Source organism: Lynx canadensis, chromosome A2 (assembly GCF_007474595.2).
Source record: "Lynx canadensis isolate LIC74 chromosome A2, mLynCan4.pri.v2, whole genome shotgun sequence".
Classification (NCBI taxonomy): Eukaryota; Metazoa; Chordata; class Mammalia; order Carnivora; family Felidae; genus Lynx; species Lynx canadensis.
This window is the reverse complement of record NC_044304.2, coordinates 70,033,819-70,610,534: the sequence shown is the minus strand read 5'-3', so window position 1 is coordinate 70,610,534 and position 576,716 is coordinate 70,033,819. Positions and strand designations below refer to the sequence as shown.

At 40.6% G+C, this 576,716-nt stretch overlaps 2 protein-coding genes across 3 annotated transcripts; both read left to right on the top strand.

Annotated features, from left to right (window-relative positions):
• Window positions 1–212,733: 212,733 nt before the first annotated feature.
• HECW1 (HECT, C2 and WW domain containing E3 ubiquitin protein ligase 1) lies at window positions 212,734–514,582 on the top strand. The gene is made up of 28 exons (XM_030307704.1): window positions 212,734–212,771; window positions 271,233–271,557; window positions 279,540–279,647; window positions 314,340–314,434; window positions 358,803–358,878; window positions 364,542–364,711; window positions 399,482–399,624; window positions 401,606–401,706; window positions 403,246–404,583; window positions 409,647–409,748; window positions 414,513–414,663; window positions 422,514–422,653; window positions 424,411–424,532; window positions 427,298–427,483; window positions 438,226–438,360; window positions 446,970–447,075; window positions 447,995–448,091; window positions 453,255–453,338; window positions 454,197–454,306; window positions 459,821–459,941; window positions 460,668–460,781; window positions 461,603–461,755; window positions 491,918–492,016; window positions 492,566–492,695; window positions 497,663–497,809; window positions 499,182–499,296; window positions 501,225–501,423; window positions 510,682–514,582. The coding sequence occupies exons 1-28, from the start codon at window positions 212,745–212,747 to the stop codon at window positions 510,791–510,793; spliced, it is 4,806 nt and encodes a 1,601-aa protein (XP_030163564.1). The 5' UTR covers window positions 212,734–212,744; the 3' UTR covers window positions 510,794–514,582.
• A 15,350-nt stretch (window positions 514,583–529,932) lies between these two features.
• On the top strand, window positions 529,933–569,419 carry STK17A (serine/threonine kinase 17a). Of its 2 annotated transcripts, XM_030307702.1 has the most exons (8): window positions 529,933–530,270; window positions 540,960–541,172; window positions 552,160–552,304; window positions 563,395–563,521; window positions 567,171–567,219; window positions 567,308–567,487; window positions 568,324–568,439; window positions 568,539–569,419. In XM_030307702.1, the coding sequence occupies exons 1-8, from the start codon at window positions 530,074–530,076 to the stop codon at window positions 568,646–568,648; spliced, it is 1,137 nt and encodes a 378-aa protein (XP_030163562.1). In that variant the 5' UTR covers window positions 529,933–530,073; the 3' UTR covers window positions 568,649–569,419. The 2 variants fall into 2 exon arrangements, with proteins under 2 accessions (XP_030163562.1, XP_030163560.1); XM_030307700.1 differs by having other exon boundaries at window positions 529,934–530,270; window positions 568,324–569,419.
• Window positions 569,420–576,716: the final 7,297 nt, after the last annotated feature.

The window sequence follows — 576,716 nt, the reverse complement described above, 5'->3', positions numbered from 1 at the left end:
CACATGCAGCATGGAGCCTGATGAAGGGCTCGATCTCATGACCATTGAGATCATGACCTGATCCAAAATTGAATCAGACATTTAACCAACTGAGCTACCCAGGCACCCCAATATGCATCCAATTTTCAAAGAGTGTATATCTGGTATAATTGCAATCTTTCTCCCTCTCTGATGTATATTTCTTCTAGTCAATGTGATTCCAGGAGGCCAAAAAGCAACAATTAACCCTGTACTCTGCCAGTGACAGCAGCCCTGGAAATATTACCTAAAAGTCAAGAACCAGAAGATTATGTCAATATCTGTTATCCATGAATACCCATTGTCTAAACTCTACCTTCCTGGGGTTTTTTAAGGTTTATTTTGAGAGAGAGAGAGACAGTGAAAAGGGGAGAGAGAGGGGGAGAGAATCACAAGCAGGCTCTGTGCTGTCAGTATAGAGCCTGACATGGGGCTCAATCTCACAAACCATGAGATCATGACCTGAGCCAAAACTGAGTCAGACACTTAACTGACTGAGCCACCCAGGTGCCCCTCTTGTTGTTTTTTTTAATGTTTATTTATTTTTCAGAATGAGAGAGAGAGAGAAAGAGAGAGAGAGAGAGAGAATGTGAGCAGGGATGGGCAGAGAGTAAGGGGGACAGAGGATCTGTGCTGTCTGTCAGCAGAGAGCCCAATGTGGGGCTCAAATTCAAGAACCATGAAATCATGACCTAAGCCCAAGTCAGATGCTTAACCAACAGGGCCACCAAGGTGCCCCTCTACTTTCTTGGTTTTAGGTTATAAAACCAAAGTTGGCAATTCAGTTGATTGAATATTAATTTGATTTTTTTTTACACTAGGAAAAGTATTGATGGCCTCTTACTCTATGCTTCTCATAATAGGAAAGAATAAATTACAGAGTGGTGGCTTATTGCATGGATTTTAATACTTAACTTAGCTTTGTTCAAATCCTAGAGCCCACTAGTTATGTGATCTTAGAGAATTATACATATCTAAACATAGAGGCTCCTTATTTAGAAAATGTGGGCCATAAGAATAGTGTCTATCTAACGGAGTTTTGTAAATATTAAGTACGGGAATGCCGGTAAAGAGTTAGCATAGTGTCAGGCACATAATGAAAATATAATTATGGGCAAGGGTTATTACAACAGAACTGTGGTTCAAAGGCCTTATTGAATAGACCCCTAGAAAGACTAATGAAATGGAGATAAAAGGAAAGAATAGACGATGGTTATGAGAGAAACAAAGAGTTATTGAGGACTACAATACACCAAACATCACACTAGTCACACAGTGTGACTAATCATTTCAGTCTTGCAACCACTCTGAGCTGTGCAGGGTGTTCTCCTTCCTCCACAAGGAGGAAAGTAAGTTGGGGTCATGTGGAGATGGAACTAGGATTCAGATTCTTGTTTTCCTGACTCCAAAGTCTATTCTCCCTCTCTATAGCACGCACTCTACTAAAGCTGGATGCTAAACTGACTTGAAGTCAAGTCATCTGTGGATTTGTATTCTATTTCTGGTTATTTGATTAATGTTATGTTATTGTGTGTAAAGTACAAAATTAATTCCTCCTTCTTTTTTTAATCATCCTAAAGGAGGGTTAACAATAATTGTCTTTCATTTCTCATGGGGTGTTAAAAAATAATAATCCCATGAGCTATTTGAGAGGGCAAGTCTAGATAAAAAGAATAATCAAATTTTAGAACTAGAAGGGGCTTTAGAGATCAACTGGGAGAATTTTCTCATTCGACAGAGGAGGAAACCCAGGCTCACAGAAAAAAATCTCTTGCCCACGTTCTGACAATGTCATTCGGGTGGTGGTTGGCTTCTCTGCTATTGAGGCTTAGGTTAAGGCAAGGAATGTTTGTCTGATAGCAATGGGTCATGCTTTCTTGTGACTCTTACACAATCACTTACTTTCAGGTATTCTTCCTTCTCTATCTAAAAGGGGAAGAGAGAAGCAGCATGGCTCCCTGTGGGGTCACAGACATTTGATCAGCTTCAACATTTTATAATCCATTCTTGAAAACCTTCCTTAATACTACCCATAGCTAATCAAAGTAGTTTCTGACATTTACAGTGAACTTATTATGAAGTACTAATAGTATATAAAATATATCTAGTACATGGTAAGTCTAGTATTTTCATTGATTTTCTCTTATCCTTTCATATTTACCTTGGCTAGCAGAGGCTAGGCAATGGGAGTTCTAATGTGTCCTCAAAATGACAGAAAAGACATGTGCACAATTAAAAGATTGGTTGTACAATAGGTATCTGTTGAAAGGGCACAAGACAAAAGGCCCATCCTAATGATATTCCAAACCAAATATGTGTGTTGCTTTTCAACATCTACATTTCTATTTTTTTTCTGAAAATTAACATATTGTTAATTCTTTCAATAGATGCCTATTCACTTTTTATCTTTCAAGAAGAGCGAGTATTATTGATGACCACAGTGGATGCGGGTATGATTTCTTTGGTCAGTTGTGCATGGGGAAAGAAACAGCGGCCCCTCTCTGTCTCTCCATGCAGGATATGCTGTGCACAGTGCATGGGGGAGGAATTAAAGTTCTCATTATTAGAAAGTGAACCGATTCCAAGCTATGTGCACATTAGAAGAATACAATAAACACAGGTTGTTGGCTGAATCTATTGTCCTGAGCTCAGCAAAGTAAGGACAAGACCATTACAATGGGTCCTATATTCAAAGGTGAGAACTGTAAAGCAATACACACACACACACACACACACAGTATAAAGGAATATAGTATACATAGTAATATACATATATATGAGTTTTACAATTTGAACCTAATTTACTCATATATATATATAACACTATCATTAAACACCAGGAAAACACCTTTTAAAACTTCACCTTTCTTTAGAAGAATGCTTTTAATTCTGGATTGGCCTTTCTGGCATAACTCACCAATTGATTACTGTCAGAAATCGAGGCATGTTGATTGCCCTACATGAGGGCCCTTTCTCGGAGAGACATTGGAAAAATGGAGAAAAGAGTCTCTAGTTCTGCCATTAACCCCTTAAATTGATTGTGTTCATTGTTTTTGAAAAGCATGGGGAGGAAAGGAACAATTTAGGAAGCAAAGGGATTTGGAACCAAGGCCCCAAACCCTGCACAAGCAGAGAAGGGTACCTTTGAGAGACTGTTCACACAACATGGTGACTGTCAAAGTCCTTTCTACCTCACAGGGGTGGCCTGAGTCCTATTTCTTTAGCACCCTTTGTCAAGATTCTCTGGCAGTCAGAGAAGAAAGAAAAATGATTTTTTTTATTAGACAAAAATTATTAGGGGATAAAACACTGAACATTGAAATTGGGAATTTTGCTGAACTCATAGGAATTAATGAGCACTTTTCAAGTTCTTTAAAACCCATTTCTGGGTCTCCTTAGGGAAAAAGAGTCTTTCGTGTGAGTGAGAGAGGAAGAAATTATTTGGTGCTTTTTGGTGGAAAGGGGGATGTGGTATTTCATTTAAATGGGTTGACTCTTCATATAGTGACCCCCAGTCATTTTAAAAAGAAAACTTTGACTTTCTCCTTGACAACACATCCTTTTTCCTTTCCTGTCCACCACTGTCCACTCTCTGTCTTGTTTTCCAATATCCTAAACCTTCTTCCTGGTCCCCCTGAAATGCAATGCTGCCTACAGCTTTTAGGAATGAAAAGAGAAGTTAAAAGTGAGGATATTCTAGTGACCAATGAGGCAAGCCTAAGAAATGTCACTCGTGCTCCATTACTGCCTGTCAACCAATATTGGAAGGCCAATAACCACAGCTCGAGATTCTTGATGGTCACCTAACCCTTGATCTAACCCTGCACTCAAGCAAGAGGGATATATGAGGCCTTGGATTAGTCATTCAAGTGACTCCACATCAAGTCAGCCCAATGGCTGTCCTCAGGCTCGCACTATGACCCATCTTGTGGACATCTGCTCTTTTTACCAGCCAGGCATCTATCCCCTCACTATGAAATGGATATTTACCAAGAATGCAGCCTGCAGTCAGTCAAGAGCCAAGCTAGTGCTTATAACTGTGCTGGAAAAACCAGTCTCAGAGGAGGACTGAAATATTACATTAAACAATTTACTGGAAAATCCTCACTTAATGGCTTCCAACCTATTGATAGTGTTGTCCACCTGCCCTACTCATTCCTCATTTCCAAAATCCTGCCCAACGTCACCAGAGTTTCACTTGACCTTTTTAGCCTACTCCTATAAAAATGCTGCCATAACTTTCCCTGTTGGTGAGACTTTGTTTTCCCTTGCCTAGCAAGAATACATTTAACTTAACCAACAATTCTCCCTAGTTTCTTTGTGGGACCCTCAGCATTCCCATTTGGCGAGAGCACCTCAAATTTCCTTGGAGAACTCCTCCCCAATCTTCACTCAAGTATTTCAAGTGTGGCTGACTTCACTTCCATTTCTATGTGTGAGCATGTGACCCAGGTCTAGGTAACTATCACATTCCTCTTAACATATGAACTAGTTTTAGGAGTATGAACTAATGAGTGTCAACCTCAAGACTATTCTAGAGCTATTGGTAAATATGTATTTTTCTTTCCATGGGGGGTTGTTAAGTTGATAAACTGTAAGCCTGGGGCTTCTAGGGGCCATTTTGAAACTGTATAAAAGAGGCTAAAACAGAGAAAAAGTTATTCCTGGGGACATTATCTGTGAGCATAGAGCTGGCATCCCTTAACTCCATCCAGAGTTGTAAACCCATTAGGTCTCCTTTTCAATTAAGCTAATTTGAATTAGGTGTCTATTGCTTGTAATAAAATACACACACACTCACACAATAGAAATTAGTAATTGAGTTATTGCCTATCTCTTGAGGACAAAACTGCTTTGTACCCCATTCTGGTAACTGGGACCCTTACTTCTTCTCCCCTCCCTTTAGCTATATTCCCTATGATATTGTTTCCAAATATTTGCTTTTATTTCAAAATACAACTATGCATCCTTACCCTGTGTTAAGTGATCTGCCCCACATACCAGGGAAAGAAGATACGTGATCAGGACTTGGCTCACCGTCCTTTAGCAGATGGGTTGCAAATCTCCATGACATTAGCTTTATTTGACTGAAAGCTTTATATTACGTGGATTGCCCAGGCTCTATTGTATTCATATCCTCTGCTGTGAGAATAACAGGTGTCATATAGAAATTTCTCCATCTCTGGGTGTCAGAACTAAGCAGGTCTCAGAAGAGCTTACCTATGTCAGCAGAACTGAAACAGATCTACAGCCCTCCTTTTGTAACTTAAGTGAGAAATGCTTTTGGGGTTTTTCGTAAGCCACCAGATTTCTTGAGGTTGTTTGTCATGGTTTGCAAAAGCTAACACAACTTGGTTCATCTTCTCCAGCACTGCCTTGACTCAACAATTCTGTTCTAAAACTTTCAGTTAGCAAGCTCCTCATTCCTGGTTTTTGTCTGAATATCATAACCCTAAAGAGAAAAGGGCAAGAGCCTTTGGGAAAGCCGGAACCAGGTCTGGGAATCTTCCTTTGAGACAGCATGAGTTCAAAGACGCTAGTGCTGGAGGAGATACAGAAAGAGCAATTAAACTGTAAGCACCCAGGTCTTATGTGGAGCGAGGAACCAAGAGTTTAGAATCAAGTTGTTGATGCTACTAAGAGCAGGAGAATCAAAGCTGGCAGATGTGGGAAAGGTGTAGTGTGGGGAAAGTAAGAAGTGAACAATTTGTTAAGTCCTCAAGAAAGGTCCTCGGTAGAGCAGATACAACCACCACCCCATCCCCTCAAAAATTTCAGTGCTGGGGATTATCCACTGGACTGCTTTGGTGCCTCTCAGGTTATTTTTGAGATGGTGGGAAGATTCAGTAACAGTTTTTGCAGCCCACATCTTTTCTATCACCACTGGCAGTAGAACTGAGTATGATGCTGGCCAGAGTCTCATCTTCCTCCCCCATGTGCCCAATTCTTTCTCCTCTTTGTGGATGGGTTCTAGAGGAAGCTGTGGGAACAGTTGAATGCTGTGATGCTGATAGGTAGCCAAATTTTCTCCCCTGAATCCTTTGCCTGTTTGCGTTTGTTTTGTGCTAGCCTGTCAGAGGGTGTCATGGTGGTGATCCAGAATGCCACAAGAAGCAGGGCGGGGTGTGGTTGCTGTGGAATGGCACACTCTGGGTAGAAAGTGCAATGAATTACCACCTCAGTGCTGAAATGGAGAAGAAAGTCATCCACTTATACAACCTGTTGGACAGTCAGCAATAGAGGCACTTCTTTAGAAATGACCCACCTCTATGATACACGCGTGGGCGAAGGGGATAAAACAGCAAAATGAGAACATACTTGGAGACAAAGACCCTGAGCACCCACTCTTCTGGACAGGAAATGAGATCTAGATTCAGGTACCTGGTGGGGAGGGAAACTTCTCTTGTGTGCAAAGTGGTGGTGGCTAAAGGGATGGAGTCAAATGCTGGGAATAAAGTATGGAAGCCCAGCAATGTAAAGTGAGTGGTCAAGTGGGTGACATTTCTAATTCTCTGCTTTGATTGTGACTATTGAGGCTACAAGTTCTACCCTGTTGTTAGACTCAAAACTCTTGTATACTTTCTTATTTATCTTTCATCCCACTTTACACAAGCATTGCTTCTTGCACTACGAGTGCTCAATAATAATTTAATAATAATCATAATAATGGTGGCAGCAAATGGTTAATTAAATGAATGAATGGCCTAGATCTACACAGAACTGTCAGGGAAAAAAATAGCCTTAATATGCTGTATTCTCAAAGTACACTTATTCACGGAGTTTTCATTATTGTCAGAGATGGAACATGTTTTAGTGGGGAAAAAAACGTTAGGTGATAGCTGACAAAACACACTTAATTGTTAATTCCAGGGTAAGAAGAAGAAAACACAATGAACAGGAAGACACTAAATAAAGAGTACTGTAAATAGGTTCACAGCCATCATTTGAAAAGGGAGTCATCTTCCAAAGCAGTTCACATTTTATCACTTCCATTAAAGATATCACACCAGGGAACTGTGGTGTCTTTCTCACAAAGTCATCCTGAGTATTCAAGCCATTGTCCCATAGCAAAGCCCTTAATCCTGCAGCCTATCTTCCAATCCTGTGTGACAATATAGTTAGTTCAGAAAGCTGAAAAACAACCTTATGTAGTTGATTAATTGTCTAGGACCTGAGGGTGATTCTTAAAGGGGGAAGGTGTTAATCTCATGAACCTCATGGTAAGCTTCTGCTGATGTTTTTCTTGCATCAAGGTAAAGAGTTCATGCATCACTATGGGGTAGAGTCTCTGAAGACCTAGTCATTCTTAGAATAAAATGCCTTTGAAGGATTTAGGCTATACCCAGTCATAGTAATGGTGTATTGCACAAAGTAATCATGCACATAGAATCGTTACATTTAGAAGAAAAGTTTGAATATTTTTAGAATGAGGGTTGTTGGGTTTTATTTTGTTTTTGTTTTCTTTTGTTGCTTCAGGTACTATAATAATTATGCCATGATTGAAGAGAGTTTTAGGATTTTACCTTTGGGGTTAATTTATTAATTTTTGTATGTAAAGGGCCAGTTCGAATGAGATTAGTAAAGTATAATTCACTTTCATCTCTTTCCACACCACTAGTTTGGTTAAATAAGACTGAAATTCATGGAGGCCAGAACCCACTCGCCATTCATAAGCCAATTGTTTTGATAGCAGAAATGGATAGGCTCTGATATATTTACATTTTCTTACCATGTTTTAGCTAATCGTTATTACATTTGGGAAGTATAATATTTTGTCCCTTTTAACACAGTATTGTAATCAACCTGTCAATAATTGATAGATATTCATTGAGATGCTTCACCAGGCACTACAGTAAATAAAAATCATAAAGAATAACTCTTGTGGGGGCTTGGGTAGCACAGTCAGTTAAGCGACCGACTTCGGCTCAGGTCACGATCTTGTGGTTCGTGGGTTTGAGCCCTACATTGGGCTCTATGCTGACAGCTCAGAGCCTAGAGCCCGATTCAGATTTGGTGTCTCCCTCTCTCTTTGCTCCTTTCCCACTCACCCTCTGTTTCTCTTACTCTCTCAAAAATAGATATTTAAACATTTTTATAAAAATAAAATAAAAAGGAACTCTTGCCCTCAAGAAACTCATAATCTCATCTTCTAACCAAAGAAAATACTTAGTCCCCTTTTGTTTCCAGATAAGGTCACCAGCCTTTGGAAAATTTAACCAGAACAATCTTAGAAATGGGAAAGAGAAGTTGATTCTAGGAGGCAGGAAGAGATAAGCAGTTTAGCTCTGGATGCATTGGGATCAAGTGAGTGGCAACATCCTAGAAGCAGCTAAAAACAGAAGACTGGAGATCACGAGGGTATTTGTACTATGTGCATACTAATCAGGATAAAAGGATCACAGTACAGAGGAAGAAAGACTCTCTTTCTCTACTTTTCTTGGCTCTATCACTGACCCTATGAAATAAACTGACAATGGGCAGATTACCAGGAGAAAAACTATACAAGTTTATTAATTTTTAACATTACATGCTTAGGGCACTGCAAGGAAAAAGTGAATACCCCCCAAAAGCAGTGAGATTTGAGAGTTTATATACCCATATTAATAGGAGAAGGGGAGAGGGTATGTAGACCATTTGGACAGTAAGTGATTTTTAGGAGAGATGAATGGGCCCTTAAAAGAAGAGGTGGGAGATGTGATAGTGTGTGACTGAGTGTGTCTGGGTAGGGTGTCGACTTCGAGTCTCCTCTCCTGTGATGAGTCTATCTTCCTTGGTTGATGAAACTTCCCGGAAGGGGATTTATGACAATTGAGTTCCTTTTGGAGGACCAGTCTTCAGGCAGATAAGGGGAGCTCAAAGAGAGAAAGCGTCTCTCTGCATTTGTTCTTTTTCACGTGTCTTCAGTTCAAAGTAACCAAAATACCAAAGTGGCAAATTTTGGGGTGGCATGTCCTGAAAGTCTTCCAAAGAAAACAAGAAAGTGAACAAGGTCCTTGTAGAGCCAAGTACAGTGAGAAACAAGCAGATGGCCTCGCATAGAGCTGCAGGGCATGGCTGTAGTTGGGGGACAAGAAAGAGAAGTTAGAAAAAGAATAGTTGTTTCCAAGTTGAGCTCCCCATTTCCCTCAAGTTCCAATTAGTCATAGAACTCCTGCTCCTGTCTCCATAGTTATACAGTGTTTGAGAGGTTCAGAAGATCAAGGGCCAAAAGGTTATTCAATTAACATTCATGATGATGGGGAAACTCAAAGACTAGGGGTTTGTCAGTTACTAAATGTATCAAAAACAGCTTTGCATCTTTCCAAGATGGTGGGCGTCTCCAAGGGAAGGAGTACTAATGAGACCACAACTAAAGATGCAGTCTCTGAAAGGGCTGTTTATTTGCAGAATATTCTCTGTGTTTTTGGTAATAAATAAATAAACAAGTTAAATAAATCAAAAGCTCTGGGCCACTGGTCATGTGGGAGCAAGAAGCAGATGAAGGAGTTTAGTGCAATTCTATTTCAATCAGGGAATAAAAAATGCCTCATGTACATATCCCTGCATGAATGTTTAGACTGTTCATTGACACTGTAGAAAGAAAAGAGCCTTCTCTGAATACAGGATAGCATTTTAGCATCTATAAGGTACCAATATTGATTTCATGGAATTTACAACTATTTCTTTAAATCTTGCAGCAGCTAAGTTTTGAAGGGATGTGTCAATTTCTCAATCTTCTTGCCTACTTCTCTAGCCCCAAGAAAATTAGGCCGCTATCAGAATAAATATTTTCTGGGGTGTTGTGGTGTAATTTGGGGTAAGCCAGACAAATGAAGCCACAACAAGCTACAGGAAGCCATATCACAGGAATACAGATATGGGGAGAATTTGGCTAAACACCACCACACTGAAATACCTGATAGAGCCCAGCAGGTCCTGCACTGGAAGTGGTTCTGACATCTACTCTGGAGAGTTGTTCCCCTGCCTTTGTAGGGGACACACACCGTGTGCCATGTCTACTGGCTTCAGGTTGCTTGCTCTCTGTCCCTGTCACTTTGCTTACCTGAGAATGAAACACCGTAAGAATTTTACTGATTAGAAACAGCTTAATAAAATTAATCTGTAGGAAACTGCAACTTCACAGATTGTATTTATCACTGTCAAAAGAATAAGCACAAATATTATTTAAAAACTTTGGCTCACCAAAGGACATTTCTCTGAAAGAGAAAAGGATTCTTTATGCTCTGTGCAAGTGCCCCAGTGTGGCTTTTCATGATGTTCAGAGTTGTTTTGAGGGCAAGTGAGGCTTTTTAAACAAAAGGGAAAAGGAAGGAAACATTTTGGACCACACTCTGCACTAGATTCTATGGAAGATGCTTCATAGATAGCATTTCCATTTTATCTCATTGGTGGAGTGCTTTAAGTACACTTGCAATTGGAAGAAATTTCAGTTTTCATCAGGGAAATGATAAATGGAATTGGGGATGACCGGAAGGACAAGGCAACATTGGGAAAGATATTTTGAGGCAGGTACATTTGGCAGGCAGCTCAGAATTGATGAACATGAGAGGCACCGTAGGTCAACATTAACAATCGTTTCTAAGAGCAAGCTTGTTCTAGCAGGAAGTACAATAGCAATTGTTGGTTGGATGAATCATAATTAGGTAAGAGGAAACACAAATGAACCTGTATTAAAAAGGACAAGGAGAGTCAGAAATGAATGATGGAAAAGGGAGGCTGAGAAATTAAGAACATGAGTGTTATCTAACTGCTCCAGAAATTCCTCCCAGTACTGAAGGAGAGGACTTCCTTTCCAATTTTGCAATTGCTTGATATCACAAAACTATATTGTTTGCAAACTCAGAATTCATCTAGGCTGTTAGAAGTCAGTTGTTTTGTGGAGGGGAGTAGGGTGGATGGGGCTCAAGGGGGGATTCCAGGGAGCTGGCAAGGCCCTGCTCTTTATCTGGCTGCTGGTTATGCTCAGTGTCTCAGTTTGTGGTAATTTATCAGGCTGCACAATTAAGATATATAAATATATCATACTTCAATCAGAAAGTTTAAAAAATGCTGGCAATCTAAAGTGTCTTGTTATACTTTTAACTTGGTTTCCCCCAAATACCCCAAGACTGAGCACCTTTAAAGTTTTATTGGTCATCTGTATGTCCATTCCATGCATTGATTAAGAGAGATGTCAACAAATTGCAGTGAAATCTTGATTTTCAAAGTTTTAACAAGAAAGAATTTAACAAGTCATTCAGATACTCACATATGCACATACAAAAACAACCCCACATATAAATTAAAAATCCCACTTCAGCACAGGAAAACATTTCCACCTAACTCATTCATAGAAGAAAATCAAGCTTGCTTCAGACTTTCCCTTCACAGAAGAGGAACCAAGAGATAGCAACAGAAAAATGGTCACATATGACACAGTTCTGAAATAAACCTCATATGTAACCTTGCTATAAATATTTATCAAAAGTATTCCAGTTAATTGAGAAACCAACAAAAAGAATAGGAAATTTGTGGCATAAATAAATGGCAAGTTTATAGAACTCTTGCATGTGGAGCATGGACAACTAAATATAGAATTTAAAATGAATGCATACATCAAAATCATTCTTATAAGTAAAATATAAAGAAAGAAAAAATAGAGAATATATAACAACATGGAGAACAAAATACTACGGACAAGGAAAATATAAAAGAAAAGCAAAACCATGGAAACAACATGAAGTTATATATACAATTATGACCAAGAAGTATAAATGTATTGGATGCTCTTATTAAAAGGCAAGATGAAGCTTAAAATTAAACAAAATAGACACCTTCAAAGATGGTCATAAGGGCATTCATTTTATTTATCTATTTATCTATTTACTTATGTATTTATTTACTTTAAATTCACGTCCATTAACATACAGTGTAATCTTGGCTTCTGGAGTAGAACCCAGTGATTTATCTTTTACATATGACACTCAGTGCTCATCCCAAAATGTGTAGGGCGTTCATTTTAATAGCCAGAAGCATACACTTCTATCTCTTCCCTTTATCTTTTTGACATCATTTTGGCAAATATTTGGCCTTAAGTATTTTTGACATTATTTGGCAGGTTCCGCATGAATTTCTAGTATAAAACAAACACAAATGCCTCCCACATAATAATGAACAAACAGGAAATATAAGGACCTGAAAAAGTGCGATAGTTCAAAAGGAGAAAGGTTTTTAGTTAAATAATGGATTAAATATATTCTCTTAATTGTATTCCTTCCCCAAGCCCTGCTAAAATCACATTAACAAGGACATTTACCAAGAACACATACATCCATAGGAACAAGGAGAAGACAACAGCAACATATTTCTGGAAAATGGATGCAGGGAAACCAACTGGGTGGGCACAAAAGAGTCACAGAGGAAGCTGAGAACCAGGGTAACCATGTGTGGCTTGTTCACTGTGTAAATGTACCGAGCTGTGTAAATGAAATCCTGGCCACATCCCTCAGCCAAGCAATGGACCCTGGCATGCGGCTATGGGTGCCCAGATATATGTAACTGCCTTTGCCTAGAAAGGCACTCTTCTACATACACATATATTTTGTCGGGGGTCCTGCTGACAGCCCGCCCTGACTTATAGTGCAGAGTCCTCATAAGGCTTGAGAACTACCAGCACTAAATCTCTGGCTCACAGGACAGAGGGGACTGCTAAAATGAGGAGGGTCGCATAGGTTACTTGGGAAATTCATCTGTAGCTCCCCACCCCATTCACTAGGCAGCTGCCCCTCCTGTTCACCTCACCCCAACCAACAGACATCTGGGAGTGAAAACCCTAGCAACTGTAAAAGGCACTCTGTACTGGGAATACTGGGGAGAGCCTTTGGACCTTAACCCAAACCAGGGTGGTGAAATGATTGGGTGTCTGCAGAGGGCTGACTCCTGAGCCACGTTCTCCTCCCAGCCTCCAGAGAGCTGACAGCTAAACCTTTACTTTTCAGGGGAGAAGCCATTCTGTACTCAGAACAGACCTGAAAATATTGACATCAGGGTTGTCCAGGCAATAAGCACCCAAATACCGTAAAGCGAAGCCCAAAGTTGACAGACCACCATGTCAGCACAGGTTTAGAGCTTCCATTTGAAGCTTTTTTCCCCCTCCCTTATTTTTGAGCATACCTCCAAGAACTGCCATTTGTACAAGGGAAGGACCATGTAAATGAAAGAAGATAGAGAAACAGAAACTACCCAAGGAAAAAGAACCGTAAAAAGAAGTTATTATTCTCAGTGGCATAACAGACAAAGTCAATGAAGAGAGAATGAAATGCTATTTAAAAAATAGGAAATTGAGGGGGCACCTGGGGTGGCTCAGTCTATTAAGCGTCTGACTTTGGCTCAGGTCATGATATCTTGGTTCGTGGGTTGAGACCCATGTCAGGCTCTGTGCTGACAGCTCAGAGCCTGGAGCCTCCTTCAGATTCCGTCTCCCTCTCTCTCTGCCCCTCCCACGCTTGCTCTCTGTCTCTCTCAAAAATAAATAAATCTTAAAAAAAATAGGAAATTGAAGAAATTAAATTATGCTGGTAGAAATGAAAAACACAAAAGAAGTGTTAGAAAATAATGTTGAGAGATTATCTAGAAAATATAGGGAAAAGACTCAAAAATGGAAAGAAATGATGAGAAAATAGGCAGTGTATAGTGTCCAATATCTAAATAACTGGAATTGCAGAAAGGGAGAGGGACAAAATGGAAAAGGAGAAGAAATTGTCGATGAAATAACTCACAATTTCTCCAGGACAGAGGATGAGAGATGAAGTCAAATAGATGAAATTAGACCCAAACAGTGCATCACTGTGAAGTTTCTGAGTCCTGTGGACAATGAGAACATCCTTCAGACAGAAACAGAGATAGATGCACAGAGTGATAGAAGGACATTCTATACAGAGAAACAGAGAGAGACAGAGAGAGAGACAGCAATGGGGAAAGAGAGAGAGAGAGAGAACACAAGTCATAAATTCATAAATAAAGGAATAAAAATCAGAATGACTGTGGTTGTTCCGACAGCGACACTACAAGTTAGAAGACAAAAGAAGGGTCCTACAGGATTTCTCCAGGAACATTTATGCCCAACTTGGAGCTCTACAGTTTGTTAAGCCAACATCCATGGAACAGATAGAATAAAGAACAAAGATGCTTTCAGACAAGCCCGATTCTCAAAAAAATTTACCTCCTGCCCACCCTTTCTCAGGAGGCTACTAGAGGATGTGCTCCACCAAAATAAGGAAGTAACTAAGAAAGAGGACTTCATTAAAGACAAGAAACACAAGATTCAATAGCAGAGAAGTAAAGAGAATCCCCAGGATGGTGATAATCATAATTGTGTGATTCACGATTATGATGGCTTAACTGAAATCCAGTGCTGAGACAATAATAACATTTTAACCTGAACTGTTACAATGAAGCACTGCCTCTCTCTCTTTTTTTTATTTTTAAGTTTTGTTTAAATTCAAGATAGTTAACATATAGTGTAACAATGATTTCAGGAGTAGAATTTAGTGATTCATCACTTACATTTAACACCCAGTGCTCATCCCAGCAAGTGCCCCCCTTCATGCCCATCAGCCATTTAGCCCATCCCCCACCCACCTCCCCTCCAGCAGCCCTGTTTGTTCTCTGTATTTATTGTCTCTCTCTCTTTATCTTATTCTTCCTACCTTCCCTTATGTTCATCTGTTTTGTTTCTTAAATTCCACATCAGTGAAATCATATGATATTTATCTTTCTCTGACTGACTTATTTCACTTAGCATAATACCCTCTAGTTCCATCCATGTTGTTGCAAATGACAAAATTTCATTCTTTTTGGTTGCTGAGTAATATTCCATTGTATATATAACAAAAATACAATTTTTAAACTTAAAAATTTACTACATAAAAATAAAAGATGAAAATTTAAAAAATCAAAGCAAAAGGCTCACTTCAAAAAGAGAAATTATTAAAAATCTGTCATTTTTATTCCTAAGGAGAATCGAGAAGGCATTAATTCAAATAAAACATTTTGTTATCAAGGAGTTCTAACTAGTTCATTCAACATGCTGTTCTAGTGATAAGGATTCGACTGAACTCTGCAGAAAATTCCTCCCCTCATGTGTAACCCATCATCAGCAACAATAAGTGCCATGAAGAAAAATAAATAGACTTGAGAGGGATGAGAGATTATTTCTTAGTTAGGGTAATGTGAAAAGGCATCTCTGAGGAGGTGAGTTTAGAGCAAACTTTTGAATGAAGGAAGAAAAGAATGCCTACACATGAGGGAAGAGCTGCAGGTGCAGACTAGAGCAGAGGTTGTAACACAGGCCCCTCTGTACACAAAGAACAGCTAGTTTGCCAACATAGTGGAATCGCAAGGGATAACGAAAGGGGAGAGTGGTGGGAGAAGAGGCTGAAAGGGGGTGTTAGGGGTGACTTCTTGTAAGATGCCATCAACCTTGATAAGCGATTTGAAGGCTTTTGAGGAGGAGAATGATTTCATTTGGATTTTAGAAGGATCCCTTGACAGCTGGGTGGAGGATGGACCGCAGGTGGGGCAGAACTGGAGGTAGGAAGACCCGTTTTGTGAGGCTATTGTGATAGTCCAGGTGAGAAATAATGTGGTTTGGGCTGGAGTCAAAGTCCTGGAAACTGTATTTGGGTTTGTTCTGAAGGTCAACTGAATTGTCTGACGGGTTGAAGTCAAGGTTTGAAAGAAAAAGAGGTCAAGAGTGGCCCTAAGGTTTTGACCTGAGCAAATTGATGAATAGAGGTGCCATTTCTTGAAATGGGGATGTCAGTGGGAAGAGAAGGTTGAAGAGAAAAAGTTAAATAAATAGCTTTGTTTTTGAAGATACAGATACTTTCAGATATTCAATACTGAGTACACAACTGTTTGTAAGACTCAACAATTCAGGGCCAAGTTGGAGGTTGGAGCTAAAGGTAAGACTTGTCAACAAAGCCATGGAATTGATTGTAAATATGTAGGAAATAATAGTTGGCTAAGAAAGAACAGATTGCATATGTGAGCACTGGGACACTCCAACATTGAGAGGTCAGGAAGAGAGGAGGACCCATACACAATATCCACATAAAAACCATGATTGCCAATTTTTAAGTCCTTGTTGAATGTTTGCACAAGAAATACATCAACATTTTCTCATGTAACATGTAAAAAAACATAGAGCACAAAGTAAAACTTCTGGTCATGTCCCAGTCTTATCCTCTAACAAAGAAGAAACCTGTTAACTAATTTGTGGTATTTCTCAGTCAATTTCCTCAATATACATGTTTGTATACATTTATGTGTGTTTGTGTATATAAGTGTATGTACATAATTTTTATTCCTTACATACATGGGATTATTTGTTTATATTGCTATGAAATTTACTTCTATACTTAATGAATCATGGAGGGGTTTTTTTCATATCATTATAAATTTACATCATTTTTCTTTAACTTGTACAGATTATTCTACAGTATGGAGGTACAATAATCCATTCAAGCACATTCCTGTAGATAAACATATATAATGTTTCCAGGTTTTCATGGTTAGAAACAATGCTGCAATGAAAATCTTTACCCTGCTTTCTGTACACTTATTCTCACAGATGGAGATCTATTAAGTAGAATTGCCGGACTCACGATACACAATTAAAAAAAACCCTAATGTTTATTTATTTTTGAGAAAGAAGAAGAGAGACAGAGAATGAGCGGGGCATGGGCAGAGAGAGAGGGAGACACAGAATCCGAAGCAGGCTCCAGGCTCTGAGCTGTCAGCACAGAGACCGACGCGGGGCTCAAACTCACGAACTGCGAGATCATGACCTGAGCCGCAGTCGGATGCTTAACCAACTGAGCCACCCAGCTACCCCAATGACACAGTTTTTAAATGTTGATAGATACTATCTTATTCCTTGACAACATTGAATATTATCGATTTTGCACTGGTGACGTATACTGGGCATTATTTGCATTTCTCTGATTACTGGCTAAGTTGAACATCTTATCATAATTTGAGACTATATTTCTTTGTTAATCCTTTTTCAACTTTAATAGACACTGACAAACTTCAGCCCCCAATTTTTCTACTGATGTATTTTCTCAACAGCACTGCATGAAAGGTTCTGACTCTCCCCGCATCACAAATACCTGGTCTATTCAGACGCTTCAAATATTGCCAATCTTAAAAGTGTACAAAGATACCGCCTTATGATTTTAATTGCTTTTCCCTGATTACTAACATGGTTGAAAATTTTTTAGATGTGTGTGAGTCATCTGGACACTTTTGCAAACTGTCAGATCATTTCTTTTACCCATTTGTTGTCAATGTTGTTAGAAGTTGAGTATCTTTTTGATTATTAATTTGTATAAGATGACTTTATACATCCTGTAAACTAACACTGCCTCAATTACGCATGTTGCAAACATATTGCCCAACTTGTCGCTTGTCTTTTTCATAGTTCTTTGTAAAGTGATGGTTTTGAGGAAAACAATTTTTAAAAACATAATCATATTTGGGGTGCCTGGGTGGCTCAGTCGGTTAAGCCTCTGACTCTGGGTTTTAGCTCAGGTCATGATCTTGCAGTTCATGAGATTGAACCCCATGTGTGGCTCTGCACTGGCAGTGAGGGGCCTGCGTGGGATTCTGTCTTTCCTCTCTCTCTGCCCCTCCCCTGCTCTCTCTCTCTTTCTCAAAAATAAACATTTAAAAAGCATATAATCACATTTGTAAAATTTTGGCTTTGTATCAAGTAGTTTTTGTGTTTTAAGGAAATCCCCTTCTGCCCCAAGGTTATTAAAACATAAGTGTTAAATCGTATTTTCTTCTAAGTACTTTAACATTTTCTTTTCTTCATATAAGGAGTTATTCACTTGGAAATTAGTTTTTCTTATAATACGTGTTAGCCATCGAATTTCCTTTTTTCCGTGTGTATAACTAATTGACGTAACAGCACTAACTAAAGAGACCTTTTCTTCTCCATTAGTTTCTAGTGCTACCTCTGTCAAATTTTGTGTCTGTATTTCTCCTTTGGAGAATTGCCTATTCACTTTTCTTAGATTTTTCTAAGGAATTGCTTTCTGTTTCTTATCCTTGCTGTTCAGAAACCATCATTATATTTTCAGGATATTTTTTTTTAATATTAAATATAATTTATTGTCAGAATGGTTTCCATACAACACCCAGTGCTCATCCCAACAGGTGCCCTTCTCCATGCCCATCACCCACTTTCCCCCAGGATATTTGTATTTGTAATATATTTTGCAATTAGTTTCTACAACTCTGTCATTTGTCTCTGGTTTGGGTATCTCACAACACAGAGGGATTTTAAAGCTTCATGTGGTCAACTCTGTACATTTTTGTGACATCTCGATTTTGAAGACTTTCTCTAACTCATGATTCTAAAAGTATTTAACAATATTTTCGACTAGTTCTTTTACAGTTTTACTTTTCGTTTTTAGATGTTTTTTATCCTCTTGGAATTAATATTATATGTGGTATTAAGCGGTCTAACTCTTCCCAAGGGGATAATGAATTTTTCTGACACTTCAGCTTTTCTGCATTCCTCCCCCTACTCACTAGGCTTTTCCAGAGTTGAAGCAGGACTGAGGAGGAGAGGGCAAGGGCAGAAGAGCTCTGACCTGGCTGGTGGTGCCAATGTAACCAATATAATCTGTAGTTAGTTTCCTCTGAACAGGGCTGCAGTTTCAAACTCACTCTTTCTCTAGGGCACCCCTGTGCCTCTCAGAGGCTCCCCTGGTTGTGCCACAGTCTTCACAGCCGCTCACTTTCACAGCCACTCACCTCGGCCCCCAAAGAGGCATGTCTAGGTCCCCCAGACACACAGAGAGGTGTTCTCTCTGAGAAGTAACAGTCCCACCTGCAGCGTGACTTTTGAATGTCTCACCAAACATTCCTATAGTTGAAAACACTGTATATAAGTATTTGGACTTGGGACCAATTACAATTTACAAAGACACACAAAATATTCTTGCATGGATTTCATGTATTCTGGTAGCCGGAACTGAAAATCCTAAGGAAATCAAGAGACTATTGGACTTTGTGTTCAGCACTCCTCCACGGGTTGTTTGACATTTCAGAAGATCCAGCACTGATGACAGTGAAGTCCTTGAGTCACTAGAACCCGCCCCTGTATCATGTATATTTGTAGCCGCCATGTCCTTGGTGATTCCACGTATAGGTACAAACCTCCAGCCACTGCATTATGTCTACTATTTTAGTGAGGTTCAGGCATTTACATATTGAAAATGCATTTTCCTTTTACGGTCTCCTTCGTGTCATAGCTAGCGCATTACAGTGATTTTCCCTTTTTATGTAATCTTTCATTATGCTTTTCGGTAAGTTATTGTAATACAAATTTCATTTCGGAATACACTAGATAGGAGGCATTACACAGTATTTATTATAAAAAGGGTCACTGGATTTGACATGGCTGAGAATCACTGCTGTCTAGGAATGAATTCCGGACTTCTTAGCTCATCATCCAAAGCCTTTTATTTCCAGAGTTCTGCCTGTCTTCTCAGGTTTATCTCTCTGGTCCCTTCCCACAAGTGCCTTACAACCAGGCACACACAGCAGCCTGCCTTCCCGGCACGTGCTGTGTTTCCATGCCTTCCTACTCACCTCGGTCCAGTAAGCCTGGCAGAGCCCCACTGGCCTTCATTCCTCAGCTCCCAGGCTGTCTGCTGAGCTTCCCCATCTTGACCTTGGCACCATCAATACTGCGTTCAGGTTGGTCAGGTGTGTTCCTCTTTCTGCCCCTGATTAAGACCTCGAGGACAAAGTCTAAGGATTCATCCTTGTAGCCTCAGATTTTTACCCGGTATCCATCTGGCCAACTGTAGGACGGTAGACAGTATTTATGACATGTATTTGATTCTCACAAGGCAAAATCAGGAAACAACCAAGTTCTGCAGTGATATCAGCTCCCTGGAGAGTATACTGGTCACCATGTGGTGTTGCAGGGGTGCTGGAAAAGGGGTGAAGAGGAAGACAAATCTTCCATCTCAGCTTTGTGTCCCCTTTCAGAACCCCTTTCCCCCATTCCTCTGTTCCTCTCTTATACCCCTTACCAGTTAAAGTCATGTCAGAGCGTTTTAGCTACCCAGTGAGTGTGATCACTTCGCAGGGGATGCCGAAGACAATGTGCGTGTGTGTGTGTGTGTGCGTGTGTGTGTGTCTGCGTGTGAGAAGGGGCCCAGCCAAGGTCTGAGAACTCTGGAGGACCCTGGCCTTGAAAAATAGGCTTTGGATCTTTGTGGCACACTGGCCACTTAGAAGTATCCCCAAGGACCACAGAATAGAATCACACTTAAAGACAGAAGAGCCTAATTCATGTATCCCTGCTCCTCATTCTACTGAAGGAACAACTGAACCCTGAGAGGTGAGAGCGTTTCCCGGGATCTCCACCCAGAGATGGCTAGTGATGAGAGAGGTCTGTGCAGGCTGCCTGGACTTGGCCTGCACTCACAACGTGCCAATTGTGGCCCCGGCATGTGATGTCCTCCCATTCTGTCATCCTTACTGGTGTCTCCTCCCTTGTGTCCCAACTGAGGGGTGCTCAGAATCATAGTGCCTGCTGGAAGTCCCAGAATGGTACCTGTAACAAGTCAAATAACTCTTTTAATGATATAGATATGCAGCTACTTTTTGCAGTGCTTTTAGAGTAAAAAGTAAGTCGGGTTTTTTTAAACCCAGCTATCTCGTTGAAAATGAATTTGATGAAAAAAGCTTATCTAAAAGCATGTCTTGCATTAATAATTGGGTTACATAATCAGAATCTTTTTCCAAGACTTACATTCTTCCCCACTGTAGTATGTACCTCAGAATTCAGATCCCTTTCCTTAGCACTCCAGGTTGTCTCCATGTTTCAAGGTTCAAAACTATAAGGCACTGTTTCTCTCACTGAAACAGTTCTAATCTTTTCTATCAATAACTAAAGAGCTATAGTGCTAATTTCATTCAGCAGACTTGTGGCTTAAAGACGGCTACAAAGATTTTTAGGCCAATTTATTTTTGTATCTCTTATCTCTTAACAGAAATAGTATATGCTGATTGTAGAAAATTAAGAAAAATGAGATGAACAAAAATGGTGTACGTTATTAGAGATTTCTTTCCAATTTATGTAAAATGTTTGTCTTCCAAATCATGCTATGGCTCACTAAATGTTTGCTCTTTCTTTGAAGAGGAAAAGAAATAAATGTCTACAAGTGTCTCAATATAATTGAGCAGTATTTATGTACAATTGCAAGGCTGTGTACAAAAACCCATTTTGAAATGGCTGCACCCTGTTCTCTATAGGCTTTCTGAAGAGCAGTGTGAATGATCCATTGCTTTAATTAGAAACCTTAGGCTATGGAGAATGGTAAGAGGAAAAAGTACTCTGCCTGATGCTGGGAAATCCTGATGAAAATAAGACAAAGGCAGCTAAATGAAATCTCCTGCGAAGAGAAATTTTCACTATCATTTTCCCGAGAGGATTCAGCTTCTGGAGTTAAAGAACTAGGCTTACTCCATGGCAGTTGGTCATCACATTGGATTCATTTAGCTGCATTTGTTGATACCTGGATTTTTCTAGAAACACTTCTAAAGAACTGTAAATCCACAATTCAGCACATGGACCATCAGCACAAGAGTGGGAGTCCCTGAAGACTACAGAAGGTTGGTAAAAATCCATTCCATTATTACAAATCTTTAATTATCTGACCTCAGGTTTCTATTCTAAACTGGGTTCCTGGTAATAAGAGGAAGACAGAAGGGCATTTTCAGGACTAGGAAAAGCAGAGTCACCATCCTCTTAAATAAATGGAGGTCAGTGGAAAAAACATATATGTTCGGGGTGGTTGTCCAGCCAGGCCTTGCATGCTAACATGTGCTGTTTTGGCAAGTAATTAGTTAATGAAAACCAGACATCAGTTTTGCATGTCTAAGAGATAGGACACAGCTGCACACTGTAATACCATTGAAAGGACAAGAGCTATGAGAAGATTTCTAGATTCTGTTGTAGAAGTTGGCCATCCCATGTGAGTTCTTCTCTCATGGTGGAGCCATTGGAGATCCATGGACAAAATGCAGGTAGCAAAAGGAATGGGCTCAATTAAGATGTCTCAGAGAAATAATCTGTAAACGGTAGAAGGATCCTTAGCCCTATTAGTTGATGGGAAGAAAAAAGGCACTCCTCAAAGTAAATTTGGGATCTCGTGTGTCAAATCCTTCCTCAAAGAGGACGACTGAGGTATAGAGAGTAGTGAGGAAGAAGAATAAAAAACAGGATAGGAGAGATGGAAAGATGGGGCTTGGACACCAACCCTTTCACTTCCATAGGAATTAATAAATATGTGACTGTCTTTTGACATTTTGCTTCTCACAATGCTACCCCAGAGGTGTCAGAAAGAACAGAGCCACAGGACTAAAGCACTCCTGAATCTGGGAAAAGCAGGGTCTGAGTCCCAGTGAAAATAAGTGGAAACCCATTCTGCAACTTATTTTCTTTGCTTTAGATTATCTCTGAACACGGGCCATGAATAGCGGTATCATTCATGTTTCTTTAAGCTATTTCGAGCATTTTGGAGGCCATATGCAAAGACCATTTATGGACTTCCTGGATAAAAGGTAAAATAAAAACACAAAAAACAAAAAAAAAAACAAAAAAACCTAAGATCACTAACACGATCTCTGCCATTTTTCATATCACCTGAAGTAGGAATCCTTGGTCAAAAAGCTGCAAATATTTCACTGGGATATGTGGTGGCAAGAGGGAAGGAAACAACTATAACCAAAGCTTCAAAGTGTAAAAGTTATGGCCAGAGACTTCCAGAAGAAAAGGGAGTGGTGGTGTGTCCCGAAGACATTTCCAGAGAAGGGGCGCAAAGGCAGGAGATGCTCTGAAAGCCCCATTGCAGGTCAGAACTCTGCAAAGGCATCCAGAACATACTTCTTCATGGAATGCATATCTGGGGAAGAAAGAAAGGAAAAGAAATCACCCAAGATGGTGACTGAGAGTTCTGTGTACAGCAGGCCAAGGCCAGCAGCTTGATCTCAGTTACCAAGAGAAGATTCATGACACAGAGGTTCAGGGGCCACAGAAAGATGGATCTGGGAGTCCGCAAACAACCCAAGAGTGCCAGGGGTGAAGGTGCTGGGAATCCAGACTCTTTGGGAGCCTTTTGAGCACCACCAGCAGCAGCCCTGGGCTACAAGGCCACCCCTGCCCTCAGAGTGATGCTAATTTGCAAAACAGCTAAAGCCACATGCATTTCTCCCTGCCTGCTTTCCAACCTTGCAACCTTCCAGATGTGCCGGAAGAAGAGATTTAGATGGAAACTGAAATACCAGTGAAGAAAATATTGGAGTTGAAATAAGAAATAAGAAAATTCACAGTGAAGAAATAGACCAAGTGGAGAAAAAACTTCAGACAACTAAAAAATAATAGAAGTTGGGGTGCCTGGGTGGCTCTCTCAGTTAACATCTGACTCTTGGTTTTGGCTCAGGTCATGATCTCACCATTTCATGGGTTTGAGCCCCGCATTGGGCTCTGTGCTGGCAGCGCGGAGCCTGCTTGGGATTCTCTCTCCCCCCCCTCTCTTTCTGCCCCTCCCCCACTCATGCTGTCTCTGTCTCTCTCAAAATAAATAAACTTAAAAATTTTTGAAGAAATCCTAAAAGAAATCCTTGAGACTTCAGATTGAAGAAACTTTTGGGATATCAGGGTTTATTTTGGTTTTTACCTTGAGAACAAAAAGACTCACACCTAAATTTATCCTTGTAAAACTTCAGATGTTCAAAGATAAAGGACAAAAGCAGTAACTCCTAGTTGGTTGCCGGCTGTGGCTCATCTCCTCTGCAATGGAATTGTGCTAAGACAGCGAAACAAGATCTATAGAGTTTTTAGGGAAAAGAGTGTGGCCCAGGAATTCCACACTGTGACAATTTATCATGGCAACACTAGGAGATAACCATATTCTGAGATGTGTGAGTATTCAGGGGAGCAAACCACCCATGTCACATGAAAAATACTCAAGAAGGTAAATGCGGTGGATAATAGTGATAATAATGAAACAAAGTAAGGTCCTCAGTGAATAATTACTGTTTAGATGGTTATGTGTAATTAAATGTCAAAATGGTTTAAGAGAAGTTCCAGACTGATAAACCTAATTGTAACACCCTGGTTTTAAAATCTGAGATAATTCTAACACAATCTGAGAGGCAGAGAAAAAAGAAAAAAAATGAAAGCAAGCTCAATTAATTCTTCTCCTTATATGAGGCATTGAGGATTTATTGATAGTATGGACAGGGCAAGAAATGGCTCCCTATTTTTAAGGAAAGATGCTCTCAAATAGACTATGAGTAGAAAGTGTTATTTTCCAAGTCAGTGGAAAGATAAATACAACACATCCAAAAATAAAATAAATAAAACCCAAAAAAGCAATACAACAGTCAAGCATGAAATGCAATTGCATTAAGTAAGATAAGTGCCAAAGGGTCGAATTCCATCTTCAGAAGAGAATGGGTTTTCGCATTGGGTTTGGAAAACAAAATCTAGCTAAATGCTGTTTTCAAAAAACATGTAAAACAAATTGGAGAGAAACATATTTTTCACAGAGATGGACAAAGACACACCCGAGGAACACAAATGGAAAGCAGAAGTGACAATTTTAATACTGGACCAACTAGCGTGAAGGGAAAGGAATCACTTGAACAATGACAGCCATTTCACAGATCAAAGGCAGAATCTCAAGTAAAGGTGCAATTGTCAGGAATAATGAAGGGACCAGTGAAAACAGCACTAAAAAACATGAAGCCAGTTCTCTTAGAAATATGAGTGAGCAAAACACTGGTATTAGCTGCTTTTAAATGAAACAATTCCATTATTTAAAGCAAGTTATTGATGTTTAACACTATTTTTTCTTTATCTTTTAAAAAAATGTTTATTTATTTTGAGAGAGAAAGAGAGAGGGTGCGAGGAGGGGAGGGGTGGAGAGAGAGGGAGACAGAGAATCCCAAGCAGTCTGTGTGCTGTCAGTGCAGAGCCTGGCACAGGTTTCGATCCCATGAAACGTGAGATCGCAACCTGAGTGGAAATCCAGAGTTGGACGCTTAACTGACTGAGCCACCCGGGCGCCCCAACACTGTTTTTCCTTTACAGTGTCTTTTATTTATTTGTGTCTTCTAGGCTATTTTATTGAATCCTTAAACAAATATTGTTTCTTATTTAATAATCATATTTAAAGCCAAGAATTTTTGTGCTCCATAGGGTCTGCCTCCTCCTTCTGCTGCTCCTGGGGCTGCTTGTCACCTGCTCAGCGGGGAGCTGGTACCTCTTTGTGAAGCCACAGTGGAGGAGACTGAGGTCTGGCAAATAGCCCAAAGGAGGGGTCAAGACTGACAAGAGCGATCATTTTAACATGAAGGTGGTGGGGTAGGATGGTTCTATGGTACAACGGAAGATTAAGAGGCATACACCATTTAGGGGGACCTGGGTGGCTCAGTTGGTTAAGCATCCCACTCTTAATTTCAGCTCAGGTCACCGTCTCACAGTTGGTGAGTTTGACCTCTGCGTCCAGCTCCTCCCTGGCAGCCCAGAGCCTGCTTGGGATTCTGTCTTTCCCTCTCTCTGCCCCTTTCCTGATCTCTCTTGCTCGCTCTCTCTCAAAATGATAAACTTAAAAAAAAAAAAAAAAGGAGGCATACATCACTTAGTAAAGCTCTGAAAGCCTGTTGCGAAGCAAAGGATTTGTCAGTGAGGCAGATTCTGATTTGATGGGCAGCCCATGAATAAAACAGACACATCTGCACAGCTGGAAATGGAAGATGAAGCACAGTTGGTGTGTTCCAGCAGAAAAAGGTGTCTACTGAAAAGGGAATCTGCTACTTTCCTCCAGAAACTCTGCTCCTCCGGACCAGGAAGACATTCTCAACCAGAAAACCGCAATTTGGTTTCACTGCATTCTGACTACTACTACAGTATAGTTGTGTCTCTTCTCTCATTGTCCCCTTCCCCCCCCCTCCTTTATTGTACGTAAAGTAACTGTGTGTGCACAAAAAATAAAGCCAAGGATTTTCTTTTAAGAAGAACCTTAACCCTATCTCATTATTCTGTCTAATGTAATGTCTTATCTAATAGTCTGCAGTTTGATTTTAACTTTCTTTTTCCCTCAGGATTTATTTATGAATATCTACTTTTAATTCCCAACTCATTTTATTTTTAAAGTGAATTTGAGTTCTATCTATTGCGCTCAAAGATTGTGACCTGAGTGATTTATATAAATAGTTCGTGTTAGTCGAAAAAAATGCATTTTTTCTTTGTAACATGTAGAATTATTATCTGAATTTTCTTAATTTTCTACATTGAGCAGTACTATTTTTATTAGGAGAAAAAATATATAAATTAATTGATGTAAACATCCTTTCGGCCATATTTAAATCATGAGCCTGTCTGTTGAAAACATCGTTATGGTTCCTTACTTGATGTAAAAGTTTAGAAATAATTTAAAGAAAGACATGGTGCATTTATAGTTTTACTTGCAGGAATTAAATCCCAGATATCAAATTACTCTCTTGAAATATAAGATAGGAAAGTTCTCCTCCATGTAATCACAGAGAAACTATTTTGGTTATTTATAATGTCCAAACTATGTTATTTTGTATAATATAGCTAGGAATTGGCATTTTTAGTGCTGTAATTGGTCTCTTTTAGAAAGCAAAGCTGAAATCAATGTCATCTTCTGCTTCTCTATTCTTTTTCCATGAAACGCACCTTGAATTGCTGGGCCTAGTACAACACCTTTAGAAAAACATTTAGTGTGACAAGACTGTAATTTTCCAAATAAAGCAACCGATAAATTGGAAAAGTACATGTGCAAAGAATATCAATCATCATATGCAATATAATTACACACGCAATAAATACTACTTAAAGTATTTTAGGTACAGACTTCTGACATGTAAAAATAATACAGGAAAAACATTGATAAATAATTCCACCGATTGTAAATTATAACAAATTAGAAGAAATAATAAGTCTTTTGTTACAATGGGTTGTATTCTAAGTTGGTTGTAAAACCAAATGAACTTTCTCATTTAAGAAAAAAAGACATGCAGGTGGGTTCTAGAAGCTCATTTGACCCATAGTTCACCGAACCTTGTCAGGGCATGAATGTGAAATTGGAAGAAGGATGTTTCTTCAGAAGAATGTGCTGGGAGCTCTACTCAGGAAGACTGGCCCACATGTGTCCCACCTATGCCAGCTGAGGGAAAGGACATTCTGACTGCACCTCTCATGGGTGCCAGTGGGCAAGACCTGGGAAGGTGTGAGTGGTTTCTCAGGTGAGGCTGATTCTCTGACACATTCTTTATTCACCCAAAGTATTGGCTCTCTCTGATCGGCTTCTCCTTTGATCTTTATATTTTTATTTTTAAAAAAAAAATTTTTTTCAACGTTTTTATTTATTTTTGGGACAGAGAGAGAGACAGAGCATGAACGGGCGAGGGGCAGAGAGAGAGGGAGACACAGAATTGGAAACAGGCTCCAGGCTCCGAGCCATCAGCCCAGAGCCCGACGCGGGGCTCAAACTCACAGACCGCGAGATCGTGACCTGGCTGAAGTCGGACGCTTAACCGACTGCGCCACCCAGGCGCCCCGTGATCTTTATATTTTTAAAAGAAGCAGAGAAAGATTATTTTCTAAATACCTCTATGCATATAGTCACACCTGTATAATTCAGAAGAGAAATATGCCAAATGGTGACATACCTTCAGATATATGAGGAACCCTTTTTCTTTTTAAGTTTATTTACTTTGAGAGAGAGAGAGAGAGAGAGAGAGAGAGGGAGGGAGGAGAGGCAGAGTGCGATCAGGGGAGGGGCAGAGAGAGGGAGAGAGAGAGAATCCCAAGCAGGCTCCATGCTGTCAGTGCAGAGCCCAATATGGGGCCTGAACTCATGAACCATGAGATCATGACCTGAGCCGAAAATCAAGAGTTGGACGCTTAACCGACTGAGCCACCCAGGTGCCCCTATGAGGAACATTTTTGAGAGTTCTTTCCACCCAGGTGCCCCTATGAGGAACATTTTTGAGAGTGCCCTTATGAGGAACATTTTTGAGGCATGTGGAAAAGAGCCAAGATACCCGCTTATTTTCAGGAAGGTCCCAAGGAGCCCTGCATCATGAATTTGCCTGAATAAACACGTCCTCCCTTACTTAAAATGAAGCTTGAAATGAGACAAAGGGCTCAGTAACACACCTTCATGGAAACCTCGCCCCTCTCACAGGATGGAGCCATCCCCAACTGCTCTGTGCACCTGCTACAGCCCTTCACGTGGCAGGGCAAGGCCCCTTCCCGGGGTCGCAATGTCAGCCCAGGCCTGCTTCCCAAAGCTCTTAGGAGAGAACTTCCCATTCCACGCACACTGGTGCTCTAGAATGTTGGCCCTCTTCCCAACATTCAACCTACCGCGTCTGCCCCCTGAGGTGCCCTCCTTTTGTCATGGAACTTTGCCATTTCTGAAGAACCCCCATCGCATGCCCAGTCACCCTCTGTCTCTTCAAGGGACCATGTCAACAAATAGTTTGTGTGAAGTCTTCTAGAGCCTTCTTCCCCACTGCATCCTCTCTTTCTGTGCTTTCAATTTTTAACTAGGCCACCCACCTCCCTCTTTCTCTTTCATCCCATCTGATGGAGTTAAATGCCTAAGGCCACAGTCTGCAGAGAGAGAAGAGGAGATGGAGGCAAAGGTCACGTACCCTGTACCTGGGGTCGGTTCAGGGTCCTGGCCCAGAGGCAGGAGCTCACTGTTTGCCGGTTACGTACACCTCAGCGCCTCTTCTCCCATCCTCTGCCCACAGCTGCTCGGCAAGAGATATTGGTGATGGCAAAAGTCCGGGTCCGGCTGGAAGAGAGGAAGGGGGTCAGGAAGGGGACTGGGAATGAGGAGAACGTGGATAAGTGATAGAAGAGAGGGGAGGAGTTAGTGACAGTGGGAAAAAGAAACCAATGCCCTTTCCTCCTTGCAAACTGGAGAGTCAAGAAGAGCAGACAAGAGAGCTGGTTGCCGGGGCAGCCACATGTAGCAAAGCTTGGCAACTTGTGGTGGGAGGGGTAAAAATTGAGACGGAGGGCGACTGCCAAGGCAAGATGTCAAGATGGAAGGACCTTCATGTTCAGCTGCTCTTCACGAGGACAGCTGCCACACTGGGTAGGGGCGATGCAAAGCCACTGAGCTAAGGGGACCTTTAACCGCTCCTTGACATTATACTTGCATAGCTCTCTGCTCTCAGTGAGACATGTGTGGGACAGATCATCCGGAGGGGGATTAATGCTTAAGTGTGGTCGATACTCCCTGGTGTGACCCACAGGCAAGGACTAAGGTTTGTTATCAGTTCTTACCAAGGTTTTCAGGTCAGCAACAGTAGGAATGGATGTTACAAAAGAAAGAAAGAACCGACTCAAGATCGCTTGTTCTGCTTCTGAGGACGAAGTTTTCCATCGCTGATGCGATCTCTTGATGCAGGTCTCGCTGACGTTGTTTAAATCACTGTGACATTTGAAACTTATGTTGATCCCTGAATGGAGTCTGACAACTGATGTATTTCCTTTTATATTTTTTAAATAGTTTCTAAAACTTTTCCGACTTAGTTTCAAAGGATGTGATTTTGATATATTTGTATATTAACATTTTAAAATAAAATGGTTACATTGCTTTGATAAATATGAAATGCATTCTGAAAATTGGAACATAAACACTGTCGCCATTTGATACCCAACATCATCCATTTTTAAAACACGTGAACATTTCTTCCTTCACAGTCAGAAAGTTTACATCAATCATTTTCCTCTTACCACCGTATTTCTATCACAATGCCCCCGTAGACTTATATCCAAATACGATTTTTATGTATAAAGTATTTAATTTTTTAACACTATCAAATTTCTTTTAAGCAGAACTATGTCCATAAATTAAAATTATTTTTAATTTCCCCTGGTTAAAAACCTCTAAATGTAAGGGTGCCTGGGTGGCTCAGTGGGGTTGGGTATCCAACTTCGGCTCAGGTCATGATCTCGTGGTTCATGAGTTCGAGGTCCATGTCTGGTTCTATGCTGACAGCTCAGAACCTGGAGCCTGCTTCAGATTCTGTCTTCCTCTCTCTCTGCCCCTCCCCTGCTCTCGCTCTGTCTCTCTCTGTCTCTCTCTCTCTCAAAAACAAATAAACATTAAAAAAAAATCTCTAGAGTTAAAACTTCTATTTTAAGTAGAGTAATTATTATAAATCAAAATACCTTAAAGATATAATGAATTATGATAAATAATTTTTAAGTGTTTATTTTTGAGAGTGAGAGAGATAGAATGTGAACGGGGGAGGGGCGCAGAGCAAGGAAGACACAGAATCCAAAGCAGGCTCCAGCTCTGAGCTGTCAGCACACAGACCAACACGGGGCTTGAACTCACGAACCACAAGATCATTACCTCAGCCAGAGTCAGGCCCTTAACCGATTGACCCATCCAGACTCCCCACTTCTCTTTATTTTTTAAACTCCCATTTCTAGGTTTTCTACATTTTCTATGGCATAGAACATTTTCAGTATAATTTTTGATATGTTGATAAAGTAGAACAAGGGCATAAATGTGAATTCACTTGTCTGGAGCAGGTCAGCCACGAGCATGATTGTAGAATCACATTATTCCATCCGTTTGAAGAAATACCTTGCTTATGATTGAGTTCTGAGGGGCAGGATTCCTCAAATGAGGACCACAGATGATGCGTCATAGGACTGTGAGTTCTCTGGCATAACATGTAAGTAATGAATGGTAACTTGTAACTATAGTGTAGTGTGGACCATCTGAATGACTCTATCCTGAGGCCTCCTGTAGGATTTCAGGAAACATGTCTTCCATGACATGAAGGCCCCCAGTTGCGATCTTTGGTCCCCCATTTTTCTCTAGGTTCATCCACTGTCTGTCTTAGCTTCATCCACTCTCTGTCTTATTCATTCAGTCCCTTGGCTTTAATGCCATCTCTGTATTCACTGGCTCCTAAATTTTTATCTCCAGTGCAGACTTCTCCCCCAAACTCCAGACTCTTGTAACCAGCTTCTCCTCCACTTGGATGCCTGCCAGATGTCCCCAAATTAATCAGGTCAGGATTGAATTCCTATCTCTCCTCAACCCCACACCTCCTCTTCCGGCAGCTTCCCCAGCTTGGTTGGAAGCACCTCCATCCTTCCGGGGTGACCCTTCTAAACTGTAAGACAGATCATGTGATGCCCCGGCTCAACAAGCTGCAGTGGCTCCCCTTTCCATGCAGAATAAAAACCAAAGCAGCTGCCGTGGTTTCTTGGAGTTTACACAGCCTTGCCCTCACAAATCCGCCCTTCTCTCCTACCCTAACTCACCATGTGCAGCCACAGTGACTTCCCGCTGTTTCTTAAACACACCAGGCCATTCCCACCTGGAGGATTTTCTCCCCCTGATACCTGCTCTGGCTGCTCCCTCACATCCCACAAATGCTCTCTCCATTCTCACCTTTTCAGTGAAGCCCCACCTGACCCCCTGCCACCTGCCCCATCCTAGCCCAGGCACTCCCTAAGCCCTGTTCTACTCTCCTTTTTAAAGTGCATTTATCATTTTCCAACACACTATAAAGCTCACTCAGTAATACATCTCTTGTTTTCTGTCTACCCCTGCTAGAGGATGAGCTCCACACAGATCAGGATCTCGTCTATTTTGTTCACTGATGTGCAAATTGCCTAGAACAGTGCCTGGCACATGATATGTGCTTAGTGTTTTTGATGGATGAATGAATGAGTGAATGAATGAATAAATGAGTAGAAAGTAGGCCAAATCACACATACGTTTTATGTTTTGTCATGCTTTAGAGAACAGTGATGGAAAATGTGAGTTCTCACACAGCACACGGTACAGCAATCATAAAATTCAGAGAGCCCACACCAACTGGGCAATTGGCCTTGGGTTCTCATTCCAGGCAGGTACATGGCATACAGTCTAGCCCATCTTGCTCTGTGCTAATGAACAATTCATTAGCAGCAACTACTAGAATTACAATGAAGATTTTTTTCCTTTTGCAATGCCAGAAATAAATGGATTAAGCACCCGTTTATTATAGATTCAATACCATCACAATGCTGACTTTATTTTAAGGTGAACTAGTCAGCTTTACGAATTACCATGTGACATTTCTTCACTCAACAATTGCTTGCTGGCAGAATTTTGGCTAAATTGGAGACCTATTTACTGAAAAAGCCTTGAAGTTATGAAATCACTTTAGCCATTGAACTTATCCAGACAGGCCTTCTCTAAAATTAGTATCTTTCAAGTTAAAATACAGAAATAGAACATCCAACTGAAACTAAGGCTACTCTTTTATTAAACTCAATTTGGATGATTTCATTTCACCCAAACAACAATTCATTAGTATGTTACATTAATGTTGTTAGTATGATTTTTTATACTTGTACTTAAGTTTTAAATTTTAGTTTCCTGGTTGTAGAAACTCATAAGGCATTTTCACCTAGTTTCACGTTTGTCATAAGAACTAGGTCCCAACAGTTTCCATCTGTCATCCATTAGAATTTAGGACAAATTCCATAAGGAAAGAGATAAGGGATAGGGTTTATTGAGGAAAGAAAAAACTGACGAGGCCAGATTAATATAAGAGAAGGCACAGGGTTGCCCTTTTCCCATCACCCCAGGGAGAGGAAAGCCAAAGCCAGTGTACTTTGATGGACACACGGTGGAGCTTGTGTCCCAATGGAGGGACCCTTCCCCATGTGGGTGTTACTCTTTACAAGGCAGGTATACGAATCATCATCAATGGGGTATTCAGAGCACCAGCTGGGAAGTGGGTACCAGCTGTCTCCAGAATAGTCTGCAACGGGGAATCCAGGCCCTGCTCCCAGAGGAAGACAGCTGCTGACAGAGGGGGAGGAGATGAATCCCCTGGTCCCTTCTTGTTCATTGCCCAGGCAACCCAGTGTGAGCACACGATGATTCTGCTCAGTGTGTCACAATGTTTGCTGTATTTTAAGTAACAGTATAATAAAAATAATTTAAATCAATAGCTGGTGTCTGTTACTTTCCCATAATGGGTTCTACATAATACTCGGGTTTCTAAAATGCTGCCTGATAAGCACTGACATTTAAAAATAGGCTCACTCACTAAGATATTTTAGTTTACAATTGGCAAACAGTTTGGGAGACACCACTATGCAAGACCAAATAAACCCTTCACTTCAGGAATTACGTTCTTGGGATCTGGGATGAGTACATAGTAGAAGTAAGCACCTGTCTGCTTTTCTGCTTTTTCCTTCACAGCAGTGATATTTTCCTTGGAGGGTTCTTCTGGAGCGTTATGGTTTTCCAGAGATGAACCTAATGCCAGTCAAGAACCTTGTCAGATAGGAGCTGATCCATCTCTAACTTCATGTTCAAACATGGCACATCCTATGATGCAGTCAGTAAACAATAAATATTTTTCTTTTGACACAAGCGATTGTCATCAGTTTAACTAAAAACAAGACTTTTGTCATCACCTGGTCGCTGACCACACGAGGACAGAGAAATCAACAAAACTGGCATTCTTTCAATTGAGGGCTTTTTAATTAATTACTCTTCAAAAATGGCATCTGTTTATCTGACAGATGAAAACCCTACAAGATACTTTTATCTCTTTGGTTTTCCAGTTAGATCTATTAAGGGACTATTCTGGCTTCCAATAGCTAGGACACTTTTAAAGCAGAGATGACCAATTTCTAGTCCAATTAGTTAAGATACATTGGCCCTTTGGTTCTAGGAATTTGTGCAACTATTTCATCCCTTAAAGAAACAATTACCTTCTCTATGGAGCATTTGCCATTTCTTCTTCATTATTTCCACACAGCTACGTCAATGAAAATATTGTGCAATTAGCTAGGTGCGTTTGAGGTCCACCTATCTTTCCCAGGAAGCCTTGCTATGAGTCTTTATGATTACTTTGCATTTTATAAGCAAGAACTTTTCAGTGAAGACCTCTAAGGATTTCCTTTCACCACCTCTTTATATAGTTAGTGTATTTTAGAATAACATACTACCACTAAAAATGCAACCTAGATATTCTCTGGGCTTCTAACGGAGAAGTCAGCCTCAGCTCCCTGCAGGGCCTCATCAGCCCCACAGTTGCACACACACAGGATCAAGGAAAGAACTTGTTAAGTAGAAGACCAGGGGGGAGGGGGAGGGGGGGAAGTTACAGAGAGGGAAGGAGACAAACCATAAGAGACTCTTAAATACTGAGAACAAACTGAGGGTTGATGGGGGGCTGGGGGAGAGGGGAAAGTGGGTGATGGGCACTGAGGAGGGCACCTGTTGGGATGAGCACTGGGTGTTGAATGGAAACCAATTTGACAATAAATTATATAAATACATACATACATACATAGGGAAAGAACTTGTTTTATTTGTAGAGCCCTTTGGCAGTTTTCAGAGCATTTCCCCCTGTGATTCAATTTGTTCTTTCCAACAACCCTGGGAAGAATCTGTTGTGATTTCTATTGAAAGAATGTAATTAATTAAGACTTAGGGAGGTTGAAGTGTACCTGGTAATAAGCGACAAATGAGGAATCAATGTCTTTTGATCCTGAAGCCTGGGCACTTCCCTGCATCTCACACTACCTTTGATAGGAGCGTCAGGCCCAGTGTTAGGCACAAGCACCCTCCCAGCAGCTTTACACACGCAGACTGCCTACTGATCATGACTCCCAATTGGTGAAAGGTTGAAATATGCCTCAGCCACACCACCATGCGATCATCTCGTACACAAGAGGAGTGTGACTCCACTTCGAAGACGTGTTGGAGTGAGAAATGAAGCCGTTATTTCAAAACACCCTGAAGGTTTCTAGTGTTTGGAAATCTATTTTTAAAAATCATGTATTTTTTTCATTACTAATTAACTCTAGTACTGTTCGATTTTCCCCTGAGGGATTTCTGGTAGAGAAGATTGAGTTGCAAAGCCAAAAATAAATCACATGCAGATTAATATTAAATACTATCAATACAGCTTCTGATATATGGTAGTTTTGTGGCCCTTGGGCTATAACGACCTTCTGCGAGTGGGCAGAAGATGAAAGGAAGCAAAACGGAAGGTGTCATTAGATTAAGATTAGCCAAAGGAATGCTCTTCGAATCCAGTGGCTGTTGGCAAGGTTGGAACAAGGGTGCGGTGGCTGAGGACTCGCCGTGGGCTCACAATTTAAGGGTGCTAAAAGACTCAATAGTTGAAGAAAAGTAATATTTTAATACAGCCTTCTGAAACATCAAAGGAATGCCAAAATAAAATCCATGATGAATGAAATATTAAAAATTTTAATAAAGACAGAATTGGCATTATTGGCTTTTTCTTTTGTTGCCAGCCCCAGTTTGGCTGGGCACAACACTGCCCCTGACACTGCATGGTTACTTCATTTAACATTTTGACATCTCGTTCATGGTGGATTTTTCTCCATACATTGTGAGTTTTCAGAAATAGTGCATTAGAATATAATTTACAAATTTCACACCCAAGATGAACGCCTACCTATCTCACCCTAGTCCTGGCTTCCAACATCCAACAGTGTCTATCCCTGGATCCCTACTTCAGTGATAACCCTTGGGCTGCTAGGTTCATCCCGAGCATGGAGATTTTCCACATCCCCCAGCCCTTTCAGAGTCTCTCAACTCCCCAGACTCCTCATTGCAACAGAGACTACGTTGTGTTAGATACAAGAAACTGAGGGGACCAAATGACCAGCGTTGTAACAAATGCCCTACCCTACAGGCTCCCTTCCCCCACAGATCAAGAAATCTGCATAATGGGAGGCATCTCCTTGTTCAATATGTATTTCCTTCTATGACTTCATGAACAAAAATGCAAACATACTCTGCCCCTCTGCATGTGCCACAAAAAAGCCTTTTAAAAAACTTCGGCAGAAGCTCTGTCTGTGTCTGTCAGGAGTGTTCAACATAACCATCTCTCAGAAACTCAACAGCTCGTTAGAAGATCTCCCAGGATGTGCGATGAGCAGAGGCTCCAAGCTTAGGCCACCTAGATTGTATGGCTGCTTCTAAGAGGCAGGAAACTATATACTCTGGTTTCTCTTCAGATCGAATAAATTTTTCACCTTTTACTAAGAGGCAGGAAACTAGGTGAAGGACATTCAGGAGGCCCACCATGCACGTACCTAGGATTGTTAGGACCCTCTGCCTGGGAGGGTATGTGGCAAAGCAGGAGATTAGCAAATGCAGCAGAGAGAATGAGGTGAACGGGATTTGAAGAGCAGGAGATATATTCAGACATAAAAAGGAATGAAACCTTGTCATTTGCAACGACATGGATGGAACTAGTGAGTATTAGGCCTCGTGAAATCAGTCTGGGAAAGACAAACACCATACAATCTCACTCATATGTGGAACTTAAGAAACAAAACAAAAGAGGAAAGGGGAAAAAGAGAAGAAGAGAGACAATGAAGAAATGGACTCTTAACTACGGAGAACAAAGTGATGGTTACCAGAGGGGAAAGGGTGGGGGTGGGAGAAACAGGGGACAGGGATACACAGTGGACTTATCGTGATGAGCGCTGAGTAATGTATAGAATTGTTGAATCACTACATTGTGTACCTAAACTAATATAACACTGTATGTTAACTACATTGGAATTATAATGAAAAAATTAATAAAGAAAAAGAGCCAGAGAAGATGGAAATGAGAGCCGTGGCAGAGGAAGCACTTAGAGGAGATGAGTGAGAAACCAGGCAAGAATTGGTGCCACCATATGCACACACCTGATTGCTAGCTTCCACCACTGCAGACCACTGACTGGTTCAGATCCAGGTGAATCAGACCTAGAGGGCGTTGCTTCCTGCACTCCTGAACCTTTTCAGAAAACACTCCCTCACTGTTACAATCATGGGACAGTCTTGGGCATGAGGGGACAGAATAGCATTCGAACACGTGAGCTGAAGGAGGGATTGCGGGAGCATAGACCGTGGGAGGCCACAGGTTGTCAGGGCGGACATTGTGCAACCAGCTGCTGCGGGTCTGTACTTGGCACCTGGGCCATTGGGCTGGCCAAACACGGGACCTGTGCATCTCCAGTGACCCTAAGTGAGGAGGCAAAATGCCAGGTAGCACAAGAGTGCAGGTGGAGATCCTCAGCGTCAGCTGGTGTTGTTGCCTCAGTTCCTTTCCACAGCAACCTACAAGGTGGGAGCTGTGATCCCTAAGTGACAGAGAAGGAGGCCAGTTCAGAAAGGTTCATCAGCTTGTCTAAAGTTGTGCAATGAAGGAGTGGCAGAGGTGAGACCCAAATACAGTCTATTTTACCTCAAAGACCATGGTCCTTCCATCCTATGACACAACCTTTAAAACTTCTTTTGCAAAAGTGCTAAAAATATAAACAAATACTTAACCCAGTAAGGTCATTTGAAAATAGAGAACTATTGCAAAGAACAACAACAAAAAATCAAGTTCCAAATTTGCTAAAGGTCATTAAGACTCAATGGCCTCAAATTAAACGGATATATCCTAAAGTAAAAGATATCAATGAACCTTGACAATGCTTTGAATTCACAATGACCTTGATTTCAACAATAGAATGACACCAACTCTGATATCAATTCAAAGATACCATTTCAAGAAGCTCAGAAGAAATAAAAGTCACATTAGGATATCACTGAAGCTATCCTCTAGAGTCCATATTTTGCATGCTCTTTTGTTATGAAAGATTTTAAAGCTTTGCTTTTTTTTTTTTTTTTTTTTTTTTTTTTTTGCAAATGCATTTCATTGCCTTCAGGTTGGAATCAAGTGCTGAATACATAAACCACAAATATGTTTAGATTTGGGACTAAAGAATTAGATATTTTAGGGATGTCACAGTAAAGTTTCCAAAATCTAATTCTACAAAAAAAAAAAATCAAAATTTTGTGATTTGGGCATAAATAAGATTCCAATGTTTACTCTTGGTAAAAAATGTCAGGAAAATGAATTAAAATAGGTGAGATTTCAATAAAGATGTGAAGAGAGGCTGGTTCGGCCATGAGATTACACCTCACAGCCTTTAAGTACAAGAAGCATAATTGACCAAGAGCTCAGATACTTGTTCTGAAATTCATTACCATAACTGAGCCAAAGTGATGCTTCCTATGGACTGTTCCCAGCCAGCAACTGAGCACAGCAGGGATACTAAACCAGGCCTGTTTAGGGAGACTTGGGTCTCCTCTGACAGGGAACTGTTTTTCATGAACCCACCCCCTGACAGTCGCTGCCTCTTCCTTATGGGCTGCCTGGGGATGTGCAATGTTTCCCACCCAGCCTTCCATTCCCTCTCCCCTTCATTCAGGGGAAGGCTCGGAGTCCAGTCTGATAGCTTCCTGGGCTCTTCCCAGCTCCATCTTCTATTTTATTACCCAGTAATGTCCTCACATTGAGTCTTGTCTCTGTGTCCACTTCTCAAAGGCCTCGGACAAAGTATAAACACGAGGAAAAACTAGGATAGCTAATTTTTTAAGATTTTGTCTTTATTTCTAAAGTTTTAGAGCTCAACATAGTTTCTTCAATCAAATTTGCCAAAAGAACAAAGTAATCAATGAATATTATAGTAAAAATGTGTGGAATGCATAACTTCTAATGCTACTAACCTTACATATTTCTTTCAGTGTTTTATTCATAGAGGATAGGAAATATGTCCACTGAAATCTTTGGTTTAAAAAATGTTCCTAATCCTGGGGCACCTGGGTGGCTCAGTCGGTTAAGCAGCTCAGGTCATGATCTCACAGTTCATGAGTTCAAGCCCCTCGTTGGGCTCTGTGCTCACGGCACAGAGCCTGGAGCCTGCTTCAGATTTGTGTCTCCCGTTCTCTCTGCCCCTCCCCCACCTGTACTATGTCTCTCTGTCTGTCTCTCTTAAAAATAAATAAAACATTAAATTTTGTGTGTGTGTGTGATGCTCCTAATCCTAACTAGAAACCAAATACGTTTTAGGCATTAGATTAAAAAGGACCTTCAACTCATTGTGTCAGTATAGATTAGATAATATATAAATCTATAATACTGAAAAAGAAGTAACAAGTATTTCTGTTACCTTACTTTTCCTTGTCATTTTAATGTTATCATGTCCTAAATATGAGGCTTGGAAACCACCCTTCATTTTCCAAAATAGCATGAAAACCGTCAAATGTACGTTACCACCAGCTGAGTGGGTGCCTTGGAAACCATGCTGGAGCCTTTACTTTCCAGTAACAATCCTTTTATTCTTGCTGGCAATTCTAGGATGCTCACGAAGAGCCAAATGTTATCACAGTTTAGCCTAAGCAGAAAATAAAAGTCCCTTGTGTGCTTATCTGATCGTTTTTTAATAAAGTACTTTCTCTCTTTCATACAAGCTAGACAAAGTTAATTAGCTTGGATATGAGAAGCTGTTCCTTGTCCTCTTTCCCCTCCAAGCACTAATTAATATTAATGAGTAAAAGGATAAAAATTACTAAGTACTCCTATAATTGTACTCGTGGATCATTTCCGTAGGATGATCCCGAAATCCAGATAAATAGGACTAAATGTGGACTGTCAACCATGAGAGAGTTGACAGACCTTGGTATAAATTTCACCAAAGACCCTGATAAGAGGGCTCTCCCCACCTTGAGGGAGGATTTAAGAGGATTATTGTACAGAAACTGATTAATTTACTAACACCAATGTTCCCCTTTTCTCTTCCTTCTTATTGCTTTGGTTTCTTTTGTTTTTGTTTTTTTTTTTTGTTTTTTTTTTTTCCTGTTTGGCAGGGAGAAGCGGTGGGATTTGATATTCTGCCATGCAGCCTGCTTTAACTCTTTCAGATGCAGAGCCTTGAGGTTTTTATCCCAACACTTCATGAGGCTAAGAAGACAAAAAACCAAAAAACCAAAACCAAAAACACCACATTTTTTTCCACCTCTTCAAAGGAGGGTGTCAAAGAACGTAATAAAACAGAAAGCTTTTTTGGAAACTTAGCAATCATGTCAAGAATTTTTAAAAACAAGGCCTAAGATCCTTTGGCTTTCTTGTGGGCAGCTGAAAGTCATCTTCTGCAAATGTCTCAAGTGCAATTTGAGTCGAGAAGGTATTTTCAGCATGTTAATTAGGCTGCCGTGCCTTGCGACAGAGGAAACCCACGGTCTCTAGGGAATGACACCAAGCAATGCCTAATCAACTTGGCTCGCTACTTCCAGAACTGCAGGTACTGAAATCTGACACAGAGATGTTTCATAAGGGTTAAACATTGCTACTTTCCCACTGAATATATAAACCAGGCATTTTGTGGAAGTTCTAGGTCTGAAAAAACGAGAAAAGTTTATAAGAAAACAAAGAGGCATCTTCTAAAAGGAAAGCTGTTGTGTTCGAATAAACAGACTAGTAATTTATAGTGAAGTGTATAAGTACTCATAAAAGCTACAATTGTATTTAGTAAGAAGCTTTATGAGGGAGAGAAGGTCCTCTGTAGATATACCTACTTGGAGTATATTAAGTATCTTTCTTGGTCTGCATGATAAATAGAAAGACTATGGTTGACAGAAAGAAAAAAAACACTCAATTATACTTATAACCAATTAAATATGTGGCCAGGATTCATACAAATGGTGGAAAGTTCTTTGCAAATATTTAAGCTCCAGGGGCACCTGGGTGGCTCAGTCGGTTGAGCATCTGACTTCGGCTCAGGTCATGATCTCACAGTTCATGGGTTTGATCCCTGTGTTGGGCTCTGTGCTGACAGCTCAGAGCCTGGAGCCTGCTTCAGATTCTGTGTCTTCCTCTCTCTGCCCCTCGCCTGCTCACACTCTGTCTGTCTCTCAAAAATAAATGTCAAAAAAAAAAAAAAAAAACCCAAATAGTTAGGCTCCACAAGTCTCCCTGGCTATTGTCTGTGTTACTGATTCTGGCCTCGTCAGGGAAGCCATTCATCAACAAAGATCTTGAATTGGGTGGAAACCAAACTTGGAAAGAGTTTGAGCGATAATGTCAGGGTTATAATTAAAAACAATGGAGTGAGGCTTGAGTATGCAGGTCTGCTGTGTATCCCGCTGACCTAGACAATCAGGGCAAACAACCACATCATGTTTCTTCTGGTGGCTGTGGCTGCAGAGGAGGAGACCCACAGGAAGACCATGGCACTCTTCTGGTGAGCTGACACTTGTCAACTGTCATTGCTAGCAATTTACGAAGACTGCTACTTTGACAGTTCTTTCTGTCCTTCCTCTTTCCAAAAAGAGTTTAAAATTAGAACAGGTGGCCAAGGGAGTTAGCAATTCATCCCATTTTTCTTTTCTACCCTCTGAATTGCTATTTGGACAAAGCTGGACTATAGATCGTAAGTGAAGTCTAACTCCAAATACTCCAGAAAGAAAAAGAGAACAAAATAAACATTTCCTTACCTTAAATGCTAATGATATAAGCATTCCTTTACTGAGGAATATTTTTTTCTATATGCCATGCTATAATAGTTCATAATCCAGGCATACCTCATTTTATCACACTTTGCTTTATTGGGCTTTGCGGACACTACATTTTTTTTTTTTTTTTTTTTTTTTACAGATTGAAGGTTTGCAGCCACCCTGCACTGAGCAAGGCTTATTCGTGCCATTGTTTACAATGACATTTGTTCACTTCTTGTCTCTGGGTCACATTTTGGCAATTCTCACAATATTCAAACTTTTTCATTATTATGTATGTATTACAGTGATTCATAAGCAGCAATATTTGATCTGTTGTAATTGCCAGGAAACACACCCATATAAGATAGCAAAATTCATTGATAGATGTGTGTGTGCTGACTGTTGCACCAACTGGCCGTTCCCCCAGCTCTCTCTCTGTCCTCAGGCCTTCCTGTTTGCAGACACACAACAATACTCAATTAGGCCAATTGATAACCCTACAATGGTCTCTACATGTTCAAAAGAAGGGAAGAATTGCACATCTCTTACTTTAAATCAAAAGTTAGAAATGATTAAGCCTAGTGAGGAAGGCATGTCGAAAGCTGAGACAGGCCAAAAGCTAGGCCTCTTAAGTTGTGTGCATAGAGGAAAAGTTCTGGAAGGAAATTAAAAGTGCTACTCCTGTGAACACATGAATGACAAGAAAGCAAAACAGCCTTATTGCTCATATGGAGAAAGTTTAGGAGTCTGGAGAGATGATCAAACCAGACTCAACATCTCTTAAATCAAGGCCTAATCCATGGCAAGGCCCTGACTCTTTTCAATTCTATGAGGGCTGAGAGAATTGAGGAGGCTGCAGAAGAAAACTTTGAAGCCAGCAGAGTTCATTTGGTTTAAGGAAAGAAGCCATCTCTATCACGTAAGAGTACAAGGTGAAGCAGAAGGTGAAACCTATACTCAGTACACCCATTGGTTTCTCTCTCCAATCCAAGGCCATCCGGCTTTGCCTGTGGTACTCCACTCAAGTGCCTCTGTGAGAAGTCACCATGTTCTCACTGCCAAATCCAGTACCCTGTAATCATGACACATTAGGCAGAAATTTGGCTACCTTGGACTTTTGGACCCTCTTATAAATTACAAAATTCTGTCTTTTCGTGGCTTCTGCAACCCCACCTGCTCCTGTTTTCCATCTTCCCTTTGTGACAATATTTTTATATAAGAATCCCAACTCCAAGACAGTTTTGTTTAAATTTTTAAAAAATTTTTATGAGTATAATTTATTGTCAAATTGGCTTCCATAGAACACCCAGTGCTCATCCCAACAAGGGCTCTCTTCAATGCCCATCACCCATTTTCCCTCTCCCTCACCACCCATCCACCCTTAGTTTGTTCTCTGTATTTAAGAGTCTCTTAGGTTCACCTCCCCTCCTGCTCGAAACTATTTTTTCCCATTCCCTTCCCCCATGGTCATCTGTTAAATTTCTCAAATTCCACATATGAGTGAAAACATATGAAATCTGTCCTTCTCTGACTGACTGACTTCACTTCGCATAATACCCTCCAGTTCCATCCATGTTGCTACAAACAGCATGATTTCATTCTTTCTCATTGCCAAGTAGTATTCCATTATATATATAAACCACGTCTTCTTTATCCATTCATCAGTTATTGGACATTTAGGTTCTTTCCATAATTTGGCTATAGTTGAAAGTGTTCTTATAAACATTGGTTTTATTTTCTTTTTTTTTTTTCCAACATTTATTTATTTTTGGGACAGAGAGAGACAGAGCATGAATGGGGGAGGAGCAGAGAGAGAGGGAGACACAGAATCGGAAACAGGCTCCAGGCTCTGAGCCACCAGCCCAGAGCCTGACGCGGGGCTCGAACTCACGGACCGCGAGATCGTGACCTGGCTGAAGTTGGACGCTTAACCGACTGCGCCACCCAGGCGCCCCATAAACATTGGTTTTAATAGAAGGGAGGAAATCCATGGCTGATAGTAAGGAAAGCAGATGTGTGTGTGTGTGTGTGTGTGTGAGAGAGAGAGAGAGAGAGAGAGAGAGAGCATGTGCATGCATCTACATGTATGTACATGTACATAGGCATCTGTAAAGAACAAATTTCCTATTCCAGCTATTTCTTCCCATTTCCAAAGTGATTGGACCTGTGAGACTGGAAAAGAGCTCTTTTTTTTCAAGAAGGTCTGTAAACTGATGGATCCATAATTCCTAAATGACTAGAACTTTAAGGGCTGGGTGTTATAGTTCTACTTTCCCAACAGTCTTCATCTTCTCCACACTCTGCCCCTCCCAAAATATTTTCCATAAGAATTCCAAAACATCCAGTCCCACCAGAACAGTGGATTTCTAGCACCTCATTGAGTCATTGACTTTGTCTCCTACTTAATCTGCTCATCTTATAAATTGTGGTGAGAAAGAAAGGGACTGCATACACATGTTAGGCTCCCCTGCAAACAGAAGCCTGGAAGATTATTATTGACTCCTTTGGAGTACTCAGCATTTCAGCAACACATGAGTTCCTCTTGGGACTCAGCGTGTAGCATTTCTTACCACTACTCAGTCTATTTATTCTACAGGGAGATTTTGTAAAACTGTCAGCCCTAAGTAGAGTTTCATTTCTGTCCTACATTCTTTGATGGAATTAGTCATCTGAAACCCCCATTCACCTTGAGGTCATCTGCAGACAGGCATTTATAGACATGTTAAACATGCATCAGGGTACTCTCAACCACTTTCCCTTTTTCCAAGACAGCCTCTTGGAAAGAAGAGTTTTTGACATTTCTGACTGCAAGTACGTAGTTTATGAACATATAATCACTGTAGGAAATTCCTGGCCCTTCTTAGACATATGGGCACCAAGTACCAGAGGTACCTGGTACCAGATGGCGATCAATCCAGCACACCTTCAACAGCAAGAACTCCAGATGAAGACTGTCTGGGTTCAAGTCCTGGATCCATTACTTATTCACTAGGTGACCCTTAGGTAGCTTATTTTACCTTTCTATGCCTCCATTTATTCATCTGGAAATCGGGAATAATAATAATAATAACAATAATAATATCTACCTTATAGGTTTCTTGTAAGAATTAAATGATTTAATGAATTCAAAGTGCTTATAACATAGAAAGTGCCATATGAGAGTTAACCATTTATTATTACCATTGCTATTATCATTATAATGATATAAAGACTTCTGAAAATAAACATCAGTATGGTGGTTAGGGCAAGGAGAAAATCTGCCTGATATGTCTGAAATAATACTACCTATGAGAGAAGTAGAAGTAAAGAGTTTTAGAAACTCAAATTTGCTAAACAATCTGAGATCTGGGGAGTTCTCTAAAATTTCTATCCTTTGTAAACCCCCAAGTTTCAATAGATAGATAGATACATAGATAGATAGATACATAGATAGATAGATAGATAGATAGATAGATAAATTCGGGACATTTGAGGCTTCTACTCATCCAAGATGACCTAGGCTCATTACATCCATCTTTTAAAAAGTGAAAAAATAATGATTTAATATATTTTTGTTATATTATTATTACCATTACTCTTATTGTAATTAACCCAGCGAATTAAATAATCACTGATCATGTACAAATTCAGGGATTTGCAAATGATAATGATTTGCTATTTAGGTTTCTAGAGACCTAATAACCCTACTACTATGATCGCTTTTATCCCGCATTATACTGCAGACCTTATCAAGCAAAGCGAGGATGGGGGGAAGAGAAAGCTCATAAAAACTAGAAAAGAAGAACACTGTCATTATTTATATATGATATGGCTGCTACACAGAAAATTCTAAAGAATATACATACAAATTATAAGAAATAAGAAAGTATAGCAAGATTTCTGCATATAAGATCAATAGACCTAAGTCGATTAATTTCTGTACAGCAATTAAGGGGAGCTGCTTGGCTGGTGTTAGTCCCTCAAAATCTTTGAATAAAGGACCCACAGAATAGGGCTCAAGCCTCTAAGAAGGGCCTTTACCCAGGTGGTAATTATACCTCTAAGGGGAGACATTTAAGTAGGGTGTGAGAGAATAGACAAAAGCTGGAAACAGAACCTACCTGCCATGATAAAGAACCATTGCTAGAGTGATTTTGGCAAGGACAGCAGAGCAGAGATGAAGATTCTTCTTCCCTTCTTATCTTCCGCCTTTCCTCCAATATCCCTTATTGCAGAATTTTTTTTTTTTTTTAATTTTTTTTTCCAACGTTTATTTATTTTTCGGACAGAGAGAGACAGAACATGAACGGGGGAGGGGCAGAGAGAGAGGGAGACACAGAATCGGAAACAGGCTCCAGGCTCTGAGCCGTCAGCCCAGAGCCTGACGCAGGGCTCGAACTCCCGGACCGCGAGATCGTGACCTGGCTGAAGTCGGACGCTTAACCGACTGCGCCACCCAGGCGCCCCCCCCCTTATTGCAGAATTTAAAAAGAAGTCATTTGGCAAAGGAGACCTACAGTTTGCAGAGACCTAGCCCAGCATCATATGGCAGAGTATGGAAGGTTTGGCTTGGAATAAGAGTGGCTTAATAATCTAGCCCACTCTTGTATAGATATCTCAATATTTTATATTTAGGTATTCAGAATATTAGAATATTTAGAATATTTAAATATGAAATGGCATTAAAGTAGGCTTAACTAAATGGAGAAAAATATTGTTTTCATGGGTAATATATCATATCCCAAAATTTATCTATAGACTCAATTTAATTCCAATGAAAATTCCAACAGGTTTGTTTCTGGTGAAACTTTTCAAAGTAGGATTCTAAAATTTATCATAAAAGCAAAAGCCTAAGGAATGGGAAAACCATTCTTTTTTTTAATTTTATTTTTTATTTTTTTAAATTTACATCCAAATTAGTTAGCATATAGTGCAACAATGATTTCAGGAGTAGATTCCTTAGTGCCCCTTACCCATTTAGCCCATCCCCCCTCCCACAACCCCTCCTGTAACCTTCAGTTTGTTCTCCATATTTATGAGTCTCTTCTCTTTTGTCCTCCTCCCTGTTTTTATATTTTTTGCTTCCCTTCCCTTATGTTCATCTGTTTTGTCTCCTAAAGTCCTCATATGAGTGAAGTCATATGATTTTTGTCTTTCTCTAATTTCACTTAGCATTAATACCCTCCAGTTCCATCCACGTAAGTTGTAAATGGCAAGATTTCATTCTTTTTGATTGCCAAGTAATACTCCATTGTATATATATACCACATCTTCTTTATCCATTCATCCATTGATGGACATTTGGGCTCTTTCTATACTTTGGCTATTGTTGATAGTGCTGCTATAAACATACGGGTGCATGTGTCCCTTCAAAACAGCACACCTTTATTCTTTGGATTAATACCTAGTAGGGCAATTGCTGGGTTGTAGGGTAGTTCTATTTTTAGTTTTTTGAGGAAACTCCATACTGTTTTCCAGAGAGGCTGCACCAGTTTGAATTCCCACCCGAAGCGCAAAAGAGATCCTCTTTCTCCACATCCTCGCCAACATCTGTTGTTGCCTGAGTTGTTAATGTTAGCCATTCTGACAGGGGTAAGGTGGTATCTCATTGTGGTTTTGATTTGTATTTCCCTGATGATGAGTAATGTTGAGCATTTTTTCATGTGTCGGTTGGCCATCTGGATGTCTTCTTTGGAGAAGTGTCTATTCGTGTCTTTTGCCTATGTCTTCACTGGATTCTTTGTTTTTCTGGGTGTTGAGTTTGATGTCCTTTATAGATTTTGGATACTAACCCTTTATCTGATATGTCATTTGCAAATATCTTCTCCCATTCTGTCAGTTGCCTTTTAGTTTTGCTGATTGTTTCCTTTGCTATGCAGAAGTTTTTATTTTGATGAGGCCCCAGTAGTTCATTTTTGCTTTGGTTTCCCTTGCCTCTAGAGATGTGTTAAGAAGTTGTTGCGGCCAAGATCAAAGAGGTTTTTGCCTGCTTTCTCCTCGAGGATTTTGATGGCTTCCTGTCTCACATTTAGGTCTTTCATCCATTTTGAGTTTATTTTTGTATATGGTGTAAGAAAGTGGTCCATGTTCATTTTTCTGCATGTCGCTGTCCAGTTTTCCCAGCACCACTTGCTGAAGAGACTGTCTTTATTCCATTGGATATTCTTTCCTGCTTTGTCAGAGATTAGTTGGCCATATGTTTGTGGGTCCACTTCTGGGTTCTCTACTCTGTTCCATTGATCTGAGTGTCTGTTCTTGTGCCAGTACCATATTGTCTTGATGATTACAGCTTTGTAGTATAGCTTGAAGTCTGGGATTGTGATGCCTCCTGCTTTAGTTTTCTTTTTCAAGATTTCTTTGGCTATTTGGAGTCTTTTCTGGTTCCATACAAATTTTAGGATTATTTGTTCTAGCTCTGTGAAGAATGCTGGTGTGCAAAAGCTATTCTTGAAGAAAACTAACAACATATAAAAATATTATTTTGGATATTTTGAAACTTTTCTGAGTTAGCTACTGAAGTAATATTCATGTCCAGTAAAATTTAGCCTTTTTAGTTGTTCAGTTTTGAGTTTTGACAAATATATATTGTCTATAATCACGACAATCAAAATACAGAAAATCACCATGACCTCCTCCCCCAAGTTCCCTGTTCCCTTCTCATCAATCCTTTCCCCAGTTCCCAGCCCTGGTAACCTCTGACCTGACTATGTCTCCATAGTTTTAACATTTCCAGAATGGTGATTTGTTTTTGTTTTTGTTTTTTAAGACAGAGATAGAGAGAGAGAGAGAAAGCGTGCACAAGTGGGGGAAGGGCAGAGAGAGAGAGAGAGAGAGAGAGAGAGAATCCCAAGCAGCCCTGATATGGAGCTTGATCCCACGACTCTGGGATCACGACCTGAGCCAAGATCAAGAGTTGGATTGAGTCACCCAGATGCCCCAGTACTGTGATTTTTAAAATAACTGTGTTGATGCACAGTTAAACATGTTGACCAAGGCAACAAAGTTAAAAGCCTAGAATTAGACCAGTGCATATAAGAAAATGATGTATGACAGAGATGGAATTGCCCGTCCATGAGAGAAGGTATGATTTTTCAGTAAATGATGCAGAAATAATTGACTTATCCACATGGAAAAAGTGAAACTGAATTTCTCTCTCATGCCACACACAAAATTTAATGGATTAATGACAAATACAGAAGATATATATATAAAACCTTTTTAAAAAAGTCAGAAGAAATGTTAGACACTACCTTTCTTACTTTAAGATAGAACAGTATTACTGAAACCTGACCCAAAAACCATGAACATAAAAAACGGATAATCTTAAATTAAAATTAAGACTTACTGTTTTTCAAAAGACATTATAATAAAAAATTTAAAATAAGCCACAATCTGAGAGAAGCTATTTACAACACATATTACTAATGAAAAATTAATATCTATGAATCTAAAGAATTCTTATGAACTAATAACAAAGAGATCAGAAATTCAATGGGAATTGGGCAAAGCACCAACTAGGCATTTCATAGAAAAAAAATGGCTGATATACATAGATAGATAGATAGATAGATAGATGAGAGAGAGCGAGAGAGAGAGATAAAAAAGATGCTTAGTCAGGGAAGTACCAAAAACAAAAACACATTGTGTAAAGGAATAAATACTCAAGACTTCTAACAACACCAACCATTAGAAAAGATACAGAAGAAAGAAGACAGCAAAGGATGCTGTTGATGAGAGTGTGGATTTGGCATCACTTTAAAAAGTTGAGCACTTGAGTTTCCTGCAATCCAAAAATTCCATTCCCAGGTACATACTTGTAAATATGTGTTCTAGAAGTCATTCGTAGAACTGTTCATAGCAGCATTATTTATTTTAAAACATTCAAAATGCCCAGGTATGCACTGACAAGAGGATGAATAAATTTATTGTGGAATAGTCACATGAAATATACAGTAGTGAACATAAATATTTTGCAGTTTACTAAAACAAAATGGATGGAACTTAGCAATAATTACTCACTTTTTTTTTAATTTTTTTTAAACGTTTATTTATTTTTGAGACAGAGAGAGACAGAGCATGAACGGGGGAGGGGCAGAGACAGAGGGAGACACAGAATCCGAAGCAGGCTCCAGGCTCTGAGCCATCAGCCCAGAGCCCGATGCGGGGCTGGAACCCACGGACCGCGAGATCGTGACCTGAGCTGAAGTCGGACGCTTAACCGACTGAGCCACCTAGGCGCCCCAATAATTACTGACTTTAAAGTGATGAGTAAAAACACATCCAATTAGACTGCATTACAGATTATAAATGTATTAATTCCACTTATAATAATATAAATTACACTTGTAATAATACAAATAATACAAATTACACATTAAATGTGATAATTATGTATTATTAAATCCAATTCATATATTTTAAAAGTAATAATTACAATGTATTAATGTATAGTATATCAAGTATTATAACATTTTTTAAGGCTCAAACCCAGGTAAAGGTGAGTGGTATCATGTTTAAAAATTCATGAGTATGTGGCAAACTACAAGATTTCACGGTAGGAGCGACACTGGGGAGGGAGGGAAGAGGTGGGAGCATGGAAACACACAGGTAACTTCAGTGATATTGGCAGGGTCTTTGTTCATAATTTGAGCAGAAGGCTCACAGGTGTTCATTATTATGTTTATAGCTTAAGTAAATGTTACATAAATTCAACTATTGATAACAGCAAGTCCGCAAGTGAGAACCTTTTTTTAAGGTGCCTGACTTTAAAAATAATTTACTAATTTTTGGTTCTAAAATATCTTGCTTTTCAAGATATTTGTTTAAACACTTGAAAATGAATTTAAATTTGCATTGCATAAAGACTAATTTCTTGTTTCAATCAGTCAATAAGTTTACCTCTGAAGCTATCAACGCACATCAGAGTGAGTAAGAATCTGTAGAAGTGGTTTCCTTTTGAAATTGCATTACAGTGTGCCCTCAGCACTTTCAGAGTTATAGGGAGAAGTCGTCTTCTTTTTAGAGAGAAGTAAATGTGCTTTGTTAAAATCATGGAAAATAATCTTCTACATTCTCTTTTTGTAAATATTGATGCTTTAAGGAAATAATTACTATTTCCCTTGAGCTTCCCATTTCTTAAAGTAGGCTTTTTTTTTTCAATAAAGATTTACTTGTTGGCCCAGATCTGTCAAAACCTGGTTTAATATTCTTTTTAAATTCCTGTGATAAATACAAGCATAAAGATTCATTTCAGTGTCATGATTACTCTATGGATCAATGAATATAACAGATTAAGTGTGAAGTTAGTATAAACTGCATTGTCTTTGAGGATTTTTAAAAATCTTTTGAGCAGCAGAGGAAAAAAAACAGCTCCATGATCAGATACGAAACATAACAATATAATTAAAATTATTATTAATGTACTTTTTATGTTTAACACATTTTTCCAAGCATGTTCAATATTATTATTAAAACCATCTGGCATCCCAATTTTCTTTTTCTTTTCCTTTTGCCCAGAGTTTTTAACCTGCTTATTTTTAATGTAATTTTTTCTTATTTATTTATATTTCTGAGGATCTTTAAGCCCTTTTAAGAAGATTTCAGATGTAAATGAATAAAATAACTGATAAAATACACTATACACCTAGACCTATATACTATTTATTTTTTTGAATTTTTAAAATTTTTATTAACTTTTGAGAGATAGAAAGAGACAGAGCACGAGTGGGGGAGGGGCAGAGAGAGAGGGAGATACAGAATCCAAAGCAGGCTCCAGGCTCTAAATTGTCAACACAGAGCCTGATGTGGGGCTCTAACCCATGAACCATGAGATCATGACCTGAGCTGAAGTCAGATGCTTAGCTGACTGAGCCACCCAGTTGCCCCTATATACTATTTAAATAAGAAATTAGACATGATTAAAGTTGACAGAGTCATTTTACCTAAGGAAAGGGGGGTTCCTGCTCAGGCAGATCTGGAGTGAATTCTGGGGTATGCTTGAGAAGAGCAGAATAGCAGGGCAGCCAACCCACGCAGACCCAAGACTAACCAGTGAATGAAATGATGATATGACCCCATCAAAATATTGATGTATCTGTATAAATGCATGGTTGCAAAGTTCTATAAAAATGAACAAGGGAGAATATAAATGCTTGGCAGCGAGGATGACCTTAAAACAACAGAGAACTCAGAGGGAGGCTGCAAGGAGAGAACCCTGTACAATATTGATTGAGTGTCATGTTCTGAGACCTATTAGCTAACCTACACACAAAAATAACCAATCTCCAAAACAACCCTACAAGATAAGCATTACAGTCCCTGTTTTACAAATAAAGAAACTAAAAATTAAAAAGGCAAAGTAATCTAGCAAGTTTGGTCTTATGAATTTTATACAACCATAAAGGATGTAAGAAATAAATTTTTTTCTTATTTTCGAAATCAAATCTAACTATGGTGCTGGATCCCTGGCTGTCGAGGCTTATACAAAAGTTCCAAAGGAATTACGCTGACTAAAATAATTCCTGTGGCCTTTGATTCACACTAGTAACTGGAGGTGAGTTACTATTCAAAGCCTCATGATGACTTGAAAGTAGTGAGGTACTAAAAAATTTTTCTGAAATCTGGGCACCCCGGTGTCTAATGACTAGTCTTTCCAAGGTCGTACATGCCATTGCCTTCTGAAATCTGAGCACCTCTCTCCTCTCCAGCTCCCAGGTATTACCAGAAAGGGAGCTGGCTTCCATTCCCCTCTCTCTCAGAGATGCTCTTCTAATGTTAGCCCTTTCAACCTGAGTACTGCTTCCCAAACTCTACATGCATTCAGAAAATACAACCATCACAAAACCAGAATGCAGATAACAGAAGTTTCATAGCTGCAGGTTGCACTCAAGTGGGTATAGTTACCATAAATGAAAAATGCACCTTGGGGGGCGCCTGGGTGGCTCAGTTGGTTAAGCAGCCGACTTCGGCTCAGGTCATGATCTCGCGGTCCATGAGTTCGAGCCCCGTGTCGGGCTCTGTGCTGACCGCTCAGAGCCTGGAGCCTGTTTCGGATTCTGTGTCTCCCTCTCTCTGACCCTCCGCTGTTCATGCTCTGTCTCTCTCTGTATCAAAAATAAATAAACAGTAAAAAAAAAAAAATGCACCTTGGTAAATATTGCTAGACATTTTAGTGTTATACAAAAAAAAATTTTATTAGACCCTGTTCATAGTTATAAAGCTTAAGAGCAAGAGAGATTGGGGAAATTTATACCTTAATCCAATCTCAGGAAAATTATACCTTAATCCAATCTCAGGAGAATGTCAGTTGGCCTCATAGATGGTGCCTGTGATCCGGCCTCTGGTTGCACATCAGTAGGGTGAGGTTCCATCAACGTACATCAATATAACCCAAGGGTGCTTTCAGGTATCTGGTCCTATCCCACTGTGTCACATCCTGCTTGGCAGCACTGAATACATATTTGCTGTGTACATTCTGTAAGAAATAGAGATTAGCAGATGGTAAAAATGTAGGGGAAATTATGTGATTATATCTATGCTTCATTAAGATAGTTCATTGGCTTGGATAGTTTTGACATAGTAGATAATGAAAAAAGAAAGACCAAAATATCTTTTAACATTTACAGTTGTTCTTTATTATTCGCTGATTCCAATGTTAGGATTCACCAACTTGCTGTAATTTGTCTGTAACCCCCAAATCAACACCGAAAGCACTTCCACAGTCATTCCTGGACATGTGCAGAGCAATGAAAATTTGGGGCTGTCCAACACACGTTTCTAGCTAAGGTTGAATTAAGGTGACACTCTACCTTCTGTATGTCTTAGTAGATTTAGTGCCACATTTTTCATGTGTTTGTGCTCTTTGGTGATTTCTCTGCTTAAAATGGCCCCCAAGAGTAGTGCCCAAGTACTGTCTAGTTCCAAACACGAGAAGTCTGTGATATGCCAGATGGAGAAAACATGTGTATGGTTAAGTTTCATTTAGGCATGACTTATGGTGCATTTAGCCATAAGTTCAGTGTTAATGAATCAACAGTGTATGTAAAATAAGTTGTCTTTAAACAGAAACACATAAAACAAGGCAATGTTTTAATCAATTAACAAAAATGTTATAACTAGAGGTTTGAGGGACTTAACCTCAAATTTCCCCTAGGAACAATGGTTCTATATTCACTAATTCAGACGTCCAGGGCAACTTTATACAACATAACTATCATAAATAACAAGAATAGACTGTATGACCATATAAATATTTCATGTGTTACTTTTATTTGAAAATCTAGCAACAACAGTTATGGGCAGTGAAAAGGGTCATACAAGAAAATTAACAAATATCAGGTCTGCAAATAGCCCGTTACACCAGAATGAGTTCAAATTGTCATGGGGGTGGGTGAGTGTGCTAAGAAAAAAGTATGCAGAATCAGGCATAGTGGGATAAGTATCAAAAGAAGGACATATAATTGAAGTTCTTTTACTCATATATCTTTTAGATTGGTTGGACTTTTTTCTGTATCCTCAAATCAAATTGAAAACATGATTTCTGAAATAAATCCATAAGGAGAGAAGAAGCTGAGAAAATTTTAAAGATGGAGAATGAAATTGTCAAAGTAGGAAAATCATGCAAGGAAACTCAAAATACAACAGAAGAAGTAAAGCACACATGATGGCAGGGAATGAAGAATAAAATTTGTCACCACAGAGTAAATGATATGAGGAACAAATCTGGTTAGGTGTCCTAGAGAGCAAGACAAAAGGGCAAAAACGTAAGTTACAAGGAAGTGTGGAGTCTGTATATGAGATGCAGAGAACAGAGGTGCAGCCAAGGAATTAGATTCCCTTAAGGAAGACACAAAGACAAATAAAACCAGGAAAAATTAAAGATATCATTTAAAAATTTTTCTTAGCTGATAAACCATCAAGGTACAAATTGAAAAGCTTCACAGTGTTCTAAGCAAAAAATCACCAAAAAGAGAATTGTATCTAGACCCTTCCTAACAAAAAAATGTGAATCAAACACACACGAAAAATCTTATAGGCAAAAGAAGAAAAAAAAATGTTCACAGATTCTGAAAAATTTATGTTCAGATGTACTGTAGCCAAATGGAAAAAGGAAATAGAATTAAGAACCCAGGAAGAGAAAACCATGCTCCAAAAGACTGGTGGGAACAGCACTGAAACAAGTGAAATGGCAACACAACCCTCCATAACAGTGGCCATTCTGAACATAAAACTGAATGCTGAGATGAGGAGTCATTCTTAAAAAAGAATACATATGGTATAAAAATATTGTATTACAACAATTAGAAATGGCACATGCACCCCAACATTTACAGCGGCACTTTCAACAACAGCCAAAGTATGGAAAGAGCCCAAATGTCCATCGACTGATGAATGGATAAAGAAGATGTGGTTTATATCTACAATGGAATATTACTGGGTGATCCAAAAGAACGAAATCTTGCCAGTTGCAACAAGGTAGATGGAACCAGAGTGTAGTATGCTAAGGTAAATAAATCAGTCAGAGAAAGACAACTATCATATGATTTCAGTCATAACTTGAATTGAAGAAACAAAACAGACGCAAATAGGGGAAGGGAAGGAAAAATAAAGATAAAAACAGAGACGGAGGCAAACCATACGAGACTCTTAAATATGGAGAACAAACTGAGGGTTGCTGGGGGGGGGTAGGTGAGTGGGGTGATGTGCTAAATGGGTGATGGGCATTAAAGAGGGCACTTGTTGGGATGAGTACTGGGTTTTGTATGTGATGAATCTCTCAATTCTACTCCTGAAATCAATACTACACTATATGTTAAGTAACTTGAATTTAAATTAAAAAAAAAATGTTGATGTATTAGCAATAATCTAGGCCTAGATCTTACCTTATCTTATCTACATTATATATCATGAATAAATTAAATCATATAATAATATTATACCACAAATAATGCTAACAAATTAATAAACAGAATTGCATGGAAAGGGAAGGAAGAAAACTTGAAAGCTATGGTGTCCTCATCTTAAGTGGAATGGATAAAACTATACCATTTTGCTCTTCACTGACATTGCAGAAACTTAAAGAACAGTTTTGAAACTTGCTGGTAACTGTATTAATTTGAGTATACAACTAGTTGCAGTAGCAAAATTACAGTAGCTTAGCACAGCACAAGTTTATTTCTCATTCATCCAAAGTCCAGTGCAGATTTTCTGTTTGAATGTCTCTTATAAAGAATTTGGGGGGCGCCTGGGTGGCGCAGTCGGTTAAGCGTCCGACTTCAGCCAGGTCACGATCTCGCGGTCCGTGAGTTCGAGCCCCGCGTCGGGCTCTGGGCTGATGGCTCGGAGCCTGGAGCCTGTTTCCAATTCTGTGTCTCCCTCTCTCTCTGCCCCTCCCCCGTTCATGCTCTGTCTCTCTCTGTCCCAAAAATAAATAAAATAAAAACGTTGAAAAAAAAAATTAAAAAAAAAAAAAAAAAAAAGAATTTGGGCTTCTTCTAATGTATTGGTTTCACCATCTTGGAGAGCTTTACTCCAGCCATAGAGAGGAAAGGAGATAGTATATATAAGGAAGATACTGCTGGACTTTTCATGGCCAGTTGGGGCTAACATTCCACTGGGCAATCACAAGGTCACAACCAAATGTGGGGTGGTGAAGGGATTGTTGCTGGGAAATAGTTAGCTTTGAGCCCAAGAAGGAGAGTAAAACTGGATATTGGTAAATACTGACCATTTTTATCACAATAATCAATGCATATACATTTACCTTCAAAATGCTAGGGAAGACAAAGGTGAAGAAAGTATGGTCCATACAGCCACAGATAGAAAATAAAGAGAATAGAGTTTACACCAACAGCCAGACATTTGAGTGACGTCTCCCTAAACCAGCCAGCAGCCAAATTGCCAATTAACTTCAAATGCATGAGTTAGCACAGCTAATACCATAAGGAGCTGCATTTTCCAGTTGAGCCCAATGTTCAACCATTCTGAAAAATTTGGGCTTGAAGGCATCTTGAGTCACCAACACAGAACTGTGAAGAAATAAATGGTTATCATATTAAACGACAAGTTTTTGAGAGGTTTACTGTGAAAAAATGGGTAACTGATACAATGCAGAATGCTGATTTGAAAGCCAGTTTCTGGAGAGTCTTCTGTTGTCAAACACAATAGAATAATGGAGATTAGTTATACTCCCCTTCCTTAAGTAAGTAGAAGCTCAGACAAAACAAAAAATGAACAAAAACCACCACCACCACACACACACACACACACACACACACACACACACACAGGTTTCCAAACATTAGATACTGGTCGCATATTACCTGGGAGAAGAGAAATAAATGAGATAAGCCCAAAGATTTTCTCAGCTTATTGCCTAGAGAGTTTCTAGACTATAATGCAGGGAGAGGAAACACAAATAGAGCCCAGAAGTCTAACTAAGTTAAGGAGATAGACTCGAGAATTCCATAGGCCATGGAGGCTAGACTTCACAGAGCAAAGTACAAGAGAGTAGAGAACTTCTCAGACAGGAGAGAGGTGCACAAAGAGCTTTGGGGTTCTCCAGAGGGATCCTCTCATATCTTCTGCTAAGTACTAATCTGCACAAGAGTGTGAGGAAACACCAGAGGCCGATGAAAAACTTCCCAAGAGGACTAGAAGGAACAATTCTAGGAACTCACACAGGTCCAATAATGGTTAGTATTTTTACCAATCAAGTGGAACAACCACATTCGTATGTTAAAGTAGGTAGATAAGAGAACCAGCATTTAAGGAGAAACACTGAGATCATAAAAAAGACCCAAATTAAGCTTCCAGAGGTGAAAAAAAAAAACAGTATCTGAGTTGAAAAATATATATGGTGGGATTAACAGTAAATTGGACATTACAGAAGATTTAGAAAAATAAATGAGAAAAAAAAAAAAAAGAAAAAGGAATGAGGTATCAGTAACCTGTGTGAGAACTTCAAGCTGTCTAACATATATGTACCTGAAGTCCACATTGGAGTTGGGACTTATGGTTGAAGAAAGAATAGCTGAATTTTTTCAAAATCTCATGAAACTATAAACGTACATATCCAAAAAGCTCAATGACTCAAACAAAAGAAACATGAGGAAAGCATCACCAAGGAACATCATATAATCAAATGGCTCAAAACCAGTGATGGAGAGAAAATTTTGAAAGCAGCCAGAGGAAAAAAGATACACTATGTACAGAGGAAAAAATTTATGCATGACAGTAAACTTTTTGTTGGAAGCAATAAAAAACATCACAAACCATAAGGTGGCAGAACAATATTCTTAAAATACTGACAGAAAAAAAACAACCAAAAACAAAACCCCGATTAACCTAGAATTCTATACCTAGAAAAATATCTTTCAAAAACAAAGTGAAATAAAGAGCTTTATCAACATAAGAAATCTGAATTGACTCACTAGGAGACCTATACTACAAGAAAATGAGCAAATCAGCTAGAATGCATAAAAGCAGAAGGAATTGAATAAGAAGAGGTAGAAGAACTAAGAGATCAATGATTTATATAAATAAACTCTGCAGTTGGATGGTAAAGAGTTTTGGGTTGTGTCCTCAAAGTCTAAGTATTGTTGTTTATGAGAGTGTGTCATGGCTTAATGAAAGGTCCACAAATTATTCAATATTCCTCCCCAAAGGTGAACCGAATTCCTCTCCCCTTAGTCGAGAACTTAGTTACTTACTTCTAATGAATAGAATGGGACAGGAACGATGATATGTAATTTCTGAAACAAGGTCTCAAAAGGTGTTGGGCCTTCCTTGTTGCTCTCTCTTTTGTATCAGTCACCGTGGTAAAAGAAGCAAGCTGCCATGTCATGAGGATACACTGAAACGTCACTATTGAGTGGTCCATGTGGCAAAGAACTGAGGCTTCCTGTCAGCAGCCGGCAGGCATTGGGAGAACCATCTTGAAAGCAGGTCTTTCAGCCCCCATCTGTACTTCAGGTTGATTGTCTCCTCGGGTGACATAACTGTAACCTCAGGCAAGAGCCAGAGCCACTCAACAAGCCTCTCCTAGATTCCCAACACACTGAAACTGTGAAATAATAAACAGTTATTGCTTAAGCCACTACATTTTGGACAATTTGTGATGCAATAATAGCTAACAAATACAAAGTTAAAGCAAACGAATCTCAAACAAACTGATACGTTAAACCTATTACAGTGGCTACAGCATATCAGGGAAATGCAAACAAAAATTTGTTGGGATCATGATGTTAACATTAGTTGATGTAGACCAAGTCTTGAGTTATGAATACTAAAATCCCTTTCATATATAAACCTGGAAAAGAGATCTAATCACCACCTAAGTGGTGTTAAGTTCATGGTATAATTCATCATTGTTCAAAATGGGAAAATATATATGGAGAGAAAAGGCTGGTATCCAGATTTTCTCAGTCTTACAAGACTTGTTTCCTGCTGCTACAAGGTGAGAGGAGAGATATGTGCACAGAAGGCTAGGCAAACATATATCATTTGTTACTACCAAATTGGATCATTTTTCTTCTATAAAAACTGAAATTCAAAATGCAGTGATAATTTTCATGAACTTTGATATACCTAATAATACTTTGAAAAGGTATATAAAGTGCAAACTATTAGAAATACAAGAATTGACAAAAATACAATACTAGTGGTAAACTTTGCCCAATTCAAAAAGCAATTTGAGTGATCTAAAAGCAGTTGGACTTGGAATTACTTACTGTTCCAACGGTTTATTTAAAAAGACTTTGGCTAGCAGTCTGGTCATTGAAGAGGTCTGCTGAGCCCAAGGCCAGGACTCAGGGCTCCTACCTGCCCTGTTTTCCCTGAGGAGTGGGGCCATTTCATATAGATGGCTGCCTGGGCCTCAAGTTAAGTGTCTGCGAGCACTTTGGCAGAAGAAATTTTTGAAGTTCCCCTGCTAAGCATGAAAAATTGCCTGCCTACACTGTTGTTGCATAGAGCTTCCTTTTTTTTTTTTTTTTTTTTTTTTTTTTTTTTATTTGGCAACCGTTTTGGTTAAATCCTTCTGTTTGGGTGAACTTGGCCATCTTGTTTGAAGCATTTCAGCCAACTTTTGCTTCTGCACATCAACAGTGTTCTAGAAAAATGAGTAATTATATAGAGTAATATATATGTGTGTTTTTGTATCAAAGAATTAGGGGGGGAAGATAAAGTTATATCTAAATATAAAGATGTTCATAAAATGTTCTCAATGATGAAAAACAAGTAGTAAATCCAGGTGATGGGTATATGATTGTTCATTGTACTAGCCTTCCAACAATTTTTATAGGTGTCAGGATTTAAAAGTTAAATGTTGGGGAAGAATACTATATATGAAAAATAACAATAATCTCAGATATGGGGGGTATATGGACAGGTGAGTGTAGAATTTGAAACAAGATTAACCTTGAGTTGATAAGAGTTGAAGCTCTATGGTGGGTACATAAGAATTCATCATACTACTTGTATGGGTTTGAGATTTTCCAAAATTAAGCCTTCAAGGAAAAACAATTTGTATACTGGGCAAAGTATGATTCCATTTTAGTACAAGCAAACAAAGACACAAAGAAACCATATACATTTAAAGGTACCTGTATGAATAAGGGAATAGAGGGCTGACATATGGCATGCTGTTTATCCTGGTTATCTCACAGGGATGGGTGAGATGGCAGGGAGAGGGTTAGCTTTGTCATTATATATATTTATAATGTACTGGTTATCTTATTGTATAGCATGCATATAATTTTGTTATGATTTTCAAAGCATAAAATAATTTAAAAATGGTGCCTTAAAAAGAAACAGACTTGAATGCTTTCAGGGATTCTCAAGATGATGTGACTGTGTGACAAGGCCTGGAATTTTGGGAAACTGTAGCAAACAGGAGTGAACCAACTCAATGAAGAAGAAATCCACTAAACTTCTCAAACTAAATACCTCCAGTATTCAATCTCTGGACAGACACACTCTCAATATAAACAACGTCAGTAACTTAACAGTGTGACAACCTTACCTTACTGAACTGGAAGGGTTTCTCTTACACGCTTTCTAAAAATAATCCATTTGCAATCTCTATCACTCATGTTCATGGACTACAAACCAGTTCTTGCCAGCATCTCTCAGCTTTTAACATACTAACTTCACTCCTCGACATTTTCTAAGACATTGACTGCAGAAGAGACATAAACCTGAATAGATCAATAATCATGAAAAATTTGGGAATATTGTCAAAAAACTGTCCCAAAATGTAATAGAGTAGGAAGTTCTATTGATCATTTAGACCAATCCCTTCAAGAACAGATCATGCCTCTCTTAGATGAATTTCTCAAGGGCCTAGATAGGATAGGAAATCTTTCCAACACAATTTATATAGCTCTGAAAACCCTGACAGAGTTAGCACAAAAAGGAAAATTCTTGACCATTCCCAATGATAAATATAGGTAAGTATGAATAAGTTGAAATCAGGATTATATTTAAAGAATAATGTAGCCAAGTAGAATTTGTGTTCCATATGTGCAACATAAGGGACTCTAATATATTTTTTCACATTAGTAGGTTAAAGGAGACATTCATTAACATTAATTAAAGTGTAAAAGCCATCTTTTGACCATGTTTGGCCGCTGTCTGGCATCTTTACATGTTTAGAGAATCCTGAACCTTGTGAGTGTTGGTGTGATATAGAAGATGAAATTCGTTTTTCCAGCTTATCCTGCATCCAGGGCTTGAGTACAAGTCCTAGATTGGTCAACTGCACTGACTCTGAGTTCAAATGGCTATTAAACAAAAAGTGGGGGAATGGCAGCAGTCATGCCCAGCCTCTGGGGCAGCAGGGCAATTGCACCAGGATGAATACGGTAGCCACAGCTGAGACTGGAACTACCCCACCCTGTAGTGGCTACCAGCTGGACCTCCCAATCAGTCAGGCCAGAGACAAACCCTGCCCACCAGTGCACCCACGGTAGCTGCAGCCAGTCACTGCTGACAGCTAGGTGAGGGGTGACCCCACACACCAGTACACTCACGGCAGTCATGGCCAACCACAACAGGGCTGTATGCAGCCCACAAAAGGGACACTTCTAAAATGCATGACTCTGGTGACCACAGTGATTTCATTACTGGGTGCCACAGGACACCTTCTATGTAAGGCCATTACTTTCAAGACTGGGAGACATTGCTGATCTACCTAATGCATAGTAACAAACACAGAGAGTTAGACAAAATGAGAACAAAGAAAAATATGATCCAAGCAAAAGAACAAGACAAAACCTCAGAAAAGGAGCTAAATGAAACACAGATAGGCAATCTACCTAATAAAGAGTTCAAGGTAGTTGTCACAAAGATATTCACCAGTTTTGAAAGAAGAGTGGATGAACTCAGGGAGAACTTCAAGAGTTAGAACATATAAAAAAGAACCAATCAGTGCTGAAGAATACAATAACTGAAATGAAAAATAGACTAGAGTGAACCAATAGTAGATTAGAGGATGCAGAAAAATGGAACAGTAATTTGGAAGATAGGGTAGTGGAAAGCAACCATACTGAACAGCAAAAAGAAAAAAAAATAGAACAAACAAAAATAGGTTAACGTATCTCTATAAGAATATAAAGCATAATAACATTCTCATTATATGTGTCCCAGAGGGAAAAGGGAGGGAGAAAGGAATAGAAAACATATATGAAGAAATAATAGCTGAAAATCCTCCTAACACAGGGAAGGAAGAAGACACCCAGATCTAGGAAGTACATAGAGCCCCAAATAAGATGAACTCAAAAAGGTCCACACCAAGACCCATAATAGTTAAGATGGCAAAAACTAAATATAAAGACAGAATATTAAAAGCAGCAAAAGAAAAGCAAGCAGTTACATACAAGGGAAACCCCATAAGACTATTAGCTGATTTTTAGCAGAAACTTTGCAGCAGAAGAGAGAGGCATGATTTATTCCAAGTGCTGAAAGAAAAAAACCTACAATCAAAAATACTTTACCTGGCAAGATAACTGGTCAGAATTGAACAAGAGATAAAGAGTTTCCCAGACAAACAAAAGTTAAAAGAGTTCATTACCACTAAAATGGCCTTACAAGAAATATTAAAAAGATTTCTTGGGGCGCCTGGGTGGCGCAGTCGGTTAAGCGTCCGACTTCAGCCAGGTCACGATCTCGCGGTCCGTGAGTTCGAGCCCCGCGTCGGGCTCTGGGCTGATGGCTCAGAGCCTGGAGCCTGTTTCTGATTCTGTGTCTCCCTCTCTCTCTGCCCCTCCCCCGTTCATGCTCTGTCTCTCTCTGTCCCAAAAATAAATAATAAACGTTGAAAAAAAAAATTTAAAAAAAAAAGATTTCTTTAAATGGAAAAGAAAAGGCTGTAACTAGAAGTAAGAAAATTATGAAAGGAATAAAATTCACTGGTAAAAGCAAATATACAGTAAAGGCAGTAGATCAATAACTTATAAAACTAGAATGAAGTCTAAAAAGATGAAAATGGTAAAATCAATTATATCTACAAAAATTAATCAAAGAAATCACAAAATAAAAATATGTAAAATATGACACCATATACTTAAAACATGGAGAGAGTAAAAACGTAGTGCTTTTAGAATGTGTTCAGTTAAGCAACCATCAACTTAATATAGACTGTTATATACATAGGATATTATATATGAACCTCATGGTAACCACAAATGAAAAACCTATCATAGATACACAAAAGATAAATTCAAGCGTAACACTATAGAGTCATCAAATAACAATGGAAAAGAGTAGGAGAATAAGAAAGGCTCAGCAAAAAACTACAAAAACAGCCAGAAAACAATGAACAAAATGGCAATAACCACATGACTATCAATAGTTACTTTGAATTTAAATGGACTAAATGCGGGGCGCCTGGGTGGCGCAGTCGGTTAAGCGTCCGACTTCAGCCAGGTCACGATCTCGCGGTCCGTGAGTTCGAGCCCCGCGTCGGGCTCTGGGCTGATGGCTCGGAGCCTGGAGCCTGTTTCCAATTCTGTGTCTCCCTCTCTCTCTGCCCCTCCCCCGTTCATGCTCTGTCTCTCTCTGTCCCAAAAATAAATAAACGTTGAAAAAAAAAATTAAAAAAATAAAAAAATAAAAAAAAATAAATAAATAAATGGACTAAATGCTTCAATTAAAAGACATCGGATTACTGAATGGATAAAAAAAAAAAGACCCATCTATATGCTGCTTATAAGAGACTCACTTCAAACCTAAAGACATAGACTGAAAGTGAACAGATGGAAAAAGATATTCCATGGAAATAGAACTGAAAAAAAAAAAAAAAACAACTAGGGTAACAATACTTAGACAAAACAGACTTTAAAACAAAGACTGTAGCAAAAGACAAAGGACACTACATAATGATAAAGAGATTAATCCAACAAGAGATTAATCTGTAAATAACTATGCAGACAAAATAGGAACATTTGCATAAAGCAAATATTACCAGACATAAAGGGAGAAACTGATAGTAATACAATAATAGTAAAGGACTTTAACACCCTGCTTACGTTGATAGATCATTCTGACAATCAACAAGGAAACAGTGGCTTTGAATGACACATTAGACCAGATGAACTCAATAGATATACATACAGACTATTCCATCCAAAAACATCAGAACACACATTCTTTTCAAGTGCACAAGGAATATTTTCCAAGATAGATCACATTAAGTTACAAAACGAGTCTCAGTAAATTCAAGAAGATTGAAATCATATCATGCATCTTTTTCCAACCATAGTAGTATGAAACTAGAAATCAATCACAAGAAAAAATGGAAAAAAAGCGTAAAGATATGGAAGCTAAACAGCATACTACTATACAACCAATGAGTCAATAAAAATCAAATACATGGAGACAAATGTAATGATAAAAATAAACTCAACATGGATTAAAGACCTAAATGTGAAATATTAAACCATAAAACACCTAGAAAAAAACATAGGCGGTAAACTCTTAGACATCAGCCTTAGCAATATTTTTTCTGGATGAGTCTCCTGAGGCACAGGAAACAAAAGCAAAAGTGAACAATTGGGACTATATCAAACTAAAAACTTTGGACAGCAAAGGAAACCATCAACCAAACAAAAAGGCAACCCACAGAAATGAGACAAGATATTTGCAATTTATATATCTGTTAAGGGGCTAAAATTCAAAACATATAAAGAACTCATACAACTCCACACACAAAAAATTCAAAACAATTCAATGAAAAAATGGGCAGAGAACATGAATAGAAACTTTTCCAATGAAGACATACACATAGTACACATAGCCAACAGATCCATGAAAAAGTGTTTAACATCACTAATCATCCCAGAAATGCAAATAAAACCACAACAAGACTTTACCTCACTCCAGTCAGAATGGTTAGTATGAAAAAGACAAGAAATAGCAAGTGTTGACAAGGATGTAGAGAAAATGGAATGCTTGTACACTGTTGGTCAGGTTGTAAATTGGTGCAGCCACTGTGGAAAACAATATGGAGGTTCTTCAAAAAATGAAAAATAGAAATACCATCCAACTCAGTAATTACACTTATGAATATTTATGCAAAGAACCAAAACACTAATTTGAAAAGATATACACACCCCTATGTTTATTGCAAATATAATATAGCTGCAATATTATATGTATTATATAAAATAATAATATATATAATATATATAATATAAAATATATAATATATATCATATATATTATTATATTATATATATAATATAATAATATCTATAATAGCCAAGATAGAAGCAACCCAAATATCAATCAACAGATGAATGGATAAAGAAGATGTAGTATATATACACAATGGAATATTACTCAGCCATAAAAATAATGAAATTATGTCATTTGTGATAACATGGAAAGACCTAGAGAGTATTGTGCCAAGTGAAACAAGTCAGACAGAGAAAGACAAATATTATATGATTTCACTTGTATGTGGAATCTAAAAAACAAAGCAAATTAGAAAACAAACAAAAACAGAAACAGACTCATACAGACAGAAAACTGGTGGTTTCCAGAGGGGAATGGGCTTGGGTGGGAAAGGAAAAGAAGATTAGAAGGTACAAATCTCCAGTTTTAAAATAGTCACATGGATGAAAAATATAACATAAGGAATATAGTCAATAATATTGCAATAAATTTGTATGGTGACAGAAAGTAACTACACTTACTGTGGTGTATTTTGTAATGTAGATAATTGTCAAATCACTATGGTGTATACATGAAACTAGTATAATATTATATGTCAATTATACTTTAAAGACAAATAAATAAAAGAAATTCATTGAATAAATGTACAGATATATCCTGTTCCTGGATGTAAAAAGTTAATATTATATACATGTCACTTCTTCCTAAATTAATGTATATTTTCAATTCTCCTCAGAACATAAGTCTAATGATATTTTTTAGAGAGTCTGACAAAATTATTTTAAAGTTTATACCTGTGAATGAATTTATAAGAAGAGACAAGAGAATTGTCCATAATCACTACATTGAAAAGGGCCTCACTCTGTGAGCTATCAAATCATCTTATAAAATGAGGAAAAGTAAAGCAAAGTGGGATTGTTGGAGGAATAAACAGACAAATAGTAGAATAGAAAAAGAAGTCTAGAAACAGAGTCAAGTGTGTATAAGAATGTAGCCATTGGGATAGTTGGAAGATGGCGGCGTAGGAGGATGCTGGACTCACCACGGCCTGCTGATCACTCAGATTCCACCTACACCTGCCTAAATAACCCAGAAAACCGCCAGAAGACTAGCAGAATGGAGTCTCCGGAGCCAAGCGCAGACGAGAGGCCCACGGAAGAGGGTAGGAAGGGCGGCGAGGCGGTGCGCGCTACACGGACTGGCGGGAGGGAGTCGGGGCGGAGCCACCGAGTCTGGCTTGCGAGAGCAGACAGGCCGGAGGGAGTGTGTTCCGACAGCAAGCGGGACTTGACATCTGGAAGGTTATAAGCTAACAGCTCTGCTCGGAGAACGGGAGGGCTGGAGGACAATGGGAGGGAGAGTTGTTGAGCCCTGGACGACAGAGCTCAGCTTGGCGGGGAACAAAGGCGCTCGCCAGCGCCATCTCCCTCGCCCATCCCACAGCCGAAATCCCAAAGGGAACTGGTTCCTGCCAGGGAACTTGCTTGCACCGCACAAACACCCAACGCTGTGCTTCTGCGGATCCATCCCTCCAGCGGGTCTGACTCCCTCCCGGTGCCCCAGGGCCCCTCCTGAAGCGGATCTCTGAAGAAAAAGAGAGCTGAGCCTGCCCCTCCTGCCCCTGTGCACCTTGCCGATCCACCCCAGCTAATACACCAGATCCCCAGCACCACAAGCCTGGCAGTGTGCAAGTAGCCCAGAAGGGCCACACCACCCCACAGTGAATCCTGCCCCTAGGAGAGGGGAAGAGAAGGCACACACCAGTCTGACTGTGGCCCCAGCGGTGGGCTGGGGGCAGACATCAGGTCTGACTGCGGCCCCGCCCACCAATGCAAGTTATTCAAGACAGCACAGGGGAAGTGCCCCGAAGTCCTGCACCACTCCAGGGACTATCCAAAATGACGAAACGAGGGGCGCCTGGGTGGCTCAGTCGGTTAAGTGTCCGACTTCGGCTCAGGTCATGATCTCACAGTCTGTGGGTTCGAGCCCCACATTGGGCTCTGTGCTGACAGCTCAGAGCCTGGAGCCTGCTTCCGATTCTGTGTCTCCCTCTCTCTCTGCCCCTCCCCTGCTCATGCTCCGTCTCTCTCTGTCGCAAAAATAAATAAAAACATTAAAAAAAATAAAAAAAATTCAAAATGACAAAACGGAAGAATTCCCCTCAAAAGAATCTCCAGGAAATAACAGCTAACGAACTGATCAAAAAGGATTTAAACAATATAACAGAAAGTGAATTTAGAATAATAGTCATAAAATTAATCGCTGGGCTTGAAAACAGTATAAAGAACAGCAGAGAATCTCTTGCTACAGAGATCAAGGGACTAAGGAACAGTCAGGAGGAGCTAAAAGGTGCTATAAATAAACTGCAGAATAAAATGGAGATGACCACAGCTGGGTTTGAAGAGGCAGAGGAGAGAATAGGTGAACTAGAAGATAAAATTATGGAAAAAGAGGAAGCTGAGAAAAAGAGAGATAAAAAAATCCAGGAGTATGAGGGGAAAATTAGAGAACTAAGTAATGCACTAAAGAGAAATAATCTACGCATAATTGGTATCCCAGAGGAGGAAGAGAGAGGGAAAGGTGCTGAAGGTGTACTTGAAGAAATAATAGCTGAGAACTTCCGGGATCTGGGGAAGGAAAAAGCCATTGAAATCCAAGAGGCACAGAGAACTCCCTTCAGACGTAACTTGAATCAATCTTCTCCACGACATATCATAGTGAAACTGGCAAAATACAAGGATAAAGAGAAAATTGTGAAAGCAGCTAGAGATAAACATGCTCTAACATATAAAGGGAGACCTATAAGATTCGTGACTGATCTCTCTACTGAAACTTGGCAGGCCAGAAAGGAATGGCAGGCGATCTTCAATGTGATGAACAGGAAAAATATGCAGCCAAGAATCCTTTATCCAGCAAGTCTGTCATTTAGAATAGAAGGAGAGATAAAGGTCTTCCCAAACAAACAAAAACTGAAGGAATTCATCACCACTAAACTAGCCCTACAAGAGATCTTAAGGGGGATCCTGTGAGACAAAGTACCAGAGACTTTGCTACAAGCATGAAACCTAAGGACATCACAATGACTCTAAACCCATATCTTTCTATAATAACACTGAACGTAAATGGACTAAATGTGCCAACCAAAAGACATAGAGTATCAGAATGGATAAAAAAACAAGACCCATCATTTGCTGTCTACAAGAGACTCATTTTAGACCTGAGGACACCTTCAGATTGAACGTGAGGGGATGGAGAACTATCTATCATGCTACTGGAAGTCAAAAGAAAGCTGGAGTAGTCATACTTATATCAGACAAACTAGACTTTAAATTAAAGGCTGTAACAAGAGATGAAGAAGGGCATTATATAATAATTACAGGGAATACCCATCAGGAAGTGCTAACAATTATAAATGTCTATGCACCGAATATGGAAGTCCCCAAATATATAAAACAATCACAAACATAAGCAACCTCATTGATAAGAATGTGGTCATTGCAGGGGCTTTAATACTCCACTGACAAAAATAGATAGATCATCTAGACACAGGATCATTAAAGAAACAAGGGCCCTGAATGATACACTGGATCAGATGGACTTGACAGATATATTTGGAACTCTGCATCCCAAAGCAACAGAATATACTTTCTTCTTGAGTGCACATGGAGCATTCTCCAAGATAGATCACATACTGGGTCACAAAACAGCCCTTCATAAGTATAAAAGAACTGAGATCATACCATGCACACTTTCAGACGACAATGCTATGAACCTTGAAATCAACCACAGGAAAAAGTCTGGAAAACCTTCAAAAGCATGGAGGTTAAAGAACACCCTACTAAAGAATGAATGGGTCACACAGGCAATTAGAGAAGAAATTAAGAAATATATGGAAACAAATGAAAATGAAAATACAACAATCCAAACGCTTTGGGATGCAGCGAAGGCAGTCCTGAGAGGAAAATACATTGCAATCCAGGCCTATCTCCAGAAACAAGAAAAATCCCAAATACAAAATCTAACAGCACACCTAAAGGACATAGAAGCAGAACAGCAAAGACACCTGAAACCCAGCAGAAGAGGAGAAATAATAAAGATCAGAGCAGAAGTAAACAATATAGAATCTAAAAAAACTGTAGAGCAGATCAATGAAACCAAGAGTTGGTTTTTGGAAAAAATAAACAAAATTGATAAACCTCTAGCCAGGCTTCTCAAAAAGAAAAGGGAGATGACCCAAATAGATAAAATCATGAATGAAAATGGAATTATTACAACCAATCCCTCAGAGATACAAGCAATTATCAGGGAATACTATGAAAAATTATATGCCAACAAACTGGACAACCTGGAAGAAATGGACAAATTCCTAAACACCCACACGCTTCCAAAACTCAATCAGGAGGAAATAGAAAGCTTGAACAGACCCATAACCAGCGAAGAAATTTAATCAGTTATCAAAAATCTCCCAACAAATAAGAGTCCAGGACCAGATGGCTTCCCAGGGGAGTTCTACCAGACATTTAAAGCAGAGATAATACCTATCCTTCTCAAGCTATTCCAAAAATAGGAAGGGAAGGAAAACTTCCAGACTCATTCTATGAAGCCAGTATTACTTTGATTCCTAAACCAGACAGAGACCCAGTAAAAAAAGAGAACTACAGGCCAATATCCCTGATGAATATGGATGCAAAAATTCTCAATAAGATACTAGTAAATCGAATTCAACAGCATATAAAAAGAATTATTCACCATGATCAAGTGGGATTCATTCCTGGGATGCAGGGTTGGTTCAACATTCGCAAATCAATCAACGTGATATATCACATTAGTAAAAGAAAAGATAAGAACCATATGATCCTGTCAATCGATGCAGAAAAGGCATTTGACAAAATTCAGCAAACTTTCTTAATAAAAACCCTTGAGAAAGTTGGGATAGAAGGAACATACTCAAACATCAAAAAAAAAAACCATTTATGAAAAGCCCACAGCTAACATCATCCTCAATGGGGAAAAACTGAGAGTTTTTTCCCTGAGATCAGGAACACGACAGGGATGTCCACTCTCACCACTGCTGCTTAACATAGTGTTGGAAGTCCTAGCATCAGCAATCAGACAACAAAAGCAAATCAAAGTCATCAAAATTGACAAAGATGAAGTTAAGCTTTCACTTTTTGCAGATGACATATTATACATGGAAAATCCGATAGACTCCACCAAAAGTCTGCTAGAACTGATACATGAATTCAGCAAAGTTGCAGGATACAAAAATCAATGTACAGAAACCAATTGCAGTCTTATACACTAATAATGAAGGAACAGAAAGACAAATAAAGAAACTGATCCCATTCACAATTGCACCAAGAAGCATAAAATACCTAGGGATAAATCTAACCAAAGATGTAAAAGATCTGTATGCTGAAAACTATAGAAAGCTTATGAAGGAAATTGAAGAAGATATAAAGAAATGGAAAAACATTCCGTGCTCATGGATTGGAAGAATAAATATTGTCAAAATGTCAATACTACCCAAAGCTATCTACACATTCAATGCAATCCCAATCAAAATTGCACCAGCATTCTTCTTGAAGCTAGAACAAGCGATCCTAAAATTCGTATGGAACCACAAAAGGCCCCAAATAGCCAAAGTAATTTTGAAGAAGAAGACCAAAGCAGGAGGCATCACAATCCCAGACTTTAGCCTCTACTACAAAGCTGTCATCATCAAGACAGCATGGTATTGACACAAAAACAGACACATAGACCAATGGAATAGAATAGAAACCCCAGAACTAGACCCACAAACGTATGGCCAACTCATCTTTGACAAAGCAGGAAAGAACATCCAATGGAAAAAAGACAGTCTCTTTAACAAATGGTGCTGGGAGAACTGGACAGCAACATGCAGAAGGTTGAAACTAGACCACTTTCTCACACCATTCACAAAAATAAACTCAAAATGGATAAAGGACCTGAATGTGAGACAGGAAACCATCAAAACCCTAGAGGAGAAAGCAGGAAAAGACCTCTCTGACCTCAGTCGTAGCAATCTCTTACTCGACACATCCCCAAAGGCAAGGGAATTAAAAGCAAAAATGAACTACTGGGACCTCATGAAGATAAAATCTTCTGCACAGCAAAGGAAACAACCAACAAAACTAAAAGGCAACCAACGGAATGGGAAAAGATATTTGCAAGTGACATATCGGACAAAGGGCTAGTATCCAAAATCTATAAAGAGCTCACCAAACTCCACACCAGAAAAACAAATAATCCATTGAAGAAATGGGCAGAAAACATGAATAGACACTTCTCTAAAGAAGACATCCGGATGGCCAACAGGCACATGAAAAGATACTCAACATCGCTCCTCATCAGGGAAATACAAATCAAAACCACACTCAGATATCACCTCATGCCAGTCAGAGTGGCCAAAATGAACAAATCAGGAGACTATAGATGCTGGAGAGGATGTGGAGAAACGGGAACCCTCTTGCACTGTTGGTGGGAATGCAAATTGGTGCAGCCACTCTGGAAAACAGTGTGGAGGTTCCTCAAAAAATTAAAAATAGACCTACCCTATGACCCAGCAGTAGCGCTGCTGGGAATTTACCCAAGGGATACAGGAGTGCTGATGCATAGGGGCACTTGTACCCCAATGTTTATAGCAGCACTCTCAACAATAGCCAAATTATGGAAAGAGCCTGAATGTCCATCAACTGATGAATGGATAAAGAAATTGTGGTTTATATACACAATGGAGTACTACGTGGCAGTGAGAAAGAATGAAATATGGCCCTTTGTAGCAACGTGGATGGAACTGGAGAGTGTGATGCTAAGTGAAATAAGCCATACAGAGAAAGACAGATACCATATGTTTTCACTCTTATGTGGATCCTGAGAAACTTAACAGAAACCCATGGGGGAGGGGAAGGAAAAAAAAAAAAAGAGTTTAGAGTGGGAGAGAGCCAAAGCATAAGGGACTCTTAAAAACTGAGAACAAACTGAGGGTTGATGCGGGGTGGGAGGGTGGAGAGGGTGGGTCATGGGTATTGAGGAGGGCACCTTTTGGGATGAGCACTGAGTGTTGTATGGAAACCAATTTGACAATAAATTTTATATATTGAAAAAAAAGAATGTAGCAATTAAAAAGTACAAAAATGGTTTCTACTTCTAGACGAATATATCAAATTTTAATGTTTGTTAAATGCTGCTAAAGCTATACTTATACAAAATTTATAGCCTTAAATGCACATATTAGAAAAAAGACTGAAAAACAATGATCTAAGTATTCATCTAAATAAATTAGTAAAAGAGCATCCAATGAAACCAAAAGGCAGAAAAAAATGATCTAATATAGCTAATGAAAATATAGCTAAATGTAAAAACTGAGGACATAATAACATTAACAGTAATAATAAAATGGGGAGGTCAGTAATTCCAACAGTTGAGTCTTGGTAAATACTACTAAAATTAAACTCCTGGGAAGCTGATCAAGAACTAAGGAACCAATGTTATTCATTCATATCAGGAATGAAAAAAGGGACATCATTATGGGTCTTGCAAACATTAAAATTATAAAAAGGGACTAGTATAAAGAGATCACTGGATAGTTTATATTATAAAGCCAGAGAAACTTTGTCACTGTAACCTGATTAAAAAAAATCTTAGTATATAGGGAAAAGAAAATACCTCACTAACATGTGGGATTCTCGGAAAGTAAAGTTGATATAAGATTAAAACCATCAAAACCATTATAGTGATTTACAATATAAATGACCAAATTAACAAGAAAGAAAATTTTATGTAATAATCTCGGTGAAAGTGAAGAAATTATTTGGTAAATTTGGATTCCAGCCTGGTTTCCAGGTCATTAGGAGGCATATTTGTTCATTAGGATGATGAAACATATTTGATGTAAGAACTGGTTTGATTTATAACTTTAAAATGTTTAGACCCAGGTATGCAGGCCAGCATTTAAAGTTTGCCCTGCCCCTCATATATTAGAGAGGGGCAGATAGCTCCCCAAAGCCCAGGTGGCAGAATGAGCTGAAGGCTAGAAAAGGGAATGCCTCTGTCATCGTCACAAGAGAGAATGAAGTGGCCCTGGGTAAGTCAGGAAACTTGTAGGTGTCATGACAGAAGTTTAGAGAGGTTGAATCTGGCAGATTTTTTTTTTCCTTCAAAGTAAGAGTTGAGAACTCAATGTGTTAGATAAAGAACTTGAGGAGTGATGAAGGTTTGAATCTGTTAAGAAGAAAGCATAACTAAGGAGGTAGTTTTCTCACTCTCATCTTCCCCTAAAATGCCATAAATATTTTTCCATATCATACCTAGTCTTCCTACATTAGCATTTTCAACTTCCTCATAGTAATCCATTCTAAGAATACATCATACTACAACAAATACACTATATTGGATTTTTAAGTTGTTTATAATTTTTTTTAATTACAAAAAATACTCCATTAAGCATCTCCAGAGATAAGTATTTAAATATATCATAGATACATTTCTAGGATAAATTTCTGTAATGGCAATTTGGGGGTCAAAGAACAAGGTGTTAAAAGTATTGCCAATTACCTTCAAACTATAATCTTTGAACCAACTCATCCTCCTATCCTATTCAACAAAAGAATGACAGTTTATCATCGTCACCATCACCCAAATCAGGTATTTTTCTTTTTATTTTAGTATTAGTATTGGCGCATATCTGTTTTTTTAATGTTTTTTTATTTAGAGAGAGTGTGTGCCATGCAACCGAGTGGGTGAGGGAAGCAGAGAGGGAGAGAGAGAGAGAGACAGAGAGACAGAGAGACAGAGAACCCCAAGCAGGCTCTGTGCTGTCAGCACATAGCCAGATGTGGAGTTTGATCTCAAGAAACCTGAGATTATGACCTGAGCCAACACCAAGAGTTGGAAGCTGAACCGACTGAGCCATCCAGCCACCCCAGTATTGGCACATTTCTTAGGCAAAAATGACCCATAATTACTGTTCGTAAATATGTTCACCTTAGATTGCTAGTAAGGTGACACATTATTTTGTGTTTTGTGGTGACTTGCTTTTCTTAACTAGATCCTTCTTTTTTTCTTAACAGATTGTTCCTTTTTCTCATTAACTTGTAATTGTTCTTTAAATACTATGGATTTCTGGGGCGCCTGGGTGGCTCAGTCGGTTGAGCGTCTGGCTTCGGCTCAGGTCATGATCTCGCGGTCTGTGGGTTCAAGCCCCGCGTCGGGCTCTGTGCTGACAGCTCAGAGCCTGAAGCCTGCTTCGGATTCTGTGTCCCCCTCTCTCTCTGCCCCTCCCCCACTCATGCTCTGTCTCTCTCTGTCTCAGAAATAAATAAACATTAAAAAAATTTAAATATTATGGATTTCTTCATCATATAGGTGACAAAAAATTTGCCTCGTTTTTCTTACCACTTATATTTTAAATTTATTCTCAACTTTAAACTTCAGATTGCAGGATGATATTGGAGGGAATAAGAAGGCTTTTTGAGATTTTTTTTCAAGAGATGTTAAGAACATAATCTGTTTTTTCGCCAGATTTTAGAAAATCATACTTTTGGGGGGAAAAAAGGCATAAATTCCAAAATTGCATTCATATTTCTTTTTTTTATTATTTATTTATTTTTTACATTTATCTATTTTTGATAGAGAAAAAGAGACAGAGCACAAGCAGGGAAGGGGCAGAGAGAGAAGGAGACACAGAATCCAAAGCAGGCTCCAGGCTCTGAGCTGTCAGCACAGAGCCCGCCATGGGGCCTGAACCCACAGACCGCAAGATCATGACTTGAGCCGAAGTCGGACGCCTAACCGACTGAGCCACCCAGGTGCCCCTCATATTTCTAATTATAAGAGTGCTATTTAAGATACATTGCTTATCTTATCCATTTGATTAAGCCAAATGTTGAATGGAAGTCATTTCCAGGGGCCAAAGAAAAAAAAAGGAGCACGGTGCCCAATAAGGCTCTGCCAGGACTTTGACAGTATTCTCCCAACATTCCCTAAGAGAGAAAATGTTCTTCAGCATGCATAGAAACAAGATTGTCTCTGATGGGCTCTATCCAAGAGGAAGCCCTGAAATCTGGCTGGTGTTGAGGCATGGCCAGAAAGGATGTCACATGCATCTTCTCCCCAAATCTCCTTGACCCTGTATAGCCCTCTCTTTTCCTACATCATGTATGTATATGTGTGTGTGTGTGTGTGTGTGTGTGTGTGTGTGTGTGTAAAACATGGCATTCAGTCTATTTTTTACTCTCTAGTTGGAGAGGTATTAAATTAAGTATGGGATAGAGTCTGATATTAGAAAAAAAAAAGGGACTGAGAGAGGGTACTTTGTAGAAAGTGCTATTTTAATTCTGTGTTGCCATTTTCAAAATAAGCCCTATCTTACACCTAGTTGACATTCAGAAACATTAGGCCACTTTACTTTCTACAGGCAATGAAAAGACTCTTGGGTCCAGATATGATAATCATAATTAAAATAAAAGTGAATAATGTACATCGAACCCTTTTTGTGCTAGGTAGACACCATTCTACGTATATCTTGTAATAAACTTATAAAGAAGACATTATTATTATTTCCACTTTTAAATGAGAGAAATTGAGACAAAGAGGCTGAAAAACATAGCTAAATAAATACACATGAGCCCCTCTTGCTGGAAATGATTAGGAAAAGAAGGAATTGGACTTCAGAGCTCCATGAGGTAATGAGGCAGAACAGGAATAGAAGTCTTTCCCTTGCAATAAGGAAACCTTGACTTCAGAAGGATAGTCTTGCTTTTTTTGTGTAAGGGTTTCCTTGAGAAAGAAATGTGTTTAGGGGCTACATGTTTTGAGACTTCTTGGGGATAATAATGAGTCACAGGATCAGAAAAGTGTGAGAGAAAAGCAAACGTTACTATTTATAATCTGTACAGCTGATAAAACAAAGATGACTTCCGCGGAACAGCAGCCCTTTCCTGCTGGACTGAGGGTTTATGTGGGAAAGTTTGGGAGTAAGAATTAAGGGACAGCTGAACTTCAGCTCTTCATAACAGTGAGGACAACGTGCCTTTTAGTTTCCAAGGCAATCTGAGTGGGGGGAAGTGAGCAATGGAGGAAAGAGGAGAGTCGATGAGATGGGGTGGCAGGGTGACAAAAAAAATTTGAGCAACATTGTTAAATGCAGAGTCAGGAAATGTTTGCAATGCCACCTCCCTTCCCCACAACCTACCTCCAAACATCCAGAAATATTTTTGTGAGTAGTTTTTTTTTTTCCTTTTCTCTCCCCCCACCTTTCTGAGGGGGGTATCTGAAGAAAAGCATCACATCTATGTCAACACAGCACATGGCAAACAAACACTGAAGACGTTGTCCATGGGCAGAGGTGGCTGTGAGATGATGAGCAGACCGGGAATTTGAAGATCTTAGTAGGCTTTGAGCTTTCTCAGGGTGTGGGATTCGAGTCTGAGCTAATTATGAAAGGTATTAAGAACTCCAAGGTAGGGAGGTCCCAGCTGATATCTGGGTTACAAAAGCACTGGACGTTTGGTTGGGGCGCCTGGGTGGCTCAGTCGGTTAAGCATCCAACTTCCGCTCAGGTCATGATCTCGCAGTTTGTGAGCTCAAGCCCTGCGTCAGGCTCTGTGCAGACTGCTCAGAGCCTGGAGCCTGCTTCGGATTCTGTGTCTCGCTCTCTCTCTGCCCCTCCCCTGCTCATGCTCTGTCTCTCTCTGTCTCAAAATTAAATAAAACATTAAAAAAATTAAAAAAAAAAAGAATCTACAAACAAAAGCACTGGACGTTTGGGTGAAAATCTGGTCAGTGAAAAAGGATGCCTTTTTAGATGCATGGTATTTGAAACAAAGCAAAACAAATTTTAACTATTTTTCTAGATGCATAGGGATAACATCCAGGCTGGGTTGCCTTGATTGCGTTAGAATCCTTTAACAAACTATCCACCAGACAGTCAGAGGTCTCCGTGACAGGGTTTGGGGAAACCCTTAGGTCTTTCAGCTATAGGGAAGACACTGCTGAAAATCAGGCCACGGATCCTATTATAAGAGATTGCTGCAAGGGAGACTGAAGGCACATCCTTGATGGGTCACCTTTGTCAAAGTGAAGTCTCTGATAATGAGACCCTGAGCCCTGGGGCTGGGACATTTGGTTGACTTCCTGGAATATCTCAGGCCTGCAGCTCTCTCTCTCTCTCTCTCTCTCTCTCTCTCTCTCTCTGGATAGAGGAGAGAAAGCTTCCTTTGTTCTAGTCCTTGCTGAGGTTCACCTGAGGCAGAAACCTTACATGATGATGCTTTTCCTTCATCTCCTGTCATTATTTCCATCCTGATAAACTAGAGTCCGGTCCTAGTGATTACTGTCTGTCTTCCAGGAGGAGGAAATAGGTTTTACAGTGAAAGAATTATAAGACCTGACTAATGTATACCAGCAAAATCTGAGATTTTGCAGTTAAGATCTAGGAAGAAAAAAAAAAACAGGGAATATTTATCCTAAGAGGAAAATGTGAGGGAATGCAATGATGTTTTAAAATACTAATCTATCATAATACATTGGGTATAAAAGGTTTCACTTTAGACGTTCTGGAGGTTTACTTTGTAGCCTTGTATATAATCCGTTTTCATAAAGTTTCATGGCTGATTAAATAAAACACATCTATTTGATTTTTAAAACTTAAAAAAAAATTTTTATTTATTTATTTTGAGAGAGAGAGTGCAAGCAGGGGAGGGGCAGAGAGAGAGAGGGAGAGAGAATCCCAAGCACAGGGCTCCATGAGGGGCTCAAACTCACAGGCCGTGAAATCATGACCTGAGCTGAAATCAAGAGTCAGATGCTTAACCAACTGAGCCACACAGGCACCCCTGATTTTCAAAACTTTTGATAATATGCCAGTTAATTGAACTTTTACATCATATTATTCTAATCATATGTACTTCAAATTTCTCTGCATTGTAACCCACCTTGTCTGGTGTCATTGGGTGTCAATGATCTGGATCCCACAGAATAAAGCACGTGATACATAGTCTAGGAATGTACTTCTCAGGCCTTCATATCAAGGATGCAATTGTTAGATTCCTGCTCAGGTTCTGGCCAATATGATATTGTCTCTTTTGTTTCTCATACTACTGCCACTTTTGGGCCCCAATTCTCTATTCTGTATTCATGACCTTTACATTGTGAACTCACAGTTCCTCCCATCCAGAGCTGGAGTATACTTCCCCATCTCTTGAATCTAGGCTGGCCTCACTACAGGCTATGGCCAATGGAATTTGGTGGAAATGACAGTGCATCAATTCTGAGCCTAGACCTTGGAGGCCTTGTATGCTTCTGCTCTCTCTCTCTCTCTCTCTCTCTCTCTCTCTGTCTCTCTCTCACCCAAGCTGCTGCCATGAGAACAAAGCTTGGACTGTTTGCTGAAGGATGAGTGATCACATGGAAGAGAGCCAAGCTGTCCTGGATGAGGTTGTCCTAGATCAGCCAGCTCCCAGGAAACCTGCCAACTGTCCACATGGATGAGCCCAGCTGAGATCAGCTTAGTTGGACACAGATCAGCAATTTATAGCCAATCTACAGACTCATGAGAAATAATACATGGTTGTTGTTTTAACAAACTAAGTTTTGGGATGGTTTGTTATGCAGCATAAACTAACTGATGCAGCTACATTTAAGCACATCAGCTATTTAAAGATTCATAAACAAGTGATGGATTGCACTTTAGAAGTATTAGAATAATTTGCTTTCTCACTAGCAGAAGCTCACTGCACCCTGACAAGTAACTTTTTAAATGTGTATTTTTGGGGGGGCAACTTAATGAGTGCAAATGGTTTCTCAATTTAATTTGCACTTATTTGATTCACAGGGCTATTTAAAAGTTTTTAATGCTTTCATTATTAATTTTAAATCATCAATTAACATTTTTGAGTGTACTTTGTCCCACTTTCTTTTGTATAAGTTGGTTTTTAAAAATCTTTATGAAAAACCTTTTTACATATTTTAAATGTCTAATTTTTGTCCAGATGCTTTATTTTCTTTTAGTTTATGTATTTATTTTGAGAGAGACAGAGACAGCATGAGTGGGGAGGGGCAGAGAGAGGGGAGAGAGAGGATCCCAAGCAGGCTCCTCATTGACAGCATGGAGCCTGATGCAGGGCTTGATCACAAACCATGAGATCATAACCTGAACCAAAACCAAGAGTCAGAGGCTTAACCAATTGAGCCACCCAGATGCCCCTGTCCAGACACTTTAAAACTCGGTCATATGCATTGCAGCATGTTGGAATCCCCAAATGGATTTATGTAAAAAACATTACTGATGGAACAAGCTAAGGAATATTGAATGCCACCATGCTCAATGCTATGAACTTCACATTTGTTATCCCACTTCAACTTCAACAATTTTAAGGTAAGTAATATTAAGTCAATTTCATATATAAGAAAACTGAATTTAAGTAAAATTTTTAACAACATGAAGCAAGTAAATGGTAGAACCATGTTTTCAAATCCAGTCATTGATTTGAGTCTATATTCATCACCACTACTCTCTACTTCTCTCATTAGATGAAGGCTTTGTGTTTCCAAGAAAGGGGAATACAGCAATATTTCTTTCTATATTTTTGTTTTTTCTGTCTGGCTGTGTTTCTTTTTTTTTTTTTAATTTTTTAAATTTTTTTAATGTTTATTTATTTTTGAGAGAGACAGAGACAGAATGCGAGTGGGTTAGGGGCAGAGAGAGAGGGAGACACAGAATCGGAAGCAGGCTCCAGGCTCTGAGCTGACAGCACAGAGCCCGACACGGAGCTCCAACTCATACGCTGTGACATCATGACCTGAGCCAAAGTTGGACGCTCAACTGACTGAGCCACCCAGGTGCCCCAGTCTGGCTGTGTTTCAATGCCTAAGCCATAGTTTGATTAGTGAAAAATCCTTCTGGAGTATGATAAATTGATAAACATTCATAGTTCATAATGGTCTGCCACTTTTCTTTAATATGTATTTTGACGGAAAGCTGGGTGTAAGCAGATTAGCCCGCTGCCATCCTGTCCTGATAATTCTGTTATCAACACATCTTAATAATCTAAAATTATTACAAACTTAAAAGTGCACTGTAAATTTTACTTTACTATACATTTAAATGACAAATCTTGTTTTACTTCCTGGCTTTAAAAAGCATTATCGTTCTCCATTACTTACAGAATTAAGTTTAAAATCTAGAGCTGGGCATATTCAGTTTCATTACAGTCTATCTCAAACCTTTCTATCCTGTTATCCTTGATCAGCTCTCTTTTTGCTCCACTTAAATTGAACTCTTCACCATTTCCAAATACATTCTATCCCCTCGGCCTTTCTGCACCTCCATGTGCACTCTTCTTTCTTCTTAGTATGTATCTCCCCTTTTGGCCATTCAGCAAACTCCTATTCTTCCTTTAAAGCCCTGTTCGTGAAGGCTTTCCCTAGCTTCCCAGCCGTAATTAGCACGCTCAGTCCCATCACACTGATAGCACATCTCTGTCCTAGCACTTACATCATATTGTATTTATATATTTTACTTGACCACAAGTTTATATGCTCTCCAAGTATTATTCATCTTTACACTGAAGCTCAACAAATTATAAATTATTGCTTTAATAATATTAAAATATATGCAAGAATTAGAAAAGATAGCCAAAAAAGATAATACCAAAAGATAGAAAAGATAATACCAAAAAAGCACACAGACAGAAAAAGAAGAAATAAAATTCTCTCTATTCACAGAAACCTAATTGTCTACATTGAAAATTCCAAGTGATTTACATAAAAGCTCCTAGAATTAATAAGTGAGTTTAGCAAGATCATAGGATAAAAGATAAATGTACAAAAATAATCCTTCATTTTTTTTCTATATTCTAGTGATGACCCACTATCCATTAATCATGTTTTGAAATTTTCTGTATTTTACAATGTTTTGACATTACAGGGGCCGTGCTACCTGGGGAGTGAACAACTTTCCTGTGAATACACCTTTCACATACAAACCAACTAATTCTGAGTCCATACTCCCAACCATCTCCTTTATCTAACTCTCACACACCAAAACAATATTTCCCCTGCCCTGCGTCACCCCCAGGCCAAGTAGAGAACAACTTGAGACCACTTGTCTAGCCCAGAGCCTACTAAAATTATTCAAACTCTTCAATCCTAAATTTGTTCGAACTTGCCTAACCTGCTCCCCTGATTCCTTCCTACAGAGAACAAAATAAAGGCTCTGGGCCATGGTCTCCCCTTGCTCTTTCTGCCTCCTGACAGACCAGGTACTTCCCCAGGTGGCCCTGCATGGCATGTCCTGCTTCCTGTTTCTAGAAATCTGTAAACTTCCTGCTTCTTGACAATAATTTCTGTGCCTGCAAGTCTATAACTGATTAAAACTAAATCCCAGGTACATTTTAATACAAAGTGAAATTCAAAATTAAAATTAATACCTTTTACAGTAGGACTAAAAAATATAATTCTTAGGTATGTATCTAACAAAACATGTGTATGGTCTGTATGCTAAAATCGCCAAATACTGATGACATAAAGAAAACCTAAATAAATACAAAGATACACTAAATGTATAGATTGGAACACTGAAAGAAATTAGAAGATTGTTAAAATGTCAGTTTTTCTGTTTAGCCTATCCCTCCACCCTCCCCCCTCCAGCAACCCTCAGTTTGTTCTGTATATTTAGGAGTCTCTTCTGGTTTGCCTCCCTCTCTGTTTTTACCTTGTTTTTCCTTCCCTTCCCCTATGTTCATCTGTTGAGTTTCTCAGTTTCCACATATGAGTGAAATCATATGATAAGTCTTTCACTGACTGACTTGTTTTGCTTAGTGTAATATGCTCTAGGTCCATCCACGTTGTTGCAAATGGCAAGATTTCATTATTTTTCATCACTGAGTGGTATTCCATTGTATATATAAACCACATCTTCTTTATCCATTCATCGCTCGATGGACATTTAGGCTTTTTCCATAATTTGACAATTGTTGATAGCGCTGCTATGAACATTGGGGTGCGTGTGCCCCTTCAAATCAGCATTTTTATATCCTTTGGATAAATGGGTGATGGTCATTGAGCAGGGCACTTTTTGGGATGAGCCCTGGGTGTCATATGTAAGTGATGAATCACTGGGTTCTGTGAAGCTAAGACTACACGGTATGTTAACTAACTTGAATATAAATAAAAAGGGAAAAATATCTTTAAATTACAAAAAAAAGAAACAAAATGTCAGTTCTTCTGATGTTGATATATAAATTTAACATAATTGAAATCAAAATGCTAGCAGGAATTTCTTGTAGGTATTGATAAACTGATTCTAAAATTTATATGTAAAAGCAAATAAGTGAGAATAGTCAAAACAATTTTGGAAAAGAAGAACAAATTTGGAGGACTCTACCTGATTTCAGGACTTAGGATGATCCTATGTAATTAAGATAGTGTAACATTGGCAAATTGACAAACAGATCAGTAGTACAGAACAGATAATCCAGAAAGAGACCCAGGCAAACATTTATTTCTGAAAAGCTGCAAAGGTATTCAATCAAGAAAAGATAGTCTTCTCAACATATAGTGCTGGAATAATTTGACATCCATTCGCAAAAACAGACAAATAAACCCCACAACTTATACCTCACATCTAAAAAAATAATCATTCCAAGTAGCCCAAAGGCCTAAGTGTAAGATGTAAAAGTGTAAAAGTTGTTAAAAAAAAAATCAGCCAACCTCTTTGTAACCTTAGGTTAGTCAAAAAGTTCTTTCTTAGATATGGTACTAAATACAAGATTTATAGAAGAAAGCTGGTAAGTTGAACTCCATCAATCTTAGAAACTGTGCTCTGTGAAAGACGCTACTAAGACATTGCAAAGATAAGCCACAGACTTGGAGGAAATATTTGGAAATCACGTTTCTTTTTTTAAAATTTTTTTAACATTTATTTATTTTTGAGAGACAGAGGGAGACAGTGTGAGCAGGGTAGGGACAAAGAGAGAGGGAGTTACAGAATCCAAAGCAGACTCCAGGCTCTGAGCCATCAGCACAGAGCCCTAGGTAGGGCTCAAACCCACAAATCGAGAAATCATGAACTGAGCTGAAGTCGGACGCTTAACCAACCGAGCCACCCAGGCATCCCTTAAGTTTGTGTTTTTATTTTTATTTTTTATTTTAGAGAGAGAGAGAGAAGGAGAGAGTGGGGGAGGGACAGAGGGAGGGACAAGGATGCTAAGTAGGCTGCATGCTCAGCATGTAGCCAGACTTGGGGCTCAATCCCACAATCCTGGAATCACGACCCTGGGATCACGATCTGAGTCAAAATCAAGAGTCAGATGCTTAACCGGCTGAGCCACCCAGGTGCCCCACAAATCGCATTTCTAACACAGAACTTGTATCCAGAATACAGAAAGAACTCTGAAACTCGACAGGAGAGGAAGCAACCCATTTAAAAATGGGTAAAAGTTTTGAACAGATTCTTCACTAAAAATGGAAAATAAGCACATGAGAAGAGGCTCACCCTCACTCACCAATAGGAAAATGAAAACTAAAACCACAATAAGACACTGCTACATACCTATGCATTTGTCTGCATTTCAATCAGACTGAAGTTTTCTTGAACATACTATACACCTCTCTGCCTGTCTTCTGATCTTGCCACATATTCTAGCATCCTCTTTCTTCACTCCCTTCACCTGCCAAATCCTACTGATCCTTTAGGACTCAGATACTGTTAATTTCAAGAAGTCTGTCCTCTGACCCCATCCTCACTCCTCACACCTGGGTGTGAATCAGTGACCCTTGTAATATGTAATGATGGGCCTTCCATTTTACCCATCACTCCATCTATCAAATATAGAGTGCTAATTTGTTTAATCAGAGGTTTTAGAATTCTTAACTCTGATGTCCGTGAAGACAGACTCTGTCTTCTTCAAGGTTATAGCTACAGAAATTAGCACATTAAAAAACATTGTTGAATGAGTAGATAAATTCATATAACTCCGAGGTATGAACCTCGGTCTCTGTTTGAACCACCCTTGATCCCCCCCCCCCCCCCCCCCCGCCTTGGGTTTTCTTAGCTACCAAGACAGTCACAGCCATTCTCTAGTCATTTGCAAGCTAAAATCCTATTTCCTTCATCAGCGGAAGGCCTGGTTTTCTAGGTAACTTGTTCAGCTGACCAAAGTTGGACACCCTGGCCTCTGAATTACTATCCTTAGCCTCAGGTATTCTCAAATGATAATTCTGTATCACTGGCTACGATTGGTCCTATGGAGACAGACTATGTCAGACAAGACACCATAAACGTGGGTCCAGCTGCTTGATACTTCTCTATAAGACATTCACTTTGGACATTACGATGAAGTGTGCTCCCAAAGGTGATTGCTTCTTTGGTTCAAGTCACTAGCTTTCTCAGTATTTTAGGAGCCACTTACAAAGGATGCCATTTGCTCATCTTTGTCTGCATATGGCCTGGATGAGCATGCATGCTGGTCCCTCCCTGAGTTATAAAAGGTGGAAACACTAGGTAACATGACTAACATGATAACACCCAGTGTTTGAATGGGCTTCTCAAAATGCCTTCATCATCTTACGCCGTTATGTAAGATTAGTATCGTCAGGGGCATTTGGGACTGTGACTTGATTTTATGGTACTTATAACACTGTTTGGAGTATATTACAAGCTTTGTAAATATGATTCACAAGCGGGTGGCTTTAAAATTTGTGACGTCTTTTTATTTCTCTACCAAATATGCCTCGCTTTAAGGTTTGGTTCCACCAAATATGCCAAAGTCAGTTAATTCTAGACTTGAAGTCTTCTACTGGCCATGAGTGGGACCTTAAGGCAATTGTACAACCCAGGGAGCCTTGGTTTTCTCCTCTGTAAAAGAGGATGATGCTATCCAGGCTGCAGTGGGGACTGTGAGGAATAAACAAGACAATGTGATTGTGGGGAATACAGAGGACAATAAGTGTGGGTTACTATGTATGTTGCCATTGCCCCCAGCACAGAGAAGCAGCTTTATAAAGAGTTTCTTTATCTACTCAACATATTAAAATGTGAAAGGTTGTATATTTCTGCTTTCTTATCTTCTGCCTTCCGTATAAAAAAGGAAACTCTGCAGAGGAAAATAAAGCACACGTCAGGATTGTTGCTTCAATGGCCTTTATGAAAGGTGTTGACTCGTCAAGTTATCTCCATGACAGAAAGAACACAGAGAAGTATCTCTGAGCCAGGTTGATGCTGTATCCCTGAAAACAAGGAGGTGTATATGTTGGCAGTTAACTGAGGTAAAGAATTTTCTTTCTTGTGGTTTGGGGATACTGTGCTAATTTAGAAACTGTGGATGCCGGGTTTTGGCAGAGTTTTTGTTTTCGTTCAAGTCTTTGGTCGGAAACTTCACACAATTGGTTGATGTTTTGCTGTTTACTGCTGCAACCTGCTCTAGTCTATTCTTGGGGGGCCTTCTTCACATACAAGGTGATAATGACCAGCGTACAGTCTGGAAAAATGTGTGGCCAGCTTCCTGCTTGGACCCTCAGCTGAGATTTGAAAAGTGATAGATTTGAGCTCATCTGACTGGGGCATCTGACAGTGTCAAGCAATGGGAAGGTGTCTGTCAGGAAAAGAGGAGTCCTGGGCACCTCACCCCCAGTGGGATGCTAGGGAAGGCCTGATGATGGGTGCCTCCTTGGGGAAAAGAGTACAGCCGGTGAAACCGCCTTCACATCTCCCAAGTTCTGGTTGTGAGAGAGAATCAAGAGGTGGGTCAGTGAAAGGAGAGCCATGGAGAAGCACCCCACCGCAGAGTGTTTGGGGAAGGAGAAGATTTGGTTTAGAGAGGGGGGACACTGGCTTCAATGAAGAGTTCTGGAGTCAGAGGCAGCCCTTTGTTTATTCTAGAGGAGGACTGGGTTTGTGGTATGGGAAAGAAGATTTCTTCGAGTGTGTGAAATGTCTCATGGAGGGGATGCTGGGCTGGAAAATGGGGATAGATAAATAAGCATTGTGAAGAATACCATTAGTTCATGGAATCCCAGACTATGGAGATGATGTGCTCAAAACCACTGCATCTTCTATGAATACATTAGGCCAAATATCAACCAACGCACATAGATATACATACACGGAGTAGCCAGCAGCCAACAGTAACCAACATTTCAGTTCTCTGTGCCTCTCCGTTGGCTGTTACGAGGAGGGGTTTATTCTTCGCTTCCTTCCAGTTCTAGCATCCTGACACTGCGTGCAGTTTAATATAAAAACCCGGTTTGAAAGCTAGTCTTGCCCAACAATAGATTTTCCGGGGTGGGTGGGGGGGAGTATTTTCACCCTCTGCGTTTGTAATTACAATGTTTGTTTTGTTTGTTTGCGGTGCAGACACAGGACGGTGCCCAGACATGTGTGAGCGTTTGTATCTGTGTATAGGGCAGGTGGGGAAAGTGTGTAAGGTGGAGGCCAAGAACACCTGTCATAGGGTACCTGCTGGGGTACCAGATCCTCCCTGAACACACTGTTTGCACAGACACAAAAGGGCCAATGGGCCGGGGCTGGTGCTGGATCTGCCCAGTACCCGTGCTGGGTGTGGGAAGGACGGGGCCGGCGGTAACAAGAATCAATATATATTTACGGCGGGGGCGGGGGCGGGGGGTGCGCGGAGGCTGCAGGGCGGGGCAGCGCTAATGAGAGCAAGCCCGGCCTGTGGTTGGTTCGGGAAGTCTGGTACCCACAGAGGAGCAGGCAGGGAGGGAGGGGATGCGGGCGGGAGGATAAAGCGATGAAGTGTGCTGCGTTACCGCGCATCAGGCGCCGTTGTTGGAGCCGGAATACCGTGCGTCTCTGACCGAGCCGGCCCAATCGTCGCGCACACACTCACCGAGCCGCGCGCGCCCCTCGCCGTGGCCCTGGCGGTGGCCGCCGCTCGCCCGGAGCCCCCGGAGCGCGGCGAGAACGGGTGGGCACCCAGGTCCCCCGGCAGGTCCCCGGCGCGCCATGCAGGGCACGTGCGCCCCCCGGCTCTAACCTGCGCGCTGACGGGAGCCCGATCTGTGCCCAGGCCGGGGCTGCCAAGGTAAGCGAGCGCCGTGCGGGGACTCTGCCTGCCGCCCCTACCCCCGCCCTTCTCTGGGCGGCTTCCCCGCCGCTCCCGAGGCCCCGGCAGCGCCCTCCCTCCCTAGGGCCCGGGATCCACCCTCCTCCCCACCCTCTCGCTTCTCCCGCGAGGTTCAATTGTCAGCCTGGGGCGCGCCGCCGCCCGGGCGGGGCAGGCATCCCGGGTGGCGACCCCGACTCGGGTACCGCCGGCACACCGGCCCGTTCTGCGGGGCACGGAGAGAAACAAAGAAGCCCCCAGGCGGGTTCGTGGCGCCTCCCCCGCCCCCCGGCGCCCTCCCAGTGGCGAGGAGGTGTCAGGGGAGGGGGCGGAGAGACCTACGTAATCCCCCTTCCCAGCCCACACCCACCCCTTGTGAACCACAGCTCTGATCTGGGGCTTTGCCCTGGACTCCCTTGTAGACAATTGTGTCCCATGCAATTCCGTGGTTAGCCGAGCGAGCCCCCAGCCCCGCATGACCTCGCCAGTGGTCGCTAAGGGGGCGCGTGGCAGGTCGGGGCCGTGCTCCCCTGGGTGGTGGCAGGCTGGGAGGATGCGCGCTGTGGGTGCTCCTCCAATGCCTCCCGGTCCCCGACCGGCTGCACCGCTCAGTTTTAGCGGGAGCAGCCCGTCTCGTCGCCTACCGTATTGCGACCTGCACACAGGCAGGGAGGAAGCCGCTGGGAAAAACGCGTCCGGTCCATTTTTGGCTGGAGGTGCGCTTCCTTCTACCCCTACATTCCCGGACCATGACAATGCAGCAAAATCCGGGGGCGCAAACAATGTGGCCCCTCCAGCCCCCGCTCCTCCAGTGCCTTGTGATTGCTCTGCCGTTTTGACGTCCCGGCCACTTGGCGGATTTGCGGAGTGTGGGTGCGTGGTCTGTCTCTCTGTCTTGCACACAGAGACCATAACTTCCCTGCCCAATTTGAGCGCGTGGGGGGAGCTGGCAGGGACACAGGCTGCAGAGATGCCCGGCTTCCTGTGGTTCCGGGCACAGCGCGCCCCAGTCTGCATTGAGCTGACACCAGATAGCATGTGGGGATTTTCCTAGTTGCCGAAGATATTACTTGACGTTGCGATAGTTTTGTGCTTGCTTCTCTTGGGATCTGCAGTGGTGCAATTCTCCCCTTGTTTTTATTTTTTTCTCTTTGCAAAGCTAACAAGGCTGTGTTCAGCAGAAATGGATACAGGAGGAGCAGCGTAGTTCAAAGACTAAGGGAGGCATCGTCTCTCTTTTCCTGGGATTTAAACGCGATTTAGGAGGGCAGATGCCCTACCTGAAAAGGCCAGACTTTAAAGACCCAGGCAGTGTCGTGGTCCAAGGCGTCTCAAAGCAGGTGGCCAGATCTGCGTTTCTCATCAGCGGACTCGCTCCGGCTGTGGCTATTACGGTAATTCGTTCTAGATCGGGGATTCATTTTGAAAATGTGTGTTTTCCACTAAGAAGGGATTAGAGTCCACATGGTTATCCTGGTATGAATGCGTGTGCCTGCTTGGGAGAGCGAGAGAGTGTGGCAGAATTCCCTGTTGACCCTTCCCTCTGTTTGCTGCCTCCTCTGGAATGTGGCATCGGAAAAACGTCGCACTGTTTTAGTTCCTAGACCTACAGGCAGACTGGACTCGAGAGTGTTTCATTTAATAAACCAGAGTGTGACTAATTCTGGAATCCCAGTCCAGTGCATTTTAGCAGCTTTGTGGAATGACAGTTCTCTTTTTGTCTCGGGTAGTTATTTCACGAAGGCAATTTGCCTAAGTTTGTTTGGATTGTGACATTATTGACTTGGTAGGGAGACCACAGTCTGAGCGGGAACAGCCTATCAGTGCATCAGGACAGACTGCAGCTGCTGTGGTCTGTGGACGTAGCATCATTTGATTCCGATTACACTTCTGGCTTTTAAAGACGGATGTTTTAAAAGATCGCCTGAAGCTTTACTTTTCGTGATGCTTGCATCAGATATGGTTATCAGTACAGGAAATACTAGAAGGCCAGAGGTGATCATGGGAGGCAAGCCTCTGCCATCTCCCCTCCTTATGGGTAAAGTGAGGAAGTTGAACTGGCTGATTTCTGTGGTTCCTTCCCTCCAGCCCCAGCCTTGTGTGATAATGGTAAAGGAATAAGAAAAGTTACCCAGTTTCTTAAGGCCAATAATTATAGCCCAAATTTTGCAAACAGACCAGGGACAGGTTATAGAATTTATGGTTTATTTTTACATATCACAATTTGTTTTAGCCCCAGTATCTGCATTTTCTTCTTAAATGAAATTAGTCAACGACTCAAACAGGTCATTTATTTTTTTATTTTTATTTTTTGCCACTAGAGCAAAAGATTAGGTAGGCTGGGGTACTGAGAAGAATATTGGATAGTGGATTTTCTCCTTATTTGTGGATTATTTATTGCAGCTCCACCTTTGGTCGGTAATGGACAATGTAGCTTATTAACAATGTTGCTTTCGTTGTTGTTTTTAACGGAAGACTCCCAGTAGCTGTTTCATCCTACACGGCAATTGGCAACAACATCAGACTTACTTTCCCTGATGGGATTTGATAAAACTTGCTAGCATGGATGCTTGTTATAAAAATGAGTGAGGCGACAATTACTCTAAACAGGCAACCAAAGCATTTTTATGTCTTGTGGTAATTTTTACAGTTTGGGGATGGTTGAGGTATTTGGTCATTGATTTATGCTTATCTACTCAATTTTCCACAGTAGTATGCCGATTTGTTTTAAAGTTACAATTAAAATAACATCCAGAAATAAGGCTATGTGGCAGGCACAATGAATCACCACCCCCTCTCTTGTTTCCATAGCCTTCTTGTTCATACTGCTAAGACAGCACTTACCATATTGCTGTTACATGAGGTGTGAAAGGGCCATAGCCCCCTTGTCTTAAACATGCTTACGAGCATCTTGAGGTCAAGGACATTGTTAAATTCATCTCTCTCTGGCACATCGCACTTTGCCCGGGACAGGAGTCATATTCTCAGGAATGTTGATTAAGTGCATTTTAGGTTAAAAAAAAAAAAAATGCCCTCTACTCGTTTAGGCAGGAGGTAGGTGGGAATTCTTCCCTTTGTGAGTCAGATGGGCAGATCAGAGGGGTTATGTAAGCATCTGAGGGAACAGGTGAGCCAGGACTCAAATCCAGGCCTTCCCCCATGCTGCCCCAGGGAGGGGTTCGCCCCACTCTCAGTGAGAAACCAGGTAGACTGCAGATTGGCATGCTGCATGCTTGGCTTCTTTCTTACTTGAAAGACCGGGGTTGTCCTTTGACAAAATCGATCTGAGAGCTTCTTGGTTCTGTCTTGCTGTGGCCCTAGAAGGGAACTTATTCAGCCCCAGCACTCTGGCCTCCAACCTGCAATTAGTGAGGGTGAGCCCCTCTTTGCCACCTCCTCTCCAGGGCTGGTTCCACTACCCACAGCTTGCTCGGATGATGGACTTTTCTAGGCAATGCCCCGGACTGCCCATTGTTTGTCCAAATCACATTTAACCACTGTGAGCTGTGCCTCTGAGATGACCCAGTAGTTAGACCAGACACAACCATCATTGCTGGGTCAGCCCACCCTGACGGAGTCTCCTAATAGTCAGATTTCTGTGCTAACAGGTGTAACTCACAGACAGACCCTTGCTTCCATCCCATCACGTCCTGAAAAACAGGACAGGTTACCATTAGGAAACCAGAAAGTTCAAACCCATGTGTCCTACTGTAATGCAGCCCGGGGCATGTTTGACATGCATGGACTTCTAGAGACAACTGTGTGAAATGTTCCACATGGCTTTTTTTTCCAAGTCACTTTTCCTCTCTGAGGTTTAGTTTTCTTTTCTTTAAAAGTAGGGAGTTGAGGGATGCCTGGTTGTTTCAGTTGGTTAAGCATCAGACTCTTGGTTTGGGCTCAGGTTATGATCATGGTTCATGAGTTCAAGCCCTGCATCAGGCTCCACACCATCAATGCAGAGCCTGCTTGGGATTCTTTCTCCCTCTCTCTCTCTGCCCCTCCCTCACACGTGTGTGTGTGTGTGTGTGTGTGTGTGTGTGTGCACGCGCGCTCTCTCTCAAAATAAATAAACTTTAAAAAATAAATAAAAGTAGGAAGTTGAATCAGGTAATCCCAAAGGTCATGTCTAATGCCATGATTCTAGGGTTGTTTTTGTGGGTTTATTCAACTGAGTGAATTAGAGGGAGAAAAAGTTTAGTATTAATTATTACAATTACATTAATATTGACATTTATTTATAAATTTAACTTTGTGATATGTATACACTAGAAATACTTAAGGCGATGTGTGTTAGTCTCTGGGTTACCTAAGAATCATTTTGGACCCTCTGTTAACAATATTGTCTGTAAATATCTATAGTAAATCTTTCTTAATTGCTAAATCAGATTTACTCTATTAAAGGAAAAGATTTGTAGTATTTCTGTTCCCAGTGAGGAGGGCAGTGGTGAAAAAGCAAACAATCCCCAACTCCTATATAAAAGATTCTTAAGTTTAGGGTTTGATAGTCAAGGTTCCGGGACCTACAGTAAAATATTTCTGTTCTCACCACTGAGTGTGTTTCACAGCTGAGTAGCTCTTGAGGTCAAAAGTGTTCCCTGGGATTCACTTAACAATGTTCCTTTCCATTTCCTTCTGGTCCCTCATTTTGCTCTTATGTATTTATTTACTTACTGTTTCTTGTTTTTGCCCCTTCTTGAAGCTCGGCTGGCCCTTGGTTGCCTCCATGAAACATACAGTGCTGGTAACACTGCCCGCCCACCCCCTACCTGCCCCGCTAGATGCAGGAGTCAGAGCTTCATAACCTTCTGCTTATCTGAACATTTTCTACTTTCTTCATAAACGTTGCTTCTTCAGATACAATGAGGTTTTGTCTGATGATTTTGATCGTAGTAGATGTGAACATGGACTTTCTGACCACTGGGCATTTGTCTTCAAGCCTCCTTAAACACTTTAGGCAGCAAAGCAGTATATAGGCAATTTATATATCCCATGCCATAATGTTTGGATGTGTGAGTATCTTTTGGGAAGTGGTTGTCATGTTCCGTGACATGGGCATGGTACGGAAAATGAGAAGTAGTCAGTGCAGGATGTCAATAATGTCACTGCTGTTGGCAAGATACCACAAAGACCACTGAGCTCCCAGGTCACTAGAGGAAAACCTCTGGATTCCCGTAGCCATAAGTGATGTGCACATTATTTGTTGAGAACCCACGCTTTTCCTGATTTATTGGCCCAAAGCGTGAGGTACACAGAAGACTGAAAATAAGGATATAGGGTATAGACAGGCTCTTCTGGTGTTATCCAGCATCTATTGCATTGAAGTATTTTTGGGAGCATTCAATGGATGGGACTTAAGCTGGTATTGGGATGGGGGGGAGGAGAGAGCGCTGGAAAAGGATGCCATCTGTGCCCATAATGACGAATGCCATCATGGAGACTTCACTCGGGGTCCCTTATATATATTTAGTGGAGCAGATTTTCCCTTTCACACTTTCTAGATCTATTTGCATTGCACAGATGTCAGGGAAATATCATGTGTGTGGAAGGGAAAAAAAGAAGACCGAAATTCACATCCATGGCCGGGGATTGTAATTCAATCCCTTTGTCCTTAAATTGACACCCATTTAACTTGCACACCTGTTCCCTGCGTTTGCTTTCGGGGTTTAGCAGAAATCTCAGTCTTGCACTTGAGAGGTTTTGGCGAAGGGGAGACAAGGGTCGAGCGCAGGAGACCTTGCTTGCTCGCTGTTGGTGCAGGAACTGACGGACCACGGCGGCCATCCACCACCCTCCTTCCTGGAGCACACTGACCAGCTGGAAAACCACAGGACATGATCCATAGATTTTTACCCTTAAAAAGGCTTCTCTTTTTTTTATTGTTATTCTTAATTCCTTCTACCATCAAAACTTAGGACAGCTAAATAAAAAAAAAAAATTTCTCCTCTATTTTGAGCACAAGCTATTTTTGTGGAAATGAGCTTTTTGAAGTTGAGAAAAAAAGTAGTTTTGAGTGTCACCTCTGTCCCTGGTGAGGCATTAGACCTGCGGGTAAAGGGGCTGAGGAGAAGGAGACAGCACACAAATGTGCTGTGATATGTGACATTTACAGACCCCTCCCTGGAATCCACACGCCCTCACAGTTGAATCAGTGTTCTGGTCCCTCTGTCAGAACACGCCTGGAAAAAGTTGTCTATGCTGCCTTTCTCTGCTCTCCCCGTCTAAGCCCGTAGAAACATATTTTATCGTGTAATGTTTGATTGAGACTAACAAGATGTTTAACATATCTGTAAATTGTGAAGAAAATAAAACAAGTGCTGGCCGGCGGTGCAGCCGGAGACCAGAACGCTGTCCGTTCATTTGAAGGGAGTGCCCTGTGTGCTCCTGCCTCATTTCTTCTTCTGCCTTTCAGAGGCCCCTGCCAAGCTCCAGTCCCCATCCCGCCCTTCCTCTGTCCCCCTGATGGTCACCGATGGTCTCTGCTCATCCAGTACAAGGTCAGCTCTCCATCTGGGTGCTGCTGATCGCACACTTGGGTCCACTCCCTCTGTCTTCCAGGACACCAGGTCCTCCCAGTTTCTTACTGTGTCCCTGTGTTAGGCTTTCTTGGTGGCCCCTGACATTTTATCACTACTGACCTCCACATGATGGAATCCACCAGGGTATGGCTCTGACATCTCTTCTTACCCGTATGATGAGCCCAAGTTTATCTCAGCTGTCTTGCCTGACTCATTCCTAGAATGCCATCACCAACATCTCCCTGAATGCCACACAGTCTGAAATTTGTGCAATTCACAACCCCCAACTTTCACTGCTCAGAGCTGCTTCACCTTTGGAGTTTTCCACCTGTGTAAGGGACACCTCTGTTCTTCCTGTTGCTCAGGCTGAATGCCTTCGATCCCCTGGCTTTCCTCCCTCACCTCGTCTAGCTTTTAGCAAACGGCTCTCCCTTCTTCTCGGCCCCTCTGGCCACCAGGACCAGCCTTATTTCAGCCACCATGATGTCTCAACTTCAACACTGACACCCAACCAGTCTTCTGTGTTCCTTGCCCATCTGCAATCTGTTCTTTGTACGGCAGCCCAAATGATCATTCATTCGTTCACCAAATATTGACTAAATGTCTGCTATGTGCCAGGCCTTATTTTTGGTGTTGGCATGCAGCATGAACACAACGCAGAACAGTCACAAATCTCTGTTATTTCTTTGCCCACCATTTTCCGATGGTTCCATCCCTCTCAGAGCGAAATCCAAACTTCTTATTTGGCCTACAAGATTCTGCATAGCTGGGCCTCCTGCTCCTGCCTTTCCAGGTCAATGCCCCCAAATTTCCTGTTCTTTCTTGACCATGCCAGGCACGCTCTCATCCCACACGCTGCTCCCTTCACCTGGAAGGGGGCAGTGTGTGGGGTGAGGGGGGCTTGTCTCCCAGGTACCTGCAAGCGTGCCCCTTAACAAGGTTAATGACCTTCTTCAGAAAGTCTTGCCTTGACCACCCATTTATACTGCCTTCTCTTCCAGCTATCTGCTTTCTTTTTCTTCACATCACTTAGCCCCACATGATTTGTGATGTATTTTCTTGCTCATGTGTCTATTGTGTGTCTCCCATTCTAACTTCTAAACTCACCAGAGCAGGGGCCTGTTTATTTGCCTGGTTCCTGGAACATAGTAGCCACACTCTTTACGGGATACAAATTTTTCCGAATCTGATGGTTTAGAGTTTGGATGGTATTTTCCAGTCTCTGGATCCTCCAAGAATACTCTTTTTCCTTGCCATAAATGATTCCCCCCACACCACAAGGTGGGGGTCAGGGGTCTTCATTACTGTCTGGGCATTTTGTTGGTAGTGAATCTCTGTGTTATTTATCCTGGCTGGATTCCTCTGATAGTTAAAGCTTGAGCTTGTCTTTGCTTCCTCCTCAACGCCCAGCATGTAGCAGTTGGTCACTCAATTATTGTTGAATTGAATCATTTCTTTGTTGTTGCCAGGACTTGAGAAAACTCTCTGCCCTCTGGTCTCTGCCTCCTCTGGGCCACACTGGTTTTGTCATCTTGATTGTGAGCACGTCATTCCTATGTTCAAACCTGTCGGGAGCCACAAAAATGTACACAATAAAGAGCCTACTCCCCAGACTGGCCTTGTGGGTCTGTGGGCTGTGACCAGTCATGTCCCAGTATGCCCCATGGATCTCTGCTGATGCCAGACAGACCTTCTTTCCATGTCTCCAAGCATGCTCTGTGTTTTCCTATAATTATGTACATTCTTCTGTATGCCGTTTTCTACCCTTAGATTCCCTACCCCTCTATAAATTTACCCGTTTTTAACATCTAGCTTAACTCTCACATCCTAGCCAAAGCTGCCACTGAGTTTCTCCATTGATAGGATTTTCCCTGCACCGAGTTCCCCTGTGATAGGTATCCCTGAATTCCCGCTATTAGCTCTCCTGCCTTTCAGCCTCCCTACTAAATGATGAGCTCCCCAAGGTTAAGGACTGTGTCACATTTATCTTCGTATCCTGAATACACTTGTCCTGGTATCTGCCACTGCAGGTACGTCTCTGAATGTTAAATGAGTGAGTGCCCCAAGGAACAATCTGAGTTGAGAAGGTCTGTATTTTATTGCTTCTAAAATGACGTTATGCACAATGTATGCATCCACAAAATGCGTATCATAACAGTAAGTAGGAAGTTGGAAGAGGTGAACTCCACAAAGACAGGAATTTCTATCCTGCTTTGTTTGTTGATTCTCCTAAGTGCTTAGAGTAGTGCTCAGGAACAGAACTCACTATTTAAAGATTGAATGCGGCTCATAGCTGGACCATATCTTAAATTTTTAATATCACTGTATATAAATGAGCAAGCCCGAGGACTGGAGAAGCTTTCCCAAGATTACGCAGTAAAACACGGAACCTGTCTTCTCCCTGCTGTCCAGCCAGGTCTTGAACAGAAGAATGCCCGATAACTTTCCAGAGGGATGGTCACAGTGTTACTTTCTTACCAATATCTGGGCAACTTCTTTCTTCAGAAGAAGCCTGACTTCTTAGATCTTCTGAAAGAAGCAACAGAGAAAAAAATTGCAGCATTTCAAAGGACTCAGAGACTAGTCAATAGGAAACAACATTTATATGTTCCCTTGCTCTTTGCCTGGTCCATTCATTTTTGGAAATGCCGAGAAGATCTAGCCCCTTGGCTCCGGTGGGCCACCCTCAGGAATTTTGCTTAAACCTGGTGTCTGCTTGAAACGATGAGGTGGTCGGTGTTTCTTAGAATCTCTCTGATGGCATAAACAATTCAAAATGAAGTCATCTAGTTTAATTTCACCAGGGAATTTTATTGGCAATGCTGCTCTCTATCTTCATGACAAATTTGAATAGCAAGCTAGCACAATTTTTGATGAAAATATCTCCCAGAAGAACTTTGTGAGCGTTCTCCATCATTTCGTTGCAAGCAAGTAAAACGTATCTGTCTTGGAAACTTACATTCAGATCCTGGTGTGACATCCTTGGGAAAATAGTTGAAAGTCACTAATTGTTATTTTCATCTTTTTCCTAGGAGAGAGGAAAAGTATCACTATATGTATAATGAAGAGGCATCTTGCTTCTCATAAGAAATTTGACCAAGGGACTACTGGATCACAAACCAAAATAGAAATGCATTGTGTATATGTATACACACATATCTGTGTACTGATAATATAGAAATACATATAAAATATATAAGTACATGATATAATTTTTTTAAAACTCTTACTATTTTCAAAGTAATTTTCAATTGTTTCATTCACCTAGAAGAAATTTCTTGAACTTCTGTTATATGACAAGTACTTATGTTTGTGCGTGGGATTTTAACATCTAGTTAAAATCTACTTGAAGGTGAAAATGTACAAAAGATACAGCAGAATAAAATCCCTGCAGTGGAGAAACATTTAGTTTGAGAAAGCAAATTGAAAAAGTTGTGTCCTTTATGATATTTTTTAAAATGACTTTTTGTTTTTAAGTAATCTCTACACCCAACGTGGGGCTCGAACTCACAACCTTGAGATCAGGAGTTGCAGGTTCCACTTACCAAGCGAGCCAGGTGCCCCAAGAGTGATTGTTTTGTTTTCACACTATTAATGGAGCATCTGTCATGTACCAGACACTGAGCTGGGGGCTAGGTTACCCTGGTGAATGGACACGCAGCCCCAGTCCTTGTCTTCACAGAGCTTAGAGTTGAGGTCCTCAAATTTGTGACCTTGCTTCTGAGAATTTACACAGTTTTGTCATTAAACAGAACATCGCCCTTGTCAGGGATTTAGAAATCATTGCGCTACTCTTTTTTTTTTCTTTTCTTTTAATGTTTATTTATTTTTTGGAGAGAGAGAGAGAAAACACAAGCAGGGGAGGGGCAGAGAGAGAGACAAAGAATCAGAAGTAGGCTCCAGGCTCCAAGTTGTCAGCACAGAGCCCCACACGGGGCTCGAACCCACGAACTGTGAGATCACAACCTGAGCTGAAGTTGGACACTTAACCGACTGAGCCACCTGGGTGACCCTCATTGTGCTATTCTTTAGCTAAACTTAATTTTACCAAATTGAATGCTCCTGTCATTGATCTTAGGCACCTTAGGGCCAAGGCCCTGGGTCTGTTACTTGAGAGCCCACAGTGCTGTAGGATCATGTGTCCTCATGACTTGAAACTTGGCCACAAATGTTGTTTTCCCCAGTGATCCAGAGAATCTTCTGGAGGAGGAAGCACTTTTTTATCTAAGTGTTTTAGATAGACTTCAGTGAACAGCAGTGTGAAGGGACATTCTGGCTACCTGCTCAGGACCCATAGGCTCCCAGGACCAGGTGAAGTGAATGGTCTGGTTTGATGCACATTGTTAGCAAGGGGACAAGTCCTCAGATGGAGACTGCACTGGTCGCTCCCCCTCAGGGGCTGCTTGCTTGCTTTATGCTGTGGAATAATGATGCCATAGCCCTGACGATGGGGTGAGTCATGGGTGGCGAAGGGAGGCAAGAGGACAGAAAGCCAGATTCTCCTCTTCAGAGGCCTGCGTCCTGCTCTGGCTTAAATGGCGTTTATCATGAAAACCTAGGATTTTTTTAGTTTCTTGAAGAAAGTATTGAACAAACCATTTCAGCTATGTAGAGAAAGTTGAGGGATTATTGCAAGAGAAAGAAAACCAGTCTAAACCCAAGCTGTGTCTGTAGACATGTGGGAGTAAAGGGGTGGGGTAGGAATTAGGTGTCAGAAGTGTCACACTTTAAGAGAAGAAAAGGTCATGCTGGGGTCCTGACCCCACCCTTTCTCAAGTATTCATTTGTCTCGGTTGAAAAATGTAATTGATTCAGTGTTTTTATAAAAACATTAAACTTTGTGGTAGGAATTTTGTCTTAATTGTAAGAGCTCTTGCCTTTGAAATTTCATTTTAGAGGCAACATAGAGTGAATGGCTTTGTTTTTACATTTAGCACATCTTGGTATGAATTTGCAAATGGCTTTTGAGGGATCCAGATATTTTATTTTTCAAATCTATTTTTTCCGAAGTGCCATTAGCAGGTGGAACTCATGACTTCCGGTATTTTTCAGGCAATGAGCTCAGTGAGATTTGGAAATTAGCTAAGCCATTTATAGATTCATAGAATGCTGGCTGGGGAAGGCACCTAAGCCGTGTCCCACTTAACCCTCTCGTGTTCTGCACAAGGAAACAGCCATCTCCCAGGGTCATGGACCCCGCATTTGTGGAACCTAGAATGGGAGGCTGTCTCTGGGCTCCTGGCTTGATGCTCTGTGGCACCACTTGCTAGCTCATTTTGGGGCTGGGCTGGAAACTTGGATATCCTTGGGGTCTAGGCACATATGGATTTGGGGGTGGGAGGGGTGGTGGGCAGTTGCAGGCAGGGGACTGTGAACCACGGGCTCCTGCTGGTGGCTACTTAGTTTCAAGCCAATTGCTGACATGTGGGAATGAGTTGCTAGTTCTGATTTCTCCCAGAAAACCTAAAGGCTGGGTATTGAAGAGAATTATACTTTTTTAAGATTTTTTTTTGTTTTTTACTTATTTTATTTAATGATATGGCAACACTTAGTGGGCCAGACCAGCCATAACTATAAGCCTCCAAGTTGCAACTTGTGCTCTAGAAAAACTGTCCTTTGAGGATTTCTAGGATGGAAACAAAGGACCATGAACACTGCTTCAAATTACTAAAATCTGAAATGTGGCAGAGGGACTTGCTCTGAGTCCAGAATGAAAACCAGTGGGCAGAGGATTTGGATTCAATGATAATAAGCATTTTCTGCTACTCGGAATTACTTGGGAGCAGCGAGGCATTAGTGTGCCAGGGTCCCACTGAGCAGGGTTCACTGGGCCCTTTGTTGGGATGCTGGCTAGAGGCCTGGGGTCCTGGCACCTCCGTGATAAGCTCTAAGGCTGCCGTGTAATCTGGCTTTGCAGTAATCCTGCGCGCCTCCTCCTGCTTCGGTGTGCCATGGGAGGATGGCCCAAAGCCTTCAGGGGGAATCCATCTACGGTTGACCCTTGAGCCACATGGGCGTGGGGGGCCCTCCATGTAGTTGAAAATCTAAGTGTAACTTTAGAGTCCTCAGAAACTTAACTACTCCTTACCCATAATGATAACATAAACAGTCAATTAACACATATTTTGTAAGTTACATGTATTATATACTGCATTCTTACAATAAAGTAAGCTGGAGAAAAAATGTTATTAAGCAAATCATAAGAGAAAATACATTTACGGTACCGTTCTATATTTATTGAGAAAAATTGGCTTACAAGTGGACCCACACACTTCCAAGCCGTGTCAGGGGTCAGTGGTATAGTTTGCTCTCACTGTTTCTTTCTTTTTTTTTTTTTTTTTAATTTCTTTTTTATTTTTATTTTTGGGACAGAGAGAGACAGAGCATGAACGGGCGAGGGGCAGAGAGAGAGGGAGACACAGAATCGGAAACAGGCTCCAGGCTCTGAGCCATCAGCCCAGAGCCCGACGCGGGGCTCGAACTCACGGACCGCGAGATTGTGACCTGGCTGAAGTCGGACGCTTAACCGACTGTGCCACCCAGGCGCCCCTCACTGTTTCTTTTTTAATACGACATGTATGTATCACTATACAATGGTCTGCAAACTAGGGCTGGCTTGCCTCCTGTTTTTGCAGTTTTACTGGAACATGGTCACACCCATAATTTGCATTTTGATCTGTGGTTCTTTAAGCTGTAATGGCAGAGCAGAGTAGTTAAGGCAGAGAGGCAAACCTAAAATATTTACTAACTGGCCCTTTAAGAAAAAGTTTACTGACTCTTGAAAAGGAAAACATGTATAAAGTAACAACCACCTGTGATTCAATGATTAGGTGGAAGAACATTGGCACCTTTTTAAATGTTTATTTATTTATTTTTGAGAGAGAAAGAGAGAAAGCAGGGGAGGGACAGCGAGAGAGGGAGACAGAGAATCCCAAGCAGGCTCCAGGCTCTGAAGTGTTGGCACAGAGCCTGACACGGGGCTTGAACTCACAAACTGTGAGATTATGACCTGAGCCAAAGTCAAGAGTCAGGCACTTAACTGACTGAGCCATCCAGCACCCAGAACATTGGCATCTTAATGCATTTCCTCTAGGCATATGCATGATACTGAAATCACACCATAAATACATTTAACAATGTATCAGATATTCTCTTGTCATATAATTTTTGATATTTGCATGTGTTATTTTAATTGGCTATATAATAGTCTATACAACTTTCCATGCATATGTATTAGGCATGTATCTATTATGTATTGATTTTATTGTGACACTTAGCTGTATGTTTTACATATAAAATTTTATTAATCCTTCTAAGCTTACGTAGGAAATATTACTAACTCCATTTTACAGATGGGAACACTGAGATGTAAAGTGTTTCTGTGACTTGATCAACTCACACAGTTAGCCTATCTGACAGCCCATCCTGCATTTTCAGCCATTCACCTATTACTGGGCACTGAAGTTAAACTGACCTTTTTTGTTTGTTTTGTGAGGGACACTGTGTCTTAGAAACACTACTTTGATGAATATTAAGTATACAAATCATTGACTGTGTTTCTTATTATTTCCTTAGAAATGATTCCCCAAAGCAGAAGAGATAAATCCTAGAGGCACATTGCGGCTTCCTCAAATGGGTCAGAGTTGCTTTGGGCAAAGTTGTAACAACATATACCATCCACAAACACTCTGTGAGGGTGCCCAGTACCGACTGCTATGATTTAGCCATTCTGGTTTTTTTTTTTTTTTTTTTAAGTTTATTTATTTTGAGAGAAAGAGAGTGAGCATGGGAGGGGCAGAGAGAGGGAGAGAGAGAATCCCAAGCAGGCTCTGCATCATCAGCACAGAGCCAGATGTGGGCTTGAACTCACAAACTGGGAGATCATGACCTGAGCTGAAACCAAGAGTCAGATGCTCAACTACTGAGCCACCTGGATGCCCATGATTTAGCCATTCTGTTTTTACTCTTTAATCAAGGGAGGAGGGATACTGGAGGCTGATTCTTTGCAGGTAGCTATGGCTGATGACCCCCGGGAGAGCAACTTCTGGGAAAGATGTTTTCTGGATTAAAATAGGACAGGGTCAGCTCTCATCACAAATCTTTGCCCCTGTGCCTTTCCACTTCTTCCAGCTGTCTTGTGACCAGGGATGGGAAGTTGCAGGCTAAGAATGGCAGGCAAATGGAAAGGTGATCTGGGGGCCTCGGTCCCTGGGGGCACCGGGTGGGAAAAATACTCCTCTATAGTGAAGCATCTGTTGCTAGGGTTCTGATATGATTTATCTAGAGGCAGTCCCATCCAGTGTTGTTTCTCCCACTTGCCCTTGAAGTGACAGAGAGACAGTGAAGCTCTGTTTCTGCAAATTCTTCGTACCTGTGTTTTGCCAACACCCTCTTCCTAGGAAAGGTCCTGGTATTTCTGTTTCCAATTTGTATGAAGTCATTACATATTATAGATATCAACTCCATCATATTTGATGTGGTTATAATGTGACTTTTAATTTTATTTATGATGATCTATTGGTTAAGGTGGTGATCTTTAGGTGTCTCCATCAAAACGTACAATTTGTCTTCACAATTAGTAATAGAGACAGATTCCTATCCCCCCAATAACCTTGCACTTAATTGTTTTATCATCCAGTGGATCTTTCCCTGGATCCATCCAAATTAGTGACGTTTCCATGGTATAATTCTTTCCACATTTATTAGTTGTCATTCTTCTGTGAAAAAGAGCTTTCCCTTTTTTCTGTTCTCTTCTTCTTTTGGGAAGAAAGGAATCACTATGTTCTCATAAATTTTTATTTACTCAGTGTGATACAGTCAATTACAGTCATTATTATTATTATTTTTTGATGCTCAAATTAACCCAGTTTTGGCCAGTGGGAGCCTTTTATGCTATTTCTAACACCAGAAATTGAAGGCTTATATTTCTTTTTAATTTTCTATGCTTCTTTCCTCTCTTCTCCCTCCTCCTTCTCCCTCCTTTCATCTCTTCCTCCCTCCTTCCTTCGGTTTTTTCTCTTTCATTGGAGTGGGAGGTGTTTATAACATTGGCTGAAACCAGAGCTGTATTAAGTAAAAGTGGTAACAAGAGGTCTTCTTATCTTCTTCTTGCCCTTAATTAAAATGGATTTAATTTTTTGCTATTAAATGGTATAGGCTGTTTATTTCAGTTAAAAAAAAGTTAGAGTTACTCTATTCCTAGGTTATCAAGTGTTTTAGTCATGTTGTAAACATAGAATTTGGGGGGAATTTATAGTGCATTTTCTCCTTTGACCTAATGAAATGATCAATCCCATTACTATATTTCCTAATATTGAACTATTTGTATTGTCTTCAAATTCACCCAACCTGGACATTGCTTATTATTTTTTTAATTCTGTGTTGATTCAATATGCTTATATATATATGTATACATATATATGAATTATGTATACATATATATTGCTTAGTTATATATATGTATAATATCTTCAAAGTTAATTATAAACTACATATAAATGTACTTATATCTCTATGTATAAATGAAGAAATTAAATTAGTCTACATTTTTATTTTGCTATATATTTAAAATTTGTAAAAAATAAATTGGGAAACTGTTGTTTTAGTCCTCCCAAAATGAATATGCTGTTAGGATTATTATTCCCTGGAATTCAGACAGGTTTACTTGTAAAATCTCCTTGGGCTTTATGCCTTTCTCAGGCAATATGATGAATTAACTCATTAATCTCATGGTTATTGGTCTATATAGAATTGCTATTTCCATTTGAGACAAATAAATTATTTTCCTAGAAAGTTATCTATTTGCCTAAATTCAAATTGCTGACTATATTTTTTTTGTAAATTTTAAATTGCCTCCTACTATGTGGTCTTACCTTTTTTTTTTTTTAATTTTATATTGTCCCTCCCTCAATTCCCTCTTTTCCTGTCTCCTCCTTCTTCCCTTTCTTTTAAAAGTAAAATTGGTTAGAAATTTGTTTATTTTATTTTACTTCTTGAACCCAAGAACTAGTGCTGGTATTTATTTATTTTATTTATTACTTTCTTCTATCTAATGCTGTTACCTATGTGTCTGTTTTTAATTTTTTTTTTTTTCTTTTCCAACGTTTTATTTATTCTTGGGACAGAGAGAGACAGAGCATGAACGGGCGAGGGGCAGAGAAAGAGGGAGACACAGAATCGGAAACAGGCTCCAGGCTCTGAGCCATCAGCCCAGAGCCTGACGCGGGGCTCGAACTCCCGGACCGCGAGATCGTGACCTGGCTGAAGTCGGACGCTTAACCGACTGCGCCACCCAGGTGCCCCTATGTGTCTGTTTTTAATAATGCCTTCTTCTGTGAGTCTCTTCTTTTTTTCTCTTTATGCTGTCTTGGATAAAAAATGAATCTATTTATTTCCATCTTGTCATGCTAGTAATTCTACGCAGTTCATCGTTTTCCTGCTGAGCCCAGATTTGGCCTAAGGGTTTTCTCAACACCGAGCCATACTTTGTCACATGTAGGGTAGAAGGTGCTGCTGTGTCCATCTTTGGAAAATGCAGTTGGCTCCTAGACTTCTCTAATAGGTTTAAATTTACCCAAATCAGGTATAGCACAGGTTTCCCATTCTTTTTTTTTTTTTTTTTTTTTTTTTTAATTTTTTTTTTTCAACGTTTATTTATTTTTGAGACAGAGAGAGACAGAGCATGAACGGGGGGAGGGGCAGAGAGAGAGGGAGACACAGAATCAGAAACAGGCTCCAGGCTCTGAGCCATCAGCCCAGAGCCTGACGCGGGGCTCGAACTCACGGACCGCGAGATTGTGACCTGGCTGAAGTCGGACGCTTAACCAACTGCGCCACCCAGGCGCCCCAGGTTTCCCATTCTTAAATTATAAGACTAATTTTATTATTAAACATGAATGTAATGAGTTTCTCATTCATAGATTTGGGTGAAAAATCTATGTTGCATTACGTTTTTATGGAGTATTTTTTGATTCTTTCACCATATGGGGGATTTTTTTCCTCTTACTTTTATAAATAAACAGTGTTTTGACTGTGATTATCACCTTTGTGAAGTATCTTTTTCCCCAAGACTCTTGACATACTATTTTATGATCCCCTGTCTTTGGGAATCATGGAGAAGTCTGAGGAGAGCCTAAATTTAAATTCTTTGTAGATAATTTGTGGGGTTTTTTTCCCTCTCTTGGATACTTTCAGGATTTAAAATAATTGAATTAGAACATCTTATCAAGATATCTAGGTATATAGGGTTTTGTTGCTGTGGTTGTTTTTATTGGACTTTACTAGAAACATAACAAACTTTTCATTTGCAGGAAAATCATGACCTGTTAGATTTGTGTATATTGGTTCTTTCCTTTGTTGTTCTATTTATCTCAGGAATTTTTTATAGTCTATTTATCTACCAGTATCTCCTCTTTCCTTTTTACTTACTCATAAACTCTGACTTAATTTTAGGATGATCCCAGTTTAAAAGCTTTATTTCCCAGTCTTCCTTGCAGATAGAGGTAGTCATATGACTGAAAGAGCAGACCTACGCCCGCCGACTCCATCTTGTTCTGTGTCCTCCACCTTGAGTGACTATGTCCCCGACATGCCCCCTTTCTGGGAAAATCGCAGACCCACGCCTCCTCCCCTTGAGTAACCTCTCGCTCACCCTTTCAGACTTCCCGATCAAAACACACCTGGTGACCTGCGTAACAGGACTCCGACCCTTCCCCGGCCAGTCGGCAGAGGCCACGACCCTTCCCCAGCCAATCAGCTGAGGTCACAGCCATTACCTCACCAACTGCCCCTAGACCCCTATAAAACCTTTGTGCTTTTGAAACTTGCTCTCTCTCCCCGGCATCTCACCGCTGCGTCAGTGCAGGTAGGGGATTGAGCTCCAGCTAGCTCGAATAAAGGCTCTTTGCTTTTGCATGGGACTCGGCTCCCTGGTGGTCTTTGGGGATCACGAATTCTGGACATAACAATGACATACTTGAGTCCAGTGAGATGTACATGTAAGTCACTGGGTGGGACTTCTGTGGAAGCTCTTTAAGGAGGGGGGCTCACCCATCTGGCATGCTGCATTTGCCCTCACTCTTCCGTGTTAATCTGGAATGTGCTCCTGGTGGCTGGAGTGCCAGCAGCCATCCTGTGAGCTGGGGAAGAAAGCCACACACTAAAGCTGGTGGAAGAAGGCCTAAAATAAAGTCCGGGACCCTGGCAGTGTAGCTGCCAGAAATGTCATCTTTGGACTTCTTCTCACAGGAGAAAAAGCAAACTTGTCTCTTGGCTAAGCCACCATGAATGACTTGTTTTGTTTTGATCGGTATCTTTGAACAAAATCCCTCTCTGATAAACAAATACCTCTTTCCTAAAGGTAAACTGTCTACAACTATCATCTTCTCACACACTCCTTTGCCCCCCCCCTTATTTTTGTATTCTTAAAGAACTTTTTATTTCTTTTCTACATCTCTAATTTGAATTTCCACTCCAAAGCAGACTTTATTTCTCTTACCGCTTTTTAATTTTTCTTGATTTAATCCCCAATTTGAGCTATATCTTTTTTTTTTAATTTTAATTTACATTTTATCGTTTCTCTTTTTATCTCTGAATATAAGTTTCTCTTGAAATTTTTTCTTAAGTTCTCTTTCACCTCACCTCCCATGTGCATCCACAAGGCCTTTTGCACACTTGCTACATGTATTCAGAATGCAAAATAGATTCAGTGTAGGCTTTTCTCCTATTTGCTGTACCTCCTCTCAAAGTATACTTTTCTCTGAATTCCCTGTTGTCTGCCTGTTATCAGTTATCTTTTCGGTTTATTCACCTTTGGACAGTAAAACCATCTGGGCTGATGTTTTCCAGGGGCACATGGTCCTGTCTGTTCTCCTGGGTTCTGTGTGTGTCCTGCCCGAATCAGAGGAGTGCCAATATTACCCAGAGGCAAGGTAAAGTACCTACCTGGCTCCAGCCAGGTTTTAGTGCCTCCTTGGCATTTATCTACTGGGGTTTATCTAGCTTCCAAGGTTAGTGTGTGTGGCTGTGTGATCACTGAATGGAAATTGGTTCCTAGATCACAATAAAAAGGGCGAACTTGTAGGACTCTTCCTCTCCATTCCCAAGGGAGGCTGATTCCAATCCTAGGGCAGATGACACCCCTGCGTGGTGCCCCTTCCTCAGCAGGGCTGAAATAGAGGGAGGTGCTCCCATCTCCGTGCAGACAGATCACCTGAGGAAGCAGGTTCTCCACAGTGCTGGAGGAGCCAGACACGTTTTCTGGGGGCGTGTGGCTCCTGCTTCACTTCTGAAATAGGATGCTTTGCCATGCCTCCTGTTTTCTTCAGAGTCACCCTCTGAACAGACCACAGTTTTGCAATCCAGCCCATCCACATTGCAGCTGAGAGGGATTTCTTCCAGAGAGCTGGAAATACTGATCGGCCACATGATCAATTTCCAGCACCGTGCTTTCGGGAGCATTACCGTGGAAGCCCACTCACACTTGTTTTAGTGGTGGCCAAATCAAGCCCAGATTTTCCAGACCTGAGTCTGACCCTGCTGAGATTTAAAGGCATTTCATCTGAGGCATCCTTTTATTACTTCAAGTTTGATATGTATAAGGCCAAATTTATAACTTCTCCTGGCAATGACATTGTAATTCTCCTGGCCCTTAAAACTTGTAGTTACGTAGTTAGACCCATGTCCAAGTTAACATATAGGAGGTAAGCAGCCAGACACAAGAAGCATTGCCTTCTAGATACCTTTGAGGTTGTTCAGAATTCCACCTGCATCTGGTCCATTCTCATTGTTGCCACTCTTGTGCAGGATTTCATCACTTCATATCTGAATCAGCAAAGGAGCATTCCCGCTCACCTCCTTTATCCTGTCTCTTCTCCCCGTGCTCGCCCCAAGCACATCAATTCCGGGTTCATCTTCTTTAGACAACCTCAGTCATGCTCTACTACTTTGCCTGGGAACTGCTGTGTCCTTCCTTTGATCTGTGGTATCAGGTTCAGAGCCCCCCCCCCCCCCATAGCTGGATTCCACGTTCATCTGCCTGTAGTGATTCCCACTGCTGTCGAGGACGGATACTCATTAGCAGATCTCACACACCCGTTCAGTGCTCATCCTCAGCTCTTAAATCTTATTTATGATGTTTGGTTCCCCCCTGCCCCCCTCCTGGAATATTTTCTCCATTCTTTATCACCAGATTGGATTCTACCCCTTCCCAAAGACCAGCTCAAATCCAGTGATCAGATTGTTCTGTAACCAATGCGTTTTAAAAAATGATTGTGACCATTATAAATTAAGTAGGGTTTATGTACATTTGGAAATAATTTCACCAGATTTGTGTGTTGCTCCTTTTACATCACTCTCATCTAAGTGTCTCATTGCACAAATGAATGAGCAAAAAGAATGGGCAATAAATAGACAGTCTTTTTTCCTGCCTCTAAAAGTCAGGATAAAAACCACCCGACTTTGAGAGGTAATGCAAGAACATGCCGTCCTTCTCTGTAGGTTGATATTGTGCTGCTCAGGTGGGCATGACCCATTGTATGGGCACTATTGGAATGCTTGGTGAAATTCTCATTTTGTGCTGTATACTGTCTTGGCACAGGTAGTCAGTGGCTTAATCTCTGCTGAGGGTTGAATGTCTCTTTATCGAAAACATGAGTTTTTGTTTTTTCTTTTTGGTTCCTGAAGCACAGATTGCTCTAGCACTGCCAGTAAATTAATCATGAAGCACCGGGTGGTTTTTCTTCCGGGAGGCAGGAGTTTAGGGTCTTTTTGGTGATGTTCATTTATCATGTCCTATTGCCCACATTTCTGGTTCCTGAATTGCTGTTACAAAAGGCCTGACTTTTCTGTCTGCATATGTACTTGTCTGCGTGATCTATTTATCACCCCCATGGAAGCTTCATTTTCCTAATCTATGTCTATGGCATCTGTTTTTAAATTGGTATGGTCTATACATTAGTAAAGACTGCCCTCCCTTTTAGACCAAGTGACCCTTTGTTAGGACCACATATTCTGGAGTGCTTTCCATAAAACTGCTTCTAGCATGAAAATAGAACTGATCCATGGAAAAAAGTTTGGGATTTTCAAGGTCAGATGAGGTGGCTTCAACAAAGAGAAACAGGTTTCTTTGTTGCAGGACTTCTCAGGGTTTTTGGTACACTGGTGTGCAGCACAAAGCTGTAGCAGGACAGGTTGTTGGACTCGGCACCGAGCAGCTCTGATGTGAACTGTGCCTCTGGAAGGGGTCCGGTGACACCACCCCAGAGGGCACTCCAGCGGCATTCCAGAAGTATCTGCCATGAGGCTTTTTTTTTTTTTTTTAAGAACATATTTTAGAAATCGTCTTTTATGGGACACACCATGTCAAACAGCCTCGGCTGTCGTAAACCCTGTAATCGAGGTAAAATTGGAGCTTTGCTAGAGTTTTGCCACCAGTTTGGCTTAAAAGTGCTCAGAAGGCCCCTTCTATAGCGTGATGTGTGACCAAGATGCCAGAGCTGGTCTTGGTGCCGTGGGGAGACCATGCTGTGGGAGTCTGTTTCCTACAGACTCCTGTTTTCCTATTTTATTACTGTCACATTTTCTCTTTTGTAACACTTGGCATTTCAGCTTTGCTTTAACATGGTATTTTTCACCTCACTTATGCCATTTTAATTTGTTCTCTTTTTGCTTCCTTGTCTATCTTATTGAAATAACTTCCTTTTTTTGTAATTTTCCTGCTTTTGATTTTTTTAAATTTTCCTTGATTTAGAAGTTTAACATTTTATTTATTTATTTATTTATTTATTTATTTATTTATTTAATTTTTGAGACAGAGAGAGACAAAGCATGAACGGGGGAGGGTCAGAGAGAGGAAGACACAGAATCTGAAACAGGCTCCAGGCTCTGAGCTGTCAGCACAGAGCCCGACGCGGGGCTCGAACTCACAGACCGCAAGATCATGACCTGAGCCGAAGTTGGCCGCTTAACCAACTGAGCCACCCAGGCGCCCCTTGATTTAGAAGTTTAACACCCTTTCTCTTATTCTTCTCAGCTTTTTAGTCTTTTCTTTTTTATTATTATTTTTTTTAATGTTTATTTATATTTGACAGAGAGAGAGAGAGAGAGAGACAGAGCATGAGTGGGGGAGGGGCAGAGAGAGAGGGAGACACAGAATTGGAAGCAGGCTCCAGGCCCTGAGCTGTCAGCGCAGAGTTTGACACGGCGCTCGAACCCACAGACCTCAAGATCATGACCTGGGCTGAAGTCGGACGCTCAGCTGACTGAGCCACCCAGGCGCCTCTAGTCTTTTATTTTCTTAATTCAACTTCAGTTGAATTTTATCTTAATTGCTTTATCTCATTATTGATTTTGAGGATTTTGTTGGTGAGGGGAAAATTTTCTCCTACCCCTTGTGGTTCTCTTAACTAATCTAATAATTAAATTAACCAAGGACAGATTAACAGGAGAAAAACAAATTTAATTATGTACGTATGAGGGCCCCAGAAGAATATGAGACCCCAAGAAGTGAACCAAGCAGGCAGCTTTTATACCTATAAACATAAAAACAATACATTTCTGAAGAACTGTCCAGACAAAGAAACTTAGGCTCCGGTACTAATTAGTGAACAAAGTAAGCCAAGTTTGTTTACACAACCATCTTGTCCCTGAATTCCCTATCTCTGGCGTCTCTCCACCTCCTGGTACAGGGAAGCTACCCTTCCCATGAGAAAGTGTATTTTCTGCTTTTAGGGGGACAGAAGGGTCAGCATCCTTCTCATATCAGCTCTTTCTCAAGTAATGTTAATTCAGAATAATCAATCAATTAATCAAAAGTGGCATATTCTGGGATGGCCTGCCCTGGATGCTATCAGTTTCATCTTTGGAAAGAGAAGTACAGTGCCCTGCTGCAGGGGGCAACCTTGGGGTCAGAGCATGGGATTTTGCCTGCTCTTTCCACCAGCTCCTCTCTTGAGTATCTTTAGGCAAGCTGTTTGACTCCTGGATATGCCTCAGTTTTCTGATCTATAAAATGGAGTTAGTGATGAGTTCCTCTTAATGCTGAATGACAGGGGCGCCTGGGTGGCTCAGTCAGTTAAGCATTCGACTTCAGCTCAGGTCATGACCTCATGGTCCTTGAGTTCGAGCCCCGCATCGGGCTCTGGGCTGACCGCTCAGAGCCTGGAGCCTGTTTCGGATTCTGTGTCTCCCTCTTTCTCTGACCCTCCCCCGTTCATGCTCTGTCTCTCTCTGTCTCAAAAATAAATAAACGTTAAAAAAAATTTAATAAATGCTGAATGACAAAATGCGCCTAAAGTCCTTAGCCCAGTGCCTAGATGACAAGTGTCGAATGAAAGTTCCTCACAGCTATGTTGATATTAGTGCATTTTAAGCGGTTTTATCTCTCTTTGTTGTTAAATTTATACTTACTTGATATCTTCGATGATTTTCTTTATTTTTTTTCTTTCTATTCGTCTCTAATCTTTGACATTTAGGATTTTGAAATTCATTTTTTAATTTTATTTAATCTATATTTCTCTTCATTAGTTTCTTTCAATGTCTCTCAAATGTTGTCATTTTTATTATGGCGTCTCTTTATCTAGCTACATGGAGAAGGATGAGGCAGAGCTGAAATTAAAAGGGACATAGGACCAATGAGGAGTGCACAGGTTACAAGGGCTTTTTCTTTCACATCAAGCGACTGCTGCCCCTCTGAAAGCTCCTGTGTGTTTTCACGTCAGTTCTCCAGAAAAATCCTACTGTGCTCTACTCATGAATTCCTCCTGAGCAGAGGTCAGTCTTCCGTTCACTGTGAGCAGGTCTAAGTGCTGGGGTAATGCTGCTGTTCCCTTGCAGCCCTCATCCACGCCAAGAACTCTCCAGTCTGTCACTTCCGGCTTTCATCACCCTTAGCTTATCTTTTTTTGTTATTTTTTGGGAAGGTCGTTTCCAAAGGATGTCATGATCAGTCTAGTCTTAGACGATTATAATGGCGATTCAATATATGTTGTTCGGTTTTCTCCCACAGATCAGGAGAGCACGACGTAGAGCAGTCTGTCTTGCCCTTGTTTTCTTAGGTAAGGAAAAAGCTGGCTGGTGACATGGCTGTCTGCCAGCACTGGATGGTGACATTTTCCACCTCCATTCCTTGCACCCCCAGGCTGAGCTGCTCTTTGCCTGAATCCACTGAGTGGAGTCCTGAGGAAACTCTCGATTCCACTCACTAGGGAGCCCCGCCCACCTGGTTCTGGAATCCATCAGAAGTTGCCTGTCCAGGAATTGTCCAAAGGCAAGGAACTTTGGCCCCCTGATCCATCAAACTGAGCGACATGAGGCAATCCACTGTGCCTTTGGGGCCAGTGACTTCCTTGGAGTGTGCCTTTCTTGGAATGTAGCCGAGAACGTAGACATTTCTCTTGGGTTTTAATATCACACGTATGTGAGAAATTTAGATTTTAGAAAACTGATTTCCACAGTTTGTAAGGAACTGAGGAAATAAAAATCTTCTGTAACGGTAGGGAGAACTCACCACCTGAATTATGTCAGCCCCAGAGGGGCCATTGCCAGACTCTAAATGATACCACAGGATTTTTGCCTCTGGTCCTAATTTAGCCTCTGGCCTTTTGGATGCAATTGACTGCAGTGTTTTATTCCTCCTGAGAAAATGCTCACAATATGTGTGGACTGGGGTCTATCGGTCTGTCTGTATTTACCTGTCACCCTGTGTTGCACATATTCTATGATGGAGAAAATTCTCTGAGAATCTGAACACTACGATTGACTAGTATTGGGGTCTGTCTGATTGAGGAGTGGGATGCCTGCTTTTGTTCCTTACCATGTGGCCTGGATTTCCCATATCAGAAATACTTAAGGGACACTAATTTAAAAAGGCAGATTCCGAGCTCCTGGGAGGAGCCCTGGAATCTGTCCCCTGCTGAGGATGTTGCCTAAAATCAGCATTTTAAAACAAGTTCCTGGGTGATTCTTATACACACTACAGAGTTCCTCCGGGAGTGCAGTTTTCTCTCCCAAATAGAAACTTCTTAGAAACGGATTCACGCGCAGAATCTACTACAGGGAAAGGCGGCACCAGAGAGGAGCCTGGAGGGAGTTAGCTCCTCCTTGTGCCAGGATGATTTGCTGTTATTTTGAGGAGACCAACCTGCTTTGCTCCTGTTCACAAACAGAGCCAGTGTGCCCTCGTATTCTCAGCTCGGGAGTGACACCAACCACGCTAGCTCCGCACCTCCTACATCCCCCCGCCAACCCCCGGCCTGGCTTCTCTGCCCACCAGCTATGTCTTCTACTGTTTTGTTTTATACATGGAATTTGACAGCACAGTTTTTGGATGATCTGCCATGCTCAAATATTGGTTCTTTTAGGACCAAATTTCAGCATCCACTTAGCTTCATGTTCCTCATGCTCAGAAATGAGGGGTCCTGACTTGTCTGGGCCCCAGCCCTGTCTGTCATGGAGGATCCTGGCTGTGGGGCTGTTTTCCCTCCCACTGTGGGGGGTCCCCTAGCATGATGGTGCTCCTGGCCAGGAGGACTTGTAGGTGGATCAGGGGACCCATCATAAGAGGGCACTGGCCTGAAGTACCCCACCGAACATGGCACTGTCATCAGCTGGGATGACGAACCTCTGGTGCCACATTCTATAGAAAGCTGCATGAGAAGCCCCTGAAACCCTAAGGTCAGGAGAAGATGACCCAGATCATATTCAAGACATCTAGCACCCTAGCCAGCCATGCTGCCCTTCACACTTCTGGCCATACCACAGCTGTGCGAGGGACTCAAGCAACGAGCTCACTCACGCTGCGCCCATCTACCCGTGCGTGTCATCGTGTGTCTGGGCCTGGCTGGCTGGGACTTGACAGATTGCCTTAGGAGATCCTCACGGAGCTTCACCACCAGGCCAGGCAGGAAATTGTGCGAGGCCTCAAGGAAAAGCCCTGCAGTTTTGCCCCAGACTTTGGAGCAGGAGATGGCCAGCAGCCTCCAGCTCCTCCCTGGAGAAGAGCTGTGAGCCTCGGAAGGTTAAGTCCTTAGCACTGGCAGCAAGTGGTTCCACCGCCCTGGGTTCTTCCTGGGCATGGGATCCTAAAGCATTCATGAAACTACCTGCAGTTCCACTGTGGGTATGACATTGACCGTCCACAACACGTGACATGTATACCAATGCAGTCTGTCTGGTGCGACCACCCGTACCCAGACTTTGCCAATAGGATGGAAAGGGATCTCCCCACTGACCCCCAGCGTGAAAGGCCAGATCATCGTGCTTCTGAGTGCAGACATCTGCGTAGATCGGTGGTTCCTTCCTGGCCTCACTGCCCACCTTCCAGCAGATGTGGTCAGTGAGCGGGAGAACCACGAGTCCAGCCTGTCCATCGTCCCCCTCAAATGCTTCCAGGCAGATGGCGCATTACCTCCTTTCTTGACGAGACGACACTTGCACAGAAGATGAGATGATGTTGGCATGGATGCATTTATTCATTTTTTGTACCTTGACCCAGGATTTAAAAACTGGAATGCGGAAGGTGGTAGGGGTCAGTTGGAATTTCTGTTCCCCAAAGTTGTGCAATGTGACCGAGTGTTTTGATTGTATGCTTTTTTTCTCAAGTCATTCCAAATATGAGATGCATTGTTCCAGGAAACTCCTTGCCTTCCAAACACCTCCCCACATCTCCCTAAGGAGAATGGCCCAGACCTTGCCCAGTCTGCTCATTAAAGCATTGCTTTTATGTAATTTATGTAGTCCATTTTTTTCACCTTCTGCCTGAATACTTGTTAGTTTCTTTCTTTTCTCAACTGAATATCTAATTATTAAAAAAAAATTTTTGTTATGTGTTCTTCAGCTAATATCTTTTTTTTTTAAAGGTTTTTATTTAGGAACACCTGGGTAGCTCAGTCAGTTGAGCATCCAACTTCAACTCAGGTCCTGATCTCGAGGTTCGTGAACTTGAGCTCCACATCGGGGTTTCTGCTGTCAGTGCAGAGCCTGCTTCATATCCCTTGTTCCACTCTCTCTGCATCTGCCCCGCTCATGCTGTCTCTCTCAAAAATATATAAGCATTTAAAAAAATAAATAGTTTTTATTTAAATTCCAGTTCATTAATATACAGTGTTACATTAGTGTCAGGTGTATAATACAGTGATTCAACATTTCCATACATTACCCGGTGCTCATCACAAGTGCACTCCTTAATCTTCATCCCCTATTTAACCCATCCCCCCACCACCTCCCTCTGGTCACCATCAGTTTGTTCTCTATAGTTAAGAATCTGTTTCTTGGTTTGCTCCTCTCTTTTTTCCCCCATGGTCATTTGTTTCTTAAATTCCACCTAAGGGTGCAATCGCATGGTATTTGTCTTTCTCTAACTGACTTGCATTATATTCACTCTCTAGCTCCATCCATGTCATTGCAAATGGCAAGATTTAATTCTTTTTTTACAATTGAGTAATGTTCCATTGTATATATACCACATCTGCTTTTTTTTAATTTTTTTTCAACGTTTTTTATTTATTTTTGGGACAGAGAGAGACAGAGCATGAACGGGGGAGGGGCAGAGAGAGAGGGAGACACAGAATCGGAAACAGGTTCCAGGCTCCGAGCCATCAGCCCAGAGCCTGACGCGGGGCTCGAACTCACGGACCGCAAGATCGTGACCTGACTGAAGTCGGACGCTTAACGGACTGCGCCACCCAGGCGCCCCTATACCACATCTTCTTTATCCATTCATTAGTTGATGGACATTTGGCTGTTTCTGTAATTTGGCTATTGTTGGTAGTGCTGCTGTAAACATTAGGGTTCGTGTATCTCTTCGAGTCAGTATTTTTGTATTTTTGGGGCAAATATCTAGTAGTCCAATTGCTGGATTATAGGGTAGTTCTAGTTTTAACTTTTTAAGGAATCTCCATACTGTTATCCAGAGCGGCTGCACCAGTTTCCATGCCCACCAACAGCGCAAGAGGGTTTCCCTTTCTCCACATTCTTGCCAATACCTGTTGTTTCTTGCGTTGTTGATTTGAGCCATTCTGACAGGTATGAGGTGATATCTCATAACAGTTTTGACTTGTATTTCCTTGACGAGCAGTGACGTTGAGCATATTTTCATGTGTCTGTTGGCCATCTGTATGTCTTCTTGGGAAAAATGTCTGTTCACGTCCTCTGCCCATTTTTTAATTGGATTGTTATTTTTTGGGGGGTGTTGAGTTTTATAAGTTTTTTATATATTTTGGAAAATAATCCTTTATCAGATATGTCATTTGCAAATACCTTCACCCATTCCATAGGCTGCCTTTTGGTTTTGTTGATTGTTTCTTTTGCTCTGCAGAAGCTTTTTATTTTGCTGAAGTCCCAATAGTTTATTCCTGCTTTTGTTTCCCCTTGCCTCAGGAGACATATCTAGAAAGAAGTTGGTATGCCAGTGTTAAAGAGGTTACTGTCTGTGTTCTCCTCTAGGATTTTAATGGTTTCTTGTCTCACATTTAGGTCTTTGATCCATTTTGAACTTATTTTTGCGTATGGTGGGAGAAAGTGATCCAGTTTTATTCTTTTGCATGTTGCTGTCTGGTTTTCCCAACACTGTTTGTTGAAGAGACTGTCTCTTTTCCAAAATGGACTATTTTGTTCAATTTTGAATAGTCAGTCATCATGACCCCCTTTTTTGCCACCAAAATTCCAATGTATGAAGACTTTCGGTCTCCCTGGGCGTTGGCTGAGATGCTGCGACTGTTCAATAAACGTACATACTTTAAGAGAGAGAGAAAGAAAAGACTTGACCAGAGTCCTGTGGTTGACTGCAGTGTGGGGCAGGCTGCTCCAGGATCTACCTCATAGTCACATCTGGAACAGAATGAGTTGCCTCTGTTATCACCTCCAATTTAAAAAAGGATTGGAGGAGTCTTATGAAATTAATGGCTCCTATTTTACCTAGCTCGCCACCATTTATTCTATCCATCCACTTAAATGTGTACTTTCTCCCTGATGATTCCTCAGCCTGGGCACACTCCTGGCAAGATGGCCATGCGTGCCCTGGGTAAGGGAGAGATTTGGCTTCTGTGCATGAAGGACTGGCACTTGGAGTGCCCCTTCCCTCCCCTCCCAGGACTATAGAAGACTTGCTCAAAACCCTTACTCGTCATTCCCAAAAGGACCCCATCCCTCATGCTTAGATCAATGGGCACAAATCTCCAGGTTGAGCCTGGATTTCACGTTGTGATGTAGTGCTTAGCCAAGCTCTGGTCTGCCCTGCGCCACTGCCTGCCTGGACCCAATCTGCCTTCTTGGGTATGGAGGCAACTGAATGGTCTGTGGGACGATGCCTCCACAGTGTGCATCCAGAGGTGGGGCTATAATTCATTTTTGTTGCTTCCCTGGGCCTTGGTCTTTCCTTCTTGTAAACCATCAACCCCACCCTGATGTGGACCCAAACCCTCTGCCCTATCCCAGTGTTGTCTCCAACATTGACTTTGGTACTCCTAGAAAGCTCTCTGGTACATTGGCCTGGTCTGCTACCCTGAGGAGGGGCCTTCTGATGGGATGGAGATGAGAGGCACTGTATCGGGAGGGAGGCTCTGAGACAGACAGACTGTCTGCAAACACCGAGATACCACCTCGTGTGGATTCTCCAAGCCCTCCACCTGTTCCCAACGCTGATTATAGGGAGGAAAAGTGAGAAAACTTTGCTAGGATCGGCTGCCATTTCTGCTGACCCAGGGTTCTGGCCGTCATGGAGCTGGCAGCCTGGCACACCTCTCTGTCCACAGCCACCCTGCCCTCAGCAGCTCCATTGCCTGCAGCACTGGGACATTAAGCAGCAGCGGGAGTGCACAGGGTGTCTTTTGTACTCACTGGGGACCCTCTCCTTACTGCTGGCAATGGCCTTGTGAGGAGTGGGCTGGCTGCTCCCCTTGAACGGCCCCCCGGCTGCTGCAGCTGCCTTTCCCTCATGTGGGCGAGGATGCTGCGTTAGCGCCGGAGACATCACTACCCCTTTTATCTGTCCCCTCTTTGGTGATTTTGGGCCTTCCAGCCCTCAGCAGCTGCCTCGCCCTGCCCTGGTTTCCACAGACTTGGCTCAGGGTGTTCAGGGGTGACCTCGTGACAGGGGAATGGAGCATCTAGTGGGGTGGACTGATGTGGAGGTCAAGAGCAGGGGCTCTGCACACATTTTTAGCTGTGGGTCTTGGGCAAGTTTAAAAGTTTGGTTTCTTCATCCGTGAAATTGGAATGACTGTGTACTCATTTTCTAGGGGTGTTCCTGGTGTAAATGAGGACATACATGTAATATGACTAACATTGTGACTGGCCCATAGTGCCCTTAATAAGTGTTAGTAATCTTCCACTGTTACTAACAAGTGGTCATCCTGTCCTCCTCTTAACCTATACATGGGTGTCCCAAAGCTGCTCGTAACATGGGGTAGGAGAGAAAGCAGGTGATTCAGAGACCTGCTGCTCTCTGAGGAGCTCTGAAGCTTAGTCGGGGATTTCACCTAATAAGAGATAAATCTTAATAAATTAAGATGTATCCGCTCCACCTGGAGGTTTGTCTTCTGGTTCCCAGTTTGAAAATAACTATTAATGAGCTTACCACACACATATCCTCACTTCCCAACCCACATACCCCAAAACATTGACCAGGTTGGTGACAGGGCATGTGAGTCAGAATTTGAAAAGGGGACCACTGTTTTGTAGCAAATTTAAGTCTTTCTAAAAACACCCTATCCCTAGGGCGCCTGGGTGGCCCAGTCAGTTAAGTGTCTGACTCTTGATATTGGCTCAGGTCATGATCTCACAGTTCATGAGATCAAGCCCCACGTCAGGCTGTGTACTGACAGCATGGAACCTGTTGAGATTCTCTCTCTCTCCCTCTTTCTCTGTACCTCCCCCACTCATGTGCTCTTTCTCTCTCTCAAAATAAATAAAAATTTAAAAAAAAAAGCAAGAAAAAAAAATAAGAACACCCTATCACTCACAAAAATAAAACACAAAGCATACACAAGTTTGGGAGATGTGGTGTTTGCCTAATAGCAGTGGCTCTCCTGGGTCCAGCCCAGACTCGTTGACAATTTAACTTTTTATCTCTTGTCCCTTTATGACTTGAGGAAGATGCTTTTGAATTTAAGAAGTTTTATCAGCTTTCTATTTGAAAGACAAGTCGTTTATTTAAATATTGTAGGCCTCACACTTCTTTCTGATTGGGCATTAGTAACTTTGCTTTACTTCGCTAGATTAATCTAGAAAGTAGATAGGGACATGTGAGGACCTTCTACCCATAGAAGTGGGACTCTGAGGGTTGGTTCATTTCTCCTCATCAACTCAGCAGGCACGGCCACATACCCACAGTGAGGTCTATCCTATTTTTTAAAAAATTGTTTTTAAGTTTATTTATTTATTTTGAGAGACAGAGAGAGTGAGCAGAGGAGGGACAGAGAGAGAGAGAGGTAGAGAGAGAATCCCAACCAGGCTCCTCACTGTCATCACAGAGTCTGAAGGGGGGTTTGAACTCATGAACCATGAGATCATGGCCTGAGCCAAAACCAAGAGTCAGACTCTTAACCGACTAAGCCACACAAGTGCCCCATCCTAATATTTAAGATGAAGTCCCCTACTCTTTCATTCATCAACCCCTTGGTTTGCTAACTGTGATCCCCAAATGGTTCTCCCTTTAGCTCTTATTTTCAAGCCAGCTCCCTGACCAGAGCTCAGTTGTAGAAGCAGGAAGACCTTAGGTACATTTTTCATCACTAAGTGAAAAAATCTATCAGGATAATATAATAATGTTTAAACCTTTTGCTATTTTTAAATAATATTTCTCTCTGTATATGGAGATCCATAATCATTATAGAAAATCTAAGTGTTTCTTCTATCACCATATGAATGTACATGCATAACACATACACATTTTAACCTTTTGCAAGTCATTTTTCCCCATTATTTATTGTGATAATATCTTCAAATAATGAAAGATTATTCTGACACTGTTTTTTTTGGTCCTTAGATATAGATATAATCCAGTTTCACTCAGGTCCTGTTGCTGGGCATTTAGGTTCTTGCCAATTTTCACTGGTTTATTCAAAAGATAACCTTCCTTTTAAATAAATCTGTACACATCTGTTTAACATTTTTTTAATGTTTTATTTTATTTTTGAGACAGAGGCAGAGTATGAATGGGGGAGGGGCAGAGAGAGAGGGAGACACAGAATCCGAAGCAGGTTCCAGGCTCTGAGCCATCAGCACAGAGCCCGATGCGGGGCTCGAACTCATGGACTGTGAGATCATGACCTGAGCTGAAGTCAGATGCTCAACCAACTGAGCCACCCAGGCGCCCCTGTGCACATCTTTTTGAAAAATGTGACCTTTTGAGTCTGGCTTCTTTCACTTAGCATAATGTTTTTGAGGTGCATCCACGTTGTGGCACATGTCAGTACTTCATTTCTCTTTATGGCTGAATAATGCTCCACTGTATGTATATGTTCAAATTTGCTCAGCCATTCATCAGCTGGTGGACATTTGTGCTGTTTCTACCACCTTTTGGCGGTTGTGAATAATACTGCTATGCACACATATTTGTTTTCTTCTCACTTCTTTTGGGTATAAATCTGGGAGTGGAATTGCTGGGTTCTTTGGTAATTCTGTGTTTAACTTTTTGAAGGACCGTGGTATTTTAAAGATAGACTTAATTTTACAGCAGTTTCAGGTTAACAGAAAAATTGCAAAGGTATTTATTACAGAGAATTTCGGTATACCTCACACCCAGTTTTCCCTACTATTAATATCTAATATTAATATGGTACGTTTGTTACAATTAATAAGCCAGTATTTGTATATTATTAACTTGAAAGCCAGACTTTCGGATATCCTTAATTTTTACCTAACATCTCTCTTCTGTTCCAGGATTCCATCCAGAATAGCAAATTACATTTAGTCATCATGGCTCCTCCTGGCTGTGACAATTTCTCAGACTTTCCTTGTTGTTGATGACATTGACAGTTTTGAGGAGTGCTGGTCAGGTATTTGTGGCATGTCCCTCTACTGGGATTTCTTCTCACAGTTGGTGTGAGGTTGTATATTTTGAGGAGGAAGACCACAGAGGCAGAGTGCCATTTTCACATAGTATCAAGGGCACATGTCAGTGTGACTTGTCACTGTTGATGCTGACCTTGATCACCTGGATGAGGTGTGTGTCAGGTTTCTCCACTGTGAACTCCTCTTCCTTTCTCCTTTCCACACAGGAATTCACAATGTGCTGCTCATACTCTGGGAGTGAGAGCTGTGCCCCACCTCCTTGAGGGCAGAGTACCTACAGAAATTATTTGGAATTATTCTCCACGGGAGATTTGTCTCTTCTCCTCCACTTATTTGTTCATTCAATCATTTATTTATGTCGGTACAGACTCATGAGTATTTATTTTATGCTTCAAGCTATAATCTGATGATACATTATTTATTTTGTTGCTCAAATTGTTCCTGCTTTGGGCATTGGGAGCTTTTTCAGTTGACTTCTGTGTTCTTTTTACATACCCCATCATCATGTGGGTTTTTTGGGTTTGGTTTCGCTTGAGCACTTCCTTAGTTCCTGGTACCACCAAAGACACGCAGGCCCATCTTATATATTTCCTGTTTCAGTGCTAGCATCAGCCATTTCTCCAAGTAGCTCTGGTTTCTTTATGGGAGAGTGGAATTAGACACTGAAATCTGGGTCCAAGGTTTTATGGCATTTCTGATGTGCAAAAACCCATGACATTAAATTTGGTTTAATAAAATTATCAATATTTTATTCACTATTTTCTTGCTTTGCAAGAAGGGTAGCCTTAAAATGCCTTCTCCTTTCTAAGAATAGATGAATGGATGATATAAATTCAGGCCAAATAACATATGTCTTTCTAATTGTTTCTTGGCTATATTTTTAACATTTGAATCTTTGAGTAGATAAGCTATACATTTGTTACATGGTATCAAGTCGATATTTTACGTTTTTTCAAATACATTGCTAGTTCTCTCAATAGGATTTATTTTACACTTTTTAAGTAATTTTTCCTTGGCCTTTGAATCTTGACTGGATTATGGATTAAGCTGTGCAAACTCAGTCTAGTGTCTGTTGCCCCCTTAATACAGTTGAGCGATATGTCACTGGTAAAATCAGAGTTGTTTTGCCCTCCTTTTTTCTTATATCTGAATGAACAGTTCCTACTTGCAATGGATACATGTCTTGTTGCTTGGGAAGTCTAGCTTCTGGCTGTGGCCACGGAGCACTCTTTCAGTGTACCTCGGCGGACTCCCCTTGTTGAAAATCCATCTGTTCTAACTCAGTGCCGCAGGAGATATCTTCAAACCCCCTGTTGCCCAAGTGTCACTGGGGTGTGGTTGTGAGAAACAGAGTACATGATATATTTTCTGAAAGATCTATGGTCTGCCCAATACTCTGTTTTCTACATGGTACCACCAGGGCAAAACAGAGCAGAAGTGGACTGGCTCTACCAGTTTTGGTCCTTTGTAGATTTGTTCTTCTGTTGGTTTCTGTCACATCCTTGCACTGTGGGCTGCTATGAGAGCTAGTTTCCCTGAAACCACGCTTGGATATAGCATTTGGGGCCTTTATGATGGAAGATGTGGTCCTCTCCATCACCCTGTGTCTCCTTCGTGCTAGCCTTAGGAAGAATTCTTATCAGATTTTTGGCCAGAAGAAACTTCCCCAGGGTGGTTGTGGTTAGTTTTTATCTCTTGGGCACTGTTTCCTCTACCATATGGTATTTTTCCCTCTTTGGTTTGGGTGATAGGGAGCTCAGAGCAGATTATCTGTGGTTCGTTTATAACAAAATATTTGCCTTTGACTGAATCCTACCTTCCTGCTTCCAATTTTTGCTTTGTCCTTACTTCCTTTTCCATTCAGTTTTCTACGGTATTGAATTTAGGGTTTCTCTACCTCTACACTATTGACATTCTGGGCCACAAAATCCTTCCTTGTGGGGATCTGCACTATGCTTTGTAGGATGCTTACCAGCATCCCTGGCCTCTGCCACTGGGAGCAGCCTCAACTACCCCCAGTTGTAACAAACAAAAATCTGTCCAGACATTTCCATATGTCCCCTGGAAAGCAAAATCGCTCCTTGGTTCAGAATCACTGGACTATGTGTACTCATGTCATGAAAATATTTTTGTCTATACGACAGTGTATAAAATTTTAAATTAATAATAAATACTGAATAAGCCTTAATGGGTGAAAACAATGAGGTGTGGAGCATTTATATAAGGATCCAATAGAGAGAGTCTAGAGCCTTTATAAGTTGCCCAAGCATCACTGCAATTGCGCTGGCAACTGTGAGGGTATTCACCTGAGGGCGCTAGAGCAAGATTTAGTCCATGGGGTTGTCATGTTTTTAAAGAGAGGAGCTTCTGAAGCAGAGACATGGAGGACGTGTAATGGACCAGACTTCTTTGGATACTCCCACTCTGCTATAGACAAGCAAGACAAACGGGGTGTATCAGCAGCCATCATTCACAGGGGTTGGTCAAGCCCCGTGTCCACACACAGGCAGAGCTTCCCACCGCTTCCACTGCCCAGTATAATATAGTACATACCTCAGAAAATGTAGACATGGGAAACGAATACAAAGAACATGAGGAGAGCATAGAGATCATAAATGGGAACATAAAAATTGGGTTATTTGGCACCTCGGGGGGCCCTATTGCTTCTAAAGACTATTTTAAGGCTGCTTTATGTGCTAGTACAATTGCGTATCCCTTGAGGAACTTGCCTCTGGCCAGCAGTGGGTAATGGACATTTTGTACTTTTAAAATTTTCTGTGAAAGACCATTAAAGTTGTCTATCTTCCAAGGAAATCTTTACCAACCTTTCAAAGCCAGATCTAAAGAATAATAGGTAGTGCCCAGGCAAGCATTTTCATGTGCCTATTCTGGTTTTTCTAATGGCAATAGGGACTTAATCGTGCAAGAATGTGGTGTGTGTGTGTGTGTGTGTGTGTGTGTGTGTGAATAACACTTCAGGCTAAGAGATCTTTCATCAGAGTAAATAGTTGAGTTTTACACTGTTTCTGCCTGTAGAGATAGCGATATAGATTGCATTTTGCCCTTTGCTTGAAGAAACATGATTTCATTTCACTTTCAGGGTACATTCCTTTACAATAGAAGCCCAATGTAGTTTTTCCTTTGTTATTGCAGAACAGCTGAAATAGAGGTGCAGAGAAACTTTATAGAAGCATTTTTAAAAAGCAGAACTACAAAACTCAGGTCCACATTCTTCACAACTTGGGTGTCCTAAACTTGCTGACATCTGTCTGTGGACTTTTTTGACAAGGGTAAGCAAAGAGTTGTTCAGGAAACAATAAGTTTTTTTAGTGTAAAATTAGGTTGTTTTGTTCTGTTCTGTTTTGTTAGAAAACCAGTTGTGACCCTCCCTCTGTTGGCCCAGGGTTCCCCAGTGTTGGCCCTTGATGGAGCTCTATCAGGAGGTGAATATGAGGAGAATTTGGGCTGGGAAGGCACTGCCCACTGGCCACAGTACTCTTGACAAAACCGTATTTTGGTTAATTGCACAATCTCATTTAGTTTTCAGTCTTGACAGAAAACATTGTTTTGCTGGAGTCTCTGTCTTTGTAACTAACACTGTGTGGGGTGCAACATGGGTTCTTCATGCAAGCAGGATCAAGTCGTGTTGAGTGATATGGACAATATGCAAAGGTGTTTCCCCACAAGCTTAGCAATCATATTATCATACTCATAACACCTGTTCCCAATTCTTCAGACCGTCTTTTTATCATGTGGCAGTTTCTGGTTCTCCTGAAAATGGACTGTGATATGGAGTTGGGTGTTTGGGATGTTTAATAGGGAGTGCCTCTGGCACTGAAAATGATCACATTTCAATGGTCACAGGGTTGTCTTCTGTGGGGCCAAAATGTCTGGGCCTCTGTATCCTTGTCTTTAGATATGAGTCACCTTCTGAAGGGCATGACCTTGGGTGAGGCAGCTGTCTACTACTGAGGCTGACCCTGAAGGTGTAGCTGGAGGTGTGCGCACTCCCCACAGCTGGGCACGCATGCACCTGCACATCTCTGTGTCCATCACTCCACCAGTGGCTTTTCACATGCTATCTCTTGTCTTCACTGTTATCCTTAAAGTTTGTTAATATTTCCTTCATTTGCATGTAGAAACTAAAGCTCAGAGAGGTTAACAAGTAAATAATATAAACAAATAATCCAAGTACAAATGGGCAAAGGATCTGAATAGACATTTTTCCAAAGCAGATGTATAAATGGCCAACACACATAAAAGGATGCTTGATCTCACTCATCATCAGAGAAAGTCAAATTAAAACTACAATGAGATATTATTTGATAACACCTGTCAAAATGGCAAAAATAAAAAACACAAGAAATAACAAGTGTTGGTGAAGATGTGGAGAAAAAGGAATAATTGCACATTGTTGGTGGAAATACAAATAGTGCAACCACTGTGGAAAACAGTATACATATTATATATATATAAATATTTACATATATAAAAAAATGTTTATATATATTTATATATGTAAATGTTTATGTAATGTAAATAATATATATGTATATATAATATATACATAATTATAGATATTATAGATATTATATATGATATATAAATAATTATATATAGTATGTATATTATCTCATATATATATATATATATATATATATATAATGAAGGATTGCCCAATCATAAAAAAGAATGAAATCTTGCCATTCAGGACAACACGGATGGACCTAGAGAGTATAAGGCTAAGTGAAATAAGTCAGTCAGAGAAAGACAAATCCATGTGATTTCACTGATATGTGGAATTTAAGAAACAAAACAAATGAACAAAGAAAAAAAGAGACAGAAAACAGACTCTTAACTACAGAGAGCAAACCGGTGGTTGCCAGAGGGGAGGTGGGTGGGGGGCCTGGGTGAAACAGGTGAAGGGGACTAAGAGTAAACTTACTGTGATGAGCACTGAGTAATGTATAGAAGCATTTGATCACTGTATTGTACACTTGAAGCTAATATAACACTGTATGTTAATTATACTTGAATTAAAAAAAAAGAATGAATTTATATATATTTTATATAAATAGTGATAAATATTTAAATTAAATTCAGCTCTGACTTGCAGCCTGTGTGCCTTGGGTTTCTTTTGGGAATGGATTAACCAAGTAAGAAGAGGAGCATGAATTGGGAGTCAGGAGACAGATTGTTGACTGGCTCTGCTGCTCACTCCAAGTGTGGCTTCAGTTGTTAAACTCGTTAATAAACATGGAGCTAAAATGAGCTTTGAAGCACACGAATCACTCCAGAATCTTGTTAGAATACAGATTTGATCCAACAGGTCCTGGGTGGGGCCTCAGGTTCTGCATTTCTAACAAGCTCTCAGGTGATGCCAGTGCTGCTGGCGTATGAGGCCTTGGAAGAGCCTGAAGTCTCCAGCTCTGAGATTCAATGGGTATTAAACATGTAGGGACAGCTCTTCCTTAGACAAGAATTCCAGTTGGTAAATATAGAAAAAAATTAAGGAAATGGAAAATCACCAATAGAACACCGCCCCCCCCCCATGGTAATTGTTTCAGTAAGATCTGGATGGATGCTAAATTTAGAATGTAAAAGTTTGAGAACAAACATGATATTTGCATAATATCAAGTATTTATTGATTACAGAAGGAAAATAATACGTTTACAGCAGACCCCACCTTCACCAAGGGATCACAATTGGTATCACCAATAATGACGTATATTGATATGCACTTCCATATAGGATGCACTAAGAGGGACACATCACTTCCGGTACACTTATGTAAAACACGGAACTTCAATCTAATGAGAAAATATTAGATGATCCCACACTGAGGGATAGTCTACAAGATAGCAGACCAGAACTCTTTTAAAAGTGTCATGATCATGAAAGACTAAGAAAGACTGAGGAATTGTCACAAATGGAGGACACCAAAGGAGACACGACTGGGGGATCTGAGACTGGATCTTGGAACAGAAAAAGGACAGTAAAATGTGTAAATGGAATCTCTAGTTTATTGCATTACCCAAATACTTAGTTTTGACAAATGCATCATGGTGATGTAAGGTGTTAACATTAGGGGATGCTTGGTGGAAGGTAAACTGGAAGTCGTTTATTTTTGCAACTTTTTGGTAAGTCTACACTATTTAAAAATGAATACATTTAAAAAGTAGACACATCTCTAGGTATATTCTTCATATTTTTAAGCCATTTTTACCTGCAAAAGCACTTACATAATAGCGTTATTTAGACTTTATATGTCATATCACTTGTCAATAATGATGGTTTTTCACTTAATTTTATATTATTTGTACCTCTTTTTCTTCCCCCAAAGCTAGAACTCAAACAATTCTAAATTACTATGGTGGTCTTAGATATCCTAGCAGCATTGCTGACTATAGAGGTTTTAGAATAAAAAATAATGATAATATTTAGTGTGTTTACTGCAAACTAAGACTGTGCTAAATGCTTTATTCTGTCCAATAGCCTGTTATTACTGCTAATTTACAGAAAAGCAAATATTTAGAGAAGTAAAATAGCTTGCTCAAGTTCACAGTAATTTATAAAGCAAGGATTTGAACCAAGATTATGTGACTCTGGCACCTAAGCTTTTAGTTAACACTCTCCATAACACTGCTTAATAATATTAGCAATTGATTTCAGATTTTTTAACATGGAAGGGTACCATCACTTAAGCAACATTTTAAAGAGATCAGAATGACCAAGAAATCAACCAGTGATTTGTGATCCTCAACCCAGTATAGGCAAAGCAGGGTGTCCAGAGAAAAGGGTGTCCTCGCAGACCCCTCAAAATCCCGGCCCTGAGTCACTGAGGTTGGGAGGGGTGGGGTAGGTGATGAAGGACTTAGACGTCTGACCCTGCATACCCACCAAGGGCAGCTGCAGCCTTGCCCCCAGGCTCCACATGGTGGCCTGCTCACTAGGTGCAGTGGGCCTGGGCCACAGCTGGCTTCCACCTGGCCAGAAGGAAGGAGGTCCCCTCTGACTGTGCTCACACAACAAATACAGAAAAGAGAAAGGAAAATCACTTCAGGTGCTCGTCCCGGACTTCCTCCAGGCACCCACAGCTCTGACTGCACAAATGTCTCCATGGTCCCAAGCAGAGGCTGGAGGACCAAGCAGAGTTGAGAGGCCAAAAGACTTCAGTAATTTGGACAGAACAGAACTTATAACTCAGCAAGTCTACCTGTGTCCTTTCACCTCCAAGCAACACGCAGGGTAATAACATTTATCTCATAGAATTATTTCGGAGTTTGCATGACATAACATTTATATTATTTAGCACTCTGCCTAGCACACAGAAAGTGCTTAGTAAAACCTGTTCTTGTAAAAGCAATTGATTTATACTTTCATTTGGTAAATATGGGCAAAAAATGAAGAATCTTGGCTGAAGATACTTGAAAGAGAAGCAGCAGGTCAAATTGAGTGGGGGGAAGATGTGGCATGTTCAAGGAAAACACATAAAATAGAATGAATTTTTACAGAATAGAAGAGGCATTTAAATACACTCCAATTAGCTATCTGAAGTACAGTTAAGTAGGATATTGTGCCAAAAAAGTAGGCTGCTTTGAAAAAGGAAATTGAAAATTTGCTTGCTGACAGAGTCCCACCAATACTGGCAACAAATCCCAATTAAACACTGCTAGGAATTGAGTTGCGGATTTAGAATCTAATTTGAGGAATTTTCACAGAACAGAGTGAAGATGTAAATAAATAGGCATTACAAAAAATAAGTGACTAAGGATAGGTTTACAGTATCTAACATACATGTATTCCCCTCACACACTCTAACTTGGAGCAGGTGGAGAAGTAACAACATTTGAAGATATATAGAAGAGAAGAAATGTTTTTAATGTGAAATTTATTGTCCACCTGGTTTCCATACAACACCCAGTGCTCATTCCAACAGGCGCCCTGCTCAATGCCCATCAACCACCCTCCCACCCCCCATCAACCCTCAGTTTATTCTCAGTTTTTAAGAGTCTCTTATGGTTTGGCTCCCTCCCTCTCTAACCTCTTCTTTTTTTTTCTTCCCCTCCCCCATGGTCTTCTGTTAAGTTTCTCAGGATCCACATAAGAGTGAAAACATATGGTATCTGTCTTTCTCTGTATGACTTATTTCATTAGCATAGCACTCTCCAGTTCCATCCACGTTGCTACAAAAGGCCAGATTTCATTCTTTGTCATTGCCAAGTAGTATTCCATTGTGTATATAAACCACAATTGCTAAAAGAAATTTTTTTTTAATTTTTTTTAACGTTTATTTATTTTTGAGACAGAGAGAGACAGAGCATGAATGGGGGAGGGCCAGAGAGAGGGAGACACAGAATCTGAAACAGGCTCCAGGCTCTGAGCTGTCAGCACAGAGCCCGACGCGGGGCTCGAACTCACGGACCGTGAGATCATGACCTGAGCTGAAGTCGGACGCTCAACTGACTGAGCCACCCAGGTGCCCCTAAAAGAAATTTTTAAAAGTTAAGACATATAGAAGAAAATTTACCTGCGCTAAAGAAAGAGTTGTGGTTTCCAGTGTAAAAGTGCCCCCCGAGCCTATATAGGATATTGAAAAAGACACACACATATACATATCCTAACAATATGTTTTAATTTCATGGATAAAGAGAAAAATCCATAAACATTTAAATTAAAAAAAAAGAAAAAAGATGGAAGAGACCAATAGTGTTACCAAGTAGCTCATTTGCTTCACTAATGGGTTGACAAAGGAACAAGATTCACCAGAATTGTGAGGCTAGAGTATTTTATGTAAACAAATTTGTATTCGTAGAGCCACACAACAAAATATACTTTGTGACCTGGCAGTACTGTGTAAATAGTCTACCAATGCATTATTTCTGGAAAAATGTTCCAGAAATATTCATTAAAATCCATCAAAATGCAGAACCAACAAAAGGGAAGTCAGTGCAGATAGGAAACAGTATGAAGCACTGAAACTGCTAATCTCATAGATAAACCAGAGTATGTTTTAAAACATGTATTTGGAAGAATTTTAATGTAACTCTGATAAAAAAAATCCTAAGAGACATAAATGAACAGTATTGTAATAATATGGAAGTAAAGTTCCAACTGGTTTCAAAAAATTATATTTTACTTTTAATTTTGAGAGCTTTATACTACTCTTTATTGATCTTTTTTTATAGACTCCTGTTCTTGTTTTGTGGATGAACTCTCTCATATAACATTCCTTTTTTCCCCTTACTGTTGTTTTTTTTTCCTGCTCCTTGATGTCTTTTTCTTCCAAATCCTTTTAATGTGTCTGTTGGTTTTAATCTCTATATTTCCTACTAGAAGCTTTTCTTCAAAATATGGTCATCCTTGGCTGTCTGGTCATATTTAAGAATGAGATTTAGTCTATCAGTTGCTGTACCTTACTTCATCGGAAGAGCCCTCCAGTCCTCATTATCTAGCAGTGTTTTCCCTTGAGCTGGTCATTTTCTCCCAGAAAAGAAGACTAGACTCCTGCCTCTGGGTTTGAGCTTGACTGCCAGAGGGCTGGGAGCTGGATCAGGTGGGGGTCAACATGGCGCAGTTCAGTGATGCTCCTCTCCCCTCTTCTGTGCTTGGTGCCTTGTAATCTGGAGCTTCTTTTAAAAAATTCCCTCTGGGGATAAACTTTTTATGTATTGCTGTGGGATGGGGGAAGAAGATGTACAAGCCAACTTTCCCTATTTTCTCCTATTTCTACCTCCCAACCCCTCCCCCCGCCCTCCCCCCCCCCCAGTTCTGGAACTTTCTGGGATTCTGCAGTATGAATTGGCTTGTTTCTGCTGATTGCTTTTTCTTTGGGCTAGTTCTTTGGTATCTGCTTTTTTGCTAATCACATTTCCCTTTTCCACCTATGGTTCAAAAACAGGTGGGTGGGTTATCTCTCATTCATTGTCATTATCTCCTGTATTTTTTGGTTCTTGTAACTTTATTGCTTCTCAAGTTTTTTGCTATCTCATTAGCTTGAAAGAAGGGAGCAGAGGTAAGCACATGCATTCGTTCCCTGTCTGTGCCTACACAGGAACTTTGGGGTAGCATCGCCACAAAAAGGCTCTTCTGTCAAAAAGAAAATCCCATTTGGATTTTGGCTGAAGTTGCATTAAATCTGTGCATTACTTTTAGACAAAAAAAAGTTCTTTTTAATATTGAGTTTTCCCATCTGGGAACATAGATGACTCGGCATTCAGTTCAAATGTCTTCTACAACATCTCAGTTTTTTTTCTGCCTGGATCGAGGAGCTGACCCAAGGACTGTGGGGAGTGGAAAGACTTTGAAGAAAAACAAAGGTTTCTGACCTGGCTCTCCTAAGAGCTGAGTGGCATCTGATGGCTTAGTCCATTGTCCTGACCTCCTTTTCCTCAGGCCCAGATGGGACGTTAACGACCACCCGGTGGAGCTGCAGTGGAAGTAGAAAGAGTCTGTGTAAAGCACACAGAACTGAGATAAAAGATGATGGTCCTCATTTACCATTTCACGAATATAGGATACTTCCGGGTGCATGCCTGTGTATTTTTTTTCTTGCTGTTAAGATAAAAGAGCTGTTTACTTTCAATATTTCAGTTGTCTTTTGATAGTTGTTAGAAACGCAATTTCTCTCTGGAGAAATAGCCTTTAATCCTGATATGTTCCTTAATTCCATCTCAATTCTAATAGTACTTTTTAAATCAATTCTTGGGTTTGCCACCAATGAGGAAATTTTAAGAACTCTGTGTGTTTGAATGCAGGAAGCAGGAGTGTCTAAGCCATGCTCTGGTGTTTCTTTTTTTTTTTTTTTTAATTTTTTTTTTTCAACGTTTATTTATTTTTGGGACAGAGAGAGACAGAGCATGAACGGGCGAGGGGCAGAGAGAGAGGGAGACACAGAATCGGAAACAGGCTCCAGGCTCTGAGCCATCAGCCCAGAGTCTGACGCGGGGCTCGAACTCCCGGACCGCGAGATCGTGACCTGGCTGAAGTCGGACGCTTAACTGACTGCGCCACCCAGGCGCCCCTTGCTCTGGTGTTTCTTACTTGGGGCTCAATCAAAGGCCAGACCAGAGTCCTGTGGGGGGGTCTCAGCCATTATAGCTCTGTTTTCGGTAGGTTCTAGATGCACTTGTGCAGAGTAATGTTTCTGACGTAGTGAAACAAGAGTAATTCTCTTTGTAAATGTTCCGGGCGTTCTCTTTTTGTTTTCTTTTAAAAATTATATAACATGTGATACATAAAAAGAAGATATGTAACCTCAGGACTAGGACATTGTTAACAGTGTTGAATCCACCTGGATATTCCTCAGCCTCTAGCTTGTATTTTGCATGACCTGCAAAGGGTACGGACTGCACCCTCAGGCTGTGCCTTGCAGTATTTGGTGAGTCTGCAGTTGGCTTTCAAACCATGCAGTAAATCCGTGCACCTCTGAAGAGCAGCCTGTGGGAGACTGGTTAACTTGTAGCATAACCTTCAAAATCACAAGCCCGTGCTTTGTTCTAGTAAATGAGATCATATATAGGAAAGTCCCTAGAAATTATGAAACTGCCTATGAGTGTAAATGTCTCTATGGAGACGCTATATACTGCTATCAAATTTAACAACTCTTTCAGATGCCCTCAAGAGGTAAAATTGTTTTAAATGAACAATAAACAGAGACCACACCAAGAGGGTTAGGATCCATGGCAACTGGAAACGGGAAGAAAAAAGGAGGCCTTGGAGACAAAAATGGTTTAGAGCGTGTCAAAGAAATTTTCAAGAAGGGCATACATAGAGGAGTGTTGAGTGAAATTAGTGAACAGAGCAAAGGAAATCTGTATGATAATAAATTTGAACTTCTTAAAAATTTCTATGCAGGGAGCACCTGGGTGGCTCAACGGGTAAAGCGCGCCCAACTCTTGGTTTCAGCTCAGGTCATGATCTCACAGTTTGTGAGTTCAAGCCCTGTGTTGGGCTCTGTGCTGACAACACGGAGCTTGCTTGGGATTCTCTCTCTCCCTCTCTCTGTCTTCCTCCCCTCTCTCTCTCTCTCTCTCTCTAAATAAATAAATAAATAAATAAACATTTAAAAATATTACTATGCAGTGTTCATGGAAATTGTATTTTTTGGCAAAAGACTTATAAGTATATGTTTTTAAATACTTTGTATAGTAAACATGTGAAGATCAATTTAAACATGCTATTTGATAGACTTAACTGCATATGTATTCCTATATTTATCAAGTACTAAATTATTGTTATGGTCTTTCTCTACTATAATTATAATATCTGCAAGATAATAAAGCTGGCAGCATTTATCATGGGATACAAAGACACCTATTTTATGGAATGGATTTGGTGGGAACCCTTGCTGTCACTGGCCTGCTGTGCTCACATGGGCCCTGCCCATCTCATGTGCCCAGCACAATCTCACAGGTGTAATGGTTAGTGAATTTATGAATGAACAGGAAAGACATAGGCCTGGTGTCTTTGATTCATGGATGAAGCCACTTGAACTGGCAAGGAACTACATTTCACTTGTCCCTTTCTTGTTTAAGTGTTTTAAACAGTAAATCGAGAATGAATCCTATGACAGCTAGACAGGAAGAAAATTAGCAGCTGCAGTTAAGTATCTAAGAACATGCAATTAGAGAATGTAAATTACACCAATTCTGAACTCTGATGAAAAGGATAGCTAATTTTTTAAAATTATCTTTTAACAAAATTATAAAAGAAACACATGATAACAAAAGTGTAATACATGAAAAACTACCATCGAAAGAATAAATTATTCATTGTAGCACTCTAGCATGCTGGTGTGCTTGTGTTTGGGCTGAGGCCAGAATCTAGGTCTTAGCCATCCTCATGCTCCCAGAGCAGCCCTCAATAGATGTTCACTGAATTAAGTGAATTATTTATGGGGTATCTTCAAACCATTCTGTCTTCTCTCACCTTGCTTATTGGCCATTGTTAATCAATGGTTATTTCTTTTATCTTTGTAGCTATGAAAAACCGATGAATAAAATGTATAATAAATATGAATTTATTCATATTCAAATTGCCACACATAATGGATAAAAGTAATAGATATTTCAGCAGTAACACACCTGTAATGTCAAGGAGATATATAAAGCCACCTGCTTCTGTGTGTCTTTTGATTATTATCGAAAGAGAGAAACGGACATAGGAAACCATCACTAGCGAGTAAATATATTAATGAGTACTAATAACTTTGTGTTTCTTTCTTTAAACCTTTGATAGCAGCCCCTAAGACTGTCATCCAGTATTTTTGGCTTCCTCATCTTCATGTGTGGTAGGATTGCACTTTGAAGTGCACGTTGAAGTTAGGCATGGTCATGTGCCTTAGAGTGGCCAGTGGAATATGAATGGAAGTGATACATGTTACCTCTAGGTTGAGATTTATGAGGCTATTTAGCACACTGTCTTTCCAGACAGAGGTGATCTGGGCAGCATGTGTTAAGCTGAAGCTGCCATCAGTGTCTGTTCCTGATAAACAGACCTCTCTCCCTGACCAAGATTTGGCACATGGTGTGACTCAGAAAAGGAACTTTTGTTGGATTGAGCCAATGAGATAAAGGTGGTTATTTGCTACCACAGTGTAATTTAGCCTGTCCTGATGGATACATACCCATTCGCAAAGCTGGGCATTTTTCTAGGCATTGTGGAAACTACTACTGATAAAATATGTATCTTTACTTCGGAGAAGTTTCCATTCAAATGAGAGTCAGGTGCACAAAAAGTACCATTCAGTCTATAAGTACAATAAATCAAACATTCATAGGATGCATTAAAAGTGCATTAAATAGTGACTCAGTAGGTCTGGGAAAGGCGAGAGGGTCTGAATTCTTTTTTTTGTGTGTGTGTGTGTTTTATTTTTTTTTATTTTTTTTTATTTTTTTTTATTTTTTTATATATATGAAATTTATTGACAAATTGGTTTCCATACAACACCCAGTGCTCATCCCAAAAGGTGCCCTCCTCAATACCCATCACCCACCCTCCCCTCCCTCCCACCCCCCAGAGAGGGTCTGAATTCTTAACAAGTTCCCAGACAATATTAGAGCTGCTGGTCTAGGGACCACACTTTGAGAATCATTGTATTAAACTTTCACTCTGTTGTGTGAGTCTGACCATTTATTTAGTCAACCATCTCTCCTTTGTACAAGTAACTCTGACCTTTATATCCTTATAGCTAAATCTTTACACACGGATTTGTTAGTTTCATTCAAAAAATTTCCTACAAGTAGAACTTGGGTACATGTATATGCAAATTTTTAAGGTTTTTGATCTGTATTGCCAGATGGCCCACTAGAAAGTCTTTATAAATTTGTAAATTCCAACGTATATGAAAACCAGCATTTCTGTGCTATCTTTGCAAATATAGTGCAGCAGTTATCATTTATTAAAATCTTTGCCAATTGACAAATGAGAAAATGGAACTCTTGTTTTTCTTCAAGTTATTTTGATAACTACTGAAATGAAGCAGCTTTTCATATGCTTTTGTGGGTCTGCACTTTCTGAGTTTTGGGGTAGTGTCTTCGTGATCTTTGCCCATGGCCTATGCCTATATTTGTTGTTTGTTTTATAATTTGAAATACTTTTTATTTGTAAATAATACCAACCTTTGCCTTTTGCACGTTTTCAATATTTCCCCCAGTTTGTTGTCTTTGGATTTTATGATTATTTTTTAGACAAAAAATATTTTGTTCTGTCTGTAGTTAGAATTCTCAGCCCCTCACTTTCTAGTGTCAGGCTTTAGCCCTTATGGCTAGAAAAACAAAAGCCACCTTTACCCCCAACAGGAGGAAACTCTCTACCAGTGTTTTCTACTAATACTTTAATGGATTTCCTTTCGTGTTTCAGTGTTTAGACTTTGTTTTGATAAGACAGAGGTATAGTTTTCCTCCATAATCTCCTAGAACCACTCTTGAGTGATTCGTCCATTCCCTGTTATTCTGAAACAGCATTTCCATCAATTGCAAAGTTTTAAGTGTATTGGGGTTTGTTTTTAGAACTTCTTTTTGTTCCACTGGTCTGTCAACACCTGTCCAAGGACAACACTGTTAATTACTGAACATTTGAAATGCTTTTAATGCATCTCCTTGACTTTCTTTTATTCCCCCCAAATTTCTTTAGCAATTATAATGGCTTACTACTCTCAAATAAAATGATATTTTGTCTGGTTCTCTCAGAAAGGCCAATAAAAATGTGTCAAAATTTACCCCAGGGACCTTTAAAAATATTTTTTAACCTTTTTTTTCATGAATTTCAGGGCTTCAACTGTTCTGGGCCCCCATTCTTTCACTTTCTGTGTTGATTTCATTTGTTTTGTTTACCTTATTCAATTTATTTACCTTATTTAATTTTTTATAGCTTATCTCTCCTTCATGTCATGGCTTATTTCTCCTTCTAAATCGCCAGGTTTCTTGAGGATGTGGGCTCTGTGTGTGTGTTTCCCCGGGGCTGGTAAGGGGGCAGGGCTGAAGGGTCGCAGGACCTTGACAGCTCATGGCCTCCCACAGGGGTCTCTCTTGCCTGGTCCAGGGCAGCTGTGGGTCCTGATTGGGAATGATGAGTGAGAGAATAATTTGATTTAGTGTCACTTTTCTGAAAGAGCTCCCTTTTGCATGTTTTTATGGTACTATATTTTGAGATTACTTTTTATTCAATGCTATTGATATAATTATTTTCTCTTTATTCTGTTTAATGGGATCCATATCCCTAAGGTTTTGGACTTGACCTGAGAATGAGGAGCTGGTGGAGAGAAGGTGGGCCAGGCACCGTCAGATGTGTTGAGGGTCAAGATGGGGGCATGGAGAAGACAGCAGGTAGCACTTGCCTTTCCTTGGGCTTCTTCCTGGTTCACTGTGCTCAGCTGGGCATGCCCTGTTTAAAACCAGCCCATCTGCCCCAGACACTCCCTGTCCCCCTTTCCTGCTTTACAACGTTTTATTCCATTGCACTTGTCGTCACGTGACATACCACATATTTTCTTCTTTATTTTGTTTATTGGCCATGTCAACGATTTAATTTATTGTTTGTGTCCTGCACCAGAATGCAAGGCTTGGGTATTTTCTTTCTTTCCTTCTCTGTGCATCCTCAGCATCTAAAACAGTCCCTGGCACCTATTAAATGGGCTCAAAATTATTTGTCTAAGTGAATGAAAGTCTGGATTCCTTTTGCCATGGAGTTGCCCTGCATCCTCTACAAACACACACACACACACACACACTCTCTCTCTCTCTCTCTCTCTCTCTCTCTCTCTTCATCAGGCTGAAACTTAATCAGCTTTCAGAACTCAACTAATGGGTCATCTCTTCTAGGAAGCTCTCCATATAACCCCCTCCTCAGATATCCCATAGTAACCGTGTGAGCAACACTGCAGCGAACCTGCCTGCTCACTGTCCTCCTCCCCCTGTGTGATGGTGTGACTGGCCTGGTCCTGAGCTCAGACCAGCTCCTGAGTTTCTAGGTCCTTGTCTATTACTGGGCTTGACTCATAGCACAGACCTGGTGACTCTCTGTCAAATGAATGAATGCAAGAATTGGGTCAAGTTTTTTAATAAGAGCTGACACAAGCAGACACATGACACAGACACATTTTATCTTGCTCTGGCTAAGAATGATATTTCAAAAAAACCTTTTAAGTCACACAGGCTCATGAGGTAGTGAACTGCCCGTTCCTGGAAGTATTCAAGCAGAGTCTGACTGACAACTGTCAGTGGGTATTGTGGAGGTGATTACTGATTTCATTATCTTGAAGGGTGAACTAGATGACCCTGTGTCACTAAGATTGAGTGATTCTATCATTCTTGGCTAATTAAGCTTATGTTTTAAGTTTTCTCTTTCACTTTTTCCTCGCCCTAATTCCCTTTATTCATTTCTCTGCGAGGTTTATTTGTCACATTACTTGTGTGCATTTGCGTCCTCTAAATGATGACTGCAGCTCCGATCATCTCCCGTTAATTCCTTGGGAAATTCTGGTGCTTTTCATCCTCCTGCTCCTTTGGCAGCCCATTTGTCTTTATTGAATATGCAAATGTGATGGAAACATCTGTCACTTGCTCTGTGATATCTCTTTTTTCATAAATGATGGAGAGAGAAAAAATGATTTCGTGTTGTTAACACCATAAACAATTGGATACCCATTTCAGCAAACATCAAGATTTATAGACTAGTACGTTGACCTATCGAGTCGCTCTTTGCTACTCTTTGTTTCATTTTGCTTTACAAAACAAATTAAAATTCAAAAAGGAGCTAAAAATTAAAAGCAAGATAATTTTCAAAACGTATTTATCAGTGTATTCGTTTCTCAGGGCTGCTGTAGCAAATGAACACGAACTTGGTGGCTTCAAATGACAGAAAGTTATTCTGGAGACCAGAAGTCTGAAATCAAGATGTGGCAGGGCTGTGCTCCTGCCAGGGGCTCTGGGAGAATGGGTTCTTTGCCTCTTGTTACTTCTGGTGGCTCCAGGCATTTGTTGGCTGATGGCTGCATGGATCCGATCTGTGTCTCTGTGGTCCCATGCCCCCTCCTCTTGTCTCTGTGTCTTTCCTCTGTGTGTCTCTTATAAGGACATTTCTCACTGGATTTAGGGCCTGCCTGGGTAGTTCAGGATGATCCCCTCATCTCAAGATCTTTGGCTTAATTACATGTTCACCCCTTTTCCAAATAAAGTCACATTTACAGTGCCAGTGGATTAGGATGTGGACATCTCTTTGGTTGGGGGCAGGGGGCACCATTCATGCCACTACAGGCAGTAAACCAGGAGATCTCATAAAGAGAAAAGGCAACTGAGTAAGATCTCATGTGGAGATCCCAGGTCCACCACCATAGACCATGTTAGTGGCCTCTTTACACAAAGATCCCCTCTCACTAGGATAATAATATAACCGTAATGGCAGCTACAATTTAGGGAGCACTTGTTATACGCCAGGCACCGTTCTAACTAAGCATCAGCTTGGCCAATTTTCTCGACAAGTCTGTGAGGAGGCAACTGTTGTTTTATAGATGAAGCAAAGGAGTGTTAGAGAAGTCAGAGAACTTTCCCAAGGTCACATGAGCAGCAAACGGAAGAGTCACTTACCTGTGTGAGTTAGACACCAAGACCTGTGTTGGTAACCATGGCTGTTAAGTTCGTGAACAGAAGCAACCCAGTGTTGTCCCCTGTGACCTGTCCAGCAAGGGCAGGGGAGGTGACAAGGAGCACAGTGGCACACACCACGTGAGTTAGAGAAAGACTCAAAGGTCTTGAGTGCCCTGTGCCAAGGGCTGCCAGTAAAAATAACCAGTCCAGTTCCCAGAACAGTTTCTCTCCACTGCCAAGCTACTAGAGAAAAGAGTGCAAACTCCATCCCATTTGATTTGGGGGAGGATCATAAATCATATATGGAAAGGAGAACATGGTTATGGTTGACCAGTTTGCTCACGGGTGTGCCTGCACACCACACACACAGGCGCATGCACACACACACACACACACACACACACACCCATCCTTGGGCCCACTGAAGGAGTGCTGTCTGTATGCCAGCCACCCCCCCTTGTTCTGTCTGGAGGAAGTGCTGGGAAGAGTGGGGATGGACACAGGCTCTGATTCTGTCCGTATTCCTAACCCACCATGACCGAGCTCCAGACCTTCCATTTAAGGCCCAGGCCACAGGCCAGTCATTCAGGAACGTTCGTGGGTCCCCCACGACTCCTGGACTCCCACCTGCTCCTGGTTTTCTTTCCCTTCCTGAAAGAAAGGCTGCAGATCAGGCTGGGGAATGAGGATCAGTCCGAGGGAGCTGGCATCTTGTTCTGTGTGGGTAGGAGACACAGAAGCAGCGGGAAAGCACGGGGAGAAAGGCTGCTCCATTGCCATTCATTATTTATTAGTTATTTTTTGTTTATTTATGCCTCAACTACTTAAGGAAAAGAATTAAGCCAGCTAAGAAAAGGTGCATAAATAACAAAACAAAGATGTGTATTTCTGAGCTGGAGGTGCAATTCTGTGTGTAGGAATTGGGCGGAGGGGGTTGTGGACCTCCTGGTCTCCCCCACTCCCCTAGGCACCATGGTCACAACCTTGGTCTAGCTCAGGTCTCCAGGACTGACCAAGTGCAGTGCGAAGGGGAGGTAGGCACAGACTTTTCTTTACAGAATTGAAGAGATGCCCAGTGTGGAGCAGCACTTACCCAGTGCTTATTTAGAATACTGTCGTGCCGAGCGCAGGTCATTACGAGAGCTCTTTTATCAGGGTGTGCCTTAGGAGTGAGGAGTCCTGGGTGAGGGCAGAAGGAAGAATAGGTCTGTTCCCCTCTGAGTCTGGGAATATATCTGCTTTTATTTTAAACTGCCCCCCGCTTCAGTACCTTTCTACTTTTTGAGAAATGCCTTAACTTCGTCTACCTGTAAGTTTTGTTTTAATGTCAGGGGCTTCTCAGTCCGTCAATAATAAATAATGAAAACGAAAGATTTTAATGTTTTACTGGCATGTATTTCAAGTGTGACTATAGTGCATTGCGAAACTGTTTGTGTTTATTGTGTATATGTGTGTGTGTGTGTTCTTTTCTTTCCTATGTTTTTGAAGACTAGTGTGTCCATAGCTGGAGATTTCTAAAGTACACTGGTAACCACTTACATGAAATTTCTAATTTTAGTGTATTGTGTGTGAATTATGTCCGAGTACATATATCATAACGTTAGGAAATTAGAAAATAATGTCAAGGAAACTGGGGTTTTGCAGACGTGTGTGTGTGTGTGTATGTGTGTGTGAATGAATACAGTATCTTCTGACATCCAGCCTTTTTCCAGTCATCACAAATTATTAATAACAACGCAGTAGATTATTCATAAAGGTGTAAGGTGTTTATTCTGTGAAATTTAGATTACTTTGAGCACATTAGGGTGTTTTTGTTTTGGCTCTTTGTGCATTTGAAAAGGCCATGGCTATCCAAGAGCTTTTTACATTTCTTTGGGGCTCTTTTATACATAGACAGGCATTGTGGACTCTGTGTAATCATTTAACTTCTTTGGCAGTGGTTTTCCTTTCAATCAATCATGCCAGCAGTTATGAAAACATGCCATGAGCTTTATAGTCAGACAAATAAAGTTAGAGGCTATGCCCGTCAATCATTCATGCCAGAGGTAAGAAACCATGCTATAAGCCATTGGTGTGTGTTGAGATTCGGGGTCCCAAAAGGAGACCTTCTTCCAACTTCTTGTTCATCCATCCATCCATTCATTCATTCATTTATCCATGCAGTTATTCAACCAGTGTTTATGAGCACCCATATGGTTCAAGCACAGTTACAGTCACTGGGTCATAAAGATGAACAGGACATGGTCAAAACCCTTACAGTCTGGTGAAGGAGACTGATAAGGAGTCAGAAGTCTTTAATATGGTGAATGTTAGGTCAGAAGCTGCCAGGATATAATGGTATGTGTTTCTAGATGAAACATCCAATCAAACTACGAGGCAGAGATGGGTGAAGGAAGGCTCCCTGGAAAAGTTGACCCCTGAGCCAAATCTTTAACCATTGCTGATACTTTTAGAAAGGATAGTGGTTAGTCACATTTAAAAGCCTCCCGGCCACTGGGTGGCTCAGTCGGTTAAGCATCCGACTTCGGCTCAGGTCTTGGTCTCGCAGTCCGTGAGTTCGAGCCTCGCGTCAGGCTCTGTGATGACAGCTCCGAGCCTGGAACCTGTTTCAGATTCTGTGTCTCCCTCTCTCTGACCCTCCCCCATTCATGCTCTGTCTCTCCTTGTCTCAAAAATAAATAAACGTTAAAAAAAATAATAAATAAAGACCTCCTTATGCACAAAGATACTAATAATTGTTTAATTCATACTGTACTGTATGATCATATATTGCATTTCATATCACTCTTTGTAGATTATTATAGAAGATTAGTTACTCGATGGGGTGGCTGGGTGGCTCAGTAGGATGAATGTCCAACTCTTGGTTTTAGCTTAGGTCACGACCTTATGGTTCGTGGTCTTGCGGTGAGAATGAGCCCCACGTTGGGCTCCACTGTGTCAGTGCGGTGCCTTCTTGGGGTTTCTCTCTCACTTTCTTCTCTCTCTGCCACTCCCCTGCTCTCTCTGTCTTTCTCTCTCTCAAAATAAGTAAATAAACTTAAAAAAATAGATTAGTTACTTGAAAGTATGGTAGGAATCTTTTTCATTCAAGAGTAATGAGGAATTAAGGTGAATGCCAACCATTCTGCAAGCATTCTGGTCACTGAGCAGAGAGGTCAATTTGAATTCTTAATCCTAGAGAAAAGTAGGAGGTACCAGATGCCAGGCTGGGCAGTGGTGTCAGGAATGGTGGCACAGGCACACTCTATGTGGCCTGCATGTGTCTGGCCACGTGAGATGACAGAAGGCAGCTGCAGAGCTCAGAGATGGCCCAATAGGAAGGAGCCTGTGTGCCATGCCTGCGTGGTTGCACTTCCTCCCAGGGGTTATGCCAGCCACTGAAGAATGCTAGACGGGTAAGAGGCATGGTCAGAGTGGGAAGTTTCGGAAAGATCCTGCGTGATTGCACTTTGATGGGATGGTGGATTAGTTTCCTAGAGCTGCTGTATCAAATTACCACAAATTTGGTGGCTTAAAACAACAGGCACTGATTATCTCCTAGTTCTGAGGATGGAAATCTCATGTCGATGTGAAGGTAGGGACATGCTACCCCAAAGGCCCTGGAGACAATCTGTCCTTGTCTTCCAGTTCCTGGTGGTTCTGGGCTTTCCTTGGTTTGTGGTAGCATCTCTCCAATCCCTGCCTCTCTCTTCACATGGCCCTCTTCCTGTGTCTGTGGCTTCTCCTCTTTTTATAAGGACACTAGTCATTGGATTTAGAACCCACCCTAAATCCAGGTTGATTGCATCTTGAGATCCTTAGTTATATCATCTACAAAGACCCTACTTCCAAATAATCTCACATTCTGAGGTTCCAGGTGGAATGAATTTTGGGGGCATGTTATCAACCAACTACAGGTGGGGAGAAGTTGGGAGAGGTCCAGATAATCAGATTCTGGAAGGACCTGGGAAGGTGTTATAATGAGACACCTACGAGGAGACAGAATGAGTACATGGGTAGGATGGGGTGGGAGACAGTTTCTAGGAAATGTGTGTTTAGGGAAAATGAGGGAGGAAATGGTAAAAAGAAGTTTGAGGGGTTATGGAATGAAAAAAAATGAATCTTCACAAAATTTGCATGCTGTCCATCTAGGTGTTTTCTATCATTTATGTCCTAGCTCGTATGCCACTCTTCCTCCTGTAACAATGGCTGATCACATTTTTTTTCCGCCTTACTTTACGTCTAGCACTGTGCTAAGAGTGTTACCAGTATTATCTCATTTAATTCTTAGTCTTCAGAAACAGGTACTATCCTGATCACCCCTCACCCCACCGTAGAGACGAAACAATGGAGTCTTGGAGAGGCCAAGTGATATGCTAGTAGAGAAATGGAGGAGCTAGGACTTGAACCACACAAGCACACTCCAAAGCCAGCACTCCTGAACACTCAGACATCACATGCCCCCACTGCATCCCCATCAGTAGTTAGTTATTTCTCCTTCTTTGAACTCCCATACCACGTGAGATCTATTTCTCTTTTGGGCTTTGTCAATTTATAACTAGTTTATTTTCTTTTTAAAGTTTATTTATTTACTTTCAGAGAGAGAGAGAGAGAGAGAGAGAGAGAGTGATGAAGGAGGGACAGAGAGAGAGAGAGAATCCCAAGCAGCCTCTGCACTGCCAGCGCAGAGCCTGACACAGGGCTCGAACTCATGAACTGTGAGATAATGACCTGAGCCAAAATCAAGAGTCAAATGGTGAACTGACTGAGCCACCCAGGCACCCCTAACTAGTTTCTTTTTGTATAGATTTGTGTGCAAGTCTTGAGGGCAGGATCTGGACCTGTTTCAACTTTTGTGTGGTGCCCCCAGTGTCTTGTACCTTGCATTGCACAAAGATCATATTCCTGTGTGTTCATTGAACAAAGGGATATTATTAATTCAAGCCACAATTATATGTCCATCCTGGATGAGATACAAAGAAACATACAATTATGGAACAGTTTGTTGTGTGCCAAGATCAAGTTGAGCATGAGGACCTTGGGATGAGTCTAAGAGGAGCACTTAGCTCAGATTGGGAGGGGAGTGGAGGGTAGGTTCCGACCAGGGTAGCTTTCTGGGACTGAGGCCTGAGCCACACCTGAGGGGATGGGTAGGGGTAGCCAGGGGAAGGTTCCAGGCAGAGACAAGAGCTCCACATGTAGCTCAGAATGGCTGGAGATGGGGAAAGAAATAAACTTGGGTGGGTAGGCATTGGCAAAGCCATCAGAACCTTTTCTGTTGTGCTGTGGAGTTTGACCTTTTTTCAGAGGAAACATCTGAAAGATTTTAGAGAGTTGAAGAATTGAAGAACCAAACCCAAGTTTTGGGGACAGCTGTCTGGCAGCATGGTGGGGGATGGGTTAGGGGGGATTAGCCTGGAGGCAGGAGGCTATTTGAGAGCAGCTGTGAATCTGTGAGGAGAGTGTGGGCCGTGGGAAGTGGGGTGACAGCCCTGGGGTAGAGGGGCGAGAAGTGGAGATCACTAGAAGCTAGGATCAAAAGAACCTGGTTGCAGATGGAGGAGTCGGGGAAGGAGGGAGGCAGGAATGACTCCTGCAGTGGTCACAGGGGAGCAGCTTGTGGCGGGAGGGACGTTAATGATTTGATTTGGGACTTGATAAGTTCAGGACTCCGGGTGCAGATGTCTGAAGGGTGGCTGGGTTTTTAGGTCCTGCATCCTGGGCGTCCTGCCTTGCAGGAGCTATTTGAATGGCAGGCAGCCTCTGTTCAGAAAGAATGAATTGGAATTCGGAGTTTGGAAATCACTGAGCTGGGAAGACTTTAAACAAAACAATGAAAGCAATACCTGTAAGGGAAACACTTGACAAATTTGACGCATCAATATATGGAAAGCTTCTGTCGCAAAGAAGGTTAACAAAAGTAAATACAAGTGAAGACGTGGGACTGGGAGAATCCACTTGTAACACAAGCATATACTTGTCAAAGCATTTAGGGTACTAATCAATGGGGATAAGGGACACATTCCTACACTGACACAAACGAAGAAGGAAATGAACTGGCAGTTCTCAGGGGAACTAGAAATTGTCAATGAACGTATGAAAAGATGCTCAGTTTCACCTATAATTAGCAATGTGCAAGTTAAGCAACAATGGATGTTATTTTACTCCGGAAGGATTGGTGAAATAAACAGTTTAAGGGGAACAGGAAAGGGGTCTTTGTTCATCGAAAGGTACAAACCACACTGAGAATAAACGGCAGTGTCAACTTCTGAGGGCAAAGGGGGAAGTAGTTGCTAGGGAAACCTGACTTTTATCTGTGATGTTTATATTGTTTAGCAGGAGAATGTGTTCATGCATTGCTTGCATATTTAAAATTAATAAAGAAAGAAATCATTGCCTCCCCCTCATCTTACATTATTGGGTAATTACAAGGAGTCATGACGTGTGTTACTCATTGTTGCTTTCACAGCAGCGAGAAAGACTCACGATGTGCATTACTAATTCGGCTATCTTTCCACCATATTTTAATGATTAGTGATACAGAATCTGGAAGTAAAGGAAATACCAGTTAAGAGGGAAAATAGAGTCTAGAGTCTAGAGCTTTTCAAGAAAAGCACCATTATTTGCTGGCTGGGTTGACAACATTCCTGTGTTGTTAGAGGCCATCCTATGCCATGGGGGATATTCAGCAGCACTGCTGTCCTCTGCCCACCTTCTGAGTTGGGACGAACCACTGGTCTAGGCAAAGCCCAGAAAAAGAACTTAGGCTTCCCAACTCAGCCCAATTCCACTTATAGAAGAAAAAAAAATAGGGACTTAATTATTGCATGGTAGTACTTTGCTATCCCCTACACCACTGTTGCATATTCCTTGACAACATTGTATTTTATTGCTTTTTCTTATCTTTGTATCTTAAATATATTTCCCATGCCCAGGTAGGGGCAACTCTTTGCCTGGCACGGCTCAGTGGATTTTGAGCCTGCAGGGTAGCTCAGAGCCATGAGATGATGGAAAGAAAGTGGTTATTTTGTCCATTGAACATTATCAAGAGTTTTTGGACAGAAGATGATTCCAGTGGATGCACTTGGTTTCCAGTCATAGATGCACTACAGCTCTTGGCTCTTGGGTGTAACAGAAACCCACACAAACTAGCCTAAACCAAAAGCAGGAATCGGTCACCAGGAGATGACAAAAGGCCCCGCATGGGGAGTACATGCATGCAGAGATCAGAGCGCTGGAAACCAAGTCTGAGTGAGAGCAGAGTCTGTATTTTAAGGGCCCTGTCAGCTGTGTTAGGGAGTGAGCACTGTTTGTCCAGAGAAGAAGAGCTCTTAGGTCACAGATCACCCGGGCCTGGAGGCTATTTTGGGGAGCAAGAGCAGGGTGAGGAGGAATCTGTTAAGTAGGTGCCAGCAGCCCTGAGCAAGAAAGTGGCCCAGCTGACTGGTGACAGTGTGGATAGAGCAAGTAGCTGGATCCCAAGGAAACCAGACAGTGGGTTCAGCTGGAAGTGGGGCCTGGGTGACACGTATGCAGTGCAATTGTCCTTTTGCACACAGTGAAGAGGAATATGCCCTTGAAAGTTTAGGCATCTAGGGGACATTAACGGAACCAGTGTCCTCTAACTCAGAGAAAGTGACACCAGCATGGCACGGTGTGCACTCTCACCTACTTACAAAAGGTTGCTGGGAACACACTGGCGGGCAAGGTGGGGAAGTGCTAGCATGGAGAGCCCTTGTGTTTTCTATTGCATTCTTCTGTTCCTCAATTTTTTTTAAAGCTTATTTATTTTGAGAGACAGAGACAGCGCAAGTGGGGGAGGGGCAGAGAGAGGGGGAGAATCCCAAGCAGGTTCTCCACTGTCATCATGGAGCCCAATGTGGAGCTCGATCTCACAAAACCGTGAGATCGTGACCTGAGCCAATACCTAGAGTCAGATGCTGCACCACTGACTGAGCCACGCAGGTGCCCCCTCAAATTTTAAGTCTAAAATAAAAACAAGATAAGTGCGTAAATTTACAAAATAAGAGAGTATCTGACTTCCTTATATGGAACAATGATTACAACTTTATAGTCAAGGAGTTCCAAAACCATTCTGAGGGATGGGAAATGTAACTCCCTGAGGTGTTGAGCTATTCAGAGTCACCAGTTAAACACATACACGTGTTTACATTCTGGTGTGTTGTTTTACAAAATCTCATTTTCAAGTTGCATCTCCCAGTGTCTACGTCTGGTATTTCCTTAGGTCTTGGTCAAAATTTGAGTGAGTATTTGCTTTGTAGGCATCATGGTTTCAGCAAACCCACTGTGTGCCGTCCAGTCCCCACGGACAGGAGCTCCGTGTGGACAATCTAGTGGGAAAAGACAGTACCGTAAAATACCATTCAATGATGTGAGAAGATGTATGAGAAGCAATGGAAGGAAAATCCTTTTTCCCCTCCTGGGAGTTCTAGCTCGTACCTAGAAAAATCTACAATCCTGAAATTTGAGGAATTGCCTGTGAATGATAAACTGTCAGACTGGCAAGTGTTTCATGTAGACTCTCCCTCAAAGTGTTGGGCATTCTTATCCCTTTTCCCTTTGTCAGCTGCATTGCAGGAAATCTTTTTGGTAAGATGGCACTTGGAAATAACAAAAGCAAAATGCTTTTTTGGTATTTTATCGGACAGCTTTTAAGATTAGTTTAATGTTACTTGTGTGCTGTGAGTTTTAAGTTCCGATGAGCTGAATATTTAAGCAGATACAAGACTTTCACAGTCACTGAGAGTTACTTTTATTTATTATTAAGTAAAAAACAAAAAAATGTACAACTCAGTATTTTCACCATTGGGCTTTAGAGACTGCTAGGTTGTTTTTTTCATAATAATTCTTTCATATATGCCTGTTTGACATCAAACACATATATGCACACTTATAGACAGGGTCAAATTTTACTTGTGTATTAATTAAAACAGGATTGTATGCACTCAAACGGACAGGTCAAACTATACTTATGCACTAATTAAACTATTATTCTACGCACTTGAATGTAATGTGTTACTTAATGTTCAAAATCACCTTTATAGCATGCTTTAGGTTGGAGGAAAATAAGCAATCAAAAGAGGCATGAGTCTCTCCCCAACCCCCATTCCTTCCCCCAGAACTCAGAATCCTCTTAATTGGCACAGATCCCTACAGGGAACCAATGTGACAATTAGAAGTCTGCCCTCATTATCAGAGGCTCAAAGGAATACAAGGTGTTGGGAAATACTCTTATTTTCTCAGTCCCATTGTAAGCAATCCTTGGACACAGCATGCAGAGGCTCTCTAGAAAGGCATGTGCGCAGTGAAAGGGATGCTTCTTATCCCAGGGAGGAATGGATGAGCAGCCGGAAGGATGCAAACTGCTAGACCCCCTCCCCCTCCCCCTGGTTGTTTCATTTGCCCTTGTCCATCCCTCACTGTGCCTTTAAGTGCCCACTGCTTATGGTTCCTAACCCTCATTCCCTGCGAGGCAGTGGTTTTTATTCACACTGTGTGCACAAAAGTCTCAGGTTCCAGGGAGAGCTCAGACCTCCCATCCCTTACACCCAGAGCTGCTCTGATTCTCTGTACATTTTGATTTTGTGTAAAATGTAATCTGAAACTAGGGTTGCCTTGGGGGGGGGGGATGAACAAAGACAGCAAACCTCAGCTTTCAGATGTAAATGACCACCATGAGAATGTTCCAGTCATACCTGGGCCACTTGGGAACAGTTCTCAGGTCTGTGGCAAGTGAGGCGAGGAGTGGAGGCACCCCTGGAAGAAAGCAGTAAATCTGGGGACTCAAGAAGACAACAGTCTTCTCATTACCAGAGGGTGGTTAGGTTCTGGCATTACATAAACCCACTCTCCTCCTACCCTGCATGAAGGAAAGATGAAAGAGCCAGAGGAAAATTAAAGGGCCACTTAGCACGTTGAGCAGGGCCGAAAGATTTTGCTGTCTGGTTTCTGGAAAGGAAGGATTGGTCTACTTGGGGATGATCAAATGCACAGTGTCCAAATGGGTTGTTTCTCCCTTGGCACCCAGTGACCGTATGCTGTCCTCCAGGGGATGTCCACTCCTAACTATGTGTTGGGAAAAACTATCTGATTAAATAGTCACCCAGGGTATGGATGTCTCCCAGTGTACCCACAACTACCTGGGTGCCTGTTATCTTCAGTGAATCTTGATAAGTGGAATCTCAGGCAAAGCTGGAAGATGGCATGAATATCCTACTGCATAGGGAAGGGGTTTGTACCACAGTGCCTGGCAAAGCCCCAGGGTCTGAGCCATCATTCTTGCCACTGGAGGATCCGTGGAAATCCCTTACGAGGAAGCTGGCACCTTACCAATCTGGGTTTCCTGGGACATGGGTAGGTGGCCTCTGAGTAGTGCCCTCCCCCAGCCAACCCCCAAGTGTCCTTTCTTCCTTAGCTTTAGTATCTGCCCTAGTCCTTGCTCCAAATCGCGATTCAGAGATGACCCCGGTTTCTTCTCTGCTTCTTGGGTCTTCTCCCAGTGTTAGCCTGGACCAGGAAGCTACTCTCCATCCCAGCCTAGGACCTTGTGCTCAGGCGCTGGCATGAGCTCAGAGGAACCCCCCACTCACTACTTCACACCCCCCAAGTCACCGTCTCTTTTGTCAGCTTCTAGGAACAGAAACACTTCCAGAAGATTTTGTTTCTTTACTGCAGGATGCCCAAAGTTTTTATTTCAACCAACTCACTGATGTGAGGATCACTATCAAAATGTCTCTTCTGTGCTGTCTGTGGATAGGAAGCAAACGACGGAAAAATAGTTGACATTTGCTCTTACCCCAAAGCAACTCAAATGGAATACACTTAATTTCATGTCTCATTTTGATTTAATTAAAATTTAATATTTGATAAAAAGAAATAAGTGTTCTATGCATATGTAAGTGATGGGGCATATTAATGAAGCCTTTTCACAACTTAAGAATTAGAACACCTGGGCGTGCCTGGGTGGCTCAGCCAGTTAAGTGTCCAGCTTTGGCTCAGGTCATGATCTCACAGTTCATGAGTTCAAGCCCCACATCTGCTCTGTTTCCCTCTCCCTCTCTTCCCCTCCCCTGCTCATTCTCTCTCTTTCTCTCTCTCTGTGAAAAATAAATAAATAAACTTTAAAAAGAAGAATTAGAATAGCTGAAGGTGCAGGTGCCTATGTCCCCACCCCCCGGCTCGTCTTCCTGATTTCTTGCTATTATTTTCCCCAGCATTTGTTACGAATGTTGTCAAACATACAGGAAGGTTGAAAGAATTTCATTGTGAACATTAACATTATTTTCAAAGTAAAAATGTCTTCCAATGTTGAAGACGGAGTTTCAGCAACGTAGGACTCTGTCAATGCTGGTTGTTTCTTATTCAAGTGGGTAGTTAGGAGTTCACTTCACCTTGTAGGCTGTGAATCCTCAGATGAAAGGCTCTTTACAAGCACGAGTCACTGCCAAAATGCAGCTGATTTGAAGGTAGGCAGAGTAAATCCACTAATATTTGCTAGATCTGCTCTGTGCATGTAAGAGGAAGTATTTTTGGAAGAGTACGCAGCTTTTTATGTAACAAAGAAGTCATCAGGGCGCTGGGCTGGCATTTTACTCACTTCCTTTCAGTAGACTGCTCACTTTGATAAATGCAGACCTTTCATGGGTGAATGTTTTTAATATTTTAGTCACTTTTTCCTTCTCACAGGCATACTTTATTTCAGCAGTCTCTTGGTTTTGCTACCTTTTCAATAGATAATTATGTCTCAAGTTTTTTTTTTTTTTCCTTGCCCACTAAACCACATTTCTTCTTAATGTTCATAGTGGCTAATGGCCTGCTCACATTTGAGTAACCTTTTAGATAATTCTTCTCAGGGAGCCACATGGCATTTTCTTAGCATAATGTTTACCTATTTTGCAAGCACTCCTTGTGGAGGAAAATGGATTACCTGATGGAGTTGGTATTTGCAGGTAAAGAGCGGCAAATGTGGGCAATTATTGACAAATGATAGTGGGCCTTCTGTGCCCCTGGTTCAATTCCAGAGTCCATTACTGCGTGCAGAGTGCTTTGTGGGGGGACTGGAAAAGAGGCCCCCAATGTCTCCTTTCCTATGCCTTTTTTTTTTCCAAAAAGAAGAGACAGAGAGAGAGAGAGAGGCCACAACCAAACCTGTACAATGGAACTGTAGTGAGGGGCTAGGAAGCGGTCCTAATTTTGTATTTGGGGTCCGTTTTTCAGTGTGTATCTGTGATGCTCTAGAATAGGGGTTCTGCCCCTGAGGCCTGGGGACCCCTAGGTCAGAGTTTCTGGAATTCATCAAAGGCCAACTGTATTAGGATCCCCTGACAATGTCTGTTAACAGGCAGGCTCCTGGGCCTCATCTGTAGATCTCTTAGATTACTCTCGTAGGAACTAGGGTTTGGGAATCTGCATCATCGTCGAGCTCTCTGGCTGCGCTTTGTACTAAAGTTTGGGAACCACTTCTCTATAGCTTCAGGGTTTGAAATTTCCTGAAATTGTATCCAAATATTTTTGTGGTTCGCATATGAACATTTTCCCCTGACAGTCAAAATATTTGGAACTACTACTCTAGAAAATAGAATCCGTGGGCCCTCAAGGAATTAATCCTGCTGTCTTACAGTTTGGGATTGAGTGGCTCAGCTTCTGCGGGAAATGGCACCGAGAGATGCTTGATGGCCAGGAGAACTTGCCAGAACCCAGCCCTGGCGCTCCCCTCGCTAGACCATCAGTGACGAGGACCTCAACAATTATTCTTCCAATACTCAGTTCTGATCATATTACCTCTCAGTCCAAAATGTCACCTGCCCCCCACTGCTTAATGGCTTTGTAGCATTCTGGGCCAGGTCGGTCCCTACCCCGGTTTTCATTATGTTCCTTCCCGTCGTCCTCACCCCAGCCAAGCTGAGCCACTCACCTTCCCATCCTTCGTGTCGTGTGGTTTGAAAAGGCTGCAGGGTAAGACACACCTGCACTCCCGCCCTGGCACTGCCACTTGTCAGCTGTGTGACTCTAGACAATTGGCTTAATCACCTTGAGTCTCAATTTCATCCATAATCACATAAGAATAATTGTACCTCCCTCAGCAAAAGTTGGGGAGCTCAGCCGTGTGTCTGGCACACAAGAAGAGCTTGAATACTGGCCCTGTCCCTTCTGTCCCTCTGCCTTCCCCCGTTCCCTCCGAGTCCCAAACCTATCATCTCCCAGAAGTTTCCTTGGGTCTCCCAACACTTCCCCTGCAAGAGGCCCTCTGTGTCTCCTCTGAGTACAGGTAACATTTTATTTTTATCTTTCTCAGCCATTTACCCCTCCCTGCTTTGTGTGACTTTTAGGTACACAAAAAGTCTTACCTGCCCTGCTCCCTGTGGGCAGGATTCCTGTCTCATTATCCCCATGGACCCAGACAAAAAGGTGCTTTTTGCACTTAAAAGGTGCTCAACTGCAAGTTTATTTTAGAGAGAGAGAGCAAGAGCAAGGGAGGGGCAGAGAGAGAGGGTGATGGAGAGAATCCCAAGCAGGCTCTGCACTGCCAGCACAGAGCCCAACACGAGGCTCAAGCTCACGAATCAGGAGAGATCACGACCTGAGCTGAAATCAAGAGACAGACGCCTAACCGACTGAACCACCCAGGCATCCCTATTTGATGTTTATTATGCACTAGTCACTGTGTGAAGCTCTGTCCCTGATCAAACCTTCGCAATGGCTTTGACTTGGTTCTCCAACACCCCCAATCTAAAGGTGAGAACTAGAGGCTTAACAAGGTGAAGAAAATATGCTCAAAGTCCCACAGTTAGAGGATGTAAAACCAGATGGAGCTCATGCCTTGAAAGGCTATGCTGTGCTGATTGTCCCTGCCCTACCCTGGCCCACTCTTTTAAGTCTTACAAAGGTCCTTTCATTGTCCATTCTTTAAATTAGGGAGGGCTTGGCGACATGGCAGCCTCAATTAAAAAATAGTATTTTCAGAACTCTTCCTGAAAATGTTTTCCTAATGGAGAATAATACTTCCATGAGATTATAACATTTAAAGAATATTTAATTTGAATTAATAAAACCCTGAGCATAATGCTGTCTAGACGACAAAGCCTTGGAGAATATCAGCCACTCTCTTGGAAGTGCCAGGCCCTTCACGAATACCAGCAAGAAAAAAGAAAGCATTTTCTCCAGAATAATTCATCCCTGTTCCTTCTGCAGTGAGAAATCATCAAAGTTGTTGACACTCCAAAGAGAATCTCGCTTTCCACAGGAAATAATAAGTGGAAAACAGCCATCCTAGGCTGCTGGAGAGAGCAGCTGACGGCTCTACCCAAGGGCTCCAGTTTGAATCAAGCTGTGTTATTTGTGCAACATCAAAAGGGGAAGCTGAAATCTACTGCACTGAGACCAAAGGTGATTGTAACATATGGTCTTACTACCGAGTCTGAGAATCCTGGGTGCGATATTAATGCCAACCTTGGCCTGATATGTACTGCACTTCAGTAGAAGTTCCTTGTATTCAAGAGCCTCAGCATGGTATTAAGACTGAACAGTCTTTATATTTTATTGACACCTGGACCCCTTAACGTAATTATGGTCACCCATTAAAATGACGTCCAGCAGGGGGAAGTTTTATGTATGCCATTTTTTTTTTTTAAGCCAGAGATCAAATGTATCCAAATGCAAAGATTACACTTGCAGTTTTAAGGACAAATGACTACAAAGAAATGTGTTTTTAATCTATTTAGTATTGTGTATTGTCCGTATGAGATAATAGAGTGCAGACTATGCCTTATGCCCAGGGAAAGTTAGATAACCAAATGTTCTTTCTCAGGAGCCCATACATCAGGGGCTGTGTCACTAGAACATAACCAAGAGATTGCTGTCCCCCCACAACAGAGCAAGGTTGAGCTTTATTTGTCAACATTCAAATTAGTCCTAAAAGTTTCACTAGTTAGCTCAAGGGATTTTAGAAGTAATTTTTCATTGGTGAAATGAGTTAGGGTACAGTTTGTCCAGGAAGGCTATGTAGGCACCTTTGCCTTTGTCTGCAGAAGGTAAAATAATCAGAAAAATGTTGAGGACTTTTAGCACAGGGTGCGTGTGTGTGTTTGAGGCTGCTGATAATGAGTGTTTGCTCAGGGAAGAGACGGGGCTTTACTGTCACTGCACCGTGGCTCCAGGGACAATGTCCTCTAGTCCTCACGCTGTCCCATGGTTAGAGGCTCCAAAGAACCCAACAACTTTGAGTACCTAAATCGAGGCTTGTATGCGTGGAGTGTATTTTCAGTGATTTAAATGCAACGTTGGCTGTAACTTCCCAGGGAACCTCCCCAGGCATCCCCGCAGAGCACCATGAACCCTTTGCCAATTGCGACATCTGGGCGGCTCAGTTAAACATCCGCCTCTTGATTTCGACTCAGGTCAGGATCTCACAGGTGGTGAAATCGAGCCCCGTGTTGGGCTCTACACTGAGGGCAGAGAGCCTGCTTGGGATTCTCTCTTTTCCTCTCTCTCTGCCCCTCCCCAACTCGCATGTGCGCTCTCTCTCTCTCTCTCTCTCTCAAATAAGCTTTGAAAGAAACCCTTGCCAATTGTATACAAGTATAAAGTGAGAGCAGCTCTCGCTTCCTCTCTATTTTCATGCAGGCATCTACCAAATATTTATCAACTATCTACTAGGCTCAGTGCCCTGAAAGGGTAGGTGCTGGATTGTGGGAGCAAAAAGTGTAAGATAAGGTCTTTGTGTGCAGGTGCTCATGTGTCATTTGGATTTGCCCTCATGGCTTCTATTACAAATGAGGGCACAGTAACATGAACCAAAACCTTTCCACTGTGAAAACTCTTGCAGCTCCTGCCACCTGCCCCTCCATCCTATAGATCTGGTAGGTGCCATCAGGCTGGGAAATAGTTACCTGATTCTCCTTCCTTGTTCTGACTGCCCCTGCTTTTGCCCTCAAGAAAGGTATCTTGAGCATCCCTGCCCCTCAGCACAGTCCCTGCCATACACAATGGTGTTCATCTGTCATAATCAGAATGAGTTAGTGGCGATGTTTAAAAACTGGCTCTTTTAAGAAAATGAAGTATATATACACACTTACATGTTTATTAAAAATTTTGCTGATATAGAGGATAGGTAGCGCACAGTTTACAAATCACATATACATCTTTTTTGTTATAAATTCCATAAAGTTGATAGATTTTTTTCATAGAATGTCGATGTTAATTTCTGCCAAATTTTTGTGTTTTGCAACCTGTGGTTGCAGTGGACAGAGTGCAATTCAAATTGCATATTGTTTGGTATTTTCATTTACCTTAACTGGTAAGATAAAAGTGAACCCATGAAGGCATGTGTTAGAACTCCACTCATTCTTCCATGTTGAATTGGGCGAAGTGTTCTGAACCCTGGAAGAATGTTTCCTCAAAGCTTTGTGCTTGTTCCAAATGTAACAGGTACAGAAATGACAGCCTATTGCAGAATAACTGCATTATTAACATTTTCCCTATCACTTCCTAAAGAACAGACAATTAAAAAAAAATAGTAAATCCAGGCCAGATTTCTATTAATTCCCAGGGTATAATTACTCCCACCACAGCTGGTCTCCAGCTACCAGTGTGATTTCCCACTGAACGAGCAGTTGGGAAGAGATGTTCAGTGCAGTATTTCCATCATATAGATTCAGTACACATCAGTTACCTCAAAAGCACAGAGAAGAGTATAATGTAGTAAAATAATTAGGATGTGATGAGCTATCAGTGTTTATTGCCTTTTTCTTTAATGTAACTGATTTAATCAATCACTGAAAGTATAGCAGTGTTCTCTCACAAGCCAGTACGAGCTGGCCCCAGCATGCCAGAATGGATGTGAGTTAGGTGGTGGATTTAAGATTCTCTTTGCAAGAGAGGATGGGCCTACTCCATTTGGTAGGTCCTAGATAAGGGATCCTTGCTGGGGTTTACCTGTTCAAAGATCAAGAGTGACGTGGTCCTGAGAGAGTTTCTCTGGGACTTTTATGCTTTGAGATCCCCTCTATCTGCAAAGAGAGGGTTCCATTAGAACATACCTTACTTGACTCCTTTCTAATACATTTGCTTATTTTAAAAATAGTTCTAGCAATTTGTGTTCATGATCTATTTCTGCTTTACAAATGATCTAAAACTTAGTAGCTTAAAAGAACACATACTCATTTTTTCACACAGTTTCTGAGAGTCCAGTGTCTGGGGGTGGCTTCGATGGGAGGTTCTGGTTCAGTCTCTCACCAGGCTGCAGTTGGCATGTCAGCCAAGTTTAGAGTAACCGAAGGCCTGACTGGTACTGGACGACCTGCCTCTAAGATGACTCAGCACATGGCTATTCCCCTTGCTATGCGGACCTCTCCATGGGGCCACTGGAATGTCCTCACAACGTCTCTGCCAGAGCCAGAGATCCAAGATGGAGCACGCAGGAGACCACGGAGGCTTTTCTGATCTCATCTCAGAAACTACATGCCATCACTTCAGCTTTAGTCTGTGCATCAGAAGTGAGTCTCTATGTTCAGCTCACTCAAGGAGAGGGAAATTAGGCTCCACCTTTTGAAGGTGGTGTCAAAGAATTTGTGGGCATATTTTGAACCACTACATACCATAGTTTTATATAACTTTAGTTCATTCTAATTTATGTTTTCAAATTTTAGGATTTTTATTTTACTTTTTAATATTTCCTTACATTATCTATGTTTTGTTTTCATAGATACCATTACCTTTTATTCATTCTAAAATCTTGTTAAGTAACTTAATTTTTTTTTTTATTTTAGAAAGAGAGAGTGCAAATGAGGGAGGGGGGTAGAAGGAGGGAGAAGAGAATCCCAAGCAGGTTCCACACTCAGCATGAAGTCCTACTTGGGGTTCAATCCCAGGACCCTGGGATCATGAACGAGCCAAAATCAAGAGTCAGATGCTCAACCCACTGAACCACGCAGGTGCCCCTTGCTTTGTGACTTTTATCATTAATATTCTTAATTTATATTGTTTGAAACTTTCGATTTTATGTGATTGAGCTTTGGGTTTTCATTTGTATTATCACGTGATTTTTTATTTCAACTATAATGATCTTTCAATAATTGGATTTATTCCTAGCTCGTTGTACTCTCCTTGCTTATCTCTCCTCGTCTATCTTCTTGACTTGGAACTTTCTACATTTTACATTTTAGTTGTTGCAGACTGACCCAATTTGATTACACAGATTTTTTTGATAACTGTGAGGCCTTTCAATAATTATTGGCAACCTCTGACATTTAAAGGTAAATGGGAGCTACATATCTCCACAGCCACACTCTCCAGTGGTATGTTACTGCAGAAACAAGTCTCAAACTGTTTGGCCACGTGTGCAATCATATTAGCAAGCAGGCATAGGCACGAAAGAGCTGTGTGTCCCATCTGTAAACCCAGGGAAGCCTCTACCTGCAACCTTTCCAGCGTTCTGCCCCACATCTTGCCAGGAAGACCAATTCTGGTGCCAACACAACAAACATTCTGATGCCGCTAAACCTGTAGTGGGTTCAGGTGAGAGAATGTCCTGTGGGAACAAGACTGAGAGGAGTTCTGTGCAAAGAGGTTTGTTTCCCTGGCTCCTTGGATTCTCCAACCCTGTTCATACCAGGTTTGAGTTACCTGAATAATATTTCTGGTCAATGAAAAGTTAATCTCCAAATCCCATAGACCAATTAGTGATCTCTCAGAGGCAGATTTAGATTGGGATTTTTGAAGGACAGTCACGCTCTGGGCTAAGGATGCTTCATTACAGCTCATCCAATGTTAGGGAGGGAGCGGGACTTTGGGTCAGGGAGCGTCGGGTATTAATCAACTACCCTTGGGTTACAGATTAACTCAAGCACTCTGCCTGTGTATTGACGTGTGTTATGTTTAATTCCCAAAACGTAACATTTAATTTCTTAAATTTTATTTTACATTATATATTGATCATTCCTTTTATTCTTTTTATTGAGTTCTTCCTACATTTAACTTCTTAGTCTCTTTTGTTTTGTGCACTTTTTAAATTTTCACATTTGTTTAACATAGATTTATTATCTGCATTCTATTTTGTTTTACTTTAACGCTGTTTTCGTAATCACCAGCAGTAAGCGTGGAGAGCATAGTCCACCACAATAAACAGTAGAAATGGAAAGATATTTTTCCCCACAGCTGCATCTCCTTAATAAACTTAGTATTTCCTTAAACAGAGGTTCTCCCAGCCCACCCAAAATTTCCTCTTATTTAATTGTGGAAACCTACAGATTAAAAAGTTTGTAGGCCAAAGAGAGTCTCCTTTTGGAGAACCTCATTGGAATCATTGAAGTGGTATTATTCATCTTCCTGTTTCAGTCACACCTTTTGTAATCTAAATTCTGTAATGTAGCTGTGTCAGTCAGGGTTCTCCAGAGGAATGGAACCAATTGGATACATATAGATATACAAGAGGAGATTTATTGTAGGAATTGGTCCACACAGTTACGGAGGCTGAGAAGTTCCACATCTACCATCAGCAAGCTGGAGACCTAGGAAGGCCAGTGGTATCATCTACTTTGAGGGTCTGAGAACCAGGAGCTCTGATGTCTGAGGGCAGGAGAAGATGGAAGTCCCAGCTCACAAGAGAGGGCAAGAATTCACCCTTCCCCCGTTTTTTTGTTCTATTCAGGTGCCCAACGGATGGGCTAATGGCCTCCCACACTGGTGAGGACAGATGTCTTTACTCAGTCCACAGATTCAGAAATGTCTTCACAGACACACCCCAAAATAGTGCTTTCCCAGTGACCCCTTAGCCCAGCTAAGTTGACGCATGCCATTAACCATCAGAGTAGCCAAGCCAACAATTAACGACGACACACTCAGTTTAAGAGTACTGTCTCAGTCAGGAGGGACCATGTTCTGCTGTAGTAAACCTCAGAATCTCAGGGGCTTTAAATGTCAGCACTGCTTCCTCTCTGGCTGAGTCTTTTTGATGTTTCTGCTCTTTGGGCCAAAGGAAAAGAGTGGGCTCTGGAGGGCCTCCCACTAAAAATGAGATGCCCTGGCTGGAATGATGTGTTGCTCTGGCTCACAACTCACTAACTGGATGGGCCTCCTGCCTCCAGGCCACAGTGCTCCAGAAAGGGCAATCTTGCAGGAAACGGGAGAACTGGAGACATTTGGCAAGTACACGCACTTACCTCAAATGCCTTCCCATGGTGTTGTCATTACGGTTAAAAACCATTCACCAAAATCCATCAGTGAATATTAATTATTGTGGCCGTCCTGGTGCCTTCAAACAGCTACACATAAACTACTCACTGGGTTAATAGACGCTGTCTTTCCTCTTTTGCACATCCCGAATGATGCCAATGATGTGGCGAGCATGTCACTAATCACACTCGCTCTCTTCCATTCTCACTGTGGCGTTGAATGCTTCGAGAGTCAGGTGTGCTTCTCCCATACTTGTTTATACTAGCTATGCTTACCTTCTTAGTTGCATAACTCAGTTAAATCGGATATAATATTATAAAATACGAGGACAGAAAGAAAGAGAAGATCTTCTTTGCTACTGAAAGGGCACCTGGGTGGCTCTGTCAGTTAAGCGTCTGACTCAGGTCATGATTTCATGAGTTCAAGCCTTGCATTGGGCTCTGTGCTGATGGTTCAGAGCCTGCTTGGGATTTTCTCTCTCTCTCTCTGCCCCTCCCCCACCTCAAAATGAATAAATAAACGAACAGATAAATAAATAGTTGCTGCTGAAATAAGTGTAGGCTAGATCAGTGCCACTCAAATTTTAATGTGCATAAGAACCACTCAGAGATGGCTTGAGGCAGATTCTGATTCTGATTATACTAGCTCCCAGGTGAAGGTGATACTGCCCGTCGACAGATCACACTGGTAATAGCAAAATATGAGATAGTTACAGACGCTTTCTGGGACATCAGTAATGTCCAGAAGGACGTCCCCTTTAGGTTGTTTTGACCATATCTGGTCCTCTGAAGTCTCCACTTTGCAGACACTTTTCCCGGAGTGCACGGTGGTTGCATTAGAGAGCTGGCTGTGTGGTTGAGGGCATGTGATTTCCACTTTAAGAGAAACATACTCAAAGGAAAGACCTTGACCCTATTGTGAAACGTAGATGTTTGGGGCTAGAAGTCAAATTGTCAGGTGCTCATTTATTGTTTTTAAGTAATTGTCTACTCAAAACCCTATTCACATTGGCAGTCCAGTCATACTAGAGAAGAGCTTCTAGAGCTTCTACTGAGTTACATGGGATGTGTGATTGCCAGTGGAAGTTACCAAGACTCTTTCAGCAATTAAGCAGGCTTTAGGCAGATTCATCTCACAAGTTCTCAGTCAGGGCTACCTCGCCGCTCAACTCTAGGGGTGCCTTTTACACAGAATAGGAAAGCAGACCTGCAAAATCTCTTGAACCTTGGAGCTTTTTGTGTGTTTTGTTTTCTAATACGGGGAAGATTATTAGCTGCGGTAGATATTCGACACTTTAGAGTTAATCTGGGCAGAGAGGAAGATGTGCTGAGTGGATTCAAAGCAACATAAATGCTCTTTGCTCTGACATCGCCTTCACACACCTGTGGTCATGGCTGAGGAAATGTATTTTATAGTCCCAGTAGGCAAGGGGAGGGAGAATGAATTTTTTCATTGTACTGCTAAATCCTGATAAGCTTGAGGGATTTTCAAAGAATAGTGACAGTGGAATACTTTGGTATGGGGAAACTTGGACCAAGAATGATTTTCATAACGTATTCAGTTGATTAGTGATGTATTTGCAACAAAGAATAATTCCAGTCCTCATCTTCTAGACTCTGCCCAAGGACCACAGAGCTTGCTGCCGTTGGGTAAATCGAGAGATGGCCCCTCTGCCAGCCACCCCAAGTGGGGCAGTCTTGTGGTTTACAAATAAACCCACCTGGAGGCACATCCTCCTCCCACCATGCTCTACCCTCCATATTCCAAACTCCTACCTTGTTCAATTCCACTGCGTTTGTAAAGGATCATTACTGACCTAGGTCTAATCTTGGTTTCTGGCTGCTAATAGGTTCATTGTATGAGTTCCTATTAAATCCCAAACCGGAGTCTGTCTGAAGCATTATTCTTGAGACTGGAGTAAAGGAAACCACGTCCCTTACACTATTGTGTAGGGAAGGACTTCAGTCAAGAACATACCAAGCAAGGTATTCCAGAAATCCCAAAATAGGAAGGCTCTGGACCAAATTAAGATGCTTGAATCCCACAGTTTGTTAAATCAATTTAAAATACAAATAAGGAAAAACCAGTGGGGTAGATTAATATAAATCAGGCTAAGATATCAGCAGGTAGGGCTAGTCTGAATTTGGGCTAGTAAAGTTGATGCGTCCTACCCATTGCAGCAGCCTCCCCCAGTGACATCCAGAGCTGCATTTGAGCAAGGGGACCCACAGGCTGTAGGTGCCTGGGGCCATTGACACACTCTCACTCTCCCTGAGAAACATGCTTAACCAGTAGCTGTAGCTTGCCAGTTAGCTGCTAAACAGCTCTGGTTTCTAATTGCACTTTTTGGGCAAAGCACCAATGGAGTCAGAATGGGGACGCAAGATGTGTCACTAATGGGTGGTTGATGTGAGGGGTCACCCAGCTGTCAGTTCATGTCTTGGTCTGTCCATCCTTTCCTAGTTTTAAGTAACATTTACATTTCTGCCATTATATATTCTGCTTTTTATCTTTTGTAGCATCATAGGTTTTTAACTTCCTGTCGGCATTTAGCACACACTATAATTCTGCCCATGCCTCCCAAGCCATTTGTTGAATCATTATTTGTACTTAACACATACTGAGTTCCTCCTGCGGCTCACAAGCTGCTTGCTAACGCACTGTCTATGCTTTACATTGCTTATGAATTTATTCCATTTTATTTGTTTTTCTTGTCTTCTTGAGCAAACCTGAGTAATGTCAAATGATACAGCAAATTCACGTCATGCAACAGAATAGGGGGACTGAGAGAAAAACACTGTGAGAAGACATTTTTTGATACTTAGCCAGTAATTGCTATGGCTTCAGCAAATGGTACATCCCTGATGATTCTTTTTAAGGAAATTCTTTAATTATTGTAATTGTTAGTTGTACATGCTCATTTTAGGAAGTCGGAAAACACAGAAAAGTATAAAGAAGAAAAAAGCATCTTTGATGCCAACAACTTGTGACAATATCAACATTTTGGTGTACTTTATTTTTATAATCTTATTTTAGTAGACATCTTTCCTCACCTGTTAAGATTGTACATGCATTTCTATATCTTGATCTTTTCCCTAGATTTTATAACATATGCCACTTCCTAGCTTACTATCAGTTCTTGTAGCCATTTAGTGGTGCAAATATATCTTTTTTAGAGTTTGCAATTTAACAAACCATGTCCTTTTTGGACATATTGGCTGATTCAGATTGTCCACAATGTACATAACACTGCATGAATGGATTTGTGCATAAGGTGTTCTCTCTCTTTCATAATATTATTATATTTTGTATGAGAAATATAATATTTACATATTATATATTATTTTTCTCTCTTTCATATTATTGTTTGTAAAGATGATTTGGGGATAACTGGTTGAAAAGACCTAAATGTTTTTCTCTTGAGATAGATGTTGAAAAATTATATTCCAGTAGGGTTGTTGAAGTTTACAGACCCAAGTAATTGCCTCCTGGTGACACACACAGGTGACTCTTGTTCCTCCCCAGTACTAGTAGTAGGAGATCTTCCTTTTTGCTTGTTTCTTAATTTTGACATTCTATGGGACTTCAGTTTTTTGGCATTTAAAACGGTCTGGTATTTTATCGGCATCTTAATTCAAAAGGTAGACAGGGCCTCTCTTCACTTGATTTTTATCTTAACCCAAATGTGTCTTACTGTTTCAGAGGCAATTGTTTTATTAAATATATAGGGCTGGGAGAGGATTTTTCACATTCAGTTTTTTCACTTTGCATGGAGTAAACCATACTTTGATGACAATCGTCAGTGACGACCTAATTCAGCATTTATGCCGTCCAGGGTAGAGGCTTGCCATGCGTCCTGGCTATTTAGCTTTGGCCCTCAGAGGATAACTGATGTTCATGAAATCTCCTTTCCCAGTGATTTAAAACCCTCAGCGACATGGCTGCATGCTCACAGGTCAGAACCACGCTGAGCCAGAGATGGGCTGGACGACATTTAAAAGAATTCTACTTTTTCCCCTCCACTTAAGCAGGCTTCCCCCCCAAAAAAGTATATACAGTTGACCCTTGAACAACTTATAGGTTAGGGGCACCGGCCCCCTACACAAGTTGAAAATCCACTTATAACTTTTGACTCCCCCAAAACTACTAAGAGCCTGCTGTTCACTACCAAGCCTTCCCCATGACATACCAGCCAATTAACACATATTTTGTATGTTATATGTACTATATATGTATTCCTAAATAAAGTAAGCTACAGAGAAGAAAATGTTATTAAGAAAATCACAAGGAAGAGAAAATACATCAGCTGTACTGCACTGTATTTATTGAAAAAAAAATCTGCGTGTAAATGGACCCATGGAGTTCAAACTTGTGTTGTTCATTGGTCCCCGGTACATGTGAGTGCATGTGCATGTTCATGTATGTGTGCATTTCTGTGTCTGTGTGCATTTCTGTGTCTGATGCTTTCACGTTCGTTTCATAAAAGCACCTGCTCCTTGTAGGATACCAGTGAGCTAGTTAGAGGACAGGTTCATAGATCTTGAACCCATTCATATCATCCAATAAACCCTTAAAGAAAAAAATGTGTATCATTTGGAACACAAAAAGCACCTAACCCTGGTCCCAGTGTACCTTTCTATACAGTGATATAATCAGAAGTATAGTTCTTAGAAAAATATTTACTGTTCTGTGTACATCCAAGCAAATTTAAGGAAAAAAGAAAAGAGAATTCTTTCTTTTTTTTCTTTTTTAATTTTATTTTTTTAATTTGCATCCAAATTAGTTATCATATAGTGCAACAATGATTTCAGGAGTAGATTCCCCTAATGCCCCCTACCCATTTAGCCCATCCCCCCTCCCACAACCCCTCCCATAACCCTCTGTTTGTTCTCCATATTTAAGAGTCTCTTATTTCTATTTGGAGTATCCGTGAGGGCACTCGCTAAGTGAGAGAGGGAGCAAAGCTTTTCTATACAATGACTTCAGGCAAATTAGAGAAAGGCACTGTTTGCTCGGAGCTCTTTCCTGCCATCTGTGGGGAGTAGTAATACCCTCCAAAGCCACAGTGTCTACTGGGTGATTGGCTCCCTGCAGGTGTGCCTGTGTCTTCTCTACAGTTTTTTCCAGGTCCCCCAGCCCTGAGCATTTTCTCCCTTTCTCTGAGCTCCTAAGCCTATATAAGGCGCTTCCGAGTGAAGGAAACCAGGTGTGACACATGATCGAAGATAAGCAGCAGGACTTGGTGACCACAGGAGGTGGTGGGTCAGGATGGGTGAGGCAGGCAGGGAGAAGGTGAGGACCATTCACCCAGGGCAGCCCCTAACAGGACTGGCTACATAATTTGTGGGACCCCGTGAAACATGCAAATTTGGGGCACCTTATGGAAAAAACTATTTAGAATTTTAAGATGGTGACAGCAGGGCAATTAAAATAAATGTGGGGATCTTGTAAGAGCAGGCAGTGGAGACCGCCCTGACTCCTTTCACTCCCATTTCCTTGTCACTGCCTCGAGAAACCCCATATGTCTCATGGTTCTGCCCCTGAGCAGTCCTGACCCTCAACACACACACACACACACACACACACACACACTCCTGCCAGGATGGCTTTGGGCCTTTCATTTTATTCTCCCTGAGAGAATTGCTACAATGGGAACTACACCTTTCCAGCATTCTTGTTGTGAGGATCAAACTGGATATTATCTCTCTAAAGACAACCTGCCCGCTTCACTCCTTGTGCCTGTCGAGTGATGTAAACGATTTTCCTTCGCGCGTCCAAAGTCTAGAATGGCTTCATAATGTCTACGTAGCAGAGTCGAAACATTCTGCGTCAACACGCAGAATTCTCTAGAACCTCATTTCATACTCCCTGTCTCTACTCTCCTCCCCAGAGAAGCTAAACTATCTTTCACTCAGCCAGCCCTTCTAACACTAAGAATGTTCTGTTGTGATTGAAGTTCGCCTACCTGTCTTCACCTCTCTCTTCAGTTCACGAGTTTCTTCAGGCCACATCATGTAGCTCTTTCTCTAGATCTTTTCTACCATAGTGGTCTTCATGCTCCTTTATAGGAGGCTTCGCAGAGAGAATTTTTTGATTGATCGATTAATATTTCCTTTTTTATTTTTTTTTATTTTTAAGTAATCTCTACACCTGATGTGAGGCTCAAACTCACAATCCCAAGATCAAGAGTTGCACACTCTACCGACTGAGGCAGCCAGGAGCCCCTGTTTTACATGCATGTGCGTGTCTGTGGTGCCAAAAACCCGGGATCGAACCAGAGAGAATTTTTAAAACTGTGTACTCTTTTGCACTTTTCAAGTTAACATTCAAAAAAGTTTCTCAATAAGTCTAAACAGTGGGGAAATATGTAACTTATTTATTTAAATAGTGACATTTTACAATAATATTTTTTTTTACTTTATTTTTTAATTATTTTTTTAAATTTATTTTTGAGAGAGAGACAGAGACAGAGACTGAGCAGGAGACAGGCAGAGAGAGAGGGAGACACAGAATCCGAAGCAGGCTCCAGGCTCTGAACCGTCAGCACAGAGCATGACGTGGGGCCTGAACCCACGAACCGTGAGATAATGACCTGAGCCGAAGTCGGATGCTCAACCGACTGAGCCACCCAGGCACCCCAATAATATTTTGCTTTAAAATACATATACTCAGGGTGCCTGGGTGGCTCAGTCAGTTAAGTGTCTGACTTCGGCTCAGGTCATGATCTCACCTTCCGTGGGTTCAGGCCCCGCGTCAGGCTCTGTGCTGACAGCCCAGAGCCTGGAGCCTACTTCGGATTCTGTGTGTCTCTCTCTCCCTCAGCCCTGCTCCCACCTGAGCTCTGTCTCTCTGTCTCTGTCTCAAAAAAATGAATAAATATTAAAAAAAAAGGAAATACATATACTCAATGGAATCTAAATACTATAGTATTTTGAAAACATCATCAATTTACAAAGTCCAGGTAAAGCTTTCCTTTAACCTAAATGGAATATTAGCATTTCTCATTTTCCTCTGGAATTCCTCTGTTTCACTGACCCCATTGAATTTCATCCTAATACAAATATATTTTTATGCAGAGCAGTATTATTGATCGCTGTGTTATATTTTGCTGCAGCAAAATACGCATGACAGTAGGAATTACATTTTTTAAATTTCTTGCGAACATGAAGTTTTTCTGTATGTGAAAAATATCTGAATTGGTGTATTGTTATATTTATGGTTAGTGCACAATAGTTCACAACCTAAATATGCTATAAATCTTTATCAGGAAAAATATACAATTTTATTAGAAATCTGTCTTTTCCTGAGTAGAAAGGGGCATTTACTTTTCACATGTTCATGTACCCATAGATGAATGTTATTTGCTGCCAGAATAAGACAGTTGTCAGCATCAATTCTGTGCATTGAAATAAGAAATTTCACAGTTGAAAGTGGTGAGGACAATTGTTAGCTTTAATTCTGTTCGGTTTTGGTAACAGTAATAATCTGTGAATGACACTGAGAAGGAGTCACTCAATTTTTTATACTCTTTCTAGGGCCTGTGCCCCAAATCACAATTATTTTTAAGTTTATGTCCCCTGACAATTTGATTAGATTCTCTTTCGGTGTATTTCTGGGAGTATTGAAAACCGGGAAGGCTCTCCTAAATGACTGTTAATTATACCTGTTACTCTTAAACTTAGAAGCATCTTCTGAAAGTTGGTCCATGTGGTTAGCAAAGGTGAGATTGAAGTATTGTTAACTTAGTCCACTTTAGCCAACGAGATGCAATCTTTTTACATTTTATATATTTTTAAGTGTTTTTGGCAAACACTTGAGTTTTTTATCTCATGTATGTCATTTAATTGGTAAAATGATCACTTCTAACCAAATTTGCAAAGCCGGCTCTCTTTGGCAAATCAATTAGCCAAATCAGATTTGCTTTTTGCAAGAAAAATCTTACCTTCCTGTTTTTTAGATTCCAACAGTGTGTGTTAATACATGTTTCTGAGACAGCCAGCTCACTTCTGAATTCTCCTTCGGAGATAATTACATAGAGAAGCCAGGGAGCTCTCCCACACATGTCTTGGCTGATAAATTAGGGCTCTTTTGCCACCAATATTTTGTACCAGACCCTTTGCTTTGCTTTTGTGGGAGGCTCCGTCAGGAGCCATCCATTGTTTGATATGAGCTGGGAAATAGAAGAGACACTTTTGTGTCCCCGTTTGATAGTATGTCTGGTTAATGAACATAGCAACGTGGGCCAAAAATGCTCATTTCCAATTCTGTGTTTCCATGCTTTACCCTTAGCAAAACTAGCTGTAAAACTGGGAAGACAGGAAACCTTAACCAAAGCACCTTGATTGAAGGAAGCTTCAGGAAGGAGATGTTTACATCAACCCTTTGTGGAGTTCCAAGAGGTTTCAACATGGGGAGTCAGGGTAGGATTCATGGTGGGGAGAAGTACGCCTGTATTTCAGAACGTGGCAGAAGTGAGTTGTGGAAGGTGAGTTGTGTGCACACCCGGTTCAGGGACCATGGACATGAAGTGACAGCCTTACTGTGGACTGGGCTCAAATCCCTCACACACCGGCCCTTATGATCCTTTTCATCAAAGTCCCCCGTGACTGGCCTGCCGGGTCCTCCTGCATGCTGGGCAGAGCAATAGCTTGGTTAATTAAGGACAATCCAGATGGAAGAGACTGTCCCAGTCACGAGGCTCCAGTGTAGAGGATTTTAGAAGCTAAAAAGGCAGGTTTTCGAGTCTTTGTCGTAAAGGTGATAGGTGAGCCATGGACGTCCACAAATCTCCAAGGTGAGATGTGAGGAGATTGGGTTTGGTGAATGTCCAGGGCAAAGCTCTGCTGTGTTCAAGGCATGGAAAGCTGAAGTCATGTGATGGGGCCTTTCTATAAGTTATTAGGATAATTATATGAGAAAAACAGTAAGAGCCAGCATGAATTCATCTTTATACTTCCCATGGTGGATTATTTTTGACCTAAATTGGTTCAAGTTACCATTTTCTTCACACATTGGCCAAGTCTTTTTCCTGCACAAAATTGCCAAAGAAATCCAGCAATTCTTGTGGATCTGATGCTGGAGAATCTTGGGGAATTTGTGATGACTTACCTGTAGAGGAAGGTCTCGCGTGGAGAGACATATCTGTTATATTCTTGCTACTAAGTGAAAAGACTGCATGCACGAGGAAGTCATTAATGTTAGAATGTAAAGCAAAAAGAAAGCACCCGAGGGGGCACCTGGTTGGCTCAGTTGGTAAGCGTCCGACTTCAGCTCAAGTCATGACCTTCTGGTTCATGAGTTTGAGCCCTGCATCAGGGTCTGTGCTGTCAGCACAGAGCCCACTTCAGAGCCTCTGTCTCCCTCTTTCTCTGCCCCTCCCCCACTTGTGCTTTCTCTCTCTGTCTCCCCCTCTCTCTCTCTCTCAAAAATAACTAAACATTAAACAAAGGAGAAAACATATTTGCTGAATGTCTGAACATATTTAAGAGAGTGTGGTAACGTGAAGCACTATAACCCATGCCTGTGGATAGCAGCTCTGTGAAAACTCAGAGAAACTTGTTATGAGGACCTTCTTTGTAAAGAGGGTTTTTGAGAATAAAAAAAGTAACACCAAGCCAACATGGAACTGTTCCTTGTGCTCCAGATAGTTTTAAGCATTTACTTAGTCTTCACGGTAAAGTCTGAGAAGTACGCGTAGACTCTGTTAAGATGCCCACTCTAGGGATGAGGACATCAAGGCACATGGAGGTTAAGTAATTTGCAAGGATACTCAGCTAGTTGGTGGCCAAGCAAGAATCCGAACATTCGGTTCTGGCTCTCAAGCCTGTACTAGGCACACTGACGTGGAAGATTTCTCACGTGTTTTGGTCAAGATCTGTACCCTACAGATCGCTCTCACAGTTTTAAAAAGCTGCATATGTGTTTTGGGGTTTTGTGCATGCTAAAAACACCATAGCAGTAATGACAGTAATTATAGAATATAAGGAAGAGTATTTTCCTTTTCCACCTTTTCTGTATTCCTTTCCAGGTCCATATGCATTCATAATTATTGTAAGATTATAATCATAAGATAGTTAAACTTTGTTCTCTGCTTTTTTTACTTATTTTATTTCAGATATTTTTATTTTGCCACCTTGTCTTCATCGTAATTGTTCTGATAGCTGTAAAATGCTTCAGTAAGTTGATGTTCCATGATTTATTGAGGCAATCCCCTCCTGGTTTCTTTTTTGTGTGATCCTGCAAATAACATTGCAGTGACTATCTCATAAATGATTTCTTTTCCTTCTTCTAGGCTATTTCTTAATGATAAATCCCCAGGAGTGAGATTACCAAAGGATAAGAACATTTTTGTGGCAAAAATAAAGTCACATTACTTTCCAAACGAGTAGCTGTACGTGGTCATCAGTTACGGGACACACAACCCATTCCTCTGCAATCTCACAAGGATTGGAGTATTTTTGTGTAAATCTTATTTGTTTATTTTGAGAGGGAGAGAGAGAGAAAGGGAGAGTGATCACAAGTGGTGGCGGGGGAGGGAGAGAATCCCAAGCAGGCTCTGCAGGGTAAGCTTGGAGCCTGATGCAGGGACTCAAACTCCTGAACCCTGAGATCATGACTTGAACCAAAATCAGGAGTCAGCTGCTTTAACCGACTGAGTCACCCAGGTGCCCCAAGGATTGGTGTATTTTAATGTTAACATCCTTTTGCAAGTGTACCTCCACTTTCTCAAGTTACATCTATCTAATAGCAGACAAGTCTGGCTATCACATAGTAATATCTTTTATTCATTGTGTTTAGGTGTTCATTGCTGAAAAAAAGCACCAACTGAATTATAAATGATCTCTCTTTGTCTTTCCCAAAGGAAGTACTTGGAAGTTGTAATTAATAACAAATTAAATTTTGTTTTACAAGAATGCTTATTGTGGCTACTTAGCTCAGGGTGTGAGTAATTCCTGCAATTCTTGGCAGATTCTGACTTTACCTACCCCTCCACTACCATAAAGAAATATTTTCGCTTTCTTCAACGGTAGATGTCAAAGCAGCTAATTGTGCTGCCCTATCATTATGTGAATTCATTCTTACCATGAGGAGATCTCTGAAGACCACTCTGTGTGATTCATGTACACTCTACTGAAGAAACAAAGGTAATCTAAGGCAGTGAGATCACTCCATTTCTTCATTTGCGTAGATGCATTCAAGAACCTGATGTGGAAAATGTTGGGGTTTAGAGCTGACAGCTGGGAAAGAATTCTTCAGACATCATTGGTGCAAAAAGGTGGTTTTATTAAAGCTTGGGACAGGACCCTTGGGCAGAAAGAGCTGCACTGGGGTTGTGAGGAGTGACTGGTTATATACTTGGGATTTGGGGGAGGTAAGGACGAGGGGAAGTTTCCAAAAGGACTTTCATATGCTAATGAAGACTCCCAGGATCCTGCAGGCCTAGCTATTGTCAAGCTAAGGTTGTTTTTCCCTCTAGCAAAGTATTAACAGTAAGACTGCTGGGAGTTCCTGGAAGAATGTTGTACTCTGCCTGCCTCAAGTATTTGTCAATGGGCTGCAGGTTATAAGGAAATTTGATTTTTTCTACATTTTTCTTTCTGACATTGTTTCCCACATCAAAACCTAAGTCATTTTCTTTGTGGGTTAGTTTGTGCCAGACTGTATTTAATTGTATTTTGTAAGCAAGTCACGATCAGAGTCCAAATTGAGTGGACTCTCTTAATACTCATTTATTTATTATGCAAATATTTATTGAGCACCTTTACCCTGCTGGTGGCCAATTTTGCAAAGCATGGGCCTGCCCTCCTGGGATTTATGGCCCTGCTGGGACTGTCCAAGAAAAACAAAGCTGGACATTAGTTAATGCAGTTGGACATATTCTTTTGGTTCAGTACTGCTGCCGTCTAGACCTCAGTGTAACCTGAGCTCAACTCTGCCAAAAATAAAAGGCCTTTTAAACTCTGTGTGTGCCAAAGAAAAGCTACAAAAGGATGTTGAGGGGGTGCGTCTATGTGATTAGGCCATTTTGTTTTTCAATTGGTAATTGGTGCTTATCTAGGGGAGACACAAACTTCTCGTTTTCTTTAGGACTGGAGGTGGTCTTGCAGATTGGAGTCAGGTGCCCCATCCACGTTAGGGTCTTACCCTCCATAGGAACTGGGAGACAGGAAGGCTGCCTTCCCGGATGCCTGCATTTCAAGGAGCCAGCTTCCTGGTCCTTGAGGAGACAATTACAGCTGGTAGAGGATTTATATCTCAAAGCAGCAGGGAAAGGATTTATAATAGCAAGCTTTCTAAAGTACATGCTCTCAGAAAAGGAGATGGGGGTTGCCTACAGTCAGGTTTCGGCTGGAACAAACAATAAACTTTTTGGGCAGTATTGAGTTTTCTTGGGTGGGCATTTTAAAGGTCCTGGAGTCTTCTGAGGAACACAGGCCTTGAGCTTATAGAAACTATGCTAGTGTTTGTTTAAGTCTGCTAGTGGGAGGTGTGGACACAACTATGCTGAAAGTTGTACTTCTTAATTACTTATTTATTTTTTAGTTTTTATTTAAATTTCAGTTCGTTGACATACAGTCTAGTATTAGTTTCAGGTGTACAATATAACAAGTCAACATTTCCATACAGTGCCTGGTGCTCATGGCAACAAGTGCACCCCATAAGCCCCATCACCTATTTCACCCCACCCACCTCCCCTCTGGTAACCATCAGTTTGTTCTCTGTAGTTAAGAGTCTGTTTCTTGGTTTGCCTCTCTCTCTTTTTTCCCTCCGCTCATTTGTTTTGTTGTTTGAATTCCACATATGAGTAAAATCATATGGTACTTGTCTTTCTCTGACTGACTTATTTCACATTATTCACATTATTTTCGCATGTGTGCACACACACAATGGAATATTATTGAGCCATAAAAAAGAATGAGATCTTGCCATTTGCAATAGCGGGGATGGAGCTAGAGAGTATTCTGCCAAGTGAAATGTATCTTCTGTATATGGTCCAGCTGATGGACATCTGAGCTGTTGCCATGATTGGACTATTGCAGATAATGCTGCTATAAACATTGGGGTTTATGTATCCCTTTGAATTAGGATTTTAGTATTCTTTAGGTAAATACCCAGTAGTTCAATTGCTGGATTGCAGGGTAGTTCTATTTTTTACTTTTTGAGGAACCTTAATACTGTTTTCCAGAGTAGCTTCAACAGTTTGCGTTCCCACCAATGGTGCAAGAGAGTTCCCTTTTCTCCAAACCTTTCCCAACACCCGTTCTTTTTTGTGTTGTTGATTTTAGCTATTCTCACAGGTGGGAGGCGATATCTCATTATAGTTTTGATTTGTTTTTCCCTGATGATGAATGATGTTGAGCATCTTTTTACATGTCTGTTAATTATCTGTATATCTTTTTTGGATAAACATCTATTCATATTTTCTCCCCATTTTCTAAATGGATTATTCGTTTTTTGGGTGTTGAATTATATAAGTTCTTTATACATTTTGGATACTAACCCTTTATCAGATAAGTCATTTGCAAAATCTTCTCTGATTACATACATTGCCTTTTAGTTTTGTGATTGTTTCTTTTATTGTGCAGAAGTTTTTTATTTTGATGTGGTCCCAATAGTTTTATTTTTTGCTTTTATTTCCCTTGCCTTAGGGGACCTTTCTAGAAAAACATTGCTATGGCCAGTGTTAAAGAGGTTATTGCCTGTGTTCTCCTCCAGGATTTTTATGGTTTCCTGTGTCACATTTAGGTCTTTCATCCATTTTGCATTTATTTTTGTGTATGGTGTCAGGAAGTGGTCCATATTCATTCTTCTACATGTGGCTGTCCAGTTTTCCCAGCACCACTTGCTGAAGAGACTGTCTTTTTCCCATTGGGTATTGTTTCCTGCTTTGTCAAAGATTATTTGATCATATAGCTGTGGGTTCATTTCTGGGTTTTCTATTCTGTTCCAATGATCTCTGTGCCTATGTTTGTGCCAGAGCCATACTGTTTTGATCACTACAGCTTTGTCATACAAATTAAAGTTTGGAATTGTGATGTCTCCAGCTTTGCTTTTCTTTCTCAGAGTTGCTTTGGCTATTTGGGGTCTTTTGTGGTTCCAGGCAAATTTTAAGATCGTAGGTCTTATGGTGGCATTTTGCTAGGGATTGGGTCAAATGTGTGGATTGCTTTGGGTAGTATAGATGTTTTGACAAAATATGTTCTTCCTATCTATGAGTGTGGAATGTGTTTTCATTTATTTGTGTTCATCAGTGTTTTATAGTTTGCAGAGTACAGGTCTTTAACCTCTTTGGTTGGGTTTATTCCTAGGAATCTTATTTGGGTGCAATTATAAATGAGAGAGTTTTCTTAATTTCCTGCTGCTTCATTATTGGTATATAGGAATGCAACAGATTTCTGTAGATTGATTTTATATCCTGTGACTTTACTGAATTTGTTAATCAGTTCTAGCAGATTTTTGGTGGAGTCTGTCAGGTGTTATATAGAGAGTATATAGAGTATTGTGTCATCTGCAAAGAGTGAAAGCTTGACTTCTTCATTGCTGATTTATTTCTTTTTGTTGCCTGATTTCTGTGCCTAAGACTTCCAGTGCTATGTCAAGTAAAAGTGGTAAGAGTGGACATCCCTATCTTGTTTGTGACTGTAGTGGAAAAGCTGTCAGTTTTCCCTATTAAGGATGAGGCTAGCTGTGGATTTTTCATATATGGCCTTTATTACGTTGAGGTATATTCCCTCTAAATTCACTTTGTTGCAGGTTTGTATCGTGAATGGATGTTGTACTTTGTCAAATGCTTTTTCTGCATCTACTGAAATGATTATATGGCTCTTATCCTTAATGTTGTACTTCTTAAAAGCAAAGGTTGAAACCTAGTTGAGAAGTGGGCTCAGAAGCCTGACTAAAGTTGGGTCAGGGAGACCATCTTTGCCAGGACCCAGCCAATTAACATGAGACTTATTATGTTGCTGCCGGTAAAGGTGTGCAATTTGTACACTGTGCAACTCTAGAAGTGCCATTTACTTCATAGGCTATGTGAATGACTACCTACGTCTGAGCTGTGTGGCGTATAGCTTGCATGGCCAGGTGCGGCAGTCCTGTGACCACAGTGGCTTCAGCTGGTAGAAGAATTTCCAGATGGTTCCCTTTAGTTCCATCTTGGTCAGCGGGGAAGGTCCCTCCTGTCCTATCCCTACCCAAGATGTCTGAGTCCCTCATTGTCATTTGAGAGGGTTGGACCGCCGGACTGACTGTGGTCTACAGTGCTGAGTGCATCCAAGTGCTGAGTACAACTTGCCTTCTACCCTGCCCCTTGGTCTTCCAGAGAGAAAGTCTTTACTTCCCTTCTCCATCCACAACACTCTGCCCCCACTGCTGTTCTCTTTGGAGTCTAAAATCTCTATAAGCAGACACCGTCTGACGCCTAAGACTGTGGCTCTTTCCAGTCTCTATTTCCTCTTTGCAGTGAGGACAGCAAAATCAGGAACACGGGAAACGTATGGATTGATACATGTAGATAATTGCCAGAAGCACTTTTTTTTTTTTTCAACGTTTATTTATTTTTGGGACAGAGAGAGACAGAGCATGAACGGGGGAGGGGCAGAGAGAGAGGGAGACACAGAATCGGAAACAGGCTCCAGGCTCTGAGCTATCAGCCCAGAGCCCGACGCGGGGCTCGAACTCACGGACCGCGAGATCGTGACCTGGCTGAAGTCGGACGCTTAACCGACTGCGCCACCCAGGCGCCCCAACCAGAAGCACTTTTAAGGAAGCAGTTGCAGGGTTCTGGTGGGAAAGTAAGGGAGCTCTGGGAGCAGACACCAAGACACATCAGCCAGTCTGCAGCAGAGACCAGGGGCCTTCCAGGAGACACTTCCATAAAACAAGGGTAGATGGGCAGAAGAGAGCAAAATGCAGTACAAAGGGTGGTTTGGCTAAAAAGACCTACCATGCTTTTTTTGTTATTTTGCTTTCCCTCTCTTCTGCTTTCTATTGGATCAATTATGTATTCTTTACAGCTTTCCTCCCACCTTCACAAAGCAATGTATTCTATTTGAATTCTTTTAGTGTTAACTTTATGTTTCTAAGAGGCATAGTTAACTTTACAAACACCAGAGCTCATTAATCTCCGCGTTATCCTTAACAACACAAAGGCTTTAAAACGCCCAGCTTTCCTTGTCTGTCTCCCATACTTGGCACTGCTTTTATTTTCTTCTTTTTGTGAACTTCATTTATCACATGAAGTCTCTTCATTTATCATTATTTTTATCGTCAATTCATGTTTAGATGAACCAAAATGTTTGCCTGTTTCTTTGCTTCATATGGCATCTTAAATCCAGCTTACTTCTAGATTCAATATACTGTGTGCTGAAATAATGTTTAAGCTATGTAGAGTGAGGAAATGTCTCAGTCTTTGTTATATTTGAAAGCTAACCCTTACTCGTGAATTACAGACTTGCTAAGTATATAATTCTAGCCTAGCGGTTCTATTTTCCCTTGGCACTTTGAATGTATCATTACATTGTCTTCTGGAGTCCTTTGTTGCTTTGGGGAAATATGCTTTTGTCTAATTGCCATTACTTTTTAGATAATCTTTCCTTTCCTTTTGGCAATTTTTGTAAAGTATTTTTATGTTCTGCAGATTCACTCTGCTGTATCTGTGCAGGTCTGCTTAATTTATTCTCTTTGACACCTGCTATGTGGCCTTGGTCTATGGGTTGTGTCATTCTTCACATCGGAAACGTTTCCACTATCAGTTCTTCCCCATTTTCTCTGTTCTGTGTTTCCTGAAAAACATACCTGTTTGTATATGGTGGACATTTTCATTCTCCCTCCATATTACTTAAAGTCTTGTGTTTTCCATATCTTTCCTCTCTTGTGGTGCACTCTAGATGATTTTCTAATATCTTTCTTCCAACAGACTAATTCTCTGAGGTCTGTTCATCAGTCAGTCTGTGGATTTCACTATTTTAGTGGCTTGATATTTCATAAGTAGAATGTCTTTGCATCAATTTGTTCTTTGTCCCATAGGTCCCTGTCTTATGATTCATATTTCTTCCTTGATCTCTTTGAACAATTTAAAGTGACAGTCTTAATTTAAACGTTCTCTTAGATTGTTGTATTATTTTTGGTACTCAGGGTTCAAAGTTTCCCATTTCTTACCTGCCAACTATGTCTTATGGTGGTTTCCTCTCACAGAGTCCCGTAGGCCTGGACCATGGCTGCCTCCCATTAGGACAGTTCACATTTACCTCTCTGGGCTTCATGCAATTCATGCATTCAGGGCAATCTTCTGTGGCAGTTTTTGGCTGGGGATGTCATGTGTTTTTTGCTATCCATGTATGTGAATTTTGACTCCATTTCTCTTGGTAGGTTAGGTCTGGGGCATGATGTTCTCTGATAATTCCTATCACTCATGGCCTCTTTGAAGTCTCCGTGTCCCTGGCCTGGTGGGCAGTGTTTGTGCCTTCTCCACTGGGCAGTGTTTGTGCCTCCTCCACTAAGTGACAAGACAGCCCCCCAAATCTCTTGGCTTCCAGCAGGAAACTTGGGGTCTCCATTCATTGAAAGCCATGCTCCCGGAATTTAAGGCCTGTGTCCAGTTTTGAAATACTTGTGGCCTGGCTTGGGTTTCAGCTTTAGCCAGGTTCCTCCAGCTTCTAGTTATCTCTTCATTCCTGGCACCTCTTTTGATCTTGAACTTGGATATATACACAGAATAGTATTTCTTATTTAGTGCTTTGATGTATTTGAAGCAGGTAGGTCGACATTAGGAGTAGGAGATGGGAGCCTTTTCATGTCAGCTCAGCTTGCCCTATTGTATGAGACCCTGAGGTGTTTCATGAAACCAGCATAACATTGACGTCAAAGCTGCTGAGACCCCTTAATAATGATGCTATGGTGATGAATGGTTTCAAGATGGCGCTGGCACACTGGCCTGTGGAAGATCCATGCTTCCCTGTCACACCTGTTGACCCAGAAGCAGGTGACCCCTCACAGGCAGGTGTCCTCAGTCAGTGACTGGGGGCCTATGACATTCTCTAGACACAAGAAGCATTGCTCTGCTTTCTAAGCAGTTCATTCTGGATTCAGTTCCCTATCTCTTTCAGACTGGTGATTTTTTTCTTTCTTAGGGCTGCTGCCTCCTCTATAAAGCCCTGCAGTATTTGCAAGGAAACTTCTTCCCCCATCTCCTGTCTCTACAGATTAGAATCTGCAAGAAGGAGCCCCCCACCCCGTTTTTTCTCTCTGAGAGAAGTTTCAATTGGAGGGTGAGATTGTAGCCAGGATACAACTGGGTAAGACTTGAGGGAGACATGGAGAAGGGAAACCAGGACCATGACTGTCCTTCCAAAAGGCTGCTGAGAAGGGGAGAAGATAGATAAATAGGTTATTTGAGTGAGACGCACAAGGGAGAGGAGTGAGCCTACCTGAGGGCTGATGGGAAGGAGCCAAGACAGCAGAAGGTAACTAACAGAACAAAGTTATGGAAGGACCAGAACAGCCTTCCCCTGTGAGGTGACCTGACATACACAGCCCCACAATGTCTCCACTTTAGGTATGCACTAGATTATGTCAAAGGGAAAACTTTCACTGAAGGGGCAATGCCACAGCTCACAGCCCTACCTTCGGATTCTTCTCCAAAAGGTTGGCAGAGTTGAAAGAGATTTGAAATCACTGTCCTTGATTTTTGACTTTATGGGACTGGTAGTTCCTGGCCTGGCTGGAGGCAGCTACCTGTGGGGTCTGATGTGGGGCCTTCCTCAACCCGAGGACCCCTACAGCCTGTCAGCCTGCCTGGACTGGGGCACATTGGTGGTCAGTGAGTCTTTTACTGGAGGAATTTCTTATAAGTTGATGGGTCTGTTGTCACTGCCCAAAAATAACTTGGGAGGATGGGTCCTTGAACCAGATACATTGTGAGGGTGTATTCTAGTCAGCTGCTCTAACAAAGTGCCTTAGCCTGAGTGACTGAAACAGCAGATATTTATTTATAACAGTTCTAGAGGCAGGAAAGTCCAAGATCAAGGTGCTGGCTGGTGAGAGCCCTCTTCCTGGTTCACACACGCCCCCTTCTTGCTGTATCCTCCCATGGAGAGAGTGCAGGGGCTCTGATTTCTTCCTCTTCTTGTACGGATGCTAACCCCCTCGTCCATCCTCATGACTCCTTCTAAATCCGGTCACCTCCCGAAGGCTGCACCTTCAAATACCATCACACTAGAGGTTAGGGCTTCAACGTAGGAATTTGGGGGAGATACAAACATTCAGTTCATAGCAGAATGAATATAAGGAAACTTTCAAAGGTTGAGGCCCTGGGATGGCTTTGATAGAAAATTGTAGAGAGGGATTCAGAGCCATCTAGAAGACAGAATTTGTGCATGCTTGGAGGAGGCTGACAGAGGACCCAAGAAGGGTTAAGTAGGTGTGTGTGTGTGTGTGTGTGTGTGTGTGTGTGTGAGAGAGAGAGAGAGAGAGACAGAGAGATAGAGAGACAGAGAGAAACAGATAGGCTAAAAATCAGGATGAAAAATCGAACATTTACAATTTTACATAAGTACAGCTTACTCTGGATTTATTCAGGCAGTTCTCACTTTTAAGTCCTTCTGAAATGGCACTTTTCTGTAAATGAATGAACTAATTCATTCAGTAAGTATTTATTTGTGACACTATGTGCCAGGCACCATGGGAAGGAATAGAGATGCAGAGACAGGTAAATTGCCTCTGTCCTCAGGGAACTCATAGTTTCATGGGGCAGTGGTCCTCAAACTGGGAGACATGATTCCCAGGGGCAAAAGAAGGCTTTCCAAGAGGTACTCAAGCATGGTTATTTTACAGAATTCTGTTCTCAAACCATCAACTTCTACCTATTCTTCTCTAAAATTAATCTGCTTGGATGAGCCTGTGCTCACAATAACTTTTTACAAAAGGAAGGCATTCCCCTCACCTACCTCAGATCTTACCCTGGTGGATTACTCACAGGCAAAACTTCAAGGGCATCAAACAAAGAGAAAACCTTTTTGTAAATAATAAATCAAGACATCATAACATTTGGAGCTTCTTCTTATGTTCCTGTCTTCTATAGTTCTGTTAAGAATGAAGTGTGGTGTTGAAAGGGAGAGGTTGGCCCCATGTATTTGTGGTAGCTGATGGATGGTATGTGGAGAAATGACAGGCTTCATTTCAATGACTTCACCTCTTTATTCTCTGCCTATTGTGAAAAAAGTTCTTAAGGGACATGTGCTGGACAGCAAAGCAAGGAGAGCTTCTGTATGAAATAATAAATACTGAAAACAGGTCACATATATGTTTTTAAGTTTATTTTTTTATTTGGAAAGATAGAGAAACACAGCACATGAGTGGGGGAGGGCCAAAGAGAGAGGGAGAGCAAGAATACCAAATGGGGAGGGAGTCTCATGAATCGTGAGATCATGACCTGAACTGAAATCAAGAGCTGGCCACTTAACCAACTGAGCCACCCGGGCGCCCCAAAACAGGACACCATCTTTAAATATGTGCAGCTCTTTATACCCACCCTCAGTGCCCATCCTCCAGCCAATCACTGATTCCTGCAGATGCAGTGAGGATGTTTCCCGGCACTGCCAACATTTTCTATGCTATTAAATAAAATGCACAAATAGAACTCTTACCGACTTCCCTCAGGTTAGCAGTATGTTACTTAATTCAGATAGTCAAAACCTAGTTTCTCAAATCATATCACAAACTCTGTCTTACAATCATTATCATGTTTAAAATGTTTAAGATTTCCTTCTTTCTACTGTAACACAAAATAAAATTGTAATTATATGCTAGCTACTAGACTGATTAGGAAAATATTCTTTTCTCTTTTTAAAATAGATATAAAAATTCTCATGATTATATCTAACAAAATTATTGGAGTTATTTCAGATTTTTATACATGAGACTCACTTTATTTTCCTTCAAAACTGAGTCATATACAAACAATTACAGAAGGAATGCCAAGGGTGTTGCCAGGCTCCACTCTTCTCAAATAACTGATAATTTTAGCTGCAAATTACATTGCACTAGAACGAATTAAATAATGAGAAGGATTTATTATCTTGTTTATACAACTTACTTTAAAAAGGATAAATATATTAGATCATATAATTTTAATCTTACTGGAATATTTTTAGTGATCTAGCTTATAAATTGCATATTTTACTTTATATCTAGTCAATTTATAATATTTTAAAATATGCATTAACACACTGATTTGAATTTAAAAATAAAATCAGAGTTTTTCTGACAAAAACATCTGTTTTGACTTATTGGTTTGACAAAGAATATGGCTTTACCATTTATGTTCTATGGTAAATATTGACATACATCAAATAATTAAATCTATAGCTCCAGAATTATGCCAAAAGTATATTTAATGTAAAATTGTTTTGTTAAAAATGTTGGATTCGTAAAAGTGTAATGAAATTAATAAGGAACTTTCCTAACTTTTCATGAATTGATGAATATACTTCCAAGTGAAAGAGGAGTATCAATCATCTGATAAACTTTTTTGTATGCTTCCCAGAAAGTGAATGACTCTGATGACAAGTAAACTTTTTCAAGTGAGATGTTTTCTAGTTCTTTACTTTTACTAAACTGAAGCAGGATCTAATTGAGTTGTTGGCTTATGAGCATTAAAAATAATTTCAACGATGAATAACTATAAGATTTGGGTTATAAAACTTGGATATAGTTCAAAGACTTGTATTGTATTACTATAATAAAAGCTTTTCCAGTCACATCTACTTATTTATGTTACCAAGATATGTTACTGCTTAATTCTATAATGATAATAGTAGGATTAATAGTTACATTAACTTAGAAGCCTGAATCATTCTAGCAATGTCATATTAATCATGGCTAGATAAGCTACTTGAGGAGAAACAGCCTTTATTCATATTATTGATAGGTGCATTTTTTATCATTTTTTATGTTAGTAATTCTTAAAACCAAATTTGTAATACATTTATTTTTATTTAGATCAGTTGTACATTACTGATAATAATTTTAACAACAATAATAATTGAAGTTAATAAAAGAAGTTGTTTAACACTTACAGCCTGGGATCACCGAAGTTTTTTAAATTACACTTTAGTCTCTATATTTAGATGATAGATAGATATAGATATAGATGATACAGATATAGATATAGATAGAGTCACAGAAAGGCATAACTAACAAAAGAATTTACATCATAAATACATAGCATTAGGATTAAATTATGTCAGAGAATTGCAATGGCAACATGCATGCAGTAACAAAAGGGATAAGATTTCTGTATGTTGTGGCCATCAAATGAGTACGTTAGAGTCTGTTGGATACATTTATTTTATTTATTTATTTTTTTTCAACGTTTATTTATTTTTGGGACAGAGACAGACACAGCATGAACGGGCGAGGGGCAGAGAGAGAGGGAGACACAGAATCGGAAACAGGCTCCAGGCTCTGAGCCATCAGCCCAGAGCCTGACGCGGGGCTCGAACTCACGGACCGCGAGATCGTGACCTGGCTGAAGTCGGACACTTAACCGACTGCGCCACCCAGGCACCCCTGTTGGATACATTTAAAAGACGCATGCAACCATTTAATTTTACAATGTAAACACATACAAGAATTGAAGAAATCACCTCCTTTGCTGTGATTGAAATTGTTGATAAAAAATTTTCTACTTCAATTTTAAAATGTTCATGCAATCAAATAGTTTTTCAAAATACATGTTTCCTGGTTATGGTAACAGAAATGTGTGAAGAGAACAAAAGAACTGTAAGGGAGCTCACATAGAAATAAAACAATTATCACACGGTTCCATGAATGTAATACGTATAATAAGTATATGGCACATCTCTTAGGAAGGTCAGTGAAAACTTCCCGGAGTCACTAGGACTAGAAAAGGTGCACAGGAGCCAAGCTAAGCAGAAGATGGGGCCCGTCGTGGAGGACCCATTTAGGGGAACTGTGGGTGTGCAGGTATGGTGGAAGCAAAATGTATTCAATCAGTATCCTATGCTTGGTCACTGAGGTAGTATTTTGTAATTACAGTGAGGCTGAAGTGGATATTCTTGTGCATCGATATTTTCATATTGTCAAGGTGTATCTTTAGCATACCTTCCCAGAAGTGTGATTGCTGAGCAGAATTGCAGTGGGGTACTGGAGTCTGCCCACTCAGGCATAGGCTTGCAAGAAATGATGGCTACAATTTCAGGAATTTTGGGAGCCTGGTGTTAAACCAGTGATAACTTGCAATTGACCAGGATGGGGGAATTTCTACCACGGAGATTAGCAAATGCCCTCTGCCAGCCCTAGAAAGCCAGTTTACGAGCACAACACTGCGGGAAAAGTGGCAAATTCCCAACTATTCATGTATTAATTTTCTTTAAACATATTACTGAATTCATTTTCTATATCTTGATTTAGAATTTTTGCATCATTTACCTTAAGAATGGGTAGGTTGTAATTTTTGAGGGGAAGGTGCATGGCATAGGTGTGGCTTTGTTAAATAAATTAGGAAACTGTCCTGTACATTCTGAAATATGGAAATTGTATAATAATGATCACTTCATTGAATTTGTGAAATAATTTTCTGGTAAGGGATTCATACTTTTAATTTTTAAATTTTTGTTTATTTTTAAAAATTAAGTTTTTTATTTAATTCAACTGTTAACATACAGTATTATATTAAGTTCAGGTATATAATGTAGTGATTCAACAATTCTGTACATTACTCAGTACTCATCATGATAAGTGGACTCTTTAATCCCTATCACCTATTTCACTCATCCCCCCAACTACCTCCCATCTGGTAACCATCAGAGAACACTCTGTCGTTAAGAGTCTCTTTCTTGGTTTGTCTCATTCTCTCTCTTCTTTTTTCCTTTGTTTTATTTCTTAAATTCTACATATGAGTGAAATCATATGGTGTTTGTCTTTCTCTGACTGGCTTATTTCACTTAGCATAATACACTCTAGCTCCATCCATGTCATTGCAAATGGCAAGATTTTATTCTTTATATATTTTGGATATTAACCCTTTATCAGATATGCCATTGAATATCTTCTTGCATTCCCTAGGTTGCCATTTAGTTTTGTTGATAGTTTCCTTTGCTGTGCAGAAGCTTTTTCTTTTGATTAAGTCCCAATAGTTGTTTTTGTTTTTGTTTTTGTTTTTGTTTCCCTTGCCTCAGGAGACATATCTTAAAAGAAATTCATCTGTGTTCTCTTCTAGGATTTTTATGGTTTCAAGTCTCAAGTCCATTTTGAGTTCATTTTTGTGTGTGGTATAAGAAAGTGGTCCAGTTTCATTCTTTTGCATGTAGCTGGCTAATTTTCCCAGCACCATTTGTTGAAGAGACTGCCTTTTTCCCATTGCATATTCTCGCCTCTTTTATTGAAGATTAATTGACTATATAATTATGGGTTTATTTCTGGATTTTCTCTTCTGTTTCATTGATCTATGTGTCTATTTTTGTGCCAGTGTCATACCGTTTTGATTACTATAGCTTTGTAGTATAACTTGAAATCTGGAATTGTGATACTTCCAGCTTTGTTCTTTTTCTTCAAAGTTGCTTTGGCCATTGAGTCTTGCAGTTCCGCACAAATTTTAGGATTGTTCTAGCAATGTGAAAAACACTGGTGGTATTTTGATAAGGATTGTATTAAATGTGTAGATTGCTTTGGGTAGTATAGACATTTTAACAGAATTTGTTCTTCAGTCCATGAGCATGGATTATCTTTCCATTTATTTGTGTCATCTTCTGTTTCTTCATCAGTGTTTTATAGTTTTCAGAATATAGGTCTTTCACCTCATTGGTTAAATTTATTCCTAGGTATTTTATTATTTTTGGTACAATTGCAAATGAGATTGTTTTCTTAATTATTGCTTCTATTGATTCATTATTAATGAATAGAAATGCAAGGGGTTTCTTCTGTACATTGATTTTGTATCTTGTGGCTTTACTGAATTCATTTATCAGTCTAATAGTTTTTTGATGGAATCTTTCAGGTTTTCTTTGTAGAGTATCATGTCATCTGCAAATAGTGAAACTTTTACTTCTTTCTTACCAATTTGGATGACTTGTATTCCTTTTTATTGCCTAATTGCTGTGGCTAAGACTTCCAGTACTATGTTGAATAAAAGTGGTGAGAGTGGACATTCTTGTCTTGTTGCTGATCTTGGGGGAAAGCTTTCCGGTTTTCACCATTGAGTATGATGTTAGCTGTGGGTTTTTTATATTTGGTCTCTATTATGTTGAGTTATGTTCCCTCTAAACTTACTTTGTTGAAGGTTTTCATCATGAATGGATGTTGTAATTTATCAAATGATTTTTCTGCATCTATTGAAATGATCCTTTGGTTTTTATCCTTTCTCTTGTTGATGTTGATTGATTTGAGAATATCGAACCACTTTGCAACCCAGGCATAAATTCCTCTTGAGCATGGTGAATGATTTTTTAATATATCCTTGGGTTCAGTTTGCTAATATTTTGTTGAGGATTTTTGCATCTATGTTCAACTTTTGTAATTCTCTTGTTTTCTGGTGTCTTTGTCTGGTTTGGGCATCAGAGTAATGTAAACTTCATAGAATGAATTTGGAAGTTTTCTTTCCTCTTCTGTGTTTTGGAGGAGTTTGAGAAGAATTGATATTAACTCTTCTTTAAATGTTTGATAGAATTTGCCTGTGAAGCCATTTGGTCTTGGACTTTTGTTTGTTAGGAGATTTTTTTTTTCTTAACTGATTCAATTTCATTACTGGTAATTGGTCTCTTAAAATTTTCTATTTCTTCCCAATTCAGTTTTGGAAGGTTATCTGTTTCTAGAAATTTATCCATTTATTCTATTTTGTCCAGTTTGTTGGCATATACTTTTTATTAATATTCTCTCATAATCCTTTGTATTTCTGTGGTGTCTATTGTTATTTCTCCTCTTTCATTTCTGATTTTGTTTGTTTGAGTCCTCTCTTTCTTTTTGTGTTCAATGAGTCTGTCTAAAGGTTTATCAATTTTGTTGATCTTGTCCATAAAACCAGTTTCTGGTGCCATTGATCCATTCTATTGGTTTTTATTTTTTTAGGTTCTAATTTGTTTATTTCTGCTCTAATCTTTATTATTTCCTTCCTTCTACTAATTTTAAGTTTTGTTTGTCTTTTTTTTCCTAGCTCCTTTATGTGTAAGGTGAGGTTGTTTGAGGTTTTTCTTGCTTCTTGAGGTAGGCCTGTATTACTAAAAACTTCCCTATTAGAACCACTCTTACTGAATCCCTAAGATTTTGGATCACTGTGTTTTCATTTTCATTTGTCTCCATGTATTTTTTTATTTTATCTTTGATTTTGTGGTTGACCTATTCATTATTTAGTAGCAGGTTATTTAACCTCTCTCTGTATATATGCTCTTTCTAGATGTTTCCTTACAGCTGATTTCTAGTTTTATAGCATTTTAGTCAGAAAACACACATAGAATGACTTCAGCCTTTTTGAATTTGTTGAATTTTGTTTTGTGTGTTAATATGTGATCTATTCTGGAAAATGTTCCATGTGAACTTGAGAAGAATGTGTATTCTGCTATTTTAGTATAGAATATTCTGAATATATCTGTTAAATCCAACTAGTCCATTGTGTTATTCAAAGCCACTGTTTCGTTTTGATTTTCTATTTGGATGATCTGTCCATTGATACAAGTGAGGTGTGAAAGTCCCCCACTATAATTGTATTACTAGTGATTATTTCCTTTATGCTTGTTATTAATTGTTTTAAGTATTTGGATGCTCCCATGTTGGTTGGATGCATAAATATTTACAATTCTTATATCTTCTTGTTGGATTATTCCCTTTATGATTATATAGTGTCTTTCTTTGTCTTTTTTTATAGTCTTTGTTTGGAGGTGTATTTTGTTTGATATGAATACTGATATCCAGTTTTCTTTCCACACTATTTCCATTATAAATGTTTCTCCATCCTGGGGCACCTGGGTGGCTCAGTTGGTTGAGCATCCAATTTTGGCTCAGGTCATGATCTCATGGTTTGTGAGTTCAAGCCCCACAATGGGCTTGCTGCTATCAGCCCAGAGACCACTTCGGATTCCCTGTCTCCCTCTCCCTACTCCTCTCCTACTTGCACTCTTTCAAAAATAAATAAACTTTAAAAAAATTAAAATATTTCTCCATCCCATCACTTTCGATCTGCAGGTTTCTTTAGGTCTGAAATGACTCTCTTGTAGGCAGCATATATATGGGTCTTGTTTTTTTAATCCATTCCATTAACCGAAATATTTGATCGGAGTGTTTAGTCCATTTACATTCAAAGTAATTATTGATAGATATGTATTTTATTGCCATTTTATTACTTGTTTTTTGTTTGTTTTTGTAGATTTTTCTCTGATCCTTTCTTCTCTTGCTCTCTTTCATAGTTTCTTGGCTTTCTTTAGTGACATATTTGGATTGCTTTCTCTTTATTCTTTGCGTATCTATTACTGGTTTTTGATTTGTGGTTACCATTTGGTTTGTATATAACATGTTATGTATTTAGCAGTCTTTATTAAGTTGAGGTCACTTAAGTTTGAACCCATTTTTTATTCCTCTTCTTCCCACATTTTAGGTATATGGTGTCACACTTTACATCCTCTTCTTGGGCTAACCTGCTCTTATTTTCTTTCTCATTTTGAAAAGTGTAAGGATTTAATTCTCATTTCCTTTTTTTACCTGTTGTCTCATTTCATAGCAAAAACGGTTTAACCACATATTAGTTCATTACTGGTCCTGTATAATGTCTGACCCATCGCAATCGGGAGAGTTGGTGTTCCCAGGAGAGAGGCTCGGAGTGACACTATTTGTCATCCCATACAGAAGGGTTTGTATGTTTTAACCTTTAGATGGCTGACCCAGTGAGTGCTGGCGGGGCAGAAGTCTTATTTCATGCCACAGATTCTCTTTTTGCATATAGTTCCACCTGTGTTCCTTTTGTCGCCTTCTCATCATCATCATTAATTTCTAAAGTCTGTAATTGCAATTTAAAATGCCTTTTCACCAAAAAGCTGTTTTAGTTCTTAGTTTTAAATTGGTTAAGGTGTTTTAAAATTTCAAATGTGCATTATTAGTATCTCCTCCTTGTTTCATGGTCAGAAAATGTCATCCATATCCATTCCATATCTTTGTAATTTATCTAGTTTTTCTCTGAGGCCGTGTATAACTAGTTTCTGTAAATGGCTTGTGAATATTAGAAAACAAAATCTATTCTTTGATGGTCAGAATCTTGAAGGCTTTCTTCAATAGTTTTGTTCTGGCCATGGCTGTGCCAGAGGACATGTAAGGACAGTGTGTAGAGATCCAGGCAGAAAAGGGAGGAGACAGAAACTAGTCTAGTTCTGGGACATCTAAGTGGCTCAGTCAGTTAAGCATCCAACTCTTGATTTCAGCTCATGCCATGATCTCATGGTCATGGGACAGAACCCCACGTCAGGCTCTGCACTGGGCGTGGAGCCTGGTTAGAAGTGTCTCTCTCTCTCTGTCTCTCTCTCTCTCTCTCCCCCCCCCCCCCCACACACACACACTCACAAACTCTCTTTATGTCTTAAAAAAAAGAAAGATGGGGTGCCTGGGTGGCTCAGTCGGTTAAGCGTCCGACTTCGGCTCAGGTCATGATCTCGCGGTTTGTGGGTTCGAGCCCCGCGTCGGGCTCTGTGCTGACAGCTCAGAGCCTGGAGCCTGCTTCCGATTCTGTGTCTCACTCTCTCTCTGCCCCTCCCCTCCTCACGCTCTGTCTCTCTCTGTCTCAAAAATAAATAAAACATTGAAAACAATTAAAAAATAATAATAAAAGAAACAACTATAATTCTTCATAATGCCTGACCCCCACAAAGGAGAAATATTTGCCCAGTGTTTTATGGGAATAAACTCAGGCCCTCTGAGGCACAGAGCAGGTGGACTTAGAAGTCATATGGGTCTGGGTTTTATGAAAGGAAATTTGAGTCTGCTGACATGAAGCAAGTTTTTAAAACCTTAAAGGTCTCAGCCGAAGCAGTAGGCAGTCCATCCAGCTTAGTCATCAGCACTGTTGGCTTCTTCTATTTCTCCCAGGCCACGGGAAGCTGAAGATGTTGCCTGGTACTGCTCTTCAATGCTTGTGTCCATCCAGAGGCAATAGCCTCCTAGCACATATCCTGTTCGCCTTTTTGGAGTCACAAAAGCTGTGCAATCTTAAAGCATCCTTGGACTAGCCTTCAAGGGAATGTTGCTCAGGATCTGGTCATAAGTGGAATTAGAGTCCTTTGTGGCACTATTTTAACAGCTCTTTCTCTGATTACTCTTTCCCATTTGTGTCCCACCCTTAGAGGATGCACACGTTTTAATGACAGCAGCTTATTACCAGTTACGTTATACTAGAAAAATGTAGAGATTCACTTATTTTTATCTTCTCTTCGTATTTTCCTTCTCAGACAATTTCGGCTTGAATTCTGATCCTGAACCCAGTGCTATAAATTATAATTGAGTCTCAGATATGTAAAGTGTGTTCTTGGCTCCAGCTAAATGAAGTCTCTCCCTGGGAATGCAGATAAGAAATAAGAAACATGTGTCTTCCTACTTAAAATGCATGAATTCTGTTAAATAGGGTCGGTGTTGGATTATAGTTGAATGTCTATATTAAATTAATGAGGTCTATTGCAACTTCTTTCCCTTTGTGGATGAATCGTTCTGTCCTAGAGAGGAAGGTGTGTCTTATTCCCTCCAGAATCATTGCTTGCAAGGAAAGGAAACCAACCTGAGCTGATTCAAAAAAGGGGGAGTTGTAGAGGAGCAGTGTTGTGAAATCATACAACAGACAGAGGCAATTGCAAATTCACAAGGGGCTCAGGTTTCTCTCTACTTCTCTTTTTGGACTGTATTCCTTTGCCTGTCCATGTCCTTACATGGCCTGGGGGTTGGATGACCTCACAGAACTAACACCCACCACTCATGTATCTTAGAACCATCAGGAAAAGAACTCTTTTTGGTCACTGACCAGCCAATTAATTGGCTCCACTTGGTGCCATATCCATCTCTGGCAGTCAGCTTTGGCCCAGGAGTGATGTCATCTAGGGCAAACCTGGCTACCAGCACCTGCTCCTTGTGGGGCTGGAGAGGAAAGAATTTCCCAGAAGAGGAAATTCTGAGGCAGAAGGACAGGCAGTGAGGCTCGTGTGGTGCAGAGGAGGGAGAAGGGCAGAGGATCACCAAGGTATTAGGAGGTGTTTTACATTCCTCTTGGAGGAGACCTGTATAAATGGCCCCACAGTCTGTGTCCAAAAGGATTTTGAAGCATTAGGAACAGAATTTTGCAGGTGAAAACTGATAGTTCATCTTGTATTTTTAACTTAAAAAATCAATATTACAACGCTGGGCCATTCAACTTCAAGTATATTTAGATCACAGGTTGAATTTTGTTCCTGAGCAGCAATATGATATAAGAGAACAGGAGGGGTGTCAGGTCCCGGTTCTAATTTCTCATGCAGTGGCACAGGGTCACCTTGAGAGCCCGGCTCTCGACTCCTGTAACGCTCATGTTGTTTTTTCCAAACAAGAAGATAAGATGTATCTTGGCTCTAAAAGTGGGCAGAGCTGGGCCAGAAATTCACAGGCTTCACTGTGTATAATCAGGTGTGGCTGGTGTCACAGAAGGAAGCCCTGAGACTTGCACATTCATGGTCAGATCCTCCTACTCGAGAGGACCATGCAGGTGCAGCTTGGTGCCCACCTATGCAAGACACTCTAGGCTTGCTCAAGAGTCTTTAATGAATCTTTCTTCTAAGGCCTGGAAGCACTTTGAACAGAGTTTGGCAGGTCCCTTATCAAATAGCGTGGTGAGTTATTAATTACCTGAACTTTAAGGCTAAGGGAGTTTAGATAGACAGTTGCCAGGGGTCCCATTTCATGTGTACTAGACAAATGTAATGGGACCTAGTATCACATTAGAGTTTTGGGGAGATTCTGTGGTTTCTGCCATTGATTTTCCAGGATTATTTTGCATTTTGATCTCTTTAGGCTAAGGATGACATATCTATCAGTCAATTTGAGAAAAGACTTAAAGCCTATTTGACCTTCCTTTTGCTGGTCAGAACCCTGACTTCTTTTTCCCTCTTACCCTCTGTATCTCTTGAAGCCTCTAATGCCAAACCTCATGCATTGTACTGCCCAGTTAATATTTCCTAAATGAAATTTCTGGAGAACTAGCTTTTAATAATTGAGTTGACTACATTTTATATCATAGATAGGAATACTAGTTGAGTTTTGTAAAGATGATTATGAAGTGTAGATTCTTGCTCCTCGAAGTGTGGTCCTTGGACGAGATCACATCCTCCTTTGGGAAATTAATAATGATGCTGAGTCTCAGGTCCCCATCCAGACCTGCTGAATCAGAATGTGCATTTTGACAGTGTCTGTGAGAAATTCATACGCATTTAGGTTTAAGAAGCCCACTCTGGACTGTGTTTCTTAAGCCTAGTGGCAATTAAAATCCCAGACAATTAGGTCAGACTTTCTGTGGGTGGAAACAGGCTTTGGTATTTTTTAAAACTCCCAAGGAAAATCACAGGGGAGCTCACTGTAACTCCGGAGGAAGCAGCTTTGGTCACTTTGGACAACCTGGCTTTTTTTTCTCTTTAATTTTTAAATTTTATTTTACCTCCAGTAAAATTAACATACAGTATTATATTAGTTTCAGTGTACAATACAGTGATTCAACAATTCTGTACATTACTCAGAGCTCATCACCATAAGCGAACTCTTAATCCCCTTTACCTGTTTCACCCATCCCTCCACCCACCTCCCCTCTGGCAACCACCAGTTTGTCCTCTATTTTTAAGAGTCTGTTTTTTCCTTTGTCTCGCTTTTCCTCTGCTCATTTGTTTTGTTTCTTAAATCCCATGTATGAGTAAAATCATATGGTATTTGTCTTTCTCTGATTTGACTTATTTCATTTAGCATTATACTGTCTAGGTCTATACATATTTTGCAAATGGTGAGATTTCATTCTTTTTTTGTGGCTGAGTAATATTCTATTGTATATATATACCACTTCCTCCTTTTCCATTCACCTATTGATGGATACTTGGGTTGCTTGTATAATTTGGATATTGTAAACAATGCTGCAATAAACACCAGGGTGCATATATCTTTTCAAACTAGTATTTTTGTATTTGGGGGGTAAATAGTACTGGAATCACCATATCATATGGTAGCTCTATTTTTAATTTTTTTGAGGAACCTATATACTGTTTTCCACAGTGGCTGCACCCGTTGGCATTCCCACCAACAGTGCACAAGTGTTCTTTTTTTTCCACATCCTCCCCAATACTTGTTGTTTCTTATATTCTTGGTTTTAGCAATTCTGACAGGTGTGAGGTGATATCTCATTGTGGTTTTTCATTTGTATTTTCCTGAGGATGAGTGATATTGAGCACCTTTTTATGTATCTGTTGGCTAGCTGGATGTCTTCTTTCAACGTTTATTTATTTTTGGGACAGAGAGAGACAGAGCATGAACGGGGGAGGGGCAGAGAGAGAGGGAGACACAGAATCGGAAACAGGCTCCAGGCTCTGAGCCATCAGCCCAGAGCCCAACGCGGGGCTCGAACTCACGGACCGCGAGATCGTGACCTGGCTGAAGTCGGACGCTTAACTGACTGCACCACCCAGGCGCCCCTGGATGTCTTCTTTGAAGAAATGTCTGTTGATGGTCTTCTGCCATTCTTAATTGGATTATTTGGTTTTTGGTGTTGAGTTGTATAAGTTCTTTATATATTTTTGATATTAACTCTTTATCAGATATGCCATTTACAAACATCTTCTCCCATTCCCTAGGCTGCCTTTTAGTTTTGTTGATTGTTTCCTTTGCTGTGCAGAAGCTTTTTCTTTTAATGAAGTCCCAGTAGTTTATTTTTGCTTTTGTTTCCCTTGCCTCGGGAGACATATCTAGAAAAATGGTCCTACAATGGATGTCGGAGACATTACCGCCTGTGCTCTCATCTAGGATTTTTATGGTTTTGGTCTCACATTTATGTCTTTAATCTATTTTGAGTTTGTTTTTGTGTATACTGTAAGAAAGTGGTCCAGGTTCTTTCTTTTGCATGTATCTGGACAACCTGGGTTTTTATTCTAAAAATCAGATGCTACAGTAATGAACTGAGTCACCTTTCCTTCCAATAAAATCTGGCTTCATCTCTCTATCTTGCACGTCTTACAAATTATAGAACATTCATGTCTGGAAGATACTTTGTGTTAGAGGTGATTGCATTTAAGCCATGTTTAATCTAGGATCAGCTGTTTTCAAAATGTGCACTTTGAAGAGTATGGTTGAAGTACTTTGAGGAATCTCATAAGAAACTTGCAAGGTCAGGTCTTTTAATAATATTTTTTTTCTGATGCCACCACTGAATTAGTGTGGAGAAATTGTTTTTCTTCTATAAAGAGCCAAGTTCAGTAGGGGGCAGCTTGCACAGATGCTTCAGTTTACGAAATTAATCTGGAAACCTGACATGTGTGAGGTTTATGACCTTCCTTTTAGCTTCCCTTGGCCACACAATGACCTTCACGGCCATCTTGACTCCTCTGTTGCCTTTGTAGGTTCTTCTTCCTTTTCCTGCATCCTGGGGCTCAGGCCTTTGGCTTCATGTTTTCTCTGTGCTCACTGTCCTAGAGGTTCCATCCATTCTGAAGACTTTCAGTTTAACCTATGTACTGATGACTTGTGAATTTGTATTTCCACCCCACATTTCTTCTCTGAATGCCAGACTTGTATTTGTTTCTTCACCTGGATGTCTCATAAGCATTATTATTATATTTTTTATAAGAATTTTTTTATTTAAAAAAAATTTTAATGTTTATTTATTTTGAGAGAAAGAGAGAGAGAGAAAGAGACAGAGCATGAGCAGGGGAGGGGCAGAGAGAGAGGGAGACACAGAATCTGAAGCAGTCTCCAGGCTCTGAGCTGTCACCACAGATCCCGACGTGGGGCTTGAAGTCACAAACTGTGATATCATGACCTGAGCCGAAGTCGGACGCCTAACCGACTGAGCCACCCAGGCGCCCCTAAATTTTTTTTTAATGTTTATTTATTTTTGAGAGAGAGACAGAGCCCAAGCGGAGGAGGGGCAGAGAGAGAGGGAGACACAGAATCCAAAGCAGCGTCTAGGCTCTGAGCTCTCAGCACAGAGCCTGATGCAGGGCTCGAACTCACAAACTGTGAGAACATGACCTGAGCTGAAGTCGGACACTTAACTGACTGAGCCACTCAGGCACCCCTCGTAAACATTTTTAAACCTAAAATGTCCAAAACTGAACTCGGGTTTTTCTTCCCAGAACCTGCTCCACTCCCTTCCCTATCTCAGTACATGGTAAGTCTATTCTTCTGGGTGACTCAGGTCAAACAATGGCATCCTCCTTCTCTTTTGCTCACATTCCATGGCCAATCTGGCAGCAGATCTTTTGCTTCTATCTTTGATGGATGTCTACAATCCAAACAACTTCTTGCCACTATTCTAGTGCAAACCACTAACAATTCTTACTGGAATTATTTCAAAGACTCCTTATTTGTCTCCCTGCTTTTTCTCTTCGTCACCTTCACACCCTAGGAGAGCCCGTTAAAACATCTGCTCAAATCTGTTCACAGCCTTCCTATCTCTTAGGAGCAAAATTGGAGTCCTTACTAGGACTTAGGAGGTGCTACGTAGGTGGCCTTCCCACTTCCCTCCCCGTCCTTATCTCCACCTCCCTTCCCAGTCTCTGCTCCAGCTTTCCTCCAGGGTGCCGAGAATGTCCCTTCCTTAGGGCTTTGACTTTTTCCATTCTCCTGCCTGGAAAGTTCTTCCCCCAAATACCCACATATCTCCTTCCCTCCCCACCTTCACATCCATCTTCTCCTGTTGCCCCTTCTAGGATTCAGCCCTTCACAGCCTCCCGCCTCCCAGTGCCCATCCCATGTCTGAACCCTGTCCTCCCCAAAGCTCATGTCACTTCTACCGCACTATATAACTTACTCAGTTTTGTTCTTCATCTGTCTTCTCAGTCTAAAGGTAAGCTCCAAGATGGTAGAAAAAGGCATTTCAACTGTTTTGCTCACTGTTGTGAACTCTTGCTTAGAAAAGGCACATACCATGAATGAATGGATATATTTGCTCTTCCAAAGAAGACTGAACCCCATTTAAAGTAAAACATCATGTGCTTGTCATCCAGTGCTTATCAGCCCCCTGCCAGCAGCATGAATCACTAAGACATTATCTGTGGATTTCTAAGCTCAAAGGGTCCGATGTGTGAACAAGCACAGTGTAATGTGATTCACATGCTTATGGCTGAAAAACAAATGTCCTGGGAGCTCAGAGGGGCAGCAACAATCTGGCTGAGGTAGGAGATGTGGCATCGAATGTGGTGCAGAGTGGGAGTCCCCAGGGAAAGAAAAGGGAAGCATCTCAGGCAGAGACTGAACCATGTGAAAAGGGACATGGGTAAGAAGTGTTTCTAGAATCACTGAACAGCAGGATCAGTGTGGTCTGTGGGCGGGAGCGGCTGGGATAATCCTGGAAAGAGGAGGAATGAGCCCAGCCTGTGGAGGGTGAGTTTGCCGGACTGGCAAGTTTGGATTTGATCCTGTAGGCAAAGAAATAAACAGATTAAATTGATGGCAGGTAAATATCTGTAGTGAAAGTTCAGCAAAGGATGAAGGAGAGTGAAGGCCAGTGGTTTGACAATGGAGGTTGGGCTAGGGCCTGGCCATGGAGTGAGGAGGGGCAAGCGACCTACAGAAATATGAAAGGGTGACTGGCCTGGTTCTAATAAAACCCTGACTGTGGAATAAAGGCTTAAGCACCAGTGATAAAAGAAATACAAATTAAACCCATAGTGATATACGCCCATCAGATTAAGCACAAAGGAAGCTGATAATATCAAGTATTGGCAAGAATGTAGAAACATGGCAACCTCTCTCATATGGGAGAAGGAGTGGGTTCTGCCCCTTTGGCAAGCACTGTGGCCCCTCTGGCAAAGTGAAGGATGAGCTGTCTTACTGTTCTAGCAAAGCCATGCCCGTGCACACTCTCAAGAACCTCTCATAAATGTGTGTCACCGCTTGTCATTAAGAAAGTAACATGCTGGGGCTCCTGGATCGCCTAGTCGGTTAGATGTCCGACTCCCGCTTGGGTCATGATCTCACGGTCCATGGGTTTGAGCCACATGTCAGGCTCCATACTGACAGCTCAGAGGCTGGAGCCTGCTTTGGATTTTGTGTCTCCCTCTGTCTCTGCTCCTCCCCTGCTTGTATGCTCTCTCTCTCTCTCAAAAATAAATAAAACATTAACAATTTTTTTTTTAAAAAGAAAGTAACATGCTTATATGGCAAACAAAAAAAAATGGAAAAAATCCAGATGCTCATTTATAGGAGTGTAGATAAGTAAGTTTTGGAATATATGGCAATGAAATACTATAAAATGAATAAATCAGAAGTCTGGAGCTACCTTCTAAGCACATAAATATCCCAAACATAACATTGCTACTTCTAGAATGTAAGGAGCTTTTTGATAAACTAATGTGAAATCATTCATACCACTAGAGAAGGTTAGTTAAAAACCATAAGTGATAATAGAAAAAAGAACATTTTCTGTGAGATTTCTATAATATAGAATATGCATAGGATACCTGATTACTAGTTGAAGCAATCTTTGATTTGCATTGTTAGATTATTTTTAGATACCTACTTGAAAAGTCAAAATGCCACTAAACACCATATTTTCTTTTGTAAACATAATCATAATAGGTTTTGTGTGAATTTAGGGAACATGGGGTTAAAATGGAAAGAGTTTTGAATAAACACTGAAAAGATGTCAGCTCTGGCCCTGGTTCTGTCCTTAATTCTGTAGCCTTTGGGTCATTTAAACTTTCTGAGACTTCTGTTGGTTGGTGTTCATGGAAAAGTGAGGATAGGACCACCTGCCCTGATGCTGATGGTGTGATGGTCAAGGCCAAGTGAAAATGTGCAGAGAAAAGGGGCTTTGAGAAGTTGAAGTGCCCTCCAAGCTTGTCGCTCTAAATTCACTGACCACATGCTTTATGTTTTTATCTTACTGAGGTAATAGATTTTGAAATAACATTATCACTCAATTGGCAGGTGTGAAAGGACAGTAAAGCAGCCTGAATTTTCTATTCACGGACCAAAACTATTCATATCTGTGTTACTTCCGGTCCTCTGAGCAGCAGGTACAAGATGGGATTAGCCACACAGGCGACTGATTAGGAGAATCCCTTGGAAGGGGATGTGGGGAGGGAGCCTGAAGGGCTGGGAGACCCAGCAGATCGGGGCTGACCGTGGTCAGGGGAGAGGGAAGAAGAAGATCGAGTGGATCCTCAGTGTGATTCTCAATGTGGCCTTTCAGGAGAGCCTTTCGTCTCCAGGGAATGGGCCCACACTAGCTTTCCTGCCACACCCAGCCGTTGGCAGGAGCCACCCGTGACAAGCCATGGGTTCCAGAGCACAGGACTGGGCCCATCTCCAGCAGTCAGAAATCTGAGTTACATTTTCAGGCCACAGTGTCATGAAAACACCTCATCCTATTTTATGTTCGATGACCATGATTGCCATTATTCACAGTAAAAGGCCTTATTAAAGCATGTATTCATTTAGATAATATAAGATGGGAATTAATGTCTGTTTCAAACTAATGGCCAATGTCCTGCTTTATTTTAATATATTTCTGTCACTGTCAGAAAAAAAATATAAAATTGACTGCCATTCTTAGTGATTTTTTTTTATTTTTTTTTATTAAAAAAATTTTTTTAACGTTTATTTATTTTTGAGACAGAGAGAGACAGAGCATGAACGAGGGAGGGGCAGAGAGAGAGGGAGACACAGAATCAGAAGCAGGCTCCAGGCTCTGAGCCATCAGCCCAGAGCCCGACGCGGGGCTCGAACTCATGGACCGCGAGATCGTGACCTGAGCCGAAGGCGGACGCCCAACCGACTGCACCACCCAAGCGCCCCTCTTAGTGATTTTTTAACATTGATCTTGGCGTTCAGGCTAATGCAACAAGATATAGAAAAAAAGCAATGTGGATGGCCATTGTAAAGTTGGGAAAAAAATGATAATTATTTTTGGACAAATATTACACAATGTTTGTATACTTGTAAAATGGAAGAGAAATACCTAGTTAGTTGAATAATTAAGGCAGTTTACAAAATTAACAATTACAGAATGTGAAATTTAAAAGTCATTTAAAAAACATCCGATTCACAGTGGTAATGAAAACAAGAAATATCCATATGTAATCATTAAGTGCAAGAAGTATATAAATAAACGTACAAAACTTTACTGAGAAACATAAAAGATTTTGGGGCGCCTGGGTGGCTCAGTCGGTTGAGTGTCCGGCTTTGGCTCAGGTCATGATCTCACAGTTTGTGGGTTCAAGCCCCGCATTGGACTCTGTGCTGACAGCTCGGAGCCTGGAGCCTGCTTTGGATTCTGTGTCTCCCTCTCTCTCTGCCCCTCCCTCGCTTGCACTCAGTCTCTCTCTATCTCTCTCAAAAATAAATAAACATTAAGAAAAACTTAAAAAAAAAAGAAACACAAAAGATTTAAATTAATCTATAGACATTGCATGTTCTTTCAGGAGAAAACTGAATATTGCAAAATTGAGGATATGTTTCATGGTAATTCATATACAGAGTACAGTGTTATGATGAAAATATACTCAATTTTCCTATTTAATTGCAAATTTTTATTAATTTAATTTAGTAAAATTATTCTAAAGTATTCTGAAAGGATGAAGAGGCCACAAGAGATACATCTAAAGAGGGCAAAAGAGAAAGGATGAAATAAGGTCAACATTACCATATTCAAAACTATAGTAATGAATAAAACGTGGTCTTGACTCTGAAAACAACAATAGGTTTATGGAACTGCATAACAAGGATGAATTCTAACATGATCAGAGGCAGCGGATACCAGTAAGAAAGAGGGATGTAATTCACATGTTCCCAAATAAACTGCAAATGGATTTGAGAGGCAAGGTTTCCAACTGCGCCACGGCAGCTAGTGGGTGCAAGAGAGAGGGACAGGAGAGCTTCCTAAAAGAACTTGTGAGGACTCCACAGAGAAAGCTTAACTGCCCCAAATTGAAGATCTTCCATTCATATCCAAATACACAAAATTAAAAGGCAAATAATACATTGGAAAAATATTTGCAACAAGCATATTGGATGAAAGCTTAATACTTTAGGGTGCGTAGAACTCATGTACTTCAGTAAAAAATAACACTAAGCTTCAGTAGATAAGCACTCAAAGAGCAAGATCAGACAGTTAACAAAAGGGCAGTAGGAGTGGCTAAGAGGAGGTGGAGGATGTACAGTCAAGAGCTAGAATCATGAGAATAATCAGTGTTGTTGAGTTTGTGGGGAGGACAAGACTCACGTGGATTGCTAATTGGTATATAAATGGGTGTAAGGTGTTTTGTGGAAGGCTCCTTGACAATATGTATTCATAGCCTGCAACTAGGCTGCGCTCATTCAGGCCCTATATTTCCGAAAGAAATTTAAAAAAATGCAGAAAATACCTTGCGTATATGCAAGGATATTAGTCCTTTCATTATTGAATAGTGGAAACATAAACCGCCTGAATGTTCAAAATAGAGCAAAATGAACTCCATTATAGCATATTTCTAAAGAGCATCCATTAAGATTTATTTACGAAAAAAATTTTTGACATTGGAAATGTTTACATTTTATTGAAAAATTGGAATGCAAAATTATATATTCAGTGTGTCTTTTTTTTCCATTTAAATTCAAGTTAGTTAACATGCAGTGTAGTCTTGGCTTCAGGAGCAGAACCCAGTGATTGATCTCTTACGTATGATACCCAGGGCACATCCCAAAAAGTGCCCTCCTTAATGCCCATCGCTCACTTAACCCATCCCCCCCACTCCCCTCCCCTCCAGGAACCCTCAGTTTGTTCTCTGTATTTAAAAGTCTCTTTTGATGTGCCTTCCTCTCTGTTTTTATCTTATTTTTCCTTTCCTTCCCCTTTGTTCGTCTGGTTCATCTGTTGCGTTTCTCAAATTCCACATGTGAGTGAAATCATATGATATTTGTCTTTCTCTGACTGACTTATTTCGCTTAACATGATACCCTCTAGTTCCATCCACATTGTTGCAAATGGCAAGATTTCATTCTTTTTCATTGCCGAGTTGTATTCCATTGTATATATATACTGCATCTTCTTTATCTGTTCTTCAGTTGATGGACATCTGGGTTCTTTCCATAATTTGGCTATTCTTGATACTGCTGCTGTAAACATTGGTGTGCAGTGCCCCTTTGAAGAAATGGGCAGAAGGTATGAATAGACATTTTTCCAGTGTGTCTTAAGATAAAGTAATAGGAAAGAGATGATGGCAAAGAACATAGCAAATTGGTTTATTGTGTTAGATTCTGGCTTATGGGTGTCGCTTTTTCTGTTTTATGCTTTTGATTGCTTTCACATTTTCCACAGTTTCACATTTTACACACTTTCTTATGAGTTTCTTTCATAATTAAAGGAAAGAAGGAAGGAAGGAAGGAAGGAAGGAAGGAAGGAAGGAAGGAAAGAAGGTGCTATGTGGAAACCAAATGTGAAATGTCTATTATAATTGAAGTCTAGAAGACTTTCTGGCAAATAAAATGTTTTCCTAGTGTTGGTCATGGCCACCTTTCCTAAATTAAAGTCTTTGCAATGAGCTGACATCAGGCAGGAACTCATGTTTTGGAAAGATGCTTTACGGTATAGCAGCATTGGTGAGTCTCATTATAAAAGTCATTGCCATGGAAAGTATTCCTCAAAAGACAGAATTAAAACCTCTGTAAGAAATGGGCAAGGACCATCAAGATAATAACTGATTCAGGCAAAAATAATTAATGGATGCTAGAAGAAGTGGGTGAAAGTTTAAGAAGTAATAGTGTATTTACATAATCTCCAAATATCTCTCCACAAAATAGCTATTAATTACAAAGGATAAAATAGATTTACAGTGTAGAAGCCTGGCAGATATCACCTTATCTAAGTAATTAAAGCTAACATCAGAAATGGGGTAGTGATAGCCCACTATCACTGAATATGGTGGATGGAGAATTCAGCACCACTTCTTTGGTGTTCTGGCCCAAAAAACAGAGCCTGGAACTGATCACAAGGAAACATCAGGCAAACTTAAGGTGAGGGACATTCTACAAAATCACTGGTCTTTACCCTAGAAGACTATCAGTATCATGAAATATGCAGAAAGATCTGTGATCTGGGCTCTTGGATTTTCCTTTGCCATAAATGATATTATTGAAAACATTGGTGAAATCTGAATAAGTTCTGTAGATTCAATGTTAATTTCCTAACTTTTATAATTATACCATAGTTATAAAATAATAAGTTATAAAATAATTTCTTGTTTTTAGGAAAGACACACCAAACTATTTAGGAGTAAAGAGTCTACAGATGACTTTTTAATGGTTCAGAAAAAAAATTAGACATGCACGCATATCAATATGCATAATTATATAGATTATATATGTATATATGCATGAATGTGTATGTATGTATACACACACACACACACACACACACACCGGCAGAGGGAGAGAGAAATATTAACATTATTAGCATTTGGAGAATCTGTCTGAAATATATTAGGGAATTCATTGTAATATTCTTGTAACTTCAAGTCTGGAAGTATGCCAACATGGAAAAAAAAAAGAAAAGAAAGAAAAACAATAAAGGAGAAAGTGGCCAGGTGCTCGCAGGCTCAGCTGAGCATTAGTACTTCTTTAGGGCCCTGGCTGGAGTGAGAAGGCCGCTCATGTCCTGAACTTCACCCTCCTTTCTTGATACTGAGCTCTCTGTCTCTCTTGGTCCTGTAGGTGCCATGGGTCTGGTACTTTCCGTATATTTTCCTCCCTAAATCTATTAACAGCACTATGGAGTAGATGCAATCATAATCCTCATGTACAAGCGGGAACTCCGACATTTTGAGAGATTGAGTAACTTGCTCAAGATCCCAGAGCCGGAAAGTGGCAGAATCAGACTTAAACTCTGGCTTCTCTGCCTCCCTCTGCCCTTCTGCCTGTTCCACATCTGGGAACCATCTGTCTCTCCCATCACAATCCTTTCAACACCACTCTTTCTTTCTGGCTATTTACAACCCTAAAAGCATCCCTGTGGTCCTTACACATCATGTGGATTTGCCAAATTGATTTGTACCAACACATGTTGCTCCATTTGCTCAGTATGCTGCCGTTAAAATCACGTTGAAGTTCTGCCCTATTATTCCTTAAACGATGAGATTCTGGATAGGAAAGACGAAGCAGTGACCTATTTCATTAAGTCTCTAAATTTGAGGTCCTTAAAGCTCTTTGGTGTAGAATGAGCAGTCTCTAACATTCCCTGGTTGTGGTTCGTCAGCAGCCCCTCCCGGCCATGGTAGACAGTGAAAAGAGACAAGACACTAACCTCTCCTGGCAGGTCTTCTCCCTCCTCCTGCCTCCCCATCCCAGCTGCTATGATCTCAGACTGCTCTTACTCTAAAGTGTAAATGCCTCCAGGAGGACCCCGTTTAAGTCTGTTAAACTCCAATTTTGTAATTGTGTTAGTGCCCTAAAGGGGACTTTGTGTTTGCCAGCTGGGAGATTGAAAAAGAGTCAAGACAGCAGATTCAAGTAGGAAATGTAGCCTTTGGATGGTGCAAGAGACTTATTTCCCTGTTTTTGTTTTTTTTTTTTTTTTTATGCTTTGAGGAAAAAAAGTAGTAAATACAAGAATTTAACTATGAGCCTTTATCAGCAAAACAGCACTGCCGCCACAGAGTGGAATCCAACATTCTCCCTTGTTAGCAAAGATTATTTTCTTTGTGGGAAATATTGAGGAGGGGAGGATACAGTATGAGTCCTGACATGATAACTACCAGGAGAATTTGACCTGAGAGTTGACAGTTACTAGGGGAAAGTCATTGTAAAGAGCTTGAAAGTGCAGTGAAACCAGCAAGTACCCGAAACAGAAAGTAGAGGATTTGGTGGAATGGGATGGTTTGAATGGGACACAGGAGAGAAGGAAGATGTGTCTTCGATCCTTGCCACCTCACGAGTTTATGTTGGTGCTGAAACCTCTCCCTGACTCATGAAACTGGAAACCTTTCTTTCAGAGAAGGTCAGTTTAGGGGAATGCCAAGTGCTGGTTGGCGCAGAAGAATCTGGATGTGCCCCCTTCCATTGAGCAGCGGGGTCCAGTTCAAGAAGGGGGTAGAAATGGAGACTGGTGTGAGGCTGTGTGAGTCTGCTTTTGCTGGTTATGTTGTGAAACAAATATCCACACAATGTGCTTTTCCCAGGTAGGCTGTGAAATTAACATCCTTCTGCTACAAATGTTTATTTCTCCCTCATATCACATGGAGCCTGTGGGTCAGCTGCTGCTGTCCTTCAGTTTGTGGGTTGGGTTTCTGAGGCATAGGCTGGAGGCCTAGTCTAGAACTAGCACGTGCTGTTGTTGGGGAGAGAACAGGAGCAAGGGGGTTGGTGTAAACCCATGACACCTCGTAAAACTTCTTGCTCGGAAGTGAACATCACGTGTAATTGGCCAGAGCATTTTACATATTCCATGGCCACATCCGCAGCGTATGAGGTGGATGTATATGGTCTTCCTACAGGCAGCATGAGCAAGTCTCATGGCAGACAGAGATGTTTGATCCCCCCACAGAGGAGAATGGAATGATTGAGGGGCATCATAATGCACTGTGTAATAGCAAGTGGTGTTACTGTCACAGCCAACTCTCCTTCCATTGTTAAATTAAACATCTACTTGTATTCATTTATTCTGACAGAAAACATGAGGTCTTAGGATCAGTGACAGACTGATTTCTTGGCGATCTTACCATCCCCATGGGATGACGTGATAGGAGCCAGATGTCCCCCGTGCAGGCAGAGGTTTGTGCCACAGGAGAGATCCCTGAAGTTATGAATCCCAGAGCTTATATAGGTGCTACTGGAATATTTGGCTGCCTTCCTCTCTGCAGAAAGGAAGAAAGACCTTTGTTCTGGAATATAATGAAATCCTTTCCGAGGAGGGGAACCAAAAGACTCTGGGCTTACACACCTGCATGTAAACAGATGCTTCCAGAGGAGGTGGGATTACATCTTTCCAGAGGTCTCTACCTTTAGGGTGGCCATGAATCACCCTCAAACCCAGGTATCAGTGCTCTTTGCTCAGAAACCCCTAACAACCAGAAACATGATAATATTCATAGAGTATTTTCCCCAACACTCGTGCTTTTTAATGGTCTGAGTTTTGTTGTTAAGTTTTAGTAGACCCACATTTTCAGAGGTGGAGATGAGAACCCCTCTGGTTCACAGTTCTCGGTAGGTGAATATTCTCTGGCTGAAATTCTGAGACCAGAGTGAAAATCTAACACTTCCCTTCCTATCCCAGATGGTGGACATTATTGGGTTAGATATTACATCTGGAAACTGTTCATGTTTATACACACCATCAATGTGGAGAAAGTAAAGTTACTGAAGAAACTGCAACTTGGATATTATAATTTTTCTTGCCTCATGAGCCCTCAACATCTTAGCATCAAGAGACACAATTTGCTTACATTTAGTCCCCACGGCTTTTGAGATGCTGTTGTGGAAGAGATAAGTGACACACAGTCACATATATCAGGGTCAGCATATGCCTATGGATTCAATATCTTTATGGATCATATGTTCAAAGAAAAGCTGCCATTGCTTGTTTTTCAATGTCTGAGAAACTCTTCTGTGTGTCTGTAGAGTCTTAAAATGTTAGCCAGTGCACTGAAGGAGATGGCGGTGATATTCAGTTACCAAACTGACTGACTGGTAGTAATGGAGGTCACTGGATGCATCTCCCTCCCCCAAGTACAACTTCTATAAACATAATTTTGTGAAAAGTTTCCGAAATGATACCAAATGATAGTGCTCTGGAGCCTAGAAATAGCGATCGATATATCTGTCTCCGGGACTGATTTCTAGGACACAGGGTGTGACTGGGGCCCGGAAGACCAGGGCTAGACCTCTGCCAGCCTGCACATTCCACCTGCCCTCTGTAGCTCTGGGCCAGCCCCAACCCACATCCTGGCCTCCATTTGCTCCTCTCTTCCTGTTTTCATTTGGGGTCCTCCCCTCCCCAAAATGCAGTGGAGCTGGAAGTGGACTTAGAGATACAATGGGCACAACAGGAGCTCTGATGACTATGATAAACAAAAGATTTGCAGAGAGACATGAAAACAGGTTACGGTGTCTGGCAAGGGAAAGAGAAGCTGCTTCATACTCTCCAGCAGGAAGTTTCATTGCAGGTAGATGAGCAGGTAAGCCGCGGCAAGCATCCCCTTCAGTCTGCAAGAGCTGCATGTGATGAAATGGCTGCTCAATGAACAGAAGCTTAGCTAGAGGCATTACAAATGAAATGTAATACAGCCTTGCCCATGACAATGCTCCGCTCTCCAGAATTCTGACCGAATTCTCACCCTCCCACTGCTCATGCCACCTTTGTGTCTGTGCTGGATTCTTGCAAGCTGTCCCAACCTCCTCCCTTGCCTCTCCTTCAGTGTGGTCTTAAACCGGCGGCTAGAGACACTCTGCTCATTGCCAGCCAGGTCGTGTCACTTCCCTGCTCGGAGCTCTCCAGTGATTCCCCACCCCGCTTAGTGTGGAGACCAGAGCACTCCCACTGAACAAGGAAACCTAGCACCACCCAGCCCCATGCTACATCTTCAACTTCATTTCCTACCATTCTCCCCTCTGGTTTCTTAGCTCTGGCCACACTGGCCTCTTTGCTGTTTCTCAAAACAAGGAAACAGAACGAAAAAAAGGCACTTTCCACCTCAGGACCTTTGCACTTGTTCTCTCTGACCAGAACCATCTTTCCCTAGACATTTCCTTGGACACTTTCTTTTCTTCCTTCTGTTCTTTACTCCAAATCTTCTTTCCTTTGAGAAATCCAATCTAAAATGCCACCTCCTATCTAAATCTTAACATTTCATTTCTCATTTATTATTTTGCCTTAAAATTTCCTACCCTCTAACATGTGTATTTTACTTATTTATTTCCAGGGGGCTTTTTTGTTGCTCTCTCCTCTCAAACATAAGCTGCACAGCCAGGCTCGTAGTCTGTGATGGTAACTAACAATGCCTCCTCATCTCCAGTGCCTGGTGTGTGGTTAGCCCTCGATGAACACTTGTTGGATATATGACTGAATGAAAAGACTCCTCCACATGAGGCCCTAGAGAGAAATGGATGCACAAGAGATGAAAACAAATGTTAGGTCACTTTGTGACTATCCAGGTTTAGGCAGCAGACCCAAGGCAAGGTCCTGTTGGTCCACCTAATCTTGTTGGCTCAAGATTGATCAGCAAATCAGATCAATCCCTGCTAGAGCCATGGTCCTGACTCAAGCCTTGACCACCGTGGTACATGCAAGCCCAGCCCCAGCACACCTGCAGGGAGAAGACCTGGGTAAGGGAGAGCCCTCACCTGGAACCAGGCAGAGCCTTGCCCAAGGGGTTCCAGAGCTCTCCCTCTGGGACACTGTAGGAAGGTAGAGCTCACTCCCTGGGGGAACCCTACAGAGAACCACCTGCCTCTGCCTCAAGAGTGGCTGGAGGGAAGGAAATGTTGGCCCTTTGTACTGGGGAATGTAGGTAGGAGTCTGCCCTCCTGGCTGGTGATGAACCCCAGACCAGCAAACATGTTGATATTTGGCCCCACATGTAATAAAACATGATAAAACGTGAGCATGAAGACTAGGCTGATAACAAGAATCTGAAGGAAAAGGAAGGGAATAGAGTGCCATAATCATAAAACATGCAGAATTGGAAAGGCATCCATTGGCCCAAACCCATGATAATTTTAGAAACCATCTTGCAATCTTAACAAAGAAAACCTGAACTGCAAATAGCAAGGACTTTGTGGGACCTACGTGAAGAAAGCTATGAATGTTAATTTTTAAAAAATCAAAATAGGAATTTAATAAGTGGAGAAACAGATCATGCTCTGGGTTGGAATAAATTAACGTACAAGCCCTTATCATATTCATCTGTTAGTTTAACTTAATTCCACTGACAAGATCCAGGGGATTTTCATGTTCTAGAATGTGGCCAGTTGAGTGTAATGATTGAGTTCCATTGAATCTTCGGTGGGAATCCTCTGTGTGGGTATTGCAAGCATTCCCCTGGTTCCTGCCTTGTCAGTGCCTTGTGATAAACATAGGGCTTTTATGGCATTTCTCCATGCCTAGCTTGGGTCCACAGCAACCCTGGTTCTCCAGATTCTAGACAAATAAAAATGCAAGCATTGTTAGGAGATTTTTAAGAAGAATATATTTCAAAAATTAACAAAGGGGGTACTTGTGCTATCCAATATGATAAATTGTCATACATATATAGTAAATAAGTGTATATGCTTGACTCTGGGTGCATGTACACACACACATACACACAAACCTGAAAACTTAATGTGTCAGTATAGGAACAGAAAGGACAATCAAAGAGATTGAGACTCTTGCAATACATACGAGTTTATTAAAAAGTTTAGTGATTTCTAATATATTAAACGATTTCTTAACACATAGCCTTGGAAAACTATTTGTAAGGGTCAAAACCGAAAATGAAGGAGATGGCAACTGTTATAAACCATACACAAAGATAAGTTTCAGAAGAATTAGGCTATGAAGTGGAAACTAGACTAAAAAATAAAAAAGAACAGGAAAACAAAGTGTTTAACTGAGGAGAACAGGGTTCCAGGAGGTATATCCCCATTAGTGTCATAAAGGTATTACCGACAAAAATAACTTTTCAACACTGAGCAAAGACTGCTCGGACCCCCCTCCACTCTTAAATTCAGTGACCCAAGACATCTTGCATATTCAGGTGATGGGTCCGTGTGTTGGTTCCTTTAGGGCAGGGACCAGGTATGTATGCGCTCCAGAGCCCCGATGCCTGGGTCTGAGTCCTGGCCCTGCTCTTTATTCTTTGTGTGACACTTGGCAAGTTATATAACCTCTCCATGCTTCTGTTTCCTCACCTATAACATGCAGACAGTCATAGCAACTGCCTCTGGGGCGGCTGCGAGGGTTAGGGAGTTCTATAGGTAAAGCACTTAGAACAGGGCCTGGCACGTTGGAAGCCATAGAAATACTAGATATTAGCTTTCACGACGGCATTTTTCCAATGCCAAAATGATGCCAGGCAAGTGGTGAATGGTTAATAAATGAACAACTCTGACTCTCTAAGGATACAAGCAAGCCCCACCCCTCTAAGACCACCAGTGACAGATTTTGGAAACAGAGGCAGAAATGCAGTTCACCAGCCTTTTCCTTCTGCCACTTGGAGCATGAAAAAGCACCGTGCAGGACAAAGTCTGCACATACCCGTGATGGGTGAGTCAAATAAGCTATTGAAAACAGGGGAAATGAGCTCCTAGCTGCCGAGGGCAGTGTTAAGCCCATATGTTTTGCATAATTCTGCCCCCATCATATTGCTTATTGTACAAAGAAAATGTTTTGATAGTCTGTCACTGAAATCTGTTTTTAATGAAAACATCCTGGGATCAGCTATTATTCTTAGAAGACAGCTTTGTTGTGGAGTTAGTCAAGTATGGAGCTCTGTTATGAGAATTTCCCCGTCACAGATGTCCTGCGGCTGGAACATGAAGGTTGAGGAAAAGCAAACAGCCGTGGGCTGAACAGCAGTAAATCTCAGCCCTGGGAAGGATGGAAGTGGTAAGGCGGGGACCCAGCTCAGGGCCATGAACACTGACCCTGGCGCGAGGGCTGCTGGGGGCTGCCTCCACCCTGCCCTCACCACCTTGGCCACCAGACTCAGCTGCACGCCTCCTCCTGGCATTTCCCCTCTGCTGCTCAGAGTTGGGGTCTGAGGAAGAAGGTGCTGGATGGAGGAGGCTGCATTCACATATTTATGTTGTCTGCTCATGGAGTTGGAACTGTCCCTGTGAGGACAAACTGGCCGTCTCTGGGGTCAGCCTTTCTTAGAACCAGCATGAGTCCATTAGGTTGGGAAGAAATAGTCACTGGGGAAGTTTGGTGAACTTGGGAGTCAAGACATCTTTATTTTCCCTCTGTGTATCACTGTTTTTCTTTTTTTAATATATGAAATTTATTGTCAAATTGGTTTCCATACAACACCCAGTGCTCATCTCAAGAGATGCCCTCTTCAATATGTGCATCACTATTGATAGAAATTTGGTCACGGTTATGCTAGAGACCTGGAAAAATATATGCACAAATGAAATTAAAAATATGCTGATGAAGTGAGTATAAAAAATGAATGGCTCACAGGTTCTGCCACCAAGTCCGTGTTCTTTGAGGAAAGCCTCGCCAGTTTGTCAAAGCCTTTTTTTTTTTTTTTTTTTAATTTAAGAGAGATGATCTATATGAGTGGTGGGGCCTGAGAATCTGGAAGGCATTATAAGTCATTAATGACAGGAAGTGATGATTTCGGTAGTGGCTCATGAAGACACCTCCTCTCAGGAAGACAAATTCAAGGAGAGTAGTTCCTTTAAGGTCATGTGATAGTAAATCTTATATGTCCTGAAGATGCAAATGGCATCAAGACAAGGGGCTGAAAGAAAGGAGCTCAGGATGAAGCCAGACTGGTTAGCCCCCCAGTAGTGCTGACACCCACCAGCCTCATGGTCACAAAATTGGTAACAGGACCAGATTCATTTGTGTCAATGCACTGTCAACGCTGACTGTTAGCAGAGGACACCTTGCCTTTGGGACACAACACGAGGGAAGATCTGGTGACACAGCATGTTCCTGGGAGCTCTCAACCAGAATCATCTTATTAAATCAGCGAATGTAATATTCTGATATCCAAGAAGAAATAAGCTTTAAAAAATCTCATTCAAAACACGTACAGTTGAGCTTAATTTGTCCTCGCAGGCGGGTCTGTCGTGTTGTATTTGGAACTGCCCACGTGCAGCTTGGCATCTCCTGTTGGAATTCAGTCGATCCTAATTGTCAATCATCCATTCTGAGGACAACCTAAAATAATTGATAGACATGATTGCAGTCTTTTATGGGGAGTGATTATGCTGGTTGACCAGCTTTCTGAGGATATCAGATACATCCACTTAAAGTGAGTGTAAAGTCTTTTTAAATATCACAGGCCTCCTCGGAAGGCCAGCAACTCTGGGCTTCTTTTCCAGGATCCCCACCCCCAGGCCAGTGGGACCTGCTGGGACCGGGCCACCGTGAAGGTGGCCCCTTGGCCAGGCTTCCTTCAACCCACTTCTTAGAAAGAAGAAACCCACTCCCAACCAGAATCTCTAGCTTTCTTCAGGGGTAGGTTTATGAGTGACTTTTTATTGTACTGTCTGTATGGTTTGGGAATTTAAATACCAAATGTACATTGTTTCTATAATTACAAAAAAAAAAAAAAAAAGGATTTTCCCTTTTATCCATTTCACCCATAATGATATTGATCTCTTCCTCAAAACCCTTTACTTCCTAGATGCAGATGGAAAGGAACAGGGGAAAAGCAAAACAACAAAAAAAATTTTTAGCACATTATAAATCACTGAGGAATGCTTTCTGTTATTAGTTTTCAACCTTGACTCATTTGGGTAGGGGCAGGATCGATACTGGCCCTGGATTAACATCTTATATGGTTTATTTGATTTTTAATAATGGTAGCTTCCACCCACGTGACCTGGAAGCAGTGGCAGAGTGTTCTGCCTTTCAGCCTTGACCCCCACGATGGGGCTGACAGAGGGTTAGTTTCCAGGGCGCTTGCATGAATGTTGGGTCCTCAGAGGGCTGAATCAGGGACCGTGAAGGAGCGTTCTTGTCAAGGGCTGTGCTTGTCTGCTGTTAGGGCTTCTGACTCAGGCCCTGCTGCAGTGGTCTTCAAAGGTGTCCTTCCCCTTTGATTTTCCTGTTGCCCTGTAAGGTGGACTCCAAGAGTGTCCCTAAAGTTCCTAGCCCCTGGAGTGCAGTGGGAGAAGTGGATATAACCTCATATAAATGCTCATGCATTTGAAGGAAGAATTATCTAATCTCAGGTTACTTACAAGGTACAACTTTGTTGATCCTTAATACTGTCAGTTGTCTTTTCCTCCACTTGAAATCTTTGAAGAGCGTGGACAGATCCGTAAAGCCTGGATGGGCCAAAGGCAAAGAGTAGAGCACTTTCCTGGTTGCGTTCATGTAGACGGTCACTTGGTCCCCATTTCATTCCTTAACCTGCTTGGGTTCTAGCTTGTTCCTGATGGAGGAGGTTCCATCCAGGAGGTCCTGGCTGGTGGGGTGCCATGAGATTTGGGGATCTAGAGCTGGATCCTTTTTAATCCCCGTTCACTTTACTTATAAAATCTTCATTCTGCTATTCTTCTTTGCCAGTGTCAAGTTTTGCTGCTAAACTATTAGTAAACTGTAAAAAAACAATTTACAGGAAACTATAAAGTAAAATAACCAGTCTTCCCCCAGGTTAAGTGCTAAATTGGTAACGTGTAATTTGAATGGTCTTTTTTTTTTTTTTTTTTTTCTGTTCTGCTTACTCTTCAAATGCGCATGTGTATGTTTGATTAATTAGATCAACATTTGGTTAAGGACAGGTGCATCAAGAGGCTTCTTTTCTGTCTTCTAAAGTCTAGACTGTGAATTCCTCAAGGACACAGATGTCAGTCCCCCATCGTTCAGCAGTTCTTTCATCTGTCCTATTCTCACTGCACGTGGTGAGCAAGCCTGTGTTCCAGGTCTGTGCTCAGCACTGAGGACGGTAGCCCGGCCCCCACAGAACTTCGGGTTGACTTTAAACAAAATACACAAATAGTTCTTTAGAATTATTTTCAAAGACACTAATGTAAGTACCAGGTATTGTTCTAGGGACATTTGTTCTGGGTGGGGAGCCCAGAGGAGCGAGGACGAAAGGTTGTGGAGAAGGAGTACTGAGGGAAGCATGTTTCAGACAGAGGGAACAGCATACTGACATCTCCCAGAAAAAGAGGAGTACCTCCGAGCAAAACTCCCCAAGTGACTGGGATGTCATGCATGGGGTGGAGAGAGACAGACAGTAGGGCCAGGGAGGAGGAAGGGCCAGGTCCATTTTCCATGCTTGTATGAAATGTCTCCTCTTGTCTCAAACTTTAGCCTAAAGAAAGTGTGAGGCCATTAAAGCCACAATCTGATGTCCTTTTATAAGAATTCTACCTGTTGTACAGAATGTATATGGGGCATGGGCAGGGTGGGGAGACTTAGATTGGGGAGGGGAGAGGCTTGGGCCATGACGAAGGAGTAGAAATGGATTCTTAGAATGGTTAAAACGTAGTAGCAAAAGTTATTGACAGGGAAAAAAAAGAGTTACTGGCAGGGAGACCCAGTGGAGAAGGAATTGTTACTGAGTATGGGCTTTGGTGGGGAGCATCAGGTTTAAGGATAAAGATCCTGAGTTCCTTTTGCACTGTGTCTGGGGGCTGTGAGAAGCCCCAGTGGATGTTGGTTTGGAGCTCAGACAAGAGCTTTGAGCTGTCAGGGAAATTTGGGAATTGTCAATGTTAAGAGAGTAATTGAGGCCATGGAAGGGAATATGGGCCCCTAGTGTGAATGTGGGAGGGTCTGAGGACCTCCAACATGGAAAAGGGTGAGTGAGGAAGAACCTGTAAATGGAGCAGGGCTGGGGAAGCCTGAAGAGCAGACATAGGGAAAGGGGTGAGCGCCACGCTGTTTCCTCACCATTGAGAAGGCATGCAGTGCCCGGCATGTGGTAGTGGGGGGGCACACAGCAGGATCTGAGTACATGAGTACGTGTACCTTAAATTCTCTGACTCTCCCCTATGCAAATCTGCTCACACCAGGGCTGAGAATATAACCTACACATGCAGAATGCAAGCTTGCGACTTGTTTCTTACCCAAACCCATTTGTCAGCAAAGCTTTAGGTTTCACTGGGGTTTTTGGAAAGCTGATATCATATACCACTTTTTTCTGGAGTATAAGACCATATCAGTTACTTTCATAGCAACGTTAACTTAATCAGAATAAAGACCCATGAGCCACAGTGACACTGGGATTGATAGGACCCTGGTGGAATACCGTCAGCAATTTTCCTATGCCTGGCATGTCTCCATTCAACTCCTAATTTTTGACATGGTTTCTCTGTACTCAAGTGCAGACGTTGTGACCAGTGATGGCTATCTGGGGCAATACTCTACTGGGCATGTAAGGGACACTGCTTCCTCTTGAATCTTTCACATCTGAGTAACTGTGCTGAGATGAGTCAGTGATATTTCCAGCAGCTTAACTATAGACCAGGTTCATTTGTGGTTGAGGGAGTCTTACAAGTGGAGTATGTCTGAGGACGTCTTTAGGTAGTTTTCTCAGAGGGCTGGGGAAACAGATCTCCCCCCCCCCCGCAAGCCCCATACCAAATCCTTGCTTTCTGAAAGGGACAAAAAGATTTCTTTCTAGTCCTGTGATTCTCACTCCTTAGCATTAAGTTTTAAAATCTAAATCAGATGACTCATGACATAAAAGAATGTTGTTTGCTACCTTTTGTCAATTTTATGAAAATGATTGTGATCCTCGTGTAAGTTTTCCTTTTACATGTTGGTTGCCTGAGCCAGGTACCTCGGTGGGGGTGGGGGCACGGCATTCTTCTTTTGGGTAATGTCGCTGATTTTGTTTGCTCGGGATACACGCTGAGTTAACCTCGTTGGACTTTTCCCCAGGAATTGATGCGCGTGCACGTGGTGGGTCATTATGCTGCTGCACCTCTGTAGTGTGAAGGTCAGTGTGTTTTTCTGATTATAAGAACCCATCCATGTCATTCCATTATAAACCCACGCCACTCATAATGGAATGTGCCTCAGCCCACAGGCCACGGTGGTCGCCCGGCCCGGGAACTCCCGCCAGCGCAGCTCGGACATTTGAGATCCATCACCCGTCCCTCCCCTGCCACCTGCATCTACCCCTTTTTGACTGTGCTCCATTCTGAGATGATGTTCTTTGCATGTCAAGTTTCCCTTGTGTGATGTGAACGTACAGTTGTCGCAAGTGAATTTGTACCTGGAAACGAGCGCTCTGTGATGGTCCTTCCCAAATTATAGTGGAGCACTCTGCTGGGCTGTGGGGAATTGCCTTATAGTTGATGTGAATGCATGGAAATTCACCTGGAGACCAGAGCAGCAATCTCTCCTGCTGCCTCGGTCAAGCCAGCCACCAGGAGTTTGCCAGTTCATTGCAGGGGGGCTCTTGTAGCTGGGGGGGAGGGCTCTCCTGGGAAGGGCTTTCCCCAGATCCCCGCAGACTTTGTGCCAAGTCCCCTCCTTCCCATATCTCACAGCCTTATAACTTTCAGTGACAGTCTTGGTTTACAATAATCTCAGCTTATATTACCCGGACACTCTGTGTCATGATATGTATTAGATGCTTTTCTGCATGAATCCTCTCTACCTGCCACAATCTGAAGAGGTAGGTATGACCATTGTTCCCGTCTTATGTTCTAGGGAACTGGGTATAGAGGGCTCTGTCACTGCTGAGTCTCTGGGTGGGTAAGTGAGGAGCAGGTCCGTGCCTGTGTGAGCTGGAATCTCCATCCACAGGCCCTACTGTGGCAACCCTTAAAGGAGGCTTTTGTTTAAAAAATAATTAAAAGCCCACATCTGCATGGTGCTTTGCAGATGTGCTAAACATAGCCACGTGCATATTCAGCTAATCCCTGAAATGGCCCTGCAGTAAGGGGACCAAAGCTCTTAGATGTTCAGTGCACATCTTGGCATTTTTCAGCTCACAGGAGGCAAGAAATCTTCAGACTGAGGTCCTCTCTCCCACCACGGGGCACTGTTTCCAACTCGCTCACAGGGAGCGATCTTAATTAGCAAGTTTAAGGCCGCACACTTAGAGAATGAGCGTTTTCAGTGTTGTGTTCAAGAAGCATTAATCACTACTTAATCACGTGCTGCCAAATGTACAGGGACAGTGACAGGGCAGCAATTTCAAATTTTAAATGTTAAACTTTTTTCCTGTTGTGTCTCCGAGTTTGTTGTGCTGTCGAGCAGCTGCTTTATTTCTCTGAGTTCACTGAGCCACCCATCCCCTAGTTTTCCCCACGTGGGGAAGGCTTGACTTTTGCTAAGAGAATGCTTTCCCCAATGCACAGTGCTCTTGTCTGTTTACATTCCCCTGGGACTTCTGAATTGTCTCTTTGGCTATAAAGATACAGGAGGAAGTCGTAAAAAATACGTTTTGGATGCATTTTACATTCTAGGAGAATGTTCTCACTTCCCTCTTTTCAGGAGGGGGATCATTGGAAAATTAGGGCTTTCCCGTCCCAGAAAATCTCAGCTTATGTGCCTCTTCAGATATATACGGTCTGCCTTGAATGTAACTACGAAGCTAAGTGTGCATGCAAACAATCTCAGGGGATTGTATTCAGTGATCCGGGAAATACGGTGGCCAAATATTCTCCCTCCTTATTTATGTGAGTGAGCTCTCCCTGAGTAACAGGAGGGAGAAGACAGAGATCAGGACTGGTGGTCCCAGAGGACTTAGTTTGTGAAATGTAAGCATAACCACAGCCTCCTACACAGCAATGACACTAGAAACCTAAAGGGACCAAACACAGCAACCTTATTTCCAGTTTCTGTGGAAAATCAGTGCAAAACTCCTTGCCCCACAGTGCATGATAAAGGAAATGTTACAGCCCCATTACTTTTGTGGTTTTTGTTTAGATCTTCAAAACTGAAAATGATCCCAAGGTGCCCTATGCCTTTCTATAATATTTTCCAAGATTCATTCAACATGATCCAAAATAAGTCTGCATTATTAGCTGGATTTATAAAAATATCTGGAGATGAATAAGGGATCACTCAACTGACCATTTATTTTTTTTTTTTTCAACGTTTATTTATTTTTGGGACAGAGAGAGACAGAGCATGAATGGGGGAGGGGCAGACAGAGAGGGAGACACAGAATCGGAAACAGGCTCCAGGCTCTGAGCCATCAGCCCAGAGCCTGACGCGGGGCTCGAACTCACAGACCGCGAGATCGTGACCTGGCTGAAGTCGGACGCTTAACCGACTGCGCCACCCAGGCGCCCCTCAACTGACCATTTAGTGCAGATATACTTTTCAGCTTCTGGAATGATCCTCAGCAGGATGAATGTTCATCTCTCAAAGAAGCCCAGATGAGGCAGAATTTCACACTAAGACTAGTGGTTCCGACTAGGGGTCTGTCTCATCACCAATTGTAGCTTTGCGTGTGCAGCTTGGCCATCTGCATTTTGAAAAAAGTCTCTGGGGGCGATTCTTATATGCACCCCTGTTTGAGAACGGCTGGTGAAAATTGATGGGATCTCAGCCTCTCTGTGTCTGTGAATGAGAGTGGAACAGAAATTTACACTGCAGATCTTTAGGGCACAAAGAGGATCTTGTTGCTTGAAGATAAGCTTCCTGAAGCCTGTAAAAGGTCCTTTTTGGAAAAGCAAACAAATAGACTTTAGGACTTACACATTGCAATGACTAGCACCTCTGTGTCTGTTGGGTCCCCTAGAACATAGATACTTGTTGTGCGAGCGAGAAATAACACCTGTGAAAGAAAAAAGGAGGAAGTAGAATTGGGCTGGGAGTTGCAGCCTGACCGTCTTCCACCCAGTGGGACCCCCAGGAGCAAATCTGTCTGCAGAAACACCTGTGTTGAATGGGGAACAGCCAGGCCTTTGGACCCCCACCAAGCTCAGGGCACCCTGAGAAGATCATGACCACACCTCATAAGCAGACCTGGACCTGAAGGAGTTGTCCGCTATAAGCAATGAGTCCTTATCTCTATTGTTTGCCCCACTCTTGGGAGACTTTAGAAAAATCAGTGCTTCTGGGCTTTTCAGAGTTTGGTCAGAAGCAGCTAGAATAGGGAGGCAGAACGAAGATGTGGTTCTTTGCTGGAATTCGCCACCTTCCTGGAGGGAGAGAGGGGAATGGAAGAAATAGGGAGACAGACTTGGCTCGTTAGATTTCTCTCTGTGTCAGGGTATGTGCTAGAAGGCAGGACTAGGAAGAGTAAGGCATTAAGACTTGAGGGATCTTAAAAACTTCTCATGTAGGAAGTGAAGCCCAGAGAGGCTGTGTGCTGCTATCCCAAATTGTCCAGAGAGGCAGAGCTTAAGGAAGCCCTGGGGTCAGACCCTGCTCCACCAGCTTCACATCTGCCCATGACTACACACTCCTCCAGATACAGAATATTCTTTGTCTGTTCATTCTCCTTGACCCCAAACTGTGTATGATAAAAGAAATCATATATCTTCATAACTTGAGTGTTTTCACATAAGTCTTCCAAATGAAAAATGATCCCAAAGTTTCCTACACCTTATCTCCACCCCATTACATGCTGGAGGTAAGCTCTGTATCTAGAATGTATGTATTAGTAGACGGAGGTATGGATCCTTGAGCATCTGAAGCCCACAGCTGGCTTACTGAAATACCCACTGTTTCTCAGTCTTGCTTTTCAGTTATAGTGCCACTCAGGCATAAATGAAAAGTCACTGGAGGCCTTTAATTCCACCCCGCAATTTGTTATCTTGACACCAGTAGAAAATCAGCAATAGTGAATCATTAATTCTCTACATTTATCGATTTGGGAACTCAGTTGAAAGGTCCACTGCACCCCTCCTGCCCCTCCTCCCCCTCTCCCTCCTCCTCCTCCCCTTCCTCCTCTACCTCCTCCATCCCTCATAGATTTCAGGTTCCGAAGTCCTAACCACTGTATTGCAATAACTACTGAAGATATAAGCACTAAATCTCCTGGCACGTGAAGCCACAACCTCTAGATTCACTGAGTTGGGGACCACCAGGCTCTCCCCCTAGCCCTTCTCCGGTCACTGCCTTGAATTCAGCTCTACTGGATGATGAGAGAGCAACTGTGTAGTCTAGCACTGCTAGTGGGTGAGCTGAGTCATGCCCTTGGCCGAGTCAAGGCACTACGTCAAGGAGACCAATATCCTTGGGTGAATCTGGAAGGGGCCTGATGTGACGAACGAGGCCTCCTATAGGGGCCGCTTGCCCTCTGCCCCCCAACAGGTGACGGGCACCCCCCTCCTCGCCTCCCTCAGAACTCGGATCATCTGGGGAGCATCGACTCTGCCTGATACCTGGGGGGAGCTCTGCCACCAATATTTTCCCGTGAGGAAGCAGCAATCTCAGCACAGAAATAAAACTGTCCTGCTGACTTGCCCAGAGCCTGTCCCAATAATTGTTCCAGGCGTCATCCTGACGCAGCAGCCCCGGCAGACCAGGCCCCACAGGCTCAACTCTCTCTGTGAACCATGCCCAGCAGGAGCAGAGCTGCCAGCACAGAGCAAGGCTGTGGCACTGGACAACCTCTCGGTCTGCTCTTAAGAAGGTGTCTTGTTTTGAATACATAATCTGTGCTGTTCTTTCAAAGTAAGTGCTTTTATAAAAGGTCTGGACTGTCCTTTAAACATGTTTTTCTCTCACGTAAAGGGAAGTGTATTTCTAGTCTCTTTGTGGACTCAACTTGAGAGAGGGAGACAGGTAGGGGAAGGATGCTTTTGTGTGCAACTCAAAAGACTGGTTTAAACTAGGGCATGCACGTTGCAGGGCCGTTTTCCTCAGACAGCAGCTGGCCAAAAACGTGTGCGAGTAGCTAATTGTTTTGAGCTTTGCTGGTTTGAAGTAGCACGGAGTAAGTGCCTTAGTTCAGGCAAGGGAGTGCCAGCTTTATATGCAGCCACAAATGAGACGCCCCCCTTGCTCGGTAGTGCCGGATTTAGAACCCGAATTTTCTTTTTCGGCAAGAACAGGAAGTCCCTTGGTACCGATTTCTATCCCCTTCTGCTCGTTTGCATTGTGTAGAAGGAATTCTTCGAGAACACGGCATCGCTGGTGTCCTGCTGCTGTCTGGGTACCGTGCTGTGTGTCAGCAGATGTGGGTTCTGGGTTTGTTTGCTTAGCTGTGCTTTCTTAACGAAGGTCCTTGTTTTACACGATTTCAAACAGTAAGTCAGTGTTTTCATGATCACAGCTAAGTATATACCCTGAGTGGATATGTATTTTTTTTCTTTGTCTCTTGCAGGGTTTTGTTTTGTTTTGTTTTGTTTTTTTGGGGTTTTGTTTTGTTTTGTTTTGTTTTTTTACAAAGTAGAAGTAGGGTTTTAGAGTATTTTATTCCCTGTAGAAGTTTTGGATATAGATTATCCATGTCACTCTGGTGTCATGAACTGCTAGGAATTAGATGTCAGACCCCAGAATAAAGGTCCTATGGGACAGGCTCATCTGATTTGGATGCTGCAGATGGAGACATCGACAGTCATTCATAATTCACTTGGCAAGTATTTATTGGGCAGGGTCTGACCACACTATGTACTAGACCCTGTTGTGTGGGAGACACAGCGGCGAACAAACAGGCTCCTGCCCTCATGAAGATTCCATTCTAGTTGGGGGAGGGGAGGCACCAGAAATTAAAGTAAGTATACAGCATGATGTCAGGAACTGGGAAGTTCTAAGAGGAAAGAGAGAGCAGGGTAAGGGTAGGTGGAGAAGAGAGGCCCCAGGGACACCCTGTGTTTGTCTGCTTGGCCATTGCACCCCACCTTTGGGTACAATCTCCAGAAGCCCATGCTGACCCTGAACTTGCATAAAAACATAACCCAGAGGTCGTCACCTCTATACTCCCTGACAAGATTATTTTATTTGGCCACCAGTGTTTTTGTCGTTGTTGTGGTTTTTATTTTGGGACAGAGTTTGATTTTGTAGATGACAATATAAAAAAAAAAAAAACCAGTTCTGTATAAAAATTCAGAATCTGAGCCTCTTTTGAAGAAAAAAATCAAAAGTTCTTACATTACATGACCCACATTCTGCTTGGCGGCAATTTTCAGGAGCTGAGGGAGGGGGCCCCTGTTAGGTCGGGGGCCTATGACCTTCTGACTGTCACTGCTCCCACTTAGCTCACCTCCTGCTGGCCTCTGAAGGCAGCTCTGGCTTCAGCCCATTTTGATGCCAAATTTGATTCCATTCCTCCCTGGGCGGACACCATGGAGCTTTCTCCTCCTTCCTTGTCTCACATAGGCCAGCAGAGCAGGGGACTCAGTGCAGTCGACACTTACTTCATTGGTGACAGTTGCAGGTCTAAATAACTAAGACGATTTGGAGTGATGGGTTCGTTACACTCCTGCCCACTCTCCAGTTATTTCATCCTTTGTCCTTTATCAGTTCAGCCTCCCAGATCCTTCCCAGACTTTCTCTCCCCCCCAAAATGTAATTAGTCAAAGCATGTTATTTTGTTCCAGTTACCGTTTCTTTCAGTTTGATGTGGTTTTTCAGAGACTGATGCCATTCATTACCTGGTAAGAGTGTGACCACAGGAATTGCAAGAGGCCATGTCCCCTGAGTTCGAAGTGGTGCTCAAGGGGCACGTGCCCTGGGATCCTTGGCTCGCTCCCAAGGATGTCAGCGTTCAGGAGTGTCCTCCTCCTTCTCTTAACCGATCAACCAGGGTTGGCCTAGAATTCACTCATTTGACTTATACAGGATGTTTGCAAGTGTACGTAACTCTCATAACCATATGTTTGCAACCCCCATAATCAGTATATAAGTGTCATTTTCACTTAAATAATCTTTCCTTACTCCATAATGATATAATAGATTCTTTGTGGGTGATGCCTTGCCCCTGTTGCACGTGTCTTTCCTTCTGTCAGAAGCACATGTCTGAGTGTCCACTACAACATTTTACCCCAGTCAGTATCCCTGTCGGCGAGGGGCAGTCTGATCCTCACTCACAGGCCTGTGCTCATTCTGCTGAGAGTAGATCTCTCCGTAGCCACCCTAGGTTGCCTCTACCCAGGAACCAGTAGCTTTGGCATCAGCTGGGAGCTTGGAAATGCAGACTGTCAGGCCCATTCAGGAAATGCTAAATCAGTACCTGCATTTTAATAAGATTCCCGGCAAATTTGTGTGGACCTTTAAGCATTGGCCACAGTATAAAATGTCCTTGGGAACTAAGTAATTCATCATAAATATCTAAATGGTCATTAGGGAAAAACTAATCTTGCAGTGTCGTTTAACACTGGATATAGAATGTGCAAAAACCAATTAAAGCCACTAAAAAAAAGTTGTTAAATTAAACAATATTATTACCTGTCAGGCGAGACAGAGAAGTGGTTAAGAGCTGACATGGGAGTCCAGTGGCCAATGTAGGTTAGGGTCTTGCTTCGCTCCCAGCTGTGTGACCTTGGGGAAGTTACTGAGCCCAGTCATCTGCAAGCCGACCTGCTCAGTGGGATTTGGAAATAAATTTTTAGCTGCCTGGGATCCGTCAGTAGAGACACTGGTTCAGTGGCTTTCTGCTGAGACCCAAGCATCAGGATTTTTAAAAAACCTTTGGGTCACTTTGAAGCACAGCTGAGTTTGGGAACCACTGGCATCTTCAAATGAGGAAATAAGGTGGGGTTTTGAGAGAATTTAATGGTAGCACAGAGGGAAAGGTCACGTCACATGCCTGACACAGATGATGATGATGGTGATGGTGATGACCATGATAAGGAAGATGGTGGTGGTGCCGGCAGTGACGATGACGACAATGACTGTTCCATTTATGCACCCTCTGGACTTGCACAAATCTTCGTTCCTTTTTCTAAAATATAAGCATTACTTTACATATGGGTCTGTCTTTGTGGAGGCTTATTAACATAACTTGTCAGAATAAATATGATTATTTTATAATGGCTGCTGGTAGATCTGCATCGGACTCAAGTCCTCCCTTTTAATAATGCTGGGGTTTTTATTTGCTTTTTTTAAAATTTATTTTTAATTGAAGTATAGCTAACCTATAATATTAAGACTTCCAGTTATAAAATATGTAAGTCATGGGGGTGAAAAGTACACACAGCATAGAGAATAATAGCGTGTATTATGTTTGTTTTGTACCTTCGGCTTCTCCAGGTGCCATACCGGACATCATCACCCTTGACATTCCCTGTGATCTGCAGGCATGCCCAGAACTCTCACATGATCTTAACCTCACTTGATAAGGACTTAGAGAAGCAAGGGGCTTGCTGAACTCTGCCCACTGCACAACCAGAGTGGGGCTCAAGTCTTTGGACTGCTGTTTTTCTATCAAAAGCTCATTTTAAAGGGAGTTTTCCTGGCAAATCTTCTCGGTTGACTGCCGGTGAATCTTCCCCAATTGTTAGATTAACAACTGTTTGGGAAATAGCTTTGTTTCCTGGGTCAAGCTCTAACTTAGTCTTATATTTAAGTCTTTTCAAATCTGAGGAGGCCAAATACAGAGGAACCTTTTTTTTTCCCCCAGTGGAGAATCAATGACCAGTGAGGGCAAAAATAACAAAGGCCCACTTAAGTGAAGAAATAACATAATTCAGGTAATTGTTAGCAGCAAATATGATACGGTCCACTAACCCTATATTCTAGCACTTGTATCTGCAGTTTTTCATGAGTTCCCTAACATAATTAGTTTTAGGAGATATTGCCAGGTGGCACTTTTCTACCTTTCTACTTTCCCAACCTCTTGGAATTATCTGACAAGCGCTCGTACTGGAAAGCTGTGTCAAGGAGTTTCACAGGACGTAGTAGAAATCACATCTATCAAACGTTTAGTCGATACACAACCTACCGACACCACACTCATGGGAACCACAGCAAAAACCTTCTTGCCTCGTCTAGCACTCTTTTGCCCCGGCAGAGGGTTCAGCCCTTCAGCTCCCAGAACATGATATATGAAAGTGTGTGAGGAGCCAGGCCACCCTCAGCTCCACCTCTGTTGAATTATCATCCCTCCTCTCTTTTCCACCAGCATGGAGCCAACCTCCCAGAGAAATGGCCACTCTCTACTCTCTACTCTCCTGAAAACCACAGGACCAACTGTAACTGTTGGCCTTATACCCCCAAGACCCTAGTGGTGTCACTAGAAACAGGGGTTTTTAATTACTTTCTTTCAGGTCACTTTACCGTTGCTCACTGTGCTGCCCAGTGGTGTCTCCATACTCTCAGTCCAGTAATCTGTTCTCCATTTATTTAGGATTCATGTGTTAAAAGTCAAGAAGGGGAGCACAGTGTCTTGGTTAATCAATATGATAGATTTAACACTATAACCCCCAACTCCATATTATTTAAGAATTAGGGCATCTGGAGGCTCAATAGGTGTGCCCAATGTGATCCAAGGTGCTAACTCATTTATGCTGATTCCTCGTCAGGAATCCTACTTTCAAGCCAAAGGGTTTGCAGTGAAAACAACTGAGGAGTCAAGTGCTATTTCAGATACTACATAGATTCATTCTATACTATACTATAGATTCATTCATACTATAGATTCATTCATAAATATCTGTGGAGTAGTTATTCTGAGCCACATGTTGTGCTACATGCAGGGGATAAAATGGTGAACAAAGCCCACAGTGATTTTCCAGGTTTACAGTCTAGTGAAAGAGAAAAGTCACTCAAACCATAGCTTATAGCTTATATGGGTGTTCAGAAGGGATAGAACATAGCTCTGTGAGTACACATAAAGGGGATACTCTACTTAGACTGGGGTTTAGGAAGCGTACTTGATGCAGGGGGCACTTACTAGGGAACCGACATGTGGATTGTAGTTAATTAGGTAAGACAGAAAGATTTTCTTATTTTTTTTTTTTAATTTTTTTTTTCAACGTTTATTTATTTTTGGGACAGAGAGAGACAGAGCATGAATGGGGGAGGGGCAGAGAGAGAGGGAGACATAGAATCGGAAACAGGCTCCAGGCTCTGAGCCATCAGCCCAGAGCCCGACGCGGGGCTCGAACTCACGGACCGCGAGATCGTGACCTGGCTGAAGTCGGACGCTTAACTGACTGCGCCACCCAGGCGCCCCAGATTTTCTTATTATTAAAATTGATGTCGTCTGCTTCCAAGAAAATCTGACCTCATTATTTAATATGGAGAGATACAAAAAAAAAAAAATAAAAAATAAAGCAAGTTAATAGTTCCTAGTTGTTCTTTCTAGAACCATCTATGTAACATTTAAAGTCTACTGCTCATTACCTTGCAAACCATCTCCTATATATCTAGGCAATTGCTTTTCAAGTTATTTCACACTTTGGATCTGTAGGAGGTTCTCATAAATATTTTGAGAGTCTTCAAGGAAGAGAATAATGACTGGATATTTGCTTTATCATACTACCCAAACTAATAAATTTGAAGAGTTAGTATGTTGGTCACAGAGCCGTGCATAGCAGAAAAGCTCTACTGAGCCCTATAAAAAGGAAGAATTACAGTTCAAGCCAAGTAAGAATATAGTAGAGTAAAAGATGAGCACCGAAGTAATTTCTCCTAATTACTAATACCACAGTGAAATTCTGGAATAATTAATAAGTAATGCATTAGCCTAATGTGTACCAAGGGAGTGATTGGTTAAGTAAAAGCTACTGCACTAAAAGTGATATTTCCTAGAAGAGAGCATTCTCCTATCTCCTTTCTCTGAATGTGGCTTCCCTCTTCCTCCTGCCCCACAGGGAAAGAAATGTATATGGGTAAGGTATTGCAAATCATTTGTTTGATTCTATTTGTGCTCTCTAAGACTCAATTTCAACCTGAGATCTAAACATTTTAGTATAATTGATACAGAAATCATGAAACAGAAAGGAAAAATGTCTACTCTCTTCCTGTCCCAGAATTAACAATTTGTGTTACAGTGATTACCACTAGGTATTTGCTCATTCTCTCCATCATTTATTCATTCTGTGAACGTTAGTTGATTACCGTACTAAGGGCTGTGGGGCCATCCAAATGAACAAGACACAAACAGGTGTTTACATAAGTACCGTATATGTGTGATATTCCAAGATGAGCTATTAGTAATTGTCCATAAAAGGCTTCTGTGATCAAGTAAGCTTGAGCAGCACTGGCATAAACAAACGTAATCTGATTTCTTTGCTGCAGGACCTCTTAAGAGAGTTTAAGAGATGAGAGGGAGATTCAGGCATGCAGCATTTATATAGCATTTTTTTTTAACATCATCTACTAATTCATGATTCCTTGGATATATTCTGAGAGTTGCACATTTAAGCCTTTGAGCAGGAATCTGCCCTCGGGTAAGGAGGCTGATATTAGTAGGGTTGGTAATTTCCTAGCAGTAGGCATGGGGATCATGTGAGACAGAGTTCTGTCTCTGATGGAGGAAGCGGCAAACTTCTAGTAGGTAGAGAACCAAGAGAGAACACAGTCATATAGACCAAACAAACTTGAGGGTAACTTATTTTATTTGCATCATTAGATTTAATAATATTGAATATGAATAGTGAAAGCAAGGGGTTGAGGGTCAGTAAGTGCCAGGAATTTCAGCAGAGTGGACAAAGTCTATAGGCTCTTGCTTCAGACTTTTAGGTTTATATCCATATTTTGCTACTGCTGACTTCTATGACCTGAGGTAAGTTACTTTACTTCTCTAAAACTCAGTTTTTCATATGTAAATGGAAATAGTAATAATAATACTGCAAAGGAAGAAAGCATAAAAAGAAGAACCCTCATATCAGATAACTTAAGTATGTGTTGCAATGTATATAATTGCTAAGATTCTGTTTTGATCTACAAAACTGCAATTTCAGAAGGCTCACACTAGTAAGATTAAAATACCTGGTCTTTTTTCTGACACCATTTCTCACACTGTGTGCTTTTTCTATTCTCTGTCACCAACTGGGCATCCAAAATATCAATTCAATTCTGATACAAACTCCCAGTTAGCATACACCTTACAGCTTAAGGACTCGGTCCCACCACATTGCTCCTGCTTTAAGTCCTACCTGCACATGGGGCACCCAGGCTACCCTTCCTCAGGCCAACTATAAATTCTTCTCAGCCAAGTACCAAGTACAAATACGGGTTCCCATGACTCCTTCCCCTGGTGCTCAATAATATAGTAGAATGAGTTACAGAACTCAGAAAAACACTGTACTTATTATTACAGTGTATCATAAAGGATTCCAGTGAACAGCCAGAAGTACATAAGGCAAGGCCCTAACAGGTTCCTGAGGCATAATGCCTCTGTTTCTGTGGAGTTGGGATGCACCACCCTCTTGGTACATGGATGTATTCCAACTTGGAAGCTGGAATTAGGGGCTTTTATGGAGGTTTCATTAGGTAGGCACGATTGATTAAATCACTGGCCATTGGTGATTGATCCAAAAGTTCCAATCTTCTGACCATATGTTGGGTTTTTCTGGTGACTAGACCCATCCTCCAGCTCAGGTCGCCTCACTAGCATAAATTCAGGCACAGCTGAAAAGGGTTCATATGAATACGAAAAGATGCTCCTATCATTCAGGAAATTCCAAGGGTTTAAGTTGCTCTGTGCAGGAACTGAGGACAAAAACCAAATACATATATGAAACCACACACCTCTTATAAGTATCAATAAACATCTCCTAAGAACAGAAAATTCTCAAACTGAATCAAACTACAAAATTTATGTATATTGTATTTAAAAGAGACGTGTATAAAGTAAATAATTAAGAAAGAGAAGTAAGAGACTAAATAAATAAATAAATAAATAAAAGTCAGCTTACTGTCAAGTCACGTACTGTTTGCTGGGGAAAAGTTCTTAATGTGACAAAGATGCTAATATTGTATTGATGGAAATCACAGTCCCCAGTGAGAGAGCCACGAACCTCTATGTTCCTCCTAATAATGTAGCGTTGAAATAGGTAAAGCTGCAGGAAATGAGCAGAAATGTACTTCTGTTGAGAGTTTTGGCTCATCGTTTGGCATACAAATGTGAGATAAATATTATTACACAGAAGCCAAATAATTTATGAAATTAAAAATTATACCAGTTTTTGTTCTGCATGATGCTTTCTGATTCCACATGTAAGACGCTTGGAAGTTTCCACTCCATCCTAACAAACAAGAAGCCGAACAGACTGAAAAATCAGCAACAACTCCTGAATATTTAAAGAAAGAGAGACACAGGGCAAATTGCTCCCCCCATGACTGGAGAGCCAGACTGGCAAATACACGGAGTCATGGCTTACGAGAGCAGACTCCTGAGTAGACACAGCCATGGGAATCACACATGCAGAAGTAGGAAAGCCTAAACTGTAATTGATGAATTGCTTGGAGGCTTAGGGCAGACAACTCTGAGAATTAGAAATTCCAGGGACCTAGTCTTAGGGGGCCCCCGTGATTTTGAGAGATTTCTCTCCAGGAGCTGAACCAGATTTTGACAATAAGAGAATACTTTTGGCAAAGGGAGGGGAAAAGGAACATCTTGAAATACGTCAGGGCGCTCTGTTCTTAACAAGGTCTGCCTTCAGTGGAAACTAGTTAACCAGAGTCTAACCTGCTGGATTATTATCAGAACCTAATTGACTAGATGGAAGGGAAATACCCAACTCCAGTCCATTCCAGCTATCCTGTCTTACCTAACTGGGGAGAAAAATATAGGAAAACACTTGTGAACTTGTTGGGAGGAGTTTGGGTCTCTTCAAAGATCCTTCTAGTTGAACTAAGGATCAGATTGACATGAGACAGGTTAACAGAAGAAAATCAAATTTAGTAGTGTATGCACAGGGAATCCACACAGTCAGGCAAAAATGAGGTACATATGCCATTCTGAACTAAGGAGAAAGAGGTAGGGGTCTGGGATTTCAGAGGATAGGAATGCAGTTCTCAGGGAGATAAGACAAACAGATGTCTGGTAATTGGATATTTGCCCTACCATACAGATGAGTCACACAGATAAAATTTATCTCTGCTAATACCTGTATTCTGGGGGAAAAAAACGAACAATTTCGTTTCTTCTGTGTAGTTAAGGGAGGGGCAAAAGTTTTTTTGAGCCCATAGGGTCTCAAGTGACTTCATCTTAAAATAACTCACATGCCAAGTGTCTTGAACCCCTTCAAACTTCACACTCTCACTTAAAACACAGATCTAATCATTGGACTATAGAATGTTCTCTTCCCCCCACATCTCACCACCACATTATTAGAAGTTCATTTACCGCAGTTCCTTTTATCTTGTGCATCATATCAGGCTATCAGGAAAAAAAAAATGACAAGGCGTACTAAAAGGCAAATAACACAATTGTTTTAAGCTTATTTATTTTTGAGAGAGAGAGGGGGCATGGAGGAGAAGCAGAGAGAGAGAGAGAGAGAGAGAGAGAGGATCCCAAGCAGACTCTGCACTGTCAGCACAGAGCCCAACATGGGGCTCGAACTCACAAACTGTGAGATCATGACCTGAGCTGAAACCAAGAGTCGGTCACTTAACCAACTGAGCCACCCAGGTGCCCCCCGAAAACACGATTTGAGGAGAGAGTGCAAGCATCAGAACTTGACATGGCAAGGATGTTAGAATTATCAGACTGGGAATTTAAAACATTTGTTATGTATATGCTAAGGACTCTAGTTAATAAAGGACACCGTATGCAAGAACAGATAGGCAAAATAAGCAGAGAGATTAAATCCTAAGAAGACACTTAAATGCCCGAGATCAAAATTGCTGTAACAGAAATGAAAAATGCCTTTGAGATGAACTTATTAGAAGACAGGTTGCTGCCAAGGAAAGAGCCTCTGAGCTTGGGGATATGTCCGTGGAAGCCTTAAAAGATTGAAAAGCAAAGAGAACAAAGACTGAAAAAAACAACAGAACAACCAAGGACTGTGGGACAACTACAAAATGTGTGACATACATGGAATGGGAATTCCAGAAGAAAGAAAGAAAAGAGCAAAATAAATATTTGAAACAATGGCTGAGGATTGCCCCCAAATTAATGTCAGACACTAAAATCACAGTTCCAGAAAGCTCAGAGAACACCAAGCAGAATAAATACCAAAAAGCTACACCTAGGCCTATCAGATGCAAACTATGGAAAAATCGAAGATAACTCTGAAAGAAACCAGTGTAAAATAACCTTACCTATAGAGGAACAAAGGAGAGAATTACATCTAACTTTTCCTTGGAAACCGTGCAAGCAAGAAGAGAGTGGAATGAAATACTTAGTATTTAGAGAAAAAAAACACCAACCTAGAGTTCTGTACCTTTCACATTCAAAAGTTTTCAAAAATGAAGGAGAAATAAAAACTTTTCCAGGCAAACAAAAATTGAGGGGATTTGTTGCCAGTGGACGTGTCTTGAAAGACATGTTAAAAGAAGTCTTTAGAGACAAGGAAAATAATATAGGTCGGAGACTCAGATCTACATAAAGAAAGGAAGAGCACTCAAGAAGGAATAAGTGAGGGTAAAATGCAGGAAGTAGTTTGTTCAAAGAAATAATAGCAACAGTGTATTTGATTCTGTATGCTTATATGCATACCTTATGTACATACTTATGCATGCTTTTATGAGAGAGGTGGTTGACAGTAATGATACAAGGGAGAGAAGGAAGGAATTAGGATTTTTTTGTTATTATAAAGTACTCACACTATCCATGAAGTGGTAGGGTGTTATTTGAGAGTGGACGTAGATTCGCTGTAAATTTATATTAGAAACACTTGGACAGCCAAGAAAATAAGCTAAGAAGAAAAAATGGAATCACATAAAATTTCTGATTAATACCACCGAGACAGAAAAAGAGTGGAAGGCAGAAATAAGAACATAGAACAAAGGCAGTGAATAGGAAATAGTAACAAAATGTGAAATATTAATCCAAATATATTAGTGATCATTTTGAAGACCAATGGTCTAAATGTACCAATTAAATATCAGACATTGTCGGAGTGGATCAAAAAGACTGGACCCAACTCTATATATTGTGTACAAGAAACAGTGTAAAGATGTGAAAGTAAATGGATGGAGAAAAATATGCCATACTAATGCTAATCAGAAGAAAGCAGCAGTAGCTGTATTAATTTCAGATAGTAGACTTCAAAGCAAAGAAAGTTATCAGGGATAAAGAAGGACCTTACATAATGATAAAGGAGTCAGTTCTCCAAGAAGACATGACAGTCCTTAATGTGTATGCACCTAAAAAACACTGTTAAACTGCATGAGACAAAAACTGATAGAACTGCATAGAGAAATAAATGAGTCCATTCTTATAGTTGGATATTTCAACAACCCTTATCAGAAATGGACAGGTCCCATAGGCAGAAAATCAGTAAGGACAGAGTTGAGCTCAATGCACCCTTGATCAGCCAGATACAATTGATCTCTATTGGACAATTTCATCCAACAACAGCAGAATACACATGCTTCTTAACATAGAACATTCACCAAGATAGACCACATTCTGGCACATGAAACACACCTTAAAAGCTATGAAATAATAGAAGTAATACTGTATCTGCTATCAGACCACAATAGAATTAAGCTAGAAATCAGTAACAGAAAGATAACCTTAAAATCCCCAAATGTATGGAGATTAAAGAAGCACTTCTTTAAAATATTTTAAAATATTTTTAACTAATTGAAATAGAAAACCAACTGGGGCGCCTGGGTGGCTCAGTCCGTTGGGTGTCCCACTTCAGCTCAGGTCATGATCTCACCATTTGTGAGTTTGAGCCCTGTGTCGGGCTCTGTGCTGACAGCTCAGAGCCTGGAGCCGGCTTCAGATTCTATGTCTCCCTCTCTCTCTGCCCCTTCCCCACTCACATTCTGTCTCTGTCTCAAAAATAAAATAAATATTAAAATAATTAAAAAAAAAGAAATTGAAAACCAACTTATCAAAATTTGTGAAAAGAAACAAAAGCAGTGCTTACAAGGAAATTCTTAGCATTGAATGGATCTATTAAGAAAGAAGAAATCAATAATCTAAGTTCCCATCTCATGAAACTAGAAAAAGAATAGTAAATCAAAGCCAGAGTAAGCAGAAGAAAATAAATAATAGGACTTAGGGCAGAAATCAATGAAATTTAAAACAGATAATAAATTGAGAAAATCAATGAAACCATAATGATTACAATTACAATTCCACACACAATACAATTAGACAATAAGGTTTTTAAAAATTCTAACTATTTAAAATTGAAAAATAACTGCTGTCCAAAGAAGAAATGGAAGCTATAATTTTCACTATTTAGGAAATAATGTCAATGTAATTATTATACATTGAAACTCATCAAATATTGCTGAAGTTATTTATAGGGAAAAATTCACAATTATGTTTTATTACTTAAAATCAGAGAAAAGAAAACTAAGCATTCAGATGAAGAAATTAGAGAACCCCCAGCCAAACAAACCTAAATTTAGAAAGAAAAATTAATTAAAATATAAGAAGAAATTGACATACTAAAAATAAAACACAGGAAAAAAGTGGCATTGATCAAAAAATCTGAAAGCATTTAGTTGGGGAAGGGCAACATTGTAGCAGATCTAATTAAAAGAAAACAAATATCCTTGATTAGAATCATAAAAGGCATCTAGGGGTGCCTGGGTGGCTCAGTCAAGCATTTGACTTTGGCTCAGGTCATGATCTCACAGTTGGTGGGTTGGAGCCCTGTGTCAGTCTCTGTGCTGACACCTCAGAGCCTAGAGCCTGCCAATTGACTTCTGTGTCTCCCTCTCTCTACCCCTCCCCACTTGAGCTCTGTCTCTCTTTCTCTCTCAAAAATGAATAAACATTAAAAAATTAAAAAAGAAAAGGCATCTAAAATTACAGAAAGTTCAAAGAGATATATTAACATAAATTTTTATGTTTAAACTTATAATACTATATTTTAAAGTCTTGGACTGATTTTTTTAGAAAAGGAAAATTACCATACTTACAAAGTAGAAAATTTCAAAATACCAAAGCCATGAAAGAAATTATAAAACTTGCCAGGGAATTACCTATTAAAGTTTCCAGAACCACACCCTTTTAGAAACGGATGTTTATAAATTTTCAAGAAATACATAATTCCCATGATAACTGTAAGACATGAGTAGTAATTATCAGCAGTAACAATAATCAGAGAAGATAAAACACTTGTCCCTTTATTTTATGAGGCTCTCATAACCAGTGTCCAAACCTACAAGTACATCACAAAGTAAGAAAACTAGAGACTGACATCTTTCATAAATAAAGGTGCTAACATCCCTTTAGATCATTAGCAATGAAAATTACCAATCTAGATTTCATTTCTTTGTTTAAAAAGTATTTACTGAGTCTCTCGAATGTGCAAGCCATTCTGCTAAGCCTGCCAAATACAGCATCTCTGCTCTCAAGGAGCTTCCTTTCTAGTAGGGAAGACTGATATATACAAGTAACTACAGAATTAGTTACTTGTTTGAGATAAATACTAGGAGACCCACTGTGTGCTAGAACAGTGCACAATGAGGTGGCTCTTGCTCATGGGCTCAGTAGTTGAGAGATGTAGTTCAGAACCAGAGCATCAGAATTTGAATCAAAGGTCTGCTGCTTTATTAGCTATCAAACTTTTGACCTACTGGTTCTCAACAGGGAGTGATTTTGTCCCCCAGAAGATGTTTGTAATGTCTGGAGACACATTTGTTTGTTACAACTCTGGAGATGCTGCTGGCATCTAGTGGGTAGAGGTCAGGGATGCTGCTAAACAACATCCTGCGGTGCACAGGGCGCCCCCCACAACAAACAACTACCTGGCTCCAAATATCGATAGTGCTGAGGCTGAGAAACCCTAGTACATGATGATGATGAATCCCAAATGTTTCTCCAGTGGGGGACAAAGAGCCAGAGCCATGTATCTAACTGTTCACTAGGCCTCTCCACTTGATATCCCAGGAGCTTCAAACGTGAAATTTGTCATCTTCCCCTGGAAAACTGCTTCCTTTGAGTTCTTTTTTTTTAAGTAAATGACCCCACTATCTACCCATTTGCTCACACTAGAACTCTGAGTGCCATCCTTTCCCTCACCACGGAAATACTGCCTTTAATGAAATTTTGACAGTCTCCCTCTTAAATATCTCTTGAATCCATCTACCATGCTCCTCTGTGGGACTTCTACTTACTTCTTCAGTCTTCCTACCATTCCTGTTCCTGCCCCTCTTGTAACAAACATGCCAGGAACCTTCTACATTTTAGTTGCACTGGCCACAGAACCACAGAACCTCACATCTTCTCCTCTTTGAGGCTATAACAGTTTGCATTGCCTACAATCACGCACACTTCACTGATGAGCTCATTCAGGTCTTCGTGTGATGCCATTTCTTCCAGGAGGCTTTTTATGAAACTTCAGGCCTGCAGCCATCTACTACTCTCCCTTGGCACTTCTCTGACACAGTAACAAACTTTATTCTACAGTTTCATGAAATGAAAACTTGGAACGGATTTGGGTTGGGAAGGCAATTTCAGTATAGGAGTGAAGGAACTGGAGAGGGTATTTGGAGAGTTAAAGAAAGTAAATGAACAGGAAGGGCTAGTTCACCCATCTTTGGATAGACCAGGTCCAAGGAAAAACCAGCACATAGAACACTGAGGCGTTTCTAGAGCACCTGTAACTGCTGCCACAAGTCTGAAGTGTCTGATAACATACAACTGGTCTAATGAAGCCAGGAAAATAAAGCAGTGGTTCTCACTGGGGGAGAGGGGCCGTGCCCTAAGGGGACAATTGGCAATGTCTGGAGGCATGTTCTGGTTTTCACAGTTGAGTGGCTGCTTGTGGCATCTGACTTGTAGAAACCAAGAGCCCTGCAGTGCACGAGGCAGCCCCATAATAAAGAACTGTCCAGCTCAAAATATAAAGCAAGGTTGAGAAACACAGTAAACATACTGTGTGCCCGTTGGCACAGCATGGCAGCTGCCTTCCTACAGAACAGGTGAGCTAAGAGACCAAGGTAGAAGCTACAATGCCTTTATGACTTAGCCTGAGAAATAGCACAATCTGTCACTCTGCCATATTGTATTGGTCACTCAGGCCAGCTCTGACCCAGTGAGGAAGGGCACTTTGTAATGGTGTGAATACCAGGAGGTGAGGATCATTGGAAGCCATCTATGGGGCTCCCAATAAAATATTAGAAAACAAGTAAAAAGAAAATAAATTAGTATAACATTTAGAGATGTCCAATTGTCAAACTAAAAAAATACTGAAATATTATTAGAATTAAAAAGAGTTAAATAATGTGCCAGGAAACAAAATAAATACATGTCAATAGATTTCATCTCAACCAGTGATATACAGTTAGAAAATATGAGGGAAAGAAAATCCAGTTATAAAGTATCTAAAGCTAGCTGCAAAAAGAAGTCTACAGAAACTTTTTGAAGAAGAATATAAAATTTCACAAAGGGACATAAAAGATTTGAATATTATTGAGAGATACATCAAGTGGTTGGGATGGAAACACTGAACTTTATATAACTTCATGCTTCACAAATTGATATATAGGCTGGATGTAAATCTAAAATCCAAGGAGAGAGATTTATGTAAATCTAATTTCCTGTATGCCATATATAAATATATATATATATACATATATATATTTCATTAAACAATTCCAGAAATTATGTCAATGAATAAATAGAATGACATAACCAAGAAACTTTAGGGAAAGAAGTGTGGATGTTCAGTTTAACATTAATATATTATAATGTAATTTGAGTACAGTATTAGTACAGTAATATAAAGGAAGATCAGTGGAACTATATAAATATGCCAGAAATTGACCCTAATATAAATTTTGTAAGTAATAGTGATGGAATAAAAAAATTCTTTAAGTAAAAAATATATTACACAGTAAATGTTTGATACAATTAATTAACTACTTAGAAAAAAAACCCTAACATTTATTTCCCCCATTAGCCACACAATTGTCTCTAATACATTCGTATTAAATATACAATGTGAAATCATCAAAGGTCAAAAGAAAATATGGATAACTATTATGTTCAGTTGGAGAGAGAGACATCTCTTAAGTATAAGTTAACAGAATTGTAACAATGGAAAAGAAATCCAGATATTTGCCAATATAAAATGCTAGATTCTCTGTAAATTAAAAAAACCCACAAACAAAATTAAAGACAAGTAAATATCAGCAAATTTTGTCATGTTTATGGAAAAGTGTGAATATTCTAAATATATAAGAGAAGTAGTAAAATATCTTTTTATGATAAGTAAAGCAGTAATATCCTATGACAAAACAGAAAAGACACGAGTTGTCTCTCCATTGATTCTTCATTCCATATATATATATATACATATCGAATTCTTCATTTTTTTAAGTTTGTTTATTTTGAGAGAGAAAGAGGCAGCATGAGTGGGGGGAGAGGCAGAGAGAGAGAGGGAGAGAGAGAGAGAATCCCAAGCAGGCTCCATACTGCCAGCACAGAACCTGACAAGGTGCTCGAACTTGAAACCGTGAGATCATGACCTGAGCTGAAACCAAGAATCAGATGCTTAACCTACTGAGCCACCCAGGCACCCCCATTTAGTATATATTTATTGACCACCTATGGTGTACCAGACACTGTGATAGATGTTAGTCACACATGTAAAAATTTATTGAACCACTGAGAATATATTTAGCTGTCCTGAAACACAAAACAAAAAATAATAAAAAACACTCTGTCGTTTTGCCTATCAAACTAAAACTTTTTAAAATGACACTACTCATTGATGTGTGCTGGGACAGGCACTCAAAATATGCAGAAGCAAGTGTAAATGAGTTGATGTGAGTCATAGGTTTTGGCTAGCAGTTTGCATGCATCAGTACTATGAGTTATCAGGGTCCTCAGAGAATAACTTAACAAAATACTGAGATATTGGTACAAAGAATAAGCTATAAATAATTTATTTTGGGGTGCCTGGGTGGCTCAGTCGATTAAGCGTCCGACTTCGGCTGAGGTCATGATCTCACAGTTCGTGGGTTCGAGCCCCGCGTCGGGCTCTGTGCCGACAGCCCGGAGTCTGGAGTCTGCTTTGGATTCTGTGTCTCCTTCTCTCTCTGTTCCTCCCCTGCTCATGCTCTGTCTGTCTGTCTGTCTCTCTCTCAAAAATAAATAAAGATTAAAAAAAATTAAAAAAATAGTTTATTTGAAGCGTGCATTTACAATAATGAAAAATTAGAAATATATTACAGAATTCTAAAAAGGATTACTTAAGATACCTAAAGCAACACCATAATATGGAATAGTGTGTAACCTTTATAAAACAAATCTCCTAAGAATACTTAATAAGAATTGCCCATGGCATAATGTTATATAAGTACAATGTATAGAGCACAATATTTTTTGGCTGAAAAATGCATATGCATGCATTGAAAATAGTTGGGAAGGAAATCCCTGATAGATCAGCACTGAATATCTTGAGGTGATGGGGCTTGAGGTGGTTTTAGTTGTTCTCTGTATGTTTTTGTTTATTTTATAAGCTATTTATAATTAGGTGGCATTGTTTTTATCATAAAAACTGTGACGTAGAAAGAAATGGAATATATTAGTTCTGCAAAGGCAAGAGGAGGAAGTAATGTAGATGCAGGAAGCCTCTCTCCAAATTATGGAACTGCTTTGTAGCTTGATCATTAATTTATCCACGTAGTTCCCCTCCACTGCTTACTCTCTCTCTCTCTCTCTCTCTCTCTCTCTCTCTCTCACACACACACACACACACATACACACACACACACACACACACACACACACACCTGCAACAAATCTAATCACCATTCAAAAGAACAATGTGAAAACTGGATAGGTGGCTTTAGGTTTATTCAATCAAATGCTTTAAAGAGTTTTTGCCAATATATTGCTAATTGATCCATGGGGCCATTTCCTCCAGTGATTTATGGTATTTTATGGTGTCAGCTATAATTGAATTTCCTTACTAGATTTTGTTGTTGGAATTGTTTCATAAATTGAGATCTATTATAGGAAATGACATTCAATACTGGTGCTGGAAGGAGACAGAGGGAGGGGGAGAGTCATAAGATTTCAAGAATTGATTGTGCAGAAGGCCTCTTGTCAAAAGGCCAGTCTGGTTCCAGTTGATGGAGGCCCTGTGGCAAGAAGTGACCCTTTTATTTATTTTGCTGTCTGTGTAAAGGATACCAGAAACTGTGGGAAATCACATTACATAAAAACCATGCAACGGACAGTTTGTTTTGGATCAATCTAACAGACTGACTTACAGCCTGGCCTGTTCTTTAGAGTTATCTAAAGGCCAGCAACATTGATTTCCACGTCAAGACTCATAAACTCCCAGTATATGTGGCTCCTCTGAGAATTCCCCTTCTGTCCCAGCAATGACCAGAGACCTCCAGTGATGCTTCCCCCGGTTTGTCATTAATTTAAACACACACACACGCACACACACACACACACACACACACACACACACAAAGGTCTTACACAGTGGGTTTTAGAATTTAACTAGATGTTGAATTAAATCTTTTTAAAAACTTTTGTGTTATCAGATACTATTCAAAATAAAATGTAGGCAGAAATTCACATCATTATTATATTTTTAAGAGTTGTGATGAGTAGCCCTGTCTCTTCCTTCGTTCAGGAGAATTCCATCATCTTTATGTCATTATAAATTTTTTTTAATCCCAATGAAAAGTAAGTGTTGCATTTCTTAGATGGTACTATTTATTTTTGAGCAGCTAGATTAGGTCAAATGTAGTCTTCTGGAAACATGGCAGTAGTGCTTCTCGGAATATGCCTGTCCACTATCATAGAATACATATTTGAAAATAGACCACAAACTTAAAATGATTAATGTTTTATAGTATGTGCAAAATTAGTTCTACTTTGCTGTCTCCTGAGGAGTGCTTCCCTTTATGACGCATGGTCTAACTTTTCTTTTTTTCTATTTTGTTTTTCTACCTTGAAGTCAGCCACCTGAATCACAAGGAATGCACTGTAGCCCTCCTTTGCCTGAGGGATAGAAAGTACATTCAGCAGAAATGCAAATACCTCTTATTCCACGTACATTTGTCTCTCAGAAAATATCAGTTGGATACTCTCCATGTTGGCTGGAAGCTTCATTTGGGGTTTCTCTTGGGTCCTTGGGATGCTCAGGGCTTTTTTCTCTTCCTCCTTCTAGTCCTGCTCTTCTTTCTCCATATAAGACAAGATTTTATATTTCTGAAAGACAAATGAATTCATTTATTAATTAAAAAGTGGTGATGAACAGATCTTCATCATGTCCTTCTCATTATCTCATTCAGATGAGGGATATTCCTGCTTCACATTTTGCTGAGACTATTGCAAGGGTCAGAAATGGCCAGAGACACCTTCCTGCCTTTCAGGATAGGTGAACTGCCTACCTCCTCTCTAAACCCACTTGTGCACTAGCGCCTGCCCTCTGTCTCGTAGGAGGACATCAGTTCAGCACCCCCACACTCCCAGTCTCTGCTAGATCATTCCCTAAGTGTGCACCAGCAACTTCTCCCTCACCTTCTCATCTCCTGCCTCCTCCCACCCTGCTGTCAGGCAGGACTTCAAAGGTATCTGGACTGCCTCCCATTCCTTTCCTTCCATCCTGTAATCAAGCTTCACTAACTCCAGCTCTTGTTACACTCACCACTGGCCTCCACTTCGGAAAATCCACAGGTCAATTTTCAGTCCTCACCTCTCAGCACCTGAAACAGTGGACAGCGGCTTCCATGAAACACTGCTTTCTCCACTTCCAGGAAATCATCCTTTCCTGGTTTTCTTCCCTAATTGACTGACTGCTTCTTGGGCTCTTTCCCTGACTCCCCCAAACTGTAAACTGTGGGCTGCCCCAGAGCTCAGAACCTGGCCCTCTCCTTTCCCTTGGTGGTCTCATCCACTGCCATGACTTTACAAAACGTCCATAAGCCAGTGACTCCCACGTTTATATGTCCATTTGGACCTTTCCCCTGAACCATATGCTTGCACGTTCAGTTCCTGTTTGAGAGCTGCAGTTGGATACCCAGTAAACACCTCACATTTAAACTCTCCGACTGACGTCCTTGTCTGTTCACCAGCTTCCTCCATTCAGTCTCCCCACTTGATGACAATGCCATCTTTCCGGTTTCTTAGGCCAAAACTGCAGAGTCATCCCTGACTCATCCTTTCTCTGTACCCCGCATCCAAACCTCCATCCTCAAAAATAGATGGTTTCTCAGCACGTCCACACTTACCACCCTGGTTGGGGGATCGGCATGTCTTCCCTGATCACAGCAGCAGCTTCCTAACGGCTCTTCCTGTTTCCACACTCGGTACATATGGTGACGCTCCTGCCAGCAGGTCCCTTTTCATACCCAATCTGGAATATCCCACTTCTCTGTTTGAGCTTCCAATGGATGGCTCCAGAGACTGGTTCAGCAGCCTCTGAGGCTCCATGTGAACTGGTTCCCACTTTCCTCTCCTGCCTACTCTGGCCCAACCATATGGGCCTCCTTGCTGTACCTCTGGCACTCCCAGCACCCCTACTTGGGTATTTCATGCCCGGTCTCCCCTCTGCTCCCTGATGTCCAGACAGCCTGCCTCCTCTCCTCCTCAGACACCAGCCTCCTTCACCATCCTATTAAAATTGCAACCGCCTCACACTGGAACTCACTTTCCTGCCTCATTTTTCTCAATGGCCCTTATCCCTTCCTAATATAGTCTATAGTTGGTTCAGTTGACTTGTTTATGGCCTTTTTCCTTCATCAGAATTTAAGCTTCCTGATGGCAGAGATTTTTGTCTACTGTTTGCTGCTCAATCGAGAGTGCCTAGCACAGAGGCAGGAACACAATCAGTTGCATGTATGAATATATCCAAAGATTTTCAGTGATTAAGAACGAGGACACACAGATGTGGATGCATGTTTGTATTCCTTTGAGCTAATCCAGGTTACATTTTCTCCTCATTTATCTTAGATGCAACATTTAGGTGGGTTCAAGGAGAGGGGCATCAATTTGAATTACAAGTAAGGGCCCTTTCTTTCCAGCTGAGGGGACTCTGTGATCCTGAACTGAGTTACATTTGCATTTTCCTGAACTGATTTTGAACAAGCAGCAGATGCAGGGACAGCTTTGGGCTTTTGCAGTGGTGTCTTTTTCTTTCTTTCATTTTTTTTTCCTAGTTACTACTTAATAGACAAGGAGAAAAGTTCTAGAATGAACATTTTTATGAGTACTTTTGTGTGCGGGAGGGGTATCTCCCAGTTTCATTTAAGTGAAAAGAAGAAGCATTTTAAACAAAATGTGATTTGTTCATAACCGGAACCCCTGAACTTCCATTGGATCATGTCTGATGACCTCAAAGCCTTTCCCACTGTATTGAGAACAAAATGCGGGTCTTCCCATGGTTCTGTGTCACCTGTCCCTGCCACCTCTGTCCCGTGCCTCTCTTTTCCTTGTTCACTATGTGCAGACTCGTGTGTCTCCAAGTTCACTGTGTGCACTGTGTTCATGCAGTCTTCATGCGGTTCCTTGAATCATCAGCAATTCCCTTTTTTCTGTTTGCCTGCATAGTGCTTTTGCCTAGACAAGCAGAAGATCTGTAAGGTCATTACCAACTGTATAGTAATATTAAGACTTTATTTGCCTTTTTCACCTGATTTTCTCATGTGGTGCACTGGAGTTTTTCAGAAGCTCCATGATGATCAACAGACTAAAGTCAGGAGCAGGCATGAGAATGCAGCTGTCTTCTTTTCTACCAGACCTTTACTTGCGAAATGTAAAACAATGCTACAGTTCTCTTTTTTTGTTTTGAAAAACATAGTTATTTTGCATAAAATATGTTACCCATGTTAATATTCTATGAGTTTATTCTTGTTGTTTTTATTTTTTCTAATGTTTATTTATTTTTGAGAGAGAGCATGAGCGGGGGTGGGGCAGAGAGAGAGCGGGGCAGAGAATCCCAAGGAGGCCCCGTGCTGTCAGCAGAGCCTGACAAGAGACTCAAACTCAGGAACCAGGAGATCATGCCCTGAGCCAAAGTCAGACACTCAAGTAACTGAGCCACCCAGGCGCCCCTATTCCTGTTGCTTTTAAATGATATAGGACATAATATAAATTTTTCAGCTTTAATTGTGAATGTGATGAAAATTGATAGATAAAACCCACATAAATGAAAGTTCTTTGGGATTCTCAATGTTTAAGAGTGTAAAGTGATCTTGAAACCAAACGTTCAGAATCACAGATTGAGAGCTACAGCTATACTAATTTAAGGGTAATTGTATTGTACAATATTGCCAGTGTCCCTCAGCTTCCATCCTACTAGGTTGTGAGCACCTGTAGAACCCAGAATCGGAATGGGAAGAGAAGCAAGAGCTTGACCTGCTGGAAAAGGATACTTTGTTATGCAACAGTCTACTTCATTCAGCCTTTCTGAGAGAAACCATTGAAAGTTCATTAAATCGTCTTTCATCTCCTTTGGGCACTTACCTGCTCAAAAACTACTCAAATCACGAGCTGCCTCAGGTCAGCAGTGGAAGAGCCATGCCCCTTTCTGGTGCTCAGATACAAGGCTGCCCTTTGAGTCAAGGACCTGAGTAGAGAGGGGAGCATGTCTCCAGGGCCTGGGTGATGGTCATAAGGGGTCTCCAGCGGTAAAGGCTCACAGTGTTTGAGATATGTGACTTTAAAGCAAGTGGAGTCCCAGGACTGGGACTCTTCTCTTTTGTGTCTGTGGGCTTTATTAGTCACAGGCCATTTTACTGTAAGAAACGCGAGGCTTATCTTTCCCAGAATCTAAAATAATTTTCATTCTATTCTTAATAAAATAATAACTTTCGGGGCACCTGGGTGGCTCAAGCTTCCAACTCTTGGTTTCGGCTCAGGTCATGATCTCACGGTTCGTGGGTTCAAGCCCCGCATTGGGCTCTTTGCTGACAGTGCATGGGAATCTGATTGGGATTCTCTCTCTCCTCTCTCTCTCTCTCCCTCTCTCTGCCCCTATCCAAATGATGCTGTCTCTCTCTCAAAATAAATAAAGTTAAAAAAAAATAAAAAAATGAAATACTAACTTTATGAGATACATTCACAAGCACTTAGTCCACGTTCTTCCTACCTGTGAACTCATAGTATTTATATTTTGCTGTTACAAATGAGGACATTAAGGAACAAGAGGGTAGGAGACTTGCCAAAGTTTAACAGATCAAGCCAGAGGCATTGAGCCAGAACAGGGGCAGGATTTATAATTCAAAACCTCAAAGGGGTCTGATTTTATTCCCTTTGTGTTTTATTCACATATGTGAGCTTTCTATATGGATTTTTTACTTGCTTTAAGACTTAAATTTTTATTCGAATTTATTAAACTTAGTTGTATGAACTTAGTATATATAACTTTTGGTTACAAAATAAGTTGCCTGGCTTTTTAAAAGGGAAGATTTTACCAATAACTGGGAATTGCTGGGAGATTATTTAACATAGTGTGAGTCTTGGAGCCCTCACTCTAAAAAGCAGCTTAAAACAAAGGACCAGGAGGGGGTCTGTTGTCAGAGCCTCCCAGGATTAGATGTTGAAACAAATGGAATCAGGCTCTCACCTGGGGAGCTTTGTGTACCCAGGCATGACCAGGAGCCAATTAAGTCAGAATCCCTGGGGCTGGGGTCTAGGTATTTACATGTATTTGTTAAAGCTGCTTGGGCTAGTCCAAGCACTATTGACAACTAGTGGGCTAGAAAATCAAAATACAGCTCTGCAAAGGTCAGTGAGGCTCTCTGAATTTCATGAAGCATATGCCACTTGGATTCCAACTATTTATGAGGAGTACAGTCAGGAATGAACTTGCTCGGAGTCATAAAAAACAAAGGACCCAGACCAGTCTGAAAAAAAAAAAAGCAAATAACAAATAGCAAGCTTTAATCTCTGATCCCAGGAAAATGCCTAGACATGGAAGAATAAATCATAGTGAAAGCACCAGGAATCCAAGTTGGGCAGAGGCCAGTGGTCTAATGGCGAGAACCGGTCAGAGGTCTCTTAGTGTATGGTGTGTAAGTCTATACTTACACCTTGCCTATAAATGGGACACCGTAAAGAGAGATCACAAGAGACTTTGAAGCTGTGTCCAAGAGGGAAAGGACAGGCTGACAGCAAGTGCGTCCCTGCCCTGGTTGCAAAGGAGGAGCTCAAGAGCCTGGAGGGTGGGAGCTCAAGGAGGGCAGACAGAGAAATGAATTGAACAGAGATGAAATGAGAAATCAAAACAGTCCAAAGGAGCTTTCAGTGAGGGGCGCCTGAGTGGCCCAATTGGTTAAGCATTTGACTTCAGCTTAGGTCATGATCTCACTGTTCGTGGGTTTGAGCCCCTCATCAAGATCTTTGCTGTCAGCACAGAGCCCGCTTCAGATCCTCTGTCCCTCTCTCTCTCTGCCTCTCCCCCACTCTATCTCTTCCTCTCTCAAAAATAAATATTTTTTTTTAAAGTAGCTTTCAGTGAAGAAGAGACATAGCAGCAGGCTACAGAGACCCAACACCTGGGACTAAGCCAACCACAAATCATCAAGCCCAGTAATCATGCCAGCAAGACCAGCCTCTGCTAAAGCAGCAAGGAGCCCCGTGATGCCTTTCCTTTAGTTTGTGGCTCAGCTGGTCCTCAAGCCTTCATAGCTGCGGCGTTTCCTGCTCTCACTTCTGTTCTCCTGATGGTGCAGTTGATCTCTGCTCAGTTGATTCCTTATAAGAATGAATATAATGTCAGTTTCTTTTTAGAAAATATTTAAAATAATATTCAGCCAGTGCTGGTAAATTTTTCCCTCTCAAAAACGGTAGCTGTTATTTTTTTTCTTTTCTACTCCTATTGGCAAATGCAGAGTTTCTGTTTGCCACGTTTAAAATGGTTTTGTGTCCAACAGAAGTCTGAACTACCACCAACCTAATGGCCACCCAGAATCAAACCTTTAACTGCTGGAAAGTCATAGCCCCAGGCTACTTACAGTTTGAAGGTCACAGAATTCAGGAAGCTCCATGAGGCTACAGAAATGCTTGCCCTGAGTTACTGAAGCACCCTGAACTTCCTGGGGTGGTCCTTTAACTTCTTCATACTAATTAACGGGAAAGTCAATAGATTTGCAAGTGATTCACATACAATGACAGCAGTAACATTCATTTATTCACCCTTCCAAAGTAATCAAGGGGTTTGCTGTAGACACCAGGAGGACACAGCAGTGAGCAAACAGTTGTGGCACTCATGAAACATGCCCTTGTACTGGAAGAAGATAGACATACAAACAAATGGATCTATATTTGTTTGTCCACGTTAAGTGCTATCAAGACAGCACAAGGGAGTGGTGCCCAGGTGGCTCAGTTGTTTAAGTGTCTGACTTCGGCCCAGGTCATGATCTTGTGGCTCTCGAGTCGGCCTCTGTGCTGACAGCTCAGATCCTGGAACCTGCTTCAGATTGTGTGTGTCTCCCTCTCTCTCTGCCCCTCCCCCACTCATGCGCGCGCGCGCGCGCGCGCGCTCTCTCTCTCTCTCTCAAAAATAAATAAACATTGGGGGGGGGCGGGAAGACAGCACAAGGGAAAGGGGAAAACTATTAGCCACAGGGAAAAGATGCTACTTGGTGTGCGATGGTTGGGGATGAGTAGATGCGCTGAATTGGATCAGAGGTGTGAGAGGGAGAGTCAAGAATGTCTCCAAATGTTCAGCCTGAGCAGGGGAAGGAGTGGAGTTACTATCTACTGAGATGGGGAAAGGCAGATTTGGGGCTAGGTTGACCAAGAACTTGGTTTTTTTGGACATGTTGTGCTTGAGGCTCCTAGTAGATATCCTATCCAAAATAGATGTAGCTAGTTGGGGGGAAAACCCACCAGCAGTAATCATATGATTCTCTGCATGTTACAAATAGGGACATGTTCTCCACGCCTTTTCTCATTGATAGTATTATAGTAACATCTCCACTCTCTCCTGGGCTTGCACGATTGAACACACAGCTGAAACCACCAGGACTGAGCTGCCTCAGGACTCAGCTGGGGGAGGGGTTTGGCAGGACTTGCTGCAGTGAACGCTGATAAATAGCAGAGTCAAGGAGCTCTTGCAAATCAGATGCACCGCAATGACACTGTCAGAATTTGGGAGCAGAGGAGGGAGGAAGGAACAGGATGCCCATATGTATTTGGAAAAAATCCCCAGGTAATTCTGATAGTATTCCTCCCTCCTGACATTTTTGTGGGAATGTTGTGATAAAGCTTTCCAGATTTTTAAATTGAGAGGTTTTTTTTTAAAGGGAAAATGTGCATTGTATTTGGAGTAAATAAAATTATTGCGAGGAAAAGAAATATAAGCTAGAAGACCAGGAGTCACAAGCCAGAGGTTTGAAGCCCCACTTTATGGCTCGCTGGGACCCCAGGCAGGACCCCCCACCCCCCGAATGGACTGTAATCTGTCTTCCTGGGCCACTGCCACTGGGACGATTGTGTGACATGACAATTGAGGAAATTTCTTGGAAACTGGAAAATGCTGTGCAAAATCTCGTTATCATTCCCTCATTGTCTTCTGTCTGTCTTGCTTTTCCAACAGTTCATTTTCATCCTGTTACTCTCCATCCTTCCTGAAGAACTTGCAATGAATAGCATGTTCTTCCCCATCGGGGGCAATGAATCTCAAAGACAATTCCTAACACTCAAAACTCCCCAAACCTGATCCCAGCCTGCCTCTCCCACCTTACCCTCCCATTCCAATTAGGTTCATGTCCTTGCACAATCGAATGCAAGCTTCACGTGGGCGGGGACTTTTGCCTCTTTAATTCTCTGGTTTATCTTACTGCCCACAACAGCGCCTGGTTGGTAACAGGCACTCAACAATCTTTGTTCAACGAAGGAATGGAGTACAGTCTTTTAGTGCCTGCTGATGCCATTCAGCACTAAACCCCTTTGGAGGGTGGGTTCTAGCCCCTTTCTGAGACCTCCCTGGTCTTCTCACTTGCCAGAATGACAACTCAAGGGTTTAGGAGGTCATGGGTTAGAGTAGAGGAGAATGAGGATCCGGAGACAGTTATTCAAGCACTGTCAATGGACCAGGTGTGTGCGGGATTGACCTGGCCCACAGGTGGTATAAGGGAAGCAGGCAAGAATGTTGTAATGTCCAGAGCCAATAACCCTGGTCACAGGTCACAGCAGAATAGAAGCAAATTGAATTTCCTGCTGTGTCGCCCTACTTCCACATGATGGACTAGTCACAGGGTGGCCAGGTACCACCAGCAGCAAGTGGCATATTGTGAGGTGAGGAAGGGCTGGCAGAGCTGGGCAGGTCGCTCGTGGATGACCTTCTTCTCCATCCAGTACTTGTCACACCACCCTGGACTCCTCTGACTTTATCATGTGTGTGAGGCGGGTGCTCTGTATTGAGCTCAGGTTTTCTGATAGTTCAAGGCAAAACCTAGGTGTTTGTGTCAGATAATGCTCCATTGCTTTCACCAGCACTTTCCCAAGGCCCTGTCTCCAGTCTTCAGTATCGCATGCTCTAGGGCGCTGTCCAGATCTCAAGAGAGTCCTCTGGAGTAGAGGTGGGATTTTGTGTTTTTAAATTAGAAACAACTTAATTTTAGTGTATCACATAACCTTTAAACCTTTCCCTTGGGGAAAACTCTTAGACTCAATCAAGTGGCAACCTCCAAGTGCTGCCTGGCAGAGACCTTGCTGCATCCCCCGTGACCTCAGACACTCTGGTACCTTTAACATGGCATCACCTTTTCTCAAGAGCAACACGTGTGGCCATGCAGGTGACCACAACAGGGGAAATCTTCAAGACAATGGCGACAGTCCTACAACCAGCCTTTCTGGGGCCTGGGGCAGGTAGTGGGAGAAAGGGTGATTTTTTTAATGTTTATTTATTTTTGAGAAGAGAGAGACAGAGCATGAGTGGGGGAGGAGAGAAAGAGGGAGACACAGAATCTGAAACAGGCTCCAGGCTCTGAGATGTCAGCACGGAGCCCGACGCGAGGCTCGAACTCACGGACCGTGAGATCGTGACCTGAGCCGAAGTCAGATGCTTAACCGACTGAGCCACCCAGGCACCCCAAATGTTTATTTATTTTTGAGGTGTGTGGGGGGAACAGATGATCCAAAGTAGACATTGTGCTGACAGCAGAGAGCCTGAAGTGGGGCTCAAACTCACAAACCATGGGATCATGATCTGAGCCCAGGTCGGACACTTAACCGACTGAGCCACCCAAGCACCCCAGGAAGGGCATTTCTGAGAAAGCATCTCTTGGCAGAGAGAAGTAACTTGATTCAGAGAAGCCCCAGAGGGATTGGCTGCCACTGTCGCGGTGAAGCTAGCTCCTTCCAGTCCCACTGAAGCAGCAAAGGTGTGTTACTCAGCTCGCTAATACCTAGCTCCTCAGTCCTCATCCCTGTCGCCACTCTGGCTGTAGCAACCATTTCCTGAGGAGGTCAGGTCTCATTTTATTGAATCAACTGAAGCTTGGGGAGGTCAGGATCATGCAACAGTTAGAAATATATTTAAGGCCAGTCAGTCTGACTTCAAGGGCTTTTTACCAAGGGCAATTTTTGCCCCCATCCCTCACCTGTGTGTTACTGGGACACCTGTTCTCTTGTTCGGCCATCCTTGAGCTGCCAGCAAGATTGAGGACTGAGAACCATTCTGGTCAGGGGACCTGGATCAGCACACTCTTGGAGGGAGGTTTTCTACAGAATGAGAGGAAAGCCAGAGGACGAGGAGAGGGCAAGAGGCAAGGGGGGCAGGTGGCCATGAAAGAAGAGGACCTCCGTCTTGCATGAGTATTTTCCAGCCCATCTAAAGACTTTCAAATTGACCTTTGTTTATCCCCGATTATCCGTCATAGCTCCAAGTGGTAGCTCCCAGGACACTTTGGTTAGAGAGAGACAAGTGGTTGTAAGCCCGTTCCTACCAGACAAACACAGATCCACTAAATTGTTTTTAAGTTTTAATGGCATCGGTGACAAAAGCATATGGTTTTAAATTATTTTTAACATCTCAAATTATAGATTATTGTTTTTAAAATCTCAAAATGCCGTTTTTGGCTTGGACATTTTCACTAGTCCGTGGTCATGCCAGCTCAATTAGCATTACTTACAATGGAGAAAAATTCAAGCCATCTAAATTTCCAAAAATAAAATTAGTGTGATAATTACTATAAATATCCATGTGCTAATTATGGTTATTGAAATGACTTTTGTAGCATATTTTTAGTGACATGGAGAAATTCTTACACTCTGATAGTTATGCATAAAAACTGGATACAAAAATGTGTAGTCTCAACTACCTGACAAAATGAGCAAAGCAAAAAGGAAGAAAATATTGTAAATGACCATTTGGAGAGCCTCTGAGTAGTATGGTTATGGGGGCATGATAAATATTTTAAAAAAATTTTTTTTGGTAATTTTCCAGTTTTTAGCAAGTATTATTTTTATACACCAAAATCCCAACCCGGGACTTCCTTAGGTCCTGGGAATTTACATGATGTGGCTCGAGTTTTCTTCCTGCCCAGGAAAGGCTGTAGTGAGAGTGAGGCCCATGGTCGAGGCACACACCTGAATGTTTGGCTCTGAGGTCAGCAGCACAGCCATGGCCCCCCCATGGGATGATGAAGCTGAAAGAAGGGCCAAGGTGTGACATTGTCCCTGCTCGTCCTCCGCTGGGTCTCTCAGGTCCAGAGGAAACGCACCCATGCCATTTCGCTTATCTTGGTTCACCTTATGGTCCCTTTGCACCATTCTAGATTGAAAAGTGAGGGCAAAGGTGCACTGAGCCTGGTGAATCCATTCAGTAACCATTCCAAGGTTCTCCTTGGCACCTCTCAAGACGTTTGAACCTTCAGGAGGCACTTGGCTGCCTTGGTATCTCTGGTCCTGGCTGGTGTTAATAAAAATTCAGCTGAGTAAACTTGAAGATCAAATTGGTTTTATTCAGTGATTCATGAATTGTGTAGCATCCCATCTAGCAACAGAAAAGAGCTCCACCAAACTGTAGAAAAGGAGAGGTTTTGAAAGGCAGAAAAGGGAAATTATTACCAAAGAATGCATTGTTTCAGCAAGATCGCCTTCCTAAGGGGAATGGAAGGGGTCTCACTAGTGCTGACCAGGTAATTCCATGCTATCTCCTTAAAAATTACAGTCCTGGAGGGGTTGAAACTGCAATTAGATTCGGCATTAAGCCTGGGTTTGCCGGCATGGGATTTGGCACAGGCGAGTGACTCCATTTTGGGTATGCTGTCTCCTTTTTAGCAGTTCTCTCTTTTTGATCAGATTCAGCTTGAATGAAAAATGTGATTAAAATGTAAGGCATCAGCATCACCCAAGGACTCTGTAGTCCTTGCAGCTTTTGTCAATTCATTGTGTGGGGTCACAGGTCATGACATCCTTTACCTAATCTCTGTGATAGTCACAGGCCATGAATTCAGGTTCACAATTTTAAGTCAGCCATTTTCTTTGCTCCTTTTCAGACATTCCAGTCCTAGGGAGATCATATTCTTGGTGGTTAGCAGCTGAAAAAAGCATTTAAAAGCTTTTGAGAGACTATAATGCACCAGGGAGATCATTATGACTACTATAAACAGGATAATTCCCAATATCTGGAGTGCACTTTGGAGTCATCGTCCCCAAGACCCAAACGATCAAAATCAAAGAAGTCAAAGAAAGAGTCTGCTGAAGGAGTCACCTTCTAAAGCCAAGTAGCTTGCTCAGTGACCTTACATAACTGAGCTTCAGCTTCCTCAGAAGTATTAATCCAGGTGAAGTAATCCATGGATACCTCTCTGCTCAGATAAAGGATAATCAAGGGTTATCCTATTACCAAGAATGACTTTGGCCAGAGAGTCTAAGACTCTTTGTGGGCAGCTACTGTTTTAGCTATGGATTCTGCAATATCTTTAAGGAGAGGTTTCTGACCATATTCTCATTTACATTCACTCCTAACCAGAAAGTATGGCCCTGCCAAGGGAAGTGAATCTTGATTCTGAGTCACAAAGGCCTCCTGGTAGTTCCTTTCTAACTTGATGGTGTAAATCCAGGAAAGTCAACAAATGAGGTGTGTGTGTGTGTGTGTGTGTGTGTGTGTGTGTGTGTGTGTAAAGTTTTTTTGTGGAAAGTTAGATAATCTGAAAGACATTGCCTGGTTATGTCCAGCCATCTAGGCCTTCATAGGCTCAAGGAGCATGATGACCACCACAGCTAAAATTAATTCCTGTCAGGGCACAAATCACTCCCACTAAGGTGACACTATTAATGGACAGATAGGAGTTTTTGATGATAAAGCCAGTAGTCTGAAAGGCAAAGTTATGCCCCCATTCCTTAGCAATGTCCTGAGAGAAACAAATGGGGGCATTATCTTTTCAGGCCAATGCCAGAGTGAGGGAAAGAAAGAGGAGAAAAGAAGTTTAATGTTCAGTTAAAGTATGAAGTCTTGATCTGGCTTCTTGTGTGTAAGTGGTCTACCAAGATGTCAGCTTCTTCTCATCCTCGTTGGTTTGGTTTGGAGGTTTCTAGTGTTTTTATAGGACCAGGTGTCAGGTGGAGCCTTCTTCAGCTGTGAGATGTGTATCTAAGTTTCAGGTCCCTGAAGTTTGGCTACCATCTGGGGAGTAAAGAGGATCTGGTATCTCCTGCCAAGGAGATTCAAGGGCAGTCTTTGGTTTTAGTGATTCCAAATCAGAAGGATTGGAGAAAAGTGAGAACATTAGTTTAGTAAGTTGTTATCAGATATTTCAGGAAACTAGAAGGATTCAGGATCCAGTCCAGTTTATAGGTATATAACAAAATTTCAAATAAAATGAACAGGATCACAATCTAGTATAGACAAGTGTACGTATTTTTTTTTCTCTACAATTATCCCCATTTTTTCCAAGGATAATCACAGTAAAACTAATTTGCTTACTTTAGACTTGAACTGGTCATTTACATAAGTGCAGCAAGAATAGTGTTTGACCATATAAACTCTTTTTAGGATAGCTTTGTTGGAACCTTGTAAGCAAGGTACCAGGCCATTTTTTCCAAGGGGCTTCATTGGCTCCATAAAGCCAACTTGAGTTCCTTAAAACTATCTGGTCAAATCTGAGTCCATGCATAGCTATATAAAATATGACATTCTGGTCAAAGCCTGATAATATAACCAGTGTTTCCAATTGTGTCCTGTTACAAGGAGAACAGATTCTTTTTTTTTTTTAATTAATATAATTTATTGTCAAATTGGCTATACAACACCCAGTGCTCATCCAAGGAGAACAGATTCTTTTTTTTTTTTTTTAATTTTTTTTTTCAACGTTTATTTATTTTTGGGACAGAGAGAGACAGAGCATGAACGGGGGAGGGGCAGAGAGAGAGGGAGACACAGAATCGGAAACAGGCTCCAGGCTCTGAGCCATCAGCCCAGAGCCTGACGCAGGGCTCGAACTCCCGGACTGCGAGATCGTGACCTGGCTGAAGTCGGACGCTTAACCGACTGCGCCACCCAGGCGCCCCGAGAACAGATTCTTATTGAACTCATATAATAACTATTTTACCATGAAGAGAATACTCAAGAGTTTCCAAATTTTGGATGGATCTGGTAGGGAGAAGAAGTAAATGTTTCATCTTTGTTTACAAGGGTATGCTTTACCAAATTGTTGTAAGCCATAGATAGCTTAAGACAAAAGATTTCCTTAGATCTGGAAAAACAAAACATTAAAGGACCAGCACTGTTTCAAACAAAAAGTCATAAAAATTATAATCATCCTCCTCAGTTCGTTCAGTCCCATGTAATTAATTCTTATTTTTCTTGAATCCAGTTTTTCCATTAGCTCTAGAAATTCTTACCCAGTTCAGCTTTATGATCTTACAGGCTTCTTATGATCAGAAAGCTGTACTTACCATAATTCTTTCTTTGAATCTCCTTAAGATGAAGTACTTTTGCAGGAACACTTCAGCAAATCATCAGAGTAAAACAGTAACTGTCTGTAAATGACAAAAACTAAAAAAAATGTCTGTTTCTAGAGATCTGATGAGAGTTCATTAAATGAAATTGACAAAGAAATTTGGTTATTTTTGTAACATAAACATTTTGAGAAAATAACTAGAGTCATCACTGATAATATTATGCCAGGACCTAACAGATTTTAGAGATTTCATACAATTTCTAGGAAACTAATAACATATACAAACACAGCATAAAGAAGGCCTAGTATTATTTCTTATTTGACAGTGTTTCCCATGTAACTTAACATATCAAATATGCCTGGGGAGCCTGGGTGGCTCAGCCAGTTGAGCATTCGACTCTTGATTTCAGCTCAGGTCATGATCCCAGGGTCTTGGGATTGAGCCCCATTTCTGGCTCTGTGCTGAGCATGGAGCCTGCTTGAGATTCTCTCTCTCTCTTTCTCTCTCTCTCTCTCTCTTTTCCCCCTCTCCCCTTCTCCCTCTTTCCCTCCCCCATTTGCACATGCCCTTTCTCTAAAATAAAATTTTAAAAAACATATCAAATATGCCTCATTAGTTTATCTCTTATTTTATAAGGAGAGAGAATAAATCTTGTACATGTTCCAGGGATCCTCTAAAAAAAATTCCTAAACTTAGTTTGATTTCAAAAACACTTTATTTAGAATTTGATTTGGGGAAAGTTTGTCAAAAATTTCAAAAGGTTTGGGGTGCCTGGATGGCTCAGTCGGTTAAGTGTCCTACTCTTGATTTCAGCTCAGGTCATGATCTCACAATCATGGGACTGAGCTCCCGCATTGGGCTGCATGCTGAGTGTGGAGCCTGCTTGGGATTCTCTCTCTCTCTGCCCCTCCCCTGCTTGCAGGAGTGTTCTCTCTCTCTCTCTCTCTCTCTCTCTCTCAAAAATAAATAAATAAACTTTTAAAAAATTATCAAAAGGTTTTAAAACATTTGGAAAATGGGATTATAGGCCATTGTAAAACAGTACTTATCCATTTACTTATAGTGACAAATGAAGATTTCACAGGCAAATACAGAAAGCTGAATAGTTCCGTGGCTTGGCAAATTGTGAAAAACAACAAAACAAACGAAACTTAGGTTTTTAAATAGACTCACTTTTTTAAGTAATGAAAGAACTGATAAATACACAGGAACCCAGGAAAATATTTTGACAAGACATAAAATATATTTCTAGGCAGATTACTTAAAAGGTCAAGAAAAACTTTTTACAGTTTCCTAAGAACAAATCAAGAAAATTTTGTCCAAGAAAATGGTGTCCTTTTAAGAGAAAGAAAATCAAATTTAATTTTGTACCAGTTTATTTTGGGTATCAAGATTCATTTAACTTAATTAAGTTCATTCTAATCCTAGCTTGATCACACATTAAAATTCTTTTATAAAATACCTTTCCATAAGCCTTTCACAACGTTCTATCTTACATTAAGATTTTGTCCTATGTTTTTCTTCTTTCCCATTTTGAAATAATTAGCTTCTCTTTAGGATGAAATTACTTTCATTTCCCTCCACAAAGATACATTTCCATTCCTCACACCTTCTTTTCCTGGAAACACACATCCTACTTGACTTGCATTCACAGATGTTTCCCTGGTAGTTTAAATTTCTAACAGCTTTAATTATGTAAGAACTTTAAAATTCTTAAAAACCTTAATTTTTAGTGAAAATGAAGAAGTAAACAACTATGACTTGTCTTTTATATTAGCATTCTGTGGTTTGGCAAATTTAAAAATACTTTTTATAATTTCTAGAAACATGTTTTCTCATAGTAAATTCTTTTTTTGCATGGCACAAAACACACTGATTAATAACCCAAATATCTTTAGTTCCTCTGTAAAAGGAAACCTATCTTTAGTAACTAATGTTTTAGTATTTTATCTTATTTAGAAATGACCTAGGTATTTAATTTTTTATGTTTAATATTTAATGACTATTCATCATTTAACTCCCCAAAACTTTAAGATTGCAGGTTACCAAAAAGATTTGGGGGGAACTATTTAAAAAGTTTGGGAGCAACTGGGCAGCTTAGTTGGTTGAATGTCTGACTCTTGATTTCAGTTCATGTCATGATTCCAGGGTCATGGGATCAAGACCCACATCAAGTTCTGCACTGAGCGTGGAGCCTGCTTGGGATTCTCTCTCTCTCCCTCTGCCCCACTTCCATCTCACATACTCTCTCTCTCTCTGAAATTAAAAATAAGTAAATAAAAAAGATCACCTAAAACCTTTTCATTCTATTTACACCCATTTAATTTTCTTATTCTTAATAATTATGTCTAGATTACTCACAAAAACTTCATGAGACATCAAAGTCAGCCATCATCCCAAGCTATTTATTTTTCTTGCTGACAAGTTTTATAAGATAACAAGTTCATGTTATCTTATTTGACTAATAAAGTCAGGTAAAAGAGAAGTTGTATGTCTGCATTATATTTAATGCTGGCAACTCTGAAGACATGCCTATTTTAATTAAACCAAACCTAAACTACCTTTTATTTGCAAAGATTATCCCAGGTCACATGAACCTGAAAAGTAGTTGGGTTAGTTTCTATTATATTTTTGAGATTTTTTATGAATAATTAATTCACATAAGGGCTTATTTAAGTCAAATAAATAAATAAAGTTCTTTTACAAGTTAATTTTAGCAATGTCATCCGAAAGTAGAAAATACCACACATCTATGGGACGCCTGGGTGGCTCAGTCAGTTAAACATCCGACTTAGGTCCAGGTGATGATCCTGTGCTTCATGGGTTCAAGCCCTGCGTTGGGCTCTGTGCTGACAGCTCAGAGCCTGGAGCCTGCTTCAGATTCTGTGTCTCCCTCTCTCTCTGCCCCTCTCCCGCTCGTACTCTGTCTTTCTCTCTAAAAAATAAATAAATGTTAAAAAAAATTTTTTTTAAGAAAATGCCACACATCTAGAGCATATATATGTAGACACATGTAACAAACAGAAATATGTAAACAGAAACTTTATAGCTTCCTTTTTATGAAAATAAGCAGGATTGAAAAATAGAATCAAAAGAAATAGGATCTAAGTTGTTTTTCTGGTAGATGGAATAAGTGAAGGCTTCCTGCTCAGATGTCTAAAGCTAAGTTTTAAGTGACCTTTCCCTACTTTGGTTCTTCTTCTGATAAGGGTTACCTCTCTGAAATGTGTACTTTAACGTTTATGTCTCAAAGGCACAGGGAAAGAAGGCAAGTTACAAGCCTTTTAATATAAATAAGGGAGGCTTGGGGAATGGTTAAAAGGATTGGGTGATCTTTGAACTGCCCTTAGAGTTACATTTCTAGTTTTGCAAAGATTTGTAAGGTAAGAACAGTTGCTCACAATTTCTCAAAGAATTGGATTGCAACTTAAATGACACCGTAGGTTGATCCATATATCCATCTTTCTATAAAGGCTTTAGAAAATCCCACACACACACGCCCCTCAGCCCAAGAAAATTTTATTTAAGCCTAGGGGAGAAGGCCGAAAATAAAAAAATTTTCTTTTAGGCTTTGTGGTTTGGCCAATTTATAATCATGGAGCCACTTTGTAATTTTGTCTGGGACAAACAGCATACATTTTTGGCAATTTTGAGTAGCTCCTTGGACTCGACAGGTGACCTCAAAGAAGGTACAAGAGTTATTACTGTCCCAAGATCCAGAGTCACAGCCAGAAGAAAGAAGTGACAGTCTGCATGTCCCAGGCAGTGAGAAACCTAAGCCACGCCCTTAGACAAGCTAGAAGGCAGTAACTATCTCTGGCAAAAAAGACCAATAACCAATGGGTGTGGGTTTGGAAAGGAACGGACATTGTGAAATTTTATTTTCCTGTAAAGACTGGGGATTATAGACAGATGTTCATAAAGGCTTACCCTATAAGCATTCTCACCTTTACGCAGCTTTTGCCAATTTTTCCAGACTCCCATCTGAAGCTCTGATATTTCCCAGAATTCGGCAAGTGTTTTCATTATTTTTAGTTTTAGTTGTCCTTTGGCCATTTAAGATGATAACATAGAAGTTGACCAGAAAATCTCTCAGAGTCTCCTTAACTCTGGGAAGGCTTTGAAGGTAGATATGGGGATGTCTGTAAGGCCATTAACTTGGAGGACTTTTGTTAACAGTTGTATAAAGACAGTTCAGACAAAAGATAACTAGAACGAGTACTTAAATGAAGAAAGATGGAGGAGAGCAGTAGGAATTACATAAGTCTTATATTCCTTTGTTTTAGGTACCTCTTGTTTCTTCAATTTTTCATTAGCCTTTTATGAAAAATATTTCAATGCACCTATTTTGGAATTGTGAAACCTTTTGGATCTGGTGCATGCCAATTAAAATAAGTATTCCATTCTGTTTTTTTAATTTTAGAATTCTTATGTTTAAGTGCACTTCTTACATGATCTTATCTAATTGGAAAGTTCCAAATTCTGGATTGTTTTTAGGAAGATTTTGCCATTTTTATAGATATTTATAGTTTCTAAGGCCATAGATTTTAGACATAAAATAAGTAGGTGTGCCAGGAGGTGGCATGCCTGGCTCTTTAAGATTTAAGGATCCCATCGGCCAAGGCTTTGGGTTTCTCAAAGCCAATCTGTCACCTAAAAAGGATGTGTCACTGTGTTGTGCAGTGTTTTACAGTGTACCTTGTTGCATGGAAATTTTCTTGAGCCTAGTGGGGGAGCTAGTATCAATCCGAACCCATTCTGTGACCAACTTATCCAAACATTCAATGTCTTCTTGAGACGTTGAGCGCTCCAGCAACCTTTAAATGCTCAACCTGTGGGGTTTAAGATGGCAGCATAGAAGGATCTGAACTCATCTCTTCCCATGAACACAGCAAAGCTACAGTTACACATAGAACAGTTAAGGACCTGAAGGCTAGCCGAATAGCACCTCCACAAGGATAGAAGGGCCACATCAAGATAGGTAGGAGAGGCAAAGACATGGTCTCACAGAAACCCCATCCCAGGCATGCCCCCCCCCCCAGTCATGTAGGATCTCATAGTATGGAGCTTGTTTCTGAGGCGCAAGAGTTCTCTGCCACACATCAAACATCCCAAAGCATTTGTCCTTGAAAACCAATGAGGCTTAATTCCAGGAGAACCACAGGGCTGTAGGGAATGGAGAATATGCTCTGCGGAGGCTCATGCACAGATTCATTCTCAACAATTTGAAAAGTGCCTAGACCATATGTGAAGGAGTCTCTCTCATTTGTTAAACTTAAAGAATCTGCCAGAGGGCCAAGAACCTGTTAGGAGCTCTTTCTGGATAGAATGGTGGGCTCCATTTTTGCATTCTCCTTTTGCTTTGTTGGTGCTGTTGCCAGTAGGCAACATTTTGGCACCCCACTTTTAGCCTGCTAACTCTGATAGGAGTGCCCTGCTCCTGTGTACTGCAGCTGTGGCCAGCCCTACCACAGCTGGTGGGCATGCACAGCCCACACAGGGAACACTCCTTGAGCACCAGCCTCTGGTGGCGGGGGGCTGTGGGGGGGTGCTGTGCTTCTGGGCCTCATGGGTCTGAAACAGTCAGAGAGACAGTCCTCATCAGGCTACCACCCCCAAGACACTGTACTAACAGCAGAAACGCATCCCCAGTCTTCATGTAAAAAAAACCCTAGTTTCTTGTCTTGGAACCTCAGCTTGTGGGTCAGGCATCACGTTTATCACACAAGAGGCTATAGAGGTGCCCACAGGGAACATGGGCAGGGAGACACCCAAGTCCACATGGAACATTCTCCAGGATGGATCACATGTTTGGGCACAAAACAAGTTTCAATACATTCAACAAGACTGAAATCATATCAAGCATCTTTTTCAATCACAATGGTAAGAAACTAGAAATCAATTATAGGAAGAAACTGGAAAGATCACAGATATGTTAATATTTAACAATATGCTACTGAACAACCAATGGATCAATGAAGAAATCAAAGGAGAAATAAAAATACCTGGAGACAAATGCAAATGGACGTACAACAGTCCAAACTCTGTGGGATGCTGCAAAAGCAGTTTTAAGGGGGAAGTTTGCAGCTATACAGGCCTGCCTAAAAAAACAAGAAAAGTCTCAAATAAACAATCTATACTTAAAGGAGTCAGGAAAAAGAATGAATCCCAAGTAAGTAGAAAAAGGAAATAAGGGTCAGAGTAAAAATAAAGAAACAGAAACTAAAAGCACAAAAGAAAAGATCAATGAATGAATTCAAAGATCATTAAAATGTCCATACTACCCAAAGCAACCTACAGATATATTATATATAGAAAACCCTTGAAGACTCCACGAAAAAGCTGTTAGAACTAATATATAAATTCAGTAAAGTTACAGGACACAAGATCAATATACAGAAATTTGTTGAATTTCTACCCACTAATAATGAACTATAAAAAAGAAAAATTAATAAAACAATACCATATACAATTGCATCAAAAGAATAAAATTCCTCAGGAGTAAATTTAACTAAGGAGGTGAGAGATCTGTATGCTAAAAACTGTGAGACACTGATGAAAGTAATTGAAGAAGATACAAATAAATAAAAAGATGTTCTGTGCTTGTGGATTCAAAGCAATCCCTATCAAAACCCCAATGACATTTTTCATTGAACTAGAATAAATAATTCTAAAATTTGTATGGAATCACCCTCTTGTATAAGGGTGTCTTGTATAAGACCCCCTCAAAAAGGCAAAGCAAGTAACCTTGAGAAAGAAGAACACAGCTGGAGGCATTACACTCTCTGATTTCAAACTATAGTATAAAGCTATAGTAATCAAAACAGTATGGTGTTGGCATAGAAACACATAGATCAATGGAGCAGATAATAAACCCATTACACATATATGGTCACTTAATTTACTACAAAGAAGCCAAGAATATAGAATAAGGAAAGGAAAGTCTCTTCAATAAATTATGCTGGGGGGGGGGGGCGCCTGGGTGGCTCAGTCAGTTAAGCGGCCGACTTCGGCTCAGGTCATGATCTGGCGGTCCGTGAGCTCAAGCCCCGCGTCAGGATCTGTGCTGACAGCTCAGAGCCTGGAGCCTGTTTCAGATTCTGTGTCTCCCTCTCTCTGACCCTCCCCCGTTCATGCTTTGTCTCTGTCTCAAAAATAAATAAACATTAAAAAAAAATTTTTTTTTTAAATTATGCTGGGGAAACTTGAGAGCCACATGCAAAAGAATGAAACTAGACCACTGTCTTACACCATATACAAAATAATTCAACCTGGATTAAAGACTGGAATTTAAGACCTAAAGCCATAAAATTCCCAGAAGAAAACATAGGCTGTGGTCTTCTATCATGTCATCTTCAAATAGTGATTATTTTCATATTTTGGCTGTTGTAAATAAAGCTGTACTGAATACAGGGGTGCATGTATCTTTTCAAATTAGTGTTTTCATATTCTTTGGATAAATACCCAGAAGTGGATTAACTGGATCATAGGGTAGTTATATTTTAATTTTTTTAATTTATTTATTTTGAGATAGAGAGAAAGACAAAGAAAGAGAGAGAGAAAGACAGAGACAGAGAGAAAGCAGGGGAGGGGCAGAGGGAGAGGGAGAGAAAGAATCCCAAGCAGGCTCCATGCTATCAGCACAGAGACCGATGGATGCCAGGCTCAAACTCATGAACCGTGACATCATGACCTGAGCTGAAATCAAGAGTTGGACGCTTAACCAACTGAGCCACCCAGGAGCCCCAGTTATATTTTAATTTTTGGAGAAATTTCCATTCTGTTTTCCACAGTGGATTCACAGATTACATTACCACAAACAGTGTATGAGGGTTCCCTTTCTCACATCCTCTCCAACACTTGTTATTTCTGTCTTTTTTATAATAACCATCTAAGAGGTGTGAGGCGATATCTCGTTGTGGTTTTTAATTCATATTTCCTGATAATTAATGATGCTGACCATCTTTCATATGCCTCTTGCCCATCTGTATGTCTTCTTTGGAGGAATGTCTGTTCAGGTCCTCTGCCCATTTTTAAATCAGGTTTTTTGGGGTTTTGTTGTTCAACTACATGAACTCTTCATATAGTTTGGATATTCATTCCTTACTGGATATATATGACATTTTTCACAGCAATTTTTTGGCGGGGGGTGGGTGGGTGGGTGGGATCTGACTCCAACGGCATGGGAAACCAAAGCAAAAGTAAACAAATTGGGCTGCATCAAACTACAAAGTCTCTGCACACAAAGGAAACCATCAACAAAATGAAAAGGCACCTACTGAATGGAAGAAGATATTTGCCAACTTAAATTGGGTAGGGCTTCAAATATTTCCTGGTTCCTTTACATTCTGATTGGCTTGCACCATTCTCCCTTCAGGAACATCCACCCCACTCTCGCCCTGCATTTGTTTCTTCTGGTAACTCTCACCTTGTCAGTAGAGTATGACTCCACAGAGGACCTTGGGTTCACTGATTTTTCACTCAGGTGTGTTCTGGTTTTCCAGGGCAGATGCCATAGTTTCTACTCGTGTTCATTTTCCAGTGTTTGACACATGCATTTGTTGACCGAATGAATAAATACATGAAGATTGGCTGGGAAACCCGCCTTTAGCAGCTTAAAGCCATCCTGAAATGTGGCTCTAGCCACCTTCAAGTAATGTTAATAAAGCCAGAGTAAAATGCTGGCCTCTGACTGTGGGTCTTAGTTGAGGTTTTGACATGGAGCGCATGTTACAGAGGCGATAAGACCTGTCCTCTGCAAAGAACAAAGCTAATGTATTGGAAATGCATGCACTTAAGACTCATTAGCAGGTACCTATGACTCTTACTTCATGGGAACTAATGTTTCATCTTGAACAGCCTTTCAGAAACCCAGATTACTTCATTTTCTCATTTCCCTTTTAATACTGCTGTCTCTGGGGGTTTTGTGAAAAAGCCTAACGAGCAGTTTGAATGGCAACCCAGGCATCTCGTTGTGATGACACTGTCTCTGTTGCTGCCTCCCTATGAAGGAGGGCTGTGTCTGCTGCTCCTACATCCCGTGGCTTCTCCTACAGCTGTCACTCCCTGGAAGGATACAAGACTTTAATCTCTGATGTTTCCCACCTACGAGGTAGAAGGGAAAATTAGAGATGTTATCTGAATAATTAATTCAAGCCTCAGATGAAAAAAAAAAAGATTTTTTTCTAAAATATCCAGATCATTGAGACTCCTGTGTTCTATTTATCTGGGTAGGCGGCTTATCTTTTAACTAATTGAAATGGCAGCAAGTGCTCTTGAATATATTACCGTATCATTGAGACCCACGACTTCTAGGCATCAGCTTAAGAGTGGAAAATGTCTTAGCCAGACGATAATCATCTAGTTCGCCTTCTGGTGATTGCCACAGAGAATCAAATTAAATGGTCTTCTCACTGAATTTAATGTAAACCTATACCATACTATTGAGCAAAGATTCCCTGTGGCTGGGAATTGTTGGGAGAAGCACTGTGTCAGCTGCATCTTTTGTGTATCACAGAAAAACTCAGGTGATGGTCCCAGGCATCCAAACAAGAGACGGACTAGGAGAAAACCATTCTATTCCTTTAGTCTGGAAAACTGAAAATACTGTCTAAAATCCCCAGCAGACTATAGCTTTTGTCCATGATTCCAAGGTTCCTAGCAGCCTCAGTTGATTATCCCTTCTCCTTAGTTCTGAAAAGTCAAAAAAGGGTGGATTTGTATGACAAATGTCGGAAGGGATTCTCTGTGAAAGATATTCAAGAATTTCAGCAGTGTGTCATGTTTGAAAAAGGGATGGCTAAGTGTTTCTTTTCTCTTAATATTCTTTTAGAACTAAGCAAGACACACATGAGAAGTCAAGTAGGGAACCCAGTTATCTGGATAACCACAGCCTGAATGCTAGCTCCCAATCCACTCTGGCCATAATCTTAGTGATGCCTCCCCCAGTGCCATCAGAGCTGAATAACGAATCCTATTTTTTGTTTTCAAAATAGAATTCTTCCTTCCTTTTGACATTTCCATAAATAACCGGTAATAAAGTAATATGGTACTTATCTAGGTCACTTGATTTGCTGTTTTGACCATGGGGATATCCTGATGCTGTGGGAACTTTCAAGGGACTTTCGCAGATCTAGACACTTGTCCATTTAGTTGCGGTTCACTTAGAATGCAACGCTTTGTCTCTGCTCTTGTATTAACTCTCCTATAGATGTTCAAATCTTGATGGAGATGCTGGTGGGTTGATTTTTCTCCCTATCGTTCCAACTTTCCCAATCATATTATCTTAAATCACTGAAGGGGCTCCCAGGTGGTTCAGTCAGTTAGGCGTCTGACTCTTGGTTTCGGCTCAGGTCCTGATCTCACAGCTTCGTGGGTTCAAGCCCCGCATCGGGCTCTGTGCTGGCAGCATGGAGCCTGCTTGGGATTCTCTCTCTTTGTCATTCTCTGCTCATCCCCCACATGCACTGTCTCTGTCTCTCTCAAAATAAATAAATAAATAAACTTAAAACAATAAACTAAGTCACTGAAGATAGGCCTCATCCTTTTTAATAGCATCAGTTCTTAATTATTTCCTTCTTCTTCCAAAGGATATCTCTTGATTTAAACCATCTCCACCAGCTCTTGTATTATAGCCTGGGTGCTGAACTGGTACAACCTGGTGTGGCTAAGAGAATGAGTGACAGCTAGCATTGGATTTGAATAGCCTGGACTGGAAATTATCAGGAGTGGGCACAATGAGGGGAGGAGAGGGACTTGGGAAGGAATGTCTCACCCAGGACCCTATCTGGGATGTGAACTGGCCGTGCCACTTCTCAAGTTAAGGGAGAGGCATAAGTATGACACAGAAGGGAGAAACCAGATGCATTTATGTTGCCAGATGCGATCTGTGTTTGCCTCTTTATTACTGCTCTAAGTTGTCTTCCAAAAAAATGGTCTCACGTATGAATGCTGAATTAATACCAACTATGGATGTGTTCATCTGGGGCACTTTGATAGCAAAAGGAAATGCTGCTGTGGCTGGTTCAGCACCCCTGTATACTGATCATGGGCCATCCTGGGTCATGTTCCCAAGGACTGGCACTTCTGTTAGAGCTGCAGTCCAGGGTGGTGCCTTCCTCCGTCCTGACGGGTGATCTAAAAAAGCCATGTTGATGACCACCTATCCTCCTGAGGGGAGAGCTGTGCATGTCTATATACCTGGCCGGTAGTTCCTCTAGGACCTTGGCAGAAACTGTCTGCCGTGTTCCTTCTGCCCAAAGGACAGTGTTCAGAATCACAGTACTCATGAAAGCACAATGTAGGGGTGTCCCCCACTACTCCTTCCTGTCTTCGAAAGGGCTCAGTGTCCCCCAAAGAGCCTCTCTCCTTACCTGGGCTTTCTTGGCCTTAAAATTGGTCTTGATTCTGCTCCACCCTCACACCCCCCGCCCCTTCCCTGCTCCTGCTCTGCATACCCTCTGCTTCAGACACACTGGTCTTTCAGTCCCTGGACACACGTGGGCAGTCTTTGTAACTCTCTTCACGCCTTTCCATATGTTCTTTCTGCCTAAAACATTTCTATCCAAGTCTTATTTCCTTCCCTAACAAAATGAGTAATTACCTTCCTATCCTGCAAATCCCTCTAAACTTGTTTCTTTGTCACCCTATATTAAAATGATTAATTTATGTATCTTCTCACCACTAGATAGTATCCAGCTCATAACATATGCCTCATCTCCAGTGTGGTACAAGCCACACTGTATGTGCCCATATGTGTTCAAATTACATATTAGTTAGCCATAATATACCATTGGTGATGTTACTTTGCACTATAATGGTACAGAATAGCCTTTGTACTGTATTCTATGGCAAAATAAGATTTCAAATACAGTACGTTCCAGAAAACCAATCCAATTCAGTTTGTATTGACGTAAATGTTGGCAAAGCTGTGAAAATGAAGGATGCGAAAATCCTGACATTTATTTCTCCTGATTAGTTCTGAGGAGCAAAGTGTCCCAGGGCACATGTTATTAAGTGATGCAGTGTCCCCGACAATAAAATTAGGCACAAGTACCACTTGCCTTAGATGCACTGACACTGCCAGACTCCAGAGTGAATGCAAGGGCCACGAGATCCCAGTGGAAACAGGCCACACACGGTGATGTCCATGGTCTCCATGACTGTGCCTCCTTCATTTACACACTCCCCTGAAGGACCCCCTCAAGGACCCCCTCAAGGACCCCCTCAAGGACCCCCTCAAGAACCTTGTTCCTTTACCTCTCATCCTTCCATGAGACTTAGAGCCTCGGTTGCAGATGGCACTGTGGGTTTAACTTAATCATCTGATGAAAGTGCTCCCTACAGGTGGACTTGGCTTTCAGGATTGATGTAGTATGGGCTTCCCCAGACATAGCAGGCTCCTTGCCCCTAGCCCTCCTCTCACTGATGCAGGCTGATGTTTCTAAGGTGAACAGACTGTATCCTTCCCCAGATAAAAAATCTCCTGTGGCCCCTCCTCCAAGGGAGGAGGTCCTATGTCTTGGTGTGTTGTGGGACCTTCTCCCCTCTCACCCCCTGGCTTCCCCTCAATCCACTGGTATGCCATGCTTGTCAAGCTCTGCCTTTTTTTTTTTTTTAATTTTTTTTTTCAATGTTTATTTATTTTCGGGACAGAGAGAGACAGAGCATGAACGGGGGAGGGGCAGAGAGAGAGGGAGACACAGAATCGGAAACAGGCTCCAGGCTCCGAGCCATCAGCCCAGAGCCTGACGCGGGGCTCGAACTCACGGACCGCGAGATCGTGACCTGGCTGAAGTCGGACGCTTAACCGACTGCGCCACCCAGGCGCCCCTCTGCCTTTTTAAAAAAATATAATTTATTGTCAAATTGGTTTCCATACAACACCCAGTCTTTATATACAGAGCTCCTTCTGCTTGGATTGGATTTCCCTCTGCCCAGGTCCAGTTGGTGACCTTCCCACTTCTCCTTCCAAACACAGCGGCTCTGTTCTCCCATCTGGAAGGTTATTTCCAGCATCTCTCTCCCTCCCACAAGGACCTTGCCTACCTCTCCTGTTGTGGTCCTTGTTGTTGTGTCAGAGTTGACTGCTTAAATGCTCGCCTCCTGTGCAAAACTCTTTGAGGGTAGGAGCACTGTTTAATCCATCCCTCTGTGCATACTCAATACTTGGTGCAATGTTTTGTACACACTAATGATTCAATAAACATCTGCTCGTTGAATGGGCTAAAGGAAGGAAGAAAGCAAAAGACAATTTTTTACTTAAAAATCTGACCAACTCTGCTGGACCTAGCCTCCCAGGGGGTGCCACAACTTAAGAGAGCATCTCTATGGTGCCCTGAGCCTCCGCAACAAATAATAAGGTATTTGAGGATTAACTTCAATATGGATGCAAACTTAGCACCTCATTTGCAATCCTGCAGAAATGTCCTTTTTAGAACTATATTCATTGCCTGACCACACTGACCATTAGTCAGCAAATCTGAACAGGATTGTGAACAGAGGAGCAAAACACACCATGGCTTACATTCTTTGCAAGCTTGATGCTCCCTCCTGAGTAAGGCAGTGGGGTCCTAGCCATGGAGCCTGGGTTCCAGGCGTAGCTCCCCTGCTCACGTGCTGTGCCCAAGGCAGGCCACTGCCCTTCTAGAGCAGCAGGAGGGACTGGACACGATCCCACCACTCACTCTGGGGGTCTCTGTGACTTGGTTTTATGGGTCAGGTTTGTTAGGCAGGTGGCGGTGCCCTGGGTGTGGAAGAGACACAGTTACCTTGCTTGGCACAGCAGCCCTGTGTGGCTCCAGGAGTGTAGTTGTGGTGGTCGGGGGTGTGGTTTACGGCTGCCCAGTTCCACAGCCTCGTTGCTCCCTTGCACTCCCACCGGGGGGCTCCCAAGTGGTCAGCGGGGTCCCTGGGGCTTGGGCGCCATGACCTGCTGGGAGTGACACTGTGGTTCTGGGAAACGAGAGCATATTCTTTGCTTTGGCATATGTCAACACCGAAAGAAGGGACCTTTCCAACTTGCATCAAGATGAGACTCTCCTGAGGAAGACAAGGACATGTCTGAGATCGAAAAGGGAAAGGCATCTGTGCATTTCTATTCATTCTCTGTCTCTTGTCAGTCTGTCCATCTGTCTGCCAATCTTTCTCTCTCACAAAGACACACACACATACACACACACAGAGGAAGACCACTTTCGGCGATGTCTCTTTTCAAGTAGATCAGAAGGAGATGCTTCCCTTAAATAACATGGGACAGCCCCCCTTGCCTCCTACCTTCCTCTCTCTCCTTACCCTGTCCCCCTACCCCTGCCCAGACTTTGGCAGCTTTGTTCTTGAACACCTTCAAGCATAAATCTCCCAAGTGGCCCAGAGTTGCACCAAGAATTCCAGATTTGACCGAAATGGTGACAGGTACATATCCTCGAAGCACGGCCGGGCCTCCTGCTCACCTCTCTTACATACAAGCTGCAAGAATGGCATTAGAGCAACAAGAAACAAAGACGTCCCTCTGCCACCATCACTGGGGGCCCCAGAGAGAAGTGCGGGTGGGGGCTGTTCAACTCTCTTAAACCTATTGTTGGATTTTTTTTTCCGTTAGGGGTAAGGCTTTTTGTGTTCCTAAAATAATTCATTTGACTGTCATTTTAACAAGTCCCTTGTCTGTTAAATCATGACTTCCTATGTGGATATTCCTTGACTTAGTTTGATTTGCTTATTAAAATTTCTTCCGCCTAATGTTCCCTTCCAGCCGGCAATGTGTGGGATTCTATTTCTTCTTCAAAGAAAAGGAGCCCACACAATTTAGTTTATGTAATTCTGTGATATTCCTCTGCACAATGGCCACCACAAAACACAGCTTTTTCAACACATGGCTTCGAGGCTTAAAACACAGTTTTGAGGCACAGTCTCAGGGACAGGTGTCAGGAGCTAAAGAGTTGGATAGAGATGGTAATATTGCAGCTACCTCCTACTTTCCTCCTCGGAAGTGCTTGGCCATTTGATGATCTGTCAGATCAGCCACCTCTGTCCCGTGAGCAAACATGCGAATGTACAGGCTAGACTTGGATCTCAGGATGTGAGATGCGGAAGGGGACCCAGGGTTGGGACCTCATCCCCACCTCTCCCTTCTTACCAGTGTCATTCAGGAGCCTGTCATGGGGATTCTGGACAACAAGCCTTGTGCTTTAGGCAAAATAGGCACTGAGAAGGGTTCCTGAACTCAAACAGCAAAGCATCATGTCATGGCTCTGCAACACAGAGGCAGATACGCCCCATCCCGAACCATCCACTCACTCATTCATTCATCCGACAGAACATCTACTGAGCACTCACTACCTTCTCACCAGGCACCACTTTAGCTGGAAATGCAGATCCAGAAGAGCTGGGCAAGGCCCGTGTTCTTTTGGCACTTGCTTATTAATAGAAGGGAACTGATAAGAAATAAGTAAGACCGTTGCAGATAGAACAGGTCATTCAGGCTCTGGTTTATCTGCATCAAGGCCGGACAGAGAGATGTGGGATTGGGAATAGGAACTGAACTGAGAGCAGGAGGTTTGGAGCATAAAGGGTGGAATAAGCCCAAGGGGCTTTTGCATGTGGTCAGAAGGAAACACAGCGAAACACAGCCCCAAATAGACCTTTTCTATTATAACCTTGACTTTCATCAAAAACTTGTGCGAGAATCTGCCACTGTTTGTGATTTTACAGTTTTTTAAAAGATAATGTTCACCACATCCTGTGGTATTCCCCATGTAAAGTCTAAAGTGAAGCATTTTATTAAGAACCTGGAGGGAGCAAAAATTCTAATATTCTGATCATGAGAACTATGCTTTCTTTATGTCTTCTTGGTTGTCAAGAAGATCAGAGGAATATTTGAATCAGTTTCTGCAACTATATCTGCCCAGGTTATAATTTGGAGAGAGTGTTCAAGATTGATAAAAGCGCCCACTTCAGTCACACAGAGCAGGCTCACATCCCCATTTCCTACTGTAAGAGGACCTTGGGAATGTTTATTAACCACCTTTCTGAGCTGAGTTTTCACCGACAAGGAAGGGGTGATACTCAGGAGGTTTCTAATGTGATAATGCACCACGCTCCCAGCATAGAGTAAATGCTCATAATTATTACCCTTTTCCGTATTGCTACTTTGCAATTTCTGTCAGGTCTCTATTCCTCTATTTCCCTGTACGTTTCTTTTGTTGCAAATTTTCTCAAATCCATTGTAGAAAGAGACAAGTTACTGTAATTTTTTTTTAAGTTCCATTACCCCCTGATGGCAAAACCAGAGCTGAGAGTAGGATAAAAAAGCTTCAGGCATGTACTTGCTCAAAATAAAATCTGTTCCTGAACTCAAAAAACTGTTATGGTCCTTCTTCCAGCTAAATAATGCCAGTTTCTATAACCTCGTCTCATATACTTTAATGAGGTTTCCTTCAGGGCCTGTGTTTTCCACTCACTGTTTTTGATTTCTTAGTGTAGAGGCAATTTTTAAGAATCATTTTCTCTATTGTAGATATGGCTTTTGTCCACTTTCTTTTCATTTCTGAGATGGTACTCACTCACGGCTTTATATATTCCAAAACAGAAAAGCTATTAATGACTTTGTCAGTTAGAAATTGACAAAGCAGAATCTTTTGTCTCCCTGTGTTCTGAAAAAAAAAAAATCTATGATAACATGTCCCTTCCCTAGAAGTGACAATTTTTTCCTTTAAGATTCCATCTCTTTACAGAAGGTTTTGTTTTTGCTAATCTACTATAGTGCATAAGAATAACTTAAAACATTAAACATGCAAGGCCAGCCCAAGATTTTTTAAAAGTCCAAGAATATATCACTTAATTAAAAACATTTTAACAATTTTGAGTTATTTAAGTTGGAAAGCAAAACAAGTAAATAAAATATCATTGTTGGATCCTTGCTGCACATAGGAAAACAGCCAGCAAATGCAAGCTTACTCCCTATGAAGTAGGTCACAATGTGATAGATTGTTCTCAGCGGCTCACACATTGGATTCACTTTTTCCAGGGTCAGTTAAAATCTATGCTTAACATAGCCCACAACCAGAGAGCCTTGATTACAACCAATAATTGGAAAATTACAGTGTTGCTGAAACTGTGACTAATATTCTCTTGGTTTCTTATCAGTGTCTGTTACTCTTCACCCAGTCAAGAGAAAATAAAAGACACTTGAATTACTTAGTGGGATGGAGAAAAAACTGGAAGCAATTTAGTGATACTGTTAAAATCCTCCTCATACAGAGAATGGGAAAGCCACTCCTCTTTGCAGGGAGGGAGGAGAAGTCAGGTCTGTGTCCCATGAGATTTGCCTTAGCAATTAGGAAGAATTGAGAGATGGTAAAACAGTGGAATCACTGTCTGGGAAGAGAGTGGTCTTTTATCCACGGCCATTTAAAAACAGGACAGATCCACCTCTATCTCCCACGGTTCAGATGTGAAGGGAGAATGATTAAATTATTTCTTCCACCCGGAAGAGTCTATAGTGTGAGCTAGGAGCACTTGTGAATGCCCGGGAAAACATAGCCACAAAGGAATCGCACGTTGGGAATCAGCTATCCACCTGCTGCGTTCAAGAGGCAGCTGTCGTGAGTCTTTAACGATAACACCTGTTTAGGGACATGATGGCATTTAGTTTTATGTTAGCCTTTGTACATAACTTTTTGTCTCTATTTTCTTCTCTCTCTGCACTATCTACTAACTTGTCATGTCTTTCTGTATTTTATCTATTTTTAATGGCAAACTTAAACACTTTCTGCAAAAAGAAATGACATGATTGAAGAAAATCCATCATATTAATTAAAGTTTTGAAGTTCTGCGTGTGTGTGTGTGTGTGTGTGTGTGTGCACCAGGAATCATGCCAGTTCCAGGGGATATAAAGAGCAGGGAACACTGGCTTCAAGTCTTCACAGCATAGGGATGCACATGAACAGGTCAACTAGCAATAATACAGTAAGGATCTCTGCAGGGGAAGGGGATTCCTGTGGGATCAGGGAGCAGAGGCCCATGTTTTCAGGAATGGGAAAAGGCTGGAAGGAGAGGTTATAGCAGAGTTGCTGCTGGAGTGTAATCTTGAAGCAGGAATACCATTTCTGCTGCAAGTACAAACGGAGAGAATGTGGGCAAAGACAGGGGTGGGAGAGTGCAGCCTTCAAGGAACAGCTCCGAGGGCGCCCTTCTTATTCCAGGCAAATGCCATTATTCCAATCAAGTAAATTACTGACAAATGTCTTCCTTGACTAATGTTTCCTTCTATGCCTTAGTTCCCACCACGTGGACAGGGATCACTGGTGTAACTTGACAGTTTCAGGAGAGTTGCCTGGTTTCCAGGGAATTCTGATAAAAATACCACAGCACAAGTGTCTTCAACAAAAGAAAAGCTCTCTATAATCTCTTTTGAGGCCGTGACTGGTACTATGTCAATAAAAATCCCTCTGCCTCAACATTAATGCATAAATACCCTTTTTCAAACACAAACTTTTCAGATAAAGGGATGCTCCCCTCCAAAAAATTGGTATGATACCTTTACAAATACACTAGACTGTTTAATGTTTGGAATTTCAGTTTTGTGATTAAACCTGCAGGGCCATGACTAGAAACGATTTGTGGGTTTGTTGCAGGAGGATTTAAGTATGAGGGCTCTGGGGATGGTGTGAGGGGACCCTTGGCCAGTGAATGAGCCTGGCCAACTGCCCAAGACCTGTGTTTCAGTGAGGCTTTTTTAGTAAAGCAATATCAGTAGTATTTTAGTAGTAGATTTTCATTTGTTGAGTACTCACTATGCTAAGGGCTTGATTTGCACTATCTCATTAAGTTCTGACAACAGCCCATTTACAAATGGTTACTGAGGACCAGAAGGATTAATTAAGTAAATCGTCTCGGGATACACAGGTTGGAACTTGGTAGGTGCTGCACCAACTTTGGTTTAACTTGCAATTATATTCTTGAGTATTTAATTCCTAGTTGTTTTTAATCTCCATAATAATACTTTAAGATGTTATCAGTCCACATAAAGTCTATATAAACTGCAGAAATCTTATGCTCTAGCAGCAGCCTTTCTTTGTTGGAGATTTACAAAGGTCTCTGGACAAAGCCCCTGGAGGATGGTCAGGTAACCGAGGTCTCTGAACTGCCCAGAAAAGCCAGGGCACCTGGGAAGTGCACAGATAGCTCATGCTTCCTGGGCTTTGCCAGTCTTCCTGACAGGAAGACTGGTTTCCAGGTGACACTGTGGTCTGTCCATGTTCATACTGTCGTAATGACAAGCATTAAAAAAAAAAAAATGACCACATGGTACCAATAGTGTGATGAGATGCTTTCTGAAGTCTGGCTTTTCTGCCTATGGTAAATTCCATGGTTACCGCCAGTGGGGCCAGAAGAATGCCTAACAAGAGACTCAAATAATGAATGAATAGGCATGCCATATGGCCATTAAGGACCGAGACACAAAATGCCAACACTGTGCTTCATCAGGTTAATGGACTTTTTACAAGTGCCCTGTTCTTGGAAGATGGAAAAAGTGCAGGCCTAAATTGCTGCTAAATAGACTTATGTAATCCAAAGAGTAGACTGTCGCTGAGGCCTGGTCCTCATGATGTGTAAACAAAAAGTCAGGAACTTGCATTTGATTGATGTGTGTAATAAGTAACTGCCCCTGGGATCTAAACTGCATGACTCAACACATTTTTAGGCCTTAATCTTCTCTTGAAAACAAAAGTGTTATTAGTTGTAGAATAGCATGTACTTTTATAGCCAGGAACCCCAAAAATGTACGTTTAAATCCCAGTTTTAATATACTTTGATGGAGTCAGAACACTTGCTTGTTTCAAAAAAGAATCCCTTATGCAAGTTTGAAACGATGTTTTTTCCCCATATTTTAAAAGCTACAAACAACCCAGCTATTGCTGAGTATCGGCTCAGCTCACATGGAATGCTCAATGTTGCAAATGATAAAAAAAAAAAAAAAATGCATTTTTTTCTCATCAGATACAATGGTTTCTACAATAACATTGGCTCCAAGGGAGACATGGTTCTCTGAGATTGGATTTTGTTGGAAATTATGGTGTTTGAAGATTACTAAGGTATCAGAGGTCCTTAATAGAAATCTCAGATGACCGCGACATTCTGTAGGATAGAGAGTTGTAATGCAAGACTGATGACCTCACCCAGTAGGGACCGCCTCTAATTCTGGGTTGTGTATAGGGTGTCGAAGGCTGCAGGGATCACTAAGATGTTCAGTGATAATAACCATAATCAACCCTAAAGAAGGATAAAATTGGATCCAATTGAATTGATGCTGGATTTCTCAAAGGACGGCACTCTGGGGGCAGTCACACCGCCGGGGCCATTTGGTCCTCCTAATCCCTGTGGGCTAGAAGGAGCGGGGAGAGACAGACCCCAGCAGAGCATGGAAAAGCATGGCCCCTCGGGGAGCTTGCATTTTTGTTCTTGCCATCCCTGTGTGAACCCTGAGGAAGATGCTTTGTGTCGTATTTCAGATCTCCCTTGGAGAGCAGCTCTCTCACAGCCTATCTCTCCTAGCATATACTTCTTTCCCTGGGAAGACAGTGATTGTGGAGCTGGCATCTTCCACCCCTGCTCATTGTCTGTTTGCCCCCACAGAATCTGTACCAGAACAGGTTTTTAGGCCTGGCCGCCATGGCATCCCCATCTAGAAACTCCCAGAATCGCCGCCGGTGCAAGGAGCCACTCCGTCACAGCTACAACCCTGGCCAGTTCCACAGCATGGCCATCAGGACCGGCCCCCACGGCACCGTCACCATACCCCGCTCCACCAGCGACACCGACCTGGTCACCTCAGACAGCCGCTCCACACTTATGGTCAGCAGCTCCTACTACTCCATAGGACACTCTCAGGACCTGGTGATCCACTGGGACATCAAGGAGGAAGTGGATGCTGGAGACTGGATCGGCATGTATCTCATTGGTGAGTAGGACAGCGCTTAGCCAGACTCGCTGACAGAGTGCTGCAGACAGAATGGTCTCGGCCATGTGGGTCGGGTCGTCAACGAGCGTAGCATTCACAATGCACTTTTAGGTATGCTTTAATATTTCAACAGACTCCATACTTTATTTTTTTTTTTAATTTTTTTTTTCAATGTTTATTTATTTTTGGGACAGAGAGAGACAGAGCATGAACGGGGGAGGGGCAGAGAGAGAGGGAGACACAGAATCGGAAACAGGCTCCAGGCTCTGAGCCATCAGCCCAGAGCCTGACGCGGGGCTCGAACTCACGGACCGCGAGATTGTGACCTGGCTGAAGACGGACGCTTAACCGACTGCGCCACCCAGGCGCCCCTGGACTCCATACTTTAATTAAAGTGCACAATTTACAACCAAATGTGTTATACACCAAATTCTTTTTTTTTTTAAGTTTATTTATTTATTTTGAGAGAGAGAAAAACAGAGCACACAAGTGAGGGAGGGGCAGAGAGAGAAGGAGAGATAGAGAATCCCAATCAGGCTCCTCCCTGTCAGCGCAGAGCCTGATGCGGGGCTTGAACTCACCAACTGTGAGATCATGACCTGAGCCGAAGTCAAGAGCCAGAATCCTAACCGACTCTTAACCCAACCCAGGCGCCCCTGTACAGCAAATTCTAACACACTGGAGACCCATTCACTAAGGCTTCTCTTACCATCTCTATTCAGTAGAAGAAAACCATGAGTTAGAAGGGCCAGCTATGGTTGAACACAAATGTTATTACCATTTGCAAGTATAGACGCTCTTGTAATTATGAATAAGTTAATATCAAAAGCCTGTTTTCAAGTCTGTATGTTTATAAGACCAAAGCAACACCATATACACAAGCAAAGGACACATATCTCTACGGAGGGGGTTCTACTTTGTTTCCAACGTAATCATGTGCCTCTTTTACCTGTTCTTTGACCATTCTTACTGCTTTGTATTCAAAAGATGTAACAGGCTTCAGTGGACAGTGACAGCAAGCAGACCACAGGCTGGGAACAGAGTGATGGTTGAGAGGAAAATGGCCACACAAGTCTGTGTGCTGCAGAAAACAGATCTCACAAATTTGAAATCCCATGAAAAAATGTATTTGATCTATTTTACATGATAGAATTGAGTGTGTTAGAAATTGATGCATTTATGCTGGTTAACTGGCAAGCAGAGGTGTGGTTGCTGGGTAGGGGAGGGGAGTCGCTCAAGTCAGGCACCAAGTTCAAAGGAGACCAGGCCTTCTGCCATCAGTTTGTGCAAGGAGCAATTTACACATTCTGACACACAATGCTGATTTAACATGGAATATCACAGAAACCAGTGGATTGTTCTAAGTATTTTGCAACCTGGACTGTTTTTCTGATAAACTAAAGGGGATCTTATCTAACTAACTAGCTGTGAGGGAAATATTTTTAGATCTCTTAACGGCTTTGCAGTCAGCTTGGCTGATGTATTTACAATATATGCATTATCGTAAAGATGGAGAAACATAGTTTTTTAAATTTGTCCACAAGTAATAGGGGTGCCTGGGTGGCTCAGTCGGTTAAGCGGCCAACTTCAGCTCAGGTCATGATCTCTCGGTCTGTGAGTTCGAGCCCCGCGTCGGGCTCTGTGCTGACAGCTCAGAGCCTGGAGCCTGTTTCAGATTCTGTGTCTCCCTCTCTCTGACCCTACCCCGTTCATGCTCTGTCTCTCTCTGTCTCAAAAATAAATGAATGTTAAAAAAAAATTAAAAAAAAAAATTTGTCCACAAGTAATGTTACTAGCTAAGTTGGACTTAGGTAAAATTGAATTTGCTGAAAAAATAGTTCTTGCGTAAAATTGTTTGGATACCATCAATCTAACACAGAGCTTGCAAAATAACAGCCCACCAAGCATATTTTTAGTCCACATTGTTTTAAATTTGATAAGTTATCAACATTGAAAAATGTAGAGATTTCACATTGAAATCCAAATTTCTAGCTTCTTTCACAAAAGCCCTCAATTTGGCAGACTGAGCCTGTAATTCTACTTGGCTTTAGTTTGCTAAAGTTAAGCATTAACTGCCTCATTTAGCCTGGTCTGCACCCTTTAGTTTTGCCACAGTCTCCCTCCCACCCATCCCTACTTTCATTGTGAAATGTTACTTGTTTAGCACCTTAGGCAATTAGGGTTTTGGCCCCAGATCTAGTTTTGAACCAGCTCTTTGAAGCTGTACCTTCCTGCAGTGGTGAGTCCTGTTGTCATTCATTCATTCATTCATTCAGGGAACCATTGGAGGAGGAGAGTGTTTTGTGGGGAAGGTGAGAAATCCAAAGACATTCATCCAAGGTGAAGGAATGGGCAGATCTGGAGCTCAGCCCTAGATCCAGGCTGTGGGTGGAGGTTTGGGGTAACTGGCACCCCAAGAGTCAATTGAGTCATTGTGGATTGTGTAGAAAAGAGGACCGGAACACCTCTGTCAGAGGGACGGACAGGAGAGGTGCTCACAAAGGAGGTGGAGGAGGGATGGAGACTTAGACCACGTCACAGAAGTCAAGAGAAGGTGGCGGAGGAAGGAAGGGGCAGTCAGCAGCATCGAATGTCGTAAAACTCTAGGAATGAATAAGATCTGGTGTTAACATGACATTCTGACGGAGACAAAAGTAAACACAGCTCGTCATCTTAGGATCTTAACTTGACAGTTTGCTCTTCTCATAGTAGCTGCACATATATAACTGTGAAGTTATTTAATGCAGAACGCCAACACTTTCGGCAACATAGCATTTCAGAAATAATTTCCAAATCCAAAATTATCTGTGTGCCTTAAGAGTTCATAATTTGTAGGTCCTTAGTAACGTGTCTGTCAGATTTGCAGTGTCTTGCCAAAGATCGAATCACCATTCTAGGCCTAAAGATTTAGAGGTGATGATTTCATTTAATCTGTCATTTCACCACTGAAGAAATGCCGATGCAGTGGCTCCCAAGGCCACACAGCTGCCCTCGCCTGGCGGCAGACCCCATGCTGCCCATAGGAACATCTCGGTGGAACCTGGTATGGTATCATTCCACGCCAGTGGACCACCTGTCCACGTGAGGCCAGGTTTGTGATGCTTTTAGCTCTGGCCTCTAGAGCTCCAGGAATACACGACTTTTCTTCTGCCATAGAGAGTGAGACACCTGCATGTGGACGGGCATGTGTGGCCCTCTCACCAACACCAGTGCTGTCCTTAGCCAGGAGCCCAGTGATGGGACAGTGACAGTAGCATTACCGTTATTATCAGTGAAATCCAATTTGGTTGCCCTCCTTTATGAGTGGCCATGAGCTCGATACGGAGTAACGAAGGATTCTCTCTCTGGTGACACAGAATGGGGAAAGATCATGTGGTTTCAGTGACAGCTTGACCTCGTTTAGAATTCTACCCTGCCACTGGCCAGATGTATGGCCCCAGCCGGGTACTGTCATCTGAGCTCTAGGTTTCTTATCTCCAAAACAGAGGGGAAAACATAACTTTCTTCTCAGGATCATTGAGCAGAATTGATGAGACACTGCACATTTACTGCCCGTTGATCAATACTTCATGTCTTGATCTACCTTGTCAGGGAGCTCTATTCTCTGGATGTGTGATAGCAAATTACCTTAATTCCCAGGCTTCGTTCAGCCTAGCCTTCACCCTTAGATGGGTACTCAATCGTTGTAACTGTGCATTATAGACAAAAGCTTCTTACCAAACCAATAGGAACATGGAAAGAGATTTTAAAGTTCAGTAAGTGGGAAGAAGGTCATCACCTGGTCCAAAATAAGTACATAGAAGCGTGTTTATTAGAAATCGGCATTTCCAGAAAATAGTTCTGCCGTTATTCATTTGAAAATGCCTACTTGACTTTGACAAACAAAATCTAATTATTTATGAGTTCTATATTTAGGGTTAGAGAGTCAGCAATGCCCATGGCTTACTCACACTAAGGGAACAGTCTTGTATAATTGAGTTAGGATACATAAGTTGGAGGATACAACTAATACCTCTAGTCATTAGAATGCTAAGTCAATGAGAATGTATCTATTCAAGTATTTTTCACCTCTTCATCTCACATTCATGTTAAAATAATATAAAATAATCTGCTTACTAGTGATGTCTAATAATGTTCTCTGACCAGTACCTGTATTCACTCATTCAGTCCTCACAACAGACTTTTGAAGCTGGTATTGATATTATCCCCACACTGTAGTGAGGAAGCAAAGACACAGAGGGATTAAATAAGCTACCTAGGTTCACATAGGTGATAAGGTAGCCTAATGTTCCTGCTTCAAGGGGTTGTCAATATCCCTGTAATCACACAAACATTGCTCCCACAAAATGACTTCAACCATGACAAAAAAATATGGAAAAAAAGAACCTTGGGACAGACGGCCCAGGGCCTATCAATCCTCAGGGTGGCAGAGAGCATGGCTGGGCCCCCACCATCCATTCCAGGCCTCTTCTTTTCTCCAGTGCTTTCCTCTAGTGCAGAATCCTGTCCCTAAAATTTGTATATCTCAGATTCCTGTGCAACCATGTCCCAGATGCACACTGGTCCCTTCATTAGGCGCACCTGTGCAAGACAGGGAAGGAGGCAGCAAACTGTGGGGTTCCTCCTCCTACTGGTTAGCCTGTGGCTGCCTCAGTCATGGCTTTGGAAAGTTCAGCCATCCACCACAGTGCCTTGCTATCCACTCACTCACTTCCTGGGTGATGTGGTGGTGGCAGGTACCCATCTTGCTACAGGCTGGTTGCTCTCTGTGGGTGGAGAGGCAATCGCTGTGGCCTCGGAAGCAGCCTCTTGCTCTCCTGCCCACTGGCCACCGCTGCTCTATGAGGTTCTTGAGCTGAGCAGTTCCCATGAGGCCACTCTGAGTGAGGTGGAAGCAGGGCCTTGGAGAACCAGTTATTCTGGGGCTGTTCCCAGAGACCCAGCCTGGAGTCCATTTCTCTAGGAACCCAATCCTCTGCATTGAATCCCCTTCTGCATAAAATATCTGGAGTGATTCTGTTTCTCTGCATCTGACCCCCACAATACACTTGAATTCCCAAGCAAAGACCAATAACTTTTCCAACAATTGGCAATGAATGCCTTTGGGGAAGGAGTTGACCTCTCAGCACAGATGGTTCAGGCAGGAATATCGACTATTCTTTTTTCTTATGTGCTATGTGTTATGAAGTATTATAAATGTAAGAGAATGGGCTATTTATCAGGACCAATTGACAGTCTTTTAAAAGGTGTCATGTTTAATTTTTTTTTTTACGTTTATTTATTTTTGAGACAGAGAGAGAGCATGAACGGGGGAGGGTCAGAGAGAGAGGGAGACACAGAATCTGAAACAGGCTCCAGGCTCTGAGCTGTCAGCACAGAGCCCAATGCGGGGCTCGAACTCACGGACTGCGAGATCATGACCTGAGCCGAAGTCGGACGCCCAACCGACTGAGCCACCCAGGCGCCCCAAAAGGTGTCATGTTTAAATGTGTACAGTGAAATGTATCTTGTTTTCTTTAAAATGTGTGTTATTTTGCTATCCTCATTAGTCTTTGCAGATTCTTCCCACCTACTCATCCCATCCTTTTCTCCTTGAGGTTCTCCTTGTACTGCTGTGGTTCCTTAATAGTTAACCTATTCTTAAACTTACTATAGTCTAATGAAATTGCCTGTTTTCTTGAATAAGCCCCCAAATCTATTAGAAACTTCCCGAGAACATAGACCATATCTTGTTCACCAGTGTGTCCGCAGGGTTTAGCACAATGCCCAGAGTGGAGGAGACACTTACTGCACATTTACCTAATGCATGAATGAGCATCCCTTCTAGATATTATTTACAGGGATACCTGATCATAACTGTTAAAATGAATATTCTGGTGATCAGAGTGGAAGATTCAAGTAAATACCTCTCCTTAGAGAATTGCTATAATGAGGCAAATCTCTACACTGAAAACCCAGGGAGCTAGGAAAATATTATGCCTTTTTGGCAGAAATGAGGCAATTACGGTAAAAGACATATTATGCAATCATCTTAGTAACCCAACCAGGGCTGTGAGCACACACTGTGAATATTAAGACTGGCAAATTTTGCAACCAAGTGATTTTCCAGGGGATACAGTGCCTGCCATTAATGAAGCAGAGATAGTGTTGCTGTGCCCAATTATCTTTACCAAAGACGAGATAGCCAAAAATGTGCAGTCAACATAGGAGGGCACAAGCACGTTGACCAGTTGTCTCATTTACTCCTCCACTAGGAGGTCCCAGTGATTAGTACCCCACCCCCATTTTGCAGGGGAGGACCTGAAGATGTAGACTCGATGCTATTGGTATATGGCACAAAGAGCCTTGATAACTGAGTCCTTTGCTACAAATCCTGCCTTCCTTTCACCTCCTTCTTGCCTGTTTTCCCAGTCTAGGCAGATACAATCTTAGTTGCAAAAAGGACAACCATGACCTTGCTCCTCTTGGCAGAGCTGGAACTTGGAGCCTGCTCTCAGGAACCCCTGAGTTCTGTTTATTTGTCTTGTCACTGCAGTGGATCTGGATTCTCAAAGCCACAGACCCATCTAGCTCAAGTGTTTACTTTCTGCCAGGGCCCCATAGATAACCAAAGTAAAATTCATATCCCTGTCTTAGCCTCCACTGAAAACATGAGGTCCGGAACCAGAGAGGGGGCAGTCAGCTTCTCCTTCACAGATCAGTCCTCTCCAGGAACGCTGTTCCTGTCTGGACACCAACTTTAAGGAGGATATTGGCAACTGCAATGTGATGAGCAGAGAAAGAGCAGGAAAGGAAAAGTACACAGTCCCCCACAAGCTCCTCTTAGTGCCTCCATGCAGGAGGCTCTCCATCATCTTAGGTCCTGGACACCATATCGAGGCCTCTCTCTGCCCCCTCCACACCCACCCTCCATCTCCACCCTTGTGGCTTCTTATCCCTCAGTGCTTCCCTGAACTCCAGGTGGCCTCCCTCCTTCAAACTCCCTGTTAGAGCACCCTGTTCTTTTCCTTCCCATCCCCTATCACAAATTGTAATAATACCTTTATTTCTTCACTTAGTGTTTTAAGTCTGCATCCTCGGGGTGCCTGGGTGGCTCAGTCAGTTAAGCGTCCGACTTCAGCTCAGGTCATGATCTCAAGGTCCATGAGTTCGAGCCCCACGTCGGGCTCTGTGCTGACTGCTCAGAGCCTGGAGCCTGTTTCAGATTCTGTGTCTCCCTCTCTCTCTGACCCTCCCCCGTTCATGCTCTGTCTCTCTCTGTCTCAAAAATAAATAAATGTTAAAAAAAATAAAAAAAATAAAGTCTGCATCTTCAATTGTTTTAAAGCTTTAGCTCATAAAGGACCATATTGGGTTTGCCCAACACCATGGCTCTTGCATTTTTCCCAGCATGACAGACGGTTCAGTCTCGATAAGTATCTGTTGAATGAACAAATGAATGCATGAGTGCATGAAGGATGGATGGATAAATTCATGGATGAGTCCCAGGTATTAGATGATGACAGGTATCCGGGCTGGAGAAGAGATGCTATAAAGTGGGGTCTATGAGAGCTGGGCCCCAAACAGAAAGTGTGATTGAATGTTTTTTTTATGCCTCATTCACAAACCCAAAGCGAGACCAATTCCTGAAAGCTTTAAGAGGAAGATTTTTGCACTCAGATTTCACACACGTAAAGACTATTCAAAAGTGAAATGGCCTGCCATAGAAGCAATTATTTTCTGTTTGTGGAAGTGTTTGCAAACCAGCTAGATGATCGCAGGAGTATTGCAGAGCGGGGATTGGCTCTGTATTACAAAGAGTTGGTCGAGAGGGTACCTGAGGATACTTCTAGCTCGCTGATTTGGATTCCATGTGCTTTTTCGTCTGTTGAGTTAGAGATAGCATTAATATCCTTTGCTCTTTTTCTTTCTTTCTTTTCCCTAAATATACTGTTAGCTGATACATTTTTCTACTCTGCTTTCTTTCTTTCATGGGAGTATAGATGAGGTCTTGTCAGAAAACTTTTTGGACTATAAGAACCGTGGAGTCAATGGTTCTCATCGGGGCCAGATCATCTGGAAGATCGATGCCAGCTCTTACTTTGTGGAACGTGAGTACTTTTCCCATTCCTGTTGCTCGCGATGGGGTTCAACTGTTTCAAGTCCTTCGTTCTATTGCATTGCTTCCCTGAGAAATGTGCTGTGTAAGAGAGGCATATGTTTAATGAAATGCTTAAAAATAATGAAAGGTGAGATCTAGAGCATTTGGGCAACAGCCATACAAACCAGCCCAGACAGCCATTCCTTTTGTTTCAAAGAGATGTTTGGTTCATGGTCATTCATAGGCCTCTGGATTCAGAACCTTTTGGCTCAGATCTTTTTCACTCCGTGCTCCTCCACGTGCTCTCCAAATTTGTGATAGTTGCCCCTTCTGTATCCTGTAGTGCAGTGTTGGCTTTGCTTGAGCCAGTTCTTCAAGACTCCCTGATCATGGCCCCAGAATATTGGGGATATTCCACACTTCACCCTGATTTTCGGCTCTGGCCATAATTCCCCAGGATGGAGGTGATACGTTACTACTACTGACCTGTTTCTTTGATTCCTGATATCTCTGGGTGTATAAACTTGGCATCATGTATTTTACTGAGATATTTCCTAAAATTTTATGCTATCTTTGAAAATAAGTCATTTTTGTAGTTAAGGAAGGATTCTTTTCAAAAATCCCCATACAGGTGCATTTCCCATTGCACAAGGAAATATCTATGTGGGCCTCATGTTTACCAACTGAAGGAATGCACAGAATACCCTTATCTGCAAGTTCTTCCCTTCCCACTTGGGTATGGGAGAGTGCTAAATGTACAAATCCCTCCTGCATCTTCTGGTCCATAGCAGGGATTCAGTCAGTATGTCACTTTTGAAAGGTAATGATGGAATAGTCCCTTGTTCCAACTGTCCAGTTCTCAGAGGAAAGGATACATGGCCAGGAAACTAAAGTCTATTATCATTTGACTTGTTCAGGAAAAACTATAGGCTCTAGCATGTTTTGCTCCCATTTTTATTTACTCTCATTTCCATTTGTTCACTTAGTAAGCATTTTATAAGACCTACTATATTCCAAAAACAAGAGATTTGAAGATGAAAGGCCTGGTATCTTCCCTTTAGAAGCTTTTGGTGTCTTTGCTCCTAGAAATGACACAAATGCCCCCCTTTTTTATTGGCAAACATATGTAGATAGGAGATTGATACTATCAGATGTAGAGGGGACATGATTTTATGAGATGTGGTTGGGCCCTTGACTTTGGTTTAGTCATAATGAAGTTCCCACCAAGAGATTCCCTTTTCCTTAGTATTTATCTCCCTGTCTCTAGCTTTTCTCCTCCTAATCCATTCTGATTCTGCTACCAGACAAAATGCCTTTATATTCAACTCTGGTACCATCTGCTCAAAAGCCTCATGGTTCTGCTTTCTGACTACATCAGCTGAAACCTCTCTGCCTTGTTGCCAAGCCCCAACAAAACCCACCCTCATCCCTCAACCCTATTTCTCCACCCTCCCCAGCATGCCCCCTTTGCCCAAGTCATGCCAGTATCTTCCCCATCCCGAAAACAGCATCATTTATCATAAAGGACATAGGTGGGCTTGATTTGGGGACAAAGACAGGTTCCAGCTAGTAGTACTTAATATGACTTCCCAAATGCCAGAAAGAACAAAAAAGGTAAAAACTTGCATTAGCAATGAATATTAAACACAATAGCTGACTATATGCCCTGATCTGATCTACATTGGAAGTTTGGTAGGAAAGGACTTCTTTACTACGCACCTGTTTCCTTCTTTGGAGTTCCAACTAATTGGGAAATCGACACCATTTAGGGTCAAAATATAGTCTCAGCTCAAAATGGTGCAGGAATGAGCACAGCTTCCAAGTTTTTGTCTTTTTAGAGTCAAGGAAATAAGTACTAAGGATAATGTGAAATATTATGAGCTAACGTAAAAAAGATGAGTCTGTGTATAAAGTCATCTAGCAATAGTGCCATTCTTTCCAAAGAAGTTCTTTTCAAGATTTCCAAGATTTCTGTGACATATAGAATATTTTGTGTATATTCATCTCAAATAACAAGCCATATCATATAATTGTCTTCATGAAGAAACACTTTAAATACCACTAGAAGATATTATAATATGAAAGCAGTTCTGTAAATTATAAAAAATATTGCCATAACTGAGTGCAAGTGTATTCAAACTTGGTTAAGTAGCAATGTTCTATAGTAAACAAATGGCTTGCCACGTCATATTCAAAATAACTAAAAATCGAACACTTTAGAAAAATGGAATTTTATAAGTGTTCTGGTGCAAACCTGAGACAATTTCACTCTGCAGTATCCCTGTTGGACTAGCAATATCTCAGTGTTTTAGACAAATGGATGAAATTGAGAAGGCGGATATTTACATTTTGCAAATACATCAAAACAGTGCTCAATATAAAGAATGTAAGATTTTGTACAAATGTAATATAATTTGTCAAAAACTAAAAATGTATCCAGAAAAAGATTAATTGAGTTTAAAAATGATTAGAATATTAGCTCAGGGCACACATATAAATCAAATAAATTAAAATGCTGTGATGGACTATAGCTTTAGGAGTCTGAATGCATTAAAACTGTAAATATCCTGTATGAATTTATATTTTAATGTGAAATCACTTATATTTTCAAAAATGTATGATTGAAAAAGTGCCAAATTAACAAACAGGAAGAGATTGGATGTACAAAATGTTCTACTATCACTATCTTTCAATAATGCAGCAAAGCATCAAAGGTCCTCTTGCTATAATAAAAATGCAGAACACAGTCCATTAACCAGAAGTTTACAGAAGTTTTTGACGTTAATGGAAATAAGACTCTTGAAGTCTCTAAATAGTAATAAACACATTAATCTAATTGGTAAATTATACCTTCTTAAAATTAAAAATTATTTTACAAACTTTGCATATAGGCCAGATTTTAAATGTTGAAATACAACAGGAGGTCATTCTTTCTATCTGAGGGTTAAATTAAAGTAATAAAATAAATGGGGTTGTTATTTTATTTTTATTTTCCATTTTTGTCTTTATTTTTTCCTTTTATTATTTCCTTTTATAAGAGTAGAGATACATCACTGATTACTTGGAGTCTATAATGTTCTAACAGTACATTTCTTCAGGGTTATGATTCAATTTAGAATTAGGTAATTGCTGTTGATTTATACAATTTTTTTTAAGGTCTGGCTAAATCGGATTTTGAACGTACTTCCAAATTAGGAACATTCAAAACAGATTATTTTCTGCACTCTTTAAGGAATTACATGCATGATAAAACACAAAAGAAATAAAACCTGAATTGTTTCCTTTTCTCTGGCATAACTTTTCCCTAGTGGGCCCCTGGCTGTTTGACTATACTAATAATTGCTGTAATATGAGAACTGCAAAAAGATGCAAATTTTAACACTGACGAAAGAAAGAACTAGTGAAGTTTCAGCTTTACTCATCCTGATCAAATCTTAAAATGCCGTATCATTATAGTAACTCCATTACTATTTTTTAATATGTGCAGTCAGGCTTAGAGCAGGCTAGGCTTAATCCTCAGGAGTCACCACAGTCCTTGCTGATCGTGTGCTCCTATCAGAACACCTTCAAAATTGGGGCTTATGTTGCCCAGGAGCAATGACAAGGGTGATGATTCTACAGGGAAGGCATCTTTGTGTTGATCCTTGGCCCAAATCTGTTCCATGTAGCTCCCTGTTCATTGTTGCTCCTCATCGGTAGCAGGAAGAAAAATGTGCCTGCTGCCACCACTGATTACAGCCAAAAAGAGTTTCTCCTGAAGGGATCTCCTTTCTCCACCCACTTTTGTGTTGTGTCCTGTTATCACGGTCAGGAGCTCTGCCTTCTCACAGCTGTCTGGATGCCAACCAGAAATCCACAGTCCTCTAACTGCTCTGCCTTGCCTTGGTTTCCTGCCCCTGCTCAGGTCACTGGTCCTGCCCTGCTCCCACATTGGATCCTTCCCCACTGTGTCCTCGTTTCCAGAATCACTCCCTGCTACTGCCCGCTTTGATTCTATCATCCTGCGTTTGTCAGAATGTCCGTCAAACATTAGCACATTCCCAAGATCCTTTTCCATCCAGCCTCCCAAAGTTAAAAAGCACACAGTGGCCCCTGATTATACTTAACACCAAATCTAAGCACCTAGTTTTTAATGACACCCATTGAGCCTGGTGAGGTGAAATTTACACAGGTGGGAGGGGTCAGCATTTGCCTCTCAGTCCACACTTGGGCAAGGGGCTTCCCAGTGAGAGACAGGTGGGCTCAACATCAACCCCGGTGTGGCCCGCTCTGTCTCTTCATCTGTACAATGAAGTTAATGTGTACTGCCCCCAGTGCAGCCCCATAAGGATGGATGATTCATCCAGTGAAGGCCAGGTGTGTCTGGTGTAACCAGATCCGCTGTGTAAGAAGAAGGCTTTGAGTTAGGGAGGATTGCGGTGCCACTCGGAAAGGGAGTCAGATCAGCAGTGCACATTGCACTTGGCATTTCTCCTCAGGGAATGGACAAGGGCGTGTCATGGTGACAACTGTGTGAACTGAATGGCTTTATTCGGAGAGTTTTCTGTGAGAAATGCTTTGCAGCTAGAGTTGAAGACCGAAGGCACTGGAGGAAAAGCAGGGCTCCAGGAGAACCAGCTGGCTTCCCCTCATTAGCATTTCTGGCACATGCTTTCTCCTCTCCGGCAATGCAGCAAGAGCAAGGGCCAGTCCTCCTGGAGCCGGGAGGCCACCCAGATCCATGATTAGACACAGGGGTCTCATCAGGTGGACAATCAAGTTGGTTCAGGTGACACATTGTTACAGCCTTTTATTTGAACCTGAGCATATTTTCACCAGCACTGCTCTGCTGTTGGAGCCAGTATGGCTGAGAACTGCACTGCAGGCTGCCATTTTCAATCACTGTTTTGTGATTTCCAAGGAGGTGTCTCCATCTGTACTACAGTAAACATTTGAGCCATGGACTCCAAGCCCTCAGGAAGTCTCAAGTCTACTTGGGGAGACTAAACATAAGCCCGGTACTCATGCTGCTTCACAGGTTTTCTGTGAGGAACAAGAATGGCTCCATAGAAATATTTGCAAGATAGTGGACATCAATATTATTATGTCATCTTATTTTTATTCCATATTTCCTGGGACACCATGACTATCTCCATTGTTCATCCAGTTTAATACTGTCCCAAAGGGAAATCATGGTCAGCATTGTACTCTACAACATACTGCTTATGTTCTTACTTATATTTCTTCAAGATTGAGGAAAAAAATGGATAGTTCACAGCAATACTCCTAAAATTCATTTTTCTCTTTCACCACACAATTCCCCTGGTATTCCTTCCACCTAAACTTCTCCATAAACCTACTCCTGGTTGTAGCTCACACTCAGGGTGCTCTTCTTCCCTTCCTTTTTTCCTTCACATTTTGCTTTAGAAGCCTAAAAGTAATCGTTCTGGAGATAAATCTCTGGGAGTGGTGGAGAAAGGAATCCACGTCACCAAAGACACAATCACTCACTCTTCAATAGACCAGAGTGAAATGGTTGGAGATATTCACATAATAATACCATTTGGCTGCGAAGCCAATCTAAGTGTGCAGTGGTTCTGGCTGAACAGGGCCAATAAAACGATAGGACTGTGGCAGTGGAAGGGCAGGGGTCCAGGTGGGAAAACAGGACATACAAGTAAGGAGACACACACAGCCGGCTTGCCCCCAGTCTACCCAATGTGAGAAGCCAAAGTGTTGGGTGCAATCACTTCTTACCATGTCGAATATTCCATTACATCAGGGGCAGCAAAATTGATCTTCAGTCCACAGAAGTGTCAGTCTATCAGATTAAATAACAGACCATACAAAGAGTGACTCAGCATTATTACAGAAAACAGAAAGATATAACCAAACAGTCAATTCAGATTTGCAGCAATACAGATAGTGCTGACTTCTAGTTGGATATGTGTCAGATTCTCCCAATGACATGAAAGCTCTTCATCAACACAAATAAATGGTCAGGCCCTATTATCACAGACTGAGACCTTTCTGGATGAGTCACCATGTCAGCAAAAGAACATACAGATTCACCTGCCTCTCTTAACCCTATAGTGCTGGAGGTCTGTTGGACTGTACTAGTCTTCTCCGATCTAGAGGTAAAGGCTTGGTCCCTGCCAAAGCTCTTGCATTCTAGTACAGGAGACTAGCACATACCTCTTATAGTGTCCCATGTCAGTGAAGATGGAGGAGCACCCAACCCAGCTGTGGGCTACAGAGTTAATCATCCCCATACATAAGAGGAGCTCATAGGCAGACTGGGCCAGTGGGAAGGGCTGTGTTGGGGGTCAAGTGTAGAGAGGTCATTTCAGGAAAGGGACAGCACCTACAAAGGCATGAAGGCATGGGGAGTGGGCAGGCGGGGATAGGTGAGAGTTAAGACAGATTCCTGACAGAAGGAGGAGAGGAAGAGGAGGAGGGGGAGGAAGAGAGATCATCAAGTATGGAGGATTAAGTGTGGCCACAGATTCCTTGACAGTCCTCTTGAGAGGAGGGTCCATGTCTCCTCTCCCATGAGAGTTTCCGTGCTGAAGTGATGCTGTGCCAACTTCCAGGCCCAGGCTTTAAGAGACTGGTAGCTTCCACTTCCTACCCTTTAGAATACTCACTCTTAGAACCCTGAGACAGCGGTGCTGTAAGAAGCCCCGGTGGCCACGTGAAAGGTTGCATAGAGAGATGGTTCACCAGCTCAGCTGCTCCAGCTGTCCCCACCCAAGGGACGGTGGGGTGCAGCCCGGCTGTTATACATGGCAACAGCATGTGAGACCCCCAAGGGAGAGCTGTCCAGCTGGACCCAGTCACCTCACAGAACCATGAGAGATCACAATATAGTAGTGTTTTAAGTTGTTAAGTGTTTGATTCCTTCGTTATGTAGCAAGAGTTGCCGTAGCACCAGAGAAATGGAAAGAGTGGGGCCATGGGAGTCAGGGAGGAGAACCTATCAGAGAGGCATCGTCAACACAACCTGGTGAGTGCCAACGGAGAGGTCACGGGAGACACGGTCTGGAATGCATCTATGCACAGTTGCCATATGGGGGCCGTGGTGGTTATCGTAAAAAGAAAATTCAACAAGCTGATGAGAAAGAGTAGGGTGAACAGTTCATCCTGCCTTGCTCAGAGCGATCCTGGTTTTGGCTTTGAAAGTTTCCAGTCCCAGGAAACCTGTCCATCCTCTAGGCACACTGGAATGGTGGTGGCCCTCTGGTACATCTGCACTGACAGAGGAGAGCGAAGTGTCCTGGCGCTCCTCCAGCAAAGAGGCTGTGAGAGACTCTGAGGTGGCAGCATGGGGAATAGGACTGAGATGGGCTTGAACATGTGTACAGAATGAAGGGAAGGAGCCATAACATAAGAGCTCTCATTGATTTAGTACCCACTCGTGTCCACTTTTTTACACCCTGTTATGCTGATGACAGCACCATGAGGAGGGTGCCAGCACCATTGTTTCTGAGGAGAAAACAGACGTGGTAGTGTGTGTGGTACAGCTGGGGTATGAACCAGCCTCACCTGCTTGTGCTCATCAGCCCCAGGGAAGAGGTAGGGGATGTTGGATGTTCGATGGACCGGGGCCCATAAGCAGTCAGAAGGCACTGGATGCAGAGATCCAGCCTTTCCTGGAAGTCCTTGACCTGCTAGGGACCAGGAGACTGGAAGTGTGGTGGGGCAGGATAGGGACAGGACTTGGGGTCAAGACGTGTGTGCTGACCACCTTATAGCACCCCTTTCCTACCAAGAAGGGAAATAAGAAGAAACTGGAAAGACTCAGGAGTGATTTTCACCTGTATAGGTGTGGTGGAGTAAAATTACCACTCTACAAAAAAGACTCTCTCGGTCCCTCTCAAAGCCACTCTGTACACAAAATGAGTCTCTTTCTCTCCATGCCTTAGACACAGGGAGCTAGAAACAAGCAGGGCTGCTGAGATTCTCCATACCCCTGCCTCTGGACAGTGCTTTAACAAGAGAAGGAGGAAGTATTCTGCCCATTTTAATGTCCATGAGATGGGGCATGATAGCTTTCTCCTAAAGGCCGGTGTGGGACAAAGCAGAGAGACACCGCGTTTGGCAGGAGAATATGTAGGGCAGACAAGGGAACCTGACCTAACTAGGACGCTGTGTCTGGACTTGCAGCCAGGTGGGTGAGGCCGTGTCTGAAGGGCATGCCCAGCTGATTACCGTGATGTCCAATTAGACAGATATAGCAGATGGGAATGAGGGCGGCTGCAGCCATCCCACGGACGGTGGCCTGTGCTTGTCCCTGGGGACCTGAGCCTGGCTCATAAGATCTGATCCCTGAACTGCCATTTGGGGAAAGACTGATGTCCTGAATAGAGGAGTAATAATAGTAATAGCAGAACTGAAGATCTCTGAGCTCTCCTGATGTGCCAAGCACATGCTGAGCACCCTAACACGCATTGTCCCATTTAACCTTCATGAGAACCCTAGGTGGCAGATAATACTTTCCCTTTTTTGTTGATAAGGAATCTGAGGTGCAGGAAAAATGCAGCTGCTCCACTATTCACAGGGTGGGACCCGTCAGACCTTGGCAGTGTGACCTTGGAGCCTGCTCTTTTCACTCCCGTGATGTCCTGATAAGATCAAAGTAGGCCAGAAGGGCCACCACCAGGAGGATAGAGATTCAGTGCAGGGTTCTGGTCCCATGGGGGGTGGGGTATTACATCCAGGTATCATATCCAGGCAATACACTGGATGGAACTTTGAAGTTGGAGTCAGTGCTGGGGGCTTACCTCCCAGAGTGACTGGCAGGGGATTATTTGGGCATCAAAATGGGGACCCAGATGTCACTGGGATAGTAAGTCCTTGACCAGAGGAAGGAAAGTAGAAGTGATTAACATATGGCCTTCCTCCCATCCATATGATTCTGAGTGAGGGGTTCAGTAAGCTCCACCATAAAAAGCTACAGAGAAAGTTCAAATTAGAAGACAGATGCTATCCAAGATGTCAGTTACTTCCCCACACATAAACCCAGAATCTTCTCCATTTCAATGTAGTTGTTATGTGTGTATGAATCTCATTTGTATATGCATTTTTTAAAGTTTACTGATTCCCTACAGAAAATTTGAAGAAAAGATCAAAGTAAAAATCACCCATAAGTTCAACACGAGATAATATTTTTAGAGATGTTTTTTATCGCTAGTAGCATCTCCCTAAGAGAGGCCTAATAAATATTTATTCAATTAATTAATGAATTACTTAAGCTAGTGCTCAGAACTCCTGTGGAGAAAGCAAGAGACTCATGCTCAAGGACAACAACTGTTATGTCTTATCTTTCCCACAAGTGGCCTCTGAGCCATCTAGAGGAAGAAACAGGGAAATATGGGTGAGGGAGGGAACCAAGTGGTCCCTGGTCAGACACATATGGCAAGTGGGCACCACAAAAACGGAATACAGCATACAGATATGTCCAACTTCTTGGAATAAGGAGGGGGCAGAGAGGTACAGCCTTTCATTTTTTAATTTAAAAAATTTTTTAAAAATATTTATTTTGAGAGAGAGAGAAAGGGAGAGGGTGAGAGTGGGGGAGGGGCAGAGAGAGAGAGAGAGAGGAAGAGAGAGAATCTCAAGCGGGCTCCACACTGTCAGCACAGAGCCATACTCAATCCCATGAACTGTAAAATCATAACCTAAGCCAAAATCAAGAGCCAGAGGCTTAACCAACTGAGCCACTCAGGTGCCCCCCACCTTTTAAAGAAGAGTTATTCTGCTCTCCAATAAACATGGCTCAGTCCACACTGGGAATCTGACCAACCAGTTTAGTGATTAGCAGTTCCTCCTTTGATTAGTTAGAAGCTGATGCTAGACAAGCAATAGGAAGGGAGAATTTTCCCTTTTCCACCTCATCCCCAACTTACACTTCTTCCTTTTGACCCATTGAGACTTTCAGCTGAGTCTATGGTCAGGCGCAATTGTAGGTAGTGTTCTCGGTGAGGACAGAGACCCACAGAAGTAAGGGAAGCCTGTCTGAACACCATGTGTGCCTCCCTAGACACTTGTCACTGCTCCCTTGCACCTACCCGGGGCCAGTTCAGAGGTCACCCCCAGAAGTTGCTGTCATCAGCCAAGACAGGTCTCTTCCAAGTCAACTCCAAGGCCATTTTCGAATGATGCCAGCGATGTCCGCATGGGCTTTGTACAGCCAAAAAAGAGTTCAGAGTTCATATACTATATAAATAGCACTAACTCCTCACAATTTCTCATTAATCCAGACCTCAGTATCTCATGCATCCCACCTTCCCAAAATTCCAGAGTTGATATGATACCCAAGAATACTGCAAAACCCACCAACACCCACAAAGTCTAGAAAATGCAAACACCTTGTCCATTGTGGCAGCTGCTAATTCAGCCTTGTTTCCCTCTTTCCAAGCAAAACCAGAGTTTGCAGGTACTGGGCCACATTCAGACCCACGTTGCTACTGCCGGCTGTTACCTGAGAGAAGATGGCAGACAAAAAGCAGAAAGGAGGAAGGAGCTAATTGTGTTTCTTTCAACTTCACCAGAATGAGCTCCAATCTCTCCTTAAAAATCCTTAAAATCCAAACCAGAGAACTCGTCTTCTAAGAGATGATCTGTGTCATTATGCTTTTCATATCTTGGAGAAAATACAGTTATAAATATCACACTGTCTACTAGAGGATGGCATCTATGAAACACTGCTATTTTTGTACAAAATCTAGAAATTTGAACCTATATATTCAAAGCCTTTCATGAGACTTCTATTCCTTATATTTAAAACCTCTCTCTCTCTCTCTCTCTCTCTCTCTCTCTCCATTAATAGTTACCCTAGAATAAAAGAGGCTTATTTTACAGTGTGGGTTTTCCATAACAGAGGACATGAGTTTCTAGTGAACACTAAACCTTTAAGGCCCAGCTGACCCTTTAACAAAGGAATAGATGAAATAATAACAATATAAATAATACAAAGTATTTTTTCGAAGGGGAAGAGTAGATTACGTAAAAAAAAAAAAAAACAGTAATAGAAGGGCAAAAAGGCAAAAAGGCAAAAAGGGTAATGGAACATGGAAAATAAACAATAGTCAAAATAATTTATCACGAGACTGCACCCTTTGTACTACTAGCCTAATCACAGGTAGTTCTCAAATTGAATAAAATACATTTTGGGCAAACTCAATACAAAAAATGAACATTAAAACATCACAACCAGTTAAATGGAAGCTCTGGATACTTGACACAAACTAAGTGACCTCATAAGCAACTGCACAAAGCAAATTTTTACAAGAGATGGACTCTGATAGAGGATTCGGCTCCTGGGGTCTCATGAGGGTCCCCAGTTGTCTCCATCACTGGCTCAGCCCAGGGGGCCCTTGGGGTCCCTGCGCTCAGCCCCTGCAGCGCCCTCTGTCGGTGACCGAGTGAAGAGGCGCAGGAAGAAGGTCCTTTGCGCGTGAGGCTGCTTCTGTCCCCATCCCACCAAGGCTGGAAAGGAGCCAGAGAATCCGGAACTCAACTAAAGGATCAGAGTGTCCTAAAACTCTTTGTATGAGACGCAAGAGAATGATGCGAAGCTTATAGGCAGCTCCAAGCTGGCAGCGGGCAAGAAGCTAAACCAGATGCAAGATAGTAAGAATTTCATAAAGCCTGTGTTTCCCGCCACTGGAGAAAGTGTAGAAGTGACGGGATAGTTATTGGGATGTTTATGTCCAATTAGGACTGTTTGTAAGACGCATGCCCCTCTTGCTTGACCACCTCTGACACAAGCAAGAGTCTGACCTTGGTGTGTTCGAGAATCTTCTGTCACCCCTCCCACCTCCACACACTTTCCTCTAGGACAGTTCTTGGTCATCTGGTATAGACTCATCTCTGAGCCTACCCTGAAAAAGATGCTGAAATTTCCAGTTCAGCCAAGTGCCTTGCACATGCCGGTCTGGTGGAACGCAAGGCTCTGCCATCCCAGTAAAGGCTTGTGCTATTAGCCAGGTTAATATTTCTGTGTTTTATGGGATGGCATGTGTGCCTCATTCATCACTTTTTTTCTCTAATGGCTGTGACTCTAACCTGCACCATCATACCACACAGTGTCTGTAGACTTTCTTCCTGGATGGCCTCCCCAACTCAGCTGTATAGTGAAGATAAAAGCTTCCAACTCAGAAATGAGTTTTTCCTCATGTGGCAACAATTCCAGTAAATTCCAAAGCTGAAAATATATTTTTCTTTCATGAAATCCTACACCAGTGGAGTGCATTGTTCCTTTCTCAGGAATTTGCTTGCTGTAAGGCTGCTTTTTTTTTTTTTTTATGTCAGAGGTCCCTAAAAGGGACCCAGCATTCATTTGCTGTATCCTAGGTTTCAGAATCAACTGCACCTGGGAAAAGCAGAAAATTCAATATGCAGCATGCCAGATGGCCTGGCATGTCTATATGTGCTTTGAGCTACCACGTCCTGTGTGCCAGGGAGCCAGACTGGTGGGTGGGCTTTCCTGGGCCGGAACTGCAGGTCTGAGTATTCCTGGCCTACAAAAGTCTCCCCACGGAAAACTGTGGTCCCATCTGCAGCCGACCACGTTAGTCCTGACTGAGCATCAAATTGTGAGAAAGCTTAATGTCTCCTAGAACCCAAGGGGAAATTGGGGAAAGGGAGAAGAGAGGCACCCTGAGGGGAAACATTTTCTACTAGGGACAGAGCAACATTTTCTACTAGGGTGGATTCCTGTACTTCTTACCAGAGAAGCCCACCTCTGAGGGGTCTACCTTGTCGTGCAGCCTATTCACAAGATTAAAACGTGATTGTCTGTGTTATATGATTCCAAGAGAGCCATTTTGGTAGGTTTCCGTGAGCTGTGTCTCTGGAGCTGGTAATGCATCAGTCCTGTTAAATATAGCCACAGGAATGTCTGGTGACCATGTATCAGAAATTACACTGCCTCATACTACCATCCCTAAGATCTGTGCATGGTCAAAGATATACCCTGTTAGCCTAAAGGATTAGGCTACCCTCCTAACCTCCTGAATAGCCATAGGTATGAAGCTCTGACCTGCTTTACTGTGGTAGTGCATTACTCACACTCCAATGTCATAAAAGCTATTTGTCACTCAGGTCTTCTGAAATAGGCCCCTGACACTTGTTCGTGGTTCTTACCTTGATCCAGTTTCATAAGTCAACATTCAAAATTCTCTTACTGACCAGAGCAGTTTATTTTAAATGTCAGGCTGAGATTGCTTCCCTCCTGCACCCACACACTCTCAACACTGCCCTTCACACATTTAAACCTCTTCCTAATATATCCTTGTACTTCGTGGCACCACCAATCTGGAAAAAGTTGGTTAATACCTGAGAAAAGTACATGCTGCCCTGAAAGACCTCTAGAACACACTCCAGCAGGTCAAGACCTGGCTTAAGACATTTTTAATCAGCATAGAATATAGGGAAGGGTCTCCATCTGACTCTTTCCCTTTATGCCAGGAGCTGTACTTTCTACTTTCTGGAACTTTCAGTCTGTCAGTCCTTCTGATTTACGTGTCCTACCTCAATCCTAGGGAACTCAGTTCTCCAGCATCTGACCAGTCAAGAGCCTTCCCACTACTTGGACTAACATGCAGAGACCTACCCCAGTAATCCAGATTTAGGGATAAAAACATGTGGCACAGAAGGTACTGGAATCTGTGGTGTCATGGCCAATCATGTACACTTGGCCTCTGAGGATCTGTTGGGATCCCTGCTTCCAACTTGAATGCCCCCTGGGAGGCTTAGAGACAGCTCATCCAACTCCACCCAGGAGAGATAACACGAAGAAGGTCAGCAGCTAAGTGTTGCTTTTTCATTTTCAGATTCTCTATTTTTCTAACTATCTCTCTCTCACCAGGGATTTTTTAATTTTATTAATCTTTACAAACCAAAGGGCCAGCTTTTGGTTTTCTTGATCTTCTGTGTATGTTTTCTGCTTAATTCGTTTCTGCTCTTATTTGTAATTTTTATGATCTCCTTCCATCTACTTTCGTTGGGTTTAATTTGTTGTTGTTCTTCTAATTTCTTGAGATGGCTGCTTAGCTCATTGGTTTTTAGCTATTCTTCTAGATGTATGCGCTTAAGGCTGTAAATTTTCCACTAAGCAGTTTTGTTTTGCTTTGTTTTGGTAAAATTCTAAGTGAAGCATAACACACACATAGAAAAATGCACAAATTTAAATGAAGAGCTTATGAATTTTCAGAAAGTGAACACATCCATGTACATAGCACCCAAATCAAGAAGCAGAGCTTTACTCACATTTTAGCCCATTCTGTTTCTCTTCCCTCCTTCCTATACATTGACGGGTGTATGTGTTTTTTATCTTGCTTGCTTTTTTTTTTTTTTTTTTAGTTTTTATTTAAATTCTAGTTAGTTAACATACAGTGTAACATTAGATTCAGGTATACAATTCAGTGATTCAACACATCCACACGATAGCCATTGTTCACAAGTGCCCTCCTTAATCCCCTTCACCTATTTAACCTGTCCCCCCGCCCTGCCCCACCACCTACCCTCTGGTAACCATCAGTTTTTCTCTATAGTTAAGAGTCTGTTTCTTGGTTTTCCTCTTTTAGTCTCCTATGATCATTTGTTTTATTTCTTAAATTCCACATGAGTGAAATTATATGGTATTTGTCTTTCTCTAACCAACTTATTTCACTTAGCATAATATTCTCTAGCTCCATCCACATCCTGGCAAATAGAAATATTTCATTCTTTTTTATGGCTGAGCAATATTCCATTCCATTCCATGTCTCTGGTATGTGCTGTGTGCTCTCTGCTGTTGTATTTTGGCTGCTCTATCCTTCAGACTGGTCATCTGCAGAGGCTCTCTTTGCTTGCAGTAGGCAGTGTTTTGTCCTTGGCCAGGATGTGACAAGTTTTAACTAGGTGTGCTTGGTCTGCTTATGAAATGAGACCTGTCATCACCTCTACTGGAACTGAGACCCTACAGAACTGTCTGGTCAGGAGACATGGTGTGGGCAGGAGTTTCTGCTGGCCTTCAGGGGAAGGGACCCACCATGCTGGGACTGAGGTACACTTACAGGAGAAGGGCAATCTTGCCAGAGCACAGAGGTGTAGGACTTAGTGGAAGCCAGTGAAGCAGTCAGTTTAGAGGCTGTGCTTCCTCCCATGGGTGGCTCGGTGTTTATGCTGAGGAATGGGGGATAGAAATGGTGCCAGTCAGTTCTTTAGTCCTTGAAGACGAGTCTCAATGCATGTGGCATCTCAGGGAAGCACTTCAAGAAGAGTGAATAATCTCCCCTTGTGTGTCCCAGGCATTTTTCATTTCATTGTTTCCACACTGCCCCCAAGTTCTTTACCTGCCTTTTCTCTAGGAGCAGTGCAGTGCCCTCTGGGCAGCCAGAGGGCACTATCCCAGCCAAGCCTGCCGACTTAAAACTCAAGGCTTCAGGAATGTAGTGTGGGCAGGGACCTGTGCTCGTCTTCTGGAGGAGCCTCTAGCTGCACTGGGACTGAGGGAGGTTTGACTGAGAATGGTAGTCGCACCAGAGCACCGGGGCGTAGGACTTGGAGCAAGCAGGCTAGGCAGCCAGTGTCAGGGCCAAGCTGCCCTCCTCAGGTGGCTCTGCACCTATGCTGAGGGGTAGGGGGAGGAAATGGTGCCAACCATCTCCTTTGTCCCTGAGAGGTGCCTCCATAAATACTACCTCTCAGGCATATGCTCCAAGAAGAGTGAACAATCTCTCCACTGTGTCCCAGGTGCTCCTCAGATTGCTGTTTCCATGCCATGCCCCATATGCCCCCAGATTGCTTGCCTGCCTTCTCTGTAGGAGAGGGGCAGCACCTTCAGGGCTCTCCCAGCCAAGCCAGATCTTTAAAACTCCAGTCTTCAAGCCCCACTGATTACTAGAACTCACATAAATCAGCCCCTCTCACTTTCCCAGACAATGGCTTTGGGGAAATATTCTCCTGTATGTTCCCCTCTGTACCCCACTCTCTCTCGCCTTTCTCCTCAACCATGGCTCTCCCTCCTCTGTGGCAGCCACTGTCTGTTTCAGTCCCAAACTGTGACTCCACACCTCCTACCTTCCTCCATGTTGGCTCTTCACTCCCTCTGGTTGTGGAGTTTGTTCTGTTAATTCTCAGGTTGATTTGATAGTTATCCAGCTGTGTCAGAGGGACTAGACCAGCCTAGGGTCCTACTGCTCCACTGTCTTAGCTTGAGCCCCACACATCTGTATTTCTGTCTGGGATCATTTTCCTTCTAAAAGGAAAGAGCTGTTGCCTGGATGGCTCAGTCGTTAAGCATCTGACTTTGGCGAAAGTCATGATCTCATGGTTCATGAGCTCGTGCCTGGCTTTGGGTGAGCTCGAGCCCTGCTTCAGGTGAGCCCTGCTCCTCTCTCTCTCTCTCTCTCTCTTTCTCTCTCTTTCTCTTTCTCTCCCTCTTTCTCTGCCCCTCATAAGATTCTTTCTCTCTGCCCCTTACTCTCTTGCACACTCTCTCCCCCCACAAAAAAAAAAAAAAAAAAAAAAAAAAAAAAAAAGGAAAGAGCCTCTTTTGTGTACTTCTTTTAGTGCAGGCCTACTGGTGATAAATCCCTCAGTTTTTGCTTGTCTGAAAACATCACTATTTGACTTTGACTTTTGAAGAATAATTTCATAGTTGTATGAAATTCTAGGTTAGCTGTTATTTTCTGTAGCACGTAAGAATGTCATTTCTCTGTCTTCCAAAAAGTCATCTGTTAGTCTCTGTCATTCCTTTGAAAATAACATGGGGTTTTCTTTCCTTCTGATGCTTTTAAGACTTTCCCCTTTTTCTTTCATTTTTAGCAGTTGAACTATGATGTTCTTATGAGTGATTCTCATTTTGATACTGAGGCTGGATGGCAAACTATTATCATCTCCTTAAAAGCCTCTTCCCCATTCTCTGGAACCCAGCTATTCCATTGTCCCATATGTCCCTTATTCTCTCCTCTGTATTTATCATTCTTTTTTCTCTTCCTTCACTCTAGATGTATTCTATGAATGCATTGTACTGACCCTTTTCCTGCTGTATTTGCTATGCTGCTAAGCCAATACATTGAATTCTTAATTGCAGGGTTTCTATTTTTCAATAATAAAGTCACTATTTGATTCATTTCTATTGGTTCTAATTTTCTGACAAAGGTTGCACTTTATCTGTTTTCAGCAAATATAAGTCATGGTTTCTTTAAAGTCTTTGCTTAATGACTTCAGTATCAGGATCCTCTTTCCATTTTCCTTCTTGCTTTTGGTCGGTTGCTTCTGTCTCTTACCATCCTTGACAGCTTTCTATCCATCATCATAAGTTGTGTGTGAAATGTAGGAACTTTGGCAGTAGCATCTTCCCCTGCAGAAGGTTTGCCCTTTTCTCAACGAGGCAGTGCAGATGCTGATGGGTGGTGGTCCAATTAAAGGATGAGCAGAATGAAGTGCAGTAGAGTCATGGTAAAGCCTCAGTCTCCCTCTAGCTCACCCTGGTCCTAGGGACCCCTCTGCAAGGCTTTCACAAAGAACCAAGAGTTTTCATCAGGGACCCTTCCCTGACCCTGTCCCTGCCAGGTGTCCTCAGTACCAAGAGAGGGCTCTACTTTTCAGATGTTTTCATGATTGGATTTTTAGACTTTTGCCCTAAAAGCATAGGATTTGGCAAAGGTCTGAGGGGAAACCAGCTGGGTCTTGAGGTCTTCAGTCCTGCCCCTTTGGGCCCACATGGCCAACAGCAGCTCTGCTGGTTTTCTGCCACCAAGGGTAGAGGCTGTAGGTTATCAATTCACCTGACTAGCTCTCCTGTCCAGAATTTGTAGTTGTTGTTTCCATTGTTATGCAGTGCCTTAAACATTTCGTTTCAAAATCAGTTTGCCAAGTTAGCAGTAGAAGCCTTAATCTGCTACAATTATTCAAGCAGGAAGAGGAAGTCTAATTTCCTTTTAGCAAATACCCCACATGTACTGATCCTAGAGACCAGAAACACTTGCCTAATAACCAGCACTGAAGCAGGAACAAAATACATTTATGGGATTGTTTTTGGGTTTAGAATTGGCCCTCCGGCACCTGAAATAAATATTGCCCATAAATTGAACTTGTAACATTATTTTACGTAATGGTTCATTTTGATCAATCTCTCACTTTTTCTGCAGTACCATATTTGAAAGCATTAACATAAGATTTATGCTGCTATTCTAAATAGGAAATTAGTTAAATAATGTTCAGTTCTTTATGTAAAAAAAGATATATCCATTATTAAAATTACTTCAGAAAGAGATTGCAGTTAACTATTTTTCATCATAATTTAGCTATTAGAGAAACATGACCTTAGCACATAGCAATTTTTACAAGTTAGGCAAATCTGAAACTCTAAAGGATGTGAACATCTCCTCTGTTTATTCAAAATTTATGACTGTATTTTTTTCAATTATTTTCAAATTACAAAGCTAATATAATTAGTCCATAATATAGCATTCTAAACCACCTCTGGAAGATATTAATTGAGATAATATCTTTTTTTTTTTTTTCAACGTTTATTTATTTTTGGGACAGAGAGAGACAGAGCATGAACGGGGGAGGGGCAGAGAGAGAGAGGGAGACACAGAACCGGAAACAGGCTCCAGGCTCTGAGCCATCAGCCCAGAGCCCGACGCGGGGCTCGAACTCACGGGCGGCGAGATCGTGACCTGGCTGAAGTCGGACGCTTAACCGACTGCGCCACCCAGGCGCCCCAATTGAGATAATATCTTTACCAAATGACAACGTTTTGACAAATCAATATGATATCCTGTAATACAATAAGATTTTTTTCTATTAGAGTCATATATTACTTTAATGAGAATTTTACTGCAAAAAATATCATTTGAGCCAAGTTAAAACACCATATTTCTCAGAAATATTTATAATAGAACAAAGTTGGGGTTTTTTTTGGTACAACCTCTTATGTTTACACTTACATAATTTTCTTTTTTGAATGAGTTCTTGAATGCACGCTGCTAAAATGAAATGTTACAGGACAAGTGTATATAAAAGGTGACTCCTTCAATCTGGTGTAAGTCCAAAACAAGAGCCTGATGCATGAAAAGCTTTAAAACTCTACCTTCAAGATATCCAACAAACAATATCAGCTTTAAAATAAAATTACTTTTCCAGTGTTAACTCTTTACATATGTCATGGAATCTTCAATGTTAGAGGCTTTTTCAATGAACACTAATCCCATTTATTCCCTTTTACTGGAAAACCCTTCCTTTTGTTTTGGTCAAAAATCACAGCTGTTCTCTAAGCTACTCATTTCTTAAGCTCTATTAATTTTAAAATGAAAAAGCATACAAATAAACATATTGCTATATAGGATATACTGGAAGGACCTAAGAAGGTTTATATCATTAGTGTTGATTATTTTTGTAAATACTGCTCTTGGTATTTCCTCTTACTGAAGCTAAATGTTCTTCAGATTCAAATTTTAATTTGAAATCCATTGCTTCTTTTTTTTAATTCAAGTATAATTAATATACAGTGTTATATTAGTTTCAGGTGTACAATATAGCGATTCAACAATTCTATACTTTTCTCAGTGCTCATCAAGATAAGTGTACTCTTAATCCCCTTCATGCATTTCACTTCACCCACCTCCTCTCTGGCAATGACCAGTTTGCTGTCTATATTTAAGAGATTCTGTGTTTTTGTCTGTCTTTTTTTTATTTGGTTGTTTCTTACATTCCACATATGAGTGAAATCATATGGTATTTGCCTTTCTCTGATTTATTTCACTTAGCATTATAACCTCTACATCCATCCATGTTGTTGCAGATGGCAAGATTTCATTTTTTATGGCTAAGTAATATTCCATTGTGTATGTATACCACATCTTCTTTATCCATTCATCTATTGATGGACACTTGGGTTCCTTCCATATATTTGCTATTGTAAATAATGCTGCAACAAACATAGGGGTGCATATATCTTTTCAAATTAGTGTTTTCATTTCTTTGGGTAAATACCCAGTAGTAGAACTATCAAATCATATGGTCATTCTATTTTTAATTTTTTGAAGCACCTCCATACTGTTTGCCACAGTGGCTGAACCAGTTTGCATTCCCACCAACAGTACATGAGGATTACTTTTTCTCCACATCCTCTCCATTGCTTCTAGATCTTTTTGAGCATGTGAAGATATTGTACTCTCTATTACCCTTTCTAAATAACTGTCAGGACTGACTCTCTCACTGTGATTATAACTTCTTGAGTTAAAAGTGCTTTACCTAGATGTTGAGGTTATGGTTTACCTTGGCTCACATCTATTTTAGTAGATTTAAGCTCACTGGAATATTAGTAGATTTATAAATCTACTAATGCAATATTAGTAGATTTAAGCTATAAATCTACTAATGGAATATTAGTAGATTTCAGCTCACTGTTCTTGCCACAGAATGTTATTGCATAGATAATTTGGCTCTTTCTGCACAAATAAGTGGTTCACAAAGGAAGGCATTTGTGCTGATCCAAATGTCTAAGTCATCAATTCTGATCACACTTTGATTCATAAGATTTGGGCATTTCTGCATTGCATGCATTGTAACATATGGATAGCTAAAAACTTGCCATGAAGTTCAAAATTCATGGTGTTGGCAGCCTGTGCAATGTTCAGACAGCAATAGGAATGATCACCTTATTCTTATAGAATAAGACTTCTTATTTTTTCTGGGTTGAAGAATTCTATGTAACAAGGTGTTTTGGTTTTCTTTTTTTAGCACATTGAAGCTGTCATTCCTTTGTCTTCTATAGTTTCTGTTGATGTTGACTAGCTATCTGTCAAATTATTGCTCCTATGAAGATAATCCAGCTCCTTCCCTCACTGGTTGATGATGTGATTTTTCTTGTCTTTTTCAAAGTTCTACAATGATGTCTGTGTTCTCTGTTCTTTTTGGATTCATAGGGGTTTTTCTTGACCCTGTAGCTTGATGTTTTTTTTATAACTTTTGGAACTTTTTGATGAATTTTTAAGTTTTGAAGAATTTTTGGCTTTAGCACCACTGTCTCTCTCCTTTACTTTTGGATTCTAATTTATACATATTTTAGACCACCCCCTAGTATCACATATATTTCTTACTTCTCTTTTATATTTTATACCTTTTTTCTCTGCATGCTTCATTCTGAACTTTTTCCTGACCTATATTCCAGTTCCCTAAATATTCTCCTGTATTTTGTTTAATCTGTTTTAAACCCATCTAATGAGTACACTATTTCAAAAGTGTAGTTTTTCAGATCCAGAATTTCTGTTTGGTTCATTTTTGTAGACTTTATTCTTTGCTGATATTTTCAATCCTGTCTTTTATTTCCTTGAATGTTTTCAGTATAAGTTCAGTTAAAGCTTGTGTCTGATAACTCCAATATCTAGAAGTCAAATGAGTCAGCTTATAATGCCTACTTGTTCTTTCGGTATTTTGTACATTGCATTGTATCTGCAAGTGCCTGGGCAATTTTGATTGAGGACTGGCCATTGTAAATGAAAACTTGTAGAAATAATTTGAGGCTTAGAATGATGTTGTTTCCCTCCAGAGAGAAGTTACATTTCCTTCTGGATGATATCTAGCAATCCAGAATACACTCAGTTGAATTTCAAGGCTTGAAATGATTTGAAAGGTAAGGGCAAGTGTATAGTCAACAGCATATCTGTTCTGCTATTCAGTGTGCTGATTTGAATCGTGAAGGATTACCAGAGTCTTCATCTTTGGCAAGCCCTGAACTCTTAAGTTTGATCCCCTTAGCCTTGAAAGTCTGAAAGAAGTTCTTTTCACTTTTCTAGCCTCTCAGCTGCATTTATCAGAATCAACACAGCTATCCCCAGCCCAACTAAAGAAACAGCAACCCCAAATACTAGGTTTATCTCTGAGTTTTCTTTTTATGGATCTTGTCTTCATATTCCCATTGTCTCACTGGATCTCTGATGCCTTCAGGCTAGGATTTCCAATTATAGGGGGGAAAACTTCCAAGACTCTTGAACTAAATTTGAGAGATTAACAATGAATATCTTTTTTAGTACAAGTCTGTTCTATGTAATAATTGGAACAGACTTATACTAAAAACGTATTCCCTGTTTTGTTGAAACTCAAATTTAACTGGGTATCCTTTATTTTATCTGGCAGCCCTACTTTAGGCAGATTTATTTTCATATTTTTCCAGCTTTTCTAGATGTTTTCTGAATTTACCCAGTACGTCATTACTGGAAGTGGAAGTTTGCTATTGCTAGCTAGTCAATAATCTTGACTTTCTAAAAATTTTAAAAGACAATCACCAGATGGAAAGTCAATGTTAATTAAATCCTAGCTGCTGTGAGCTACATCTGTGAACTTGTATAAGTGGCCTCACATTTTGGCCTCTTTGTTTTTAGATGTAAAAAAGGAATGATAGATGACATTTGTTGAGGTCTTATTATATGCTAAGCATTGTGGTAAGCACTTTATTTTTTTCTTTTAATTTTTTTTTAATGTCTGTTCATTTTTGAGCGAGATAGAGTACAAGTAGGGGAGGAGCAGAGAGAGAGGGAGACAGAATCTGAAGCAGACTCCAGGCTCTGATCTGAGCTGTCAGCACCAGAGCCTGACGCAAGGCTCAAACTCACAAAACATGAGATCAAGACCTGAGCTGAAGTCAGACACTTAACTGACTGAGCCACACAGGTGCCCCTGTGCTAAGCACTTTAAAAAAAGATTAATAATAATCACCTATACTTCATAAGGATTTTATGAAGATCAAATTAGAAAATAGTATGAATGGCCTCTAATGTTTTCAGTGCTAATTAACTGTTAAGGTCAACTTGTCATAACTTTTATGTTTTTTTATTTTTGCTTTTTTTTACTTGTATTTTTATTCAGTTGTAGTAAGCGCATTTAACATGAGATGTACCCTCTTAACAAACCCCTAAGTGTACGATACAGTTATTTATAACTGTAGGAATAATTTCATACAACAAATCTGTAGAACTTACCTTGTGTAACTGAAACGTTACACCCATTGATTAACAACTCCCTATTTCCCTTTCTGTCCCTTCCCCTGGAAACCACAATTCTGCTCTTTTCTTCCATGATTTGACTATTTTAGATACCACATATAAGTGGAATCACACGGTATTTGTCCTGTGACTGGCTTATTTCACTTAGCATAGTGTCCTCAGGTTTCATCCATGTTGTTGCATATTGCAGATTTCCTTCTTTTTGAAGACTGAATACTATTCTGTTGTTGTATATACTATGTTTACCATGTTTTCTTTATCCATTCATTGATTGATACACCTTTAGGTGCTTTCCACATCCTGGCTATTGTGAATAGTGCTGCAGTGAACACAGAAGTGCTGACATCTCTTCAAGAGCTTGATTTCAGTTCTTTTGGATAAATAACCAGTAGAATTATACGGCAGTTTCACATTTCTTTAAGTTTTTATTTTAATCCCACATAGTTAATATGCATTCAGGCGTACAGCATAGCAGTTCAACAATTCCATACATCAGCCGGTGATCAGCAGATAAGTGTATTCCTTAATCCCCATCCACCCACCTCCCCTTTGGTAACAGTTTATTCTCTATAATTAAAAATCCATTTTTTAATTTGTCTCCCTCTCATATTTCCTTTTGCTTATTTGTTTTATTTCTTAAATTCCATATTTGAGTAGAATCATATGGTATTTGTCTTTCTCTGACTGACTTATAGATAGATAGGTAGATAGAGATAGAGATACACCACATCTTCTTTATCCATTCATTAGTTGATGGACACTTGAACTTCTTCCATAATTTGGCTATTATAAATAATACTGTTATAACATAGGAGTGCATTTATTTCTTTGGATTAATGTTTTTGTATTCTTCGGGTAAATACCCATGAGTAAAATTGCTGGACGAAAGGGTAGTTCTATTTTTCGCTTTTTAAAAAAACTTTTAATGTTTATTTTTGAGAGAGAGGGAGACAGAGCACAAGTGAGGGAGGGGCAGAGAGAGAGGGAGATACAGAATCTGAAGCAGGCTCCAGGCTCTGAGCTGTCAGCACAGAGCCTGACACAGGGCTTGAACCCAAGAACTGTGAGATAATGACCTGAGCCAAAGTTGGTTGCTTAACCAACTGAGCCACCAGGTGCCCCACAATTTTTTTACTTTTTAAGGAACCTCCTTACTGTTTTCTACAATGGCTTTACCTATTTGCATCCCCACCAACAGTGCACAAGGGTTCCTTTTTCTCCACATCCTCGCCAACACCTAATGCTTCTTGTATTGTTGATTTTAGCCATTCTGACTGGTGTGAGATGATATCTCATTGTAGTTTTGATTTGCATTTCCCTGATGGTAAGTGATGATGAACATCTTTTCAAGTGTCTGTTGACCATCTGTATGTCTTTGGAGAAATGTCTGTTCATGTTTTCTGTCCATTTTTTAGTTGGATTATTTGTTCCTTGGTGTTGACTTGTACAAGTTTATACAAGTTCATATATTTTGGAGACTAACCTTTTATTGGGTATGTCATTTGCAAATATATTTTCCCATTCTGTGCATTGCCTATTAGTTTTGTTGATTGTTTCCTTTGCTGTGCAGAAGCTCTTTATTTTGATGTAGTCCCAATAGTTTACTTTTGCCTTTATTTCTCTTGCCTCAGGAGACATATCTAGAAAAAAAGTTGCTATGCCCAGTGTCAGAGAAATTACTGTCTGTGTTCTCTTCTAGGCTTTATTTGTTTGTTTGTTTCAGGCCTCAAATTTAGGTGTTCAGTCCATTTTGAATTTATTTTTGTGTTTGGTGTAAGAAAGTGGTCCAGTTTCATTCTTTTGCATGTTGCTGTCCAGTTTTCCCAACGCTATTTGTTAGAGAGACTATCTTTTTCGCATTGACTATTCTCTCTGGCTTTGTCAAAGATTAAGTTGTGGGTTTACTTCTGGGTGTCCTATTCTCTCCCACTGATCTATGTGTCTGTTTTTGCACCAGTACCATACTGGTTTGATTACTATAGTTTTTAATCTGACTTGAAGTCTGGAATTGTGATGCCTCCAGTTTTGCCTTTCTTTTTCAAGATTTCTCTGGCTATTTGGGGTCTTTTGTAGCTCCACATAAATTTTAGGATTGCTTGTACTAGCTCTGTGAAAAATGCTGGTAGTATTTTGATAAGGATTACATTAAATGTGTAGATTGTGCTTTGGGTAGTATAGACATTTTAACGATATTTGTTCTTCCAGTCCATGAGCATGGAATGTCTTTCTATTTCTCTGTGTTGTCTTCAGTTTCTTTTATCAGTGTTTTCAGAGTACAGATTGTTTACCTCTTTGGTTAGGTTTATTTGTAGGTATTTTATTATTTTAGGGCAATTGTAAATAGGGTTGTTTTCTTAATTTCTCTTTTGGTTGCTTCATTATTGGTGTATAGAAATGCAACAGATTCCTGTATGTTGATTATATATCCTGCAACTTTACTGAATTTGTTTCTCAGTTCTAGCAGTGTTTTGGTGGAGTATTTCAAGTTTTCTATACAGAGCATCATGTCATCTGCAAATAGTGAAAGTTTTACTTATTCTTACTGATTTGGATGCCTTTGATTTCTTTTTGTTGTCTGATTGCTGTGGCTGGGACTGCCAGTACTATTTTGAATAAAAGTGAGAGTGGACATCTTTGTCTTGATCCTGAACTTACTGGAAAAGTTCTAAGTTTTCCCCATTAAGGATGATGTTAGCTGTGGGCTTTTAATATATGGCTTTATTATGTTGAGGTATGTTCCTTCTTTTTTTAATGTTTTTTTAAATTTATTTTTGAAAGAGAGGAAGCATTAGCGGGAGAGGAGCGAATAGTGGGGGACAGGATATGATGCATACTCTGTGTTGACAGCAGCGAGCCCTATATGGAGCTTGAACTCACAAACCTTGAGACCATGACCTGAGTTGAAGTCAGAGGCTCAACTGACTGAGCCACCCAGGTGCCCTGAGGTATGTTCCTTCTAAACCTACTTTGTTGAAGGATTTTATCATAAATGGATGTTATTCTTTGTCAAATGTTTTTTCTGAATTTATTGAAATGTACATATAGTTCTTATACTATCTCTTACTGATCTGATGTATTATGTTGATTGATTTGTGAATATTGAACTACCCTTGCAACCCATGAATAAATGCCACTTGATTATGGTGACTTATTTTTTTAGATGTATTATTGGATTGGGTTTGCTAGTATTTTGTTTAGGATTGCTGCATCCATGTTCACCAGGAATATTGGTCTGTAGTTCTCTTTTTCAGTTAGTCTTTATTTGGTTTTGGCATCAGGGTAATGCTGGCCTCATAGAATGAGTTTGGAAGTTTCCATCCATTTATGTTTTTTGGGAGTTTGAGAAGAAAAGGTATTAACTCTCTAAATGTTTGATATAATTCCCTCTGAAGCCATCTGGTCCTGGACTTTTGTTTGTTGGGAGGTTTTTGATTACTGATTCAATTTCATTGCTGCTTATCACTCTGTTATAATTTTTTATTTCTTCCTTTTCATTTTTGGTAGGTTATGTGGTTCTAGGAATTCATCAATTTCTTTCAAGTTGTCCAATTTGTTAGCATATAGTTTTTCATAATATTGTCTTATAATTGTTTGTATTTCTGTGGTATTGGTTGTTATTTCTCCTGTCTCATTTGTTATTTTATTTATTTGAGTTCTTTCTCTTTTTTCTTGATTTAAATCTGGCTAGAGGTGTAATTTTATTTTATTTTATTTCCCAAAGAATCAGCTCCTAGTTTCATTAATCTGTTTGATTGTTTTTTAGTTTCTGCATCATTTCTTTCTGCTCTAATTTTTATTATTTATTTCCTTCTGGTGGTTTAAGGTTTTATTTTGTTTTTCTTTTCCTAGCTCCTATATGTGTAAGATTAGGTTGTTTATTTGAAATATTTCCTGCTTCTTGAGGCAGACCTGTATTGCTATAAACTTCCCTCTTAGAACCACTTTTGCTGCATCCCAAAGGTTTTGGCTCAGTGTGTTTTCATTTTCATTTCTTTCCATGGATTTTTATGTCTTCTTTGATTTCCTGGTTGACCCAGTCATTGTTTAGTAGCATATTGTTTATCATCCATGTATTTGTGGTATTTCCAGATATTTTTCTTGTGATTGACTTCTAGTTTCATAGCATTGTGGTCAGAAGAAATGCATGCTTTTACTTAGATCTTCTTGAATTTGTTGAGGCTGGCTTTGTAGGTTAATATGTGATCCATTCTGGATGATGTCCCATGTGTACTTGAAAAGAATGTTTTAGGATAGAATGTTCTGAATATGTCTGTTAAACCCATCTGTTCCAGTGTGTCACTCAAAGCCATTATTTCCTTGTTCATTTTCTATTTAGATGATCTGTCCATTGATGTAAGTGGGGTATTAAAGTCCCCTATTATTATTGTATTATTATCAATAGCTGTGTTAACTGTTTTATGTATTTGGCTGCTTCTATGTTGGGTGTATAAATATTTGCAATTGTTATATATTGTTTTTGGATTATTCCATTTATCATTATATCATGTCCTTATGTGTCTCTTGTTACAGTCTTTGTTTTAAAGTCAATTTTGGCTGATATAAGTATTACTACTTCAGCTTTCTTTTGACATCCATTCACAAGAAAGATGCTTCTCCATTCTCTCACTATCAATATGAAGTTGTCTTTAGGTCTAAAATGAGTATCTTGTAAGGCAGCATATAGATAGACCTTGTTTTTTTTATCCATTCTGTCACCCTGTGTCTTTTGATTGGAGCATTTAAGATATTTAATTTCAGCATAATTGTTGATAGATATGTACTTATTTTCATTATATTATTTGTTTTGTGGTTGTTTCTGAAGATTTTCTCTGATCCTTCCTTGCCTTTCATGGTTTGCCGATTTTCTTTAGTGATATATTTTGATTTCTTTCTCCTTATTCTTTGTATATTCGTTAGTGGTTTTTACTTTGTGGTTCCCATTAGGTTTATACATAACATATTCTGCATATAGCAGTCTATATTAAATTGATGGTTGCTTAAGTTTGAACCCATTCGTTACTCTCTCCATGTTTTAGTTATATCTTGCCATTTTTTTGCATCATTTGATCTTGTGACTTCCTTGACCTACTTTTTACAGAAAAACTCATTTTTTACTGCTTTTTTGTTACCTACCTTTATACTTTCACTTTTGGTCTTTCCTCTCCACTCAAAGAGTCCCTTTTAATATTTCTTGCAGGGCTGGTTTAGTGGTCATAAACACCTTTAGTTTGTGTTTGGGAAGCTCTTTATCTCTCCTATTCTTGATGGTAGCCTTGCTGTATAGAGTATTTTTGGCTACATATTTTTCCCATTCGGCACTTTGAATATATCATGCCACTCCCTTCTAGGTTGGAAAGTTTATGCTGAAAAATCCCACACTAGCTTTATGGGGTTTCTCTTGTATGTTACTGTGTTCTTTTGTTTTGCTGCTTTAAAATTTTTTTCTTCATCACTATATTTTGCCAGTTTAATTACAATATGTCTTGGTGTAGATCTGCTTTTGTGGACTTTGGTGGGGGTTCTCTGTGCCCTTTTTAAATATTTATTTATTTGTTTGTTTATTTATTTATTTATTTATTTATTTATTTATTTATTTTGAGAGAGACAGAGAGACTGCATGGGGGAGGAGCAGAGAGAGAAGGAGAGAGAGGATCCCAAGCAGGCATGTGCTCAGCATGGAGCCCAAACTGGGGCTTGATCTCATGACTGTGAGATCCTGACCTGAGCTGAAATCAAGAGTCAGGCTTTTAACCAACTGAGCCACTCAGGTTCCCCTCTCTGTGCCTTTTAGATCTGGATATCTGTTTCCTTCCCCAAATTAGAGAAGTTTTCAACTATTATTTCTTCAAAAAAAATGTACTTCTCCCTTTTCTCTCTCTTCTTCTTCTGGAACACCTATAATATGAATGTTATTATGTTTGATGAAATCACTGAATGCCCTAAGTCTATTATTTTGCATAATTCTTTTTTTTCTCTTTTGCTCATGTTGATTACTTTTCATTACTCTGTCTTCTAGGTTATAATACATTCTTCTGCTTCTTCTAGCCTGCTGTTCATTACATCAAGTGTGTTTCTCATTTTGTTTATTGAGCCCTTTGTCTCTGCTTTGTTATTCCTTATCTCTGTGTTAAGTATCTCACTCATGTCTTCCACTCTTTTCTCAAATCCAGTGAGTATCCTTATTACTATTACTTTAAATTCTCTATCAGGCATGTTACTTATCTTTTTTGCTTAGATCTCTGGCCAACGTCCTGTTCTTTCATTTTGGATAAATTTGTCTGTCTCTTCATTTTTGTCTGCCTCTCTGTGTCTGTTTCTGTGTGTTAGGAAATTCATCTGTCTTCTGCTCTTGAAAGTAGTTACTTTATGAAGAGGAGATCCTGGAGTGCCTGCAGTTCAGTGTCCCCTCTGCACCCAAACTTGGCACTTCGGGAAAGTATCCTATGCGTGTTGCTTATGCCCTGCTGTTGTGTCTGAGTCACCTTTCCTTTCAGTGCAGTTGTCCGCACTGACTTTGCCTGTTGTGGTCTGTGCTTGTTCTCTTTCCTGTTAGTGACACCCAGGTAAGCCAGCTCTGAGTGGGCATGCCTATCTGGAAACTTGGGAGCAAGGTGGCAGTGTCAGCAAAATTTGCACTGGGCTGCTGGCCTTATGCCAAATCCCCTGGGTTGGCTTGGGTTGTGAGGCTGGACAGGGCACATGGCAATGGCTGGGCATGGCTAGGCACTTTGGGGTGGCTGGATGAGGTGGACAGAAGCAGCTGTGCACCCAGCGACTGGACAGGTCATATACCTGGCTTTAACAAAATTTGCCATGTTCCCGGGGCCAAAGCTAGCAAGCTTTGAGTGAGCGAGTCCTCAGGATAACTCTTGGGTGTGGTGCACTGCTAGCAGGTTACATAGCAAGTACAGCACCACTCCTTACCCCCACAGATGGCCTGTGTTTATGCTGGGGGGCAGGGGAGGAAAATGACACCTGCCAACTTCTTCATTTTCAAAAAAATCCCCCAACATACTCCAAAATCAGTATGAACAGGGCTGTCTCCCATTTGCCTCCGGTGCTGCATAAACTGCCATTTTTATGTTGCCTCTCTGTGTGCAGGCTGTTGTCTCTTTAAGGGCAGCAACCCAGCTGTCACTCACCCTCCTGGCTTGCCCAGTGCTGAGTCAGCTGACTTTTAACAGTCCAGGTTCCAAGTCCCACTGATTATACAAAGCCATGGAATTCAGCCCCTCTGGTTTTCCAAGCCAAATGTTATGGGGATTAGTCTTCCCCAGTGAGCTCCCTGGTGCAAGAATCCATGTCTCTGCCCTCTCTAAGTGTGCAGCTCCCTCCCTCCTGTGGGCGGCTTCCCTTCACCTTCCTGATCTTCCTAACCTTTCAAATGCAGCTTCTTCTCTATATTTAGTTGTGGAGTTTGTTGTGCCAGCCTTTGGGTCACTCTCTAGTTATTTACTTGTATGTGGATTATATCTAGTTGTAAACGTTGGATGGGGAGAGTTCAGGGTCCTGCTCCACCATCTTCCCAAGCTCTTTGAGTAGTTCTCTATCATAACTTTTAAACTTAACTGAATATTATACTCCTGCCAGGTCTACTACCATCATGGCATACTGATGTCTCAGATACTACAGAAGCCTTGCCAATCCCTCAAGAGTGGAGGCGGAAAAAGCCAACAATTTTCTTGTTTGCTTAAGTGATACTATGACTGAAGTAAAATAACCTGTACTTTCTGGATACATTCCCCCAAAATAAAAATTACATTTGCAAACATACGTATTTATACAGGCAGAAACATCAGTTTTACTCCACTTTGTGAAAGAGCTGGTACCCCTGCCCACATTGGAAAACAAATCATGTGCCAGGCAAAAGCAACCAAAATAGGGAGACTTACTTCAGGGCCACCATGGGCCTACGAGAGTTTAGGATGTAAACTTCATCTACTGGAATGGCAAGAACACTGAGTGGAGCCTGGGTTGGATTTTGACCCCCTACTTAACCCATAGTTGGACACCCTATTGTAGGATATATCTGAACAACTATACAAGATAGTTCTGTGGATCATAAATGCTGATCTGGCTGGCACATTTGAGAAGAGTAACTTATATGTGCTGACCACCTCATGTATAGTAGGCCTCACACATTATTCCATTTTCTCTGTACAACAACCATATGTGAAACAACATATGCAACGTTGGCAATGACATCACTATTCTACATAAAGATTAAGGCTTGGAGAGTCTATGTAACTCGCTCTATTAATGACAGGTAAGTCAAGAATTGGACTTCTATCTATTTGATCCCACATTCCTTCTTTTTCTTTAGATTGCTTTCTTAAAGTTCTGTTACTACACACATAATTACTACAAATAAGCAATACAACTATTATAGCAGGGATTTCTGGTGTTAAAACTTTGAGATTTTTGAATGATTATTATTTTATCTAAAAAGAGTAGAGAAAGATGGAGCCACTGTTGGCTTCCTTAGATGAAGTATCTGACATAATAACCAACAGCTCTTTCATGTTACTTGGCCTTTGAACCTTGATACTTTTCTCAAAAAAGAGCAATAAAAGTTAAAAATGTGCCCATTTCTTAGTCTATATTTGAGTCTATTTTAAAAGTCATGTGATATCAGGCCATGGAAAATTTGTGTTCTATATGAAGAATTAGGACCCATCAGGACACTATACCTGATCCTGTGTTAATAATAAGGCAGTGGAGTCAATTAAATGAAACTAACAGCTCATTAGTCATTTTTCAACAGGTCTTTTTGGAGGATCCCTACATTATATTGCACTGTAGATATAAAGATAAATAGTACGCAGTCTCCTTCTCCTGGAAAAACTTAGTGTGGGGTTAATCAAACAGATCAATTTAATATAACGGTCACCAAAATCAGAGCGATGTAGCATAGAATTTGTAAGATGAAGTGATTTTTAAAAATCCATACAACAGGGGTGCCTGGTGGCTCAGTCAGTTAAATGTTTGACTCTTGATTACAGCTCAGGTCATGATCTCATGATTAATGAAACCGAGCCCTGCTTCAGACTCTGAACTGACAGTGCAGAGGCTGCTTGGGATTCTCTCTCTATCTCTCTCTGCCCCTCCCCCACTCATACTTTCTCTGTCTCTTAAAAATAAACAAATGAACCTTTTAAAAATCCATACAACACATCATTTATATATTATTGTGTGTGTTTTAACATTTGTGAGTGACTTCTCTTCACACTACATACCTAAAGAAGAAGAAATTTTACATAATTCAATTTCTTTCAACTTTGAGTAGAAAATCATTTTAAGCTATAGGATATATTTAGTTAGGTTAAATAAAAGGAAGATTCATTATTAATCAAGTTGCTAAATACTGGAACAGACAAAACACTTGCTTTAAAACAAGTTGTTTGGAAAAAAAAAAAAAAAGCCTTTGCCAGCAGTTTAAGAAGATTAACATGCTTTGAAATTTTCCATGAATTCTTGACACAAAATATGCACTAGTCTGTTCACCTAGCAATAGGATTCAATACAAGATTGTACATAATTTTACCAATCTTTTTTACTTAAGGGCATTGGGCTAATTTTGTTTGAAAAGGAAAGCTAGTGGTGCCTTTTCTGAATACCTGTTATCTAAAATTTCATTGCGCCCAACTGTGCTTGAGGTGAGGCCAGTCACCCCTCCATGCTGATCTCACTGGCACCTACAAGCAGAGTACCTCACATTCTGAACTGCACTGGCCCAGTGGGGTTGTGTTGCTATATAGGCTCACTGCTTTATTCAGTGTTCCTCCATGATCCCTAACCTGCCTGTCAGGCTGAAGCAATAGTAGATCTGGGTGAGTATATCTAACAATGTGGGGACAACTGTGAGGTGCCTTGGAGAATATGGAACTAGGTTATAAGATTGTCCACCAAGAGCTTAAAAGGCAATTAGCAATAATGCAAAATGACTGCAGGGAAAGAATGACTCAGGAGGGAAATGGAAAGTATTGACATACCTAAAGTATGGACATATCCACTAAAAGGTGAGCACCCAGGTTTTATCCAGGCAACGGGAGGTCTTAGCAACTACAGTTCAATGAATAAAAAAGAGTCAATACGTTGGCTAATCAAAATTTGATGAGGGGCACCCGGGTGGCTCAGTCGGTTAAGTATCTGACTTTGGCCCAGGTCGTGATCTCGCTGTCCATGAGTTTGAGCCCCGCGTTGGGCTCTGTGCTGACAGCTCAGAACCTGGAGCCTGCTTCAGATTTTATGTCTCCCTCTCCCTCTGCCCCTCTTTGCTCACACTCTGTCTCTGTCTCTCTCTCTATCTCAAAAAATAAACATTAAAAAACTTTTTTTTAATTTGGTGAAAAATGTTTAATCTCACTACTAATCAAATACATGAAGTAAAAATGGACACTGTCTTAAACTCATATTTAATTGATAATGCTCAATATTGACAAGGTTCCCATGAAATAGTCAGAGCTACATTTTCTGGTGGAAGTGTAAAGTGCTTTTTGGAAAGCAGTTGGGCCACAAGAAGGGAGAATCCTTAAAATATTTACATCTTCTTGGGCACCTGTGTGGCTCAGTTGGGCTTCCAACTCTTAACTTAGGCTCAGGTCATGATCTCATGGTTCATGAGATCAAGCCCTGGGCTCCATGCTCAGTGTGGAGATTCTCTTTTTCTCTGCCCCTCTCCCACTTGTGTGCACACTTGTTCTCTCTCTCTCTAAAAAAAATTCACATCTTCTAAGGAAGAGTATTGTAGTATTCATCTTCTATGTCAAGAAGCCTTTCTATCTATCTATCTATCTATCTATCTATCTAGTTAGGTTTACAGATAACAGAAACCCCAAAATAACAATGGAAAACAACATAAATGTTATCTGCGAGGGAGGCTCCAAAACATGATACTTCAGCTGGACATTACTATCTAAAATAAAATTGAAATTCTGTCATTCAGGAGGAAAGGGAGAATGGGTGTTTGGGTAGGTAACCAGCAGGTTTTGCTCCCTTATCCTAGGGAGCAAAATTGAACTTCAACATAATTTTCAAAAAGTCGTTCATTTTTAGGGAAAAGCCCAAATTTCAAAAATTACAGGAATATTTACAAATTACAAATCGATTCAATGATTCTATAAAACAAAGAATGTTATCAACAAAGGTTTGATCATTGAACCTGTTTGTTTAATGTCAATTTTTAAAAATCAGTTTTATTGCATTATGATTTTATGACATTACATATACTATTAAAATTTATACCCTCAATTTGCATAAAAACACTCAGAGAAGAAATTTTATACTTTTCTTCATTGAGTTTAAAACTAATAACTTCTGTAGTACCTGAGTGGCTCAGTCCATTAAGCGTCGGACTCTTGATCTCAGTTCAGGTCTTGATCTCAAGATTGTGAGTTCATACCCTGTATTGGACTCTGCAATGGGTGTGAAACCTACCTAAAATGAAATAAAACAAAACCAATCATCCATAATCAGATAGGATGGATGCTGAGAAGTTGAATATTGAATTTCACTTACAAAGAATAATTTTTGCTGATACATTTTTAGAAAGACATCAGACCTGTCCATGGGGTCACATGTTGAACAAGTGTCATCAAGTGTGGCCTGCCTGGCTCATGGGAGGAGTTCAGTGGCAGTGTCCGGGGGTGTTCCTCTGGAGATGATTATCTCTTCCTGGGTTATACCTGGCTTCTCAGTACCATTTAATTTTTGTCTTTCAGCCGAAACTAAGATCTGCTTCAAATACTACCATGGCGTGAGTGGAGCCCTGCGAGCCACCACCCCCAGTGTCACGGTCAAAAACTCTGCAGCTCCTGTAAGTCCCATCTCTTCCTCTTTGTCAGAGCTAACCCTGGTGCTTTTTCACTCCCATTTCACTCGTGTGTGTGTGTGTGTGTGTGTGTGTGTGAGTGTGTGTGTGTGTGTGTGATTATAGTGATAGATTATGATAGGTAGTTCGATAGAAATTATCCAAAGGTAAACTTATTAAAATCACACCACTTTTTGTTTGAGGAATGTTAAGCTTAGATAGTGAGATGTTTCTAGTAGACTCATGCATAATGTCTGTGAGAAACAAGTGTTTCTTTGGAATACATTGTTTTTAATTCCTTGCGTTTAAGGATTTATATTTTCATATGTCTCGATTTCTTCTTAGGCCTATAAGTAAATTTCTGGAATAACATTTATAATCCCAGATTGATTTTGAGCATAGAACGAGAAAATGGTAAGCCTAGAAAAGACTGGAATCTCTGGTCCTTTTTCCCTTTATATGAACGAGGAAAGTGCCTGAAGTGCCCAAGCAATGTACCTAAGCTCACACAGTTAGCTAGTTGCAGACCAGGGACTTAGGTCAAATCTTTTGTTTCTTACTCTCTGGTTTTTCTTAGTATTCTGAGAATAGCTGCCATTTTCTCCTAAATTACAGTCTAGTTTGTATCTCTGTGGTGCTTCTTTCCTTGGTTCTCAATACATCTACTTACAAGTGGCATTCCCTTTCCTTTTCACATGAATTAAAGATTACTCAGTGGAGGAGGCTAACCAAAAGCCAGTAAGGACTTTGTTGGGGTGGTATAAGTAAAAAAAAAAGTTTGTTTCTTCTATGTGAAAAAAGAGAGACCGAGAAAACTTGAAATGAAATATGAATTACCCAGAAAGAACTTTGCCTCCAAAGGACAACATTTCACTGTTTCACAAGTCAGTTCTTCAGTGTGCAGAAGATGAGTGAGTCGAGTGTGCCTCTGTTCAGGGAGGTGGTGCAGAGCTGGACACTGGCCAGGGAGGGGGGTCCCAGGACTCCTTGTCAGGGGATACACAGCAAGAGGGACGGTAGAAGGGGAGGGACCATCCGCACCTCTGACCCATTGTACCATTTTCCCCTACACTAACCAGGCAGATTGGAGGATGATATTGCCATATTACTGGGTAGAACAGGAAGGTAAGTATGGCAATTTGGGAAAGTATCCCCAGGTGCCACACCCTCCTCTCTGGGCCCATTGTGTGTGGGAAATCCTCAAAAGAAGGTGCCTGGGGAAGTGAAAGAGGCCCTGACACAGGCCTCCAGTTGTCAAGGCAGTAGAGTCAGCTACATCGAGGCAGTGAAACTAGAGCTGGGGTTGCACTGACCCAGAGGCGAGATGGGCAAAGCAGGGAGGCACAGAACACACAGCAGACCGAGAAGAAAAAAGAGGCTGGAAGTGGAGTCTGCTGACTCTGGAAAAACCTTTCAGATGCAGGCTTGGCTGCCTTTTGCCACAGCACAGCATGTCATGCAATTAGGCAGCTTCTTTCCAGATACACTGATTTCTCAGCCAGGATGGACTGTGCCCAGTGATGGACAAGCCTTTTTGGCTCAAGGCTGGAATGGGAGAAGAGCTCCTAATCTGCCTCTGCTCGGAGTACTACTGTGAGTGAGCTTGGCCAGCCCTTTAATCTTTAGGTAAGCCCTTTTTGGAGAAGGCTCTCTGGAGCATTTGGCTTCTCTGAATTCAGCCTACTGGAGACTCCAGCTGTAATCTGTTTCTCAGACCAATGCAAACTGCAATCACATCATCACAGAGATATGCAGTATAAGCCTAAAAGAAAACAAGGTCCCAACTACCTGGAATACTGCCTGGATTGCACAGTAGACAAGTTTTACAAAATGGGATAAACCATCAACAAACAAGTCTTTCCAGGGGCTGCCGACAAGAAACAAGGATGATGTCTGAGAAGAGGAAACATCATGTGAGCTGCTTCAACCTGCTATTTGACAGAAAAGTTCAGGAGATTGCATTGATTCTGAGTCAGCCCTGACCTCATCTTTGTCATTTAACCTGTGCTACCATTGCCTGTACTTAAATATCAGACACCTTGGAATACTTGGACACGTTGCTGTCGTCCTGATGGCCATCTCCATAATGATTTTCTCACATAAATCAGTAGACACTTGAGTTGCCACTTTTATATATATTCCACAGACAACTTTCGTTTCTCTTCTTAATCCCCACACATGTGAGCGCCCGATCATAAGGCCAAGTGATGCCAAGGACAGAGAGAAGTCCTCCCGCTGCTGTGCTGGACGTCCTTTGCGTTGAGAGCATGCATCTTCCTGCAGACAGTATTTTAACATGCAGATGGGTTTTATAATAGTTAACCTCATGGCTCTTACAGCACAGTGCACTCTTTAGAGGAGTTTCACTTGCCTTATTTTAGGTGATTCACAGCACATCTGTGAGACAGGTGGGAAGTGCCATTTTGGTTATATGACCCTTTGGCTATCTGATGATCGAGTTGGAATGAATCTCGGTTTAGTTACTCATACAATCTAGCAGCCTTCTGGATTAAATAAGTATTTACAGTCTGGTCTAAGGCCTTGTGCACACTGTTACTAAGGGGAAACGCTATTCAAGTTTTCCAGAATCATTTTGCCGATGAACTTTGAGTATCCATTTTTAAGTGAGATCTCTGGTGCTGCACTAATCTCTTATGAAAAGTTGGCTGTCAATGGCCGTTGTGTCATGCCCCAAGGGTCACTGAGTTAGTTGGTGACAAAACAGTATGCTGAAAGTAAAGTTTTTTGTAAAGGAAGAAAAGATGTCAAATGCCCATCTAGTATATAATCAGTGCTTTGATGTTTTGAGCACAGAAGATTCTCAATATGTTTTCATTCTTTTTCTCATTTCCTCATTCCCCCTTATCCTTTGTCTTTGTCTCACTGAAAATTGTTGAAGTCCCAGTTATGTTTTTTAAAGTTTATTTATTTATTTATTTTGAGAGAGAGAGAGAGAGAGAGAACAGGGGAGGGGCAGGGAGAGAGGAAGAAAGAATCCCAAGCAGGCTCCACACTGTCAGCACAGAGCCCCATGTGGGGCTCGAACTCACGAACTGTGAGATCATGACCTGAGCCAAAACCAAGAGTCGGATGCTTAACCAACTGAGCCACCGAGGTGCCCCAAGGTCCCAGTTATGAAAAGAGGTTGTCACCTGTCTTTATCTTTCCAAGGCTCTTATTTATGTATTAGTCCTAACTGTTTATCAGAAACTATGATGAGTGAAGGGGTATAGAAATAATGAAATATAAGTCCTGACATCGAGAACTCATGGCTATTCCATGATGATTTATAAATACTGTTTGAAATGCCTGGTGCTGGGGTATAAAAACCCACTGGGCTGGTGTATAGAGAAGGCAGTGAGAAGATGCCTGCAGCAGCTGGGAGAGCTTCCAGAGGAAGTGGCATGCGGGCAGCATGAATGGGATTTGCCAGGCCTGGGAGGGAGTAAGGCACTGGCAGAAGGAACGGCATGTGCAGAGGCATGTGGGGGTATGAGGTGCCGCAGGCCTAGCAGGGAACAAGACCTACTGTGTGTTAGGTCTGAAGAACATACACCTTACTTAATTTTCACCATACAGCACCCTGCACTTTGTTTCTCATACTGTTTGTATGTCATTGGGAGCACCTCGCATATGTTTTCTGTTTTATTCTATTTTCTGTAAAAAATTGTGCTCACAATAAGCTCTTTCTCTCAGCACTTTTGCTACTTTTCCCTTGTGCATTACAGTCTCTTTTATAAGCCTCATGATATTGTTTTTTCTCTCCCTCTTTATACATCGAAGGACAGAAATCTCTCCATACCTACAAACTGCCAAAAGACAGGGAAGATAAATTGTCCTTAGCTCAGCACACTGGGAGTTTTGCAGCTTTTCCCTTCAGGTCTGTGCCTCCACAGTAGCTTTTCAATCTGCCTTTCCCTCTTTGTGGACCAAGTGGGCATCCTCTAATGGGGACTGCTGGAGGGGAGAGAGCTCTCCCTCCGCCTGCTGGGTTCTCTATGGGAGTGAGATTCCGATGCAGCTTGTAGCTCTTCTCGATGTATGTTCAGAGTCCTGAGCACACTGCTTGCCACGCCTACTTTCCAGGACTTTCCCTGAAGAGTGTTTGTGTTTCCTTGCACCCAGCAGTGTGGAGGCCTAGGGATTGTAGCCTCTGGATGCAGAAAATAAGTAGCTGTTGGAAGAATAACTGTGGCAGGATCAGGAGGCAGGGTACAGGGAGCTGGGGAAGGGCCACCAGAATGAGGGGCAGGCAGAGGACGTTATGCCCCCTTAACTGGGGCCTGCTGTAGATGGTTCCCAGGTTTACATTTAGACCAAAAATGTATTTTTTAAATGTTTATTCATTTATTTGGAAAGAGAGCATGTGCGGGCAGGAGAGGGGCAGAGAGAGGGAGGGAGAGAATCCCAAGCAGGCTCTGCACTGTTAGCACAGAGCCTGACATGGGGTTCAATCCCAGGACTGTGAGTTTATGACCTGAGCCTAAATCAAGAGTTGGACACTCAACCAACCGAGCCACCCAGGCACCCCGACCAAGAATGTATTTCTTACTCGGTCTTAATCAAAATTTTAATTTGTGGAAATTCCATCAGAATTTTGTTATTCTGGATTGTTCATATCCTTAATTCGCATTGCTATTGTCTAGCTACCTATTAGTGTTTTCAATGAGAGATTGGAAGTGAATATATCCATTTCTGCTCCTTCTTCTATCACTGTTTTTAAAATTTTTATTTAATTTATTTTTTAAATTTATATCCCAGTTAGTTAGCATATAGTGCAACAATGATTTCAGAAGTAGATTCCTTAATGCCCCTTAACCCATTTAGTCCATTCCCCCTCTCACAACCCCTCCAGTAACTCTCCATATTTAAGAGTCTTTTATGTTTTTTCCCCTTCCCTGTTTTTATATTATTTTTGCTTCCCTTCCCTTATGTTCATCTCTTTAGTATCTTAAAGTCCTCATATGAGTGAAGTCATATGATATTTGTATTTCTCTGACTGACCAATTTCACTTAGCATAATACCCTCTAGTTCCATCCACATAGTTACAAATGGCAAGATTTCATCCTTTTACATTGCTGAGTAATACTCCATTGTGCATATATACCACTTCTTCTTTATCCACTCATCAATCGATGGACCTTTGGGCTCTTTCCATACTTTGGCTATTGTTGATAGTGCTTCTGTAAACATTGGGGTGCATGTGCCCCTTCAAAACAGCATACCTGTATCCCTTGGATAAATACCTAGTAGTGAAATTTCTGGGCCATAGAGTAGTTCTATTTTTAATTTTTTGAGGCACCTCCATACTATTTTCCAGAGTGACTGCACCAGTTTGCATTCCCAACAGCAGTGCAAAAGAGATCCTCTTTCTTGCATCCTCACCAACATCTGTTGTCGCCTGAGTTGTTAATGTTAGCCATTGTGACAGGTGTGAGGTGGTATCTCATGATGGTTTTGATTTGTATTTCCCTGATGATGAGTGAAGTTGAGCATTTTTTCATGTGTTGGTTGGCCATCTGTATGTCTTCTTTGGAGAAGTGTCTATTCATGTCTTTTGCCCATTTCTTCACTGGATTATTTGTGTTTTGGGTGTTGAGTTTAATAAGTTCTTTGTAGATTTTGGATACTAACCCTTTATCTGATATGTCGTTTGCAAATATCTTCTCCCATTCCGTTGGTTGTCTTTTAGTTTTGCTGATTGTTTCCTTCACTGTGCAGAAGCTTTTTATTTTGATGATGTCCCAATAGTTCATTTTTGCTTTGGTTTCCCTTGCTTCTGGAGACATGTTAAGAAGTTGCTGCGGCCAAGGTCAAAGAGGTTTTTGCCTGCTTTCTCCTCAAGGATTTTGATGGCTTCCTGTCTTACGTTTAGGTCTTTCATCCATTTTGAGTTTATTTTTGTGTATGGTGTAAGAAAGTGGCCCAGGTTCATTTTTTCCATGTCGCTGTAGAGGTTTCCCAGAACTACTTGCTGAAGAGACTCTTTCTTCCATTGGATATTCTTTCCTGCTTTATCAATGATTAGTTGGCCATACGTTTGTGGGTCCATTTCTCTCTTCTGTTCAATTGATCTGAGTGTCTATTCTTGTGCCAGTACCATACTGTCTTGATGATTACAGCTTTGTAATACAGCTTGAAGTCCGGGATTGTGATGCCTCCTGCTTTGGTTTTCTTTTTCAAGATTGCTTTGGCTATTCAAGGTCTTTTCTAGTTCCATACAAATTTTAGGATTGTTTTTTCTAGCTCTGTGAAGAATGCTGGTGTTATTTTGATAGAGATTGCATTGAATATGTGCATTGCTATGGGTAGTACCGACATTTTAACAATATTTGTTCTTCCTATCCAGGAGCATGGAATCTTTTTCCATTTTTTTTGTGTCTTCTTCAATTTCTTTCATAAGCTTTCTATAGTTTTCAGTGTATAGATTTTTCACCTCTTTGGTTAGATTTATTCCTAGGTATTTTATGGTTTTTTGTGCAACTGTAAATGGGATCAATTCCTTGATTTCTCTTTCTGTCACTTTATTGTTGGTGTATAGGAATGCAACCGATTTCTGTGCATTGGTTTTATGTCCTGCAACTTTGCTGAATTCATGAATCAATTCTAGCAGTTTTTTGGTGGAATCTTTTGGGTTTTCCATATAGAGTATCATGTCATCTGCGAAGAGTGAAAGTTTGACCTCCTCTTGGCCGATTTGGATGCCTCTTATTTCTTTGTGTTGTCTGATTGCAGAGGCTAAGACTTCCAATAGTATGTTGAATAACAGCCCATTCATTCTTTAGTAGGATGATCTTTAGTCTCCAAGTATTTATTTTCTTTCCACATTTTTTCTTGTGGTTGATTTCAAGTTTTATAGTTTTGTGATCTGAAAATATGCACGGTATGATCTCGATCTTTCTGTGCTTGTTGAAGGCTGATTTGTGTCCCAGTATGTGACCTATTCTGGACAACGTTCCATGTGGACTGGATAATAACATATATTCTGCTGCTTTAGGATGAAATGTTCTGAATATATCTGTTAAGTCCATCTGGTCCAGGGTCCAGTGTGTCATTCAAAGCCATTGTTTCCTTGTTGATTTTCTGTTTAGATGATCTGTCCATTGCTGTAAGTGGGGTGTGGAAGTCCTCTACTATTATGGTATTATTATCAGTGAGTTTCTTTATGTTTGTGATTAATTGATTTATATATTAGGGTATGCCACATTCAGAGCATAAATGTTTACAATTGTTAGGTCTTCTTGGTGGATAGACCCCTTAATTATGGTATAATGCCCTCCTTCATCTCTTGCTACAGTCTTTACTTTAAAGTCTAGATAGTCTGATATAAGTATGGCTACTCCAGCTTTCTTTTGTTGACCATTAGCATGATAGATGGTTCCATCCCTTTACTTTCAATCTGAAGGTGTCTTTAGGTCTAAAGTGGGTCTCTCATAAAGAACATATAGATGGATCTTACTTTCTTATCCATTCTGTTACCCTATGTCTTTTGATTGGAGCATTTAGTCCATTGATGTTTAGAGTGAATACTGAAAGATATGAGTTTATTGCCATTATGTTTCTTGTAGCGTTGGAGTTTCTGGTGGTGTTCTCTGGTCTTTCTAGTCTTTGTTGCTTTTGGTCGTCTTCTTCTTCTTCTTCTTCTTCTTCTTCTTCTTCTTCTTTTTCATCCGTTCTCCCCTCAGAGAGTCCCCCTTAAAATTTCCTGAAGGGCTGGTTTAGTGGTCACGAACTCCTTTAATTTTATTTGTCTGGGAAACTTTTGATCTCTCCTTCTATTTTGAATGAGAGCCTTGCTGGATGAAGAATTCTTGGCTGCATATTTTTCTGATTCAGCACATTGAACATATCCTGCCACTCCTTTCTGGCCTGTCAAGTTTCTGTGGATAGGTCTGCTGCAAACCTGATCTGTCTTCCCTTGTAGATTAAGGACTTTTTTCCCCCTTGCTGCTTTCATGATTCTTTCCTTGCATGAGTATTTTGTGGATTTGACTATGATATGCCTTGTTGATTGTCCATTTTTGTTGAATCTTATTGGAGTCCTCTGTGCTTCCTGGATTTTTATGTCTGTGTCTTTCCCCAGGTTAGGAAAGTTTTTCACTATGATTTGCTCACATAACACTTCTACCCCTTTTTCTCTTTTTTCATCTTCTGGGACCCTATGATTCTGATGTTGTTCCTTTTTAATGAGTCACTGATTTCTCTAATTCTTAAATTGTGCTGTTTTGCCTTAGTCTCCCTTTTTTTTCTGCTTCATTATTCTCCATAAGTTTGTCTTCTGTATAACTGACTCACTGCTCTGCCTCATCCATCCTTGCCACTGTGGCATCCATTCGAGATTGCCCCTATTATAACATTTTTTATTTCATTCTGAGTAGTTTTTACTTCTTTATCCCCACAGAGAGGGATTCTAATCTATTTTCAACCCCAGCTAGTTCTCTTATTATCGTGATTCTAAATTCTGGTTCAGACATCTTGCTTGTATCTGTGTTGATTAAGTCCCTGACTGTCATTTCTTCCTGCTCTTTCTTTTGGGGTGAATTCCTTCATTTCATCAGTTTGAAGGAAGAAAAGGAATTAATAAGGTAAAAAAATTAAAATTAAAAAATTAAAAACAACACATACAAAAAAAATCAAATAAATGATGCTAGATCCTAGGTGTGTTTTGGTCTGGTTATTGAAAGGAGCTTGATAGATTAGAGAAAAAAGGGGAGGGGGAGGAAAAAAAAGAAAAACAAGAAAAAACTTTAAAAAAGGAAAACACTTGAAAATTTCAGAAAATGAATACAGTGAAATAGAATAAAATGAAATGATGGAAACAAAATAGACTTTGAAAAATTTACAAAAAAGTAAAAAATATAGTACAAAAAATAAAGAAAAATATTGTTAATAAAAATTGAAAATACAAATAAATTTTTCTCTTTCTGTATTCAAGAAAAAGAAAAGAAATAAAAAGAAAAAAAGAAAATTGAATAGATGGATCAATGAACAGACTGAAATACGATTGGATTTACATCATTTTGCCCTAGAAGTCAAACTATGAAGCACTTTATAGTCCATAAACTAAGCAGGCCAAGAGATTTTTGGTGTTCCTGAAGAGCAAGATTGGCACAGTTGGGCGAGGCTTAGTGTAATGGCTCCGTTCTCCACTAGATGGTGTTGTTTAGCTTACTGGGGTGGACTGTTGTATATGCACATGTGTAGGAGGGGTGAAAACGGCATCACCCAGCTACCCAGTCTCTAGTATCAGAACTCTGTGCTCTCCCCAACCAGCAATCCTGCACCTGTTCTTTGTCTCTGGCTTCCGTCCACTCCCCACTTTTACACTGTCTGTGACCAAGCTGTCAGGTTGCCAGGTGGCACCTCCCTCCTGAGTTTTATCTCAGATGTGGCTGTATTTCCCAACCCCTCACTTCTGAGGGACTATAGCTTTGACCCACTCAGATCCTCTGGGGGATGGTCTCACCAAACAATGGCCAGGTGCCAGCTGCACCCAGGAATGTTTGCAGGACTGTGCTGCCACCAATGCCCAGAGACTGTGGCTGGGTGCCAGCTCACCCCAGAAAATGTTCACGCAATCGTATAGCAGCAGCATTTCAGGAAATGGAAAATCACAACACACATCTGGCACCAGCCTTCACCCTTAACAACCTTGTTCCAACACCAGCAAATGTAGTTGTTCTTTGGAGTCTGCTGGGACTGGGTGGCCACACAGCTTCTACCAAATGTCCTTCCAGCAGTGGAACTGCTTCTCCTTGTGTGGCCTGTGGACCACCTGGACCCCACTCTGCTCCAGGGGATTCACCCTTCCCACCAGAGCACCACCAGATACTGAGCTGCAGAGTTTAAGACTCTGTGCTCCCCCTGTTTTCAGGGTCTTAATAGAATTTAAGCCTTCTCCTTTCTCCTTTCTCTCTTCCTCATTCAGTCTCTGTGGCTGTTTCCATTTTTCCACTTTCTTTCCAGCTGCTTTGGGGGGGGGGTGCTTTTCCCACACTCTCCCCCCATCTCTGTCCTCTCTCTGCAAACAAAAACTGCTCCCTGCCCTCCACGGCTTCTCTCTCCCCCACTTCACTTCTCTGCACCACGTACCTGCTGAGTTCTATGGTTCAGGTTGTGCAGATTGTTGTATTAATCCTCAGATAAGTTTTCTAGGTGTGCAGGATGGTTTAGTGTTGGTCTGGCTGTATTTCATGGACACAAGATGCAAAAAAACTTCCATGCTATTCCGCCATCTTGGCTCCTCCCCTTCTTCTATCACTTTGATCCAGTGTCTCTGCAACCAAGATTTTGATAACAATTGAACAGCAGAAAGTCCAAAGCAAAGTTCTCTGCCACAACATTGAAATGTATTTCCTTAAGTTCATGTTCACAGATTTATTTGCTTTGTCAGATTCCTAAAGAGTTCACATTCTCCTATTTGAAAAAAAAATCAACTCAGTAGGCCATTTCCCTGGGAATGTAGGGTAAGTTAGTACTCTAAAAATAAGATCAGGTTGAGATTTTCCTTCATAGACAGTCTGGGTCTTCTGCAATGAACAAACAGGTCAAAAGCACCCAAAGCCTAAGTCATTAAACTTGGTTCTAGTAATATTTGTCTTGGGAATTTTAAAAGCAGATTTTTCAGAAAAATATTTTAAATCATTAAAAATAACTATAGAACAATTCCTTTCAAGTTACCAAACCTCCTGGCCAAATAGTTGCAAAATTAACTCATAGGCAACTGACTGGTGAGACCAACTGTCAAGAACTGTTAGACATAAACTGATAATCTGGAAGGCATGTTGGTCTTATAGTAAATGATCTTGTGGTTTATGTGTGGCAGAGATTAAGTGGCAAGCCTAGGTGCTGATTGAAATCATTGTGATAAGCATCAATTGCAATGTATCACCAGTTCAGGGTGAAGGTCTCCCAGCTTACCAAAGGGCCCCCTTCATCCTGTGTGTCCACTTGGATTCTCAGCTTCACCTTTAAAGTACCAAAAAAATTAATGGAGGAGCACATAGTTTATCCTCCCTTGTTAACTGGGATGGACGGCACTGCTCTACTGGAGAGGTCTTGGCATTGGATCTGGGAGAGACTGGGCAGAGGATCTCACAGTGCCCAGGCACAGGCAGCCTTGAGCAAATCTTAGGATGGAAAGAAACAGGGCCTTCTGAGGATTTAGTCAGAATTGAGCCTTTTATGATCTCACTAGACTTGTGCCCTGCAATCATATTCTTAAATCTGCCCTCTTTTCCAGTTCTGGTTCTGGAAACCTGGCCCCATGGCATTTTGAGAAGATGACATGATGTTTATTTTATGACTTGTATTTTAATAATAGCCATAGGATCCTTTGAAAATTAATTGTTTTGTTTGTTTTCTCACTAACACATCCATAATTTATTTTTGTAGCATTTCACCAGTAGCTATCCAACCAGGCACTAAAAGAGAACTTCATCAATAATCCTATGATGAAATGCAATTCCAAGACTTAGTTCCTAATAGTCTGAAAATCAGTTTCTAAATGAAAGAATCTCAGTTATGCTAGAAGGGCAAGAAGCCTGAAGTAATTAGACTTACAGTATTCTAATTTTTCATTTCTTTCTTTCATATATATATGCCTGTTAGCCTTTGTTTAGGAGACAGCTTAAGAAAACATTTTGATTTGTATAGTCTATAAATTAAATGCTACTGATAAAAGAGAATAAATGTAAACTTGAGGGCTCCAGCTAAAACCACACACATGATTTATTCAAATGCAAAGGATCAGTGTTACCCAAGACATTTACTAGTGAGCTATAGAATGATTTTATAAGGGGGTATTTTACAGGATTTCCTGACTATTTTAACTTTAAAGTCCATCTGTATTCCACAAAGTCTAGGGTGCACTGGGAAAGGAGTTTCTCAGGGGAATAGGGAGAAGTTGATGGTCAGATGTTTTTTAAACTTTTGACTCACTGAGCCCATTTGATGGTTAGATATTGGCATAACATATCGTTTGTTTTCTATTTTTTCTTTTATAAAAATTTTTTTAATGTTTATTTTTGAGAGAGAGAGAGAGTCAGAGCGTGAGCAAGGGAAGGGAAGAGAGAGAGGAAGACACAGAATCTGAAGCAGGATCCAGGCTCTGAGCTGTCAGAGCAGAGCCCGACATGGGGCTCGAACTCATGAACTGTGAGATGACTTGAGCTGAAGTCATATGCTTAACCGACTGAGCCACCCAAGCACCAAATGCAGCAGAACATTTAGACATTTGTGTTTTGGGTAACACATTAGATGGACTCCTTCTTTTAGAAGAGAAATATCAGGAAGAGAGGTCACAGCCACATGAAGCATCTTCTTTCAGAGAATTTGCCTACACCCTGCCCACCTTTGTACCTCTGTAAAAGGTACCCTGGGAGCACCTGGGTGGCTCAGTCGGTTGAGCATCTGACTTTGCCTCAGGTCGTGATCTCACAGTTTGTGGGTTCGAGCCCCACATCAGGCTCTGTGCTGACAGCTCAGAGCCTGAAACCTGCTTCAGATTCTGTGTCTCCCTCTTATTCTGCTCCCTCCCTGCTCACACACTGTCTCTCTCTCTCTCAAAAATAAATAAACATTAAAAAAATTAAAAGGCACCCTGAAAGTTTAGATTCCATTTTGGCCCAATATTAAGAAATTTGTTCTGTTTCAGGGGGAAAGGCTCAGAGCTTATTGTAAAGTGGAACTTTGGGGTCTTGAGTCTGGAGGTGGTGTTTCCTGATAATGTTCCTCTACCAGCTTTGTTTCAGCTACATTTGCATAGGGTTCGTTTTCATCCTTCTTTCCTGGGATGTAGAAAGCAAAATGCCAAATAATATTCTGTGATTACCAATAGTTAATTCCAAATCATCTCTTCAATTTTCATTTTCCATAGAAACCACATTTTAAAATACCTAGACACATATCATTAGTGCAAAGTGGAGATCCTCTCTATGTTTGTAAGAGCCATGTACTTACACTGGGATCGGGATATCTGTGAAGCCCTGATGTTATATGAATGTGTTCATGCATGTCCTAGGGAGTGGATCCAAGGCAGATTCTGAACAGGGTTCATGGTCCCAGAAAGCTTATGTGTCACTGGTGGAGAAAACACCAATATCATTCTTTGCTGATATACAGACCTAATTTGTCAGGCTTTGTGCTATTAAAAGTCTACTTTTGCCTTTATTGGAGTAAACACCATAGTCTATGGCAACCCTACATAAAAGCAAGGAGTGTTCTTAATGAAAGGGACCAGATAGTAAGTATCTAGATAAGAGACCCAGACCTAGAAAAGAGATGACTCTAGACATGAATATATCCAGTGAGCCTGATACAGGAGGACATGAAAATTAAATGAAGCCTTCTTAATCAGAAAGCTTTTTATTCTTATTTTGCAACAGGATACAAATGCTGACTTCCCAAGGATTAGAGACCAGGAGCTTGGCACAGAGTCAACAAATTAAAAAGTATTGTTCTTTCCAAAACAAGCAAAATGGATGAATTCATAGGTGAAGTCTTTCAAATGACGGAGGCATAAATAAATCTGGTACAATTTAAACGTTCTAGAGTAAAAAGAAAGAAAAATCTTCTAAATTATTTTCTTTATCCACCGTAGATATCATTGGAACTAGAACAGCCAAAGTTAGCACTAAAATAGAAAATGATAGGTCAATCTTGTTGGTGAATGTAAATATAAAAACCTAAAGTTAAATATTGGCAAATAGATTTCAAAAGTACAAGACAATAGAACATTACACCCAGGTTGTAAGGTTGCCTCAATATTCAGGAAGTTATTACAATAAACTATATTAATAGACAACCATATCATCCTCTCCATAGATCCAAAAAACAACATCTATCTGACAATTCTTTCTATTAGTAATCCCACTGGCTTCTACTTTCATAACAATGCTAAGTATTAGTGGTATTACTAGTGATATTACTAACTATCTCTTTGTCTTGTTCCCAATTTTAGTGAAACCATTTCTAGTAGTTCCCCAGTAAACATGGGTAAGAAATGAAGATTCAATATTGGGAAGAAAAATGAAATTATCACCACTTATAAATAACCTTATTATATGACCCAAACTAATTGATTGAAACTCTTAGAAACAATAAATTATTTCTAATATGTAAGCATTGATAACTCTACTATAAGCAAAAAAAAAAAAACACCCAATTAGAAAACATAATGGCAAAAATGTTTCATTTTTAGATTAACCAAGAAAAATAAAATATCTTTTTTTTTTTAATTTTTTTTTTAACGTTTATTTATTTTTGGGACAGAGAGAGACAGAGCATGAACGGGGGAGGGGCAGAGAGAGAGGGAGACACAGAATCGGAAACAGGCTCCAGGCTCTGAGCCGTCAGCCCAGAGCCTGACGCGGGGCTCGAACTCCCGGACCGCGAGATCGTGACCTGGCTGAAGTCGGACGCTTAACTGACTGCGCCACCCAGGCGCCCCAAAAAAATAAAATATCTTAATAAGAAATGTGCAGGACCATGATCTCAAAGTAATGTCTGCACTCACATGTTCATTGCATCATTATTCACAATAGCCAAGATATGGGAGCAACCTAAGTGTCTGTCAATGGATGAATGGATGAAGACAATGTGATACAGACACACACACACACACACACACACACACACACACACGGGTCTTATTCAGCCATGAGAAAAAAGGAAATCCTGCCATTTGTGACAGCATAGATGGACCTTGAAGGCATCATGCTAGTAAAATTAGTCAGATAGAGAAAGACAAATACTGTATGACCTCATATGTGGAATCTAAAAAAGTTGAACTCACACAATGTTATTTGTCTATTATACTCAATAAGGGTAGAAAAATTGCGCAGGACCAATTTAATGAAAAATTTACAACTATCGAAAGATGTAGAAGATTTGAATATATGCCAAGATCAACTGTAAATTAATCTATAAATTCAAAACAACTTCAATTAAAATATAAATAGGATGCTTTTGACAGCAGAGTAACCCTGGTCTTGTCAGAACCAGTATGTGAGAAAAGTTATAATGGTTTTAGAAAATGAAAGTAATGAGGAAAGATTAGCTTGCCAGGAATTGAAATGTGCAATGAAGCTATAATAATTAAAATAGTTGATGAAGAAAGAGACTAGTAGAACAATGGAAAAGAAGAGAGTAAGGAAATAGGCCCCAGGTTATTGGCAACTTTAACAGTTAAGATAGTATTTAAAATCAGTGTTAAAGACATTTTAAGAGACACTTAAGGAGACATTTAAAGATAGAAAGCAAACTGAGGGTTGATGGAGGGAAGTGGGTGGGGGGTGGGCCAGATGGGTGATGGGTATTAAGGAGGGCACTTGTTGTGATGAGCACTGGGTGTTGTATATAAGTGATGAATCACTGAATTCTACTCCTGAAACCAATATTGCACTGTATGTTAACTAAATAAAATTTAAACAAAAATAAAATAAAATCAGTGTGCGAAAGAGAGATTTTACCATATACAGTATTATGGCAACAAAGCAAACGATTGAAAAATATATATATACACTAATCCCTCTTATTATTCCTAATTCCTTATGTAAAAATGGATAGAAGTTTTCAATATTAAAAAAAACATAAAACTTCTGGTAAGAAAGCATGGATAATTTAAAATCCTGGAGAGGAATAGTTCTTTCTAATCAGAACACAAAACCCAAAGCCATAAAGGGAAAGTACCAATAAATTTCATTAGATACAATTTAAAAAAATTGAATGGAGAAAAACTCTAACAAGTAAAAAGTAGAAAATAAAAAGAAGAAAGGAAACTGATGAAAAAAATCAGGCAAAAAGCCAACTTCCTTAATTTACATAGAACTTATATTGTTTATTTACATTTATATTATTAATTATATATTTATATTGTTAGAGAAAATACAATGAAATCAAACCATTTTAGAAGCAAGCAAAGAACCTGAAGTCAGTTTTTAGGAGGAAAAAGTATCATTGCCAATAAACACATGAAAAGACGCTCCATCAAAAGAATGTAAAAACAGCCACACTGGGAGAAAATATTTGGAAAAGATATATCTGATAAAGAACTGTTATCCAAAATATTCTAATAACTCTTAAAATCAGCAATAAGAAAATGAACAACCCAATTTAAAAATGGGCTAAAGATCTGAATAGACATCTGACCAAAGAAGATATACAGATGGCAAATATACACATGAAAAAATGCTCCACATCATATGTCCACAGGGAAATGCAAATTAAACCAAGGAGATACCACTGCACACCTATCAGAATGGCTAAAATCTAGATCCTGACAACACAGAATGCTGACAAGGATGTAGAGTAATAAAAATTCTCATTCATTGCTGGTGGGAGGGCCAACTGGAAGTTTGGAAGACAGTTTGGTAGTCTCTTACAAAACCAAATATACTCTTACCATATGATCCAGTGATCACCCTCCTAGTGTTTACCCAAAAAGTTGAAAACTTAAGTCCATACAAAAACCTACACACAGATGTTTATTGTATATTTATTCATAATTGCCAAAACTTGGAAGCAACCATGTTGTCTTTCATTAGGTGGGTGGATAAATAAACTATGGTACATCCAGACTATAGAATATTATTATGAGTTATCATGCTATGGAAAAACATGGAGGAATCTTAAATACATATTACTAAGTGAAAAAAGCCAATCTGTAAATGTCAAATACTGTATGACTCCAAATATACAGTATTCTGGAAAAGACAAAAACATAGAGACAGTAAAAAGATGAATGGTTGCCAAGGCTGGTGGGGAAGGAGGGATGAACAGAAGGGACACAGAGGATTTTGAGGGCAATGAAAGTAATCTATACAATATTATAATGGTGGGTACATACATGTTATTATACATTTGTTCAAAACCATAAAATATACACCACCAAGAGGAGCCCCAATGTAAACCAGGGACTTTGGGTAATAATGACTTAAGCGTGTAGGTTCATACATTGTAACAAAGTTGGAAGATGTTGGTAATGGGGGAGGATGCATGTGAGTAGGGGCACACTGTACTTCCTTCTCAGGTTTTCTATGAACCTAAAACTGCTCTTAAAAAAACGTCAATTAAAAAAAGAGATGTTCTAATAAGAAAGCAAAAATTAAAAAGGTTAATGGTACTCAGAAATGATGAGGGTATGGAAAAAGCATGTGTACGCTACTCCGTCCATTTTCCTCATTAGACATGTTGCAAAATACCTTTGAGATACACATACAATAACATTCATTGCTGCATTGAAGGAAAAGCAACAATAGGAAAAACCAAGAGTCCATAGTTGGGAGACAGGATGATACATCCCAAGGGGAAAAGATTGGGAGGATCTGATTGTGATTATGGGGAAAGTTTTATTAAGTGAAAAACCAAGGCATGGAACAGTGTTTTTAATATTACCCTATTTGTGTAATTTTTTATTAATAGTTAAAAAGATAAATACAAAATTATTTTCAGGAAAAGATAATAAGAAATGAATAACAGTGGTGACCTTTGAGGATTTTACCTGTTTATATTTTCCAACAATGGATTCCTTCCCTTTTTTCCTGTTTATATTCCCTAACAATAGATTACTTTTTTAAAAAGCAGCAGGAGTCATCAAAATAGGGAGATTGTGAAATTTTGTGTTTTCATCATAGTTGTTTTGCCATTTTAAAATCAATATTTTTTTTTTAACAAAAAAGCCAATTGCATCAAAGAAAAAAAATGTTCCCTTTCCTCCCTTCCCATTTTCTTTCCAGGACTAGGCTGGCTAAATCTGGATACTGAAACATTTGTAGTGTCACAATTTAATCCATGATGTGAAGGGAAGGAATATCTCCCAGCAGATGTTAACATAAGAGCACTAAAACCACCTGCCAAGTCCGCCTTTTCCACAGCTGGAAGCAGATGTCCACTGCCCACTTTAGTTTGCCCTACTCCCCCCACCTCCATTCCTACAGGAATGATAGATAAACAGAAAAAAGGCAAAAAAAACTTGTCAATATTAAAAAGCGTGATCAATTATTAAAACCATAGGTGAAGAAAGTGCTCAGGCCAGATATAAAAAGAAATTTCTGGTGATGACGGTGTCACTGGATGTCCCAGGCTTGAAGGGGGAAAAGCTAGAGGCAAAGCAGGTTGGCAGCACTGGGGACTCCATGGTCACCACCTGCCCCCCTGCCCACAGTAAGTGATGTGCGTGCTGCTGATGCAGTTTGGTGTCATTTCCCCCTTGAAGCATGTTAATTTTAATTTGCCTATATATAAAAATACAAATTTGTGTAAAATATCCCATTTCACAGAGAACAGCTGGTGTACTTCATTTAAATTTAGAAAAGTTTTTATTGTGCTAAAATATATGTAATATAAAATTTACCACTTTAACCATTTTAAGCATACATTTAACCACTTTTAAGCATGTAATTCAGTATCATTAATTACATTCACATTATTGTGCATCCATCACCACCATCCATCGCCAGAACTTTAACATCATCCCAAACTGAAACTCTGTCTCCATTAAATAACAACTCCCCTTTCCTCCTCCCTAGCCCAGTCCCTGGCAACCACCACTGACTTATTGTCTTTATGAATTGACTTTATGAATTGAGGTATCTCATATAGGTGGAATCATTCAGTACTTGTCCATTTATGAATGGCTTATTTCACTTAGTATAATGTCTTCAATGTCCATTTTGTAGCATGTATCAGAATTTCCTCCCTTTTTAGGCTGAGCAATATTCCATTGTAGTTATATACCACATTTTGTTTATCCCTTCATCATCCATTGATGGACACTTGGGCTATTTGGCATAGATATTTTTAGAGGGAATCAATATTGGTATTTGGGGCAGGAAAATTAAGTTGTAGGATTTCTTGCACTGAAGGATGTAACTCATTATCTTGAAAAAGTTTTCTGTAGTTCAGGGATGTTTGGGTGGCTCAGTCGGTTAAGCGTCCAGCTTCAGCTCAGGTCATGATCTCATGGTTCGTTGGTTTGAGCCTTGTGTCGAGCTCTGTGCTGACAGCTCAGAGCCTGGATCCTGCTTCAGATTCTGTGTCTCCATCTCTCTCTGCCCCTCCCCTGCTCATGCTCTGTCTCTGTCTCTCAAAACTGAATAAATGTTATGAAAAATAAAAAAATAAAAAACCACTGGTTTAAAAAAGTTTTCTGCAGTTCAAGTGAGAACTCACAGGAAACTCACAGTGTTTGGCTCCTTCTGAAGTAAATTCAATGTAATCAACAGAATAAAATTTTAGAAAATTTCACTTATGTTCTCAATGTGATCCACAATAACATTGTATCTTTGAAACTTGGTAAGAGAATGATGAAAAGGACAGCTAGGAGATAATGGGGGCACCTTTGAAAGGCTGGTTCAGATGCCTGACATAGAGGCTACCCAAAAGGCACTCACTGAGTTAGAAAACAAACTAAGAAAATTCACCTGAAACCCAGTGGAAATAAGAGATGAAAATAGACAATAAAAAAGATCTAGAGATCAAATCTAACAACAATAGGATATTCCAAAAAAAAAATTACCAATGAAATAAAAGGTAAAAACATTTTCTGATCTTAAAAAAATACACTTTAGACTTAACATTGAAAGTCCAGTCATACATCAGAGATCTGGAATTTATATACTAAAATACATATGTATGTTCATGGAAGAAAATTTAGTAAGCACATAAATAAGAAGAAAACTGATAACCCAACACACAGCAAGCCTCTGTAACTACATCCAGAAGAATTTTCAAACTGATGAATCCTATAAACAATCAGGAGAAACTTTCAGGATCCTTGGGAAAAAAACAATAGCCAAGAAACTTTTGAGTGTTCCCTGTCAAGCACTAATGATTATTTAAATGATTAAAGGAAACATTTTATTTTCTACTGTTCAACTGTCAAAGGTGCGTGAGGACAAGGAAAGACAGATATCCTCAAGACGATAAGAAGACAGAAATTGACCACACATCAGAGATACAATCCCAGGTTTGAGGAAATTGTGCATGGAAATGAATAAGGAAACTAGTTAGCTATAAAGAGATAGGGAAAATAATTGTGAGGGTACATTATTGTTTTATTATTCAAATATACATTGTATGACTTATTGCATGAATGGGTTAAATAAAAAATACTTTAACCTTAATCAAAAAGCCACCCTGAAAAACTCTACAAAGAAAAACACAACTCAGTAACAAGACTAACCATGGTAAAGAATACTTGTTTAAACCAAAAAGTCATATGGTATCTGTCTTTCTCTGTATGGCTTATTTCACTTAGCATAACACTCTCCAGTTCCATCCACGTTGCTACAAAAGGCCATATTTCATTCTTTCGCATTGCCACGTGGTACTCCATTGTGTATATAAACCTCAATTTCTTTATCCATTCATCAGTTGATGGACATTTAGGCTCTTTCCATAATTTGGCTATTGTTGAGAGTGCTGCTATAAACATTGGGGTACAAGTGCCCCTATGCATCAGTACTCCTGTATCCCTTGGGTAAATTCCTAGCAGTGCTACTGCTGGGTCATAGGGTAGGTCTATTTTTAATTTTTTGAGGAACCTCCACACTGTTTTCCAGAGTGGCTGCACCAATATGTTTTCACTCTTATGTGGATCCTGAGAAACTTAACAGAAACCCATGGGGGAGGGGAAGGAAAAAAAAAAAGGAGGTTAGAGTGGGAGAGAGCCAAAGCATAAGAGACTCTTAAAAACTGAGAACAAACTGAAGGCTGATGGGGGGTGGGAGGGAGGGGAGGGTGGGTGATGGGTATTGAGGAGGGCACCTTTTGGGATGAGCACTGGGTGTTGTATGGAAACCAATTTGACAATAAATTTCAGATATTGAAAAAAAATAAAAATAAAAAATATGAAAAAATAAAACAAAAAGTCAGTGTCATACTTGTTGAGGCGCAGAGGGACTTTGATGGGGCTTTTACCCACCACTAACCTCACAGGGGCAGGTGTCCACAGGAGTAGATTGTACACATAGGTCTGATCTATTCATGTTGGAAATGTAAATTATTATTTTGAATGCATTGAAATATACCTTTATGTGTTCATGAACTTCACTTCTAGTTCATGACTAGTTTAATGTATTTTTTTTTCAACGTTTTTATTTATTTTTGGGACAGAGAGAGACAGAGCATGAACGGGGGAGGGGCAGAGAGAGAGGGAGACACAGAATCGGAAACAGGCTCCAGGCTCTGAGCCATCAGCCCAGAGCCCGACGCGGGGCTCGAACTCACGGACCGCGAGATTGTGACCTGGCTGAAGTCGGATGCTCAACCGACTGCGCCACCCAGGCGCTCCAAGTTCATGACTAGTTTATAAAGGGCTCTTGAGCAGCCATGAGGACTAACATGGTGACTATATTAGTGGGCAGGATCACAAAATTCCACAGATAGCATGGCTTAAGCAACAGACATTAACTTTCTCACAGTGCTGAAGGTTAGAAATCCTAGAGCAAGGTTTTGGCAAATCTGGTTTCTCCTGAGGGCTTTCTCTTTGGCTTGCAGATGGCCTTCTCCTCACGGTGGCCTTACCTGCCCTTTTCTCTGCGCACATGCATCTCTGGTGGCTCTCCCACTTCTTATAGACACGCCAGTCTGATTGGATTAGGGCCCCGCCCTAAAGACCTCATTTAACCTTAAAACTTCTTTAATAAAGGCTCTATATTCAAATATGTTAGTTACATGGGGAGTTAGGGCTTCACCATGTGAATTTGGGGGAACATAAGTCAGTTCATAACAGAGGCCTACTGTCTTCTTCAGATGACTTGATGAAATCTACCCTAGCCATCTGGTCAAGTCTCTGTGCTCCTAGAGCTAGCTTGCTATTAACCATTATTATAAATAATATATATTATATATTTATGTAAATACGTATTATCACATAAGTATATAATTACATATTTAATATATTCTTATATACTTAATGTGTATATTTAATCTATATATATTAAAACGTAAGGATTTGATTCTAATTTTCTGGGACTCTTTAATGATACAACACTGGAGAAGAAGGTTGACCTGAAAGTACCAGTCTTGTCTCCCTGGTCCTATAAATATAGATACAGATGTAGATGTACATATAGTTGTAGCTGTAGATATAGATATAAATAGAGGTATACAGATATATGCATATATACAATTATATATGAATTTTTCTTTTCTTATTTATGTGAGCTTGATCATCTCTCCACAGTCCAACAAACCAAAAATATACTCATGCATTGCAGTGCTTAGCCTTGACACAGTAAAGGTTTTTACAATCAAAATTCAACCAAAATAAGTATATAGGGTATCATCCTTTTTAACACTTTAAAAGAGTATAAATAGTGTATACTCTTTGGAAATATATATAAAGAGAAAAGTTATCACCTGTAATCGTACCACTTAAGAGACTGAGGAACTCATAGAAATGAAAGGCTTTTGATTCTCTCAGCTCTGGAGCCAGCGTTTGGAGAAAATTTAACAAGTCTCCCAGTGAGGGGGTCCCAGCCAGCATCTGGGTTATGTGGACTCTCATGGCCATCTGGCACTGTGTCTTTTGCACAGTAAGTGTCCAATAAAGGGTCATCAGATTGGCAAAAATCTAGCTGAAAACTTTCCAGTTTTTAAAACCCAAATGAGCTATCTATAAAAACTCTTTTTATTAACACTTCATTGAAGGATAAAAAATTTCGAATATAAAGATCTTGATTCCAGATTTGCAACGTTCAGTTCCAGTGTTCAACCCAATGGTCACGCTCTGGAAAAACTTGCCTTCAAGGAAAAAGTCTTGAGAAAAAGTAGATTCTTACTTCCCAAAGATCTCACAGAGCCTATTAAGTAAATTAAATCTGAGCTATACACAGACTGAATGAATGTAGGGTATAAGGCATTCTGGTTTGACAGAGATACACCTGGGACTTGGAAGGGTGGGCTCAGTTCCTACTGACCTCAAGCAGAAAATTGGCCAGTTGGCCACCCATGGGAGGTGCAGAGAGATAGCCATTACCAGCCGGCCTGGTCCCCACCCCCAGGAGGGCCACACTTCCCTTCTGCCGACCACATTTTCAAGCTTAATTAAAAGTTCATGGTTGTGATATACAGCAAACTGCCATCAACATTTTTGCCATCCTTGGTCTATGAGGAAAGTGAAGGTTGATTAGCAAGTGATTTGATACCCATCTCTCATTTCTTTGCTTCAAAATACACCAGACTGACCAAGGAGCCAAGCTCTCAAAATGCACCTATTCAAGAGTTTGCTGTTTACCCTGTCCCCTCACAATAATTAATCTCAGGTTGTGGTGTATAGTTAAGTCCCACCTCCTCCGACCACCTGCAGGGTCCTGGATTTAAGGTGCTAACATCTGACCTGGAAGCCAGGACCAGCACTTTTAGATCAGACATCTTCCCAGGTGCAATTTCATTACAGTTTCAAAAAGTCAGGATCAGATCCTTCCATTTTAATGCACAGAGATAATTTCTTTTCCCTTTTGGAGTTTTCCTGGGTTACTTTTGACAAAGATGGCAGAAGCCCTAAAATTAATGAAGTCCCCAGGCATGTTACCAGGGTGTAAATGCCCTAATCTGTGTCCCCACCAAAGAAAAGTCATAATTATCAGGTAGCCCTAGGATCTAAAGTGGAAGCCCGATCCTCTGGATTTTCTTATATTGCTCCCAGGGCTGTGGATAATTTCTCCTCCCGTATGCTTAACTATAACCATCTTTTATGAAAAATGTCTACTTTGCCGGCATTTCAGAAGAGGTCAGTAGAAACTTAGCACCAAAACTTAATGCTTTGGTATGTGGGTATAAATGTTTATTTATACATCCAAATAGATGCATTTCTATATAGTCATTAACAGGTTGCTTTGAAGAATTCCTTGAGTTTTACTGGAGCCTATTTAATTTTATTGGCTAAGTATATAATATGTGTGTGTCACACTTTCAGATGAAAAAAAAATCTTGCTTGCTTAAAATTGCCAGCATTAACCTAAGGTTGCTTTTTTTTTTTTAATCTATTTGAAATTACTGTTATTTTTCTTTCTAGACTCTAGCAATGTCTAAGTCTGTTTAGTTTGCTAAGTCTCTTTAGTTTGCCTTTTCTTAAGGACTTAAGGAGCTCATATGAGGTAATTTTGCTCTCCTATGTGCACAGGAACTATCAGGTGAGAAGAGAGGGGACTTGTCAGGAGATTTATTTCAGAATATTTATTCAAGAGCAGGGGAATCTAACTTTTCAAATGATTTGCCCAAAGTCATATGGGCTTTTTTTTTTAAGTTTATTTATTTTTGAGACAAAGAGAGAGCATGAACGGGGGAGGGGCAGAGAGAGAGGGAGACACAGAATCAGAAGCAGGCTCCAGGCTCTGAGCCATCAGCCCAGAGCCCCGTCGGGGCTCGAACTCACGGACCGCGAGATCGTGATCTGAGCTGAAGTCGGAGGCTTAACCGACTGAGCCACCCAGGCGCCCTGGGAATCTAACTTTTCAAAGAGCTATTTATAACCTGAAACAATCATGTGATTTACGGGTGGAGTGCTCCCAAATAACCTGCCTTTGAAGATTCTGCATTGTTCTCTCCAATGTTCCAGATGTGCATGATGAAGCACTTTGAACTGAGAAGAAAATATGGACAATGTACATTTCAGGTGTAGGGTGTGGGGGCTAATTATTGCTTGTGTGTATGTGTGTGTGTGTGTGTGTGTGTGTGTGTGTGTGTTTGTGCACATGCACAGGGACACACCTTGTTAGGCTAATATAAGTAGGAAGTTAAAAGCACACTGAAGGCAAACAGAACCAGATTCAAACCCTTGCTCTCTGACCTACTGACTAGCTGTATCCATTTGAAGCTGAGAATACCCAACCCCAACAGTTGTGTGGGGATTTTTTGCCTTACTCCTTCATACACTTAGTTCCCACTCTTAAAATCTTTTTAAAAATAATTTAAGGGGTGGGGAGAAATGGAATAAAGAAATGGATAATACCATTTTGTCATAATTTTTCTTCTTACTTGGATTATGCAAATTAAAATTTTAAATGATGCTTTACTCATTTGTTGCCAAATATTAAAGAAAATATCCCCTTGCCCTATATTTCCCCAAATAATATACAAGGATGTCAAAAAACTGGGATGGGTTTATATTCCTGGCTATCAGGGTTATTCATGTAGAGTTAGGGTCCAGAAGCAGGCATTATGGGTTAAGGGTTTGGTCCCCTACAAGTCTAAGCCCATGTATCAGCATGGACAAAAGTCAATGACCACTGTTCTTATCACCTAGAACTGTACTATAATATGGGGCTGAAAGACGATTCTGTTGTGATTCTTGATGATTCGATGGCTTCCATGTCATCTAAAAGAGACGCTCTGTCCCACACTCTGGCTTCTCAGTTCCTAATGCCGATCTATTCCAGCAGGGACTCCCAAAGTTCTAATCCACATCTTCACACCTCCAGTGACAGCATCACTTTCAGATTCAGTTTTGGGTACACGACTCTTGGGTCATCCTCCCTGCACTTTGCAGCCCGCTTCCCTGCCCTGCCTTAACTATATGATTGCACCCATGTGTTCACCTTCCTCCCTGGCTAAGATTCTGCCATACCTCACTCTAATCTATCACTTGCTCCTGTTATCCTTGTGTCATTGTCACCTGGAAAAACCTAGCCCTGATTAAACGCAATTCCTTCTGCTCTTTACTTGCTTCTAAGCAGCAGAAGAGTCTTCCATTAGTCTTATGACCACAGATCTCAGGGTCCCTATAGCATTCCCCAGAAGTACTCCACCTTTACCACATTTAGAGAAGGCTGTTTCACATTTTCTTCTTTTTCCTCAAACCTCAGCAACCCCTCCACTGTCAGTTGATGACCTGCCTTTCTCACTGAGAAAATGGAGGCAATCACAACACAGCCAACCTGTGCTCCCACCACTGGGTCTACTAGCTTGCCTGCATGTGGGCAATGCCTCCTTCCTGTCACCACTGTGACATCCTATTCCATCTTGCCTTCTAAGAAACCCTGATCATGAAATTGGTAACTGTCTCCTGCATCAATTATCTCCTTTACTGGACCTTTCCCAAGCCATCACATGATATTTCTGCTCAAAACTGACTTTTTTCCAAACAACATTCTTTCCATAGCCCTCAGTCCTAGATGGTCAGCTTCCTGCTGCCTCCTCTTTTTCCATGATTCTAGCCTCACTGGTTGTCTTTCTGACCCTTGAATACAGCAAGCTTGTCTGTCCTCAGTGCCTGTCATGTAGTGTGGATACGGTGAGAATTAATTCATATTATGAGGAGCATGAGCCAATCCTATAACTGTTTCTCTGTGGGACTGCTCCAGCTCTCTGGTTGCAAAATACATAGACTTTAGTGTCCGTAGAATACAGGGTAGCTAAATGCATGTTTGGATAGTATACAGAAAGTTTGAAAGTGTTGCGGGTGCCTGGGTGACTCAGTCAGTTAAGCGTCCGACTTCAGCTCAGGTCATGATGTCACAGTTTGTGGGTTCGAGCCCCACATTGGGCTCTGTGCTGACAGCTGGGAGTCTGGAGCCTGCTTCAGATTCTGTGTCTGCTTCTCCCTCTGCCCGTCCCCTGCTCGTGCTCTGTCTCTCTCTCTCAAAAATAAATAAACACTAAAAAAATTTTAAAAAGAAAGATTGAAAGCACCAAAAATAATGAGTTAGTATCTATAAGATAGGGTTTAATTCCTTTATTTAAGATGTTTTCCTTAAAGGAATTCACTAGCCCAAGAATAGTACCTGTAAAATGGATGGATGGATGGATGGATGGGTGAGTGGATGGATGGGAATAATTCAAAATGATGGCCAAATGTATGGGTTTGATTTTAACAAGTATTTGTTTGTTTTAAATGTTTATTTATTTTTGGGAGAGAGAGAGAGAGAGAGTGAGTATGGTAGAGGAATAGAGAGGGAGACACAGAATCCAAAGCAGGCTCCAGGCTCCAAGCTGTCAGCACAGAGCCCAATGCGGGCCTCAAACCCACGAAGTATAAGATCACGACCTGAGCCGAAGTTGAACGCTTAACCAACTGAGCCACCCAGGCACCCCTGATTTTAACAAATATTTGTAAGAAAGAACTAGATCAGAAGTATATGGATAACTTCTAGTGCACAAGTGAGTCTTGTTATTCAGAAAATCACAGTTTAGGCAATTAGAAGGAGGGCCATGGCTTTCCACAAAACCCCTAGAAATGCAGAGGTGTGAGGTAGGTGTGAGGTTCTTGGATGTTGAGCGATACTTAATGAAAGAGCAAGAACTCTCCTGCCATATGTGAAAGAAGGAAAAGTACCACTCATCTCATGATCCAGCAAACTGTAGGCAGCACGAGCCCTGTCCCCCCCCCCCAACCAACCAGATGCATCTGGAGGGAAGGCAGCTGCTGCTCAAGGGCCCTGAGGTGGCAGAGTGCCTGGGGGCCAACAGCAAGCCCACCCTAGGACTTAGGAGAGCTCTTCCTAGTTTCTCTTGCAAAATGAGTACCCTTCAGGCACTTCATGGGACAAAAGACACTGCACTAGAGAGAGACAGACACACATTTTTGCCTGCACATAAATATATTTTTTACATGGGAACACATCCTAGAAATTTTAAAGCAAGTGAGGGGACAATGGTTTGTGTGGAAGCAAAATCATTTTATAGGCATCTTTTCAGGAACACGTTTCATTTAGTGAGGTGGAGATATTGCCGTGATGTCACCCAGCGCTGGACTGGAAGAACCATGCACATCCCTCCCTGGGTGATCCCTCACATGGCTGGACCATTCAGTCAGAGGAAGTGGGTGGCGGCAAAGAGCTCTGTGCAGAATGTAGTCCTTTTGTTTCACTCAGCGGACCTCTGACCCACAACAAACAGCAGCTGATATACTCCCCCACAATTTAATTTACCCAAAGGTTTTCAGTAAATTAATTTAATAGCTGTTTTTAAGAAACAGAACTAAAGCTGTTTTCCCTCCATCCTCATCGGTTTAGAGGCACAGACCTAACTCTTGGTGCTTTTATCCCCTTAGCTGCAGGGCCTGGTGGCAGAGGACAAAACCCAGGGATTCAAGGAATTTCATAGTCTGTCAGAACGAGATTCTAAATTCAAAGAAAATACAAAGACAGAGGTTCCCGGACTGCCCTTATTTACCACCTAATGGAGCGAGGCCTCCTTCTCTCTGTTCTCTGTCCATGTTGTCAGGACCCTCCTTGTTATGCTTCACCTGGGCCCTTGCAAGTGCCTTGGTCTTGTGCCTTCTGTTTTCATGGTTCTCAGCCTGCAGTGTAGCCTGGACTCACCTGAGGAGCTTTCAGGACAGATGCCTGCCCTCCCCCCGCCAACCCGAGGGTCCACTTCCTCAGGTCTGGAAATCTCTTGCACTACACCCTCTAAGCTATGGCCAAGCGAGCCTTCAGGACACAATCTAAGTATGGCATCCTCATCCAGAGTGACACCAACTTTCTGCAATGAGTATATCTTCCTTTTTAAGGCAAATTTGATCATTTAAATACCAACTTATTTGCCAAAAAATAAAACCAAACATTCATTGGCTCTCCCTTGCCTATAGGTAAAGGTCAAGTGCCTAAACATATACAACAATAAAAAAGAAATAAAAAAATAAAACATAAATAAATTTAAATGTTCCAAACATGGCAACACTGGCCTCCATTTCCTGACCCCTGCAGAGCCTCAGGGCCGCTAATCATTCTAGCCCAGAGATGTGGCAGTGCTTGTGGCTCCCAGAACACCAGGCTGGTTTGCATGGCCCTGCCTTTGCTGCTGCAATTCTGTCTGCTGCCTCCTTCCTCCCCTTCCTCTTCTGGCTCATTCCACCTCATCCAGAGATACCCAGTTCAGGAGTGTCCAGCCTCCAGAGCAAACCTAGGCCATACCTCCAATTGTGGAGTATTGAAGCAATCGGTTGCCTGTCTATCAAAGATTAGTTCCATAACGGAAGATGACAAGCCCCCCGTGGCACTCCAAGGTGGCAGGAGAGATGACTGAGGGCAGGCCACCAGCAAAAACCCAGGTCTGGAAGGACAGCGGATTTGAGGAATTTCATAGTCTGTCAGGATGAGATTCTGACTAGCCCCCTGGCCCCGCCTCTCCAACTTCCATTCTCCCCCTTATACACTCTTATGGCACCTTCCCCTGACTTCTGCCCCTGGCTTTCAGAGCGTACTCTGGCATGGCTTGACTTTAGTAAAATTATGATCTATCGGTGTGTAGAACACACAAAATGGTGGCAGATATGGGAGGAACACAGGGTCATGAAAGCATTGCTACTTAAGGGGAGGTTATCATTCAAGAATGTACATACCTATACAAGTTTATAGTATACAACAAATTATTCTATATGGTATATGATGCTTTATACACACACATATTTTCACAAAGTTGGAAAACAGAATACATTCATTTTTAGATAGGAGGTTAGTTATAGAGTAAAACCTTGGTGTGCAAGCATAATTCATTCTGGAAACAGACTTGTAATCCAAAGCACTTGTATATCAAAGCAAATTTCCCCATAAGAAATGATGGAAACTCAGATGATTCATTCCACAACCCAAAAATATTTATATAAAAATTATTTTAATACTGTAATATAATACAAAATAATAAAGAAAATACAGAATATAAATAAAAATATACAAATTAACCTGCACTTACCTTTGAAAACCTTCATGGCTGCTGTAAGGGACACAAGAGAGAGGAGGGTTATCATGTAGAACGACTTTCACTATCACTAATGGAATCACTGCTATCTGTTGGCTCAATGGAATCTTTTTCTTTTCACGCAACTTTAACAAGGAACCTATCCAAATGACACTTGCTTTTGCCTCATTTTGGGGATTTTGTGGAAGTGTGACATTGCATTGACAATCACCCGCAATCCTGCAGAGAGAGAGAGAGAGAGAGAAGAGCCATTGGCTCAGTTGTGATCATGTGACATTCAGAATCACATACTCCCCGTTTTGCAAGACATCGCTCACTTATCAAGTTAAAATTTAGTAGAAATGTTTGCTTGTCTTGTGGAACACTCACAGACCATTACTCACAACCTAAGGTTTCACTGTATTTCCAAATAATATAGTTAATATATTTTTCTTTACCCTCCAAACACCTTTCCAGGTGTTTTTCTGTTTGTTTGTTTGTTTTGAGAGAGACAGAGCATGAGTTGGGAGGGGAAGAGAGAGAAGGAGGGAAAAAAATCCCAAGCAAGCTCAGCACTGTCACAGGGCTTCATCTCCCAAACTGTGAGATCCTGACCTGAGCTGAAATCAAGAGTCAGAGCTTAACTGACTGAGCCACCCAGGGGTCCCCAGGTGTTCTAAATTTAAAGCAATGGATCCAGTTTTCAATTTTTGTGTCCCTACAAAGTGTCTTAAGAGTCTGGAATCACAGGGAGAAGTGTGTGTGTGTGTGTGTGTGTGTGTGTGTGTGTACGCACAAGCCCTGCCTTGCTCCAGAGAAGATTTCGGGCTATTTACAGAATACATGAGCATGTACTTTTAGCCAATGAAGAGTGGGGCTCCCAGTTCAGGTGCTCCTAACAATGGTGGGCACACATTTTACAGGGGCTGTGGTGGGGGCTGAAGTCTATGTGCTCAAGTGGTCCTTGCTAACAGAAGAACAAGTCCAGTTATACAGTTCATGGTTTACCGGGGGATGAAAACTGGCCACAGTTGCTCAGGAGAAGTACATCTGTTGGTTCTAGGATACGGCAGAAATTTCTCACAAGGCAAAAAAATGTGTTGAAAATGAGCTCTGGCTCCTAAAGGAAATAGAGTGAAGAAGGCTGTAGTAGTCTCCTATTGTTTAACAAATTACTACAAAGCTAGCAGCTTAAAAAAGCACACATTAGCTCCCAGTTCTATAAGTCAGAAGTCCAGCACATGATGGCTGCATTTTCTGCTCTGATCCTGAAATCAAGGTGTCAGCCGGGCTGAGTTCTCATCTGGGAGTTCTAGGGGAAAGTCTGCTTTCAAGCTCAGTCTTGTGGGGAGAATTCAGTTCCTTATGGTTATAGTTCCCATTTCCTTCATGGCTCTTGAAGGTAGCAATAGTGCATTGAATCTTTCTCACTCTGAATCTCTGACTCTCTCTCTCTCTCTCTCTCTCTGTCCTCTAGACCCAAATTTAAAGGGCTTGTGTGGTTAGATTAGACTTACCATATAATCTCCCTCTCTCAAAGTCAACTATAACATATGACATGACCTAATCATGGGACTAGCTCACAGTCCCTGGGATTATGCAGCACTGGTATGCCATGGCTAGGAAACCTTGGGACTCCTCTTAGAATTCTGCCTGGCACACGGCTTAAAAGACCTCCCAGTATTTGACGGTTGAAGATGAAGGAGGAAAGAGAGGAGCCAAGACAGCCCAGAATTCCCAACTACCCACGTTATGTAGACGTTCACCCCCAGGGATGCACATGGACCCTGAAAAAGCAGTGCTGCCCTGGATCAAACACCGTTCCTTCCCCATGAGCTGCCAAGTACTTGCCCTAAGTCCAGCCTTATCCCAAAGTCATCAGGGAGATGCTGAAAACTCCCTACATGTTTCCCCTGTCTTCTGATGGAACTCTTCCAGAAGTTCTGCCCACCCATAACTCCTGCCTGATGTTACTCTGTGACCCCTAATCTCAACCTGTGACCCTTCATCCAGGCCCCTGGTGCCTCAGATCAGCTCCAAGATGAGGGAGATGTGCTCATCGTCTTTCTGGGCCAACTGAAGGGTGTAGAAGCTAACATATGCTTACTGCACAATTGCTTCTATCTTCTATTTCATAAAGGCCAGGTGTTATTTACAACATGATTAAAATAGCAGCTTGACATGGATTTGTTGGAAGACTGAGGATAGAAAAATATAGACAAGATTCCAAGTATATTAAATTAATCCAGATGAACATGGCATAGCAGACAATGCATTTGTTGTCCTGGGGCGTGAATTTATAAGAGAGTCTGGCTGAGCAGAAAAATGACCCAGACATACAAAGCCATGGAGGCAGCTTCCAGAATACTTTTTGGTCATGTCTCTTTTTCACAATCAGCCAAACAGGTCCCTCAATTGATCTTTTTATGCTTCACGTTTCTCATTGTAAAGAATCAAATATTAGATAATCTGCTAACATAATTCTTAACAGTAAAAGGTCAGAGGCTCGAAAACAAGTAACAGTATAACAACATTGGCCTAACTGAGGGCGCTTACTGTGTACCAGTCTTTGTACTAAATGCTTTGTATGCACCACCTCATTCAGTTCTCAGAACTCAGAGAGATAGGTTCTATTCTGACCTCCATTTGATAGAAAGGGAAACTGAGAGTTGGAGGAGTTGATTGCCTTGCCCTGGGCCACATGGTGAGGAGGAGCTGGCAGAGAAAGGGGTGTGCAGACTCTGGCTTGAGCTGTCAACACCCAGTAATACACCTACCTATCACAACCTCCAGAAATTTTTGGTTAAATACCAGAGCAAGAAACAAACTGTGGTTGTGATGTCATCAAGGTGGGGGTATAGGAGACCCCTGCTTCTGTGCCCCCACGAAGATCAACAATTAGCTATCCATGAGAAGAAACAGTTCTGGGAAAGTTGTTCCTTAAGTTTCCACTTAAGAAACTTCAGCAACACAGTGAACAAAAATCCTAATAATTACTCCAGAAATGAGGGAAGAGAGCTTCGTTTTGGTTGCATCATCCCATTCCCCAGGCTGGCACTGCTCAGCACCAAGATGGAACGCCCAAGTGACCCCAGTCTTTTAGGGCACCACACGAAGGCCCCACTTGGATTTCACTGCACCCAGACCAGCAAAACTGAGCTGTATAGAGATAGCTAGGAACCAGAAAGAAAAGTAGTGTCTACCAATAACAGCCATGCAGCAGGAGCAATTGTGGTTCGCAGTGAAATGCTCTATAGACACACCCAGCAGCTTTCACCACTGTGGAGGGAACTAATGACTAGCTCAGGTGTGGCAGAACCCCTCCTGATTCTACCAGCTTTTGCCCCCAGGTATTTGTGTTTGCATATACAAACTACCAGAGTCCCTCCTAGCTCCCTTTCTGCGCCCTCCCACCAGAGCCTGAGAACCACACCAGCAGCCAGCCTAGGCCTCTGCAGCTGTACAAGTACAAGATGCCATTTTCGAACCCCCATGGCTGACCTTCATCACTGTGTATGCCAAAAGGTCATTATATAATTACAAAGGGGACCATTTATCAAGAGCATATAAGCAACTATATATTTATATATTAAATGGCACATTCCTGAACAATCAATGGGCCAGAGAAGAAATAAAAAGGAAATTAAAAAATACTTTGAGACACATGAAATGGAAATACAACATACCAAAACCTACAGGATGCTGCAAAAGCAGCTTTAAGAGGGAATTTTATAGTGACAAATGCCTACATTAAGAAAAAATAAAGGGGTGCTTGGGTGGCTCAGTTGGTTAAGTGTCTGACTGTTTGATTTTGGCTCAGGTCATGATCTCATGGAGTGAGTTCAAACCTCACACTGGACTCCTCACTGAGGGTGGAGCCTGCTTAAGATTCTCTCTCTTTCCCTCTCTGCCTCTACTGCTCTCCCACTTGCTCGCTCTCGCTCTCAAAAAAATTTTTTTTAAGAAAAAAGAAAGATCTCAAATAAACAACCTAAATTTATACTGTAAAGGAACTAGAAAAAAAGAACTAAGCCTAAAGTTAGCAGAAAGAAAAAAATAACAAAAATCCAAGCCGAAATAAATGAAATAAAGACCAGAGAAATAATAGAAAAGACTAAAAAAACTAAGAACTATTTTTAAAAGATAAAAATGGAAAGAACTTTACTTAGACTAAGAAAAAAAAAAGAAAGAAGATTGAAATAAATAAAATCAAAAATGAAAGAGGAGACCTTCTGATACCACAAAAATGCAAAGGATAATAGTGATTACTGTGAATATTTATACCCCAACAAATTTGATAACCTAGAAGAAATGGATAAATTCCTGAAAACATACAACCTACCAAAACTGAATCATGAAGAAGTATAAATATAAACAGATCAATAACAAGATCAAAAACTTTCTCCAAAAAAGCTCAGGACTACATGGTTTCGTTGGTTTTTCCAATCAAACATTTAACACCAGTGCTTTTCAAACTTAAAAAAAAAATGAAGAGGAAAGAACACCCCAAACTCATTTTAAAAGACCAGTATTACCCTGATACCAAAACCAGATAAGGACACTATAAGAAAGAAAACTACAGACAAATATCCTTGATGAATATAGATGCAAAAATTCTCAACAAAATATTAGCAAACAGAATTTAACAGTGTAATAAAAAGATCATACAATATGATTAAGTGGGATTTATCCTTGGGATGTAAGAATGGTTCAACATATGCAAATCAATCAGTAAGTAAACTAAACATTAATAGAATGAAAGATAAAAGTCATATCACGTCAATAGATGTAGAAAAAGCGTTTGATAAAATACAACATCCTTTCATGATAAAAAAAAAAACACAAGTTGAGTATAGAAGGTATGTACCTCCATACAATAAAGGCTACGTATAACAAACCCAGAGCTACCATTATACTCAACAGTGAAAATTTGAAAGCTTTTCCTCTAATACCAAGAATAAGACAAGGGTTCCCATTCTGACCTCTCCTATTCAGCATAGTATTAGAAGTCCTAGCCAGAAACAGGCAAGAAAAAGAAATAAATCCATCTTAATTGGAAAAGAAGTAAAATTGCCCTTGTTTGCAATGATATAATCTTATATATAAAAATCCTAAAGACCACACCAAAAAACTTAACAGTTTCTTAGTTCCAACGAACTAATCAATGAATTCAGTAAGTTGCAGGATACGAAATCAACATACAGTTGCTTCTGTATACTAGCAGAAAATATCAAAGAAATAAAGAAAAAAATCCCACTTACAATAGCATTAAAAACAATGAAATACTTAGAAATACATTTAACCAAGGAAGTGAAAGATCTGTACACCGAAAAATACTAAATGTTGATGAAGGGAATTAAAGAAGACACACACAAAAATAGATATTCCATATTTATCGAGGAGAAGAATTAATACTGTTAAATATCCATGCTACCCAAAGCAATCTACACATTCAGTGGAATCTTTATCAAAATTTCAATGGCACTTTACACAGAAATAGAAAAAAAACAATCCTAACAGTTGTATGGAGCCACAAAAGAACCTATATAATCAAAGAAATACTGAGAAAAAACAAAGCTAGAGATATCACACTCCCTGATTTTAAACTATATTACAAAGTTATAGTAATCAAAGCAGTATGCTACAGGCATACATTTAGAAACATAGACCAAATGAAAAGAAACACGAGCCCAGATATAAATCCTTGTATATACAGTCAACTGATATTTGACAAGGAAGTCAAGAACACTTAATGTGGAAAGGATAGTGTTTTCAATAAATGGTATTGGGAAAACTGGATAGCCACATAAATCAACTCAAATGGATTAAAGACTTAAGTGAAAGATCTAAAACAATACAACTCCTCAAAGAAAACAGAGAAAAATCTCCTTGACGTTGGTCTTGGCATTGATATGTTGGATGTGGCACCAAAACCACAAGCAACCAAGTAAAATAAGTGGGACTACATCAAACTAAAAAACTTTTGTGCCCAGCAATACAAACAATCAACAAGATGAAAAGGCAACCTACAGAGTGGGGGAAAGTGTTTGAAAATCATACACCTGATAAGGTATCAGTATCTAAAATATATAAAGAAATAATGGAACTCAATAGCCCAAATGCAAACAATCCAATTTAAAAATGGGCAGAGGACTTGAATAAACATTTTCTAAAGACAGGCAAATAGCAAATAAGGACATGAAAAGGTGCTTCATCACCAATCATTAGGTAAATGCAAATCAAAACCACAATGAACTATTATCTCACACCGATTAAAATGGCCATCACCAAAAAGAGAAAAGATAAATGCTGGTGAGGATGTGTAGAAACAGGAACCCTTGTGCACTGTTGGTGGGAATATAAATTGATGCAGACACTATGGAAAACAGTATGTAGGTTCCTCAAAAACTTAAAAGTAGAATTTCCATATAATCCACTTATGGTGTATATATATATATGTGTGTATATATATATATATATATGTGTATATATATATATACACATATATACACACACACATATATATATGTGTGTATATATATATGTGTATATATATATATATATATACACACATATATATATGTGTGTATATATGTGTATAGTGTATATATAACATAAATATTATAAACATGTTTTATATATTATATGTATATTATGTATTTACTTCTAGTATATATCCAAAAATTTGAAAGCAGGATCTTGAAGAGATATCTGCACTGCCATGTTCATTGCAGCATTATTCACAGTAGTCAAGCTATGGAAACAACCTAAGTTGTCCATCAGTGCATGAATAGATAAAGCAAATGTGACATAGATACACACACGCACACACACACACACACACACACTATTGGATATTATTAAGCTGTGAGAAAGAAGGAAATCCTGCTATTTGCAACTACATGGAAGGACCTTGACAGCATTGTGCTAAGTGAGATAAGTCAGAGAAAGACAGACACTATATGGTGTCACTTATATGTGGAATCTAAAAGAGCAGAATTCAAAGAAACAGAGAGTAGTAGAGTAGTGGTTCCCATGGGTGGGAGGTGGGGGATGATGGGGAGATTTTGCTCAAAAGGCACAAACTTTTAATTATAAGATGAGTAAGTTCTGGGGATCTAATGTATAGCATGGTGATTATAGTTAATAATTCTGTATTATGAACTTGAACGTTGGTAGATTGTATATGTTCTCACCACAAAAATGAAATGGTAGTTATATGACATGGTGGAGGTGTTACCTAACACTATGACGATGATAATTTTGCAGTATATAAATGTATCAAATCAACACGTTGTACAATGTTGTATGTCAATTATATCCCAAAACTGGAGAAAAAAATAACTTGACAGGATTTCAACAGCAAAAAGAACATACTGTGGTGTATATATACAATGGATTATTAGATATAAAGAGGATTAACATGCTACCTCATGGGGGAACCCTTGACAGGGACACAGGGTACACTGATATTTGGTCAAACGATATTCTGGGTTTTTCAGTGAAGGTACTGTTAGATGAGCTTAACATTTATATTAATAGGCTGAGTAAAGCAGATTGGCCTCCCTGATGTTGGTGGGCCTCATCCTATGAACTGAAGATCTGAATGGGGCAATAATCCTAGCCGTCTGTTGAATAAAAGGGGGTTCCTCCCGCCTGACTGCCTTCTAGCTGGGACATGAGTTTTTCCTGGCCTGTAAACTCAGACTGGAATATCAACTGTCCTTGGGTCTTAAGACTGCTGTCTTTCAGGCTCCAACTTACACCCTCAACTCTCTTGAGTCTCCAACTTGCTGACTGCAGATGTTAGGACTTGCAAGCCTCCATAAGTGTGTGAACCAATTCCTTATCACATATGTGCATACACACACCCTATTAGTTCTGCTTTTCTGGAGAACGCTGATACATGCAAACCTCAAAAACATTACTAAGTGAAAGAATTCAGTCGCCAAAGGCCATAGATTGTATGATTCCACTTATATGAAATATGTAAAATACATAAATCCAAAGAGACAGAAAGCAAATTGGAGGCTTTCTGGGGCTGGGGAGGAGAGGTGAATGGGAAGAAACCGCTTACTGAGCATAGGGTATAAGGTTTTACTTTAAGTCGTTAAAATGTTTAGGAACTAGATAGAAGGGGTGGTCGCACAACATTGTGAATGTGCTAAATGCCACTGAATTGTTCCATTTAAAATGGTCAATTTTATGTTATGTGAATTTCGCCTCATAAATTATTTTAAATGAAACAGAAAAAGTAGAGGATGCATACATATGTATGCACACACACATACATACATATGTACACACATATATACACGTACGTGCAAATGTGCATGCATACATACATACATACATACACATGTACATACGTACGTACACACCAGAGGAAGGATTCAAAAGCTTCCAAGGAGCCAAGCTGGTATCACATTCATAGAATCTACAATGCTGTGGATTTTAAGATCCATCATTGATTTTCATACCACCATTCTGGAAAAAGCTTTCCCGTTACAGTTATAAGGCACATTGATGATTAGCCACACCCTGATTTCACAGCATTAACATGGAAAGCAATGGGCATCTTTTTTTTTTTTAATGTTTATTTATTTTTGAGATAGGGAGAGTGAGTGCCCATACGTGCACATGGAGGAGGGGCAGAGAGAGGGGGGGATAGAGGATCTGAAGTGGGCTCTGTGCTGGTAGCAGAGAGCCTGATGTGGGACTCAAACCACAAACCGTGAGATCATGACCTGAGGCAAAGTCAGATGCTTAACCAACTGAACCACCCAGGGGCCCCTGGAAACCAATGGGCATCTTAGGATTGATGAAAGTGGCTCCAGAGAGGAGGCCTGGGAAGGTGCCCAGCTTCAGTTGCTTACTGTTGGACATTCCAAAAGACTCTAAAACCCACAAGTTAAACAAATTGCTTGATTTTGAAAAATACGTTGGAAACTAATTTTTTAAAAATTCACTTGTTGCATGGGCCAAAGAAAACCTGTCATTGGGGCGTACAGCCTGCAGCCTCATTTGTGCCCAGTGAGTGCAAAAGGCTGCCTTTTGTAGGTTTCAACGAGGCAACAATGATCAGCTCAAAGAGCAGAGTGAAGGATGATCCTTCACAGACTAAGGGAGCAGCTGGCTAGGTGACAGTCATCCAGACAAGGAAGTGAGATCTGCAGAGAATTGAATTGTTTGTCCCTAATGGGTACAGGCTTGAACACTGGGCATGGGGCCTCCGTGGGTCAAGGCATCACAGAACCTGCTTCTGGTGCTTGAACTAGGATCAAGACAGTTGGAGATAAGAGTTACAAAACTAACACATCTTTCTATTACCATTTGAAAGAAGTAGACACTTGAGACCGATGCTTCTCCAAGCATCGTCTTGCTGGCCGGCAGCATCTCCCTCATATGACGAAACTTGGTAGAAATGCAGACTCTCGGGCCCTTCCCAAACCTACAAAATCAGACCTTCTGGGATGGAGCCTGGAAATCTCTAGTTTATCAAGCCCTGCAGGAGATTTTGATGCGTGCTGAAGTCAGAGGACGTCAGACCTAGGGCAAACAGAATGGTTCAGCTATTCCTTAGAATTTGGTAGTTCGTCATAAGCTTACTTTCAGAGCAGTCTGCACTACACAAGAAACTATGTTAAAAAGAATAGTTAGAAAAACTAAAAATCATCAGGGAACATCCAGGATTTGATTACTTCCAGCTAACATTCTCAATGGCACAGTGCTTCTTACAGTCTCCTCACTTTCTTCTTAGTGAACCAAATGCTTAGCCTCTCACACACAGCAGCCCCTTGCCCCACACAGATTTGCCCCTGGTGCTAATATCTGCAATCCCATGTTGCCTAAAGCAGTCAGAGCATCCCTACGTAACTAACATGTTTTGCCCAATTCACACAATGGAAAGTAGGAGGAATTCTTCATTTTTCCAGCGCCTCTCTTTTGCCCACAGCGATTAGCGGAAGAGCCCTGCAATTGGGAAGTTTGCGTCTTGCCTTCAAGGGAAGAGTAGAAGCACTGAGGGCTCTGGAAGTTGACTTGGTGACAGCAGCATCAGAAAGCAGAGAGGAACAGGCAGAATAGGACCAAAATATGAATAGAATATGAGCACACGACAGCTGAGCAGCCAGGCTGGGTCTGAAGAAACAACCTCACGGGTGGACAGACTCTATGTCAGGTTCTGTCATTCATTCTATTTAAGTTGGAGGGACCAGAGTTGGATTCATCCCAGGTGAATTTGGGGAAGTCAACAAATTGGTCTTAGCTCAACTTTCACATTTGTGAACTGGTGGGGAGTGAATGATGCTTAATTCGCAAACTGTTAAGAGTGTGTCTAAAAGAACTGGCTCTGTACTTGGCACATAATCCGGTCCCATCCCTGTTACTCGTCTCTTGTCCCTTTGATGGGCCTTGTGAGTCTTCCATTGCGTGTGTCCCTGAGATGGGGAAATTGCCTGGGATGCGGTTGACTGTTAGTTTTATGTTTTATTCTTTTAATGCCCCTAAAGATGACTTTGCCCTTGAGGTGTATAGGCCTTGGTGCTGGAGAACTTGGAATGAGTTGCCTAACTACCCAATAGTCATATTATGAGGATTCAGTGAGGCAAATGTACCCAAAAGTGCTCTATACACATTTGTAGTGTGTGTGTTCGCTGTTTTCTGTTTGCGCGTTTGAACATTTCAGAGATTTGGAGGTAGAAATGGAATTTGAGACCTGGATTTGTTTGAAATTTGTGGGTTTTTTTTAAGGTGGCTTGGAGGCATATCAGATTATTCACTAGACTTTATCTTGGAGGCAAAAGATATTGAAGTGTACGGGAACCACTGATCTCTGATCTAAAATGGAAGCTGTGACCTGTATCTTGGCTGCTGATATGCCATGGCTTGGATATTCTATTATTTGTAATGCACTGTTAGTTGGCACCTGATTTTTAGATTCACATTATCAGTCATGGAGCCCTGCATTTTTCATTCATAGGAAAATCAGAGTTATCTGGGTAAGGTGAATGAATAAAGGTCGAATGAAGGCATGGATTTGGATTTCTGGCATCATTGTAGATTTAATTATTCTGTAACTAAACACAAACCTTATCAGCATTTTTAGGGGGCAGAGTCATTCTACAATTATTTAAGAATAATTGTGGGCATATAAATGGAGTTAATGCATCAGAATTGAGCACGATGTGGCCACACCCCTGTTGGAAATGCCAGGGATGCTACGTGGAGTTTTTCCAACTCTTACCTGAGGAAGAAAAGCCAGGTCTGGGACATTCAGAGGAGCAACTCGGAGTCGCCTTTCACCTGCGAGGAAGTTCTTTGAAAACTCCTGTGTTACGTCCAAAATGCACGCATGTTTTGCATTCGACCTTAAATCTCTTCATGTTAGTTTCTAAATTAGTTTTTACCCCAATCTTTGAGTACAGTGGATGCTCCAAGACAGGCACTCTTGCCCCCTGGGCACACCTGCCTACCTCTGGGAATGAGCACGCACCTGAGAAGCCTCCCTGGCCTCGGAGACTGGAAAGCAGAGGATATAGGTCGGCATGCTTACATGATCGTGTGTGTGAGACACAGGTATGTTTCCAGCAAACAGTCTCATCTTCGTGTGGTGGTACCAGGAAAGGAAAAGATGGAATTTGAAGAACGTGTAGAGTTAAGGCGGAGGGCAGCAAGTCGTGGGAGCTACACGGCTTTGTACTGCGGAGGCAGAAGTTCCCTTGCCAGGGTAAAAAAGCCTGATCTTCACTCCATTTTTTGGCGAACTGCATTTTGGGAGTGTGCAACAGTGGTGTAGATTCATACTTAGAGCCTTTCAAACATCAGACATGAAGAGAAAACCGAGAATGGGAGTAGGAGAGATACATCAGAATTAACCCTAGAGCCCTTAATTCAACTCCGAGGGCCTTCTCAGTACCTACGGGGTCTCCTGCACACCACCAGCAGATGTGGCTTTGAATCTGCGAAACCACCTGCCAGAGAGGCTTTGCCGTGGAAACGTTTGTGTGCAAAACAGTGAAGCTGCCAGGGCTGCATCTGAGAGGGGGCGTCAGGACCCAGCACCCAGTGGCTAGACTAGCAGCGAGGAAGAGCAAAGGGGACTCGTGGAACGTGCAGATCTGAGAAGATGAGCAATTCCTTCATGCGCCTCTGTCACCCCAGGTTGTTCCAGAGTGAGCGATTTGGCCGCGTCATCACACCTCTTTCATAGTCAATAAATGGTAGTCTGTAAGGGCAACAGATTTGTTAACCTCGGACATGCCCCCGGAACTCATCTGGAGCAAGAAGTCAGGATGTAGAACCTTCCTGAGACAGGCAAACATTTTTACTTCCTGGAAAATGTTTATCATGGCTACTGTTGTCTCCGCGTTCATGTCATCAATCTGGCGATGACTGTAAATGATGTTAGCAAAAGGCCACGAGTTAAGTAGACTTCTGTGGAGTTTTAAATGTGTGTCTCCCCTTTGAGCTTAGTAGCTTCTGAAAAATGGACATTTTTTTTTTGTCTCAGACCTGATTTTTGATGCCATAAAGATGAAGAACTTGCTTGTAAATATCCTGAATAGCCAGCAGGGGAATATTTAAATATGAAGAACCAAAGTGTGTATGCTTTAAACAGGAAGGAAAAAATACACTATCTTTTGCTATCATAGTGCATGTTTAAGTTCGTGTTAGCCTCCTATGAAATGTGTAGTTTTACCCCACACTTTTTAAAATGGGAATGCACATGCTTTAGACTTAATTCTACAAGGCTATATCGAAAGGAGTTTTTGTTGTGTCTTCAAGGAACTTATAGTCTGAGGAGACAAGCTAGATGTTGACATCTTAATTTTTTTTAAAAAAAAATTTAATGTTTATTTATTTTCAAGAGACAGAGAGACAGAGTGTGAGTGGGGAAGGGGCAGAGAGACACAGAATCTGAAGCAGGCTCCAGGCTCTGAGCTGTCAGCACAGAGACCAACATGGGGCTGAAACTCAAGAACTGTGAGATCGTGACCTGAGCTGAAGTCGGACGCTTAACTGACTGAGCCACCCAGGAGCCCCAGATGTTGACATTTTTAAACTAGAATTAAGAGGTTGATTGTCATTGTCCTACTTAGGCAGGTACAGCAACTTAAGGGTTGTGGCCAGCCGGCCGAGAGCTGCTCTGGCCTTCATCTGGGCATAGGTTTGACAAAGAAGAAAACTTTACAACATTAAGGAATTTTGATTTATGCCTATATATATATTGGCCACTTTGACAGTTAGGAGTGTGGTCCAGCCTGAGGATGCAGGTTCTGAGCTGTTTTTTTGGCTTCGATTACTGTGTGTTAACCATGCAAAGTGAAGAACAAACCCAGAGTAGGAAGGATAAGTGTCTCCAAATTGAAGGGAGATCATTCCTTGGGACCAGCTCACATTCCCAATGCATGAATCCCAGCTGTGCCTTCCTCTGATTCTCTACTATCAAATGAGACTCTTAGAGACACAGACCTGTCTCTTATCTCACTTCATGCCAAGATCCATTCCATCTGCCACTCACATTGGTTCTCTCTGCTGAACAGCCCAGCATCCCTGAGAGGCACCTTGCACTTGGGTCTAAAAGCAAGCATACTGAGGAGATTTGTACACAAGCTGTAGCCAAGCACATAGGCACACCAGGGGCAGCAGCTTCAAAGTGGGGAGGAATTCTAATAATCCCTTTGTACTCTCCTGGGCCAAAGCTGTGAGCCCAGCTTTGAGATGCCCAATCATTATGCTCAAGTTTCATAAAGGCAAGCTGATGGTAACATCCAATCACACTCTTACAGCATCAAGGATACTGAGAGGCAGTAGAAAGAGTGAGAGAATAGCCCACACGACCTACAACAAAGAGACTTTGAGCTAGAGGTCATCGAGTTTTCCATTTTTTCCTTCTTTGGTACAGATTATCTTCTAAAAAGTGGATACTCTATGGATTTGCTTGATACTCAGATTTTAAAAATTATTTCCTGCAAGTGCAGTGTATTCAGCAGTAACTCTGCCTTTGAATAAATATTCAGAATTATTTCTGAGTAAAACTTTCCTAGGAGAAAATGGAAGCAAGGACTCTAGCTGTTCTGATTAATATGTTAGCAGATATATATTGAGCAAGGATGGGATAGAAAACATTTTAACAACCTGGTTTGCAAATACCTACTAGACTACAGATAAGCCATTTAACAATTATGTTCTGAAATTTCCCAGGGTAGCAATTAAAGAGGAGAGATCTCAGAGTAGTTTCTTAATGCTATGCTCAGGCTCCTCCCTAATAAACAGAATTTCCTGGAAATCCCTAGATAATAATACAGATCAGAAGAAATGAAGGTACGGCAGTTTAACACTATACTTTGCTAAATGGAAACATTGTAATTACAACAGTAAACATCTATTGACCTATCATTCTATTGCCTTAGGGTTGGCTTTAATAAATACATTTTGCAAATTTGAATGTGAAAAGACGTTGTTTACATAAATAGTTACAAAGAGCCTCTAATATTACAGTAATTGTGTTTGTTGATTTCCATTACCCTGAAAAATACCCCTCATCCCCACTAGCAGATCCTCTATTACTGGGAAAGACATTAGATTGTGAGAAGCTTTTTTTAATCAATAGTAGCCTAATAAAATCACAACGCTGCTGTCTTTGTAGACTGTAGCTGGAGAAATAACTGTGATTAAATGTGTTTGTATTACAATGTGAGTAGCTGTTTCAATGCTTGTTTTGCTTGTCTCCCATTTTCCTTCTTACAGATTTTTAAAAGCATTGGCTCTGATGAGACCGTCCAAGGGCAAGGAAGTCGGAGGCTGATCAGCTTTTCTCTCTCAGGTATGTTTTGCTCACCTGAAAGCCTTGTGGAGAAAATAAGAAGGTCAACCAGCAGTCAGCACACCTACTTCAATTTGACCCTTACCTACAAGTTACTTCACCTCTATGTGCCTCAGTTTTTCCATCTGTAAAAGAAAAATTTTAAATGTCTGCTCCATTTTCCTTGACCACATGAGGATATTGGAGGAGTCAATAAATAATAGATGCTAAGCACTTTGTGATGATGAGAAGAGAAGCCACAATTCCACTTTGCCTCCATCATCAATAGCATTAATTGAAAGTTTATAAAGTGGAGGTAGGGGAAAGCCTGGGGAAAGAAGCAGCCAGCAGACCCTTTGTCTAAATAAAATCTCACATGAAGCTCAATTGATAAAACCGATAAAAGCCAAACTGCTCAAGCAAGTACATTTGTGGAAAAGTCAGTGAAATCCAAATAAAGTATGTAATTTAGCTAATAGTGGTTTTTTTTTTTGAGTAATCTAATTTTTCAGTGCTCACAAGGTACCCATAGTTCTATAATATGCTAACAATGGGACAAACTGGGTAAAAGTTATGTGGGAAATCTTTGTACTACCTCTGCAATTCTTCTGTAAATCTAGAATAATTTCAAAATTAAAAGTATAAAGAAAAACTGAGTTACCCTGCCTAAAATAATATACGAATTTCAGAGCCCTACACACTGAATTCCACCCTAACTGAGCTTTGAGGAGACACAATGGCATGAAGTTCTAGGACTCTACTGAACACAGTTTGGAAAGTACTGCCTTAGCTTGTCAAACCAACAAGTGTTACAGACCATGAATGTCGGAGATCTAAGACCACAGAAATGATGAGTGTTCCTGGGAGATAGACAGTCAACTGCCATTTTTATGTCTATGTGAACCCCAGTAAAGAAAATGCATTTCTAAAGATTCATTGATAAACAATTATAGCAAGGTTGCGGGATGCAAGTCAATTGCTTTCCTACATACCAGCAATAACAAGTGGAATTTAAAATTAAATACACAATACCTTTTTATATTTGCACCTCCCCCAATGAAATATTTAGGTATAAACCTAAGAAAATATGTACAAGGTCTATGTAAGGAAAACTACAAAAACTTTGATGAATGAAATTTAAAAAGAACTAACTGAGTGGAAGATACTCCATGTTGATAGATTAAAAAACTCAGTGTTGTCAGAGTTTCAGTTTTTCTATAGAATCAATGCAATCCCAATTAAAACCTGAGCAAATCATTTTGTGGATATTGATAAAATGACTCTCAAACTAATAGAGAGAGGCAAAAGACCCAGAATAGCCAACACAATATGAAGGAGCAGATCAAAGTTGGAGAACTGACTTATTCAACTTTAAGACTCACCACAGCTATGGTAACCAAGATAGCATGGTATTGGTGAAAGAACAACAACAACAAAACAATAAATCAATGGAACAGAATAGAATACTCAGAAATAGATGCACATAAATTTGGTCAACTGAACATTGACAAAGGAGCAATAGCAATACATTGGAGCAAAGACAGTCTTTTCAACAAATGATGCTAAAACTACTGGGCATCCACATGCGGAAAAAAAAAATCTATATCCAGAACTTACACTCTTCACAAAAATTGACTCAACCCACTGAAAAACTGTTAAAACTAATAAATTCAGTAAAGTTGCAGGATACAAAATCAAAATACAAGAATCTGCTATGTTTTAATACTAATAATGAACTGTCACAAAGAGAAATTAAGTAAAAAATCCTATTTACAATTGCATCAAAAAAAGACCAAAATACTTAGGAATAAATGTAACTAAAGAGGTAAAAGACCTGTACACTGAAAACAAGAAAACATTGATGAAAGAAATGGAAGAAGACACAAATAAATGGGAAGATAGCCCATGCTCATGGATGAGAAGAATAATGTAGTTAAAATTCCCATACTATCCAAAGCAATCTACACATTTGATGCAACCTCTATCAATATTCCAATGGCATTTTTTCACAGAAATAGAATAAAGAATTCTAAAATTTGTATGGGACCACAAAAGACCCAAATAACTAAGGCAATCTTAAGAAAGAACAAAGTTGGAGAAATCATGATTCCTGATTTCAAACTATATTACAAAACTATAGCAATCCAAACAGTATGGTATTTATATAAAAACAAGACACACAGATCAAAGAAACAGAATAGAGAGCCCAGAAAGAAACACACATATTATGGTCAATTAATTTACAACAAAGTAACCAAGAATGGGGAAAAGGACAATCTATTCAATAAATGGTGCTGAGAAAACTGGACAGCCACATGCAAAAGAATGAAACTAGGCCACTATCTTACACCATCCACAAAAATAACTCAAAATGTATTAAAGACTTGAACAAAAGACCTGAAATCATAACATTCCTGGAAGAAAATATAAGCAGTAAGGTCCTTGACATCAGTCTTGGTGATGATATTTTTTGGATTTAACACCAAAAGCAAAGGCAACAAAAGCAAAAATAAACAAATGGGACTACATAAAACTAGAAAGCTTCTGCGCGGCAAAGAAAAATGTCAACAAAATTGAAAGAAGTGAGAGAGAATAATTGCAAATTGTATCTCTGAAAAGAGGCTAATGTCCAAAATATATAAAGAACTCATGCAATTTATCAAAAAAAACAATCTGACTAAAGAATGTGCAGAAGATCTGAATAGACATTTCACCAAAGAAGACATACAGATGGCCAACAAGTACATAAAAAGATGTTCAACACCATTCATCATCCGTGAAATGCAAAATATCAAAACCACAGTGAGATATCACTTCACACCTGTTAGAATGGCTAGTATCAAAAATGCAAGAGGAAACAAGTGTTAGTGAGGATATAGAAAAAGGAAAACCCTCATGCACTATTGGGGGAGATGTAAACAGTACAGCTATTATGGAAAACACTATGGAGTTTCCTCAAAAAATTAAAAGTAGAACTATCATAAGATTTAGGAATTCCACTTCTGGGTATTTATCCAAAGAAAATGAAAACATGAGCTCAAAAAAATACATGCACCCTCATGAGTGATACTCAGCCATAAAAAAAGAATGCAATTTTGCTATTTGTGACAATATGGATGGAGCTAAAGAGTACTATGCTAAGTGAAAGAAGACAGACAAAGACAAATACCTTATGATCTCACTTATATGTGGAATCTGAAAAACAAAACAAAACAAACAAAACAAAACAAAACCACGCTCATAGATAGAACAGATTGGGGATTGCCAGAGGTGGGAGGTGGGAAAAATGGGTGAAGGTGGTCAAAAGATTCAAACTTCCAATGTAAAACAAATAAGTAAAGTGGATGTAATGTACAGCATGGTGATTATAGTTAATACTGTATTGTATATTTGAAAATTGCTAAGAGAGTAGATCTTAAAAGTTTTCATCAGAAGTTATAACAATGTGTGGTGATGACTATTAACTAGACTTATTTGGTAATCATTTTGCATTATATCCAAATATAATACAAGTACATGAATCATTATGTTGTATACCTGAAACTAAATATAATATGTCAATTATATCTCAATTTTAAAGAATCACTCAAAATGGATCAGACCTATGTGTAAAATGCAGAGCCATAAAACTCCTAGAAGGTAACAGGAGAAAACCTAGATGACTCTGGGTATGGCAATGGCTTTTTAGATACAATATCAAAGATGTGGTGCATGAAAGAAATGACTGATAAACGATGGACTTTATTAGAATTAAAAATTTTTGTACTGTAAAAAGACAACGTCAAGAGAGTGAGAAAAATTACACTACACTGAGAAAAATTATTTGCAAAACACCCATCTGTTAAAGGAACACTATTGTAAATATTAAAAAGAACTCTTAAAATTCAGTATGGAAACAAACAAAAAAAACAATTAAAAAGAATGAGCCAAATATCTTAGCAGACACCTCACCAAAAAAGATATACAAATGACAAATAATCATATGAAAAGATGCTTCACATCATATATCATATATCATCAGGGAAATGCAAATGAAATGCAAATGAAAACAAGACGCCACTACACACCTATTAGAATGGCCCAAATCCAGAACACTGACCACATCAAATGCTGACAAGGATGTAGAACAATAAGAACTCTCGTTGGTTACTGGTGGGAATGCAAAAGGGTACAGCCACTTTGAAAAGCAGTGTGGTGATCTGTTACAAAGCTAAACACACTCTTACCATAGGATTCAGTGATTGCACCCCTTGGTATTTACCCAAACGAATTAAAAACTTAAATCTGTACAAAGCTTGTACACAGATGCTTAAAGCAGCATTATTCATAATTGCCAAAACTTGGAAGCAACCAAGATGTCCTTCAGTAGGAGAAAGGATAAATAAACTGTAGTACAGGCAGATAATGGATTGGTGTTCATTGCTAAAAGGAAATGAGCTGTCAAACCAGACTAAGACATGGAGGAATCTTAAATGCATATTACTAAGTTAAAAAAAGCCAATCTGAAAGGGCTATATACTATATTATGGAAAGGTCAAAACTGTGAAGTCAGTAAGGAGATCAGTGGTTTCCAAGGTCTGAGAGAGGATGGAGGAGATGGAGCACAGAGGATTTTTAGGACAGTGGAAATATTCTGTATGATGTTCTAATAATGGATACATTTGTCAAAACCCATAGAATGTACACCACCAAAAGTGAATGCTGATGTGAACTATGAACCTTGGGTGATAATGATGTGCCAGTGTAGGTTCATCAGCTATAACAAATGTACCCCTCTGCTAGAAGATGTTGATAATGGGGAGGCTCTGCATGTGTAAGGCAAGGGGTATATGGAAAAATCTGTTCTTCTGCTTAATTTTGCTGTGAACCTATAACTCCCCCCTCAAAATAAAGTCTTTCATTAAAAAAAAATCAAAATGTTGACAACATTAGCATATGTCTCTCTAAGTTAAAAGAAAAAGGAAGAAGAAACTCAATACTTTTGTATTACTAGGGCAGAAAACCAACAACTCCTGATTTTCCGTTCTTACCTTCCTGTTGAAATGCTTGAGAAATAACAATTATTTGTACAAAACCTGTAGGAAATTCACTAACCAGAGCTCAGTGAAATCCTGAAGCCCAAGAGGGATGCCATGCAGGATGGGCAGCATGGGCCTGGGGAAGGAGAGAAATTCTCTGTTAATTGGTTTCCATTTTGGTTCTACCATACAGACAAGGGCTGATAGAACAATTATATTCATTGTGAGACTATAGCCCTTGGTTTTCTTCCACCTCCACTTTGCAGAGGAATTTTCACCTGGACCCATAGAATTTTCAAAGTTGGATTTCCTCCCTCAGTGTACAACCCAAGTTTCCTGAGGTGATTTCAGATCCTCACCCCAGCTTGCCTGAGGAATGCCAGTAGTCAAGTCCAGTAAAAGCCAATGGTCCTCTCTTGAAACACATCATGACCACAATGCCAGTTGAATTGATTTATTTTAAGGAATGGTTTTATACATGCCAGTAAGTGTTCCATATAATGGGTTCTGTAGACATACCAGTACATATTCATAATGAGGTGAAAACTAGACTGAAGACTGAGAAGATTTTTCCATGTTTTGGTTGGGCTTTACTCCTTGTGTAAGCCGATATGCTCTTTAACCTCACCAAAACACATTTAACTTAAAATATTCCTTGTTTTATAGATTTCCAGGCCATGGGGCTGAAGAAAGGGATGTTTTTCAACCCAGACCCTTACCTGAAGATTTCCATTCAGCCTGGAAAGCACAGCATCTTCCCTGCCCTCCCACACCATGGACAGGAGAGGAGATCCAAGATCATAGGCAACACGGTGAACCCCATCTGGCAGGCCGAGGTGAGTGCTGTGGCCCTGAGAAGAAACTTCAGTGACCAACTGACCATAAAGCAGCCTACATGCTATGCCCTCCTTTCTTAGAGCCCTAAACTGCTCTGTTTGTGGCTCTCCAGTCTTGGAAGGAGGCTGTGTTTTCTGTGGGTTATAACTCAGGGATCTTGACAGAGCCCCTCAAGGCAGTACCAGGAAACTGTTTGTTGCTCCTACACTCAGTAGCCCTGTTATAGCTCCTTCTTCTGATTCAGGACCTGCATCTGAAAGCAAGACAGCCTCTCTCTGCCTCTGTGTGGGAGAAGGAAGAGAAGAATTTTGATTTGAGCATTCTCACACCCCTCCTACATGTGTGGTCCTTAGGCAAGAGTGCCAAATTTTAAATGAGTCCCTCTAGACCAGTTCCAGAGATTCTAAAATTGCCAGGTTCCTGGGACAGGTAAATAGATAAGCCCCAAAATATCCTTGGGAATTACATATTGTTTGATCTAAATAGACATGAAACCTAATTGTGCATCCCATCTTCCTGCTAGGCAATTTAAAGGAGTATTGACAGTTTGTTTTGTCTCATGAAGGCCTGTCTCCACTCTCAAATGGGTCCTCTGCTAGCCAGGAGTGAGGAGGCTCCTGAGCAAAGCCACATGTGTGTCAGGCTGGGCTTCACAGTGGCTCAGTCTTCTCCTAGAGAACTAGCAGAAAGTTGTCACAACCCATTGGCAGCCTAGCTCACATGCTTTAGCTTGAGGGTATGACCTGCTAACTGTGTAGCTTGGGGAGCAAAGAGGCTTAGGTCATGGGAAAGGCTACAGTATAATGTAGGGGTTAAAAGCACAGCTTTGCAGCCACACAAACCTTTGTTCAAATCCCAGTGTGGCCACTTGCTAGTTGTGTAGATTTAAGAAATCCGTCATCCTCATTCTGAGCCTCAGGTACCTTCATCCGTCTGTTACTGAAGGAAATATGCGACTCCTACCCAAGCCACTTGCTTTAGACAGGGCTCCTTCCTTTATTCTTCTGAGTATATCATCTATGATGTAGACCTTTCAAACATTCTTGAGCAAGAAAGTGTAATTAGATGTTTTGGGGCAAAGCTTTTTCATTGTCTCTTAAATTCTACCACCTACCTCCTAGGTTTAATTAACCCTGACCCAGGCCTTACAGAAGAGCAATGTTACAGCTTTGAAGTTAGAGCAACATAAAGGAAATGGAATTATGTTTAATCTTCTATGACTTTGGTTATCAACAGATTCTAAAGCACTGAGAGTACCAGTAGCATGGAATAATGAATCTTAAATTATTTGTTCCTTTAGTCCAGGCTATTCTTGCCAATTATTTCTGGTCTCTTCATTGCATTCCTGGGGATAATACAAGATGCCACAGGAATTTATAGTACAAGAAAAAAAAAAAGAAGAAGAAAAAGCCTTCTCTCTTCTGAAGGACTTCAGAGCAACTTGTTCTAAAACATTTAGTCATAAAGGTATTATAAGTCTCAAAGAACATTTCAAAAATCCAGCACCATCAGAATGTTTTTTTGTTTTAAAATGTCAACTAGAATCTGCTTTAAGTTCTGCAATTATTTCTGAGTCTTTAGTTAAGATTTACTTCTCTCTGGAAGGATCCTGGCAAACTCTTGCTCATCCTCTGCTCTTGACCTCCTGCATTCTATCCAACGTGCTGTGGTTAAAGTTGGTGTTCTAAAATAGGTTTTGCCACGTGTTTCCCTGATGAGGCTCAGATTGAGGATAACTGATTTCTCAAGTTAAACATCAAGTAACTAACTTGACTGCAAATCTGTACTTTCTTTTTTTTGTAATTTTATTTATTTATTATTTATTTATCTTTCAATTTACATCCAAGTTAGTTAGCATAGTGCAACAATAATTTCAGGAGTAGATTCCAGTGATTCATCCTCTATGTATAACACCCAGTGCTCATCCCAGCAAGTGTCTTCCTTAATGCCCCTTACCCATTTAACCCATCCCCCTCCCCACAACCCCTCCAGCAACCTCCCGTTTGTTCCCAATATTTAAGAGTCTCTTATGTTTTGTCCCCCTCCCTGTTTTTATATAATTTTTGCTTGCCTTCCCTTATGTTCATCAGTTTTGTATCTTAAATTCCTTACATGAGTGAAGTCATATAATATTTGTCTTTCTCTGACTGACTAATTTCGCTTAGCATAATACCCTCTAGTTCCATCCACATAGGTGCAAATGACAAGATGTCATCTTTTTTGATTGCCGAGTAATACTCCATTGTGTGTATATATGTGTATACATGTGTATATATATATATATATATATATAATCTTCTTTATCCATTCATCCGTCAATGGACATTCAGGCTCTTTCCATACTTTGGCTATTGTCAATAGCACTGCTGTAAACATTGGGGTGTATGTGTCCCTTCAAAACAGCCTATCTGTATCCCTTGGATAAATACCTAGTAGTGCAATTGCTGGGTTGTAGGGTAGTTCTAGTTTTTTTTGTTTTTTTTTTTAATTTTTTTTTCAACGTTTATTTATTTTTGGGACAGAGAGAGTGTGAATGGGGGAGGGGCAGAGAGAGGGAGACACAGAATCGGAAACAGGCTCCAGGCTCTGAGCCATCAGCCCAGAGCCTGACGCGGGGCTCGAACTCACGGACCGCGAGATCGTGACCTGGCTGAAGTCGGACGCTTAACCGACTGCGCCACCCAGGTGCCCCAAGTTTTAATTTTTTGACAAACCTACATACTGTTTTCCAGAGTGGCTGCACCAGTTTCATTCCCATCAGTAGTGCAAAAGATGCAAATCTGCACTTTCAACCCCTAAAGTATACTATAGTGCCCAGTGCCCTGATGGAGAAACCAGTGCCCTGATGGAGGTACTTTGCATACCTCCTATGCAAAGTATTCCAGGACTTTGGTGAACCAGCATCACTTGCCACTTGTGTCAGGTATGGATGCATTTGGCTCTAAGCTAGAGGAACTGGGGCCAGCTCTGATATTTCTCACAAACAAGAAGTCCAGACAGAGGTGGTCCTGGCAGTGCAGCTACTGATAGAGCCATCAAGGACTCGGATCTGGGTCTTCTCACTGCACTGTTAGCAGATGGCTTTCATCCTCCTGTCTTAAAGCCTCAAACTCAAGTACCAGGCAGAAAGAAAGCCAAAATGCAAAGAGTCTTCTCCTTTTAAGACTTTGCATCTTTATTCTTTAAGGGAAGCACTTCCCAGAAAAAGCCCTATTACCTGTCACAGGACCTCTGTTTGGGAAAACTTAGTGCTCTGATTCCCCGACTCTATAGATAGGGAGGGCAGGGGAGAAGGAGGTTGGACATGGGTGTTGAATAAAACAATTTGTAGTGTGTGCAGTGTACTTGAGCTCTATTCCTCAGTACCTTGCTCCTCAGACATTATGTGAAGGCCACTCTTGAGAGCTACAGTACCCTAATGCCTCTCATGCTTTCACATGGCTGCATAGATGTCTTTGCTTATCTGCCTAGAGTGTGCATTCCCAACTAACCCAACTAGCAATGCCTGCTCATCCATCAAGGCTCAACTAAAATATCACCTCCTGTGTGGGCTACTCCTTGACCCCGCCCACTCCAGGCCTCAGGAGGAAAGAACTCCTTTCTCTCTGCCCCTTTGTCCAGACCTCTACCATACTGCCTTTTATTTGCACGTCTGTCTTCCCTGTGAGAGTTTGAGTTCCTCAAGGGAAGGAATCACACCCAATTTTTCTTAGCACCTCCAGTTCCTGGAACCTACTAGCAATAGGTTATATAAGACTTATCTAGGGCTTACTATTGCAAGTGTAAACATTTTATATAATTAACTCAATCCTTACAACAACTCTATGAGATATATACTATTTTTATCCCCATTTAAAGAAGGGGAAACAAAGCATGGCAAAGTTAAGTAATTTTCCCAAGGTCTCAGAGCTGGTAAATGGCAGAACGAGAATTTGAAGCAGGTCATCTGCCTAAGAGCCTGATACTGATCAGTTTTGTGTTCAGATGGGTGTGAATAAATTCTGGAGAAAGTATCCATAGCTTATATCAGGTACTCAAAGTGATCAGTATAATCCCTCCCCTTCAGAGGAAAACTAAAGTTTAAATCTATAGCATTGGGTGATAAGGCCAAAAACAGTTATCAAAGAGCTTTATTTGGTCTTTCCAGCTAATCGTGAACTTCTGGAGGATAAGTCTGAAGGATTGATGAAAACTTTTTTAATGGGGAAATCCAGCTGAAATTCTTATGACTGATTATTCATTTAAGAAATGTTACTAAGTATATACACTGTAGTATAAATAGAAGCCTCTGGAAGGACAGAGAATAATTGATAGGTAAGACCTCTCAGGCTGGTGGAAGGAGACAATACAATGAAATATATGTTCTAATCAAGGTGTGGACAGAATGCTGCAGCATACTGAGGGAAGACTTCCCACATGGTGAACTGTGGACTGAGGTCTTGATGGGTGAGGAGACATTTTTGGGGAGTGAGATGGGGGTCATCCAGGTAGAAGGAACAGCATGTGCAAAAGCACCAAGGCATCTCACAAACTCTTAGGGAACTGTTTAGAAATGCCATGTGGTTGGAGCTCATGGTACACACAGATAAGTGATGGTGATTGGGCTGGGCTTACTCCAGTTGCACACATCCAGCATGGCTCTCTTATTTCTTAAAAACAAAAGCTAATGTTGGCTTCTGGGTCTCACATTGTACCTTGGTGAATGAAATGAAGATTCCCTGCTCCTACAGAATTCATGCACGTCTTTAAATCTCTCTGCCAGCAGGTAAGTGAGAACCAAACTGTCTTATTTTCTATGTACTGACTAATATACAAAAGATGTTCATGAGAAATAATTGAAGTTGCCTGCACTTAAAAGCAAGAATATCCTTTAATGTGTAGTTCAAATGCTAAATTTATTTCTGTGATTAATGCTGCATTAAAGTCTTATGTGATTTTTTTTAATTTATGCAAGTTCAAACTTGAAACATGTTTTTACTGATTAAAACTTGCTAAATCTTAGAAAAATTATAGTTACTATCTGAATTTTAAAATAAGGAGGGAAAATGGAGAGAAATACATATTAAATGTAATATCAACTGAGAAAAATTTTAAAAGAGACTACCACGTTGATTGATTTATCTCTTTTTTTTATTATTATTACTGTAATTAGAAACTATTTTTACCCAGGGAACACTCTCCTTGATTTTCAGGTCTGTTTACTTTCCTGAATGGATATAATGAGCACTTAGATTATAGCTACACAGAGAAGTTAAATAGAAAATGGCAGCAACTGAAGAGTCTTGGGTTATTTATTCAGAGTGCCTATGTGGCACTATACCTCTAAATCAAACAAGAAACTCCTAAAAGCAGATTCTCAGAAATATCCAGTGGATTGAGCAAATATTAAAATCAAGCCTGGGACATTGGTGTTTGTGAGCCTCCACTCCATTCCCTCTGTCTCAGCCCTCAAAGCTGGGTGGATTAATCCCATACATGTACACTATCAGCCTGATCCAGTATGGTCACAAGATTAGAAGACAAGGCTTTGCCTCCCAGAGCTTATATTCTAATGTAAGAAAATAAATAAATAAATAAATAAATAAATAAATAAATAAATAAAATAACTAACAAGACAATTGCAATGGAAAATAAGCAACACAAAAGAAATATTACATCGTCATATGATGTACATAATGGAGAAGAGCTAACTTAGGTGGCCACAGCCCAGGAAGGACTTTCTGAATTACTGTCACATGAACTGAGAAGACAGATACACAAAGACCTGGTTAGATGTATGCTGCAGATGGAAGAAGTAGTTAGTATGAAGGGTCTGGGTGTACCAAACTTGCCATGCTTAAACAACAGCAAGAAGGTCATTGTGGCTGGAGAATAGCCATATGTGAAGGATGGGGGTGGAGTATAAGATGAGGTCAGGGAGAGAGTCAAGGTCCAGCTTCTTGTAAATCGTGGGAAGATTTTATGCTAAATGTGGTAAGAAGCCATTGAAGTAGGGAAGCATCATGTTCTGATCGAAATTTATACAAACATTCCTGCTGCTCTGTGTAGAATGCATTAAAAAGAGGCAAGAATGGAAGCAGTTGATCTGGCTGTCATGGAGCAGCATGTGGCACGCTAACACAAAACACCTAGAAAAGCCAGATAAAATTTTTTTTTAAACATTTGTGATAACGTGAGAGAATGGTCAGGACAACAGACCTCATGTGGTCACGAATCTTGAGAGAAAGGAATTTCAAGTGAGCCAACTTTCTGCACCTGCTTTTATAAGAGAGCTAAGAAAGTAGGCCAAAAGCTGCTGAAGAGCAAAGAGGAGTTTTGTATAATTTGACTGCTGAAGAGCCAAAACTTGAAGTTCTGGATCCTCCAAGGGTAGATGTCCCAGCAAAACCCTAGATTCTCGGTTGGACCCCTGGCTGGCTGCAGTGAAGGATCAGGACAAACCAGTGGTAGAAAACTTCAAGACAGCTCAAACAGCTCAGTCAGTCTCTGATTAGTTAAAATAGTATCTCACCTCAGTAACAAGACAGACGGACCATGGGTGACTATTTTTGGAGTTATTAGAGGTAGATTTTAAACACTATTTTATATATATATATATTTTTTTTTTTTTAATTTTTTTTTTCAACGTTTATTTATTTTTGGGACAGAGAGAGACAGAGCATGAACGGGGGAGGGGCAGAGAGAGAGGGAGACACAGAATCGGAAATAGGCTCCAGGCTCCGAGCCATCAGCCCAGAGCCTGACGCGGGGCTCGAACTCACGGACCGCGAGATCGTGACCTGGCTGAAGTCGGACGCTTAACCGACTGCGCCACCCAGGCGCCCCCTATTTTATATTTTTAAACTTAAGAAGCTCAACATAAATTTCAAAAATATATAAGTAGAAAATGCCCATTCATCTTGAAAATTAAGCAAAAAACTCCTAAAAAATACATGGGTCAAGGGATGCCTGAATGGCTCAGTTGGTTGAATGCCTGACTTGGGCTCAGGTCATGATCTCACAGTTCCTGAGTTCGAGCCCCGCGGCGGGCTCTGTACTGACAGCTCAGAGCCTGGATGGAGCCTGCTGCAGATTCCTTGTCTCCCTCTCTCTCTGCTCCTCCCCTGCTCACGCTCTGTCTCTCTCTCTCTCTCACTCTCAAAAATAAATAAACATTTAAAAAAAATTATATGGGTCAAAGAAGAGATCACAATAAAAGAAAATACTTTGAACTGAATAATAATGAATATATGACATATCTAAGCTTGTGGAATGCAGATAAATTAGAAAAGAAGACAAGCTTTGGGGCCCCTGGGTGGCTCAGTCAATTAAGCATCCAACTTTGGCTCAGGTCATGATCTCATGGTTCCTGAGTTCGAGGTTCCTGGAGCCTTCTTCGGATTCTGTGTCTCTCTCTCTCTCTGCCCTCCCCCACTCGTGCTCTGTCTCTCTCTCTCTCTTTCTGTCAATAAATAAACATTAAAAAAAAAAAAGAATGGGGTGCCTGCGTGGCTCAATCGGTTGAGCATCTGACTTTGGCTCAGGTCATGATCTCGCGGTTGGTGAATTCAAGCCCCACATGGGGTTCTGTGCTGACAGCTCAGAGCCTGGAACCTGCTTTGGATTCTATGTCTCCCTCTCTCTGCCCCTCCCCCCCCAAAATAAATAAACATTAAAAAGAATTTTTTAATGAAAAAAAGAAAAGAAGACAAGCTGATCCCAGTGAACCGAGTTTTCATGTGATCAAGCTACTGTACCAGTCCAATGAAGAGGATAAATGCAGAAATCACTGAATTAGAAAACAACTAAATGTGATAGAGAAAATTAACAAAAATTATAATGTAGTGATTATACATATATTAAAAAGATGAGTATTATGAAAATACTTACACTAATAAATTTGAAAATTTCAATGAAATGGAAAACACTCTTTACATGATTATTTTTGTCATCATCTTTAAGGGATAACTTACATACATAGATACAATTTATTACATACAACAAGGGGAAAAACTGCATTAATTTAAAGCAAACGATTTGATTGTAGCAAAATTTCAGGATACAAGGTTAATATACAAAACGCCCATTGCTGTACAATGGTATATACAACAATAAACAAATGGAATTTGAAATTAAAAGCATAATGCATTTATATTACCATCCAATGAAACATTTAGCTATATATCTAATAAAATATATACAAGATCTATAAAAGAATAACCACAAACTATATTGAATGCATCTTCAGGAATAGAAAGATACTATTGTCAGGACACTAGTTCTTTCTAACATCGCTTATAAATTCAGCACAATCTTAAAACCCCAGCAAGTTATTTTATGTATATTGTCAAACTGATCTAAAGCTTGCATGGAGAGGCAAAAGACCCAGAATATCTAACACATGAAGGAGAAGAACAAAATTGGAAGACCAATGCTACCCAACTTCAGAGCTGCAGTATCAAGAAAATGTGGTATTCGCAAAAAAACAAACAAGCAAATAAACAACAACAACAAAACAAAACAAAAAACCTAGACCAATGGAACAGAGTAGAGAGCCCAAAATTAGACCCCCACATAGTCAACTGATCTTTGGTGATCTTTGACAAAGTAATAAAAACAATACAATGGAGGAAAAACAGTCTTTTCAACAAATGGTGCTGGAACAACTGGAAATCCACATGCAAATAAAAGAATCTAGAGACAGACCTTATACCCTTCACAAAGATTAATTCAAAAAGGATCATAGACCGGGGCGCCTGGGTGGCGCAGTCGGTTAAGCGTCCGACTTCAGCCAGGTCACGATCTCGCGGTCCGTGAGTTCGAGCCCCGCGTCAGGCTCTGGGCTGATGGCTCGGAGCCTGGAGCCTGTTTCTGATTCTGTGTCTCCCTCTCTCTCTGCCCCTCCCCCGTTCATGCTCTGTCTCTCTCTGTCCCAAAAATAAATAAGCGTTGAAAAAAAAAAAATTAAAATTAAAAAAAAAAAAAAAGGATCATAGACCTAAATATAACATCCAAAATTATAAAACCTCTAGAAATTAACATAGAAGAAAACCTAAATGGCCTTGGATTTGGTGGTACCTTTTTAGATATAAGATCAGAAACATGATCTGTGAATGAAATAACTGACAAGCTGGACTTCATTAAAATTAAAACTTCTCTGTGAAAGATTATATCAAGAGAATTAGAAGGTAAGCCACAGACTGGGAGAAAATATTTGAAAAATACATATCTGATAGGGGCGCCTGGGTGGCGCAGTCGGTTAAGCGTCCGACTTCAGCCAGGTCACGATCTCACGATCTCGCGGTCCGGGAGTTCGAGCCCCGCGTCAGGCTCTGGGCTGATGGCTCAGAGCCTGGAGCTTGTTTCCGATTCTGTGTCTCCCTCTCTCTCTGCCCCTCCCCCGTTCATGCTCTGTCTCTCTCTGTCTTAAAAAAATAAATAACCGTTGGAAAATACATATCTGATAAATGACTGTTATCCAGAATATACAAAGAACTCTTAAAGCTCAACAAAATGAAAACAAATACTCGATTTAAAAATGGGCCAAAGGTCTTGACAGGCACCTCACCAAAGAAGATATACTGATGGAAAATAAACATATGAAAAGATGCTCCACGTCTTATGTCATCAGGAAAATGTAAATTAAAATACAGTGAGATACCACAGCACACCTATTAGGATGGCTTAAATCCAGAGTACTGACAACACCAAAGATGGAGAGGATGTAGATCAACAGTAATTCTCATACATTGCTGGTGCGCTTGCAAAACGGTACATTCACTTTGGAAGAGAGTTTGGCAGTTTCTTAAAAACTAAATGTACTCTCACAATATGATCTAGCAGTCAAAGTCCTCAGTATGTATCCAAGGGATTTAAAAACATGTTCACACCAAAACCTGCACAAGAATGTTAATAGCACCTTTACACATAATTACCAATACTTGGAAGCAACCATGATGTCTTTTGATTTTCTTCTAAATTTTAGAAAGCCCTTTGAATCTGCAAAAAAATATTCTGGAATTTTGTTTGGAAATTTGTTGAATTGTATTAATGATTCCATTCTATGAAATGATATATCTCTCCATTTATTTAGGTCTTTAGTGTTATGTAGTTTTCAGTATACAGGTTTTGCATACTTTTTATTTTTTGGTCTATTGTAAGTGGAATCTTTTTCTCATTTCATTTCTAATTATTGCTGCTAATATATAAAATTTTCTATATTAGCCTTGAATCCTGCATTCATGCTAATTTCTCTTATTCAGTAGTTATTTTGTGTGAGGATATTTAGGTAAACAATCATGCTACAGCAAATAAAAGTAATTTTACTCAATTCTTTCAAAACTTGTGTCTCTTGTTTGTTTGTTTGTTTATTTTTGGTATTTGCCTTATTACAATGTCTAGGGCCCTGAGTACAATGTTGAAGGGGTGACAGAAGTCATCTTTGCTTTTTTACTGATATTAGGGGGAAAGCATTCAATATCTCACTACAAAGTGTAACAATACTGGATTTTTTTTTACAGATGCTTTTCATCAGCTTAGGAATGTTTCCTTCTATCTCTAGTTTGCTGAGAATTCTTTTTTTTAATCATAGATGATATTGAATCTTATTAAACACTTTTCTACACCTGTTGAAATTATTATATAATTTTTTACTTAATTAATATGGTAAATTACCATGATTGATTTTCTGATGTTAGATCAACCATGCATTCCTAAGATGAATTCTACTTGGTAAGCTGTATCATTATTTTTATGTATTTATATTTTATGTTGGGTTCCTTTTACTAATTTTATTAAGAATTTTTGCCTGTACATTCATGAAGAATATTTATCTGCAGTTTTCTTTTATTAGCCTGGTATGATTGTCCATTTCATAAGACTGTCATCATGGAGCCCAACGTGGGGCTCGATCTCACAACTGTGAGATCATGACCTGAGCTGAAATCAAGAGTTGGACGCTTAACCAGCTGAACCACCCAGGCACCCCATTTTTCTTAGCCAATTTAGCTATGGGTTGATTGGTTAATTTGTTGATTTATTTCAAAATAACCAGCACTTGACATTGATAATTTTCTCTATATTTCTTTGTTTCCTAATTCTATTTTTACTCTTAATTTTATTTTTTGCCTTTATTGCTTTCTTTCTACTTACTTTAGGCTTATTTTGCTCTTCTGTTTCTAGCCTCTTATGGTGACATTTTAGGTTTTGATTTTACACTTATTTTTCTTCTCTAGTATGATCATCTAAAAGCTAGTAATTTTCTTCTAAACAGTGGTTTAGCTGCATTCCATGAATTTGACATTTTTTTTATTTTCATCATCATTCAGTTCAACACATTTTCTAATATTCCTTCTTTGACCCATGGATGATTTTGAACTGGATTGTTTATAGTCCAAATTTTAGGTTTTTCCTAAATAGCCTCTTGCTACTAATTTCTATTTCAATTTTATTGTGATCAGAAAATAGACCTGATATGATCTCAAACTACTTAAATACATTGAGCTTTGTCTTACAGTCCAGCATATGGTATATTTTGGTGGATTTATTACGTGCACTTGGAAAGAATGTGTATTCTATTATTTTATGTAGTGGTCTGTAAAAATCAAATTCCAGGTACTGTTCTTTTTGTCTAGCTTTTTATCAATTTCTGAGAAAAAGATGCTTAAATCTCCTGCTATGATCAGGGAATTATCTATTTCTCCAGTTCTGTCAATTTTTGCTTCATGTATTGTAAGTCTCTTTTGTTAGGTACATGCATTCTAATGTTTTCCTGATGAATTGGCCCTTTTAACATTGTGAAATATCTTATCTTTGGTAATACCCTTTGCCTTGAAGGCTAATTTATCTCACATTAATGTAGCAACTCCAGCTTTCTTATATTTGATATTTGAATGGTGTATCTATTTTCATCTATTTACTTTCAAGTATCTGTGATCTTACATTAAAGGTGCGTATTCTGTAGACAGTATATACTTGGGTCTTGCTTTTCACCTATTATGATAATCTCTGCCTTTAAATAAGAGTATTTAGTTCATTGCCATTTAATGTAATTATTCATATGGTTGTATTTAGGTCTGTTATTTTTTCATTTGTTTTCTGTCTGTCCATAATTTTTTCAGTTTTTTCTTCTTTTCTTTCCTTTTGGATTATTTGAGTACTTTTTAAAATTCCATTTTAATTCATCTATTGGATTTTTAGCTACACGTTTTTACATTACTTTTTTTGTAGTTGCTTTAGGGACTACAAAGACCTTACTATATTTTCATTATCTACATTGACTTAATTTATACCACTTCACAAACGTGTGGTAACATTTCAACAATATTTACCTTCATTTACCTGTGCCTGTGATCCTTTACATTGTATTTGCCATATGTAGTGCATTTTACAGTATGTTATAAACCCCACATGACTATTTATAATTTTTTTCTTTAAACAGACATATATATTTTAAATAAGTTAAGAAAAAGTATAGTCCCTCATGCTTCCCCCAGTTATTTCCTGTTTCTAATATTTTCCATTCATTTCTGAAGATCCAGGTTTCCTTCAGGTATCATTTCCCTTCGGTGTGGAGCCCTTCCTGTGGCATTTCTTGTAGAGTGACAACTAATTCTCCTAATTTTTGGTTTATCTGAACGTTCTAATTTCATCTTGGAAGATATTTTCATTCAATATGAAGTTCTGGGTGACTGGTATTTCCACCCCCCAAAACTTTAAAAATGTTGTCCCACTGTATTATGGCCCCACTGTGTTATGGTCTCTGTAGTCTCTAGTAAGAAATCTGCAATAATTTAAATCATTGCTCCCCTGTATGGAAGGTGTCGTTTTTCTTTGTTGGTTCAAGTTTGTCTCTTTATCTTTGATTTTCAAGTTTGATTATGAAATTTCTAGGTATAGTTTTTTTTTGCATTAGTTTCCTAAGGCTACCATATACATTGTTCTGCCATATACAGAAATGTATTGTTTCATAGTTCTGGAGACAAGAAGTCCATAATCAAGGAGTAGGCAGGGTTGGTTCCTTCCGATTGCCCTAAGAGCGAATCCCATGCCTCTGCCCTAGCTTCTGGTGATGCTGGCAGTCTTGGGCACTTCTTGGCTTGTAGATGTGTCACTCCAATCCCTGACTGCTTCTTTACATGGCATTCTAACCATATGTCTCTGTCCATATTACACCAGTAATACACCTTATACATAAATATACCAGTCACATTGGATTAGGGCCCACTTTAATCACCTCATCTTAACTTGATTACATCACAAAGACTATTTCTAAATATGATTACATTTACATGTTTAGGGCTTCAGCATATTTTGGAGGGACAACACAAGTCAACCCATAACAGTTTTCTTATAATTTATCCTATTGGTTCACTGAACTTATGTTTTCACCAAATTGGTGAAGTTTGGCCATCATTTCTTCAAATATTTTTATGTTGAATGCTCACTTTCCTTTTTTTCTTGGACTCCACATACTATATGTTAGACCTTTAGATATTGTCCTACAGGTCCTACAGGTACAACTGTAAGGCAGTTCTCTTTCTTCCTGTAATTGGATCATTTCTATTGATCTGTCCTCAATTTCACTGACCCTTCTCTATCACCTCCATTCTATTATTATCTCCATTCAATGAATTTTTTCATGTATTAGATTTTCTTATTCTAAAATTGCAATTTGGTTTTGTTTATGTTATTTGTACTTTGCTGATGATGGTTTTAATCTATTTAATCATGACAAGTATATTTTCCTTTACCTCACTGAGTATACTTGCAAGAGCTTCTTTAAAGTCCCTTTCTGATAATTCTAACATATGGGTCATTTTTTGTTATTTGTTATTTTGTTGTTTTTGCCATAACAGGCAGTTAGCTTGGTTTAGGCTTACACTGCTTTGTGTGTGGTGAGAAACAGCTCAGATCTCAGTTCAGTTCTTTAAGCCCTAACTGCAAGCTGATTTCATTTCCCCTGTGCATATATGATTCTGTGATCAGCCAGAAACTAGGGCTGAGTTTACAAACAGAATGTGGGTGCTTTCCTTCTTTGCCTCTCTTCTTTCTGGCATTCTTCTTTCACTCTTTGTTGATGCTGGTTACACCAGGCTCCTCTGCCTGGTTCTACCAGCCAAAAATATGTTAGGGTTTTTATTGAAATTTTAGCTGCTGTGCACTTCTGTTGGAATAACTGTAGCTGCATTCAGGTCAAAGACCCCCAGTCCCTTATTTCACCGAACAAGTTTTCACAATTCAACGGTATCATAAGTATAAACAATCCTTTTACACTTTTCTGGACATTGCCAGAATTTGGATTTTTTTAAACAAGCAACAATGGCTGGCTTTCTTCTGTGCTATTCTTTTTAAGGTGCTGTTAAAATTTATTAAACTTAAAAAATAAATCAATATAAGCTACCATATTGACAACATGAAGGAAAAAAATCATGTTTATCTCAGTAGACCCAGAAAATGTAGTTGACAAAATTTAATATTCATTCTTGATTTTTAACAACTTTCAGAAAACTGAGAATAGAAGAGAACCTCTTCAATCTGATAGAGGATTTAAAATATTAAGAATAATAATGATAAAATCTACATCATATTGAAATACTTTTAAACATCATATTAAAATACTTTTACTTGAAATTGAGAACAAGATAACAACAAGATAACATGCTTTAGCCACTTCATTTAATATTTTATTAAAGATCCATCCAATGGAATACAGCAAAAATAAAGAAAATATATCACGATTGGAAAGGAAGACTGTACTTATTCTCAAATAACATTGTTTAAGTAAATAGTGTAAAATAATTAATAAACCATTAGAATTTAACCAGGTCACTAAATAATAAAAGGTTAATATATAAACATGAATTGTATTTCTGTGTGCAAATAGAAAATAAAATTTTTAAAAAGATGCCATTTACAATAGTACCACAAAACATAAAGTACCTAGGAATAAATCGAACAAAAAGACCTCTATATGAGTATGCAACATTTCTAAGAGAAATTAAAAACAGCTTAAATAAAGAGAGATGTTATATGTTTAAGACTTAGAAAATTCAATATTGTTAAGGTATCAATTCACTCTCAAATTGATTTGTGGATTCAGCAAATCCCAATCAAATCCTAAGAGGTATTTCTAATGTTACTTGACAAGTGAATTTTAAATCTATGTAGAAATGCAAAAGGTCAAAAATAGGCAAGAACATCTTGAAGAAGAAAAGCAGAAGGACTTATGCTTCCAGATGCCATGGTAAATATAAAGCTATAGGAATTAAGATAGTATGCATTGGCATAGACAAATAACTATTATATTTAAGTAAATAGATTAGAATAACAAATTAGATACATACACATTGTTTCATGACAATGGTGATATATTGCAATATAGTAAGGGAAGAAGAGCCTATCCAAAATTTGGTGCTGGGTTAATGTGCTATCCATATAAAAAACAAATGAATCTTGGGGTGCCTGGGTGGCTCAGTCAGTTAGGCATCCGACTTCGGCTCATGTCATGATCTCAGTTTGTGAGTTCAAGCCCCACGTTCGGCTCTGTGCTGATAGCTCAGAGCCTGGAGCCTGCTTCAGATTCTGTGTCTCCCTCTCTCTCTGCCCCTCCCCTGCTCATGCTCTGTCTCTCTCTCTCTCTCAAAAATAAATAAACATTAAAAATTTTTTTAAAAATGAATCTTTAATGCAGTCTCATAGCATGTATAAAAATCAATTCCCAATAGATTATAAATCTAGATACGAAAGTTTAACTTTAAGCTTCTACATACAAGAATTCTTTCATGACCTTGTGGGAGCCAAAAAAAAGGTCTTAAATAGAACATGGAAAACATTAACCATAAAGCAAAAGCTTGGTTAATTGGATGACATTGAAATTATGAGTGTCTGTTCATCAAAACTCTACATTAAGAGCAAGCCTACCTAGAGAGCAAAGAACTAGTATCTAGAATACACACAGTGCCCCTATGAATCAAGAAGAAAAGGACACATACTAACAGAAAAATGAACCAAAGACTTGAACAGGCGCCTCACAAAGGAGGTTGTCCAAATGCCAATATACACATAAAAAGGTTCTCAGCTTCATTAGTCATCCAGGACTGAAAATTAAAAGTACAGTGTGATACCACTGCACACCCACCAGAATGGCTAAAATGAAGGAGATCAACAATAACTATTGCTGGCGAGGTATGGAACAAATAAGATTCTCACATTCTGCCGATGCTGGGGTGGTGTGAGAGGGAGGAGGGGGAGAAAGGACATCAGTTAACAAGCAGTTGCAGAAGCTAGGTGGGAGATGATGAAGCTTGGACCAGAATGGTGGCAGTGAATATAGAGAAGTGTAGGTGTAGCCATAATTAGCCATTATGCCTCACTTTTGTCTACTGGGTCCCTTCAATATCCTCAGCTATTATACACTTAAAACAGGGCTCTGGCATGTGAGAGGGACTTCAAGCAGTGCAGGTAGCTCAGGGAAGCTCCTACTTGTAAGGCTGGCTATGAGTCTATGGTAGTTACCAATAACCAAAACATTATCTTACGGTTAAGCCACAAACCACTGCCCTGACAACTGGAAGTGTCAGATGTGGGCATGAACTCACAAGAGTCAGGTGTGGATTGACCACTTAGAGTACTCTTCTAGATACCAAGTAGGAATAGGTTGTTACCACACTTAATCACTCCAACAACATCTCGAGGAGGTAAGAATGTTTACTCAACTCCCTGCTAGTAATTAGCAGGGAAATGGCCAAAACCTGACTGACCAAGCAGAGCAAGGGGATCAGGTTAGGCTACAAGCCTCATCCTCCAGAGATAAATATAGGAGCCTGGCCAAGGCTCATGATCTCTAGAAAGTAAGGACAATTGCTAAATGATTACTGTAATCAGCCAGCCCTAACAGGTTTTAACCAAACTCTGATTGGTTTCAAATAGATTGTTAACCTCAGTCCTGATGGATTAGAAATTGAGAGATAATTTACTCAGAAATTAAATTGTACTTTTGACCTGGACTAAGTGAACAGTTTCATAAACACAAAAATCACATTTATGAAAGAAAAGCATTCTTCAAAATGCAAAGCGGACTCTGGTGGTGAGTGAGAAGCCCTAACCCAACAGCCCTGTCCCAGGGCAGTAGTTTTTGAGAAAGATTTTTTGAAGTTCTCTGATACAATGATCATCTAAGCACCAAATCGGTTATTTTAGTTCGTTAAACCAGGGATTTAAAATCATCTGAAAGGAACTCATGAATGAACACCCATGTAAAAACACAAGAGGTTCGACTCCATAATACTGCCTCTGGTTCCCAGGTGACGCCTGAGCCTCATCCACTGAACTCAGAGGCACATTTTTTTTTTAATATGAAATTTATTGTCAAATTGGTTTCCATACAACACCCAGGGCTCATCCCAAGCTTTTTCCCACTTTCCCCTCCCTCCCACCCCCCATCAACCCTCAGTTTATTCTCAGTTTTTAAGAGTCTCTTATGGTTTGCCTCCCTCCCTCTCTTTTTCCCCCTTCCCCTCCCCCATGGTCTTCTGTTAAGTTTCTCAGGATCCACATAAGAGTGAAAACATATGGTATCTGTCTTTCTCTGTATGACTTATTTCACTTAGCATAACACTCTCCAGTTCCATCCACGTTGCTACAAAAGGCCATATTTCATTCTTTCTCATTGCCATGTAGTATTCCATTGTATATATAAACCACAACTTCTTTATCCATTCATCAGTTGATGGACACCTAGGCTCTTTCCATAATTTGGCATTGTTGAAAGTGCTGCTATAAACATTGGGGTACAAGGGCCCCTACGCACCAGCACTCCTGTATCCCTTGGGTAAATTCCTAGCAGTGCTATTGCTGGGTCATAGGGTAGATCTATTTTTAATTTTTTGAGGAACCTCCACACTGTTTTCCAGAGTGGCTGCACCAGTTTGCATTCCCACCAACAGTGCAAGAGGGTTCCCATTTCCCCACATCCTCGCCACCATCTATAGTCTCCTGATTTGTTCATTTTAGCCACTCTGACTGGCGTGAGGTGGTATATGAGTGTGGTTTTGATTTGTATTTCCCTGATGAGGAGTGACGTTGAGCATCTTTTCATGTGCCTGTTGGCCATCTGGATGTCTTCTTTAGAGAAGTGTCTATTCATGTCTTCTGCCCATTTCTTCACTGGATTATTTGTTTTTTGGGTGTGGAGTTTGGTGAGTTCTTTATAGATTTTGGATACTAGCCCTTTGTCCGATATGTCATTTGCAAATATCTTTCCCCATTCCGTTGGTTGCCTTTTAGTTTTGTTGATTGTTTCCTTTGCAGGAGGCACACGGTTGGATTATCAACTGGCTGAAGTGCTCCTTATACTTGTCTGTTAGCATCATTTTACAGCCTCTGAGGAAATAAGAAGTGGAGGTTTTGAGAGTGCAATAAAACCCAATGCCTCCTAATGTCTCATGAATAGAGCGAGCTGAGTGAGGGCTGGCTCAGCACATCCATCCATGGGGTCAGAGTGTGCTGGAGTTGACTTTTGTGGGCTCACAGCGTCCACTACGCACATCTCTCCCCAGCCTATTTAGTGAAGTCTGCTGTGGGAGTATTTATACCAAGAAAACTTGCAAACACTACAAATCAAAGATGGGATGGGGTGGTGCCTCTTTCACTGATCAAAATTTGTTAAGCTAATGACATCCTCTAGGGCTGATACCAAAAATCAAAAGTGAGGCTAGAGTCATAGGTACCCGATCTAGGTGGATTTCTAAGCATAAAGGCTTGAGAGGTAAAGAAATCAAGTACAGATGAGCCAAAGGGGAGGATCTAGAAACCAAGGAAGACAAGGGTCGGGGATGATGGAGCAGGCAGGTGGGAGATGCCCTGGGGAATTTCAGAGGTGGTATGCAGTTGTGCTTAGCACACCCATACAAGCTGATCACATTTATTTGAAAGAATGAAAAAAACAAAGCCAATGGGAACTAACTCATAGAAACTGCCAAATCCTGTGGTTTGCTTTCCTTACTCATTTAATAGAAATGCTGTTTCAGCAAGGCCCATCTCTGACAGTGATCCTGTCCTTTTGGGAGGCCTACAGCAGATCCCCATCTTTGCCTCCTTCGTTCTTGTCTTGCAGGAAGTAATGGCTGTGCCCCAGGGATAAATCCCAACTCATGTCAGGCTTTAATCTGTTTAGCTTTCTCAGCTTTTTCAGTGCTTTGGGTAATTTACCTAGAAAAAATAAAGATATATGAACAAAAGCAAATATAGACAACGGTATTTTTAATGTTAAAAATACCAGGGAAAATCAATAGAGTTCTTGTCATATTATCAATGACTTTAATTTGCAATTTTGTTACAACTGAATTACTGTGTTAGGCTATTGATTTCATGTATTATGAAATTATTATTATGGTACCAGCATGATTAATTAGCTAATCTCACATTTTTGGGGTTTTGTTTGTTTTAAAGACAATATATGTATCTGGAAAAATCTTCTGGTAAACATTTAGGTCACTAACTATATCCATCTTTGTCTAAGAAAACATTACATTTAAGGGAGGCATTAGTGGATTTGGGTGTAACTTAGTGCATTTGTAAGAAAGACATACAGACAGAAGTAATACAGCACAATTCCAGTGATTAACAGAGCAATTGAAAGGGAATATTATGCAGCCCACACATAACATTAAAGAGCAGATGGTAAATCCACCTGATGGTACAGGGAAGAGAAGGGAGTCTGGCCCTAGATGTTGGACCAGCTCTTTACACATGGATCCCTCAGTGACCTGACTTTTCCTCTGAGCATACAAATACCAAATCTGAGACCACACAGCATATAAACCCTTTCAAATATTCACCTTTAAATATACCATTTTATATCTTTTGTTTATTTATTTACTTAGAAAGAGAGAGTGTGTGTACCTGTGTGCATGAGTGAGGGAAGGGCATAGAGAAAGAGGGAGAGAGAGAATCCCAAGCAGGCTCAGCACTGTCAGCTGAGAGCCCCATGCAGGGCTTGATCTAATGACCATGAGTGGGATATTTAGCCAACTGAGCCACCCAGGTGCCCTATAACATACCATTTTAAACATTCAATTCTCTTCTTATTCCTGGACACCCACAAAATGCATACCATACAGCATGATAAAATATATTTAATATAAGCGAGAAAAATGAAATCAGAAAAATATTTTACTACAAAGATAAAGTTAGCACATAATGTAAATGTTCAAAGCCTTGTGCACCCTCTAGAAGAACATTAGTAATGACCAAGGAGAAAATGGCTTCTGACCTCAGAGGAAGGGTCACACAGGTAGTGTTCAGCCTGGAAGCCATACTTTGGTATTTGTCATATAAATACTGCTTTTGATTTGCAGCCAATTTTATTTAGGATTTTTGCAACTATCTATGTTAATAAATGTCCTTAATTTTCTTTTCTTGAATCATTGTGCAGTTTGTATCAAAGATGATCCTCAGCAGACCATTTGGGTAGCTGTCTCTTTTTTTTATTTTTAATTTGAATAGTTTATATAAGATAGAGATTATCTATTCCAAGGAGTTTTGGTAAAATTTACTTATAAAATGACCTGGTGACAATTTTTTAATGTTGTAATTTATTCAGGTTTCCCATTTCCTCTTGAATTTACTTTACAATTTTTCTAGAAAGTACCTGTTATATATTTGTTTTCTGTTTATTCTTATAAAGTTGTTCATAAAAATATATACAAAATATACACAAATGTGGAGGCTATGTTAGTGTATATATATGTATGATTTTTATATCTCTAGCATATCTCTTTTTATTAATCTGATGCCTTGATTTGCAATTTATAAATTATAAGTCTGAAAAAAGGCCCTGAAAATTTGTAGATGGTAAACTCTCTAAGTCTTTATTATTTGAAAATGTTTTTATTTTTCTTCACTCTTGAATGAGAGTTTAGTAGGTATAAAACTCTAAGTTGACAATTACTTTTCCCTCAGCACTTTGAACTATAATTGGACACAAAAACACCAATTTCCCAAACTATGATTTACCTAATAACAGTCTACACAGAACAACACACACATATACACACGTGCACGCACATGCCCAGGAAGGTGCCACAGTCAAATATGGAAGCACTGCATTCTATCTTGCAGACTTATGATGCACGTTTGTATAATTAAAGCCTTTGTGTTCCAGCCAGTAAAGAACGGTTTCCCCTGTTTAGCCCAATGCTTCTCATCAGAGCTCTCTCTCTCTTTTCTTTTTTTGGGGGGAAGTCTCATCATCATGTGGAAACCAGTTCAGGAGATACTACAGTACACAGATTTAAATACTAAATATCAAAAAATAACTCCACATACATATTCAGAAAGTCTCCTCATCCTGCTGTTACTTACCCTATTTTAGATTATAGTGTTAGGTTTCTATTATTGTGTAACGAATTACCACAAATTTAGCAACATAAAACCACAGCTATTTAGTATCTCATAGTCCTGTAAGTCAGAAATCTGGGCCCACCTAACAGGTTCTCTGCTCAGGGGTCCAAGAGACTTAAATCAAGGTGTTAGCTGACCTGTGTCTTCATCTAACCTTGTTTAGAGAAAAGATTATTTTCAAGACCATGCAGGTTGTTGGTTGGAGACCACTCTCAGCTACTAGGGGCTGTTCTCTGGTCCTTGCCATGTGGCTCTGTCCATCGTCAAAACCAGTAAGGAAGACTCTCCCTTGCATCAAATCCCTCTCATGCTTTCCATCTCTCTGACTTCAAAAAATGCCCAGTCTTTTTTAAAGGGCTCACCTGATTATATCAGGCCCACCAAGATTATCTTCTTTTGTATTAATTCAAATTAATTAATTAATTAACCTAATTGTGGATATGGCATCTATGATGTTAACAAGCTCCACCTACTCTGTGGAGGGGATTATATGGGATGGGTGGGGAGGGAGAATCTTGAGGGTTCATCTCAGAATTCTCCCTACCATATTTATTAATTCTTCATTGACAGCCTGTGGGTATCCATATCACACACTCAAATAGAATTTCACTTTCCTTTTATTTCGGCAAAGTCCACTATAGCATAATCCTTATATTTGATTAACTATATATATATATGTGTATATATATATATATATAGCATAATCCTTATATTTGATTAACTACATATATATATGTATATATATATATTTCTTCATATATACATATGTGTATATGTATATGTATATATATGTATATGTGTGTATATATATGTATATATATATATATAATAGTTCATGTAATAGTTCACTGTAATATAATCCTTAGATTTTCTGCCAGAACAATAACTAGTATGGCTTGGACACTGATGTTTCAGTCTAGTGTTCATAGAATATTTTGGCTCACCCACAAGCTTGGATTGTATTTCACTTTTGCAGCATTGGTGTCTCATATGGAGTGGAATTACCTCAGAAGTCATTCATTACCTCATTTATTGATGTGCTCAATACGAAGGTAATGTGTGGCTTCTGTGCACAAAGAGGTTTACTAAAAGCAGATACTACATGTGTATCCTTATTAACCACAAGAATATAAATAAACTATAGAGAAGATATTGAAGCAGAAGAGTATCTGCCTCTTTTGACGGTTCCCAAAGTCAGAAAAGGCTTCACAGAATAAATTTTATGTGAATGGTATTTTAAAGGATACATAGAAGTAGCATGGCCAGGAAGCTGGGAAAGAACACCTCCCAGGCAAATAGTAAGTCTGAAAATATGTGAAAGAAAATAAGGTCTTCAGGGAACGAGTATGTTAAATGGACCTGGAAAGTTTGGCAGGAGCTGGACATGTCATTAGGACATTTAGATTTCATCCTGAAAATGAGAAGAAAAATGAAGTTATTACCAGAAGAATTAAATGATCAGATCTGTGTTTCAGAGACATAGGTTTACTGGCAACCATAATGAAGACAGGGAGATCAGTTAGGAATGGTGAGGGCAGCCAAAGTGAAGAGGAGATAATGGAAAGTTAGTAAACTGAGAATTTAGACTCTGACTGACTGGATGGGCTCCTGCAGGTGAGAGAACATTCAGGTTGGCCCAAGACCCACAGTTGAGGAATTACATCAGTGATGATGGCAATTTACCAACAAAACATGTGCAGATGGTAAAACTGTCAGAGTTACCATAAAGTAGAGACAGAAAAGTTAGTTAAGTTGCTTATGACCACATGGCAAACTTTGGTCTTTGTTCCCAATCTAGTAATTTAATCCCATTCCTTCTTAATAGGTGTTTTTAAGGAATCATCTTCAGAAGCCAAAGTATAGAGATGTAGTTGTAGATGTGGACAAGGACCTGGATATAGATATGGTTGAAGATAGATTGCATGTATGTATAATATGCACTTTTGCATTGATATATTTTATGTGTAATATATAATCATATACACATTACATATTTACATGCACACACACACAGATCTTGCTTCCCACCGACCAAACCATGAGTAAATCTTGGCCTAACTTTGCCATAGCAGTGCCTGCAAATAAAATTAATAATATTCTATTATGAAACTTAAGATTCTTAGAGCCTCATATAGAGATGGTTGAAGCCCTGCCAAGATCCGGTTCATTTGCTCTTATAAGAAATAGAAACTTCCTGGGGCGCCTGGGTGGCGCAGTCGGTTAAGCGTCCGACTTCAGCCAGGTCACGATCTCGCGGTCCACGAGTTCGAGCCCCGCGTCAGGCTCTGGGCTGATGGCTCAGAGCCTGGAGCCTGTTTCCGATTCTGTGTCTCCCTCTCTCTCTGCCCCTCCCCCGTTCATGCTCTGTCTCTCTCTGTCCCAAAAATAAATAAATGTTGAAAAAAAAAAAAATTTAAAAAAAAAAAAAAAAAGAAATAGAAACTTCCTGTATATCACAAATTTGTAAGAGCAGCCCTTATTATTCAAAACAGCTAGATTCCCTGCAATTACAAGGCTCATGTCCCAGCAGGATTGTCTCTGGCACTCCCTTCCTAGCACAGAGTCAAGCCACACATCGCTTAGAGGGGCAGGTCTTCTCCTACACCCAGACTCCAAGGGCACCACTTTTTAGTATAAAACAGTGTGGTTGCTAATGAGAGAAAAAAAAAGTTTCTCTTGATTCAATTATTGCTCTACTAATGAATTTGTTTTTCTATCCTTGACTTTAGGCAGCCTTGTTTTTGAAAGCCATTTTTAAACTCAATGAACAGTGCCACCTGGATTGAAAGCCATGTACTATGCAAGGCTCCAAGGAAGAGTAGCTGCCCAGTTTGCATGCTCCATTTACTTCTTTCCTGCTTTCCTTCTCCTTGGAGAACTTTTGCATGGGAAGCAGCAGGCCTAGTCCATTTAACTTTCATTAGCAATGAACAATGGTGTTGGCTGGATGGTACCAGGCAGCCTCTTGTGAACAGAACTGGTGTCTTATTTCCCCTTTATGCCCCACTGCAATAGAGGAGAAGCAAAACTGGGTGCCCTTGTAACTGACCTATTTCACATAACAGTTAGGACCACTCTTACTCCCACATCACCAGTTATATAATCTTGGCTTCTAGTTGGTTTTCCTGCCTTACTCCTGAATATCTTCCTACCTCTTCAAAAGCAACATCACCTGAATTAACCATCCCTACTAATTTTCAGTTCTCAACCTTTCCTGACTTGTATAAGTTTATGAATGAGTCACTATACTTCTGCTGTCTCAGACTGGGGTCATCTTTTCTCATACCCCTCCCTAAGCATCCAAGTGAAAATACTTTCCAGATCATGTTGAACATATCTCTTAAATTTCCCACAACTGTTTACTCATTTTTTATTATAGTTCCACCCTCACATTGGTATCTGTATCATCTTAGCTACATTGAGGCAATAATAAGTCCCATTACTTACTCAGCCATGGCCAATAGAGACATTTCTACCTGTGGTACTATCTTCCCTTTCTACCCAAGACCTGCTATTAGTATGGTTGATCATGGTCCATGAATGACCTATTAGAGATACTATTTTCCTCAATCTCCTTGGTCTTTTTGACCTTCACTTCCATTCATCAGCAACCATCAACTCCGATGCTTATACCCTAGATCTTGTTAAAATGTCACAAGCTCTTACAGTCAACTGTCCTTGCATATGCAACCCTCTATTTCCATCATTCTGTTCCCTGATTACTTTGGGACATTCAGTCACTCATCCCCTTTCTTCATTCCTAGCTATTAGCCCTCCCACATGTCCTCAATCTTGGGAATCCAATCTTAGGAATTTGTGGCTTCTTTCTCTCTTACATGCCACAGCTCTCACTGGCCACCCTCTCCTCCTTCCCTGCCAGGCTTCCTCCCCATATCTTACTTGTCTCACCTGATCTGCCCGCCTACAGGTCTGACCTATGTATAGGCCACCTCCTCAGCCCTACCTCATTTTTCAAATGCAGACCTCAGTGTGTCTCATTTGCATGATTCAGATCCTTCAGTTGCTCCCTGATGCCTTTGGGATAAATCCCAGCTCTAGACAGGAAGCTGTTCATGATTTGGATCCTACTTCTCTATCCAGTTTTACCTTACAACAAGATCCCCCCTAGGGCCTAGATGCAGTGAACCACCCTCAGTCCCCAGAGGGACCTGTGAATTCTGTGAATTTCAATCCCTTGCCCATGGCACTCTCTCTCCCTGGAATGTTCTTCCCACATCTTCTTCAACTGGCAGTTGTCTGTCTGCTTATCTGTTAAGTCTCAGTTAAGACATTGCATCCTCTGAGAAGTCATCTCTACCTGTCTATCAGGCTCCTCCCCACCATTATGGATCCTCTCTGTATTCCTCCATCTGGATGAGCCTTTGCAGACCTTCACTAAAAGTACTTCCTGTCTTACGGTTGTCTACTTACAGCATAAATACTGTGACTGTTAAGGTAAAAGATCTATGGCCCCAAACACTTAAGGGTAGTGGCTGTGCCACCAGTACCCAGCTCAGAGCCAGTGCTCAACAAGTGTTTGTGAGTGTATAATGTTCCCCTTCTTCTGAGTCATTGGTTCCTTTATTAGCGACATTTAACTTCTGCCTCAATTGCCCATTATGGAACTGCTGCCAGTTTATATCATTGCCAACTAAATATTCCCTTTAGTTAGCTACTCTTTTTTTTTCAATAAGTTCAATTCATGGAGGTTCTTTTTATAAAAAAAAATTTGCCTCTTTTTTTATGAAGCAAGATGGAACATAATAAATAATGTTATTTCTATAAATGGCCTATTGAGTAACGGTGCAACCAAAATAAATAAATTCCCTCACATATTGCAACACCAGTCTTAACATCTCTCTGGAAAACTGAATATGGCCTACATCAGTGGTTCTCAACAATGGTGATTTTGTCCCTCAGGGGACGTTGGGCAATTTCTGGACACATTTTTGTTGTCACAACTTGGGAAGTATTACTGACATCTACTGAGTAGAGACGCACTACCATCCACTGCTATTGTTAAGAATGCCAAGACAAAATATATATATATATATATATATATATATATATATATATATATATATTAAACTGGGGATTGAAGAATAGGTTATAAATCATTGGGCTAAATATTTAAGTCACAGAAAAAGATCTAGATTAGATCGAAGGAGAAGTTCCCAACAATGAGATTATTGGAAGTTAAAATGGATCATTATTGAGAGAACTATGGCTCTTCATCCTGGGTGCACAGCAAAATAACCTGGGAAGCTAGAAACACTACCAGGACCCAGCTCCATTCCCAAGGGAATCTAATTTAATTAGTCACGAATGGGATCCAGTCATGGGTATTTTTGTGAAAGCTCCCCTGATTATGCTGAGGAGAACCAGGGTTGAGTACCAATGGCTCAAAACAGAAATAAGAGTCCCAACAACCTGTGCTCAAGCAAAAAGTAAACTTTTTGTTTGAAAGTTTACTTTTATGTGAAGTTTCCTTTTAACCAAAAGGAAACTTGATGCTCTAGGAATACTGCATGTATCACTCCAGCTCATGCCCAGGCATTGGGCCTTGGACAGCTTTATTTCTGCCCTTGTTGACCAAGTGTAAGAGATCTGACCCTTGGTGCCTAAAGTACAGCCAAGAAAGAGAATCCGCTGCTCTAATGGAAAGGTAACCTATGGAACTTTACTATCTGACCCTGGAGACACCTTTGTTTAGGATAGTCTCATGTTTATGCAGGCATAAGGAGCCATTTATGTATTGGTTGGTCCATGCATGTGCTCACAACTCTCTAGGAAGCTTCCCAGGTATAATCTGAAACTGGCCCCCATAGGCAGAGGGCAGAGAGAGAGGAGGAAAGAGGCTTGTCAGGCCAGGTTAGTAGTTGGCAGTTTTAAAAATAGCAAAGGGAACTTACATATGAGGCGTGCTTTGGGCAGCAGCAAGACAAGTAGATCCCCACGCCACCCTCCAAATCTTAAAAGCTCATAAAGAGGTTTTAACTGGGTTCAGTCACATGTGCCAGGAAGATATTTTCAACATCACATCACCATCTCAAGCCTATGTCCTTGGAGCAGGCTCTGGGAGTGAGAAAGACAAGCCGAACCCACATTTCAAGGACAGGGTGGGGGTGAGGAGCCTCTGAACATCTGGGTCCAGCTCACAGGTCATTTGTGGTCTTTTTGATCACATTCCCCAACACTGTTACAGTTGTTCTTAGACGCTCATGAACGAAAAGATGAAGTGGCCAGAATTTATACCCTAAGAATGTTCAGGATTGGCTCCTTCATTTGCCACATTGGTTATCTTTCACAGGTGAACTGGGATTAAAAAAAAAAAAAAAAAAGATAAAATTCCCCAAACAGGGCTTGGATCAATAGTGCATCTTTTCCAAAGATCTTTTGCAGATACATTTCATAGATTTCTCTTTTGTCCCAGAACCATGCCATTTCTCTGAATAGAATGACAGAGGGGACATTAGTTATAGGAAAATTGTAGCTTTTGTCTGTACTGTAGGCATGTGAACCAGGCCATATAGATTACTACAAACAGCTGTAGAATTAGTGGTTGTTAAGCAACAGCTGAAATGAGGTAGTTAATTTGAAAAAAGTACAATAATTAGAAAGTCAAAAAGAGAAGGAAGTAGCACAGATAGTTCCTGACTTAGGATGGCTGGACTTAATTTTTTGACTTCATGATGGTGTGAAAAGTGATATCCATTCAGTAGAGACCATACTACAAATTTTTTATTTTGATCTCTTCTTGGGCTAGCAATACATGTGTGATACTCTCTTGTGATGCTTGCCTTATCTAGTGATGCTCCCAGTCAGCCACACGATCGTGAGGGTCAACAACCAGAATACTTTACAACCATTCTGTTTTCACTTTCAGTACAGCATCCAATATTATATGAGGCATTCAACATTTCATTATAAAAAAGGTTTGTGTTAGATGATTTTGCCCAACTGTAGGCTGAGGTAAGTGTTTTGAACGTGTGTAAGGCAGGCTAGGCTAAGCTACTGATGTTCAGTAGGCTAGATATACTGAATGTATTTTTGACTTATGATATCTTTAACTTACAATGGGTTTATTGGGATGTAACTCCATCATAAGTAGAATCTGTAGTGGATGTGGCAGGTGTAATCTGGATAGAGCAGAAATGGAAGGAAAGAAGACAGTTTGGGGTGCCTGGGTGGCTCAGTTGGTTAGGCATCTGACTTTGGCTCAGGTCACGATCTCATGGCTTGTGAGTTCGAGCCTCACATCGAGCTCTCTGCTGTCAGCGCAGACCCTGCTTCAGATCCTTTGTATCCCTCTCTCTCTGTCCCTCCCCTACTCACGCTCGCTCTCTCTCTCAAAACTAAACATTAAAAAAAAGAATACAGTTTATTCTAACATGGCGTGGGTCTTTTTTTCCCATTCATTCTACAATTGAAGATGCTGAGCTTCAGAGAGGTTATGAATGAGACTCAAGAAGCTGGATGTGCAGAGCTAGAAATATAAGCCAAGTCCATCTCACTCCAAAGGTTCTTCAGGGTCTTCGCATAAAGGCCAGGTCAGAAGAAGCAGCCAGGCTAAACAGCCCATCCACACTGTCAGTGCAGAACCCAACGTGGGGCTCAAACTCATGAACCATGAGGTCACGAACTGAGCCGAAACCAAGAGTTGGATACTTAACCGACTGAGGCACCCAGGCACCCCTGCTCACTGGTTCTTAAAAGAACCTCACATAGCTGGGGGTTTACATGGACTCCAATAACCATGGCATAGAAGTAAAGGCCTAGTGGGGAGAGCTTGATGCCTGGGTGGAGGGATGGATATATGGAGAGGCTGAGAAGGAAGTCCCTATGGAGGGAGGAGAGAACACAGTCATTGCCCCCAAATTTCAGAGTGAGTTTTGCTAAGCTGACTTCAGTGTCCTGTGCAGACTGCTATAATCAGAAATACTCATTTTAATAAAGGTGATTACATTTTCCATCATGAAAATAACACATGCTCATTATACAAGATGTGGAAAATAAAGAGGGGGAAACAATCCTTCTTGGTAAGACAATTGCTATTAAAATTGATTGATTGTAATTCTTTCCAGTTTTTTTATTCATATAATTCATATTCTTGTGATCATGAATTAAATGTTTCCTGCTCTTATCACTTAGAATTGTAAAACAAGCATTTTCTATCTTTCATTTAACATGTTATAATATTATTATAAATTACTGTACTTTAGAAAATTATAAACTATTCTATCATATGCATTTACTACAATGTACCTAACCTATTGTTGAGCATTTAGGTAAGGATATTTATTACCGTACACTTTAGAATGGAGTTACTGGATCAAAGATACAGAAGTTTTGAGGACCTGAGACAGTTAGGGGGGCTGGATTCTTGCTTAGATAGGCCTTTTTAAAGGAGTGCCTATTCCTAGATTGATCCTCAAGCTTAGCCTGTCCATAAATTCTGTTCTGTTAGTATCAGGAATGATTGGTTCTTAGGAATTGTATAGAAGTGAACTAAACGAATGTATAATGGAAATTAGAAGCACAGCATGGAGGTATGGAAGTCATTAGTGCTGTTTGCCAAATAATTCTCCACCTCCAGACACACTATAGGATTGTCTCCTGCTGAGACATGAGTCTAGTCCTGATGAGGAGTGGGGTTTGCAAGAGAATGCTTATTTGCTGGAGGAAGACACACCAGAGTTCTCTTTTCTCCACTGTGGCTGGCAACTTTTGAGGGGATGTCTGCTCCATCACCCTGGCTTCTTGAATAACTAATGAGCAGAGGCCTCTGCCAGCCCTCAGTGGCAGAGTGAGCTAGGAACAAAACTTTACCATCAAAAGTCACTGAAACTCGGAATTTGGTTGTTAATGCAGCACACCGTAACCCATCATCACCGTACAAAGGAGATTTTAACATTAGCACGCTTAACATATTTAATCTCTGTAATTAGAAATCAACTAAAGTTAAAAGATTCCTATTAGAAATGAATCACAATAAAAAGAAATAATTATATATTTCAGCTGTTACACAGCCCTTGCTTAAGAGTACTGTGATGTTCAGTATCGTTAACACTCTCTTCCCCAGATAGTCTGAGCTGGGCAATGCCAACATGTACCTCCCTCTCCTTTCCTACGCTTTATTTTTATTTTTATGTTTTTACTTATCAAGTTTTATTTTAATTCCAGTGTGATTAATATACCGTATTATATTAGTTTCCAGTGTACAAGATAGTGATTCAACAATTCCATAGATTACCCTGTACTCATCAGGACAAGTGCACTCCTTATCTCCATCACCTATTTCACCCATCCCCCCACCCACCTCCCTTCTGGTAACCATCAGTTTGTTCTCTACAGTGCAGAGTCTGTTTCATGGTTTGTCTCTCTCTTTCTCTCTCTTTTTTCCCCTTTGCTCATTTGTTTCTTAAATGCCACATATGAGTGAAATCACATGGTATTTGTCTTTCTAGGACTTACTTCATGTAACATTACTTTCTCTAGCTCCATCCACATTGTTGTAAATGGCAAGGATTTCATTCATTTTTATGGCTGAATAATATCCCATTATTCCATGAATGAATATATATATATATATATATATATATATATATATATATATGCCACATCTTCTTTATCGATTCATCTAGCAATGGACACATGGACTGCTTCCATAATTTGGCTATTGTAAATGATGAAGCAATAAACAAAGGGGTCATATATCCTTTTGAATTAGTTTTTTTTTTAATTTTTTGAGTAAATACACGGTAGTGCCATTACTGGATTGTAGGGAAGTTCTATTTTTAATTTTTTGAGGAACATCCATGCTGTTTTCTACAGTGGCTTCACCAGTTTACATTCCCACCAGTAGTATACAAGGGTTCCTTTTTCTCCAAATCCTCATCAACATTTGTTGTTTCTTGTGTTGTTAATTTTAGAAATTCTGATAGGTGTGAGGTGATATCTCATTAAGTTTTGATTTGCATTTCCCTGATGATGAGTAGTGTTGAGCATCTTTTCATGTGTCTGGATGTCTTCTTTGGAGAAATGCCTGCTCATATTTTCTGCCCATTTTTAAACTGGATAATTTGTTTTTGGGGTGTTGAATTTTAAAAGTTCTTTATATATTTTGGATACTAATCCTTTATCGGATGTGTCATTGGCAAATATCTTCTTCCATTCCATAGGCTTCCTTTTAGTTTTACTGACTATTTCCTTTACTGTACAGCAGCTTTTTATTTTGATGTAGTCTCAATAGTTTATTTTTGCTTTTATTTCCCTTGCCTCAGGAGATATATTTAGAAAAATTTTGCTATACCTGATGTCAGAGAAATTACTGCCTATGCTCTATTCTAGGATTTTTGTGGTTTTAGTTCTCACATTTAGGTCTTTTATCCATTTGTGAATTTATTTTTGTGTATGGTGTAAGAAAATGGTCCAGTTTGATTCTTTTGCATGTTTCTGTCCAGTTTTCACAATATCATTTGTTGAAGAGACTATCTTTTTCCCATTGCATATTCTTTCCTCCTTTGTCAAGATTAATTGACCATATAATTGTGGGTTTATTTCTGGGTTTTCTATTCTGCTCCATTGATCTATATGTCTATTTTTGTGCCAGTACCATGTTGTTTTGATTAAAGCTTTGTAGTGTGACATGAAGTCTGGAGGTAGTTTTTCTCCAGTTTTGCTTTCCTAAGATTGCTTTCACTATTCAAGGTCTTTTGTGATTCAATACAAATTTTCGGATTGTTTGTTCCAGTTCTGTGAAAAATGCTAGTATTTTGATAGGCATCGCATTAACTCTGTAGCTTGCTTTGGGTAATAGAGACATTTTAACAATATTTGCTCTTCTAACCCATGAGCATGGAATGTCTTTCCATTTCTTTGTGCCTTCTTCAATTTCTTTCATCAGTGTTTTACAGTTTTTAGGCTTTCACCTCTTTGGTTAAGTCTTTTCCTAGGTATTTTATTATTTTTGTTATAATTGTAAATGGGATTGTTTTCTTAACTTCTCTTTCTACTGCTTCATTATTAGTGTATAGAAATGTAACAGATTTATGTACATTGATTTTGTATCCTGTGACTTTACTGAATTCATTTATCAGTTCTAGCAGTGTTTTGATGGAATCTTTCAGTTTTTCTATATAGAATGCCATGTCATCTGGAGATAGTGAAAATTTTACCTCTTCCTTACCAACATGGATGCCTTTTATTTCTTTTTGTTGTGTGATTGCTGTGGCTAGAACTGACAGTACTATGTTAAATAATGGTGGTAAGAGTAGACATCCTTGTCTTGATCCTGACCTTAAGGGGAAAGCTGTCAGTTGTTCTCCACTGAGTATGATGTTCACTGTGGGTTTTCATATAAAGCCTTTATTACGTTGAGGTATGTTCCCTGTAAACCTACTCTGTTGAGGGCTTGTATCATGAATGGATGTACTTTGTCAAATGTTTTTTCTGCATCTATTGAAATGATCATATGGTTTTTTATCCTTTCTCTTATTGATGTGAAGTATCATGCTGATTGCTTTGTGAATATTGAACCACCTTTGCATCCCATGAATAAATCCCACTTGATTGTCCTGAATGATTTTTTTAATGTATTGTGGAATTCAGTTTGCTAGTATATTCTTGAGGATTTTTGCTCTATGTTCATCAGGAATATTGGCCTGTACTTCTGTTTATTTGTTGTATCTTTATCTGGTTTTGGTATTAGGGTAATGCTGACCTCATAGAATAAATTTGGAAGTTTTCCTTCCTCTTCTATTTTTTAGAATAGTTTGAGAATAATTGATATCAACTCTTCTTTAAATGTTTGATAGAATTCCCTTATGAAGCCATCTGGTCCTGGACTTTTCTTTGTCGGGAGTTTTTGATTAGTGATTCAATTTCCTTGAATTGGTCTGTTTAAATTTTCTGTTTCTTCCTGCTCCAGTTTTGGTAGGTTATATGTTTCTAGGAATTTATCCATTTCTTCTAGGTTGTCCAATTTGTTGGCATAAACTTTTCATAATATTCTCTTATAATTGTTTATATGATGTTAGGTGTTATTTCTCCTCTCTCATTTGTGATTTTGTTTATTTGAGTTCTCTCTGTCTCTCTCTATCTCTCTGTCTCTGTCTCTCTCTCTCTTTCTCTCTCTCTCATGAGTTTAGCTAGAGGTTTATCAATTTTATTGGGTTTTTTTCCAAAAAAACAACTCCTGGTTTCATTGGTCTGTTCTATTGGGTTTTTTTTAGTATCTATATCATTTCTTTCTGCTCTAGTCTTTATTGTTTCCTTCCTTCTGCTGGGTTTGGGTTTTGTTTGTTCTTTTTCTGGCTCCTTTAGGTATAAGGTTAGGTTGTTTATTCCTTTTCTATACTCTCATTGCTGGCCATGCCAACTCCTGATAGTCACAATCTTCTTTAATTGTTGTTGCCTTTATTTTAAAAGTCATAAGGTATGCTACTTTAAAAATGAACAATTTAGAATCAACTGAAAAAGGTCTGCTTTCTGTCCTCCCTACTAGCCTACCTCCTTGGGTTGAGTTTGGAGTAAACCCATCCAGGCATTTTCTTTGCAGTTCCAAGTACAAATGAAATCCCACTCTTCATATTCTTAACATCTTGCTTTTTTACTTTGTTTTTCAATTATCTATTCATGTTGGTGCATATTTACATGTTTCTTTTGAATGAGAGCAGAGTTATCAATTTCAAAGATTTAGTATCCTTAATTTAACTGGTTTCCTGTTGATAGACATTTTTGGCCTTTCCAGTCTTTTGCTACTATTAATGCTCCAGTGAACATCCTTATAAAATGTATAATTTGCACACTTGTGCAAATTAATTCAGAGGGAAAATTCCAGAATTAGAATTCTGAGTTGCAGGGAATTTGCAGCTTAAACGTCGATAAATATTGTCGATTCCCGTCCCAAAGGTTGAATCAATTGAATGGGATTGTACATCAATACAGTGTGAGAGTTCTCTTTCCACTCTCAAGAATGCAAGGTACTATCAAATATTTTAAATCTCTGCCATTATAATCATTAAAAAAGGGTATTGTGTTACGGTTTAAAGTGCATTTCCTTAATAATAGGTGAGTTTGTGCTTGTTCTTTCTTTAAATATGTTAATACCTTTAGTATAGTGAGCCTTAAGTGGACTCTTTCTCCTTAAGGTGAGTTGTTTTTATTATTTGAATCTCAGAGAATAGCCTTATTTTTAAGCATTGAAGTACCTCATTATTACTGTTATTCATTTACTGAATAAATAGGGCTCACAGCATTTCTAAGACCTTGATATATATATTGCCACTGGGATGTTTTATAATGACTTCATCCAAGGCAGATGGGCTGGGAATTGGCCAGCCCTTGCACCTCTCAGTTAATTGATGTGACATATAATTTCATTGCAGCAATTCAGCTTTGTGTCCTTGCCCACTGATGTACTGGAAATTGAGGTGAAAGACAAGTTTGCTAAGAGCCGCCCCATCATCAAGCGCTTCTTGGGAAAGCTGTCGATGCCCGTTCAAAGACTCCTGGAGAGACACGCCATAGGGTAAACCTGTGACTGAGACCTCACTATCACTAAGGCTTCAGTGAGCAGACGAAGGGAGGCCTGCAAGCTGCAATAATATAGCCTCATGGTGGTATTGAATCTCTGGCTTCTCCCATTAATTCTGTTGCTTGAGCCACAACATTCAATTAAACAAACCCTTACCTTTCCCCTTTTCTGTACCACTGGTTACTTACACAAGAGAGCAGAAAATCCTAAGACAATAAGCCCTTAATGAGGCATTTTTCTAGACAGGTAGAAATTAAAAATTTGTTTTACCATGAAGAATATTATTTCTGCTTGTGGGATTTAATCATTTGAGATGTTTGTATTACAAGATCAAATGCTAGGTTACTAGAGTAGAGAGACTTAGAAAATGCTGGATAGTATGTATGAAATTTTAAAAGCACGAATTGTCATGGGCAACTGCAATTATGTTACTCGCAGAATTCAGTTGTATATGAGAATGTTTCTGTATCTTTTACATTCATCTCCACTCATGATTCTCACTAAAGTGAACTCTTACCAGGTAAAATATTTATATATAATATGTGTTTCCTTAGTTAACAGCTACTCTATTTGAAAACACTGGGTATGGCTCTCTGGCCATAAATGTATGCTATGCTATACAATGTAATCCTTAGAAGGATATCAAAGGAATGAGGAGAATTTACAGAATTTCCAAGTGTCTTCAATTAAAGCTTTTTGGATTTTCAGGACTTTGGAATCACTAATGATTATCATGGAGACACTTAATTAGAACCACGTGTACAGCTGTATGCATATAGACATGCCATTAACTCTCAAGCCAAAGGTAGAGACATTTATGGAGCTACAACCATGTGTCAAACACAGGGTTTGCACTTTCCATTTATGGAAATCCTCACAGGATTAAACAAGCAAACAAATGTACATAAAGAATGCAAAGCAGTCCCTGGTACATAGAGACTAAACTGCTCTAAACTGTTCATTTTTTTTAAATAGAATATTACATGATTTTTAAAATAAAGGCAACTCAGAAGGCTCCCTCAATTCCTTTGCCTGTAGCACCCCAGCCCTTCAATGGCTCTCTGCTTGCCCTGAAGTCCTATAAACAGACCAGGGTGGAGTTTCAAGGTCTATATATGGGGCCGTGATGTTGGTGTAGTTGGACACCAGCCTACAAGTCTTGCTTCGGTCCATCCTGCAGCAGGCCACCTTCTGAAGCACTCCACAGCTCCTCACATGGAGGAGGTTACTCCAGTAACCATGATGGCATATTTTGTTAGACATTACATATATGTACCGCAAGATATGTATCTGTTGCTGGCGATGTCCATTATTAAGGGCGTATTTGGGAAATATCAGCCTGCACAGAAAAAGCAGGCAAAGATGCCCATCTTTTTTGTTGTTATTGTTGTCTTTTGGGGGGCTTCTTTTGGCTTAGAACACAGGTTGGCAGGTAACTTTCTGTTAAGGGCCAGGTAGTAAATATTTTAGGTTTTGTAGACCATATAGTCTCTGATTACTCAACTCTGCCATTGTAGCATGAAAGCAGCCCCAGATGATAAGTAAACTAATAAGCATAGCTGCATTCCAATAAAGCTTTTATTTGGGGAACTGAAATTGGAATTTCATACAATTTTCATGTGTCACAAAATATTATTCTTCTTTTGCTTTTTTTCCCAACCATTTTAAAATGAAAAAACTCATGGCTTTATAAAAATAGATGGTGGGCCAAATTTGGCCCCTGGGCTGTAGTTTGCTGACTTCTGCTTTACAATATCCGAGAGGGACTTCCTTGAAGTTTTACATTGTTGTTGAGCAGATGTAATTTCCCATCTTTACCTTAAGACCATTTCCTATGTACCTGAGTGGATCATCACCTCCTATTAGCAGGGCCTCCCTGGGCTTGCCTACTTCACCCACTGGCATAGAAACCATGCTGTAGAATCTTTAAGGAGAGGTATTGACCAGATCTGTAATGGTGCTTATTTCCTTCTAGGGATAGGGTGGTCAGCTATACACTTGGCCGCAGGCTTCCAACAGATCATGTGAGTGGACAGCTGCAATTCCGATTTGAGATCACTTCTTCCATCCACCCAGGTATTTTTGGCATGAATTCATGTCTTGTCCTAGCAGAGGGTCAGTGTGTTCCTTTCTCTAAAATACAATAACCGTGGTTCTCTCCAGACATGTCCTAGGTTTTGTGGTTCTCTCTCTTCTCCATTTGAGGCCCAGAAGCCAGTGATCTGTTCTGGAAACCAGATTGCTGTCCCCTTGATTGAGAGGCTCCTCTTCATTCTGGTGACCCAAAGGTAGAGGGTTAGACAGTGGAGTGGGAATTGACAATGAGGCCAACATGGGTATGGAGCCATGTCTGATTTATCATTTTACTTCCAGCACCCACATAGGAGGTGCTCAATAGATACTTAATCATTACATACATGAATGAATGAATGGATGAGAAAATGAATGAATGTGATACATGTCATATTATTGAAAAACTATTATTATCCAATGGATTTATCACAATGAAAAACATAAGTTGGACAGAAAATTTCAGAATCATCCAGTGTCCAGTTTTTCAAGCCAAAACACATTTCCAAATAAGAATGATGAGATGCCTCCTAATTCCACTTTAGCTCTTCTCCTGAACTCCCATACTAAGTGTAGATCATGCTGAGAATTAGCCAGTCCTTCTGGGCCACATTTACGAGTTGCTGTTAAAGCTAATGAGGCTTTGAAAACTCAGGGTCTGGAGTTTATCACTGCCCACTCATTAAAGTCCTGTTGTACTTGTCTATGCCCAATATATAATGCAGATTGGAAGAAAACATGCTGACTGTTTGGTCCTTTCACTCAGCCTTTTCTTCATCCTGAGAATAAAATTGACTCTTCCCTCACTGTAGCAAAAAAGAGGGCCTATGGCTCACCAAGAGAGATCATTCCTCTTGAATGAGTCAATTGCACTAGTGCTTTTGAAATGGGAAGTTCACACTGGGCTGGGGATCCAATAGATAAAGCACCTGGGAGGAAGGAGAACTAAACAGTGATTGCTGCTCCTTAAACGGTTGCTTGATGTGGAGACTTGTTTATTTTCCATTGCAATAACCTGCAAATATTGGAGGCCTCCGGGTCTGAGCTACCGAAGGACTGTGGTTGCTCCCATCAACTAGCCATTTTCTTCTCTGTAGTTGCTAAAAACCCAGCTTTCCCATTCTGCCACCTGGCGGACCCAGCCAGAGGAAACACTCTGAGCAAGTATTAACCTTATTGCCATGCGCAAGACCCTCTAACCCCCGACGGCTTCACCGCAGTCTTCCGCCAAGCCAACATTGTTGAGCACCCGCTATGTGCCGGGAACTGGGTAGTTCTAGGCTTTGGATATTTTAACCAAAACTATGAATTCCCTGGAAACAGAATTCTGAAATATATCATGACAGCAAATTGTCATTAACAGAAGAAGTCCTTACAGATTTTTTTAGCAGAGCTTTGGCCTATGAGAAACCTTCATCCACCCTACATCCAATATCCTCACGCAGAAATCCCTTAGGATGGCTTACATGGCCGGCAGAGTACACTAATACACTAAACCCACAATGCGCTCTTCTGGAAGAAATGACATTTTCTTCTCGCCCGCAGATGATGAGGAGATGTCTCTCAGCGCCGAGCCTGAGTCCGCGGACATTCAGGACAGCCCCATGAACAGCCTGTTGGCCAGCAGCCGCGGGGAGCCTCCCGGCGAGGCACCGGAGCTCCCCAGGGGCTCCAAGCCCGAGCCGCCGAGCCAGGGCAGCGCCGGGGACGCTGCCGGGAACGGGAGCCTGGAGCTGGCCGAGCCGGTTGAGGAAGCGGCAGGTACCAACGAGGCAGGAGACGACGGCGCGGGCTCTGTGGGACCTGACGGGGCTGGGGAGCTTCTGGGCCCGGGGCGTGAGGACGCCGAGCCCGCCCTGAGTGCGGAAGAACTGGCGGAGCGGCTGGAGCTGGGTGGGGAGGTGCCCCCACCGGGGCTGCTGGAGGACAGCGAAGGCCCGGGCGGCACCGGGGAGCCCGAGGCAGAGGAAGAGGCCACAGAGAGCCGGGCGGGGGGAGAGGAGGAGAAGGAGCAGGCCGAGGAGGAGGAGGGCGACGTGTCCGCCCTGGGGCAGGGGGAGGACAGGCTGCAGCTGCGGGCCTCGGTGAAGAGGAAAAGCAGGCCGTGCTCCTTGCCGGTGTCCGAGCTGGAGACGGTGATCGCGTCCGCCTGCGGAGACCCCGAGACCCCGCGGACACACTACATCCGCATCCACACCCTGCTGCACAGCATGCCCTCCGCCCAGGGCGGCGGTGCCGCGAGCGACGACGGCGCCGAGGAGGAGGCCACCCTCCAGGACGCCTCGGAGAAGGACGGGCTCAGCGAGGTGGACACGCTAGCTGCCGGGCCGCCTCCCCTCGAAGAGGATGGGGAGGAACTCGAGGGGGCTACTCCAGGCACGGCGACCCCCGGCCACTCCGGCCTGACCAACGGCCTGGGCCCGGACGGCGACACGCTCCCCAGCACAGGGAGTGAGAGCGACTCGAGTCCCCGGCAGGGCGGGGACCACAGCTGCGAGGGCTGTGACACGTCCTGCTGCAGCCCCTCCTGCTACAGCTCCTCGTGCTACAGCACGTCCTGCTACAGCAGCTCCTGCTACAGCGCCTCCTGCTATAGCCCCTCCTGTTACAACGGCAGTAGGTTCGCCAGCCACACCCGCTTCTCCTCCGTGGACAGCGCCAAGATCTCTGAGAGCACCGTCTTCTCGTCGCAAGACGATGAGGAGGAGGAGAACAGTGCGTTCGAATCTGTGCCCGACTCGGTACAGAGCCCGGAGCTGGACCCGGAGTCGGCAAATGGCGCCGGGCCGTGGCACGACGAGCTGGCCGCCCCCGCCGCCAGCGTGGCAAGAACCGTGGAAGGTCTGGAATCCCCCGTGGCAGGGCCAAGCAATCGGAGAGAAGGTTAGACCTCAAACCTGATCAGAGTGAGAATAGGACCAGCAGGGGGACACAGGTCTCACCAACATGGTTTAAAAACAAGTGAGAGGATCAGTCTCCAGTGGGGTTGCTGGGGCAATGTACGCCTGTCCTGTACATGTATGTGTGCATGCGTATATGTGTATGTAAGTATTCGTGACTGTGAAGAGCAGACATCCACCACCTCTCAGGTAGACACCAAGAATCACAACTAGCACACTCATGTGAGTGTGCACTTGTATGTGTGCATCTCTGTTTTAACTAATCGTTAGAACTGGTTAGTGTACATGTTACCTTTCTAGTTTTGACAGTGACCAGAGCACCAACAGGAGTATCTCATGATATAAGCAGAAAATATTCATCAACATTCAGTGGATAATGTATAAATACCTGCTCACTTCCCAAAACATACTGAAGATTAGCAATAAATGTTAATATAAATTGAAAGAACATTGATTTTACCTCTGCTTTAGAATTTAACTTAGCCTGTGTACATATGGATATGTATAGCTTACATATATTTGTCATTATTTCTGTCTGCTCAGTTCTCGTTATTGTTGGTTTTGTTTTTTTGTTTTGTTTTTGTTTTGTTTTTTTACTATTATTCAATCCAAAAACAAAAACAGTTCACCCATTTCTCTCACCCCCACTCCCCCCGGCAACCATCAATCTGTTCCCTGTTCTCTTGAAAAACTACAAGACAGTAATGAAAGAAATTGAAGACACAAATAAATGGAAAGGTATTCCATACTGATGGATTGGATGAATCGATATTGTTAAAATGTCCATGCTACCCAAAGCAGTATTATTGCAAGATTGCAAGGTTCCATGCAATCCCTATCAAAATTCTGATGGCATTTTTCACGAAAATAGAACAAACAACCCTATAATTTATATGGAACCATGAAAGACCCCAAATAGCCAAAGCAATCTTGAGAAAGAAGAACAAAGCTGGAGGCATCATGTTCTCTGATTTCAAACTACATTACAAAGCTATCGTAATTAATTACGGTTTTGTTTTTTGTTGTTTTTTGTTAGTTTTGTTTTGTTTTGGCTATTTTGGCTAATGGAAGGAAAAATAACAGGAATTCGTAAATTGCTTTGTTTCAAGTGGGATTCTAACCTAAAAGCTGCCACCTTCAGGTTAAAATGTATTCAGTATTTTAACTCAAGATGTTTCTTTTTAGTCATGCCTGTGGAATCGTATGTAAAATTAACTCACATTTCTTTATCCAGAATTGGGAACCATTTTCCAGTCGAGTGACAGTGACATGGGGGAAATAATTCAAAGGGCACAAAATAATATGAAATAATTCAGTTGTTTTAAGAGCAAAAAATATAGATTCTGCTATTTTTCTGTTCTACTGCTTATATTAGCTTCCAAACAAAGGTGGTGGTATTGTCTCTAGATTGTAAGCTCATCAAGGGCCAGAACTGTATTTTCTTTATGTTTCATTCTTAGCACCTACACAAATTCTTGACACCTATAAATTTTTATAGGAACCAAAGTGAGCACAAAAATTCATCCTGAGTATTTAGCAATGCCCAATTCTACATTTCAGAAAGTGGTACATGGGCTAAGGAGAAGTGCGAGGAGACTGGAAAAGAAAGAGAAACACAGAGAGGAAACCATAGTGGCATAGAATAGGAAAAGGCACAATTGAAAACGGGACAGACAATTCCTTTCTTTAATGTGGATGTTTTGAGCCCCTTTGTTCTGGGCCAGATGCTATGTGCTGAGCACAGGGAGATGGATCAGTGTCAGAACGTGTGAAAGGTGCTCAGTAATTATTAACAATTAAAAATAAGTATAGTATAAGGAGATTTGGTGATACACACATAAAGGGGGCAACTAGGAGCTGGCAGGGATATTTTAGTCCAGAGGTCGGCAAACTTTTTTTTATAAAGGGCCAGACAATAAATATTTCAGGCTTTGTAGATCAAGAGATAAAATTAAGCAACTCTTCTCACCAAAGGCTACTCTTTTTTTTTTTTTTTTAACAGTTTTACCTAGCTCAGAGCCATATAAAAACAAGGCCAGATTCGTAGTTTGTCAACCTGCTGCAGCCTATGGTATATATTTTGACTGTTGCGTTGGGAGACAACCCACATATGATTAGTTGAAAATTGGCTCAGTAAACAATTGCCTTCATATATAAAGGCATTATGAAAACCAAAACAAAACAAAACGCTGCCCATGCCTTTGAGGGACTAACGGCCCAATGGGGGAAAACTCCTCTTTAACAGAAAGGACAGGAAAGCATTTCAGAGACCTAGTGGAAGTCTTTGCAGGGAAGTTTTCTAAAGACATTTCTGAATTCCTGAATTCTGCAGACTATAAACTCAGAAGAGGTTAAGAAGCACCTACAGGCTTCACTCAGGTGTTTGCAAGGGGCAATCCGAAGATTCCTGAGACTGTCAATCTCACGAAGGCTGGGCATATGTTGGCGCGTGACTTCTTCACAGCCCATCTTCTCCCCTGTCAGCAGTGAGCCCCTGAGCTACCTGTGTCAGTCATGTGGCTCTGTCCCTCACTGGCACATGCTCTGAGAAAGCAGGGCTTCACCACAACCCACCCGATATTTGCACAAGAATCTTCTTCCACAAGAATCACTGGTGCCCCCTTACTGTGACTTCTAAGATTGCAAATTCTTTCAGTTAACTTAGCAAAGGTAGACTTACCATACCCATGCCCACAAAACTGCATCTGCAGCAATTTTGGGAAGATGTGTTCTGTATCTATTTTTTGCTTTTTTCCCCCCTCCGTGAAAACCTCCTTTTTAACCTCAACATAAAATACTTTTTTAAAAAGCTGTCCGCAGATCGAATGAAAAGAGCAATATAAAGTTGTGATTTGAGCTCGGGCCCTGGAGTCAGGCCTCCTGGGTTTAATTCAGCCCCGCCACTTTCTGGCTGTGATACCCAAGCCGAGTTACCTGAGTGCTCTATGCCCTTGTCTGAAATGGGTGCAGAGGTAGAATCTATTTCAAAAGGTTGTGGGAAGGATTAAATGAGATAATACATATGAAGCGCTTGACTCTCGTTGAGTGAGGGTTCTTCCAAGCAGATAAGCAGTGAGGCTAACTTTTTAAGTGGAGTATGTTTCCTTCTCAGGGATTGATTCTAGCAGCTCTGAACACTTGCTTTGTGTTTGAGGCAAGGGTGAGTGCGTGGAGCCGTGGCCTCTGCAGAACAGAATCGCTTGCTTCTTTCGTGCGCTCCATCCATTCAGTAGGCTGAGCTGCGCCCGTCACATCATTGCATTTGCTTGGGTTTCACGAGCAGGCGGGGTCAGCTCCATTAACCCCAGCGAGCAGCAATATTATGTTTCCACTAGCTTGGAGGAGTAATTAACCTGATTGGTTGAATTAATTACAAGAGGTAAGTTTGTTGTTCTTTTTAAGAAACCAAATTGAAAATGCAGCAGCTGGTGACATAACAACTGTGCCATTGCTTTTTAGTTTCTGACACGAAACACCTACAACGACAAACATGAGTGTGAGATCCACTAAAAACAGAACCCCTGTCTGAAGCAGGAGTCAGTTCATAGGAGCTGTGCACTGAGACTCCACCCCAGGATTTGAGTCACATACCAAAGTTTGCACAAGAAACCATGCTATATACTTAACATTTAAAAGGATCCGTTGTTCCTGAATACATCTCTGTTTTTGCTTTACAGTTAGCTCTAGGAATCGAACTGCTAAATTCAACCTGTCTAACTTCCTTCCTAATTAATTTCATCAGTTTTATGGATCCAGAATGAGAAGAAATTACCGTCCTTTCCATGTATGGACATTCTAGGAAGTTTTTGAAATGTGAGATCCCATAAAGATCTTAACCACCAGTTTTCAGTTTCTACCCTTTTTGACTCAAGGGATAATGGAACACGTGATATTTCCATCAGCCATGGAGGGCAGAGGAAGGAGAAGGCCTGACCTTTGTCCTCTGGCTAATAGGGGCTATTTTGAGAGAGCCATGAGCGTGTGAGCTGGAGGGATACCAGTCTGAATGGGGGCTGTCTCGTGGCCCTTCTAGCTCTCCAAAGGTCAAGAGCAATTGCCTCTGATAATATGCCCCAAACAGCTGGTGATTTGGCCTGCCTTCCACATAGCCACTCTTATGCAGTATTACCGGGACCTGAGGACGTCATGAGATAGGAACATTGTTTTAGGACATTGTTCAGTCTATTACAAGTGTGAATGACAATAATATCAGCTATGTCTATAATAATCGAGGCATGCATTCTGTGGATATGTCTACTTCTAAAATCTCTCCATGTCCGTCTTTCTTCCTTCTATCCCACTTCTGTGTTTCAAGTTTTCCTGTCTCAGTCTTCCTGCCTCTTATCTACTTCCTTCGTCTCTTGTCCTTTTCTCTTTCCAGAGCACCCTGACTTGTCTGGTTTTTCCTCAAGATAATCTGGAACAATCACAAGATTCCATACCTGCTTGACTCCCCACCCCAGCCCCTATGCTCCCATACTACAGGAATATGCCTTCTTGGCCCACCAGTTTCTCAGCCCCATCTTGGAAAGGCACCATCTAAGAATCTCATTCCAAAAACAAAACCTGAAAAACAGCATCTTAGCAGCCCTGTGATGAAACCGATCCAGATAAGGACCTATGGTTTTACACTGGCTCACCGAGTTTTATGGGACCTTAGAAATGCCACACTTCCCTCAGACAGGCCTGTTTCTTTAGCTGGGCTAGAGTCAGGCTCTGCTCATTTTCTTTTGTGTCCCTGTCTGATGCCACCTTCCCATCAAAGAAAAGTCAGGTGGTTATAGAATCAGACCCTGATCCCCACATATTGGTCTGTGTGGTACAGATCATAGTCATGAAGTGTTTATTTTCTTTGGGGTTTGAAACAAAAAAGTGCCCTCTACTCCCTCTCTCATGAATGACTGTAAATGTAGCAAACTGACATAAAAAACAGATTGCCCATCCTGGGATTTTTTTCTTGTACTAGTTTGTTTTACGGTCATGCGTTTTTGATGGCGTTGCTGCAGCAATGAGTGAATCTGAATGTCTTGACTATCTTGTCCGTAGGTGAATGTCCTATACTCCATAATTCCCAGCCAGTAAGCCAGCTTCCTTCCTTGAGGCCTGAACATCATCACTACCCAACAATCGATGAGCCTCTTCCTCCAAGTAAGCTTTAGTTTTTAAAATCTATGTCTTAATTCTTCCTATCAAGTCTAAACAGGTCAGTATGAACTTGTATGTACACATCCAAACTCTTCCCCAACTCCATACTTCACACTGTGATCAAAAATCAATATGGCACCTACTACTATAAAAATGGGGCATTTTTGACTAATGATTTCAGTATGTGGTCTTGAAGAGATAACCCAGTATTTTCAGTGCCCCCTCACCTTCTGAAACAGAGAGTATTTCTTTACAAGACTTGACTAGTCCTTGCAAACTGTACCTGACCTTTAAGTCCTAAATTCTACTATTTCATATTTAAAAGTTCACAGGTCAAAATAGAATAATTCTGTTGTTCTCCATTGGACCTATTATGCCACAGGCACCTCCACATAATAAAACATTCCACCCAGCAAAATGAAAGAACTTGCATTTTCCTTACTATTAACTTCCATCAATAGGAGACAGTCTCAAATTTCTTCTGTAGTTCTTAGGGGTTTCCAGAAAAAAAAAATATGCGTATTATCTTTAGGGATGGTATTCCACATCATTTTCTGGTAACTGCAAAACTGCAAAACTAAGAAAAAATGCCTATTCCCTGATGCATCGATTCTTGATAACGTGATATATTTTGCATTTGCACCATTCTTGTCCTATTCAGTTGTAATTTATCACTGACAAAGCAATAAATACCTTGAATATGTAAACATTTAAAAGAACACTGTATTTGTTTTGGGGGGGGGTCAAGGCAAACATTATGTTCTTTAACTTTTGATAACTGATTTCTTTATTTATACATTGATTTATGGATAGTCCACAAAAGACTAGTAAAATTTCAGTGTCTATACTTTCTACTTAGCACTTATGTAAAAATATCTATAACATGTTCTCTCCAGTGAAGGAACACTTTCCCCACAATAAATAACCTATCAATGCATGTATGCATGAATTGACTTCCAATCCATGCAAGAGTAATAACTAGTTATGTACACAAACCTTGTAAATAATTGAATGTAAGTATATTTCAAAGAATTGCTTTATACAAGCTGCTTTCAATAATGAAAACAAGTTCATAGATTTCAATTCTCTGTTCATGCAACCCTGAAAAATATTACAGAAGCTGATAGTGAAGCCTTACAACAGAATTTTCTAGGTAATCTCATATAGTACATGGATGACTTCATTACTGATATTCATTCAACAAATATTCATTAAATGCTCACTCTGTGTGAAGTACTATCTTAGACAAACAAAACAGACCAAAGATCCCTGCCCTCATGGAGCTGATAGTCTAGCCTGACAGAGACCTATGAATAATAAGAAGAGTGAATAAGGCAATAGTGTAACATGTTAGATGGTAATAAGTGCTATGGCAGAGCATGAGCAGAGCATGCTAAGGGGAATTTGGAGTATATGGTGGTGGCTGGTTTGCCATTTTAAATAGGGTGGTCAGGTAGGCTTCATTGAGAGGCAACATTTGAAGCTAGCCTTAGAGGAGGTAAGAGGGTTATCCTTGGGGAGGAAGAGCTTTCTGAGAAAAGAGAACTGCCTTCCTGGTAGGTTTGAGGAACAGCATGGAGACAGTGTGTCTGGAATGGATTTAGGAAGGAAGAAAGCAGTGGCTGATAAGGTCAGGGAGATATCAGGGACCGGATCACAGAGGGCCTTGTAGATCACTTAAAAGCTTCGGCTTTTGGGGCGCCTGGGTGGCGCAGTCGGTTAAGCGTCCGAGTTCAGCCAGGTCACGATCTCGCGGTCCGTGAGTTCGAGCCCCGCGTCAGGCTCTGGGCTGATGGCTCGGAGCCTGGAGCCTGTTTCCGATTCTGTGTCTCCCTCTCTCTCTGCCCCTCCCCCGTTTATGCTCTGTCTCTCTCTGTCCCAAAAATAAATAAACGTTGAAAAAAAAAATTTTTTTTAAAAAAGCTTCGGCTTTTACTCTGAATAAAAGGGGAACATTGTAGATGTAGAGAAAAGGAATGACATTCTCTGACTTAGGTTTCTATGGTTGCTCTGTTGGCGTTAAATTTGGAAGAGGAAGGACAGACGCATGAGACCCAACATAAGGTTATCACTGTGGCCCAGGTGAGAGGCAGTGGTGGCTTAGGCCCAGGTGGGAGCAGTGGAGATGGTGAGGACTGGTCAAGTTCTAGACATATGTTTTGTAGGTAGATTTGTTGACAGATGTGATGTGATGTGTGAGACAAAGATAGGAATCAAGAATGACCTCAAAAATTTTAACCTAGAAGGATGGAGTTGCCCTCAACTGACATGGGAAGGGAAGGCTGATGATAGAGCATGTTTGGGTGGGAACGATCTGAAGTGTGGTTTTGATCAAGTTATACTGGAGATGTTATCCAGGTAGTGATGTCAAGAAGGCAATTGGATATGTGGCTGAAGTTCAAGGGAAAGGTCTAGACTACAAACATGGTATTGCATTTGTTAAAGTAAAAAGAAAAAAAAGGGGGTGAGGAACAGTTTCACAGTCTTTTGTTAGTATAATAACTAAAAATGATACATTATTAGGCTCTACATTGTTCCTAGACTTCTTGGAAAAGATATACTTCTGTATCTTATAGGTCTTTCAGTCACAAATGAATGACCCTAACTTGCCCCACCATCATTAAGGTAATCACTGGCAGAAATCTATTTACACAACACAGTCCTAAATCCATCAGGACATGCTGAGGCCTGAAATTCTGTCTTTCTTTACACAATATGTGAAAGTAAATTCTTTACAGAGCAATCCAGAAAATACACTTATAATCTATAAGTGCGCTTAGCTATTGCTTTCTGAATATTTGTAAGAACTTAGCACTATGCATTTACAATTAGCACTATTTGTTGTTTAATATATTGACAGGATGGCCTGTCCACCTGGCTTGCCATCCTTTTCCATGAGAGATTTGGAAATATGGAAACTTGTACAGTGAAATTGTTATTACCACTGCACTATTCTCTAATGTTTTCCCTAGCAAATTTCTGAGACTTGAGCCATGTCTTTGAAGGAATCCTTCCTTTACTATAGGAACCTGGAGGGAGGAGGCATTAGTTTCTCAGCAGTGTGTCCAGGGGACCTGGCATGGTATCACTCCTAGAGAGTGTTGGGAGGAGTGTGTTTAATTGAACTAGAGACCACAATACTCTTCAAAGATTAATGTTCATTCTTTGTTGGAAGACAGTCATGTTGAATTCAAGAAAAAAAATTTCCAATTGCTACTAATTTGGGAATCACTGAAATTCCAACATTACCTAGTAGTTACCACATATGCACAATTTCCTCAGTGAGCTAATTAACATTTACAACTAACAGTTGAGCTGGATTATATAGTAAGCAATTTCAATCAACACCTCCTAGAATATAGTTATACAATCTGACTGCATTTTCCTTCAGTTTGTCTTAGATAAGGTAAATTTGGTGTTTTCTGGTATTTTGGTTTTCATTGGGCATTATTTGACAATTCCTTAGGTAAATGTCAGACATAAGCCACAATATTCACAAACAGATGTACCATGCACATGTAATACCAAAATTAAACCAAATACATTGTTTTTTTCCTTAAGAAAATTGAGAGTTGCTATGTCATTACCTGAATAATCATTTTTCAATAGAATTGTTAATATCTGACCTACTCCCAAAAGCTATTGCTTTTTTCACTCAAAAAGCTGAATAGTTTCCCTCCATTTGCAGCCATTTTTGCTTTTTCTTCTTTAATCCAATGCATTTTTCAGCATAACTTTATCATGAAGCTGTTATTTCCAGCACGTTTTCACATGTGGACTCCAAAAGCTTTGCCCATTGCTGTACAGCAGACATTGCTCTTGTGTGTGAAGCTCAGATATGTATGTATTATTTCCAGCTCTCCCAGTTTCGAGGACTTTTCCACCCACCCACACACACCCCCATATGTATTATGTAGTGTATCATCCACGCTTCTACCTTTTAGTCTGTTGGTTTTGAAATCTGAGAAGTAAAGGAATTTATCTTAGTGTTGGGCTCCCTCTGCTGTTTGCCATGGTTATTTATCAACAAAGAGGTATTTAAGCGCTTGATGTGTGTTAATAGTCGTTATTGGTTTTGTTTTGTTTTGTTTTGTCAAGAGATATTTGGCAGCCACAGGTGGGTTGAATATACACTGTGAACCTACAACTTGTCAAAAGGATGGTTTGAAGGGATCAAATCCGTCCATTCTTCCTCTCAAGAGGAATGGCAATCAATCAAGGTTGCTAAGTATTGAATAGAGGTCCTCTGAAGTTTCAGGTACAGTATCTTAGAACTGTAGTTAAAGGTGGTTTGAACGTGAGGGCCATCATTCCCTCACCCACTCGTTGCTGTCCCTCAGATTTAGCAGAAAAAGGATTCTCCAGCATCAGACTGTGCACTCTCAGTGCAGGATGCTTCCAGTCTTCCAGCTGTAAGTTGAGTAGCCAACAAGATTGACATGATGGAAATTGTTAAAGGAAGAAATAAAGTAAATATCAGCCTTTCTCTTTAGAAAATGTTAGACTTTTTAACACAGGTCATATTTGAGGAAACAGTTACTGTTTAAAATGGCCCAGCAGAGAGGCTGAGTCCAGTAGGCTCTCTTTTGGAATGCCAATTCAGTACCAGTACCTCAGAAGTCAGGGCAGGTGCTGTGAGCAGTGTCTGGCCTTCAGCCAGTAACCAATAGGGAGTTCTACCCACAGAAGACCCGGAAGTGGTATCTGTTTCACATGAATCTATAGTTTGTCCTTGATTTTTATTTTTGCCTTTTTATTACACACTAGACTGGGAAGCTCGCATTGACAGCCACGGGCGGGTCTTTTATGTGGACCACGTGAACCGCACGACCACCTGGCAGCGGCCGACAGCAGCAGCCACCCCCGACGGGATGCGGAGATCGGGGTCCATCCAGCAGATGGAGCAACTCAACAGGCGGTTGGTGATCAGCATGCAGTGAGCCCCTGTGAAGCACTGGGAAAGGAGAGTGGCAGCCAGAGAAGCCCCCTCTTACACTTTTCTGCTCAGATTGTATGAGGAGACTGGGAAGTAATTATGTATCTTAAGAAAACCATTTACAGTAGGTACTTGGGAAGCTAGACTCAGAATTTGGTGGCAGGAGCCAAGCTAAAGTCTGAATGTCATTTAAGCATAGACAATCCTCTGAACTTCTTGATGGCACTTGCTTGAAACGAGGTGTTCTTAAACCAACAGCCCCCAGAACGCCCGCCCCCTGCCCAGTATTTTCTGAGAGTGCCCCTATTCCATGAACCCTCCAGAAATTGTATGCAAAATTATATATGGATGCACGTTTTTCTGTCCGACTGGTCCATATGAGACTCTCAAAAGGGTCCAGAACTCAAACAGCTGAAAACATGCCAAGGATGGTTCCATAGAATATTAAAAGCTGCCTGGAGACAAAAAAAAAAAAAAAAAAAAACCCTGTTATAAATCACTGTATTCATGTTTGCCCTGGTCTCCTAATTGCTATATACTCAGAAATAGTAATTCCTAAAAAGCTTTCATCTTAGAAAAAGAAATCTTTAAAAACAGTTTTTGAGAATTGTTTTGTCTAAAAGCTAGACCCTTACTTAACTTGTAAAGATGCCATTTTGTTTTTAACCTGTAAATGAGACCCAACATAACATTTCTCTCATGCTGTAAGCTAGCATGAGCATCGTATGACCTCTTGCTTCAGGCCAAGACTGCAGCTTTGGGATACTTTTAGTAGCCAGGAATGCAGACTTCACCTGTCTCTACATGCCATCTCATTAGTACGAAATAAAGGAATGGTTGGGAGGAATTATAAAGAATAAGGAACCCCATGGGCTTGAGGGACACATCTCTTGATAGCAGATTTCCTTTGGAAATTAACTGTATCAGCCAGAAAAATAAAGTGGACAATTTAGTCCTATGAAAAAATACACAGAGACAAAAAATTTGAACTTCTAGTTACTGTTGTACACAGAGCTGCATGATTTGGTAAAAATCATCAGGATTCTTTAATTGCTTGAGCATTGGGAAGACATTCACTTTCCACTTTTTCTCCATCAGTAGCCGAGCGTTTAAAGTCAAAATGAGAATCAGGAAGGATTTTCATTGGCAGTGTATTTCTCTACAGTCATTCCCACAGAAAGAAAACACATTACAAGAGGAACTTGTGATAACCCAGTTTTACTAGATATGAATGCACCAAAACTCCATGGGAGAGTCCTTTCATGATGATTGCAACCAAACTCCTGTAAATAAAAATGTAGAGGACACAGCAAGCTCATTTTACGTAGAGCCCGGGTTGAAATTCCATAGGCAGAAATAGTCTCTAGGTCTGTCTTGCCAGAACAGAGAGGCTGAAATTGAGAGAGCATCACCAGGCTATATCTATGAGAGGTGCAGTTTGAGCACTAGAAGAAAATAATAAATCAAAGCAAAGTAAGCACCTTGACCTCTGACATAAAAATCCATGAAAGTTCATCATGTTCTTGTTGTATAATATAAAAATTAGTCCAAGTCCATCCTGAATCAGGCCTCTAGAGCAGTTCTGAAGGCTTTAATGTGTAAATTCCTGTGCCCTCCGTGGAGCCCAACACTCTGGGAGAGGCAGCCAGACTTTGCGGAATAGGAAGTTGTGTTTTGCTGCATCCATCTGGACAGATAAAAAGAAAAGGAATTTAAAGATTTGAGAAAGTACTTATTTCTTGTGAAAAAGCCTACTTAGGGAAGGAAAGGTCAGATGACCTTGAGATAAGTATTCAGGCTCTTCAGCACTTATCTTAAGCTATCACTTTCAAGCCTGTATGTTTTTTTAGTGATTTGGCATGATAACAGCAGCCACAGAAAGTATACTGCCAGTCTTTTCCCCATCACGGATGTGATCAGTCACGGGGGTCAGTTTTTGATAACCTGCAGTTGGTTATCGGGAGGAGTTTACAACCATCACTGTCTCACAGCAAAATGGAAATATTGTCAGTGTTGCAAGAAGATGTAGGGGAGGAAAACTTCCTAAGGAAGGAAACTTCTAGGTTCTTGACGTAAGATTAACACGAGAAAAGCAAACTTAATTTCTTATGGATGGGAGCTCCTAGAAATATGAGACTCAAAGAAGTGACCAAAGCAGACAGCTTTTATATCTTTTAGAGAAAGAAACATTTGGGGTGGGGCAGGGGGTGAAGAATTGACAAGACAAAAGTTTCGGCTTGGGGTAATAAATTAGTGAAGAGTAACAAGGTTTGTTTACACAGTCTTCCCCACCCTGATTCCCTATCCCTGGTGATAAGGATGACTTCCAGCCTCCGGGTGCAGGAAGGGTGCCCTTCACAAGGCGAATTCATTTCCTGCTTTCAGGAGAACAGAGGAGGGTCAGAGTGTCCTTCTGCACTGGCTGGTTTTTAAGTAACTTTAATTCAAAATAATCAATATGCCAAAATGGCATGCTTTAAGGTGGCCTGCCCTGGACCCCATCAAAGGAGTTTCCCTGGACTCCTGACAGCATGATTGTGAAAGTCAGGTGTGTTCGTGCAAGGAGGCACACACTGAGAAATGCAGAGTGCACAAAGCAGCCTATGGTGACCACACTCAAACTTGGCCATTCCCCAAACTTAGCACACCCTTCCCAGCCTTTATAGCTTTGCCACATGCTCCTACTGCACAGACATCCCTCACTGTCTGCCTTCCACCTGGTATCCGTCTCCATTCTGCAAAGGCTCAATGAGAACATCGTGTGGTCCCGGAAATCTTCCCAGAACCCTCCAAACAGAGCCCGTGGTCACCTCTACTACAACCCTATGACTGATCGTGCCTGCCTCGAGCACAGTCCTTACCTTCCATCTTATTCTTCTCTGTATCCCTGCCAGTGCCTGGGATGGTGCCAGAGTTTAACAGGACTCAGTGTAAGACAGTTTCTTTAGTTAATTCTTACACTTTCAGAATATCCTGAAATAATTAAATTTACCTTCACAGATATTTATTGAGCAAACAGAAGATAGAAGTATATATTCACATTTTAAATAATATACTTAAGGTTGGTTTTTTAGTTATTTGGATGAAGTTTTTCTATTATTGAGAAATGGAATTTTTAAATAGGAAAAAAAATGCTGTATACGTAACTCTTCCACCCCAAGGTTGACCTTTGAAAAAAATCTTACCTCTCTTTAATATCCATGTACATGTGCAGGACTTGCATAGTTGTGATGATAAAATATAGTTAGTTTTATATTCACATTTCACTTGCCACACTATAAGCATTTTCCTATTGCTACATAGCCTTAAGAGTATCATTTAGATGGTTGTGTAGTGTTCCAATGAATGGATGTACTTTAGTTAATTTGCCATTTTATTGGATGTTTTCCTTGCTGCTTTTTATCACTATTTTGGATGAGGCTAAAGGTCCTGTTAAATATTAGTATTGTCTTATGTAGAATGTTTCCTGGGGGTTATAGTCCCAAAAGAGCAGGCCAAGGGGGATCACTGTGGTTTTGGTATTTGATATCAATGCCTAAATGTTTTTTAAAGTGTTTCTGAGGTTTCAGTATGCCAGCAACAATAGCTTTACTTCGTCTTGTCTGTTGGTATGTTTTTGTTGACTTAAGAGGTGCTCCTGGTACTTTGGTTCTTCTTTAGTTTCACTTCTTACAGGGAGGGTCAACTTTTGTTTCCTTAAGCTTTTCTTTCACCAAGTGTAGCTCCTCCCTTGAGAGTTGTATGTTCTTGGGCTTCGTTTGGGTTTTGTTTGCTTTGGCTTGGTTTTGGAAGGTTTTTTCCTTGTTTGGTTTTGTGTGTGCCTGTGAGGGGAGGGCTGTTCATTTATAAATTAGATATTCCCGTTGTCTTTCTTACCAATTTCCATAAACTCTTTATATAAAATTTGGCCTTTTGCTGAAAAAAAAAAAAAAAGTCAGTGATGACACTGAAGGATGGTTCTTGATGAAATGTAAGAGAACCTGCTTTCTGACTCCCTCTCTCATCTTTAAAGCAGAGCAAGCCTCTAAGGCTGCCATCCTGCCCTTGCTGAGTGATCCCTCCACAAACTGCTGAGTGACCTTCTTCCCCAAAACTTCCCCTATACTTCAGCAAAGATCAGGGTGGTACCTGAAATTTGAGGCAGTAAGGCACAAGACAACCAAGGTCCAACTGAGGACACAGCAGGTTGCGAAATTACTGACATCTTCATCATCAAATGAGATCATATTTATTCATTAAAATTCTCTTCTGTGGTCACTGCTCTTTGGGAAGGAAATGTGAGGCTACAACTTTGTCTAAGCTCTGTTCTGAGTATCTACTGCCGAGTAACAAACCACCCAAACCTGGTGGTGTAAAACAATGATAATTTATTGCTACCATCATTATTATTATCATCATTGTTACTTGTCATTGTTCTCATGGTTGACTGGGTTCAGTGAAGCCATTTTCTCTCGGGGTATCTTATGGTTGCAGTAAGAGTGGGCTGGGGCTGGTGACCCATATATCTGGAGGTTAATGCTGGCTGTTGGCTGGGACCTCAGCTGTGACTGTCAACCAGAATACCTACATGTGGACTTCCGTGTAGCCTGGGTTTCCTCACAGCATGGCTACAGCATTCCATTACAAACTGTCACTTACATTATTGTCAGTTAGTCAAGGTCGCCACACGATCTTCCCAGACTCAAAGGGAGGGGACATTGATTCTACCTCTTAAGAGATGAGTCTAGAAGGTTCTAGAAGAGCATGTGGGACTAAAAATATTATTGAACCATTTTTGGAAAATGCAACCTGCCATGAGTCATTTAGGGGATCCTCCCGACAGCAGCTCCCTTGATCTTTGGCGGGCCCCATTCCTCCCCTGGTCAAAGTTGCACACTTACTCCCACCATGGGGCACTCCCTGAGTTCCAACAAAGAGAACACCTCAGACAGCCATCCTTCCTGACCTTCCCCACAAGGGGGTAAATAAACATGGGTATTTCTCTGTATAATTCTTTGCTCATTCCTGCCCCCTCCATGTTTTCTTATTAGAGGCCTTCTCAGGAATGCCTCACAGTAACTGCTACAGGCGAAGGTGTCTTCTGACAGGTGTCAGGAGTGAGTGGCTGAGCCTCTCTAGATAAAATACAATGTAAAGAAACAACCAGTGATTCTTAAATGTAGATGTAGGTAATGCTACCCGAAGAACTTCTTAGAAATGCAGATTTCAATTTTATTTCAATATCTGCGATTATAACAGTTACTCAGCTGATTCTCTCCCAAGTGTTCGGTCTAGAGACCACACTTGAGAAAAAAATTCTTTTTTAAGGTCAGGGAAAGAGGTCACTGGTCTTCAGAAGCCCTGCCACAACAGACCTTGTCTATAATGGTACGTCCCCCTCGCCCCATGTTAGACTGCATTTGGAGACCTGGTTATTCACTGCTCCCCAGATTCTCGCTCTCCTCCTCTTCATGCCTCTTCCTCTACCCTCGTATCTCTTTCCTGGGCACAAGACTCATATAGCAACCAACGTTCCCTTGGCTGTTGTCACTTGTATGATCTTAACGACCTCCAAGTCAAATATCCAAATCCACACCAAATTTTCCCTCCCCACCTGCCTGTCCTCCTCTTAAGTGCTGACTCCTTCACCTGCCTTCACAACTGTGTCCTCTGTCTTCAACCTCCACATCCAGGCAGGCCCCAAGTCCTGTTGAGTCTACTTGTAAAATCACACAAATTCTATGGCTAAATTTCTCTTGAATTTTGCTTTTTCTCCCATTCCTGCTGTGCCTTGAGGAAAAGGGAAGCTGAACCCTGGTCATGTGCCTCAGCAGGCTGAGACATTAGGCAAAATAGAGGTTATATAGGGAGGAAAAGGGGGCTACCCGGCATGGAGGAAGGAGAGCAGGGGAACAACACAGCTGGACATCTGCCTACAAAATACAGTGTGAATTACACAGAGCAGGCTATCAGGGGCAGGGAGGTTTAGGAAATTTCTCTGAGGATTTTGGGGGCAGAGGTAGGAGATCTTAGTATCCCTGCAGTGGGTGGGTGCCCCCCCCCCCCCCGCCAGCAGCATGCCTGCAGAGCCACCATGACCCACCATCCTTGCCCGGGTCCAAGCCTTTAGCACCTCCAGCCTAGACTGCTGCTGTGGCTGGTTCCCAGCTGCTTTCCCTAATTCACACTCTCCTCCTCCAATGGATTCCCCACCCAGATGGCGTCATCATCCTCAGTGCATAGCTCAGCCTCTCTCTCTTTTTCAGCAGCTAGCCAGCCCCTACATCAGGGGTTCTCAAAGTTGGTCCCTGGACCAATAGCATCAGCATCACCTGGGCATGAGTTAGAAATGCAAACTCTTGCCTCCTCCCTCCCCAGACCTTCTGGATCCGAGAAATTCTGGGAGGGGGGGCCAGCAATCTGTGCTTTAACAAAGCTGCAGGTGATTCAGACACAGGTCAAGTTGGCAACTCTGTGCCTAGAGAATCACATTCAAACTGTGGCCAGGGCATCCTGTCAGCACTCCCCACCTCCCCCCCCCCCCCGATGCCTTAGTACCACCCGGGAACCACACACCCTGATGCCACCCCTATGCATCTCAGAGTCCCCCAGGTGAACCCTTCTGTGCATGGTAGTCCATGTTCTTTCCCTACAAGCTTCCCAAAAGGTTCACACTGACTTCAAAATATATACAGCTTGGGTGGGGTGCCTGGGTAGCTTTGTCAGTTAAGTGTCCAACTCTTGATTTGGCTTAGGTCATGATGTCCCACTTTGTGGGATCGAGTCCTGCATCAGGGTCTGCACTGTCAGCCCAGAGCCTGCTTGGGATTTTCTCTTTCTCTCTCTCTCAAAATAAATATATAAACATTAAAATATATATGCGTGTGTGTATATATAAAATATATATGTGTGTGTGTGTATATATACATATATACACACACACATATATATATATACACACACATATATATGTGTGTATATATACATATATATACACACACACATATATATTTTATATATACACATACACATATATATATATATACATACACACACACACATATATATACATGCAGCTAGGTGTTTCCACATCTATGTCTTACACATCAGGACAGTTAATTCACGTTGCTAGAGTCATGGCTTATATTCTGTCCCCCTCCTTGTCCTGTCTTGACTGTGTATGTTCAGAGGGTGATAATCCTATTCTCATCCTGACTTTGATCTAAAAGTCCAGGGTACAGCCTGGGCATATTGGAAGAGTTAGTAAATATTTAGTAAGTACCTGGCCAACTGCCAACTGACTGAATCCCCAACTGGGGAAGAAAAATAAAATGAGCCTTCAAATCAGCAGAAAACATTCATTTGTCAGCCAGCATGTGTCTAACATTTAATATTTCCACACTCCCTGCCCGTGGTATCAGTTACCTGTCGGAGAAAAGTAAGTGAGCAGGACTGTTATTCTGGCTTGTAGACTTGTCACAATAACGTAAAGGTAATGTGATATCTTAGTCATAACATTTAAATTACTTCCCGTACCATTATTTTGGACTTAGCCTGGTTTTGTTTAATTCAGGGCAGAGGCTGTTTTTGTGACTAGTTATTATTTGTGTCGATGTGTAAAATGTCACTATACTTGAAACTCATCACAGTTTACAAAACAAAAAGAAGTGTGGCCATCCAGAGATAGTTGTCTTGTTAATTGTTTTGGTATCCTATGGGAATTTTAAGCATTTCTTTCCTGACATCCAAGACAATTCTTCACAGATTTCTCCAGTTATCTGATTCAGAACATCAGCCCCCAATAAGCCAATAAGCAAAAGTTAATTCCTGTCTTTCCATTTTCTGATGCAAAGGTATCAAAATATTCAGCGAACCATTGCAACAGAGAGACCAGAAGAAGATTCTGGAGGCCAAAGTTGTGAGCAGGTCCCAACAGGAGGCAGTGGAGGCGGTGGGAGCGACTCAGAGGCTGACTCTTCTCAATCAAGCTTAGGTATGGGAGGAGGGGGACTGAGACTCCTGGGATGGCATTCAGCGGCAGTGTGACAGAGAGTGTGAGCCCCTGCCCTGCCTTGTGGGATGGTGCCTCGCAGTGGGCCTTGGGAATGGAATAGGGGAGGTCGGGGTGGAGGGGAAAGAGGCTTGGTGCCAGCAGGGAGAAACAGACAGGAGTTTCCTACCAGGAACATCAAGGAGAAGTGAATTCACAGTAAGAGAACTCATACTTGTGCATCAAGGCAGTTTGTTCAGTGGCCTAATCATTTCTTGTTAAGTAAATTTATCTGTCGGTGTCCTAAGGATTTTCCACTTATAGATAAAACATGCAATGAAATTTCACAGTCTACTTCAAAGAAGCCGCATGACAACACTGGGAATAATTATTTGTTTGCATTTAGAATAAAATACAATTCCCCCTGAGGGAGCAACCTGGAGTAAAGGGGTTTTCCGGAGAGTTTACCTGACGCACTCCACCCCGGAGTCTGTTTACCTAATACTGTAGGCGAGGCATCTGCCAGGGGTCTGCTTTTCGTGTCTCTGAATCTGCCTGAGTGGAGCTCAGACAAGAATATTCGAAAGGCATAGAAGACTGCCTTCAGCTTTTTATACCTGTGATGACGTAAGCTTATCACCGTGACATCCTAATAATCCCCTCTCTCTTAAATTGGGTTAAATGACAGCACACTAGAAGCAGTGAGCAAGCAGGAATGTGCCTCCCGTTCTGCCAGCTCGCAGCTGCCTACAGTGATGCAGATTAGTGGACATTTTCATGTGTGTACACAGTCCCACCAACAATTGTAACTGCATCCATTCTATTCATTTTACCAGATATGGTAGCTAAACTTACTGGCTTAGGTTTTTCTGTTATTAATTTCTTCGACCTCTGGGAGAGATGTGGTAAAGTGGTTGAGTAATGAAAACCATTAGGAAAACAATAAACAGAAAATTTCTTTCTGAGTTTGGTATTAGATCCCTTGGCATTTGCTGTGTAACAAACTATCCCAAAACGTAGTACCTTAAACTCCCAGTCCTGCATCTTTCCCACAGGTGAGCCATTGGCGCTGAGCTCCGCGGGGCTCACGCATGCATCCTGGGTCAGCTATCAAACCAGCCACTGGCTGGCCGGCCTGAGAGGACCTCAGTTGGGCCGGCTTGTCCCTGTTCCCCGTAGTGTCTCATCTTGCACCAGGCTAGGCCAAGCTTGTCCTCACAGAGGTGCAGGGTTCTCAGAGAGAGTGGGGACACACAGACTTCTTGAAACCCTGGCTCAGAACTTCTGCCAAATCCTGTTTCTTAATGCAAGGTACAAGGTTGGCTCAATTCACCAAGGGGAGAGGCACAAAGCTAGCCCAGTTCCCCAAGGGGAGAAGCTGCAGTCTTGTACAGGTGGGTGTGGATGCAGGGAGGGCAAGAATTGTGCTCCTTCCTGCAAACAGCCAGGCTATGGTTAGCAACTCATAAAGAGAATAAGAAGTAAAGTCATGGTAATAAAAGGGACAAGATGTTCAAGGACCTGAGCCTAACTGAAGTTATGCAGAAGGTCTCTTAGGAAGCAATGACTCTTAACTGGCACACACAAAGTGATACGACACCTGCTCCTGTCACTGTGACACCTGATCAGATCACCATTCAGAACAACAGTCTGTTCCAGCTGTCTGGGTGAAGGCTTGTGTGCTGCTGTTGTAGAGAGAAGCACTGTCTTTGAAATGCCTTTTCTGATGCATCCTTTGCTTTGCTTCACTTTTTTTCCAGATCTGAGGAGAGAAGGGTCACTTTCTCCAGTGAACTCACAAAAAATCACCTTGTTGCTGCAGTCCCCAGCAGTGAAGTTCATTACCAATCCCGAGTTTTTCACTGTACTACACGCCAATTATGTAAGTGCTCCAGAACTCAGAGAGAGCCCACCTGGCTCCCATCAAACCCAAAACACTCTTTTGCAAAGTTGTTTGATAGATTAAAGAGGGTAGCATTTTAACCCTGGCAAGACTGAAAAAACAAACAAACAAACAAACAAAAACACCTCAGCCCACTGTTTTTATTCTCTGTGAGTCTCCCAAAAAGGAGAAAAGCTGGATCGGCCATGCTGTTGCTTCTTCAATTTTGTTAGGCTCAAATGTATTAATGTCAGTGAAAGTGGTTCAGAAGTAAATGCATGTTTCTCTTACTGTTAAAATTTTAAAGGAACAAGATTCTGAAGTTGACAGATTCCCTTCAGCCTGGATTATATTATAAAATCACTTTCATTAAAGAAATTTTGAAATAGATTTCTCCTAGATAAATATCTAGTTTTCCTTTTAATAAAACTAGTTGTTTAAGTATCATGCTTAAGTTATATTTGATGTGAGTTTTACATATAGTTTTTCTTTTCTTTTTTCTTTTTTTTTTTTGTATTTTCAGGAAAGCAATGACATGCTATCACTATATTCATTAATCCTTTCATTTGACAAATATTTTCTGTGGACAGACACAGACCTAGGTGCTGGCATTACAGAGACAGTGTGACACCTGAACGGTACAAGCTGCCCAGTTTCTGCAGCAACAGACATGTACAAAGACCAGCGTGATGAGTCAGGACAGGGCCTGGCCTCAGGGAGGAATGAAATGCTCTGAGAACACAGGAGATATAACACAGGGGAGCCATCCCTGATGAGGCAACTGCTGAATTGAGTCATAAAGGTTGAAAGTTGGTGGGGAGAAGCTCCAGAGAGAGGGAGAGAGGACACAGTTGTGACCCAACCCAGCCGGGGGTTGGGTCTGTGAGGGTGGGATGTGGTGACCCACAAAGCTGGGAAGAGGGGCTGGAGAATGAGTAGCAAAATGCAGGGTAAATCATGAAAAGGAGCCTGGCTCTACTTGGGAAGGAACCAACAGCAGTCTTAGGCATTTGTGTCACATGGTCCAACATTTGATTCAACATCTTCTCGAGCAGAAGTGCAGGAAAGATGAAGAAGCTGTGAGGCTAGAGGCTGATCCAGGCTCATAAGTGAGAGATGATGGAGGCCCGCCCTAAGAAACGGGCCAGGAGAATGGAAAGGGGGACAATTGTGATGGAGGAGTGGTGGGAGTGAGGACTGGAGAAAGTCTGAGTCCTTTCCACTTTGGGCACCTGAGTTAGGGGGTGTCTCCATTAGCAGGTGCAATTGTTTGATTAGGTGACAGAGGCTATGGCTGGGGAGGAGACCAGTTTTTAGCAGGTTATATTTGAGAAGCTACTGGGATATCCATTGTTAGACCCAGAGCATCTGCCCACTAGTACAGGGATGAGTCATGAAGGGGGACACAGATGCTGGATATTGATGCCCTGGAGCACTGGGCCAGCAAGCAGTGTTTGCTTTCACCACATGCACACCAGCCCTGTGCACCATTTGGTGTCGTAGACTCTGGTCCTAAAGTTCTTTCTTGTCCAGCAAGGAAACAGGATACAGGATTAAAATGCGAGAGATGGCTAATGTCCAGGAGGAGACAAGAGCCCTGATTAAGGGTCCTTGCTCTGTTTTTATTAGGATCAGAAGTCTTACAAACATGGTCATGGACGTGCACTAAAAGACAGTAAATCTGTGAACATTAACTCATGAGTGTGAGGGAAAGGGGGCTTTGAAGATATCCAGTGTTAGAGGTTTGGGTCAATATAAAACAAAATCCTGGTGCTGGGCAGATGGTTGTTAACGGAAGACATGAGGTGCCGTGTCTGTTTATTTTAGCTCCCTAGGGGATAAGAAAGCTACAGCATGCTACCTCAGGGTCAACAAGGTACCTTTATTTTGCTAATTAGCTCTGCTTTGAGCAACTTCATCCAGCAGAGGTCTATAGCCCTATTTACCTGTTTACCTAATCTGGTCCTTCTTTCCTGTGAAAGCAGCTTTCTGCCATAGTACTAAATTGGGGGGTGTAACCACCCTCAATACCTAATCTTATTTACCTCATATACCTTTGTATTGGGGCCTTTGCCCCACCCTCTCTATACTGGGGCCTTTGCCCGGCCCCTCTCTATACCTATTTACCTAATCTTGTTTACCCAAACTTGGGTGTGAGCATCCTATGGCTTTGTAATTCTTTATGCCTTGTTAACCCATCAGTGCAGGGTCAGGGAATTCCTAAGCTTATTTCCCACAATTTGGCACAATTGCAAACTCCTGAAACTTTCTTCCTGTCTTCTCATCTCCAACTCGTCCACACACAAAGGTCCAGCCTTAAATCCCCAGGGACCTTAAGTTAATGCTCCTTGTTACAGACCTATAAGAGGAGGGAGGGCAGACCTGTGCAGACTAGGAAGGAAGGGTGGAGAGAGGAGCAATGGTCCCAATGGTGGAGGGAGACTCAAGAGAGCCCAGTCCAGTGCTGACTGACAGAGGAGGGACGAGGGGCAGGGGAGCTTTTGAGATGCACCCGGAGGTCGACAGTGTCCAAGGTTGCAGAGGAGCTTTGGGTAGAGATTGCCAACAGGCCCATGTGTGTTTACGGTGCACATTTAATTTGGGGGCAAGATCTCCACCTCTGAGGTTTCCCCCTCAAGGCTCACAATAAATCACTGTGTTAGCTATCGGGTTACACTGCGTGGCACTCAAAGTGTACTTGGTCTGTGTTTTTCTTACCCACCCCCTCCCACACCCCACCCAAATCGTCCCTGACCCCCTCTCAGGGTGCCTACCGAGTCTTCACCAGTAGCACCTGCTTAAAGCACATGATTCTGAAAGTCCGGCGGGACGCTCGCAATTTCGAACGCTACCAGCACAACCGTGACTTGGTGAATTTCATCAACATGTTTGCAGACACGCGGCTGGAATTGCCCCGGGGCTGGGAGATCAAAACGGACCAGCAGGGAAAGGTGAGTGTGCCTGTGATTAAACAGGCTCTTTATGTGAAAGAGAAAACCCATGAGAAAGTGAGGAGGGAAATTGTGAGGACAGGAAAGTCTGTGTCTCAGAGATGTGCCATCAGCTACCAGGAAGAAGAGAGAGGTAACTATTCACAGCAGAGTTTCCATCCTGTATAGGAAGTTTAGCGGCATCCCTGGCCTCTGCCCAGTGATGCCAATAGCATCCCCACCAACTTGGAATATTGCTATATGACCCCTGGAGGGTATAATCATCATGCCCAGTTGAGAACTATTGTTTCCATGATTTTAAATTTAGGTTTGGAACCTGAAACCAGAGTCTGTTCAATGACCTTTCTGTTATTATGCCTCCTTAGACAGCTAACTCTCAGGGAATGAAATTATTAGTTAAATGGGAGTGACATTATTAGATTACTTGTTGTGATTTTCCTAATAAGCCTTCAGTTCTCATTAAAACAGCCTGGCAAACAGGTAGGGTGTATTAGGCCCATGTGATGTTATTGGCTTGCATTGTGCCTTCGTGTGACCTTAACCAAATTGATCTTTCCCAGTGATGTTTTGGAAGCATAGTTGAGTTTGCTAAAACAAACATGTTTTTTTCTTAATCACTATCAGTGACATCAAGGTATTCATAGGACAGGCTTAACTGTTTATTAAAGAATAGTCTCTGTGTATTCCTTTATGATCTGTGGAAGGGAGAATCCCTCCCTTTTTTGGGGTCAAAGGAATCAGAAATTTTGTCAGAAGACATGTCTCGGTGGGAAACTACATTACACAGTTCCTATGCTCTGCGACGGTCGATGTGCAAAGCCGCAGTTCCCCAAAGTAGGTTGATAGGGCATCATTGTCCCCTGGGATCCACAAATTCCTCCCCACAAACCCCTTAGCATGTCTCAGAATCTGGCTCTCTGGAGTGTGTGGAGAAAGGATTTTCACCAATGCAAGTGTGTTGGTTCCATAAGACTGTCTGATCGGCTCCTGTGTGGTTGGATGAGTTGGAAGACAGTTGGGATAGGGGGCAGGGGTGGCTTTGTGTAGTAGAAAGGCCACCATAGCCAGAATCTGCTCCTCGGGACCTCCTCTTTTACCATATGTGTCTTCCACTTGGAGAATGACAGTGGTTTATGCTGGGAGGACTTGGAAATGTGTGTTAGGGTGGGAAATAAAGCCTGAGCCAGAACAGAAAGTAAAGGAGCATCTCATCAGAGCTGGGGTGCGCATATGCCTCATCTCAGTAGTCTGTGGTGGCCCCGGATACATTTATTGGTTAACCAAGCTGCGAAGAGTACACCACTATGAATCAATGAACAGAAGGGGTCACTATGGTGTATTATGCAAATAGCACATGCTCATGCAAACACCTTGCTTAGACTCAGATCACCATGAGGCCATGACTGCAGCTCTCACACTAGGGTTCGAACAGCAGGAGGCCCAGTGGGATGCCAGGGAAACCCCCCTCCCAGTGCCATCAGTCCTGGTCCTCCGTGGTCCACGCGGCCTCCTGGTCATCACAGTAGCAAAGAAGCACAGCAGCTGAGACATGCACCAAGAATTTTAGTCATCTTGAAGTGCATATTTCTGGAAAAACATTTCCCCCCTGATTTTGTTTAGTGAGATGGTATCATATACAAAAAAGAAAGAAAAAGTCTGCATCTAAAATGAAAGGGTTTGGGGAGCCTGGGTGGCTCAGTCGGTTAAGTGTCCAACTTCGGCTCAGGTCATGATCTCGCGGTCCGTGAGTTCGAGCCCCGCGTCGGGCTCTGTGCTGACCCCTCAGAGCCTGGAGCCTGCTTCAGATTCTGTGTCTCCCTCTCTCTGCTCTCTCTCTGCTCTCCCTCCCCCACTCTCTCCCTCTCTCGGTCTCTCTCTCTCAACAATAAATAAACTTTAAAAAAAAATTTTTTTTAAAGAAATGTGTCATCACAACCCACAGAGTAAAGAGCAGCAATGGAGGATAAAGGGGAAAATAGGAGGAGGGGGATGTGTAAAAGGCTGCCCCATCCCATTCTAAACACGTTGACTGGGGTCAAGTCCCTTTATAGCTGAGCCCCACGTTATCATAAAGTAGCAGTAATAATGCCTGCCTTCATGATTTTATAGCCAGATGTAAAGAGCAAATAAGTGGATGTGGGAATCTATGATAATACAGCAGATTAGTAATATCTGCTGTTCTTCCTCTTGATGCTGTGGGAAATATCCACACACAAAAATCCAACATCAAGACTGGCAACTGGGAAGAATGCGAGAACACCTCATTGCTAAAGCCCATCAATGATGGGAATAGGTTGAGAAAAACATTTTTGGACTATATCCTACAGGCTCAGCCCTCTGACTTGGAAAGAATGTGCTGCAAAGGAGCCTGGGATTTAGGAAACCCGCTCACTGAGAAATGGTATGGTGATAGGTCTCTATGCAAAAGCCATCTTCATAGATGGCCAGAGCAGGTTCCAGAATGCCACATCACCTTCTCATCCCATCTGCTTCTTGCTTTATTAACACATGCAGAGACGACAGCCTTCGTTTTTAGTGTATACCGTAGTAGGAATAGAAGGACCAGGACTAGCTGTTTGGTGTCTTTGATCATCCCCACAAAGGGTGACAGGGACAGACCTCTGAGAGTTACACCACTTCAAGAGGACTGGAATAAAGGGGCAAATGGCATCTGACTCATCTCTTGTCTTGGGAAGGACACAGCCTCCTACCAACTTCGGTAGAGATTGTGTGTGGGCTTCAAGTGGGTCTAGGCCTGAGCTGATGAGGGGGCTCATCCACCAGAGACGGGGTGGGGCTGCAGGTTTGAGGGCAGGTTTGCGGGCCCTATCTGGGGCCCGGATGAGGCAGAGGCAACCTCTACAAAGGAATGGACACACAACAGCAAAGTTAAAAGGAGCCTATGAAGACTAAACTACGACATGAAGGAAACAGAATCTTTCTCTGAGAAAAAATATATCTCATAGTATAATATTCTTCAGAAAACAGAAACATTTCAAAGGTATCTGATTATCATCCACAAAATGTTTAGGAGAACTTGACTTCTATTGGGTGAGAAGCAGCAGCCACAAACAGAAAAAAAAAAGCTGAGAGGAAGCAGATATAAGAAAAAAGAACTACCGTGGGATCTGGCAATCCCACTTCTGAGTATATATCCAAAAGAATTGAAATCAAAGTCTCAAAGAGCTATCTGAACTCTCATGTTCCTTGAAGCGTCATTCACAATAGCAAAAATACAGAAACAAACTAAATGTCCATTGACAGATGAATGGGTAAAGAAAATGTGGTATATAAGAAGGGAGGTGGGGGGGGCGATGGGTGAAATAGGTGATGGGAATTAAGGAGTGCATTTGTTGTGATGAGCACCAGATGATGTAAGAAAGCGTTGAATCACTATATTGTATACCTGAAACTAATATTACACTGAATTTTAACTAAGTGGATTAAAATAAAAACTTTAAAAAAAAGAGATGTGTTTGTAAACTTATGTGTAGAAGCATATGGGAATAGAGCTGCTTTTAATTCAGTGAAACTACACAGTACATAATGCATCTTTCAGGTAACATCTTTTATTAAGACCTAAGTGTTGAACAGGTGTTGGCAAGGATGTGGATGAAGGGGTACCCTCTTGCACTGGAAATGCATTTCCTCTTGGTGGAAATGCATACTGGTGCAAACACTCTGGAAAAACAGTATGGAGATTCTTCAGAGAGTTAAAAATAGAACTACCCTACAATCCAGCAATTGCACTACTAGGTATTTAAACCCAAAGTAATACTAATTCAAAGGGATACACGCACCCCAATGTTTATAGCAGCATGATCTATAATCATCAGATTATGGAAAGAGCCCAAATGTCCATAGACTGATGAATGGATAAAGAAGATATGGTGTGTATATACAATAAAATATTACCCGGCTATAAAAAAGAATGAAATCTTGCCATTTGCAACGACATGGATGGAGCTAGAGAATATTATGCTAAGTGAAATAAGTCAGTCAGAGAAAGACAAATACCATATGATTTCACTCATATGTGGAATTTAAGAAACAAAACAAAGGAGCAAATGGAAAAAAGAGAGATGCAAACCAAGAAATAGACTCTTAACTATAAAGAACAAACTGATAATTAGTGGAAGGGAAGTGGATGGGGGACTTGGGTTAAACAGGTGATGAGGATTATTGAGTGCACTTGTGATGAGCACTGGGCAATATAGGAAAATGTTGAATCACTATATTGTACACCTGAAATTAATATTACACTAAATCAACTGGAATTCAGAAACTTATAAAAAAAATATATGGTATATACATATAGTGGAATATTATTCAACCTTAAAAATGAAGGAAATTCTGACACATGCTACAAGGTGGTTGAACCTAGAAGACATTATGCTCAGTGAAATGAGCCAGTCACAGAGGGACAAATGCTGCACAATTCCCCTTATATGAAGTATCTGAAATAGCCTTAGGGTAACAGAGCCCAATGGTGGTTGCCAGCAACTGGTGCAGGAGAAAATGGGAGTTCAGGTTCAATAGGTGCAGTTTACCAATTATTCAAGATAAGTAAGTTCTAGAGACCTAGAGACCTGCTGCACAACATTGTGTTAACAGTACTGTTCCATCCTGTGCACTTAATACTGTACAATTAAAATTTTGTTAAGAGAGTAAGTCTTATGTTACATGTTCTTACTACAATTTAAAAAAGAAAGAAAGAAAAGAAAGGAAGGAAGGAAGGAAGGAAGGAAGGAAGGAAGGAAGGAAGGAAGGAAGGAAGGAAAAGGGGCGCCTGGGTGACTCAGTTGGTTGAGCATCTGACTCTTGGTTTCAGCTCAGGCCATGATCTCACAGTCCATAGGTTCGAGCCCTGCATCAGGCTCCACACTGACAGCTTGGAGCCTGCTTGGAATTCTCTGTCTCCCTCCCTCTCTCTGCACCTCTTCTGCTCACTCCTCTCTCTCTCTCTCAACATAAATAAATAAACATTAAAAAGGAAAAAGCAGACAAAATAAACGTTTTAAGATTGCAAGGAAAAGCAAAGTGTAATAGCATAGGGATAAAACAGAGCAGAACTGATGCTGTGTAAAATCAAATCACTGATATAGGACATGGAAACTAGCCTCAAAGTGAGGGAGGGAACCAGATTGCAAACAAAGAGGGATAAGGTTAAAAAAAAAAAAGTAAAAACCAAAAAGAACAAATCTCACCTTTTCAGCAAGGCCTACCCTAACCACCTAATTTAATACAAAAAGCATCCCAAGATCTCTAACCCATGTGTTCCACCATATAATTTATGTATTTGTTAGATTTACTGTTTTCTCTGTTTCTCCTGGCAGAATTCTAAGCTCTTTGAGAAAAGGCATCTTTGTTTGCTCATTGATGAAACCTCAAGGACCTAGAATATTCCCAGCATATAATTGGCAGTCAATAAACATCTCTGTTTGATGAATGATCTATAGATGTTTCTAAAGAAGAAACCAGAATAATAGGTACAACGGGAAAAATTAAATACTAAATATAAATATTAATTAAATTAAATTATTAATTAAATATTGAAAATAAAACTCTGTTGTAAAATAAATTGTTCAAGTAGGCAGATTAATTGGGCTCACTGAGTTATAGTAAAATCAATTAAAATAAATTCTATATCTACACATATTCTGGAATGTGTAGATGGAGATTTAAAAAAATCTTACCAATGTATAGCCATGATAATATGAAAGTCACCTAAAAAAGGATAAAAATAAGACAAGCTTAAAATTTTCCATTTATACAACTCAACTATAGAAATCCACAGGGCAAAGAGTACAAGTTATTGGTGAGAAAATATTATAGCCCCACCATTCCATATCCAGAAATGGTGTCATTCAAGTGTGAAGACACTAGAAAAATTTCATAGCTCACATCCTCTTTTCCCTGTCCGAAGTAAACACCAAAAGCCATTTTCCAGATGGCTCACTAATGAAGCAGAACAAGAAATCAATAATGGGGAAAACATAGTATAAATGGACTATGGTGGTGAATATTTATCAATCAAATACAGGAATATTAATACAAATAATTGATTTTAAAATGTTTTGAAAAAAACTCAATAAAATATGGGAAAATATGTATAAGGAAAATGGAATAAATGTATAAAGACAATCTGAATCATATCTCTATCCTGGAATAAAATTGACAAGGAAGTAGAAAGGGGACCAGAGAACGGGGCAAGGAAGGTTGTGCTAAGTCCCCAGTTGAGTGTAAGAGAAGTCAAATTGGATAATTTGAAAAACAAGGGCTAAATATAGTTATTTGATCAACTTAAAAGGCAACTATTTGTAACATTGAAAACAAGATTGCTGTTTCAAATTCCTACAAAAATAAAATCAAACAAAATACAATTTACATAGTAAAACACCAAAAAATCCACCAGGAAGCAAAGAAATCAGAAATAATAAAAATAAAATAACATAAGCACAGCCAAGCATAATAGTCATAGTGGTAGATGGAAATAGGATAAACCTGCATACCAAAAGGAAAACACTTTCAGATTTAGTAACAAACAGATCCAGCTTATTAAAAGACATACCCAAGAAATGATTCAGAGAGTTTAAAAAATAGAAGAATAAATATTAATAGAATTGGAAAACATTAACAGGAAAATCAGTGGCGGTATATTAATATCATACAAAGGAAAGTTCAAATCCAGAACCATTAAATGGAGTCAAAGTAAGGTTTTATATTAATCAATGGCACAACTAAAATAAAGTTACAATAATCATGTATCTTATGAGTGAAATAACATCCTACCATACGAAGAAAACTAGAAGAGAAATACAAAAGGAAATGAAATAAATACACAACAGGAAAATGTGTTTTATATCCATCAGTTTGACAAACAGACGAAATAAGTCAGGATTTGAATAATTTTGTATTAATGGAACACATATACTTTTGTTAAAAATAGAGCTAGCATAGAGCTTAATTACATACAATTTTATTTGTCAATTGTACCTCAATAAAGGTGGAAAAAATAGAGATTACATGAATGGATAAACAAAATGTGCTATGTGCAAACAGTGGAAGATTATGCATCCTTAAAAAGGAATGAAATTCTGACACATGTCGCCAACATGGATGGACCTTGAAAACATGCTAAGTGAAGCAAGTCAGAAACAAAAGGACAAGTATTATATTTCACATGAGGTATCTAAAAGTAGTCAAATTCATAGAGACAGAAACTAGAATAGAAGTTCTCAGGGGCTGGGGGAGGGAGGCAATGAGGGGTTAGTGTTTAATGAGTACAGAGTTTCAGTCTTGGAAGAAGAAAAAGTTCAGGAGATGAATAGTGGTGATCGTTGCATGACACTCAGAATGTACTTAATGCCACTAAATTGTACACTTAAAAATTATTAAAAGGGCAAAATTTGTGTTTTGGACATTTTACCACAATCTTTTTAATAAGGAATAAATAGTTTACAACTTCTTTACAAGATCCTATGGAACATTTTTTTAGGGGATAATATTTTGTAACACAAAGAAAACAAAAAAGCATAAAAGACTCATGTTGCATTCCATGGCTGTAAGTAATAGAGCTAAATTTTAAACAACAAATTTAAAGTCAGTCAGAAGAAGACAAATACCATAGGGTTTCACTGGTAGGTGGAATTTAAGAAATGAAACAGATGAACATGGTGGGGGGTGGGGGCAGAGAGAGAGGCAAACCATAGTACAGACTCTTAAATGTAGAGAACAAACTGAGGGTTGATAGAAGGATGTGGGTGGGGGATGGGCTAGATGGTTGATGGGGATTAAGGAGGGTACTTGTTAGGATGAGCACTGGGTGTAATATGTGAGTGTTGAATCACTAAATCCTACATCTGAAACCAATATTACACGGTATATTAACTACCTGGAATTTAAATAAAAACTTGAAACAGCAACAAAAATAAACAATAACTTTAAACACAATCATCAAAAACCAACTATTTGCCACTTGGAGATTCAAAACAGTATTCTTCATGACTATTGGGTTTTAATAAAATCAAGACTTATAAACCATTGAGAAATTATTGAAAATGCATATCACCAGTACTTAATAAAACATGATATAGAAAGACTGTGCTCAAAGAATTTGCACATTGGTTTTTATTATCAAACAAGAAAAATTTTAAAATACAAGCTTTCAAATTAATAATTTAGAGAAGGTTAAAAAGCAACAGTAATTGAAGCAAAAATTTATTTCCAAAATTTATTTGACAATAAAAACCCAGAAGTTCATGAACTGGAAAACAGTATAAGAAATAAAGGTAAGAGTTGTTTAGAAGAGAAGTAAATCAATCTAAGGAAAATAATAAATAAAAACAAGGAATGAGTTATAAGAGATGCAGGGAAATTTTAAAGAGAAAGTGCATACCTACTTATATAAATGTTTGAAATCACAGTTAGAAAATCTAGAAGATGACGTGCCTGGGTGGTTCAGTCGGTTAAGTGTCTGACTTCACCTGAGGTCATGATCTCACAATTCATGAGTTTGAGCCCTGTGTCAGGCTCTGTGCTGACAGCTCAGAGCCTGGAGCCTGCTTCGGATCCTGTGTCTCATTCTTTCTCTGCCCCTCCCCTGATGGTGCTCTGTCTCTCAAAAATGAATAAATGTTAAAAGAATTTTTTTAAAAGAAAATCTAGAAGAAATGGATAATTTAAAAATAAATATATGTGATTTAAAAATTGACTCAAGAAATATAAGAAATCAAGTGGACTTATGGAATAAATTGGAAAATGCAACAATGAATTACTTGCCCAGTGCCACGTTTCTTTATGATCTATTCCAGAGTGAAGGGAAAAATAGAAATAGAAACAGCATAGTTCATTTTTTGGAGCAGTCATATCTTTGCTAATGAAACCAGACAAAAAGCAAAAATCATTGGCACAAATTTCAGTAAATTTGCACTGTAGAATTTTACTCAGCGGTAAAGAACAAACTATTGGTACAACAACTTGGATGAAGCTCAAGGGAATTGTGCTGTGGGGGGGGGGGGATAAAAAAATCCCAAAAGGTTACATAGTGTGTGATTTCATTTATAGAATATTCTGGATGTGACAAAATTACAGAAATGGAGAACAGATCAGTGATTGGCTGGGAATTGAAGGGTGGAGGAATAAGGGAGTGAGATGGGTGTGACAGAGGGGCAACATGAGGGATCCTCATTGGAGAGAACCATTCAATAACTGTGGTGGTGGATACGTGAACTTACACAGGTGATAAAACTGTGTAAAACTAAATACACACACACACACACACACACACACACACACGAATACGAGTAGAAGTAGGGAAATCTGATTTAAAAAAAAACAAAACAAAACTATAGGCAAAACTCACCTGAGTTCCAGAAAGTTCATATTAAAAAATAAAGTTGAGGGGTGCCTGGGTGGCTTAGTTGGTTGAGCATCCGACTTCAGCTCAGGTCATGATCTCATGGTTCGTGAGTTTGAGCCCTGTGTCAGGCTCTGTGCAGACAAGCTCAGAGCCTGGAGTCTGCTTCAGATTCTGTGTCTCCCTCTCTCTCTGCCTCTCCCCTACTCGTGCTCTGTCTCTGTCTCTCTCAAAAATAAAATAAAACGTTAAAAAAAAGTAAAATAAAATAAAATAAAAATAAATAAAAGTAAAGTTGAATTAGATAGTATATTGAAAGAGTGACCCACCACAATTAAGTAGGTTTTCTCCCAAAGATGTGAGGCTCATTTACTACTAGTAAATCTATTATCTCTAGTACATTAACCAATAGTTTATAGGAGAAATTTTAGTTGATTATTTTAAGAAATGCTATACAAGTACATGATAAAAATTAAGTACACATTTATATTTTAAAAATAAAACATAGTTTTAGTAAATTAGGGATGTAAATATGTTTTCATGACATTATAAAGAAAGTATTAATTTTCTCTTTTATGAGAAGTAATTTTAGATTTAAAGAATAACTTTTGTCATATATTGGAACATGTAATCAGACATACTGCAAAGATTTATGAACAAGAGTGTTTACTGAAGCATTATTTTAAAGCAGTAAAAAACTAAAATGTCCAATGACAGAAGGTGCTGAAATTATTATGCATCCATCTGAATACCATATGCTTACTAAAATTCTGTGTTAAAAGAATGTCTAATAACTTAGGGAAATGCTCAAAAAATAATAGGTGAAAAATTCTTCCAACAAAATTATAAGTACCAATGTGGGGAAAAGATGTAAATAATTGTATATTTGCATAAGAAAAGAAAAAATAGAAAAAAATTTATCAAAATATTTTGGTGATTACCCTTAGATTGTGACATTTGGGATGATTTTGGCTTTCTCCTTACTTTTTTATCCTTTTAAAGTTTCTTCTCAGGGAGACTGCTAATTCTTTAACCAAAAAAAGCATTTATTTAAAAAATAAATAGAATGCTTCACAAATTATTAATTACTAGTTATTTTACTGTCTCAAAGTCTCCATTTCTCTTCTTTTCCATCGTGAATAAAATGCTGTGATCATGACTCTGTAACTGTGTACTGTAAAGTGTTTATCAATGACTGGTATTGTTTCATTCAACTACTGAGCAAACAGATGCACAGTGCCCCAGTGCTCAGTCTAGTTTTGAGCAGATAAAAAGGAGGGACAGAAATAAACATGAAGACTGAGCCCCGTCGCGTTCCCTTACATTACTGACTTCATTTTGGCTCATTCTCACGCAGTGTTCTTTTTTATTGGTCTGTCTGCAGTCTTTTTTCGTGGACCACAATAGTCGAGCCACCACTTTCATTGACCCCCGAATCCCTCTTCAGAACGGTCGTCTTCCCAATCACCTGACACATCGACAGCACCTCCAGAGGCTCCGGAGTTACAGCGCTGGAGAGGTAACACCCCCAGGCCCCCTGCCACCTTCACAGTTCCTTAGGCCCCTCCTTTAGTGGGGCCAGCACTGTTTTAATGGTTGGGATCTAGGATTGCCTGTTCCTCAAGGGCCTCTGCCATATCCACACTGCTCTGTAGAAGAATGATAAGTCAGGGACACCCACTGAACTCCCTAGACCCATCTTCAGATCGCCTTCCTTCTGCCTTCCCTTTTGTCCTAACAGTTGTCACTACAAAAAATCTGTCTAGCTTAAAGGAAATTGAAAATGCAGGGTCAGGAGATCCCTACATTATGGTTGGAGCTGTGCTTCCTCAGGCCTTCCAGTCACATGTGAATTCTTAAAAGATCATACAGTGTGTGACCGACATTAAACTTCTGGCTTTTCATAGATCCTGGAGAAGACATCAATACTATATATGTGAACTAAAGATTGGGGGAAATCAACAAGGCACATGAGTACTCTGTTCCCATCCTACCCTGTGCTCTCTCCTACCTGCCTGTGGTCACCTTCCATTGAATCATGAAAAGCTGAAAAGATGAAAAACATCACCTTAAAACATGTTCTTTGCCTTCCTGAATTGCTATCTCTGTATTCCATACCCTTTCCTGGCCTCCTTTCTCAAGCCAAAACTCAAAACATAGCTCTTTTCTACTTCTAGTCAGTTCCTGGCAATATTACGAGCAAATCCCTTCTTCTGTCCTGACTGACATTTCCCAAGTATCAGTACCATGTTTTCATAAAAATCACCAGGATCTCAGGAGATGTGGGTGCTAAGAACCACTTCTCATAAAACAGCTTGTAGAGTTGGATTACAATGAAGTAAAAAATGAATAAATAGTGTAGGAAAAAAAAGTGTGTATATATATATATATATGTATGTATTGTATATACAATATATATGTGTGTGTGTGTGTGTGTGTGTGTGTGTGTGTGTATCGCCCTCTCCCACCCTGTCCCCCAAGAGTTATTCCTGGGAGAACTAGAGTGAACATCTCAGGAGAAATGGGTAAAATAACAATCTACCTGGCAGACTCCAGATAGCAAACATAAGTCTCAGGGGAAGGGCCTGTTGCTGGTGTATCGGCACCACTTTACTACATTTTAAGGAAATCATCTGAATGCTCTGACAGGCATAACTGTTTCCAACCAAGGGCATTCACGATTTAAGGCCAGTGTGATAAAATGAATTTTTCTTTCATGGCTCATCTTAGGTATTGTTTTAGGAAACTGCTGAAAACATGTTAATTCTTCCTTTCTGCATATATGTAAAATGTGTATGTGACTATGCAGAGAAGGCATATTATGCATCCCCAAGGGTTATGTGGGTGTCAGGATGCTCAGGTAGCACACACTCAGCAGCAGGCACATTCACAGATTACGGAAAACAGTGCCCTGACTTCCCAGCTCAACATGCATTGTATCCTTCTCTGGTGGCATTTTTACAATACTTTAGAAAGTACAACATTTATGAGATAATAGTGGATAGATTCAAAACTCTGCATCAATTTGAAATATGCTGTTTATTTAAAACTTATTTAATATTTAAATTTATTTAAAATTTTGAAATATGCTGTTTATTTAAAATTCTTTAATTTTATTAAGGCAGTTTCAGTGTTAATATAGAGTAATTACATTTGATAAAAGAATCTGAGTACTACAGATTCAATGTCAATAAAACAAAAATGTAGGTTACTCAAATGTAAGATGAACACCCTAAAGATATAGATCTCTCACATTTATAAGAAATTAACTTGAAAATACAAGTACTAAAACATTTCTGTTGAAACGAGATTAAGATCACGAGTACCACTTGCATTACCAGTTCTAAAACATTCATTTAATACAATTGAATAGCCCAAGCCCAGTTACATTGAATATCAACATTAATGACAAAGTACCACCTGCATCAGTCCAGAAAGACTGTAACACGTAACAATGAAAGGGTATCAATGTGTACCAACAATCTGTATTCTTCCTAATTCATCCACTCGCCAACTGATTCAATTCATCAGGTTTTCAAACCCCTCCCATCCCCCTGTGCATCCACTCTCTGCTGGTAGCTTTGCACTGACACAGGGAGAAACCAAGAAAAGCAACAGAGAGAAAAAGCTGGGAGGCAGAGACTATCTGATCTAGAAGCAGCATACCAGGGAAAACAAAGACCCAGCCTCTATGAAAACAAATATCTGATTTCTCCTGCTGAGAGAGCCCGCAGCCTAGGAATGAGAAGATAGGAGGATCTTGATATAAAAACAGAGGGAGGGGGTAGTGAGAAAGGTTAATTGTGTTTGCTGTGATGTGATTTTGCTCAACAAACATTGATTAAGTTCATGGCCTGCTCTGAGCACTGTGGAATGCAAGGAAGTATGAGATATGATCCCTCCCTAGGAGAATTTTATATTCTATGTTTGAAGCCAGGCCAAAAAAACACAGAGTTAAGTAACAAGAACAGTTAGAATATGATTGAGTGCCAAGAGAGATGTTAGGACAAATGCAATAGGAGTTCAAAAGAGGCCAAGGAAAGGCATCTTTAAAATAAGGTACTTGGGGCACCTGGGTGGCTCAGTCAGTTAAGCGTCTGACTTCAGCTCAGGTCATGATCTCGCAGTCTGTGAGTTCGGACTCTGTGCTGACAGCTCAGAGCCTGGAGCCTGTTTCTGATTCTGTGTCTCCCTCTCTCTCTGACCCTTCCCCCATTCATGCTCTGTCTCTGTCTCAAAAATAAATAAACGTTAAAAAACATTTTTTTTACATAAAATAAAATAAGGTACTTGACCCAACCCTAGAAAATTGGTAGAATCTAGCAAGGAACAAAGGAAGAGGAATGGCAATCCCCCAGACACACAGCATAAGCAGAGATGCAGCGATAGGATTGAGAAGTGTCAGTAGAGAGACAACAAATAGTTTGGTATGACCAGAATACCATTTCCACTTGGTTTTTGTCTTGGTTTTTGTTAAGTTTTGAATGCCACATGGTTGGCACTTTCTTAAAAGCCCACTGAATGAAATTGAGAGGAATAATATGATGGTTTTTGTATAAAAATGGCCTTTAGAGATCAAGTCACCCATTGTCCCTCAAGAAGAGAGTTATTGGCATTTTGAGGACAATTTTGTGAAGTGTAGAATTGTCTTGTGTCATTGCTGGACCTTTTCTTCCTGGTCACATCCATTAAATGTCAGGAGTGCCCTCACCTCACCAGTCACTATGACAACCAAAACAAAAAACAAAAAAAAATACCCCTAAGCATTTCTAAATATTCCCATGTGGCAATGCCACTTTAGTTAGGAATTGTATTTTAAAGTCAGGTAAACTTAAATACCAAAACTCAGGTGACACAGGGAGTTCAAGACCACAACTCAGATCTCCTAAGTCCCAGTCCAGTGTATACTAGTATTTTAGAAAGGAGATAATGATGGCCAAGAGGAGGAAGGATTGTGGCAAAGAGTGATCTGTGAGAGAAAGACCCGTCAGGGGCATCTGCCACAGACCAGGTATAAGGTGGGGAGGCCTTGGAAGCAGCGAGACAGAAGACAATGGACACCGTGTGGGAAGAAGCCCCAGGTGGTCAAGAGGTGCAAAGGAAGGGGTACCTGGGACTTCAGTTAGCAGACAGAGTCTCAGCTCTGGCTTCTCCACAGAAGAACTGTGTATCATTGCTCCTTCCTTTCCTTTCTGGGGCCTCAGTTTCCTCATCTGCAAGTGGAGACAAGGGAATTGGATGGCCAGCTAGCTCTGTGACTCTCAGAGTCCGTGGGGCTTGACTCACATTATCAACACATTGGTAAGATGAACAGGAAAGCCAGTTGGGGACAATGGTAGGTTTGCTGTTAGATAAGTTGATAATGAGTATGAAAACAGCAGGATATCCAATTTGAAAGGACAGTTAAGCAGACATAAATATGGAATAATTAGACTCACGAATAATCAATGAATTGTTTTTATAATCCATGGTTTTTCTCTGTCACATAACAGGGGCAATGGGGGATTTGCTATAGATGTTTCTTATACTACAACCTTAGGAATCAGTTATTTTCTGTTCACCTTCATGGGCCATTCTCTCGAGTGTTGCTCAGCAGTTGATATTTTTATCAATTGAATTTAAGGATAGAATTGAAATCAGTTTCTATATTCAGGATCCTAACTGATAAAAATTTTTCTCAAAACCCCTAAGATAGGTTATTAAAAGAGACACTGTTAAGTGTCTTTTGGATTAGCCTTTACTTCAAGCGAACATTTTTCAGGAAGTTTGCTGAAAGCCATTATCAGGAGTATAATACTTTATGCATAAAAAGATCATTATTTGACACTTTAGCCTGCATTTTAGTACAGGGTCACATCTGTCTGCAATATACAAAAAAAAGTACTAACAAAACAAGTCTGTATCTTCCCATAATGTCCCAAGGGAAATGGACACAGACAAATGGAAAGAGCATATAGGGCTATAAATATTGGTTTCCATCTCTCTATCAGTAAGGAAGTCACTGGAGGTCACATTTGTCTTATTTATACTGCAATTAGCAATATAAATTAACATTAATAAGGAAGGATAACAGAGCACCTATGTTTTATTTCTTTTACCAGTTTAGAAAATCGTTAGTCATAGAAAAGTTCTGGGAGGGTACACACATGGGTGCGTTGCCTCATGAAAGGATAAGAATCTGGCAGGGAAGAGAAACTGACTTTTCACTTTAAAAGCAGAAGTCATTCTTGGTCGTTCTTTGCAGTGAGATTTTTTGATGACAAAAGTTATTTCACTGCCTCGGATGACACAGGGAAGTGTGGGGAGGTAACTTCTGCACTGCTTCTAAATTTTGGGGATATTTCTCTTGATTCCATGCAACCAATATTTGATTACAGTTTGGTTGGAAGTTTATAAAATTCAGGCACCTATGAAAATAAACTTTTGAATTATCAACAGTAAGCAATGAGTGTAGAAAACACAGACACAGCTGGGAAAGAAGTTAAAAGGTGAGTATAATTCCCGATCTGGAGACACTTTCTGGTAACCATGGAAATAAAAAATTGAATCATGTTGTCTATGGTTCTGCATCCTATTTTACTAATACAGTACCTTGTAGACTGTCCCCATGCAATTAAAATTCTTCTATATTTATTCATATAGATCTACCACAATTTAAATCAAGCCTTTCTTTGTACGTTATTTATCGCCCACTTTTCGCTTTTATAAATATGTTGAATAGCTCAAGATCTCTCTCTCTCTTTTGTTTCCTTAAGCTAATTCTGAAAACTTTGTTAATGATCTGTTTTTAGAACACAAAAGGATTCTAGAGATGAATTAAAATTCATCACTTGGGCCTTTCCTCTGAACTCACTATTTTTTTCATCATCAGATCTTCAGTGTTTTCAAAGAGAGCATTCACTGATTATTAACCCAAATTCAGTCTAAAACCTGCAATTTTCAATCACATCTTTAAAAAAATAAAACACCAGTTTACATTTCTAAATTGCAACACAGAAGAGAAATTTGTTTACCAGTCACTGTAAACTATTTTCTGAGCATATCTACTTTTTTTTCTGGAGAGCTAAATGTTTGAAGTTTTCACATTTGCAATTATGATTAAAGCTATTTCAACATCAAAAGGAAAAGAAATCTTAAAAGTAGTCCCTACTGGAAACCGGGTTTTAGCCAGTCATAGAGTAGTCATAGCATGTCTGGGGAGAGGCAGGCCACTGGGGGAGTCCCTTCTTTGTCTGTCTCTCACATACATCCCTGAGAAATTCAGGAACACAGAAGGTGTCAAATGCCAGGGAATTCAGTGAGTCGTATAATTTTGGTTTTAAATGGAAAATTCAAACTTCTAGTCATTTTCAGCAGTTAGGAAAGCAAATGTTAGCATCATGTTTGCAGTGAGATCCAAATCAGTTACTCAGTCGATGCCTAATATTCCTCAGGATGGACCATTTCGTATTACTTTAGGGCTACAAGGATCCTAGCACATACTAAACTCTCGCCCAATCTCAGAATTCTCTCTAGCCCTGTCTGGAACTGTCCTTATCCCTATAAATTCCTGGCTCCTTGTTGGAGAAGCCTGTTTCTGTTTAACCTTCCCATCCTCCAGCTCATCTGTAGACCTTCCAGTACTACTTTGCAATCACCTCCTTTGCCCTTGGCGGTTGTTTCTATGGTTCAGGTACCCCACAAGCGGCACCTTCCCCCTGGGTTGTTTTCTCCATCTCATTCGTCATTGGCCTGAAGCATATTCATCAGTCAGTCATCTACCTTTGGGGTGGCTGGCCTTCATCTGACTTCTGAAGTTTTGCAGTCTGGCTTGGTTTTGCCGGTGAACAGGTAACCTCAGGAGAAGGCACCATTTTTCCCTAAAGCATATCTGTAACACATGAATTCCCTCTGGCAGCTAGGAAGAGAAGTGAGTTTCTTCTTGTTTCAAAGCCCCATTTATTTCAGGGCAACCCACCAACAATGACACACTTTAGCCCAGGGTGTGACAGCAGACATCACCTGAGTTCTGTATTACAGTCATGCCTTCCTGAAGTCTGCTATCAGATCCACTTCCTCAGTTTCTCTCTGTAATGCATCATTTAGATAATCTTCTGCTGAGTGGTCTTTGAGATTCCTGTCTTTACAGCATCGAAAATATTTCAAACACACAATAAAGCAGACTGACATAATTCCCTCTAAGGAAAAGAAACCTAACATTTCAGTGCCAGAAAGGCTTTACATATTTATTAATTCATGGTGGAAGAAACGTAGAGACTCGGTGTTGCGTATTTGAAGAGCGAGCAAACCTTTCTTTTACCACTTTGCTTTGTAACCATTTAATTGGGACTGGAAAGTGCTGTTGTCGAAGTACCTACTTCTAAATCTTGGTGGCTGGCTACAGTAGCTGAGGGCTAATGACACCGAAGTGAGAAGTCCACCACAATGGCACAGAATCCATTTCCTTGTCCCTCAAGTAAGCAGTGAGCAAGGAGAAGAACCAGGAGAGAAAAGGGATGGATTTGCATCTCTGCTACTTCCAGAAGAGCAGTTCAAAGACCGCCATGTACAGACAGTGAACTGATAGCACATCTCTGCAAAGGAAGGATGTTCATCCTGTCTGTGTGAAGTATGGAAGTAGGACCCGAAGGAAAACCTGCAATTACTATGTCTTTAATTAGTAAGCCCTAAGTAATCCGTCCTGTTTGTCATCTGCACTAGGACACATGGTCTCGTCTTAAATGACCCCTTTGAGATTGACTTGACCTTTCTGGACTTTGTAGCATAGGATCTCAGTACCTCTCCTGAATTCTGTGGGAATGAATTGTATACTGGTCTCAGAGGGAGAATTTTCTCTCCCTTTTTTTCTGGATGTTTGAGCTTTTTATAAGTATGTTACAAAGTAATCTTCAATGTAATGCTTAAATGTTTTTAAAGCCTATTTTGGCATACTTTACCAAATATCATAGAATGAGTCATACTCTACAGCAAACCCATATATTTGTGGAAGATCTATACAGCCTCTGTTTAAATAGCTTACCCTTCAAGAGTCCTTTAAGAAACAGAATGTACATGGAATCACAGTAGAAAGTTCATCGCCATGCTCTAGGACTTAGGGGATTTCTGAAATTTAAAATTGAGCTAAATCAATCATCACAAATATCAGTTTTAAGCTGTGCAAGTTCTGTATTCCATGACGTTTTGTCAAAATGCCCATCCAAAACCAAGGTACTGGATGCAGGCTAGCAGCATGAGAGAAGTCAACAAATGCTTTGCAATCAAGCAAATCCTGGTTCTGCCTCTTACAGTTGAAAATTTTGTAAAAACTTAATTTTATCCAATCCTCAGATTTTCTGCTTGTAATATGTGGTTAATAATGCTTATCTTCCAGAATTTTGAGAAAATAAAAAGATACTATGTTAAGGAAGAGTAGCCAGCACAGTGAATGGAACAATAGGCAATTAGCAAAGAACGGCCATCTGAGGGTGACACGTGCTGTTGGAAAGAGCGAGTCCATTCCACACTCAGTTCTGAAGTTCAGTACCAACTCTCACAAATTAAGGTCATAAACCCATCTTTATTGATAGTATTCATGTAGAATTTATTTATGTCTCTTGAACATATTTATGAAGAGAAATATTCTTTAGTCAGTATGTTAATCTAGTTAACATTTAGGACATTTGGCACAATCACTTTCTTTCTTTTTTTTAATTTTTTTTTTTAACATTTACTTATTTTTGAGGCAGAGAGAGACAGAGCATGAACGGGGGGAGGGTTAGAGACAGAGGGAGACACAGAATCTGAAACAGGCTCCAGGGTCTGAGCTGTCAGCACAGAGCCCGACGCGGGGCTCGAACTCACGGAGCGCGAGATCATGACCTGAGCTGAAGTCAGATGCTTAACCGACTGAGCCACCCAGGCGCCCCATGCACAATCACTTTCTTAAAAACCCTAACATAGCACATCAACCATCCTACCTAATCTTTTTTTTAACTTGCTTATTTCAATTCATTTTGAAGATTGTAACTTCATTGCTTTTTAACTTAAGTGATATCTGGGTCTTTTCCCCCTCATATTGGAAAATTAGTATCAAAAGACCATCTGAATTTGATAATATTTCCAATGCTAACAATTTTATTTTGAAATTAGGCTTCAGAAGTCTCTCGAAACAGAGGAGCCTCTTTACTGGCCAGGCCAGGACACAGCCTGGTAGCTGCTATTCGAAGCCAACATCAACATGAGTCATTGCCACTAGGTATGTATCATGCTTTTGGGATCCTGGATACCCAGTCCTTAGCCTTGTTTTTCTTATCACAAGTCCTTTAATATTCAGGATTCTGTATTTTCTTTTTCCTTTCCTATGATAAAATCTACCCCCTACCCTTTGCTTCCATCCCTCCTTTGCCCTTTTTCCCTTTCCCTCCCCTCCTTGATTTGTTCTTCCCTTTTCCCTGTCTCAGTTCTTTTCCAGACTCTCAGCCCCTTCTTTATTCCTTTCAGTGATTTGTTAGCTGAGTATAGGAGAGCATAGTTTAAATGAGGTGATGGATCTTATTGCTATTAGATGCAGTTTGTAATTTAGACCTCTTTTCCCATGTGTGTATGGGGACAAGTAAGTGTAGTCTTCATTCCTAACCTCAGCCACCTCCTTCTAAAACACGTGCCACTTGTATCAAGGGAAATGAGGTAAGAAAGCCCAAATGGATTTGGGTATTTCCATTATGACTACTGGGAAATCAACCATGGCCACAGGTTGTAAGTGTCAAGTGTTCAGAAATGGATTTCTTTGAAGTTACAAAGAATCTTTGGCCATAATAACTATGGCAAAATGACCAAGAGAAGTCAGAAGGAAGAGAGTAAAATAGCTTGTGGAAGAATGATTTTATTCTCCTTCACCTATTCACACAGGGGTGAGTTAACACCCCGTTAAGGTCTTAGAATATTAAGGATAATTAACGTAGATCTAGTTCACTTTGGTTTGATCTTTTAGAAATGACAATGTTATTATGTCACAGACAAAGAGCCCTCAAGAGCTTACATTTTTCTGATGAGTGTGCTACCTGCCCTTCGAACTCTTGCATTAATCCTGGTATCAAGTAGCTATTTTCCAACCATTAGAGAAATCATCTCTGGGCTGAAAACTCAACCACAACTTGCACTTTTGTCTGTTTCAGCATATAATGACAAGATTGTGGCATTTCTCCGCCAGCCAAACATTTTTGAAATGCTGCAAGAGCGTCAGCCAAGCCTGGCGAGAAACCACACACTCAGGTAAGGGCTTGTCCCTCACCCTGTAGCTCCAACTAGTCGTCCAGATGGGACAACATATCTGTGGAGAGAGCATAAAAGCTTATGATGCATTTTGTTCATGCATTTAATTATGTCTTGAATACTCCAACTGAAGGATCCAGGAATTCTAATGTTCTCTGAAGTTCCACAATGTGTTTTTTATTTTATTTTCTGTGTGTGTGTTTTTTATTTTAGTCATTCTTACAGGTGTGAGGCGATATCTTACTGTGGTGTAATTTGCATTTCTCTAATGATGAGTGATGTTGAGCATCTTTTCATGTGTCTATGGGCCATCTGGGGGGGGATTTTGGGGGGGATTTTTGGTGTTGAGTTGTGCAAATTCTTTATATATTTTGATATTAACACTTTATTGGATGTATCATTTGCAGATATCTTCTCCCATTCACTAGGTTGTCTTTTGTTTTGTTGATGGTTTCCTTCACTGTTCAAAGGCTTTTTATTTTGTGGCAGTCCCAATAGTTTATTTTTGCTTTTGTTTCCCTTGCCAAAGGAGACATATCTAGAAAGATCTTTCTATGACTGATGTCAAAGCAATTACTACCTGTATTCTCTTTTAGGAATTTTATGGTTTCAGATCTCACATTTAGGTCTTTAATCCATTTTAAATGTTTTTATTTTTAAAATATCATTGTTTAATGGTAAACCAAAAACTAGATGAACACATTAGAAAATAAACCAACAAACAAACAAAAAGTATCAAAAATATATGTTCTAACTAGTTAAATCTTACTGTCCATTAATGTCATTGTTGCATGAGTGTCTCTGAAACTGAGTCACTGCATTTAGAAAGGATAGCCACCAAAAGTGATAAAAAGGGAAAATATCCTCCGAACTTAAGTCCCACTTTCTCTCCAAGATATCTCAGTATCACTCTGCTTCAGTTGACTACACAGCATTTTGGAAGCTGGCAATGCATGATGGTTAAGTGTGTCCCCTTGGAGTTCGAATTCTTGCTCCAGCTCTTAGGAACCATTGATGGAGACATGTTATTCAGCCCAAATCTGCCCTTAATCTCCCTGGAAACAGGTCACTGTGTGGGCACTGGGGAGATGCTTTTATGGGTATGTGTATAAAGGATCAGGCAAGGTGGGTGGGAATGCAGTCACTGAATGCCTCTGATTCCTTACCTCCCATTTGGTGGTCTTTTGAATCTAGTTGACAACTGTAATACTCTGCCTTGACTTCCTCAGTGAATCACCAACACCTGAAAATAGTCTCTTTGCTATTCAAATTCCTATTAATCATGCCAGAGTGGATCATTCACTGTCCTTCCCCCTCCACACACACCCTCACTGACACCTCTTTCCCTTGTGTTTTACTCTGTGTGAATTAGAACCACGTCCTCCCCACTGCCTTGTCTCAACTCTTCCCTCTTTCTCTGTCTCCACACCCAAACATCTGCCTCCTCACTTTCTCTCTTCCAGCTTTTTTTTTTTTAATTCTTCCCTGTCATGGCCTGTGTTTGGGGGCTCAGCATTTCTCTCCTGGATTTTGCAGGAATGTCCTAGAAGATACCGTGTATCTCTCTCACCCTGTTATAACCAGAATTACCTTATTTTGGCAAAGATTAAATTATACTACTACTTCCCTTCAAAAAAAAAAAAAAAAAAGACAACAACACCTTCCCATTGTGCGTGAAATAAAGTCAGGATTTCAAACACAGTTTCCATGGTCTCCAAAGTCTGGCCCTAACCTAACTCGCCATCCCACACTAGTTTTTTCCTTCTAGAGTCTTCTATCTCCACCAAACAGTCTGTGTCATCTCCTACCTCTGCCCTCTGGGGAGTGGCTTTTCTCTTAAGGACCTCTTAACTCATTTTAAAGGCTCAAACCAAATGCAAAGACTCACTGACCCAGGCAAACTTTAGTATTTCTTTTACCTTGCTTTAACGGCATTCCTTTTTGTACCTCTAGGATATTTTTCCATTATCTCTTATAGTTGTCCATACTGATGTCTCCCTACAATACATAGGTTCCTTAGAGCAGGACCTTCCATTCTTTGCCTTTGTGTCACTCTCCCCTTCAGAACCTAGTCCTCTTTGAAGAGAAGAAGGACTAATTACATTTAGAGTGAATGAAAGATCTTTAGCATGAACAGATGAACTTTCGCACAAGTGATTGTCATTTCCACTTATGTTCAGCTCTACCCATTTCATTACTGTGTCATTTATTTGTGGGCTATTCTCTGACTCACAGTACATCATAATTTAAGGGAATTTCAAGGGATTTTCAGAGGAGTTGTACTACCTGAAAAATTTCTGAGAGCTTGCTGCTCTTGAACATTTTTTATGTTTCTGATTCTACCACTAAGTAATGAGTTTCACAGCTTATTTTTTGGAGGAATTTGATCTCACCAAAGGCACTAGAGTCCCATTTAAGTTATTTTAAAAGTGAAAAGTGTAATCCCTTGTGTAAAAGAGTAAACTGTTTTCAAGGGAAGGGAAGCTATTTTCTGTACTTTTGCATAGTATCACATGAAATAGTGATATTTTTTAAAGGCTTTTTTTAAGACTTTTTTTTAAAGACTTTTTAAAAGACTTTTTAAAGGCTTTGTTGCAGTGCAGAATTGTATAATTATGATTTTCCAGATATGGCGGAACTTGGAATTAGGAGATATTGGAATTGAAAAAATCTTGGCAGTTATTTTGTACAGAAACTAATAACTTCTTTAAGATATGGATTCTTTTAAGGACCTGTAGACCCAAGATGAGAACCCAAATATCTCATCAAAAACAGAAGGCCCACAACGACTAAGAGGCCATGGATTTAAAAAGGGAGAACAAGAACAAGAAATTGCTCCTCAGGGAATCAGGCTTACAGGAAGCAGGAAGCCAGGCACTAGTTACCATGACTGGGCTTGTGCCTGCCCCTCGATGTGCTGTGAGGGTGCATCAGCTCCATTTTACAGGTCCAGAAGTTGAAAAGAAAACCTCCTTTTCCTATGACACTGCCCAAAGGAAGAACCTCCTGCTTCCTCTGTTGTCCCCAAGTGGAGACTGTGACCCTGTTAAGCCATTGCTCATCTCAGGGAGCCATCAATCCACTGTCTTGGGTCCATAAAGTCAGTTGCTGAGTTAAAGGGTAGAGAGTGAGTTATCAGAAAACTGTGTTCAGCAGACAACAGTGAATCATAAGGAAGCCACATGTGGAGAGGCAAGATGGAGCCAGAAAACCCAGAGGTTAATGACATCTGTTCACATTAAGGGACATGGTAGCAGTCCTCATTCATTCATTCCTCTTTCAACTAGTGCTTTTATTGTGCCAGTATTCTGAATCAGGATTGTGCTGGATTTGTGTATGCAGTAGCATAGCAAAACAGACATTGGCCCTACTTCGCATGGTATTTGCAACCTATTGAAGAAGGCAGACGATAGACAAATTTGACTTTTTGTTTTCCTTAAGTCAAATATATAGCTATAGCATGTGTTTAAAGGCCACAAAAGACAAGATCAGAATTCAGTGACAATGATAGAAGAATGTCAAGGATTTCATTTGGATATTAAGCTTTGAGGTCTGTGAAGCCACAAAGGGAGATGTCAAGATTTCAGGAAGGCAGGTGGCTCTACTGAACTGAGCTCTGAGGAGACTTTTGCACTGGAATTTTCCTGGTGAGTAAGGGATATATGTTGAAGGAGCAGATGGCCTTCTTGCCTTCAGAGATCTTTCCCAGTTCTAATGGAACTGGAGTTGAGTTCCAGAGGCATTTGGAGGCCCCCCAGACCACTGGGTCTGCATGAAATTTTCATATATGTGACAGAGGATGCAATGTCCTGTGGAGAGCCACTGAAAGTCTCAGAAAACTGTGTTTGGCTGATACATGGATATGCTCCATGTGGGTGGTGAGATAATAGAACTACTTTGCTGCCCTAGTAGAGTTGACCCCCTTTGGATTTCGTTTCCTCAGGGACCCTGGGAACAAAGGGCAATCACTAGAATTTTCTCTCCATTTTTCCTCCAAGCAAGGAGACCAGGGGCTTACCCACATATGGGTACCTAGGGCAACAGGATAATCTGCCCTAGGGACATTGTCATTGGGAGGACATATGAATTGAAGAGTCCTTTGTGGGGCTGAAGTCAATTAACCACAAAAGTCTTCCAAACAAGAGGCCTGTGAGGTGGTATCAGGATTTAGAGGCCAAAGCTCAGGAACATGGAATCAAGAACACAGGGACCTGGAAGAAGAAACAGGTGGTGGAGGAGGCATGGTGTTTGCACTCTTGGCTAGGTTTCCACATCCTCCCTGCAAAATGATGTGCGGAAACATCTGCTCTATTTTTTTTCAAACCATTAAAAACCAATTGGTTGTGGCATTTGTAATATTTGAACATTTGTTTTTGTTTTTTTAAATGTTTATGGGGGGGAGGGGCAGAGCGGATAGGGGGGAGAGAATCCCAAACAGGTTCCATGCTATCAGCACAGAGCCTGATGCAGGGCTCAAACTCACGAACTGTGAGATCATGACCGGAGCTGAAATCAAGAGTCTAACACTTAACCGACTGAGCCACCCAGGCACCCCTGTAATATTTGAGTATTTGAATGTCAGAGAAGCAAAGTACAAAGTTCATTTGATCAAAATAAATGTTATTTATCTATAGACTCGGAATAATTTGCCAGGTTATAGTTGGAGGTCATGAAAGAGAGAATGCAAATTGTAATTAAACAGAGAAATTGATGCCTGTGCTCAGACTGACCTAGGAGACTCTGGTATTCTGAACACCAGACCCGCCCTTACTCAGTGTGGCATTATACATTTTCCAGCAGGCATAAGGTTTCTCAAGAGATTTCCTCTTGTCCTTCCCCCCCATGGCTCCCGAGACACCATGAGCCCATGACAGTCCTCCAGCAGCTCTCTTTATCCATCTTCACTCCTGACTGTCATTGCTATCTGAGGTCCTACCCTTGTTGTGTTCCTCAGCTTCCATCCCTGTGTGAGTCTGAGGAAGGGTGGTCCCTAGTAGAGCATCATGGGAACCTGCAATAGAAACTTAAAATGCCACAAAACTCACTGGACATTAGAAAATTGCTATTCAGCCATATTGACAGACAAAATGAATCAGAAAGGGATTTATTCCTTAGCTTATGTATTGGTGTGTAATTCTTATTTTCTTTCCCACATTGTTCTAGGGAGAAAATCCATTACATTCGGACTGAGGGTAATCATGGGCTTGAAAAGTTGTCCTGTGATGCAGATCTAGTCATTTTGCTGAGGTAAGGGGCTAAGCCTGAAACCTTCTGGAAAAGCCGCTCTGGGTAGTTCTCCACTACAGCTATGACTAAAACATTCAACATTTGTTCTAGAGGATTCTAGTGACTGCAACTAAAGTAGGGCCCCACCCTTATACCTGCTGTCCATTGCTTTCTTTACATTTACAACTGGGGTATCAAGAACTGTGTACAGTACTTGATGGAGAATTTATTTTTGTAGTATTAATTAGAGTATAAAATAACTCTGAGAATTTGCATACTGGCTTTTGCCTATCTAAGTGAACCTAAGTGCTTTTGTTGCCTTGTGAGAACTGTAACCACTATCACCCCAATTCATGAACACTCATGGACAGAAAACTAACTTTTTTCCTTCCTTTCTTTTCTTTCTTTCTTTTTCTTCCTCTTCTCCCCCTCTTCTTCTCCCTCCCCTTTCTCCCTCTTCTTCTTCTTCCCCTCTTTGTTTCTTCCCCCTTCCTCCTCCCTCTCCTCCTCTCCCTCTTCTTTTCCTCCTCTACCCCTTCCTCCCCTTCCTTCTTCCTCCCCCTCCTCCCCTTTTTCCCTTCCTTCCTCTTCCCCCTCCTCCTCCTTGCCCTTCTCCTCCCCTTCTCCTTCCTCCTCCTCCCCTTCTCCTTCCTCCTCCTCCCCTTCTCCTTCCTCCTCCTCCCCTTCTCCTTCCTCCTCCTCCCCCTCCTCCTCCCCCCCCTCCTCCTCCCCCTCCTCCCCCTCCTCTCCTCCTCCCCCTTCTTCTTCTTCTTCTTCTTCTTCTTCTTCTTCTTCTTCTTCCCCCCTGCTCTTCCTGCTTCTCCTCCTTCTCCTTTACCATTTCCTTCTCCTTCTCCTTCTTCTTTTCTCACTGTGCAGTCTCTTTGAAGAAGAGATTATGTCCTACGTCCCACTGCAGACTGCCTTTCATCCCGGGTACAGCTTCTCTCCCCGCTGTTCACCCTGTTCCTCACCTCAGAACTCCCCAGGTAACTTGAATATTTAGCATTCTGTATCCTGTAGAGACATCTGTGTTTCCAGATGAAGAGGAAAAAAGGTGATTGTATATACATCCTCTCTCCCTTCCTCCCTTTCAATTTTCTGATTGAAAGCACACTGTCACATTGGGTGTTGACAAATTGCTGGCTGTTTTTGTAATGCCCCCAAGCTACAATGCGTTCTACATTTTTAAATAATTTGAAAATGTTTTTACAAAAACAGTATTTCATGACATGTGAAAATTATATGAAATTCAAATTTCAGTGTCTACAAATAGAATTTAATTGGACCCCAGCCACACCTATTTATTTATGTATTTTCTATAACAACTTTCATACTACAACAGCAGAGCTGAGTGGTAGCAATGAGACCAGATGGCCATGAAAATATTTACTATCTGGCCCTTCACAGAAAAAGTCTGCTGACCCCCGTTCTAAATTACTATTATATTCCAAAGGTACTCTGCAAGTACTTAGAAGGGAAGAGCCCTTTCTGAAACATTCTGCCTTATGAGTCTGAATGTTATTAGATACCAATTTTAGTAACTTTGTGTTAACGTGTAAAGGAATTACTAGGTGATATGGTTACTAGGGACCACCGTTATGTACCCACGAAGCTGTCTGTCAAAGAGTTTTCTTACATGTGAAATTGTTCCCCTACAGTTTTCTTTATGTATTAGGATTAATTTACTCATATCACAGAAATTCGTTATAGGTAATTTCTGTTCCAAATGAGGAAATGTATACTGAACTGTTTGGTGAAAATAAAGAAGCTTTTGTTCCTGGGTTCATCCAGATAATTAGTGTAAGTCAAATTCATACTCCCAAATGGGGTCCAGACACTGGAAAGCTTTTCCTCACTTGTTTGATTGCAATACCACCTTGTTCTAAGTCTTGAGGATAAACCCAAATTTCTTTTCATAACTTTAAAAGTAAAGGGATATAGATATATAGATAAATGTAAAGGGATTTAGTTTCAAAAATCTAGTAAGGGGGGCACCTGGGTGGCAAGGTTGGTTATGCATCTAACTCTTGATTTGGGCTCAGGTCATGACCTCACGGTCATAAGATCAAGCCCCACATCGAGCTCCTCACTGGGCATGGAGCCTGCTTGAGATTCTCTCTGTCCTTCTCCTTCTAACCTGCACCTACGCATGCACATTCTCTCTCCTTCTCTTTCTCTGTCTCTCTCTCTCTCAAAAAAAAAAAAAGAAAGAAAGAAAAGAAAAAAAAAACTAGTAGATTCCTATCTCACAACTTCTAGAGTCAGAATCTGAGCTTGGCTTTTGAAACCAGTGGAGAAATTCACAAGAAATACAGAATTTAGCAGTGTGCTCAGTCCCTCAGAAGGGATGTCTCACTCAGCATCACTCAGTACTGCCATAGGTTTCTAAAACTAGAATATCTTTTAGTTTGCCTCTTCCAACTCATGTCACTCAGAAATGTCTCTTAGAGTTTATTAATTGCTAAAATCTTTCTAAGTCAGTGTCTCCTTGTCATTTCCTCCAAACCAGTGCACCAATGACATTGCTGAGGAAATGCCCAATGTGTGCTGCCTCTGACATACAACATAATTGAGATGCCATGGCCTGGGAAAAGGAGGACAAAGAGCTTTTCCAGAGCCAGCATCAGGACAGTCAAATGTTCCCATGCACACAGGATGACTTACTTTTGGGAAGCAGAGCCTTCCATTTGCGGGGACCATCATCTGCATGATGATCTGCCATTTTCTTATAGAGATTGTTCCAGCCTGATAAAGTATCTGCACTTTGGTTGAAACATTTGACACTACAGTATGCTTTTAATGTCATTGCATGGGGGAGATACCATATTACAAATAGAAAAATAATAGAGAATAAAGAGTTATTTGCTAAATGAGAATTACTTGTATGACTTTTATAAAAGGAATCAAGTTTCCTAATGAGGCATTACTAATACCATGAATCCAAACAATCATTCAATTCATTTTAATTCTTTATTATCCTAGCTCTGATCATGAGGTTCTAGATTACGCAATCCAAAAATTTTGATGTTAAATTTTGTAATTTTCATTTTTCTAGACTTTCATGAAATTTATCTGGGTGCTATGGAGATAGCAAATCATAGATATTTATGCCAAAGTACTTTGTAAAGCACAAATGATTAGAAAAATACATCATGGGCAGTGGTAATACCAGAAGCATAAAAATCATATTATAAAATATACTGTAATCTACTGGACAGAAAATGATACTTGCACCTACAGACTTGTATTCTAGTCCTACCTGTAGCCTGAAACCTGGCATTTCACTGAGGATACATCTTTTCAAGTGGTGGCTTTTGGTTCCCTCACACTTCAGTTGCTGGGGAGACCAAAGGTGGGGCTGGTGCCCTTCATGTTTCCCTGCTTGTACCATTCAGGTGTCTCTCCCCCCACCCCCAGTTGCTGTCATCTACCAGCCTTTTTCTTATTCCCAAAGACTATGGTACCTGTCTCATAGTCTCCCTCTCCTTCGCCGAGTCCTTCCATCATCCTGAATGACTTCAACATCCACAAGGATCCCCATTCATTTCCCTGGCCTTCTGGTTTCTAGAATTCTGGTCTGGAATGACCTTCCCCTTCCCCACCACAACCACTTGTTCCCACAGTCACCTTCCCACCCTTGTTGTCATCTCTAAAATCACTGACTCAAGCATCCTGTTCCCGTCCAACACACTTATTCAACTGCTGTCCCCGTTACTGTCCTTTGCCTTCATCAGGACCTCTAGTTCATGCACACCTCTCCCCTCCCTTCTGTCCTTCCCTTATCTAGCATAGATTCCATGGTTCATTATTTCAGTAACATCTCTGCCAGTGATATAAATTCCACGGTCCCCTCTTTTTTTTTTTTTTTTTTTTTTTTTTTTTTTTTTTGCAGAACTGTGCCCCTAGACAAGTGTACTATCTGCATCTTCTACATCTGTGCTCAGGCGTTCTTGATCAAATTCACCTGACAGGGCAGATTATAAATTATAAGTTAGTCATCTCTCACTTCACATGGACCTTGAACACCCAAAAGAAAACTCTGCCACATTTCCTTTGTAAACTTCTCCACTGCAATCTCAAGTGTTTATGCTCCCCTCAAACCTCCAACCCTCTGTGTCTCTCCTAGCAAATATGTCCCTTCTCCCTTCACTGAGAAAATTGAAGCCATTAGATAAACATTTTCTCAAATGCCTGCTACCAATCCTACAAGCTTACAAAGCCTGCCTCTCCTTCTGCTCCACACCTGTGCATTAGAGGAGGTGTCTTCACTAAGGTCACCATGACATCTGGGCACACAGTTCACTGGGTAATTCTCACATTTAACACTAAGCCACATTTGACATTATTGACTGCTCTCCCTCCTAAGTCACCTCTTCAGTTAGTTTCTGTGACACTACTGTATGCATTTCATCTACTACTTTGGCCACCTTTTCAAACTCATCCTTCACTTCCTACCATGCTCAAGACTCAGTCCCAGGTTTCTTCTCTTCTCTCTCAACCTATATCTCTTTCCAATCATCCATTCAAAGATAATGCCATCAAAGGCCAAGCTCATTATCTCCCCTACAGATCTGTTCTTCTTCCATTGTTCCCCTCTCAATGACTGTCACTGCAGTCCCTTCAATTACAAAATCTGAAACCCACCTCTCCCTCACTACCTATGTCCAGTTCATTGCCTCCTAAACACACCTCCAGTCTGTCTACTTCTCACCTCCACTGACACCACCCTAGTCCAATTTAAGCTCTCTAAATCCACCTTATCCCTCTCATTTATTTTTGCCTCTACTTCAGAAAGACTGATGCTTTCATAACTCTAGTCTCATCATGTCAGCCCTCATGCAATGGCTGCCTATTGTGCTTAGCATTAAACAAAACTGTTTAACAAAGTAGACTTTATCCTGTTTGGTCATCTCCTGCCCACCTCTCAACGCTTGTGTTGCATCACTCTGGTCCTTATACCCTGTGGTCCAGATAAACTGGAGCACCACTTTCCATTCTGCTGCAGTACCTTTGCACATGCTGATCCTCTACCTAGATTGCTCCTTTCCCAGCTCATCTCTTGTCTTAGTTCAATAGAGGCCTTTCCTAACTAGTTTAGTCTAATTCACGCTTACTTGTTCTTCAGCTATTTCTTAGGAAAGCCTTCCTGAACTTGTCCAGAGGGCAAGTTCTCAAAGAACATGATCTCAAAGAACTGAGTTCCATTCCTTCATGAGCAGCAATCATCTCAACTTGTAATTATATTCTCATTCCTGTGAGTTTATTGGTATCAGTCTTCTTTAGAATATAAATTCAATACCTGGAATATAATAAGTAGTAATTAAAGGGGCTTCAATAACTAATAAATAGTTGTTAATAATATAACTATTAATTATATAATTATATATAATTATAACATACATTGTAATTATATATTAATATATATAATATATGATTATATGTAATAATATACAATTATATGACTATTAATATTATATTAACAATATAACTAATAAATAATACCTGTTTATAAGTAATAACTATTAAATATAACTATTTATTTGTTATTGAAGGGGCAAGCTGTATTTCTATCCATCTGTAAAACTTGGAAAAGAATGTTATTTTTTCCACTCCTTATTTTCATTAAAAAGTGTATAAAGAGGGGCGCCTGGGTGGCGCAGTCGGTTAAGCGTCCGACTTCAGCCAGGTCACGATCTCGCGGTCCGGGAGTTCGAGCCCCGCGTCGGGCTCTGGGCTGATGGCTCAGAGCCTGGAGCCTGTTTCCGATTCTGTGTCTCCCTCTCTCTCTGCCCCTCCCCCGTTCATGCTCTGTCTCTCTCTGTCCCAAAAATAAATAAACGTTGAAAAAAAAAATAAATAAATAAAAAATAAAAAGTGTATAAAGATAATAAAACATTTACAAAGATCCTGAATGATATAAAAACTCTCTTCTATATAGAGTGAATGACTTATTGTTGTTGCTGTTGTTATTATTATTATTATTATTATTAATTATAAATGTTTCTTCTATGATGCAAGGTAATTAATTCAAATTCCTAAATGCTCTGGGCCCTACTGGACACCTATGTTTAATTTAGGATCAATATAGTTAGAGAAGTATGACATACAAATGTATTACAGTCTGACTTGCCTCATCATAGTTACAATCACTTCTTATAGTATAGAAACTTACAAGAAAAATTGAGACTAGTTTGATTTATGTTGTTTTAGATTATTTAAGTACAATTAAGCCAATAGATATGCTAATCAAGGTATTTTTAAGAGAAATACAACTTGAAATGGAGTGCAAGACTTAAATGTTTATTGTCATCAGAATTCCTTTATCTCTTTAATATTTTTTCCATTTATTATAAAAGTAACTGAAAGAGTAATGGAAATCAAGGGAAACTTCTTTGAGAAGAAAAATATGAAGACATAGGAATGTGCCTCTGGTTGGCCCTTCTTCTAACATTGCTTCACGTATCAGTGATGGCCTTCAGACCATGTGCTTCTCTCTGCAGGTTTACAGAGAGCCAGTGCAAGAGCCCCTTCACCCTACCGGAGAGACTTCGAGGCCAAGCTCCGCAATTTCTACCGAAAACTGGAAGCCAAAGGATTTGGTCAGGGTCCAGGGAAAATTAAGTGAGTGCTCCCGTGCTTATTCCTGAATTCAGAAGCTAGATTTTTCTATCCTTTTCTCCCCCATAACCTTTGTGATTCTTTTTGGAGATTGGATTCCGTGGTGTGGTAATATTTATGTTCATGTAAAGGAGGACAGAAAAAAAGTTGGGAAGAAAGAAGAAAGGAAGTTAAATTGGAAGAGAAGTAGAAAGAAAGGAAAGAGAAGAGAAGGAGGGAGAGAAAAATCAGATTTCAGGCAAAGACATATATATAAAATTAATGATAAACCTTTTCAGAAAACAAAGAATCTTGAACTGAATAAAATAATGTGTATTTCCTTTTACTTATTTTGGGGACAAATTTAACTCATTGATCAAATCCATGGATTCTATAGCTTTGTAATTGCGGTCTAAGTGAATAGTTGTATTTTTCCCCTCTAGGTTTATTATTTTTATCTTTAAAATATGAGTCTAAACTGAGGTATCCAACTTAAGAGATTCTTTTTGGAATTCATCAAAAAGAATCCTAAAAGTAGTCCAGAATGATGGAATACATCCAATTATAAAAGTGTACATGTTGTCCTTGTGCTCCCAATGTTTTGCAAAGAGCATTAAAATAAGTCCATTGCTGAACTGATGGAATCTGCACCTTGTTGGAGAGGCAGGGCACCCACAGCTCACCTAGAACACCCTCCAACATCAGAGCTTGGAGCCACCACTCACCGCCCACATGGCTTCTTCTTCCCAGGCTCATCATTCGTCGGGACCACTTGTTAGAAGGAACCTTCAATCAGGTGATGGCCTATTCCCGGAAGGAGCTTCAGCGAAACAAACTCTACGTTACCTTTGTTGGAGAGGAGGGGTGAGGCACCAGCAGTTTTATGCAGACACCTCACTCAATGTGGGCAGGCCAGAGCCACCATATCTTGGTTATTTTGCTCAGGAAAGAGCAGGATGGCTCTTAGCTTTGCCCCAAGGTGATTCTGATCATGTCCTTCCAGGAGGTCTTTCTCTCTCCAGGTATTGCCAAGCTTTAGATTTCATGTTCTTCAAAAGCCTAAGATTATTGACATGTGCTAGAGTCTGAGGTTATACCCTTATACCGTGCATGAGCCAAAAATACAGACTTAAGCTGTTGGATCTTCACTTTTTCAGGTGGCATACACTTCTGAATATCTGATCACAGAGCTCCTCCTCCTAGAACACTCATACACCACTACATACCAACTTTTTCATAGCATTTCAGTGATTTCATAGAAAACCATCTCAACAGTGGAGGATCAGCCTACCTAGGAGGGTATATCAAAACAAACTGGGAAGTTCTTTCAGTTCATACACATGCACTATCACGGGAAATTCTTTTATGCCTCTCACAACAAAGTCCTTCTTTTTAATGGACCAGCTGTGTGGTTTATACAATAGGTGTTATATGATTGAAAAAAAGGTTAAGAAATACTGCCCTAAGGGTTTATTCATGGACATCTAGTAAGCAACATCCCTACCAATTACTGCATCCTCACTTTCTACAGCAAGTTATGCTTCCGCAGGGATCCACTGTAAAGAACAGAGGCTGCTCTCTGCTTTCCCTGCACTGAGTCTGAAAGAACACACTAGAACCTGGATAGAAACAGGCCCCCACCTCCCGCATGTAACGAACTTCCCGGGCCTCTGCTTCCTTTGCAGTCTGGACTACAGTGGTCCTTCGCGAGAGTTCTTCTTCCTTTTGTCTCAGGAGCTCTTCAACCCTTACTACGGACTCTTTGAGTACTCTGCAAATGATACCTACACGGTGCAGATCAGCCCCATGTCGGCATTTGTGGAAAACCATCTTGAATGGTAAGATCTGGAAGGCTGGCTTTCTGTGCTTGTAAGTTCTGGTCTTTCCTGGTCAGGAGTCAGTAGGATTGTATTTCTTGAGCAGCACTATTTCTTGTTTAGAGCAGAGGGCCAGATCTTATGAGGGGTGATGAGAGTGAACAGCAAAGCCCTAGAAGGAAGACTGTTAATTTTCACCCAGAACATGAAATAAATTACTAAAGACACTGCAAATTTACTATCAATTGCAAATTGATGTAAAATCCAGTAATTGCCTTCTGAGGAAACCCTAAGGTAAGTAGACACAATTGAATGTTGAAATTTTTACTAAATATTGAAAACTCTACTAAAATCATTAGTCCTCAGTGGAGGCTTCTTAGAGGTATTTGTGGGTTTGAATTCTTTTTACTTTGGACCAGAGGTTTTAGCACTGTGGACATCAGCTTCTGCATCTTACTGGGAAATAAGGCTGTTGGGCCAGGTGCTCTCTGAGCATCCTCCTGACTTGAAAATCCAATCTCTCTTTTGTTCTCTTCTATTGAGGCATATTACCACTTAGATGTGTAAGAAGATAAGCATCAGTCAACACAATGCAATTCTGTGGGTGAGATACCTCAGATATGGGTATTAGAAGTCTCCAAAAAGCCACATAGGACATCTAGGTTGCAAGCTTTTTCCTGCTATGGCACCACCACACCTGGATTGAAAATTACCCCCACTCTCACTGCAGGTGCTCCTGCTGTTAAGAGGGAAATGAGTCCTGGAAACTGCAGATGTGGGTTCTTATCTGGCATTGCTTGTTTATCATGTGTTGCAGCAGCTACTGGCAAAGGGAACTCCTGGGGTGATACGTGGCCTCCTGGGCTCAGAGCCCTGATCCCCGCATTTTGGTTTACAACATCCAAATAACCCACCTCTGCTGAAGCTTCCAGCTATTGCACACGTCCTCTCTCTCCAAAAACTCTGAGCTCTGAAGTTCTTGAGCTGAGGCAGCATTGTGTCTACATCAAGTGTTTGACATAAGGGAAGAACCAAAGGTTGCCCTTTGTTGCTCCTTTTCCTGTAATTTATCAATGAGTGGATGTTGAAGTCTGTGAGGCAGAAACACAGAGACAGGGCCGGTGGAGCAGGCAAGTGGCCCTTAAGGGGACTTATGACCCTGACAATTGAATGCCAGCTCTGACTTAGGTCATATCAGGCAGGGTTCATTCCAACAGTAGAGAGTGCTGTAGTGCCTGTGGCACAAGAGTACCTACATACACAGATTATACCGTGAGCATGAAATTTAAGACGGTGCCTTAGAAGTCATGAATGAGAGTGAGCAATCAATAAATATTTTCATCAAATATGATACCACATATGACTATGCTAAGGTATTGTGGGGATGCTTCATGAATTTAGCAATTATAAACCAAGTATGTACTATGTGTCAGGATGATATAAAGGTGAAATTGTGGAGTGGGAGTGGGAGAAGCACAGGAGTAGACCAACAGCTACGCTACAGTGTCCTAAATGCCAGGTTATACCTACTTAACGTGCATGTGCATTTGTGTGTGTTAAGTCTGGGGTGCGTATATAAGCCCGAGAACTGTGCTAAATCACAGGAAGAAATGTCTCACTCCACCCAAAGTAGGGGGTGGGAAGTGGGGAGTGAACCCAGTATATCTTATAAAAAAAGGGGATGATTAATTGCACCAAGTCTTAAGGAACAGTTGAACAGGAGACTCAGCAGAGAAAGGGAGAGAAGACCTTCGCAGAAACCAAAATGGGAAGTAAGAATTGAAAAGCATGAAAGGGAACGGAGCCTTTAGCAAGCAGTGAAGACAGATCAGAGCAGAGAATGACCTCGGGGTTGTGGTGGGAGGTGAAGCTGGGGACGGAAGGGAGAGGCAGATGACCCTGTATGGAGAATGCTGTCACTGGATTTGTGGTTTTGAAAAACAAATCTTGCTATAGCATGGAGACACATTTGAGGAGGTAAGGCTGGAAAGCGCAAGGCTAGCTATAAAGCTGTTGATGAGTCAAGGGGAGAAATAGAGGTTCAAACTCAGGCAGAGGCAGCATCTGAAAAAGGAAGGGACTGACTTCAGGGACATTCTGGAGGGAGAAGAGATGGAGCTAGTTTGTTCACGGACAGAATGTAGAGGTGAGAGAGAGAGAAGTATAGCATGTGTCTGGAGTTCCCGGTTGGGTGGGCTGATACTGCTAGCTGTAACAGGAGCTATGTGAAGTAAACAATATTTAGAGGAAAGATGAGGAATTCACTCTTTTACAGGTAGTTTGCAGTTTCTGTTATAAAGACAGATTGATGTATTATGTAACTGGAACTAGAGCTCTGGTTGGCAGGAGAGCATCTGGGCTAGAAATTGAGGTTTGGAAGACAGCCGAGTGACTTAGCTGTGAGAGGAGGTGAGAGCCCGCAGAGCTTGGGTGGAGGGCCACCAGAGCAGAGAACCGCGGTGAAGTGGACAACATGGATGTGCCAGGTGTGGGCAGAGTCGCGGGTCCCTGAAAAAGCTAAGAAGGAGTGGGCAGAGAGCTGCGTGCCTAGGATGAGAGTGACAACAGAAGGAGCAGCCTGGTGGAACAGGAGGTGCTCAGGGGAGACCTGCTGGGGCAGGGAGAGGAGGGCTGGAGGGGTGGAAGCAGAGGGGGTGTGCAGGCAATAGAAGGGGGGCTCCAGGGCTCCAGGGCTCCAGAAAATATGATTCAGTGAACAGAACTGAGGTCATCAAGGAAGTAAGAGTGTTGAGATGACCAAGGGAGCCGCATTTGGATGGTAGCACAGGGTCACGGGGTCAGCTCTATGGTGGCATTATGGGGACTCAACATTTTGAAGAAAACCTTGCAGTTGAGCATGTTTTCGTGCAAACAGGGAGTGAGGCTACAGATGGAGGTCTAATGAGAAGCACAGAAGACTTGCTGGACTTGTGACCTGCTCATGTGCTACATGAGGGTGGCCTCAGTCACCTGCCACTGGAGAAGGTGGCTGGCCAACTGCCTGGCCCCTGCTGTCAATCTGGCTGGTTGCCCTCTGCTCATCTCTGGCACAGAGGCGCTAAAAATGCTCTATCCATGTGTGAGTTACTTCACTGCAGTGAGGAAGGAAACTGGCTATTCGGGGATATTGCAGGCAGTAACAGAGTTCTCTGGATGGCTCCTTCAGAAAGGTCAAAGGCCCGAAAATGCCTGCCCTGGAGGTGCTAGCTACCCTTGTCTCTCCAAAGGAAGGGATGTGAGGACTTCCACCTGAGGACGTTCCCAGTCTCCTTGAGGATATTTACTGTTTAGCTTGGAACAAAATTGCAGGTAGCTTTCTGAGCAGCTAGCAGTCTATACAGAGCTCATTCAGATGAGTTCCCTGTGGTGCTGCACGTTGCACAGCAAATTGTTATAAAGTGAGCAGGGACCTCTCCTCTGAGGTGAGGCTGAAGCTCTGAACCTCCAGTCCCTCTAGCCCTGGGCTGGTGGAGACAAGGGATGCAGAACCAGCACAGGCGCCAGATCGTATGGTGAAATTCACGTGGAGTCAAACTCTTCTCTCATCCTCACCTTGGGGGTCCTGGGAGCAGGGAACAGGTTTCCTTTGGGCGGTCATGGCCGTGGCTGAGCAAACCTGAGGCACTGGGGCACAGCTTGCTTTCGCTTTGGGAGGGAAGCCTTACTGGGTTGTGGGCATCTCAGCCAAACGGTGATGCTGCAGCTATCCCTTCGGGGTATTTTCCTACCAGCCATCCTTTTGTCTTGTAGCAAATGGTTTTACAAAGAAAACTGAGCACCCTCAAGTGCTAGGTTAGCTCTTTCGCAGGCCTTATACTGAGGGGCGCCAAGGAGGGCTCACACCTTGATGTCACTCTAGGCCTTGCACAATGTGTGGGCAATGAGTGGGTGCTGAGGCCCCCGCCCGAGGCTTTGTCACTGTCACCCTTGCAGCCAGGAGGTTGACAACACTGAGGAAACCTGAATCCTGAGTTCTCAAATCTGATGGCCCAAGCAGGTGCTACCCCCCCCCAACCTTGGGGAGAGCTGTGGCTGATCTTAGACCTAGGTGCAAGGCTCTCTTTCCTTCCTTAGTCCCCAGGACATTTTATCCCACCACCCACATGCCCAGTTTTTAGAAAGATGATTCTTGATGTGACCAATACATCACACCTAAGAAAACAGATCATAAAGATTAGGAGACCCAGGGGCGCCTGGGTGGCGCAGTCGGTTAAGCGTCCGACTTCAGCCAGGTCACGATCTCGCGGTCCGTGAGTTCGAGCCCCGCGTCGGGCTCTGGGCTGATGGCTCAGAGCCTGGAGCCTGTTTCCGATTCTGTGTCTCCCTCTCTCTCTGCCCCTCCCCCGTTCATGCTCTGTCTCTCTCTGTCCCAAAAATAAATAAACGTTGAAAAAAAAATTTAAAAAGATTAGGAGACCCATCACGGTCACAGCCTTGACTTTTGTAAAGCTGGAAATTGTTCCTGATGCAGAACAGGCCTGTGCAGGGGTCTGCCGGGGAGGAGGAGTGACTCCCACCCCCAGCCCTCCTTTTCACTATATACACCAGAAATGAAAAGTGAGAAAATTAGTCAGCTTTGCAGGATTCAAACATCACCCAGGCTTGAACTGTTGCTCAGGTGTGGCTGGAGGAGGCATCCTTGCACTGGTCACTTTTTGCTCTTTTGTTATTCTAGTCTTTATCTTTCTCTGGCCTTCTTCTGTGTCTCATACTCTGTTTTATGTGATTCCCCCCTAGAAAGTAAACTCCATTGGAGCAGAGACAGATCCATCTTATTTTATTTTAGCACACACCTGCTACTTTGAGGTGTTTGAAATAACATGTCTTTGAAGATTGGCTTCATAAATGAGTATTGTTCCACAAGCCACACCTTCCTTGTACCAGGGCCATTAATATAGAGGGCTCATACCTTCCATGTGCAATTAATTGCTCAAAAGTCACACTTTTTTTTAAATCATCTATGGCTTTATTTTTTTTTTCAACGTTTATTTATTTTTGGGACAGAGAGAGACAGAGCATGAACGGGCGAGGGGCAGAGAGAGAGGGAGACACAGAATCGGAAACAGGCTCCAGGCTCTGAGCCATCAGCCCAGAGCCCGACGCGGGGCTCGAACTCACGGACCGCGAGATCGTGACCTGGCTGAAGTCGGACGCTTAACCGACTGCGCCACCCAGGCGCCCCAAATCATCTATGGCTTTAAAGCTCTTACAATGTCAGCAGTAAATGCACATGTCCCCTGGGAGCTTTGCACTCTGCTCGGTGCCCAAACTCTACCTGTTACTGACAGAAAGCCTCCATCTCTTCTCACACTGCTCAGGGCCTCTCCATCAGTCACTTGCAGGCCAGGCACTACCCAAAGAGATGGGCAGAGGGGCCTTCCCTGCAAGCTCCCACCGGACTGCAGCCACTTGAAATTCTCTGGCTCCTGCTTGCTAATTGTGGGCTTCACATACACTGGAAAACAGCCAGGGAAATTCAAAGCGTATACAGAGGGGTATATGGATTCCACTTGCTTCCCTTTGTTTCTAGTCAAGTGTCGAGAGATCCCAATATGAATAAATACAGTGAGGAATCTATATATACACATTAGTAAACTGAAAAAAAAAAATCCAAGTTTTTGTCATAGCCCTGAAAGGATGTCTTGTAATTGCTGTTTCTTTATTTATCTGTACCACTGACTTTCCAAGGTGATAAGGATCCTGTCAATCAGCAGTGATAACACTCATGACAAGCAAGAGATAGCAGTTGGAGTTAAAGCCCCGTTGGTCCTCTCATGGGACTTGTGGTCACAAAAGACATGAGTCAGGCAGAGACTGGCTGGGAAAGAGTATCCTGACACTTTCTTCCATCTTCCAGTCCCATCAGCCAAACCAACCATAAACCAGAAGGCAAGAGAGCTCCAGATTTTGTAGCCCATAGCAGCCTGTCCCAAGGTCACCATGCAAGGCAAGGAATGGTGGGAAACCCATGAAGGTGTAAGGCAGGGATTAAAAATAACCAGAAGAGCTTCTACAATTCAGGACTTTCAATCCATCCACTAGAGTTATTACCATTTGCTAAACTGTATATCTACCGTATGTGTCTTTGACTACAAAAATCTCAAACTAATACTACAAATTCCATATCTTACTTCTTTGATCATGATTATTCCATTTGCATAGTAGTGAGGTGTTCATATGCTGATCTTTTTATTCTTTTAATCTCTATTGTATGCTGATTTTATGTCCCTGGAGATACAGAAATTAATATAAAACTAAATAATAAAGCATCCATTGAAAGCTTACTAACCATGCCAGGCAATGTTCTAGACATTTTTGTATAACAATACTATAACCCAGATACTGAGTATCCTGATTTTACAGATGAAGAAAATAAGGTACAGACATAACCAAAGTCACAGAGATAGTCATCAACTAAGTTGGGATTGGAACCCAGGCAACCTGGCTCCAGCATCAGGCTCTAAACATCATACTAAGGCAAAGGCAGATATTTAATAAGGCAAATTACAATACAAAGTGATAATTGCCATATATACCTTATTATGCACATATCACATTGTATGGTAATTAGTATTAGGTATAAGGAGCTTTAAGAATGAGTGGGAATAAGGGACTTCCAGACAGAGGTCCCAACATTCACAGTGGGGTGGAGGGGTGAACAAACACGTCAGTTTGGTGTGGATGCAAAATGAGACATAAGGAGGATATAAAGGCATCCTCATGTCCGGTAGGAAAGGGCTTCTGATGGGATTCCAGGGAGTTCAGATTTTATCATGAAGATGACAATGTAATATTTTTAGAGGAATGTCTTGATCAGATCTGTATTTTAGAAAGTCAGCTCTGGTTATAAGTAGTTGAATTGGAGTGGGTGATGGGGTGTCATTTAAGAGGCTGTTGAAATAGTTCTTTCAAAAGAAAATAAACTAGGACAGAAACAGTGGTAATGGAAAGTTATTTCAGAAGGATAATGAACAAATGAGCAACACGTGATGTCGGATTATAGATGATGGGGGTTTAAGTATATGAAATTTCCCACTTGCCAAATACGATGTATAAGAAAATATCAAGAAATTCTCATATATTTTTGAATGGAAGCAACAAAACTATAAATTTGCAAAACTCCAATCTTATTTTTGTATCTACTATAAAGTATGAATGGTGAAAATGCATATATTTTCAGATTATTATGCTTGAATAGTAACGATTCACATTCAGCTTAAACATCTCTAAGAGCCTGATCACTCAATTTAAAATATCCCATCCATTTATAATTCTCCAACTTAACAGCTTTTTATAGTGACAGAATTTATTGCTATATGAAATAAAGCATATTTATATATTTAACTTATATACTTATAATTCATTATTGTTTGCCTCTCCCCCTAGAATGTAAGCCCTGTAAGACCAGGGTCTGTTTTCCTAATCACAATTTGGCACTCAATAAATATGTGTGGAAGGAAGCAAAGAAAGAAGGATGGAAGGGAGGCAAGAAGGATGGATGGATGGATGGATGGATGGATGGATGGATGGAGTAACCCTCAGTTAAAAATCCTTTGCTATAAGAATTTCAATCTCATTTTAATTTTTAATTCAGAATACTTGGGATTCAGAACAAGTGCTTATTTTTGAATGTCATTAAAGATTCTACCAGTTGTCCTCTCTGAAATTACCACTAGAAATTCTTTTTCTGTCTTGATGATTCTAAATGCCACTTTTCCCAGAGCAAATCTAAGATGCATTGATGTCTAAACAATTGAAATAGGTGAACACCTTCTCTATTTTGAGGCCACATGCTGGAGTGTCAGACACACTCTGTTTTAAGTATTATCATGCATCACTTAAGCAGTTACTGTGGTATGAGTCACTCTTTACATAATCGTCAGCACAAGAAGAATTTTCAGAAGCCAGTTTTCAAATTTGACACTGCTTAATCAGTTTTCGTGCAACAACTAGAGTCCATGTGGTCATTTCATGTCAGTAATGGTGACAGATCTAACATTATCAGTGTCACAACCAGAAATTCTAGGACCTCTCAAGTGAAAATCTCCTAAAGCCTTTGACTCTACCCTGACCTCTCTCCCTTTCCAAGCAGACACTACTTGGGTGGTAAAAATCTTCTGCTTTCATGTCTTTAGCAAGGGGAGGTTGGGGGGAGGAGGGAGGCTACTTTGAACATGTTTAGAGGTTGGCCAAGTGGGTATTAAGTATAATTGTAGAGTTTTATGGAACTTAAGAAGTCCTGGATAACACAGTTTAAATATCCCTTGCTACATGTGCAGAGTCTTGAATTAGTAGTTAGAAACCACAATGTCACAAGATCCCATTGGATGTCTCCTGGCCCTTCAACCTCCCATGGCCCCTCCTTACAGAAGAGGTCAGTGTGTAGTTTTCATTTGAGTCAAGGATCAGATGAACTCCCTTGCCCCAAGTCATCCAACAGCAGTCCCTAGGATCTTTCCTAGACCAAGAGCTTCACGGCTCTCATCTGTGACTGAATCTGTGTAGCCCTCCCAACAATGCCCTAGAGTAGCTGTGGGGCATAAATCAGTTTAGATAGAAGTCACCATTCAGATGTGCATGACCAGTTGTGACTGTGTCCATTTTGTTCATCTCTTAACCCAGCTTTCTTCAGAACTTGTGACAAATTTCTGGAAAAGTTTCAAAACCATTAGAAAGAATGCTCACTTTGAACACTTGCATTATCCGAAATAGACCTGAGGATTTAATATATGTACTTCAATTCAGCTGGAAAAGAATGGATTCATTAGTTAGTGATGCCAATACAATTAGCTGTGCAACAACAAAAATAGGTTCAATTTCTAATTTGAAAGCATATGTAAAAAAAAGTAACAAAATTTCTTCAAACCTCAGTAATTCAAACCTCTAGATATTCTAGAACATAAATATTAAAAACATAAAAGAAACTCAGAAACCTTGAGTGGTAGAAACTTTTAAAATCATTATTGAAACCCTAGAATCTATAATAGAAAAGATATATTTGAATATTTAAAATTAAAATACTTTTGATGACAGAAATACCATAAATAAAGTCAAAAGGCAAGCTTTTGATTTTGAGATTGAAAATTTATAGTATGGATTTCAAAGAGATCTTACAACTTGAAAGGAAGAGGGAAGACAATTCTACAAAAATCAAAGGAGACCATGAAAAAGCTGTTCAGAGAAGAGAAAATTCCAAATAATCAAAAAGCCAAAGAACTTCAATTTCACTGTCAATTTTATGGCCATGGGAATGCAAAATAAAGTAATAAAGATTTATCACTTCATAACTATCAAATTGGCAAATATTAAGAAGTTATATTATCGCTTTTGGAAAGGGATATGGGTAAAAGGATACTCTCATGTATTACCAGTAGGAACATGAATTATTACAGCATTTTTAAAAATGCAACGAATGATATATACTAAAAATGTAAAACCCAATATACCCCTTTGGCCCATGAATCTATCTCACAGAAACAAAATCACTACTATGAGGACTCCTATAATAATAGCTAATATTGGGGCACCTGAGTGGCTCAGTCGATTAAGCATCCAACTCTGAGTTTAAGTCCTGCATCAGGCTCTGCTCTGTGAGCTGCTTGGGATCCTTTCTCTCCTTCTCTCTCTGCCCCTCCCCTGCTCACTCTCTCTCTCAAAATAAATAACTAAACTTTAAAAAGTAATTATAATAGCTAATACTTATTAAGTGCTTATTATGGACCAGGTATCTTTTTTTTTTTTTTTAATTTTTTTCAACGTTTATTTATTTTTGGGACAGAGAGAAACAGAGCATGAACGGGGGAGGGGCAGAGAGAGAGGGAGACACAGAATCGGAAACAGGCTCCAGGCTCCGAGCCATCAGCCCAGAGCCCGACGCGGGGCTCGAACTCCCGGACCGCGAGATCGTGACCTGGCTGAAGTCGGACGCTTAACCGACTGCGCCACCCAGGCGCCCCTGGACCAGGTGTCTTTTAAAGGCTCTACATGAGTTACACATCTTATTATGATCTTCTATTTTACAAATGAGGGAACTGATACTCAGGTTTAATACTTTCCCAAGGTAACACAGCTAGTAAGTGTCAGAGCCAGAAATCAAACTTAGTCCAGCTCTAGAATGTAGACTTTTAACAGCTGTCCTGTGCTGCCTAGTGAAACCAACAAGGGTGTTTATTTCAGCATCCTCTGCAAAGACAGGGATGTAGAAGCAACCTAAATGTCCATCCTCAGGGACTGGTTAACTTCATTCCAGCAGATCCACATTGTACAGTGACATGAGGCAGCAAAGCACTGACATAGAACCTTGCCAGATGATGAAGGGGGATTTCTTCAAGATATGTAGAGAGAAGAAAGAGTATGAACAATATGATCCAAAATTGGGAAACATTGATGCAAAACCTATGTGTGTATAAACACAGATATATAAATATAAATAAATTAGTATGTGATTATGGGATTTATATGAAAAATGCGGGAGGATACGTCTTAGTCAACATGAGTCACAGGAGATGAGGTGAGGAGAGAGGAGCCAATCAAGTCAGGAGAACACAAAACCAACAACAATAAAAATTTATCTAAAAATTACATGTGTGTAATTTTTAAAAAGTAAATTCCTAATAGCTAAAATGCCATTTGCTACAAAGGGCTTAGCTGATTATTGGAGGGAAGCACGTCTCAGGCATGAATTCCTCTGTGCACTCCCATTCCTGGGCACTTGGTGCTGGGCACAGGGACGGCCCCACAGGGAGCCTCCTGGGGCATGTTGTAAGTGCCATGTGTACATGTGCTACCTTGCCTCTCCCAGCCTGGTCTCCTCCTTTCTCCACCTCATTCTGCCACCCCTCCACCTGTCACTCGGCACAAAAATCTTCACTAATTCCCACTGTCTACAGAATGAAGTATGGCTTCCTCAGATCCTGAGGACAGCCCGAGTTCTGAGACCTCTGGCCTTAAGACACCATCAGACTCCCCTGGCCAGCTCCTACTTTGTCCTCCCCCTTCATCTCCCAGGGGCTGCACTCCACTCCCTTCCACTCCCTAATGTTCCTCTGTCCCTCTTCTTTCAGTCACAGGGGTCCATGTTTCACTGGCCCTTAAAGCCCATGTAAAATATTTTGTGGTTCCTTCCTTATTGCTCTCCTGAACTTTCTTCTGAAAAACAACTTCATCTTCTCTTGAGTTCTTTTAGAAACAAAGGCGTTCAAATACTTTTAGCTGAAACTTTGCTTGCCAATAGAATTCATGTTCAATCCCAGTATCCAGAACAATGAAAGCAGAGCCTGTCACCTCCAGGAGCTGGGTGGCTGCTTACCTGCACACTCCAATCCTTCTCCTTCCCTATCTCTATGCGTCTGTTCAAAAGAGTTTGAAAAACACTGCTCTGGGTGCCTCCTGCCTGCATTTCTCTTTCCATCTCTCCCTGGCTCCTTGCATTGTAAAGATCTGTGATAGTTCTGAAACTGGATCAGGCAACCCCCCCTCCCCCACCCCCATTGTCTTTGTTTACCCTTTGCACCCAGCATGGTTTCTGGCATGGAGGCAGCTCTCCAGTTCCTAAGGCAGGGTGTCACTCAGCAAGGGTGATGACATCAGAGCCAGGCAAACACGGGTATAAATTCCTACTCCAGCTCTTCATTGCTGTGTGAGCCTGGTCAGGTGTCTTACTCTGTCTGAATCTCAGCGTCCTTGAGATAACAGTGCCTATTCTGCATGGTGGTTGTAAAAGTACTGAGCAAGTAATAGGCACCCCATATGCATTTAAATGTAGATGCTATTTTTCTTTCCTTCACATTTTACAGGGACATGAGAAGGTGCTAGAGAGAGCTAGAGTGCTTCCTTCGATCCGATCCGCAATTTCTCAGCCTCGGCACTATTGACATTTGGGCCAGATAATTCTTTATTGTAGGGACTGTCCCATGTGCTGGAGAATGTTTAACAGTGTCCCTTGCCTCTGCTCACTAGGTACAGTTGCACCTCATCACCACCCCCAGTTGTGACAACCAGAAATGTCTCCAGACATCACCAAATGTCTCCTGGGAGGCAGATGTCTCCCGATTGAGAACCACTGTTTTAATGTTCCCGTATGGAAAGGGGTTCGGAAGAGATTAAGTGTCTTGTGGCTGAACCAGGGCGGCAACATTTTTGCAGGATAAAGAATATTTCTGCAGGTCTATTTTAGTGTCATAAAAACACAGTCAACATTGGAACAAGTCACCTATTAGACATCTCTGGCTACCTGAGCAGCATGACTCAGCCTCTGAGTGGGGACCAGGCAAGAACCTCGGTGCAGTCAGGCCCCTAACTCCATGCTCTGCTTCCTTCTCATCCATCCAGAAGGGAGCCTCCCACCTACTGTAATCATTTGCTTCCACAACCATTGCCACATGGACCCAGGGGCAAAGATTAGAGGACATGCCTCTCAGGGATCAGAATACCAGTGGAGTCCCTTGGGAGGGCTGCAGGCAGCCGGTTCTCTTAGGCTGAGTGCTGTCATCTACACCACGGGCTACCCTGTCCCTTCTAGCAGGCCTACAGCTGCACAGGAGGGCCCAATACCATGCCTCAGTCTTCCTCTAGACCAGGAGGGAGCAATTACAGACAAAACCACCGGTGGAGATGCCAGGGCCAAGTGCAGCCCACTATAAGCTGTGGAAATGGGAGACTAGCTTGGGGCCAAATGCTGAACTCAGCTAGCAGGAATGTGCACCAAACAGGGAATGAAACAATGGTGGGCGTGGCACGGAACAAGGAACAAGGAAATGTCACCCCTCTGGGAGGACTAGGAGCTGCAAAGAATCAAAACCTCACTTTCCTAACACTTGTTCCAGAACAGCTCCGTAGCAGAGATGTTATTGTTGTTGCATTTGCCCCTGATGTTTGCAAGGTGTGTTCACTTTCCAAAGGGAGTTCTGCTTCTGTAAGTTATGGGGACGTAATGTCCAGCATAGAGAATAGAATCAGTAACATTGTCATAACTTGGTATGGTGGACAGATGATAACTAGACTTCCGTGGTGAGCATCTTGTAATGTATAAATTAGTAATGATGTACCCCTGAAGCTAGTAGGATAGTGTATATTAATTATACTTCTATTAAAAAAATTATTTTAGCAATCAATGGCCCTGAAAAGTGGCTCTTTCTGGGAGCCTAGCTGTGTGCAGCAGCTAGAAGCATGTAAGGAGATGATGTAAGAAAAGAGGCAAAGACTTGACTTCTAAGAGAGAGCAGAAAATTGATGGGACAAGAGCCCTGAAGGGACAGGAGGAAAGACACTGTCACACTAGTGAAGAGAGAATCTTTGAACCTGGGACAGCTCCCACTTCCTGGACAGAGGGAAAGAACTGACTAGTGTAGGCTGCAGATGCACACGTGAGGTTGGTAATGTGTAAAGGGGATTAGCTTTGGCAAAAAGAAGAACCTTCCTATTTATCGGGGTGGCGGTGGCACAGACAGATGTGTGTGGCTGCAGGTAAGTGGGCTGAGGGGAGGCCAAGCAGGTCACTTTGTACCCTCTGCTTTGAGAAGAGACAGGGCTTTATACCCCATCCCTTCTCTGATGTCTGTGCTGAAAGCACAATGGCTGATAACTAAGGCAAAACTTCACTTCTTACTTTCAGACCTTTTTTTTCCCATTTAAAAATAAATAAATAAAAGGACGAGGGATATGAAGCCCATGGTTCTCTTTAGTTGGCAACTGCAGAACTTGTTTTAAATGCAGATTTCCAGAACCCATCCACAGAGTCTCATCTCCAGGCACCCATATTTTAACAAGCACCCCAGGGAGTCTGATGCCAACAGAAGGGTCGCCACACTTGAAGAAACACTGCCGTAGATGCTGGCAGCTTCATGAGCCCTCAGAGACATGGGAAGAAGAAAGCTAGAAGTTCATGCAGTTTTCACACAGAGTAATGAAATCACCACAGGCAGAAACAACAGATTTTCACTCAATTTACCAAAGTGTGAGAAGTTAGAAAACATAAAAATCCAAAAACGAAGGCAATGATATTTGGTAAAGCATAGAAATGTACACTGTGTGGGAACATCATAAATATTGTATGCACTTAAATAATGAGGTTGAGAAAGGATAATTATGTTTAATTAATAATTGTTATGAGCATAAGGAAAGAGGAGTATCTTTGAGATAGGTTTATAAAGTAGAATATATCTTAGCAATTACAAAGGCCTTTTCATCTTCAAAGAACCTATTAACATTAAATTACTCTTGTTTTTAATTCTCCCGTGTGGTAGGTAAGCAAATGTTAACATTATTATCCCTTATTTGTAGAAGGGAAGAGAGGAGTGCAAAAGTTGTGACATGCCCATTGTAGACTTAAAATTGAAAGGATTTAAAAGAAAAAAAAAAAAGTTCCCACTGTAGAGAAGATCTGGGTTTTCAGGCTGTTATTTTGCTTCAGCTCTCCTGTGTGCTTACAGTATTGGAAAAGAAGTTATAGCAGATTTTGTATGATCAATCATTGGTGGAAGGGTGGAAGAAACTCCTTGCTGCACAGGAAGGAGAGATGCCATTTACTGTCCTCTTGATTTCCCTGGTGTATTGGGATTTAAACTGAGGAATGCTTCTGAAAGAATCAGAGTTAATTAATTTGACCAGACTATTTACATTACCTGACTGCATGATATATATAAAATGGGGATTAAAAATTATGCTTTGATTATATGACTCAAACTCTTTTTTATGAATATATTTATTATGGCTTGATTAAATAAATGAGAATTGATGCTGCCCACCTTAAATATTTGCTTTGAGCACAAAGAAAAAGGAGAGCATTCTAGTAACAATGTCAAGCCCAAGGATAAATTAGAATATGTGGCCAACATCATGGCTGAGAATCCATAGGCTTGACTCTAAGTATAAAAATTAACAAAGCTGGAGCTATTGTTTAAGTCACTGAAAGATACACTTTCCATGAAATTTGTTCATTTTCTGATTTATTTAAATACTGAATGGAATTAAGAGAGTCAATAGCACCTTGTCTATTGAAAGAAACTGAAAGAGACATAAGTTATGTGAAAATATAGAGGTTTGTTTTCTGTTTAGCCTCAATCTCATGAGATGAGATGTATATTCATGGCAGGGGGAAGGGTGGAGTTTGGCAGCAACAGAAACTGGAGTGAACAGAGGGTTGGGATCAATGTGAACCACCTACAATGGGTTTCCTAAATTGAAAATAGTAAAGCTGTTTGAGAAAAAGTGTTGAGAACGGCATTTGCAGAGGTGAGCCAGGGAAGATGTTTAACCTTAATCAAGTTGAGAACAGGATCAAGGGATCCAAGTGATCTGAGGAGGGAGATCATTGGTTTCTAAGGAAGTATCTAATATGATCCAGGAGACAGACCCCCAGGCATAGGCTGGGCAGATGCCTTGGGACTTCGGGATCTTTAAGGGCAAAAAGGGCAAGAAGGGCTTCCAGTTTTCAGATGATGAGTAACAAATGTAGACCCCAAAATTGGCTTTCCCTACTGTCCAGGTTCCTAGGGACTTTGTCTTTATATTATAATCTCAAAGAATATCAACTAATTCTATCATCTAAAGAAAAGTACAGTTACCAGATAAATCTTCAAAACACTGAAGCCAAATAAAACATAGTTGCAAGCCTCAATATCATATTTGTTTATTATTTTGTTTGGTTTATGTTTCCCATACTCTCCCTCTATCAATACAGTTAATTCAGAACCAATTACTTAAGTAGCTTCAAGTCACCCTGCTTTCCTGGTTACATCGGTACATGTGTAGAACTCGGTGTTGTCAGAGCCACTGTTATTTTGCCAGTCACATGAAAATTAAAGAATGTCACTGTAGTTGAGGCTTTCAGTAATTCTAATAATTTCCTGAACCCTAAGTCACTAGATAGTATGCTCCATGGGAACTTGGGAGCCTTTTCTGTTGTGTTCATTCAAGTAGGCCAACAACCAGCCAGTGCCCAAAAATGGTAGGTACCTCATTATGATTTTTCGGAAAGAAGGCAAGCAGGCCTAATAGTTGTTTAAGCAATATCAAATTGATTATTTTTTAACCTGAGTTTTAGTGAAATATTGTGCATTCCTCAATGAGTCATAGGCAAGAGAGGGACGTAATGTTTAAAGGGTCCGTTAGGCATTGTGGATTCTGCTTAGAGCACAGCGACATTGCTATTCCTATATTCTCTGCTCTGTGTAGCTCAGATAATTAAGATTTTTGAAACTTAACTTTCCTAAGTTACTCAGTTAGATGAGAATATAGCAGATTTGAGAGTATTTTAGTGATCCAGGCAAGCAGCCCTTTTCGGCCAACTTTTCTGCCTAATTCTGGGCATGGAACTAGACTCCATGTCTCATTCAAAATTAGATAAATTTTGTTCTTTCATAAAATTAAATATTATGACTTTAGTGGATCAACTTACAAACTACATAACAATATGCTTATTGAGAATATACAATATGCATTCCAGAAACCTGAAGAAGAGGATTTTTGGATTCTATATTTGTGCTCAATATTACTCTCCTAGGGTTGCCATACCAAATTACCACAGACTGGACATTCTTAGTCTGGAGGCCAGAATCCCAAAATCAAAGTGTTCGTAAAAACATCCTCCCTCTGAAGTCTCTAGAGGAGAATCCTTTCTTACCTCATTCAGCTTCTGGTGGCTCTAAACACTTTCTGGCTTGTGGCTGTCACTCCAGTCTCTGTTTCTGTCTTTTTGTGGCCTTTCCCCTGTTTCTATGTCTTGTCTTCTGTCTCTAGTAAGGACATTTGTCAGTGAATTTAGGGCCCATGTAAATAATCCAAGTGATCTCATCTTGAGATCCTTAATCATATCTGCAAAGACCCTTTTTCCAAATAAGTTCACATTCCCAGATTCCAAGGTTTAGGAAGTGGATGTATATTTTTGGGGGGCAACATTCAACCTACTACAGACACAGATAATTTGCATTATATACTTCTAGAAGAGATTTCTCTAAAAAGAAGTCGTTCATTGGCCGCCATGTTGAGGAACAAGCAGCCTTGTTCTTACTCGTTTGCCCCCTGCAAGGCTGATATTAATAGCGGGCACTTGGCAGGCATCAGGGCTAGACATTCATTTTAGTTGCTAATTAGCAATCAGAAGATAATATCCTGTCATTATCTTGTGTTGGCAGAGTCTCTTTCATGGCAGATAAGGAAAATTTCAAGGTTTCTCAGCAACACTGTTTCCTTACACATGGCGCTATGAAAACCAAATAAAAATGCCTCGCATATGCAATATTTAAACAACTTTGGCAATATGAAGGAGGGGATTCTTTACACATTCCTTGAAACATTATGTAAATAAAGGTGGGTGTAGAGAATAGACCTAACTTCCCTAACCCCAGAGGCCTTGACCTACATTGCACTTCATCCACCTGCTCCCATAATGGCTCTCCCAGACTCATTATCACCCAGAACTGTGCCATATTTGAAATTGAAAACTCTAAAATCCCACCATCAATCATTCTAAAGCCAGTGTTCCCACCTCCTCCCCCTACCACAGCTGCTCACCAAGTTCATTTGCGCCTCAGACTCGCCATCTCCTTCCCATCTGGCATGGCTCCCTTCACCCCAGGCCTCCATGCTTACACTCCATCTGATGGGCAAAACGCCACCTTGGTTCAATGTCAAAACACACTCTCCCACATTCAGTGCCAGAGCTGTCTCCTGTACCTCTAGAACCAAAGAAAATGAAATAATCCTGAGAAATGGTACAGTCCTAAATCACACTCTTTGACCTCAGCAGGTTGTACAGCAAAGTTCACCAGTCCTTGGACTGATGAGTCTTGCATTCCACTGGCCTGAAAGCCCCTACCAACCAGACTTTTTCACTTTGGGGAGATGACTTCAGATCCTACTAAGGTAGAAACACTGAGGTGACCACCTCAAGTTCCCACCCCAGCTACAAATTCCCAGTGCTGACACCATCTCAGCATTGCCCTCCTCCTGTTCAGGACAGACCCTTCCACTTAGGCTCTGGATCCATCTGCTCCCATCTCCTCCATACCCTTGCTCCAGCAATTTTCTCTTTCTCATCCATCTTTATAGTTTACCTTCTCCCCCTGGTTATGACTCCTTTCCCTCATTCAATCTCCTACTGAATCTGATGTCAGTATCAGATCAGTATCAGTTCAGTTTCATCACCAAAACTGCCCTCTCTATGAGCACCTAATCAATAAACCCAGTGAACGATTATCAGTCCTTCCCTTAATGGAAACTTTAACTTACATATTTTTTACATAAATAAACATATATAATTTTATAATATCAGTATTGTGCGTTCATTGTAAGAAATTTAATTCACATAAGGAAATATCTCCACACAGATGTAGGTACTATTAATATTTTGTCTCAGGTCCTTCCATGATATTTTATAGGCAGTTGGATAGATGGGAAGATAGATATAATTCTATAAAAATATAACAATAGAATCAAAGTTTATAGTTTTATAAAGTTCTCTCCATGTTACAATATGAATTCTAAAGCTATTTGTAGCCTGACCTCTCTGTTGAGCTGCAGACTCTTTTATCCACATACATACTAGACATCTTTATCTTGATCCTCCTCCAAGTTAGCATCTAATCTCTCCCATGAACCACCTCCTACCATCCTTCCCTTCTACTCACATAAAGCTCCAGGTCCTGACATTTTTACCTCCAAAATTTTTCTCACAATGACCTGAACATACTTAATACACCCTCCTATCTGCCCTACTCAAGTCTACCCTCCATTTGACTGCAGACTGATTTCTTAAATCACAAACCAAATATATCACTCCCTTGCTTGAACCCTTCAGTGGGTCCCCATTCTCTATGATTTAAAGGCTGAGTTTATTGGCGTGGAAAATAAGACCTTGCAGGACCTCCTACTTCCTCTTTCTTCAGCCTAATCTTGCCCCTCCTCACTCTTTGTGCTCTAGTCATCATGAATTGCATGCGTTTCTAAACACATTCCATTCTATTTCCTGCCTCTTTCCTCACGTGATTTTATTTTCTTGGAAACCCCTTCCCTGCCTTAAAGTGATCTAATTTCTACTCATTCTTCCAAGCTTACCTCAGTCATCACTTCCTCCAGGAACCCTGCCTAGATTTAATCCCTCCCAAATCAGCAAGTGTCCTTCCTCTGTGTTTTCACACACCCTGTGTACTTTTCTACAGCACATCTCATGTGGCAATGAAATGCTGCATTGTTATGTCTCTCCTCCTACTGTCCTATAAACTCTTCAGAATGAACATTTACCTTTGTCATCTTTCTACACACTTCATACATAGAAGGCACTCAGTAAATTTGTTGAAATTGGAAATTCATGAACACACCATAATTTCTCTCATGTGAAAAATAAACCCAAGCCTTCTTTGGTGTCACACCCTTTTCTACCTACCACTCTGATTTACTGCTCCTCTTTAGGGACACATTCATATAGAGTATCTGTGCTTACTTTGTCCACTTCCTCTTCTCTCATTCTCTCTAGCTAGCCTTTCCTCCCCTTTACCCCTGCGGAAACAGCTCTCATCAAGGTTGCCAAATCCACTGGGCAATTCTCAGACTTCCTGTGACCTGATCTCAGAGGCACTTGACACAGTTGGTCTCTGTCTCTGTCCCAAAACATGTTCTCTTGGTTCCTCTCCAACCTCATTGCCATTTCTTCTCAATATATTTTATTGTGCCTCTTCATCTTTCAGATCCATGAATGCTCAGCCCTTGGCCCACCTCTCTATCTGCATACACTTCTTTGGGGATATCCTATCCAGCTACATAACTACAACTGCAATCTACATCCTGCCGACCCTTACATTAATATCTGCAGCCAGGCCCTGTTCCCGGAAGTACTGACTCATTGGTACAGCTGCCTACTCAACAGCTCTACCCAGATATTTAATGGGCATGACAAACCTAATATGTCTGAAAGAGAACTCTCAAGTTTTTCCTGCAACTTTCTCTTCTGGTGTTTTCCATCTTGATAAATGGCACCACAGTCTGCACAATCGCTCTGGTCCAAGATCATGGAATGTCTTTGGTGCCTCTCTTTTTCTCATATCTCCCATCCAGTCCATCAACAAATCCTCTTGGCTCTATCGTGAAAATACATCCTGAATCTGACTTCATCGCCTCCACTATCACAACCTAGTGTAAGCTACCATCATCACCCATCTGGATTACTGCAGGAACCTCTAAACTGTTCTCTCTGCTTCCACTCTTGCCAGACTCACCTCTCTCCACACAGCATCCAGAGTGATCATTTCAGCATATCAATCAGTTCATTCATAGACCCTACATGAAATCTCCAGTGGATTCCTGTCACACTTTGGATAAAATCCTAAGTCCTTACCATGGACTGCCCCCTGGGTATCTCTCCAAACTCATGTTCTACCATTCCCCCTTTGTCTGTCTGTGGTCCAGTCACACTAGGCTCTTCTCTGTTATTCAAACAAACTGTATGTGTCCCCCTTGGACATTGCTGTTCCCCGAGCTTATAATGCTCGTTCTCTTGGAGGCTTAATTCAGATCAGGTGTCATCTGCTCAGAAAGAACGACACAGTCTGGTGCTCTTGGAAAGAATCATTCTTGCCTCCCATCGGTTCCCCAAGAGAAACCTAGAGGCCAAGTTCCTGGTGGGAGTCTAAAATAACATCTGGTGGAGTAGGAAGGTATACTTAGAGATTCTAGGAGTACTGAACAACTGCCCAGGTATTGCAGAGTAGAGCATAAAGCCTTAAGATTGGTGAACCTCGTTGCCTCAGAAGGTCCAGGAGAGGCAAGTGGTGCCTATGTGTCAGTTAGAAAGGAGACTCTGATCACCTAGTTGGATATTCTTCCCCTGAGAGGATGGCTTTGCCGCCACCTCCACCAAGGGACATTGAGCAATGTCTGGGGACAATTTGGGTTATCACAACAAGTACTGGCATCTAGTGGGTAGAGGCCACAGGTAGTGTCAGACATCTTAGAGTGCATTGGACAGCAATAGTCAATAGTGCTGCAGTTGAGGAACCAGTTCTATTCTTTTGAGACATATTAAAAGACCTTAACCCCACAAGTCTGGTCAATTACCAGTGACCTAAGACAGTCAAGAAAGTAGCAGGAATGGAAAACATGGTTTCTGTAGAGAGAGCCTTCTAGAATTCAGCTGATACAAACCACCTGCTGTCAAGTCTCCAAGTGTTAGGCAGGGCACAGGTGGGTGCAGTCACAGAGTCACAGCTTGGGAAGGAGGCCATTGTGATGGTGTTCTGGGATCATTCTGGCATGGGTGTAGTTTTAGCAGCCCTATGGCCTCATTCATTGATTCAACAAAATGATTTTGAGCCCCTCGGATTTTCCAGTACATTGTTGTTTCTAACAGGTGTTTTTGCTCCAGGAGATGCTGTGGCATTTGGAAGAGGCCCCCAAAGTCTGAAAACTGTACTGGATTTGGGGCAAATCTCTGTTTCCTGCCAGATGTTCCCACATCTACTCCAGTTGCTATCCCCTCACCAAAGGCAGCGAGAGCCAAGCATGTTATAACCAAGTGTCCAGCCTCTTTACTGTTCTCAATATACTGATTACTCAATAATCTGATTACCTTTCTAGGCAGGAAGGCCAGGAGATGGGGTCACCTGTGGGTCTTTCAAGGCTGAAGCTGATGCAAGGGGCCTCTGTGATGCTGAGTAGTGTCGCATCAAAATATCCAGAAACCAGAGAAACCAGAGTCACACAGAGGGAGACTGAAGGCTTACTTATAAGTCAAGAAGAAAATGAGAAGATCACCAAACCCAACGACACCTTGAGACAATTATTAGGGGGGCAAGTTTAATGCCAGATACATACTACAGAATCTTTTAGACTTAGCATATTGCCTGGATAGTGCACTGAGGGTTTTATTCCATTTTTATATCACTTTTATATAAAGGGATTAATTAGAAGCCTTTTAAGAGTGTTTCATTTCACTTTCCAAATTGTCCTTCCAAGGTGTCACTTGGTCTTTTATTTTCTTCCCTTGGCAAGCCGTCTGCTTTCACTACCCTAAATTCAGCCTGTGAACAAGAAATTCCTTTCCTAAACTTCCTGACTAAATTTTTTGCCATTGCACAAACTGTTTTTGTTTAAAGAATCAGTTGAAAAATACACTGTGAAATCATTACATAATACCTTCCTGCTAAAACATGCTCTCACGCAAAGTTCCATTGGAGAGATTGAAGAGGGAGAGGGGAAAGGAGGAAGAAACCTGCTATGTCGGCTTCTTGGTGTAAAACATTCACCATGTCTTTCAATACGTTGCCTCAGTCACCTAGTCTCCTCTGCAGTTCAGTCTTTCTTGCTTTCTTCTTGACTAGAGACCTGCTATCAATACTGGGAATGTGAGCAATTAACCTAATCAACAGGCATCAAGTGATCTATGATGTTTCAGAAATTTTCAGCAGGCTTGTTTAGTTGTGCTCTGCTGGGATAAAATCAGATGATAATTTTTAATTCATTTCAACAAATCATGCACTGTGATGCCTGAATGCTGTGTGTAAACAGAGCAAAAGCTTGCGGTTCTGCAGCAGCAGCAAACAGCAGACTAGTTCACTGGCTTAGTCCAATTCTTACCCTTCAATCCAGCATGGGTGTACAGCCCTGGGGTTCTGAGCCTGGTATAAGGGATCTACAGATCATATGTATTAAATACCCAGGTAGACTGACCTCCACTAGTCCTTGGACAGAGTCTTTTAGTGTTTTAGCAGTTGCTCTGTACAAGCGGTACCATCATGACCCCCATTTTGCAGATGAGTAAACTGAGGCTCATGGATGCTCAGCAGCTTGTCCAAAGTCACACAGGTCAGAAGAGTTAAACTGAGGCAGCCTGACACCAGAACTGACAGTTTCTTCTTTCCCACCAAATTGCCTGTTTTGAATTATTAGCAAACAGCCCAAAGAGTAATGATTCAACAAACAATAATACATTCAAGGGGAGTCAAGTCTTTGTTGGGCCTTTAAGCCACGTGGGAAGATGTGCTAGAAAGTGTGAAACTCCATTACCTTTTGAACTCACTAAAATGTACAAAATGCAGATGGAACTGAGATAAATCCGTGCCAGTAACATTGGTTCCTTTTAGATCTCCTGCCATAATCTCCCTCCATGTCTTTATGAGAACAGAGGCAACTCCGTTCATCCTCCAGACATCTAGTGAGGTATTGAGGAGGCTATTTGAAGACTGACATCTGCCCATCTCAAAAGTCCTCTGATGGTCCCAGAGTTAACTGGCTGCATGCTGCCTCCCCCAATACCTGTGAGCAGATGGATAAAGATGAGAAATACTTATGTTTCCATCAGAGCAGGAGGGGCCAAACCAAGTGAAGAACATTTATGAAATGTAATACTTTGCCAGTTTACTTAAATCTCATGATGAAAATCTATATTTGCAGATATGTGAGGGCCTCTGAGCTGTCCTGTGGTGTGAAAAGAGGAAGCTGGAGAGGAGCAGGAGTGTCAAGGCAACCCCATAAACACACACAAGTGTGTCTGTGCTCATCCAGGGATATGCAGGGGAAAGACCCATCAGGGTGAAAGATGTCCCCCCATGCAATGGAGTTGATGTACTTTTATTTGGTATTTTCTATGTTGTTCATATTTTTCTTTACACTAAAAAATGCCCAATTCTGTTTGGTTTGGTTTGATTTGATTTGGCAGGAAGGTAAGTGTCGATGACACCAATAACAGAAACTTGCAATGCATGGAAAATCAATGCATGGGAAAGAAGTAGGGTCCAAGTGCTATTTCTACAAATCACAAAGTTGGTGGGGTTATGTCAATAAGTCTCCTTATAAGCTGTGCATATTCTTCCCCTGAAGGAAAACAGACCGTTCCTTCTTACCAGTGAAACCTGTTGTTGATTGGCTCTCAATAGAAGTGATTTTTTTTTCTATTAAATATAGAGTTCTTGGTATTTTGCTACATTGATCATATGTTTGTGGTGTCTTGGGTCCAAATGGGTTTCTGTGTATTCATCTCTGATCAGTAAACAAATAGGAAAAATGGCTTCTGTGTTTTTAAAAAGTCAGGAATAGATCTTAAGGCGCTGGCATATCTGAATATCCTGGGGAGTTTTCATATTACATGCAAGGTGGAGCTAGAGGGAAACTCTGTCTTCCCACAACTTGAGGATTACTGATGCAAGGAGGCCCCACTCCTGACCCATCAGAGTGCTGTATCCTTCAAGTGGCTGGAATGGAGGAAAGGTTGAGACCCACCATCTGGTACAAGGGGAAGGGCCCCTGTGGGACCTGCCATGGTATAGCTGGTGTGTGGATTTAGACATGCCTGGTACATGCAGTTGAGGGAGATGCCTTGTCTCCTCGTGTCCTCAGATATCTCCATGCTGTCTTCACTTGCACCCGCTGATTCACCTGGGGTCCGAGGCCCCTCCTGTGAAGAGAAGTTGAATGGTGTCCCTCAGTGGAATTGAACACATGTGGGCATGTCTGATATGCTTGCAAAGGGAAGCCAACAAAAAGCAAGTGTGAGCAGGGAATCTGGGGTCCTCAGAAATTACACAGCTCAAGAGAAGCAGAAAAATGGCACAGCAAGCCTGAGTGGCCAGCAAGCCTGAGCTGGAGATGTGAATGAGGGGTGGTAGCTGCTCCCTAGGCCCACCATGGCTTTGCCAGCCTAGGAATTCAAGGACAATGAATGCACTTCAAAAAGAGTCCCAGGAAACTCTCAGGTCCCCAGAAACTGCGCTGTGAAGTCCCTCTACCAGAGCAGGCCAATACCGAGGAGCTGTTTCCCTACCAGCAAAATAAAAATGAGCACAAGCCTCTTCGAAGCGTAGATCTTGGGCAGCAGCCTGGGGGTCGATGGCAGTGGCACCAGAACATGCAGCACATTAACTATCTCTGGGATTTGCTGAGATCAGTATGGTTTTAAGAATGGCGGCGCAGCAAAGAAGGAGGAACAGGGCCACACCCCGAGAGCTAGGCTGGTCTGCAGTATCCGATGAGACTCCTTATGGGGTCCCTGAGGAGGAAGGAAGGACGGAGGCCCTGCAAGTTCACTCATGGGGGCTCTGCAAAGGGGGCTTGGGGCCTGGATATTAAAGTGACCCATGCATATTCACAGGCAGGGAAGGCATAATCTCGTACTTCTGTAGCAATTTACTTTTTTTTGTTTGTTTTTAATGTTTATTTTTGAGAGGGACAGAGCATGAGAGGAGGAGGGGCAGAGAGAGAGGGAAACACACAATCGGAAGCAGGCTCCAGGCCTCTGCGCTGTCATCACAGAGCCCAGCGCGAAGCTCGAACCCGCAAACCGCAAGATCACGACCTAAGCTGAAGTCAGATGCTTAACTGCCTGAGCCATCTAGGTGCCCCCTGTAGTGACTTACTTTTATCTGCCCTTAAAACTATTTGTGCCAGGGTGCCTGGGTGGCTCAGTCAGTTAAGCATTCGACTTCAGCTCAGGGCATGGTCTCAGGATCCGTGAGTTCAAGCCCTGCATTGGGCTCTGTGATGACAACACAGAGCCTGGAGCCTGCTTCGGATTCTGTCTCCCTCTTTCTCTACCCCTGCCCCACTCGTACTCTCTTTCTCTCAAAAATAAATAAACATTTTAAAAAAACCCATTTGTGCCAAGTAACTTAGATCAAAACAAACTTTTTTTTTTTTTTTTCCTAAATTATGTGCACAGTAGGGGCACCTGGGTGGCTCAGTCAGTTAAGCATCGGACTTCAGCTCAGGTCATGATCTCACAGCTCATGAGTTCAAGCTCTATGCTGACAGCTTAGAGCCTGGGGCCTGCCTCAGATTCTGTGACTCCCTCCCTCTTCCTCTCCCTGACTCACTTTCTGTCTCTCTTTTTCTCTTAATAAATAAATAAGCATTAAAAAAAAGAGCACTTTAAAATAAAAAAATAAAATAAATTATGTGCATAATTTCTTCAATTATTAATACAGAAGTAAAGAGACATAATTTCTTTCCATTTCATAATTCCTACACATTTGTTTTTTTTTTTTTTTAATTTTTTTTTCAACGTTTTTATTTATTTTTTGGGACAGAGAGAGACAGAGCATGAACGGGGGAGGGGCAGAGAGAGAGGGAGACACAGAATCAGAAACATGCTCCAGGCTCCGAGCCATCAGCCCAGAGCCCGACGCGGGGCTCGAACTCACGGACCGTGAGATCGTGACCTGGCTGAAGTCGGACGCTTAACCGACTGCGCCACCCAGGCGCCCCTGTAATTCCTACACATTTGTAACAACACATACAATCACTCTCCCAACAAGTAATTGTTCAAGCTAAATGAGGTAAATAAAGGAAGTGCAGGATCACTAGAAGATGTTTTCTCATAAATAAAATTAAGCACCATGGCAATTCATCAACTGGTAAAGGCGGCTTTCCATTCCAATCTATGCTTTTTAAGCTATTGTATTGGGTTTGAATTGTACAGTTGTATTGTGCTTTACACAAACTCATTCTAGATCACAGTTCATCACTCTGGAATATATCTTACTATATGTATTTTGGTCTGGCTATGAGCCATCTTGTCTGTGTTTATGCAAAGCCAAACCACATTATCATAGATTGCTTGCACAGCTACAAAAAAATATCTAGAGCTTACTAGTGACCTGCATCAGCCTATACTGTGAAACCAGTATAATTTGGTCTTTAGAAATTCCATCTTATGGTCTACTCCTTTCAAAGCAACAAACAACTGTCTATTGGTGGTCTGCATTGCAAGTCCGCTGTGCTAGAAACCATGCCATCTGCCACACTCCATCTGGTCACAGCCCTTTGTTGAGAGGTAGGCAGTGGTGATCTTTGCTGCACAGTGCTGAGCAAGACACCAAACCCTGAGATATCCTCCCCAGACCTTGCTTTCCTGATCACTTACAACTGATCCAAGGTGAGCATCCAACCTGAGTTGCAACAAGCAAGAAATCATGCTGGAAATTTGGACCTAGGACAAAGAGACTCAAGTTGCTCTTGAACTCCAGGATGAAAACCATGAGAAGCGTTGATGGCAAGAGAGAAGAAGGGAGCAGACGTGCACAGAGATGAGCCAAAGGGAAAAGGTGGATGCAGAAGGGAGAAGTCACTTGAGTCCCTCATTTTTCTGATGCCCAACTGCATTCCTGACCCTGGATTCTATGAGACACCACTAGGGACTTATAAAGAATTTCCCCTTGGCTTAAGCTAGTTGAAGTTTACTTAAACTGAAATATTTCTAATCACCACAAGTTGGTGTTGGAAGCCCACATAAAATAAGACAATGATATCATTTAAAGAGTGCAGTTTTCCAGAAGAGGAAATGGAAATCAGGTAGTTAAGTCCTTGCACGAGGTCACATACCAGGCATATTGTAAAGGGTGGTGGTAACCAGCATCCTTCTGTGTTTTTACTGTTAAATAGTGTGCTGAGATAGATGTTCCTCATTATGGTAGGGAAGGATTCTTCTCATCCTGGTTGCTACAAAGATTTTTTTCCTCAGAGATTGATGGCAGATACTAACAACTAACTTTTCAGCTTCTAACAACAACAAAAAATGCCATATGACTTTTGTCTTTTGACATCATAATTTATTCTAATAATAGAATACCTAATATTAAACTGTCCTCAGTTTCCTAAAATCAAATATCTTTAATCACTTTGCATTGTTCTGGGAATGGATTGGTAGGTTCTTGTGTTTTATTTATGATTTTTTTTTTAATTTTTTTTTTCAACGTTTATTTATTTTTGGGACAGAGAGAGACAGAGCATGAACGGGCGAGGGGCAGAGAGAGAGGGAGACACAGAATCGGAAACAGGCTCCAGGCTCTGAGCCATCAGCCCAGAGCCCGACGCGGGGCTCGAACTCACGGACCGGGAGATCGTGACCTGGCTGAAGTCGGACGCTTAACCGACTGCGCCACCCAGGCGCCCCTATTTATGATTTTTTTAATGTATGAGTGAGATGTCTTTAGTTTTCTTTCTTTTGCTCTTTTCCAGATTCAATTTATGGTGATGTAACTCATAATGATGAACTGAGTTTTCTATACTTTTCTGATTTCTGAACTATTTATATAGCAAGGGAGTTTTCTATCTGTGGAGGGTTTGAAAGACTATGTCTTTAAATACATGGGTATATATATCCATTCCCAGCATCAATTTTGTAGCAGTCCTTTTTCCTTATAATTTTCTAGTTCACACTGTCGTTATTGGTCTATTTAAGTTTTCTACTTATTCTTGAATAGATTTGAATAATTTTATATTTTGTTAGAAAATTCACAATTCATTGAACTATTCCATTTTTTCAACATTGAGTTGAAACTTGGATTTTTGTGTAATATTTTTATCTACTCCATATCTGTGGGTACTTACTCCCTGCTGAGATTACAGTATTTCTTTAGTAGGCCCTTTGGGGCCACCTCCAAATGAGGAGGGTACTTAGCCAGGCACCTGTATTGATCTTTGCTGTCTTTCTGCTTTGGGTGGCCTTGGTCATCTCCATCTGGATGGTCACCAACCCCACCATCCTGCTAGAATTATCAGCTGTAATGCTTAGAGTACAGTTAGAATGGGTAAGCCTATATTGGAGTAGAAGTAAACAGGATTGTGGTAACCATGTTTGGGACTGATTGGGCAGGGCAGGAGAGAGCACTGAGGGATGAAGCACTGGTGGGGCACCCTGGCCGCAAGGACTCACGGACTCGAAGATGTCTAATTATCCTATGGACTTCTCCATCCACGGTGCAGCCCATAGCACCTTCACTGAGCTTCCCTTCGCCTCTAGTCTCTTTGGAGTCAATAATATTTCTATGTTAATATTTCCATGTTGTTTCCTGCAAATACAATTGACCACCTGAAATATGCCAATTTGTTTTTTTTCTTTGTCTTTTGAGTTTTTAAAAAAAATTTTTTTTAATGTTTTTATTTTTGAGAGAGAGAAAGAGAGACAAAGTGTGAGCAGGAAAGGGGAAAGATAGAGAAGGAGACACAGAATTAGAAGCAGGCTCCAGGCTCTGAGCTGTCAGCGCAGAGCCCGACGTGGGCCTCGAACTCAGGAGCTGTGAGATCATCATCTGAGCCAAAGTTCATCCCTTAACCAACTAAGCCACCCAGGAGCCCCAGAAATATTGCCAATTTGAAGTGTTATTTATAATTATGCTTATTCTATGGGATCAAATGATCTATTAATTTAAACAATTTTTATAGTAAAGAGTAGGAAATCTTCTGAGCCTGCAAAGAACCTCATGAAAGGTAGTAAAGATGGGTTAATTGGAAATTCCAACTAAGACCATCTGAAAAATCACAATTAAGTTCACACTTAGGTGAAAAATCTACTTAGATGGAAAGAGACCAGGGAGACCCCTGTTATATGGACATAGGAGCCAGAGATGGGCAAGGCCCACACAGTGAGGAAACCAGGGTGTTAGACCAAGCAGATAAGAATCTGGTTGCGGAGCAGGGTCACAATGGGACCAAGGGAGCCTCAGCACTCAGCCAAGCAGGTTATTAGCAAAACTTCCAGGATATTAGAAAAAATCCCAGGATTTGCCCCAACAAGGATTTAAATCGGTAAAGGCCCTTACATCTGGAGGTAGCTAGATCTACAGGACCAATTCTTCCAGCAGAGACCTGTTCTTTGTTTGCATGTGGCTGGCAGTATTTAATAGCAATGTCGGCTCAGCTTATTGCTTATCACAATGTGATTCAATGTAACTCTTCCCACTGACTGTAAGCACAACTGCCATATGGGACTCATACTCAAATTCTCCACCTCTTGGCAGGTATCAGGTGCACATTTGACCTTCAGGTGGTATCTCTGGAATATCTGAACAGATAAGGATGGACGGTCCAAAAAAATTTTCTGTGTCTTGGGTTCAGGTCCTCCTCAGGTTCAATGTGGACTGTTTATCTAGGTTCCAGACTTCCCCTTTACAGTGCATTTCTTCTCTTGGGTCCTTATACCATCAGTTCTGAGGAGAGAATTCCAGCCTAATGACTCTATTCTGGTACCTGGGGGAAAGGAGGGTTCCTTTAGCACATACCAAGCACATAGGCATTGTTTATGGTAAAGAGTAAGGAGGAGAAGGAGAATGGGTACCTCCCTGTGTCATTAATTGGCAAATTCCTTAAACAACTTACAATGAGTATTATCAAGAAATACATCAAACACAAATACAAATTGAAATTTTTAACAGTGTAAATTTCTACCTGGCCTTAAATTGCTCTGCCTTGTCTGTGTTCCAGGTTCAGGTTTAGTGGTCGGATCCTAGGCCTGGCTTTGATCCATCAGTACCTTCTTGATGCCTTCTTCACAAGGCCCTTCTATAAGGCACTCCTGAGACTGTAAGTGTATTGCAGGCCATGGTCCGCAGCCCTGCCTATGGGACAACAGTCGCTGACCTCCCTGGCACCACTGACCCTTTGTCCCTGTTTTGCCCTAACCATTCCTGTTTGTTCACTTTCCTGAATGCTCAGATATCACATAAACCTTTTAGTACAATAAAAAGGCATTTGGAGTTTTTATGTAAGCATAGGAGTAGACAATTATAACATCATATAAAGGATATGAATCAGTTTATATAAATAATTACAGTAACATTACAAACTTTGCATTACACTACTAAGTAGAATTGATCTAAAACTTAGTTGTTTTTAAATGTTTTAAAAAAACTTTTATCCAATTGCCATCAAGAGTTCCTGAGTCAGTAACTATCCCATGTTTATTACTGTCATTCGCAAAAACAAAAAAAAAAAAAGCATTGAATGAATGGAAAGATTCATCAATGTATTCAAAAGTATCAAATTGTTAGACTCAGTGTATATTGTTTTAGCCAGGTCTGGGCAGCCGTTTGTTTAACAATCTGTTTACTTTCACCCTTGGGATGCATCCAGGCCCTGTGATTTAAGTGATCTGGAATATCTGGATGAGGAATTTCACCAGAGTTTGCAATGGATGAAGGACAACAACATCACAGATATCCTAGACCTCACTTTCACTGTTAACGAAGAAGTTTTTGGACAGGTTTGTGAGATGTGGTGCTTGGAAAAGACCATTTGTTTTTTTATTGTGGAAGATTCACATAACACAAAATTTACCACCTTAACCATTTTTACGTCTACAGTTCAAACTTGTGAAGTATATTCACACTGCTGTATAATCTCTAGTACTTGTTCATTTGGCAAAACTGAAGCTATAGCCATTAAACAATTATTCCTCATTTTTCCTTCTCCCCAATCCCTTGAAACCACCATTCTACTTTCTCTTACCGTGGATTTGGCTGCTCTAGATACCTCACATAAATGGAGTCATAGAGTATATGTCTTCGTGTGACTGGCTTATTTCACTTAATACAATGTCCTCCAGGTTTATCCACATTACAGCATGTGACAGGATTTCCTTACTTTTTAGGGCCGGATAATATTCTGCTATATGTATATACCGTATTTTATTTACCCATTTATCTGTTGATGGACCCTTGGGTTGCTTCCACATTTTGGCCATTGTAAATAATGCTGCTGTGAACATAGGTATACATTTACCTGTTCAAGTTCTTGCTTTCAATTCTTTTGGATAGATACTGACGAGTGGGATTGCTGGATCGTAAAGTAATGGGATTTTTTTTTTAATCTGAAAACAAAGAATCTCATCCATTTAAAATACAATTCTTTGAGGACTACTTCCTTGTCTTCTTTCTTTTCCTTGTTATGACATGGATCTGCTTTAGAGAGTTTTTTGAAAATCAAATGTGATAATGGATCAGAAAACATTTTTTGAAGTGTGAAATACACTTGTAAGGTATTTCTGTTATCTGCGCAACTACAAAAATACTTTTTTTTATCACTAGCATCTAGATGTTTGCTCCTCCAAACTGCATGTATCTCAATACTATTAATAAGATAAAGCTTTGCATTTTTTTTTAATTTTAACGTTTATTTATGTTTGAGACAGAGAGAGACAGAGCATGAACAGGGGAGGGGCATAGAGAGAGGGAGACACAGAATCTGAAACAGGCTCCAGGCTCTGAGCTGTCAGCCCAGAGCCCGACGCGGGGCTCGAACCCACGGACCGTGAGATCGTGACCTGAGCCGAAGTCGGATGCTTAACCGACCGAGCCACCCAGGCGCCCCAAAGCTTTGCATTTTTATTCCCGCCAGTATATATACCTTTGAATCTTCTGGGTCACAGTTTTATCAGGTTAACCATAGCCTGAGTCACTTACAAGAGATTTCAAAAGCCTCTGACACATGATAATTTGAAATGGGTCGTTGTGAGAATTGAGTTGATAGGCTCTATAAGTATCTTGATGAATGTGAACAGTGTGCTGAATCTGTGTGAGAGGTACCCACTGACCTCTGCAGCACCATACCATAATCATAAATTTTGGACAGGTCAGCATTCTGTTGAATTTCCTTTGTGTAAAGGACACTCAGGTATTCTGAATAATACCCTCTTCCATATTTGAGAAAAAAATTATTTCTCCTTATAACTATAAAGGGTACACGTAAATATGTTCAAGAATATATGATTCATTGGGCACCTGGTTGGCTCAGTCAGTGGAGTATGCAACACTGGATCTCAGGCTTGTAAATCTAAGCATCACTTTGGGTGTAGAGATTACTTAAAAAATAAAATCTTAAAAAAAAAAAAAGAATATACGATTCACATGACTGTCCTACCTTGTACTAGATGAAAGTATAAAATACACCGTTCCCTGTGTGTGACTTATTTTAGTTCATTCTTTATATCTGTCCTGTAGTAGAAGGTAAATTTGTAAAACAAACTCAATCATTTAGAAAGTTTTATTAAGACAAATGGGTAGTCATCTTAAAGTTTAAGTTACACTCCTAACCTAACTCATTACACCAAAATTAATTCCACCTGGATCAGAAAGCGAACTGTTAAAAATAAATAAATAAAAAGACGAAAATGCCAAGATTTTTATTTTTAATCTTCCAGTAAGGAATGCTCCTGTAGATATGACCCAACTTTCAAAGCCATAAAAGCAGAGATTGACATAGCAAACTAAAATTATTGTTTTAATTCTATGTGGCCACGATACAACATAAGCAAAGTAAACATGGCATAATATCGAATACGCTGTAATGTATTACACAGACAAAAACCTATTCTTTCAACATTGGAAGAGATCCCACAGATCAATAAGAAATGACCAATGACACAATAGAAAATTAGCAAAAAAGAAATGGTTCCCAGAAACGGAAATATGAGGAAATACTCAATCTCATTCACAAGTTGTAAAAATGTAAATTAAAGCATAGTAAAATGCCATTTTCTCTTATGAGATTATCTTGAGTTAGAAAGTTTAACAGTATTCTGTTTTGGAGATGGTGTAGAGAACAGACACGCTCTCTACAGGGAGTGTAGATAGAAGTTTGGTTCACTCTCTATGAAGGGCACCTTTGGGATAGCTACCCTCATTCTAAATGGACCTACCCACACCCCCACCAGGTGTTGTATGTAAGTGGTGAATCACTGAATTCTACACTTGAAACTAATATTACACTGTATGTTAACTAACTGGAATTTAAAAAAAAATTTTACATTTATTTATTTTTTGAGAGACATAGAGAGACAGAGCACAAGTTGGGGAGGGGCAGAGAGAGAAGGAGACACAGAATCCGAAGCAGGCTCCAGGCTCCCAGCTGTCAGCTCAGAGCCCGATGCAGGCTCAAACTCACAAACCATGAGATCATGACCTGAGCCAAAATCGGACGCTTAACCAACTGAGCCACCCAGGTGCCCCTAACTAACTGGAATTTAAATAAAAATTAAAATAATTAAACTAAGAAAAATAAGAAATGCACCTGCCCTTGACTCAGCACCCATGTCTAGAAATTTGTCCTGCTAATATATTTATTCACACCTAATTCAAATGAGTAATGTATCAAGATCTTCACTGCAGCATTGTTGATACTTGAAAAAGATCTGAAACAATATAAATGTCCAGCAACGGACCATTGGTTAAATAAATTATGATACATCCACACAACAGAATAGTGAGCTAGTGGGATGTGTGGTTAAAAAATGCAAGACATCCCAGCCCATCAACTTACATGTAAATCATAAACAATAAATAGGGTATTATAACAAAAATAGAATAAGTCAATTCTAAATTGGTATAAAACAATTCTTACATTTTTAAGTGAAAAGTATGGTGATGAACAGAGTATATAATATGCTACTGTTTGTGAGCAAAAAGAGATGATATATACATATTCTCTGATAAATACATAGAATCTTCCTGGAAGAGAAGTAAGGGCAATTTTTCTCCAGGTGGGGAGATTGTATGGCTGGGAGATGAAATGAGAAAGAAGCTTGCTTTTCATTTATGGCCTTTTATGCCACTTGAATGTTATTCCATGGATGCATATTACCTACTTAAAAAAATGAGGTAAACCACAAACAACTGAATATATAAAATTAGAAGGAAAAAATAATATCTAAAAAACAAAGAGCCATCCTTCACGGGTATGTGGCATAGGAACAACTCAGAAAAGTTTAAGATGTTCCCAAAGAGGATGTGCCATAGGTCTAGAATAACTCATATCTCTGTAAAGGGGTGTCTCGTTCCTCTTCAAATGAGGTCACTAAGAACTATGACTTGGGTTTTAGGAAACCAAGTTACAGCCCTTCTTTTGGCAAGTTATGAGACACTGCGGAGCAGACAGATAGATAGATGCAGGTGAAAGACATGATGGGCGTTTCCTGGGTGTGTTAGTTAGGATTAGAGTCAGCTGCCAGAGAAGAAACCCAAAATGGCCCAGCTGAAACTAACAGTTTATTCTTCCCTCACAGAAAAGTGTAGAGGCAGGCAACCCAAGGCTGCAACACCTACCAAGGGCATCTGCACTTATGGCCCAGATGCTAATAGTTCCCGAACCATCATGTTCCTGCCTGAGGCATCAGGACAAAGGAGCAACAACCCCTCCCTTTCAGGGGGTTCCTGAAAGTGCCATACAACATTCCTGCTTACAGAGTATTGGCCAGAATTTAGTTACAGGGCACACCCAGCTGCAAGTGAGGTTAGGAAATAAAGTCTTTTACTGGGCAGCTAAAAGTCAGAGGTTCCAAGGAGTGTGGAAAATTAGTGGCAACTAGGATGTTATAATCGGCCAGTATTTTGTGATTAGTACTAATCACCTAAGTGCTGGAGAAAAAAATAACTGTCAGACTTTTGTGGACTATTCAGGTAGCTGTGTCAATGAGTGCAAATATACATATCTATGTTTATTAAGCCAATGACTAAGTAGAGGTATGCCTTACATGTCTTACAGCTTTGAGACATGAGGTGAGCCCCTTAAGTGAATTTAAGATGACCCCCTCCAAACACCAAAGCTTTCTGATAAAAAAAAAAAATGCCTAATATGTTACCCACCCTCTTGCCTTTCAAAAGACAGAACACAGATCGTAACTTTTCTCAGTGACTCATTTGTCCTAACAAACAAGTGTCACCACGTTAAGTGGCATTGTCATTCTGTTTCCTTTCTCAGTCTGTCATTCTTCAGCCACTATTACACTGGGATGTAAAAACCATCTTCTCATTATCTGCTATTTTTCTGCCAATGATCTGCTTCGGGTGGGGAGGCTGGTGGCTGTTGAGAATTTGATCTAATTGGGATTTGGGGAAATTGAATGTGTGATTACGGTATAAGGACATTCTGGTCCATCTGTTCCCCTGGGACAACCAGGAGCACTTTTCTTTTATTTCCATTATGCCTCTTGAGTTAAAGAAACATGTTTCCTCTTTATAAAACAAAAAATGCAGTAAGGTGCATCAGTATCATCTTAGAACACGCAGAGCTTTTTTTAGTAGCTTCCAGGAAAGGAACAAGAACTAAGGAGGCAATAATGCGGAAGCCACGTTGAAGAAGACTTTTTGTAAATAGTTCATCCTCCTAGAATTGATGTGAGTCACTGCACGATCCACTGAGTTGACAAGCATCACAGTCTCTCTGTTTCCCCACAAGGTAACGGAAAGGGAGTTGAAATCTGGAGGAGCCAACACGCAGGTGACGGAGAAGAACAAGAAGGAGTACATCGAGAGGATGGTGAAGTGGCGGGTGGAGCGCGGTGTGGTGCAGCAGACCGAGGCCCTGGTGCGGGGCTTCTATGAGGTGAGGAGGGTGGCTTGTGGGGAAAACGGAGAAGAAGAACCAAGGCGGGCAAAGGGCTCAGCTCCCGTCACCAGAGGGCAAAGAGGACACCCTTGGGGTAGATGAAGGTGTCAGAGTTCTCTGGGAAACCAAACTCTTACGGTAGGTGAAAAATGCTCTCACAAAGATATTGTTGTGGCCCCAGTGTGCCAGATAGGAAAACTTTTGTTATCTCCTGTCAAGAGCTGTGCGTGTGTGTTTCCTTTCATTCGGTGAAATAAAAATAAGTGAAGCGAAGGCATTCGAGGGCATTGTCCACTCTTGGTAGATTTCTCTTTTGTTGTAGTGTCACTCGGTGCCATGTAATCCATACTGAGGTGGTAAATCAAGAGGACAGGGACAGCTTCCAGCTTCCTATGCTCCAAACGTCGACATCCTTAAACTTTTGCAATTAAGAAACAAGACACTGTAAATGTTTTCTCAAGGCTCGAGTCTTGGAAAGTTTTCTTTCCCTGCCATGATGGACAACAACATGGCTCACTGGCTTGTCCATCTCTACTTTGATTAGAGGAGGCACCGACTGACCTCAGGTGTTCAGTTGTGTCTGACACATTTGGCAATAAGGTATAAAGTCAGAGCTTAGCGCCCTCACAAAGGAGGTCTTCCCTCTTTAGAGGCAGGAAGGAAGAGAGGGGAGAAAGGAAGGAAAATACAGTTGTTTTAATATAGAATGCCCATTCCTAGGAAACAAGTCATAGTTTTATGTGGAAGAGAGTATACCTTTTAAGTGAAGTGATAATACTAACATCAAGTCACTTCACAGTGTTTGGATTTTTGCCTTTAAAATGCAAGGATACTTGGAACTTAAATGTGACTAGAGAAAGTCAAGTCAGGTTTGCCCATAACATCATTCTGAGAGGGAGCATCAGAGGGAGTGAAAACCCTGGGACCTTTTTTGAGTTCACAGCTCGTGAATGGGTTGTGTGTCAAAATGTGTAAGTCACGATTTTGAACTTGAACATGATAGTACATTTTTTAAAAAGTTGTAGGGGAGTCTGGGTGGCTCAGTCGGTTAAGCAACCGACTTTGGCTCACGTCATGATCTCTGTGTGTGGGTTTAAGCCCCACATCAGGCTCTATGCGGACAGCTGGGAGCCTGGAGCCTGCTTCAGATTCTGTGTCTCCCTCTCGCTCTCTGCCCCTCCCCCACTCTCTCTCTCTCTCTCTCTGTCTCTCTCTCTCAAAAATAAATAAATGGTAAAAAAAAAATTGTTTTAAAGAGAAAATAAAAGTTGTAAATGATGATCAGTTTCCCAGCTTAACGCACAGAAGTAATAATAAGTGAACAAAACCTTTCAGTGTGGTTGTACCTGAAGCCTAATCTGTATTTCAGGTGGTAGACTCGAGGCTTGTCTCTGTGTTCGACGCCAGGGAGCTGGAGCTGGTGATAGCGGGCACGGCGGAAATCGACCTGAATGACTGGCGGAATAACACAGAGTACCGGGGAGGTGAGACGCCGGACCCAGCACAGACACAGGGCACCACTTTTTAAAACATGTTATATTGAAGTGAAATTGACAGATCGTAACATTAACCATTTTAAAGTGAACAGTGCGGTGGTATTTGGTACATTCACAATGTTGTGCAACCATCACCTCTCGCTGGTTCCAAAACATTGCCCTCACCCCGAAAGGAAACCCCGGACTCATTCGGCAGTTGCTTCCCCTGAGAGCCGTCACTATGCGTTCTGTCTCTGTAGATTTACCTATCCTGGATATTTCATACAGAGTCATACAATATGTGGTCTTTGGGATCTGGTTTCTTTCATTAGGCATTCTCCTTCAAGGTGTGTTTCGCTGCTTCATTCCTTTTTGTGGTTGAATAATATTCCTTTTATATTTATATTCCATGTATAGTTATAAATATAAGATAATATGCCATGTTATAGCTATATATATGATATATATTTCAGAACTTCTTAAAGGGTGAATAAAATTTGGCCTTACTTCGATTTGGCCTTCAACGCAGAGTAGGTTCTCCTAACAAGCCTTCCAGTGACTTCCATCCTGAATGTTCCTTCAGGTGATCCCCATTACTATAATCTCTGGCCTAACTGCATGTAGATGCATGACCGAGATGGCCACCCAAACACCAGCTCCTGAGCTAGGTTACATGCTGGCAAGGAAGCGTCTCCGCTCCAGCTGGAACTGGAATCCTCTTCCCCTCCGTCTCAGTTCGCCGCAACCTGGTTCTGTTGTCTCTCCAAACCCTAAACTCCTAACTATTGGCCTTCACGCTGCCAAACTAGTCTTCTTGAGACATTTTCACCAAGCCATTTCCTTATCCACAAAACAAACTCCGTATTACTTTTGAAAGTGTTTTGTTTTTAAGGCTCGAAACCATTTCTTTGTGTAAAATATGAGAGAGAAACCTCAGTCGGAGCCATAGACAGAAAGCTGGGCCTGCCATCTCAGCCTCCCTCGTCTCCCCAGCGTACTCAGCCATGAGAAGCCTGTGTGGGACCGCTGGGCACTTCTTGGCATGGCAGGGGAAAACCAAGGAGTCGAGTCCCAGTGTCTCTGCCTGGCTGCTACAGCCCTCTATGGCCCTCAGCCAGTTTCCCTCAGACCCCTCTCTGCACTAGTCAGCTTGCAATTCCCTGCATATTTCTTCCTCATTCTTGTTCTCCGTTTGTCCTGTTCTCCACTCCCACAAAGCCTTCCTGCGCTCACGTACACCTCACTTCCCTCTTTCTACCCCGGCTGACGTACATCTCTCCCATCTTGGAGTGCCTCTTGCATTTGCAGGGGTGGTGAATCATTTACCTGAATCAGGTGACCCAAGCTTGCTCTCCCAACTGTACAGTGACAGCGGCTCAATACCTCTTCCATGGGCCCAAATGGCCTGAGAGCAGCTGTTCCAGGAGCACTAATCACTAATGGCCACTAGAGATTCCAGCATCTTCTGTTCTCTACGCTTGTCGTTTACCTTCCATCCTTCTTAAGTCCTAGACTGTCCCACGGTATACAGTTACCAAGAGCTAAGACCTCAGAACAGAGAAAATACAGTGAAATATTATGTTCACAGAGGGTTTTGTCTCTTAGGGTCCCAAGGATATCTAGCCACTCCTTGTCTCATTTATATGAGGCAGGATAGTGACTAGTGTGGTCCCAATTGTTTACATAGAAAGCAGACATCTCTGAGGACACCCCTCAGAGCATAAAATCTTTTAATAAAATGGCTACTTTCTAAATCTGCTTTTGTTATAAAATTTGACCTAGCTACACAGATGGTCTTAGACTTGTGTGAAGGCCGTCAGAGAAATCGGCAGGCCAGCAGCAGCTAGTCGGTCCCCATTGCACCTGCTGCGTGTTTCGCCTCTCTCCCTTCCTCCTCCTCTCTGCACATCCTCCCTTCCTCCTTCTGCCCCATTCAGGTTATCATGACGGGCATCTTGTGATCCGCTGGTTCTGGGCCGCCGTGGAGCGCTTCAATAATGAGCAGAGACTGAGATTACTTCAGTTCGTCACAGGAACGTCAAGCGTGCCCTACGAAGGCTTTGCAGCCCTTCGAGGAAGCAATGGGCTTCGGCGTTTCTGCATAGAGAAGTGGGGGAAGATTACGTCTCTCCCCAGGTACGGGCTCCTGCCAGCCTTCAGGAAACCCACCAAGTATACTTTGTTATTAAGTTTGGATGATGATCCTTTAGGATAGAATTCCCTGCCACCTACAGTTTGTTACGAGTTACTGATGAAAGGTGCCAATGAAGAGTCTCTGGGATGTGAATTTAGACCGTATTCTTAGTTATTTTTGGACTATTGATGGTGTTTGGGCAACAATGTCATGGTCCGTGTGTGAGTTGTGGGAAGCTTTCCAATCTGTACATAGCCCAGTTTAATTTAAGGAGGAATGTCTCACCTGGTGAGGGTGGGAGGAGAGGCTGGAAGCCCAAAATAACCCTTCCAACGCCGTATCTGTACTCCTCCAGCATGTCACTTGATACTCTGTAGGATAGTTATGCATGTACGTGTCACATTTTTCCTACTATGTTTTCCTAATGTTTATTTATTCTTGAGAGAGAGAGAGAGAGACAGAGAGACAGAGAGCAAGTGGGGGAGGACAGAGAGAGAGACATGGAATCGGAAGCAGGCTGCAGGCTCCAAGCTGTCGGCACAGAGCTCAGCATGGGGCTCAAACCCACGAACCGCAAGATCATGACCTGAGCTGAAGTCAGACACTTAACCAACCGAGCCACCCAGGTGCCCCTATCCTACTGTGTTTTAAACAATGTGAGGACAAGACTATATGTATCTCAGGCCTCTAGAGAGACTTCTATATAGCAAGCTGTCAAGGAGATTATTGTGGGATAAATGCAAAAAAGGAGACACTAAAGATCCCGGCAGTTTAACAGATGAATTTCCTACACTGTGAGTTTTAATCCCTACACTTCCTGGGTCCTTCATAATCCACTCTGGGCAGCCTTTTCCTGCCCTGAAATAAAGAGCACTAAAGACATGCTTCTGTATAGGTACTACAGTAATAAATCCTACTCAACAACAAAAGAAAAGATTGATCCATATTACTTTCTTCTATGATACTTTCTAATTATAAAAGGAGATTCACATTTCATTCAGCTCTATTTCCACATGACTTCCCAGATACCATTGCTAAATCCCGATGGAAGGATTTACTGAACTATGATTTGCATCCAGATCTCCCACACCTTCTAATGTCCTGAAGACAAGTCACCTGATGCCAGTGAGCATCAGGAGGCCCAGGAAACAGAGCTCATGCCCAGCTGGTTAATAACAGCCAAAAGCCTTGGCACAATTTTCAGCCCTGGCTTCACCCACTTGCTCAGCAGCCCCTCGGTGCTCATTTGCATGGTTCTGCTGATGGCTGAACCTACTGAATTAAATCTGGCAAGAAAATAATGCTAAAAAGGCAAGATTCCCATTTGTCTAGTTTAATGATAGATTTGAAAGACAAGGTTATTTGGAAACATTCTGTTCTTATTTTGGAGAATGTGTTGAGTCACCATTTGATGATAGCCTCCGCCCCAAGGAGGGACTAAGATACAACCACCTACCTTCCCAGAGGAGCTTATAGTCTAGGAAAGAGGGCAGCCCAGTAGTAATAAGTTACAACACAAGGTGGAATCCAAGGGGCACTGAGAAGGGAAGATAAAAACAAGATGCTATGAGGATGTAGAACACAGACCTAATAATCCCAGCTGAGCTGGTAGGAGGAGATGCCACAAAGAAGCTGGTATTTAGGTGAGCATTGAGGGCCAAGGAATGGGTGGAGGGGAACTCTAGGCTGAAGCAGCAGCTTGAGCAAGGCCTGGGGGTGGGAGGTGGCCAGCATGTGTTCAGGAAGGAGTGCTGGGCCAGCGTGGAGGACAGAATGTCCTAAGTGATACTCATAAGGGATAAGGTTGAGAGAGATAGTTTGGTGAATCACAGAGAGAAGCCCCTGCTGAGGAGTCTCAGTTTTGTTCTTTAGGAAATGGAAATAGGAATTGCTTTTGTCATTTGGGGATCACAGATTGAGTCTAATTACGTATTTGCTTTGAGCAGCTTTGAATTGTGCATTAATTCTATTCACCTACACAAACAGCTTATGAGGTGGATGTTGGGCTTATCGTCAGGCTCTTCACGTCGGGGCCAAGGCATCCCTAAAAAGTCTGCTATTCCACAAACCCCAGAGAGGATTCTTTGGGGAGGCAGGGACTTCACCCTGGACCAGGAAGACCCCAAGAAGCAAAGGCTGAGATGCTCCTGGGAGGACGGTGAAAATGACCCCCTGGATAGTAACCCCTAACTAGTCTTCCTTGTGCATTTTCTGAAGATCCAAGAACCTAAAAAGTGTCACCAATGTGTGAAGAGAAAGAAGTAACTTCTGACTTCTAAGAATGGTAGTTTGGAAAGACCTGGCCAGGTGACATGGCAGGTGGCAGGAGGCCCTGAGGTGGGCGGGAGCAACATCTGCAATGAGTTGGGGCGGGGAAGGGCCCAGAGGCTGGCAGGAGAGTCAAGCAGACACAGGACGACCCAGGACTTCCCAGAGAATGTGAGCTCAATGCACACTGCCCACACTGGGAGAAGAGGTGGTCTGGAGCTGCTTTGTCTGCAGGTCTCCCCTCTACAGACAACTGGCTGCCCAGATGAGAATGCCAAATACTGATGCAACCAAACCTGAATCATAGCCCAGGCTAAATAAAACCTTTACATCAATCCAAGCCCTTGCCTCCCCAAAACTATAGGAGGGTTAGGAAAGAGGACTTTGAGAATAATGGTTTCTAGGATGTAATTTTACAGTGCCTGATAAACTTCAGTATAAGACAGGTGGGACTTGGGGCGCCTGGGTGGCGCAGTCGGTTAAGCGTCCGACTTCAGCCAGGTCACGATCTCACGGTCCGTGAGTTCGAGCCCCGCGTCGGGCTCTGGGCTGATGGCTCAGAGCCTGGAGCCTGTTCCCGATTCTGTGTCTCCCTCTCTCTCTGCCCCTCCCCCGTTCATGCTCTGTCTCTCTCTGTCCCAAAAAAAAAAAAATAAACGTTGAAAAAAAAAAAAAAATTAAAAAAAAAAAAAAAAACAGGTGGGACAGTCACTAAGGTTGAGGTCAAGGAGCTAGCATGTTAGGGCATTGAACAGGTCATCCATGTGGACTCAGAAGCTACACAGTCTGTTGAGAATGTGTTGAGAATGGGAAGGATTTAAGCAAAGTAATAGAGATTTTAATAAATGTAATTATAGCTGGAAGGTCAGAAGGTATGGAAGGTATATCTAGAGCACTGATTTGCAAACTTTTTAATCATAGGCCACAGAAAGAAATACCTTTTACATAACGTCACAACCCAGTACATGTGTATCTACTTCTGTGTGTGTGTGTGTGTGTGTGTGTGTGTGTGCATGTGCATGTCTGTCTGTCTGAAATACAAGTTCCTCAAAACAACACTTTACCCTGGGGCGCCTGAGTGGCTCAGTCGGTCAAGTGTCCGACTACGGCTCAGGTCATGATTTCATTGTTCATGAGTTCAAGCCCCACATCAGGTTCTGTGCTGACAGCTCAGAGCCTGAAGCCTGCTTCAGATTCTGTGTCTCCCTCTCTCTCTGCCTTCCTCTGCTCATTCTGTGTCTCTCCCTCTCTTTTAAAAATATATAATAAACATTTAAAAAATTAAGAAAAAAACCAATACTTTACCCTTATTACCTGCAGGTAGTACACTCTTCTAATCTATCCTATTTGATTGAAATAAAATGCCAAATAAAACCTGTAATTATAGAAAAAAATCTAAGTGGCACAAGATTCAGAGAAATAGAATTTTTTAAACGTTTGTTTCCCTTTTATTTTTATTTATTTATTTTAATTGAAGTATAGTTGCTACAAGATGTTATATTAGTTCCAGGTGTACAACATAGTGATTGGATAAGTCTGTTGGTTATGCTGTGCTCACCATGAGTGTCACTACCATCTGTCACTATACAATGCTATGACAGTGCCATTAACTATGTTCCCTGGGTTGTGCCTTTTATTCTTGTGACCTATTCATTCTGTGACTGGAACTCTGTACCTCCGACTCTCCTTCACCTATTTTGCCCAACCTCCCTCTCCACCCCACCCCTGGCAACCATCAGTTTGTTCTCTGCATTTATGAGTCTGTTTCTGCTTTTTGTTTGTTTGCTTTGTTTTGTTTTTAACATTACACATATAAGTGAAGTCATTTGGTATTTCTCTTTCTCTGTCTGATCTGTTTCACTTAGCATAATACCTTCAAGGTCCATCCGTGTTGTCACAAACAGCAAGATCTCATCCTTTGTTATAGCTGATTAAAAGGAACATAAATTTTTTATCAAAGACTCAAAAGTAATGATCTAGAATTGGTAGTGGAGAGTGAGCAAAGTGCTCATTCACATCAAAGAATGTGGCAGGATGACCATTGACCATCTCTACTCCTGGGGACTGAGACAGGATACTAAGACTTGTAGGCCACGTCCAGAAAGGGAGAGTGGGAGAGTTTCCTTACTATACAACAAGGACTGGGGAGGGAACAGAGGAGAGGCTCCAAAGAAAGAAAAGCGTGGAAGCTAGTCTGAATAGACACACCACAAGGCAGCATGGAGACGGAATAAAGGAGAGGAGGGGAACTTAAGGGTTTACATTTGGAGTGGGAACCAGGGATTCCAGAACTATGAGTCATGGGCAGATTGGCCTAAAAGTTGAAAACAGAATTCTAACAACATGCTCCACTGCAGATGTAGACTGAGCCCAAGCACAGGTGGAAGGGAAGGCCTGGTTGAGGTAGATATTGACTTACTCTATAGGGATGGCTCTCAAGAGGGATGGGAGAGATGACTTTGCCCCCCAGGGGACATTTGGCAATGTCTGGAGACATTTTTGGTTGTTGGGGAGGGGCTAGTGGCATCTAGTGTAGAGGCTAAGGATGCTGCTAAACACCTGCAATGCACAAGACAGCCCCTCATAATGGAGAATTATCAAGTTTAAAATGTCAGTCGTGCCAAGGTGAAAAACCCTGCTCTGTAGGCTATAAGTCTACAAAGGAGGCTTGAGGGAGCCATTGGGAGTTTGGAAGGGAAACTGACAGCCACTGAGAAGCCATAGAGAAGGCAAGAGGAGAGAGATGTTCAAGAAGAAAAGATATCAAAGGCTTTTAAAAAGCTTGAGGAGGTGTGGGCAGAGAATGGGCCTCTGGATTTGGGGATCAAGAGGTTCAAGTTGAAAAAGAATAGGTTTAGTAGTGCTGAGAGTGAGAACCATCTGTTATTCTCTCTCTCTCTCTCTCTCTCTCTCTCTCTCTCTCTTTTTGAGATCATAAATGGGGGAGGGATAGCGAGAGGGGGACAGAGGATCCAAAGCTGACTCTGCGCTGAAAGGCTGACAGACTGACAGCAGCGAGCCTGATGCAGGACCTGAACTCATAAATCATGAGATCGTGACTTGAGCCAAAGTTGGACACTCAACTGACTGAACCACTCAGGCACCCCTGAGAGTAAGAACCATATGTACAGGGAGGCTATGGTTGGACAGTGGAAGAAAGTGACATGAAGGGGAGACAGGACTTCTAAAATTGGCCTCACAACTAGCTGAACAACCAGCAGCAGAGAGCTGCTTTGTTTGCTTTTAGTAGTGTTGTTTGCTTTTGGCCAGACTTAAAGTGGTCTCTTCTGGGGAGGAGCATGCTATCATTGGTTACCATTTTAATCAACAACTTGGAAAAAATCAAGGAGACACTGTAGATGTTACAAAGTATCAGGGCAAATAATACAGTGATTGGCACAATCTAAATCCTGAATTATCTCAAAATGCTGGAACCCTAGATTAACAACAGAGTGAAAATTGACCTGGCATGATTGAAAAGATTCATGTGGAGTTCCAAAATATCAGTTGCACAAATGGGAGATCAGGGTGGGTGATTCATTTACCAGTGGTTTATATGAAAGAGGCTTTTGAGTACCCACAGGTGTGACACAGTTCCGGAAATTATAACTGCAGTTGTGGTTGCATTAAGAGAATCTTATGTTTAGATGATTCACATGGGAATGCAATCTGGTGCAGCCACTCTGGAAAACAGTAGGGAGTTTCCTCAAAAAACTAAAAATAGAACTACCCTATGACCCAGCAATTACACTACTAGGCATTTATCCAAGGAATACAGGTGTGCTGTTTTGAAGGGACACATGCACCCCCATGTTTATAGCAGCGCTATCAACAATAGCCAAAGTATGGAAAGAGCCCAAATGTCCATCGATGGATGGATGAATGGATAAAGAAGATGTGTTATATATATACAATGGAGTATTACTCGGTAATCAAAAAGAATGAAATCTTGCCATTTGCAACTATGTGGATGGAACTGGAGGGTATTATGCTAAGTGAGATCAGTCAGTCAGAGAAAGACAAAAATCGTAGGACTTCACTCATATGAGGACTTTAAGAGACAAAACAGATGGACATAAGGGAAGGGAAACAAAAATATAAAAACAGGGAGGGGGACAAAACAGAAGAGACTCATAAATATGGAGAACAAACTGAGGGTTGCTGGAGGGATTGTGGGAGGGGGGATGAGCTAAATGGGTAAGGGGCACTAAGGAATATACTCCTGAAATCATTGTTGCACTATATGCTAACTAATTTGGGTGTAAATTTAAACAAATAAAAAAATTAAATTAAAAAAAAATAAAGAAAACCAGAAAAAAAAGAAAGGAAAAGTTAATAAATAAATAAATAAATATTCACAGATTACAAAAGGCATTTATGTGCATTCTAACATTGGTCCTCACTACAACCCCCTGACGTACACAGAGCATATATTATTGCCCTCATTTTACAAGTGAGAAAACTGAGGCTTAGAAAGATTAACTGACTTTCCCAAGGTGATAAAGCTAGCAAGTGGCTAGGCTGTAATCAGAATAGAGGTCTTCCAACCCCTGGTTTTGTGCTTTCTCTGCCACCTACTGCACACGGGAGCACTGGGCCCAGAGCCTAGGGAGGGAATGAGCAGGTGTTCTATGCTGTCAGAACCATGCCTGGTGAACTGCAAGCATTTAAGAATACTGAATCAAGGGCACCTGGGTGGTTCAGTCGGTTAAGCGTCTGACTTCACCTCACAGCATGATCTCATGGTTCGTGGGTTCGAGCCCCACATTGGGCTCTGCACTGAATGGCTCAGAGGCTGGAGCCTGCTTCAGATTCTGTCTCACCCTTTCTCTCTGCCTCTCCCCTGCTCGTGCTCTGTCTCTCTCTCTGTCTCTCTCTCAAAAATAAATAAACATTAAAAAAAAGAAGAAGAATGCTGAATCAAACCATGATTTGATTGTGTTCATTCATTCTCAATTACAAACTACAGTCTACTTAAGAGAATTAACCAAAGCTGGTGATAAATGCAGTAAAAGCAACTTGAAGAAACTGGGTAGCCATGCTAGGTCTTGAAGAGGTGCCATTTGCTAATGCTTTCAGATTATTCCCAGAAATTATCTTCTACACAATTCATTTGGTTCCAGCTATTTTGCAAATATGGGATTTTTGACATAACATTTCCACTCATGAGTGCCAGTTAAAATGGCCAGAGGAAGAAAACCAAGGCAATGATGGCTGCTCATACCTTGCTCCTAACTAGTTCAGCTAGTTTCAGAAGCATACTTGGGATTTTCCCACCCTGCTTAACTTGGTTAGCCAGAAACCAGAGCATGTCTTTGTTTTAATCTTTCTAAACATAGAGAAGGGTCGATGTAATTGTCATCCTACATTGAGTGCTCTTCCACTTTTACTCAAATGAGTTTAGGTAAGATATTTTAATTATTCTCTTGTGAGGTCAACAGAGGCCTGTTTGAATCTTCAATCATAATCTGAGACTCTGCTAATCTTGGTCTATTTTTATGCTTCTTCCCAGGTAAATCCTTAAGACCTAAGGCCAGATACACTCCTATCCTGTGCCCACCCTTGGAGCTTGTGGGGGCACAAGGAGTTCAGGGGTTAGTTTTCCAAGAACAATGAGGGAGCTATGGCCAGGAGAAGGAGGAATGGATGCTTAGAGGCAAAAACATCAGCATCCTCCCACTATTCTTCCCGTGCAGGAGAACCCACCTTCCCTCTTCCCTCTTCCCTCTTCCCTCTTCCCTCTTCCCACCTCCCCATCACCCAAATAATCTCTCTCATACCCTGAGCACTGCATCAGCCTGATCAGGAACTCTGAAAACAAAGGTATAAACAATACACAACTTCCCTAGGGATCTTGTAATTAAAAGAAGAATTCAGTATCCCAAGTGAAATTCAAATGAAGGGGAATGGTCTCTTTGCTTAGAGTTTTGTTTAGTCTTATTGTGTATATGTTTGTTTTGTGATGTTTTATCTTCTTCTCTTTTATTGTTATTTTATTTTAGTTTAGTTTAGATTAGTTTAGTTTAGTTTATTTCGTTCCATTTTCATGTGCCCTTCTTCTGTGCTGGTTGGCTTCTCAAGACACCATTGCAACACACCTTTTAGGAAGCAAAAGACATTAAATTGACCTTGAGCTGCACCCATCCATCTTTCTCCCTACTTTGGTATAGACCTTGGCCTCAACCAACAATTCCATAAAAACAAAGCACATCTGACAGGAAGAAATTAGTCAGGTTATTTGAAGTTCCACGAGGGGAAACTGTCCTGGGCCTCTCAGGCTCACCACTGAGCCCTATGTAGGCAATACGGGGTCTGGTCCTGGTCCGTGCATTAGTGCAAGGCAGGGAAAGCCATTCGTTATCTAGACCAGATACTGGTGTGCGTGGGCCCATAGGATGAATGAAGGATATGACAAATAAGGCAGAACTCAGGGCACAGGGATGCTCCAGGCAACCAGGGAAGACTATTCCAAAAGCTCAGTTGTTCTTGGAAGTGACGCACTCTGATGTCAGGCTAGCTGTGTCCCCCTGAAACAGAAGAGTCACACTGTCTCCAGGGCACACCTGACTTGATAGAGCACTGCATGCGGTGGCATCTCTACATCAATACACATGGTTTACTGTGGCCCAGAAATCAGAGCTAGACAAGGAGACTTGGGAATATGATCCTGTAGTATTAATGACGTTTCTGCCTCCTTCACTGATCACATCCAATTCATATTTCAACTGCAGAATAAAACTGATATTGTCGATTGATGAGTGTGGTTTGCTTGTAAATGTTTCTAGTTATTCTACTCCCTCAACTAGTTTATTCATGCCTAGAAGGCCATCGTTTTTAGTTGCAATCTTATATGGTGGTCCAAAACCTGGTTGTGCTCATTTTTTATTCCCTTTTGCTTCATACCTTCAGATTGATCACAGATACATACAGATACATACAGACCAGTTGTACCTTGAAACAAACACCTTCACCAATCTTTTCTCCCCATTCAGGGCACACACATGCTTCAACCGACTGGATCTTCCACCTTATCCCTCATACTCCATGTTATATGAAAAGCTGCTAACAGCAGTAGAAGAAACCAGCACCTTTGGACTTGAATGAGGAAATGGAAACTCACCTGACATTTTCCTGGCAATCACATCACCCTTTCTGGGATCATCCCCTTGCCCTTTCCCTGAATCAACTCTCCTTTGATTTTGGTATTCCATGATTTTTATTTTCAAACCAAATCAGGATTGACAAAAGCTGTGCATGAAGAACTGCCTTCTTCTGAGATCCTACCTTCAGGCTTATCTCCTCTACTCTCAATGAACTGCTAGCCTGTATGCAATATTAAACAACAGCTGTCTCAAGGTCTGTGTGTATCTCCACATACCTCCATTACTAACAATGAAATATGAATGCAAGTTATGCTACACTTGACCAAATGGTAATAAAAGTTTACTTCCATTTATATAATTTTAGGGAAATTTGAGCATTAAGCATTCCGAGCTTTTTTATGCCCATGTCTTCTGAGCAGAGCCACCATTTTTTATAATTTCTAACGAGCAACTCCAGGTCTAGGAGTCAATCAACATTTTCTTTTGCTCCCACTCTACTTTTCCCTGTGCACACTATCCATCCAGAAACAGCAGTGACAAAGCTGCAGTTTTTATACATTCAACTCATGATTCATATGTGGCATCAGTCCCATTAGCTGGAACGACCTAGGCATATGGTGCAAATATTACACTTTCCAACAAAAAACAAAAGCAAGAAAAACGCCTCCTGCTGATGCAATGTGGTGCATCTCAATGGTTGTGGGGATTGTGGCTCAACCTGAGTTTAGAGAAGTCTAGGAGGGGTGCACCCCTCATGAGCACTTACCACACAAGAAGCAGAAAACTTGTGCACACGAAGGAATCTCATTATGTAGCATAAAGGACGAGGCTTCTCCCCACATTGTGTTGTGTGGAATGTGATGGTGCAAAGAGGAGAGAGGGAAGAAGGCCATGTTAGGTTGGTTTGAATACCTGAGTTCTGTACTGTTTTGTTCTGTTTTGCTTTGTTCGGTCTAGCTACAGTTCTCCTTCACAAAGGAAAAAAATGTATAGATAATCTCACGACTTTGTTAAAGCCAGGTAATTATTGCTTGGCAAACAAACTTTGTTTTAACTTTGATACTGTTTTTTTCATGCTCTTTTCTTTTTTTTCTTTTCTTTATGATGGTGTTCAAATTCCTTCACATCTGATTGTCCCATGGGGACCACACTAAACAAGAAGCTGCAGAGAGTGATGGTGCTTGTTCGGGGTCAAGGGCAATATAATACTCCTTCTTCATCCATAGCAATCCTCCTGGAGCAGACACCTAACACCCCCAGAGGCACATTGATTTATCAGAATAGAGATCCAGTTTCTTTTAGCACTCAGTAAAGAGGTATCTCAGAAAACTTAGTGTTTTCAAGAAAACAGTTGCAGGCTCCAAAGACAGCCTAACCTCTTGATTCCATTTGGAATAAGTGCAAACATAATGGTGAATCTCTATTTTTCTAAACTTGTTATCCATGTTGTCTGAAATATGTCGTGAGTGAAAGTGTTTTTCTTCACTGGGAAAAGAAGAGCTAAAGGGGCCTCACTGTTGAAACGTCACATCGTTTGTTTCCAATATACTAAACAAGGGATAAATGTGAGACATTTAAGACAAAGTCAGTTTCACAGGAAGCCATGCCTCCTGCTCCTTGTATGGGTTTGTGTACAGGCAGCACATTGTATTTCCTGCCCTCCAAAATGAAACTTCTTTTAGTAGGAATTATTTATAATGTCCAGCACACCTTGCTGCTGTGTATCTATTGTCAATCAGGAAGTAATACGTTCAGAAATTTAGCTTCTATTATTGTCTAAAAGAGTATTTGCCAAGGTAAGATGGAATGTGCAAGTTACATAATATAAATTTGAGGGATCTGTAAAATTCAGTACATATTTCAGTGTCTGAAAAGTTATGAATTCCATTGAAGCTGTTATTTATAAAATCAGAGCATAAGAATAATACAAATCATTTCACCATTTTAACTCTTTGAACATCATATCTAGTATAGGGAGCATCTTTCATTTTTAGAACTTGGTGTTATACATGTGTAAACACTCATTAATTCAAGCACTCCATTCTCTTTTTAGTATTTCTCTTATTTGTTAGGCATTGGCAAGGGAGGAAGATGTTCAAAAGATGGAACCTGCTCGTGAGGAGCTTTACATTTACACAAATATCTAATTAACATATTAATTAGATTACTTGATGTCTATTCCACCCATACACAGAAGGAACAAGGTATCCTAGAAAATATATAGAGATAGATATCTCGGGCATAAATGGATTTTCAACTAACTTTTCCTTCTTCCTGTTTCTCCTCCCTCCTGCCCTGGTGCCATGGCTCTAAATGTGTCCCACAAAGCATTCATTACAAGATCAGTATTTGATAAAAGTATAAAATTCCAAAAAGAAATACTGATGTCAAAGTCAGCTGAAAGGAAGCAAATCTTGCTTGACAGGGTCCCAGATTGTATGACAGTCTTGCACAGAATCGTAAATAAAGGGAAGAGGAGAACAGACAGCTGTTATGGAATGATTCTATGATTTCCCCATGTCCCAAGTCATGTTTCTTTAGTTATTATTCCCTAACATATGAAGCTGGAATACATGAAAATTATGTATAATTTTTCATTACATGTATAATTATGCTATTAATTCCATCAGCTGGAGGTGTAAACTTCCCCCAATCATGTGACTCAATGGGCAAGGCAGATCTGTTTGTTACCACTTCTAATTTTTTTTTTTTTACTAAAAATATGAATTTTCTCCATGGAGACATTTTATATTAATCACTTATAAACCACAATTCTCCTAAAACAAAACGTTTTAGAGTTAGTTTGGTAAGAGTGTATTACCCTTAACTAGAGGATAAATAAGAACAATAAGCAAGAGAAAATTTATCTTTCAAGTAGAAAAATGCTTTTAAAATGCTATGAAGTGTCATAATAATTTTATGGATATGACATTTTATTCCATCACATGAAAATGATACTCCTAAAATTAGAAATTGCCTCTTCAGGGTAGGAGTTCTCTGTAACTTCCTATGTAGAGAGAAGTTGGCAGTGGTTGTGAGAACTTTTCCTTCCCATCACCGCTGTAGCACAGTTTCTTGCGGGCCATGAGAAAATTAAGAAAAAGAGATCTGGGATTCTTTGGCAGGCTTCTAAATCTTTTTCTCTTTTAATCCATGACCACATGTCCCTTCATGGTAAGTATATTTGTGTGGCAAGTCAATAAGCCAGACTTTCCAGAACAGTTTTAATGTTACATCTATGGCATTGTCAGTCCATGTGTCAAACTGTGTGTCCAAAATTTGGGTTCAAAAAATTTCTAAGTTGCCACAAATGATTTCCCAGTCAAGATGAAACACTTTCAAATGAAAGTAGTTAGAACTTTACATAACAAATGTGGTGCTTTATTATTATTATTATTATGTACTTCAGTGTTCATTATTAAATCTACTGCAATACTATATCATAAAAATCTGGGATGGATGTTCTAGCCATCATGAGGTCCAAAAGAGAAAGTGTTATTTTCCTGTTAGTGACATGTAGTCCCTTTGTTTTAGTAGAAAAAAAAGGTGCCTAGAGGTAGTATATAGAGTAAATATTGTTCCATTAGCCTACTTCCTGCAGCTTCCAATTTATCTAAGGAAATGTCTATAACAATTTTGTTAAAAGTCTTTGTTCTAGTCAATAGCAGGAGAAGTCCACATTACTGGGCTGATTTTGCTTACATCAGCAAGAGAAATGTCACGTGATACTCAGGCAGAGCTTTCTCTTCCATCATACCACCTTCAAGGAATGTCAATAAACTCACTTTGGTATGGCATTGTGTGTGTTCCTTCTTCCAAACAAAAGCCAAGATAATGCATAACAATTTGTATTATGCCTATGTTCTCATTGGATATAAGCAATAAAACAACATGGAAGGCTACCAGCGCTATGAAGAACAATCCCTGGAAAAATTATTTATCGAAAAAGCATAGTCTGTGTTCAAAAACCCATGAATAAAGGAACGGCTTTTGTAACAAGTTCCTTGTGTAAGCATATTAGAACTGCACACAAGCCACGTGGGCTTCCTTTGTGAGTGTCCTTTATGTTGAACCACGCATACACTGGCTTATTGAATTACTACATGTTGAGATGCTTCGCAAAGACTTCAGGACACAGCCTAATACCAAGTGTGACCCTAGGAAAAGGTTTAGCACCAGGCAAAAATGTTGTGTCCAATGACACATATCATTACTCCCAATATTGCAGTGGTATTACTTCCTTTCCGACTTCTAAAAGACAAGCCATGTGGCTGTCACTGAGCAGTCAGAAGCTGATTTATTCTTTGAGGGGGAAAAAAAAAAAAAAACATTAGAAAGTGCAGATATGGGGCACCTGGGTGGCTCAGTCAGTTAAGTGTTCGACTTCAGCTCAGGTCATGATTTCACGGTTCGTGGGTTCGAGCCCTGCATTGGGCTCTGTGCTCACAGCCTGGAGCCTGCTTCAGATTCTGTGTCTCCCTCTGTCTCTTCTCCTCCCCTCTCTCTCTCTCTCTCTCTCTCAAATAAATATTTTTTTAATTTAAAAAAAAGAGTGCAGGTAGGACTGAGAAAGGGAAAAATCTAAAGTCTCAATATTTCATTTCATGCACATGCTGGGTTTACTTTCATTCATTCTAACTGAAAATGATTTTTCTCTTAAGGCATAAGAAAAAAATTACCCTAAACCATAATTTATAGACAGTAAATGATATTATTTTATATTTTAATCTGATAATTATTCTGAGATCAAGATTAGATTTCAGATCTGATTTCTATGGCCATGTTTTTCCAATATGCTATGCTGTAAAAAAAAAAACAAAAAACAAAAACAAAAAAAACACATATAGTTTATATTCCAGATGAAGTTTAAGTATGTTTATAGAGGCTGGTTCTCTAACAGAATAAACGAAGAGAGTTATGGAAGGTCAAGCTAACCTTTATCACTGCTGCAGGAATCATCACATTTTTAGCTGGAGAGAGACACTTAGACACTTTTGCCTGAAGAGTTTCATCTTGGAGATAAAGAACCTGAGACCAGGAGAGATGATTTGCTCAGGGCCAGAAGCATTATGTTGAGGGTTAAAGGTATGCCCTCAAAATATCCTTTGGGGTCCTGAGCTCCTAGACCTGGCAGAACCATTAAGAAATTGACCAGAAAGGGGGCACCTTGGTGGCTTAGTCGGTTGAGCGCCGACTCGAATTCAGCTCAGATCATGATCCCAGGGTCGTGGGATCGAGCCCCTTGTCAGTCTTGGTGTGGAGTCTGCTTAAGATTCTCTCTCTCTCTCTCTCTCTCTCTCTCTCTCTGCCCCTCTTCCCCACTGGTGCTCCCTCTCTCAAGAGAAAAGAAAAGAAAAGAAAAGAAAAGAAAAGAAAAGAAAAGAAAAGAAAAGAAAAGAAAGAAAAAAAGAAAGAAAAATAAATTTGCCAGGAAGGTGGGAGAGATGAAAGCTGAAATCTATCTGGCATACCATAAGGAATGCCAGGAATCAATATGTACTCACCAGAGAAGGATGCAGGCTGCCTATAGCTATAGCCCCTCTGAATGAGTTTGCTGGGGTGGCTACAACAAAGGACCACAAACTGGGTAGCTTAAACAAGGGTAGAAGTCCAAGATCAAGGTGATGGTGGGATTGATTCCCTCTGAGAAAATATGTTTCATCCCTCTCTCCTAGCTTCCAGGAATTTGCTGGCAATATTTGTCCTTCCTTGGCTTGGAGACCTCAGCCTTCATCTTCATGTGACATTCGCTGTGTGTGTATCCAAATCTCTTCTTTTTATAAGGACAGCAGTCATATTGGATTAGGGCCTGTCCTATGACCTCATTTTAACCTGATTACCTCTGTAAAGACCCTAATTTCAAATAAGGTCACATTCTGAGGTGCTCATATTTTCTATGGGGGACACAATCCAGTCCATACTATCCTTTTTCCTGCCACATTAATAGCTGTCATCAGCCCCAACAGTAATTGTAATAATAATAAAAGCTAACATACTTACAACAACACTATTCACTAGGCTCTCTAATTGCTCTAATACTAATCACAGAAGGAATAAAAAACATTGCCTATAAGTTTACTGCTTTTTAAAATAGTTTAATGTAGTAAATCAATAATTAATATTGTGGTGTCAGTTTAATCACTGGATTAATGAAGATGACTGTGATCACAATAAATTTTTTCACTACTTAAGAAAAACCTAATTTGTGGTTTTCATGTATCACCCTATGAAATAACTTACAACCCTACCTTAAGCTGAAAAAAACCCTGAAAAATAGAGAAGTTAATTCATTTGTCCAAAATAAATGGTATAGGCAAGATTGAACGAGAAAGCCAGGCTCCAGAGCCCGAACACTCAAGCACCACCCCACACTACCTTCCTTGAATACTTATTACATGCTGTGCCCTGTGCTAGGTACGGGGGAAATAGCAGTCTTTGCCCTCAGTGAGTTCTGGTCTAGCAATATGCAGTGCATTCTTCTGCTTCATGTGAGATTTGGCCCTTGTTTTTGATATGAATAGTCCCTCGCACCCAACCCTACCCCAACTCCTGAGTAAGATATGATGTCATTAAAAAAATAATAATAAATGAGCAAAATGCTATGGGGAAAAGAAAACAGGAGCCATTGGCTCCACCGGAGAGGAAAGGCAGACAGGAATGAAATAGTAAACAGAGAAAGGATTAGAAGTGACTGAATCAGCCTAAGCACCTTCATATCTTAAACAGCTGGGGGATTACAGCTACAAAGAGATTTATTTTAATGTCTGGAACCTCTGAGTGAGTTAGTGTCAAAACTTGTTGAGATTAATCATCTTATGTGTGCCCTAGAATTTGTATTTCTTTCCATTTTATTCCAAAAAGTACGTCACATAGTTTTCTTTTTCCTCTATAATTACGTAATCCTTATGACTTTTTTAAATGTAATAAAAATTGGATCATGATTTTTATCACATCCAGACTTTTATATTTGTCCTTTATAAAAAGAGCTACTCTTCTTTTAAGCTTATTATTTTAGCAGGAAAAAATAAATGACAATAGAGAATGTCTCTTTTCTAAAATTGTGATAGATCGCATAAAATGGCCTCAATTCTTCATCCCTCTCTATAACCATACCCTTTACCTGTAACTGTGCAGTCACCTCCTACTGGGAGTCAAGTACAGAGGCATGTAAATTACTTGCGCAATTGAGCTTGACCTCTCTCCTGATGCTCTACTGTCATGGGGAGTACATGTGTGGTATAAGAGGAGGATAAACACATGGGGAACGCTGCTGAGACCAGGCTAAATCAATCAACAGCCAGTTGACCCCCAGGTATTTGAGTAAATGCAGCCAAGATTATGAAAGCCACCTAAGCCAAATTGCAGCTGACCCCAGAAACATGAAATGAAAGTTTATGGTTGTATGTCAGTGGTATTTTGTGATTGTTACACATCATTTTTGTGGAAGTAGATAATGGATTCAAAGACCAGGAGGCATCTTTTCCTCTCTGGGGTAACTTTTGAAACCAAGCACTGGAAGTTGAGTTTAATGTTATAAATGCATCCACACTAGGCACGGTAGCCACTATTTAATTTAAATTAATAATGATACTGAAGAGAGAAGACAATTGACATTTTTATATGAGCTCATCAACAAAAATATTAGAAAATAATATTTTCTAGGAACTCCACTGCCCAGAAAGAGAATCCACAGATAGAAGGAACAGGAGGAATTTGAAATACATTGCAATCTAAAAGAGGCATAAAATAAGTACTTTGAAATGTTCAAATGGACAAGGAAGTAATAAAATACATAAATCAGAAACAGAAGATTATAAACCTAGAAAGGCAGGCTTGACAAGGACAACAGTGTGCTTCTTTCCTTTTTATTTTTTTTTCTTTTTTCTTTTTTTGGTCTGGAACAAGCCACTTGAATTCTTTAAGTATTTAACTTGTATGAAAATGTATATAACAGCTCACAACACTTGGAAGATGTAGCTTCTAAAATAAGTGAATCTGTATTTTTCATATGGATGTGTTTATAAAATGTAATTTTATCAGAATTGCATGGTAAAAACAAATATTCCTCAGTTGGCTTTTATTTTATAAATTCAACTATCAGGTTGAGGTAAGAACATACAAATGCTGAACTTCTACCCTTAGAGTGCTGACCTTCAACTTTCAAAAAGTAGATGTGTAGCTTAATAAATGTTATTTAAATTTCATTTTGTTACAGGAAATACAATTTGCTTCATTGGCATAGCAACACACATATACATAAATATGACTTGATTTGTTAATTTTTGTTATTAATTTGTTTAATTTGTGTAATTTATAAATCAAAATTCCTTGAATTTGTAGTTCACTAAGCTTCATATATTTTGAGACTATGTATTACATGTATATAAGTTAATGATTGTTATGTCTTGTTTATTTTGCAAATATGTAATGACCTTCTTAGTCCCCATCAATATTCACCTAAAATTGTATTATCTTGCTTATTAAGAGTTATTAAGGGTTCTATGGATATCTATGTTCACTTATTGTGTAAATACCCATAAGATCAACAAACGGAGAACATGCATTCTTCCCAAGCACAAGAAATATTAAAAAAAAAGTAGCCCCACATTCTCTGACCACAATACAATATAATTAAAACCAAACTTAAAAAAAAAAATGTTTACCACAGGATAGTAACAAAGCATGAAGCATCCCTAACTCGTGGAAACAGCTAAAACATCTCTTACACTTACACGTTCAACTGGTCAATGAACATCTCTATTCAGTGGGCTAATAAACATATCATATTTGATTAGTCAGGGTTTTGATCAGGAAAGTATAGTTACTCCGAATGATTCAGAATAAGGAATTTATTATAAAAATAGACCTTACATAGTTGTGGGAGCTGGTGAATAAATCTGTGGAAGCTTTGCAGCTGCTGGTTGGCCTGAATCAGGAAGAAAAGTCAGACATAAAGCAGGGGTGAACTAGAACAAAGAACTAAGATAAACTGAAACCCATGAGAACAAACTAGAAGCCTCTTCAGGTTGGTGACCTGCCAAAAGTGATGGTTCTTTTCGTCATGGAGCTGCACATATTCCTGACTCAAGACTCAGAGAAACTGCAGAGAAACTCGGAGAAACCCTTCATTGAATCCACCAACAATTCCTGTTGAGCCTAGCTTGACAGAATTCCACTGCTTTTCATCAATCCCACTGCCACATCCCTGGTCTGAGCCGTAGTAATTTCTCATCTGTATGATTGTCATAGCCTCCTAGCCAGCCTTCCCACATCCAGTTCACAATGCTACAGCCTATCCTCCACACTGTAGCCAAATAATCATTATAAAACATGTGTTAAATCATGTCATTCTTCACTTTAAGCCCTCCAATGATTTTCCATCAGTTTATAAATCCCTACACGATCTGCTGCTACCTCTCTTATCTCTTACCTCACTCTCCTAGCCACACCCCCCAAACACGTTTTTCACCTGAAAGCATTTGCAGTCATGATTTGCTCTGCCTGAGATGCTTTTCTGCATGTCTGCAAGATTCTCTTCCTGTCTTTATTTAGGTCTCTGCCTATTTGTCACCTTCTCACAGAGATGTTTCCTGGCCAGTGTATCTGAAGTACTGCCTCCAGTCCCTCCCTATGTCCTATTCTTGCTTCATATTTTTCCCTATTCCTGCTTACTTATTTGTACCTGACACTGTGTTATACAGTTGACCCTTGAACCACACTGAGCTTAAGATGCTGACTCCCCACGCAGTTGAAAATCCAACTTTTGACCCCCCAAAACTTAACTACTAATAGCCTACTATAGACCAAAAGCCTTACCAATTATATAAACAGTCTATTGACACAAATTTTGTATGTTATGTGTACTCTTACAATAAAGCAAACTAGAGAAAAGAAAATGTTTTTCAGAAAATCATAAAATACAAGTATAGCACCATACTGCATTTATTGAAAAAAAGTCGCATATAAGTGGACCCACACAGTTCAAACCCATGTCGTTCAAGGGTCACCTGTATATCAGGTTTTTTTTATTGTATCACCTCCATAATAATGTAAACTCCAGGAAAGCAGGGATATTTTTTTGCTTTACCCTTACAGTACCAAGAGCAGTTCCTGGATGAGTAAATATTCACTGGATATTTCTTTTTTTTGTTTGTTTGTTTTTTTGTTTTTTTGTTTTTTAACGTTTATTTATTTTTGAGACAGAGAGAGACAGAGCATGAACGGGGGAGGGGCAGAGAGAGAGGGAGACACAGAACTGGAAGCAGGCTCCAGGCTCTGAGCCATCAGCCCAGAGCCCGACGCAGGGCTCGAACTCACGGTCCGTGAGATCCTGACCTGAGCTGAAGTCGGACGCTCAACTGACTGAGCCACCCAGGCGCCCCCACTGGATATTTCTTAAATAAATTAATGAATTAATTTTCTACAGAGTATCAAAAACTAATGAGGCTTCCAGTTTCCAGTTCTGCATGTAAGGTGCTTATAAACTGCCACTCTGTCCTAGCAACACATAAAAACCTGAACAGACTCAAAAATCAACTCTCCCTGGATCCATAACAGAGGGAGAGACACAGAGAAAGCTAAGCAAAGATTCTTGAGCAGAAATTGCTGCAGGAACCTTTGCCAAAGTAGGAAACCCTGAACTGTAATTGACAAATTGCTGGAAGTTCAATGTGGACAAATCTGAGAGTCAAAAACTCCAGTCACAGGGAAGCCTCCATAATATTATGAGAGCTACTTTCAGATATTTAACAGGTCCCCACAGTAGATATCAGAGAATAATCTCATCAAGCTTCTGGCGGGGAGAGGGCAAATGGAACCATTCTGAAACATCCAAGAGCACTTTGCGTGCTTTGGTTTGTTTGTTTGTTTTTAGTTTATTTATTTTGAGAGAGAGAGAGCAAGAACGTGTGCATGCGTGAGCATGCACGCGCGCAGACACACACACACACACACACACACATACACACACATGTGAGAGAGAAGGAGAGAATCCCAAGCAGGCTCCACACTGTCAGTGCAGAGCTTGATGCAGGGCTCAATCTCACAAATCATGAGCTCATCGACCTGAGCCAAGATCAAGAGTTGTACACTTAACTGAGCCATCCAGGTGTCCCTAGAGCACTTTGTTCTTGTCAAGGCCTGTCCTCATAGGAAACTAGTTAATCAGATCTTAACCTGCTGGGGTGTTATTAGAGTGTAATTGACTTCAGGGAAAGGAAATACCACAGACTCCAGGCCAGTCTAGAATTCCACTTGGGAGAAGAGAAAATACCCAACTCCATACTTTCCCAGCTAAGAAAGAGAAGCAAACTGACTTAGAAACATTTGTGAAACTCACAGTCCAGAGGCACAGGCTCACTGAAAGACTGAGCCCTAATCATGGATTATAGAACACTTCCCTCCCCAACATCACACCACCACATTACTAAAGGCCTATGTACAGCAATTTCTTTAATGCAGTACCTCATGTTTGACTATCAAGAAAAATTATGCCTATCAAAAGACCAAAATGGAAGACACATTTTGAAGGGAAAGAGCAAGCAAACATCAGAACCAGAAATGCCAGGGATGCTGGAATTACTAGACTGGGAAGCAACCACGACCAATATGCTACGGGTCTAACGGATAGACAACATGCAAAAACAGATGGGAAATGTAAGCAGAGAGATGGAAATACTAAGGCAGAGCCAAAAAGAAATGCTAGCCAAAAAGAATCAAACACAGTGCAACAGAGCTGAAGAATGCCTTTTATGGGCTTATTAGTAGACTGGACACAGATGGGGAAATAACCTCTAGAATTGAGGATATCTCAGTTGTAACCTCAAGACTGAAAAGCAAAGAAAACAAAGACTGGGAAAAAAAACCAGTAGAGCAGACTATGAAAGCATTATGGGACAATTACAAAAGGTGTGGGTCCACGGTCAGGTCTGTGGTTGGCAGGAATGTTAGCAGGAGCACGAAACAAGTGTAACTTCTGCCAGGTCCCTAAAGCATTCTCATTTTGGATTCCTGGGCTGGTCCCTGCATATGCAGGACTGTCTCTGGACTGCAACAGAACAGGTCTGGAGTAAGGTCATAGGACTGCTTCAAGGAGCACAGACGGATCTGAAGCTGGTGGACCTGTTTAGCAGAGATGCCCAAGGGCTTGTCTACTGCTGGGTCCCTGAGCAGGTTCCTGGGCAGGTATAACTGCCTCAAGATCCTCTGGAGTGGAGCTAGAGTTGGGTCACATGACTACTTCAGGGACTGTAGTTGGGTCTGAGGTCAACATGCCCTATTACTAGGGGCATGGACAGGCATGGTTCCTGCACCCCCTGGCAGGAGGGGCTGGTAGCAGAACCAAGAACAAGCAGAGACTGAGCCAAGTCCACAGAGGGACAAGGTGGCTTCTTCTTCTTCTTCTTCTTCTTCTTCTTCTTCTTCTTCTTCTTCTTTAGTTCATTTATTTATTTTGACTGAGAGAGTGAGAGAAAGCAGGGCAGGGGCAGAAAGAGAGAGAATCCCAAGCAGGTTCTGCACTGTCAGTGCCGAGCTTGATGAGGGACTCAGTCTCCTGAACCATGAGATCATGACCTGAGCCCAAGTCAAGAGTCAGATGCTCACGAACTGAGCCACCCAGGACAGGGCTGCTTCCGTTCCACAGCTGAGATGATAGTCAACAGGCCTGCCAATGGTGCATGAGCCCGCTTTCTCAAAGTGGCTGTCCTCAGTCTTGGGTTCCACTGAAGTGTTACAACCTCCTCCCCAGATCCCAAAATTCTTACAGTCACTTTTGTCTGTGGGTAGCTATCAAATATTTGCTTCTGTGGGAGATGTGATTTGGGAACCTGTAATTCTACCATCTTGCTGATGTCATCAATACCAATTGTCTTGATTACTGTAGCTTTGTGCTAAGTCTTGAATTTGGGTTATGTCAGTCCTCTGGCTTTGTTCTTTCCCTTCAACATTGTGTTGGATATTCCAGGTCTTTTCCCTCTCCATATGAATTTTAGAATCAATATCTACAAAATAATCCAGTGGGATTTTTATTGAGATTATGTTTAATCTACAGACCAAGATGCTGTTATTTTGAGGCCACAAGAAAGTACCTGAAGCAAAGTCTTAAAAAAACAGTGCCTAGAATACATTTAGTCAAGGGATTTAATAAATTTCATTTCTGAATAGTCTTATCTTTTTAAAAATTCCTTTAATGTTTATTTATTGTTGAGAGAAAAAGACAGCATGTGTGGGGAAGGGGCAGAGAGAGAGGGAGACGCAGAATCTGAAGCAGGCTCCAGGCTCTGAGCGGTCAGCACAGAGCCCAACATGGGGCTCAAACTCACGAACTGCGAGATCATGACCTGAGCCAAAGTCGGACCCTTAGCTGACTGAGTCACCCAGGTGCCCCTCAACCACCTTATCTTGCATAGGAGACAGAATTTAGGAATTAAAACATTCCTAAACATTCCTGCATCAGGTCAGTAAAGTCCAGTACAAAACAATTACGTCTGTGTCTGCAGTCTTCATAGAACATAAGAAGGCTGACCTTTACTGTCCTTTCATTTCCTGGGAGATATCATCAGAAAGGATTTTGTAAGTAAATGTACTAATCTTCTTTCTTAATGTTGTGCCTTCAGATATCGAGCTGTAAATAGTAGAAACTAAGTCATGGGGGGGGTATTTTTTTTAAGTGTTTATTTTAATTCCAGGTAATTAACATACAGTGTTACATTAGTTTCAGGAATACAGTATAGTGATTCAACACTTCCATACCACACCCAGTACTCCTCATGACACGTGCACTCCTTAATCTTCATCATCTGTTTAACCCAACCCCTGCCCCTCTCCCCTCTGGTAACCATCAATTTGTTCTCTATAGATAAGAGTCTGTTTCTTGATTTGTCTCTCTTGTAGAGTCATTTTTATGGTTGATTTTATTTCTCTTTTATTTTTCAGAATTCATGAGGGTATTTCTTCCTCATCCTCTTCATGAGTATTTATTTATTTAATATAATTTATTGTCAAATTGATTTCCATACAACACCCAGTGCTCATCCCAACAAGTGCCCTTTTCAACGTCCATCTCTCCATGAGTATTTAAATAGGATTTAGGAGAGGGATTCTAGGCACCTAAGCTGCCGCTGTTTAGGCGGTCTTGATGATGCCCTCTGCCTCTTGCTCAAAGATTTACATAAATCTGTTATGTATTTTATGTAATAATAACCCCCAAACTCCAAACATTATAGCCAATAAAATACCAGTTATATTATGTTCTCAACCATTCTGAAGTGGATCCACATTTTCTCTCATAAGCTGACATGCTCTCATTTTAATATTTGCATTGTAAAACACTGAACTGCGGGGCGCCTGGGTGGCGCAGTTGGTTGAGCGTCCAACTTCAGCCAGGTCGCGATCTCGCGGTCCGTGAGTTCGAGCCCCGCGTCAGGCTCTGGGCTGATGGCTCGGAGCCTGGAGCCTGTTTCCGATTCTGTGTCTCCCCTTCTCTCTGCCCCTCCCCGTTCATGCTCTGTCTCTCTCTGTCCCAAAATAAATAAAAAACGTTGAAAAAAAATTAAAAAAAAAAACAAAACACTGAACTGCAAGAATTTCATTCAACTTATGAAAATATTTCTTATACTTTTCATTATCTCTTCTACATGAATTAAGATATTTAATTTTCTGGGGCACCTGGGTGGCTCAGTCAGTTGAGCGCTGACTTCGGCTCAGGTCATGATCTCATGGTTCGTGGGTTCCAGCCCCCCATTGGGCTCTGTGCTGACAGCTCGGAGCCTGGAGCCTGCTTCTGATTCAGTGTCTCCCTCTCCCTCTGCCCTTCCCCCACCCATACTCTCTCTCTCTCTCTCTCTCTCTTTCTCTCTCTCTCTCTCTGGCTCTCTCTCTCCCTCTCTCTGTCTCTTAAAAATAAAATTTAAAAAAACATTAAAAAAAGATATTTAATTTTCTTAGCCAATAAACACTTCAAAGTTATATAGAAAGTTGTAATCTAGGAATTGAGTTGCACATTTATCAACGTATCAAAGAGTATTAGCTGATCATTTCACTGGATTCCACAACATTCATCAAACAGCTATTGTATTACATGGTATAGCGGCTTCATTTATGTTCTCTCACATTCCTGTGCTATCAAGCCTGAATCCTCAATATTTGTGAATTTTTCTTTAGTTTCACAACAAATCTCCTCACAGGATTTATCATATATAACTCTGATAGAACAATTGTCATTCTCTCAAATGTCATCTTGGCTTAGAAATGCTAAATGGCAAAGAAAATGAAAAAAGAGATGGCCATCATGAGCCACTCCTTTCTAAACAGAATTCTGAGAAATAGTCACTGACAGATTAGAGCCCAGTCTTACATTTGACCTAAATGCTAATTTTGGCACCAAAATGAGAAGTACAAATCAATCTTTTTTCTTTGACAGCAGATATCAAAGGAAATTATGTTTTTCCGTTGAACTGCCGGTCTCACAGGCATACTTATCCTCAAGGAGCTTAGATCTGTAACTTGCACATCATTTCCCAGAACAGTGCTCTGATATTTAAAAAATGGCAGAGGTTTGGACATATGGCAAGCTTCCATTTGAATTGAACTGGGAGAAAGAGGCTGTGACTTAAGCCCCCATCAATAAATGGAGAGATAGGGAGCACCTGAGTAGAGGTGAGTGGTGTTTAAAATAACCATTGTCTGTGCCTGGGTGGCTGCACTATGGAATATTTATTTTAAAAACAAAGCTTCAAATTTAGTTCAATAACAAAAGTAACATAATAGTTGAAAGACATTTAGGAAGTACAAAACAAACGAAAATTACTCAACAATAGTCACCTCACTCAAAGACAATCACAGAATGATAATTCTGTGTCTTCTCTCTTCAGTGCACTTTTAAAATATAATAGAAATAATATTGAACCATTTTTATGGCTATAATTGCAAAGCAAGTATAGTTCAGTATTATTAACCCTTTGAACAATGTTGCATAATAGCCTATCCGTTAAATACATCATAATTCATTTAATTTTTCCCTTATTGAAAGATAACTGAGTGTTTTGTATTCAGTTCAGCCACATTTATTTATTGATACTTATGGAGTGTCAGTTATACACTGAGGGTACAGAAATAAATGGTCTCCATCCTATCTAACTAGGAAGAGAGAAAATTATTCATTTATAATGCAGTTTGATAAAGATAAACTCATGATGATATAAAAGCAGACAGGCCACATTCTACCTCAGTCTGATAGAATCAGGTAAGGTGCCCTATAGAAAGTAATAACCAGAGTTGTTGGAAACGTGCGGTAAAATACACATAGAATCAAACAAGGAAATAAAAAGCAGCTGTGTTTTTATCCTTCTGGTCTTTTCCTCCATTACCACTGATGACGGGAGTTGAATAGCACTAAAAATCTTTGCTAATTTTACTGGCAAAAGTGGAACCTCTGGCTAATTTATATTTCTTTGATTCCTGGTAAATTTGACCATTGATATGGATTTATTATATCTGTCCTTCTAAAATATCTTCTTTTTTTTTTTTTTTTTTTTTTTTTTAATGGATGCCTGGGTGGCTCATTCAGTCAGTGTCTGACTTCAGTTCAGGTCATGATATCACGGGTTGTGAGTTTGAGCCCCACATTTGGCTCCGTGCTGACAGTTCAGAGCCTGGATCCTGCTTCAGATTCTGTCTCCCTCTCTTTCTGCCCTTCTCCCGCTCATGCTTTGTCTCTCTCTCTCTCTTTCTCAAAAATAAACAAACATTTAAAAAAAAATTTTTTAATGTCTTTTTTTGGACCTCCTTCTAATATAGTTTTAGCATACCTCTTAGTGATTTATATGTTCTTTATAAATTTACTATGATTTTTGTCTATAATGTTTGATACAAATGTTTCTATAGTTGGTCTGCCTTTAATTTTGTATATAACATTTTTTGATATGCAAGAATTTTTAAGTTTTTGGTAGCCAAATGTTTTCCTGTGAGTTTTGTCCCCACTACTTTACTGTTTATAAATTATTTCTCCTTTAGAAATCGGCTAATTGTTACATACTCTTTCTAGACTTTATACTCTTGTTTTATTACATTTAATAATCTAGAATATTTGGGGCCTATTTAAGTTTCTTTTTTTTTTAAGTTTTTATTTAAATTCCAGTTAGTTAACATACAGTATGATATTAGTTTCAGGTTTACAATATGAGTCAACATTTCCATACATCACCTGGTGCTCATCACAAATGCCCTCCTTAATCCCTATCACCTATTTCACCCATCCCCCTACCCTTCTCCCCTCTGGTAACCGTCATTTGTTTTCTGTTAAGTCTCCATCTCTGAGGTGCCTGGGTGGCTCAGTTGGTTGGGCAACCAACTTCAGCTCAGGTCATGATCTCACAGTTCATGGGTTCAAGCCCCATGTCGGGCTCTGTGCTGACAGCTCAGAGCCTGGAGCCTGCTTCAGATTCTGTATCTCCCTCCCTCTTTCCACCCCTCCCCCCACCCCTCCCCTGCTCATGCCTTGAGTCTCTCAGTCTCTCAATAATAAATAAACGTTAAAAATTAAAAAAAAAAGTATCTCAAAACTGCATACTGTGCTCTATTATGTTGAGCTGTCTTATACTACATTTTAGTATCTGTTAGGATAATTCTCTTCTTACAAACTTTCTTTTCTAAAAATTTCCTTGCTATTCTTATTTGAACATTCTTTATAATAACTTTTGGATAGCCTTAACAAGTTCCAAAAGAAATCTTGTTGGGTTATTAAACTTTGTTAAATGTATTGATTGATTTACAAAAAAATTACAGGATCCAATCTCTTTAAGAACAGATTATGTATCTCTATTTGTCTTTTTTTATGTCTTCTAGAATAATTATATTCTATATAATTATAAAATAAAATGTAAGCTTTGTGCATTTTTATTAGGGTTGTTTCTGCATGCTTTTTTTTATTCTATTGCAAATGGGATAGTATCCTCACTATCCTGCATGCCTCATATTGTTTTGAGGTAAAAGAGCTGTTGATTTATTTTTATTTTATTATATGTAATCACCCTTCTTTAATTTTTTTAATTTTAATATTTTTCAGTCAATTCTTTTGGATATTTTAGAAGTGTAATTGAATTGTCTATATTTAATGACTTTGTCTTTTCCTTCTTGACCTTTTTAACTCTTCTTTTCTAATATTAACACCATTTTAGTCTTATGGCACTGCTTCCCTTCTCTACTGCAACGCTGAGTAGGAGTGACTAGGAGTGAATAGGAGTGGCAACTATCATTGTTACGCCCCTGACTTCAATAACAATGCTTCTGTACGTTTTTGAGAGATACACCTTATTAAGGCATTCCTTTTAGGGGCACCTGGGTGGCTCAGTGGGTTAAACACCTCACTTAGGCTCAGGTCATGATCTCATGGTTCCGGAGTTCCAGCCCTAGGTAGGGCTCTGTACTGACAGCTCAGAGCCTGGAGCCTGCTTCAGATTCTGTGTCTCCCTCTTTTCTCTGCCCCTCCCCTGCTCACACTTTGTCTCTCTCTCTCAAAAATAAACATTTTTTAAAAAAACCCGACCTAACATTTTTTTAAAAGACCAGATGAGAACACCATGTTAAAAACCGAGTAGACTACAGACAGTTTCAGTGTCTGTTGCATAGGGCTAGTGTGAGGGCTTAATAATATTTATCCCAACTCCTGCTTCCAGATTTCCTCCTAATGGTATGAAGGAACCAGGTGCCCTGGCCAACTCCCACGTGCTGTACAGCAGCTGAGATCAGAGTCTCATCACCATTCCTCACCCGCCCAAAGTAAAGCTCCAGCTGGCAACTCATATGCCTTTCACTGAGGAGGGATCGAGTTTTGGAACACTCGGGTTCTCAACAGGTGTGTTAACTGGCTGAGGCAGTGGGTACCCACCCCCCCAACTCCCCCGCCAGGACAGAAGGGTGGTGCTGTTTCTCTTCTCCCCGAGGCCAGGGCGGCCCCCAGGCTGCACCTTCTCCTTCTCGGCTGCAGAGGGCGCGCGTGAGGTATCCGGCGCTCTAGAAGGCAGGCGAGCTCCAAGAGGGGACGAGGAGCGGTAGGGCCAGGGGGCGGGGCGGGACATGGGGCGGGGCACCCGGGAGTCTGGCGGGGCGGGGCATGGGGCGGGGCACCCGGGAGTCTGCCGGCAGTAGTTTAAGCGCGCAGAGGAGGAGAGCGGGTTCCGGGAGGTCTTTCGGGCCGGCGCGAGGGAGCTGCAGGTGGGACCGTTACCCGCCCGGCACCTGAGAGCGAGCGGGGCGGCCGGAAAGGAAGCGTGCCTGCGCACCATGATCCCCTTGGAGAAGCCGGGCAGCCGCGGCTCCCCCTCGGCAGCCGCCTCAGGGGTGGGCCGGAGTCTGGCCGCGCCGCGCCGGCCGCCGCCCCCACCCCAGGCCCGCGGGCTGCTGACGGAGATCCGCACCGCCGTGCGCACCGAGCCCTTCCAGGACGGCTACAGCCTCAGTCCGGGCCGAGAGCTGGGCAGGTGAGGAGGGCGGGGGCCGGGCGGGCCGATAAGTGCCGAGGCCGGCGGGCGCGGTGGCTTGGCGGCGCCGGGGCCGATAGCGTGCTCTGTGACATGGCACAAACTTGGGTGCGGGCGGCGATATCGGGGCGGTCGAGTGGCACCAGCCAGCCCTCCGCTGGTTCCCGACGCCGGCGCGGCGCTCCCGCGACCGTGCGGCTTTCACTTGGTAGCGGGTGTGAGAAAGTCTCCAACGGCGGGCCGCCGAGACGGCCCCCCCTGCCTCCGCTCCCGGCCCTCTGGGCATCTGAGGTGTTTTCGCGGCGGCGGAGCGCGGGGGGGGGGGGGGGGGGGGGTGGGGAGCGTGTGAGCTGCGCCGCCGCCTTTTCCCGGAGCCAGCGAGGCTCAAGCAGACCCGGAGCTGTGCAGGCGGCTTTGGCTTTGCCCTCCGACTCGTGCGTGTTCTCCGTCTCCTCGTGTGGCTGTAAGAACGGATCGCTCCAGACGTGACAGCTTCCTCTGAGTCAGTGCTGTGTGAACCTCTCAGCCTTCGGCGGACTTCAGTTTCGGTGCCTTGGCTTTGTGCTGTTTTACTTCTAGAATATTCAGGTCCTTGTGGCTTGTTAAGTTCACGGGCGCCTGTCCTTGCCTCGCTCTTTCTGCTCTGCTGGCAGCTGGCTCCAGCCTTCTCCTCCCCACGCCGCTCTTGATTCGGTCTTTTCAAATTGTAAACGGCGAAGCCTGTTTGGATACTTCAGTTTTTGTGTGCTGAAGAGGGATGATCCAGTGATAGGGGCCTGAGGACTGACTTCCTTTTTGCTTTCGAACACTTTGGAGAAGTTGTCGAGAGCGTCGGCTTTGGAGTCCGACCTGAGCTTAAGTCCCGGCCTGCTTGTCATGTGTGCCTTTGAGTGAGTGACTTAGACTCCCCAGCCTCCTGTTTTTCACCCATAAAATCCTATAATGACGGTACCTGTCTCGTGGGGGGTGTTGTGCAGATGCCTGTAAAGCACGTGCTGCAGGTCCTGGCACATAGCCTTCAAGAAATGGTGGTGGTTGTTGCAAAATAACACCATGTTGCGATGGGGAAAGGGCCTGACAATTGTGACAGCCTTCCTCTGGAGTCTTGGAAAAGGAGAGTCTTGTAACATTAGTTACAAACAGTATCGAAAATGTGCTACCTTACAAATGTTAAGGTAGCGTTTAGAAGTAGCTTTTTTGTGGGGCGCCTGTGTGGCTCAGTCGGTTGAGCGTCCGGCGTTGGCTCAGGTCATGATCTCAACGGTTTTTGAGTTCAAGCCCCGCGTCGGGCTCTGTGCTGACAGCTCGGAGCCCGGAGCCTGTTTCAGATTGTGTGTCTCTCTCTGCTCCTTCCCTGTTCATGCTCTGTCTGTGTCTCTCAAAATAAATAAATAAACATTAAAAAAAAGAAGTAGCTTTTTTGTTGTTGTTTGGTTGGTTGGGTTTTGTTTTTGGGTTTTTTGTTTGTTTGTTTTTGGAGGGGATCCTACCATTTTAAAATGTCATACTTATTCCAAATGTTAACAAAAGGAAAAACATCCGTCAGAACAAGAGGTAATGCTTCACTGTGGCAGGCACTGATGAACTGGATCTGTGCACACTTTAAATATGACAGGGAAGACCTAGGGACCTACTCAGCTAGGTATTCTAATTCATGAGAATTCCGGACATTCTGAAGTAGCCCTGATCTCTTGAAGAAAGAAAACTAAGACTTTCCATTATTATTTGCTTGTCTGGCTTCATTCCACAAAAGGAAAACTGGTATTACAAAACTGAAAGATCTTCAGGTGGCAAGCACTGTCTTGTAGAGTTTAAAATGAATGATTTAATCTGAAAAAATTGATTTGTGCCCTACCAGGTGTTGCTACTGATTCCTCTAGGAATGTTCCTTTCAACTCTTGTTTTTATCTGCATTATGCAATTCACTTGCCTATAGGTGTTTATCTTCTATACATATTTGCTTATGTAAATTTCTTTACGCAAGTAATAATTCCTGAAGCAGCAGAACAATGCAGTTAGATACTTGATATAAAAAAAAAATCTAAAATTGCAAAACAAAATTATTTGTTTCTTTTTGGTTCCTCCTTCTCCTTTTTTGTTTTTTGTTTTTGTTTTTTTGATCACAGGGAAGTTTAATGCAGTGGTGAAGAACATGGACTTTGGAGTCTGATGGTCTGTGGTTGAATCTTAGCTTTTTACTTACCAGTTATGTACACTTGAGTGAGTTACCTAACCATTTATTGACTTAGAGTTGTGGGGAGAATTAAATAGAACACGTGTTTATAGCACTAAGTCTGTGCCTGCCTTAGGAGGAGGACTCAATAAATATAACTCATTGTGTAACAGTAAATGTACATTATTTTTAATGTAACCAGAAAGCCAAAACAAGAAAACCTGCACAACTTCGTGCTTCTCTCTATGGCAAAAGTGATGAAATCTCATTGCAAAAGGTAGAGGAACTGTTTGGAACTCTCAGGAAGCAAGAGTTCCGTTTTGTGTCATAAACAATCTTTGTTCCAAGTTTACAAATTCTGCCTGTATATTATGGTTCTGACATAATTGAGTGTTAATTCATAAACCTTTCAGTAGTAATGAAGTTGTCTCTTTTTCCAACTATAAACTGTGGTTGCATTTCTGATATAACTCCTTTCCTTCTGATATAGAACTTACAAAGTTACCTGTGTTACATTTTAATGAGGAATAGATCTTAAGGTTTTCCTAGGACATTATATTCTGTGGTCTTTCATTTAGTCAAAAATGTTGAAGAGTGAAGAGCCAACTGTTCAAACAAAGAAATTGAGTTCTTTCAGGAGTTACCATTATCTTACAGAAAATTAAAGCTTTCAGTGAAATGGTTGAAGAGGATTTTTGAAATGGTCAATATTCATTCTATATCCATCCAATGACAGGATGTGATGTTGATTATTTTATGAAATGTCACATTCTTTCATGTCTCCAACAGAGTCCATAGCAACCTAAATGTGGGTAAATATATGATGTAAAATTTTCTTTTGTTGCTAAAAGCTTGACTTGTTATTCATAAAGCTTGTTGCCTTTCCTTGAGGCAGGATATGTGCCAGTGTAAACCACATTAATGATTATAGATGTGGGAGACGTGACCTTCGGTTCTGAGAATATTTTCATAATGTTGATTTTCCTTGAGTTTGAGAGTACAGAAACAAAAAGAGGTTTCTAGAAATTTAAAATTATAGTAATTTCACATTGACTGATTTGCTTTGCATGTGATTTCATTATCTAATCCTCAACTTTAACATTTTTTGATGTATTCATAAATTTTATCTTTAAAAAAGGATTTTTAAAACCAAAAGAATATATTTTTTCTTTATATTATATACTGACAGTTGAATTTCCCTTTGGGACAAAAGAGATGAATTCTCTGCTGAATGAGTACTACATAAATGTACAGTTACACAAGTGCTTTCACATGCATTATCTTATTTAATTCTCATCACATGCATGTTTGGTAAATCCCATTTTCTATGAGAAAACCAAGGCAGAAATTGATTCTTATGATAGACCACTTAGCTGGGACTCTGAAATCCCTGCCATTATAGAAGTCATGGATGTTTCTCAGAGAATAATCTGAGGTCTATCTTGTAGCTAAAGCAGTTTCCCAGAGTTTTTATGAGTTCCACGTTGGGACAAACCCTGTGTTTGTTCAAATTAGACCACCCTCCTCATTTATAGTTCCCTCTTCATTTGGGCCTTATGGTGGGTAGGGATGTTGTAGCTTTCTCTTCAAAGCAGTTGAGAGTAACAAGAACAAGGAAGGATTTTCATCAGAGAATAAGAGAATGTTCAAGCTGAAGCAGATGCAGGGGCAGGTGTATTTCAAGAACTGTGTGTTCTTTACCTGGATTCATGGCTGTAGGTAATGGCTTCAGGTTTTTGTATGTTACAGCTACTTAAGCATGTGTCATAAATTGTAAGTCATAATTTCTTTAGAAATTAAAACCCTTATTAAATAATATCCATGTAGAAATTGCCTTGTTTTAGGATGGATATTCTTATTTAAGATTTCCTGGCTACTAGGTATTAGTTTGAAGAATATTTACCAATAGTTGTGTGTAATCTGATATTTTTGGATGGATTTAAAAAATTGGCTATGTATGTGGTTCAGCAACGGGAATTACTTAGGAAGTATGGCTTGTGTTCTAAGGCAGAAATATTTCATTGTCACCTATCTTAATTTTAAAAAGTTCGGGCTGGGGCGCCTGGGTGGCGCAGTCGGTTAAGCGTCCGACTTCAGCCAGGTCACGATCTCGCGGTCCGTGAGTTCAAGCCCCGCGTCAGGCTCTGGGCTGATGGCTCAGAGCCTGGAGCCTGTTTCCGATTCTGTGTCTCCCTCTCTCTCTGCCCCTCCCCCATTCATGCTCTGTCTCTGTCTCAAAAATAAATAAACATTAAAAAAAATTAAAAAAAAAAAAGTTTGGGCTTATGAAGTTAAAATCGTAATTTAAAATGCATAAACTTAAAGATTTAATGAATTTCAGCCTTTTTACAAAGCCATAAGTAACAAAATTTTATACAGTCGGATTATTGAGCCAAGTGTGTTAGAAAGCTAAGTAGGTGGGGCGCCTGGGTGGCGCAGTTGGTTAAGCGTCCGACTTCAGCCAGGTCACGATCTCGCGTTCCGTGAGTTCGAGCCCCGCGTCGGGCTCTGGGCTGATGGCTCAGAGCCTGGAGCCTGTTTCCGATTCTGTGTCTCCCTCTCTCTCTGCCCCTCGCCCGTTCATGCTCTGTCTCTCTCTGTCCCAAAAATAAATAAACGTTGAAAAAAAAAAAAAATTTAAAAAAAAAAAAAAAAAGAAAACTAAGTAGGTATTGTCATTGATTCACCTATTCAGGTAAAGAAGGAACTAGATTTATTGAGGGAACTTTTGCATCAAGTAGAGAGTTCAAATTAGACCACCTTCAAAACTCCTCTGTTCTAGGATTCTTTTTTACAAATTACTATCATTATCGTAGAACTGAGTTTAGTGCCCCAAACAATAAAAGTAGCTACTGATTACTGATCATGTTCTGAATGCTGCACACTATAGAGATGTAATTTTGTTTAGTCTTTACTGTCTTGCAAAGTAAGTGTCATCAACCTCATTTTACAGATGAGGTTAAATTAAGGCTCAGAAATGTTGAGTAAGTTGCCTCAGATTACATCCACATTTATTAGCCAGAATTTAAAAGTCTGACTTTCAAAGCCCTGCCAGTTCTTGTTACTCATGGTGATATCTGGTCTGATGGACTCAATGAATTTTTATACGTAGAGTCAACAGATATTTTGGGTTTTGTTGTTTTCCTTTCCGAGGTAAAGAAGACAGGTGGAATATATTCTAGGTCTTTCTTGAATGGAACTTCTTTACATTTAAGGTATTACTCCAGTGCTATTAAGTAAATGTTATATGTTAAGCACATAAGGCACTTTACTAGGCTCTGGAAATTATTCTCAAATGTAACAAATCAATCACTACTCCCTTTATCAGCAAGGTGACATGCCACATGGGAAAATATTACGGGGAAAATAACATTTGAGCTGAGCCTTAAAGAATGGATGGAATTTCAGTAGTAGTTATGAAAGATATTCCTCTCGCCTTTGGCAATAAAATAAATAAGCACAGTGGCAGAAAAAGTCAATAAAAGAGGGCATAGTAAGTAGTCTAATGTGGTTAAGATATTAAACTTTATGAGATTAAGTTGCCTTAGAACTTTTATTTAATAAACTAACAAGAACAGTTGTATATATTCAGCATGCTGATATCCTGTTTGAGTACCTGCCATGTGCAGGGCACTATGGCGATACAAAGATGAATGATAAGGGAGGTCTCGCTAGGGAACTCAGTTTAGCTAGGGAGACAGGCGTAGTGAACAAATTGTACTATGTCAGACCAACTTAAATAATATAATACAGATATAAACAAAGCACTTTATTGTAATCTAGAACCAAACCCAGAACCTCAGAGATCACTTTTATTTTGCTTCCTCTATATACCACTTGAATTAGCATCTCCAGTTTTTGATCTTTGACTAAACCTTATGTATTCTATTATTTGTTCACCTTTGTCTATAAGACAGCACTGGAACTTATATTTGGAATCCATCCAGTAAATAAAACTTCTCCCATCCAAAACCTAAGACATTATCCCCTTATCCATACCATTCTTATAATCAGTCTCAGTTGATGGTACCACATTTATCCAGTATTCAGGTAAAAATCTACAGGTTGTCCTCTGCTTCTACTTTTCTCTTTTCCCCTCATCTCTGCCTGCAATTCCAGGGGTGCTAATGAGCCTTGACCTTCTTTTAAATGCATTGTCTTTTCCTAGCCTCTACTGCTGCTATTTTAGTTGAGTCCCACTGCCTTGAATTATTTTATTGGTTTCCCTGATTTCTTGTTAACATTTTGCAATACACTCTTCACAGCCCTATCGGAATTATCTTTTAAAAACAATTATTTTAAAAATTCTAATGTACTCATTTTTACCATGAGAAAGCTCAAACTCCTTAGCATGTCATACATACTTAAAGATGCTCACCATGCCTTCCTAAGCTTTACCACTTAGGCACTGGCAATGCAAAGTTAACTAAAACCTAATCCTTGTTCTTAGGAAGCTTAGACTGGTGTCTAACTCAGATGTCACTTTCTCTTGTAATAATTGTTGATGTATCTTTCCTTTACCACCACTCTGCAATATATTATCATTAAGTAATTCTGAAATATATTGATTTTTTTATATTCCCCCCAAAACTGTTTAATGAAAACCTGGGTTCTCAGTGTGTAATAGTGAACCATAGATGTTTGTGAAGTAGATGAAGAGCTCAGGAAGTTGTAAAAACTATGTAGTCCAGGAAGAATTTTGGCTAAATAGATAAAGTAGATGAGCAACAAACATCTTATGTCCTTTGAATCTCATCTACCTCAAGTCTGTATATAACTGGCTCTTAGTGTCAGAGAAACATTTATTTTTATGCCTTTGTCTCAGTAACCTAAAATTAAAGGATTAGGTACAATCACAATTTTTACCATGAAGCTGTGGTAAAACATACATATTAGAATCCTTGTGGGGTGTGCTGTGATAATGTAATTCTTAATGTATTCACTAGGACTCCTCACCTTGAATGCTGAATCTCACATTCCTGTGTACTGTGTTGCTCTACACAAAGAATAGTTCCAGAAATGTCTTGATCTCCTTTGGACTCCTCCTTGAGTAGTTTTAAGAGTTCCCTACTCATTGCACCAGTCACTTAGAAATGAAGGCAAGACAAGTTTCATCAAAACTTTCATGATCTGCTATCTTACTCTCAGTTTCCGTATCAGAATGATGGATGAGTTTCTTCAGTGTGGAATAATGCAGGGATTGGCAAACTACTGCTGGCCACCTATTTTTGTGAGGCTCACAAGCTGTATAGAATGATTTTTACATTTTTTAAATGGTTCAAAATCAGAAGAGTGATATTTCATGACATGGAAATTATGTGAAATTCACATTTCAGTATCCCTAAAGTTTTTTGTTTTTTGTTTTTTAAACCCAGATCCACCCATTAATTTACCTTTTGTCTATGTCTGCTTTCATTTTATAATAGCAGACTTGAACAGTGGCAACATAAACCAGCAAAAGAAAATTTTCTGTCTGGCCCTTAATAGAAGTTTGCTGACTCCCAATATAGTGCATGACACAGTGGGAAGAATAAAACTAAAACTGTGAGGATTGCTTCCACAGAAACAAAGATGATGTCAAGAGTAGTCACTGGTGTAGGAAGAGAGCTCTGGGACCTGTGCTGGTGACCCTAAGAAACAGTTGCATGGCCCCAGATGTCGAATACATCTGGGTTTCTTCCCTGTATTTGCCTCTGGTCCCTGAATTTAGCAACAGCTCTTCTGTAAGAAGGGCTTCCAGAGTTTGCAGTTTAGTGATGTGTGTGGATCCTTTTCTCTGTTGGGTCATTAGTCTCCCTATCTATTCAAAAATACATATTCTCAGGGCTCCTAGTGGCTCAGTCAGTTAAGGGTCCAACTACGGCTCAGGTCATCATCTCATGGTTCCTGGGGTCGAGCCCCGCGTCTGTCTCTGTGCGGACAGCCTAGAGCCTGCTTCAGATTCTGTGTCTCTGTCACTCTCTGTCCCTCCCCCGTGCTTGTAAGCGCGTGCTCGCGCTCGCTCTCTCTCTCTCTCTCTCAAAAATATACATTAAAAAAATACACATTCTGGCCAGATATTAAGTAGTGTTTTACTTAACTGCAGAGTACTGTATTGCCTGGAATTTTAAGTGTGTAACAGTAAACATTGGTATGTTTGATGTGGGAATATTTTGAAGGCAAGTTCAACCGAGTTATTTCTGATATACCAGGCATATGCTTGCTATCAGTTATATATGTTGGTCAGTTTTCTACAAATGAACCTTTCTTTTTTCTCTTCTTTTAAAACTTCTCACAGCTATTAAAAGAAGTCATGTTATTAATGATTTTTTTTCTCAAAAGAACCCAAAGGTCATTAGGAACCTTTTAAAATCTGGTGGAGGGGTGCTCAGGTGGCTCAGTCAGTTAAGTGTCCAACTTCTGATTTCAGCTCAGGTCATGATCTCATGATGAGATGGGAGCCTCAGGTTGGGCTCTGCCCTGACAGCACTGATTGGGCTTGGGCTCTCTCCCTCTCTTTCTGCCCCTCCCCTGCGCTTGCACTCAAGTGCACACTCTCTCAAAATAAACACTTAAAATTTGATGGAAATGTTTAATGATTTTGTAGGGTAAAATAAAAGGAGGCATTAGTCTGTGATGAATATGTTTATGATTTAATCCCTCCAAGCATCTGTAGAAATCTTTCACATTTTTGTGAACAAAAAGAACTTTGATCTGAACAAGGGTGCTGTTAGGTAGATTGTTACTTATTTGGGCAGCTAGAGAGGTCTATGCCTAAGGATGTATCATTTAACATTTTTATTTGTGGTGGTTGCAAAAATACAGAGGGCATGAAAAACATGTTTCTGGTTAATACTAGCTAGGAAGAATTAGTACTCAAAATTACATCAGTAGTGTCAAATGCTGGGGCTGAACCTAGAAATTAGAATTTAACAGAACAAATGAAAACCTTGCCTTTAAATAAAGTATGAGTACACCAGCTTGAAAATTTTCAAAAGGAAAAAGATGTAGGTGGTTTATTTACCAGCCCAATATGAACTATGAAAAATCTGTCAAGTTTTTTTTAAAGCAATATTGGATTAACAAAATAATAATCATGCAACCCTTTGATTCAGTTGTACTTGAAGTAGGTTGCTTCAAATTTGGTTGGCACGTTTTATTTTATCAGCAGTTCTGATGAGGCGTGATAGTGAGAAAGTCTAAAAAACCTTTATGGGGTTAAAGAATGATTGAAAGTTGGAAAAGGGAGTGGCAGTTAACAGATCATGTTAGCTGCAATCAATACCTGACAAACTGGTCTTTGAAATTCAGGAAAGAAACGTCTTTCTATACTGTTCAGCAAAAGACCCGGACTTAACAACCCTTCACTTTAGGCCTGTCATGAAAACTTATTAATGAGGTTCCTGGGTGGCTCAGTCAGTTGGGCGACAGACTCTTGATTTCAGCTCAGGTCATGATCTCGCAGTTCTTGGATTCAAGCCACACATCAGGCTGTGCCCTGACAGTGCAGAGCCTGCTTGGGATTCTCTCTCTCTGCCCCTCCCCCACTCATGCGCGCACGCTCTCTCGTTTCTCAAAATTAATTAATTTTCAAAAAATGTACCCAGGAGTGGAAGAGACTGCTTCACAGTTTGAAAGAAGGCATTGGCATCTGGCAATAGGTTAAAAAATAAACAACCGTGTGATTTCTAAGTTGCCTTCCAGTATAAAGATTGGGTATTTATGGGTGATGACTATCACAAATCAATGATTTGTTTAATAATATTTTATTTAGCACTTACCATGTGGCAAGTCCCATGCTAAGCAATTGATTTGTGTTTGTATTTGAATTCTCACAGCAACCCTAGGAACTGGATTCCAGTGTGTCTCTTAACAGATAAGGAAAATGAGATTTAAAAAGGTTAAATAAATTGCCCAAGGTTATATGTCCCGTGAGCTGTAGAGCTATTTGTGGGATTCAAGCTCACATCTGATTTCAGAGCTCATACCCTTAGTTTGCTTAGTTCGACTCCCCTGTGACTAGCTTTATTAGTTTAATAACAAATGATAGTGTAAGGTATCAATAATGTGTGTTGTATCTGTCTTCATAGGAAAACAAGACATTTCCAGCTATGCTGTAGTTGAAATATATAAATGAGATCCCTAACTTTTTTAATTTTGGAAGGTTATAGTATTAGAGTCAATTCAATTCTTTTTGGAGTTCTGATAACTAGTTTCTAACAAGTCAAGTGGCTTTTTAAAAGATTTAAATCATTCTTATGTATAAATGTGTAACAAATTAAATTATGTATAGCTACAAAAATATTGAGTTTAATATTTGGTTATCCTCTGTTTAGAAGGAATTTTGCAGATTTGCAGTTACATTTTATTATAGATAGATGTGTCCTATTAAATTCCTAAATGATAGTGCTGCTTTTGTGTTTGAATATAATCTAAATTTGAATATCCACTGATGAGTATTTGGAAGTTTTATTAAAATTATTACCATTTCTAGAAAGTTGTCAAGTTTAACAGTGAATGTTTTTGTTTAATTCTAGGGGGAAATTTGCAGTGGTGAGGAAATGTATAAAGAAAGATTCTGGAAAAGAATTTGCAGCAAAGTTCATGAGAAAAAGAAGAAAAGGCCAAGATTGTCGAATGGAAATAATTCATGAGATTGCTGTTCTTGAACTAGCACAGGATAATCCTTGGGTCATTAATTTACATGAAGTCTATGAAACTCCATCAGAAATGATTTTAGTTCTGGAATAGTAAGTATTATTTTCCTTAAATGGAGTTTATTTGATAGTTCATACTTCCTTTATAGGAAGCTAGTCATCTGTGATACGTGTTGGGGCCTGGCTCTGGAAATCTGAAGAATTTCCAGAACTTTGTCATGTATTTCTCATATTAATTTGATATTTTTCAAATTAACAAGAATGCATGTAGATTAGATTTTTCATTTTCATTCTTTAATGAAATTCTCCTGATAGTAGGGTAAAATTCTCTTATATTCTTAGAGGCATTCTTGAGAAAGTAAGTGATACCAAGGTAATATTAAAAGACATTCTACAATCCTTTATATGTTCATATAATCTGAGTTAATCTTTCAGAAACAATTTTTTTGATTCATACCATGTTTTCATTTGAGTAAGGAGGGACAGTATAGGAAACAGCTTTGGAAAATGAACAGTTTTTTCTTCCTAAGAAATCCTGTTTTCCTCTCTACTTCTCCTACCAAAGGAAATGATTGATAGATTTGAATACATTAAAATCCTTACTACATCAAGAAACACAAAGGAAAAGACAAGCTCAAGGAAAGTACTTCTCATACCTGTTCACCCAGAATGCTTAAAATTTCTTTATTGTGTGTAACTAGATCTTACAAATTACACAAAAACATGAACCTCCCAGTTTAAAAACAATGGACAAAGGATATGTTAAAAATTTTTTTCAACCAGATAAAATTGAAGATCTAATCAATGTTATTAAATGATTCTAGCAAGTGGAGGGCAGCTCCAAGGCATTGTACAAAATGGATAGGTTTTCTAGGAAGGAGGGTGTGGCAAGAAGTTATTAGCAAAAGAAAAGAAAGGGTTATTTCAAGCACGATCCATCACCTTCCCTTATAGAAAGAGCAGAGGGTCTCATTAGGTGGATTACCTCATTTTCTTTTGGGGGATGGATAGGCCCCTTGTGAGACTCCTATTGATGCTGATCAGAAATTTTCCGACTGACCGATTAAGACTTACATTTCTTGGGGGGAGGTTGAAACTGTACTTGGGTTAGATATTAAGCCCCAGTTTGGTGACTTGGTATAAGTGACACCATTTTGAGCCTGCTTTTCTTTTTAAAAGATATGAAGAGAATTCCACATAGACATACATATATAAATGGTCTATATTTACATGAAAGTATTGATTCTTATAATTTTTATAATGTAAATTTAAAAATAAGTTTTCAATTTCCCCTTATAAGAGTGGCAAAGATGATAAAGAAAAGGTGATATTCATGGGTTGAACCATCTGATTTATACTACAGGTGGTAGTCTGTCTTAATGGTACAACTTATCTGGGGGACAGGCTAGAGTTCTATATCAAAAGCTTTAAAAAAAAAAAACAACAGCAACACTATTTCATCCAGCAATTTCACTTAAATATTTTTTCACAAGAAAATAGGCCAGTTGTGCAAAGATATATTAGAAAATGTTCAGTGAAGTTTTTTTTTTAAATGTAACAAAAAATAATCTAATTATTAACATAGGAGGGAGTTGGTTAAATAAGTGATAATATTACAAAATGAATTACTGTGCAGTGATTTAAAAAGATAAGGTAGATATAAATGTATTGACATAGGGGCGCCTGGGTGGCGCAGTCGGTTAAGCGTCCGACTTCAGCCAGGTCACGATCTCGCGGTCCGTGAGTTCGAGCCCCGCGTCAGGCTCTGGGCTGATGGCTCAGAGCCTGGAGCCTGTTTCCAATTCTGTGTCTCCCTCTCTCTCTGCCCCTCCCCCATTCATGCTCTGCCTCTCTCTGTCCCAAAAATAAATAAACGTTGAAAAAAAAAATTTTAAATGTATTGACATAGATTTTTTTTAAATATTGTTAAAAATTTAAAAAGTTAATGTGTAGTATTATTTTTAAAAACTTTAAAAGTTTGTAGGAAGCAAATTCTTGGTGGCTAAAATAGTGTCTTCCTCTTGATGATGTACTTCAAGAACATTATGTTCATATATTTTAATTCAGTAATTTCACTTATATGAATCCCTTCCAAAAAAATTATTAAATGTGAACAGTGAGAAGCACAAAAGTGTTTCACCCAAGGTATTTTTAATTACAATAGTAAAAATATTTAAATTGGTGGATGGTTAACAAATGTAATATATGTGAATTATATCTGAATAGAGCTGTTTTATGATTTTTAAAAAATGTTGGTATAGGAATCTCATACATAAATCCCCTGCCTACCTAGGTTTTTGGTTTCCAGTTTGTTTTGGAGAGGATCAAGGCAGAATTGGAACTTGATCTAGAGGAGACTTTGCAAAATACTATTCTCTGACCAGATCTTGTTCCTCTCCTGTTCTCACCAAACCTGCTCTTCAGCCTTCAACCCTGAACTCTTCTTAGGTCTTCCAGTCTTTCAGCCACCTCCTGACTTTTTTCTTTCCTGTGATTCCCTTCTCTTCTTCAGTAGTTATTTTAGCTAATCTCTCATCAGCACCTTCCATTATTTCCTTCTTCCTTTTCATCTTCCTCTGCAACTTGTTTTGCCCGTTTACCCTGGCCCGTGCTGTGTCCTGCACACTCTGGGGAGGATTTTGTATAGTCTGTGACCTGCTCCTTACAAGTGTGAGAGTCCTCAGTTGGGCTCTCGCTGTCATTGGGTGATTTTTTACCTAATCTCTCATCCCCTTCTATTAATGTACCCCCCGGCCCCAAAAGGAGCTAATCAGAATCTTTAATACTCTTGCTACATCACTTCCTTCCCATCTTCTATTAGATACCTAGTCCTTTCTCCCCTCATGGAGAAAATAAAGGATGGCACACACTCCCTCAGTGTCCCTCTGCTTTTACTCCTCTCAGTCCTTCCCTTCTGTTCAAAGAAGTTTTCACTACTTAACTCCAAGGCTTAAACCTTTACTTGTGCTCTTTAATTCTCTTCCTTCCTTTTCTAGCGCCATTGTTTTGTTTTTTAATCAGTTCACTGACCTCTCGCAGCCTTTCAAGGTGCTCTTGAAAGAACACCTCTCCCAAGGTGGTTCTTTTCCCTCATCTTCCAGTGTTTCTGTCTCTCCTATCCTCAGATTCCTTTTCTTCATCTCTGACTGTCTTTAAACCATGGTCCTGGCTTGCTCTTTCCTTTACTGCTATCTATAGTCCTTAAAGGAGCAGTCTGAATTTATAGCTTTCCTCACCTTCTGGTCTGTTTTGTTCTTCATTGACCCATGAATCTGCCATGTGCCAGTTCTCCCATTACTCCTCGTCTGTTGCACCTGCTCTTCCCAAACCCTGTTTGCCAAAATCAGTCTCCTCATTTTAGTGTTCATTCTACTCTCTGTAAATATTTTATTATACTTTCTTGAAATGATGTTTTTGGTTTTCATGGTCCTCTTTAAAAACAAAAAACAAAAAACTTCTCTCTCAGCCTTTTACCCTTCTTCTGTATGAATACAAGTGCTCCCCCGAGTTCATTAGTGTTGTTCTTGTCATACCTTCATTCTGTACACTTACTCTGGTAACAGTCTATGTTTGTGGCTTCAGCTATTCTTTACATGCAGTTATTTCCAAATCTTTGTCTACAACCTTGGACCTTCTGAAGTTCCACCTCCCTGCTGCATATCTCTGCATCCAACCACACATCATTACCAATTCAGGATCGATATGTGTGCACTCCTGCATTACCCTGATAATGCCTGTTTTTCTTTTGTTCCCCATTTCCAATAATAGCCCCATTTATTTCATAGCTCAGGCTAGAAACTTTGAATCTGTCCTTGTTTTGTTTATCTCCTTTAAAAGCTCATGTAGGGGCGCCTGGGTGGCACAGTCGGTTAAGCGTCCGACTTCAGCCAGGTCACGATCTCGCGGTCCGTGAGTTCGAGCCCCGCGTCAGGCTCTGGGCTGATGGCTCAGAGCCTGGAGCCTGTTTCCGATTCTGTGTCTCCCTCTCTCTCTGCCCCTCCCCCGTTCATGCTCTGTCTCTCTCTGTCCCAAAAATAAAATAAACGTTGGAAAAAAAAAAAATTAAAAGCTCATGTATAATAAATCACCAAGTCTTACACTTAAGCCTTTCCCCTACTGGTCCCCTTTTCTTGGTACTTGCTATTTCTCTTCTGTATTGGGTTCTCATTGTCTCTCCTGTGGACTCTCACAGGAGAGAGATCTTTGCTGATCACCCTGGCTTCAGTTCTAGGATGTTCCTCAGACTGCTGCTAGATAGTTAAGACATAGATGTGGTGATATTATTCCCTTGCTTAGAAACCTTTGGTGGCTTCTATTGCTTCAATGATCATGTTTTTATAACCACAAATGAGTATGATTTGGCTAAAAATGTTTGTGTTCTACTTTTTGTTTGAAGGGAAAGTCTTAGAAATATACTTTTAGATACTGAGGTATCAAAATTCATGGCAAACATCAATAGATTGTTGTTACAGAAACAGGCAGGTTTATGATCACTATTTCAGTAATGCATTTCACATACACTTAAATACCTGCCATATGCACTAGTGCTAATAGGTATAAAAGTGAAAAGTGGTATAAAAGTGGAAACAGCATAGCCCTTTCCCTCCAGGTGCTACAGGTTTAGTGAAAGAAATATAAATGATTGCAGCAGTGTTGGTGTTTTACTTGAAATGCTAGTTGCTGTGGGAACACAAATTGTAACAGTCATAATGTGTTAAGAATTTACCATGTGCCAGGCACTAAGCTAAGTCAGCCAACTTTATGTAAATTATTTACATGCTTTATATACATTATTTTATTTTAAAATTGTTTTCCAGCTTTATTGAAGTATAGTTGACATAAAACATTTTGTAAGTTTGAGGTGTAGGGTATGTTGATTTGATACACTTATGTATTGGGTAAGGATTACCACCATAGCATTAGCTAACACCTGCATCAAGTCACTTAATTACCTTTGTGTGTACGTATGGTAAGAACATTTAAGATTTATTCCCTTAGGAACTTTCAGGTATATAATTTAGTATTAAGTATATATAATATAGTATTAACTATTATCACTATACTGTATGTTAAATTTCCAGAATTTATTCATCTTATAACTTGAAGTTTGTACCCTTTGACCAGTAGCTCTCCTTTTCTGCCACCTCCCCCCACCCACTGGTAACCACCATTCTGTCTGTTTCTAGGAGTTTTACTTTTTTAGATTCCACATATAAGTGGAATATATTTATTTGGGTGAATAATATTCCATTTTATACATAAGTGTATAAAATATATATCTTAATAGGTGTGAGATGGTACCCAGTTGTGGTTTTGATTTGTAATTCCCTGATGATTAATGATGTTGAGCAACTTTTCAAGTACCTGTTGCCTATTTGGATGTCATCTTTGGAAAAATATCTCTTTAGTTTCTTAGCCCTTTTTTAGTCAGATTGGTTGTAGGAGTTCTTTATATATTTTGGATATTAAGCCATTATCATTTAATATGATTTGCAAATATTTTCTCTCATTTCGTAGGTTGCTTTTCGTTTTGTTGATGGTTTCTTTTGCTCTGCTGAAGTTTTTTTCATTTGATGTAGCCCCCACTTGTTTATTTTTGCTTTTGTTGTCAAATTCAAAAAAGTTGCCAACACTGATGTCAAGGAGCTTACTGCCTGTTTTCTCCTCAGAGTGTTATATAGTTCAGGTTTTACATTCAAGTCTTTAATCCATTTTGATTTGACTTTTGTGTATGATGTAAGATAAGTGTTCAGTTTCAGTCTTTTGCATGTAGCTACCCAGTTTTTTAAAAACCATTTATGGAAGAAACTCTCCTTTCCCCATTGTACATTCTTGGCTCCTTTTTAGTAAATTAATTGACCATATATGCATAGTTTTATTTCTGGACTTTCTATTCTGTTCCACTGATAGATCTGTTTTTATGCCAATACCATACTGTTTTCATTACTATAGCTTTGATACATACATACACCCACACACATTTTTTTCCACAAGAAATTTTTTACAAATGGTATATAATTGGTATAAAACATGTTTTGGGTATGCAACATAATTTGATATCTGTATGCACTACAAAGTGATCACCACTAAAAGTCTAGGTACCATCCATCACCTTCTAACTGACCCCCTTTGCCCATTTGCCCACCTCTCTCCCTTCTTCCCCTTTGATTACCACCAGTCTGTTCTCTATACCTATGAATTTTGTTTCTTGTTTTGTTTGTTCATTTGTTTTTTTAGATTCCATATATGAGTGAAATTTTATAGTATTTGTCTTCTTCCTTCTGATTTATTTCACTTAGCATAATATCTTCAATGTCTATCTGTATTATTACAGGTAGCAAGATTTCATTCCTTTTTTTGTTGAGTAGTACTTTGTAATATATTTTGAAATCGGAAAATATTCTCAAATCCAGACTTGTTGTTTCTCAAGATTGCTTTGGCGTTTCAGAGTCTTTTGTGGCTCTGTGAAAATTTTCGGATTGTTTTGTCTGTGTCTCTGAAAAATGCCATTGGAATTTTGGTAGGAATTGTGTTGAATCTGTAGATCACTTTGGATAGTATAGACATTTCAACTGTATTAATTCTTCCAACCCATGAGCATGGTACATCTTTCCATTTACTTGTATCTTCTTTGATTTCTTTCATCAGTGTCTTACGGTTTTCATTGTATAGATCTTTCACTTTCTTGCTTAAATTTATTCCTGAGTATCCTTTCTGACGTCATAGAAAATGGGATTGTTTTCTTAATTTCTCTTTTTGAAGATTCATTTTTAGTGTACAGAAGCACAATAATTTTGATATATTGATTTTGTATCCTGCAACTTTACTGAATTTGTTTATTTATAAATTTTAGAACAGGATTTTATATGAGAAAAACATTCAGAGAAGTAATCAAACCTAAGGTCACACTGCAAAATAGAGCTGGGATTTAGTCTGGAAGTGTGTGACTCCAAAGCTTTTAGCCATGTGTTGTCCTGCTTTCCTCTGCTTGGGAGAGTGGGGAGTGCTTTTGGAGGAGACATTTAGCTTTATATACTAGCACTTTTATTGCCTTACCTAGGATGTTTCAGATTGCTCTGACCTCATCTCATGCTTTCCTGTCTGACTTCTATTCTGCCTCATCTCCTGCTAGTCTTTTTCCAACCTCATCCTGCATTTTAGACACACTTTCTTTTGTCTGCACTTAAAGATAGCATTGCATTGTCATTTGCCTTGCATTGTTTATGACAAGAAGTCTGTTTTGATTTTTAGTTCCCTTATAAGTGTCTTTTTAAATATTTTTTTCTTTCAGTAATTTGTGCATAATGTGCCTTGATTTGCCTTGTGTTTATCCTGCTTGTGATTTATTTTGAACTACTTGGATCAATCTTTCTCTGTGTAGCTCACTCCTCTCTGGTACTGTCCCTATGAAATCCAAGTTTGTCAAACTCCTAGTCTGTTTCCTCAGTTTAGCAAGGCCGCCATATTCTGCTTGGGTTTCTCCTTCACCTTATACCACAGTCCATAAATTACTTCCAAGTAGGAAGACAGAAACAGTAGAGCCCATCTTGTTTGTGTCCCTCTTTTCAGGGAACATGGTCCTAACTGCCTATGTTCTGTCTGAAAACAGTTGGCTTATATACTTTGCTCATTTTCTAGTTGTTCATGGCTAGAGGGTAAGTTCCATACCATTTGGCTGAAAGGGGAAGTAACAGCTTACTTAACCTTTAGTGAGTCTGTATCCTGTGTTTTTGATACCGCCATGCCCTTTTATTTGTGTTCACTATGCTGGGGATGTGCTCTTACCATTTCATCTGGTGGATTCCTATTCATTCTACAGGGCTCAGAATAAATGTCATTTTTCTAAGATTTTTTTTTCTCCTTTCCAATTAATTGCTCAGTTGCTAAATTATTACATCACTTTATATATAATTTCACACCCATATATATTTATGCGTATATATTATTTAAAATGTGTTTCATTTTCTCTCTCTCCTACTGGTACATGAAGTCATAAGCCATACTTACAATTAATTTATCTTTCTGTCCATAGCACATTGCACAAGACCTAACATGTTTGATTGGTATTTGTTCATTTTTAAGAGTGAAGGGGGCGCCTGGGTGGCGCAGTCGGTTAAGCGTCCGACTTCAGCCAGGTCACGATCTCGCGGTCCGTGAGTTCGAGCCCCGCGTCGGGCTCTGGGCTGATGGCTCAGAGCCTGGAGCCTGTTTCCAATTCTGTGTCTCCCTCTCTCTCTGCCCCTCCCCTGTTCATGCTCTGTCTCTCTCTGTCCCAAAAATAAATAAACGTTGAAAAAAAAAATTAAAAAAAAAAAAAAAAGAGTGAAGGAATAAAGATCTAAACCAACCCTTTAAGCAGGATGGAAATGGAAATGCTAGTTTCTATAGAAATAGGAGTGTTTGATGTTCGAGGTTGGGAGCTAAAATCTAGACAAGGTGCAGGCAACCAAGAAAACGCAGTGACTCTTAGCCTGCAAATATCATGTATATGGCTCTGCATAATGTTGATCAAAAAGATACTTATCCCCTAACTTTCTAAGGGCCACTAGAAAGTTGAAATTAAAAGTTCTTAATATGTTTTATAAAAATAGGTTTTTGTAAAATTTTTTGTAAAAAGTTTTTGAATTAATGTTTTCATAAAATTTTTTTTTGGTAAAAAATTGTGTGTAATTCATAATAAAGTTAATTGCTGAGTTTCTGAATAGTTTTAAAGTAGTGGAAAACAAGCACTACTAAAGTAAATATACCATAATATACATGAAAATCTTGCTGTAGTTAAAAGATAGGCACAACAAAATGTAGTGTTTCTCTGGCTTTATGTAAAGGAAGATACTTCCTGTGAAGTAGTTGATAATATTCTTACATTTCCTGTAACCATGCCTAACAAATGCTTTTAATGTCGCAAATTGTTCTTTAGTATAATTTTGTTTAGATCCACTAGTAAATATGACAATGAGTTAATGGGCCAAGCTTACATTTAAGCAGCTATAAAATAGGGTGATTGTATCAGAGGGTATATGCAAGTCTTGCTGGTCACTGAAGGCTAGCTTTTACAGCTTTGTTAATAGTCTGCATTTGAAATACATCCTTGAAAATTTTCAGAAAATGGTAGTTTTGTGCTTCGTATCTTGTGCTTATGTAAAGTACTTAAATTATGTTAAGGCAAGAATGGGTAAACTTTATAGTGAAAAGAACTAACAATAAATTGCTCTTAAATTTTAGGTAAAGAAATCATTGTACTTCTGTAAATTGACCTATAGTGAATTTTATTGTGGATGCTAGTAATGAGCGGAAAGACTCCAGAGGACAATAAATTGTGATTGGAAAACTTTTTCAACCAAAAATACAGTTCTTTGTTTTAGTTGAGGAACACGGACAGTTCTGAGTGTAACAGGCAAATTGTGGTGTGTGTATGCAGAGGGCTACGTGGGCTATATGTTATATCATGGTGCATCGTGCTGCTTAGACTAAGTTGACACAGTTCATACTGACTTTTACTTTAGATCATCAAATCCATATTAACAGTATATGGTACTCCTAGGCTGCCATTATTACTCTGTAATTGTGTTGTGAATGTTCACCATTTCCTTTCTTCTGACTTGTATATTACTTTAACTGTGCCCAGATGCACGATGGCCATTTTACACTTAAATAACAAAAACGGTTTTGATGCTTTCACATATGGTTTTTTTCATGCTATAATCAAAATGTAATAAAAATTCAGTTGTGTAGGTTTAGGCAAAATGAAAACCTTATCAGCCAATGAATTATTCTTTCACTTTCGTCACCTGCAGCTGCTCAGCTAAACTTAAATATGTTCTTATCTAATTTTGGTGACAAATTGTGTCTCCTTATATGGGCAGAATTTGGAAATAGGTTGCTTTAACAGGAAAGGAAATAACTAAATTATCTCCTGAAAAGGAATTCAGTAAGTAGCTCTTGTCTGACAGCAGCATGGCTGTTTGCAGTTAGGTATTCCACGTCAATTCTATAGCAACTTTATGAAAGCAATCTTGCCTTTTTTTTTTTTAACACATAAGAGAAATTTTGTGATGTGACACGAGCTGTTATTTATGGTATGAATGAATGTTTAAGTATGGACTTTTTGCTGAAGGGAAATGAACATTTTTTAATGTTGATTTCCCCCCCACACACCTTATTGGCAATATTAGTTAGAGAAAAACTGAGATGCTTTGGCCAGAGGTTGAAAGAAAATTTAAATCAGTACTGCTCTTTTGGAGAGGATAGGCTCTTCCTATTAAAATTTTAAATGCACATTCCCTTCAGTCCAGCTGTTTCTTTCTAGATGTCTACCCTTGAGAGCTCCTCACACATGAGTAAACATATGAGAAATTGTAATGTGCCTTCTCATCACAGCATTGTTTATAGTTGTGAATCATTAGGAAGAAAGTAAATGACCTTCAAAGGGGATGGTTACATCAAGTATGGTTTATCTATTCACAGGGATGTAAGAGTTCAAAATTACAAAATAGATAAATATAAAACCATCATGGAAAGATTCTTAAGACATGTTTAAAAGTAAGGGTTGTGGAACAGTATCAGGAGAATGTGTCCTATATTACCATTTGTTTTTTGTAAAAATCCAGGCAACTAATATTTTTGTATGCATTTAATAAGTATATATTTTTAGAAACTCTGGAAAGATATAGTACACCAAAGGGAGAATAGTGTTTATCTCTAGATGTGGCTGTAGGATTGGGGAAGGGGTCTTTAATTCATTGAAGAGCATTTGCTTTATTTTCATCGTTTGTATTTTTTCTAAAAATAATATTTCTATGTGTTTTCCAACCAAAAATTCTCAAAAAATTTTCACTTGAGAGTGTGTTAATACATTTTCCCATTAAAGTTTAATTTTTGAAGTTCTTAATCTGAACTCATATTTGAGGCTTCACATTTTTATTTTAAAAAGACAAGAAAAATGGATATAGGGACACACACTCAAATTATACTGTACCTAACTAAAGACACTTAATATGTAAAATATTAAGAACAAAAAGGCTAAATATTTTTAATGAGTCCTTTTCCTTTATAATTAAAGTATGCTTCTACCCTTCTCTAGTGCTGCTGGGGGTGAAATCTTTGACCAGTGTGTTGCAGACAGAGAAGACGCCTTTAAAGAAAAAGATGTTCAAAGACTCATGAGGCAAATATTAGAAGGTGTTCGCTTTTTACATGCTCATAATGTAGTACATCTTGATCTGAAGGTAAGATCTAGATTACTTTACAATTTTGAGATTGCTAGAGAATGACACTACAGATGTAAAATATTTTTAACAGTGACTTATTAAAACATTTATCAAGGTTGTGTATTTTATTAGGTAATAAGGATACAAAGGTTGTGTCTGTTCTTATCCTCTAACCAATTAGTTATATTAAGGAGGTAATGCACATCTGTGTACATAGAAAGATAAATAATAATACTTTGCTCAAGAAACGGAGCTTAGAGGATATTGGTGGGGTAGGTGAACTCTTCCTGGTAAGAGACAGAGTTTGAGCTAGACCTTTAAAAAAAAAAAAAAATAGGATTTAGATAGAGAAAATATAGGAAAATGTAGAAAATAGAGGATAAAATTAATTCACAAGAGTTAAGAGTACTTGTTGGGCAAACATAAATGGAATAGTGTCACTGGAATTGAGAGATGAAATAGGAGATGCTGACAATTGAGGAAAGGCCAGATTCCAGGGGTTTCAAATATCATGAAGTGGTAGATGACTTTTTAGCAGGGATATCTGAAAAACCATGTTGTAGAAAATTAGGCTGCAGTAAATAAAATAGAGAACTAAAGAAATTAGAGGTGGGTAGATTTCTTTTTCTTTTTTTTTTTTTAATGTTTATTTTTGAGAGAGATAGAGTGTGAGCAGGGGAGGAGCAGAGAGAGAGGGAGACACAGAATCGGAAGCAGGCTCCAGCCTCCACGCTGTCAGCAGAGAGCCCAATATGGGGCTTATGAGAGACATGAGATCATGACCCCAGCCGAAGTCAGACGCTCAACTGACTGAGCCACCCAGGGGCCTCGGAGGTGGGTAGATTTCTAGTTTAAAATTATCAAAGAAGGAAGGGGAAGAGGGAGGAAAGAATACACAAAGGGCAGTTATGATGCTTTCAAGTGATCAGAATGCCAGCTGAAAGTAAGGGAAGCAAAAAAGGAAATTTTATTAGCTAAAAATTCCAGGGACAATTCCAACTTAAGGAATGCCACTATTCGTTAATTCAAATATTGCAAGTACATAGTTGGTTTTTCTTCGGTCTCCAGCTCTACCTTCTCAAAATGGCAGTAAGATGGTAGTAAGTTAGATGCTGCCATTTTAGCCTTACAGTTGTCCAGAGATTCAGCAGGAAGGAGCCAGGTTCTATTTATTAGCTCTTTCAGAAGTTCTGAGATTCACTCTCATCAAACTGACTTAGATCAGTCTGGAACTAGTAAGTGTGTCAGGGGGACGTTGGGGGTGCTGTGTTTTGACTGGCCAGGCCAGCATTACCAGTGTCCTTTGCTCCAACCTGGGAGGGTTAAATTCCCCCTCCCATCCCAAGTTTTTTTTGGACTGAGAGTGGGGAAAGGATGGATTCTCAGACCAGTTCTGTTTCAGAAAGAATAGAGAGTAGGTGGGCGATCAGGAGACAGACAGTGAATGTCCACTACAAGTATCCTTAGCATAGTCCTTCAGGCATCTGGGGTAGAAAAGTCTAAGATCCCTGCTGATGGTTGCTACCACATGAAGTCCAGGTGTAGCTATGGGGAAATGAAACATTCCTAAAGGACTACACCAGTGGCTCCAGTTCCTTATTAGCCAGAGGAGTTCAGGTTAGGAAGGAACGTCACCTGAGGAGGCTGAACCCCTGGACCCAAAAAAGGCTTTCCTATCTTGGACTTCTGCCTCATTTCACTCCTCATCCTCTCCCAATCTATCTTGACCTCTGCTGTAGTTTGCCCGGTAGCAGAAAGTAGACACTTACGGCAGCACTTCTCCAACTTTGACAGAGATCAGGATCACCAGAAAAGGCTTATTAAAGCAAATTGCTAGGCCCCAATTCCAGAGTTTCTGATTCAGGGAAGGGGTGTGTGATGCTGATACTGTGGGTCCAGGCACCATTTTGAGAACTCCTGCTGTAGGGCACACCGTGACACCTGATAGATAGAATACTGTATAAATAACTGTGTCTAATCTTTACTGCATGAAGGAACACTCTCAAGGAAGAGTGAACAATGTGTACTCTGGAGGTTGACTTCTAAAGTAAACTTGATAAAATTCCATTTGAAATAAGGGGGAAGGGTAATAGATATTCCCTCAAATAGTAGTCCTACCGAAAAATATAGGGGAAAGAAAACAGTTCGGAAACTTTGTTTTTTTCTGAAAAATGCCAATTTAAATTCATTCTGTAAACATATTTTTCTAAAAGATAATTAATTTTTTAGTACGGTAGCTAAAACGCATGATTATAACACTGTAGACTATGGTAGTTATAGTGTCATTTTTTGAAGGTAAGTGTGGACATGTGTGTACCCACATGTAGTCCCAAGGTATTAAAGCTGAAGTGGCCTTAGAGATGATCTAGGTACAACCCTCATAGCAAGAGTGAGGGAACTGGGGCTTTGTTTTTTTCACTTTAGCCTGTCATATGGTTAGAAATTCAAAGATCCTTGCTGTAAGAAATACCCAGCTGTGCTTCCCTCAGGAACACAGAGAAAGAGATGGTCGCTGCAGTCCAGACTTCAGTGGACTCAGACTATAAGAAGCCTCAGTTAGTCTCAGCCATGCAGAAGAATTCCCAAAAGTAAAGTTTGTGCTACGCTTATTTCCATATTTGGTTTCACACACTTAACTTTTATTTTTTATGATGTTTTGCTAGTTTTGTGAAGTAAAAAGGACTTCTAGGAATGAACCCCAATTTAAATAACATTGCATTTATAGGAAATATGCTTTCGATTTATGACAGCTCAACCTATGACTATTATTTAGGAACTAATTAAGTAGCAAGTCAGGTTGCCAACACTATGTGTCATGGATCTTTGATGTTACTTGAAAGCAGCCAAGGGTGAAAATTAAGTTCTTGAATACCAGGTTTAACTGGAAATTATATCCCTTTCTCCCCAATACACTCAGTATAAATCATATTCCTTTCTCCCCAGTACACTTAGTGTAGAATTCTTTCTGGATTTAATAGAGGCTTTGATGATGGGCCTTTGATGTTGGAAGCTGGACTCTTCATGTTGCCTAGGCCCAGAGGAACTAGAAAGAAGACAGGGTGGCCCGATAGGTCCTCAGCCTTTCTTCTGCCCTCACAGTCTTCACATGTGCAGTCAGAATTTGTCTCTAAGTGAACTGCTGGAGGGGGAAGGTTGGAGGTGGGGTTGGTGTGGCAGGAGTGCAGATAGGAATGATTTCTACCAAAAGGTCATCTGCAGTTGACTTTCTGTGACTTCTGTGAATCTGGACAGAGGGTCTACTGTCCTACACCGTTTAACAGCTGTCCGCCCAATGACAATTTATGCTTGTAATGTTGACTCTGAGTTTCTATAAGAGCTTGAAAGCTACAAAGCTAAATATGTTTTCTAAAGGTTTAATTCTGTGAATTAGAGAAAAAAATAGTTTTAAATCTGTGAAACTTGGTAATCCCCATGTATAGGGTAACTTTGAGTTAGTAGACTATTTGTTCTCCATTATGGTTAAAATGGGAAATTCTTGTCACAGAGACAAGTAGTAGTTAGAATAACTATTATAGTTGCTCCTATAAAAGAGATAATTGACACAATGGGAAATCTGCTACTTGGCTTCAGATCAGACTCCAAATGGGCAGTTTTCCAAAAGACTGATTCACTGAAGACTCTCAGCCAAATATCTTAAATTGAATATGGCAAATGCTTTGAGGGGTAGCAGATGCAGATTTTGGAGTGTTTCTAGGACGACAAAAATAGAAAAGACACTAGATTATGATTAGGGGAAAGCCCATTCATTTCATGTAAATCATGGCGGGACTGACAAATCTGAGAAACAACAACTCTACCAAAGTCAGGACAAACCTAAAAGCCTCAAAATAATCTCAGTTGGTGAATTAGTCATTGGCATAGTGGCCTGCTTTTACTTCAGTCAGAGGAAGGTCTTGACCAAAAAGAACACAAAGAAATCCAGTCTTAAAACCCAGTGCTCCTTGTGTTTGGATGGTCTTCTGTTGGTAGGTGTTCAGTTGTTAGCTTGTCCACCCTGGTAGATGTATATGATGAGAAGCTCAGGAGCAGACCAGGAACTAGAAGCCAGAGCTTTCCCTTCTGAGATTTAAGTTGATCATTGACAGTTTGAAACCGTAACATTTACTTGAACATTTCTAAACAGCCCCCCAGACTGATTTAGACAGTATTATTAACCTATTTCTGTACTATGACCTGGGTTTTAATAAATAAAAAGCCAATTAACTTGAATTCTCATTGCCTGATAAAAATGTTCCTTAAAATTGTATCCATGGCACCTTAAGGCTAATTAATAAGCAAGTTAGCCTCAACTTTACAGTGATCTTACCCAGAAGTGGTTGTTCAGTAAATGTTAAATGGGTTATGTACAAAGATAAAGATACCAAGATAAATGAAAGGATTCCCCCATGAAACAGAGAAATAAGATTTTACAAAGACCTCCCTACTGCCTTTGTCTATTTGAGGACAGTTTGTGTGTTTCCTTTTTTTCCCCCACTTTCATTGCCTCTCAATTGACCATGTCATTTTCTTTCTTACCACCTGGGATTCATGCATCTTAAATAGAATTAAATATTGTGAACCACAACTTCTTTATCATGAATTGGATTCCCTAGAAAGGAGGCCTAAGCTGTAATGCTAATGCACTTCTCTTTGTTTTCAGCCCATATATTTCGCTTACTGGAAGTGGGTATATTTTGCCATCAAAGACTGACAGATTATAGTCCTGTAATTGTACTTGTTTTATTTAGAGGAGTAAGATCTGTTTTTAAAATGTACCTGTGTTCAAACCAAGGCACAGTTGATAGAAACTACATAATAAACATTAACTGAAATTCCATGAAAGAGTTCTGATTTTATGAGATGTATTTTTTCCTAGCAACATCTCTGTCAACTGTTTAAGTTCTCTCACATTGGTAGGTGATAGATGCATGTGACTGGGCCTAGATTTCAAATACAGTAATGTTTTAATAATTTGATCACACTAGTTGAGAATTTACTACATTACCACCACACCCAACTAGTGTGGGTTTTACTAAAGAAAGCATTTCCCAAGTAATGTAAAGTATAAACAAAACATAAGCTGTTTTAAGCTTATGAAAACATGTAAGCTGTTTTAAGTGAATAAATGATATTTAAGAACATTTCACAGAATGTGCATGTTTTATTAATCATAAAATGGACCTTAAGATATGGTGAAGATTTCCACTTGGCAATATTTCTTTTGGCATTTTTTATGTACTGGGAAGGGCAAAACACGTTCAGTGATGAATATATATAACAGAACCAAACTTCGCTCATCTAATTTGCCTGAATAATGACATTTTATTTTTCTATAGTATTTCATTAATAAAATAAAACTAAAATTACCTTGAGAAGTCTTGGGACTCATAATCCTAGGTTTTTTCCTTGAAGAAATTGCTAGAAGCTAATTAACAAGGAGAATGTCACTTTATAATGAAGTTTGTTTATATATATTACTAAAACCTCTCGTTATTTTATCATTGAAAAGAGAGATTGATTCTAACACTGATCAGCTGAGCATTTTTACTCCTTTTGTGTGTGTATGGCAAGGCAGGGGTGCTTTACCTGGTTTGGGTATTTATAACAATTTAGCATGCCTCTGCAGCCCAAGCTTCTATAGTGACAGCAATTTGGTTTTGTCTTTTTGTTCAGTTTTAGGTTTTTACTGTAGCCAAAACTTTCTATGGTTTTAAAAAACAGGTTTTTATATAAAATCACAGATTACACTGAGCCATGGTATGGTTATTTTCACTGTTGAGAAGTCTGTTTTTGTGAATGAAGTTTTCAAAACTTCATATGTTTTCAAAATGAAGTACAGTCTGTGATTGCATAGTGGTAATATGGACATTATGCAAGAGATGTTAAGAATTCCTAAACATTTACTGGGATATCACTTAGATCCTTTTTTATTAACAACGTTTATAGCTGCAGTGTTCAGTCCAGTACCACTAACCATTTGTGGTTGTTGAGTACTTGAGAACTGTGATGTATTCAAAGTGTGAACTCTACACCAGATTTCAAGGACTTAGTATGGAAAAGAAAAAGCAAAATATCTCAATAATTTATATATTACATATTGAAGGGATATCTTAGACATATTGAATTAAAAAATAATTTCATCTGTTTCATTTTACTTTTTATAATATGGCTACTAGACAATGTTAAATTACATTCTGTGACTTGCAGTACCTTTCATAGGACACCACCAGTTTAGAGAGTATCCACAGATAATTAAGCCAGAATGGCCTGTAACGTAAAGATCGCTTAGTCTTTCAACTTACTTTTCAACCTATTACAATCTAGCTTTTTCTCCCATGGTTTTACTAAAAATTACTTTCTCAGAAGTCTTTCAGACTTTGGTTATTTGCTATATTCAGTAGCTTTTTCTTAGTCCTCATTCTTCCCCTCATCCCATTTGATGATCCTCTCCTTCCTTTCTTACTACAACACGATGCCTGTGTTCTTTGCCTCCCTCTCAGAGTGCTATTTCTGAGTGCCTTCATCACTCTTGTTGTCTCTCGTTAGATGTGGTTATCAGCCAAAACTCATCTTGGCCACTTCTCTTCTGCCATATTCTCTTCCTCTTGTTTACTTCCATGGTTTTAGTCTTGCCTCTGTGCCCTTGCTTTCCATAGCAGTATCCTCAGCCTTTTATTCTCTCCAGACTGAATTTCCAACTGTTCTGGGTGGTTCTGCGGGCACCTCAGATTCTGGGTCTGAGAATCAAAATTGAACCAGTTGTCCTCTCTTGCTGACCTGACTATATTAGTCAGTGAATGACATAAGCACCTTATTGTTCCTGCTCCTACACAGCAACAGTCACAATGGGCTGTGGATTTTGCCACTGTAATGTGTAAAGTTTCTTCTGTGTTTTTTCATTCCATGCTTCATCATATCCCTCACGCTCTCCCTTTCAAGACTTTAAAAATAGGATAAAGGCACATTCTTCAGAGACATTCTTGTATTTGATGATACTTTGCATGTGTCATACTATATATTGGCTCACCTGTATGTATTCTTTGGCATGTGACGTTTTCATTTCCTGGAATGTCCTCTTGCCCTCCCCTGTGGTCTGACTTCTTCCAGTTCTTCCAGAATGGCTCAGAAAGCCCTGATTCTTGTCCGTCCACCCTCTTTGTGCCTGCCACCACTTTTGTCCCTTTCACCTTTGTGCTGTTCTCCAGTGTGCAGTCCCTCCACTAGTAGCTTGTCCTTGCCTTGGGTGGGGTCTTTCCTCTCCCTGGAATGCCCCCTGCCTACCCCACCCCCCAAAGTATTCTGCCATGACGTTCCTTCTTAGCATTGCTTTCTCCCTAAATACTGTCTTAGAGAAACCTTCCCCAACTATTCTGAATATAACATGCATATGCACACAAACACACACAACAGGCACTGTCATCCATTACCCTACTCTGAGTTCTCCTTGGTGCTAAAAACTACCTGAGGTATTATTATTTATTCATATTTGTTTGTCCCCATTAGAATGTAAGGTTCCAAAAGAACAGGGAACTCACGTCTTATTTTCTGTTATTTTTCCAATATGCAGTCCATAATTTTTTTTTTTTTAATAAATGTCAAAATCCTTTTTATCCTTCAGGGTCTGCTCACTTACCTCCTGTGTAATTCTCCAAAGCTGAATTATTCCCTCTTATTTATTTGTTATACCTGAGCACTTTGTCTATGACAGCACTTAAAATGCACAGCAGAGTTAGTCAAGCCTGATATAGGTGCTTCTGTTTTCTCTTCTGATGGTGATCTCTCTGTCAGTAGGGACTTGTTATCACTCATATTTACAGTGCCTCCACTCCTGACACAAAATAGACACCCTTCAAATTGTTTTTTATAGTTAGTTATGTTTTTTCCTTTCTTTCAAACAGCAAATAACGTGTGCCTCCCATGTGCTGGCATGGATCCTGGTGCTATCACAGTGACCAGTACGGTGGCTCATGGATCTTTAGATTCTCCCCATCCTCTGTTTCTGAATCCAGACTTTGAATAATCTACAAGTATTTTCTGATAAGGGCAGAATGGATGGTTGGGTCAACATTGAACCCCTTTAAAAAGGGACTGTCTACACTTCAACTTCTTTTTTCATATTGCAGCTCTTCACTGTTGAACATTGTTAGAATCTGCTTCACTGCCCTCCTGGGTCTTCCCAGCAAGTTGACACCAGGAAAAGAAGAATGAGGAAAAAGTATACAAAGATACTTTTGTGAGAGAGAGCATGGCAAGTAGGAGAGACTGAACAGTGTCCATTGAGACTCACTGTCCCTGGGCCAAGGGCAGCAAGTTTATAATGAGGCTGGAGAGCTAGGCAGGAGCTCGAATTAGCAGCTTCCAAATACATTTGGAAGTTAAGAGTAATGGGAAGCTACTGAAGAGTTTAGGCCAGGGGGGTGACCGATCAGATTTATATAGTGCAAAACCTCCTTCTGGCTAAGTATGGGCAAAATAGATCCTAGCAAACCATTTAGGGTCTGTTGCAATTAAGCAAAAACTGATGGTAGCTTGAATGATTGTTTTCTAGTTGGAGAGAAATAAGTAAAGTTTAGAAGTGCTTACATTTATGATTTAAAATCAGTAGGATATGGTGACACGTTAGTTAAATGAGGAGAAAGTGGGGAGAGAGGAATGACCAAGGTGATTCTTAGTGCTTTCTTCTGCCCTGCTGGGTGAGGATGGCATTCCCTGGGGTGTAATGACCATTGACATACAGGAAATCTGATTTAGGAGGGAAAATAGGAGTCTGGTTTGGGCATGTTGAATTCGAGATAGCCTTGAGACATCAAAGGAGAGAGATTAGGTAAGCAGTTGGTTGAAGAGTCTGAGCCAGAGATAAAATCTGTGACTCCTAATGTATAGGTGATAATTAAGCCTTGGGTACAGATACCTTGTGTGAAGTGAGAGTGTGGAGTGAAAAGAGCAAAAAGCCTCAAGATCAGGCTGTGAGAAACCCACCATTTAATGGGCCAGTTAAAGGAAGATGAGGAGACACACACAGCAGCCAGAGTATTAGGAGGAAGACCAGGGTAGTGTTTGTTCTGGAAGCCAAGAGAAAAAGAGTTTGTAAACAAGGAAGGAGTGGCGGCAATGCCAAGCATTGCTAAGGTGGTAGTCCAGAAAGCATGGAAATATGTCGCTGGATTTTAGTGACCTGCGGTAGAGGAATGAGGACACAGAAGCCCAGTGGAGTGGTTGAATATGCATGGAAGGAAAGGAAATGTTAACATTCATTGTAAAACTCTGGAGAACCACAGTGTGATGGAGAAGACAGAAAAATACAATTAGCTAAATAGTGGGATAAGTTTGCTATGTATAAGATGTTGTGGAATAGAGAGGGGTCAGGCATCAAACCCTCCCTGGAAGACCAGAGGGGGCATCAGAAAAGGCTTTTATTGAGGAATCAGTGCTTTGTTGAAAGCCACCATGCATGGAGTGAATGATGAAACTAAATTTGTCCAGGAGAGAGCTTCCTGAGAAAAGGCAATACATAATGCAAAAGCATAAGATGTGGGAGTGCACATCTTGTTTAGGGTTGGATTTGGAACACAGATTGCCTACAGAATAGTGGCAGGAGGTTAATCTTAGAGAGGAAGCAGAAGCTGGGTTATAAAACACTTGGGGTGCTACAGTGAGGTATTTATACTTTATTAGTACTGGTGCTTCTCAATTTATCTTTGGAAATTTTCTTAATGGCAGAAGACAGTAGGTGTAGACTTTCTGAAGCAACACAAACTTTTCTTTCAAGTGCCATTTCAAAAATTCTAATGAATTTTATATTCTAGTCCATAATATATCTGTTTGACTTTTTATGTAAAAGTATCTTAGGTTATTTTCATTTGGGTTAAAAAAAAAAAAAATGACTCCAGGAATATGAACCTTATTGATTTTGTGGCCTTGGGTAGTTCTCTCTCACCCATGGTCAAATACATCCCATTTGAGAGTGTGTCCATTGGTGAGGACTAGCATCAGTATCATGATCAGACTTACATTATGGTGAGATCGTTGTACAGTGAAGGATGGATTGAAGGTGGGGGCAGTTAGAGGCAGGAGGGTAGTAGTCCAGGTAAGAAATAATGAAAGCCCAAACTTTAAGCAGTGGGTTTTTTGCAATTTAAGAAATAGCATTGGCATGCCAGTGACTTCACTAAGGGTGAGACATGGTTGAAAATGAAGGAGATGAAGTACTGTAGGATGATTCCCTAGTTGCTGAGCTGGGCATTGAGACTGGGAGTACAGAAGGGGAGGCATGGGTTTAGTGGGGTTTGAAGGAAGAACCTGTTCTTGAGGTGTTTACTGAACTGATGGCCTTTGCTCAGTAGTGGGAGCTGAAGGTGTGGCCCATTTCAGCCAAATGACAAGATCGATTTTAATTGGACCTATGAGTTGGCCAGAGGCTTAGGGTAGAAGGTAGATAGAGGTCATCAGCAGGTAAGTGGTAGCTGAAGCCTTGATAGTAGATGAGATTGCTGAAAGATAGAGGGCCAGTAGGCAAGAGAACTGGGGCAACATCAATATTTAAAAGGAAAGAAGGGAAAAAAATCCTAAGAAAACAGTGACGGATCTATTGAGGAGGAAAATGTCCAAGAGGGCATATAAGGATGGTTGCCAGTAGTACATTATATAGCAATCAGTGTGTATAAAATGGTGCCTAAAAGACATCCATTGATTTGGTGGGTCTTTGATTATTAAAGATTTTATGATCTTAGGACAGATATAGGAGAGGGGGCAAAATCCAGAATCAACTGCATTGAGAAGTGAGGGAATAGCAATAAGTATGTTGGCTAGAAAGAAATGCAGAGTCATAGGGGATTCCTTTATGAGTAGCTTGGTCTTGTTTTTAAAATAGGGGTAGATGCACATTTATGGTCTGAGCAGGAGCCAGTATAAAGAAAGAGATTGTACAAGGCCTGTTGCCTTACACATCGTAAGTACATTGTAAAAATATTTGCTTAATGAATGACTGCTTATTGTTAAATTTGTCAATCTCAGTTTCACAGTTGAAATGTGTATGTTTTATGCACTACTTGCTCTTTCTATTCAGTCATGGTTTCATTAATTTGGAGAGTGGGATGTTATGTTTTTAGCCTCAGAATATTCTGCTGACAAGTGAATCTCCACTGGGTGACATTAAGATAGTTGATTTTGGTCTTTCAAGAATAATGAAGAACAGTGAAGAGCTCCGAGAAATTATGGGTACTCCTGAATATGTGGGTAAGTATTCATAAGACTGGGTTGTGTTGTGTGTTTGGGGTCAGGCATCATCTTCATTAGCAAATTCACATGTGGCATGATTAATAGTGGGGCCAGCCATCTGCTATGTTAAAATTCTGCCATCAGAGACTCCTTCCTTTGTATTAAATGTAAAAATGGTAAACTTTAAGGTACCAAACTGATGATCCCTTTCCGGAAAGGCTAACAGAATTTGAAGGTATTACTTCTAAAAAGAATAGAAGAGGATTTTCTTCACAAAGTGTAGGATATCATATTATCTGAAAGTGGGAGGATATTTAACAAGTAAGGGCCTTTAAAGAATTTCAAGTTCATAGTAAACATTGTTAAAGTAATTGCAAGCCCTGCAATTCCATAGATGTGTGAAACAGAGGGTATTTTGTTGGATTGATACAAGGTTGAGAGCCTCTGCCAGAAAGAAAAAGGAGATTAAACTGTGAAGGTACTAGTAAGAGAGCAGCTGAAGTGATGAACTGTGGCTCTTACGTTTGGTACAAAAATAAATAAACTATGACCTTTTTGATAAACTGGAAGAAAAATAGGATGCAAAAGAATAGTGGTTTGAATGAGTAACAACAACAACAAAAAAGATATCTGTACTCAGAGCAAGGCAGTGAAATAATCTAAAGGTTGTGACCAGAGATTATAATATCAACATTTAAAATTTCAGAGATGAAACAGCCCTTTGTAATTTTAAGGCCTTGGATGTAGCTGTGGAAGGGCAGCTCTTTAGACCTGTAGGTCAAGAAGCATGGATATGCTGGTGGCTGCATGGGTCATGAACACGAGTGTGGAAGTTGTCAGAGGTGATGGCAGGCAGGTTAAGGAGGATAGTTTTTGTGTCCGATGACAGCAAGCACCCAGGGCCCATGCCTGAAGGGAAGCATATTTACCTGATAGTAGAAGTGTCAGGTGGGCAGACAGGCTGCATTTTACGGGGTTTGGGGCGGCCTAGGCCTCCTTTCACAGAAGAGACAGTGAAAGTCATTCTTGAAGGAGCGGAAGATAGCGGGACTTTGTTTACAGGGGAAAGTTCATTCCAAGGACACAAGGCTGGGAGGACGATAGGGTTGAGGAAAACCAAGCTGTTTGGCAATGATAGTACAAAAAAATAACTCAAAGCTTTAACATAAGTCCTGCGATTTGAGAGGCGCCTGGGTGGCTCAGTCAGTTAAGCATGTGTCTTTGGCTCAGGTCATGAACTTGTGAGATCGAGCCCCGCATCAGGCTCTGTGCTGACAGATTCTCTGTCCCCCTCTCTCTCTGCCCTGCTTACACTCTCTGTCTGTCTCTCTCTCCCTCTCTCTCTCTCTCTCTCTCAAAAATAAACATAAAAAAATAAGTTCTACAATTTGAAACAGATCTTTAGTTAGGTAATAAATGATATCACAGGCAGAAAAACAACCTTGAAAATGTTGATGTATTCTTTGTGGCTAGAATACTTAAATTTCAGCAAGTGTCATGACCACAAAGTAAGGTTTAAGAATGTGGCTTAATAGGGCTTCATCTGGGAAAGAGGTAGTCCAGATATTTCGGCCAGTTTAGAGCATTATAGACTAGAATGAAGGGTTGTGAACTGAGAATCTTATAGTAATTATTGCCCTGAATGAGTTTTGTTTTGTTTTATGCTTTCTGTTCTTTGGTAAATTCTAAATTTTCTACCAAGAGAGCTTTTTTTCCCTCCAAAAAATAGAAGTGTCTTTATTATAAAAGTAATACAAATGCAATCCCAAACAACTAATCCCAATTAAATGATTCAAAAGTATATAATAGAGAAAAACAAGGGGGCCTCTCCTCTTTCTTTCATGGACTTTTAGCGATGAGTGTAAGACTCCCACCTTGTTTTCTACACAGTATCACCTGCCTGGGAACGGTATGCTATCTACTGGCTGTGTATGTGACCTCAGTACTGAAATCTCTGTACCTCATATTCCTCTGTCCATAACATGGGGCCATAATAATACTGCCTTATTGGATTTGCTATACCAAGCTCTTATATCAGTGTTCAGCATATAATCACAAAAAAGGAAGCTGTTTTTATTTCCTACCCCCTCTTCCCACCATCTTTTTTTTAATGTTTCAAGTTTTTATTTAAATTCTAGTTAGTTAACATACTAATAATCTTAGTTTCAGGAGTAGAATTTAGTGATTCATCACTTGTATACAACACCCAGTGCTCATCACAAGTGCCCTCCTTAATGCCTATCAGCCTTTTAGCTCATCCCCCGCCCCCCGGCTCCCTGCCCACCTCCCATCCAGCAACCCTCAGTTTGTTCTCTGTAGTTAAGAGTCTCTTTTATGGTTTGCCTCCCTCTGTTTTTATCTTATTTTATTTTTCCTTCCCTTCCCCTATGTTCATCTGTTTTGTTTCTTAAATTCCACAAACGAGTGAAATCATATGGTCTTCCCACCATCTTTTGCTCTATGGTCTCTTATTTTACTTTTTCCCCTCCAGTAATTTGGATGCTATGCATTTCATTTTAAATTTCCTAGTAGTTTCTTTTAAAACTTTTAAATTTGAACTATTAAAAATTGTTTTACTGATAAAGTAAAACTTTTAAATAATACTTGTAGCTTCTGTTTCACAAGTCAGTTTCAGAAGTAGAAGTTGAGGAAATTTAACCTACTTAACATTTTCTCCCAACCTGTCATTCCTCATATTCAGGGGACGAGGGGAGAAGGTTGTCCCCAACCAGTAATGAATATGTGACTTGAGTGTTTTGTCTTTTCCTAGAATTGGAACATCTTCATTCCCCCCTTTTTTTAAATCATAATTAAAACAGTTGTTTAGTCTTTGATCTGTTTTTAAATGGATCCAGTACTTGATTGCCTATCTTTTCTTCCTATTTGCATATTTTTGAAAAAAAAATCATCTTTTGGTTGACTGGATTGTATCAATGAGTAGGTTTTTCTTTAAAGGAGGATTTTCATAAACCTCTCCTAAGTTTTTAAACATTTGCGAATGTCTTTCTATTGCTGTATGTGTGACAGCAGTTTATTAAATATTATCAAAGCAAACTTGTTTTTTACAAACTCCACAGAGGCAACTTTGGTGTCTTTGTGTGTGATGCATGTCATCTGAGAATGCCCAGGGCTCTTTTTTTTTTTTTTTAACTTTGTTGGCTGACTTTTTGTCAGTGGGTAGACCTTTTAAAGCTACAGCATGGAAAATAGATCAGGCATGTGGAATGAATGGGGAAGTCAGGAGGGGAAAGTACCCTGGACTAGGGTGGGAGGTAGGGAAGGAGAGTCACAGATGCATTGAGAAAGATTTGAAAGTAGTAATCTGTTAGATACAATGCATGATTATAGAGGATATGGGAAGAGAAAGGTGTCAGTTGTCAGTTTCTATTACAGTATTTATGCATTCAGATATTTTAAAAATATTAAGACCCAACAATGGAGGGTGCAGGTGTGAAAAATAAACAAGTTAATTATATCTAGTTAGACTTTATAATAATTCAGATTAATTTACACAATATATATATTGTTAAGTTATTTTAGCCCAAATCTTGAATAGTGTCTTAGAATTTCTGGTGGGTTTTTAAAAAAAAAAAAAACTTTTATCTCGAAAAGCAAATTAGGAATTTTTTTCACACACCTAAATGTTTTCTTCTGTTTCTGATACTAGCTCCTGAAATTCTTAGTTATGATCCTATCAGCATGGCAACAGATATGTGGTAAGAGCTATTTATGAAAAAATTGATCAAATTAGTTTCAAGAAATGAATAAGTCACTAATTTTTCTTACATTTTCATTCTGATTTAGGAGCATTGGAGTGTTAACATATGTCATGCTTACGGGAGTATCGCCTTTCTTAGGTGATGATAAACAAGAAACGTTCCTAAACATCTCTCAGATGAACTTAAGCTATTCTGAGGAAGAATTTGATGTTGTGTCTGAGTCTGCTATTAACTTCATTAAGACACTTTTAGTTAAGAAACCTGAGTAAGTATTAGTTAATATTGATCTTTGTCAATTTTTGAGTGATATGCTCTGAACAAAAGCAGGTTAAACTGAAACACAAAAATGTAGACATTAAGCTAGATAAGACCTTGAGCTTATTATACCTATTGAAAGAAAAAGTGTCAAAACTGAGAATGTTTCGGAGCGCCTGGGTGGCTCAGTTGGTTAAGCATCGGACTTCGGATCATGTCACAATCTCACAGTTTGTGGGTTTGAGCCATGTGTCAGAATCTGTGCTGACAGCTCAGAGCCTGGAGCCTGCTTCGGATTCTGTGTCTCCCTCTCTCTCTCTGGCCCTCCCCTTCTAGTGCTCTTTCTGTCTCTCTCAAAAAATGAATAAACATTTTTTAAAAAAATGAGAATGTCTCTAGAAAATGTAAGCTGCCTCTCAGTATAACAGATATCCTCTGCTGTGTTTGGTCTTCCAAAAGGACTTTTCAGAGACATTTAACTTAAAATATTTTTCATGATTGTGGGAATGGCATTGCACATAAACACCAAAACTTCCAGTCTTATCCAGGAATCACAATAAGATTCTTGTTAACTCTTCATAACTCCCAAAATATAATACAATAAATCTACCTTAAGTTCTGATTTATTAAATTGGTTGATTTATAGATTTATTTATTCATTCACTTTTTTTTAAGATTTTATTTTTTTTTAAGTAATCTCTACACCGAATATGGGGCTTGAACTCACAGCCTTGAGATCAAGAGTCTCATGCTGTACCAATTGAGCCACCCAGGCACCTCTCTTATGCTCCAGTTTATAATTGAAGTTTTAAACTACTTAAGTGTGAAATGTGTATCTTTTTATAGACATCGAGCCACAGCTGAAGAATGTCTAAAACATCCGTGGTTGACAGAGAGCAGTATTCAGGATCCTTCTTTCAAGGTGAAAGGGACATTAGAAGAAGCAAATGCACTCCAAGAAGGTGATTCTGTGCCTGAAATTAATTCAGATACTCAGAAACCAGAAACCGAGGAATCAGTTGTAACAGAGGAGTTAATTGTATTTACTTCATATACTTTAGGACAATGCAGACAGTCTGAAAAAGAGAAAATGGAGCAAAAGGCCATTTCCAAACGATTTAAATTTGAGGAACCTTTGCTACAAGAAATTCCAGGAGAATTTATCTACTGAGCAATACTTCCCTTTAGAACTTTAAGATTTCTACATTGAAAACATTAATATTATTTATGGACTTCTGGCCAAATGGTACATGTACTGAAAGTGGACAAACCAGGTATCACTGATAGAAAAAAAACTAAAATTACTTTGTCAAACTTGTGGATTTAGATATATCAAGACAGATTTATAAAGTTGCCAACCAGGAGTTTTAACGGGTAAAGTTATCTGTGTCAATGTTATTTTTAAGAAGGGAGATGTTTGAACCTTTTATTTCTAAATCCTATTTCTCCAGAATGAAAATTTGTTATGCAAAGATAATCTGTATTTACTTTCTTTAAAAATCCAAGTAAAAGTGCCAAATTAACATCTTTGTAAATCTATTTGCATTATTCTTGTGTATCTATATATGCATATATGTATTGATATCTTTACTAAAATTGATACTTTTTCACTTTGGATTTTTTTGGAGGAGTAAGATTTTAATTAGGTATCTTTCAAATTTTGAGACCTAGAATAACATCCATGATAGTTTAATAATGTCTTATTTTTATATTTTATTACTGCTTTGTATCGACTTGATTTGACTTCTTTTGTCTTTGTTTTTGCCTAATGCTTATAACCTATCAGTGAAAACCCTTGCTCATTTTTTTTTCTCTTCAACGTCACTAATAAGAGTGGTGTTGATTTTTCACCTCCCATTATTCTGGTTTTAAGGTCAAGGTAGGTTAAGTAATCCTGTAATATTAAACCAGCGTTGGCTTCTTGGCTGTTTCCCTCCTCACACCTTACATATTTACCCCTTTCATAAGGCTGTTCCCTGCCATCACCTCACATGCTTATCACCTAATTTTGGTCACTTGCAAGTGTCAGTGTGATCTGATCAACATGATGGTTGCTTTGGTCAATGCAAAGACGCTGTTGTATTGTTTTTGTTAACAAAATACCCCAGAGAGGGGTAAGACTGGAAGCATATTCATCTTGGCCATCGAATCTCTATTTCTGTTGAGTTTATTAGACCTCAGATTGTATTAGGAAAAGTTCTAAAATGCCAAAATATTTATAAACTTTTATTTTGTTCATAAAAAATTTGACATTGGATACTTTGTCATTAGGGAGGAAGCCTTGTTCCCTAAAGATTTATAAAAATATACTCAGTAGAATGTAATTTGATTGGGATTGAACACTTCAATTGTAAGTAGGCCCCACAGTGAATAGTAAATTCTTATTTAAAAACATGGAAATGTAGGGGCGCATGGGTGGTTCAGTCGGCTGAGCGTCCGACTTCGGCTCAGGTCATGATCTCACAGCTTGTGGGTTTGAGCCCCGCATCGGTCTGTGTGCTGACAGCTCAGAGCCTGCTTCACATTCTGTGCCTCCCTCTCTCTCTGCCCCTCCCCCACTCGTGCCATGTCTCTCAAAAATAAATAAACACTAAAAAAAATTTTTTAAATGGAAATGTAAAAGTGTACACTGTGTAACTTGAAGCAACTAAATCTCTTTTTCACACAAAGTCTTAGTAGTGTCCTTATTTATCTTTCGCTAGGCTCAGGGTGTTAGATGCTCATGAATGCAGTTGGTCTTTCCTGCGTGTACATTGTGCACACACCAGGCTTGTGCTGTGCACTGTGCCCTATACTGTGTACAATTCAGACCAGTCCCTTTGCAGGCTGCTCTTTGGAAGTCACATGATGCTCTCTTCCTAGCATGGGTTCTCAGATGTCACATCCTGACAGTGGCAGCACCTCACCACCCGTTTCAGGTGTGTGCGGAGTTCAGTGTTACACATTTACCCCGTGGTCTGTAGTCACACCCAGCCCTGCTGGGCAGGTGCAGGGGCACCAGCAGATGAGATTGCTGAGGCAGTTCCATACATCAGGTTGCACTATTTTCTCATTAAATTGGCTTTATTTACACAGTTTCTAAATAAGTTCTAGAAGGAGGAAGAGGAAATTCTGCCATAGTGGAAGGGTTTTCAGTGAAAACTTCGGTTAAGCCTCAGGTAAGTCTTGGAAGAAATAAGACACAATTCGAGACAAATTTTTGTAAATATCTCTCTGACAAAAATAGGAGGGAGGTGAGAATACCCACTATTGAATGACATATTTTTATACTTGATAGATTTGTCCAGTTTTAAAATCAGAATCATTCGGATAACATTTAGACTTTTTCCAAGCCATTTTATATTACATTCAAAATAAATACATTTACTACAGTTGCTGTATTTGTTTTCCTTTAGCTGACCACTTAGCTGATTGCAGTGTGCTGATATCCCTATTTGCTTTTGTACCTTGAATTCAGAGTTGTACAGTGCCTTTTTTTTTTAGAAGCATTTATACTTGTAAAAGTATACTGAATTTTTTGTTTTATATGATATAAATAGAGCATGAAGAGTCTTCACAAAATTGGGCCAAATAAAAATCTTTCCAGGGCGCCTGGGTGGCGCAGTCGGTTAAGCGTCCGACTTCAGCCAGGTCACGATCTCGCGGTCCGGGAGTTCGAGCCCCGCGTCAGGCTCTGGGCTGATGGCTCGGAGCCTGGAGCCTGTTTCCGATTCTGTGTCTCCCTCTCTCTCTGCCCCTCCCCCGTTCATGCTCTGTCTCTCTCTGTCCCAAAAATAAATAAACGTCGAAAAAAAAAAAAAAAATATTTCCATTAATGACTAACCAACTAGCTTTATACTTACCTAATACTGGTAATTTTTTCTTTTAACAAGTTTACAAAGAACTAAACAGTATTATTGAATTTAGTCATAGAATTTATAAGTCCAGTTTTAATTATAATAAAATTCACTAATAATTTAGCTTGATGAGAAGTTTGTGAAATATGCAAAATGTATATGTGGTTTTAGTCAATTGGGAAATTGTGTTTTAATGTTGTTTTGTGGTTTTCACATGAAAAGTAAGAGCAAAATGCCACTGTCCAGTGGTTGGATGCTAATTAAGAGACACCACAAACTCTTAAACTTTTACAACTGACCTCAGTTTGGAAGAAAATTTACTAGAGAAAAAGTCATAAAGATTACTTAGAGAATGTTGGGCAAGAGGTGAATAACAGTCCTAGTAACGTAATGGGGTTGTATACAGCTCAGTTCATGGAGGCCTAAAGCAAGATCGATCCATGGCATCAACATAGATTGTTTTATATAGGGGGAAAGGTCAATATTCAGGGTACTAACAAACTAATCTTAAATATATTTTAAGCTCACACTTGTAGGAATTTGAATTGCACTGATGAAACTAAAAATAGTCAAAATCATTCAAAGTCATTTACCACCTAGTACCTTCAGGTTGTTGAATAATTTAAAAAACTAGATGAAAACTCTTAATCTTTAGGGGCCTACTCTCAACTATTGTTTTATCGTGGGAAGTGGGGATATAATTTGCAAATAAGGAAATGTGTAGATCTAAATCTACACTAGACTGCATCAGGCTTGCCATGTGTACCCTATAACCCCGCTCTTACTCTATTGTTATAGTTTGACTTATCCTCAGATTCACATGGATTGAATCATATGGAATGTGCTCTTTGCTCCTTGGTGTCTGGCTTTCCCTCAGCATGATGTTTTTGAGATGCCTCCATGTTGGGGCTTATATCAGTAGTTTGTTCCTCTTTGTGTGTGTGTGTGTGTGTGTGTGTGTGTGTGTGTGTGTTTATTTTGAGAACGGGAGAGCATGAGCAGGAGATGAGCAGAGGGAGAATCCCAAGCAGGCTCTGCGCTGTCAGTGCAGAGCCCAATGTGGGGCTCAAACTCCTGAACCACGAAATCATGACCTGAGCTGAAATCTAGAGTCAGACACTCAACCGACTGAGTCACCCAGGTGCCATAGTAGTTTGTTTTTTCTATTGCAGTGTCATACTCTGAATATACCACAGTTTATGTGTCCACACCTCTGTTCATGGATCCCTCAGCTGTTTCAGGTTTTGGTTATTCTGAATAAAGATGCTTTCTATATTCTTGTCCAAGAATTTTTGTGGACACATTGTCATTTATCCCCAGTTAAATAGGCATAGGATGCTAGGTCATAGGATAGATAGTTACTGAACTTTTTAAGAAGCTGAAGAACGGCCTCCCCAGGTGATTGCCCCGTTTTCCATTCCTGTCAGCAATACCTGAGTCCTGGCTGCTTCACCTTCTTGCCAGGATCTAGTGTTGGCCATCGTCTTCATTTTAGCCATCTTTGTGAGTGGGCAGTGGTATCGCCCACTGGCTAAATTTGCATTTCTCTGGTGACTAATGAGGAACACCACTTCATGTGCTTATTGAACCATTCTTTTGTCCTTTTTTCTCCTTTTTAATTTAACAGTTGTGATAGTCCTTTATATATTCTGGATACAAGTCATTTGTCAGATTTATGTATTAAATATTTTTTTCTCACTCTGGCTTATCCATTTTCTCAACAATGCCTTTTCAGAAGAAGGTGGTTTTCATTTCTATGAAGTCCAGTTATCACTTTTTGCTTTATGGCTAATACTTTCTGTATCCTCTCTAAGAAGTCCTTACCCCAAAGTCATGAAGATATTCTTTTTTTTTTTTTTTTTAACTTTAATAGTTAGGGCTATTACGTTAGGTCCGTGATTCACTTTGAACTACACGTGTGTGGGGACAGAGGCTTTTAGGTAGGTGTCAAGTATCTTTGAATATTCAATCATTCCAGCACCATTTGTCAGAGATTTTCCTTCCCCATTGAATTGTTGCACTGTGCTTATCTAAGGTCATTTCTGTGGATCTACTTCTGGACGCTCTTCCTTTCCATTTATTTGCTTATACTTTTGTCAGAACTTTGTCTTGATGTCAAAATAGGACTTCCAATTCCTTCTTTTTCAAAACTGCTGTTGATTCCAGGTCCTTTGCAATTCCAAATAAATTTTAGAGTTGGCTTGGCAATTTCTACCAAAATTACTGCCCCCCACCACCACCAAAAAAAAGCCTCATAGGATTTTGACTGACATTGATTAAATCTGTTGATCAATTTGATAGTTTAACAGAATCTTCCACTCCATAAGCACAGTATATGTTTCCGTTTACAGTAAAACCATGGTTTATGAGCATTATTCATTCTGGAAACATGCTTGTAATCCAAAGCACTTATATATCAAGAGAATTTCAAGAACCATTGGCTCAGTTGTGATCATGTGACTTTTGGTGTCACGTGCTACTTGTATTGCAAGATATCGCTTGTTTATCAAGTTAAAATTTATTAGAAATGTTTACTGGTCTTGCAGAACACTCAGAACAAGTTACTATATTTAATTTTTCTCAGCATTGTTTTGTATTTTTTAACATAGAGATCTTGCACATCCTTTAGCTCTGTATATTTTGTTGCTTGATGCTATGGTTTTGGACTCTGCTTTTACCTTTTTTGTGTTTTTGATACTTTATCTTCCAGTGGTCATTTTTAACTCCTTGTGCTTAGACCTATGTTAGAACTTACTTAAATAACAATGAGTCTACCTCCTGACTGCTAGGGAAGGGCTTTTACCTATGGATTGTACTCTGGCTTCATTTCCTTCCTTTCTCTCATTTACATTTACCTATGTTTATTCATTTTACCTTTGGCTACATTTTAGCTCGGGTCCATAACTCAATTTTTAAAAATTAGTTGTGTGTAACTTGGTTATGTATGGATTTTTTTTTAATAACTGGAGAATGAGTAACCTGAGCTCAGGCTAGTGCAGAGGTTAGCATTCTATGGCCCTTGTTGCCTGTTTGTTAAATGAGGTTTTATTGGAACACAGCCTGACCATTCATTTATGTTTGGCTGTGGCTGCTTTCATACTAAAGCTGTAGGGTTGAGCAGTTTCAACAGAGATCTTAGGGCCTAAAATAGTTACTATCAGGCCCTTTAAGAAAAAGTTCGCCAACTCCCAGGCTGTTGTAACCTAAATGTATTTGAAATATGGGATATTTCCTATTTAAAGCCAATATTGATTCAGTCCTTCAGAAACCAGTTTCTTTCACGTGGCAGAATAATCTTACAACTTTGGTTGCGTTCCTTCTTATGCATTTTATTAAAATATGGGTTTTACTTACTAAAACTAAACTAGTTTTCCTAAATATGTTATCAGTAGTAACTTTTTTCTTCTTTAACTTTATTTATTTTGAGAGAGAGGGGGGCAGAGAGAGCGGGGTAGAGAGAATCCCAAATAGGCTTCTCCTGGTCAGCGCAGAGCCTGACAACATCGGTCTGGAACTCATGAACCATGAGATCATGACCTGAGCTGAATGAAATCAAGAGTGAGCCTCACTTGAGTAAGATGCGCTTAACCAACTAAGTCACCCAGGCGCCCACACCCAGAGTACATTCTTAATGTAAAATGTTGTTATAGAGCACCTGGGTGGCTCAGTCGATTCAGCACCTCTTGCTCAAGGTCATTTGACTCTTGATTTCATTCAGCTCAGGTCATGATCTCATGGTTCATGAGTTCCAACCCCACGTCAGGCTCTGTGCTGACCAGAAGGAGCCTGCTAGGTATTTTCTCTGCTTCTCTCTCTGCCCCCTCCCCTGCTGTCTCTCACATACTCTGTCTCTCTCAAATAAGCTTTTAAAAAAAATGTAATCTTAATTTCAATAAACTGTGATGGGTTTTTCTACTGGTAGTATCTCTCTAGTTATCTCTTGTTAAAATAACCAGCCTTCTAACAAATTGTGAGAGAAATGTACCCAGCAGAAAATAAAGGAAGATATTTGGGAAGAGATCAGTTTAATCTCTGAGAGCTGGAAATTATTCAGGAGGAGGGATTATCACTTCATCCCTGCCCCTCTCAAAGTAGCATAGTCAGTGTCTTTGTCCTATACCCTTTAAAAACTATTTTGAAGTAAAGATTTGTGAGTGAACCAAAACAACATGAGTTCACTCCTTGATGAGTCAGAAACTATAAGGTTGAGTTTTCACACAAAGAAACTTTTATTTGCAACAACTAAGGAGAGTTCCCAGGGAATGGCTTCCAAAGCTGTTACTCCCTGAGAGAGGGTGAATTGGGTTCCTTTTGCTTAGGGTTAGGTTGTATATTTAGTTGGGGGAGCCTGGTCATCCTATTTAGAGGCAAGCGTAAGGTCATGCATGCCCATACATTGTATACTTTGTAAATGAGGCTGTTTCTTTCTTAGACGGAGAGTTTAGTATTAAAATGAGGTAAAAAGGTAATAGTACTCATTCCAGAGGTCACTCCATGGTCCATCTGTGCAGGAGTGAGTCAGGTTTAGCTCAAATGGGATGGTCTGGGCAGGCCAGAGAGTCCAGGCAGTTGCATCTGGGGAGGTGGGGGGTGGGTGGTTCTCAGATTTCATTTGAGTGAAGGGGAAAGCTGAAAAGCAGAGCTTACAGTAAAATGTAAGAGAAAGGTTAGTATAAGCAGCTGGACAGTAAAGGCCAGGTTTGGGGGCCTAGATGGTGACACGGGGAATTGCAAAGATAGTACAGTATGTCTTCGGTGACTACAAAACAGTATGAAAACCCGGAAGTCAATGGTAGTACAATGTGTCCGGTTCTGTGCCACTTTATCAGGTGTAGATTCCTGTAACCACCACCACAATTAAGATCCAGAACTGTTTTCATCACAAAAATCAGTTGAGGTCAACATTTTCCCAGATTGAGGAAAGTCTTACATCAGACAATGTTATATATCTTGTTTCTACCATCAATTCAGAAAACTCAAGAGGAGAAGGAGAGTCTATTACATTTACCCATATCTTCACTCTTTTCATTGTTCCTTGATGTTCCAAGACTTCTCTTTTTTTAAAAAACATTCTTTTCTGTTTTAAAAACTTCCTTTAGTCCTTCTTCTTTCAGCATAGGTCTATTCAAGCAACAATTTTAGTTTGCCAGAGTCTGAGGATGTCTTCTCCCCACCCCCCCCCCCAATTCCTGAAGGCTATTTTCACCAGATATATTCAGAGTTGACAGTTCTTAGAGCACTTGAAAAATTGTATGCATTTTCCTGGCCTCTGTGGTTTCCAAGGAAAAATCTGTGATCTCAATTATCTTTCCCTTATTGGCAAGCAGTTGTTTCTGTCTTGATGATTTCAAGCTTTTTTATCTTTAGTTTTCAGAAGTTTGTCTTCTCAAGATTTCTTAGAGT

Excerpts from the sequence above, each read along its gene's own strand:
- STK17A (XM_030307700.1), top strand. The coding sequence starts at position 530,074 with ATGATCCCCTTGGAGAAGCCGGGCAGCCGCGGCTCCCCCTCGGCAGCC. Across the intron at positions 541,173-552,159 it reads ATGATTTTAGTTCTGGAATA|TGCTGCTGGGGGTGAAATCT; the intron begins GTAAGTATTATT and ends ACCCTTCTCTAG. Across the intron at positions 552,305-563,394 it reads TAGTACATCTTGATCTGAAG|CCTCAGAATATTCTGCTGAC; the intron begins GTAAGATCTAGA and ends TTATGTTTTTAG.
- HECW1 (XM_030307704.1), top strand. The coding sequence starts at position 212,745 with ATGCTGCTGCACCTCTGTAGTGTGAAG. Across the intron at positions 314,435-358,802 it reads TCAAAAACTCTGCAGCTCCT|ATTTTTAAAAGCATTGGCTC; the intron begins GTAAGTCCCATC and ends TCCTTCTTACAG. Across the intron at positions 424,533-427,297 it reads CTGTACTACACGCCAATTAT|GGTGCCTACCGAGTCTTCAC; the intron begins GTAAGTGCTCCA and ends ACCCCCTCTCAG.